Source organism: Diceros bicornis, chromosome 37, assembly GCF_020826845.1.
Source record: "Diceros bicornis minor isolate mBicDic1 chromosome 37, mDicBic1.mat.cur, whole genome shotgun sequence".
Taxonomy (NCBI): domain Eukaryota; kingdom Metazoa; phylum Chordata; class Mammalia; order Perissodactyla; family Rhinocerotidae; genus Diceros; species Diceros bicornis.
In genome coordinates, this window is record NC_080776.1 from 8,661,858 (window position 1) to 9,224,848 (window position 562,991).

At 47.3% G+C, this 562,991-nt stretch overlaps 22 protein-coding genes, 1 long non-coding RNA gene and 2 pseudogenes across 54 annotated transcripts in view; 17 read left to right on the plus strand and 8 right to left on the minus strand.

Moving 5' to 3' along the window:
* Nucleotides 1–13,656: 13,656 nt before the first annotated feature.
* LOC131399298 (ATP synthase membrane subunit K, mitochondrial-like) lies at nucleotides 13,657–13,971 on the minus strand (annotated as a pseudogene).
* Nucleotides 13,972–15,082: 1,111 nt separating this feature from the next.
* ARPC2 (actin related protein 2/3 complex subunit 2) lies at nucleotides 15,083–44,480 on the plus strand. Its single transcript, XM_058532980.1, has 11 exons — nucleotides 15,083–15,177; nucleotides 15,390–15,471; nucleotides 22,936–22,970; nucleotides 24,490–24,602; nucleotides 28,682–28,727; nucleotides 32,838–33,024; nucleotides 33,678–33,771; nucleotides 39,114–39,240; nucleotides 40,846–40,946; nucleotides 41,290–41,390; nucleotides 44,020–44,480. Exons 2-11 carry the CDS (start codon nucleotides 15,398–15,400, stop codon nucleotides 44,042–44,044), a joined length of 903 nt encoding a protein of 300 aa, XP_058388963.1. The 5' UTR covers nucleotides 15,083–15,177; nucleotides 15,390–15,397; the 3' UTR covers nucleotides 44,045–44,480.
* Nucleotides 44,481–49,722: 5,242 nt separating this feature from the next.
* Nucleotides 49,723–53,224, plus strand: GPBAR1 (G protein-coupled bile acid receptor 1). The gene has a single exon (XM_058532975.1). It carries the CDS (start codon nucleotides 51,749–51,751, stop codon nucleotides 52,832–52,834), a length of 1,086 nt encoding a protein of 361 aa, XP_058388958.1. The 5' UTR covers nucleotides 49,723–51,748; the 3' UTR covers nucleotides 52,835–53,224.
* Nucleotides 53,222–58,110, minus strand: AAMP (angio associated migratory cell protein). Of its 2 annotated transcripts, none has more exons than XM_058532971.1 (11): nucleotides 57,935–58,110; nucleotides 57,318–57,476; nucleotides 56,483–56,602; nucleotides 55,847–55,986; nucleotides 55,449–55,593; nucleotides 55,144–55,227; nucleotides 54,915–55,030; nucleotides 54,669–54,772; nucleotides 54,427–54,517; nucleotides 54,093–54,247; nucleotides 53,222–53,678 (listed from the first exon to the last, which is right to left on the minus strand). In XM_058532971.1, the coding sequence occupies exons 1-11, from the start codon at nucleotides 58,053–58,055 to the stop codon at nucleotides 53,603–53,605; spliced, it is 1,311 nt and encodes a 436-aa protein (XP_058388954.1). In that variant the 5' UTR covers nucleotides 58,056–58,110; the 3' UTR covers nucleotides 53,222–53,602. The 2 variants fall into 2 exon arrangements, with proteins under 2 accessions (XP_058388954.1, XP_058388955.1); XM_058532972.1 differs by having other exon boundaries at nucleotides 57,318–57,473; nucleotides 57,935–58,109.
* Nucleotides 58,111–58,456: 346 nt separating this feature from the next.
* On the plus strand, nucleotides 58,457–60,939 carry PNKD (PNKD metallo-beta-lactamase domain containing). The gene is made up of 3 exons (XM_058532983.1): nucleotides 58,457–58,558; nucleotides 59,317–59,485; nucleotides 60,554–60,939. Exons 1-3 carry the CDS (start codon nucleotides 58,492–58,494, stop codon nucleotides 60,744–60,746), a joined length of 429 nt encoding a protein of 142 aa, XP_058388966.1. The 5' UTR covers nucleotides 58,457–58,491; the 3' UTR covers nucleotides 60,747–60,939.
* Nucleotides 60,940–61,638: 699 nt separating this feature from the next.
* TMBIM1 (transmembrane BAX inhibitor motif containing 1) lies at nucleotides 61,639–83,423 on the minus strand. 2 transcript variants are annotated; one of them, XM_058532978.1, is made up of 12 exons: nucleotides 83,264–83,423; nucleotides 69,191–69,443; nucleotides 67,835–67,929; nucleotides 67,049–67,113; nucleotides 66,780–66,833; nucleotides 66,313–66,363; nucleotides 65,530–65,569; nucleotides 65,237–65,274; nucleotides 64,972–65,059; nucleotides 64,576–64,671; nucleotides 63,503–63,556; nucleotides 61,639–63,089 (listed from the first exon to the last, which is right to left on the minus strand). In XM_058532978.1, exons 2-12 carry the CDS (start codon nucleotides 69,402–69,404, stop codon nucleotides 62,943–62,945), a joined length of 942 nt encoding a protein of 313 aa, XP_058388961.1. In that variant the 5' UTR covers nucleotides 69,405–69,443; nucleotides 83,264–83,423; the 3' UTR covers nucleotides 61,639–62,942. The 2 variants fall into 2 exon arrangements, with proteins under 2 accessions (XP_058388961.1, XP_058388962.1); XM_058532979.1 differs by lacking the exon at nucleotides 83,264–83,423 and adding an exon at nucleotides 78,047–78,099.
* Nucleotides 83,424–99,547: 16,124 nt separating this feature from the next.
* On the plus strand, nucleotides 99,548–119,433 carry LOC131399019 (probable hydrolase PNKD). Its single transcript, XM_058532977.1, has 9 exons — nucleotides 99,548–99,708; nucleotides 113,149–113,264; nucleotides 113,399–113,511; nucleotides 114,103–114,161; nucleotides 114,896–114,988; nucleotides 115,325–115,488; nucleotides 116,417–116,503; nucleotides 118,260–118,375; nucleotides 118,556–119,433. Exons 1-9 carry the CDS (start codon nucleotides 99,548–99,550, stop codon nucleotides 118,727–118,729), a joined length of 1,083 nt encoding a protein of 360 aa, XP_058388960.1. The 3' UTR covers nucleotides 118,730–119,433.
* A 7,008-nt stretch (nucleotides 119,434–126,441) lies between these two features.
* Nucleotides 126,442–131,786, plus strand: CATIP (ciliogenesis associated TTC17 interacting protein). The gene is given in 11 exon segments (XM_058533419.1): nucleotides 126,442–126,471; nucleotides 126,473–126,506; nucleotides 126,662–126,754; nucleotides 127,102–127,293; nucleotides 127,860–127,915; nucleotides 128,412–128,498; nucleotides 128,685–128,852; nucleotides 129,932–130,056; nucleotides 130,886–130,962; nucleotides 131,252–131,340; nucleotides 131,550–131,786. Coding segments are annotated over 11 exon segments (1,188 nt in total).
* A 9,356-nt stretch (nucleotides 131,787–141,142) lies between these two features.
* SLC11A1 (solute carrier family 11 member 1) lies at nucleotides 141,143–151,086 on the plus strand. 2 transcript variants are annotated; one of them, XM_058532973.1, is made up of 15 exons: nucleotides 141,143–141,430; nucleotides 141,990–142,123; nucleotides 142,961–143,083; nucleotides 143,367–143,486; nucleotides 145,030–145,136; nucleotides 145,532–145,602; nucleotides 145,918–145,985; nucleotides 146,152–146,307; nucleotides 147,093–147,251; nucleotides 148,575–148,664; nucleotides 148,790–148,909; nucleotides 149,338–149,487; nucleotides 149,928–150,001; nucleotides 150,376–150,529; nucleotides 150,654–151,086. In XM_058532973.1, exons 1-15 carry the CDS (start codon nucleotides 141,424–141,426, stop codon nucleotides 150,756–150,758), a joined length of 1,638 nt encoding a protein of 545 aa, XP_058388956.1. In that variant the 5' UTR covers nucleotides 141,143–141,423; the 3' UTR covers nucleotides 150,759–151,086. The 2 variants fall into 2 exon arrangements, with proteins under 2 accessions (XP_058388956.1, XP_058388957.1); XM_058532974.1 differs by lacking the exon at nucleotides 141,990–142,123.
* LOC131399246 (uncharacterized) lies at nucleotides 150,789–155,130 on the plus strand. The gene is made up of 3 exons (XM_058533420.1): nucleotides 150,789–150,809; nucleotides 151,640–151,819; nucleotides 154,588–155,130. Exons 1-3 carry the CDS (start codon nucleotides 150,789–150,791, stop codon nucleotides 155,128–155,130), a joined length of 744 nt encoding a protein of 247 aa, XP_058389403.1.
* Nucleotides 155,084–160,452, plus strand: CTDSP1 (CTD small phosphatase 1). Of its 2 annotated transcripts, none has more exons than XM_058532981.1 (7): nucleotides 155,084–155,449; nucleotides 156,812–156,960; nucleotides 157,412–157,516; nucleotides 157,630–157,686; nucleotides 158,294–158,386; nucleotides 158,511–158,696; nucleotides 158,797–160,452. In XM_058532981.1, the coding sequence occupies exons 1-7, from the start codon at nucleotides 155,383–155,385 to the stop codon at nucleotides 158,923–158,925; spliced, it is 786 nt and encodes a 261-aa protein (XP_058388964.1). In that variant the 5' UTR covers nucleotides 155,084–155,382; the 3' UTR covers nucleotides 158,926–160,452. The 2 variants fall into 2 exon arrangements, with proteins under 2 accessions (XP_058388964.1, XP_058388965.1); XM_058532982.1 differs by having other exon boundaries at nucleotides 157,415–157,516.
* Nucleotides 160,453–167,283: 6,831 nt separating this feature from the next.
* Nucleotides 167,284–191,469, plus strand: VIL1 (villin 1). Its single transcript, XM_058532993.1, has 20 exons — nucleotides 167,284–167,339; nucleotides 171,920–172,005; nucleotides 172,336–172,410; nucleotides 173,516–173,712; nucleotides 174,995–175,103; nucleotides 175,270–175,380; nucleotides 176,930–177,132; nucleotides 177,223–177,301; nucleotides 177,457–177,555; nucleotides 178,239–178,392; nucleotides 179,069–179,169; nucleotides 179,258–179,395; nucleotides 180,001–180,159; nucleotides 181,412–181,591; nucleotides 182,149–182,294; nucleotides 183,015–183,159; nucleotides 183,633–183,821; nucleotides 185,291–185,359; nucleotides 186,460–186,600; nucleotides 191,236–191,469. Exons 2-20 carry the CDS (start codon nucleotides 171,931–171,933, stop codon nucleotides 191,347–191,349), a joined length of 2,484 nt encoding a protein of 827 aa, XP_058388976.1. The 5' UTR covers nucleotides 167,284–167,339; nucleotides 171,920–171,930; the 3' UTR covers nucleotides 191,350–191,469.
* Nucleotides 190,078–279,847, minus strand: USP37 (ubiquitin specific peptidase 37). 9 transcript variants are annotated; one of them, XM_058532985.1, is made up of 25 exons: nucleotides 279,677–279,847; nucleotides 275,315–275,410; nucleotides 270,859–271,082; nucleotides 266,968–267,139; nucleotides 263,274–263,374; nucleotides 260,314–260,492; nucleotides 259,884–259,961; nucleotides 253,246–253,343; nucleotides 252,167–252,251; nucleotides 247,330–247,491; nucleotides 234,103–234,234; nucleotides 233,812–233,935; nucleotides 233,114–233,304; nucleotides 227,325–227,442; nucleotides 225,948–226,027; nucleotides 223,128–223,292; nucleotides 220,915–220,980; nucleotides 218,056–218,197; nucleotides 215,546–215,801; nucleotides 206,939–207,105; nucleotides 204,505–204,565; nucleotides 200,673–200,788; nucleotides 198,108–198,177; nucleotides 197,550–197,688; nucleotides 190,078–190,753 (listed from the first exon to the last, which is right to left on the minus strand). In XM_058532985.1, exons 3-25 carry the CDS (start codon nucleotides 271,012–271,014, stop codon nucleotides 190,657–190,659), a joined length of 2,955 nt encoding a protein of 984 aa, XP_058388968.1. In that variant the 5' UTR covers nucleotides 271,015–271,082; nucleotides 275,315–275,410; nucleotides 279,677–279,847; the 3' UTR covers nucleotides 190,078–190,656. The 9 variants fall into 9 exon arrangements, with proteins under 9 accessions (XP_058388968.1, XP_058388967.1, XP_058388969.1 ...); XM_058532984.1 differs by having other exon boundaries at nucleotides 275,270–275,410; XM_058532987.1 differs by lacking the exon at nucleotides 190,078–190,753 and adding an exon at nucleotides 192,309–197,020 and having other exon boundaries at nucleotides 275,270–275,410; nucleotides 279,677–279,846.
* Nucleotides 279,848–280,119: 272 nt separating this feature from the next.
* CNOT9 (CCR4-NOT transcription complex subunit 9) lies at nucleotides 280,120–307,091 on the plus strand. Its single transcript, XM_058532995.1, has 8 exons — nucleotides 280,120–280,485; nucleotides 290,272–290,451; nucleotides 291,955–292,070; nucleotides 293,999–294,108; nucleotides 298,479–298,588; nucleotides 302,949–303,047; nucleotides 303,262–303,353; nucleotides 304,773–307,091. The coding sequence occupies exons 1-8, from the start codon at nucleotides 280,462–280,464 to the stop codon at nucleotides 304,939–304,941; spliced, it is 900 nt and encodes a 299-aa protein (XP_058388978.1). The 5' UTR covers nucleotides 280,120–280,461; the 3' UTR covers nucleotides 304,942–307,091.
* A 7,872-nt stretch (nucleotides 307,092–314,963) lies between these two features.
* On the plus strand, nucleotides 314,964–331,486 carry PLCD4 (phospholipase C delta 4). The gene is made up of 16 exons (XM_058533421.1): nucleotides 314,964–315,098; nucleotides 317,060–317,339; nucleotides 318,530–318,758; nucleotides 319,872–320,007; nucleotides 320,581–320,812; nucleotides 323,488–323,689; nucleotides 324,660–324,804; nucleotides 325,440–325,592; nucleotides 326,983–327,174; nucleotides 328,206–328,301; nucleotides 328,451–328,607; nucleotides 328,960–329,076; nucleotides 329,308–329,480; nucleotides 330,054–330,186; nucleotides 330,560–330,709; nucleotides 330,788–331,486. The coding sequence occupies exons 1-16, from the start codon at nucleotides 314,964–314,966 to the stop codon at nucleotides 330,892–330,894; spliced, it is 2,637 nt and encodes an 878-aa protein (XP_058389404.1). The 3' UTR covers nucleotides 330,895–331,486.
* A 703-nt stretch (nucleotides 331,487–332,189) lies between these two features.
* ZNF142 (zinc finger protein 142) lies at nucleotides 332,190–350,424 on the minus strand. 5 transcript variants are annotated; one of them, XM_058532997.1, is made up of 11 exons: nucleotides 350,312–350,424; nucleotides 349,899–350,050; nucleotides 349,659–349,753; nucleotides 348,116–348,429; nucleotides 344,925–345,524; nucleotides 343,691–343,858; nucleotides 341,187–342,011; nucleotides 338,905–339,082; nucleotides 334,968–337,899; nucleotides 334,017–334,122; nucleotides 332,190–333,074 (listed from the first exon to the last, which is right to left on the minus strand). In XM_058532997.1, the coding sequence occupies exons 4-11, from the start codon at nucleotides 348,393–348,395 to the stop codon at nucleotides 332,605–332,607; spliced, it is 5,559 nt and encodes a 1,852-aa protein (XP_058388980.1). In that variant the 5' UTR covers nucleotides 348,396–348,429; nucleotides 349,659–349,753; nucleotides 349,899–350,050; nucleotides 350,312–350,424; the 3' UTR covers nucleotides 332,190–332,604. The 5 variants fall into 5 exon arrangements, 4 of the variants coding, with proteins under 4 accessions (XP_058388980.1, XP_058388979.1, XP_058388981.1 ...); XM_058532996.1 differs by lacking the exon at nucleotides 350,312–350,424 and having other exon boundaries at nucleotides 349,899–350,251; XM_058532998.1 differs by lacking the exons at nucleotides 344,925–345,524; nucleotides 350,312–350,424 and having other exon boundaries at nucleotides 349,899–350,250.
* Nucleotides 350,425–350,649: 225 nt separating this feature from the next.
* Nucleotides 350,650–355,026, plus strand: LOC131399030 (mitochondrial chaperone BCS1). 4 transcript variants are annotated; one of them, XM_058533005.1, is made up of 8 exons: nucleotides 350,650–350,667; nucleotides 351,922–352,290; nucleotides 352,392–352,531; nucleotides 352,728–352,922; nucleotides 353,197–353,260; nucleotides 353,494–353,663; nucleotides 353,891–354,008; nucleotides 354,162–355,026. In XM_058533005.1, the coding sequence occupies exons 2-8, from the start codon at nucleotides 351,971–351,973 to the stop codon at nucleotides 354,412–354,414; spliced, it is 1,260 nt and encodes a 419-aa protein (XP_058388988.1). In that variant the 5' UTR covers nucleotides 350,650–350,667; nucleotides 351,922–351,970; the 3' UTR covers nucleotides 354,415–355,026. The 4 variants fall into 4 exon arrangements, with proteins under 4 accessions (XP_058388988.1, XP_058388986.1, XP_058388987.1 ...); XM_058533003.1 differs by lacking the exon at nucleotides 350,650–350,667 and adding an exon at nucleotides 350,683–351,686; XM_058533004.1 differs by lacking the exon at nucleotides 350,650–350,667 and adding an exon at nucleotides 350,683–350,811.
* RNF25 (ring finger protein 25) lies at nucleotides 353,499–361,538 on the minus strand. Of its 2 annotated transcripts, none has more exons than XM_058533001.1 (10): nucleotides 361,472–361,538; nucleotides 359,033–359,107; nucleotides 358,684–358,786; nucleotides 358,527–358,594; nucleotides 358,360–358,429; nucleotides 357,132–357,203; nucleotides 356,895–357,032; nucleotides 356,450–356,539; nucleotides 355,783–355,917; nucleotides 353,499–355,581 (listed from the first exon to the last, which is right to left on the minus strand). In XM_058533001.1, the coding sequence occupies exons 1-10, from the start codon at nucleotides 361,510–361,512 to the stop codon at nucleotides 355,003–355,005; spliced, it is 1,371 nt and encodes a 456-aa protein (XP_058388984.1). In that variant the 5' UTR covers nucleotides 361,513–361,538; the 3' UTR covers nucleotides 353,499–355,002. The 2 variants fall into 2 exon arrangements, with proteins under 2 accessions (XP_058388984.1, XP_058388983.1); XM_058533000.1 differs by having other exon boundaries at nucleotides 356,450–356,542.
* A 321-nt stretch (nucleotides 361,539–361,859) lies between these two features.
* Nucleotides 361,860–385,612, plus strand: STK36 (serine/threonine kinase 36). Of its 5 annotated transcripts, none has more exons than XM_058533008.1 (27): nucleotides 361,860–361,908; nucleotides 362,318–362,492; nucleotides 363,395–363,535; nucleotides 363,649–363,726; nucleotides 365,445–365,575; nucleotides 366,045–366,294; nucleotides 367,742–367,835; nucleotides 368,121–368,290; nucleotides 368,451–368,638; nucleotides 369,148–369,247; nucleotides 370,897–371,040; nucleotides 374,600–374,779; nucleotides 375,748–375,845; nucleotides 376,257–376,362; nucleotides 377,604–377,754; nucleotides 377,957–378,084; nucleotides 378,626–378,730; nucleotides 379,076–379,174; nucleotides 379,258–379,346; nucleotides 379,625–379,688; nucleotides 379,880–379,990; nucleotides 381,003–381,077; nucleotides 381,515–381,689; nucleotides 381,954–382,101; nucleotides 382,330–382,477; nucleotides 383,037–383,783; nucleotides 384,873–385,612. In XM_058533008.1, exons 2-27 carry the CDS (start codon nucleotides 362,409–362,411, stop codon nucleotides 385,014–385,016), a joined length of 3,948 nt encoding a protein of 1,315 aa, XP_058388991.1. In that variant the 5' UTR covers nucleotides 361,860–361,908; nucleotides 362,318–362,408; the 3' UTR covers nucleotides 385,017–385,612. The 5 variants fall into 5 exon arrangements, with proteins under 5 accessions (XP_058388991.1, XP_058388992.1, XP_058388989.1 ...); XM_058533009.1 differs by lacking the exon at nucleotides 361,860–361,908 and adding an exon at nucleotides 361,975–362,013; XM_058533006.1 differs by lacking the exon at nucleotides 361,860–361,908 and having other exon boundaries at nucleotides 362,160–362,492.
* A 2,856-nt stretch (nucleotides 385,613–388,468) lies between these two features.
* LOC131399248 (large ribosomal subunit protein eL37-like) lies at nucleotides 388,469–393,517 on the minus strand (annotated as a pseudogene).
* On the plus strand, nucleotides 393,384–431,293 carry TTLL4 (tubulin tyrosine ligase like 4). 3 transcript variants are annotated; one of them, XM_058533012.1, is made up of 20 exons: nucleotides 393,385–393,578; nucleotides 412,155–412,327; nucleotides 413,503–415,099; nucleotides 415,940–416,049; nucleotides 416,381–416,444; nucleotides 421,870–421,991; nucleotides 422,426–422,536; nucleotides 422,867–422,943; nucleotides 423,672–423,863; nucleotides 423,964–424,046; nucleotides 424,248–424,376; nucleotides 425,527–425,649; nucleotides 425,956–426,054; nucleotides 426,369–426,503; nucleotides 426,968–427,105; nucleotides 428,665–428,767; nucleotides 429,399–429,609; nucleotides 429,744–429,814; nucleotides 430,215–430,300; nucleotides 430,763–431,293. In XM_058533012.1, exons 3-20 carry the CDS (start codon nucleotides 413,601–413,603, stop codon nucleotides 431,019–431,021), a joined length of 3,612 nt encoding a protein of 1,203 aa, XP_058388995.1. In that variant the 5' UTR covers nucleotides 393,385–393,578; nucleotides 412,155–412,327; nucleotides 413,503–413,600; the 3' UTR covers nucleotides 431,022–431,293. The 3 variants fall into 3 exon arrangements, with proteins under 3 accessions (XP_058388997.1, XP_058388995.1, XP_058388996.1); XM_058533014.1 differs by lacking the exon at nucleotides 430,215–430,300 and having other exon boundaries at nucleotides 393,384–393,578; nucleotides 430,763–430,881; XM_058533013.1 differs by lacking the exon at nucleotides 412,155–412,327.
* An 8,257-nt stretch (nucleotides 431,294–439,550) lies between these two features.
* LOC131399044 (uncharacterized) lies at nucleotides 439,551–468,720 on the plus strand. Its single transcript, XR_009217056.1, has 3 exons — nucleotides 439,551–440,790; nucleotides 452,889–452,952; nucleotides 467,720–468,720. It is a non-coding gene; the product is annotated as an uncharacterized LOC131399044 (long non-coding RNA).
* A 1,355-nt stretch (nucleotides 468,721–470,075) lies between these two features.
* Nucleotides 470,076–511,760, plus strand: LOC131399036 (sterol 26-hydroxylase, mitochondrial). The gene is made up of 9 exons (XM_058533019.1): nucleotides 470,076–470,890; nucleotides 505,662–505,852; nucleotides 509,155–509,354; nucleotides 509,487–509,684; nucleotides 509,828–510,000; nucleotides 510,474–510,640; nucleotides 510,847–510,928; nucleotides 511,009–511,221; nucleotides 511,372–511,760. The coding sequence occupies exons 1-9, from the start codon at nucleotides 470,630–470,632 to the stop codon at nucleotides 511,489–511,491; spliced, it is 1,605 nt and encodes a 534-aa protein (XP_058389002.1). The 5' UTR covers nucleotides 470,076–470,629; the 3' UTR covers nucleotides 511,492–511,760.
* A 2,951-nt stretch (nucleotides 511,761–514,711) lies between these two features.
* Nucleotides 514,712–526,542, minus strand: PRKAG3 (protein kinase AMP-activated non-catalytic subunit gamma 3). Of its 6 annotated transcripts, none has more exons than XR_009217054.1 (13): nucleotides 526,462–526,542; nucleotides 525,915–525,954; nucleotides 525,278–525,433; nucleotides 524,527–524,930; nucleotides 523,073–523,154; nucleotides 522,536–522,594; nucleotides 522,371–522,416; nucleotides 522,153–522,207; nucleotides 521,834–521,960; nucleotides 521,536–521,704; nucleotides 519,945–519,982; nucleotides 519,031–519,743; nucleotides 514,712–518,064 (listed from the first exon to the last, which is right to left on the minus strand). XR_009217054.1 is itself a non-coding variant. In XM_058533018.1 (13 exons), the coding sequence occupies exons 1-13, from the start codon at nucleotides 526,492–526,494 to the stop codon at nucleotides 519,148–519,150; spliced, it is 1,470 nt and encodes a 489-aa protein (XP_058389001.1). In that variant the 5' UTR covers nucleotides 526,495–526,541; the 3' UTR covers nucleotides 514,713–519,147. The 6 variants fall into 6 exon arrangements, 4 of the variants coding, with proteins under 4 accessions (XP_058388998.1, XP_058389001.1, XP_058389000.1 ...); XR_009217053.1 differs by having other exon boundaries at nucleotides 514,712–518,456; XM_058533018.1 differs by having other exon boundaries at nucleotides 514,713–519,264; nucleotides 519,597–519,743; nucleotides 521,536–521,701; nucleotides 526,462–526,541.
* A 23,708-nt stretch (nucleotides 526,543–550,250) lies between these two features.
* WNT6 (Wnt family member 6) overlaps nucleotides 550,251–562,991 on the plus strand; it is a 15,193-nt gene continuing 2,452 nt past the window's right edge. The window contains exons 1-4 of the mRNA XM_058533023.1: nucleotides 550,251–550,385; nucleotides 560,606–560,826; nucleotides 561,026–561,360; nucleotides 562,981–562,991. The exon at nucleotides 562,981–562,991 is cut by the window's right edge and continues 2,452 nt beyond it. Coding sequence (XP_058389006.1) covers nucleotides 550,306–550,385; nucleotides 560,606–560,826; nucleotides 561,026–561,360; nucleotides 562,981–562,991 — 647 coding nt within the window. The 5' untranslated portion in view covers nucleotides 550,251–550,305. The remainder of the gene's footprint in view (nucleotides 550,386–560,605; nucleotides 560,827–561,025; nucleotides 561,361–562,980) is intronic.

The following is a 562,991-nucleotide window of genomic DNA, read 5'->3' on the forward strand; positions in this document are numbered from 1 at the left end:
GGTGGCCCAGGCTCATGGGTTCGGATCCCAGGTGCGGACACACACCACTCGTCAGCCATGCTGTGGCGGCGACGCACATACAAAATAGAGGCATATTGGCACAGATGTTAATTCAGGGCTAATCTTCCTCAGCAAAAAAAAAGAAAAAGCAGAAAAGGATACAATTTTAATGAAAAAAAGTTAAACTACAAAGTAATAGAGAAAACTGAAGAATTTTTTTAGAATTTTAATGTGACAATCAGCTTTCATAGTACTACGCCAACAACAAAACCATAAAGGAAAAGATTGAGAAATTTGACATAAAAATGTAAAATCTCTATATGGCAAACCAACAGCACAGCTAAAAGCCAAAGAACAAAATGGAAAAAAGGTTTGCAACATGATGGAGGAAGAACAATATTATTAAACTATGGATTATTTAGAAACAAATAATATCATTACAAGCTGAATAGAAAATGAGTCAAAGGAATGAAGAAACACTCCATAAAAGAAGACATGCAAATAGCCAAAATGCATGTTCAAATGTTCGACCTCACTAATAATTACAGATAAGCAAATTAAAATGAGATATCGTTTTTCACTCAGATTGACAGGATTAGAAAGATTTATAGTAGCCAGCTGTTGGCAAGGATGTGGGAAAACAGGCACCCTTACACTCTGTTGATGGAAGCCCAAACTGGCACAGCCTTCTGGAAGGTAATTCAGAGATGGCTATCAAAAGGTACAATGTGCATCCATGTTGCCCTCCTCTAAATTTAAGAAAATAATGCTGCAGTTGTGCAAAGTTGTGTGAACAAGAATGGTCATTGCATTGAAAAAATTACAAACAACCTAAATCATCAAAGGGTTTTTGTTAAATAAATGTGTGCGACTCAGAGGTGTTATGGATACCAGGCAGGTGTTAAGAAAGATAAGGGTGACCTTTACATATTGACACAAGGGATATAATGTTAAAGCGAGAAAAACAGCTCACACAATCCATGCATAAGGTGATCCTCTTTAGTTAAATATGTAACCCACTGGCAAGGTAGACACCATTAACAGTTGTTATCTCTGTGGGGTAGGATTTCAAGGGAAATTTTCCATATTATTTATTTATTTATTTATTTATTTTTGAGAGAAAGATCAGCCCTGAGCTAACATCCATGCTAATCCTCCTCTTTTTGCTGAGGAAGACCGGCTCTGAGCTAACATCCACTGCCAATCCTCCTCTTTTTTTTTTCCCCAAAGCCCCAGTAGATAGTTGTATGTCATCGCTGCACATCCTTCTAGTTGCTGTATGTGGGATGCGGCCTCAGCATGGCTGGAGAAGCGGTGCGTCGGTGCGCGCCCGGGATCCGAACCCGGGCCACCCGTAGCGGAGCCCGCGCACTTAACAGCTAAGCCACAGGGCCGGCCCTCCATATTATTTAAACTTTTTACAAGGAGCCTGTGTTAAGTGTATGAGAACTCAAGTCAACAAGGATTTCATTTTGGAAAATTAGGGAAGAAATATGCTATTTCTGCTGTCCTCTAAAGGACTTCTTCACGAACTCTTTGCTTCAACAAATATCAACAGCTTGTTATGTAGAAGATGGTGTCTCGGGGATTGGCTTGGACACAAAAGACCATGGGACCCGAGCTCTGGGAAGCTCCCTCTACGTCCTGACACCAAACCAGCAACATCGCTGGGAACACCCCACACCTTCCTCCTTTACTTCCACTGTCCCTTGGCCCACCCAAAGCCAAACTTGTGCCATAGAGTCCATCTCCCCGCCATGTCCTCAGAAGCCTCACACTATTAATTATCATCTTTGCTTTCTTTATCTTCAACTTCTTTCTTGCAGCCTATTTGTCGGTAATGAAAACTGCTCAGGTCTCTTCCATACTAATGGAAGGAAGAAAGGAAGTGAGGGAGGGAGGAAATAAGTTCTGGACAGAATTATTTGGGAGGAGGGAGAAGGAAGGGGACAGAAGGAGAGAAGAGGGGAGGAAAGAGGCCTCTTGACCATATTCTGCATTCTTAACATTCTTCAAGAAATCTGTCAGCCTGACCATAATAAAAACGTGATAGAGAACGCAGCGTAAAAGCAAGACGGTGAGATAGGCAGAGAAGGTGCTCTCTCTCCCTCTGACTAAGAGGGCCAACCCAGTCCTGCATGCCCAGCACCTGCCTTGGGCTGCCCGCTCCTGATGTTAGAACCTGGATGATCTCAGTGGTGGATGACTCATCTCCCTCTAGTTATTACTCAGTCCCTCCTCCCCTCCAGCCAGACGTCTAGAAAGAATTGTCTGCTTGCCCTCCCTTTCCTCACCTCCTGTCTACTCCTCAGCACACTGAGTTGGCCGCTGAGCCCTGCCACTCCACCAAAACCAGTTCTCCCATGGACAGCTCTTAGTTCTGTCTCAACTTCTCAGCAACGTTCGGCACCACACTCTTGCGTCTATGCTTTTGGTATCCTTTGCCAGTGTTTCCTCTGCAGCCCAACCTCTCGGTGTTGGGGCTCCCAATACTCAGTCCTGAGATCCTTGCTCTCCCGCCATCCCCACCTTCTTCCCTAGGCAGTCTCATCCAAGGCAGTGTGTTAATCACCGGACAAACACCAATGACTTCTGAAAACGTATGTTCAGTCAAGACCTCGCTTTTGACCTCCAGGAGATATTGAACTCATCACTAGCTCCACCTGGATGTCTCAGCTCTCATTCATTCATCCATTCATTCTATTGAGCACCCATAATGTGCCAGGAACTACACTAGGTACTGGATAAAGAGTGAGGAACAGAATAGGCATGGTTCATGCCCTTGAGCAGTTTAACTTGACATGTCAGCAACTGAGCTCAAGATCTTCCCTCAAACAACATGCTCCCCCAACCAACATGGCACAACTTCTACCCACCTGCTAAAGCCAGAAATCTGAACGTTATAGCTGGCACTTCACTTTCCCTTATCCCACCTGTGGGGGACACACTCTAAGTGATTCTCTCCCTCCAATGAGTCATAATCTCATTGGAGTTTCTAATCCCCTCTCCTTGAGGCAGAACCTGCGACTTACTTCTCTTCAGTAGAATATGGCCATGGTGATGGCTGTCAGCCCCTTGTTTAGGTTGTATTATATTGCAAGGGTGACAAGATGTCAATCCTATGATTACATTATGTTATATGAGTCTATCCTGCAGGCTGAAGTGAGAGAGACTCTCTTCCTGGCTTTGAAGAAGTAAACTGTCATATTTGTCAAGAAACTAGTTGAGGGGGCTCTGACAGCCAGAAAGAAGACGGGGATCTCAGTGCTACCATTGCAAGGAGACGAATTCTGCCAACAACCTGAGGCAGCGTGGAAGTGGATCTTTCTCCGGTTGAGCCTCTGATGAAACCACAGCCCTGGTTGGCACCTGGACTGAAGTCTGGTGAGACCCTGAGCAAAGGACCCAGTCAAGCTGTGCCTGGTCTCCTGACCCACAGAAATGGTGAGATAATAAATGGGTGTTATTTTAGGCCACTAAGTTTGTGGTAATTTGTTCCTCAGCATAGAAAACTCATATAGCACCTATCCAGTCCATCACCAGAACTTTTTGATTCCCTCACCAAAATAATTTTTTTTTTTTTGATGAGGAAGATCAGCCCTGGGCTAACATCTGCCAATCCTCCTCTTTTTTCGTGGAGGAAGATTGGCCCGGGCTAACATCCGTGCCCATCTTCCTCTACTTTATATGGGACGCCGCCACAGCATGGCTTGCCAAGGTGTGCGTCAGTGCGCGCCTGGGATCCGAATCGGCGAACCCCGGGCCACCACAGCAGAGCGTGTGCACCTAACTGCTTGCGTCACCAGACTGGCCCCCGAAATAATTTTTGAAAACATCCAATTCTCTCCATCTCCACTACTCCACCCAGACAAGTAGAATAGCCCCTGCTCTCCCCTGTCACAGACATGAGACATGAGGCATGCCAAGGCATGCCAAGACATGAGAGCATCCTCGGCAAGCAAATAATTTGGCATGCCTTCAACTCAACATTTATTCAGCAGAGATGAGGAGAAATTGTCTATCAATAGAAGTAGTGTGCCTCTCTTTTTGTGCCACAATAAGAGGTTCAATACATATGATCTTCCAAAGCAGATAATTTTTGGGGAGGCACATTAAACCACATAAAATTCAAATAGCAAAATAAATCATCAATTTCCTATAAAATAGCACAACAAAACCCATTATTCATATTCAGACTTTCCGCTGACTGTACTTAATGACAGTTCTTAGCTGACTCATCTCAGGTTTGGAGGTACAGCTTGTATGTGTCTATCACCAATTTTTAATTTTGATGAAGAACAGTTTATCTATTTTTCCTTTTGTTGCTTGTGCTTTTAGTGTCAAGTCTAAGAACCCATTGCCAAATCCGAGGTCATGAAGATTTTACCCCCATGTTTTCTTCTAATAGTTTTATAGTTTGGGCACTTACGTTAGGTTGTGGAGCCAGTTGGAATTAATTTTTGTATCTGGAATGAGGTAAGGATACAACTTCATTCTTTTGCACGTGGTTATCCAATCATCCCAGCACAATTTGTTAATGAGAGCCTCCTCTTTCTCCCATGGAATGGTCTTGGTACCCTTGTCAAAAGTAATTGGCCATAGATATTGGGTTTATTGCTGGACTCTCAATTCTATTCCATGGGTCTGTACTTGTCTGTCTTTATGCCAGTACCACACTTGTTTTGACTGCCGTAGCTTTGTAGTAAGTTTTGAAACCAGGAAGTGTGAGTCCTCCAATTTTGTTTTACTTTTTAAATATCATTTTGACTATTTGGGGCCCCTGCAGTTCCCTATAAACTTGAGGATTGGCTTTTCTATTTCTGCAAAAAAAGCTACTGGAATTTTGATAGGGATTGAATTGAATCCGTAGATTGCTTTGTGGAATATTGCCATCTTAACAATATTAGGTCTTCCAATTCAGGAACATGGACTGTCTTTCCATTGATTTAGGTCTTCTTTAATTTCTTTGAGCAGTATTTTCTAGTTTTTAGTGTACAAATCTTTCACCTCCTTGGTTATATTTATTCCTAGGTAATTTATTTTTTTAGATGCTGTCGTAAGTGGAACTGTTTTCTTGATTTCCTTGTCAGATCGTTCATTGCTGGTGTAGAGAAACACAACTGATTTTTGTGTATTAATCTTGCACCTTAAAGCTTTGCTGAATTCATTTATCAGCTCTAGCAGTTTTTTTATGGATTCTATGGGATTTTCTTTACATAGAATCATGTCATCTGCAAATAGAGATAGTTTAATTCTTGTTTTCCAATTTGGATGCATTTTGTATATTTGTATTGCCTAATTGCTCTGGCTAGGACTTCCAGTACAATGCCGAATAGCAGTGGTGAAAGCAGACATCTTTGTCTTGTTCCTGATCTGAGGGGGAAAGCTTTCGGTCTTTCACCACTGAGTATGATATTAGTTGTGGGTTTTTCATAAATGTCCATTATCATGTGAAGGAAGTTCCCTTTTATTCCTAGTTTTCAGAGTGTTTTTATCATGAAGGAGTGCTGAATTTTGTCAAATGCCCTTTCTGCTTCTACTGAGACCTTCTTTTTTCTTTTCCTTCATTCTGTTAATGTGATGTGTTACATTGATTGATTTTCTTATGTTAAACCACTCTGCATTCCTGGGATAAATCCCACTTGGTTGTGGTATATAATCCATTTAATGTGCTGTCGGGTTTGGTTTGCTAGTATTTTGTTGAGGATTTTTCTACGTATATTCAGGAAAGACATTGGTCTATGGTTTGCTTTTCTTGTGTTATCTCTGTCTGGCTTTGGTATCAGGGTAATGCTGGCTTTATAGAATGTGTTAGGAAGTTTTCCTTCCTCTTTTGTTTCTTGGAAGAGTTTGAGTAGATTGGTATCAATTCTTCTTTAAATGTTTGGCAGAATTCACTAGTGCAGCCATCTGGACTTTTCTTTCTTGGAAGGTTTTTGATTACTGATTCAATATCTTTACTTGTTATAGGTCTGTTGATATTTTCCATTTCTTCTTGAGTTTTGGTAATTTGTCGGTTTCAAAGAATTTGTTCATTTCATCTACGTTATCTAATTTGTTGGCATACAATTGTTGATAGTATTCTCTTATAATCCTTTTAATTTCTGTAAGGTCCCCCATTTTCATTTCTGATTTTAGTTATTTGTATCTTCTCTCTTTCTTTTCTTAGTCAGTCAAGCTAAAAGGTGTCAATTTTGTCGATCTTTTCAAAGAAAAGAACTTTTCTTTTGGTTTTGTTGGTTCTCTCCATTGTTTTTCTGTTCTCTAATTTGTCTGTGCACTAAACTTCATCATTTCCTCCCTTTTGTCAGCTTTGGGTTTAGTTTTCTCTCTTTTTTCTAGCTCCTTAAGATGTAAAGTTAGGGTGTTGATTTGAGATCTTTCTTCTTTTTTAATGTAGGCATTTGCAACTATAAATTTCACCCCATGTGCTGCTTTCACCACATCCTGTAAGTTTTGGTATATTGTGTTTCCATTTTTATTCATCTCAAAGTATTTTCTAATTTTCCTAGTGATTTCTTCTTTGATGTATTCATTGTTAAAGAGTGCGTTTCCATGCATTTGTGAATTTTCCAGTTTTCCTTCTATTACTGATTTCTAGCTTCATTCTCTAGTGGCTGGAGAAAACATTTTGTATGAGATCAATATTTTTAAATTTATTGAGATTTTTTTTTATGGCCTAACATATGCTTTATCCTGGAGAATATTCCACCTACACTTGAGAAGAACGTATATTCTGCTGTTGTCGGGTGGGGCGTTCTATATATGTATCTTAGGTTTAGTTGGTTTAGTGTTCTCCAAGTCCTCTATTTTCTTATTGATCTTCTGTCGAGATGTCAATTCATTATTGAAAGTGGGATATGGAAGTCCAGCTCCAACTATTATTGTAGAACTATTTCTCCCTTCAATTCTGTCAGTATTTGCCTCAGATGTTTTTGGGGTCTGTTGTTTGGTGTGTATATGCTTATAATTATTATATCTTCTTGATGAATTGACCCTTTTATAAGTAAACATGTCCTTCTTTGCCTCTTATAACAACTTTTAGCTAAAATCTATTTTTTTCTGATACTAGTATAGCCACCCCAACTCTCTTTTCGTTGCTATTTGCACAGAAGTCTTTCAACTTATCTGTGTCTTTGGATCTAAAGTGAGTCCCTTGTAAGCAGCACACAGCTGGATCATGTTTTTTTATTCATTCTGCCAATCACTGTCTTTTAATGTAGTGCATTTAATCCATTTACATTTAAAATGATTACTAATAATGAAAGACTTACTTCTACCATTGTGCTATTTGTTTTCTGTATATCTTAAATCTTGTTTGTTCTTTATTTCCTTGAATACTGCCTACTTTTGTGTTTGATTGATTTTGCTAGTGTACAATTTGATCCCTTCTTCATTTCCTTTTCTATACATTTTTTAGTTATTAAATTAGTGGTTACCCTGGGGATCACAATTGACATCCTAAATTTATGAAAATCTAGCTTGAATTGATTCCAACTTACTTCAACAGCCTACATCAACTCTGCTTCTACATCACCACCCCCTTTACCTTGTTATTGTCACAAATCACGTCTTTATACACTGTGTGCCTGTTAACATAGATTTATAATTATCATTCTATGCATTTAGCTTTTAAATCATATAGGAAATAAAAAGAGGAGTTACATTCAAAAAATACAATAATACTAGCTTTTATGCTTATCTATGTAGTTACTTTCACGAGCTATCTTTATTTCTTCCTAATACTTCAAGTTGCTATCTGTGTCCTTTCATTTCAGCCTGAAGGACTCTTGTTAGCATTTCTTGTAGGGCAGGTCTACTAGCAATGAACTCCGATAGTTCTTGTTTATCTGGGAATGTCTTAATTTCTCCTCCACTTTGGAAGGATAGCTTTGCTGGATGTGGAATTCTTGGTTAATAGTTTTTTCTTTCAGCCCTTTAAAGATATCAGCCCACTGCCTTCTGGTCTCTGTGGTTTCTGATGAGAAATCAGCTGTTAATCTTATTGAGGATCCCTTGTAAATGACAAGCCATTTCTTTCTTTGTCTTTAGCTTTCAACAGTTTGATTACAATGTATTTCACGGTGGATCTCTGAGTTTATCTTGCTTTGAGTTCTTTGAGTTCACTGGATGTGTATATTCATGTCTTTCATCAAATTTGGGAAGTTTGTGGCCATTGTTTCTTCAAGTATTTTTTTCTGCTCCTTTCTATCTTTTCCTTCTGGAATTCCCATAATGTGTATGTTGATATATTTGATGGTGTCCCACATGTCCCCTAGGTTCTGCTCATTTTTCTTCATTATTTTTTCTTTCTACTCCTTAAACTAGCTAACTTTAACTTGCCCTATCTTCAAGTTCACTGACTATTTCTTCCACTCACTCAAACCTGCTGATGGACCTCTCTTGTACTTTCTAGGTCTGGAAGTTCTATTTAGTTCCTATTTATAATTTTTATCTCTTTATTGATATTCTATACTTGTTAATATATCATTCTCCTGATTTCCTTTAGTTATTTGTCCATGGTTTCCTTCAGCTCTTTGTGTATATTTATGATGGTTTATTTAAGTATTTTTCTAGTAAATCCAATGCCTGGGTTTCCTCAGGGATGGTTTCTATCAATTTCTCCTCCTCCTCCTCCTCTTCCTTCTTCTTCTCCATCTTCTCTTTCTTTACTATGAGCCATACTTTCCTGTTTCTTTGTATAGCTCATAATTTTTTATGAGAATCAGGCATTTTGAATGTTGAAGTGGTAACTCTGGAATTCAGGTCCTCACACACAGAGATTGTTGTTATTACTTGAAGAGTGCAGTCACCTGTTTATTTAGTGTCTTTTCCAAACTATTTTGGGAAAGACTATATTCTTTCTTGTGTGCAGTCACTGGACTCTCATTTGGTTATCTTTGTGGTGAGCCACAGTGACCTGACAGAGAGTTCCCTAAATGCCTGGATCCAACAGGAAACAAAAGAATGAAAAGGAAAGGAAAAGAAAAAAAGAAAAGGGGTGTTCTGTCTCTTTAAATCTCCTCAACTGACACCACTGGGGAAGCCACTTCAGATCAGCCTATGGGGGATGAAACAGTGGCCAGCCTCTGTGCCCACCCATTAGCAAACTTCCAAGCAGATCCAAACACACTACCTTAATTTTTGGATGACGAGGTCCCTATTGCTCACCCTTGCATCAGCAAGCCACACCAGGGATGTGGACCACCATCCACATGACGGCCTGCTGCAGAGATGGGGATGGTAGCTGCTACATGAAACACCAGCATCTTTCTTCCTCAAGCACTCCGCTGGATGCTGCAAGTGTTCAAGTACACTCCAGAGTTCCAAATAGTTGATTCTGACAGTTCTCGCCAGCTCAACAGTTGTTTCAGTGAAGGGACCACTTCCCAGAGCTTCCCACTTCACCATCTTTCGTGACATCACTCCCCATCCCCCACATTAGTCTTGATCCCACAGGAAGAAGATGGAACACTCAAGACAGGATAATTCAAAGAGAGTGTATTTACAAAAGTGTGGATGTAGGGGAACCATAAGAGAGAGTGCAGTAACCCAGGACTAACAGCCACCAAGCTGATACCACCCGTAGACCCTAAGGGTTGAGGAGATGGGGTGGTTAGCAGGACCTGGAAGGAAAGAAAGAGTTGTGCTGAGGTGGCCACCTTAAGAGGAGCGGTGACATCTGGTTGAGGGACAGTCAGCCCAAGGCAACCTCACAAGGAGGAGGAAGCAGGGGATTAAATACCCTGATATTAGCATCTCTCTCTCTCTCCCTCCCTCCCTCCTCCTGCTGGGGCTCCCTATTGGCCAACTAAAAGCCCACATGCAAGGGTGCCCAGTGGATATGGTGGTGGAGAACCGTGAAGAGTGAATCCAGAGGGTTAAACGGAGGATAGCCAGACAGCCCTCTAACCCCAAGATGACCTCCAGCCCCTATCTTTAAGACTGAAAGCAGCAAATTTCTAGCTGTTGTAGAACAGTCACTTTCCCTACTTTGGCCATCAGGGTTCCGCAGGATGAAGGCTCAATAAGACGCTGTTGTCATATCTTTTTTAAAGGAGTGTCAGGTCCAGTTTTTTATACTTTGATTTTATCACACTTGAAATAGAAACTAAAATACAGAACTATCCAGTTCAGTACTGGATACCAGTATTGCATAGCAGTCAAGAGCATGACATCTGGAGACTAAATCCCAGCTCAGTAATCAGCCACCTATATGACTTTGGCTACATTCTTCAGCCTCTCAGCATCTCAGTTTCATCACCTACAAAATGAGCTAATGGTAGTAGCTACTTCTTAGAGCTGTCACAGGGATTCAATGAGATTATCCATGAAAGCTCTTAAAACATCACCTAGCACAGACTAAATCCTCAACCTCAATAAATGTTAGCTATTACTATGTCTCCAGCTGTCCATCTCTTGGCACTTCCCCCCTCCACCTTGACCCCACAAGTTACTGGTCTGCTTTCACTTTCTGCAAGATGTCGTGTTCTCTTGCTTCTACGCCTTCATACATGCCTCTGTATCTACCTGGCTAATTCTTATTTTAAAAACAATCAGATTTTTTTTGTGTGTGAGGAAGATTAGCCCCAAGCTAACATTTGTTGCCAATCCTTTTCTTTTTGCTGAGGAAGATTGGTTGGCCCTGGGCTAACATCCGTGCCCATCTTCCTCTACTTTATGTGGGACGCCCGCCACAGCATGCCTTGACAAGCGGTGTGTAGGTCCGAGCCCGGGATCCAAACCTGTGAACTCCAGGCCACCAAAGCAGAGCGCATGAACTTAACCACTCTGCCACCAAGCCAGCCCCTCAGATATTTTTTCATATCCATCCATTTCAAAGTCTGACAATGCCAAGTGCTAGCAAGGACAGGGAACAATGAGAACACTTATACATTGCTAGTGGAAGTATAAATTGGTACAACTACTTTGGAGAGCAATTTTGCAACGTCTAGCAAATTTGAAAGTGTCTATAGCCCACATCTCAGCAGTTACATTCTTAGGAACATACCCTAAAAAAACCTTCACACCTGTACACAGGAAACTCCTAGGAACATACCCTAAAAAAACCTTCACACCTGTACATTTTGCTATTACAAAGTTTTGCTTGTAATGGCAAAAACATGGGAAAAGAACTTTAGTGTCCTTCAACAGGAGAATGGATAAATATATTAATAATCATAATGTATAATCATATATTGGAATGCTACATCACAGTTAAAATAGCTACATGTAACAACATGGGTAAATCTCAAAAACATATTGTTGATTAAAAGAAACAAGTTTCAAAAGGAGATAATAGAGTATGATACTATTAACAAAAAGCTTAAAATCATACAAAATATGCTATACATTGTTTATGGGTACATGCATATGTAGCAAAAGTGTAAAAACATGCGTGGGAAGGATAAACACCAAATGCAGGGTGATGGTTGCCTTTGCTGAGGAGGGGAAGGAAGGAGAGAAAGAATGGAATTGGGTGAGGTTCACAGGAAGTTTCAACTGCGTTTCTTTTTCAAAAAGCTCTGAAGAAAGTTTAATTATAAAATGTTAAGATTCAAGAAAGCTGGGTGGTGGGTACAAAGATCGTTGTTCTGTTAGTCATGAGTTTAAATAAACCAAAAGCAAGATGAAGAAAATGGGAAGATTGGGTAAAAATCTGCATAAAAAGCCTTTGGTGTTCTAGGTCCCCAAGCAGTCGAGTGATTATCCTCTTTCTCACCAGACCCATCCCGTTTCTACCCCTTCCTCCATCTCCACCACGGGAGAGTCATTTTCTATAGACTCCAGCCAGTGGAAGGCAGTGGGGAGGCAGAGGGCTGATAACGGGATTCAGTAGAAGTCAGCAGGCACTCAAAGCATTCTTGCCCGCCCCCACACACTCTGGGAACACTCACAGCCAAGCTTACAAGCTGCAAACACAACCAGAGGGTTTGTCCCTGGAGAAAAGACCTCCGAATATTGACATCTGTGGGCCCCCAATGAAGTCTGGCACATCATTGGTGCCTGTTATAGTGCAGCCCACTAATCCAGCCCTTCTCCGAACATAACGTGCATTTGAATCACCTGGTAAGCTTGTTGAACTGCAGGTTCTAAATCTGTGGTTTATAGTGGGGCCTGAGATTCTGCATTTCCAAAAAGCTCCCAAATGAAGCCAGTGCTGCTGGTCCCTTTCGAGTAGCAAGACGCTAGTCAACTCATCTCGCCCACACTCAGCCTCCACTCAGCTTGTTACAGTCTCATCTTTAAATACGAGCAGACTGCTAAAGTAGCCAGACGTTTAAGGATGGCCATTAACATAAAAGAGAGAGACCAAAACAAATTAGTATAAAAAAGGACTCAAAGAAACAGATCAAAGCAGAGAGCAGAAGAAAAACTAAAAACAAACACACTATACCATCCTCAGAGAGAAGATATATAAAACAAGGATAGAATAATATGGGGAGGATTCAGCTGGGGAGAAAAAGGTCTTCAAGAAACTGAAACTTCAAATGGTTGAAGATTGGTTGCACAACAGCATGAATATACTTGATGCTACTGAATTGTACACTACAAAATGGTTAAGATGACCGATTCTATGTTATGTATATTTTACCACAATTAAAAATAAAATAACCAAAAACCCCAAAGAAACAGAAAGTAGAAGGGAAAATTAAAGGATCGATCTAGAAATCTAACTTTTAAAGAATAGGCATTCCAGAAAGAGAAGAAAGAAAATGGAGAAGTTATCAAAAAAAAATCAAAGAAAATTTTCCACAAAACTGAAGTACATGAGTTTCCACTTTGAACGAGTGCTCAGTACAAAAAAGTTGAGTCACAGCAAAGCACATCATTATAAAATTTCCAACAAACAATCTAAAGAGAAAATAAAGAGAAAATCCTAACACTTCCAGAGATGGAGATGATGTAACATACAAAGGATCAGGAATATGAATAAGAGTTAGACTTTTTAAACAGCAACCCTGAAAGGTAGAAGAAAATGGAATAATATCTTCAAAATTATGAGGCAAAATTATTTTCAAACTTGAATTCAATAACCAGCCCAACTACAAATCAAGTGTTAGAATAGAATTCAGATATTTTAAAATATATAAAGCTTTCAACAACATATCTTCTATCTCCCTTCTTAGGAAGTTACTAGAGGAGGTGCTTTAGCAAAACAAGGAAGAAAATCAAGAAAGAGGAAGACATGGGATCCAGGAAATGGGCAAAAACAGCCTAGAACAGCAACAAAGGAAAATCCCAGAATGACAACCATACAGTAAGTCTAGAGCACAGTCAATCCAGATTGAAACAAGAGGAAGGAAGGCTCTGGAACAAAGACTCTAGAGAAAAAGTGGAACTTGTGTATTTGGGTATATGGAAAATATTGCTAGAGTCTTGGACAGTCTTAGAGCACCTGTGGGGTAGGAGGCAGCCAACTGTAGGAAAATATAGAAAATTGACAAGTGAGAGAAAAAAGGCAATAATTAACTCTAAGAAAAATGAACAGCTGTATAAGCTAGAAGGCATGGTTGTGGTGCACTTCTTGGCTCACTGGTAAACAATACTTGCATACATAATAATTTAAACGCTGATTATTGGTTTAACCAAAAACTGTTACATAACTATGTGGAGGCAAGAAACAGAAGGGATAGTCATGTTCTCTTTTTTTTTTTTTTCCTAGGTTCATAATTTATTGTATAAATGGAGTATCACATGATGAGTTGACATTAGCTTCTCAGGCATGGAAACTTAACAGACAAGGTACAGTTTAGAATCCATTTATGTCGCTTTCACAGCTGAAGATTTTTTAGACCTTAACCTGAAGTATAAGACCCTGAAAGCAATGCTTCCCTATGTGGCCAGTACACAATTCATTCTACCTGTGAGAGTATAAGAGTTGAAATATTTTTTGATACCAGTGAAATGGAATTGGGCATCAGTTTCTGGACCTGCCATGATTTCAACCTTGTAAAATGCACCAATTCCACAGCTGATAGAGTCATGTTCTTATCTATTACAGCAGGAAGTCAACAGATAATCCTTAAAATTAACAAATCAAGAATTAGTAGTATAAGCATTTATTTAGATATATGGATCTAATCCGGATGAATACGTAAAAGAGTTGAGGACATTGCCTCTAAGGCCAGGGACCTGCTTTTTTCACTACAAGCCTTTTAGTACATGTATTTTTAAACTACGTATCCGCGTTACTTTAGTTCAGTAAACAATAATGTTAAAATGTTAGCGTATAATTTCGGGGGATCTGCAATGTCTTGAAGCTTATCCATGGCCAGTATCACAAGACACACAGGCAGAAGGTGCGAATGTAGCACAAAAACGAGTTCAGATTCTGCACGCAGTTGAGGAAGAAGGTACGTCTCTGGCAGAGGTCCTGGAAGGGTTTCAAAAGCAGAGACATCACGTTCGGGGCATCTAGAGGCAGCTCCCCAGGCTCAGAAATGGAGGCACGACAGGAACCCCGCAGGCCCCTTCACCTAGGTGACTTCTCGCTCCTTCCCGTCACTGCCCTTTTAACAATTTGTAGTTACTACTTGCGAGTTTGTGGTCAGTTTCCTTTACCAGACTATAAGCTCCACGAGGGCAGGGCCTCGTCTATTTCATGCACCACTGTATCCTCAGCACAGAGCAGGAGCCCACTACATATTTTTTGGAGAAATGAGGGCGTGACGGTGCCGCCGGACAGCCACTAGTGTGGCAAGAGGCACGGGCACACCCACAACCAACAAGCTGAGAGCAAAGAAGCCGGCTGGGCGATGACAAGAGCGGGGGTCTCTGAAATGGCAAGGCCGGAAGGGTGAAGCTGGACCTCTGGGACGAGCGGGAGGGAGGCGCTGGACAGTGAGGCAGGCCCTGGGGAAGGACGCTCGCCGGACAGGCACACTTGCAAGCGCAGGACGTCAGGGGGTCTGTGGGAAAGTGGAGGCGAGGTGGCGGCACCGCGCATGCGCAAGCGCAGCCTCCGTGCCCCCTTGGCGCGCCTGCGTGCGCGTGCACGAGGGGTCGGAGCGGAAATGGCGCCGCGGGGCCGCGCGTCCGGGCGGCGAGCGGAAGTGGGTGTGAGAGCGGAAGTGGCCGGCTGGAGCCGGGGGCTGGGCGGGGACCGGGCTTGTCGGTGAGGCGGCAGCGGCGGCGGCGGCGGCTCGGCAGGCGGGTTCAGGCTTCGGGGGCCAGGTCGGTCGGGTGGGTGGGTGTCTCCACAGTCAGGGCGTGCGCGGGCCAGCGCGCGCGTCCTCCCCTTCCTCCCACCCCGGTCCCTGTCCCCTTCTCCCCTAACCTCTCACCCCACCCAGCCCCTCCTCAGGGGCCAGCGGGGCGCTCCCTCCGTCCTTCCCCCCTTCCCCACCCTCACCTGCCCTTGTTTCTCCTTCCCCTGCCCGGGGCAGCCGCCGCCATGATCCTGCTGGAGGTGAACAACCGCATCATCGAGGAGACGCTCGCGCTCAAGTTCGAGAACGCGGCCGCCGGGTGAGCGCGCGCCCGGGGCGGTGGGTGGCGGAGGAGGTAGAGCTGACCCCCGCTGCTGCCGCCCAGTGTCGTGCCGCCCCCACACTTGGCGGAGAGGGACAGGGGGCCCGGCCGCGTGCGGGCACTGCCCCGGCGGAGTAGACGTGGGAGGCGATGGGGCGCGGTGGGGTGAGGGGCAGAGATGCACGGGGCGAGGCTCGGAGCGGGGATGCGGAAGCGGGGAGTGGACAGGAGTGCGCGTGCTGAAGGAGGGCCGGAGACCTGTGGGACGCGAGGGCATCTGGGGCCGGCACCCTCGCTGGAGGAGCCCGCTGTCCTCTCTGTTCCCCGGCATTGTTCTGATCCCGAAGGGAGCCCGTTTGGGATTGGGGTGGAAGGAGTTTTCAGGAATGCCCAGGCCTGGAGGAGGGCGGAAGATGCAGGCCCAGGTCACCACCGGCCTCCTTGCTCCCCACCCCCACCTCCTCGTCTCCAGGAGCGGGAGGGAAGACTGAAAGCAGACCCGGTCTTGCAGCGAGAAAGACGCGATCTCTCCCCTTTCCCTTCCCTGAGCCCTCCCGTGAGAGGCACACTAGCCATTTTGTTACATATTTCTCACGCAGAGCTAGTGGTCTCCCCATCCACACCCCTTCCTTATCTCTGTTCTGAGGTTCTAATTCTCCTCTCCCCACCCATTGGCCTTTATCTGGTTATCTTTTAAATTCTTATACTGGACCCCTGCTCTGTGATTTCTTCCGTGGTAGTCCGGGCCCAGGTATACACTTAAAAACCTGCAAAGTCTATAAAGTTCTTAGATAACCATTTTTTACTGTTGGCCTAAGACATATTTCCAAGGCAGCCTTCTCTGTCAAACACAAGAATGAATAAAAGCCAACCTCCTCCTCTAGAGCTGCTTTGCGTTTCTAATATAATATTTAAAACGTGAGCCGAGGAATTGGTTTTAGCTTCTGATTTTTGGTGGCCTGCAGCCGGTTCCTTTGCCTCATTTCCCCCTCTGTGAGGATGGGGCTTCACATCTTGGTTGCACAGTTGGGGAAATAAGTGTGAACTGTTTCTGGTGAGCTGGAAACTAAGAACAGGAAAGGAAGTGCTTGGAGATCCACCAATGGGAGAGGATCGGTGGAGGGGAAATTCTAAGTGGTCATAATGAACTTGTGGCTTGGAGGCATTTAAAAAAAAAATACTTCTAACCCACTGCTTGAATTGAGCATATTGTATCTCCTGTCTCTTTTATGAGGCCACAGATTGTATCTAAAACAAAGCAGGACTTTCCTTGAAGCATTGCATGCAGTGAGCAGTAGCTACTGTTTCCTGCCAGGGGCTGCACTCGCTTATATTTTAGGCTAACTTGCTTCTCGTCCGTCTTCAGCCTCGCTTCCCAGTTCCTTTACATTTTAAATGTTCGAGCGAATCAGCTCAGAGTCTTATTTTGGGTGATTGCCGTGTACTTTTTTGAGCAGTGTAGCACACAGGAGGAAGTTAAATTAACTTCTGCATTTTCACAGCTGATGTTAAGTGCATTCTCAAGTCCAGACTAGCAAAGAATGAGACCCGAGTGGTTATAAGCTGATCTACGAGATAAATGCCTGTGCGTTTTCAAGGAGAAGCATGCCTGGTTTGAGGAGTATGTTCACATCTGTGTATTAATAACTTGTGATTCCAAAGTGTCGCCCCTTATTTAGAACTTCAGCTCTTTTCCTTTTAGAAGATTACTCTTAAAAAGAGCAACTAACCATTTCAGAGGAATTAAAGTAGGCACTCAAGTCTGGAAGGCATACATTAGAACTTCTAGGACATTTCTTACAAGCTCTGTGTTACAGCAATGTTGGCTGTGGGGGCAGGGCAGCAAGCTTTGGCTTTTATTCTGGCCCATCTTCCCTTTGAGATGTGACTTTAAATAAGTGGGCTCAGAACATATTCTGCTGAAAAGCACTTTGAAAATCTTTGAAAAGAGACCATGATAGCCAGCCTAGGAGGTAGGGCTTTCTTGGGATTGCAAATATAACACCCGCAGAAGCCTTCTTCCAAGCCCAGTGTGACTTTCCAGGCATCCATTAAGTAAGGTGAGGCAGCAGTGAAGTAGTTAAGTATTTATCAAGGCACATACCTACGCCAGAACTTCCAGCAAAGGATAACTAGTATGATAATCATCAACATTTATGGGATTCTGCCAGTGCTCAGCACCAGGCAGGAACAGAAAAAGAGGGGCTTCCTGAGCGAGCCTATTGGCAAAGTTAGAGGGGAGATAAGGGATGAGATGTGTTGGGGTAGAGATCAGAAAAAGACATTCAAGTAAGAGTAGCTTGGAGGAGAAACCCTGGAGATCTGAAAGGCTCTGCCTGTGTGGGGACCTGCTGGGAGGAGTCAGCTCCACCCAGCCCTACATTTCTCAGAGCAAAGCAATTGGGGAAGTTATGGATCCGAGCAGCCTTTTGCAGAGTGAGTCTTCCAACTCTGCAAAGTCCAGTATGATAGCCAGTGGCTACATGTGGCTAGTTAAGTTGAAATAAGAATTAATTAAAGTGAAGTAAAATTAGGTTCCTCAGTCACACTAGCCACAGTTCTAGTGCCCAGTTGCCACATGTGCTAGTAGCTGCCGTATTTGGAGAGTGCCGATGTAGAACAAAGTTCTACTGGACAGTGCTGTTCCAGCTCCTGAAAATGTGAGCATGAGATAGTCTTAAAAATAGTTCTGTGGTATACACTTCAGAATGTAGTTACAGTAATTTTCCTTTTGAGGTTGATCCTTTTTTTAAGTGATGCCTCTCAGATCATCCTGCTGGATCTTCTTGCCTGTGACATCCTACTAAAAGTCTCCACTTCCTTTGGGTAGAGCAGTTCCGTCATCTAAACTGTTTAAGAATATATTTGGTCATGATAACCTTTTAATTTGGAGGCAGTTCCGATGAAGCCAAAGATTCATTCCAAACAAATTGCTTTTTTATTTTTTCCTACCACACTCCTGGGAAAGTGGCTTATTGGAACGACTCATATATCCTCACGAAATGATAATTATTGGCAAATTGTCTTCCCAACAGCCTACAAACTAAGACAATGTGACTGATTGAAAAGTTGTATTCACCGCTGCAGATAACCTTACGTGGAGGTCTCGTCAGCAGCGTTGCCTTTTCCTTTAGGAGTTCTTACCCAGACCTTCAATTAAAACAGAAGTAACCTGGCAAACTAATTTAATTCTTTTGTTACTATATACACACCAAGAACCTTTTCAGCCTCAGAAGCTAGGCCTGTCGGCTTCGCTAGAGTCTCGAGTCCAGAATTGAGGAAATGCTGTCGGGTGCGAATGGCTGTTGATTTTAAGTGCATGCTGGCTCCTGGCCACAGCTGTGCGTACTGTGGGGGATCTGTGGCTCTGAGGGGGAGTGACGCTCAGTAAGCAGGCAGTGCCAGTTGGGGTGGGCGAGGGCCGTGGGAGGAGAAATTTCAGAAGGGAATAAATTAAATCTTGCTGATACCTTATTCCCAAATATGCTGCATATGTCCTCAGAGAGACAGACTGGTCGGAAGTGATTTGGAATTAGGACATCGTTGAAGCATTTAGGAGAAATGGAATGTAGTGGCTGACGCGTGAAGATGATCTGGTTGGTCTTTTTACAGGTCATTGTAGTTACTGCTGCCTGTCCTCTGGCCTCCTTGGGACCACTTTGGGCCTGAAGCCCCAGAGCCACACTCCACCAAGCTAAAGGCTCCTTGGGGACAGGGTCCATCATTTTAGTCATCTTTGTTTCCCAGCATCCTCACTGTGTATGGAGTCAGCTCAGGAAATGTTTCCTTGAAGGAATGGGTAAAGCCAGATAGAATGGCTTAGTTTCTTTGGGAGTTGATCACTTTTCTGACATTGTGTGAATCAGCTTTTACATCCTTTTTGTTCTCCATATTTTGAGATATAGCTTAGCAGAAAGTAGGACCACCTCTTATCTAATATGGTCTGTTTTTGTACGCTTTGCTCAAAGATGATGATGGGAGCCCTGTAGAGGACTTCAAGGAGAGTGGTCAAAAACGTTTATGGTGAGATAGTGAGCAGAATTCAGTAATACCTCTGATTCAGCTCATGGAAGCAACAACTGGAAGAGGGACGTAAATGCCCGGATAGAATTGGATGCACTCGGGAGTAAAAACTCCGGAATCCTTAATGAGAGAAGAATATTGGATAAGACGTTGCCAGGAGTTCTTTACTGACTGACATTCTAGAAGCTTCCTTAGAAAAAGGATAGAAGAAAATTTTTTCTAAAGGATTTTAAGCATAGCTCTTGAAACCCATCTGAATGAATTGAATATGTTTTAATGTCTTGTGCTGTGTAGTCAGTAACCCTGAGGACCTATCCAGCTGGCTTGTTCTAGGATTCCAGACATTACAACAGTCTGACACTAATAGGGTTCTGTTTCTCCTTGTCATGCTGACCAGTTCCTGATTCTGGGAGTTACCACAATCCCAAAACCTCCCAACCACAGCTTCAAAGTCTGGTCTCCTGTGACTCCACCTAGATGAAAAACTAACTCATTGATCACCTTACCTTCTATGAACCAGGCACTTGGCTGTAAGCTTTAACATGGTTTCATTCAATTTGAGAATGTGCCTGTGGGACAGAGAGCAGTTCCCAGTCACAGTGGAGAAGGAGGGCTCTTGGGAGTTGCAGAGGGTGTAGACGTGTGTTAAGCCTTGTGCAGGCACCCTGCACTGCTGACTCCTGACCTTGCTTGTGCAGTGTCACACACAGAAAGTCGTCATATTTGCGTGGCGCATGCAGGTAAATGGTCTAGCCTAGAGATCCTGCCGCTGGGCTGCCCTAGGGCTGTGGGGATCATTATCCCAGCATATCTGTGACTTAGTCACAAGACACTGGTTGGGAAACTTTGCCATGCACGTATTTCAATTAGTCCTCACAACAGCCTTGTGAGGTGGGTGTTTTTAATGTCCATTTTCTAGAAAAGGAACCTGAGGCTCAGCATCATTTGAGTAGCATTGCTGTGGTTACATAGCCAGTAAGTGACAGAACTTGAGTTGGACAGTCATCTCCGAAGGACTTGCTTTTTCTGTGATCAAACTCACCCCCAGCACCTGAAACTTTAGCAGATGGTAGAATAGAGAATAACTTAACCATTGATCTTGTTGGCCTGTTAAGTGGAACACTGTCCCCCAGACCAGTCTTATTCCCCTCCAGCTCCATGATTTTAAACCACAAAAGTAAATAACAAACACCTGGTCTTGAAATTGAGCCAGGATCCTCTTGGTATATTTCAAGTGGTATATTTCCCACTAGATTCAGTCTCCTCCTTGGACCTCTAACTCCTAAATGACTTCCGGAAGACTCCTTTGGCCTAATGCTTTCTTCAGCAGCCCATCTCTCTCCTCTGCAACCTTTTATGCAGCCATAAATAGTAAAGTAAAATATTAATGGCAGTGATTTTACGAATATTCCCAAGTCAGGCAGCAAACCACTTAGTATAGATCTTAGCAACTTCTCCCAGTGGGGGTCTGTGCTCAGGGAACTTTACAGCCTAGAGAAATTCAAGTTTTCAGAGTCAGAATGTTTACAGCTTGGACCCTTAAGGTTATTTATTTATAGTTGATTTTTCTCAGTCTGTGGATGAAGTGGGAGAGTGGGGAACTCAGTCCTTTGTTGGCTGAGTTAAAGCCTAAAAGTTAAAACAAAACCAGCCACCTAGCTAAGTGAGGCAATGTGGGCTTTTAGAAGGCTCCGCCCTGCCTCTTTGGCGCAGCCAACCTCCCCAAGAAAAAATGCTTCACAGCTTCCTCGTGTTATGCAGCCTCTTACCGTTTCATTCAAATGTGCCGTAAATGGATGTACTTCTTCCTTTGCTCTAGTTTTCTAGAGGTGAGGAATGGGAGTTGGCCATTTATTGCTTCTGTCTCCTGGCTGCAGTTTCAAATGAAAAATCAGAAGTAGTTTACATTTTCATCTAGTTCTTGTCATTGTATTCTGAACTCACCATTTCTCCATAAACCCACTTGATATTTTCTTTCTTGGAGACCCCCAGAGTGCTTTGGTAAGTGACATATAGATGGCTTTGAGCAAGCAGGGTGGATCTTTGTATGTAATTTATATAGTTTGATTTCTCAGCCGGGCTGACATATGCTTAATAGAAGCCAGTTCCCTTGAAAGGTCCTGTTTAGCCTCTGCAGTAGCTTTCTGACAGTCGTAAACTGCGGTATATATTCTGTTTTCCCAGCAACCCTGGAGGGCAGCTCAGTCTTGGTTCCTTTTATAGGTGATGGAGCAGAGATAGTATAAAAGATATGTGCGTGATTGTGAGGTCTTGAGCAAGTTAGACGAGAATAAATGGGAAATGCGTATGTCTTGTCTGCTGGCCCGTAAAACACAGTGGGATCATTTGAGTTATAGGTAGCGAGCTGATAAAGCAGTGGAGTCTTCGTTTGTTTCCTACCATTGGGCTTTGAGGAAAAGTAGGGAAGGCATGTAAAGTAGCTCTTCACTGGGGGTTAATTGACCATTATTGCTTATAGCGAGGATGTGTCGTGCTTTCGGGGTGATAACTCAGCAGCATTTATCAGACAGAAGTCCATGTACCAGGCTAAGCCGGGACTCACACAGAAAGTATCGGGCTGTCGTTGCCTTCCAGGATAAGTTCTTTCGTGTCTGCTCTCGTGTTTTCTCTTTAGCAGTTCTACAGGGTAGGTAGGATTGCTTGTGGTCTCCCATTTTTTAGATGAGTAGGTGAGAAAATAAAGGCATGCAGGTGTTAACTTGTCTGCAAACATGGTGCTGATGAAAGAGCTAAAGTTGGAAGATAGGTGTCGTGACTGTTCTCAGTGATTTCGCAGTGTTATTTTGTGCTACACTCTCTGGAAGTACAGTACTGGGATTTAAAAACAACAAAAACTAGGGTAGAACCAGTCAAAGAGGGCGTCATGAAGGATAGTGATGAGTACTTTGGTGATGTAAAGGGCGAGGGAAGATGTGTAGGGAGACTTACAGATTGTCTTTGAAATGGGGTAGAGCTTTCTGTTTTGTTTTATGGCATGAAATCATCCTTTTGCTTTAAGTAAATTACAACCATTCTGCGTGCTGTTCAGCAGTTTTCCTGCTGACCGTTCTTCCTCCATCACTCTTGTCCTCAAGGGGAGGCGTTGACCAAAAGATGGCATTTTGTGGTTCACAAATACAAACGTGTATATCCTGGTCTTAAGGAATTCAGAATTGAAGGTGAGCACCCACCACAGCAGAGGTCCGAGCTAGAAAACAAAAGCTATATGTGCCCTGCTTCCTTTTTTATCCTCTCCCTTAGGTAAGTCCAAAGATTCAGATGCATGAGAAGATGAATGTGTACTCAGATCGGCAGTAACCATAAGATTTATACGGAATGGTCTGATCTGAAATAAAGCTTAGGAGCCTTAGTAAGTCCCCTGGAAGGCAGGTAGCAGGACAGGTATCTTAACTAAGGGACTTTTGTTTTGTTTTACAGAAACAAACCAGAAGCAGTAGAAGTAACATTTGCAGGTAAGTATCTTTATCTCACCCATGTTAAGAGAAGGCACAGTATAAAACATAGAAAACAAAATGATTCCAAAAATAAGCTTTGACCTTTAGGATACTACCCCTTGATTGTCAGGTCTCTTTGAGGTCTTTATTTTAGATGATGAGTCCATGGATTTAGTGAACTATGTAAAGTTATCTGCTGGTATCTTAGAAGTTTGGGTTTCGTTTTGCAGTACAAACTAAGGGTTTTTTAATTTGGAAATATTATGTTACTGTCTTTAGCCATCATCTTAGTTTGCCTAGCACTAGAGTAGTGGGGAAACACGAAAATGCTAGAGACTTGTTCAACAAGTCAGAGATGTTACTGCTTTCTTTTCCCTATAAAGAATTAGGTGTTGGGCCGGCCCCGTGGCTTAGCAGTTAAGTGCATGCGCTCCGATGCTGGCAGCCCGGGTTCGGATCCCGGGCTCGCACCGACACACCGCTTCTCCGGCCATGCTGAGGCCACGTCCCACCTACAGCAACTAGAAGGATGTGCAACTATGACATACAACTATCTACTGGAGCTTTGGGGGAAAAATAAATAAATAAAAATTAAAAAAAAAAAATTAGAAAAAAAAAGAATTAGGTGTTGATACCACTCACTTGCTGTGTGAACTTTGAGGAGTTGTCCAGTCACCTTCTGTAAAGAGAGGGTGCCTGACTAGATCATCTTGGAAGACTTTTTGCAGCTCTAAAGGCCGGCCCCATCCCCTCCTAACTAGCAATGCCAGATCTCCCTAAAGTGATGGCTCTCAGCACCTAGTTTCAGGAGCTACACAGGGTGAGTCCTCTGTGTGCTGCAGGAAGGTGGAAGCCAAAGAGAGGGGAGGCCTGTAGACTAGAATAAACAAGAGAGAACCAAATGCAGTGTGGGCCTTGTTTGGATCTTAATTCAAATAAGACAACAGTATTAAAAAAAATTTTTTTTTGAGACAGAGAATATTTGAACACTTGACTGGATATTTGATATTAAGAAATTGTTTTTAAAAATTTTAGGCATGACAGTGGTTGTGGTTAGGTTTTTTTAAAAACAGTCTCTATCTTCTAGAGATACATTCTGAAATATTTATGGATGAAGTGATATGATGTCTGGGATTCGTTTCAGAATAAATCATTGAGGGGGGTGTGTCTGAACGAAACAGGTTTGGCCACGTGTTGATAATTGTTGAGGCCACATCGTGGGAATAGGGCTTTGTTAGACATTATATTTTATACATGTTTAACATACATCACAATAAATTTTTTTAAAAAATTCTTTCAGCTCCAAGCAGTGATTAAGGTAAGAATTCTAATTTTAGAAAAGAACAAAGAGACAAGGACTCAGCAGTTCTATCCCAGTGTTCCTGCCGACTTTGCACATGGATTTAAACTAATGCCATCTTACTTACTTGCCTACTTGTAAGTGGGACTTCCTTGTGGCCTTCACTGAGGCCAGCAGGCACTTTGAGGTGTTATTCCCCATTCCCAAGTTAAGCAGTCTCACTTGCTTTCCTCACAGATTTCGATGGCGTCCTCTATCATATTTCAAATCCTAACGGAGACAAAACAAAAGTGATGGTCAGTATTTCTTTGAAATTCTACAAGGAACTGCAGGCACATGGTGCTGATGAGGTAAGTTCCACATCATTTTCCTTAGGACTCTTGTTTCCTCTTCACCTTTTATTGGGAGCTTGCCACTCATAGAAGATCCATGGCACTAGGTCGCCCCTGTTGGCCCCGGGCCGCTCAGGACAGCTTGCTCGCTAGCCAGGGACTCTTGCCTCCATTTCCCATAATGATGTAAAGAAGTGTGCTTTCCGGGTGTTTTGGCTCTTTGCTTTTTACTCTAGAGAAATAAAGATCTTCCCTAACTAGTGAAAGAGAAACAGCTTTAGTTCTCAAAAACCGCAGCAAGGAATACTTTTCCTTGACTGATACAGATACAGCTATGGCAAGACTGAGACAGGTTCTGTTCTATCTTTGTAACGTTTTGAGGCAGGTATATAACTTCTGGCCTATTTAAAGTTTATAATCTTCATTTCTCATTCTGGAAATTAAGGCACAAATCTGCCCTTTGAATTTTTTAGTTTAGTGTTCTTTAGAGCTGGCCTCTTGAAGTGTCTCTTCTTCCTTATGACTACCTTAGGGGAAATAAGAAAGGATGCCCATGCATTATGAAACTTGATGGCCGTGCCTTATTCGCTGGCTTCTTTCGATAGCTAAAGTAGCAGGTTTGGTTCCTGTTGAACTGTGTTTGCTCTGGGGAGAGCCATTTATGGAAGAAAGAAAATGCTGTTACACCAGTGTGTGCACGTTGTGGTTGGGTCTCAAAGCAGGAAGTATGAGTCAGTTCCTGAATCAGTTTTCAAATATCTTTTAGTTTTAACAAACTAGGTTCTGCTTAATCTGGTGAATGAAGATATAGCCATTTCTGTTGTCTTTTGATTAAGACTAGTAACTTTTGAATTATTTAAAATTTATGGAATGGAAAGGCTTTCTGCAAAAGAGTATGATCCAAATCTCAATAACTTTTTGGTGTAAAAACTAGAATTGACATTAACCAAACAATACCAAGAGCCATAGGCAGTCACTTCCCTTAGTTATTCATATGCAGTTGATCTGCCCCATAAGTTCAAGGGGACAGCCAAAACATCTTCTGATTTGCCTCGTAAGTTCAAGGGAAAAAGAAATGTTAAGAGAATTTGTATTCAGGGTTATTTTACCTGAAAAAGAAAAGCTTTAGGAGGAAGATCTAGTCATATAAAGCATGTGAAGGATTATTATATAAAAGATAGTGGCCTCACTCTTCTCTTTACCAGATAAAGAGCAAAAGGAAACAAGTAACTATTAAGGTGGCCCAGCTTTAGATTAACTCTAAGATAACTACCTGAGAAGAACTGTTAAACATTTGAACAGATAGCTAAAAAATTGTGTGACCATTCTCCCTAGACATTCCTCTCTCTGTAAAGACCTACGTGCCGTAATAACAATAGTCCTTGGAAGGGAAAGAAAGTGTTAAGCTAGATTTCTTAAATCTCCTCTCCAGTCTGTGCTTTCCTTACAGTGGCACTCCAGAACACGTTGCTATTCTGGTAGCTACCACAAGGGTCAAAGAACCAACCCCGCCCACTCGAGTGGGTGGAGTAAGTACCATTCACGGTTCTGGAGCAGAGTGCACGGTAATGGCTCCCTGGGTTGGTTAAACAGTAACCAGCCTGTGATAACCACAGGAAGCTTGTTACCTCGTCACAGGCCCCTTTCAAGGCAGAAAGGCTCTGCTGCTCGGGCGGAAAGGTCTGATGGTAATGAGTGACAGGTTGCCTCCCCCCATCTCCTGGTGTTACGTTGGGAGAGGAGGCGCAGACTGACAAATGAATCATGATTATGAGTGCAAGTGAAGCAAACAGGGAAGCGTTGGCTGGTTTTGCCAACGGGAGGGAGCAGAGGAGTTGAACATGGTATAAATTTGGCTCTAGAACCTCTTAGATCTCAGAATATTAATTTAGTAAGCTTGGGGGGCTGTGGTTTCTCCCACATCTGACTTCCCTTCTTCCAGGTACCAACAGCGCACATAGTACAGAATTAGAGCTCAGAGGTAGCATGCTAGTTAAAATTCTAATGGGATGCACATGTTACTTTTTTTCCCCCAAACTCTTTAGGAGAACTGGTATATGGGACATCTGAGGTCAAATCTCTCTGCCACCAACAAACTCTCTGACCTTGAACATCTCCCTTGAGGTCCTCTTCTGTAAAAGATACCCCACAGTAGCTATATGGTCACCAAATAGGAACTACACGTGGCGTTACTTGTCTGTCTTTGCCTTTATATAAGCAAGTGTGATCACTGATTCATGCTTTTTTTGTGTGTGTGTGTGTGTGAAGATCAGCCCTGAGCTAACATCCATGCCAATCCTCCTCTTTTTGCTGAGGAAGACTGGCCCTGAGCTTACATCCGTGCTGATCTTCCTCTACTTTATGTGAGACACCGCCACAACATGGCCTGACAAGCGGTGCATCGGTGCGTGCCCGGGATCCAAACCCGGGCCGCCAGCAGCGGAGTGCATGCGCTTAACCACTGTGCCACGGGTCCGGCCCCCTGATTCATGCTTTGAGGTCCCCTCTATTATCCACATTTGATAGATTAAGAATTTCTTCCAGCTCTAGGAAAATGGTTAAATAAGTATGTAGAATATTAAATAATATTTAAGAATGAGGAGAGAGGCTTGCCATGTGACAGTTTTTTCAAATGGGACATAAAATATATGGTTGGCTTCTGATTTTTTTTTAATACCTAAAGAGTACACTGAAAATAAGATGAGAAGAAAAACATCAGTAGTCACTCAGATCTGTTTACTGCTTGTACCCGTCTGCGGGTGTGTGGCCCTGAGACCGCAGCAGTGCACACCACAGAGCCTGCTCGCATGGAGCCCCGCTCCGGTGCTGCCTGCATTCCAGTGGTTGTCTCTGCCTAATGGAATTCTTTAGAACATGCATGTCTCACTCTTAGGATTAAAACAGAAGTTTGTGCTTTTGTTCACTTGTAATTTGGTAACTTGTCGTGGATTAAGTACTCTTTTTTTTTTACTATCCCGCAAAATACAAAGAGGATCATTAGTGTGTTTGTGATGAGATAGTGTTAGAAATCGACGGGATATCTAGAGATAAAACCCTGCAGCCTGTTACGCTACTGAGGTTGAGTGTATTGGCCTCCGTTTTGCCCTCTTCTGGAATAGCGATGACGCCTTTCCTCCCCAAGTATAAGTTTTTAGTGGGGGTTAGTAATAAGCCATGTCTGCGTTTTACTTCTTAAACGGATAAAGACTACTAAATACTGAAAAGATTATTAAATTCTAGTGGCTTTAATATTTACTTTTTTCTGTCTCCAAATAGCTGCCTTTCTACTTCTCAGTGTGTCCCATTTAACATTCAAGTCAGAACTGTTTCTTCCAAAATAAAAAGATTTCTTAAAGCATGCCAGTCTAGGAGCAGTCTCCAGCAGGTGAAGCAGTCGCACTGGCAGAGAAGAAGTAGGAAGGTGTAAAAAAAGGCTCTTGTTTAATGATTTACTCCAGAACGCTGGGAAGTAGCCAGCAGTACGTACTGGTTTTGGGAAAAAGACGTTTAGAGAGTTCAGTCTTGTGTGAACCCATCGGTATAAATAACTGGCTAAGATTCAGTTATCCGTTGTCTTTTGCCTTAAAATAGCTGGTGATGAGCTAAATAATTTGAAAACATACGAGACAAGCAGGCTCACTGGAATCAGTTCCCAGGTCTCTTTCTCTCTCCGGTCACTTGGGTTAGTGGTTTGGCCTGTACTTGGTTGGTAACTAACAATCTGGTCTCACTTGAGTTTGGCACTCTTCTGCTCTCCTGAAAACAAAGACAGTTATGTGCAGTGTATGATGTGGAGGAGAACAGAGAACAGATAAAGAGTGTGACCGAAGACGAGGAGAGTACTCCTAGAAGAGTACGTGCTGAGCCTCGACTGAAAAACAGATCCTGTATACTAACCTGTTGGATTTAATTTCTGTTCTGTGAGTGACTTGCTTGTAACTCAGTTAAATCTGCTTCCCCCTACATCCAGTTTGCCATCAACCAAGTGAAAGTTAGGAAAACTACTGGCTTAAGAGAAGCTTGACAAGTACAGTGCTTGGAAAATAATGAAATTATCCTGGCCTTTGAATTAACATATTTGTTTTTGTGTTTTCTAGTTATTAAAGAGGGTGTACGGGAGTTACTTGGTAAATCCAGAATCAGGTATGTGGTAATGTGAGCGACTGTGGAATGACCTAGAAAGAGATCTCTCCTGTTTATACTGTGTTCTTTTTAGCCAAAGGATTTCATTTAAATATTATTCATTTTACAAATATTTCTGCATGATCTCAGTTCCCGCTTCAACTCTCTCCATAAAAATACCTTTTAAGGGAGCTTTGCATTGTCCAATAATGGTACACAGTGTGGTGTGCAGAATTGATGTATATCATTTTTAGCATTTACTTGATGGGGCCAAGTGATTCTTCCTTAATCTTTCAGCCAGAGTGCCACTTTTGTTTGCTCATGGTGATTAAAATGCCTTTTGAGAAGCCTAAGCAAATATTGATTCCCACCCCCAGCCCCTAGTAACACCTTTTTCTGTGCACTGCACATTTGGAGAAGGAAAAGGAATATTCACAACTATTCTCACATGTTCAAGTAACAAAAATTTCAGCCTCTTCTTTTTTTTTTTTTTTTTTTTTTTTTTTTGTGAGGAAGACCAGCCGTGAGCTAACATCCATGCTAATCCTCCTCTTTTTCCTGAGGGAGACCCGCTCTGAGCTAACATCCACTGCCAATCCTCCTCCTTTTTTTTTCCCCAAAGCCCCAGTAGATAGTTGTATGTCATAGTTGCACATCCTTCTAGTTGCTGTATGTGGGACACAGCCTCAGCATGGCCAGAGAAGCGGTGCGTCGGTGCGCGCCCGGGATCCAAACCCGGGCCGCCAGCAGCGGAGCGTGTGCACTTAACCACTAAGCCACGGGGCCGGCCCTCAGCCTCTTCTTTAATCCGTTTTTCTAATAAGTGGTCTCTGCATCCTTCATGGCCAGAGAAATTGAAAAGCGCCATGGCCATCCTTGATGAGAACAGCTGTGTTATACTTCCTTAAATAAAGAAGTTTAAAGTGGGAAAACCCGAACGGTATTTTCATCCCCGTGGTTAAGTGTTAGTCTCAAATTCTGAGGCATTTAGCTGGCCCCATAGTGAGAACCAAGTAGTAAGACCATTGGAACATATTTGTTACTCAAATATGGTTACTGTGGTACCTTGATTAGCAAATTGTTCTAAGGAGGAAGGTGTGTCTGTCTGTCTCTTTCTTTAAATGGCAGCTATTTTTTGCTAGCTTGTTTCCTCCCCCATCCTTATTTTTTTTTTTTTTTTTTTTTTTTACATTTTTACAACATGACACCACCTCACCACACCTATTAGAACTCCTTCCCATACGTTCTATATGCTGCTCCAAAAACAAAATATCAAAGAAAGATCCCTTTGGAATGTAACTTTTTACTAAAAGTATTTGTGGATGGGATCTTTGAGTGCAGTCCATAAAGATGATTAAAATGAGTTAATCCCCAAATTAATGGTACAAATGTATTGGAGAAGTAAAAACCAAAAGATAATACGGTAGGCTTTAAGAGGAATGAAAGAATTTCAGAAAGAAAGAAAACAGAACTAGAACAGAAAAATCGGGTAGAAACTCTTGAGCGCACTCGTCACACACAGCTTGAATCCTAACATCAGAACGGCGGAGTGTAGCACAGAGAACGGACGTTTCTGTTCCTGGGCCTTCTCTTCCACTGCCTGCTGAAGCACAGACAGTGCCCGATTGCAGACCTGTGTTCACACAAGTCAAAGTATGAAAACATGTGAAAATAGCATCTCCTCCTCTTTTTCTTTGGGTTTGTCTTGGCAAGTTTGGAAACTTCGCAGGCCACGCTAGATGTTTTTTCTTTCTTTTTTTTTTTTTTTGAGGAAGATTGGCCCTGAGCTAACATCTGTTGCCAGTCTTCCTCCTTTTTTCCTTTCTTTTTTTCCCCAAAGCCCCAGTAGATAGTTGTATGTCATAGTTGTACATCCTTTTTAGTTCTTCTGTGGGGGGCGCCGCCTCAGCATGGCTTGATGAGCAGTGCGTAGGTCCACCCCCAGAATCCGAACCAAGTAACCCCGGACCGCCATAATGGAAGGCGCGAACTTACCCGCTGCGCCACCGGGCCGGCCCCCATCCTAGATTTTGACTTTTCTTCATCCTCAGTATGTTCTCTTCATCATATCAGAAGCCTTACTTAAAGTCTCACTTTAGCTGTAGTTTTATTTAGTTTGTTTTATTTGGCATCTTAAAACTAGCAAACCTCGGGCCGGCCCCGTGGCTTAGCGGTTAAGTGCGCGCGCTCCGCTGCTGGCGGCCCGGGTTCGGATTCCGGGCGAGCACCGACGCACCGCTTCTCCGGCCATGCTGAGGCCACGTCCCACATACAGCAACTAGAATGGATGTGCAACTACGACATACAACTATCTACCGGGGCTTTGGGGGAAAAATAAATAAAATAAAATCTTTAAAAAAAAAAAAAAAAAACTAGCAAACCTCAACTTTAAATATTTTCTTTTTTTAATATAATCTTCTTGTAGTCTATTTGCTTATCTGGTTTTCAGGTACCCAAAATGGAATGATAATTGATATTATTTAATATGGGATTCCCAAAAATGTGCTAAGCACTATGTAGAACAGAGATTTAGGTAGGCTATGCTCAGTGAGGGTAGATCAACAAAAAACACAGACCTCAGGAATGCTCTTGGGAAAAAAATTAAATAGTAACAAAGCATAAAGATACAAGATATTCGGAAATGTGAAATCCATACACTTCTGATAAAATTATTCCCATGAGTTGCCTAGAATATGAAATGATCCTCAGTAATGTACAGATATTCTTGGAAAATCATCTATAGGCTTTTGGACACGTATTAATCGTTTGATTATATAATCCAGCGTCCCAGCCTTGTTTGCTGGAATTTGTAGTCGGTGCTATAGAGAGGCCGAATAGTGTAGTGGTCAGCAGACTTGGCTTTCAGTCCCTCTTCTGCCCCAGTTATTGACGACCCGCTCTGTTCCAGGCACTTCAAATACTGTACATTCTTTTAATTCTCCCTATAGTCTCCCTCCATCTCCCCACCCATTTTTTTTTTTTTTTTTTACAAGTTGCAGGAGTTGTAGAGGTTAGGCCATTTGTCCAGGTTCACAAAGTGGCAAGGCCAGGAGTTGGACCCTGTTCTGTTCAACTCTCGATAGTTGCCTGCACCTCTGTGTCGTGCTGCACTGGCCTGGCGCCTTTGCTGCTCTGAGCCTCTTTTCACCTCTGAAGTGAAAATAGCCTTACCTGGCCTGGCTACTTCAAAGAGTTCTTATGGAGAGCAAATGAAATAAAATATTTTAAAACACTTTGAAAATTTTACATTGTATACAAATAAAAGCTACTGGGGAGAGAGAGAGAGATGTAATTTATACATATAATTTATGTATATATCATGTAACATATATATTACCTAAATTTGTATATATATATAAATAAAATATATTTTTTCTTAGATTTTTTTTCCATACCCTGGCTTCTTCCACAAAGGGTTTGCAATGGAGTATAAGAGGGGTATATTTTATTATCAAAAAGCTGTCCAGCTGGGGCTGGCCCGGTGCCATAGCAGTTAAATGCGTGCGCTCTGCTTCAGCGGCCCGGGGTTCGCCGGTTCGGATCCCGGGCTCACACCAGCGCACCACTTGTCAAGCCATGCTGTGGCGGCGTCCCATATAAAGTAGGAGAAGATGGGCACGGGTGTTAGCCCAGGGCCAGTCTTCCTCAGCAAAAAGAGGAGGATTGGCATGGATGTTAACTCAGGACTGGTCTTCCTCACCAAAAAAAAAAAGCCATCCAGCTGCTGACCACGTTGGCACTTGGTGCGTTAAACCATCAGAGAAAAATACGTAACTCGTATTATAGCTTGATGGCGTATGTAACCCCGCTTCACAGCTGTGTCTGGAACACTAAATTTCTAATCACAGTTCCCGGATCATATATGACTTCCTCCCATTCCTTATTTGTAATCAATCATCTTTGATATTTGATTCAAATTTTTGCATAGCATTTGTTCATTAGCTATATATATTTTTCAGTGATTTTGCAAGAGTTAAGACTTTATTTCACCTCATTTGTACTGTAAGGTAGATGAGAATGGATAGCATTCTACCTGGGTTAAAAACACAGACCCTGAGACAAAATAAAATGTCATTGGGACCTGAAAAGTTGTTTTTAATATAACTGCTGGGTGGTTTTTTTCCCCACCAGGATACAATGTCTCTTTGCTATACGACCTTGAAAATCTGCCTGCATCCAAGGATTCCATTGTGCATCAGGCTGGCATGTTGAAACGGAACTGTTTTGCCTCTGTCTTCGAGAAGTACTTCCAGTTCCAAGAAGAGGGCAAGGAAGGAGAGAACAGGGCAGTTATCCATTATAGGGATGATGAGACCATGTGAGTATAGAGCGTGGTCCTGAAGCCCGGGCGCGGCTGTCTCAAACTTGCTAAAAGATGGACAGCTGAGTCGGTCCTTAAACCCTATTGTGTGAATCCCCCTCAGGTGTGTCTCTCATAACAGTCTTGAAGCCAGGAGGTAGATGATAGAGGGGAAAAAGAAAAGGTCACTTCTCCTGGCCTCCAGATATTGCAAGTTGGCAAAAGATGAAAAGAGAATCCAGTGCTTTCCTTTAAGGCATCGCTATTCTGCTTCCCCTTCAGTAATAGAGCCTGGATAATGAGGAGGCAGAAGGTGAGCATAGGTTCTGTGTTATCACAACTCTTAGATCATTGACATACTATGAATCTCATATAAAGAAATAAATTTTTAAAAGTGGAGTTCTGAGAATCACTGGCTTTAGAGTCCATGTCATACCATGGAGACAAGCTCAGAACATCTGCTGTGGGTGATCGTCATCTCCTGCCTCTCTTCGGGCGTGCATGTATTGTACTGACTTTGTTGGCCATGAATACTTAGTCTCACTGGATGCGCCTTGTGTTATGAATTAAGAGATTTATGACTTCACCCTCCTACTTCACTTGTAGACCGAGTTCTTAACAGAACCCCGTTCTGATTCTGCACTTACTCTCATGGGTTTCGTTCCCCTCAGGTATGTTGAGTCTAAAAAGGACAGGGTCACAGTAGTCTTCAGCACGGTGTTTAAGGATGACGACGACGTGGTCATTGGAAAGGTATTCATGCAGGTACGGAGTGGACATCTTGGGGGGAAACCATGGCATGATGATGTAGACCCTGGCACCAAAACACGCCATAAGCATAGAAGAGAGAACTGGCAGCTCTGTTGTTGCTGGAACTTGTTGAAGATAATTTAACAGCCTTCCCAAACTCACTGAATATTTTTTCTGGTCTTAGTGGTTTTAGCCTTTTGCAGGACTGGACTAGAGGGTGAACTGAGTATTAAACACACTAACAATATAACTGAATATTAAGCATCCTGCCTGCCACGGGGTCTTGATGTAAAGCTTGGTCACATTTCCTACCTTGTGTTTTCTCAGGTTTCTAGCAAGGTCTGTTCTTGGCTTGGTTTAGTCCTAAAGTCTTTTCAGAATGGAGTCTATAGAAGATTCTTAAGTAGTAGAGAATGCATTCATGGAGTAGAGTTGCTGAACTGACGGTGAAGAGAATCAGCCTGAGTGTGACTGAGGTCACCGTGGTGTGCCTCCCTCAGCAGCAGCTCCTCTACTAAGAAGAGTAATGGGGTGTAGCAGGACATTCTGTAGTTGGAATTCTGGGGCAGTTGGACTCAGGTCTGTTACAATACACCCATTGTGGCTTTGTCCTGCTCTCTACTAACCAGTTGCTGGCTCTAGGGCATGAGGGCTCGCTGATGAAGTGGTATCCAGGCTGGTTTCTTCTGAGATGGCTCAGCATTTGAAATCTAGTACAGTGGTTAAATTTTCAAAAAAATTTTGTACATTCATTCTGTTCTTTGGCAGGGTGATGAGATTTAAGAATTCTGGGACAGAATCTTTTTTGCCAAGTAGAGTTGAAAGATAGTTGTGCTTAATATAGTGAGGATACTTCATGTGTGTGAAGTACTTTCCAAGTGGCTAGGGAAATCTTCAGAAGTGAGATCCTCAATTCATTCCATCTCTAGTGGCTTTTTGTGTTTAGGCTAATTAATCAGAAACTCTTAATTTTAGAGTCCCCTATGCATAAAAATTCGAATATTAACACTTCAGCATTTGAGAGTGCTAACCTTTATGAAAGTGTGTGTGTGAATACATAGGTATATATAGATATGTGTATCTTGGGTCCTAAATGAAAGCCTCTAGACAGGCATTTCATGTGTTTTTATAGAGAGAATTGACAGGGGAATTAAATGCAGTAGCTCAGAATTGGGCTAAATCCAGACTGACGAACTAATTTTAAGAGCTATGAAGTATATATTTAGATTTGGCTGGTTTTTTACCAGTCTTGTTCCATTTTATTCTAAGTGACATCTTAACTTATTTTTATACTTGAAACAGATCTTATCTTGGAGAATTTACTGGAGGTTTGTTCCTTAGGAGAATTTTGTGTACTCTTTTTTTGCCTGTGAATTGAAACTCCTCCCTCAAAGTACATGTGGTATGGCGCTTGTCTAAAAGGGTAGACGAAGTCTCTGCGTTTCTGCACTGACAGCATCTCCAGTGGGTGACTGGCCTGGCACCATGCAGGCCCATCTGGTGTCTAGGAATGTGAAAAGGCTGTGCTCAGGAAGCCATCTGCCCTGCCTCCCTCTCCAAATTCCAAGGCCGTGGTAATTTATTTGAAATGACCATAGAAACCTGGACTTATTTTGCTGGGTTTTCTCCCCAAAATAAATCATCTGGGCATTTTCCTGGGCCTGGTTGCATTTCTGGGAGAAAGGAGAGCAGTGGAGGCCTAGCACAGAACGTCGTGACCCGGGGACCCTGTCTGAAGTTCATCATGGCCACTAGTCTGCTTGCTGGGGGCCTTTGTGGGTTTTCCTGTGCCAGCGTGCACCCCAGCCTGGTCAGAACACGATGCCTGCTCTTGGCTTTTGGCAGGCAGACGCTGAGGGCTGCCTCCCGCCTCCATCCCCCATGCACGTGGAGGGCCTGGTGCTCGGCTCTGGTGCATTGTCTTTGTGGGCATACGAGCTGAGCGCTAGAGAAGTCTGGTAGGCGCTATCGCTTCAACGCTTATTCTGTGAAAGGCGGTAGGAGCGACACTTACACTTCTGGAGACTAGAGTATGGTGAGCTAGAATTCTTTTCATATTATAAGATTTCAAGTTAGCCCAGGACCTAAGAAAAGTTAAGTGGAAACCACTGGTTTCTGTATGTTCAGGGACAAGACACAAGCAATCTGCCTCTTAGGCAATTGTGAAGATGTTATTTTGAGGACCCTTTCTACCTGTATACATATGTGGTTGTATCTGTAGGATATTAATTTTTTACTATGTTAATTATTTTTCTGCCAAACATTAGAAGCTAATGGGAACACTGAGTCAGAGTCAGTAATTTTGATGGATATGCCAAACTCTCCTCCACAAAGGGTGTACCATTTGTCCCTCCCACCTGTGATGCATGAGAGTGTCCATTTCCCCAGAATGCGCTGTCTCACTTTTGCATCTCTGCCAATCTGAGAGGTTAAAAATGGTCTTTGCATTTTCTTAGGAGCAACGTCAGAACATTTTTCTTGTGTTGAAGGCTATTTGTTTCTCTTTTCCTGTGGGATGTCTCTTTATGTCCTTTACCCATTTTTCTATTGGGTTATCGATCTTCTCAATTTCTTTATATACTGGGGAGATTAGCCCTTTGTCTGTTAAAAGAGTTGCAAGTGTTGTTTCTAGTTTGTCATTAGACTTTGTGGATTTGGGTTTTTTCCCATGCTGAAGTTTATTTTCCCATAGTCAGTCTTCTCTTTTGTGGCTTGTAGGTTTTAAATCATAGTTTAAAACTTCTTCCCTACTCCAATGTTATGAAGAAATTTTTTTTTTTTTCACTAAATAGCTACCCATTTGTCCCAGTAGGAATTATTTAAAAATCCAAGTTTATACCACTGATTTAAGGTGTTACCTTTATCATACACTAAGTGTCTGTATATATTTGGATTTATTTTAAACTTCCTGTGATATATTGTGCTTTGATGGAAGAGAGAAATAGTGTTGTGGTGCTCAAAAGCCATCTTAGCCAGGGGCAGAAAAAAGAGGCAGTATTGTTGACACATATGTAACAGAGAGACTGATGAAAACAGAACACTGTTTGGGTTGCTTGGTTGGTTTTGAGTGTTATTTAAGAGAGAGAACCAAAGAGAAACAAAGACATGAGATTGGCTAAAGGCTAGTCCCAAACCAGAAGTATATTGTCGATCAAGTCTTAAATTTGTTCTTCTTCATGTGCAGAACTGATGAAATTCTCTTAAGTCATCGCAGGTTTACAAATACCCCATCTGGTTGTGAACACCACATGTACCAGTGAACTGGAGCCTTCGAGACGCTTACTAAACATGAAAATGCCGGCAGACAGTTATTAGCTGTTCTGTTTTCTCCCTTGGGGCTAGAGTTAAAACCCATAGAAGTTAGAAAACTCTCCGGCCCCTTTGCAGAATGAACAGTGTTTTCTGGAGAAGGGCAGTCTCAGAAACTTTGCTTTAGGAATTTCCATTTTGAATGATCTTGAGTCTTTCCCTGCCTCTGCAAATAGTTTTCCTTTGTGGAATAAAATGTATTCAAAAGGGCACTAACCTAACCCAGCTATGTTGTGTGTGTGTGTGTGTGTGTGTGTGTGTGTGTGTGGCCCTGGGCTAACATCCGTGCCCATCTTCTACTTTATATGGGACACCGCCACAGCATGGCTTGACAGGCGGTGCGTCAGTGCGCGCCTGGGATCGAACCCTGGGCCGCAGCAGCGGAGCATGCGCACTTAAGCACTACGCCACCGGGCCTGCCCGACTATGTTCATTTTTTTCCCACCAACCATTAGAAGCCAAGCAGTGCTGGCCCGGGAGGCAGGGTGGGGAGATGGGACAATCCCGGACTGGCCAGTAAAACTCCCCAGATGTTATCGTTCCTTTGCTGCTCATTTGCTGGGGGCTGCTGATTGGTGCGTATTCTTCCTACTGAAAATGGAAACGTAGTCCTGCTCCTTCCTTCCCGGTGAGATGGCACTACGTCAGCTCGGGGAGAAGTGCTTTCTTTCATTCCGCAAGCCCTGTGCTGGACACCTCTTTGAAGGACAGAGGAATAGACACAGAGATGGATAAAGCAGGATCCCGGGCTTGAGGAACTCACAGCCTGGTAGGGAAGCCAGATGCCTTCATGACTAGGAAAGCGTCACAGTAGAGTTTTGTAGAAAAGACACGGGAGCTCCAGCTGCCCTGGGCCGTGGAGATGGTGTTACAGGAGAGATCGTATTTGAGCAGCAGCAGCAGCAGCAGTGCTTGGCAGACCAAATGGGTCTGTACATGTGTTTCAGGCCTCATAAAACTCAGAGGCTTTGGGAAGCCCTTGGTTCCTTCAGCCATCACGCAGTGAATTTGGGTCATCTGGTTTTCCTGGCCTTGCTTGAAAATCTCGTTCTGTGTTTGCAGACCTGGGTTGAGATGGGGATGCCTTGTGTCGCTTGTCTGTTTACACAGGAATGTGTGGATTAGAAAAGTTTGAGGTTTAGAGATTAGAACATAGAAGGAATGGTCTGGTTGTAGCATCCTTCGTCATTTTTCTGTGGTTTGGTGAGGGTGGATATGCTTTGTTAAAGGTGATGAGTTCTTACGCAGAGTGGTGGTGTTTAGTTGAGAGCCGTTCAAGAGCCAGAACTAAAAACTAGACTGTCAGTTCTCATGTCACCTGGTCTCCTTTCCTTAATGAACCCTAAGACAGCTCAGCTTCTTTAGCTCCGTTGTCTTCTGCTGCCAAGAAAGGCTTAAATTTGGTCTAAAGTTCTGAGTGATGAATTCTAAGCAGCAACAGGATCACCGCAGTGAAACAAGACTTGTGCAAAGGCCCAGAGCCCAGTGAAAGCATGGTATTCATGAAAGTGGAAGAAGTGGAGATGGGGGTGAGGGGAGTGATCAAAAATTGATCAGCTCGTAAGGGGCTTTACATGCAGAGACAGAAGAAGTTAAGACTTCATCTGGAAAAGATGAAATTTTAACAATTTCCTGAAAAATATAACTTCTTTTCACGTTAAATCAAAAGGAAGTAATAAGCAATAGTCTGTATCCTAAATGTAATCTAGTTCTACCAGTGCTTTGCAATTTGTGGTGTGTTTGGTCTCGGGTGTAGTTTTGTCACCTCTGTTCCGAAACAAGAGAAAGGGAAGGGGGCCGACAGTGCTTGTCATTGCATTTGGAAGCTCACGCTTATCAAGTGCGTGGTGATCTCTCCTTCTTGAATCTGCAGTGCATCGATGGCAGCCAGCACTCGTAATGTTTCCTGTTAGGGGTGGTTTATTTTTAGCCACCTGCTGGTCCCTCGGCCACAAAGGCCGCACGCCATGGGGCAAACCCCGCAGCAGAAGTCACCATTCATCTTACACCAGATTCTCTTCTGGTTGCTTCTTGCTTCATCCTGGCAGGAGTTCAAAGAAGGACGCAGAGCCAGCCACACAGCCCCACAGGTCCTCTTTAGCCACAGGGAACCTCCTCTAGAGCTGAAAGACACCGACGCTGCCGTGGGCGACAACATTGGCTACATTACCTTCGGTAAGCAGCGGGGAGTCGCCACATTCGTGCATTCATACTGCAGAATGCCCAAATCTGGACGGACCTTTATTAATATGTTAAGGGGGGCAAGAGCAGGCATACCAAGTTGTTCCTACTGCCGTTGCCACGACTGTGGGAGGGGTGTCATGGGACACTAATTATGGGTCATGTGCTGTTTTTGTACAGTAATCATTTCCCTTTTTCCCTGTTTTTCTTAAACCCAAAGAAGAAAGGGTAGCCTCGGGTGTCAAGTGTTAAGGGTTAGGACCACATAAGCATTGCTCAGCAGCTGGGTGGGGATTCTCTGTCATTTGGCATTTCTTGGTTTTTTTGCTTATTAAGCCCAGGCTCTGGCCGTGATTCACTTATTCCACTTTTCCACTGAAGAAATTCAAGTCTTCCCGTCTTACAGTTGCTTCAGCCAGCGAAGCGGCTCACTGTTATAGCTGGCGGTGGAATGACAGCTGCTTCGCAGAGCGCACCTGATTTCACTAAAATGTCTCCTTTTGTGAAGTTCTGTGTCATTCACCTCAGTGCTGAGATGTGCCTGTTATATTGGTGATGAGCAACTTGATTTATCATACTTTGTTAAGTCTGAGCGACACATTTTTTTCACGTTATTATCTTTATGTTGGGGTGCAGCTTACAATCCATTGCGTGTCATGGTTTAATTGGCAGCATTTCTCTCTTGATGGTGCGTAAACTGGTGGTAAATTTACAGTCATTAGCATCTTAGATTCTGTGCAGTGTAGTTGTCTCCTATCCTGGTGTTCGTTTCTTTCCGGGGCGAGTTGACACAGGGCTCCCATCCTTTCTTAGGAGGCATTGCTTTTGATTTCAGCAGAACCTCGTACTCGGAGAGTTTTGCTGGTGGTGAGACCACTGAGTAGAGTAGGTGCAGAAGGTAGGGTTCCAAGAGGCCAGAGGGAGAGGGGGTGCAGGTCTGCCCACGTGCGGAGGGCTGAGTGATGGCACAGGTCTTCAGGGGCCGCGGGAGGGGCTTTCCTCAGCCCCCAGCCAAGCAGCTCCTCCTGCCTGTCCTGTCAGGAAGGTGCAGGGCTATACAGCTTAGTGTTTGGTCTTCACCACAAGACCAGGACGCTCTCTGGAACCTGGTTTCTGCGGAGGCTTACTCTGCCTCAGCACGGAGGACCTCGGGCAGACAGGCTTTGTCTCCTAATCTCAATTTCTTGAGGTAAAGTGTTTCTCCAAAGTCCCCAGACAGCCAGAGTATCTCCCTCCAGAGGGGCTGCTGAGCCGCAGAGGCAGGAGCTAGTCGGCACGTGGCTAACAGGGAGCAGATTTCAGAACACACGGCGTCAGAATCCAGACCTGGAATGGGTGCCCTGGACCAGGCTCTTGCCCTGGGAGCCCTGGTTTTCCACCATGCTCTCCTCCATTTTCCTCGAAGTCCCCTGCTTGCTCTCACTGGCGCCTGCGTGGTTATGGTGTTTGTCGCTTCCTCCTCTTGAGGAGAAAACCCTGACAGAGCCTGGGTGTACTGAAACAAGTGGATTGTAGTTAAGCAGGGAGAGATCGAGTTGACTTCCCGCCCCCTGGCATTGGTGTTACTCCCTGACGCCTTGTTTGTGCCCCCACCCGCAGTGCTGTTCCCTCGCCACACCAACGCCAGCGCTCGAGACAACACCATCAACCTGATCCACACGTTCCGGGACTACCTGCACTACCACATCAAGTGCTCTAAGGTGAGGGGAGCCGCCAGTTCCCTGGCTCCTGTGCTCCGGTCATTCTCCAGAGCTGATCACACAGAGTCATTCCTGTAGTCCAGGCTGGTGCCGTGAACTCTAAGTAGATGGTTCTAGAGGCTTCAAGAAACCATGGCCTTCCTTCGTCTCTCCCCACTCTCCCCACCCCTCCCCTCAGCAGAGAGGTGAGTGTCTCCAGAAGGGCTTGTCCTCCTGCTTCCCTGCACCGCCCCAGTCAGCCCCAGGGTGCGTGTTCCCATACCGTCCTGATAACTTCTGATGAAAGCAGAGCTGGCTTTCTAGATCGTGACTCTGCTTCAGTACCCCTTGTGTTTGCCCCCAGGCCTATATTCACACACGTATGCGGGCAAAAACATCTGACTTCCTCAAGGTGCTGAACCGTGCACGCCCAGATGCCGAAAAGAAAGAAATGAAAACAATCACGTGAGTAGGGCAGGCCCACCCCCTCCCCTGAGCTCAGCAAGGAGAGCAGGAGCGTGGGTGGAGCCACGTGGGAGGCGGCAGAGTTGGGCCTACAGCTACCCAGCAATAAAGATGGGTGACCAGCTCTCACTACTGAGGGGGCTGGGCGGGGTTCCCTCCCTCCTACACCTTTGTGAGCTCAGAGAATGGCAGCCAGGAGAGGGGACCTTTTTACTAAGAGAGGCTGTGGTCTCTTTGGGCCTGAGTTGGGAGGTCAGTCTTGTCCTCCTCAGGATCTCCCTGGAGAAGTGGAGGCATTTGCTGAAGGCCGTGCAGCTGCGTCCACGGGCCTGGAACCTCCCCCAGCGTTCTTTGTCCTGGCCTGCCTGGCAGCAGGAGTTGTGCGCGGAGAGGAAGTGGTCTTGATGAGGGATGGAAATTCTTGATGAGGGATGGAAATGAGGAGCAGAGCTCGAGGCGGTGGGAGGCTCCGCATGCAGGAGGAGCCCGCCTGGTCTGCGGCCCCGGGATTTAGGTCTTTGTGCCAGGCGCCAGATCTGGGTTCCCCTTCCGGTGAAGTTGAGGCGGGCCTGTCCTCAGGACGAGGGAATCATGTTTACCTGCTGTCTCTTATGCCCGTTGCGTTGAGGTCTCCCTGCTGCCCCCACAGCCTGTGTATTTGCCGACACCCAGTACTGTTGGGGGTGACCGTTGGGAGGTGTGGTGTGCACAGGGCTTCAGGCTCCCTCCCTCGGCGTAGGCAGCCTCTTCCGCCAAGCGAGCTTCTGCTGCCGTTAGGATGAGAGTGGTGTCTGACTCTTCGCGCCTGAGCAGAGGGTTTTCAGTCTCAGAAACGTCGGGCGTTTATACAGAGCAGTTGAAGTCACCCTCACTTTTTTAGCAAAGGCTTCGGAAACTGCCCGTCTCATTAGGAAATGGTACCAAAGGCCTTCCTCTGGAGGAGCTCTGTGCCTGCTGCCCACAGCCTCAGGGATGGTGTTCTGCCTGCACCTGGGTCCTCTGCTTAGAGAGAGGTGTCCAGATGCCATGGCAGCGTCATTCATTCCACTCTGCATCTTCATGGCATAGCCTAAAACGGGCAAAACTACCGAGGAGGAGAGGCAGGGGAGGGTATGCGCCCTTGCTGCCCCTCCAGAACCTCGCGTCTGCCTGGAGTTTACCAGCTCCCCCTGCCCCGCTTGCTTTCCACACGAGTGCTTTCTCACTGGGCACCACTTTGGTGACCTTGAGGGTGAGGTAGCCAATTTTGTGCCACTTTCAGGGTCCAGTGGAGAGACAGGTGGTTCGGGAGAGCCAGGGGGTGAGCCAGCAGCTAGGTACAGCAGAAGGAAGCCTGACCTGGCTGGCCTATCACGCCGGACAGAAAGGCTGGGCATCCTAAGTTGTCAGGGGGCTGCCTGCGTCCCCTCAGCCCCTAAGTGCCTGTGCATTCAGGAGAAGAGCCCACCAGGCCACCACTGCCCAGCGTCTCCCCACAGGGCTTCACCCCCGCCCCACTACACAGCCAGCAGGTGGTCTTGGGGGTCACTGCACAGTGCATACGGTTGTCTGCGGAGCAGGGACCACTCCCTGTCGTGATGGGGGAGCTGGGAAAGGATGAGGCCTTGGAAAGAAGAGCATTACCTTTTTCTGTCCTGCGACCTCTCTTTGGTAGAGGTGGGCCTCAGAAAGGGGGCGAGGGAGGCAAACAGCTGCACCCCCCTGAAAACCAGAGCATGGTACTGAGGGTGGGAGGAGTTAACCAGCTCAGCTGGGCAGGAGAAGCCAGACCCCTCCCCCCACAACAGAGAGTGAAATAGGGCCTGCTGTGAGAAATGGCCGTGGGTCAGAAGCCAGCCGTCATAGGGCTGACTCCCCACAGAGCTCTGCCAGAATTAAATGCTCATGAGCTTCTTGAGAGGAAGGGAAATAAAATACAGTTTCATTTGGGGGGAAGTGAGACATTGGGGGGGGAATTTAGCCCTCATATTTTTGCCCCGATTTCCCGTGGTCCTCAGTCCTGGCGTCCAGGCTGCTGTGACACACGGCCTCTGTCTCTGGGAACCCGCCTGTTCCCAAAGCGGGCCCTTCTGGGGAGACACTGGGCGGAACAGGACACCACGCCTCAGGGCCTGAAGTCAGGCGGGAGGTCCATAACCCAGGGCGTAGGCACCACAGGACAGCGTGAGATGCCTCTGACCCTGGAAGTTTGACAGGAGGCTTCTTTGAACATCCTGCCCCGGGGTCAGAGTTAAGGAACTGCTCCCTGCCAGCCCGGAAAGATATAAGCTGTGTTGGAGGAGCCTGAACTCTCTCCTAGGAAGAGGGTCGAGCCCAGTCTGGAATGCAGCGAGGTCTGGGCCGCCCAGAGACTGTGGGCACGTGATTCTCAGGCCTGACTGGGTGCGTTTAATGTGCTCGTGGGCTTAGCGCAGGTGTTACCTGGGATTCAATAGGAAGAACGAGCTGATGACACCTTTCTCTGAGAGCCGGGTCTTAGCCCGTGCCTCACTTTCCACGTCCCTCTGCCCCTGGAGCCTCCCCACCTCGTGTCTCCTGGCTCCTTGGAGCCCTCCCCAGTGCAGGAGTGTGGGGTGGAAGGCAGGGTGAACCGGGAACTCGCCTTCACACTTATTCTCTGCTTTTGAAGGGGGAAGACATTTTCATCCCGCTAACTCTTGGGAACAGGAAGAGGAGGCTTCGGCTGGCAGCTGAAGGCCGGACACTTGCTACTGGATAATCGGAGCTTTTAACGTGGCACCTCTTCAGGTTCTTAAGGGATACTCCGTTTGGGTTCCATTTTGTACACGTTTGGAAAATAATCTGCAGAAACGAGCTGTGCTTGCAAGGACTTCATAGTTCCCAAGAATTAAAAAAAGAAAAAAGAGAATTCCACTTGATCAACTTACTTCCTTTTCTTTATCTTCCCTCCCTCACCACCCTTCCCTTCCACCCCCTTTTCCAAGCTGTTTCGCTTTGCAATATGTTACTGGGAATGAGTTGCAGGATAATGCAATCTTAACTTGTTTTTTCCTAAGTATTTGAGTTCAGAACTCCTGTATCTAAAGAAATACGGTTGGGGTCATTAATAAAGAAAATCTTTCTATCTTAACATAAGAATTTGCTGAGTTTCTGGACTGTGAGTCCAAAAGAGAGAGGAGGAGGGAAGAAGCAGACCTGCCCTGCCCGTGAACCTGCAGAGCGGTGCTGGAAACCCTTAGGTTCAGGAGCCGCTCGGCCTCCCTTTAGAGGAGAGAAGGGCTGGCTGGAGAGCTCTGGGTTGGCGTTTCTGGGTGAACTTGAATGTGCTCACCGTGAAGCTCAGTTATGAGGTCTCTCTGGCTGTGGCCGAGAAGCTCCCAGAACGGTGACAGGCACATGGAAGTGTTTTCTGGCTTGTTCTTTTATCGTGAATAATGTATGGTATTGCCCCAAATGTGTGCCGTGGTGTGTGTAGGTCTCCAGGACATTGATGAGTATTAGGTGTGGACCTGATACAAAGTCACTCTTTCTCACACAACAGCCCAAAAGACTGTCCTTCCACAAAACTTATTTTGGGAGATTCTCGCCCAACAAAGAGTACAGAGCCTAGCAAAGCATGCTGATCCCTAACGGGAAAATAAAATTGGTCCAGAAAGTTTGCTTAGTCAAGAATTATCAGGAGAATTGTAGGGGCACCTGGAGTGGTCTGAGGACCACCCTAATGGTGTCTACCTTCTTCCCCTATTAATTTGTGTCCATCTAGTGCAGCGTGCTGCACACTGGTTTGAGACCCATTAGTGAACTGTGAAATCTCCTGACTGCATCACAAACAGCATTTTTATTTCCTAAGCTATTTTGAGATGATTGTAGATTCACATACAGTTGTGAGAAATAGTACAGATCCTGTATACCCTTCACCCAGTTTCCCCTGGGGGTGGCATCTGGCATAACTGTAGTACAGTGTCACTGCCAGCAAAGTGACGTCCACACAATCTCGGCCTTACTCAGATGTCACCAGTTTTACGTGCACTTACTTGTGTGTGTGTGTGTTGTGTATTTCTATGCATCTTTATCACATGTAGCTTCATCACCAGCATTTTTAAAAAACAGTAGACTAGATCAGTCAGAGTGGATCACACCTAGTCAGGGTGAGTATTGATTCTGAATTGTGTTTTGGTTATATACAGGCATCTCGACTGGATTGTAAGAATGTCTTTTCACTGGGTCACAGTCAAGAAGTTTGAGAGCCACCGGTTGTTTAGTCATCCAGACTTCATTTTACTTCCCTTGAACGGGCTCTCAGCTCAGGGTGCAGTTATGGGCCATCTCCTCAAGAAACGTGTTGTGGAGACTGCTGGCCCCTGGTGGGGCTGACCAGTGGCCTCCAGTGGAAAGAGGTCACCGAGCTGAGTCTGCCCAGTGTTCCTGGGACATGGCCACTTGTCACCTCCTTCTAGTGGGTGGAAAACCTGGGTAAATTAGATATATCAAGAGGCGGTGATATGTATATTCTGTACCCCGGGAGCTGTTTAAGGGGTTTTCAAGGGTAATTTTGATAAGAAGCACTTTTTGCTTTCTTGCTGACTGTAGAACTTAACTCCTTAGTAAGCTAGAATTCACTGCACTCTTGCCGCTAGTGGGGATCGGATTTCCGAAAAGTGTTACAGGTGGCAAAACCAAGGTTGCTTAGAAAATATGGAGTTAGGAGAAAAGGGGGCATTAAATATTTTTTACAGCAGTAAATCCTAAGGAAGTATCTTAATTCCAAGACTATTTGTCGGCATAAGAAATCCATGCTGGTGGAAACCCCTCTCCAGACTCGCTCCTTGGTCTTCACCTGTTTCCAGGACACACTTGGTGTTGGAGTGGCTCTGTCTCCAAGACCTCCCCTCCCCCTTGTGTGCAAAGGCCCGCAGGATTGTGGAAGGAGGGAGGTCGGGATGAGGGTGGAGCCCTCGGGATGTGGGCTTGGAAGAAAGTGTGATCTGGTCTCAGTGACTGCTCACTGGCTCACCTGCCCGAGGGTCCACACCTGGGAGGCCACTGGATCTGAGCTGTATTGGTGAAAAGCAATGTTTTGAAGACAGACCTGGGTTTGAATCCAGGTTCCACCACTTAATAGCTGTGTGATAGCACATTTCTTAATGTGAGCCTTGATAGCCTCATCTTCAGTTGAACACACCACCACCTATCTCACAGGGCTTTTAAAAGGGAACGAGAACAGATAAGTGTCTGTCCCATCATAGGCATTTATAGTGCCTGCAATTATAGTTGATGATGCCATCTAATAAACCTTAGTTCTGTTCCTACACTCAAGAGGATCGAGTGGCAGGGCTACTGAGGAGGAGAAGTCCAGTGTAAGCCAAGGCCATTCTGTGCTGGGGTTCTCCAGGTCCTCCCCGAGACAGTTGGTATTTTCCCTGCGTAGGTGGCTCTTAAACTGCAGAGGGGTGAGGAAGGCGTTGGGAGTCCTGCGTCTGGATAAAGTGGGACTTGGGCAAGCTAAGAACTAGGAGTTTGGCAGAAAAGGAAATCGACTCTAACAAGGAGTAGGAGGGTGGGATCAGAGCAGGAAGTGGAAACCAGGAGGAGGAAGCAGCGCTGGCCGCTGCCTCAGCCCTCGTGGGGAGCTGGCACTTGGCAGTTGCTGCTCAGCTCCCTTCCATCTCATTCAAGTAGGCCTGATGGGCCCTCATCCCAGCAGCCACAGAGGCCTGAGACCCAACCCTGCATCTACTCCAGGGGCTATTTTGGGGGCTATTTTGAGTTCAAGCGTGCTGCCCCCTTCTGGGATTGCTAAGAACACTGCAATTTCGGTGGCTCCTTCTAGAGAAACTTGGAGGATCTGGTGGCTTAGCCCTACCAGGAAGGACTAAGGCTTCTGCTCACATAGCTGACGTAGGGCTGCTGAAGCCAGGATCCCGGCCAGTCACGGTCACAGGACTGTGCCCAGAGCCCTCCAAAGGCTGCCAAGGGCTCGTCTGCTCTTGGCTACGAGGAGAGAAGAGTGTTGAACAGCGGCTCAAGGAGGCCAACCAGGGCCCAGGAAGCCCCAGTGCCCCGCTGCCTCCGCTCATCCAGTTAGTACCCCCGGCCCCCGCGTCAGACCCTGAGGGTCAGCAGAGAGAAAGTCAACCATCCAAGACAACGGTGTGGACGAGGGAGGCCCAGGAGGCGTCCCTGCCGGAGTGTGGGTTGAGCACCGTGATGCCGGCTCTACCTGAGGAAAGGAGAATGGACAGGGTGGGGGCTCCAGGGCTGGTAGAATGTGCTGGATGCAGCATCTAAAAAGTGCCCCAGAGCCCTCCTGTGGGCGAAGGGGAGAAGGCCGTGAGTGAGCCAGTCCCAGGGAGCGAGGGAGAGCGGAGAGGAACTGGATGCTCCAGTGAGGGAGAAGTGGCTGAGCGCGCACGGAACCCGCTTCGGGCTCCCGCCGCCTAAGTTGTCCCACTTCATACATCACCCCACACGCAGTGTTTAGATAGAGCCAGAAGAAGAAACGCAGACATCCTGATCCCGCAGGGAGGAGGCCAGGGCTGGGAACAGAAGGAGGCCTGTTTATTGCTGCAGTCCAATAGCCAAGGGGCCCCCACCCACTTCTGTCCAGACGCCGGGCTGAACTCTCCCAGAGCCTCTGACTCCTGCCCAACCAGACAGCGTGGGGCTGAGGGCCGGCCGTCTGCTGGAGCCCAGCATCCTCCCGCCCACCAGCTCCCTGGAGGATGGGTTTGAGGCAGGTTGCTTTCCTCTTCCCACTTTTTGTCCCGACAGAAGTCCCGCCTCTTGAGAAATCCTGACTGCTGTGCGGGTTGGACAGAGCTAGACCTCTCAGGCCTCCAGCCCTTCAAGCCCAGGTCGCCCCTAGAGAGCGCAGAAGTCCCCTTGCTCCGTCTGTGCTCTTGACTGAGGAAGGTCTTCCTAATGTCTCACCTCCAACTTTCCTCCTGTAGTCTTTAGCCTGTTCCCTCCCGTTTCGGGCCTCAAAGGAGTGCAACTGGCTTCTTTCCCTCACCGCAAAGCCACACTTGATACAAGGTGAAAATTGGGGCACCCCACCTCTTGGCTTTCCCGCCTTGGACTTGCCCTTCCTCTCACTATACCGAGTGCTTATGTGCCAAGCGCTGATCTAAGTCCTTTTTTTTTTTTTGTGAGGAACATCAGCCCTGAGCTAACATCTGCCAATCCTCCTCTTTTTTGGCTGAGGAAGACTGGCCCTGGGCTAACATCCGTGCCTCATCTTCCTCCACTTTATATGGGACGCCACCACAGCGTGGCTTGCCAAGCGGTGCATCGGTGCGCGCCCGGGATCCGAACCGGCGAACCCCGGCCGCCACAGCAGAGCGCGCGCACTTAACCGCTTCCACCACCAGGCCGGCCCCCTGATCTAAGTCTTTATCAGCCATTATCTCATTTCGTCTCACAACAGGTGAGCACCATATGAGCCCCATCTTACAGGTGAGGGAACTAAGGCAAGAGAACTTCAGTAATTTGCCCAAGTTCACACCGCTAAAAAAAAATAGGATCCCAGGCAGGATTCTGAGATTCAAACCCAGGCTTTCCAATTCCAACCCTGGCTGGTGCCTCTTAGACATCACAGAGGAGGGGGGAGAGGAGCTGTTTGTTGCGACCCCTCCCCCCATTGGCTATCAGGCCCTGGGATGTACGCAGGAACATGTTATCCCGTGATATTCCCCGAAACAACCCTGAGAGGTGGTTTTCCGTGTTCCCATTTTACAGGTGGGAAAATTGGGGCCCAGAAGTAGCTTGCCCAACGTCATACCCCCAGGGCCATTTGTACCACGTTGCCCAGAACTTGACTCACAAAGTAGTTGAGAAAAGTGTAGAATGACCCCAGATTCTGGAAGGCAAGGCTGGCTTCATAAGCTGAAAGGCCCACCAGGTGATGGGATAAGGAGCAGTGAAGATCCCCCCACCACTACCACCATCGCACACTCTTCTGCAGACGTCAGGATTATGGAGCGGGCTGTGCAGTCAGCTGGCTGGCCACTCCAGAGGTTTAAGGCTCATAAAATGTAAATGTGTAAGTGTGGTGGGAAGTGGGGAGGAGTAGACTGAATCATTATTATTCATTAACTGGAATGCATTTCGCAGAATAGCTGGGCAGGAGCAGGCCAGTGGGCGCCAGCTGGGTGAGCTGAGGTCGGGGATCCAACACCTAGGTGGCAGGATGTGGCGGCTGGCTGGAGAGGGGGACACTGTAGAGTAGGATGGGGGGCACTGGAGGAAGAGAGGAAGGCCTCCCAGTTACCACAGTTCAGGCTGTGCCAGGTCCCACCCCCAGAGGCGGGGCCAGGGCAAAGCCCCGCCAGCCTCAGCTCCATCCCTCCGGGAACCCAGGCGCGGCAGAGCCTGGGCAGCCAGGAGCCCCAGGCTCTGCTGTCTCCACAGAGTGGAGGCACCATGCTCTCACCGGCCCGGACACCAGACGTCTCCAGAAGCCCTGCGGGGCTGGCTGCGGCAACCCCCTGAAACTCGGAGGAAGAGCCCAGGCTGGGCAGCAACACCTGTCTCAACAGCCATGTGAGTGTCTACTCCCCTTCCACCTCCCCCCACCCAGCCCCCAGCAACACCTGGGGACCAAGGCTCCAGGTCCTGAAGCCGCCACTGCACCCAGCCCAGGCCACCAGAGCCTCCAGGGTGTGCCTGTGCGGTCACACAGCCAGCGCGGCCCTAGGAGATCGCCCCTGGGGGCTGCCCCCGCCTCTCTTGCTGCTGTGGTGGAGGTAGGGTGGGGGCTCACTCCAGGAGGGCCGGGAGCTCCAGCAGGAACCAGAGGCCGGGTTTGAAGTAACGGACCCCGAGGTCTCATGGGGTTTAATCAAGTTGACGGTGCAGGGACGACGGGGAACAGAAACTGGAAGGCTGCTGCAGGGGGAGAGATGTCCTGAGTGGAGGACCCTGGGGGAGACTGAGGAAGAGGAAACAGGGGCTGAGGGGAGGGGAAAGGGGTGCAGCGGTGGGGCCTGGCTTGGGGGCCTGGGGGGAACGGAATAGAAGGGGCAGCACCTCCTGAGCTCAGGGCGGCCGCGGGGCCCTGGTCCTCTGATGGGGGGAGGAGGCAGGCGGGAATCCTTTCCTTATTGACTTTAATCCTAGCAACCGCAGCTGCTCCCCTGTTGACAGAAGCAGTTCCCACTGGGCCCAGGACCCCTCCCTTGTCCCCATGATGTGGCCGTGGGTCCAGAGTGCTGGAGGACTGAGAACGTGGAGCCCAGGGAAGGGAAGGACAGGGACTGATCAAAGCCACAGACAGACCAGACCCTGCCCAGCGGCTCCTCTTCCCTCTCCTCTGGGCTCAGCCTCAGCCCCTGGGGTGTGCGGGTGGGGGGTCCTGCTTGCCGCTGGCATCTCCACATTCACTGCCCGCCCTCCCCCTTCCCCCCCAACTCCTCTCCCTCCTCGGGTTCCCAGGAAGGGCCTGTTGCTAGTGTGGTGCGGATGAGTCAAGTTTATGGGCTGGAAGTCCTACCTGGAGGCTGCTCACTGAGCTGTAACCAGCTACCAGGGTGGATAGGGGGAGGGGGTGCAAGAGACAGGGTGCCCCACTTGCTGCCATCCATCACCCTGGCCTCATCACTGACGCCAGTGCTCAGCGAGCCCTGCCCCCGCCTCACTCCTGCCCCCACCCCCCAATCTTTACCAACCCACCATCTCTCAATGCTCTGGTGCCAACCAGGTTGTGAGCATCTGAAGACAGGGTCCCCTCTCCTTGGTCTTAGCACCCACTCCGAGCACCCGGCCCCACCCCGGCCTGAAGGAGGCTCTCCACCGTTGGCTGGCCAGAAGACCACTGCACACCGGCCAGACCCTATCCTCCTCCCTTTTGGCTAATTTAGAGGCCTCGCCAGGTGGAGGCAGGGATGGAGAAAATGCTTTGGGGCTGGGCGAGTCCACCTTTTAGTGTAAACGGAGGCATGAACACAGCTGCCCAGAGAGGGCCTGGCAGATAACAGAAATGGGCCAGGTGGGGACTGTGGGGACCTGTCTGAAGGCAGCCACTGCTCAGCCCCAGCTGGTTGCTACTATACAGGACATGTATTGCCAGACCTGATTTTATTTTATTTTTGCTTTCTGCTGAGGAAGAGTCGCCCTGAGCTAACATCTGTTGCCAATCTTCCTCTTTTCACATGCGAGCCACAGCATGGCCACTGACAGACAAGTGGTGTAGGTCCACGCCAGGGAACCGAACCCCGGCTGCCAAAGTGGAGCACACCAAACTTAACCACTAGGCCACCAGGGTGGGCCCCAGACCTAGCTTTTTGAGAAGCCAAAAATATGAATTAATATGTAAATTTTAATTGGCAATTAATTGAAAAAAATGTGTATCAGCAAACAGGCTACGGCCCACAGTCCACAGGTCTGCAACCTCTGGACTAATGTGCAGCCCCGTCCTGACTCTGGCCGTCCTGCCCTGCCTCCAGGCATCCCGGCTGCTGCTGCTGCGGGCCTCGCTTGCCCCCTGGCCCGAGATGACACCCAACAGCACCACGGAGGCGCTGAGCTCCATTCCCGTGACGGCCCTGGGGTTCTTGCTGGCCCTGGCAAGTCTCATCGTTGCTGCCAACCTGCTCCTGGCCCTGGGCATCGCCACGGACCGCCGCCTGCGCAGCCCGCCCGCCGGCTGCTTCTTCTTGAGCCTGCTGCTGGCCGGGCTGCTCACAGGGCTGGCGCTGCCCATGCTGCCAGGCCTGTGGAGCCAGAGCCGCCGGGGCTACTGGTCCTGCCTCTTCCTCTTCCTGGCTCCCAACTTCTCCTTCCTCTCCCTGCTGGCCAACCTCCTGCTGGTGCACGGGGAGCGCTACATGGCTGTGCTGCGGCCTCTCCGGCCCCGCGGGAGCACGCGGCTGGCCCTGCTCCTCACCTGGGCTGGCCCTCTGCTCTTTGCCAGCCTGCCCGCTCTGGGGTGGAACCACTGGGCCCCCGGGGCTAACTGCAGCTCCCAGGCTGTCTTCTCAGCCCCCTACCTCTACCTTGAAGTCTACGGGCTCCTGCTGCCTGCCGTGGGGGCCACTGCCCTTCTCTCGGCCCGCGTGCTGGTCACTGCCCACCACCAGCTGCGGGACATCCGCCGGCTGGAGCGGGCGGTGTGCCGCGGCGCACCCTCGGCCCTGGCGCGCGCCCTTACCTGGAGGCAGGCCAGGGCACAGGCCGGGGCCACGCTGCTCTTCGGGCTGTGCTGGGGCCCCTACGTGGCCACCCAGCTCCTCTCGGTCCTGGCCTTTGAGCAACGCCCACTGCTGGGTCCTGGAACCCTGCTGTCCCTCATCTCGCTGGGCAGCGCCAGCGCGGCGGCCGTTCCGGTGGCCATGGGGCTGGGTGATCGGCGCTACACAGCCCCCTGGAGGGCGGCTGCCCGGAGGTGGCTACGGGCCCTGCAGGGAAGAGCCTCTCAGGACAGCGCTGGCCCCGGCACCGCCTACCACACCAGCAGCCAAAGCAGCGTGGACCCCGACCTGAACTAGCGGACGGGCCTCTGCTCACTCCTTCTAGAAGCCTCCATCCGTCTCGGCCACCAAGCCCGGCTCCACTGGTCCCCAGCCCCCTACCCCTACTTTACCCCACCCTGACCAAATAAAGCGCCTCCGGCCCAGAGGAATGGGCATCTCGCTCCGTATCTCACCAAGGGAGAGGCAGTGGAAGAGCTTTGCAAAGAACCTAAAACAGACCTGCACCAGGGAGACGCCAGCTCCAGATCAGCGGGCGATCGCAGGCGGGACCACCCTCGGCCCGAGAGAGGATGAGCTGAGCTAGCTCAAAATCCAGCAGATTGGGGGGCGGGGGCCACCCTGCCAGGCCCCTCACTGCTTCCTCCCCTGTCCCAGCGCCACAAACTCCACACACACACTGTCTCTGGGAAGTATATTTTATTTACATTTTTAAAATCTGTAACTAGTATCTCTTCCTCCTTTCCACCCCCCAGAGACTTGGGGAGGGAAAGAACGGGAACCTCAAAGACGCACCCCCATGGCTCACACCAGCAAATGAAAGGGAAAGAGAGGAGGGCTGAACCTCCCTCTGAAGGGTCCGTCAGGTCTGGGGAGGGGAGCGGGGAGGGGCCCAAGGGGGGGCTCTTAAGAGAAGCAAGGGACAGAGAGGGGGGCAAGTCAGTTTGCAGGGGTTGGAAAGTAGTCCAAGGCCCCTCCCCTCCTCTTCCCTGGTACCCTACTGCCTCTGCTGGGGGGGCTCCCTTCACCCCCTCAACACCAGACACAAAGCAGAGGCCGCAGCCACTAGCGGTCAGGTCTCTGCACACAAAATACTTTTGCTTTGTGGTCTCCTGACGTGGTCACCACCAGGGAGGCGTCTCTGTGGACAGAAAGCACAGAGGTTGGAGGGACTGGGGGACCTGGGGCCCTCTGGTGGCCTCCTCCAGCACCTCCTCAATTCTAGATCCCTAAGTGCCTGGCGCTGGCTGACACGCCCACATCAGGTGAACACACTTGCAGCCAGCAACCAGCAAGGGGATCAGAGAAGGAGAGCCATCATATGGGGGAGGCCCCTCAGCCCCGGGACTGAGATGTCGGACCCCAAGTTGGCCACTGTCAACCAGAAGCAACAACTCCCTCAGGCGTCCTGGCATCCCTGCCTCACAGGCCCCAACCAGGCAGTCCCAGCCTCCCTTAGGAATCCCCTCCCACACACCAGGGATCCTGCGGCCCCCACGTGCTACTGCCACCTTAGAGATACACACAGAGACCCCAGCCCTGCCCAACCACTTACTTGCTGAGGGCGAAGTCCAGGATCTCGGCCATGTGGCCCCGATAGTCAGTAAGCAGGCGACCGGTCCGAGCGTCCCAGAGGCGTACGATACCGTCCAGGCTGCAGGTGTACACCACGGCCGTGCCCGCCTCCCACAGCAGCTGCACAATGCCCGACTGCTCGGGGATGACAAGGCCGGCGGGGGTCAGGGGGCGAAGCTGAGAGGCCTCTGTTCCCAACTCTCATGGAGGGAGGGAGCATGGGCCATAGGGAAGACCAAGCAGGAGCCAGGTCTGGGGCAGATGCTCCCAGAGGCCTGGGCTTCCCCATGGCCACAGCTCCAGGCTGCCTGTACCTGATGCTGACACTGGTGCCTGAGGGTCTGCGTAGACAGGTCATAGATGGCCAGGGTCCCATCCAGGTAGCCAACAGCTGCCAGAGGCATCCTGGGCAGAGGAGAGCATCAGAAGGCTCACGGAGGGACCTGGACTCACGTGCCCTTCACTCCATCCTGGTCCCCCGGCCCAGGCCCCATCCCCCAGATCCCCTTCTCGCCCAGTCCCTCTGGCTCCAGGCCGAACGCTGGCTCACACTCACACACTGCAGAAGCCCAGGGACTCCACTGAGTTGGACTCACTCTCCTCCCCTTCTCCCAGGTTGGGCTGGGAGGCCACAGTCTCGGGTCTGAAAACGCCCACCACCTACGAGCCAGGGGAGAGAATCAGAGAAGGGCTGGGAAGCAGTCCTCTAACAGAGAAGAGAGGCGGCGGGGCGAGGAGGGTGAGTGGAGCACAGGAGAAGGCGCAGAGAGCGGAGGGCTTCACGGGCTGCAGTCCTGCTCACCTTGCCAGTGGTGGTACTGACCAGCTTAGCCTGGCAGTCCACAGAGCCAGTGAGGGCCAGACTGCCATCCTGGTTGCTGGCGACACAGGTCAGAGGGCCCTGGTGACCCTCAGTCCCTAGGATGGACAGGGGAGAAGTTAGACTTCATCCTGTCCCCTCCAAGTCCTGCCCCAGCTCTCAGCCCCTTCCCCACGGAGGCCCAGATCAACATTTCCTCCACCTCCGATACCTTTTAGTACGTGGATAGGGCTTCCCTGCTTCAGGTCCCAAATCCTGATGGTGCCATCCTCATAGCCGACCACAGCCCTCTTCCCTAAAGGGCCAGAGGCACAGATGAAGAGAGAAGGACAGACAGCACACTTGGACACCCAGCAAAGGAACAGGGGGGAAGGGGTGCAGAGACAAGAAAACAAGGGAAGACACGCTGCCCCAGGGAACAGCAGAGAAGACCCAGTGCAGCGTGGGAAAGGGGAGCTGCCTGCTCTGGGGCCTAGGAGGCCAGTGCTCCTGAGGGCAGGAGGGAGCGGCTCTCACCATCAGGGAGGACTCGGCCACAGGTGGCTGGGCAGTTGGGACCCTGGAAGGTCTTGCAGTCACCATTCGGGACCTTCCACATCCAGGTGTTGCCGTCAGCTGTGCCCGCCAGTAGGACAGGTGCCCGAGGGTGCCACTCCATCCACTGGGCAGAGAGGAAGGGTCAGCAGGGAGGCCCGTCACCCCACCCCACCTAGGAGCCTGCCCCATGAGCCCCACCAGGCTCTCCCTGCCTCTGAGTCAGCGGGGACATTCCAGGTAACAGAGACATTCCTGCTCCACCTTGCAAGTGCGCCGGCGCAGAGCGGGCTTGGTCTGGTACAGGTGGCACTGGACCCGCAAGCTCACATCCCCTACCCAGGGACCCACAGAGCTGAATCCCCCTCTGATGATCTCACCTCCAGATCGCCTGCTTCAAAGGACCAGACCTCCTCCTTGGTGTCCACCTGCCACACTTTCAAGAGGCCACTCATGTCCCCTGTGGCCACTAGGGTAGAGTCGTGGCTGAAACCAGCACAAGTCACAGAGTCTTTATGGCCTGCAAGGAACAGTGGGCAGAAAGAGAAGAGAACATCAGGGGACCTCGTGCTGGGGGCACATGACCAGGTCTCTGGCCCCAGAAAGGACCAGCTGGGAAAAAAAGAAGGGCGGGTACCAGCAGAACAGATGACCAAACTCACTGCCACTCCAGGAACCAACACCCCAGCTCTCTCCAGGGGAGGCAATGCTGGCCTCCCATCAACCATGCATAGCCTAGCCTGATGGCTTAGCCCTGCTGTCCACTCCGCACCCCTGCTTGAAACACCCACAGTCTCCTCTCTGTCCAAATACTCCTTCGCCAGTGTCGCCTCCTCTCAGGCCTTTTCCAGACTCCCCTGTGCCCACGACAGACTACGATATTCTTCTTTGGGGCAAATGGGCCCAGAAGAGGGCTGGCAAAACGGGGGTCAATAAATGGCTGCTGGGTGTACCACCACTGCAGGCCAGCCCCCTAAGACCTCCCACGGGACACGACCTCACCTGGGGCCCCTCACCTGCACACTCAAAGAGCAGCTCCCCATCGCTGAGCCTCCACACGAAGGCTTTGTCATCTTCACCCCCTGTCACTGCCAAGGTGTTGGTCTTGGGGTCCAGGCTCACACAAAACACAGATGCTGTCCCAAGAGACATTCCATGAGTAAGGGTACAGGGCTCCCACCTAGGATCTCTCCTTCGGGACCTTCAGGAAACCCACCCCCTTCCACCCAAAGCAACATGTCTTTCCTCCTGGAAAAGAAGGGTGCATCTAAGTTCTTCTAAGTTTCAAGCATCATGTTGTTGGAGAAATCCCTCCCCAAGCTTGCCCAGCTCCAATCCTTCTCCAGGCAGGTCACCCTATGGTGCTGCTCCCGTCAGCCCCCACACTGATGCTGTGGTCAAGAGAATACATGGGCAGGGCTTACAGTTCTCAGCATGAGATGCCACCAGCTGGGTACCAACTGAGTGAGGAGAGCATCACGCTACTGGTTCCTTATTAAGAGCTAATATGTGAGAAGGTTATATACAATATGCTCAAAAAGGTACGAGCACATCCAATTTACACAAAGTAACTTTTGCCAAAGGTAACTTTTAAAAAGAAAACTAAGACCCAGAGAGATTAATAAAGATCATAAATGGGTAAGAAGCAAGGTAGGATTTGAAGCCAGGTGTCTCAACCGGCTCCAGGGGCCAAGCTCTCCCCCTTGCATCATACTGCCCCTACCTGTAGCTCCCCCAGGGCCAGGCCGGCATTTCCCACCTCCACGCCCCTCAGTATGCTCTGCACACAGCAGAAGTCTGCTGCTCAGATGCCCGCCGGGACTGAGTGTGTGACAGGTCTCAGAGCCCTACCTGAGTGCAATGCAAAGGTGACCTCACTATCGTCGGGGCCCTCCATGCTGCCGACCACCCCTTCCTGGGGTTCCAGAACCCAGCCCTCCTCGTTGCCCTCTTCCTCTTCTTCCTCTTCCTCAAAGTCTACATCTTCCATCTCCTGGGCCAAATCATCTGCTTTGGGGAGAGGATGAAAAGATGGGGCTGGCGGGTAAGTAAGAGGGGTGGGGAGAAGTGCGGGGAGGCCGGAGGCTGGGGTGGGTCATGTGGCGAGAGTAAGGTGGGTCAGACCGATGGCGTGAAGGGGGGCGAGAGGCGGCAGAGACGAAGGGGGCTGTGGGGCAGAGGACAGGAGAGGTCTGAGCACCTGGGGTTGGCCAGAGACCGTGTGAGAAGAGAGGACCGAGGGGATGACGGGAAGGGGGTGTGTGAGGGGAAGGGCCAGAGGAGGCGTCGGGGGAACCCCCACCCCGGCCAGGCCCGAGAACTGAGTATGGAGGTGGGGGGAGAGGAGAAGGGCGAAGGAGGTCGGTAGGAATGACCGGTGAGTGTGGGGGGGGCGGGGGGAGGAGCAGGGGTCAGAGGCCAGGGGTGAGCGCCTCCTGTCCCGTGGCCTGATGAGCGGCAGTTCTCACCCGGGTCCGGTGGACCAGGATCCAGTTCCACCACCTCGATAATCTCTTCATCACCATGGAAGCTTAGGGTCTCCAGTGGGGGGGTGTCCGCGGCGGCCCCGCTTTCCGATTCGGACTCCATGCGGCGCAAGCGGCAGATCCACTTCTCTGGGCCCAAACGCCTCCCAAAGTCAGCTCTGCGCGACGACGCGGAACTCGAGCCCCTCCTCCCGAGAGGAAGTGGGCGTAGGCAGGAAGAGTGACGGCCGCTCGGCCAATAGAAAAGGGGGTTGACTGGCTGACTAACCAATCGCAGGGAAGAGTTGGGAGAAGGGGGCGGGGCGTGGCGGGAGAACCTAAACTCCGCCTGGCCTGACTCCGCCTCCAACAGGAGGGAAACAAGAGAGCGTGCGCGCCTCCGGGGTCTCCTGGGAAGAGTAGTTCTCCCGGGTCTGCTCCGCGGGCTTCTGGGAGTTGTAGTTTCTAGTCTGTAGGCAGGACGGAAGGAGCAGGGCAGGCCCCTTACGCAAACTACAATTCCCGGCGGGGAGCGCGGTGAAGGGGGGTGGGACCTGAACATGGCGGCGGTGGTAGCTGCTACGGCGCTGAAGGGCCGGGGGGCGAGAAATGCCCGCGTCCTCCAGGGTAAGGAAAGGGACCCCGGGGAGGGCAGGACTGCAGAGGATCCCCTTTTTTTCACATCCCGCCCGGCGATAGCAGGAGGTCAGGGCTGTCGATTCCTGCCCGCCCCCCCTGCAGGATCGTAAAGAGTCTGGGGCTAAAAGATGCTCTCTAGAGGTCACCCAGTCCATCCCCCTGCCTTCGGGTTACACGACGCCTTTGGGGTCTTGCTGCGAGAGGGAGCCCCAAGGAAGCCTTTTAGACTCCCGCGCTCCAGGTGTTTCACACTCACCGCAGTGCAGAGGAAAGAGCCCGGGGCTTCTGGAGGCTTGGGTTCTAGCCCCAGATAATTGGCAGTTTGACCTTGGGCGAAGCATTCGTCTCTCGGGGCTTCAGTTTCCTCTTCTATAAAATGAAGGGATGGAGTAGACTATCTTTAAGCGCCCTTCCAGTGCTAACATTCTGCAGTTTGAAAACCTTTTCTCGGATTTCCTTCCAACGGCTCATGTGAGCCTCACTGCGGTCCTTCACATCCTGTCGTCTGAGGAGATGAAGAACAGCGAAGCTCGCTCTCCTGACACCGGGTGATGAGCCCGCAGTGACGTGGAAGTGGCTTCCAGAGGTGCCACCTCGATGGCGATTTTCCCACTTCCCTTTGGCTTCTCTGTGGCGCTTGTTACTCCGAATTGCAGTCACTCCCCTTCCTCAGATCGCAACCACTCTTCCCCGGGCTTTCATCTCATCCTCTCTTACTGACCTTCCTTCCCTCCATCCATCCACAGGGATTCTCTCAGGAGCCACAGCGAACAAGGCTTCGCAGAACAGGCCCCGGGCGCTGCAAAGCCACAGCTCCCCGGAGTGCAAGGAGGAGCCGGAGCCCCTGTCCCCGGAGCTGGAATACATTCCCAGAAAAAGGGGCAAGAACCCCATGAAAGCTGTGGGACTAGCCTGGTGAGTTTTAACTAAACCTTTGCCCACCGATGGGGAGTGGCACCAGGGGAGGGCGGGACCCAGAAACTTCTCCAAGTTTCAGGTGGTGAGCTGAATCCAAGGTTGTCGGGACAGAATTGTTGGGTGGGCGGACTGAAATCGCAGAGGAATGGGACAGGGGAGGGGGGAGAGTATGTGGAATTGGAGCGAGTGCGTTTTCTGTGGAGGAAACTGAGTTAATCTGATTCCGATCCCTGGCTTCATCCTCTCTTTTGGGAGCTTGGGGTGAGACCCAATTGAGATCTTTAATTGAGATAATTAATTGAGGTCATGCGAGATTATATTAGTTGTGTAGTAGCACCTAGAAGATGTTCAGTACATCGTTATTTGGATCTGACTCCGACCTTAATACATATTATTGATCAATATTCAAGGGAAAGGAGGTGGAAATTAACATTTTTTACCAGCACCTGAGGTGTGCCAGTACTTGACGGTGTAATGTTTTAGTCTCTCTGGGATAAATGTTACATCCCCCTTTCACAGAGGAGGGAACTGAGGCTCAGAGCTGGGATTCTCACCAGGTCTTGTGACTCCATGCCCTTTCCCCCACACCACAGTGCCTCCCAAGTCGTGGTTACTGAGATTAAGAAGAGGAGTCTGGGAGGGGGTGTGGGCAGGTTAGACAGAAGGAAACTTCGCCAAGACTTGGAGATGGGAAAAGGGTGGGCTGGCTGGAGAATCATGCTCAGTCGGTGTGGCAGGATTGCAGGGCTCACGTTGAGGAGCGGCAGACTATGGGGGAAAGGAATGAAGAGGTGGGCAGAGACCCAACCACACTGGGCCTCTTGGGCTGTGCCTAGGAGTTTGGACTCGGCCAGGAAGTGATGAAGAGCTGTTACAGGGTTTTGAGCAGGGCAGCAGCAGGATCTGATTTGCGTGGGGCCCTCCAGCAAGCCAGGGTGGAGGCTGAATAGACACAAGAGGTATTGCAGTGTTGATGCGATTGGTGAAGGTAGAATGAGATTCCCCTAGCTCCTCTGGCTCAGGCTTGGCCCCTCCCCAAACCCCATGCACATCTCCCACCCCTAGGGCCATCGGCTTCCCCTGTGGTATCCTCCTCTTCATCCTCACCAAGCGGGAAGTGGACAAGGACCGTTTGAAGCAGATGAAGGCTCGGCAGAACATGCGGGCATCCAACACGGGCGAGTATGAGAGCCAGAGGTTCAGGGCCTCCTCCCAGCCCGCCCCATCTCCTGAAGCTGGGTCCGGGCTGCAGGCCTGAGGAACGCTGCAGCCCTCTCCTAGACTGTCTTGACTGTGGCTTCCGGACTGTGGAGTCCTTTGGGTTTGGCCATGATTCTGGTCCTTGCCTCTGCAGTCCACCAGAGGGCGCGTGAAGCCCAGGCTGCTGCCAGTGCCTGCCCCTCCCCTCCAGAGAAGCCAGCCAAAGGCAAATAAAGTTGAGTGTGTGAGTGGCAAGGAACCAGGACTGGGTTTGTGAATCCCTTGGGATGGGAGGGGCAGAGGGTGGGGTTGGTTACTCATGTGTGCTCCCTCTCACAGAAGCCCTCAGTGTTCTTAGCTGGGTGGCTGGGGAAACCACTGAGACTTAAGCACAAGCCTAGGCTCGTGCCCTGGGGACCAAGCCCTCAGAGGTGCTGGCCAGGAGTGTGGGGTCCCGCTCAGCCTTGAACAAATAATAAAGAGAATCAGTGAGGGTTTGGAGGGAAAAAAGCACTACTCCTGTTGGCTGAAGCCAAATGATTCATCCTCTCTGGGCCTCAGTTTCCTTGTTTGTAAGACGGATTGGACTAGTGATTTCTAAGGCAGGGGTTCTAAACCAGAACCTGTGGTCCATCTCTACCCCCCTATATGCAAAATTGTGTGTACATATACAACTTGGAGGGGAAGAGAGTTCACAGTGCTCATGTGCTTTTGTAAAAGGTCCATGATGCAGAGGTCACGTGCTGCTGCTCTGAGCGGATCCTTAAGCAATACTGCAGGGTTGAGCCTTCACCAGCCTGTTGCATCCACCACCAGCAAGTGCTGGGGCAGTGTGTTTGGTTACCTTAGAAAGTATGGAAGAACACGAAGGTAGGAAGTGGATGCTTTGGACAGAGCCAGACCAGTACCCCCAGAGCTGACACCTTCAAGTGAAGAAAACCGAGCCAAACAGGGTTTTAACTTCTAAACATAAAACTTTATTACATTTCTAGTTATGTCCTTTGTGTGATATATTTAGGACCAAGTCCTTACTAGAGAAGTCCTAATTATACCCGTGGGCTGATCTGGTTTCCACCCCCACCCGACAGAGTGACCCTCGCCCCACTCCCCATTCCAGCGTCAGGCACTTGGTGTCACAAAGAAAGCAGTAGCTGGCTGGAGAGAGAGGGCTACCATCCCCCAGCGCGCGTTAAGAACAGACTGAGAGGGGAGGTGTCCTTCCTCTCAGGGCCCTCCCCGGGTTAGCAGAAGGAAAGAACACGAAAGTTTCTATGGCCGCCACAGTAGGCTTCCATATCCCTCAGACTGGGTGGGGGACCCCAAGGCATTTTCTCTGCCCCCACCCCAGTCTCTCCTCACCCTGGTTACTTCCTGGCCACACTTAGGATCCTACAGACCACCCCATCTCCTAACCTGTGCCCCTCACTTTCTGCTCTGAGTAGCCTGAGCCCAGGAAGCAAGAAGCCCCTCAAGCAGAGACCTCAGAAGCACCAGGGAGGCCCCAGGCAGCTCTGAAGAATGGGGCCCCGGGGCTGCAAACGGCCTGCTCTCTCCATCATCCCCACGAGCCATGAGGAAGCCCAGGGTAGATGCCGCTCTGTATTGGCCCCCATGCTTGACTCTGCTCGCTCTCCTCTTCCTCCCCCGCCCCTAACCCAGATAAACAGTATATACATGCAGTCGAAAGAGGGGTTGAAGCAGGGGACCCCTGGGCACAGATCTCTTCTACCTTCCTGAGCTGGAAGGTGCCAAGGCTTGCCAAAGCAGTGCAGGATAATGGCCTATGAGTCCAGGAGGCTGGGGACAAAGCACTCTGGCTTTGTTGGGAGGAAACAGCTCCAGCTGCAAAGCCCAGAGCCTGGGGCAGAGGTGGGAGAGGCCACCTCATCATCTTGATGTCACTTCTACCTCTCACATTCCCTGTTAGCTACAGAACAGGCTCTTTTTTATCCCTCCCCTTCCAACCCCAGCTGCTAAGAAGAATTTGGTGCCACATAGTGGGTGGAGGGAGGAGGCACATCTTCAGCCTAGTCCCTGCTGAGTCCACCGAGGGCAAAACTTAGCCCCCAGTTCCTCCAGCCCCAGCAGGTATCTACACATCCACAGCCAGAGAGGCCACCCACCCCAGGACAGAAAGGAAACTGGGCGTATGACTTGAGGGGAAGGAAGGGGGTCTGAGGCCCACACCCCGGGCACAGGGCCCAGCCCTCTAGGGAAGGGAAAGCCCAAGGTGGGGTGGAACAGGGGGTCCTCCTTAATTGCGATCCCCCACCAGCTGCAGCACAAAGGTGAAGATGTAGACGATGTCCGTGTAGATCTGCAGGGCGCCGGTGATGTAGTCCTCCGGGCTGATGGTGTGGCGCCGGTTCCCCAGGACCAGCTGCGTGTCGTAAGCCAGGAACTGCAGGGAGAGGGACGCCACGAGTGAGGGCCCAGGGGCTCAGCGGCCAGAGCTCACTTCTGGTCAGCAGCTCTGTCCTGGGAGCCTCCGTGCCATGCAGTGTGCTCAGCGGCCACGTTAGTGAACAGCACAGAACACGGTCTCCACCCTCCAGCAGGTCCCAGTTAGGGAGACAGCCGCACCGGCTCTGTGACATGGCCTGCTGAGCGTTCTGTAGCAGGAGGTGTGAACGAGACGGTGGGAACGCCCAGGAAATCAGTGCTGCAACCTCTCGACAGTGGGAGAGGGAAGGGCAGCTGTGGCCCCACTTCCTGACCCCAAAGCAGCCTAAATTCATGCTCCATCCACCCGGTGCCTCCCCTCCAGCCCGTCAGTGCCCCTTCCCCTTCCTAGAGGGGGCGAGCCTTACTCACCAAGGTGAAGCAAATGGCCCCCAGAGCAGCATAGACCATGTGGAGCCAGTAAATCTGGGGAGAGGGACAGAGATGGCATTAGAAGTCTTAGCAAAGCATAGACCAAGGCAGGCCCTCAGGACCAGCTTTCCCCGGGATTCCGGCATCCGAGTTGGGAGAGCATGACGCTAGCTACCTGAGAGGGCTACTCTGCCTTCCAGATCCTGGAAGAAATTAAGAATGGTAACATACTTGGCAGAGAAAACAAAGGCCATCCTCTAATGGCCATGTAAAGCAAATCTCCAAAGTTAGTTAAGGTACAGAAGTGTCCACTATACTTCTGGGAAAAAGAAGGGGGTGGAGTTATAGCTCTGGGAGGGGCAGACAAAGGCATGCACTGGTAGAAGAGCCCCATCCCTGTTCCCCCAGCATGGTCCGCATTCAACAGAGTGGTTCCCGCAGCCCAGCCTGGGAGGGACTGACTAAAGAAGAGGGCTGGGAGGGAAGCCTCCAACCGCCCTGATGAATATCAGCATCAGGGAGCACCCCCAGGGCGGCCCTGCTCAGCAGCCCTCCAGGTGCCCGGCGACAGAAGGGTAAGGCCAGCCAAGGTCAAGTGGGCAGGCGGCCCCCTGTTCATACACTTCCCCTTCCAGCCTGTGCTCCCGTCCCCGCCAGGAGGCTCCCTCAGCCTAGGGGCCTCACGCTCTCCCCCTGGAAATCGAAGAGGAGTCGGATACAGTGATCCCTAAGTCCCTTCCCTCCAAGCCATCTTCTTGCACCTTCTCGGTCCTCTGCATTCCTCTCCCAGTCAGCCTCCTGGTCTCAGCTGTCAGACAGAGCTCACCCACTCCTCCCCACAGGAATTCCATGATGCTGTCCAGGGCCTCAGGTGCAATGGCTCCCAGGGCCTCTGTCTCCAAAGAAAGACTATACCCAAAGGACGGCGCTTTAGCATTGGTGCCTTTGCTAGCTAGTCGAGAGGTTCTGGAAGCAGAGCCTGCCCGGAGACCTGTGGGGCCTGCTACACCTCGCTACACAGAAAGTCTTCTGAGCGCTGGGTTCGCTGACCCCAGCCCTCCCAGGATACTCACATATTTGAAGGACAGCACGATGGCAGTGACAATCCCAGTCACCATGAGCACAATCCCCAGGACACAGAAGAGGCCTGTGCACGAAGTGAAGTCCACCTGCCCGGAAGGGAGGAGGAGGCGCCTGTCAGACAAGCGCCACGCCTAACAGCCCAGCCAGACGGGCCCTGCCTCCCCCCGCCAGAGGGTCCCAGTGCTGCCTCCTGGGGGGCAGGCGAGTGACCGTGACATTCCAAGCACAGACACAGGAAGCAGTTTGTAGGTGTAGATATGAAGGGAAGGGGATTAGGGTCTCTCAGGGAAGTCACCCGGGTAGGGGTCTGGGCCCTCCCAGGCCTGCTCAAGGGCCAGGTCTGTACAAGAAGGGGGTGGCGCCAGGAAGGCCCTCCGTGCCCTCACCTTGGTCTGAAAGCAGAAGATGGTGACTGAAATGGACACCACGGCAGTGATGATCATGGCGATGATGACAGCTTTGGTTTCATACACACTGCAGGGAAGGAGTTAGGAGAGGCCAGAGGCATAAGCCACTCATGACTGACTTCAAAACCCCGCTTCCAGAAGGACCCTGCCCAGAATCCACCCCTGCAGATGACTCCCGCCCAGGGACGCCCCACACCCCATAACACACACTTCCCAAGAGCACGCTGGTTGTCCCTGAATGTACCTGGAGATGGTGCCTGTCATGAAGCCCAAGGCCAAAGTCTGAGGGAAGGACAGAGACAAGAGGGAGACACTTAAGCAGAAGGCGGGGCTGGGCAGGCGTGGTCACAGTGGCTCGCCAGAGCTGGGGGAAATGTGACAGTGGGCAAGAGGCAGCCACCCAGGAGACCAAGGGCAGGGATCAGATCAAGTGGGAGAAAGCCAGGGCCGTCTTCCACAGTGGGGTCCCCATCCGTCCCTGGGACCAGCCCTCCCTCACACCATCTCCACTCCCTCCCTCGACCCTTCTGGACTTACAAAGATGGTCAACAGGATAAGGTTCCATGGGAAACGGCGTCTGAAGGGAAAGAAACCATGATTAAGTGACTTGGGGCCAGCCAGGCATCCGAGGCTCCTTTAGAAGGAGGTTCTTGGGGCTGGCCCCATGGCTTAGCGGTTAAGTGTGCATGCTCTGCTACTGGCGGCCCAGGTTCGGATCCCGGGTGCGCACCGATGCACCGCTTGTCAGGCCATGCGGAGGCCACGTCCCACATACAGCAACTAGAAGGATGTGCAACTATGACATACAACTATCTACTGGGGCTTTGGGGGAAAAAAAAAGGAGGATTGGCAATAGATGTTAGCTCAGAGCCGGTCTTCCTCAGCAAAAAGAGGAGGATTAGCATGGATGTTAGCTCAGGGCTGATCTTCCTCAAAAAAAAAAAAAGGAGGTTCTTGATTCATGTGCCTAGAGAATTAGGCCTTGACTTGGAGGGAGGCTGGCACGGCCTTTGATACCTGCTTAGGTGTTCTACGCAGGGACAACAGGGGGCAATGGGACAGACCTGGGCTGTGGAGCCACAAAGACCTGGATTCGTTTGCAGCTCTTACACTGAATACCTGTGTGACTGTGAGAAAGTTACTCAGCCTCTCTGAGCCTTGGGTTCTTCCTACTGGCTAATGGTTAAAATGCTACATATCTTGCAGGGCCACTGTAATAATGCTACACAGGTAATAGATCTCACACACGCATGCTACATTATACACACCTGAAGTAGCTGCCTGCCACCCCTTCTCATTGTCTACATCCCTGGGACTCACCTGGGTCCCTGGCAGCAGGCAAGGGTCAGGTAGGTGACCAAAAAGACAGCACTGGGGAGAAAGAGATGAGGAAGTCATCTCCAGGCCCAGCCTGGCAGCACCCACGGGCTGGCAGGTTGGAGTCCCAGAGCTATGTGGAAGTCTGAGGGGAAGCGACCCAGTAGGACAGGACTCCCCCAGCCTGGGGCGTGACGACCTCTGTAACAGGGGGTTGGCCAGAACAGACAGGCTCCCGGAACACGGGGGCCAATCTGCGTAGGCATGTTGCCACCAGCTCCGCACCGCCTGCTCCCAGGGGCTCTGTGATGGGGCACTCCTCACTCAGTCACACACACCCACAGGTCCCTGCACAGCTGGCAACGTGGAAGGCCCGTCACAAATAGTATTTTGACCCCTGCCCTGAGCAGAGCTGGTCAGTTGTCGCCCCTCCTCTCCATGCCCCCGAGCAGAGAGGAGCCCAGACTCACTAGGATATGTAGTAGACAAACAGGTTTCTCCTCACGAACTCGCTGACCGGACTCCTGTGGAGCAGGGGAAGACAAGAGAGGTGTCACACCATGGCTGGTCTGCCTCCCTGCCAGGTCCCGCTGGGCAGCCTGCTGCTCCATCGTCTCTAATCGCCCCGCATCCAGACACCTCTTCCAGTCCCCAACCCACACTCCCAGTCCCTAACCCAGAGCCCTGGGCCAGGACCCCAGCGCTGGCAGCAGTGGGGCGGAGAGGCCTAGGGACTCACACAAAGGTGAAGACAGCAATGATGGCCACCGTGATGAGCAGCTGGATGGAGATGATGGTGTAAACCTAGAACACAGACGGCCGGGGCAGCACGGGTCACATCCCACACCCCTGCCTCTCCCCAGACCAAGGAGCCCAAAAGACCCTACCACCAACCCCTCCCCATCTCCGTCTTTCAGAGGTGGGGAGGGGGCTCCTTCTTAATGTTGAAGGACCTACTCTTTGTTCCCACTCGAGAGCCCCCCTAGCTGCAGCCAGGCCGAGAGGGCCCCCCCCCAGTGAGGAGTCTGGCTCAGACACTACACACCCTCAGAGCCGCCCCCACCTCCAGCTGCTCCTTGCCCTCCTCCCTCCCTGTCCAACACCAGCCTCACTGCACTGCAGGTGTGGCCCCGCCTCTACAGCACTTCATTCTGACAGCTACCGGGGATCTGTCTACTCTGAGCAGGGCCTGTGCAGACCTGAGACGGGGAGGGGTGGGCTACGAACGAGTGTGGTCATTCCTGGCTGCAAGTTGCTTACAGTCTAACAGGAGAAAGAAGTTTGCAGAGGGCAGAACCCTGGCAGAGCCCGCCCAGATTTTCCCAGATTGAATCTGTCCCCCCAGAACGAGGTCAAGGAAGAGGAGCAGAAGGCGGGCAAGCACGGGTTAGAGGAGCTGGGGCCCCGTGAGGGAAGGGCGGAGCTGGGGGAGCCTGGGAGGCAGCAGCGCGTCTGCATGGGAATGAGTGCCCCCCTTCGCACAGCCCAAGGGGCCCAGGTACCTGCCTCCCCGCCCACGTCTCACCTTTCGGATGAAGGCGTGTCGGACTTTCCTGTCATCCCACTCTCCGGCCCCAAAGCTGTCACTCACTGCTCTCTCCTCCCTGTCGTAGCCCCCACCTGGGGACAGATCACATATGACCAACTGAGGACCTGGGGCATGTGGCCTCAACCCTAAAGCCCCTGTGACATTGTCTCAAACAAAGTCTCAGGTCTTTCCAGCCAAAAGACAAGTGATACAGCTCAGGAACTCCTTGCCCAAGCCGGGTCCCCTACAATGTCCTCAGAGTGACCCAGAGCTGGCCTGGGCACCACCTGGAGCGTAGGCCCGTCACGAGGGGGCTTAGGCATGAGCCGTTCCATCAGCATGCATTTATCAAGGGCTCCTGGGTGCTCAGGTATGAACACACATGGTCGTGCCCTCAGGGGGCTGCAATCTGGTGAGGAAGCCAGGCAGGCACAGGGCTTGGAGCATCGGCCAGAGGAGCTGGCGGGGTCAGAGGAGGGGCTCAGGGATGGAAGGCCGGGAAAAGGAGGGTGGAAACACAGCACATGCGTGTGGAGGGTGAGAACAGAGTGTGAAGACTGATCTATATCAGGCCTTGCAGGGCCGGGCTCAGGGCAGACAGCTGTGTCAGGGGTACACATGCTCAGGAAGGGGCCTGGCTGTACACGTGACTCATTCACTGGTCTTCACACCAGAACGTGTACTGCCAGATGAGAGCTGGCCGAGGTCCAGGATTCCAGAGAGGCTGCAGGGGCTCAGAACATTCCTTGAATGCCTCCTTGGGAACTGCTTTCAAAATCCACATGTGAGCCACTCAGGAAAAATCTCACTGCGTTCTAATCTCATCTCATCTCTGACCAAACAGACCGTTAACCTGCCACGATGTTTATCAAACATCCAGATGACTGCTGGATAGTTACAAAAATCAGATATTACCGTAAAGGATGAGGATCTGTCAGCACTGAGAATATTTAAGACAAAAAAAAATGTGCTTCAGGATCCAAAGGCAGTTCCTAAGAAAGAAATGAGTCTGGATGAGGTGGCAACTGCCAAGTTCAGAAATGGAAATGGCCTCCTAAGGTCACCGCTCTGAAGTAATTAATTACTTTACCCAGCCACTTTCTCAGTGGGTAGGGAAGTTCCAGTGTGTGGCTTATGGACTCGATCTTCTTGGTGAATAAAGGGGCTAGCAGGTGGTTCGGTGCTCAGGGAGAGAGTAGGGAAGTAACAAAGATGGGCAAATGGAAGGAGAAATCTAAAGAGAAGATGAAGAAAGGGATTAACGGTAAGTCAGAAAGGAAGGAAAGGATGTGGCCTCGTGCTTGCTCCACATGCTGCCCCGCCCCCGCCCCCAGCTACCCTTCAGGGACTCACCGTAGTTCATGGCCGTCGGGTGGACGGGGGGCACGGGCTGTGGGTAGCCAGCAGGGTGACCGTAGCCAGGCTGAGGGTAGGAAGGGTAGCCAGGCTGAGGGTAGGGAGGGTAGGGGGGGTACCCGCCGGGCTGCCCGTAGCCCCCCGGGGGCGGGGGGCCAGGGTACAGGGGGTTGCGATCCTCATACGGAGGTGGGGCACTAGGGGTGGACATGGCCGCTCACGGGCTGAGGGGGACCCCCGCTGCTGGGACCTGAAATGAGACACAAGAAAAGCAGTCGTGAGTGCCCAGGCCCAGCTCACTCAGCCCAGTGCAGGCTGCCTCCGTGGAGAGGAGACCCTCGTATTTTCTCTCTCCATCACGGCGTGTCATTCTCGGCCCGCAGGCCATCCTCCCACCCCCATGGCCCCCAGCTCAGCCCCTGCCCCCTGCCTTCACGCCACCCTCCTGTGCACGGCCCTCTGCACTTTGGAGAGCAGGAGCCCAGAGCACTCACTGGGCAGCAGTGGGGTGACAGAGAGGAGTGGAGGCCTTGGGGACGCCCCTGTGCTCATTTAAGAAGGCCTTCTGGTGACCAGGGGAGAAGCTTGAAGGCCCCAGCAAAGCCTCTCAGTGAGTCACAGGGCCAGCTGAGAGCCATGGAAGGGGTCTGCCCAGCCCCCAGGGCAGCTGGCAGGAGCACCAGGCCTGGAAGGCAGAGCTGGGGAGGAGCCCAGGCCCAAAGTGGAGGGAGGAGGAGGCAGAGGGCAAGGAGCCGGCCCCAGGGCTAGAGCTGCCAGGCCAGGAGAGGCGGGCCCGAGGACAGTGGCAGGCTGAGTCAGGGGACGCCGAGAGGCCTGGGCAAGTGGTTGCGTGGGGCTGGCCGCTGGGGGCTGGGAGGCTGCACAAAAGGGCAGGCCTGAGACAGGACTTTCTGGTTCCTTCCAATAACAGCTGAGGTGTGGCCGATAGGCGTGTGGCAGCCTGTGGCTGCCACCACTCTCTTCATGGCCTTGCCAGGGAGCAGACAGTGCGAGCAGGACCCCAAAGCCCCGGGAGAGGGAGACACGCAATGTGAACCCCAGGGTCCCTGTGATTCCTGCCTGTGCCCCCAGGGCCGTGGCTAGTAGGGAGCAGGAGCCCTGAGGAATCGTGCCCCCAGATTCAGTCAGTACCTTCTCTGCGGCAGGAGCCCACAGCGGGGGGGAGGGGACCCCAGAAACAGAGCTCAAAGGGAGCCCCACGGGTACAGCCCACATGCTCAGTTCAGATGAGGAACCAAGGCCCGGAACCGTGAAGGGACTCCCCAGGACCCCAGAACTAGCAGGTTAATGGCACAACCAGAATCGAGGCCTCCAGGTCCTGGGTATGTGCCCTCTATATTATGCTGTGTTCTTTATGCCTCTTCTGCCAAATAAATTTCTTCCAGGCCTGCTGTTCCCCTCTGAGGTGGCAGGGATGGGGCTTAGGAAGGGCTAAGGAGGCGGTCCCTGGAAGGCCCCTATGTCCCTGGTAGGCACAAGCCTTGACAGAGTCTGGGCCCCCCGCGAGCACCTCCCAAGGGCCAGACCTTTAGGACCCCACAGGGAGGAAACACCCCCAGACCCAGGTCAGCGGACAGCCTCAGAGCCTCTGCTGGAAGGAAGAGAGAACCGGCTTCTCTTTTTAGGCCACCCTGCACACTTCAGAGATCAGATAAAGGACCGTCCCAGCTCTTTTGCGACAACTGGGATGATTCAGAGGGGAAGGTGGCAGCGAGGGGCCAGGAGGAAGGATCAAATACCAGGCCAGGTCTCTAAATGGGTTATTTTGAGGTAAGTTTTCTCCATCTTCCCAGAGTAAATGGACCAGACAGCAAGAAGGTGTCAGGTCAAAAATGAGACACCTTCCTGACAGTGAGGGTGTAACAGCCAACCAGGGCGACACGAGCGGGTCGTGGGGAAGGTCCAGCACAGCAGGACAGAGCACCCTGAGGAATTAGGAAGCGAAACCAAAAACTCGGCGTTGTGAGTTTAAAAACAGAGATATTAACTGTTTTTGAAAATGTTTTGGGCTTATGTAAGGGTAAATAAGTAGTTATAATACGCGAATCTCCTTGGTAGGCTTTTAAAACAGGAAGGAAGAGAAACTGAGCTCTCCTCCCTTGAGGCCAGAGGCCCCTTCTCCCTACAGGCTCTACCAGCCCCTCCAGAAACCCCCTGTCAACTCCACCAACAGAATGGAGTCCTGTTTGCAGGAGGAGGCAGAGGCAGGTCACGTTTGGAGGAGAGTTATCTGTCATTGTTCCCGTCACCTCAGCACCCCAGGCAGGTCTGACATCCACCATCGGGTGGCATACAGAGGTGAACAGGCTGAACACCGCCCCAGGGACACTGGCGGGAAAAGCCCCTGTGGTCAGAAGCCCCAGCTGGGCCAGCAAACAGTGATGTCGCCATGGCCTGGTCCTGTGGCCTCCTCAGGTGCCCCTCTGTGAAATGAGTGGGCCAGGTGAGCTCTGAGCTCATTTCCAGCTCTAACAGACTGCGATCCTGGGACTTATCTGAGGAAGCCGGCTGGCTACTCAAGGCCTGCCCTTTGCCCGGACAGCCGGCTGCCCCTCCCTCCTTCCTCTAAGCCGAGCCGGACAAACAGGTCCCTCCCCAGACCCCAGGGGCCGTGGCCACAGGGTCCAGGGTGAATCAGGGAGAGGAGGTCAGCCTTGGATGGGCCACCAGGACTCCAGGCTTCCACTCCAGCTCAGCGGCCGCTGATTCACAGACTCCTTCTGCACTCCCTGGCCCCTCCCTCTCACTCTCTGGCCTCAGAGGAATTCTCCAGTCGACCTGCCTGCTGGGAACACAGCAGGTCACAGTCCAGTTCTCTGGGGGCTCAGCCACCAACCCGTGCTCACCAGACACCAGCACTGACCACTTCACCTCACTAGGCCTCAGCTTCTCCACCTGGAAAATGGGTTTAACACTGTAATAGTACCCTCCACAGAGTGGCTGTAAAAATTAAATGAGAAAATACACAGAGAGCCTAGAACAGTGCCTGACCCCTGATAGATAGTAAATGTTGGCTATTTTTAGTTATTATTTCATTAAACCCTTACAGTAGCCCAACAGTGTGGAGAATGTCATTATCCCCATTTACAGATGAAGAAATAGACGCTTAGAAGAATTCAGTCACTTGCCCAAGGTTGGTTGGCTGGGGTGTGATGAAGACTTGAGCTGGCCCCACTACAGAGCCCATGCTCTTAAACGCCCTACTCTGCTCCCTCATGGACACCCCGTCTGTCCAGACCGCTCATCACTTCTCATGGCTTCCCGTCCAAGACCCCCTAATGACAACAGACGGCTTACACAGCAAGCACACGCCGAACCATTCACCCCTCCATAATGCCCCTGCTTCCCAAAACCCGGGCAACAGCCAGGAGGGGAAGAGAGCGGTCAGAGCTAGAGGTTCTCAACTGTCAGAGCTGAAAGGAGACTCGCTCATCCGAGGCAAGCCAGCCCCCTTGCTCTACCAGCCAGACAGCCACGTGCAGGGAGGCAGACTGACCCATCCTTGGTCACAAAGCTGGGCCTGGGCCAGGACTACATCCCAGCTCTCTGGTACAGAGACCTGGGCGCAGGAGAGGGAGAGAGCGTCCGGGCCAGTCAGCCACACTCACCTCTGAGCAATGCCAGCCAGCCAGGAGCCTCACGCCCAGGGCTGCCAGCGCTGGCAGCTGCTGAGCCTGTTCCCTGGCTACTGCCCGACCTACATGAGGCCCCTGGCCACTCTCATGTCATCAAGGATGACTTTTAGGGCTGGCATGTGCCTGGGGAGTGGGGAACAGAGGAAGTGGGCAGTGTTGACTTTCCTAGCTATGACTAAAGGTGGGAGCTGGAGAATGTAGAGTCAAAAGGGGAGGAGGAGAGAGAGGAGGAGGTGATCCAGAGACTGAGGATGACTGATGCCCAAAGAGTAGAAACCAGGAATCAGGCTGTCTGGGCTCCGCTGGTAGCTGGTGGACGGGCTTGCAGTCTCCAGGGGCTAAAAGGACCTTTAAGGTTCCCCACTGGAAGCCTGAATTGTCCTAAAACACAGTAGGCATTCAGCTTCTACTGAACACAACCAGCAGCAGGGAGCAGCCTGAATCATTAGAACATTCTTCCTCACAATGCCTGTTACCAAGACATTCAGACTCTGCCCCCTCCTTGCCACATTACAGATCTAAGCTTGCTCCCCATTCGCACGGCCCCACCCCCCCATCAGGAAGGAGCCAGAACCTCTCCTTTCTCCTGCAGGATGCCCAGACCCAGCCATCACAGCAGCCCAGCGAGTGGGCTCAAACGCAGGACTTGTTGGCTGTCGAGGTTTCCTGATGCAGCCGTGGGGAAACATCTTAGTGTGGCCACCATGCTCGCAGCCAGCTGAGGCCCAGGCTCAGGCTCCCCTGGGGGCATGTGACGGGTTAAGGCTCTGAGCTACTGGGGTTACAGCAAGAGGGTGTGTGTGTTGGAGGGAGGGGCGGAAGGGAGCAGCTGACTGGGCCAGGCAGCCTGCCTGCCTCCCTGCCAGGAACGGATGCCCGGATGCCAGAATGGAAAGAATAGCTCAGAGTGCGCATCTCAGGCAACCCCACCCAGCAGGCGCAGCACAGCCCTGGCCACGGGGACCAGGTCCCTCCGACAGTCTCCTTACCACCCTTTTCCTTCACCTCCCCAACTCCCCCAGCACTCTCCTCCACACCCCAAGAAAACACTTCACCTCCTTCCCCAGCACACAGCCACCAGGGCAGAGGAGTAAAAAGACACACCCAGGAGTGTCCGAGCAAGTCACCAGGCCTGACACACACCCACCAAGGGGCCCAGAATCAACTTATCTTTCTGTCTGCCTGGCCTCTGGGATTAACAGGATGATGACGCTGAGGATCTAGAAACTGAAACGTCAGAGCTGGAATGGACTTTAGAAATCATCTGGTCACCTGACCGACAAGGAAACTCCTGAGCCAAGAAAGTTCCTGCCCCAGCCCACGACAGGCCCTCCTGGTCATGGGTTTGGCACTTCCATTCCCAGCCCTGCCCACTGTCTGAGAGCTCAGAGTAACAGACGCAAGCACACACACTGAGGCAGAGCCAGGGCAGGCCGCCCGTTCCCCCAGTTCCCTGGGCCTCCTGCTCAGAAACAGATAAGGCTGCCAACCCGTGACTCCATTCCAGCCTCCCAGTCTCCAGCCAGGGCCTGCCTCTCTCCAATCAGACTGAGAGGGGCGACTCCAGTCTCTGAGGAAGGGAAGCCCCCCTGGAGAGCCTGGGAGGACCCAGGCCCCCCAACTCCCCATCGCCCTTCTCTGAGGGTTAGAACTGCGTCATCAGTACAGGTAATCTCGGAGACTCCAGCCAAGTTGGTGGTCAGAAGGCCTGGGAGTGCAGATAAGGGAAGAGGAAGCCATTAACTGAGGCTGGATATGCTTCAGAAACACAGGCCCTATCCACCGCCTTCTTTGTGTCCATCTCCCCTGCCTTTTCGTCAGACTTCAAGGTTAGGACGGGGGAGAGGCAGACAGATAATTAACAACCCACAATGGAGCAGGGAGACAAACCCTTCCCTGCGGTGGGCAGGGAAGGAAGAGAACAACTTAGGATAGTAAGTACCATGTACTTACCACTGGGTACTACAGCACATCTGAAGTACTGTGTACTCACTACTGGTATTAAGGCCCCATCTGAGCCTCACAATGGCCCTGTGAGGTGCATATTCTTATCCCCACTCTACAGATGAGAAAACTGAAATTCACAGAAAACCAGGTCTAAGGTCCCACAGCAGGTGAACAGCAGAGATGGGTTTGCACTCAGATCTGACGTCTGATCTTAACGTTCATGCCCTCTGCTTTTACACCTGCCCGGAGCAGAAGCCCCCAGGCACCTCATGAGTCAGCTGTGTGAACAGGCCAGCCCCTGGGGCGGGCGAGGTAGTAACAACCTTTGTTGTAGATACCAATCCCTTGTCCCTTGCAGCAAGTCCATCCATGCCGGAGCCCTGGGCTAGGAGGCAGGGGCTGAGTTCTTGTCCTGGCTCTGGTCCTGACTCCACCGTGTGAGTCAGGGTAGGCCCCTTCACGTCTCTGGACTCAATTTTCTCATCCATAAAACAAGTATCCTGAACCAAAGATCAAAGCCCACTCCACCCCAAACAGTCCCTGGTTCTGAATGAACAGCCTAGCAGACCAGAACAGAAGGCCTCAGGGCAGAACAATGGGCTTCCTAAACAATCCACGCTGGGGTCACGACCGGTGTGAAACTGGTCTGGAGGACTCTGCAGAGGCAGAGGCACATGGCATGGGTGTGTTCTGGGCATGGGAGTGGCCATAACCCCCTTTCCCCACACACTGCCGCCATATTGCCCTCTGGACCCCACAGCCAGCATCTCCTGGGGCTCACGTAGCCAGAGTCTGCTGAGACACAGCGTAACTCCGTAGAAAAGACAGAGTACGAGGCAGGAAGTCAAGATTCCCAGGTTCAAGTTCTAACTCTGCCACTAACTAGTTGTGGAATCCAGGCAAATGACCTCCGTTGGCCTCCCTTCCCCCGAATTCAGCCCACGTGGGGGAGAGGAGGAGGGACTAGTTACCAGGAACCAGAGAGCGGAGAGCTAGCCAGGCATTTCCCAGACTGCTCGAAGAACACTGCCCCAGGAGATGTTAAGGAGGAGCTCTGGAAAACAACCCACAGCCCCTTTTGGAAATTTACAAGGCACCATGGCCTATGAAGCCTCTAAGAGGTCCTGCAGGGAGCACACCTGCTCCGTGCTCCTTCAGACTTCCTTCAGCCTGAAACATTATCAGGGCACACCTAATTAAAATCCTGTGGGATGCTGACCAGGCCACATCTCTTTTACAGATAGACCCAACCCTGAGAATGATTCACATCCTAACTCCTCATATCTCAAAACCCCTGTCCTTACACCTAGTGCCTCAGAGCAGTCACATTAAGCACCAGGCATACACCTCACTCTCAGAGTCAGCTCAATGCCAGGATCCTCCAGGACGGTCCTTCCTCTCCTCTTCCCCCCACGCCCGGCACAGACAGCTGCTATTATCATCTCCACATGGGACTGACTGCCAAGGGCTGGGGGACATCTCCAACTAGCATAGAACCAGGAGGCTGGCATCCCCTAACATCACCTTTATGTAATGGGAAAAAAATGCAAATCATTATCTACCGGAATAAGGACTCATTCTTATCTTCCTCCCTGACCAGTGCACTGAGTGTCCTCTAGGTGCTTGGCACTGTGCCCTGTGGACTTCTGGATATCCTTTTTACTTCCAAACAAGACTCAAGTTTTGGCCTAGAATCCCAGAATCTTAAGAGTTGGAAGATTCCATCAAGACCATCCCCTCCAGGGTGTTCCCAACAGAATCCTCCAGAAAGCCCACATCAGGTTAACCATATTGTTAGCAGAGGCCTTCCCAGAGAGCTGTAGGAGCTTCCACCCTCTGGACCTCCCAGTGTGTCCCTTCTCTGGGGCTTCTGCTCTCTCTGAAGGGCCCAGGGTGAGAAGTTTTGGGGATGGAAGTGCTCTGAGGTGGATGGCTTCCAGCTGAGGCCCCGTACCCATGGGAGGAGGCTGAGCTGAGGCGGCTATTACCTCAGCTCATGACATGAGCTTCTCCCCATACTTAACATGTAACCCGTCATTACTGCTCTGACTTGCTCATTTTTACAAGTGAGGCCCTGAGGTCATGCCACAAGAAGTCAGGGCCTTTGACACTGTGTGGTCCCACCATTTCCAAGCTACAAACTGGGTCTCTGCCTGGATCCTCATGACTGGAGAGACAGAGAGAGCAGGCAGGTGAGGAGGAAGTATGGCTGCCCTTTGCCCCAGACCAAGCAACCCCAAAGAAGCAGCTGGCTCCCCTGCCACCACTGGCCAGGCCAAAGGCGCCAGCTTTGAAACCAAAGCTCACCAGTGAGATGAATATTTCAGAGCCCAGAGAACTGGACACCTGAGGGACCTTCCATGACAGCCGGCTCGGACCCTGGCTCCCAGGGCTACCCCCACCTATCCCACATCCAGGTTCCTCAGGTAGAACCCCAGCCCCTGGGTACCACACACAGTGGGTGAGAGGGCTTGGAGACCCCCAGAGGACAAGAGCTGATGCAGAACCCACAGAGCAGGGCAGGCCTCCCAGCAGCCTCCCTTTCCCCGCCCTCCCATGTCCCCTGGCTCCTTCCCAGTCTCCACTGGTTTGCTTTCCCCTTTCCCATTTGCAGGCTCGGTTTTCACTCTGACCCAAAGAGGCCAGAAGGAGGATGGTACTTTCGTGTAGCTTTCTGAACCCAGCCTGGGGACAGTGGCTAGAAGTAGGCATGCTGAGGCAAAGTCATGGTGACAGCGGTGGCCACTTCCCCACGCCAAGGACGTGGGCTGCTCACTGCTTCTAGAGTCTATGAGCTAGGATCCCCTTTCCCCACTCACTCAAATACTCATTCACCCGTCTACACCAAGGCTGGCACCATGGCGTGCAGGGACAACTTGGGGCCAGGGCCGGGCCCTGGGCCGCCTCCCCTCCCCCCACCAGCTGAGAGCCCTGACAGCCCTCATCACACGCACAGCTGGCCACTCTGGGGCTGGCCCTGGGGACACGCCCTGCGACAGTCGTGCCAGAAAGAGGGGGACCTGACACCCTCAGATCCCGGCCCCCTCGCCGGTGCCCACAACCCGCTGCTCGGCTCCCAAGCTAAACAGGAGCCCCTCGCCCGCCGCGGGCGCCCGGGAAAAGGTCAACTCCAGCGGCGACGGCGACAGATCCCCGCGCGGGCCGGCCCGCCGCGCACTCCCGGAAAGTTTGGGGCCCCGGCCCAGCGCCGCCCCAGCCCCGGTCCAGTCCCCGCCGGCCCCGGGCTTGCCTGGCGCTCCCGACGGCGCGATCCGGCCTCCTGGCGGGCGAGTCCGCGCCGCCTGGGCTGGGCTGGGCTGGGCTGGGGCTCCGCGCCCCGCCCCGTCGCTGCCCCGTGGGGCGGGGCCTCGGGGCGCCGCCAGGGGGCGCCGGGGGCCTCCCGGTCCCGCCCGCCTCCGCCGCTTCCCGCGCCTCCCAAGGCCCCGACGACTTGCTAGTATTCTCAGGTTTAAAAGGAATACGTGCTCATTGATGGAAACTTACAAAACCCCAAAGTACAGGATGAAAGCACTTCTCCCCACCCCCTCCCGCCTCCCAGCGGGAAGCGCTTACTTTTGGTATTTCTTTGCCTTTTTATCTGTGCATTTTACTTGTTTTCCTAGAGGGGGGTCATATGGCATCATGTTTTGTTTATGGCTTTTCTTTTACTTAACATTTATCATGAACGTTTTCCTTGTCACTCAATATTCTTCAAAAGCACGATTTTAATGCCGCGAAGTGTACTATCACACAGCTCTGCTGATTTATAAAGTCAATTTCCTACTGGAGGACATTTAAATTGTTTCCCATTTTTTCACTATTAGACATAAATCCGTGAGGAACATCCGTGACAATTCCATGCTTTTAAGCCAAACGTACTTTTCAAGTTTAAAACTTCGAACGTTCAAACGTAGAGATGGAACTTAGAATCTCTGTCCCTGGGAACTTGAAGTTACTTCCAGGAAAGCACGTGTTTTCGAGTCAGAAGCCCCGAATTGGGATGTAGATTACCAGTGCACAATACTGGGTGGGGGCTTTGCACCTGTCATCTCAACCCTCACAGCCGCTAATGGAAGAATGTGCTAATAGTTTCATTTACAGTTGAGGAAATGGTTCTGGGAAGTTTTGAAACACTGCCCATTTCGTACATCCAAAGTCCATGTTTTTTCCATTACGTCAAGGCTGCCGGGAGCCGAATGCTTTATGTAAGGTGCTTATCTCATGCTGATAGCCACAGATCAGCCTGCCCACTGAGCGTCTTTCACAGCCTGTTGACACTTTTCCTTTTTGATTGGCCAGGGGTTAACACAGCTACAAATGAATGCAGCTAGACAACCAAGGCAACCTGTGCACCTCCTGTCTCCAGACCCTTCACTAAGCACCTTTCTGTGTGTAATTATCTCTGGTGGCCAGTCCGCTCTTTCATAGAACAAGACTTAGGAAGGAGGGGCCCATGGACTTCTCTGGAAGCTCATTGGCATACTAAGCAGGAGCGAAAGCATTGTGCTTCCTAGTAAGCATAGTAAACAAAGTTACCACTTAGATTGTGTATTTCAGACCAATTAAAATAGAAATGTTTTTAAAATTGCCTCCCCCACCGCCCCACACACCCCACACACAGACACACTGTGTATGTTTATTTGTATAGATAGATATAATTTAAGGAGGAGTTACGTAGGGGGGCTGTTAGACATTATGGCGGGCTAGCTCCCCAGCCACCCCAACCCTGCAATGTAAGTTCAGTTCCTAGGGGACCGCAGACCCCATTATAGGAAGTCCCCTCTCAAACCTGAGCTGACCAGCAAGAGCCCACAGGAGCGAGTACAGCTCGGCTCCATTTCAGCCTCCCCCTTGATCACAGAATAGAGCCTAGAGGAACTGCAAGGCCCTGCAGAATCCAGCCGGATCTCCACACTCGGGCCCCTTCTCCAGGAAGCACCCTCCACTTTCTAGAACTGCCAGAATGGTCTCCAAGGAGATTCATTTTCCAGCCAGCAAGCACATCCGCCGCGTGGGAAAGTGGAATGTGGGGACACACACAGCCACACACAAGCCTTGCTGTGCGCTCTTTCTCCTGAGCCCATGTTGTGACCATGGAATCAAGATTGTACTTTTTTTTTTAATATTTTTATTTTTATTTATTTATTTTTTCCCCCAAAGCCCCAGGAGATAGTTGTATGTCATAGGTGCACATCCTTCTAGTTGCTGTATGTGGGACGCGGCCTCAGCATGGCCGGAGAAGTGGTGCTTCGGTGTGCGCCCGGATCGAACCCGGGCCGCCAGCAGCGGAGCGCACGCACTTAACCGCTAAGCCACCGGGCCGGCCCAAGATTGTAATTTTAAAAGAACATCTGAAGCACCTGGCCCGTGGCAACAGTTCACAGTAGGCGTTCAATAAACGATATCTCCTTCTCTTGACCCCTTATCCCTGGATAAAAGGGATAAGGGTCTTATCTGTAAAACCCTTAGCAGATTATTAATTAAGCCCCACTGTCTGCCAAGCAGACAGGAATTTCTGGTTCTGGAGATGAGAAGCTGAAGGACACAGCCCCTGTCCTAAGAAACTCACAGTCTAAGGGAGATGGTAAAAGACCAATCACAATTTTGTCAGTTGACAAGTGCTGCGATAAAGAAGTGTTCACGGGGCCGGCCCCGCGGCTTAGCGGTTAAGTGCGCGCGCTCCGCTACTGGCGGCCCGGGTTCGGATCCTGGGCGGGCACAGACGCACCCCTTGTCCAGCCATGCTGAGGCGGTGTCCCACATACAGCAACTAGAAGGATGTGCAACTGTGACATACTTCTATCTGCTGGGGCTTTGGGGGAAAAAAGGAGTTAGCTCAGAGCCAGTCTTCCTCAGCAAAAAGAGGAGGATTGGCTTGGATGTTAGCTCAGGGCTGATCTTCCTCACACACACACACAAAAAGTGTTCACATGGTTCTGTAGGACCCCAGAGAAAGGGACTCCTAACCCAGCTTGAGGTGGGGGCAAGGGGTGTTTCTGGAAAGGATCTTCAGAGGCCTGATTCCAGGGTTAGTGGGTGTTCAGGAATCAGGCTAGCCGGGGAGGGGCAGGTGGGGTTAGGGTTAGCAAGGGTTAGGGCCCCTGGCTCAGCAATCTAGGATTGGGCGGGGTGGGGTGGGAGTGGTAAGAAATCGGGCTGGGCAAGGAAACGGGGCCAGGAATGGAGATTTTACCCCGAGGGCAATGGGGAGCCATGAAACTGTCAACAGCCATCTAGAGGGAGGTTGGGAGGGTCGGGAGAGGCTTGGTGGTGCCCGTGGGGAAGGGCTGCCAGCTTCAGCACAACTTTTTGCATAAGTATGTCCCATTGTCCCATACAATACTGGGGAATGCTTATACTAAAAAACGTATTTGTTGCTTATCTGAAGTTCACATTTAACTGGGGGTCTTGTATTTTTCTGTCAACCCTGCCCTTAAGGAGGGCAAGTTAAGTCAAGTCAGAGGCAGCAGGAGGGGGGTCGGGAGGGATGAAAGGGCCCAGGCTGTAGTTTATATTAGGGGTGGGTAACCAAAGCTTAGTGACGGATGAGGTGGAGGGCGACTGGAAGGGTGGGCCCCCGGAGTGGCTCCCCTGGGGCCCAGGTGGCACCAGACGGGAGTGGATTGGGAAAGCTTAACTGGAGGGGTGGATCCAGAGACCTTTCTCCGCTGCTGGGCCCCCCAGCCCGGCCCCAAGGCTCCCCTAATCGGTCCTACAAATTCCTCCTGCAGTGTGCCTGATTACTTAATCTATTTATACATTACTCCACCCAAGAGATGTCTTTTCATTTATCACTAACTTGCTCAAAAAAGTTGCCTTTTTTCAGAGGACTTGGTATGTACTGAATGGAGGCCTTTAACCCAGCCTGGGGTAAATATGCCTCTTTCTCCCACTGGAGGGCGAGGACAAAGTCTCATTCATCCCTAGACCTCGGCACGGCCCTGCCCCATCATCTGCTGAATCCAACGAACTCTAATGCTCAAAACTGGGGTCAGAGCGAGGCTCTCGGGCCCAAATGACAAATATGCTAGGGTCGGGGGGAGGACATTAGAGCTCCTTCCCCTAAAAATTAGCCTTATTTTCCATACACGTTAGTTAGCACTTGCATCAAGAAGTAGGGGGTGGGAAGAATGATGGATCTGGGCGTCCCAGGAGGGAGGGTTTGTCCCAGCTTTGCCACTGACTGGCCATGAGGCCTGGGGCCCATCTCTTTATCTGGAAATGAGTCTAATCATACTGCCCTTCCCTACCTCCTACGATGTGAAGCCTCAGATGAAATCATCTGTGTGAAAGGCACTGAAAATGGCACGTGGTGATGTTAGCAACTCTACCAGCCTAGCTAGAACAGGAAGCAGGTTAGGTAAGAGTTCCTCCATCCCACAGAACCAGCCTGACATCCGCTGTGCTGTGTCCACACAGGGCGCTGCTTTCCCACCTGCCCTGATTGTCAGAATCACCCGAGGGGCTGGTGAAAACACGTCAATTCCCTTGGGGATACCTCTTTCTAGCCCTCTGAGTCGATTCCCTTGGGGACACCTCTTTCTAGCCCTCTGAGTCAGAATCTTCAGGGAAGGCAGCAACAAATGTCCCCGGGTGAACGCAATTATCAGCCAGCTTCGGTGCTAGACAGACCTGGGTTCTGTTCAAATCACTTTAGTGGCTATTTGACAGTGGGCATATTAACTTCTCTGAGCCTTGCTATCCTTATCCGTAAAAAGGGAGGTACTAAGATAGGGTAGTAAAGATTAAAAATAACAATTTTCAAGTGCTTGGGACATAGCAAAAACTGTCAGTTGTTGTTGGTGAGATAAAAGCCCAGAGATTCAGTAATTAGCATAACCTCTGTTTGGCCAGCAGTAGGATTTCATTTGGAAGATTAGACGGGACCCGGGTGGATGAATTTGCTGTAGCTCAGGAGGCCCAGGTTCCAGCCCTGTGCCCTCACGCCCCGCCCCCTGCCGCCGTGGACCTTGGCCTCTCAGTCATCTTGACCTGTTGGGGGATTCCGAGCTTTTGTAACCCACTCCTGGTCAGGGAGCCCTTCCTCATATTTCACTTGTATTTATCTAAACAACTCCACTCTCCAAAAAAGCCAACAGCCATTTCCTCTTCTCTTATTCCCACCCCGAGATAATAGCTGCCTGAGAACCTCTCGTTACCAATAACTGCGCCCCTCCATAATCTCAATTTCGAGCGCCCCAGGCTCTGACCACCATCTATCTCTGCGGCTCACGGACCCTCGACTCCAACAGCCCCGTGACCATATCAGGAAGGACAGTCTATGCAGGGTACCTCCTCTTCCCTATCCCTCCCAGCCCCGCTTCCCTCCTTAACCAGCGTAGATCCACCGTTAGAATCACTCCTCCCCTGGTTGCCGCTCTCCGCCTTGTGGCACCCAACAGGCAAACCCACAGCTCTGCACCCACACAGCTGAAGAGAGAGAGCAACAGGCAAGGGGCTGACCCACCTCACTTGGAGTTCACGAAGACTGAGGCTTTTCTCATCCGTTCATATTAACATCCGCATCCTGGTCATTCCTCCACACTTGCTCCAATCTCCCTCTCCGCAGCCTCCCTCTCAGCCTCGACCTTGCTTCCTGTGTCACTGAACAAAAAAAAGCAAGCAGAGAACTGCCCCCTGTATCTCCACTTGGCTGCCTAATAGGCGTCTGCTTCTCCAACTTTAATGTGCAAACAGATCACGTGGGGATCTTGTTAAAATGCAGATCCTGCTTCCGTAGGTTAGAGTGGGGCCTGGGAGTGCGTTTCTAACGAGCTACAGGTGATGCTCCTGCTGCTGTGTGGACCACACCTGAGTGGGGAGGTCGTAGGCATCTCAACCCTAATGTGTGCAACACTTAACTCCTAATCCCCACCCCTGTCTGAATAAGGATTCTAGCAGCTGCCTCCATCTCCATCAAGGATGCAAGATGCTCTGGAGGGGCTGGAAGGAGGGACATCAGAGGGAACTCCAGGGCTGCCCAGGTGGTGCAAGTGGTTAAGTGCACGACCTCTGCTGCGGGGGTCCGGGGTTCGTCGGTTTGCATCCCGGGCACGCACCGACGCACGGCTTGGCAGGCCATGCTGTGGTGGCGTCCCATATGAAGTGGAGGAAGATGGGCACGGATGTTAGCCCAGGGCCAGTCTTCCTCAGCAGAAAAAAAAAGAGGAGGATTGGCAGATGTTAGCACAGGGCTGACCTTCCTCACAAAATAAATTAAAAAAAAAAAAAAAAAGAATGAACTCCAGCCGTCTGAGTGCTGTCCAGTGGAAATATGATGTGAGCCACATAAGTAATTTTAAATTTTCCAGTAGCCACATTTAAAAAGTAAAAAGAAACAGTAAAATTAATTTTAATGATATATTTATTTAACCCAACATATCTAAAAATATTATTTCAACATTTAATCAGTATAAAAAATTATTTTAATGGGTTTTTTTTCATGCTAGGTCTTTGACATCTGGTATGTAATTTACACTTACAGCACATCTCAATTTGAATGTTAAGTTTTCATCAGAAATGTTGAATCTTTATTTAGATTTCATAAATGTACAGTTGAAAAAGTAGATTCACATACCTAGCTTGTTCCAAACATATTTGAGTGTCTTCCAGTAACTGAAACAAGTGTCGATTTTTATATTTATTTATTTATTTTGTGAGGAAGATCGGCCCTGAGCTAACATCCATGCCAATCCTCCTCTTTTTCCTGAGGAAGAGTGGCCCTGGGCTAACATCCATGCCCATCTTCCTCCACTTTATATGGGACGCCACTACAGCATGGCTTGACAAGCGGTGTGTGGGTGTGCGCCCAGGTTCCGAACCGTTGAACCCCGGGCCACCACAGCGGAGCGCATACGCTTAACCGCTTGCGCCACCAGGCAGGCCTCTCGATTTTTATATTTAAATGAATTAAAATTAAATAAAATTAACATTCAATTTCGCAGTAGCACTAGCCATATTTCAAGTATTCAGTAGCCCCATGTGGCTAGTGGCTACCTAATTGGACAGACAGCACAGATCTATAGCAATTGTGCTATGGTTATTAATTGGGAGAAGAATCTAGGGGTCAGTGTCTCTGCCGTAATTCATCTCGGCCCCCACCTCTCAGATGCATGGCTTAGGGCCTGCACTGAATACTTTTTACTGAAATAAATTTATTCCCAGGTCAAAAATTGACCTCTAGGAAGACACGGTCTAGTTCCCAAACATGACCACTAGGGGGCAGGATCTGGCTGTCATCGCTTGGCAAGAAAAGGGGGAACTCAACAATTTTCTAGATAGGTGGAAGATGATTGAGTGCAGCGTTCTGCATACTGCTGGTCACGACCCATTAGCAAAATCAATTCAGTGGGTCATGGCAACATTTAGAGAAACAGACTAGAAAAAATCAGAATACAAGCACAATTATTGTTTTGTGTAACTTTTTTAGTTTTATTTATATATGTCTTGTGCATGGGTCTCGGTGTAAAATGTCTTTCTTGCTGTAAGTCGTACTCAAAAAAGTTTGAAAATCACTCTAATCTCCCTTACCTTCAGATGAAGAAACAAAACCCATAAGTTGACCAACGTTGAAGCTAGGAAATCGGCACAGGAGAGCTCCTAGGTGTCCTGTTTTCTCCTCTACTGAGCTCAGAGCAGTGCAAGGGCACACTCACAGCAGGAGCGGCAGACCCAGGATGCAAACCCAATCCTTTCATATTGACTCGCAAGTGTTTCTGAGGGGCCAGCTACGTGCTGGGCGCCGTGCTGGGCAGAGGGAGACAGGAGTGACTAACATGAGTCAAGCCCTTGCCCTCTTGGGGTTTGCAGCCCAGTGGGGAGGACAGACATTAGCAACTAACCTCACACGTAGATACGTCGTCACAAATGGTAATGCCCACACTGAAGGAAAATGGACTCAGGCCCTAAGAGAGCAGCACACGGGGACCTCCTTTAGATTGGAGAGGCCAAGGCAGCTGCTCTGAGAGGGTGGCATCGAAGAATAGCCTGACTCAGACAGGGAGTGTGTGTGTAGTGTGTGCGTGTGTGTGTGTGCGCGTGTGGTCTGTGTGTACCGTGTGTGTGTATGGTATGTATGATGTGGGTGTGGGTGTGTAGTATGTGTGTATGTACGTGCACGTGTATGGGTTGCGTGGTCTGTGTGTGTATATGGTGTGTGTGCATGTGTGTGTGTATATGGTGTGTGTGTGTATGTGTGTATATGGTGTGTGTGTGCACGCGCGTGTGGTCTGTGTGTGTGTGTACGGTGTGTGTGTATGGTATGTATGGTGTGGGTGTGTAGTATGTGTGTATGTACGTGCACGTGTATGGGTTGCGTGGTCTGTGTGTGTATGTGTGTATATGGGGTGTGTGTGTGTGTGCGCGCGCGCGCGCGTGCACGCACGCGCACAGTGGCAGGCATGCTGTGACCATTCTCTGCTGAAGGAACAAGCTGTGTGAAGGGGATGGAGGCTACCCAGAAGCTGAAAGAGCTTGAGGTGTTCTGGAAACTTCGAGGAGACCAGTGTGGCTGGAAAGCAGGGAGCGCTGGGGCACGGCCTAAGAGGAGACTGGGGAGACGGGCAGGGCCAGACCCGCAGGAGCTCTTGGGCCTCATTGAAGATTTCGGACTTTATCCTATAGGGAAGTCACTGAATGGTTTGGAGCAGGAGAGGGACATGATTTGGGCCATATTTTAGGAGAATCCCCTGGCTCTGAGGGGAGAATGGGTTGGGGAGGCGGAGCCCGACAGCAGGGAGGCCAGTGAGGAGCTGTCTCAGCCGTCAGATGAAAGGTGGTCGCTAGCCTCCGCCTCTGAAGAGTCAATACGTGCCCCGCCGTGGCCACCCCAAACCCACGTCTCTTCTTGGGCCTCGCTTGGCTGGCTGTCTTCCGCGGCCCCCGGGTCCCTCTCCGCCCGTCTCCGCCGTGCTCTCAGCTGGCCCGTGTGGACGTGTCAGCGTGCTCTTTGTCGTCCAGCTGCAGTTGGGTTTGGCCGAGGGAGAGCTCCACAGGAGACAGGAGGCAAGGAGCCAGCAGGTCGGAGTCCTCGTTCCTCTCCCTCCCTCAAGGGTGACCAGGGACTGGCTCATCCCTCAACCAAAGGTCACAGCTCCAATCAGGTGGCCCCGTCCACACAGCTCTGTCCCTCCAAGTTCCATAACTGCTCCCTCCCCTCACCTGTTAGGCCTAGAGGGGGTGACAGAGCCCCTGTCACTAGCCCTGGGGAGCTCCGCTATCCCTTGTGTTACCTATACCTGCCTGCAGCCTTGTAGAACAGTCCTTTTCTAAAGCTCTCCCCAGTTACCAGTTTGAGCTGTCTGTTTCCTGGCAGACTCTGAGCTGCTCTCTACCCCAGCTGGCAACACAGGGTCAGTGGAAAGAGCGTAGACTTTGGAGTCAGATAAAACCAGGATTGAGCTCTGGATCTGTCACTTACTAGCTCTGTGATGGGGTATGTCATTTAGCCTTTCTGAGCCTCAGTCTGTTCATCTCTTACATGGGAACACTATTACCTTCCTTGTAGAGTTGTTAGGACGATGAAATACACACAGGGGCTCGTGCAAGCCTAGCGCATAGCAGATAATCACACAGGCTTGTTCTGTTCTTCCCTCCCCTTCGACTGGACAAACACTTATCACCGTGCCTGGGTCAAGCATGGCACTAGGCGCTGGGGTGAGGGGGAGAGCAGGAAGCCCAGGGCACCGTGTCTGCCTGCAGGGAGGCCGTGGTCTGTACAGGAGGTGCAGTGGCTCCCCCACTGGACGCTCCCATAGCAAAGTGGGGAGTGGTGAGGGTTATCTTTCAAACTATTCATTTTTTTAAAATTATTTTATTGAGGTCATAATGGTTTATAACAGTGTGTAATTTCAGGTGTACCTTATTATTTACTAGTTTCTGTATAGACTGCATCGTGCTCCCCAATAGTCTAATTTTTATCCATCACCATATATATGTGTTCCTTTACCCCTTTTGCCCACCCCCCCACTTCCTCCTGGTAACCACTAATCTGTTCTCTTTATCCATGTGTTTATCTTCCACATGTGAGTGAAATCATGTGGTGTTTGTCTTTCTCTGTCTGGCTTATTTCACTTAACATACCCTCAAGGTCCATCCACGTTGTTGCAAATGGGACGGTTTTGTATTTTTTTATGGCTGGTAGTATTCCATTGTATATATACATCACATCTTCTTTATCCATTTATCAGTGGATGGGCTCTTGAGTTGCTTCCATGTCTTGGCTATTTTGAATAATGCTGCAATGAACAGAGGGGTGCATAAGTCTCTTTGAATTGTTGATTTCAAGTTCTTTGGATAAATCCCCAGTAGTGGGATAGCTGGATCGTATGGTATTTCTATTTTTAATTTTTTGTGTGTGTGTGAAGCAGATTAGCCTTGAGCTATCATCTGTTGCCAATCCTCCTCTTTTTGCTGAGGAAGATTAGCCCTGAGCTAACATCTGTGCCCATCTTCCTCTCTTTTATGTGGGACACCTGCCATAGCATGGCTTGATGATTGGTGCATAGGTCTGTGCCCAGGATCCGAACCTGCAAACCCCGGGCCGCTGAAGTGGAGTGCACGAACTTAACCACTACACCACCAGGCCGGCCCCTGTTTTGAATTTTTTGAGGAATCTCCATACTGTTTTCCGTAGTGGCTGCACCAGTTTGCATTCCCACTAGCAGTGTATGAGAGTTCCCTTTTCTCCACATCCTCTCCAACACTTGTTATTTCTTGTCTTGGTAATTATAGCCATTCTGACAGGTGTGAGGTGATAGCTCATCGTAGTTTTGATTTGCATTTCCCTAATAATTAGTGATGTTGAATGTCTTTTCATGTGCCTGTTGGCCGTCTGTATATCTTCTTTGGAAAAATGTCTGTTCATATCCTCTACCCATTTTTTGATTGGGTTACTTGTTTTTTTGTTGTTGAGTTGTATGAGTTCTTTATATATTTTGGAAATTAACCCCTCATCGGATATATGATTTGCAAATATTTTCTCCCAGGTGGTGGGTAGTCTTTTCATTTTCTTCGTGTTAAACCATTCATTTCTTTTTGAGTACTGTGTGGCAGGCATTTTTCCACGGTCTGGAGATGGAGTAGTGACCTGGCACTGCAAAGAGTTGTGATCAGAAAGGGCTTCAAAGAGGAGGATGAATTTATTTCTAGCTTTAAAGGAGCTGTACTCAAAGGTAGGGCATGTTGGTCTCCCTGGGGACTAAACTCACGCTCCTCCGTTCCTCCCCCTGGGGAGGCCTGCAAAACTCCCCAGACAGAGAACCCGGGCCTTAATTAGGTACAGTTACTCCTGGGAGTCTATCAGATCACCTCAGGTGGGCTGGGGCAGGAGGTATCTTGAGAACTGTGGCTTAAAGGATTTCTCCAGGTGTGGGGGGGCAGGTGGGGGGAGGCAAAAATCCCTGGACAGTGACTAGTGCCGGCCAATTGAAACGGGGTAGGGCACAGGCATGGAGGGCAGTGGGAGCATAAAACACTAGAAAACTGGGTTGAGACCATATTGCCAAATCAAGCACCGTGAATTTAATTGTGTAGACACTGGCTCTGAGCAGGACGCTGACTCATTTCGGAGCTGGGCTTCCAAAAGCTTTGTGTGATAAGCATGTAAGGTGGACAGGGGCTGGAGGTGCCTGCAATGGACCAGGTGTTAGGACTCAGGGCCCAAATTTGGGTGATGGCAGTGGCAAACGAAGGGGAAGGATCCCAGTCATTCATTCATTTGGCATTCATTCATAAAATGTTTATCTGAGCGCCCACAAGGACCAGACGTTGACGTTGCAAGAATAACACAAGATACGATAACATCAACGAACATTTAATGAGTACCCGCCGTGAACCGGGCACTGTGTCCTTTGCTCGGGTAATTATAGTTAATCCTCAAAATAGCCCCGTGTGGATTATCAGTCCCTTTCGCAAGGAAAGAGACTGAGGCCCCCCATACCTGCCCCACCACACCTGGAGATGACCAGAAAGAGCATGGGCATTTAGATTTGGACTCCGGAGGGAAACCAGGTGGACATTTCTCTCTGGGGAAGCAGTGACTGTAGCGTGGGAAGAGAAAGGGCCAAGTAATGAACTCTGGGGAACCGGACACGTGAGCAATGGCAGCAGAAGGGAAAGCTTGTGAGGGACGGGAGAGGAGAACCAGAAGAGACTGTGACAGGGAAGGCAAAGAAAAAAGAAGGCTCTGCCCAGAGGTTAAGTGAAAAGGACCCAACAGTGACAAATGGATTTGACATTCAAATTCGAGCCAAATTAGGCTAGAATGATGGGGGCAGAAGCTCAGTTGAGTGGCCTGAGAATGGGTGGGACGCGAAAGTGGAGGCAGCAAGGAGGACCTCTTCCTTTGTTTTAATGAAATAATAAGGTTTTTGATTAAAAGAGTAATACGTGGGGCCAGCCCAGTGGCTTAGTGGTTAAGTTCACATGCTCTGCTTTGGCGGCCCAGGGTTCATGGATTTGGATCCCGGGCACAGACCTACACGTCACTAGTTAAGCCATGCTGTGGCGGCGTCCCACATACAAAATAGAGGAAGATGAGCACAGATGTTAGCTCAGGGCTAATCTTCCTCAGCAAAAAGGCGAAGATTAGCAATAGATGTTAGCTCAGGGCCGATCTACCTCACAAAAAAAAAAAAGAAGAAGAAGACATTAAAACAGTAAGACATTCTCATTATAGAAGGTCAGAAAATCTTTTAAAAGTATAAAAAAGAGAAGAAGTGACACCCCTTTGTCCCTGCCAAATAGGGGTCCTCTACTTGCCACAAAGATAAGCCAACAGTCCAGAGGCAAGGTGGTAGGAAAGAAGGGGTCTTTTTATTACAGCTTGCTAGCAAGAGGGAAGATGGCAGACTAGTGTCCTTAAAGAACCTTCTTAAAACTACAAAATCTTGAAGCAGTTATACAGAGCAAATGGGCTGAAAAGAAGGGGGTTTTGGAACGTGATCGTCTGGTGGTGCAGTCCTTGAGGTGCCAGATCATCCCTTTCTCTTGTCACCAGGGATGGATACCAGCACAGGGCTCCTTTCTGAAGGTCGCTACATTCCTGGGGAAACTTAAAGAACAATGTCACTGTCTTATCGCAGTAGGGAGGTCTAAGTATAAGCTAAGGCTGAGAAAGCAGCAGAGCATGCGTATTGCTCACAAGCAGGTGTGGACTTATCCAGGCTACGTGCAAACTAAAGCATTGCTGACTCAGCAAAGCGGGTGTCTTGTGGATCAGGTTTATTTATAGTTCCAATACGGTTCCTTTCTACAAGACAGTGTCCCTTATGCTAACTTATGCTAACCCTTGGCTATATCTATCATAGCTATTTAGGCAGTGCTAACACCTTGAGCCTATCAATCAGACATCACCACTGGGAGCATTTTAGATTTTTTTCTATGCATTTTTGTTTACAGCAAACATATTAACTATACCAAATTTATACAGTTTCGTATCCTGTTTTCCCCTCTACTTTATATTAAATTCTAAAATTTGCCCACAGTACTAGTTTGGGTGCTTTTGGCTGCAAGTATCAAAATACTCAACTAAAAGTGGCGTAAACAAAAATGACAATTTTTATCTCACATAACAAGTCCAGGGACAGGGTAATCCAGACTGGTTAATTCGGGGGCTCGGTTATGTCTTCAAGGACACTGGCTCCATCCTCAGCATGTTGGAATGTCCTCTTAGGCTGCTCCCTCATAGTCCTAAAATGGCTGCCACAGTTCCAGGTATCACAGGCAGTTGACAGCATCCTGGAGCAAGAAAAAAGCACAGCCCTGTTATATCCCTTTTTGACAACTAGGAAAACCTTCCTAGAAGGCCTCCAGCTTATTTCCCTCCTCATCTCACAGCTGTGCAACTTGAGTGATTGACTTGATCTCTCAGCCTCAATGTTCTTATCTGTGCAATGGGAATTATAACCATATTTGATTCATAGGGTTGTTGTGAGAGCTGACAGTTAATCTGTATAAAGCACTTAGAGCCGTGCCTGGCACATGATTTGTGCTATATAAATATTGCTATGATTATCTGATGGCAAGAATTCCATCATATTCCTGTGTCTAACCAATCCCTTGGCCGGGCAATGAGCACCGGTCGGCTTGGACCCACCAAGATCCACCCACCAGTGCTGGGGAAGGACTCACTTGGAAGCTATGGCTGTTCATAGGAGAGCTGGCAAAATAGGAGTTACCAAGGAAAAAAGGAGGCGTGGAGAATGGCTATCAATCAACCAACGGGATCTGCCCACCTGTATTGCTTTTAAAAAACCTTTATCAACATGTGAACACAATTCTATTCGCGTGTATTCTGGGGTTTTTTTTAACTTTTTATTTTGAAGTTATTTCAGACTTATGAAATTTTTGCAAAAAAGTACAAGGAGGTCGCATACACCTGCCACCTAGTTTCCCCAAATGTTCACATCTTACTTAACTACAGTATTAGTATCAAAACCAGGAAATTGACATTGATGCAGTTCTAATAACCTCTCTATGGTCTTTATTCAAATTTTGCTGGCTGTCCCCCTAGTGTCCTTCTTCTGGTCCAGGATCCAACAAATGATCACGCATCACCTTGGGTCCCAAATATAAACACCATTTAAAAGCCGCACAGAGGTTCACAGAACCTAACTCTTCCCATATCGCCGGACCTGTCGGCTATTTACAGAGTCTCACTATTGTGTACAGTTCAAATATCTTTCAGGGCAGATCTCTAGAACAGAATTATTGAGTCAAAGAAAATGAACATTTTAGAAGCCTTGATGCATATTGGGAATTGCTTTCTAGAAAATTGTACCAATTGATACCCCCACAAGCAATGTATGATACTCATCTTCCCATATTCTTAGAAACCTTCAGAATTTTATTAGTTTTTAATCTTTGCTATTTTAATAGATGAAAATCATATCTCATTGCTTAGCTTGCATTTTCTTGATTTAAAATTTTTAACATTTTTTTCATATATATTAGCCATTTATCCCTTTATTAATTGGGTGTTTTGTGTTTTCTCATTTAAGGGCTTTATAGATTAAGTAGATCCACTCTTTGACAAATTTGAGGCAAATATTTTCCACAATTTTCGGGGGCTTTTTCTTTTGTTTGCATTGTTTTTTTTTTAACATATAGAAGGTTTAAAATTTTTTAAGTAGCCAAAAGAGTAATTCTTTCCCTTAAGTCTTTGGTGGCTTTTTGTCTGAGTTCAAGAGTAGTATATGTCTATTAAAGAAAATTAGGAACACACTTGTATTGCTTTTAGCCTTCAAAAGTCTTCCACTGTCAGAGATCGGACATGTATTTAATTTTCATCCAATATTGTATGGTTTAATTTTATCTCCGTAACACTTGAATTCACCTGGAATTTATTTTGGTGTACTCTGCAAGGCACAGGTCTGAATTGCTCTTTTCCAAATGGCTAATCAGTTATCTAAGCACCATGTTTAATCTTTCTGTTTCCCACTGTCTCTGTCAGCTGTTGTTGAAATAATGCTGCATAACAAGCAAATCCAAAACCAAGAGGCACACAACAAGAAGCATGTATTTCTCGCTCGTGCGTCTGTGGACAGGCTGAGTTTCAGCTGACCCAGGCTGGGCTCTGCTGGGCTGGGCTGGGCTGGCTTCCAAGCTGTGGGTGGGGTCAGGTCAGCTCCCTGTGTCTTTCATCCTCCTTAGACCAGCAACTACCTGGGGGATGTTCTTATGGTGAAAGGCACGAATTCAGAAACCAAGTCCAACCAAGATAGCACATTTAAGACCTCTGCTTGTATCGTGTCTGCTAACGTTCCATTGGCCACAGCAAGTCACAAGACCAGGCCCATCATCAATAGCTTGTGGGAGTATATTTCACCTCTATCGAAATGGCGCATAGTCGAATGGTGAAGGGTGTGTTTACAGAGAGAGATGAAGAATTGAGAACCAAAATGCAATCTACCACACCCACGGAGACAGCCTTTCAGGAAACAAGGTTGTGTCGAGATAAAGGCAGAACAGAATCTATAAAGGGATCCAAGGTCAAAGGAAGTTTTTAAAGCAGGGAGATCCTTGAGTTTGCTCACAGGGTGAGAAAAAGTGGTGGGCAGGAGAAACACCACTTGAGGATATGAGCAAGAGAGGCTAAGCACTTCCTCTAAAAATTCGTATGTAAGTAGCAAATTTTGTAGAGGGGTGGGTGGGCCCAGAAATTATTTCTTCTAAGAAAGATATTGGCTGAAAGCAAAGGAATTGGAGGTGGGTAACAACCCCTTGCGGGTCCCAGGAAGGCCTGAATGGTAGAGGCCCTGATTCACACGTGATGGCCATTTTCTCCAGCCCCGTCCATGAGGTTGGAGCAGAAAAGGCGGACTGTCAGGTTGGTACAAGCAGGTCTGGAGGTTGGTAGGCGAAGGTTGGAGGGACAAAGGTGAGGAAGCTGACGGCTGGTGAGCGGTTCAAGGGGCTGGACCCAAGTTCTCACTAGGAAGCAAGAAATGTGGGCAGTAGGGGCTGAAGGCCCAGAAGCAAACAACTCGTTTGAGGGACTGGAGATGGGGGTGAGGGGGTCTGAGAGAAGGACACTGGAGTTTAGGTTTTCAGAGGTAGAGAAGTCCCAGGGGAATCCAGGGTGTGACCCTGTGAGTAGGCTGTTGAATTGCATTGAAGGCCTTGGGATTGAGGTCAGGAGCTGAGGCCAAGGCAGAGTTCAGAGTCACCTATGCAAATGCAGACGCCTGGACCCCAGCCAGACCTACTGACTCTGAATCTCTCAGGGAGGGACCCAGGAGCCTGTATTTTTATTATTATTTTTTTTTTTTGGTGAGGAAGATTAGCCCTGAGCTAACATCTGTTGCCAATCCTTCTCTTTTTGCTGAGGAAGATTGGCCCTGGGCTAACATCCGTGCCCGTCTTCCTCTACTTTGTATGGGACGCCACCACAGCATGGCTTGATAAGTGGTGCGTAGGTCCACATCCAGGATCCGAACCTTCGAACCCCGGGCCACGGAAGCGGAGCGCACATACTTAACCACTACACCACCGGGCTGGCCCCCCTGGATCCTGTATTTTAACAAACTTCCTGAGTGGTTCCTAGGCTCCCTAAAGTTTGAGAACTGCTGAGCTAAAATGTTGAATGAGCCATGCTTGTTGGAGTTACCTGATAGCAGGAATCAGGCAGGAAGACTAAAATCAGGTGTCTAACTCCTCAGAGTCTGGGCTGGGTCAGTGGCTGGACTGATGGGGAGTGGAGGGAAGTTTTTAAATGAGGCAGGAGGGGGGCCGGCCCAGTGGCGCAAGCGGTAAACTGCGCGTGCTCCGCTGCAGCGGCCCAGGGTTCGCAGGTTCGGATCCCGGGTGCGCACTGACGCACCGCTTGGCAAGCCATGCTGTGGCGGCGTCCCATGTAAAGTGGAGGAAGATGGGCATGGATGTTAGCCCAGGGCCAGTCTTCCTCAGCAAAAAAAGAGAAGGATTGGCAGATGTTAGCATAGGGCTGATCTTCCTCACACACACACAAAAACACAAAAAGATGAGGCAGGAGGAGCCATGATCTTGACCTGAAATGGCATGTGATGAAGGTAGGAGGCTGTAGCTTTCCCCTGCAGAAGGTGGGAGAGCAGGAGGGAGGAAGGAGATGGAGAGAAGGGTCATATTCAGTCAGGACAGGCAGGGTGTGAGGAGGCGAAGGATGTCGGGGGATTTGTTTCCAGCCACACCAGGGTTCCAGCGAGTACAGGACAGCAGCTTGGAGGGAGTCACAATAGGATGGTGGCTCAGGGTGGGGGCAGCAGATATGGGGATGGACTGATGTGAATGGGGCTGAGTGGGGGCCAGATTATTCTAGGCACCACTTCCGCATTGGGCTAACTTTTCTATGCTGTACTAACTTCTCCACGCTGGTCCAACAAGATGTCTCTTCTCTCTAACATTCAAACAGCTCCAACCATCTCAGCTCCTTCATGATTGTGTCATTGTCATCGTCGTCATCATCACCAATACTATGATTTCCTGCATGCCAGCCAAGCAACGGGCATCAGGCTTGAGCTATGATGCAAAGACGAAGGCAGGCTCTCGATCCTAAGGGAAGCTCCCAGGCCAGTTGCAAAGGCAGGATTCAGACACCAGGGACAGACAGACAGAGATGGCAAGCAGATAAGGGGCAGACTCCAGAAGCCCCACCCCCACCCGGGAACCTGGAAAGAGGCCTGCTCTTAGTGAGTTCAGCTTTAAAACCACCACATCACAGGCCGGAACTGCATGACTGCCAGTCCCCTGACCCAGGTTATTAATGGGTCCCTCCTGGGAGAGTCGCAGGGGTAAACCTTAGCCTGGGCAGCGTCCCGCAAGCTGCTCGGGGGAGGAGGTCATGGGCAAAGACCTGGAGCGTGTGACCTGCTGAGACTTGGCTCTCCTGCAGCCTTTCCTGATGTTGTGAAGCACGGGCAGCTGCCAGGCTGGTTCTGGCCTCCATGTTCACTTCCCGCCCTCCTGAGTGGGCGTGGCTTCTGCCCAGCTGTCCTGCAGGGACGAGCCCACTGGTGAGAACAAGAGGGCTCCGGTCTTCTGACAGTCCCAGTGCTCAGCGGCCATAGTCAATTGTCATTCATTCGCTCTTTGTTTCCATCATTCACTCATCCATTCGACAAACACTTACTGGACGCCTGCTCTGAGCCAGGCATTGTGCACACTGCCGGGAATACAGTGGTGCAAAGACAGACAGGTCCCGCCCTGACTCCATGGGGTTACATTCCAGTAGGGTGCAGGCAAGAATCACGAAATAACAGCATATTGTGAAACGTGCTTTGAAGGAAGATAAGAAGAACAATATAATACAGTGATGGGTGCTCAGCGGAGGCCTCTCAGAGGGGGTCACATTTTTTCCTTAATTTGTTATGTAACTTACATATGGTGAAGTGCACACATTTTTAGTGTACAATCTGGTGAGTTTTCACATTTGCGTATGCCAGGGATTCTCAACATCTGTACTACTGACATTTGGGGCTGGATAACTCTTTGTTGTGGGCTGTCCTGTGCGTTGTAGGATGTTTAGCAGCATCCCTGGCCTCTGCCTACTAGATGCCAGTAGCACCCCTCCCCTCAAATGTGACAGTCAAAAATGTCTCCAGGGCCCAGCCTGGTGGCGTAGCGGTTAAGTTCGCGCACTCCGCTTCAGCAGCCCAAGGCAGAATGGCATGAGGAGGTTGAAGAGATAGGCTTGGCCCCATCAAGCAGGAGCCTTGGAGTTGGACATTTCAAAGAACACTTGGGAGTATTTAATTTGTTTCTGGCACCACACCTGACACTGGATATTTGAAGGTGAATAAATTAAATCATAGTCCTTACTCTTAAGGAAGACAGTAAAGACTTCAAGACTCTAGACTCTGAAATAGACCTGTAAACAAAAAAATAGAGCATGAGGTATCACATTGAATGATAGAAGTATGTAGAAGGCCTAGAGTTGGCACAAAGCAGAACATGCTTAAGCCCATGCTGGGGTGGGAGAGCTCGAGAAAAGCTTCCATGAAGAGAGCACACCTGATCTGAGTCTTTGGGGAACAGAGGATGAATGGCACTCCAGGCAGAAGGCACAGCATGTGCAAAGGCACGGGGGTGTGAAACAATAGGATGGGCTCAGGGAAATACAAGTAGTTAGACCCCAACATAATAGGGTCTTAAGTGCTGGAAGGGGTGAATAATGAGGCGTCAGTCTGGCTGGGACAGAAGATTCTCACGGGAGAGGAGGTGGAACTAAAGCAGATTTGGAGCAGATGTTGGAAGTCTTCCAGAACAGTCCAGGGGAGGGGAGAATGGCTTCCTGAGCCTATATGAGTCCCAAAACACCCACCCTCACTCCTTACCCCCAGCCCTGTCCCGGCTCCATGTAGTTCATAAGCTGCATCTTGGATTATTATCTATAATCCTGTTCATGTGTATGTGGCTTGGGTTTTAATATTCGGTCATCTCTGTATTCTCTGCAGGCTCATGCCAGAGCCTGCCTTTCCTGTTTCAGATTCTAATTTCTCATTATAATGCCTGGCATGGCCTTACCTGCAGAAAGATGCGTTCACAATGGCTTTTGATGAGGCTCCATAATTCTTCACTTTACATGTACAGACACAGACTTAGAGACATACAAAATCCCTCGTCCCAGAAGGGCTTCTACAGAGTAGCTTGTCAGTGTTCTCCGCCTTCCCCTCCTCAGCAGCACACACAGGAGGGAAGAATGGCAGGGGTTTAATTCAATTCTGTCTGATACTTGTTTGTTGAGAGCCCTTTCTGTGCCAGGCACCGACAGGAAGCTGAATCGTGGGCAAGGAGAGAGGGAGGGAGCCCGCTATAGGCTCCGGCCCTCAAGATGTATCCACATAAGAGAAACTCCGTGTCTGGGGTTTCTGAATGAAACCCAGGATTGGGTGTCGGGATTGCAATTCAGTTTGAGGGTAACTGAAGGCATCTCTTGGCTTTTGGTGAGAGAGGAGTGGAGGATGAGGCCTCCAATTCATTGTACATAATGATCCTATACTTCATATACTCTCCACACTGGGGACTGAGCCTTAGAGCCAAAGATCTAATCGGAGTACATCAGAGGGAGAGAAAATGTGTGCCTCGGGGTCGGGTTATCTAGCCTCTCTCAGGCCAGAGCACGGGGTGCAGGGACGACAAAGAGAACACTGCCTCACCTGCTCCCCTCCCCACCATCTCCAGCCAGCCTGACCGTTTGCAGCATTTCCTCCCCTTCCTGTGCAGGGCCAGCCCCAGCTCTGGTGCCCAACTTTGTAGATGTCACCACGTCTGCCCTTACAGCTCCTTCCATCCCACCAACCTTAACAACTTCTGGAACCCAGTGGGAAGGCAGCAGTGGCGGTATGGGGGGTAGTGAGTGGAAATCCCACTGCGCTTGGGAGTCCGGATACCTTGGTCCCAGTCTCGTCTCTGCCACGAATTGCTGCATAGCCTCGCTCCAGTCCCGGACTCTGAGCCTCTGTGGCCTCACCCTTCAAGGTCTGGCTTTCATGTCACCTGCTCAAGGAGGCCCTCCCCAATAAGTTGGTCCTCTGGCCTTCATAGTATTGCCCCCTCTTTTCACTTCCTTTATAGCACCACAATTTGTAATCACACACACGTATATATATATATATATATTTACATAAACATATATGTGTGTATAAATCTAAATAAATGTATATTATATAATTATGTTTGCTTGCTCTTGTGGTTGCTTCACTGCTAGTTTCTAGATTGTAGGCTCCAGGAACGCAGAGACTGGCTGTGTGTCCGTGACTCTTGCGTCCTCAGAGCTCAGCACGGTGCCTGGCACCTAGGAGGACATAGAAAATTTAGTGAATGAATCAGCAAGTGAATGGCAGCTGACCCATATGCTCTGTCAAGTTCCTTCTAGCTGAGAAAGTGGATGAGTCTAAGGTTTCCCGCCAAGAGGACCATTCCAGGGCCTCTCCCCGACTCCCCAGGAGGGGGAAGGTGGGGGGCGGCCTGCGAGCCTTGGGCCCCTCCCAAGACTCAGGCGGTGTGCACCTGGATCAGCGCAGGTCCGAGGCCCGCTGGGGCCCCGCCTCCTGCCCGGTGGCACTCAGGGCGTGCGCTGCGCCCAGGGTGGCGAGGGGGCGGGTCCGAAGGCGAGCCCATGGCGGGGCGGGGCCAGAACGCCCCCACGCCCCCCAGCCCGCCGGAGCAGGGGGCGGGGCTCCCGCCCGGCAGGTTCCCCGCGTGGGGGCCCGGGCCGACCCGTCGCCTAGCAACGCCCCGCCCCGCCCCGGGGCCGCCGCGGGTGCCTGCCCCCAGCATGGCCTGGCAAGGCTGGCCTGCGCAGTGGCTGTGGGTCGCCGGCTGCGGGCTGCTGCTCCTCGGTCTCGTCCTGCTGCTCGGCCCCCGCGGCTGCCGAGCGCGGCGGACCCTCCGTGGCCTGCTCATGGCGCGCAGCAAGCGGCTGCTCTTCCGAATCGGGTTAGTGCCGAGCTCCGGCGGGATGCGGGGCTCGGGAAGGCGAGCGCGCTGGGAAAGGGGGCTGAGAGGCGGAGGCCCGGGACGCTTGGGGGTTCGGACGGGGCTAGGGCTAGGGGATCCAGGGCCAGAGAAGAGCGATCAGGGAGGCAGGCTGGAGACCAGTGATTTGGGGGGACTAAAGGGAGGAGGCTTGGAGGGGCAGGCCAGGGTAGCCAGGGAAAGGGGACGGGAGAGGACATCTGGAGAAAAGCGCCACATGAGGGGCTGGAGACCAGGGAGCTGGAAAAGGAGGGTGGGTGCGGAACCCCGGGCCGGAGGCCCCCGTTTGACAGGTGCAGGAGAGAAGGAATGCCTCGGGCATCTAAGCGTCACTTGAAACCGCCAGCTCCTTCCTGCGTCCCTGCCCCTCTCCCCATCACCCAGCTCCCCACCACACCATGTGAGCGCTTCTGTCCCAAGCCAGAGTCCCGACTCTGCAGGTCAGTCTGGCCCTTTCTTTCTATTCCCACACACTGGCCCGTGTCCAAAGCCCCAGGCTGCTCCCTCAGCCTGACCTGGCAATGTTCACTGACCCTCTCCAAGACTTTCCCTCTGGACCCCCCTGCCTCCCAGTCCTCACTCACCCCTTCCCCCTACTTCTGTCCCTTCCTGGGCCGGGCAAGCCTGGTAACCAATTCTGATCTGCCATGAGACACTAAGAGGCAGGGAAGGAGCCCCAAGAAAGTCTCCTAGGGCCCCTATCCCCTGTCCACTACCAGCAAGGCCAGGGGGCAAGACCTCAACCCCCAGAGGAAGGAGAGTGATGTTGGGGACACGAACTGTGGGAGCCCTGGCCACAGGCCAGCTTCGGGGGAGGGCCTAAGCCTGGGAATTTCCTGAGCTTCAGAGAAGGCATTGTACAATCCACCCCTCTTCCCCAGGCCACCCAAGATATCCCAGAAGCTTCAGCCCTAGGATTCTGCTCACACTCCGTCTAAGAAATAGAGCTATAAGGGGCTAGTGGAGGAAAAACTGGAAAATCATGGCGGGGGAGGGAGAGTCTTGTGTGTGTGCCTTTTGGGGCATTCACATCTCTTATTGCCCAAACAGTGGTCACATTCTCAATTATGCTCCAAGTCACCATTGCCCTGCAAATAGCATTAAAATAATGAGATTTACAAATATGTAAATATCTTCATATTTGGGATTTAAAAACATCTCTCCCCACCAAATTTCTAGGAATTTTACAGCTCTATTTGGGGAAGGATTTTTAAATCTACTTCTGGCTTTCAAGATTGGTAACATTGCAGTCATACAAACGGCCTGAGGAAGTGGAAAATAGATGTTTGCACGAGGAACTGAAATCAGAAGTCCTGAGATCAGAATTCCCAAGATTGCCGTCTCAGAATTCTGAGAGTTTGGGTGTTCCTAGAACCTGGGATCTGGGAGTTTCCAGATCCTCAAACTTGGAATTCCCAGAGAGCTTCTTTAGAATTCTCAGAGAGCTTCTTTGGGATTCAGAATTCCTACGGGCTTTCCTGTGTCTGGATTTCAAGGTTGGCTTGGAATCAGCTCCCCAAATTTGCAGAGCAGAAGGGCGTGCCTGGAATCAGAATTCCAGATCCTGCCCCTCTATAGTCTGGGAAACAATCAGTCTAGTCCCCTGGGGGAGAGGCCGCTGGCTGCTGGGAGGGACCGGGGTGTTAGCAGGAAATGGTCTGGGGGAAATGGGCAGGTGTGGATGCTGTGGGGGTGCCTCCAGGAAGGATGGAGAGGAAGGGGGATGGGATGGGCAGGACATGATGGGGAGGGGCAGCGTGCATGGGCACATTCCATCCTAAACATGTGGCTGAGATGACCACAAATAGAGGATTCCAGGGCAGGCTAGAAAGCAGGTGGTGGAAACACTAAGCGGCAGCTGGGAGAGAAGGGGTTGTTGTCGTTAATGACAATAATCACTGGTGTTTTGACAATCTGTAAAGGGCTTTCCTCAAACATAACCACAGTTGTCTTGAGATGGGGATAAGTGGCCACAGCGGAGGGTGGATCCGGGCTGACCGCAGGGAGGCACACGCATCGGGGACTCTGTGGGGCCTGGGAGACGGTGTGTTAGAGTTAAGCACATAGCATGTGGGTCTGACAGATCTGCTTTTGAATCCTAGCTTTGTTGCTTAGTAGCCATATGACCTGGGACAGATAACTCAGCCTCTCTGTGCCTCAGTTGTTTGCGTCTGTGAAATGGGCATGGTAATGGTACCTACCTCCTAGGGCTCCTGTGAGGGTCAGATGAAATCGTGCAGTAAGTGCACAGGGCCTGGCTCAGGAAATGTTAGCAACTGCTTGTTCTGTAGCATGGGGCATGGGTGGGAGGGAGGGCCGTTGGCAATGGCCAGACTCCTTCTGGAGATTCCTTACATACTTCTGCTCCTGGCTTCCAAGCCTGTCCTGCCCACCCATCCGTCAGGAAATCCCACATCCCTTCATTCATGCAGTGACCCCCTAACTGCCCTGGGTCGGGATCGTGGGATCACAGATACAAGCAGAGACTGGTCGCTGTTGTCAAGGAGTCAGGGAAAGGAACGTGTGAACAGGGACTCAGACGGTGGCAGGAGGCAGGGCGTGACAAGTTCCCTGGGAGTGACAGTGTATGCTTGAGGAGGCTGGGATCAGGAGTGTGTGCCCCTGATTCGTGCCTCTGTTTCCCTCTGCCCCTTTGCCTTCTCCTGGTAGTTGAAGGGGGTTTGCAGAATGGCCCTGAGCAGAGCCTCTGTCTGCAGGGCCGTGGGGTGAATGGGGAACAAGGCTGGGCTTGTGCAGGGCTGGGAATGTCTTGCAGAGCTAAGGAGGTGGATGGCGGCCAGCCTTTGGGGATGGACGGTCCTGGCTGACAAAGCCCTCCCTTCCTCCCTCCCTGAGCAAGCCCCCTCTTCATTCGTAGGCATGGAGGATCTTTCTTGACCCTCCTGACCCAAGGAAAACCAACTGTCCCCGGGACTAGCCTTGCTTGCTCCACTTCCACAAGAGGAAATGCCTTCTCTGGGGCCAGTGAGACCCACTGGCTTGATTTCCAGGGGTGGCAGGAGTCCTGAGCCCTTGAGTGCGTGATCCAGCTGCCTGTGGCCTGAAGGCCGGGTAGAGGCGGTGGTCTGGGCCATCCACAACACAGCCTGCGGGCCTTGGGGACCTTGGGGAGCTGCAGCCCCTCGGCCTCTCTGCTTTCCCCTGACCCAGCTTCCCCTCTGCTGTATGCCCCCTTCCCCAAGCCGCAGGAATGGAGTCCCCACCCCTCACCTGGGTCTTTGGAGCCCTCCCACACCCCTCCAGACCTGTCCAATTCCATCTTTCCCAGGCCCTGAGCTCTTTCTGTACTTCTCTCTGGGGCGTCTCAGACCTTCTTTCCTCCCTGCGTCTCTACTTGTCAAATCCTCAAAGCTCGCCTTCAAAGTAGACCTAAGATCTGAACACTATCCCCACCCCCACTGCTGCCGCCCTGGGCCGAGCCACCGTCATCTCTCAGCTGCCCTCCCAAAGTGACTGCTTCCTTCAGCCTTTGTACCCTTAAAACATTCTCAACACAGCAGCCAGAATGACACTGTGAAGATTTAAGTCAGAAACACATCACTTCTCTGCTCAGATCGCTCAGAATGGCTTAGAGGCACTGTGTGACCTGCCCATCCCCCACCACAGCTTTTCTGCTCTTCTCTTTGCTCGGCCGCCCAGGCCACTTTGCTGTCCCTCAGACACTCCAGGACAGTCTCACCTCTGAGCCCTTTTGCTGCTGTTCTCTCTCACTAGAACCTTCTTCCCCTAGATAGCCTCATGGCTTGTGCCTCACTTCCTTCAGATCTCTGCTCAAATTTCGCCTTGTTAAAGAGGCCTGCCCTGACCACCCCATATAAAAATAGCAACGCCCTCACACCGGTGCTTTCTAGGGCCTCTACCCTGCTTTGTTATTCTCCATAGTACATATCACCATATGACACACTTGACTTAGTGACTTGTCTATTTGTTTATTGGGTTTTTCCTCCAACTAGAATATGAGCCACATGAGGGAAGAAACTTCATTCTTGTATTTCAGCGTCTAGAATAGTACCTGGCACAGAGTTGGCCCTCATTAATGTTTTTTGAATGAATGAATGAAAAGCTTGGCCCAGGGCCGTCCCCTCCACGAAGCCCGCCCAGCCTCCCCAGTCAGAATTCATCTCTGCCTCCAGTGTGGCCCTGGCACTGGCTTCCCTCTTAGAGCGCTCATTGCATATTCTTGCTTGTTCTTGTGATAGGGATTCACAGGTCTGATTCCCCCACTGGACCCCACAGGCCTGGCCCAGGGAGCAGGAGTGAATCAAGAGGGCCTGGGATCGGGGGGAGGGAGAGTGTGGGAAAGCCAAAAGAAACAGACCAAATCCCAAACCAAACAAGACCCAGGGGCCTTGGCTGGGCAGGTGGCCCAGAATCACGGGCAAGGAGACAACTAGTCCAGGCCTCCCGGCCAGGAACGAGACACGGGAAGAGGCCGCCAGCAGCCGCTGCCCCCGATCCTCCCCACGAGCCCTCAGCAGCAGCTCCTCCTCCCTCGGGGAAAGATGGCGAAGTCTCGAGAGGGCTGAGAAGGCTGTAGAAGAGCATTCCCGGGGTGGGCACGGAGACAGTGGATGCAGGCCCGCCATCTCCCGGCCAGGCCTGGGTGTGACCGCATGCAGACACTGCCGCTCTCCTGGGCATGGGGAAGTGCCCTCCCCCAGGCCTGCTGGCAGCCTCAGGAAGCTCACCCTCTAGGGCCTTTCTAGCTGTCTCATTATCTTCTTCAGTTTCCTCAGTTTTGAGAAAGCACAAAACATTGAGCGGCTCTCTTTGTTCCCGAGGGAGCGGCCCGCACTCCAGAACTCTGTGTCCTGGGGGCCCTCCAGGTCCCTCTGCCCTCAGACAGGCATTTCCAGCTTTGGTTCATAAAGAATGCCCTGTCGCTGGTCAGATACAAAGCCTCGCAAGCTGGTCCTGGGGACATGAGCCAGAAGCACCCCCTGACCAGAGGCCTCGCCAGCCAGGGCTTGCCTGTTGGGTCCGGGTGGAGTCTGGGGCCTCACCGGCATCAGGGGTCATTTAGGGGGTACCAGAGGGAGGGGGAGGGGTCGAGGTAGGTGACCCTTGCAGCAGCGGCCTTCCAGGTCATTCTGTTGGATGCAGAGCCCCCCTTTACACTGCTCCCCTCCAGCCCCAGGCTGCCCTGAGGCTGGTGCCCAGGGCCTAGCTGGGACAGACACTTGAAAGCCCTCAGGTCTCTCTGGAGGCCGCCCAGCGTGGTGAGACTGGCCGAGGGAGGAGGGGAAGAAGAAGAGGTTCATTGTGTGTCCTGTACTGTGGGCCACAGGGCCGGGGTGTGGGGGAGGGGCCGTGTCTCACTGTCCCCAGCAGTCCCACAGCCTCCCATGGGGCTGGAGGTCCGGACTCAGATACCAGAGAAGTCACGCTCCGGTTCAGTGAGCTGAGGAGCGAAGAGTGTGCCATGACCCCTCCCAGGGGTGGCTGGTGCTGTGTCCGCAGCCCTAACCCCAGGGGAGGGCCCCTCAGGACAGCTGTGGGGCTCACCCCAGGCCGGCTGCCCCCACCCTCTGCCCCACCCTGCAGAGTGGTTTTTCTGTCTCCCACCTGGGTCCCAGAGGACCAATTAGGGAACTTTCTTTTCTTTTGAGGTGACAGTGGGTAGTTCTGGGCCCCAGAACTGCTGAATCAGAATCCAGCAAGGGGGGGCCAAAGAAGAAAAGGTCAGAATCTTCCTATCTAAGTAGCACCCCTGGATCATTCTGATGCCGGTAGCCCACGGCCTGCATCCCAATTTCCTGACCATGCCTGGGAACCCACGACAGAGGGTTTGGATCCCACGGCTGGCCCCAGGGTGCCATTGTCATCTTGTAAGTCACGGGAACTTTCTGGGTTCAGCTGCTCTTGCAGAGAGGAGGAGCGCTCAGTGTTTCAGTGAAACTGAAGCTTGAGGAGTGAGTTCCTGCTTCTTGGCTCCACAACAGAAGAAAGGAGGCTATGTGTCCGGTAATGGCTCAAGAAACCAAGGACCCATTACATGGGGCAGGGACATCCCAGCTGGTGGGGGCCTAGGAGATAGAAGGACAGCTTCTTCCCACTGACTCCTGCACCTCCACGTTTTCCTGTTTAGGGTCTGTTCTTTTTTCCTAAGTTCTCTTCTCCATCTGGCTTGCGACACCGCCCATGGTACCATAAACCCAGTCATAAGTGTAGGATTCGGAATCACAGAGCCGTGATTTGAAAAGGGTCTTCGGAATTCTCCAGTTCAGGGCGTCTTATCCTGAGATGCATGGGGGTCGCTGACCCTCTGCAGTCGCGGCAAAATGCTGCGTATGTAACGAGCTGCTCTGGGGAGAGAATTCACAGCGTTCACCAGATTCTCAAAGGGGTCTGTGTCTCAGAGGCTCAAACCAGGGCTCCAGGAGGTCCCGGAGGGCACATCCTGGGCTGCGTGGCCGGGTCACTGTGATCACCCTGACATATCATTTTTCTCAGCAAAGGCCCTCAAAGGAGTGGGTCTACCCCAAAATAGTTCAGGCCCACTCATCTCATCCTCTCCCCTCATTTGGGATTTGGGGAGGATTTTAGCGGTTGAGAGAGTGGACTCCAGGGTGAGGGTGCGGGGTGAATCGGGCCCACGCCTCACTGCTCTATGATCCTGAGGAAATACCTTTGCTCTTCTGGGCCTTGATGCCCTCCTCTGTAAAATGCGGGAAACAGAGTACCGGCCTCGGGGAGGTTTGTTGGATGACGGGAGACACTTAGCCCAGGGCTGCCCACAGGCCGGGTCCAGGAAAGCTGTGGAAAAGGTCATTGTTACTAAAAGATGAGGCCGGTGAGCCCCAGAGAGACACTTCAACCTGTGTAGGCAGAGCCAGCACCGTGGACCGCTCTGCAGACCCCCGTCCAGTGCTCCCTCCGTCTCCTCCGCTTCAGGGGCCCTGGGTCCAGACCCCAGGGCAGGGGAAGTTGGGATTTTGTGCTCTAGTGACACAACCGCTGAGCAGAGCACCCTGCTTGGCCAGGTGGGTAAGGGGGGGAGGGAGAGCAGGGGCAGAGGGGGCTGTAACTTGGGCCCCGGATGCCCCCACTGGGCCTCACAGGATCCCCCAGCCTGGCATGGGGCCGCAGAGTTGACGTCCACTTGCTGTGCTCAGTCCCTTTAACCCTTGCCTTCCCGGCCCTCCCCAGCCTTCCTGGTCTCTAAGCCAGCGTTTCGTGAGTGCCACTTCTGTGCTGTGCTAGTGCTGGGGCTCCAGGGCTGCAGAGGAGCCACGAGGTGCGGGCTGGGTTGCCCCCTGCGCGGCGCTGAGTAGGGCACCAGGTAGAAGTCAAGAAGGCCTGCCTCTGAGGGGCTCAGCTCCTGGGGGCGGGGGCGGGGGCGGGGGCGGGGCGGGGGGTCTGAGTGCTCCAGACGGAGAGGGGAAGGAGGCGTCTGCTCTGGGGTTCTAGGGAGCCGGCTTTGAGCTCAGCCCTGAAGGAAGCTTAGGATTCTGGTAGGGAGGGAAGGCCTGGAGGGTATTCCAGGCTGAGAGGCCTGCGGAAGCTGAGGCAGGACTGTAGTTCTGAAATTTTAATGAGTTATTTCAGGCGTTCAAAAGAAGATGGACAATATAACAGTCCCCCCCCCGCCCCCAGCTTAAGAGAGAAAAAATTACAGAGAAACTGTGAAGCCCCTGTGCCCACCTCCCCAGCCTGCCTCCTCCCTGCCCCTGAGGAAACCCTGCTGTTGACCATTCCCTCGGCTGCCTTCATTCTTTTACTACTTATGTCTGTATCCCTCGACAACATAGAAGATGGTTTTGCATGCTTTGGCATTTTTAATAAATATCATCAGACTGGCTCTTTTCTCTGCAGTATGTCTGTTAGCTCAACATTATGTGTTTGAGCTGTGTGCATGCTGAGACCTGGTGCTCTAGACCATTCCTTTTCCTGGCTGTGTAATTTTCCATGGTGTGAATATGTCATGGCTTATTTGTGCAGCGTGCTGTTGATGGACACTCAGGGTTTCTGCTAGTTCACTCTTGGGAGCACAGGGTTTTTCACTGGGCTGTACAGAGCGGAGAGGCAGAGACTTGCTTTGGTCCAGTTCACAGAGGCCTGGCTGGGAGTAGGACCCTCTCCCGTGGCAGTGGGCAGCCACTGAAGGTTTTTGAGCAGGAGCGGGACTCAGTCAAAGGCGGTGCTTTAGGAACTTATATTTTTGCCAGTGGTTTGCAGTTTGGTTCAGAGCAGAGAGCTGGGTAAAGGAGGCTTTCGTAAGGGCCCAGGTAAGAGCTTCCAGGGCCTGTTCCCAGTGGGTGAGCCCACGTGGTGGGGGTGGAAGGCGAAATCGAGAGGGACTCTGTTTTGGTTGCATAAGCCAAGGAGAGGGTTAAATGGGCACCCAAGCTATGCAACCGGGAGGATGACGGGGCCTTTCCCGGAAAGAGAGAGAAGGGAGAGAAACTGACAGCCGTGGTTTTGGAACCTTTGATTGCGACATGGCCCACCGCAGGCAGACGAAGGAGGAGCCGGTGCTTAGGGACTTGAGGGAGTCATGTGGAAGTCATTGTCAGGGAAAGACCCGGCCTGGAAGAGAGCCCAGCTCGGTCAGGTCCTCACGCCCCTCCCCCCTCCCTCCCTGCCTCGGCCCTGCCTCCCCCCCACCCTGCCCCCGCACAGGGATCCAGACTTGAGGCCCACAAGGGCCACCCCGTTCCTCCCGCCACGCGTAGGGGGGTACGTACCCCTCTTTCTCCATCTCCAACAACCCCTCGAGTCCAGGCCCTTGTCATCTCCACCCCCAGTGACTCAGTTCCCCCTGCCACCTTCCACTCTGCTCCTTTCCACTATGCCCTCCACACAGCAGCTGAACAAGCTCTTAAAAAGGGAAGTCAGAACATGTGCTTTCCCGCTTTAAAATCCCCCAGCAGTTTTCCGCCCCCTCTCCGTAGCCTGGCCCCTGCCCATCTCGCTGACCGCTTCTCTGGCACTGTCCACCCCTCTGGCCCAGCCTAGGGACTCCGCGGCCTCCTGGCAACCCCTAGAACGTGGCCGCCACTCCTGCCTGCCCTGGGGCGTTGTGCTGCACCACCCAGACAGTTGCACTGCTAGCTCGCTCATCTTTCCGTTCCCAGCTTGACTGTTGCCCTCAGAGGAGGGGCCTTCCCCGACCACCCTGTCTACAGTAAGACGTCTCCCTCCCCACGACTCTCTTCCATCCCAGCTGTGAGTAACTGCTTGCTCCTTGATTGATGGTTTTCCCATTTGGTGTCTGTGGGCTGCTCCTCTCCCTACATTAGCGGAGACCAGTCGCCCTTGCTCTCTGCTGTCTGCGCCCTGTCCAGCATGTGCAGTAAATATTCGCTGAGTAAAGCAAGTGAAAGAGAAAGCCCTTGTTTACTGCGGCTTCTCAGCGCACAGTCCCTGCCCTCGTGGATCTTGACCTTTGTTGGGGGAAGAAACACACATAACAGGCATCCAGTAAGAGAAGACAGAACATTTATCAGTCCCTGCCAGATGTGGACAGCCATCTTCTGGCAGCTGTGAGGGGTGCCCGGCTGAATTTGGGAAGAAACGACAGTTACTAAACACCTTCCACCCACCAGGCCCCCGAGAGTCTTAACGCTTATTATCTTGTTTCTTTTTTGTGTGTGTGTGTGAGGAAGATCAGCCCTGAACTAACATCCTCAGCTATCTTCCTCTTTTTGCTGAGGAAGATTGGCCCTGGGCTAACATCCATGCCCATCTTCCTCTACTTTATATGGGAAGCTGCCACAGCATGGCTTGACAAGCGGTGTGTGTTTGTACGCGCCCGGGATCCAAACCTGTGAACCCCGGGCCACCAAGGCGGAGCGCGCGCACTTAACCGCTATGCCAGTGGGTCGGCCCCCTTGTTATCTTGTTTTATGTCACTTAGTCTCACACAGTCCTGCAGGCGTAAGTCCTGTAGGCATAAGTCCTGTTACCACCATTTTCTAGATGAGTGTCTGGCCGCACACCCAGTGTGCAAGCAGTGCAGGATATGTAGTGGAGCGACCAAGGAAAAGACCCGGAGACAGCATACAAGACGTAAGGGTTTACTGGGATTTACTTACGGGGAGTGTCTAGGGGTGCCGGCTAGACGGAGCTGCTCACCACTACCGCGGGCAGGGAGGGGGCTGCTTATATAGGCAGGGGCCACAGAGGCTATGTGCTTGCCAAGAGGGGCTGTCCCTGGCACGACAGGGTTTCCGGGAACAGTACCTTACGCGGAGGGGCTCTGTGTTCCTTTAAGACATGATGTTCTTTGAGTGAGATAAGGTAAGATCTGGGCTGGCCAGGCCCCGGATTGTTACAAATCCCAGCAGCTGGGCGTCCTGCCCAGACGGTTGGCGTCCTGCCCAGAAGGGGGCCAGAAGGAGACATGGCTGTTAAAGGGCATGCAGGCTAGTGCCCCTATAATGAGGAACCCGATCTTGCCCACGGTCTCAGAGCTGGGATGGGCCACGCCGTGACTGGAACCCAGAGCTTTCTCTTGCCTGAGCCCCTGCACTCATAAGCCTAATAGGAAGAAATGAAGTCAGAACAGGACTCTGAGCACGGATGCGAGGTGGTGTCGGGCACAGGGAAAGGGTGATTTATTTATTGCTTTTTAACTTTGCATTTTGAAATAATTTCAGACTTGCAAAAATAGTACACAGAATTCCCATATACCCCCACGCAGCTCCCCCAAATGTTAGCATCTTTTGTGACCATAGTGCAATTCTCAAAACCAAGAAATTAACCTCATTACAAACTATTAACCACTCTCCAGACCTGATTGAGATTTCGCCACTTGTCCCACTAATGATCTTTTTCTGGTCTCGAATCCAATCCAGGATATTTCCGTCGTCGCCCCCCCCCATCCGCCTGGCACCTCTGCAGGGCCAGCTCTTTGTTATGACAACAGCACAGCAGAGGCAGTCGGCAGCTCCCTCCAGCTCGCTCCTTCCCTGCGGGATTTTGCGCTTCTTGATTGCCTATTCTTGGCCAGCCTTCCCCAGATTCTCACACTCCGTTCCCTGACTTCTTGGAAATGTCACTTCCTCACAGAGGCCTTCCCTGACTCCCATATCTAAAATAGTAGCTCCTGTCACTTAAGAATATAAGTCGCCAGAGGGCGGCGCCTGTGTTAATAGCCAGGCCTCATGAAATGTTGTTGAATGACTTAAAGTAGGAAGTGGCTTGAAACTGACTTAAAAATAAAACAAAAAGAGGGCCTATGAAAAATGGACGTGAAGACACATAAAGGATGCAGAAACGCCCATAGTGTGTCCAAATTCCCAATGGATACAAGTGCGTGGGCACACACACAACAGGGATTGTAATGATTAAACTGTAGCTAAATCATTCCACCAAATTGTCATGGAAACCTGCTTGGTTTTGATTGACTGTTTACAGTCAAATCAACCAGCTCTTCCCAAAGGGGCTTGAAGAGCAGCCGCCCTGCCCTCCCCCCGCTCCCCAACATACAGTAAATCCCAGCAAAGGTTTAGGGTCCCTCATGTACCCTCTAGCCTCGACTTTTCTGTCTCCAATTTGATCAGCCAGAATCCGCCCCCTTTGCTGACTGACTGCTGTATAACTCGAAGCATTGACACCCTCTAGCCCCACCCTAGCCTCAGTCTCTGAGAGGCCGGGGCCTGAGACAGCTCCTTCCGGTGCTGGCAGGGCTGGCTACATACTTTGTAGGGCCCAATGTAAAAAGAAATTTGGAGCCTCTTGTTCAAAAAGCAGGAAAAAAGGGCCATTAAAGTTACTAAAATATAAAGTTTTTCCTTTCTTCTACAATCTCTCTTTTGATTTTTCATGATGTTTTTCATTTGCTACTTAATGTCGTTCTAAGAAAAATTTAAAATCTAAATTATTAGCATGAATTTTGCCATTCATTTTTATGCTGTGCGATGCAAGTTTTAAATGCAAATGTAAGAACATTTAAGTCATATGTGGAATCACTAAAACTCCGTAACTCCCATTTCTTAGCTTGCACGTGGATATGTGTTTTGTTCTTACCAGAACGGTGGAAATGCCACACAAAACCAACTCAGCTGTTTTCATTCCACTTCTTAACACGCGCGCATCCTACCAGCTGTCTCTCCCTTCTGTGTACTGATGAGCGAGGAGGGACTGAGGAAAGGACGGGTCGGTCACCCTCGTTCTCTTTCCTTCTGTAGCATCGTGTGCAGCAAGGATGATTGGACCACACAGGGAAGTAACAGTAAGAAGGGAGGTGGTGGGTCCTTGGTCATGTGTGTTTCTCAGAACATTGCTGCCTTCTTTATGCCTTTGAAGCAAATTCTGGATTGAACCAAAAGCATGGCCTCTCAGGCTAGTCAGTGCCCTCCTCACTCAGTTGTACACGTCCACTCACCTTGTACTCACTTTGAGCCTTGACTTCCCACGTGTAGTGGGTCCGCCAGAATTCTGTGCTTGTGGGCCATTGCAAATGTGATATGTATATGGGGCAGCAAGGAACGGAGCATCCACATACCGTGTGTCTCCCTCTGCTTGGGAGCCTGTCCCGTTGTCTCATCAGACTTCACTTACAAAACACAGGTTCAAAGGTGAAGTCATTAAGAATTTCAAGATGGCGACAGCAGAGCATTAAACCAAGTGTGGGGCCCTGTGTGACCGCACAGGTCGCCCGCCTGTGCAGCTGGCCCTGTGTGCTGGCATCCTGTATTTGGAGGACTCTGTCACTCGCAAGTCCCCTCTGTTTCTTGTGCCACCTTTTCGGTGTGTAGCCTGGGATGGCCTGGAATGGTGGCCGGAGGAGGGACCGATGTGGGCAGCCCATCCAGCCTCACCTCTCCCTGCTCCCTCTACCAAACAGCCAAACAGAACTTTCCACACTTTCCTCAAACAAGCCCTGCTGTCTGCTGCCTCTGGGCCTTGGCCTACTGTTTCCTCTGTCCCAGTGGTTCTCAGATTGGGGTCTCTGGGCCAGCAGCGTCGCCATCACCTGGAGCTTGTTGGAAATGCAGATTCCCAGGCCTCACCCAGACCTGCTGAATCGCAGACGTGGGGATGAGGACGCTGGGGATGGGGCCAGGATCTGGTTCAGCAAGTCTCCGCCATGACTGTGATGCCCCACTGCTCTTCCTGAAATGTTTTTCCCACCTCATGTCAGCTTCCTAACTTCTACACCCCTTTTACCCAATAAACCCCTCACCCTCTGAGCCTCTTCTGTGAATTCCTCAGTTCACATCTCTGATGGGCGGTGAGCTGGGGGTGTGTATCGTCTCCATCCCGTCCTGAGTACCTGTCTTGAGTACTGACCGGGGCAGACGGTAGGCACACGATAAGTGGCGGTGGAGTTGCATTGACTCGTCACGGCCGCGGGAGTGGGGACGTGCGGCCTGGGCCTCACGGAGGGGCGAGGGCGGGGGGCGGGGCTGAGCACACACATCCCGCCCGCAGGTACAGCCTGTACACCCGCACCTGGCTCGGGTACCTCTTCTACCGCCAGCAGCTGCGCAGGGCTCGGAATCGCTACCCCAAGGGCCACTCCAGAACCCAGCCCCGCCTCTTCAACGGTGAGCCCTGGCTGCCCCTGGCCAGCATGGCCCCAGGCTGTGCCCACCCCACCTCCCTGCCTACCCCCCGTCACATACCCCGACTCCTGGGCTCCCTGCCTGGCACCCGCCCAGAGCCCCTCTTTGTCCCCCAGGAGTGAAGGTGCTTCCCATCCCCGTCCTCTCGGACAACTACAGCTACCTCATCATCGACATCCAGGCCCGGCTGGCTGTGGCTGTGGACCCTTCAGACCCTCAGGCTGTGCAGGTGAGGGAGGATGGGGGCAGGGGTAGCTGGGCTCACCTTGGGGACTGGCAGCTTCTCCTCGCTAGAGCGGGGCTGACCCTGCTCCCTCTGCCAGTGGGATGTGCGCCCTCCACGTACATTCACACACCAACCCGAGACGCACATGCACACAGAGACCCCCACAACCACAGCATGGGGGAGGGGTCAGTGTCCAGGGCAGGGCTGGAGGCCAGCGGGGGGAGGTGGTGGGCAGCCATGGGAGAACCTTGCAGAGGGAGAGGAGTGCTGCCCCAGGACCGTGGGTCTAGTGAGTCCTCTGTCTCACTCTGTGGCCCCCTTTCTGACCCTCTTTTCCTCACCTCTGTCTGTCAGCATCCAGGTCTCTCCATCTTTCCCTCCCATTTCTTATTTTCTCTGTGTGTGCGTGTGTCTGTCCCCTCACAAGTCTCCTCCCCTCCCATGTGCCCATGCAGGGTCTCAGCTGCCCCCCCTTTCCCCACCCTCCACTCCCCACCCTCTAGCTGCATCCCCTCCCTCTCCCTCGCCTCACCCATGCCCCCCCATCTCCCTCTGCATCCTGCTCCTCAGTCTCAGCGCCTCCTCTCCCCGCAGGCTTCCATTGAAAAGGAAGGCGTTACCTTGGTGGCCATTCTCTGCACCCACAAGCACTGGTAAGGGGCTGGGGTGGGGGGTCTGGGTGCAGACGATCTTCCCTGGCTGACCCTTGCCCAGCTGGGCTTGCCAGTCCTGGGCCCCCCGAGGACAGGTGGGGTGGAGGGCCAGGAAGTCAGAATAGGTGGGCACTCATCTTCCTCATGAGGTCCCTGGGACACCAGCAGAGAGGGCAGGTCTCCCACCACTCTGCTTATCAGGCTCCTGAAGCCCGGGAGGAGGGCAGGGCAGGCATTTATCTTTCATTCCAAGGGCATGTATTAGATGCCTGCTGTGTACCAGGCACGGACAGACCCTGTGAGCTCTTCCCTCAGGAGATTATAGTGCAGTAGGGGAGACAGCCCTGCGTGCAAGTGTACGCCAGTGACAGACATTTAGGTGGCAATTGGCATGAGGTACGGGGGGTGGGGGGGCGCCGGGTGGGGTGTGATCAGATCCACTTGGAGGAATTAGAGGCCGATGACCCTGGAGCTGAGAGTCTGGAAAGATCAGTTGGCATTGGCCAGGGGATGGAGGGGGCGGGGGGGGGGCAAGTTGTGGGCATGACATTCTGGGCAAGGGAACAGGCTGAACGAGGCCTGGAGGTGTGGGCAGCTTGGCTGAGTCCAGAAGCCAGGGGCCCCAGGGCTCTAAGGCCTGGAGATGCTGTGGGAAGGGGGAGGGGAGCAGGCGCAGTCCAGTAGCCCTTCAAAGCCCCCACCCCCCAGCCCACTCCCGTCTCTGCATCCTACAGGGACCACAGTGGAGGGAACCGTGACCTCAGCCGGCGGCACCAGGACTGTCGGGTGTACGGGAGCCCTCAGGACAGCATCCCCTACCTCACCCAGTAAGGCCCTGACCGGGGGTGGGGTGGCCCTTCCATGGGCCCTGTCCCTCACCCCCGCCCTTCAGGCGAGTGTTTCCCGGGAATCAGCGGATGGATTTTTGCTGATGCCCTTCCTGGCCCTTAGAGAGCAGGTCCCAGGCCGTCTGAAGAATGGCACTGCCCAACCCAAAGAAGAGGGAGGGTTTGGGCCTGGAGCCCTAGGCGCTGGTGGCGCCTTCTCCCTGGTGTGGAAGCCCCCACTCCTGCGCATCACCCAGCCCTCGGGCCGAGGGTGGGGCAAGGGTCAGTGTGGCACAAGCTCTAGTACCTTCTGTCCCCTGTTGCCTCGCTCCTCAGTCCCCTGTGTCATCAAGATGTGGTCAGCGTGGGACGGCTTCAGATCCAGGCTCTGGCCACCCCCGGCCACACGCAAGGCCACCTGGTCTACCTGCTGGACGGGGAGCCCTACAAGGGTCCCTCCTGCCTCTTCTCAGGGGACCTGCTCTTCCTCTCTGGCTGTGGTGAGTTCCGCCGAGAGGGAAGAGGGAGGAGCGGGGCCGGGAGGGAGGGAGAGAGGCCAGGACAGGGGCCCAAGGACAGCCACAGCCCCGTGCAGTGCATTGAAGCATCAGTTTCAGCACAGACGTGACCTCGGTCTGTTACTCCCACCAGTGTCACCCCGATTTGTTTATATCCTCGCAACTTCCCACGGGGTGGACAGGATGTGAGGAGGCCTGTAACTGAGCACGGAGCTCGCAGGGCATTGGTTTCCACTGGGTGGGGCCTGGTTCTCTGATACAGGGACTGGCAGGACTAGGTTACAAGTGGAGGACCCCCGAGCAAGAGGGGATCCCGTGGGTGGGGAGGAGCGTGAGTCCCGGGCCGCATGGAGTCCCCAAGGGCAGCACAGGCAAAGGAGGAAGGGCTCCATGGAAAAGAGCGACCCACGTGGACCGTGCTTGGTCCTGAAGGTTCAGCACCCCCTCCATCCACAGGTCAATATTGCAGTGGAGGCCTTCAAACGGGCTTGGTTAAGTGCACGCACTCAGCTGCGGCGGCCTGGGGTTCGCAGGTTCAGGTCCCCGGCACGCACCAGTGCACAGCTTGTCAAGCCATGCGTCCCATATGAAGTAGAGGAAGATGGGCACGGATGTTAGCCCAGGGCCAGTCTTCCTCAGCAAAAAGAGGAGGATTGGCATCGGATGTTAGCTCAGGGCTGCTCTTCCTCACAAAAAAACACTTGGGCTTGGGTGGGCAGGTGAATAATTGGGCCCAGCTGCCAGTGGGAAGGAGGGAGGAGAAGCCGGGAGGTGGGCATGCCAGGCGTGTGGCTGAGGGCGGGCGGCCAGCCGCAGCTGTACAAGCTGGTCCCGACCCCCTCCGTGTATCTGGTAACGTACTGTGCTGTGTTACCTTATACCTCATAACATCCCCCCGTGCCCTCACCAGGACGGACCTTTGAGGGCACCGCAGAGACCATGCTGAGCTCGCTGGACACTGTGCTGGGGCTCGGGGACGACACTCTGCTGTGGCCTGGTGAGGGGCCCCTCCCACGTCTCCTCCCAGCCCTTCACTCCCCTGGAGTCCCTGCCGACCCAGCTCCTGGCCCAAAGGCGACCCAGCTCCACCTCTGATGACTCCTGGGAGCCAACTCAAGCAGTGCGGGCAAACTCCCTTTGTTTTGGGGTGCTGGCTCTGTAACACCTCTGCTGCTCACACCAGCTGCCCCTGCCAGCCAGCCCTCAGCCTCTTGGGAGCCTGCAGGCCCCGGAGCATCCCAAAGAGATGGCGGATTTTTCATAACCAGACCCTAGAACAGAAAGTAGCCTTCACTTATTGGGGGGACATCAGTAATCCACTCTGCAGGTATCCACTGCATGCATCCATATCTACACACCGCACGTCCCTCTATCCATACATATGTACATTGAATACCCATCCATCCATCCGTACGCACGTGCATTGAATACCCATCCATCCACCTGTACATACATACATATTGAATACCCATCCATCCATCCGTATGTACGTACATTGAATACTCATCCATCCATCAGTACGTACTTACATTGAATACCCATCCATCCATCTGTACGTACGTGTGTTGAATACCCATCCATCCATCCATATGTATGTGCATTGAATACCCATCCATCCATCCGTACATATGTACGTTGAATACCCATCCATCCATCCATATGTATGTATATTGAATACGCATCCATCCATCCATCCGTATGTATGTTGAATACCCATCCATCCATCCATATGTACGTGCATTGAATACCCATCCATCCATCCATACATATGTACATTGAATACCCATCTATCCATCCATATGTATGTATATTGAATACCCATCCATCCATCCGTACATATGTACATTGAATACCCATCCATCCATCCATATGTATGTATGTATATTGAATACCCATCCATCCATCCATACGTATGTATGTTGAATACCCATCCATCCATCCATATGTACGTGCATTGAATACCCATCCATCCATACATACATATGTACATTGAATACGCATCCATCCATCCATATGTATGTATATTGAATACCCATCCATCCATCCGTACATATGTACATTGAATACCCATCCATCCATCCATATGTATGTACATTGAATACCCATCCATCCATCCGTATATATGTACATTGAATACCCATCCATCCATCTGTACAAATGTACATTGAATACCCCTCCATTCTTCTGTATGTATGTACATTGAACACCCATCCATCCATACATACATACGTACGTGGCATGTCCCTACATCCATACGTACATTGTATATCCATAGTTTCTAGAACACATCCATTAGTATCTCAGTTCATCCTCAGACATATACTCACCCATTCATTCATTCGACAGATACTTTATTGAGCACCTAACATGTACCAGACTCTGTTCTAGGCACTGGGGACACATCTGTGTTCTAGTGGTATTATTGTTTTTTCCACTTGCCAAGTGAGAAAACCGAGGCTCAGCGAGGTGCCATGACTTGCCTGAGGTGGCACAGCTGGGCAGAGAGAGAGTCGGGGCTAGAATGCAGGCCTCCTGGCTCCAGGTCTGGTGTTTTCTCCCTGAACTGCTTCTTTCTCGTCACTCCTGGCTGACTGGTGCCCGCAGGTAGAGAAGCAGCTCCGTGGGGTGGGGTGGGAAGCGCCACCCGCCTCCCTGGTCATCGGCACCCATAGGCCTGGGGTAGGGAGGACTTTTTCTGACCACCCCACCAATCTCTCTCTGCCCTGCGCCTCCGCGCCCGTGGCGGTCCCCAGGTCACGAGTACGCGGAGGAGAACCTGGGCTTCGCAGGCGTGGTGGAACCCGAGAACCTGGCCCGGGAGAAGAAGCTGCAGTGGGTCCAGAGGCAGCGGATGGAGCGCAAGAGCACGGTGCGGGGCTGGGCTCCAGGAGGGCCCCTCCCCACCACTCTGACGTGCTTGGTACAGGGGCCTTCGAGTGAGCTCCTGGACGCTGGGATGGGTCGGGATGGGGCTGGGCTGGGAGGGGTCCCTTGTTGAGTCTGTTTTCCAGACTCTTTCCACCAAACGCAGGTGCCTCTCCTCCCACAGTGCCCGTCCACCCTGGGAGAGGAGCGCTCCTACAACCCGTTCCTGAGGACCCACTGCCGGGTGCTGCGGGAGGCTCTGGGGCCAGGCCCGGACCCCACCGGGGACGACGGCTGCTCCCGGGCCCAGCTCCTGGAGAAGCTCCGCCAGCTGAAGGACGTGCACAAGAGCAAGTGACCCCCCAGCACACCCCCATGGTGGGGAGGCCACCCGTCGTCCACCCCACCCACCCCCTCACTGTTACCACACCACCTCCATCGGCGCCCGCAGGGGCATCACTCCCCGCCTGCGGTGGGGGGAGAGGAGGGCAAGGCCGTGAGACCACGAGACCCGGAGGAGGGGGGCTGGCGAAGGCTCGAAGACTCTGTAGGGTGAGGCTGAGTTACCCAGGGTGAGAGGGAAGGAGGGGCCTTGGGACATCTCCAGACCCGACCAGGAGTGTCCCCTCCTCCCTTCCCCTGTTCCTGCGATGGCAGTGAGGACACGAGGCTGCCCTCAGCCCCTCCCTCAGGAAGCCTCACTCTGTAGCCCCTGACCCCAGGGCAGCAGGAGCCGTGAACTGGTTGAGTCCATCTTCCCCCTTCTCCCCTCCAGGGCTGGGAAACTACTCCCCCAAAGTGGCCTGAGGTGTGGAGCCTTGGCAAGTGGCCACTCAGAGGGGCCTCGGGGCTCTGGTGTACTGAGACACTGCCCCTCCTCCCCACTCCGCCCCCACAAAGGCGTTTCTCAAACAGAGCCGTTTCTGAGAAAGAGGAAAGGGCTGGAAGGCTGGCTGTCTGGACAGGCTCTGCCTCGGTGACTCCCCTGCAGCCTGGAAGAGGGAGAGTCCTGGTTGCCAAGGAAACCTTGACCTCAGGCTGAGGAGACACAGAGGCTGGGAGGCCGGGTCACACGCGCTCCCTGCACAGCTGGCCTGCTCCTGCCCCTGGTCTCTGCCCCTGCCCAGGGCCAAAAGGGCCCCTCCTTCGCAGGGGAGAGAGCCATCGTCCGCCACGGCTTTTCTCACGCTGGCCCTTATTCTTAGGAACATCTGCCTTTCTCTAACTTCTGCTTTATCCTCAACTCTTTTCCTCTTTTAGTTAAAGAGTCATTCATCTGGCCCTTTGCAGTGTGCCAAGAACATTCCCGTGTCGTTTCTCATTTGGTCCTTGGCCCCATCCTGGCTGGGGGAAGGGGTCCACACAGCAGATGCAAAAATCAGAGGTCCGGGAGCCGAGAGCCCTCACGTGGGTGGCAGCTTCCAGGACCCCAGGCCTGGGCCCTTCCCCTCACTCAGCCCTCCCTCAGCTCAGCCTCTCCTCTGGTCTCGGGTCCAGGTCCCTTTGGAGCCACAGTGAGGACCCCTGTGCTCCGCAAGCAGGCATACCTTGGGTCAGCCAGGAGCCTTCTCTTCCTGTATTGAAGCCTTCCCTCAGGCTCTGCTCACCTCTGGTGAGCCTCTGAGATGTCCCCTGCCCTCAGTTTCTCCTCATCATCCGGCCTCTGCCTCCCTCTCCAGCCACAGCCTCTGGAACCAACTCTAGCAATACCGCCAGAATAGCGTCCCTGCCCCCATGACACGCAGTTCCATGCCTCTGTGCCTTCGCTCATGCTGTCTCTTCCGCCTGGAATGCCTTTCCCCTGCTCCTCCTGCCTCGTCTGACTGGCAAACACCCATTCATCTCTCACAATCCCTCTCAAAGGCCCCCTCCTCCAGGAAGACCACCCTCCTGCCCCTCCCCTCCAGGCTACCTCTGCTCTTTGTAAATGCTTCTCCTGTGGCACTTCTCACACTGTATTTTACTTGTTTACATGTTCGTCTCCCCTTCTAGACTGTGAACCCTTCAGGGCATGGACTGTATCTTATGCATCTCTATTTTTGCGTCTAGCACGGTGCCTGGCACACAGTAGGCGCTCAATAAATGTTGAATGAATGAATGATTTAACCAAGGCTTGATCTACACTCAGTGGACTTGTCTTCACTGCTGGTCCTAATTTCCTGTCTGGGTCACAGGTCTGCTGACTTGGAATTACTACCCTTCAAGAGCTTTGGCCAAAATAACGCTATAAATACATCCTTCTGTGGCTCGTGTGCAGGGCTGCACAGGGTTTGTGCAGGGTTTCCAATTTGCTACCTCAGTGTTTTCCAGAGCTTGAGATGCACAGGTGTACGATTGGCCCCAGGGGAGACAGTGCTACGTGGTCACAGACAGCAGTGAATAGCTCTTGAAGGGTGAGGCCTTGGCTCTAGGCTCTTGAACTAAGAAGGAGCCAGACTCCACTATCTTGAGATAAACTTTAACAACATCATTTTGTTTCCATTGTATTTATCTTTTGGGGTCAATAATTATTTTTGACATGTGACACCAGCTTTCAGTTCATGAAGGTGATTAAAGATGTTTATTGAAATAGGAAAATACGAAGTGAAGGTGACACTTGGCCGTGGCAGAACTCTTGAAGGTGACCCTGGTATGGCTGAAAACTGGGAAGCACTGGCTTAGCTCCACATTTCCTCTGAGCCAGCCAGAAGGCCCCCCCTTTCCCACCTCAGCCACAGCTCAGTCTCCCCGCTTAGGTGCCCCTCACGACGAGCCAGGGACCTTGGCACTGGCTCTGGCTCTCCTGGGGGTGGGGGTGGGGGTGGGAGGGATGTGGTCCTTGCGTTCCCAAAGAAGGGCAGCTGTCTGTGCTCTGTGATGGTCTCTGGGTCACTGTTGAATGGGCATGCCCCAGGGCCTCACTCACTAAGGAACTTCAACCAAAGGGAAAATGTATCAGCTCATGGAATTGAGAAGTGTGGGATTGTGTCATGGTGACTTCAGGCACGGCTGGATCCAGGGAGTCAAAGAGCATCGTCATCATTCAGCTCTGCTTTCTTCTCCATTTATTTTTTTTTATTTTTATTTTTTTGTGAGGAAGATCAGCCCTGAGCTAACATCCATGCTAATCCTTCTCTTTTTACTGAGGAAGACTGGCCCTGGGCTAACATCCGTGCTAATCCTCCTGTTTTTTTTGCTGAGGAAGACCAGCTCTGAGCTAACATCTATTGCCAATCCTCCTCCTTTATTTTCCCCAAAGCCCCAGTAGATAGTTGTATGTCATAGTTGCACATCTTTCTAGTTGCTGTATGTGGGACGCGGCCTCAGCATGGCCGGAGAAGCGGTGCATCGGCGCGTGCCCGGGATCCGAACCCGGGCCGCCAGTAGCGAAGCTCACGCACTTAACTGCTAAGCCATGGGGCTGGCCCTCTTCTCCATTTATATCATTCTCCGTCAGGCTTTCTCCCTGCAGTGGAAAGATCATCTCTAGAAGTTCCAGGCTTAGAGCCTACTGGTTCACCAAACCTATCAGAACCTCCACTAATCCCAAAGATTGAGTTTCAGTGGTCCAGCTTGGGTCATGTGCCCAGCCCTGAACCAATCATAGGAGTTAGGGGAATGGACCTCTCTGATTGGCCAGGTTAGGTCACATGACCACACCTGGACACAACTGAAACAGGTACACTGAGCTTGGGAAGGGGGTTCCCCAAAAGAACAGGGGATCTGATGCCAGAAATGATGCCAGGCCGCAAAATCATAAACCTTCACCAACAATTCCACTTACTGGAGGCTGTCAGGAGAGTCTGATGAGGAAGGGCATATGAAGTCACTTTGGGAAATGCTACGTCAGACTCCTGGCGCTATAATTAGTTACAGAGAAGAAAGGGAGGGAGACATATGGCCTCAAACGTGTTTGAATGACACGTAGTTCTAAAAATAACCAGCAGGCAGTTCATTTTTTCCATTGTTTTCCTGAATCACAGGCTGTCTCTTTACGGGAGACAGTAGTAGAAAAGGAGAAAGAGAGTGGGGCTAAGTGGGCAGCCTTAGGCGTCCCAGAGAAGGACAGAGAACAGGGGATGCGGCAGACGTGAATGTGAAGAGCACGTGTGTTTATGTGTGTGTAGGGGCAGTCTTGGTCCTCCAAGGCCCTGGCCACACGTAGAGCCTGTAAAAGCCTGGGGCACCCAACCCTGATGGTCAGGAACCCCAGGCTCGTGAAAGGTGGGACAGGGTGGGGCAGAGAGGACTCGGGGTTGGACTGGTCTGGAGATGAACATAGGTCCTGCCTCTGATTGGGCGTGGTAACACGGGACAGGTGACTTATCACCGAGCCTCATCCCGAAGAGGCTGGGGACCTGGATGAGGGCACAACGGTTCCGTGAACAGCAGCCTCTCTCTCTTCTCACTGTGATTAATACACTCAGGGCTAGTCTGTCAAGGACAGTAGGACAAAGTGGTTAAGACCATGGACTCTGGATCCAGCCAATCTGGGTGGGAGTCCACACTTTCCGTTTATTAACTGGTGACCCTGTGCAAGCTACTTAACTTCCCCGTGCCTCTGTTTCTCATCTGCCCAATGGCGATGATGCCGTCACTGCCTTAGAAGCTGATTGTGAGGATTCAGCGAGCTAATACCTGCAGAGCTCCGCACATAGTGAGCCTTCTCTACCTGGTGGTCGTTCAGTAGATGCCAACCCCAGTGGCTGGGAGGGCACAGGCTGTCCTTGTCACGGGCTCAGAGAGACCAACCTGCCCAAAACAGTCACCCAGCTAGTACGTCAACCCGCTCCAGAGCATCCCTCCACTGGCCTATCATGCCTTAAGGGGGAACAGTAACAAGAGTCCTTGGGGCCGGCCTGGTGGCGCAAGCGGTTAAGTGCGCGCGCTCCGCTGCGGCGGCCCGGGGTTCGCTGGTTCGGATCCCGGGCGCGCACCGACGCACTGCTTGGCAAGCCATGCTGCGGCGGCGTCCCATATAAAATGGAGGAAGATGGGCACAGATGTTAGCCCGGGGCTGTCTTCCTCAGTAAAAAAAGAGGAGGATTGGCGGATGTTAGCACAGGGCTGATCTCCTCACAAAAAAAAAACAAAACAACAACAACAAGAGTCCTTAACAGATCTTGTCATCTTGTCCAGAAGTTTAAAAAAATAGACAGTGGACTGGATGTTGATCCTCTGTGAGCCACCTTGTCAAACTGCTTTGTCCCCTAGCAGCCGGCAGGAAACAGCCAGCGCCAAGGGGGAGGGGATGGGGGTGGTGAGAGGAGAACCTGGGCTCCATCCTATGCAGCTAGAGGGGCCTGACCAAGGAGAGGACGGGGGAGGGGGAGAACTCCAAAGGGTAGAGCGCTGGGGAGCAAATCTTCCCCTGGGCCTGGAGTCCAGGACAGCAGGGGGTGGCCATAGGGAGAGGAACTACGTGGGCACCCCTTAAAAAGCATCTAGACCACAATCTGCTTTTTTTTTTTTTAAACACTGTCTTACTAATCAAAAAGATTTTTGTCAAACTTTATGTAATTTACATATGAAAGCAATACGGTTTGCTTTTTAAATTATATTTAAATCCTCTATTTTTTTATTAACTTTATTGAGATATAATTTACATAACACCAAATTCACCCTTTCTAAGTGTACAATTCAGTGGTTTTTACTATATGCAGTTTTTTAACCATCACCACAATCCAATTTTAGAACACTTTCATCATCCCCAAAAGAAACCTGAGCGCATCTAATGTCAGTCCCCGCCTCCACGCCCCCATCCTGCCCCACACTAGGCAAAGGCTGATCCACTTTTCTGTCTCTACAGATTTGCCCGTTCTGGACATTTCATATAATGGAATCATACAATATGTGGTCTCTCATGACTGGCTTCTTTCACTCAGCATAATGTTTTCAAGGTTCATCCACGCTGTAGCATGTCTCAGTACTTTATTACTTTTATGGCTGAATAATACTCCTTGTGTCTATATACTGTATACCACATTTTGTTTATCCATTCATCAGTTGATGGACAGCTGGGTTGTTTCCACTTTTTGGTTATTATGAAGAATGGTGCTATGAACATCTGCGTGCAAGCTTGTGTGTGGACAGATGTTTTCAGTTCTCTTGGGTATACACCTGGGAGTAGAATTGCTAAGTCATCTGGTAACTCCACATTTAACTTTTTGAGGAACTAACAAACTACTTCCCAAAGCAGTTGCTAATTTTCTTAATGCCACTGATGGTGGCTCACATGTAGAGAAGCCTTATTCAGAATTCACTTTGGCTTTTAAAAATTAATATTCAACTTCTTGGGGCTGGCCCAGTGGCATAGTGGTTAAGTTAGCGTGCTCTGCTTAGGCAGCTGGGGGTTCTCAGATTTGAATCCCGGGCGTGGACTTACGCACCGTTCATCAAGCTATGCTGTGGCGACATCCCATATACAAAAATGGAGGAAGATGGGCTCAGATGTTAGCTCAGGACCAATCTTCCTCAGCAAAAAGAGGAGGATTGGCAACAGAGGTTAGCTCAGGGCCAGTCTTCCTCCCACATACATAAAAAAAATTAATATTCAATTTCTTAAAAAACAAATTTTAAAACATAAGCATTTGTAAAATATTTAAGTTTGACTTATTAGTCATATCATCCTAATCATAAATCTAGCAAATGTAATAACTTTTAAGGGGGCTTTGGTTAGTAATTGGTCCTCTATTCAAAATTAAAACTGCTTTAGGCAGTTTATACTGTATTTATTCATTCCATCTATTCTATTTATTTTTAAAAGCAATTGATTATGTGTCAGTTATATCTCAATAAAGCTGGAAAAAATTAAGTAAAATAAAAAGAAGTCAATTCTCTAAAAAAATTTTTTAATAAAGCAATTGATTGATAAACCAGCCTCCGAAGTACTTTTATTGCAATCTAATAAACGTAAACATATAAATATGGTAAATTTTAAGGTTTTTAAAAAATTTTTTGGTCTACTTACAATTCCAGTAAGAACTTAAGTTCTCTGCACTCTCTGCTGCGGCAGCCCTGGTTCGGTTCCCAGGCGTGGAACCACACCACTGGTCTGTCACTTGCCATGCTGTGGCAGCGGCTCACACAGAAGAACCAGATCTTACAACTAGAGTATACAACTAGGCACTGGGGCTTTGGAGACGGGGGCGCGCAGGGAAGAGGAAGATTGGCAACAGATGTTAGCTCAGGGCAAAAAAAAAAAAAAAGTCTGCTATAATCATTATTTTAAAATAAAAAAATTAAAAGAACTTAACTTCAAAATAGAGTCTAAATCAACTATTCAACTGCCCAATTTAAACTGGACTCTCAAAGCTTATCTTTTAAGTACCTCATTGGGCCAAATTATTTTAAACGTTTCAAGAACTTCAAATACCAAAAATACACAATGTGACACAAAAAAATATTAATACTGTTAGTTGGATCATCTGAAGCAGTTCTACACATAATTCTAAATCTTCCCAAAGTTGATCAATAATTATGCAATAAGAAGACATTTAAAGATGATCTTCCCAAGGGATATGGCGCAGTTGGGGGGACACGTCCTTAGGTGACTGAGGTCTCACGTCAAGATTCTTCTTTTTTTGTGACCCTATCAAGCTGAGCCCCTTTTTATAGCCACCATGACGCGGTCTCCAACACTTACAAGGTGGGCATCAGAGAGCCCACAGCCTGGGGTTTGAGTCACAGCATAACTCAATTTTCAAGATTAAATGAGATAATATACATGAAGCCCTCTAGAACAGTGCCTGGCCTAGGGTCAGCATGGTTTAAGGTTTGCTGTGATTGTCATTGTTGTCACCATCACTGTTACATGTTAGGACCACAACGTGTAGCTATTCGCGTGACATCTGCTTGGCTGCTATGCATGTGAGGCCATGTCTGACGCAGCGCCGAAACTTCTAAGGTCATTCTAATGGCCCATGTTATCCGCCTGCCTCAAGAATGTCAAATGCTCCCTCTGCTAGACAATACCCGAGGCTTAGGGCTGAGCCCCAAAACCCACAGTTCCTTACAGTTTCCTCCAAGGTCTGTCTGGCTGGTTAGTGGGTTGATGGCCCTTTAAGAGGCGGTAGCTAGCTCCCAGTTGCCATGGAGACAGCTGGATACAGACCGGGTAGCGGCGGGCAGCATGTCCTCTAAAGTTCAATCCACAGGTGGGAAGAGGGCTGCAGGGGCTGGAAAGGGGAGGGGCGTCTTCTCCCCCACCATCCACCATGGGGTGGCCTTGGAGGAGTCTGCTCTTGGGACCCCTGCCCCACCCCGTCCTTCTCCCCAGGGTCTGCCATCTCAGCCTCTCCTCCCTCCATAGGCCCCAGAGCCCAGGAGCACCAGCCTTCAGCCCAGGAGAGTCTGCCACCCCCGGAGGCCAATGCCGACGCCATCCACTTCCTCAGCTCCCTGCGTGAGCCCGGACAGTGCGGGTGGAGGGGGTGGGCACCCGTGCGGAGAGGAGGGAAGAGAGAAGGCCCGGACCCGGCTCTGTCTCTCTCAGCCTTGAGTCTCCTGGGACTCAGAAAGGGCACAGGGCCGATTTGTTGATATTCTTCAAGCGAAGACTCCAGGGGCATGGGCGGCGGGGTCTTCACCTGCTGGCTGTTGTAGAGGCCCATGGAGGGGAGACAGGGGCTGCCTGGGAGATGGGGGCTGAGGAGGGGGTGGGTGGAGACCGTGGGGACACTGGTGGCCAGGGGTGAGAGAGTCAAGGCCTCGGACCTAGGGCTTGATCTGTCCCCCGGACCCTCACCCCAGGGCCGGACGAGCTGCAGATGCTGTTCTTCTCCGAGACTCTGGTCATGGTCTCGGACACAGGGGAGCCTCAGGGAGAGCTGACCACTGAGGTGCAGAGAGGGAAATACAGAGGCGTCGCGGCGCACTGCCTCCTCGTGCACGCCTTCAGCCGCGGCTTCATGGACAAGATGCTCTGCGGAAACTCCCTGCTGGGTAGAGTTCCCGCTGCCTGAGGCCCCCCACCCCCCACCCTCCCTCCGCACCCCCACCCTCCCTCCACCCCCCATCCTCTCCCCATCTCCCCACCCTCCCTCCACCCCTCATCCTCCCTCCACCCCCCCACCCTCCCACCACCCCTCATCCTCCCTCCACCCCTCATCCTCTCCCCATCTCCCCACCCTCCCACCACCCCTCATCCTCCCTCCACCCCCCCACCCTCCCACCACCCCCCACCCTCCCTCCACCCCCCACCCTCTCTTCGTCTCCCCACCCTCCCTCTGCTCCCCCACCCTCCCTCCACCCCTCATCCTCCATTACCAGGACCTTTACTCAGGACCAACCCTCCGACTTCACCTTGGGACCAGAATGAGGCAAAGAGTGTGTGGGGGAGGGGAGGAGGGGAGGTTAACCACAGCCACAGACTCAAGACAGGAGCACCGGGTAGTTTTCTCCTGCGGCCGCACTCCACCTGAGTCCTCCAGCCTGGGCCACCAGCCGCCCTTCCTGCCTTCTCCAACCCCGTCTCCTGGGACAGCAGTGTTCACCTCCCTCCACCCCAGGCTATCTCTCGTGGAAACTGGAGATCCTGGAACAACATAGTCAGGAGTTCATCAAGGTACCTTCTGGGGCCCTCAGCCTTGACCCCAATCCAGGGTGAGAGAATAGAAACCCCAGGACGAAAGGGGGGCTCAGTGGAATGTCTCCCCAGTTACCGTGCAGTCCCCAGCACATACGACTTGGAAACCAGTTCAGCCAGGGCACTGGCGGTCAGCGGCAGGTTGCTTCTGAAGACCTTCTGATGACACAAACTGGGGCCCAGCCCACCCTGGTCCTCCGCCAGCCTGAGAGCCCAGCATCTCCTGGGGCCATTCTAAGACCCTTCCCACGACACCATTCCCATCTTTTAAAACCCGCATTCTGAAGTGCATTTGCTCCTTAACTTTATATTGCACCATGATATGACTTTTATTCTTGAGCTTTACGACCTACGGAAGGTTTTCTGTGCACATCTCCCCACCTGATGAAGGAGAATGGACAGGGTGACCGCTGGGGGTCCCGTTCCTGTGGGATCCGGTGAGTCCCTCCTCTCCCCTCCACGCTCTGGCCCTTAGTTCCCCGTCCTCCCCATGGAACGGAAGATGACTTTGCTGAAGCAGGATGACCAGCTGGCCATGACCAGAAGCGTCAAGGAGGGCACGGTAAGGATGAGAGCCAGGGGGAGACGTCCTCCACATCCTCCCTGAACCCGTGAGCAGAGCCACAGTGTGTCAGGCCGGGAGCCTGCAGCGGGGACTCTGGAGGGACACGACGCCCCACACCCGGCTTGCCCGCCCTCCCCACCCCTTTGAAGTTCGATGTTCCTGACTCAGATGCGTCCTGAACAGGAAGTGAAGACAGAAGTGGCTTCTTTCCCCTGGCACTCAGTTGCAGGCTTCATCTCCGAGGCTGCCAACCTGGTGTTGCTGAGGGTCATGGCCTGGCGGCGGATGGTGCCCAGCAACGCCCGCTTCCTGGCCTTGGACACGGAGGGCAAACTCTGCCATTCCACCTACGTGAGGGTCGCCCGGGCAGGGGACTTGGCCTGGGTGCAAACTAGAAGGGGCTTGGAGGACGCTGAGGCGGGAGAGAGGACAGCTGTGGATGGAAGAGGGAGTAGGGGGATAAATCAGGGCGTGGGGGTGAGACTTCCAAGGGCAGGGGAAAGCAAGAGCACATTTGTGACGGAGATCAGGTGTGGGGCAGGTGGAGGGAGGGAGGGGGACCAAAGGTGTGAGCAGCTGAGGGAAGCAACGCTCTTTGCACAAAAGTCAGTCCGGGGAAAATTAACATAGTGGACAGCTGCTTTTAAAGACATATTTTTTAACATCAGGAAACACGACATCTCCAACTGCACTTAAACGTTCTTTTATTATGTCTCAACGCGGAAAGGTGTTCCTTATTTTCTTTTACTTTGGCTAAAATTTCATAATCAACATACCTAGGATTTCCCGCAATATGTGCTTTTAAAGCCGCGCCTCTCAACGCACAGTTTGGGGGCTGACAAACTTTGTAAATGACATTCTAGTGTTTTCTCAGAAGTATGACATGACAAACAGCAATGTGTTTGACAGAAAGAGGCACGTGCCACTTACCCCATTTTCTCTGAAACACGTGTTTTATGTAACCATAACAGGGGTTTAAGCTTTAATTAAAACAGGGCAGCCTGCCTGCGGCTGCCTAGGCCTGCGGCGGCCACAATCTCAGTCTAATCCTACTCCTCAGAGCCTCATGCCCCGCCCCCAAATAGCCCAGCCCCCCCCCCCACACACACACACACGCACACCTAATTGGTTGATCCTCAACCCTGTAACAGAATCCGCCAACTAGAAGCATCTGGTCATCGAGATGGCGTGCAGAGGTGTTTGGGCAGGAGCTGGGTGGAGCTGGCTCTCTATGAGGGGACCCTCAACTTAACTTGGGGGGTGCAACTCAAATCTTGTGGCGCCTGAGGGTCTGGAAAGCCAAGTGTTGCTTATCACTGGTGAACAAATAACGAAGCTGCAAGATGGAGAAAAGGGCCAGGGTGAGATTTGGGGGGAGCCCCTGGTGGGCACCCACCTCACCTCGCTCCCTCTATTTTGGCTGCCGCCAGCAAGCCCTGGGCTCCCAGACGATCCAGCTGGGCCGCCAGCAGGTGGAAGTGTTCACCGTGGAGCAGACTGTACACTCGGAGGAGGGCATTCCCATGTCCTGCCAGTTCTACCTGCTCTCGGATGGGTGAGCTCCCGACAGTGGGGCCAGGGGGCAGTGTGGAGCCAAGCCTGGGTGCTCAATGAAGGAGGAGGGTGGCGCAAAGGGAGATTCTGTTTCTGGGGACACCAGGGAGAGTAGCTGTTGAGACCTGAGTGCCCCTCACTTTATCCACATCACTCACCCCTTCTTCATTCATTCGTGCATTCTCCTGACGCTTACAGCGCCTCCACACCTCCCCAAAGAGCCCTGAATGGCTGAGGATGTCCGACTCCACAGGGCCTACAGCACAGATAACACGGCTGCCACAGGTGTTTGGTATAATATTGAAAAACACGAAGATTTGAACAACCTGACGCTCGATAAAATCAATGCGCTGGGAGAAGCATCCTGGCACACTGTCAAGCTGTCACCAGCAAAGTGTAGGCACCAAATCATGAGAAAATTCGAGAGAGGGAGAAGAATTTGTTTTTTTGACATTTTCCAAAGCGGTACTGACATCATCATAACACTGGAAAAAAAAAGTAATGGGAACATTGTTGGCTTTCCGTATGTCATAACTTAGCGTGTTGATTCTATTTCGAGTGTCACATAGCAGGAGGCCCATGGTTTTTTAGGGCTTACAGTTCTAAAGCCCACAGTGCAGCACACCAGCACACATCTCCAGGGGTACAAACAGTGCCCAGTTGGAAAAGCAGGGGCCATTATCTGGGGATCTAGAAATGAACAGGGCCCTGGAACGCAAAGATAAGTGGGGAGTGGGCAGCAGGAAAGGGAGGCCCCGGTGGTCTCTCAGGGGAGTGGGCTGGTCTGGGCAGACTCCTCCTCTCACACCTTCTTCTGTGTGGCTCTCTAGGCACCTAGCCAAGAGAGTCCAGGTGGGCTCCCCAGGGTGCTGCATGATCACCAAGATGCCCATCCTGAGGGAGGAGGGTGAGTGAAGGGGAGGTGGGGAAACCTAGGGCCTTCCGCGGTGCAGAGGCTGGATTAAGCGTGGGATCCGAGCCTGAAGTCAGATGGAGAAGCTTTGCCCCCCAGCCCCTGACTCCAGGGCAATTAGGAGAGGATCACTGTTCCTGGAACCCCTTCCAGCAACTCTGCCCGCGTGGGCAGAACCCTGGGGCTTTACCTGAGCCTGCAATGTGGCTGTTCTTGGGCATCCCTCTGTATCCGAAGAAGGTTCCGGGGCCGGGGTACGCAGCATTCCTCCCTCCCCACCCAGATGAGATTGAGCCTCGCCCAGTATTCGAGAAGAAGCCCCTGGTGTGGGAGGAGGACATGGAGCTCTACTCCAGGTTCACGGACCGGAAGGTGAGGAGAGACTGCAGCCAGCCCGGGGTCCTCCCCCTACCCTCCCTCGTTCCCCTCTGGGCATGAATTCCACCTTTACTGGTCTCTCTCTGTGCCTGGTTGAAATGCACGCCCCTGGGGGCTGGGAGCCTAAGCCCTCCTTGGAGAGAAGCAGGGGGCCCTCCTGGGGCGCGGGGGTCCCGGGTCGGCTCAGGCTGGGTCCCCGCCAGGAGGAGCTCCGCGCCAGCCACAGCAGCTATCTGCGGCAGCACCCGGAGGCCCACGCGCTCATCTCCGACTTCCTGCTGTTCCTGCTGCTGCGCCAGCCCGCCGACGTGGTCACCTTCGCGGCCGAGTTCTTCGGCCCCTTCGACGTGCGCCGCCCGCCGACCCCCGCCCTGCGCTCCTCCAACCGGCCCAGCCCCTTCCGATCGCTGGACCCGGAGCGCAGCCCGAGCGAGCACTAGGGGGGCGCACGACCCGCCGGGGCCGGCGGGCGGGGACGGGGCAGGAAGCGGGGCCTCGGGGCCGGGAGGGCGGGGGCGCGGGCGGGACGCCCCCGGGAGGCGCGCTTTCCGGGCTGCGGTTTGGATGGGAATAAACGGGGCCCTCCCGGGGCTCTGCTGTGCGAGCCGGAGCCTTCCCGGGCCAGAGTCTTGCGTCTTGCACTAAAAATAGGAACCGTTAACAGTGTTTATCGAGCTAATTTCAGCCTTTCCTCCTAGATGCTATTATTATCAATATTCCTATTTTACAGAAAAGAGAGTAGAGGCACAGAAAGGTTAAGTAACTCTTACGAGTTAGCACGTGGGAATCAGGATTGAAACCTGGACGTTGGATTCCAGAACCCACACTCTTAGGCACTAGGTTAGCGGGGATGGAGGGGCGGGGCTTCTTGGCGCTCAGATTCATCCTGGACACCTCTAAGCGTAATTGCCCTCTCCCCGCTCCCCACAAAAAAGCGCAGACGACGGTGGGGGGGTGGGGAGGGATCTGGATCCCCACTGGCCTTGCTCATCACTCCGAAGCCTCCCCAAACACCAGCGCCCAGCTCTCACACTCCACCTCCTTCCTCCCGGTTCCCGCTGACACGCAGGAACCCCCAAACTGCGTGCGGGGTCCCCAGTTACCGGCTCCCGGAGAAAAGAGGGTGGGCATCAGCTCCTCTAGGCTCCTTGCTTAACATCTGTCTGGCCAGTGGCTTGTCTCTGCCCAGTGCTGGCCACAGCTCAGTAGCGAACATTAGGCAGGCTCCCCTGAGGCAGCTGGTAATGCGGGGCAGGCCCCATCCCTCCATCTGTTCATTCATCGGACCTGCTGTTGGAGATGAGGGACCCGGAGAAGCTTTGCACTCTAGCGGACAGTATGAGCCGATATCTACAAGGCTGGGGGATGGGGGGAAGGGGGGTGGTCCATGACCCAGGAGTCAGGGAAGGAAGGCTTCATGGAGAAGTGTCACTTGAGTTAAGCCTTAAAGAATTTTTAATAATATCTTTCATTGTCCTCTTCCCTTATTTCAAAAGAAAACCTATTCATTAGAGAAAAGTTAGGGCGATAAAAAGAAGAGAAATCACCTTAATCCCTTGACCTAGAGGCAGCCACTCCCAACATTTCAGCAAATAACCTTTCCACGCTTTTTTCTATGCATAAAAGTGGCTGGTGTTTGGTGAGCATTTACTCTGTCAAGCACTTTCATATAGCATGTTTGATCTGGTCTTTACAACTCCAAGGGACTTTAATTTTTTTTTTAACAAAAATGAAATCATACAGTAGTAGTACATGCTCATTAACTGGTCATTGCAGACTTAATTACATTCTTGAAAAGTTTCAGACATTAAAGAAGAAGCTGGAATCTTCCTAGATTACCACCCCCATCTCCTTGTGTTTTGTAACGTTTTTCATATGTTGTAATTGAATTTGTTTCATCTAACAATATAGTTTGAAAATGTTTCCATGTCATTACACAGTCTTCTATTTTTGATGGCTCTACCATAATTTAACCAATTTCCCACACAGGCAGCTTTTTATTTATTTATTTTTGCTATTATCAACAATGCTTCATTAAACATCCTTGTAGCTCAGTCTTTGCATATATCAACAATTATTTCCTTAAGGAAACATTCTGAGAAGTGTAATTGTTGAATTGATCTTAAGCTTTTGTTTGTTTTAATATATTGCCGGATTCTACATCTGTAGGATTTTTATTGAGTCAGATAAAGCATTCCAGGCAGAGAAAATGTCACGAGCAACAAATTAAAGAAAGAAAGTGAAAGGGATGTTCATGGGGAAGCGCCACCAACAAAAGTTCCAGCAATGATGGAAATGGTCTATACCTACAATGTCCAGTATGGTAGCCACAAGCCATATGTGGCCACTGAGCACTAGAAATGTGGTTAAAGTGACTGAGGAACTGGAGTTTTGCTTTAATTTAATTTTAGTTAATTTAAATTTAAATAGCCACACGTGGCTAGTGGCTACCATATTGGACAGCAACAGCTCCAGAGGGAAAAGTCTTTTCACTCAATCAGGCAATCGGCTCAGCAAATATTAGGCCCCTTCCGTGTGCCGGGATTATTCTGGGCACTGGGAGATCAGCAAGGACCAGACAAAGTCCTTGTCTTCATGGTGCTTACAGGTAGCGTGGGGAGATGGACAAGAAACACAAAAGATAATTTCATATGTGAAATTCCAGACATTTACAAAAACAAAGCCAAGTCATGGGTGGAAAGTGACTCAGGTTGAGGGTGGAGACTTCAGGGACGACCTCTCTGGGGTCTCAGAGTTGGGACTTGAATGACAAGGAGTCAGATCTGCGAAGAGCTGCGGGAAAAGCATTCTAGGCAGAGGGAACAGCAAGCACAAAGGCTCTGAGCATGGCAGGGAGACAGAAGGCCAGCAAGGCTGGAGATCAATAAAGTGAGAGAGGCTGGCGATGAGAGTGCTCAGTCATTGCGAGGTAGGCAGGGCCGGGTCACGGAGGGCCTCCTAGGCCCTGGCAACTTCTCTTCAGCTGTGGAGAACTGAAACCGAGGCTGACCCAGCCCAGTGCACCCAGAACATTCCCGAAGAGATCTTGAGAGCCCCGCCCAGTGCCTGATCCTCTGCAGCAGTGGGGCAGAGGGGAGGGCGGTAACATTCGCCCCATGGAGATTCTTCCTCTATTGAGCTGAGGACTTCGGAAGGAGTCCGCCACTTCCCCGTCTGCTCTGTGACATCCATTTCAAAACTGGTTTGTTTTTAGACCATATCGCTTGCCAGTCAAAACTTCTATGCGTCCTTCCTCTTGCTCCATATACTAAGAGATAATATATATTTCTCTCAATAAAGGATAAACAATGTTGAGTCCTTCTGAAGGACCAGGCACTGGGCTAGGATCTGGGGGCGCTATGGGGGCATCAGGGCCAGGCCCTGCCCAGCTGGCACACAGTCAGCCTGGAAGGGAAGAGACATCCGTCAATGATCCTGTGGATGAGGGTGTAAGTGTAGACCGCGGAAAGGGCTAAGAAGGAAACGTACACACACAGTATTAGAGTGTCTAAGGCAGACTTGACCTAGTCTGGTGGCCCAGGGAGGCAGACGGAAATGAACAGTAATAATAACAAGAGCAAGCCCTACACAGCACTTACTCTTCTAATCCCTCTGCACGTGGTAATTCATGTGATTCTCACAACACCCCTAGCAGGAGGGTTCTCTTATTATACCCATTTTACAGATGAGGGAAAGGTTAATGTCAAGGCCACCCAGAGGTTAGTGGCAGAGCCAGGATTTGGACCCAGGGAGTCTGGGTCGAATCCATGCGTGAATCCACTCTGTTGTGGCTCTCTAGAGAGAGATCCCAGAACAGAGAAGAGGCACCCTCCTGCTTTAGATACGTCCAGAGTAGGCTTGACTGTCCGCTGTCTTTCCCCTTCCCAGACACCCAGGAACTGCCCCATTCCTACTGCATTGTCACTGACAACAGCCTTGCTGCTGTGAGTTGCCTGGGTAGACAGGGAGGGCATCGCGCTGAGGGAACACACAGCCTGGCCCTGGGGAGATCAAGGAAGGCTTCCTGGAAGAGATCACAGCAGAGCTGAGTCATGAAGGACAAGAGGCCCTTTCACCGGGCAAAGGGTGTGGAGGATGTTTGAGGAGGAAGCAGCATATGCAAAGGCCTGGAGGGAGCACTGAATGTCTGAGCTACTGCAGGACGAGAGGGTGAAGGGTCTGGGAGCCAACCAAAGCATAGCCCACCATCCGGGAGACTGAGACCCTGGAAGTGTGTTAGACAAATGCCCGAATGCCCACCTGTTTCTCCCACGAGAGGCCATAATGAGAGCAGATAAACAAACAGCAATGCTACAGACAGACGGAGCTCTACAAGAAGACTCTTACATTTTGACATTCAATGACAAAATAAAAAACCAGGGCTGGTAATGCCCTTGGAAGTGCAGATATGGCCTTCTGGATTTCTATCATGCTCCTCCCTACAATAATCCTTTGGTTCAATCTGCTGTTCCCCCAACACCAGCATTCATGATAAAACCCGTTCTTGCTTAGTTTGATGGTTTCCCGTTTTGTGTTATGATCCACCGCATCAGAGTTGTCCTCTGCAATTTAATCTTCACAAATGTCCCATGTTTGAGCTACACAGCCTCCAAAGGCTTTGGTGGGTAGCCTGAGAATTACACCACCACGAGCATCCACATTTGTAACAGAAAATGCATTTGGGGTTCTGAAGAACTGACAGCGACCAACGACATTTTGGAACCCAATTTACAAAAGCATCTACTGCACAGTGCTAGGTACATATCTTGGGCCAAATAGAAACTCTTTGGGATAACTACTTTTATCACTCTCACTTTACAGGTGAGGAAACTGAGGGCCTAAGAAACTTGCCTAAGTCATAGAGCTGGTAAGTAAGATTCGAACCCAGGCCATTTGATTCCAGAGTCTCTGGTGGGTTTTTTTTTTTTTTTTTTTTGGTGAGGAAGATGGGCCCTGAGCTAATATCTGTTGCCAATCTGCCTCTTTTCGCTGAGGAGGATTGGCTCTGAACTAACATCTGTGCCCATCTTCCTCTATTTTGTATATGGGACGCTGCCACAGCATGGCTTGATGAGCGGTGTGTCGGTCTGTGCCCGGGATCCGAACCTGCGAACCCCGAGCCGCTGAAGCAGAGCGTGTGAACTTAACCAGTATGCCACCAGGCCAGCCCCTGGGGCTTTTTTTTAATCAATTTTATTGAGGTATAATATTCATTCAAAAAGATGCATCTTTTTCCTCTATTTTTAAAATTGAGGTCATTCCAGATTCCCACGTAGTTGTAAGAAATAATTCAGAGAGATCTTGCGTACCTATTGCTTACTTTCCTCCAGTGGTAACATCTTGCAAAACTGTAATACAATATTACAACTAGGATTTTTTTCCACTTTTTTTGGTGGTAAAATATACATAAAATTTACTCCTTTAACTATTTTTAGGCGTACAGTGGCATTATGTACATTCACACTGTTGTGCAACAATCGCCACTGTCCACTTCCAGAACATTTTTATCATCCCAGACGAAAACTCTGTACCCATTACACGCTAACTTCCCTTTCCCCACTTCCCCCAGCCCCTGCGAGGTCTCATTCTGCTTCCTGTCGCTATAAATTTGCCTGTTGTAGGTACTTCATATCAGTGGAATTGCACAATATTTGTCCTTTTGTGTCTGGCTTATTTCACTTAGTATAATGTTTTCCAGGCTCATCCATATTATAGCATGTACCAGAATTCCATTCTTTTTTAAGGAAACAGTATTTCATTTAATATTGTTTAAGGAAACAATATTCCATTGTCTGGATATACCACATTTTGTTTATTCATCTGTTGATGGACATTTGGGTTGTTTCCACATTTGGGCTGTTGTGAAAAATGTTCCTGTGAACACAGGTGTACAAGTATCACTTTGAATCCCTGCTTTCAATACTCCCAGGCTATTGACATTGGCACAATCCACTGATCTTCAGACTTCTCCAGTGTTACTCGGCTTCATTTGTGTGTGTGTGTGTGTGTGTGTGTGAAGGTCTGTGCAGTGTTATCATATGTGTAGGTGTACGTATCTACCACCAAGGTCAACCTACTGAACAGCCCCGACACAAGTGGCTCCTTCATAATCACGGCCACCTCCCTCCCCACCCCCGCCTCACCCCCCTCTGCCTAGTGGCAACCACTAATCTGACCTTCATTTCCAAAATTTTGTCATTGCAAAAATGTTATATAAACGGAACCATCCAGTACGTAATCTTTTGAGATTGACTTTTTTCACTCAGCATGATTTCCTGGAGATTTGTCCATGTTATGCTGAGCATCAGTGGTCTGTTCCTTTTATGGCTGGGTAGTAATCCGTGGTTTGTACCACAGTTAATTTAACCACTTTCCTGTCGAAGGACATCTGGGCTAATTCTAGTTTTTTTCTATTCCAAATAAAGCTGCAATAAACATTCACACACAGGTGTTTGTGTGAACATAAGTTTTCATTTCTCTGGGATAAATGCCCAGGAGTGTATTCTGTAGTTGAATATCCCATAGTTTGGTTAACCATTCACCTGTTGAAGGACAAAACGGATTGTTTCCTGTTTGAGCTGTTGTGAATAAAGCTGCTATAAAAATTCGTGTATGGATTTTTGCATAAACATAAATCATCATTTCTCTGGGAAACATGCCCAGGAAGGCAGTTGCTGGATCATATGGCAGGTGCATCTTTAGTTTTTCAAGAAATTCCCAAACTGTTTCCAGAGAGGCTGTACCATTTTACATCCCCACCAGCAACGTACGCATGATCTCATTTCTCCACATCCTCAACAACATTTGGTGTTGTAACTATTTTTTATTTTAGCCATTCTGATAGGGGTGTGGTGGTACCTCATCATGATTCTAATTTGCATTTCCCTGATGGCTAAGGATGCTGAACATCTTTTCATGTGTTTGCCATCCGTACACCCTGTTTGGTGAAACGTCTGGTCATGATTTTTGCCCATTTCTAGTTGGATTGTTTGGTTTTTTACTGTTGAGTTTTAAGAGATTTTCCTATTTCTAGATACTGGTCCTTTGTCAGATATGTGGTTTGCAAATATTTTTCTCTGAGTCTTTAGTTTGTCTTTTCATCCTCAACAGGGTCCTTCGCAGAGCAAAATTTTTAATTTTGATAAGGTCCAATTTATCAGTTTTTCCCTTTATGGATCATGCTTGCAGTGTCAAGTCTAACAAATCTTTGTCTAGTCCTAGATCCTGAAGATTTTCTCCTACTTTTTTTCTAAAAGTTTTATATTTACGGTTAAGTCTGTGATCCATTTTGAGAAAGTTGGGCTTCATGAAATTTCACCCCATGCACGCAGGGTTCAGTGGTCAGCGATAGCTCCAGGTCCGCAGGGCCTGCTCTGCAGACTTCTGGACTTCTAGCTCCCGTAGCTTCCTGCTCTCTGAGACTCTGCCCAGAACCTCTGCTCTTTTTGTTTTTTTCTAATTTTATTGAGGTCACATTGGTTTATAACGTCATATATATTTCAGATGTACATCATTGTGTTTCGACTTATGTATAGACTACATCGTGTTCATCACCAAAAGTCTGGTTTCTATCCATCACCATAGATTTGTGCCCTTTGACCTCTTTCGCCCTCCCCCACCCCTTTCCCTTCTGGTAACCACCAATCTGTTCTCCTTATCTATGTGTTTTAGAACTTCGGCTCTTTTTTTTTTTTTTTTTATGGTGAGGAAGCCTGTCCCGGAGCTAGCATCTGTGCCCATCTTCCTCTATTTTGCACGTGGGATGCCACCACAGCACGGCTTGATGAGTGGTGTGTAAGTCCACACCGGGATCCGAGCTTGCGAACTCCAGGCCGCCAAAGCGGAGCGCACTCACTTAACCACTGTGCCACCGGGCCGGCCCCACGAACCTCTGCTCTTAGCCATTAAACATACTGCCTCTTCTGCAAGTGAGAAGGTATGTGGGGTATTGATCGGTCATTAATCATTTACCCTTACTGAGTTCCTAACTATAGGTAAGCCCCCACAAAAGATGCAGAGGAAGACATGTGTCTTAGCCAGGGTTCTCCAGAGAAACAGAACCAACAGAAAATACATGGACAGATGGATAGATAATAAGGAATTTGCTCACGCGAGTGTGGAGGTTGAGAAGTCCCAAGATCTGCAGGCTGGAGACCCAGGAGCCCATGGTGTGCATGGTTCCAGGGCGAGCCTGAAGGCCTGAGAACAGGAGAGCCGATGGCGGAAGCTCCAGTCCAAGCCAAGTCTGAAGGCAGAAGGCCAATTCCCCGGTTCAAAGACAGGCGGGCGGAGAGAATCCCTTACTCGGTGTTTGCTCTGGTCAGGTCTTCAGTGGGTTGGATGAGGCCCACTCACGTTGGGGAGGGCAATCTGCTTGACTCAGTCTACCGATTCAGACGTTAATCTCCTCCAGAAAGACCCTCACAGATACACCCAGAGTGTTTGACCAAATACCCGTGGCCCAGTCAAGCTGACACGTAAAATGAACCATCACAACCTCCTACCCCGACCCCAAACCCAGCCGTTGCCACACGAGCCCACGGTGATGATTGGGAAATGTGTGCAAACCCCCGAGGTCACGGATGGCGACGGCACCTTGAGCAATAGGATTGCAGTGACAAACCGTGATGCTGCTCTAGACCGTCGTTCACCCCTCCTCCCGCACCCCACCCTCCAGTCCCTCCAGCCTCAACGAGGAGCCAGGAAACCGCCTGCCCCCCCACTCTGGTCCCAAGCTTTGGCTCAAGTTGTTGACTCAAGACGGGGATACATCAGATCCTGGATAAGGCCTGGGATCTGCCCCATTTCCCCTGGGTCCTGAGATCTCGGACTTTAGATTTGGAAACCCCATGACAAGTCAGATTTTGCATCTTCTCGGGAGTTTTCTCCCGAGGCTACGAGATAGAGGGGCCCGAGTGGACATGGGACGGAGAAGACCCTGAGGGAGGGAAGTGGAGGAGAACAGGAGCTGGCAAGGAGAAACTGGGAGCTGGACTAGGCTTGTCCATCATTTATCCAGTGGTTACAGACTGATAACCCTCTGGTGGAATCCAGACCATAGCAATGTTTTGTTTAGATTACACAGTATTTTCAATTTTTTTTGAGCCTAGTATTCAAAAAGCATATGTTGTATAAAATTCTAAATTTTCCAGCATCCTTGATGAATAAGAAGATATGGTGACAGTGGGCCCACATTCCCACATGACAATTGGCTGGAACTCTGTAGTCACTGCCCTCTTATGCATAGGTAGAGTAAATGACCTCTGTTTTGCCACAGTCTCCACTACTCCCTATTATCCCCCGACACTGAGGCTCAGCATCATTTGTCATATAACACTGAGCTGGCACTGTTTTTCTTGCTCCCAACCTGTCTCATAGTTTATCTTACCTGCCTGGCCTCCTTGGGCACCTCAATTTTTGACCTCTTAGCTAGTCTGAGCCCTTCATTTAACAGAAGAAACACGCTCGGAGAGAGGACATGATCTGGGGACAATCTCAAGAGAATCAGTGGCAGAATCAGGACCAGGATTCCAGGGCCCCTTTCTTCTGAGGATCTCCTTGGCCTGAATCTTCAATTCAAGCCCAGATGGTCTTTTCCTCTGAGGCGTTCAAGGGGAAACTGAGGCCTGGGTAGCCTCCGATTAGACCAACCAGTGGCCATGGGACTCCAGATTGAAAAGGAGAAGAGTCTGACTGTTTGTGTAGCTGGGGAGGGCAGTCATGTGACCTGGACATGCATGCCCAAGCGGCAGGAAGAGTCTCGAAATCAGAGCTAACTTAGGAGGCACAGAATGTGGGCCCTTGGAAGAGAGCCAGAGATATTATAGTGTTCAGGCCAGGGGGAGAATGAAAGTCTCCACTGTGGCCAACCAGCCACTTCCGCCGGAGCCGGCCACTTCTGCCTTTGGAAAGTGTTTCACAATGCCCACGTTTGCGAGGACAGCGAGCTCAGCTGAGGATGGGTAAGAGGGTGTGGGCTCGCACACTCATAGGCATCAGCCCCAGACAGGGAGCATGGGCTGAGGAACTGCCCAGCACGCCGGTCACACGCAGAGAGTGCCAGAGCCCGCCGTCCCCATGACAGGTGAGTAGCCCCCTCCAGGGACAGAGCCTGGATGCGGGGTGGGGTGACAGAGAGTCAGGGAGGCCAAGGAAGCCCCTGGTCCCCCATGGGAGTCCTGGACCTGACCCAATTCTGGACACCAGCCTGAGGTTGAGCTCTTTGCATCCGTAAGGGCACAGCATCTCCTCCGTCCAATCTCGGTGCATTTGGAGCCCCTGAGCTTCCTTGGCTGCTGGAGGAGGCAAGGGTGAGGCCAAGGGCACACGCATGGGCGTCAGCTTGCCCTCCTCAGAGCCCAGTGTCCCTCTCTGCACCCTTTGTGCAGAGAGATCTGGATTTGGGAAGGAGAGTTTCCTTCTGAAGGAAAATTTTGAAGGCTCCACTTCCCATACACCTTCTGGAACGTTTGGTAGAGGGATGGAGCTGATGGACCCAAGATGGGAGTCAAGGGGCCCTGTTCAGTTGGGCCTTGATTTCTCCACTTCACCAGGAGGCGGTAGGGGAGGAGGACAGATGGCTTTAGCCCTGGGCCGCCAGAGAGAAGCAGGTCACTCACCACGCCTCATGGGGCCCTTTGCAGGTGACAGCGGACCCCAAAGGCTAAGCAGGCCCAGCTATGGCTCCATCTCCACCCCACCCAGCCCAGAGCAACAGCAAGCGCCTCCCGGGGGGACCTACCTGAGTGAGAAGATCCCCATCCCGGACACAGAGCCGGTGGGAATGCTGGAAACATCCTGGGGTCTCTCAGGGTTGACAGGATCGTGTGGGATCTCACAGGCTGAGGGAGGGAGGTCTCCTGAAGACCATGGCAAGTCCCTTCCAGCTCTGAGCAGTGGTGATGGACAGTAGCAACTGCCCCCTTCCTTCTTCTGTCCCCAATGCTTAGCTGGGGTGCTCATTATTTGTCTGAAAATTATCAAGTGGCTTTCTGAATGAATCTTAGCTTTCCTGTGAAGGGAAAAAGGGGCGTGGGGTAAATTAGGGTGGAGCCTCGAGGCTCTGTTGTAGCATTAAAGGAAAGGACCAGACGAGGGCATTGGGAGAAGTGACGGGGGCTGCAGGCTGGCTTTTCGGACGCTGTCACCCTGCATTTCCAGAATCTTTAGCAGATGTCCAGGCTGCCACCCAAGCCCTGGATTGGGAGTGGGGAGACTCTAGGCTAAGTGGACTCGAGAGAGAGGAGAGCCTGATGGTCTGAGAAGGGGCTGGAGAGGGAGAAGCCAAACCAGGAGTCTTGACCCCAGGAAAGCCCCTCTTCGGGCTCTGAGGATCTGCTGAGTCAGAGCTTGCACAAGGCAGGCCCGTCAGGTGCAGGCAGGCTGCCAATCAGGACAGAAAGAGGACCCACTGTGACTCAGCAAATTCTGCTAGTTCCTCCCATCCTGCACCCTCCACTAACCCCCCAGGGGTAGCAGCTCCAAGAATGGGGAATGGAGGGCACGGCTGGCCAGCCTGGGGTGATGAGCTCATTGGGGCGCACCTGGGAGCCGGCCATGGCCAGCTGCTACCTCCCCTATCCTCAGGACCCCCTCACTCCGCTCCCACCTGCAGGGCACATTCAGCCTGCGGAAGCTGTGGGCCTTCACCGGGCCTGGCTTCCTCATGAGCATCGCTTTCCTGGACCCAGGAAACATCGAGTCGGATCTTCAGGCTGGCGCTGTGGCTGGATTCAAAGTGATTGACGCAGGGCATCGTGGGGAGCGGGGCGACCAGACTAAATGGGTGGAGACCCCCAGCTCGCCACATTTCCCCAGAGTGGCCTGCATGGCTGGTGTTCCTGGGAGCAAGTGTTAAGTTCAAATGGGAAAGAAAAGTGTGGGGGGTATGGGGGGTGGTCTTCTCGCTCCATCTCCCCCACTGTCTCCCTAAAGAGTGTCCTTGGTTAGAGGTACCACCAGCCCAGGGGTTATCAGAGACTGGCCCCTCTGGCTGAAGGCCGCTCCCTGCCTTCCCACAGCTGCTCTGGGTGCTGCTGTGGGCCACGGTGTTGGGTTTGCTCTGCCAGCGACTTGCTGCCCGGCTGGGAGTGGTGACTGGCAAGGACTTGGGCGAGGTCTGCCATCTCTACTACCCTAAGGTGAGCTTGGTGGGCCGGGACAGGAAGCACCCACAGGCCCCAAACCCCAAACAGCCATTTACAGCTTCCGTGGTTGAACAAATACGTCATCTCAAGTGGGGCACCACAAGCCCATTTGATAGATGAGAAGAACTGGCACCAAACGAAAGTGGGTTCGCTTCTTGGTGAGTTGAAATCAGAGCCTTCACCAGAAGTAGTTGTCACACAAAGTACAATTTATTTGCAGCAAATAAGAGACCACGGGGAATTATTTCCAAAGCCATGGCTCCCCGAGTATGGGAGAGCAGGGGCCTTTTCTTTCAGATGGGGAATGAATATTCAAAAGGGAGAGGAGGGTATTGGCTTTGCAGGCGCAGTTTGGAAACATGCTTCCACATACATAGCATGTTATGGTAATAAGGCCTAGGCTCCTCCTGGGGCGGCGATCTTAACATTAAAATGAAGCAAAGGTAACTCTTGGGCACTTCTCGGCCCATCTGCACAGGCGTCTTCTTGCGGTGAGGTTTGGACCAGTTCAGGGCGGTTGGTGATTGCATCTCTTAACGTAACCAAAAAAACAATTTGGAGAAACAGTTAAGTACTTCAGAAACCTCCTTTGAGTTACTCGAGGCAGTTCGCCAGTGACAGAATGAGGCTCAGACCAATAGCACACAGACTGGGTGCCCCGCTTATTTACAGGAGGGAAAATTGACACCTGGGGAAGTGACTTACCCAAGACAAAAAATCAGCTGGGGTGAACACTGGGGACAATGGCTGTTGTCAGCGTCCAGGCAGGAAAACAGAAATTACACCACTAGCTATTTCTAAGGTATTTAAAATGCAGGGATGTAGTCGCAAAGGTGTTGGAAGGGCCGGAGGAGCAAGGGAAGGAGGTGTTACCCAGAGATCAGACAGCTGCTGGGCAGGAGGCCGAGGGCCACCATTTGCTGCCGAGCTTCTGGAAGCATTGCTGCCACTGCCGAAGTGGCCACCAGTGCTGCTGGAGCCCAGGTTGCCTGGTGCCACTGCCAGAAACACCACCAGAAGCGGGGGAAAAATGATTTTCCCTGCCTTTCAACCTCCCGCAAGTGTTCCCTACGAAAGCTAACTGAAAGCCCGCTGGCAAGCCGTCTGTCAAACACAGCTTGCAGGCTCCCAGCCCAGCAGTGTAGGGCCAGGTATGGAAAGGTGAGTGTAGGGCTGAGACCACAGACAGACAACTGACCCAGCCTTTTTTGTGTGTGTGTGAGGAAGATCAGCCCTGAGCTAACATCCATGCTAATCCTCCTCTTGTTGCTGAGGAAGACCGGCTCTGAGCTAACATCAATTGCCAATCCTCCTCCTTTTTTTCCCCAAAGCCCCAGTAGATAGTTGTGTGTCATAGCTGCACATCCTTCTAGTCGCTGTATGTGGGACGCGGCCTCAGCATGGCCGGAGAAGCGGTGCGTCGGCGCGCGCCCAGGGTTCCCAACCCGGGCCACCAGTAGTGGAGCGCGCACACTTAACCGCTAAGCCACGGGCCGGCCCTGACCCAGCCTTGATGAAGGATTACCTCCTCTGCTAGCTGCCCCGCACCCTTCTCTGGCTGACCATCGAGCTGGCCATCGTGGGCTCGGACATGCAGGAGGTCATCGGCACAGCGATTGCATTCAGCCTGCTCTCAGCTGGACGGTACTGCCCCGAGGGGCCCCTGCTCTGCGGTGCAGGGCTGGGAACAGCTGTTACCTCTTCCCGGGGCCTGGTACTTGCCTGTGTCCATTTCATCCTGCAGTCCCCTCTGACTCAGAGCGGTTGCCCAATTTACCAGATGGGGGAACAGGGACCCACAGAGATCAGTCACCATGCAGGCTTCAGGACCGCAGCCCAAGCTCCCTGCCGTGCGGGTCCCACACTCAGCTCCGCCCTTCCCCTCCGGTTCTGTGCCATTTTCCCGCCTCCAGCACACTCCCACTCCCCTCCCCCATAGCTGGCTGGGGCCACTCGGGTCCCCCACAGTCTCCAGCCCTGAGTGTGGGTGATCTGGACCCCGGACCAGGCCGGACTGACCCAGGCCACTCTGGTTTCAGAATCCCGCTCTGGGGTGGCGTGCTCATCACCATCGTGGACACTTTCTTCTTCCTCTTCCTCGACAACTACGGTGGGTGTGCCCCTCGTCGCAGGGACACGGAGATGCTCTGCTGTGCTGGCACGGGCTCTCAGCTCCCTCCCTCTGGCCCGTGGCCTTGCGCAAGTTACTCAGACTTGTTTCAAGTTACTCAGACTTGTTTCTTCATCCGTAATGCGGGGAAATAATAGCACAGACGACATCGGGCTGCGGTGAGGATTCACCGAGGTATTATGTTAAGCAATTGGCACGGGGCCTGGAACAAAGCGCTCAAGACACTCGCCATTAGCAATTGCCTCTGTTACAATTCTGGGGTTTTTTTGTGCTGCCCCTTTGCTCTCCCCCCAGGATTGAGGAAGCTGGAAGCCTTTTTCGGATGCCTTATTACCATTATGGCCTTGACCTTCGGCTACGAGGTGCGAAGCCAGACCCAACACCCCCCGCCCCTCCCCCGGGGCCCCCTGCAGAGCCCGATGGGCGGGGCCACAGCCTTTAGCCACGCCCCGGCCGCCGGCGTCCGGGCGGAGGGTGAGAGCGGCGGCGCAGGGGCGGGGCTCGGCCTGACCAGGCTCCTCCCCACAGTACGTGGTGGCACGTCCCGCTCAGGGGGCGCTTCTCCAGGGCCTGTTCCTGCCCTCGTGCCCCGGCTGCGGCCAGCCTGAGCTGCTGCAGGCCGTGGGCATCGTCGGCGCCATCATCATGCCTCACAACATCTACCTGCACTCGGCCCTGGTCAAGGTGAGCAGAGGGCGGGAAAGGGAGGCACGCCCACTCCCTTAGAGCCCCGCCCCCAAGCCTGGAGCCCCGCCCCTGTGGCTCCTGCCTCCGTGATTTTAGGCGGGAAGTGAAATCATTCTCTGTGTATTCAATATATAACAATAGAGCGTCTACTGCGTGCTAGGAGCTGGGAGTCAGTGATGAAAAGACGGGCAATCCTCTCCCTTCCTCCAGCTCGCATTCTAGTGGGGGAGACAGACCACGAGCAAATACACAAATAAAGGAAAGAATTATGCATTGTGAAAGATGCTCTGAAGAAAACAAATCAGAGAAGTATGATATGATAGAGAATGACTGAGTTAGGAGCTACTTTCGAAAAGGTAATCAGGAAAGGCCTTTCTAAGGAGGTGATCTCTGGGACATGAAGGATGTGAAGGAAGATGGGGGAGAAGATATTCTAAACAGAGGGAGCAGCAAATGCAAAGGCCCTGAGGCAGAAATAAACTGGGCATGTTTGAGGATGGAGCCTGGTGAATGAAGGGGAGCAGGTGAGGGGCTGAGGTAGAGAGGGGCAGGGTCCAGGTCACAAGGGGCCTCAAAGGCCCATCTTCCTTCATTCACACAGTTGGTCACTGTGGAGCAGGCCTCTGGGCAGAGGTGTATGAAGGGCCTGTCCTAGACTGCCATGTCAGGGGCTTTAGAAGGAACTGGGGCTTGGGGGTGACCCCAGGTAGAGGTGTGAGGGTGGAGGATGTTGGAGTGGCCCTGAGGGACTTTGGCTCTTTCCTCCCCTTTGACCTCCATAGTCTCGAGAGATAGACCGGGCCCGCCGGGCGGACATCCGAGAAGCCAACATGTACTTCCTGATCGAGGCCACCATCGCGCTGTCCGTCTCCTTTTTAATCAACCTCTTTGTCGTGGCTGTCTTTGGGCAGGCCTTCTACCAGCAAACCAACCAGGCCGCGGTGAGGCACGCTCCCCACACGCCCACGGCCTGCCCCCCACACACGGCCCGCAGGCTGTGCTGGGGACCCCAGGCCATGCAGCCAAGCCCTTTGAGGCTCTGCCCTGCGCTCCAGGCACCGTAGGGGAGGCAGTCTGTGACCCTGGCCTCTGGCTGGGAGCCCCTTCCCACCCCACTGGGGAGACACAGCCCCTCCCAGGCGGGCTCTTAGAGGGTCAGATCCTCATCAGGGTGACTGGGAGGGAGGAGCAGAGTCTTGGAGGACCCAGCTCTCCAGCTGAACCTCGAGGGATGAGCCGGACTTGCCCGGCAAACTGCAGATGGGGCGTTCTGGGAGGAGGTCCGGCCTGAGCGTGAGCCTGGAGGTGGGAATGTGCGGGGTGGTCATTCTCTTTCCTGGGCCCCCTCTCCTGATAATCTTCATAGTTAGCAGATAAACCATCATTCATCCAGCAAATATGTCCTGCATTTGTTATATATCAGGCAAGTCCTAGACCCTGGGGATATAGCAGTGACACAAAGACCCTGCCCTCCTGCAGCTTCAATTTGGAGGGTGGTGAGCAGACGGGAAACAAATCAACAAAGCAGTACAAAGGGGAAGAGTGTGAACAAGGCAATAAGAGGGGTGATGGAACATAATTGGGGGTGTGGTGAGGGAGGGTTTGAGCAGGGGACATCTGAGCTGACTCGCAGAGAGAAGGAGCGGCCAGCTTCTGCCTGGCTCTCTGGGATTTGGGACCTGTGCCTGTCTCCCTTTCTGAGTGGGTCTCTGTCCCGAAGCTCTAACAACCGTTAGCCAGTGTTGGGCGCTTACAGAATGCTGGGCACTGTGTGGGGGAGGGCTGGCCAGGCCTCCAGGGACCGGGGCACTGCCACTGCCTTGCTATGTGTGACCTTGGGAAGTCACACCCCTCCCTGGGTCTCACTCTGCTCCTTGGCACAAGGAGAAAGGTCTAAATAAGGATGGCCGATCCTTGTCTTCAAGACCAGGCGGGTCGCAGAGCTGTGGGAAGTGGGTCGGGTGTAAGGGGAGGGGACTGTGGGACAGCCTGTGTCACTGCCAGCCAATCCTCTGTCTGTGGTAATGCCAGCTCTTACAAATCCAAGAGAAGCAGGAAACCTGGTGCTCATGTGAATTCTTCTCCATCTTAAACGTTAGCAACAAATTCACATTAAAGAAAAAAAATTTGTTAGCCAAAGTGCGTCTGGCAGGATTCGGCCCGCGGGCCACCAGTTTTCCATCCCTGGTCAAGGCCTGGTGGTCTGATTTTCCGAGACTGAGTGTGCGCTTCACATCTCCCTCCTCCTGCCCCGGTGCCCGCAGTTCAACGTCTGTGACAACAGCAGTCTCCACGACTACGCCAAGATCTTCCCCAGGAACAACCTGACAGTGACCGTGGACATTTACCAAGGAGTAAGCGCGCGGCACGAGGGGGCGGGGAAGGGCGTGCTCCCCCCGGCTCGGCGCCACGCCCGCCTGGGGCGGAGCCTCCGCGGGGAGGGGCGGGGCCACGGGCCTGACCACAGCCCCCCCTCCAGGGCGTGATCCTGGGCTGCCTCTTCGGCCCCGCCGCCCTCTACATCTGGGCGGTGGGTCTCCTGGCGGCCGGGCAAAGCTCCACCATGACCGGCACCTACGCGGGACAGTTTGTGATGGAGGTGGGGCCTGGGGCGGGCCGGGGAGGCCCAGGGGTCCGAAGTCAACAAGCGCACTACTGGGGGCTCGGACAGGGCCTCGCTGATCCTTAAAGCAGCCCAGAGGGTGCCCTTATAAGCCCCCCTTTACAGATGAGAAAACCGAGATTCAGAGAGGTGACGCAGCTGGCCTGAGGTGCAGACCCAGGACTAATAGGAGCATTTTCCCCAAAACTGTTTAGTCCTCACAATCAGCTGTGGGAGGGGACCCCCCCCCATTTCTCCCCATGCATCCCCTCTCCGCCACCTACGGACAGAGCTGCCCTCATTTCAGAGATGGAAAAGCAGAGGGTTCCCCGAGGCGTGAGATGGGCTGAGGGACGACAGAGGGTCCCGCTCTGGAATCCCCAGTCCTGACCCCGCCACCAAGGTGCCCCCCCGCCCCACCCCAGGGCTTCCTGAAGCTGCGGTGGTCGCGCTTCGCCCGCGTCGTCCTCACTCGCTCCTGCGCCATCCTGCCCACCGTGCTCGTGGCCGTTTTCAGGGACGTGAGAGACCTGTCAGGCCTCAACGACCTGCTCAACGTGCTGCAGAGCCTGCTGGTGAGCCGGTCCCTATCACCTGCCCCCTGCGGAGCTGAACAGGAACCACAACAATGCCCCATACAGAGCATCCTCCTTCCCTCCCGGGCACTATTCTAAACTCACCTGCCTGCAAGGCTCGCATAATCCCCACAGCCACCCCAGGGGGCGGGAACCATCATTACCCCCATTTTCCAGATTGGAAAACTGATGCACACAGTTAAGTGCCCAGTGGCAGAGCTGGATTCAAACTCAGGCACCCTGGGATCACAGCCCCAAACACTTGCTCCTGCTTTGGAGCCCCCCGCAATCTTGGAAGGCAGAGAGGTGGAGAAACTGAGGCTCAGAGTGGTCAGGAGACTTGCCCAAGGGCACACAGCCAGGCAGAGGATGACTGGAGCCCCGGCCTCGCTGTTTTCCGAGGGCAGGGTCCCTCAGTCCATCCTCCCGCTTCTCCCCAGCTTCCCTTCGCTGTGCTGCCCATCCTGACGTTCACCAGCATGCCGGCCATCATGCAAGAGTTTGCCAATGGCCTGTGAGTACTCCCCGTCCCAAGCACTGGTACGGCATTTGAATTATGGCATTTGATCCTCACAGCCCCCCAGAGGTAGGAATTACCATTATCCCTGAGATAAGCTCAGAGAGGTTAAGGAACTTGAACAGGGTCACACAGCTAGCAAGTCGGGGAGCCAGGACTGGAATCCGGGGGTGGGCGCTGTTTCTGGAGCCTGAAAACCCTCATCTCAGACCCTGCTCTTGCCAAATCCTGCCAGTGTGCAGCCTGGAGGGCCTGGGAGGCAGAAGTGGGTAAAGGGTCGCTCCCCGCCCCAGCTCTGGGCTGGCTGTGGGCACTGGAAAGGAGGAGAAGCAGGAGATGCAGCCCGTTCTGAGCCTCCCTCCTGTCCCCAGGCTGAGCAAGATCATCACTTCCTCCATCATGGCGCTGGTCTGTGCCATCAATCTCTACTTCGTGGTCAGCTACCTGCCCAGCCTCCCCCACCCCGCCTACTTCGGCCTTGTAGCCCTGCTGGCCGCAGTCTACCTGGGCCTCACCGCCTACCTGGTACTGTAGGGGCCGCGGGTGCCGCGAGGACAGGCGGCAGCGGACGGAGGGCGTGGGAGGGGATGCGCTGGGGCTTCCCCGGAGATCTTGTCCTCTCCGCCACTCACTGTCGCCCCTCCCCCAGGTCTGGACCTGTCTCATCGCCCACGGAGCCACCCTTCTGGCCCACAGCTCCCACCGACAATTCTCATACGGGCTTCCCGAGGAGAAGCCGGAGCCCTCTGGATGAACGACCCCCCGGGCCCGGCTGCGGGGCGGAATGAGTGGGGCGGACTGGCCTGCTGGTTGTGGGGGTGGGGCGGGGTGAAGGCAGCAAGACGGAGTGGGCCAACCTGGGTTCCATAGGGACCTACTGTTTTCTGTCTTGGATGAGTGATTAACCTCCAGGTTTCCGTATCTCCATCTGTAAAATGGGGACAACGCCAACCCTGCGGTGGACGTACAGCACTTTAACACAGTACCTGGCACTTGAGACTTAAAAAAAAAATCATTCCAAAAGTATTTATTGAGCACCTATAGGAGGGACCTGACAGACTGCCCCGGGGAGGGGGAAGGGACACAGGCTCTAAACTGGCACTGTCTGACGAATGCTACATAAATTCTGGTTCACGTCTTGTCCAGAAGAGCAGGGAAATGTCTGATTTGCTCTTACTCTCGCTGGAGTGGCCTCAGCCATTCTGTTCCACCCGCAACCCATTTTCCAGGCAGTAAAATCGAGGCGCGGTTCTCCCTCCTTCAGGCGCCGGGTCATAAGGAACCCAAGAGTCCGTGCCTCCGAGGCCCAATTCATTTGTCATCTCCCCAGGGGACCGGCGGCCGGGACTCCCACGCGCGCAGTTAGCGCTCCCTGGGCGCTGACTCCCAGCTCCCCCTAGGGGCAGGGACGGCCCCGAGCGCCGGCACTCCCCGCCTCGGCCTCACCCCTCCCGGCCAAAGAGGAGGAGGCGGGCGCTCCGGCCTCGCGCCCTGAGGCCTCGGAATCCGCCCAGGCCGGGGGCGGGGGGGGGTGCTGTGTGGGCGGGGAACCCCCTCGACCGCTGGGAGCCGCCCGGCACCCCTTCGCCCGGTGCAGGGGCTGTACTTTACAGACGCTCCCTGGGCTGTTTCTAGGCTCCCCCAAGTCCCTCCTCCAGCCTCTTCCCGTCCCTCGGACCCCAGCCCCGGAGCTGCGGAGAGCGGCAGCGGGTAGGGGCCGCCGAGCCTTTCCCCCGGGTTGAGCCTGGAGCGGGCGCTGTGCCTGGAAGCACCCCCGATTTGCCAGGGCTCCGGCGGGGCGAGCTCCGCGCTCAGGTTGGGGCGCTTGTTTATGAGAAGAATTTCCTCTCTCTTAAAAGGGCAACGTTGCAAGTGGGGCCCTCAAGGAGGGACGGGATGGACAGGTCTGGGTCCACCAGAGCAACGGCGGGAGAGGGTACCTGGGCGAGATGGCCGCCCAGTCCCCTTCTCCAGGCTGGCCCTGGAGAAGATAGGGCCCACACGAGATAAAGGAAGGGATAGATGGGGGCTGGGTAGTGGAGAAAGGCATGTCCCAGATCCTTCTGCTTCCTGCAGGTGCCCCCAGCTGTACCCCCTGCACATCCCTGTGGGTGGGCACCAGCCTTGTGCTAGACGTGGGGGAGAGAGGCAAAGTCCCGAATTAAAGATGTCAGCTCTCAAGGAGCTCACACTCCAGTGGGGGAAGACAGCTATGTAAACGACACAACAAATCACTATATGGTGTGCTAGGGGGACAACCCACGTGCGTGTCGGGGACACCTGGAAAGAGTGAGGCGGAAGCCAGAGAAGCTAACTCCTGGACAGGATTTCAAAAGCAGAATAGGAAGGGGGCATGCCAGGGGGGAGGAGCATGGCAGGGGTGGAGGGGGAGCTGTCTGTGCAAACGTGTAGAGACATGCCACCTTGTGGGGCATTCTTAGATCTTGTGGAGCAGGATGGGGGACCCCAGAAGAAGGGTAGGCTGGTCATATGAACAGTTAAGCCTGGAACTTAGAACTTGAGGACAAGGAAGGCAGGGAGGTGAGGGGACCAGGGCCAGCTAAGGGGCTCTCCTGGGCCTGGGCGAGGGGTGAGCGATGAGGTCAGGCCAAGGTCAGTCCTTTCCCAGCAGGGAGACCCCCCACAAGGGTCTGTCCCCCACCCCCATAGTAGCTCTGGTTCTCCCAGCCCCCCCCAGCTCAGATCTAACTTGAGGGGGGAGGGGATGCTCCATCAACCTCTCAGGCTGGGCGTGGCCTGGCACCTTGACTGCCCAGGACCTGCCAAGGGCGCCCTGCCTTTCCGCACTGGGTGAGGTTTTTTACCAGCCCCATTTGGCGGACGGGGAAGCTGAGGTCCTGGCTGGAGAAGACACTTATCCACAGTTGGCAGACAGAAGCCGGCTGAATCCTGGTGTTTCTCACAGCCCCCAGGACTGTTCCTCCTGGGGTGCAAACCCATGAAACAGATAAAAATAAACTGTGAGTGGGGCGACCCCAGGTAGAGACAGATAGCAGCTGGGGGTGAACAGCCCCCAACCCTACAGACCACTTCCACCAGCTCCTCTGTCCCCACAGACCCCCAGACCCTGCCCTGCAGGGGGCCACCTGACTCACGCTAACCACCCCGCCCTGCCAGAATGGGCACCTTGGGGTGCCTCGCAGCCTGGGAGGGGGGAAGGTCTCCCCGGGGAAGAGGCCCGCGCCAGCAAAGGCTTGCAGGGGGCGATGGGCGTGTGTGTCGGGGGTGGGAGGGGAGGGGAGGGGGAGGGTGCTGCTGCCCTGCCCAGTGCCCTATCCCCGCCCCAGCTCCTCTGACCCTCAAGGGGACAGCCGGCCAGCTTCCAGCCTTCCCAGAGAGAGAAACGGAGGGGGAGGAAGACCAACCGCCCTGCTCGGATCAGGGGCTCACTCAGTCCCACGCCACACATTTCCTTTTGGGGTCAGCGCGGGCCGGGCATCCGGAGATAAAGCTGAGGCCCCGCCCCCCGGGGCCGGACCGGAGGGGAGGGGGCTCCGCTGGGTGGCCGGGAGCCCGCCTCTGCCCTCGCTGGAGAGCTGGGTCCAGTCGTTTCACCTCTGGGAGCTCAGTTTTCTTATCTGTAAAATGGGATAAGAAGGGGGTCTCTCTGAGGGGTAAAGGGAATGAAGGGGCGCAGCCAGAGCGTGACCCAGACTCAGCGCTCGCTACAGGCAGGCGATTAGAGGATGAAATGCGATGATGGCGGCCGTGCGGGCGCCCTAAGAGCCGGCGGGGGGCCTGGGGTGTAGCCTGGGGGGGCGATCACAGCCCCCGGCCGCCTCCTCGCGGCCCCCATCGCAGGGCACGAAGCTGGCGCGCCCCCCGCGCCCCCCTCCGCCGGCCCCGAGGACGTGCGCAGCGCTCGCACCCGCCAGCGGACGGGACAGGACGCGCCCGCCCCGCCCCGGCGCGCGGCCCGGGGGGAAGGAAGTGCTGAGGTGTTTGTCAAGGCCTGGCGTTATTCTTATTTTTTAAATTGTGAACACAAAACAGTAACGACGAATGGAAGGAACTGTATAAACGGGGGAAAAAAGAAACCCACCCGCAGACTCCGGGCGCATAACGCACGAGTTTCCCTCGGGAAGAACCGGCGTGGAAGCGCGGACCGCGCGCTGGCCCGGGGCGTTTGCACAGACCCGGGTGGAGCGGGGGTTTAAAACGCTCCACACGGTTGATGCCTGTGGTCCCCACGGTCGGGCATTGGGCCCGCAGGAATTACGCACCCACTGTGTGCGGGCCCCGCCAGACCCCCTCCCCCTTAATCACAGAGCGGGGGGCCGTGCGCAGTAGAGAAGGGGGTCTGGGAAGGTGTTTTGGAGGCAGTGGCATTTTATGAGGTCGGTGGGACTTGGCTCCGTGAAGGGGGAGGAAGCGTGTTCCAGACAGAGGGAACAGCGCTTACGAAGGCCCTAAGGCGTCGAGGCGCTTGGCTCCCCCGGGCAGGAACGCCAGGTGGCTGGCGTGGCTCAGGGGACGGACGCGCAGGGCGCCAGGTGGGGCTGTTGGGAGAGGTCGGCAGGGGGCACCCCGGGGCAGCGAGTTGGAATTTTCACGCCCTACAGATCACAGTCATCGGGCCCCGAGACCGCGGTGGGTGGCGACGGTCACAGTCCGGTGCAGAGCATAATAGTGTGGATCTGCACAGCGGTTTGGAAGTCGCAAAGAGCCTTCGCTTGCTCACGACTTCCCCGCGAGGTGGCCCCTGCGACATCGGAGAGAGGACCCATCTTACAGACCACAGAGCGTTATCTCCGTTTCCCAAAGAGGAACCCGAGAGGAGGCCGGTCCCCGACCCTCGGAATGCGCAGAGGCGGAGCCCGCGGCCTCGGGCACTCCCCGGCGTGGGCGCTCGGGGCGGGCGGGCCGGGCCCTGGCCCTCGGCGCTCCGGATCGGTGGGCAGGGTGCTGGTCCTGCCACGCAGCCGCAGAGGCTCGGCCCCGCGGGCGGGCGGCAGGAAGGGAGGCGACGCCCCCTGGAGCGCGGCAGGAACCCGGCCGGGCCCGCCTGCCCCGCCCGCCGAGTCGCGCGGGCCCCAGAAGTGATGAAAGCCGCGGCCGAGTCCGGGTCACGCCGAAGCCGTTGCCCTTTTAAGGGGGAGCCTTGAAACGGCGCCCGGGTTCCATGTTTGCATCCGCCTCGCGGGGAGGAAACTCCATGTTGTAACAAAGTTTCCTCCGCACCCCCTCCCTCCCCCTCCCTCTCCCCCTAAGAACCTGGCTCCCCTCCCCTCTGAAGCTCGCGGGGATCCCTCCCTCCCACCCCTCCCCTCCCCCCCGCGCCCCGATTCCGGCCCGAGCCGGGGGGGAGGCCGGGCGCCCGGGCAGGAGTCCGGCCGGAGCGGAGCGCGCCCGGCCCCATGGACAGCTCGGCAGTCATTACTCAGATCAGCAAGGAGGAGGCGCGGAGCCCGCTACGGGGCAAAGGTACGGGGGCCGCGCGGAAGGGGCCGCAGCCCGGGCGCCGCGGGAGGGCGAGGAGGGGGCCGGGACCCTCCCCGGGGCAGCCGCCGCTGCAGCTCCGCGCGCCCCCTCGGCGGGGCCCGAAGCTCCAGCCAGAGCGCGAGCGGGGTGCGAATTTGAACTCGGCGAGGCTCCGAGACGCGGGGCGGGGCCTGGCGCCTCTTGGGCGCTCGGGTCTGCTCGAGGTGGGGAAACTGAGGCAGGGTGGCGAACGGACTCCTTCCGGGTCTCCGGGACTGGCGGTGCGCGGTGCCCGAGAGTCGCCCCCTCCCCCCCCATTGGCGCCAGTGGGGCTGGGAGGGGGGGTCGGAGAGGGCGCCTTCAGGCCACCCGCTGAGACTCCGCCCCTTCTGGGCCACGGGCTGGTCGGGTCGCGGGAGGGGGCGCCGAGGTGACAGCGGGCCGGGGAGGGTGGGAAGCATCTCCCGCCAACACAGCCACGTTCCTTACAAACTTCCGCGTCACGCGTTGGAGGCGCCGGGCCCCTCAGAGGCACCGCGAGGCGCAGCCACTTCTAAGGGTCGCCAGCGCCCCCGCGGGGAGACCCGTGCGTCGGGCTGGGACGTGTGCGCACACGCGCCGACGCGGGAAGCCCCCGGCCCGCCCGGCCGGGCGCCCCGGGGCTGGGTGGCTGGGCTGGGGGTAGACCCCTCCCTGTCCCGGTATTGATTTCTGAGGCTAGAAAGTCACTCCTGCTCTGCCCACCTCTGGCCTGGGCCTCGCTCCGCCCGGGGGCAGGGGGCCGGGTGGAGGGGCGACCGGAGGGTGGGCCCGTCAATCAGTCGGCGGAGGCCCGGCTCTAGGTTGGAGGTCTGGGCGGGGCGGGGGCGGAGGAGGCGGGGCCAGCAGATGGCCGCCCGACACTGGCCCCGGGTCCCCACCGTCTGCCTCTGCGCCCAGCCTCAGGGAGGACTTTGGACCCACGGGGGCGGAGAGGATGGAAAGAAGGCGGGAGTGGGCCCCAGGGCCCCAAGCCCCGGGCCTCCTTGGCAGGGGCCCGATTGAGCAGGGGCCGCCCAGGTAAGGTGGGGGGGCAGGAGGCGCCGCCAGGGGGCTGATCCGTGAGCAGCTATGGAGGCTGTGAGGAAAAGAGAAAGCACCGTCGGGACCCCCCTTCCAGCCAGGCCACCCCCTAACGTGGGTGCCTTTGTGGCCACAGTAGAACGACTTGTGCGGAGCAGAGGGGTGGCCTGGAGCCAAGACGCTCAGGAGGGCCTGGAGCCCCCGTATGTGTCCCCCTCGAGGAGGAGGCATGGGCAGACGCTCCTAGCAGGGGTTCGCAGGGGGCACGTGTGCACACCCCTACTTTGGCTCTCTCTGCTTCAGGTGACCAGAAGTCAGCGACTTCTCACAAGCCCCGGAGCCGGGGCATCTTCCACTCGCTTTTCTGCTGCGTCTGCCGGGATGATGGGGAGGCCCTGCCCGCCCACGGCGGGGCGCCCCTGCTCGTGGAGGAGAACGGAGCCGTCCCCAAGGTGCGTGGTGGCCAGGTGGGGCTGCGGGGACTCTGGGCTCAGCCCGGAGGGCGCATAGGGGCTTATCATGACCTGCCTGCCAGCCCTGGAAGGTATGGAGGAGGGGGAACCCCCCTACCAGGCTCTCCACCCTCCCTCCCAGATCCTCCTTACCTGGTCCTCAACGCCCCAAGACTGCTGAGGGCCCCCCAGCCCAGGGAAGTTTGAATTTCCCCTTCCTCGGTGGGAGCTTTTCTCTGCTTTGGTTTCCCTGATGGGGAAGTGAGGCCCAGAGAACCAGACAGCCCGTCCCAGGCTCCAGAGTTGGCAAGGGGCAGAGATGGGAAGATGGGGGTCTGTCCTCACCGCCCCTGTGGCCCTCCAGGTAGAGGGTTGGGGAGGGCAGACCTGCATAGGACAAAAGCCTGGGGGGTGAGAGAGGCGCCCCAGCCAGCCCTGCCCATCCCCACAGCAGACCCCAGTACAGTACCTGCTCCCCGAGGCCAAGGCCCAGGACTCGGACAAGATCTGCGTGGTCATCGACCTAGACGAGACCCTGGTGCACAGCTCCTTCAAGGTGGGCCTTGCCCAGCAGCCCCCAGCCCCGGGTCTCCGAGGGGGCCTGCCCCCACCTGGGAGGGCGGGCTCTGCAGGCCTCGCTCCACCTCCAGCTGCCCTCTCCCCCCACAGCCCGTGAACAATGCCGACTTCATCATCCCTGTGGAGATTGATGGGGTGGTCCACCAGGTGAGGGGCCAGGGATGGGGGGGTGGGGGGGGCTTGGCATTAGCCTTCCAGACCCCAGGCTCCTCCCATCCATCCTGAGAGCCCCAGCTGGGACTTTAGATGTGGAATGTCAGAGACCCAGAGGGTGTGGGATTTGCCCAAGGTCACACAGATCCTCAGGGACTTGGCCCCACTCCAAGGCCTGCAGGAAGTGGGGTTCCTCCTTGGCGCCCCCTTGCCCCACCCTGCCCGGGACCCAGTTCAAGTAATTCAGGATAGGTTGTGTGCTGTCCAGCCTGTTCTCCATTACTTGGCTCGGGGGCCGGTGCCCTGCAGCCTTGGGGTGAGGGGGCTGCCCCCAGGCCCCTACATGTGGCTGGGAATTGATTCCCCTTGAGGTAGGGCCGGAAGCCAGGAGTCAGAGGTTCATTTTGATCTCCTTCTGGAGGGTGGGTGGCTTCCCCGGCAGCAGTCGGGGTGGCTGGCCAAGTGGATCCCGCAGGCCCTGGGACCAGCCTGCCTCCTGTGTTTCTCTGCCTCCTCCACCCGCTCCCTCCCAGCCCTCAGCCACCCCACCCCAGCCCACCCAGCCTGTGGCCAGCAGCCCCCTCACTGGCCTGCCCCCCAGGTCTACGTGCTGAAGCGGCCCCACGTCGATGAGTTCCTGCAGCGGATGGGCGAGCTCTTCGAGTGCGTTCTGTTTACCGCCAGCCTAGCCAAGGTGAGCCCCCCGACCCCCAGGGGCTCCCGGGGCAGCCCTGCTTCGAACACACAGCTGGAGGGACCTCTGGACAATGACTCCTGGGTCACCCTCGGCCCTGGCTGACCCACCTCCCACCCCCCAGTACGCAGACCCCGTAGCTGACCTGCTGGACAAGTGGGGGGCCTTCCGGGCGCGGCTGTTTCGAGAGTCGTGCGTCTTCCACCGGGGGAACTACGTGAAGGATCTGAGCCGGCTGGGCCGCGACCTTCGGCGTGTGCTCATCCTGGACAACTCACCCGCCTCGTACGTCTTCCATCCAGACAACGCCGTGAGTGCCCCACAGACCGGGATGGGGCCTGAGACCCAAGAAGGGGGGCAGTCCGTTCGGGTCACCTGCTCCCCTCACCGCCCTCTACCCATCTGCCCAGGTACCAGTGGCCTCGTGGTTTGACAACATGAGTGACACAGAGCTCCATGATCTTCTGCCCTTCTTCGAGCAGCTCAGCCGCGTGGACGACGTGTACTCAGTGCTCAGGCAGCCACGGCCTGGCAGCTAGTGAGGCGCTCTGGGGCCAGGACCTGCCCCTGACCCGCGCCCACACCCCTCACACGAGGACTCTGCCTTAAGAAAACCCAGTGGCCATGCCACCACCTCAGCGCCATGGGAAGTGGGCGTCTCCCCCACCAGCCTGGGCAGGCCTCAACGGGGGCAGCAGGCTGCACCGAGGGCCATGAGCCCCTGGGTCCCTGTGTCAGTGCCTTAGAACCTCCATCCTCTCAGGGGACCCCTGGGGCCCCGCGTGCCGCTCCCCCTTTCTCGCTCGCTCTCTCTGTGCTGCCATGTTCTCTGCTGCCAAATTGGGCCCTCGGCCCCTTCTGATTCTGTTTGGGGGCGGGGCAGGGTTCCTGCTGCCCCATGCCTTCAGCCCCCAGCCTGGGAACAGTGGATACCAAGTGCCTTGCGTAGAGCCCTCTTTCCTGCCGGGTTTTCCCCGGCCTGGACCACCATCTGGTCAGCTCTGGAACGGTCTGCACGTTGCTGCAGTCTAGGCTGCTGGGGAAGGAACCAGTCTCCCCACCTCCTTTTTTGGGACTGACATGTCCGCCACCAGTCTGCCTAGGAGGGGAGAAGACCCTTACCATTTGGGAGGGAGCAGGGCTCTGCCCTCCAGGGCCCCGGGTTCCAGCTTCTCTGGGCTCAGTAGCAGCTGAGGGCTGCTCCCCACGTCACCCCAGCCCTGACCCCTCACGTCTGCCTTGACGCCCCCAGTACCAAGTGTGGGGCCTTGGCAGGACTTCTGTGGTGCCATATAAATATGTATATGTGTATATAGATTTTTAGAGGAAGGGGAGAGGGTAGGGTCGGGATAGACACCCCTCCCTCGCCGCTTTCCTGGGCCCATAAACGGGGGAGGGAGGGAAAGGATTTTTACATTTTTTAAACTGCTATTTTCTGATGAAACAAGCTGGGCCAAGGGGCCCCAGGCCCTGTCCCCTGTCCCTCACACACTCTTTGCTCTGTTCATTCGGAACACGTCATTGAGCACCTTGTCTGTGCCCAGCACTGTGGTAGGCCCACCAGCTGAGTGTGTGTGGGGATCTCTACATCACCTGATCATGCCTCGCCCACCCACCCCATACTTCACCGGTGCCTTTAGGGGATCTGCAAGGGGTGGGACCCTTTTGTGGGGTTTGGGGGGTCTCCAGGAGGCCTAGCCAAGCTGTCCCCTCCCCTGTGCCAACCCACCCCCTGCAGCCCTCTGCCCCGCCCCCTGCTGGCTGGGGGCAGCTCCCAGGACGTTCTGCCTGTCAGCTCTGACTCCTTTATCTGGAACCCCTCCCCCAAGTGCTGAGTCTGCAGGTCAAGGCCTTGGGTCTCTCCCCAGGGCCTAACGGTTAAGGGGACCCACGAAGTCCAAGGGGGATGTCAAGGAGAGAGATCATTGCCCCTCCCCCCCAGAGAGCTGGGGGTGGGGGGAGGACAAGATTGGCCTGAAGCGGGTGGCCTTCCCATTTAAGTGCCTTCTCTGTGACTGAGAGCCCCACAGTGTGATGAGAACTAAAGAGAAAGCCAGACGCCCCTATCCTGCGTCTGTGGTTATTGGGGGGACGCTGAAGTGGAGGGTGCAATTGTGTGTCCCACGAAGCCACACCGCCTTTCGACAAACCCTGTGGAGGGAGGGGCGGCCCTAAGTGCAACTGTGCGAGGTTAACCACAGCTTCGAAGGACTCGGAGTGTATCGGGCTGTACTATTTAATTATTCCACTTCTTAGCCTCAGTTATCTGATCTGCAAAATGGAGCTACGCTCTGTTTGCAGAATTGACTGCATGCCGCACACGGAGGACTCAGTAATGTTAGCGCTAAAGCAGAGCTGCGAGGCGTCCCTAGGGGAGGCCCCTGGGAGGTATTTGGAGACGGAGGGGTGTGGTCTCCGCCCTGGAGTGGAGGGGGAGGGGTGGTGGGGCCCCAGAGAGGGAGGTGGGGAGCGGGCCCAGTTATGGGGAGGCCAAGTTCAGCTCCAAACCGAGCAGCTGGAAACGAGGCCGACGCGGGCCACCGAGGAGCCGCGGGAAGGGCTGGGGGCTGGGGCTCAGGGTCCCTGGGGAGACTGGGTGGGGCCGGGCGCCGGGCCTCGTTCACCGCCACCACCCGCCCCCTGACCGCGGCCTCTCGGTACCTACTGGCCGCGCCCTTGCACGAGCCTCCGGCCCACTTCCTGCCCCCGCCCGTCCGGCCCTGGCAGCACTTCCTTTGCAAAACTGGGCAGCCCCAGGCCGGGGCAGGAAGTGACCTCCCGCCCCTCCCCCGCCCGCCCTCTCCTGCTTCCCACGGTGGCCGCTAGAGGCCTCTCTGTCCTCGCGGACGCCCGTGCTCACCCCGCTCGCCCCTCGGGCGCACACCCTCTGCCCCCTCCCCCACCCCGGGGCTGGAAGGACGAGGGCCAGCATCATTCACCCCTCTTCCGGGGCTGGGCAGCCTTGCTCTCCCCGCCACACACCTACACTGGGGAGAAGGGAGATCTGCCCCTCCAAAGGTTGGTCCCTGTCCCCCCAGCTTTCCCCTGTCCCTCCCACCCCCTCATCCCCGTACCTTGTGAATCCAGCCTCAAGCCTGCCTCCTGGTGCCCCAGATGCTGAGCTGCCCCCCAAGTCTCTGAGGGGGCTCTGCAGTGTGTGATACTGCCCCCTCTCCACCCTGCCCCCTACTTTTCCCTGGTAGCGGAGCGCCGGGGAAGCCCCGCTCTGGGAAGAGAAGCCCGGGGTACCCCCGCTCAGCTCCATCAGCCCCAGTCTGAGCAGAGCCCGGGAGCCTTCGGCACGGTAGACTCCCAGCCCTCCTCGCCTCCGTCCTCGTCCTCCTCGGGGTCCTGCTGGATTTCCTGCTCTCCATGCAAACACTGGTCCCCCCAGATTTGCATCCCAGAGGCCCAGACACGCCAGGGAGTTACCAGAGCTCCCGACTTTGAATGAAACCACAGTCAGCCTTTCCCCACCACCGCTACCCACACACCCTTCACCCACAGAGTTCAACTCAACCACATGTATGGGCGCTAACTGTGTGCCAGGCACCGTGCCAGGACCCGGGGACACGCCATGACTAGGCCGTGCCTCTGCTCTCAAGGAACTCACACCCGAGTGTGGAGAAAGACACCAGACAGACTGTCTAAAACCTGGGAGATTATGTGGAAGGCGGGGAGCACAGGGGGACACCTGACCCCTCAGGGGTGACCATGGGGGATTGGGAAATGCTTCCTGCGGGAGCGAGGCTCAGAGGAGTTTGGGAAGGAGGAGTGATTCAGGTGCAGGTGGTCTGAGCTACGAGGTTCAGCAGGAAAGGAAGCCAGAGCTCCAGGGGCCGGCCACGGGCGGGAGTGTGGGAATGACAACAGTTTTGGAATTGCACACAAGGGGAAATGATGCTGCAGAAAGCTGGAGGAGCTGGATAACGCAGCTCTAGAGCCAACCAAGGGAGGGGCCTTTTTCTTGAATGCAGTGGGTGCCATTGAGGAACACTGGGGGCAACAAACAGGAGAGGGACATGCTCGAACCTGGCAGCTGCACATTGGAAACTAAATCAGGGCGGTGGGGACGTGAAACCCTATGGGGAGACCACAGCCGTGGACTCGGAGATGGAGGATGAAGACCTGGAGTGGGGCAGAGGCAGAGAGAAGAGAGAAGGAAGCAGGCATGGCTGTGAGATAGGAGATAAACTCTGCAGGAAGCTGTGGCTGGCTGGCTCTGGGGCTGGAGTGGAGGGGAGGGAGGAAGGCAACCTGGCTTCTGGCTTTGTGAAAACATCTCTCATCGAGGCTGGTATGGGGCAGCTGTTCACTGTTTACTTGCTACACACACACACACACACACACACACACACACACAGCAGAAGGAGTGTTTCAGAAGCACCTGATACAACACTCCTGGCAGGAGTGTAAACTGATGCAACATCTTTGGAGAGTGACTTGACAGTATCTATCAAAAAAATATATATTTTTTGTGTGTGTGAGGAAAATTGGCTCTGAGCTAACATCTGCCAATCCTCTCTTTTTGCTGAGGAAGACCGGCCCTGGACTAACATCCATGCCCATCTTCCTCTACTTTATATGGGACGCCGCCACAGCATGGCTTGACAAGTGGTGCGTCGGTGCGTGCCCGGGATCCGAACTGGCGAACCCCGGGCTGCCGAAGCAGAGCACACGCACTTAACTGCTTGCGCCACCGGGCCGGCCCCCAAAAATATTTTTAAAATGCAGACACCGTTGATCTAGCAATTCCACTGATAGGAATTTACACGGTAGATAAAATATATAGACATATAACCTTGTATGTATATGGGTATTAACTGCATCCTTGTTTGTAATACCAAAACACTTGAAATAACCTAAGTGTCCACCAAGAAAGGACTGGTTAAATAGATGTTGCTATGTCTATACCAGAGAATACCATGCCGTCATGAAAAGCAATGAGGTGGAAGATAGACCGGTAAATGAAACAAAGCAAGATTCATAACAATGGTGATGGTGTATTACCACTAGGGGGAACTATCAAATAGACACATATATACTTTTGTATACTCCAGTAGGGTACACAAGAAACGGGACTCATGGCTAATCATGGAGAGCAGGGCTGGGGGATTGGGTGGGAGTCATCTAAGATGGGAGGGACACATTTTATTATACATCTGTTTGTATTTTGAGTTATTTTCCCAAGTACATTTATTAATTTTTTAAAGTAAAAATCAGTTTAAAATTAACAACACACAGGGCCGGCCTGGTGGCTTAGCAGTTAAGTGTGCGCGCTCCGCTACTGGCGGCCCTGGTTCAGATCCCGGGCGCACACCGACGCACCGCTTCTCCGGCCATGCTGAGGCCGCGTCCCACATATAGCAACTAGAAGGATATGCAACTACGACATACAACTATCTACTGGGGCTTTGGGGAAGGAAAAAAAAAGGAGGAGGATTGGCAATAGATGTTAGCTCAGAGCCGGTCTTCCTCAGCAAAAAGAGGAGAATTAGCACGGATGTTAGCTCAGGGCTGACCTCCCTCACAAAAAAAAAAAAAAAAAAAAATTAACAACACACAGCCAGCTTTCAATATCAAAGAGAGAAATCACAAATTCCACGTCTTTCCTTCAAACGGTCGTGGCGTGCCTGCTCTGTTCCAGGTGCGAGGGTCCAGCAGTGAGCAAAACAGACATCATGGGGAAAACAGAGGTTACAAAGGAGTTACAGGCCCGGCCCCGTGGCTTAGCCTCCTTTTTTTTCCCCAAAGCCCCAGTAGATAGTTGTATGTCACAGTTGCACATCCTTCTAGTTGCTGTATGTGGGATGCGGAAGCCAGAGAAGCGGTGCGTCGGTGCGCGCCCGGGATCCGAACCTGGGCCGCCAATAGCGGAGTGCGCGCACTTAACCGCTAAGCCGCGGGCGGTCCCCAAGATGACTTCTAATTGCGAAAGGGGAGATGTGCCTTTATGGTGGGGATATCTGGCAGTCACTACAGTCACCAAGGGATCAAACTTCGCATCACTCATGCTGGGACAACTTGACATTATATACCTCCCTATGCCGTGCAGTCAAGTACGCAGAAACACTTCTGACCATGCTACTCAAGGTGTGCTCCGAGGACGGCACATCGGCACCACCTGGGAGCTTGTTAGTAATACAAAGTCTCAGGCCCCAGCCCAGACCTATTGAATTAGAATCTGCATTTTAAATAGAGCCTCAAGTCATTCTTAACAATATTGCAGTTTCAGAAACCCTGGCCTTTTTCGAGTATTCTTGAAAAAATTGTTTAATCAGAATCTAATAAAGCCTTTAGAGGCACGTTCAGTTTGTGGGCAATATAGGAGGAAGAGGAACAAATTAAATAATACACAAAGAAAGACTCAGACGAAGCCCAATGTGAACATTCGACAAAACAACTATTCTTGACTCAGGTAAGTCAACATGGTAGAAAGAAATTCAGGGGACTGTTCTGGATTTAAAAAATACTGAGGAGATGTAACAGTCAAAGGAAATGCATGATCTTGATTTGACCAAGAATCAATAAAACCAGCTGTTAAAGTCCTCCTGGGGACAGTTGGAGAAATTTGGACTGAATAGATGATATTAGAAATAATTGTTAATATTCTCAGGTGTGAAAATCATATTACAGTGATGAAGGAGAATGTCCTCATTCTTAGAAGATGTGTGATAAGTTAAATATTTTGGGCTGAAGTATCATGACATCTGCAACTTACTTCCAAATATAGATAGACAGACAGACATGGCAAATGTTAATTCTTGAGTCCATAGGTGTTTATTATTATACTATTGTACCATTATTTATACTTTTCTATATGTTTGACATTTATCATAATAAAGAAATTGGAAATAATTTTTAAAAACATATGTTCTCCCACAAAATCCCAAGGCTATATTAAAGAACAAGTAACAAACTGGAGAAAAGTACACCGTAAATGACAGGCAGCTTACCAATCGTAATACTTGAAATATATAAACTCCAACAAATTAATTAAAAATTCACAAAAGAAGACATAACCAATAGGTATATTTTTAAATGGTCTCTCTCACTGGTAATCAAAGAAATACAAGGGCTGGCCCCGTGGTGTAGTGGTTAGGTTTGCGCGCTCCACTTCAGCGGCCCAGGGTTCGAGGGTTGGGATCCCGGGTGTGGACCTACACACTGCTCATCAAGCCATGCTGTGGCGGCATCACTCATACAGAATAGAAGAAGATGGGCACAGATGTCAGCTCAGGGACAATCTTCTTCAAGCGAAAGGAGGAGGATTGGCAATGGATCTTAGCGCAGGGCCAATCTTCCTTACCAAAAAAAAAAAAAAAAACAAATCAACACGATAATGATTTTCTTTTTGACATTCAAAGTGACAGAGATTTTCTTAAAATCTGGAGCCCAGCGCCGGGGAGAGTGTGGAGAAACGGCAGTCTCTTCTTGTACTGCAGGAGGGATTATAAATTAATATGAGTTTTCAAGAAGGCAATTCACCTATTTACATCTTTGACCCAGCAATCTCACTTTTAGGAGTTATCCTAAAGAAATAAAAATGGATGTAATCTAATGGCAAAGATTTAGCAATAAGAGTACTTACCACAGTATTCTCTGTAGTATCAAATAATTGGATATAATTTGGAAGTCCCATAATGAGCTATTAGTTACATAAACTATGCTATCGAATGGATTGCCTTGAGACAATTAAAATGAAGTTGCAAAATAACATATAAAAGTAAAAAGTATATATATGTAGATAGAGAAAGAGAGAGAGATGTTATATATATATAGTACACACACACAGCATATGTACTGGACAATGATTTGGAAGAAATACTCCAAAATAAATTATCTGCAGATTATCTCTGTAGTGGAATTACAGATGAGTGCTTTCTTTTCTTTCTGCCTGTCTGTATAGTTGAGTGAATATATACTTCTTTTTATTCACAAAAAAGGGTGTTATTTTTAAACACAAAATAGCACCTTCGGTGTGTTTACTTGCCCTCGCAGACTGTGCGTGAGCACGCTGACACGTACACACAAGCACACAAATGCACGTGTGCACACTCATATGCATTTGGTCTCTAGAACTCTTGGGAAGGTGTGGTCGGGAGGAGGGGCTGCCCTCGCCCCGCCCACTTTGTCTCACCCTCCAGAGGACCAGGGTTCAGAGGTGACAGGCGAGCAAGTGTGGAGGTCAGGGGGCAGCTGCCCAAGGTGCTGAGTTTGCTGGAAAGCCGACTTCTGGGCAAGAGCCACATGGGAGAGGGCCTCACTCCTTCCCCATCCTGAGATGGGCCTTCTGGGGTCAGGGGTCAGACGTGGAAGCCTTGGCTTCTGGGAGAGAGCAGCAGAGCAGAGTCCAAAGGCACTGGCTTATGGCAGTTCATAAAAACTCCAGGTGGAGCCAGTGCCCCCTGAAGGGGAACACGAAGCACACTTACACCAGCTCTGAGTGAGCGTCATGCCAAGTAGGAGAGACCTGAGGGGTGCCAGGGTCCCCTCTGTCCTGGAGGGCCCCAAGTGTGAACTCCCAACCCTGCATCCCCGGGTCCGGGCCTCCCCTGGCCCATGAGCCATTCCCCAGGGGAAGGAGGGTGGACGCCAGAGCCTCCTCCTCCAGGCTGGTGGGAGGAAAGTTCCAGGCATCCCCACCTTCCCTGGCAGGTGTTGTCCGCCTGCGGCCAGGGCACCCCATCCCCGGGAGCTCACTCGGGAGCCAAGGGTGGGGCCCCTCGGTTCTGGCTGTCAGGGTGTTGCTGGGCTCCGGGCTCCCAGGGACCTGGCGGGCACCTGCCTCCCCACCCCCTCACCCTTCTCTGTCTCTGGGGCCCTATCTTCCCTTATATGGTGAAGGCAGTTCCTAGAGGAGGGGGGGTGGGGACAAAGGTCGCTCTCTTGAGCAGCCAGCTCGCCACAACTCCCTGAGCTCTCCCAGGTGGCAGCCGCCTCCCCCGGACAGGTAAGGCAACTGTGCGGGGACACGCGGGGACCACAGGTGGTGGGAGAGGACCGGACAGGGTCCTTGCTTCCCGCTGGCGGCCTGGGGCCTCCTGCAGCCCCTTGGAGCGGGTGTGAGGGAAATACCTGGCACTCTGGAGTCTGGAGGGCAAGGAGCCCAGCGTGGCTTCCTGGGCCTCCAAGGAGAGAATCGTGCGGGCTCCACCCCAGACAACTGGTCTTTCAGACCCCCACCTGCCGCTGGCCCCCACCCCACTTTGGGTGTCAACCATCCCGGATTGCCCTGGACTGAGGAGAAGCTGGAAACGTGGGACTTCTAGACTTATAACCTGACAGTCCTGGGCAAACCGGGACTAGTTGGTCATCCTGACCTTACTCTCCCCATCCCCCCGCCCCATCTCTTTGTGCATTTCGTCTTTATCTGAAATGGTTTCTTTCTTTGTGTTGCCATTTCCCTGACACTCCTGGGACCTCGGGCTCTCGTCTCCTGGATCCTAGGGTGCGAGTAACAGCCATCAGGGATTGAATGGGCAGAGGTGGGGGGTGGGGGCTGCTGGTGATGGTGGCAGGGCAGTTTGGCCCTGGTCCACGCCAGGCTACCCTAGCATGCGCCTCTGCTCATCTCCCCTCCACCAGGACCATCCCCTCGGCCTCACCAGCCACGGTGGCTCCATTCAGCTGAAATGGGGGCGTGGGGGAGGTGGGAGCCAAGTCCAGACCAGGATCTGACTGCCCCCTTCCCAGGAAGCCTGCTCGGGCATTCTCTGGCCAGTGAGGGGCAGAGTCTGCAGGCTGGGGGCTGAGGCGTGTCCACTCTCTCTGCTCTCATGGCCTGGGGGAGCAGGAGGGTGTCCTTTGTCTCGGGGACTGCCACATCCCTGTCCAGCTCGGAACTGCATGACTGGGGACTAAGAGCAGTGACAGTGACAGTGACCCCAGGGCTCTCTGGAGCCCGAAACCCAAGGACCACAGGGCAGCAGTTAAGAAAAGAAAGATGAGGACTGGGGGGAGCAGGAGCCCTAACTCCCTCCAGGGCCCCAAGAAGGTCCATCCCTTTCATTCCACTGGTCAGTCCTCCAGCTTGGTGAATATGTATCGAACTCGTACTATGCGCTGGCAGTTGGGGCCACGCAGACGGCCGTGGTCAGGTGCTTGACCCCAGGGGACCTCAGACCTTCATCACCACGTGGTCAGGGGGCCAAGGGAGGCATTGGTCCAGGACGTCTTGGGGCCCCCGAGGAGATGCTCCCAGTCTAGTCTGAGGATTCTGGGAAGATCTCCTGGAAGAAATGAGACCTAAACTGAGTCTGGAAGAGCAGGTGTCAGCCAGGTGAAGAGAGGTGGGGAGGGCCTTGGGTAAAGGGAACAGCAGAAGCAAGGACTCGGACGGGGAGGGGGGAAGCAGCGTGCGGGCGGCGCCAGGGTGCGCGTTCGCATTACTAAAAGGCAGCGTGCGAGCGGAGAGGGGTAGGGGTGTGTGTAGGGGGCAGACTGGAGAGATGCTCCATTGGACAGAAGGGCCGGAGAGGGAGGGGTCCAGGGTGTTGCACGGATGGCTGACTTTGGGTTCCCGGGCTGATGATGCCCTTCCTTGAGTTGGGGACAGAGAAGAGAGGGGACCAGGAGTGAGAGGGGAGCCAGTGAATTCAAGTTGAGGGAGAAGACAATGCAGATCCAAACCCAGCGCCATGCTGTCGGCGGTGGGGTGAGTGAGGGGCCCATTTTCCTGCCAGCAGTTCAGGAGAGAGAGGAGAGCTGGCGAGGTCCCACCGGTAGTTGGGGAGCAGAGGCATCTGCTCTGACCAACATGGATAGGGGCAGGAGCCGTTGACGGGTGTCCGTGGCTCTCAGAGCCACCCTCCCCAGAATCCTCTTGCCCACACTTGGCCCCGAAAAGGCTCCCCTTTCCCTGTTCAGGCTGCTGGAGGTCCCCAGTCCCATTTCTCTCTAGGGCATAGAGCACCGGCTCTTTCAAGTCTCTGCTCCCCTGAATGTCCACTCTGATGGGCAAGAGGCACCCCCTCCTGTCTCCCCTCTATTCCTCTTGCTGTTCGCTCCTAGCATCAGAGGATGTCCCTGGTGGGACTTTAGAGATCATCTAGTCGACCCCCTCACCTCAGAGATGAAGAAACGGGGTCCATGTTCATACAGCTTGTGGGTGTCCAAGAGTCTTGGAGAAAGGGGGCTATAGACAGAGGTAGCGATTGAAATAAAACAGAAAACATTCTCCTCGTTTGTACACAAATTGGTTCTACTGAACCAGGAGCCCTGGGAACCCTGGGGTCTCTCTGGGTTGAGAAATACCTCATGGAGGAGGCCATGGCTGACAGGGGCATCCAACAGGACCAGGCACAAGGGGCTCCTACAAGCACAGAGCTGGGGATGGGCAGGTGACCCTGATCAGCTGGAGGGAGCGCTAATCAGACGCCGGGCAGGGTGACTTTGCCCCCAAACTTCAGAATGCCCAGGACAGCAGTCACCCCTCAGGACTCAGAAGAGGGAGTTTTCCGAGCAGTAAAAGGCCAGGTCATTGTTCCAAGAGGTGACAGAGTCAAGGTGCAAGGAGAGATTAGATAGAGAGATTCCAGGCTGTCAGTGCTCAGAGGCGTGACTGGCGGGGCCACATAACCTTTCATTCATTATTCATCAGTTCAAGGAGCATTCGTGGAGGGCAATTCCATGCCAGGCTGGGTGGTAGGCTCAGTGAGGAATGGGGTGACCTCCAGCCTAGTAGGAGGGGCAGGAGACCAGGGAGGAGAATAATTGGGACAAGTGGTTCTCTGCCCTGGCTCATATCAGAACCATCAGGGAGTTTTAAAAGCACCCACACCCTGCCTCCCAAAAAGCAAAAATAAAGTACCTATGCCCAGGCCCCACCCTGGCCTAATTAAATCAGTATTCCTGGGGATGTGGCCTGTGAGGCACCAGTATTGTTTAAACGTTCCCTAGGTGATTCTGATGAGCTCCTGGAGTGGAGAACACAGCTACAGGTCAAAAGAGTAAGAGCCATAAAAGATACTATAAGAGAAGCTTGAGGACGGAAGGTTTCTTCCAGTTCAGTGGGTGGAGGGTGGTTCACAGTGGGAAGGTTCACTCTGTCATTTATTCATTCATCCATCCATCCACTGACTCACTGCCTCATTCACTCACTCACTCACTCACTCACTCACTCACCCACCCATCCATCCACCCATCCATCCACCCATCCATCCACCCATCCATCCACCCATCCATCCACTCACCCATCCACCCACCCACCCATTTATCCATCCACCCATCCCTCCATCCATCCATCCACCCACCCACTCATCCATCCCTCATCCATCCATCCATCCAGCCATCCAGCCATCCAGCCATCCATCCATCCACTCACCCATCCACCCACCCACCCATTTATCCATCCACCCATCCCTCCATCCATCCATCCACCCACCCACTCATCCATCCATGCATCATCCGTCCACCCACCCACCCACTCAGCGAGGTGCCAGCACAGTGCTACATGCTGAGGATTCAGTACTGAACGAACACAGCCTCTACCCTAGTGGGGTCTACATCTTGTGGGCCACCCCGAAAAGTGATTGAGGGGTGTTTGGGGGTAGCTAGGAAGAAAAAGGAAGCTGCTGCATACACTTTTTTTTAATGTGATAAAATACATGTAAGAGTTACCATTTTAACCACTTTAAAGCACACAATTCAGCAGCACTCAGTACATCCACAATGTTGTGCAACCATCACCACTATCTAGTTCCAGAATTTTTTCATCATCCCAAAGGGAAACTCCGTACCCACTGGCAGTCACTCCCCATTTCCCCCTCCTCCCAGGCCCTGACAACCACTAATCTGCTTGCTATCTCTATGGATTTGCCTGTTCTGGATATTTCATATAAATGGAGTCATACAATACGTCGCCTTTTGTACCTGGCTTCTTTCACTGAGCACAATGTACTCGGGGTTCATCCACGTTGTAGCGTGTATCAGCACTTCATTCTTTTTTTATGGCTGAATAATATTCCATTGTGGGGATATGCCGCCTTTTGTTTACCATTCATCTGTTGAGGGACATTTAGGTTGTTTCCACCTTTTGGCTATTGTGAATAGAGCTGCTATGAACTTCGTGTACAAGTTTTTGTTTGAACACCTGTTTTTTCAATTCTTTTGGGTGCATACACTTTTCAGCCCTTATTTGTTCTTCGCTTCTCTGGTTTTTTTAAAACTCTGTGTGATTTTTTTTTTCTAACCAAGCATGGCTTTGATAAAAAATTTTCAGAAAGAAAAATTGTTTGGGGCTAGAGAAGGAAGGGCCTTGAAGGCCAGGCTAAGGAGTGGGGGCTTATTCAGTTGGCAATAGGGAGTCAGGGTGGGTGTTTGAGCAAGAGAGTGACAAGATCAGAGCTGGGTGGGAAGGCTGAAGGCTGGGCCCTCAGCCAGTTAGGGCCCAGGATGGGGAGCCAAACCCCTCTCCTCCCCCAGCCCTGGCCTCCTGTTGGGAGCGCCGTAGGGCTGGGCTGGAAGCGCTGCACCTGAAACCCAGGGCTCTCCCAGCTCGTCAGGCCTTGCTCCCACACTCGTCTCCTCCAGGTTCATCCGCCATGACCAATCTGAGCAGCCAGGTCAAAGACTCCCTCAACATCACCACCCCCGGGGTGCAGATATGGAGGATCGAGGTGAGGCCCTGCCTGTGTAGGGGGGTGGGCTCTGCAGGCCTGGGGTGGATGGAAGGAAGGAAGGGGCCTGGGATGACTCTTGCTATCTTCCAATCCTGCCCTGCTGGCGTGCAAGCGCCTGGTACCTGTCCCTAAGCGCCACCTTCCCCTATCCTCAGGCATTGTCCCCATCTCCCTGCTCCTTTTCTCCCTCCCCTCCTCACGCCATTCTCCTTGTCAGCTTCCTCATGCACTCCTCCTCCCGGGTTCTCTGCTCTCCCAACTCTCTGGTTAAACAGCGGGGCCCTAGAGGGTCCAAGGCAGCCCCTCTGACCACCCTTCTCGCCTTAGGCCATGCAGATGGTGCCTGTTCCTCCCAATACCTATGGCAACTTCTTTGATGGTGACTGCTACGTTGTCCTGGCTGTGAGTGCGGGGAGGGCAGTGGGGAAGTGGGGTGGCTGAGCAGAGAGCAAAGCCCACTGCTGTGTCAGGGAAGAAACATGAGGCTGGGGCGGGGTGGGGACTGCTGGCCTGGCTTCACGCCAAGATGGCATTGACTGGGTGTGCCCGGGTGCCCTGCCTAGAGGCGGCTCTGTAGGGTCAGTGATGTAAGAGGTTCTCCCTGCCCTTGGGCCTCTGAGCTCCCAGCTGAGGTGACCTTCTGTGGATCTACAGTCTCGGGGGACCTTCTGAGCTGGTGGAATGTCACCCTACCTTGAGTCCATGTTTTCAAAATCCATAGTCATCTTCATGTCACTTTCTTGATTTTTGTCCCATCCTGTAGTAGTAATGCATTTGTATTTTTCCTTATATTGACTCACTTTTAAAATTTAAATCCAGGGCCAGCCCGGTGGCATAGTGGTTAAGTTCACGCACTCCGCTTCGGGGGCCTGGGGTTTGCAGGTTCGGATCCCGGGTGTGGACATACTCACTGCTCATCAAGCCATGCTGTGGCCGCGTCCCACATACAAAATAGAGGAAGATGGGCACGGATGTTAGCTCAGGGCCAGTCTTCCTCACCAAAAGAGGAGGATTGGCAACAGATGTTAGCTCAGGGCTAATCTTCCTCACAAAATAAAATAAAATAAAATAAAATAAAATAAAATAAAATAAAATAAATAAAATTTAAATCCATTTATTTAAAAACATAACTCTACGTCATTACCATAAATGGAAAGCAGGGTCCCGTGTCACACACAGAAAGTGGCTGTAAAATATTTACATAATCATTTTGTATATACATTTGTTTGTAGCCCACCTAATCACCCCTGACCTCTGAAGGTCCGTGCACACCTCTTGGGGAAACACTGCTATGGTCCAGCCAAGTTATTTCCAAGATGAGATGAGGAAGACTCAGGGGCAGCCCCTTGCCCCATGTCTCAGAGTCTGTGGCAGAGCTGGGGCCATGACTCAGGGCTCACCTGTGGCCCAGGCCCCACATGCATGGGAGACCATGCAAAGCAGGGAGGCGGGGAGAGGGCTGCGGGATCCCAGGGCCTCGTAGACACTGGACACGCCCTCTCCCTAGATCCACAAGACGGGCAACCACCTCTCCTATGACATCCACTACTGGATCGGCCAAGCCTCATCCCAGGACGAGCAAGGGGCGGCTGCCATCTACACCACGCAGATGGACGACTTCCTGCAGGGCCGGGCCGTCCAGCACCGCGAGGTCCAGGGCAACGAGAGCGAGACCTTCCGCGGCTACTTCAAGCAGGGCCTTGTGTACGGAGGGGCGCGCTGCAGGCTGGGGAGTGGGGCCAGGGCAGGGGAGGGTCACCTGAGGCTGGGGGCAGACCTGGGGCTGGGAAGGGAGCCTCAGGCTGTGGGGGACGCCCATCAGGGGCACCCACAATGGGCTTTTGGTGACTTTTCTTCACTTTTCCACTCCCCAACCCCCATTTCTGCTGCTGCTCTGTCCTTGGTCTTCATGCCTCTGAGACTGTCTTTGGTTGAAATTCTGTAACTCATGAATCTCTGTAAATCAACCCCTATTTGAATGTCCTGGAGAGCTTAGTGGCCAAGGAAGCCCTCCAGGGCATCACATTAAGTCTCCTCTCTGACAAATGACTGCCCCTTTGTTCCCTAAAGCAGGCCTTTCACACTAAAAGCCCTGATTTCCAGCTTTTCTTGAAAAGTCTGAAGTTGCTACTGACCTGTAGGATGGGCCAGGAGCTCTCCAGTTAGCCACAGTCCCCACCCCTCCCTTTTGTATTCCCACACTTACTTCCCACCCAGCAGTCCGCTGCTTTGGGCATTTGAGCTGGCACCTCTCTTGCCTTGGTCTGCTTGGGCTGCCCTAACAAAATACCACAGACTGAGTGACTTAAACAACAGAAATTAATTTTCTCTGTTCTGGAGGTTGGGAAGTCCAAGATGAAGGTGCCCGCTGATTCGGTTGCTGGTGAGGGCTCTCCTCCTGGCTTGTGGATGGCCACCTTCTCACTGTGTCCTCATGTGGTGGAGAGAGTGAGCAAGCTCTCTGGCGTCTCTTCTTATAAGGGCACTAATCCCATCATGAGGGCCCTACCCTCATGACCTCATCTAAATCTCATCTAAATCTCATCTAAATCTATTACCTCCCAAAGGCCCCATCTCCAAATACCACCCCATGGGGGGTTAGGGCTTCAACACATGAGTTTGGGAGGGGACTCAATTCAGCCCATAGCGTCTCCCCTCTGTTCCTTCCCTTCAGTCCCTGCCCTCAGAGTCCTGTCCTGTCCTCCTTCATTACCACGTGAGCAGGCACCTGTCTTTGCAGGCCTCTCAGTGGGGCAGGGACGAGGGTGAGGTGAGTGAGGCGTCTAGGGTGCAGACCCTAAGGAGACACTCACTGCCAAGGAAGGTCATGCAAATGGGCAACAGACTGCCCTTGTATTTGCATGACTCCGAGAGAGTGCCTCATACACCTCACCCTGGGCCCAGCCAGGTACCCAAGATCTGGGAGGGCAGGGGCCTGTCACCCCTGCCAGCCCACTCCCTTGGGTCAGTTCACCTCTCTTCTCAGGATCCAGAAGGGGGGTGTGGCTTCTGGCATGAAGCAAGTGGAGACCAACTCCTACGAGATCCAGCGGCTGCTACACGTCAAGGGCAAGAGGAACGTGGTGGCTGGAGAGGTGGGCCTCGCCCAGGGCCCTGGGGCATGGCCTCCCCTGTGCCCCTCCCAGCCTGGATGGAGGGCAGAGGCCCAGGAGGGGTGAGGGGCAGGGAAGGGGTGGGGAAGAGATGGTGGATGACCGATGGGGTCTGAGGGGGGTCTGCGCCTCCCCCATGGCTCTCCAGGTGGAGGTGTCCTGGAAGAGTTTCAACCGTGGGGATGTTTTCCTCCTGGACCTTGGGAAGCTTATCATCCAGTGGAATGGGCCAGAGAGTAACCGCCTGGAGAGACTCAGGGTAAGCCCTGCCCGTGCACCACCCTTCCCAAGTCCCACCCAGCCCCCACCTGCCCCTGCACGCCCAGCACCTGGCCTCCCCCACCAGTCAAACTTGCCAGATTTCTGCCACGCCGCCCCCACCCCCTCCGACCCTCACTTCCCCAGGCCTCTCTCCACCAACTGCTGGGGAGGGTGTGTCTGAAGGTGGCTCTGAGTCTGTGTATGGAGAGAGGTATGCATGTGGGAGCTCGCGTGTGTACTTGTGGCTAATCCACTGAGATTTAATGAGTCCTTGCTGTGTCGTAGATGCTGGGGATCCAGTGGTGAATGACACGGGCAGAGCTCTGCCCTGGCTCTGGCCTCCAGCCGGCTGTCCAGTGGGGAGACAGACGTGACGAGAATAATCGAGCAGTGGGGGCGGGGGGGGGGAGTGCAGCCCTGCGGGTGCTGGGAAGGCTTCTGGAAGGAGGTGGGGGTGGGGAGGCAGGAGAGAAGGGGCCCGTTGGGGGCTTGCCAGCTCGGCCAGAGCACAAGATGGGGATTTCGGGAAGCTTGGAGAGGAGACCAGGCATGTGTATCCTAGGGGCACGTTATGTCACCAGAAGGCTGTGTAAGAGGGTTGAGATTTGTTCTCAGTGCCCGGGGGGCCGCTGAAGGTCACAATGACTTCTGAGCAGAGAAAGGGGGTGGAGGGGCTAAGGGGCGCAGGGAGCCCCAGGGGGGCCAGGCAGGTGAGGAGTTGGGGAGGGGCCCAGCTCCTTGGACTAGGAAGGTGGAATCCGCTGGACCTGTGTGCTGGATGGGGGTGAAGTGAGGCAGAATGCAGGGTGTCATGCTTGAGCCACCCTGGGGATGGACCGAGTCCCACCTCCCGAGATGAGAATGATGAGGAAGCCACAGATTTGGGGAGAAAATCAGGAGTTCAGCTTTGGGCATCTTAAAAGGGGGTTATCATGGAAGTTGGATAAATAAGATGAGGGCAGAGAGCTGGGATGGAGGCAGACATATGCGCCTGAGCAGCCTACAGAATCCCCGGGACAGGGTGAGACCACCCAGGAGGGAGGGGAAAGAGAAGAGGGCCTGGGGCTAAAATGTCAGTAACCAGAAGAGCCACCGATGGCCTGAGGAGGGTGAGCCAGGTGTGTATCTGTGTGTGTGTGTGTGTGTGTGAGCACATGAGGGAGCATGCTGCACATGTGTGTGTCTATATGTGTGTGAGCACACATGGGGGTGTGTGTGTGCATAAGGACGCTTTGGGGCAGAGACTGAGCACTGTGATCTGCAGGGCTCAGCCCCTGTCCAAAAGTGTGAAGTAAAATCATAAATTCCAAACAACGTCAAAACTGAAAGCCCAAGAGGTCCCCCTCAACCACCTCCCTACTTTTCCAGTGGGTTCACCTGATTCCCTTACCCGCACACTAACAGCCTGGTCCGCTCAAGGGGAAAAGCAGGGAGGTGCCTCACCCCATGGGGCTGCTGCGGGCGGGCGGGGCTCTGCCGGCACGCTTTGTGGCGATGGACGCTGCCCTGTCCCCCGCCCTCGTGGCTCACCCGGGGCCTCCCTGCAGGGCATGACCCTGGCCAAGGAGATCCGGGACCAGGAGCGGGGCGGGCGCACCTACGTGGGCGTGGTGGACGGCGAGGACGAGAAGGCGTCCCCGAAGCTGATGGAGATCATGAACCACGTGCTGGGCCCGCGGAGGGAGCTGAAGGCGGCCGTGCCCGACACGGTGGTGGAGCCAGCACTCAAGGCCGCCCTCAAGTTGTACCAGTGAGTGCCCGGCCGGGCTCCCCCTGCGGGCGGGGGGCTTCCTGGGGGGCGGGGGACCCCTCCTCTGTATGCCGTGCCTTTGTCCTGCAGCGTGTCGGACTCAGAGGGAAAGCTGGTGGTTAGAGAAGTCGCCACGCGGCCGCTCACACAAGACCTGCTCAGTCACGAGGTGAGGGTCTGGAGCCCCCTGCCCCCTGCCCCCTCTCCCCTAAAGCCGGAACAGTGCCAGGGGTCGGGGCGGGGGGAGGGAAGGAGATTTTGTGCCTGCAGCCCCCACGCCCAGCGCCACTAGGCTGTCACCTGGGGTCTGTCTCCTGCCTCCAGGACTGCTACATCCTGGACCAGGGAGGCCTGAAGATCTTCGTGTGGAAAGGCAAGAATGCCAATGCCCAGGAGAAGAAGGAGGCCATGAACCAGGCACTGGTGGGCATGGGGCCAGGGAGGTGGAGAAGGGGAGAGGGGCGGGAGACAGACTGAGCAGGGAGAGGAAGCGGGCTCAGACCCGGGTGGTGCGCCAGGCAGAGGGAAGGCTCTGGGCCCACCTACCTGGGGCTCTGAGGGTCTGGTCTGTCGCCATCTTGGGGGTTCTCTACATGATGGGAGCCAACCACCAGTCAGCCCTGGGGCCTCCTCAGGATGCGGGCAGCCACCTCCCTGCACTGGAGCCTGGTTCAGAGACGGGAGGGAGAAATGGATGCTGGCCTTCCTGCAAGAGGGGACTGGGTCAGCTTGGGGCCAGGGCCAGGTCAGAGTTTGGGGTCAATGTTGAGACTGGAGTCAGTAACCCTAACTGGCTTGGAGTCAGTGTTGGATTGGGGGTTGAGTTCAAGGTTGGAGATGGGGGCTGGGGGTCAGGGTCAGAAATGAGATGGTATCAAGTTTGTGGTCTGGTTGGCCTTGGAGTTGGGCCAGAGCAGGGTTAGGTGTGGCGTCAGCGTTGGGACTGGGGTTGGGTGCAAGTTTCGGGTTGGGTGCAAATTTGGGCTTGGGCCCAGGGGTAGGTTTGTGGGTGGGTCTGGTTGGGGGTAGAGCCAGGCTTTGGCTTGCACTGGGGGGTGGGAGCTAGGGGAGGGCCCCAGTCCCAGCCACCCCCTTTCTCTTCCCAGAACTTTATCAAAGCGAAGCAGTACCCACAGAGCACGCAGGTGGAGGTGCTCAACGACGGGGCCGAGTCAGCCGTCTTTCAGCAGCTCTTCCAGAAGTGGACAGTGCCCAACCGGACCTCAGGCCTGGGCAGAACCCACTCCTTGGGCTCCGTGGGTGAGGGCCGGCCCGGGACAGGGCGGGGCAGGGCAGGAGCCGGGAGCGGGGCCAGGAGAGTGGGGCCAGGGACCCAGACCTGCCTCCCGCCCTCCTTCCCGGACACATCTCTTCCATGCGCACTTTTACCCTGGCTCTGGGCTCCCCAGATGGGGTGGGGACACGAGGGGACAGGGAGAAACTCAAGAGTTGTCACAAAAAGGGAGCTGAGGGGCTGTCACAGTGGCCCAGTGGTTCAAGTTCAGGCACTCCGCTTCAGTGGCCCGGGGTTCACAGGTTCGAATTCTGGGCACGGACCTATGCACTGCTCATCAAGCCACTCTGTGGCAGGCGTCCCATATATAAAGTAGAGGGAGTTGGGTCTCCCTGGAAACCAGCTTTGGTCTCTCACCGGACAATCTCAAGTTCAGTGCCAGGCACCCAGAGAGGACAAGAGGGTTGTCCCTCTCCTGGCTCCTCTGGGAGGCCCTGGGGAAGTGTGAGTCTTAGGCGCAGGGAGATACGGTCTGCCTCTCTCCAGCTGTGTGACCTTGGGTAACCTACTGAATCTCTCTAGCCTCAGTTTCCTCATCTGTAAAATGGATCTAAGAATGGTAGGTACCACTCAGGGCTGTCGTGAGGACCTAGGGGACCTCAGCTGGTGACAGTTGGTGTCATGATTCCCCCCCCACTCCAGCCAAGGTGGAGAAGGTGAAGTTTGACGCCACGTCCATGCATGTCCAGCCCCAGGTGGCTGCCCAGCAGAAGATGGTGGACGACGGGAGTGGGGAGGTGCAGGTATGGTTATGGGAGGGAGGCCCCTGCTGGGGGGGAGGGGTTGGCAGAGCCCGTCCTGGACCTCACACTAGCCTGCTCCCGGCCCCAGATGTGGCGCATTGAGAACCTAGACCTGGTGCCTGTGGACTCCAAGTGGGTAGGCCACTTCTACGGAGGTGACTGCTACCTGCTGCTCTACACCTACCTCATCGGCGAGAAGAAGCACTACCTGCTCTACATCTGGCAGGTCAGACATCGTCCCACCCTGTCTAGAGCACAGCCAGCTCAGCTCCACTATACCCCTGCCAAGTGGCCATCACCCTTGAGTTGAATATCTCTGGTGATGGGGCGCTCACCCCTGTTCCATCTTGGGACTGCTTTGGCTGTGAGATTCCACTGACACTGAGTACCCCCATTCACAACCCTTTGCCCTTTTGGTTCTCCGAGTTTCCATTCCAATTCCCACGGCCTCCTGCATGTTCCCTTCACATTCTGGTTTCTGTGTCCAGATGTGAGGGAGCAGGGAGACGCTTGGGTGCTGGGGGTGAGTGGTGTGGTAGAAATGGTGTTCCCCAAGGATGGTGCAGTAAGGAGGAGAGGAGGTCTAGGGTCAAGGCTGGGGTTCCAGGTGGGTCAGGGTTGGGGGCTGGGAAGGGTTAGGTGTGGGGCTGGGAAGAACTGAGGTCTGGGTCAGGTGGGGTTTTTGACTGTGTCCAGGGTGGAGTTTGGCGGGCAAGACATTTGGGTTCAGGGCCAGGTCAGAATTGGGGATGGAGTTGTTGCTGAGGCTGGGGATGGGGTCAGAATCCGGGGCTGATCCCATCCCACCCCATCCGTCCCACTCATCCCCAGGGCAGCCAGGCCAGCCCGGATGAAATCACAGCCTCGGCCTATCAAGCCGTCATCTTGGACCGGAAGTATAATGATGAACCGGTTCAGATCCGGGTCACAATGGGCAAGGAGCCACCTCACCTCATGTCCATCTTCAAGGGACGCATGGTGGTCTACCAGGTATGGCTGCTGGACCGTGCGCCTGTCAGTAACCACAACTGAGGCTGGGTGGGCGTCCTGGAGATGGGGAAGGGGATGTGGGCTTGGGGTGGGGCTGGAGGTGAAGCCCACTCTTCGCAGGAGAGGACTGTTTGAGGCTCCATCATGTATGTGGAACTGGAAATAGAAACAACCATTTGGTACTTTAAAAAATACACATAATGGGGGGGCCAGCCTGGTGGTGTAGTGGTTAAGTTCACAGGCTCCGCCTTGGTGGCCCAGAGTTTGCTGGTTCGGATCCTGGGCACAGACCTACGCACTGCTTATCAAGCCATGCTGCAGCGGCGTCCCACATACAAAATAGAGGAAGATTGGCACAGATGTCAGCTCAGGGCCAATCTTCCTCACCAAAAAAAACCAAACAAACAAACACGTAGTGAGTACTTAGCATGTGCAAGTCCCATTTCTCTCTACACCCCAACTCCTTGGATCCTCTACACGAAAAAAGAATTTATTTTGGCTAGATTTGCGTAAACAATGGACCTGTCCAGACTGCACTGACGCCTTCACACACAATGAAATAGACGCCTCCTGCATTCATTTAAGCAACAATCTGCTTGTCGAGCACCTGCTAAGTCCAGAGCCAGCCCTCTGCAAGGCGCCAAGCGGGGCAAGAATCCTGTTTACCGCCTTGTGGAGAGAGCAGGGACGCAGAGCCCAGGGCACCATGCGGTCAAAGGCTGGAAGGTCAAGCTGAGTTCAGAGATGAGCGTGACCACAGTAACCTGGGAACAGGCATAGGGTTCGTGGTGGAAAGCGGGTCTGGAGGAGGTCTGACCTTGGGGTCGGAGTCGAAGATCTCAGTGGAGGTGAAATGAGGGCATGGCGTGCAGGGGGCATAGCAAGGACAAAGGGCCGGAGGAAGGGATCCGTGGGGAGCAGGGAGGAGCCTGACTGGAGAGTTTGGTGAGAGCAGAGAGTGTGTCTGGAAGGGCTGTTTGCACCTTCATCATGTGGGGCCCTCAAAGGCCCGGGTTCTAGTCTGTAAGCAGTGGGTAGCCATTGAAGGTTTTTGAGCAGGGGAGTGCCAAGACCAAAGCAACGTTTTGGAAAGACTAGTCTGGTGATGGTGGATCAGAGGACCTGAGGGGGCAGGCAGACCCCCCCCCCAATCTCTCTTCCTCTCTATGTCCCACTAATCCCCCATCGTCTTTACTAACTTTACTAAGTTACTCCCACCTCTCTCTCTCTGCCTTCTCCCCACACCCTGCAGGGAGGCACCTCCCGGGCTAACAACTCCGAGCCTGTGCCCGCCACACGGCTGTTCCAGGTCCGGGGAACCAGCGCCAACAACACCAAGGCCTTTGAGGTTGCACCCCGGGCCACCTCCCTCAACTCCAATGACGTCTTCATCCTCAAGACCCAGTCCTGCTGCTACCTGTGGTATGGGAAGGTGTGTGCAGGGCCTGGCAGCCTCCCCCTCCCCAAGTGCGTCTTGGGGGTCCCCCAGCCTCGAGCGGACCTGGGTCAGGGCGGGAGCCTCTGGCTGAATAGGTCCTGCTGGCTCATTGCCCAGCTCCCTCCCCTGCAGCCCTGGGTCTGGCTGTCCTCAGATTCTCTGCCTCTGTGTCTCAGTCAGTCGCTCTCATTCTGTTTGTTCTGGCCACCCCTGTCCGCCCCAGTGTTTATGTCCTGGGTCATCTCTCACTGTACCTGTGCCTGTCACTGCCTCTCCATTCATCTCTGTGACGAGGACCCTCAGCCTCTTGGAGTCCTTCTCCTGCCCTGTCAGGAGAGTGCAGACCCTCTTGTCTCCTCTGCCATTCTCGGGAGTGTCAAGGACAGAGGAGAAGATGACAGAACTCTCCCTGCATGGGCTGTGTCGTGGGGTCCTGATCCAGGAGAGCCCTCCCAGACCCGAGAGCTCTGGGCCAGTGAATGTGGCGGGACGGTGGGGTAGGTGGGTACTAGAATGGTCTTCCCCAGCGCAGCCGACCCCCCTTTTCCCAGGGCTGTAGCGGGGACGAGCGGGAGATGGCCAAGACAGTGGCTGACGTCATCTCCCGGACGGAGAAGCAAGTGGTGGTGGAAGGGCAGGAGCCAGCCGGCTTCTGGATGGCCCTGGGCGGGAAGGCCCCCTATGCCAACACCAAGAGGTAACTATCGGGCCCCTCTGCCTCCAGCTCACCTTCAAGGCTGGAGAGCCTCCCAGCTCCTCCACCTCCATGGCCCAGAGCCTGCAGCAGGCGTGGGTTGAGGCCTCTGGGTGCCAGGCCCCCAGGGCTACAGGATGAATAAGGGGCAGCGCATGCCCTCGGAGCCTCTCGGGCTTCCCCGCATGGTATGCCTGGGGCCTGCTGGGGGTGTTTCCCTGGCAAAGGGTGTTCACAGCCATAGGAGGAGCTCAGAGAGAGGCAGGGCTATAGGTTTGCCCTTTGGGAAGAAGATGCCAGAGCCCACCCAGCCCCTGCCCTTCGGTGCTGACACAGGACCCGGATGCTGAGGAGCACCAGCTGTCAACCGTCTTTCAAATGTTTTTCTAAAGAAGATCCATGAGCCACTATTTCCCAGTTCAAAAGCAAAAGGGCATGTACTGCAGTAGCAGCAGGAGGGATAGAGGGAAGATATCAGAAAGAACTTCCTAAGAGGACTATAGAAGAGCCACGGGAATGCATGTCCTGGAGAAGCAGTGGGAATTTCACCCTTGGAGCACTCTTGGACTCTTGGGAGGAGGGGGGATCTTTCATGCGATCAGAAGAAAGAGTATTTTCCCGGGAGATGGGCTTTCCATATCGGAGTCCCTCAGAGTTCCGTGTCCTTGGTTCTCCTTTCCCCACACCTTCTCCTGCCAACACAGTCTCCTCTCCATCCTGCAGACTCCAGGAGGAAACCCTGGCCATCTCTCCCCGGCTCTTCGAATGTTCCAACAAGACCGGGCGCTTCCTGGCCACAGAAATCCCTGACTTCAATCAGGATGACCTGGAAGAGGATGATGTGTTCCTGCTGGATGTCTGGGACCAGGTAGGACCGAGGCCTGGGGACCTCCCTTCCCACCACCCCAATCCCCAGGGCCAAGAAATAGGGGGCTTTAGAGATAGGGAAGGTCTGACGTTTTCTTGACTCCCATGTACGTTCTCCCTGGGAGTGGTATTATGAACAACAGGAGCCTAAGAAAGAAGAAAGGAGGTAGAGAGGACTGTGCCGGAGGGGCTGCTGGGTGGGATGTGTTCTTCTTCCCAAGTCCAGTTTATTCCACGTGGCAGAGGCGTGTTTTTGAGGGTCTTCGGCTCTGGAGAGGCTGGGATTAACACATCTGCAGAATATCCAAGTAGAGGGCATCTGTCCGGCCTGCTCATTTCTAAGATGCAAAGTCAAGGCCAGATGGGGCCTGCCCAAGGTCAGGCTCCCCTGATGGACGTCTGAGCCTGGGTGAACCGAGCCCTGAGGGCCAGGGAGGACAGGAAGGACTGGCCGGGCTCTGGGCTTCTCCACAGGTCTTCTTCTGGATTGGGAAGCACGCCAATGAGGAGGAGAAGAAAGCCGCGGCCACCACGGCGCAGGAATACCTCAAGACCCACCCCGGCGGCCGTGACCTCGAGACCCCCATCATCGTGGTGAAGCAGGGACACGAGCCCCCCACCTTCACGGGCTGGTTCCTGGCCTGGGATCCCTTCAAGTGGAGTGTGAGTGGCCCCAGCCCACTCTGGTCCTGCACATCCTTCTCCAGATGGCTGCTTCATGGCACGCCCCCAGGGCAGGGCGGGCTCCCAGGCTTCTCTGCCCATCGTGATGGATGACCTGTGATATACTTCTACCGGGGTTCCAGGGGGGTTAGAATAAAAAGGCTGCAGTGAGGCCGTTAAGCCCCCTAGTGAGGGAGAGGGAGGGAAGTCTAACAAAAACCCAGGCTAATTACAGCGTCTTGCTTGTGCACTAGATTTAGCTCACAGCTGTGGGACATTATTGGTAAGAGCCATCCTGAATATTTAAATTTAAATTCATTAAAATTAAAATTAAAGATTCAGTTGCTCACTAGCCACAATTTACGTGCGCAATAGCCACATGTGGCTAGTGGCTACCATATGGGACAGCACAGAAAGAAAACCATTTCCATCATCCCAGAAACTTCTATGGGAAAGCGTTGGGGGATCCTCATGCCGGATGAGAGAAAACATGTCAGTTCTATAGGACAGACAAATGTCCTCATGGCACTAAGTTCTAAGCAAAATGGTCATCCATGTGGTCTTACCTGCAGGACGGTGAATCAGACTCCTATAGGATCCTTCCAAAACTGGCCCCAGACAGAAGCAGAGGGCAAGTCCTCAAAATGGAACCCAGCAAAGGGTTCTGCAGGGAGGAGGAAGGCTGAGGGAGAATGGGTGCTGGCCTGGTGGCTTTGTGTGCGCTAAGCTGGCACAACAGATGAGTTCAGGGAAACAGCTTAGATTAATTTCTTCAAATACATATTTTAAAAAAATTCAGTGATTGATGGACTAAGTTTAGTCTTGAAGATGGATTCAAACAAATCTCCAGGCTGCGAATCTAGATGCCAGAACTTCTTAAATTCACATCAGTGTCCCAAGTCACCAACTCTGGAAGCCCTTCCCTCACCTTAAGTCTGAGCCAGCTTCTCTCTTAGACTCACTCACTCATTCATTCAGCCTAACTGGGGCTCACGATGTGCCATGCTTAGTGTCAGGCCCTGGGGATACGGAGATGGGGCTCCTCATGGAGCCAACGTCCCTTCTACTCCCTTCACTCCTCTGCAGCAGGGTTCCTTCCAGGCTCTGAGGGGAGCTCCCCAGTTCTCCAGGACCCCTGAAGCCCCCAGAGCCTACACAGTGTAAGCAGGGTTCCCAAGGCTGCGTGTAGCTGTTTGCACTGGCCTGAGGGTGGGAAAAGACCATACTCCTCTCCAACCCCACGTTGGGCTGAGTGGGGGCAAATAACCTCCTGCCTGGGCCCCTTCGGGGCCCATCCTCACCACGCAGCCTCCTTTTCCAGGGACCCTCCTCCAGCCTCTGCATGAGCTCCCCATTCCCCTTGTCACTGCCAGGCCCCGGCTCAGCCTTCTTTCACCTCCTGAAGGAAAATGGTGTTTCGTTTCCTCTGCTGAGACCCAGGCCTAATTTATTACTTACTTTATTTGCAGAACGCCAAATCCTATGAGGACCTGAAGGCGGAGCTTACGAACTCGGGGGACTGGAGCCAGATCAGTGCTGTGAGTCCTGGCAGGTGGCTGGGCCCTGCGGCAGCACGCTGATGCCAGCCAGGCCTGGGGGAGCCCAGAAAGCTCAGAGAGGATGCCAGTGTTCTGTGCCTTCCTCTCCACCATTTCCTCCCACTTCTCATGGAAGTTCTTCTTGCTGTTTAACTTCAGTGCCTCTAGGTGTTTTGTTTCCTCCATTCTCTAGTGAAATGGTTCCCAAATTTTATCATGCATGCGAGTCTGGGTGATGGGGAGCTGGGGGTGGTGGTGGGGAAGCTCATTAAAATGCAGATTCCAAGGTCCCACTGCCAGAGATTCTGGTTTGTAGAATTGGGTTGAGACTCAGGAATGTGCGTGTTTTTAACCGAGGGCCCAGGTAATTTGACAGTCAGTCTGTGGACCCCACTTTGAAGAATAATGATTTCTCTACTGCTGTCACCCTGGGGATGCCTTCCCCAGGTAGAAACACTGCATCTCCTTCAGTCTTTCAGTGAGTTAACAGAAAGGCCTGGGATATGGAAATATGAAAGCAAAACTTTGCCTTCAAGAAGTTCACAGGGTTACAGGGGAAATGAAACAAGCCCAAGCAGACTCTGCAATGTGTCAGAACACGAGAGCAATTTCACAAGCCCTCCGGGGTAATCAGCAGATAACACATGGCTCCTTGGCCCCACCCGCGGGCGGAGAGCCCCATGGCACTCAATAAACCCTTCTTGGTGGACTGATGGTGCAGGCGGGAAAGCATAGAGAGGTCAAGGCTAAGTGAATTTACGGATGACAGTTTCACAACAGGAAAGAGAAAGAGGGTCGTAAATGTGCCAGGTAGACTGCGAACACCTGGGGGAAGCCATGGAGAAGTTCATAAGTCATAGCACAAACTAGTCATCTGGCCCCAGCGGGCTTTGGTTGGATACAGACCTCCAAGCTTTAGCTTGTGGGTCGAGTCCAATGTGTTGAGTTCTCGTGAAGAGTGTGTGGGCAGGTGGGGCATGGGGGTCTTGGAAGGCTTCTTGAAGGAGGTGCTCTAGGATCACTGTTGGCTTCAGAGACAGGCAGCCTGGGAGGTAGCCACAGACCAGCTGAAGGAACAGTGGTTTCCTTTTCTTCCCCAGGAGATCACAAGGCCTAAAACGGACGTGTTCACAGCTACCAGCAACCTCAGTTCTGGGCCTCTACCCATCTTTCCCCTGGAGCAGCTGATGAACAAGACTGCGGAGGAGCTGCCCGCGGGTGTGGACCCCAGCAGGAAGGAGGTGGGTCAGACTCGAGGAGGAGGACGACCCTGGTTTAGTCAGAGCTCTCCTTCTGAAAGGTGAATAGGAATTATTCAGGTAGAGAGGGTTATGGCTGGAGAGGGGAACAGCATACATGGAGCCCAGAGGCAGGGAGTAAGTACAGCGTGGAGCGAACCGGCAAGGCGGCCAGCGGGGTGGTGGTGTGTGGAGCTGGGGAGGGGCAGCTGGCCAGGGGGGGCTGCGGCCGAACTGAGAAATGCCCTCATGCCATGTTAGGGATGGTGTTGCCTATCCTAAGAGTAGAAGAGAGCCATCGTGGTGGAAACAGGGGAATGGCGGTCAGGTTTACGCTGTTAAAAGATCACTATAGGTGCTCAGTGAAGAATGGACTAGAAGGTGGCAAAAGCAGCAGTCATGTCAGGCTGAGAGGGAGAAGGGAGCCTAGGTAGGTGGTGGGAGGGGAGGTGGAGGGAAGAAGATGGTTTAGGGAAACATTTAGGAGGTAAAATCAATGACACTTGAAAAAAAAGTCTGGATACTGGATAAAGGGTATGAGAGAGAGGGGAAAATTGTGTCATTCTCCGAGAGTAAAAACCCTGGGTCAGATTGAGTTTAGAGGGGTATGATTGTGAGTTTAGTGGCGGCCATGTGGTTCCGGGCACCTGGGAGACATCCAGGTTGAAATGCCTGCATGGATCATGTGCGGGGAGAGAGTGTGGCAAGAAAAGCTTGTTAAAAACACATTTCTGGGGCCGGCCCGGTGGCGCAAGCGGTTAAATGCACGCGCTCCGCTGTGGCAGCCCGGGGTTTGCCGGTTCGGATCCCGGGTGTGCACCGACGCACAGCTTGGCAAGCCATGCTGTGGCAGCGTCCCATGTAAAGTGGAGGAAGATGGGCATGGATGTTAGCCCAGGGCCGGTCTTCCTCGGCAAAAAGTGGAGGATTGGCAGATGTTAGCTCAGGGCCAATCTTCCTCACACACACACAAAAAAACCCACACATTTCTAATATTCATTCCTACTTCATGAAGATCTAAAATAGACTGCAATCTAGATTGATGGGGTATTGAGAGGAGAGAAAATTTACTCTGTGTGTAAGAAACCATAAAGAAGTTTTACAGGGGCCGATCCAGTGGTGTAGTGGTTAAGTTCGTGTGCTCCACTTTGGCAGCCTGGGTTGGAGGGTTCGGATCCTGGGCATGGACCTATGCACCACTCATCAAGCCATGCTGTGGTGGGGTCCCACATATAAAACAGAGGAAGATGGGCACAGATGTTAGCTCAGGGCCAGTCTTCCTCAGCAAAAAGAGGAGGATTGGCAATGGATGTTAGCTCAGGGCTAATCTTCCTTACGAGAAAAAAAAAAAAAAAAGAAGGTTGGCAACAGATCTTAGCTCAGGGCCAATCTTCCTCACAAAAACATAAAAAAAAAATTAAAAAAACCAAAAGAAATCTTACAAATTAAGGAATCTACAGAAAAGAGATGCCTGATTTCTCCAAGAACATCTAAGTCTGTCAGGGGTTTGGGCCCCATGTATATCCAAGTGTGTTGTTCCCAGAGCACGTGCATCCTGCCCTTCACCTTGGAGACCACTTGCATGCTCTCCCAGATCCACCTGTCTGTGTCCTCACTGTAATACTGGGATGATCCCAATATATTATTTGTCCTCATAATATTGTGGATATTATTATTTGCTCAGCCCCTGGCACAGAGAAAGTGCTCTCTAAATGTAAGCTGTTATTATCATTGCCTGTTCTACTGCTGAGAAAACTCAGGTCCAGAGAGGGGAAGTGACTTGCCTAATGGGACATAACTAGTTAGTAGCAAAGTCAGAGCAAGAACCAGGTCTTCTGAGTCCCACTGTTACCATCGTATCATGTGGCCTAAAGAAAGTACTTCTAAAGGGAAAGGCAGCCAATGTTATTGAACCAGATGATTGACAGGAGGCTAAGTGGATTGCTAATTTTGAATGGAACAAACAGAATCAAGAAAACCCCACCACGGTAGAAGCAGTCTAAGAAGTCTTAGATCTTTTTTTTTGAAGTCAGTTGTCTGTTGCTGATTTTTTATCATGGGAGTAGTGTACATTCTTGTGGGAGAGCTGTAGGTTTGATGCCAAGTGGGGAGGATGGGAGAGGTCTCCAGACTTCTCTGTCTGCTCCAAATTTGGAAGGGGAACCAGTGACAGAGAACAGTGGGGTGGTGGGTCTGGCTGCAGGCAATAGGAAGAGGGTAATCTAAGTGAGCACCAAGGAGTAAACCACAGAGAGGCAGATGTGGGCATGGGTGAGGCCGGTAATCAGCTGGCAGGACCGCAGGGTTCAAGTACAGGAACAGTGGAAAGATACAAGTCCACTGGGATGGGCAGTCCCTGCTACCTAGCCCAGGGGTCAGAGTCCAGAAGTCTTGACCAAGCTGCAGAGCCAGGCTGGCTGGGCCTGGGAGGACACCTGAAGCCACCTGCAGGCCGAGGACACTACAGCCACAGCTGTGAGGGAGCTGGTGGGAGATGGGGATGCTAGAACCAGACTTGGGGCAGGCAGCTTGTCCCCATCCACTGATACCCAAAACACTCATATTTACTCTCTTCTTCCAAAACAAGGCACTCTACTGCCCTGCCTGGGGGGATGGGGAGGGCTCCCAGGAGCCTTGTGAGAGAATGCCCAGGGGCAGGAGGCACAGCTAATGACAGGTTAGAGAACTAGAGCCTCAGACCCACCTGAGCTTGAAATCCACCTACAGGTGTTTACCAAGGAGCTGTTCAGTTCAGGGCTCTCTGCGGGAGTCAGTAAAATGTTCTCCAGGGCACCTCCAAGTTGCAGAGCATTCTAAGATGGAAAAGAGACCCACTGCTCTCACCCCACTCCCCTGGCCACTCCTGGTGCCTGGGGGAGCAGAGACGAAGGCTGGGAGACGCTGTTTTATAGCAACTTTAGTTTGGGGGTTCCTACTTGAGTGTGCCTTGAGGGCATTTAGATTGACTTAAATAGTGTCACTATCATATCATGTTAGCTGGGACCAAAGGTCATTTCAGGCAATTCTCTCATCTTATGGCTGAAGATACCCAAGGCCTAGAAGGATTTCCAAGCCAAGAGTAAAATGGTAGAATTGTGCTATCTAATCTTCTAGATCGTTCACAGGACGAGAGAAGCCGGTACAAGTCATTTATCCAAATATTTCGTTTTCCACTCAAAATAGCTAGGCAAAAATTTGACTCTGAATTTGTTCTTTGGCTGTCCTAGCTTCTCCTCTTAGAATCTTTCCCCTCCCCTCAGCTGCTTGTACCTCTGCTGCCACCTGCCACCATCTCTAAGCAAAACCTGATCCTACAAAATAATCCAGGTGATACATTCACAGTGGACTCTAAAAGACTTTAACAGATTGCCTTTTAACCAAAAACAAACCTATAAGCCAAGAGGGATGAAGATATCTGTAATGGTAACATTCAGTCATCTGTAAGCACAGTAATATACTTTATTTATTTTAAAGATTTTATTTATTTATTTTCCCCCCCAAAGCCCCAGTAGATAGTTGTATGGCATAGCTGCACATCCTTCTAGTTGCTGCACGTGGGACGCGGCCTCAGCATGGCCGGAGAAGCAGTGCGTCGGTGCGCGCCCGCGATCCGAACCCGGGCCACCAGCAGCGGAGCGCGCGCACCTAACCGCCAAGCCATGGGGCCGGCCCAACACAGTAGTATACTTTACAGGTCTGAGAGGGAAAGACAAGAGGCCGTTAGTGGATCCCTGAAATCACTCAAGGAAGAGGGTCAGTGTGGTGCAGTGGAGCATGAAATGGAATCAGATGACCTGAACTTTCTTGACCTTTAGCGTCATCTTGTGAAAATGGGAGTACTCAAATCCGCCTCAGTGTCTTTGTACGCGCTGCAGCAGCACTCGTAAGGTAGACCGCTGCTTGCTCCGTGCATTAGGGCTGGGGCGGGCCCTACTTCCCTTGCAGCCAGCCTGCTAACTTGATCCAAAGCAAGGCAGTCCCCAGGAGAGGGAGCCCCTCCCGAGAATGATGGGCTCTTGCTAGAAGAGCTGTGTCTTCTATGATGACAGCAGCTTAGTCTTACACATTCAGAACTGGACAGACTGCCTTCTGCGACTCATCTGCTTCCTCTCTGGGCCAGGCTGATAGAAAGAAGGATCCTCTAGCTGGAGGTTCACTGTTCAATAAGTAAAGAAAGATGAACAAGATACTTTGTTTCCAATGCCCTTTCACATGCAATATTATTTTCATCCCCATAAAAGCATTACGAAGATGCAAAAATTGGCCTTTAAGAAATTTCCCCCGTTTTATAGAGAGCAGAACTAAGACCTGGCAAGAGAAGCACCTCCTTAACCCAGCTAAGTCAAATGTCCTAATTCTTATTCCAGGGCTAGGGTGAACTTGACCCTGGTCAAAAGAAAAGGAGCTCAATGTACCTCGTGTTGTTACTATCCTCTTCATTACCTTCCAAATTCTGGGATCAAATCTCTTGAGCCTCCAGCACCTCCCCCGCCACCACCTGCCATCGCTTTCCTGGCTCTCCCAATATTGCCTGCTTTTGCTCTTCATTTGCTTTCTATACCACACCTCCATGACTCTCATCAGAGCAAACCGTAGGGAAGAATGTGACCTTCGCCCTCTGTCCCTCTCCTCTTTTAGGAGCACCTGTCCGTGGAGGATTTCACCAACACCTTGGGGATGACTCCAGCTGCCTTCTCTTCCCTGCCTCGATGGAAGCAACAAAGCCTGAAGAAAGCAAAGGGACTATTTTGAGAAGCACGAGTAGCTGTGACTCTAACACAGTACCCTCCCCTGCTTGCCGTTTCCTTTTGTTTTTATTACTGGTATTAATCTTCCACTAATTGAAGTGAAGTTTTACAGCTGTACCTGTGAGCTGCAGTCTATGGCATGCCACTTTTGTTTAGTAACCTATCTATTCCTCCAGAGACGACACCTCCTAAGGAGCCAGTGGTCCCAATTTCAGCTCTCGTGAAGGTGGCCGCATTGTTTCTATCCTGGGCTGTTGCATCATTTTTAACCATTCTGTTCTAGAGCTTTTCCTCCTTAGAAGAGCACCCAAACATTCCATGGAACATGAGTTCTGACGAATGTTCCTTAGGCCTTTCTCTATCATGAGTCATTTTCGTCTGTGGCAGGTGGGCTGAAGCATTTTGCAGTTTTATGTCTTTCCCAGACATAAACTTTCCCAGAGTAATGGCTTTTCCTTTCCACATACTTTCCTCACTGCCTCCTCAGGTGGTCAGTTAAAGGGGACCACTTCTTGGAAAGGGAGTTGAATGGCCTAGGAGATCGCCCTAGTAGGAGGTTTCACAATACTCACTAACCAGTAGCTAGTGAGAGCAGCATATCATATCCACTGGGTCTAGGCTTGAGGCCTACAGGCAAGTATGAAATGCAAATGGTATTTCATCCCCTCTCTGGTGCTCTTAATAATAAGGCAAAGGAAGAGCACAGTTAAGGCCAATGCTGGGTTTACAAACTGTTATCCAGAACGTCTGCAAAGCTTCACAGGCTCCTTGGCTGAAAGCAACGGGCACCCGGTGCTGCCTACGGCCCTACGTTGCTTTGCCATCCATCTCCTTTAAGATGTCAGGGTGCTGCATGGAAGCCCAAGTCAGAAGGCCAACAGAAGGTGATTTCCACAGCTTCGACAACTGGTTAAGTGTCTGCAAGAATATGTGTCCTTTTCAGAAATAACAGTCGAACCAAAGCAAGGTTAATAAAGGCTTTAATTTCACACACAAAAAAACTCTATGCATAATTTAAAAAGGAAACAAAAACAAGGAAAAACCGTCAGAGATACAGAGGAACAGTTCTGCTAAAACACAGATAAAGTGCCGCTCCATACAAAACGACGCAAAGAATCAGAATCAAAAGTCACTCTGAACACAAAGAAAGAAAATCACCTCACAAATAACGTGGCCAAAGCTGCCAGTAACCCTGGTAGTGGCTCAATCAGGCAAAGTGTAGGAAGCTTATTTCTGTTTCCCTCTCTGGAGCATAAATAAACAACATGGACAATGGGCCAGAGAAGTCGGGGAGGGAAGGAAAAGCTCAGGGGAGGGAACCCTGGGGCTGCGAGAGGCGTCTGCCACCACTCACAGTCTCACCCTTCACACTCCCTCTGCTCTGAAATAGACCAGTTCAGCCGACTGCTCCAAGTTCTCTGTTTTGGCATTTGACCTAACAAACTTGGGTCCTCATCCAGACCCTCATCCCTTCTATTCTTAAGCCAGTGGACATGCCTATGCTTCAAACCTCTGTACTTTAAGAAAAGTCCAATGTTACTGAAATCAACTGCTTATATCCATACTGGCACACTTTTTATTAAAAACTTCAAAACCTCAGACACATAGCACACATGAAAAGGAAAATTTACTAGTAGTGTGTAAATAGGAGACAACAAAAGAGACTGCCTGAAGTCTAGTGCTCAAAGCATGCAGTAAAGGAGTCCATGACTGTGGTGAGACACAGCAGAATAATTCTGGCACAAAACTCTCAGGCCTAACAAACTATAGTTTTCCAATAAAAAAAAAATATTTTCAGATGTTAATAAGACATATCAATAGAAACAAAATTAGAATTTTGAAGTAATGCATTAGACGTGAGAGGGCAGAAATCTGTTTAGTTTTTGTCAGACTTAAAAAGAGCATTACTCAGTGTAAAGCAAGATGAGGAGGAGGAAAAGGACATATCTGTTTTTGGGGGACATTTTAATGTGACTTGCATCTGGTACTGGGTTATTGGTGATTTTCCTAAAAATCTCCATATATATACAAGATCCATGCGTCCTTGGAGATCTAGCTCTGTTTCCCTGATTTAAAACAAAAGACCACCTAAGGGGGTCGATTAAATCAAACAGGGCAAAACAAAGGCTGGATGACTAGAGCATCACTGTGGTCATCTCAGAGGACAGAGAAGAAAGAGGGAGAAAGGTAATATTTTTGTCTTCATATAATCTCTTTTCAGTGGATCACAGATGAGTTTAAAAACTACCTTTTTTCTGTATGTTTCCACTCCCCCATGCTTTCTTTATACTCATAAAACTTAACTATATATGAGACACTGCCAACAATCTCTTTAATTTAGGTGTTTCCAAATACTTTTCATTATAGAAATCTATCTGTAGCTGTCTACGTGTACAGCGATGTTTATCTAGTTACACGACGGTAACTGCAGTGTGGAAGAATAAGTAAATTCATCAATTCACTTACTGAGGTTTTAATTCTTAAAGCTTCTCTTTTTGAAGAATTTTTCACTTGACAAGAAGGGAAATAAGGAAATGTGTACTCTAATATTTGTCTCCCAGAGTTAATTAACTGATCTTGAAGTATCATTGTATACTTCTTAAAATGTAAACACTTGTACATTTGTTACATTTGTTATTGAGCCATTAAGTTAGGCCTGAAATTAACAGACCACAGCAAGTAAACAAATAGCTTTTGGAATCAAAATACAAACAGAACAATTCATAGATTTGCTTCTTATTCTATCCTGCTGAGACAAAACTTATGAGTGTGCGCACACACATGAATATATTCCCTATGAACAGAATCTCTCTCCTCGTAGGCCTAAATTATAGTCATGGCTACTAAAGTGATAACAGCATCCAGCCATATGCAACTTTCCAATTCTTCATAATAGTATTAGGTGATAAGAATCAACAAGTTTGAATTTTAGTTTAGTCTTCCCTTCCAAAAAATTCCAATTAAGATCAGTTGTGCGCAGAACTAAGTGCTGTCAAGTTCCAATTCCACGTCATTTAAAGTAATATAACCACATTTGGTATTCGCAATTGGAAGTTTAGTTATTGTGCAGGCTACTTGGGACTGAAGCTTTCTGTCCCTATCTAACTTGTCCCTTCCTGGCCCCAACATGCCAAATGCCCCATCCCCTGATTCTCAGCAAACTGATCATATGCGCAAAAAATAATATATTACCTACTTATAATTTTCAAATATATACAGTCAGCTCAAAAAAACAACAAACCCCATCAACATCGTCCAGCTGAAATCTCCATCTGTAGTCATTAACCCTTCACTGAACCAAAATGAGAAAGTAACTTTGTAGTGAAAGGGGTAAATAGTGAAAGCAGGTAAGGAGAGAGGAAGGCTGACCAGGCCACAACAGTGGACAGATATCCAGGAAAAGTTCAAGTCCCAAACTTGAAAGTATATGAGCAGTGAGATAACTCACCTGCCCCAGTAACCTATTTTCATCTAACAAGTCCTGCTCAACACGTGAAGATCAAATCAAACTAGGTTTCTGAAGCTAGTGTACTTCTGAGCCATACACACACACAAGCTACAAAAAGCAAACCAAATGAGGGTACTTCATGAGCAATCTAGGCTTCCGGCATTATTTCTGTTCTTTTAATGCCCTAATGCACCCCTCACTTAAAATCATTCTCAATCATTTTTACCAGTGCCTCTCAAAGCTCTCAAATACAGACACAGGGAAGAGAATAAATAGCTAAAGAATTTTGATCACTTCACTCATTTATGAGAAAACCAGTTATTTTCAAGCAAAAAAAAAAAAAAAGGCTAGTTTTTAAAACAAATATTTTCCTCTGCTCTACACTACTCCTTCATATCCTACTACTGTGCAGTGTGGAACGTTCGCTATAGTAATATGCAGGTAAACAGAAGGAGGCAAAGCTTTTATCAGTAGTTAAGCAAAAGTGCTCAGGCCATTTAGGATTCAAAGATTCAAAATTTTAGAATAGGTTACTATGTCAGAACACATCCAAGTTCCAAGAGTGGGGCCTGAGTTCTCTTAAGGCAACCTTCCAGAAAAGATGTTGCATCTTTTGTGACGATGGACTTGAAAACGTTTTCTCCCCTTGAAAACCTCATGTGGTTTTGCCCCCAGCCCAGAACTAAAGAGTAATCTCCTTGTGTATAATAAAAGCAAGACAAAAAAATGAAAGAAAATGTTGAAGGTTTCATTTTGCTATAATTAATTAACTCCGTGTGATCCTAATGATTCCTGGGCTCACAAAATTATTTTGTGGACTGACTTCTACTCTCAAACTCATTCTTTACATGGTTTCACAAGCTGGTTATGTCAGCTCAGTGACTAACGTAGCACCCCCATTTAGCCTCAACTCAAAGCACCTAAAAAGGAATATAGATATATGATGCACCTTTGTTATTTGTTAGTTCTTGAGATTACCTAAACCAATCACACTTTAATTCCCACCCTGTTTTAAGGGCAAAGCCAGACAGCAAATGGTTAAATGTTCAAGCTTTATCCTATAGCTCATGTACTTAATTTCACACGCAGTAGGGCTTTTAGCGTTAGTGGTCCAGGGTTTTCCACAAGAATACTCCTCTTGACCTCTCTGTGTGTGAGAGACAGAGGTGCTAGCCTTCTTCCTCATCCCTAAGTATCCTTGCTGGGGAGTCCCAACTGGGACAATATTATTCTCCTACGTCTTGAGTTTTGGCTGTAATCTGTTAGATTTATGCTTGCTCCATGGAAGAATGATAGAGAAGAAAAATAAAAGATTCTATCTTCACCTCCAAAATAATATAGATGATATACAATGAACATATTGTAGAAAGGAATCTCTTTAAAGAAAGTACAAAGTATACAGTGACTACCAAATGTGGGACCATAACACATTCCAAAGCACCAACAATCCATTTCCTGGGACTGCATGTAAACAGCAAAAGCATTACAAATTCATGAAATAATTTTTTTTAAAAAAAGCTCCTCAAGTCAGGTGGCAGAAATGCCCCGCCTCTGCAGGGAGGACAAACTGTCATAGTGTAACATGGAGAGCTCGCCTTCCAGTGACCTTTACTAATAAGACACACATATGAAGATTACAGACTGGAGTGCAACTACTCAAGGAACATAAAAGCTAAATGCCAACTGATATGTACATCTTCACGCATTTCTCAGGTGAACAGACTCTGACAACTTCATTTCTTCTCCAAACTGCTGTGCTATAAATTTTGAGCAGGCATACTCTGGCGGCTCATCCTAACTCTTTAAGGCTCCATTCATTCCACATATGTGTGTGTGTGTGTGTGTGTGTGTATGTACATATATATATATTTACAACATGTATTCCTAAGACAAAAAGAAGTGCCACTCTTGTAGGAGAAAAAGAGGATAACCAGCTACAGATGTGAGACCAAAGCTTCCATAGAACAATTAGCATGGAGCATTCTGCATAATTGCAATTTTCGTCTTTTGGTTTGGCCCTGAGCTGTTTGTTGCTCCCGCATCAAGTAGAGTTCCAAACTCTCCTCAGGCAGAGGAAAGGTGAGGTGGGCGGCAGTAAGAGAATACGCAGTGCACACTGCCAACCCAGGAGTTTGTTCCTCATGAAGCCTGACGAGTGGTCTTCCCCACTTCCATGCTAAGTGCCTGAGAGTTCTTTTCTGTTTCTAGCAGCTCATCAAAGATCTCCCTTAAAATAAAACAAACAAAAAATAAAACAGGAAATTCAGTGAGCAAAGACAAAGGATAGACAGAAAATAGATACTGTAAAGCCTGCATAATCCCATTTGGTGCCTAAATTTTATTAAACAAGCAGCTCATTCATTTGATCACCATCTTAACCCCAGGTGCTGATTTTTGAGAATGGTAGGGGTGGAATGGTAATACCTAGCTTTGATAAAAATGCTATTTAGTTCCCATCCATATAACTCAGATCTTCTAGATGATACAACTGGAAGACCAAAAAGGTTTATGATAGGATAGCTTCTATCATAACATAGTCTTAAGATCCATACCTAGATGCTACAGTGATGAGTAACCAATGTTAAGAGAGAAAATATTCTGGACTTATAAGAAAATATCAAGACATGAGCCCTAAGCAAAGATAACAAAACCCAAAAATTGTCAACCAATTAAGTGATGGGAACATTTTATCCTTAAAGGAAAAAGAGTTTGGGTGATTTCTGGCCCAGAGCTTCTGATCTGACAAAGTTTCTTACTTGTGCATATAAAAGAAGATATAACCACTCCGATCTCGATCACTCTGCACAGAAGCCTCTTGGATTTTAGATACTTCGAGGTCATTATAAGTAAACCACGCCTGCTTCTTGATGTCATACACATCACTAATGTAATGACCTGAAATAAATAAAATCTTAAAATTGAGTTTTTTAAAAAACATTATTGAATTTTTCTCAGATACAGGAAGTTTCAGAAAGAGAGAGAAACTGCCACCTCACCCACCTTACCCCCAACAATGTTTCTAAAAGCCATTCAAAATACATGTACAAAAATTTAAGGGAGGAATATACTACATAGGCACAACCTTTTTGATAAATATATTTTGTTTAGGGGAATTTGGGTCATTTATGAACAGAAAAATCACAACAGCTGCACCTATTAACACAATTCACATTTAGTGTGATCAAAGAAAAGATTTCAAAGTTTTTCTTGATGCATTCAACTTCCACCTCACAAGCTAGGCACAGAGCAACCTAATGAGGAGCAGATGCTGGCTACTTCATTTACAAAATGCTGAAACCATGATGTCCATTTACCTGAAGAAGAAGTGCTACCAATGTGACTGACAACACTGATGAGCCGATAGGAGTGAGGAAGATTTCCTGTCTGGAAAACAGAAGCAGGCAAGACTTTTAACTCTTCATTTGAATAAAAGCAGAATACTAAATTTAAATTTATTATCAAACCTGACATGGCTAAGTTTCAGAATATGTATAGTCAGATTCCATAAAAAATCCAGTGGTTGGTATTGTCCGTTGACCCAAGAATTCTACTCCCAACTAAGAATTTATAAGAAAATAATTCAAAAAAAGAAAAGAGTATATGTATAAAATTACTCACTGTAGCATTACCTATAATAATGAAAAGTTGGAACTAACAATAAGCCCAATAATAGTTAAATGGTTAGTGGTACATCAACTCAATACAGTATTATTCATTTATTTAAAAAAAATTAAGTCGGCCAGCAACATGTTAACTTGTTTTTCAAACCCACATGAATGCATATAATAACCAGAGCTCTATAAAAATGGGTATTGTGAGGGGCCGGCCCTGTGGCATAGGAGCTAAGTGTGCGCGCTCCGCTGCTGGCGGCCCGGGTTTGGATCCCGGGCGCGCGCCGTCTCACTGCTTGTCAGGCCATGCTCTGGCGGCTTCCCATATAAAGTGGAGGAAGATGGGCATGGATGTTACCCCAGGACCAGTCTTCCTCAGCAAAAAGATGAGGATAGGCATGGATGTTAGCCCAGGGCTGATCTTCCTCACACAAAAAAATAAATAAATAAAAATAGGTATTGTGAAAATTAATAAAGGGAAATCTTATTTAAAATGGAATCAGGAGGCCAGAAGGAAGGGCTCCCATGAAGTACCACTCAAGGTCAATTACAGGAAAGAGAGTCAATTACAGACCCCAACAGAAAATCCTCAACAGGAGAGAATGAATTACAGGAAGAAATGTGCATTGCATCCCAAGCAGAATCACTACCCCAGCAACTCATCGAATAAAAAACCATCACCATCCTGAACTCTTTTTTTTTTTTTTTTGAGGAAGATCAGCCCTGAGCTAACATCCATGCTAATCCTCCTCATTTTGTGAGGAAGACTGGCTCTGAGCTAACATCTATTGCCAACCTTCCTCCTTCCCCGCCCCCCCCAAAAGCCCCAGTTGATAGCTGTATGTCACAGTTGCACAGCCTTCTAGTTGCTGTATGTGGGATGCGACCTCAGCATGGCCGGAGAAGCGGTGCGTCGGTGCGTGCCCGGGATCCAAACCCGGGCCGCCAGTAGCAGAGTGCGCACACTTAACCACTAAGCCACGGGGCCGGCCCACCATCCTGAACTCTTACTTTTCGCCAACGGACCTTTGTTCAAAACCCCTCCCAAGTTCTTCCTTTTTCTCTATAAAATAATGTACCTCTCCCTTGATGGTTGGATTTGCCCATAGTCTGCCATAGCATGCACACCCCAAATTGCAATTCTTTTTTTTTTTTTTTTTGCTGAGGAAGATTGGCCCTGAGCTAACATCTGTTGCCAATCTTCCTCTATTTTATATGTGAGCCACCATCACAGCATGGCCATTGATAAATGAGTGGTGTAGGTCCACGCCTGGGAAACTGAACCTGGGCTACCGAAGTGGAGCACACCAAACTTAACCACTAAGCCACCAGGGCTGGCCCCATGAATTGCAATTCTTTAGCTATTCCCGAATAAAGTCGTTTTGCTGGTAAGATAACTAGCTGTTTTATTTTTAAGGTTGACAGTATGTTAACGGGTAAGTACTAGAAAACAGAATGAAAAAGAATGATAAGAGTTGCTGTGTTGCCTAAGGGATTATGGGTGAACTTTTACATTTTGAATATTAAAAAAAAATGCTTAAAATATTGTTAGTAGAAAAATAAAACAACTGAAAAGTGATATTCATGCACTGCAGGCAGCACTATAAGGTACAATTTTGGGAAGGAATATACTATATTAAACAAGATACCATTAAAATGCTCATAAACTTTGATGCAGTAATTTATCTCTGGGGATTTATTTAAAGAAGAAAATCATAAATATAGAAAACATTACAATCATACACAGTTCCTCAATGTATTATTTATTACAGTGAAAAAACAAACAATTTAAATGTTCAACATTAAAAATTAAATAAAATAGTGTGTTCATTTGAGGGACTATGGTATAGCCCTCAAATTTTATTAAAAATAAAATGCTTACAAATAATTAGTCTTCTACAAGCAGGATAAAAACTGTACTTATGATTTTTTAAAAGTATACTTGAGGGTAGGAATGACCAAAGAATATGTCAAAATGCTAACAGTAGTTGTGTTAGGATATTGGGATCCTGGGTAATTAAAATTACAAAAATTTTGGAAAATGGGGAAAAAGCAATTATTTAAGGGAAAAGAAGGTTAAAGAAGAAAGATTCCCATGTGCTCTAGTTAATGTCATGAATTCAATCATTTTTACTGAGTAACAACCAACTAGTTTTGGTATTGAACTTTATGACAGTATGGTTTTCACAGGAGTACAGGTGACTTAAAGAGCAGGAAGAGTGATACTGACAGTGACCAGTTCCCCTCAGGGAATAAAACGCCACCCACCTCAGCATTTCTCTTCAGTTCCTCGGCTTCGGCTTCCGTGTACTCCATATCTAAAACATCCTCATTTCCGGAGTCCTCATCAGAACCCAACGAATCCAGAAAAGAGTTGTTAAACTCTGAAGAACACAAAGACAAAGTCTTGTAAAAGTTCTTGGAACAGATATAAAGAGATACAATTAGGAAGATAAAAGACAGCTTGAGGTACATATTTTATCATCCTAAGAAAACATAAAACATATTACTAGGGTTCCAATTCACCCAGCCCACTCTGGGGAATAACAATTCAGATACCAGGTATCTATAAAAGAAATGTTCCTTTTTCTTTTAAATATACTTATATGAAATGGAATATAATAACTCTCATAAGAAAGGAATAAAACTGAAAGAATATAATTTTATAGAGAATCCAATTTCACTAAATTCAATATTATGTAAACTATATGTTAGATTCGAAATACTTGGTGCGTATTGTAGATGCCACCAGCAAATACAAATTAGCTCTCAGAAACGAGATCATAAAAACATCAAAATCTTTTCATTTTATTCAATATTAAATCATTTTTTTGAAATTTAACAAAAATAATGGAAATTCAATCTTTAACTCTTAAGTTTCACCTAAAATACATTAAACAAACAAATCCCAGATCCGTTTTTTTCATTTAATAATGTGCTTCCACTGGAAGGATCCATCTTTACAAATGGCTTTAAAGAATCCCAGAAGCATTTGTACATAAATGGCTCTTTGCTTCCAAATATAATTAATTCCACTAGAACCACAGCACAGAGTTGTTTAAAAGACATGAAGCCTGAGAATGGGAAAAACAAGACAAGAGGCCACAGCATCGAAGTTTCAGAAGTTGGAAAGTAGATGGGTGACTGACTTAGCCGACCTAAGAAAGCCAAAGCCAAATCCTAAGGCAGGAAGGAGAAAGCTGAGAATCAATCCAGATTACATCACAGACCCCTCAAAAGACATACAACTTGGAAGTACCAGGTACCTCTGAAACTGGAGGCTAAGGAGGGGGATACAAATAAGGATTAGGTGAAAGCTGTTTGAGAAACAGACTGCTAGATCCACTTCCCCCACTTCATGCTGCTGGGCAACAAGAGAAGTGTGGAGCTGTATTCTCTGGAGAGGGTAAAACAGTCTCCAGATGAGGGGATGCCAGGCACAGGGAGGCCATGAATACCACGCTAAAAATGGGGGCAGGCGACAGTCTGCATATTGAAGGATGAGTATAACCACCCCACACCCCCTGCTCTATGCCTATACTTGGGTCCAGAACTTTGGCAGCCACATCTTTTACACCTTTAGGTAAAGGCAAGAGATTAGAAAACTCTTCTTTAGGAATCTGACCAGCCCAGGAGAAAGGCCTAAAATATTAACATCATCCCCCAAACAGTCCCACTCTGTAAAACTCAAAGTTGATAAGCCCTAGCTATTCATGTGCTCAGAAATTCCAATCATCTTGTTAGTTCTCTACTCTTAATCACGAGCTGACAGCCAAGGACTACTAGATATCTGAGGAAAGCCTCTAACATGGAACATAGAGACCATAATAAACACACAAGATTGAGCAATCGGAAGGAAACAGAATCTATTCAGGGAGCAGAAAACTTCAAATAAACAAACAAACGAACTATATTTAATATCCTCGAGAGAGTTGATATGGTATTGCTTCCATGAACAAAGAAAAAAAAAGATCTTACAAAAAAGGAACATTTGCAAAACAAATCAGTTCCTGAAAATTAGAAATATGATATAAATAAAACACTCAAAAGAAGGCTTAGAATTAGGGATAAGGTTGGAGAAACTTCCCAGAGGGTAGAGCAAAATGACAAAAAGATGGAAAACTGGAGAGAAGAGATGGGAAAATTAAGAGGACCAGACCAGAGGGTCTAGATTATAGGAGTTTCAAAAAGAGAAAAGAGAGTAAGTGGAACGGAGGAAATCAGTGAAAATTTCTTAGAACTGAAGGACACAAGTTTCTAGATTAAAATGATTCACAGTACCCAGGAAAATGGATGAAACAGACCCACAACAAGGCACTTCAACACTGTGAAACTTCATCACAATACAAACAAAGAGAAGATCCCACCACCTTTCAGAGAAAAAAGAGGTCACATCAGGATAAAGAACGGCTTTAGACTTTTCATACAGCAACCTTGTAAACAAGACTTCTGTCACTGCCCAGCAGCATGAAACTGGGGGAAAACAGTGCTCTCACAACGACTGCAAACCCAGAATTCTATATTCAGCCAAACTATCAATCAAATACCAGAGTAGAATGAAACTTACAAGGCCTCCAAAAAATCTAAGTCACATCTCCTCTTTTTCAAGAAAACTAGTGGGGATGTTCTCCATGCAACCACAAGTAGATCAAGAATGAGGACGTGAGATACAGGAAATGGGAGATTCAAACAAGGAGAGAATCAGAGGGAACCTCCAGCAGAATGGCTCGGGAGATCTCAGGATATCCGTGCATGGTGTAGAGGGCAACCAGTCTGGACTGGAGCAACATGACTTGAGACAGCCATCATCGCCACCACTGCACCATCTTTTTAATCTGAGGACAGAACGCCTGGGTGAGCCTAGCTTGAATTCTTATTTTTAAGTGTTCTGACCATGTGCCAGTGAAATTGTTGCTCCTCTCTCCACACCCTCATGTCTAGATAAGCCTAGAACACTCATTTTGTACCACCAAAGTGTTCTGCTTTGATCTGTTTCTGAGAGCTGGAGAAAGACCACAGTCATCTCAGAAACAGAAAATATAGAGTTAGCCCACTTTCCTGACTATATGTCCCTGTGGACTTCCAGCACCTGGTCTATATTTGTTCTGCCAAGTGCCATGCCTACTGGGAACTTTATGCTTCTGCATATTCACTCATGACTGCCCACTGACTTCCCCAGAGTGAGCTCTTGTAAATTCACAGGGAAACTGAAGCCACATTGTCTTCTCCTAGGAGTCTTAACAGTGGCAGTACTGCTCTTTCATTACAGACACACTGTCCCTCCTATTTAATTCTTAAAAATTAAAAAAATGTTTAGGGATATGGATATAGATGGTAAAATTATTTTTTTAAAAAGCAAGCTAATGATGAATACAAACGTTAGAATAGTGGTGTCCCAGGCCAGCCCGGCGGCGTAGCAGTTAAGTGCGCGTGCTCCGCTGCGGCGGCCTGGGGGTTCAGATGCCAGGCGCGCACCAACGCACCACTTGTCAAGCCATGCTGTGGTGGTGCCCCATATAAAGCGGAGGAAGAAGGGCATGCATGTTAGCCCAGGGCCAGTCTTCCTCGGCAAAAAGAGGAAGATTGGCAATGGATATTAGCTCAGGGCTAATCTTCCCCACGCACACAGACAAAAATAAATAATAATAATAATAATAGTGGTTTTCTCTGGGAAGGAGGGGAAAAGGAGGGATATACAGGTAACTTCTAAGGTTCTACTTCCTTACTTGGGAGGTGTTCAAATTTGTTATTGTTATTAAAAACAACAAACACATTTTATATGCTCTTCTGTGTGTCACACATTACACCATTAAAAAAAATGTAGGGCCAGCCCAGTGGTGTAGTGGTTAAGTTTGCGTGCCCTACTTCAGTGGCCCAGGGTTCACGGGTTCAGATCCTGGGCACGGACCTACACACTGGTGGCTCATCAAGCAATGCTCTGGCGGCATCCCATGTACAAAAAATAGAGGAAGATTGGCACAGATGTTAGCTCAGGGCCAATTTTCCTCAAGCAAAAAGAGGAAGATGGGCAATAGACGTTAGCTCAGGGCCAATCTTCCTCACCAAAAAAAAAAAAAAGTAATTAAAATAATCTACACACCTTGAAGACTTAACTCTGTAGCTCTTTTGAGGTCATCATCTTCTTTTTGTTCCCAAGCCTCCTAAAGGGACAAGAACAAAACTAAGGTATTTAAAGAGGTATTGATCAAATTTATTTAATGAGAATAAAATCAGCTGCTCTGGAAGTATTTGCAAATAATGTGTTCCATAATCTTATGGATGTTTGGAATATGACCTCTTGAGGGATGTGGGGAAGTTCTTTATTTTTTTCAAAACTGTCCTCCTAAAACACAACCTTGGGGATTAAAAAGGCTTAAATGCTCTCTCCTCTAGTCAGTGGCATTTGGCTTGCCAAGGAAAACCATTCGATGTGACATTATGATGCAATTCCCTGTCTTATGTTGATGAAATACCTGGCATACAGGCGATACTTAGCTGACTGTTCCTTTCTTTTCCTTGATTTACAGCACGTCACAATTTCCATGGTATAAATACTATCCCCATGGCCAAGTGTGAGTTCCACTACGAAGCTGAACGCAGAGTTGGGAAGAGGTGTGCACAGTTGGCTCTCCTAAGCTGACAGTGAGCTGGCTCTAGCACACCACTGACCCTAAGTCTATGACAGCAAGATAAACAATATTTCCACAGGACATTATTCACAGATATCTATTTTTATTCTTGCTAAAGAAACCAAGACACATAACAGAAGCTTGGTAAATACTAAATGAATGCTGTTGACTGTTATTCTAATATATCTCAGGTTCTCTTAGAAAAAATAATACCTCTGAAAATGTCTCAACTAGATGACTAATTAAAAAAAAGAATAGGAAAATGCTGATTATAAAAAATTTCCCCTCTCATCTTCACAGAAAAGATAATTTATAATGATGTATGAATAAGGAAAAAATATAATTTAAGCATAATTATTTTATACTTTTCTCAATTCTAGACTTTTTTTTTAAAGTTACTAAAGTACATAAGCAGCTCAGAATGAACTATTCTGCATTATAGTCCCGGGAGCAATAATACTGTGTTCAAGAAAGCAACAGAGATATTCCCTAAGAGGAAATATGATTACTTAAACTTATCCAAGTATATAAAGTCTATGCTGAAACCAGAAGGTAAAAGACTCTCTTTAATTATTAATAGAATGATGTAGGTATACCAAACTAAAGAAACTTCATCTTATAATCCTATCCTCATATTTGAGAAAAATAAGATAGTTTTAACTGGGTCGGCTGACAAGAAATAGGATATATGTCTTTCAACAATGAAAAAGAAGTGTGCTGAATTTCTTCTTTTTCTGCACCATTGTTAAGAAATCAGACCTTGGTCTTTCACATTAAAAGTAAGTTTTCTAAGACAAATGATTACTATATACTGTTTGTAAAATAATTTGACATATACACATCTTGACGACAAGGCAGCTAGGGATACGCTTCTTATAAATAAAAGGACAAGGAACAGCTGGTTCTGAAGTGGTTAAAGTAGCAGTGCTCAACCTTGGCTGCACGTTAGAATCACCGAGGGAAGTTTTAAAAAATCCTTATTGAAAAAAAAAGAAATCTAGATGCCCAGACCACACCCAGATCAATTACATCAGAATTTCTGAGGGACAGAACAACCCAGGCATCAGGATTTCTTAAAACTCCCCAGATAATATTAATGTGCAGTTAAAGATTGAGACCCACTGTTCTAGAGAGATTAGATTTCTCAATCTGACTATTTGCAAACACTAAAACTATGCATTCATTCTAGGGAGTCTTGCTAAATTTTTATTACTAACATAACTTGGATTGCATAGGATTAGGCAACCATGAAAATATCACCTTTTAGTCAGATACGTCAGGTAACTGTAACACTGCAACTCAACCAGCTTTGGCATACAATATAAGCATAAAAAATTAAAAGCGGAGAATAGATTACTACATAAAGAAAAGAGCAGATACATCTTAGTCTATGAATAAAATCTGAAACTTCAGATCATATTCCGGAGAATTTTATGCTCAAATAGTTCACAGGAAAGGATTCACATTGTGAGAAAATGATCAAAACAAATACACCGTCTTCAAATATTAATAATAAATTCATGGTGATATGCTGGCTGTTTCTACTATATGCAAAATAAAGTTGGACTGAGGATGATCTCTAATAACCCATCTTGCTTTAGCATGCAATAACTTACAGTAATGGGAGGAGACAGGAATACATTTTGTTGCATTTGGATTTTAAAAAAACAAAACACAACTATCAATGTTTCTGTTTCAAACTCAAGGCAAAGCCCCAAAAAAGTTTTTTTGTTTCTTTTGGTGGATCAATGACTTACTGTACGTAAATCACCTGGAACAATGCCTGACACATTAGAAAGTGTTCATTATTATAAGTGTTCATTACACATATTAATTATTATTATTATTATTCTATCTCTTGGGAAAGACAAGCATGGAGAAGGCAGCAATATAAACATCTCTTACTTGCTCCTGAAGGCTCTGAGCCAAGGCCTGCTGAAGCTCTTGCTCTTCCCTTTCACGCTCCATGTCATACTGCTGGAGCCAATCCACCTCCCCTTGAGATCCTTCTGGAGTTTTGTTTTCTTTATTCTCATCACAGTCTTTAGTGATCTCAGTAAAACTGGCAGGATCTGAGGAAGCAGAACATAACGTAACTGGGAAATCCTCTCTAATAAACTGAAATCTCTGGACTAGAGTGACATCTACTGCTCAGAGAGTAATTTATCCTAACTTCATACATAACTTGCTTGGGACATACAATTTCACCTTACTGTAACTAGATCAGGGTTTCTCAATCTCAGCACTATCGAAATTCTGGGTGGGACAATTTTTTGTTGGGGGTGGGGCCTGTCCCATGCACTGTAGCATGTTTAGCAACATCCCTGGCCTCTACCTACTAGATGCCAGTAGCACTCCCCTCCCCAGTTGTGACAACCAAAAATGACATTGTCAAATGTCCCCTGGGGGACAAAACTGCCCTTAGGTGAGAACCACTGATCTACAGCAATTGTTTTGAAACTTAACCAATCATCAGAAGCACTATGGTTAAGGATGGAGAAGAATAAATAGCCACATCATAGGTCATAATGTCATATGACCAAGTACTAGGAATAAAGTATTGTTTAGAGTAAATGAAGTAAGAATTAGACTAGAAGGATTAATATTGAGATTTTCCCATTTATTACACTGTATGTCAAATGAGTGTGTTTTCACATTAATGATCAAATAAGCTTTGTACATATTCTGTATCAAAAGAGCTATATAAAATATGTAACAAACATCTCATGTTTAACACAAGTATATGACAACATATATGTTTAAAACACTCATCCAGGGAGATAAGAAAAAAATTATATTTCATTTCTTTTTGTTCTTTCTCAATCTCTAGACTATGACTAGCTGGAATAACCAGTGTGGTCATGATTTTGTTCTGCTTATTTGAATTTCATTATAATTTTTTTTTTTTTTTTGGTGAGGAATATCAGCCCTGTGCTAACACCTGCCAATCTTCCTCTTTTTTTGCTGAGGAAGACTGGCCCTGGGCTAACATCCGTGCCCATCTTCCTCCACTTTATATGGGACGCTGCCACAGCATGGCTTGCCAAGCAGTACGTCAGTGCGCGCCCGGGATCCGAACCGCGAACCCTGGGCCACCACAGCAGAGCGCGCGCACTCAACCGCTTGCGCCACCGGGCCGGCCCCCTCATTATAATTTTTAATACACGTAAGAGTGGGGAGAAGATGGTCCTCCCTCCCTTCCTTCCATCTCAAACTCTTTACCAAAGCAAAAATTCTCAACAAGTTAAGGAAATTCTCATAAAAAGAATTTAACTGGCCAAAAGGAATTACCTTTACAGATTAATTTTATATGGATTGTTTTAAAATTAGTATATGCTCTTTAACTGCCCTTATACTGCATTTTAACCATTTAAATGATAAGATACTTTTCCACAGCACAACTCTGAAGCTTACAGCATCTTGGTTTTAGACTGAATCAGCAACTAGTCATCATTTTTTTTTTTTTTTTTGGTGACGAAGATCAGCCCTGAGCTAACATCCATGCCAATCCTCCTCTTTTTGCTGAGGAAGACTGGCCCTGGGCTAACATCCATGCCCATCTTTCTCTACTCGATATGGGACGCCGCCACAGCATGGCCTGACAAGCAGTACATCAGTGCGCGCCCAGGATCCGAACCCCAGTCGCCAGCAGCAGAGCACGCGCACTTAATTGCTATGCCACAGGGCTGGCCCCAGTCATCATTTTTTAATTGAACTGAATTACTGACTGAATATTTACCATTAAAACTAACTCTGAATATTCACTAAAAGAGGAAAAGAACCATGGGATACAGTAAGTGCAAAAAGCAGTATGATCCCAATTTAAAAAAATTATACTAGAGATGTCAATAATTTCTTCTTTTCCTCCGTTCTTAGAGAAAAAGTCATTTCCATAGCCTGGAAGGGGCAGCTCTGAAGCCTATATGACCTTGCCTGTCTCTTTGGCCTTAGCTTACTGGACCAAGAATGGATATTTGAGTCAACCAATCAGATTACTTCTTTAGGAAATTTGGAACTAAGACATTCCAAGTTGGCTGATGCTGAGCATTTCAAGTGGAAGAAAGATTTGGGAGTTGAGGCTGCTATGTTAGGACATACGATGAGTATCATTACTTTTATTATCAAAACATACTCATAAAAAAAGGTGACAGGTACAAGTTTTTTTTTTTTCCTGAGGAAGATTTGCCCTGAGCTAACATCTGTTGCCAACCTTCCTCTTTTTGCTTGAGGAAGACTGTTGCTGAGTTAACATCTGAGCCCATCTTCCTTTATTTTGTATGTGGGATGCCGCCACAGTATGGCTTGATGAGCAGCGTGTAGGTCCACACCCAGGATCCGAACCTGTGAACCCCAGACCACTGAAGTGGAGCATGCGAACTCAACCACTATGCCGTGGGGCCAGCCCCGGTACAATTTTTCTTAACTTTTTCAGCACTCAATGTACCTATATACCTCACACAACCCTGGAATTACACTAGTAATTAATCCATGTGATAGAAAACAGATCAAGAAAGTTGACTTCGAGATGCTAAAATCAATATACATTTGTCTTCAGGACAAGATTATCAGATGGATATAAAAACAACTTAAGATTTATGGGAACAAATATGACCACACAGTCATAATACACTTTTAAGGAATTTGCACCATGGATCAAAGGGGAACCATGTGTTAAAACTCAACACTCTTATACTAAATATATCATCTACTTCTTCCCCCAACTCCAACTGAAACCTGCTCCTTTCCTACATTCTATATTTCAGTGAATGGGATCACTACATGGCAGGCACTGCCGTAGAAGCTGGGGATACAGTCATAATTAAGACAAGATGGCCCTTGCCCTCAAGGAGCTTAAATGCAAAGGCTCTGAGATGATAATGAGCTTAGCATATCTGAGGAACAGCGAGAGAGAATGCCAGTATGGCTAAAATAGTAAAGTGAAAGAGGGGGAGTGGAGACAGGCCATGGTAAGAAGCTTGGATTGAGCGTAATGTGGAGTCACAACAAGTTTGAAACACAAGAGTGACAATGTCATTTACGCTTCAGGAAGATTACTTGAGCTTCTTTGTTCATGAAAGAAGGTGTGGAGAGGGCAAGAGTGGAGGAAGAGACATTAGGACTCAGCTGTAGTGGCCCAAGTGAGAGATGGAAGACTAGAGTTGTAGTATGAAAATGCTGATAAATGGTTGGATTCAGGACATATTTTGGAGGTATAGCTGACTAGACTCACTGATGGACTGAATGTGAGGTATGAAACACAACAAAAAATCAAGGGAGATGTTTTTTGGCCTGAACAACTGGATTTATATGAGGAAGGCATATGGGCAGGGGGGAAAGGGGAATAAAAATTAGTCAAACGGACATTTCAAGTAGGCATTTCAATATACAAGTTTAAAGATAGGGACGAGATCCAGGCTAGAGATATGAATTTGATATTTCATCAGTATATGAGGCTGTGGTACTATATGAGATCACTTAGGAAGAGAGCTTACGTAGGAAAGAAGAGAGCTAAGGACAGCATCCTGGGAATACTCCAACAATTAGAGTTCTGAGGAGGGAAGCAAAAAAAAAAAAAAATAAACCTGAAATAACTAGTTGGTTTAATAGGAACAAAAAACCCAACCAGTGTGCTGTCAGGGAAGCTCATAGAAAAAAGTTTATAAGGTTTCAAATGTTAAGGAGGGAGTGGTGGATTGTGTGAAATACTGTTCATGTAAACTTGATAAACACCCTTTCAGTGGCATGGTGAGGAGGAAAGCCCACCTGGAGAGGGCTGACAAGAGAATGGGAGGTGGTAAGAAAGCAGAGAGAAGGAATAAAACAATTCTTCCAGAGAATTTTGCTATGAGGGGAGCAAAGAAATGGGGCAGTAGCTGGAGGGGCACGTAAGGTCCTAAGAGGGTTTTCAAAGATGGGTAATATGAAGCTACAAGGGGAATAATTTAGAAGAGAGGGAAGACTTGATGCAGAAGAGAAAGAGTACAACTTCAACAGAGAAGGTCTTTGGAAGGCACAGTGGCTGACATTTTAGAAATGAACGGAGGGACTGGCCTTAAATAAGAACAGGGATATTTCCTCCATAACAAAAGTGAAGGCAGAGTTTTCATCTGATTGCATCTATTTTCTTTGAAAAGTATACAGCTAAGTTATGAACTCAGAGTATGTGTGGAAGGAGAACGGCAGATCTGAGGAAGAGATCACAGAAACCCAGAAAAGAAATTTACTAAGCAAGTATAACAAATGACTAGTAGCACTTGGGGCCCGTTTAAGAGTGTAGTCATGAATTTAAGGAAAGTCTAGTCTGCAGTTTTGTGATTTTTCTCCAGCAATCTTCAGCTGCTTGGGTATAGGCATGGAATAAGAAGCTAGTTCAGTTGGGGTTTTGTCAGGCTACTGTGACAGACGAAAAGAGAGGAAGGAGATAAAAGAGTACTAAAATATGGAACATAGGCTGGGGAAGGAAATGATAACAAGAGGGAGGTGATGAATAGCAAAAAAGTAGAAGTCAAAGGATTGGAAGTCTTAATGATAATGAGATCAAGTAATTGTTGAAATAAGAATATAACACTAGGTGAGCTGGAAGGAGAGACAGGTCACAGAGATATTTAAAATCAAGATTTCATGAGTGGTACAGTTACTGATGACAACAAAGTCTAGGGAAGTGGTTCTCAAATTTTAGCATGCATCAGAATCACTTGGAATCAATACCCAGAATGCTGAGCCCCACATCCAGAGTTTCTCATTCAGTAGGTCTGGGGTGGGGCCAAGAATGGCATTTCTAGCAAGTTCCCACATGATTCTGATGGTCTGGGGACACACATTGAGAAGCACTGGTCTAGGGTATGACTTCTGTCAGTGATAAGATGGGGTAGAAGAAAAGATCTTTTGAATTAAGCTCAGGAACTGAGAAACTAGGCTGTTGTTGGATCATTTATGAGGATGGTGAAGTCCCTAAGAATGTTGATGGGAGTGACTGGAAGGTAAAAGACAGCTATAGAAAAAGATAATAGGTGGCAGTCTGACGTCATGTACTTCAAAAAGAGCTGGGATTTTTGTAGGATGAAAGGAGTCAAGCACTTGGAAATGGCAGTGGGTAACAAGGAGAAAAGCTATCCCATCTCCAGGCTCTGAAGTTTTAGGGTATGGGGGAAAAACAGCTTACACTTAAAGAACAGTAGCACAATCCATACTGGGAGCCTTTCAAAGAAAAACTGGCCTTGACTAGAGACTAAAGAGACCTAACTACCAAATGCAGTGGGTAAACACTGGGTTCTGGGTTAAAAAAACAGAAAGTATAAAAAAATATTTTTGAGACAATTGGGGAAATGTGTATGTGGGCTCTAAATTGGAATTATATATGGAATTACTGTTAATATTCTTAAGTGTGGTAATTGTTATGTAGGAAAATTTCCATATACTTAGGAGATTCTGAAGCGTTTTAGAATGTGTCATGAGGGCTGGCCCCGTGGCTTAGCGGTTAGGTGTGTGCGCTCCGCTGCTGGCGGCCCGGGTTCGGATCCCAGGCGCGCACCGACGCACCGCCTCTCCGGCCATGCTGAGGCCGCGTCCCACATACAGCAACTAGAAGGATGTGAAACTATGATGTACAGCTATCTACTGGGGCTTTGGGGGAAAATAAATAAATAAATAAATAAAATTATAAAAAAAAAAAAAAAAAGAATGTGTCATGATACCTGCAATTTCAAATGGTTCCATTCAAAAAGAAAAGTGTGTGCGTGTAGTCTCCAAAGATGGTCTCCAATGAACCATGCCTACTGGTATTCTTACTCTTGTGTAGTCTCCCTCACAGGGAATCTGGGCAGATCCTGTGAGTGCTTTAACCAAGAAAATGTGGTAGAATCGATTTTGTGCTAACCTTGTGCCTAAACGTTAAGGAGGCCCGGCAGCTCCCCCTTTTGCGCTTTTGGGAACCCTGAGCTATTATGTAAGAAGGTTGGCTACGCTGCTGGAGAGACCACACAGAGGGGGAGACTACAGGAAGACTTGAAAAGAGGAAGAGAAGAGGGGGAGGGAGACAGGAGTGAGGGGAAGGGAGTAACGGAGAGGATATCTAGCCACCCCAGCTGACCCTTCTAACCAACACAACCAAGGTGCCAAGGTGGGCCATCTTGGATGTTGCAGCCTCGTCAAACCCCAGCCAACATCACATGGAGGAGAAGAACTACCAGCCAACACCAGTCAATCCACAGAATTATGAGAGATATTAAAATTATTGTTGTTTTACGGCACTAATTTTGGGGTAACTGCTGCACAACTACACGCACATACACTGGGGGCCGGGGAGAGAGAAAGTAAACATGATAAAATGTTAATTCATGAATCTAGGTGAAGGGTATTCAAGAGTTCATTGTTTTATTCTTCAACTTCTCTCTGGATTTGAAAACTTTCAAAATAAAAACCTTATGGAGAATTTGATCATATCTAATCATTCCTTAGAATTACTGTTAATATTTAAAGTATGATAATGGGATTGAGGACATGTTTTTTAAAAAAAAGAGTTCTTATCTTTTAGAGATACTGAAATCCTTACTGATGAAATGATCTAGTATCTGGGATTCACTTCTAAATAATCCAGGGGATGGGGTGGAGAAGGAAACTGGGATATAGATGAAACAAGACTGGCTTTTTATTAATATTATCATTGACACTGGGGGGAAGGTTCATTATACTCATCTCTCTACTTTTGTTTTGGCTCAATATTCTCTATAAGTTTAAAAAAAAAAGAATTGCAGGACAAGCAATGTCTTTAGGTTTCAGTTACAGTAAGAAGGCAAATGAAATGGTGAGGTTAAAACAGCAGAAAACACAACAATGGCCTGCAACCAACTGGGGAAGATGGTAGCTAAAGAATAGAGGATCTTATATAAGGATATAAAGTACTTATGAACAAGCTTGCTCTTCCCAAAGCTACTACAGTTATAAACCACCTGTGATTATTAAGGATTTTGATAACCTCAGTGTTCTCCTCCATGGGCACAGATAATCCAGAACTAATAGTACATAAGAATAACTTCCTTTGTTAATTTTAGGGAGACACAGGACTGAGCAAAGAATTGAAAGGAAGAGCTGAAAGCAGGAAATAAACTGGCAAGGGACAAAAGCACTAATATTAACCAACAATATCTAAGGGCAGTGATTATAAGTTTAATAAGAGAAGGGGATTTCATAAGGATACCTGCATCGAGAGGGAAAAAAAAAAAGGAATGCCTACATACAAAAATCATCAGCTTTTTGTTTCCAGTTAAATTGAGGATATACTAATTTTTACTTCACTTGCATATAAAATAATTCAAAATTGAAGAGGCCTTAACCCCAAGAATATAGCAAATAATTTTGTGATATACTACTATTCTCTTCATCTCCAAAATCCTAGGCTTCATGCACTGAAACACAGTAGCTACAGAGATAGACAGATAGATAGATATAGGTATTAGGGATATCAGAAGAAAAAATCAGAGTTGGTCATAGGAAGAGGTAGGAAAAATTTTCTACCTAAAAATCTTAAAATACTCATAGTGCAAGGCAAGGAAGCTCAGCTCTGTTGTTCCCACCAATAACCTGAGAAATAACAAAATATGAAGAATTACTACCACAAAAATAATTTTTTATCTGTATAGTAGTTTATATTATATGTATATACTATCTAATACTCTACTCACAACCTTCTGAAGTATGTCTGGTAGAGCCCCATACAGAGTTAAGAAAATTGAGTTTCAAAGAGGTTCAATTACCTATTTAGAAATTCATAGCTAGTAGATGGTATAGCCAAGACTAGAGGCCCAAGACCTGATCTCTTGGTTCAGTGGTCTTTCTACCATTATGAAGGGAAGAACCCAAAGGAGAATGGAAAAATTGAATTATTTATACACTAAAACTTGGTATAAGTTCAGATATAGAAAAATGAAGAAAGAACTATACAAATTCTGAGACAGCAGTGATGAGAGAAAAGTGACCAAAAACTAACACAAACATTTATTAAACACGTGTAAGAATACTAACTTTTCTTTTGATGCACACCTAAAGGGATATGGCATACTTTACCACCAGTCTTTGGGTACTACTCACAATATTTACTTCTCATTTTTCAAATTGTTAAAAAAAAAAGCATGGGCTGCCTGGTGGCGTAGTGGTTAAGTGCACGCGCTCCGTTGTGGCGGTCTGGGGTTCGCAGGTTCGGATCCCGGGTGCACACCGACGCACTGCTTGTCTAAGCCTTGCTGTGGCGTAGTCCCATACAAAGTAGAGGAATATGCGCACGGATGTTAGCCCAGGGCCAGTCTTCCTCAGCAAAAAAGAGGAGGATTGGCAGCAGACATGAGCTCAGGGCTAATCTTCCTCACCAAAAAAAAAAAAAAAAAAAGCATGAAAATATTATTAGCTCTGTTCTACAGGGCCATCTCACCTCCAATTATTTAGAAGCCATTTGTCACTACGAGGCTTTGGAACACAGTTGTGCCTTGTTTAACAGATGTTTGTCTTCATTAAACCTACCTGGCTCTGTGACTATTTTGGGCTTCTCAGTTTCCATAGGGTCTGGATTTTCAGGCATTTCTTGAATATCATCTTCTGCAAATCCAGTATCTGGGCTGCTGGTTGGTTTATCATCATCTTCATGACTCAGAGACGGTGAAGCTTCTCTCTTACTTATCTCTAAAACAGCTGCCAGAAGCTCTTCTTCGCTCATTCCGTCAAATCCTGAGTTTTCCAATTCGGATTTATCAGGCTCTATTTTGCACGATTTTGAATCCTGAAGAAGAGAGTTACTTTTAGGGGAAACCAGGATGCCTACAAATATAGCAATCTTAGAGTTTAAAGGGAGAAGTTTATTTTATTTCCAAAAAGTTTCCTTTCTTTGATGCTTTGCTTATTTAACAATCAATAACCAATATATAAACTTACTGGCAAGCCTAATTTTCTATTAATAATAACTATATAAGGATACATGTTTATTTTCTTGATCATAATAAGTGTTAAGTATGCTCCTTCTAGAAATTTGGATACATAAAAATAATAAAATTCACTCAAAATCCTTCACTCAGAGATAATTACTACAAGTATTTTTGGTGTATTTTCTTCCAGATAAGTTGGATCATACTGTAAATATTCTGTCACTACACCTAATATTCCTTTTTAAATGTTGGCAGGTCTTGTTCATTTTTTTAATAAATGAGAAAAATAAAAACTACATCAAGATTATATAAATATTCAGAAGTTATATTCTGAATAACTTTCTCTCATTTCTGGGAGAATTTCTGACTTTGTCATTTCTCAAACAAGGTGAGCAACCACAGACTACCTCTAGCTTTAAAGTAAGATGGGAAACGAGTCAGATTAAAAAAAAAACCTACTAAAATAATTACGTTATCTTACCAAACGGGAGGTTTAAAATCAGTCACATGAGATGACGCAAACTCCCAGAAAAGCTTATATCTTCCAAGTATTAACTATCATTATACGTCAAGATAGAATGATGTAGCTATGCCTTCACACGCATTATTTAAACCTTTAGATTACCTGGACAGCCTGTTGACGTAAAATCTTTATTACGGTTCCCCCATATTAACAGTTAGTACCAAAATAAAGCAAGTAATTATTTGAGGACCAATGTGCAAAAGTAGCTCTGAAGGCTAACAGGAGAAAGCAATTTATGTAAAATTTTCACTTCTTAAAAGTCTCCCAGTGGTATACTGGTTAGGTTCACGTGCTCCGCTTTGGCGGCCCAGGGTTCTCAGGTTCGGATCCCAGGCGCGGACCTGTGCACCACTCATCAGGCCATGCTGTGGCAGCATCCCACATATAAAAAAATAGAGGAAGATGGGCATAGATGTTAGCTCAGGGCCAATCTTCCTCAGCAAAAAGAGGAAGATTGGCAACAGATGTGAGCTTAGGGCCAATCTTTCTTACCAAAAAAAAAAAAAAAAAAAGTCTCAATCCTGGGGGGCCGGCCCAGTGGTGTAGTGGTTAAGTTTGCGTACTCTGCTTTGGTGGCCTGGGGTTTGCAGGTTCAGATCCCGGGCGCGGACCTAAGCACTGCTTGTCAAGCCATGCTTGGCAGGCATCCCACAAATAAAGTAGAGGAAGATGGGCACAGATGTCAGCTCAGGGCCAATCTTCCTCAGCAAAAAGAGGAGGATTGGCAATGGATGTTAGCCAATGGCTAATCTTCCTCACAAAAAAAAAAAAAGAAAGAAAGAAAAGTCTCAATCTGGAAACAACCTAAGTGTCCATCAATGGATGAATGGATAAGGAAGATGTGGTATGTGTCTATGCGTATATACTGGAATACTATTCAGCCATAAAAAAGAATGAAATCTTGCCACTTACAACAGCATGGATGGACCCTGAGGGCATTATGCTAAGTAAAATAAGTTAGGCAGAGAAAGACAAACACCATATGATCTCACTTTTATGTAGAATCTAAAAAACAAACAAACCAAAAAAACCAAGCTCACAGATACAGATTGGCAGAGGCAGGCAGGGGAGGTGGGTGAAATGAGTGAAGGGGGTCAAAAGGCACAAACTTCCAGTTACAAAATAAATAATTCATGGGGATATAATGTATAGCATGGTGACTATAGTTAATAATGTTGTATTATACATTTGAAAGTTACTAAGAGTGTAAATCTTAAAAGTCCTCCTCATAAGAAAAAAAATTTTTTTGTAACTACGCATGGTGACAGATGTTTACTAGACTTACTGTGATCACTTCACAATATATACAAATATCGAATGTACACCTGAAACTAATACAACATCATATGTCAATTTATACCTCAAAAAAAAAAAGTCTCAATCCATCTTTAAACAGACTGGTTTTGTGGCTACAGAAAGCACACTCTTTAAAACTAGTATTTGAACATACCCATTCAGTTTATGATCTATCTTGTATATTTACTAAGTTTGCTGATGCTGGTTATGAAAGGCATTTGTTTGAACAGCAAGGTATTTCATATCTTTGCTATACAAATCTTCGTCAGATATTTTGATGAGATATTGCTTACTTTTTCCAGGTCTTCCTGCTGCTGTTCACTGCCTGGTATTTCACAAAGTCTCTGGTTAAGGGCCACAGAGCGTTTTAGCTCATCCTCACTGTCTGAATCAAGGCATAAAGCAACGGAGCTCTTGGATTTGAGGGTGAAATTCCTGTAATTTAAGGAAAAAAATCCTATGTAAGTCTGATAAATAAACATTTGTCCTAGTTATTCTTTTGATGTATAAATACCAAAATAAAACAAAAAGCTTTTCCATTATGGAAAACGATTTAAAAGAGAAAAAACAATGTATCAAAAGAGGTATATTTAAGCATTACCTTTGCCCCACTCCAAAAGAGCCATGCTTTGAAAATTAGACAACTTGTGTGCTATTATACATCAGTAAACCCATCACTTTGTGCCTTTTTTCTTTTAATGATCAACCCCAAGAAGTCTGTTACTGTCTTTATAAAGCAAGTGCATGCAGACATAGCAATGAAGAAATGCTGACAACAGAGTGCACAAGGAATAATTTTTGATCTTTCGAATTATGATCTGTGTACTTTAAAATTAACAGTAACATTCCACTTATCCAGTTATATGTAGGTCAGACTTCTGGCAACTTCTACCTTCCAGGACACAGAAATTCAAAAGTAAGAAAAAAGGCTTCTGAGGAAGGCAGGAGTTTCAAAGCCCATGCACTTTACTCTTTAGACAGGGACCCTTCTTTCCCAGGAAATGGTGTATAAAATAACGTAGTTAAGGTCGTCAAGAAATGAGAGCTAAGAAATGAGAGAGAATAACCACAAAAAGGGCAATAAAGAACTACAAAGTCATTTAACATAAAGGGAAACTGTCTTGTAAGAATTAAGAGCCTCTGAGGGCATTATCATATTAGAACACAGTGCAATAACTAATACTCATAATGCTGATTTTAAGTCAATACAATAGACTTAAATTACCTTCAGTATATTTTATTTAAGAAAATGAGGAATTCTGTAAGGTTACAGAGAATATAGCCATCTAAAATGGTTAAACATTTTTAAAGATTAATGCTTAAAAAGGCAAGCTTCAGTTATATAAAAATTCATTTATATGGAATGTCAAATATTCTTCAATGATACCAGATAAGTAAGGTGTTACTGTGTTGTCTTCTCAGTGAGCTGGAAATAAACTAAAGGAAAAAGTGGTAAAGGTCAAAGAGCATGAACTTTCTTCAATGGAGGTTAACATAAATTCATATGCTATACTAAAAAAAAATGTAAAATGGAAATTAGAAAATGCAACTAATCTAAATGTGAAAACTGTAAATAAACATATAGAATGATGGCACCAAGAAGTAAGAGGCCACAATGGAAATCAGGAGGGTTGCGTAGCAATGTAGATCAAAGAAAAGAGGCACGTGGTCAGTGATAAGCCCAACATGGTCTGCGGCTGAGAGCAGCCAGGATATCACTGCACTCCAGCCGGAACACCTGAAGAGCCTCCCATGATGTGTTCGAAAGGGTTTTTAGTATAACTCAGAAAGCCAATCAGCCACCTTAATTCCTCATTTCTGATTTCATGCTCACCAAGCAAAACTGAACATATTAATTTGTTTATTCACGTAAATATTTTGCTGAAGGAGGGTGACACCTGGCTACTAATGTACCAGGGTCAAATGTGACAAAGGACACTGTAGAAGAAACAGTGGTATTCTGGTTCATGACTCAGCCTCTTTTAAGTTTGATCGGCATGACAGGTCTTCTAGGGCCTAATCATCCTTTATTGACCAACTCTCAAACTCTCATACCAGTAGACCCTGGAGAACAGATGACCATGCCAAGTATAATGATGCCCAATGAAACCATCTCTTTCTAGAAACTATAGTGATTTGGTACATAAAGAGTGCATTCCATTAATAGTTACTATATTCACAGAAGGCAGCTTGCCTGTAGTAATGAAAAATATTCATCTTGTAAATGCATCACTTGCTCACTTTCTAAGCAGCCAAGTGGTATTGCTCATTTGTATCTTGAGAACGGGCAAGAGTATTCATATCGGTACCATTTCAGATTTCTAGTCATGTTAGTCATCTGGTTTTAATTGCACTGAAAAATAATTAACAGGAGGAAAAGAAAATAGCAGTTCCCAAATGTCATTTTATGGTTATATAAGCCCCCCAAAAGCCCTTAAACAACAAAAGCGTCTCCCTGTAAAAGTACTCTGGGACGGCAAATTTTTAGAAAAACTAATTTTAATAAGACAAATGACAACGAAGTCATTTAGAATTGTCTAATCAGGAACTGTGGTTCTAGTTAAATCATGGAGGAGGTATACTAAAAAAAAGATATTTGCTTCACTTCTTGGACATACTTTTGGTCTTAAGCAAAAAACATAAAACATTTGTAGAATAGCTACATCCCAGTGTGTTTTCCTGTCCCCTTTCAAAATAGCTCCAGTTCAGTGTCTAAGACAAGAAGCCTCAGACTGGCTAGCAACAGGTGAAAAGATATTTTGGGATCTCCATGCATATCTTTGAGGAACCCCTTTATACCAACAGGGTTATTTTATCCCTTCAATCCTTAAAATCCATTGTCATCAGTCAATTTCTAGAGTTGTGGGATGAAAACATTACATATTAACAGATGATTTAAAAAGTTTTAAAACAAAATTTTGAGAGGATCATCTGAATTTGTTTCACTGTTAAAAACTTGTTATACCCTTGATTATAAGCAGATTCAGGAAAATTTCAAAGCAGATTCAGGAAAATTTCAAAGTATAGTAATACAGAGCAGTTACCATGCAAAAAGAGAGACAATAAAGAAAAAGGGAGGGGATAATTGTGGAAATTAGGTAAGCCAAATCCTTAAAAATACAAATTTTGGGTACACAAGAAATATAACTCACTTTGAAGGTGTAGAAGTGCTGGTGATGCAGGAATTCACCATTTGAGAGGCTTTCAATGGTCTAGAACTATCGAAAATTAGAAAATATATAATGTATACAATTACGTTATTAAAAATATATATTTAACTTATAAAATGAATTATTCTGTACTATAGTCCCTTATATATCCTCTTGAAAAGTAAATAATCATACTACTTTTACTAGCAATAGAAGCCAAAAAAGAAAACAAAATACCATCTCTAGGCTTTCTCTCATCTAATGATCTAAATAAACAGCACTGGAAATGAAGTCAAATGTAATACATATGAAATGAACAACTTGGGCAAAATTATCTTGTCTCAGTTCTTTACTTTTAAGCAATAAAATAATAATAGCTCTCATTTATTGAGGACTTAATAGATGTCAGGCACTGTAGTAAGAACTTATATGTTATTACCTCATTTAAGGTTCACAAACACCCTATTCTTTTCCCTACAGACAAGTCAAAGATTTGTCCAAAGTCTTTAGGCTTAATTGCAGACTCTGGCAGCCTGGTTTCAGGCCTGTGATCATGAAGAGCCTACGCTGACGGTACTACTGAGTGCCAGGGAGAGCAACAGCTCTACCAGCCGACAGCAGTTTGCGTCAAGCAAAAACATCTACTCCAAACAAAGGCCATAAGAGAAAACCTAGAAACACTAAGACTCTCTGGGAACATGTCTGTCTTTATTAGAAGACCCACTGAGGCCATTAGTGTAAACTTGTATGATGTAGTATATATTTCAATTATGTTTTTTTTGTTTTTTTTTAATTTTTATTTATTTATTTTTCCCCCAAAGCCCCAGTAGATAGTTGTATGTCATAGCTGCACATCCTTCTAGTTGCTGTATGTGGGACGCGGCCTCAGCATGGCCGCAGAAGCAGTGCGTCGGTGCACGCCCGGGATCCGAACCCGGGCCGCCGGCAGCGGAGCACGCGCACTTAACCACTAAGCCACGGGGCCGGCCCTATATTTCAATTATTAATCCAAGGTGACATACATTTTACAAAACTGATTATGTTAGCAAATATTCATTCACTTTCTGAAATGTCTTTTATTCCACTTTAGCCAAGAGACCTGGCTCTTCCAGCTACTAACTGTATGGCCTTAAGAAAGTCACCCAGGGGCCGGCCCAGTGGCGCAAGCGGTTAAGTGCGCGCACTCTGCTGCGGGGGCATGGGGTTTGCCGGTTTGGATCCCGGGCGCGCACCGACACACTGCTTGGCAAGCCATGCTGTGGTGGCGTCCCACATAAAGTGGAGGAAGATGGGCACGGATGTTAGCCCAGGGCCAGTCTTCCTCAGCAAAAAAAGAGGAGGATTGGCAGATGTTAGCACAGGGCTGATCTCCTCACAAAAAAAAAAAAAAAAAAGAAAATCACCTAATCTCCTTGGATCTCTTCTGTAAAATTAAGAATTCAGACAATATCTCTAAAATCCCTTTCACCTCTAAAGTCCCAGAACCTCAAGATTCTACCAAACTAGTGTTCAAGTATAAAAACGAACTGCAATTTATGGCTCCAAAGTAATGCAAGTATGCAGAAGAAAGAGCAACACTCAGAGAAGTCCTACAGTTTCCCCAAGATACATGATGAGCAAAATCAAAGATAAAGGTTATTTCTGTTCTCATGAAAAAACTTCTAAGAGTCACTGAAGTTCTTCACTTACATTGGTGATAACACATTTATGAAGACACAATCTATTTGTATAACACGTAGTATAGTGTTTCTCAAATTTGCATATCCCAAAGAGTCAGCAAAGGCATTTGTTAAAAATATCGATCCCCAATCCTTATCTCAGATCTACTGAAATAGAACTTCTAGGGAAAGAACACAGGAATTGGTATTTTTAGTGTTCAGGTGACTTTTATGATCATGCAAATTTGGTTTATACTTCCAAAATATATCAAACTGCCTTCTAGTGATCTAAAAGAGTAAGAGCACTCCCTAATAAGGTAACTTATTATGAAAGGCAATTAATGTACTTGGAAGAATTTTGTTTAAGCATTTAATTCAATTACTTCAATCAGGCAGTAATTTAACACAAAATCGCAAAATAAAGCAAAATTAAAATCTCCTTCTTGGTCTGATTTTACCTGGGAGTCATGTTATTCAGTTCACTCATTCTTTTGATGAGATACTAAAGCCTTTCTACTTCAAAAAGGAAGGTAAAGAAACTCTCTCTCAAGGACTTACATTGCCATATGTGCACTCCAACCAAGGGTGAAGGGTGGTTTTGTATTTTCAGTGCAATGAGATGACAGGGTCAGGTATCTTGGAATGATGACTTGCTGCCCAATCTTGTTGTTCAGCGATAGAGCGACATTGAAGCTATACCGTTTCAAATGAAGAATGAGGATCCTGCAAAACAGGAGGTGGGTGATGACATTACTAGTTCATACACCGTAGAGGTAGCTCTCTTAGAGGTGAAAAGAGATCACTGTAACTAACCAGGTTAGACAGCTTTTGATATAAAGAACACATTTGGCCAAACTAAAGATCCTTCGAAGAACATTTACTGAATACCTGCCATGTGCTAGGCACTGTGCTAGATACTAAGAATACAAATAAAACACGGGCATTGGCTGGATTAGTGAGGTTTGGGTAAAATACTTATAATATTCCTAGGAAAAAACCCCACCAAATAAAACACATCATACAAGAGCACTAAATTTTTAAATCCTGATATTGATACTGGGTTAAATCCTTAAATTATTTACTTCCATGTCACATAGTTTACAAAAAAAATAGGTGTTATATAAGCACTAGCAATAATTTAATTAAAGTGTTAAACAGGCATTATGTTTGATGGTGAACATTAATTTTTTCAAGATGATTTTCAGGCCTGCCCCATGGCTTAGTGGTTAAGTGTGCGCGCTCCGCTACTGGTGGCCCAGGTTCAGATCCCGGGTGCGCACCAACACACTGCTTGTCCGGCCACGCTGAAGCCGTGTCCCACATACAGCAACTAGAAGGATGTGCAACTATGACATACAACTACCTACTGGGGCTTTGGGGAGAAAAAGGGTAAAAAAGGAGGACTGGCAATAGATGTTAGCTCAGGGCTGGTCTTCCTCAGCAAAAAGAGGAGGATTGGCATGGATGTTAGCCCAGGGCTGATCTTCCTCACAAAAAAAAAAAAAAAAAGATGATTTTCGACAAGAACTATTTTTATTTCAGTAGAACTTGCTCTGGAGAAAGCTAAGAGAGAAACAGAAAAATTTCTCCGCTTAGAAAAAAGTTCTACAAAATTTACATGCCAAATCTGGTTTGTGGGTCCGAAAAGGCTTTTAGCTCTATAAAAACCTTCTTTTTAGTTACTACTGTGGCAATCTTTTCACCTTCGATACAGAACATAATCTCTGCCAGAGGGACTAAATATATTTATTCCACAGCCCACAAGACCACTTTCAGAGATGGGAATAAACCTCAATTCTAGGCAAAAATAATGTCTAATTTATGGAAAACTGTTTCCTTTCTTACCGTGTATACCTTTATCACAGAAGTCACAAACTCAAAAATTTGTAAACTGAAGTTATCAATTCTATTTCTCTTTAAAAAGTATGCTAGAATCCATAACCTTCAAATTCATAACAACTTGAGAGAACACAAGGATCCAGTTGATGTGAAAAAACTAAAACTAATGTCAAATATTTTGACTAAATTTTCAAATAATCCTACCAAAATAAAAGGTACCCTCAAACAGACAGATGATAGTCAAAATCACCAATCTATAAAGATGAAGTGGACTAAAAATGAACAGATCTGATAAAGATACCAGGTCCTTCAAGAATAAAAGTAGAATGGCTTTAATATGGAAATGAACAAAAACAGAGCAAGTCTAAAAATTACGATTTATGATACGAAGGCTTCTATTTCACGTAAATTTTGAATAAATTAACCTTTAACACAAGTGACCTACCAGAAAAAAAAAAAAAAGAAAACCAAGGAGAAAAATTTCTCTATTTTTTTTTTCCCACTTGAAAGACCAAATAGCTAGACAACGGGAAGGGGAACAGACATCAGCTTGCCAGGTCAAACATGTATTTTCAGTTGTACACTGGTCTCCTCAGTTAATGACAGCTGGTAACAATCAAGCCTTGGCCTTCAGATTTGTTCCCACCACCCTCCTGCTTCAAAACAATTAGGAAAGAACAAGTCTCTTAAGCAAAAACACAGGCCACGATCAACATAATATGGCTATGATTTAGAAAGTCATTTCTTTAAAAGAAATTCATTTTCTAGAAAGGTGTAGTTAATGGAATGTAAAAGAATTAGTCTCTAAGGGCAAGATTCCAGAAACTCTGCAATTACTCATAGAAAATGGAAGCTAATAAAAAAAAGTAAAGCACTCTGCAGGCAAAGTGCCGCATAAATACTTAATGTTAATAATAACCTTGCTTGTGGTTGAGATCTATTCTTGGAAAGAACTAAAAGCTGCCCTATAATGACATCATAATTTTTCTAACTAGTTTGGTTTTACATTTGTTTATACAGAGCTAATACAATATAAGTTAATTTCATTCCTAATTCAGAATTCTTATGATTATAGGACACTCACCAACTTATAAGATCCTCTGAGTAAAGGAATGCACAAATTGCAGAAAATTACTCTTCCTATTTTATTTTCAGGCACACCTGTGTACGTGTGTGTAGCAGATTTTTACTGGGATGAGAGAGGGAGACTACAGCACAATACAGGACAACAAATTATAACTGAATGTTACACATCACTGAATTAAAAATCTACTAGCCAAGTCCCTATCATTATTCCAAAGTCTCCCCAGCCACATCCTCTTGTTGCCATCTTCTTGGGACTCTCAAGTTCCTTCTCCTCTTCAGCATTCCAAATCCTTTTCCTTTCTTACGCAAGAGCGTTCTAGCTTTCCACCCTCTACCCTCTTCATATCCCAGCTTTGCTGACCTTCTTTATCAACCCATTTTGGTAAGCCTCACTTACTCAGTAATATTTGTAAGTACTTTAAAGAAGAAAAATTGAAGAGCAATTAATTTTACCTGGGTAGCCTGTTGAACTTGTGCCTGACAAGAGCACACTTCCCACCACACTTCTCACAGGAATACTCAAGTTCTTCTGCCTGTAAAAAGACAAGAGGGAAAAATAAAGAAGGATGAAGCTGAACAAGCATTACCCCATTAAATGCTAATAATCTTCCCTAGTCATACTAGTTCAGTGGAATGACAACTCCGACCAGTTTAAATTCTGTATCTAGAGTCATAAGCCTTACTAAATTAGACCTAATCCTCAAATATAGTTATTTTATAATATCATGCCCTATTTCAGAATTCCTAATTTCCTTTTTTACCAAGGAAATATCTCAATTTATGATAGTAACTAGACTTTATAGTAGCAGATTCTCAACCTTTTCCCCATGGATACACAAGAACCACTGCCAAAAGTATATCCAGATTTTAACATTTGGCCATAGCAGAGATAAGATCACCTTTAGGTTAGGCGGAGTTCCTGGTCTGTTAGGTGTAACTCTACCCCTTTCTTATAATGGAACTCAATCTTCTGGTGACAGCCCACTAAGAACAACTGCTCTAAAAGGACCAAAGTTTGGGGTGGATATCATTACCTAGAGAAAACTGAAACAAGAAATCCTTAAAAAATGAGAGTAAAGATACATAGGAAAAGCTTCAAATTCTACAATAACAGGAATAGTACGGAATGATTAAAACAAAAAGAAAAGCAGAGTATTTAACTTTGGGTGGAGCTGAACATTCATCATTTAAAGAATAGAACTTATTTTTAAGCCTTGGGAAGACAACCCTGCCCATTTGCTACAACAAAGCAAGAACCACTATTATAGAGACAAAGGGTGACCCTGACAAATTTCCATCAGCTATAAGGGCTGCTACGCAGCAAATCCAATTATGCCCCAGAAACTTTCTATCTATAACAGTATATCACAGACACAAATGTTTATCTACAGCTTTGGCTAAACATGACTCTTCCATTTTGTTTCTAACAGGGTACATACAACCTAAGGAAAAACAGAGTATTTTTTTTATTCCTCAGATTTTAGTATATCAACTTATATAGTGTCTCCAATTTTAATTCACATTACCAAATTGTAGCGTATCTCACATCATACTCTTCAAATTAATATTTGTTTACAAGTAACTGCTTCTAAGGTTGTCTATAACACTTGCTATTGAGTTAAATGCATAATCTACTTAAGCAATCAATTTTCTTCTTCAATGAGTTAACTAGATTTATCAACCTTTTAAAAATAAATATTATTTATAAATATTTCTCACTTTTTTCCCCGGCAAGTAATTTTATTGAACTTTACCTTAAAGAAATCAACTTCAAATTATCTATGATATATAAAATTTAGTTATGTGAAAATACCAAAAGATATTACTTACCCTAAAGAAAAGATCAAGGGAATCTTGAATTGAACGAGGAGGGAGTGGCTTTTTCCTTCGAGGAAGGTCGATGGAGAGGTCATTAAACTGTTCTCTTTTGGGAATAATCTCTCCACATCTGTATAAAAGAAGACAAATGGAAGCATTTAGAAGCCTAACTGTGCAATACAAAATAAATACAAATATACTTCAGAAACACTGTTCCCCCAGAGAACTTATCAGGTACTGACAGACTATGACTAGGCATGATAAATATACAATATTGGAGACTTTTCTTCGGGCCGGCCCCGTGGCTTAGCGGTTGAGTGCGCGCACTCCGCTGCTGGCGCCCCGGGTTTGGATCCCGGGTGTGCACCGATGCAGCGCTTCTCCGGCCATGCTGAGGCCGCGTCCCACATACAGCAACTAGAAGGATGTGCAGCTATGACATACAACTATCTACTGGGGCTTTGGGGGGAAAATAAATAAACAAATAAATAAAAATAAAAAAAACTAGCTGCTTCTGCTGTTGTTAAAAAAAAAAAAGACTCTTCTCATGCTTACTTTAACTCTTTTTAAATCATTACAGGTAAAACCTCAATTGCAAGTGTTTAAGTACTTTCTTAAAATGCTAAATTTTAAGGTTTTATATTTTCAAAAAAAAAAAAACTCCGAAACTTAAAAAAACTAAAGTATAACATACACATAGAAAAGTGAACTAGTCCAAGTTAGACAGCTTGATGAACTGTCTCACTCAAATCAAGAAACACAACACCACGAACTCCCTGGAAGCCTCCCCACGTGCTTCTTCCCAATCACTATCCCTTTCTTTCTCCCAAAAGGTAGCTATTATCCTGACTTCCAACACAATAGTTGAGTTTTGCCTGTTTTTGAACCTTATATAAATGGAACCACACGGTATGTTTTCTTTTAACTAGTCTCTTCTATTCAACATGATTGTAAGATTCACCCATGCTTGCTGCACATGGATTTTCCATATGCATATGACCATTTTCATTGTCGTCTAGTATTGATCTGTTTGAGCACGCCACAATTTTTCTATATTACTATTGATGGACATTTGGACTGTTTCTAGTTTTTAATATATGAACAACGCTGCTTTGAAAATTGTTTATGTGTTCTTGGTGAACATATGTAGGCACTTTTGTGAGGTAGCAGAATTGTTTGGTCACTGAATATATTTTTATAGAATTTTAAAAAATGGGCACAGAGATCAAAACACCACATTCAATTTACCTGGAAGCAAACTGATTTCTTTTAAATAGTTTTAGTTGACTATTTTTCACTTTGCTTGCATATCAGCATTTTTAGTAATAGTCAATATCCTGTTCCAGTTATCTACTGCCATAAGTTGAAGACTGGGGACCATAAGAATATATCTGTGATTCATTCAGCAAATATTTATTGAGTGCCTCTCTAATAGGCAGAATTCTAAGATGACCTGTGCCCTTTGATAATTCCACCCACTTGAAGCATGGGAGAACTTGTTACTGTGATGAGCTATCACGCCCACGATGATGTTACTTTACATGGCAAAAGGGATTTTGCAGATATAATTAATGTAACTAATCTTAACATTGAGTTAATCAAAAAGGATTAGTGATTAGTCAGGCCTAATCACAGGAACTCCTTAAATCTGGGTCTGGAGGTCTCAAACAGAGGAAGTCTGGGATTAGAAGTCAGAAAGATGTACTGCTGGCCTGGAGAGAGCAAACACCACAGCTGTGAACTGCCCCTGGAGACTACAGGGCAAGAAACTACAGGCAGCCATCAGGAAACGAGCGGTCCCACCCACCAGCCAGCAAGAAAATGGGGACGCACCTCAGTACTACAATGGTAAGGAACTAAATTCTGCCAACAAACTTAACGAGCTTAGAAGGGGATCCTAGACTCCAGGTGAGAACATAGCCAGACAACACCTTGATGACAGCCTTTTGATACCCTGAGCAGAGAACTCAGCCACACTTTGCCTAGACTTCTGATCTACAGAAGTCTGAGTTATTAAGTGGATGTTGTTTTAAGCTATTAAATTTGGGGCAATTTGTTATGCATCACTGAATATGCCTCCTATATGCCAGAACTGTTCTAGGTACTGGGGGTGTAGCAGTGAACAAACCAAGACAAAAATACCTCCCTTCGTGAAGCTTTCATTATACTGGAGGAGAGAAACAATAAAAAATATATATGTAAAATACATAGGGCCAGTCCCAATGGCCTAGTGGTTAAGTTCGGTACAGTCTGCTTCGGTGGACTGGGTTCGGTTCCTGAGCTCAGACCTATACCACTCATCAGTGGCCATGCTGGCAGCGGCTCACATAAAAAAAAAAAAAGAGGAAGATTGGCAACAGATGTTAGCTCAGGGCGAATCTTCCTCAGCAAAAAAATAAACAAAAACAAATAAATATATAAATATATATATATAGTATGTTAGATAGTGGTAAATGCTAAGGAAGAAAAACAAAGTAGAGAAGAGGGAAGTGAAAGATCAGGGTAGGTTAGAAGTTTAGACAGGGTAGCAAGAAAATGCCTCACTGAACAAGTGGATTTATGTAAAGAGGAGTGAGGGCACTAGTTATGTGAAGGTATGGGGAAAGAGAATTTGAGAATGAGGAAACAGTAAGTGAAAAGACCCTGAGGTACCAGAATGCTGGTATTTTTGAGAAAAAGCAAGGAAGCTAGTTTGTATGCAACAGAGTTAATTAGGGGAAAGGGGTTACTGAAAGGCAGATGAGACAGGATTTGGTACATCAGAGTGAGGATTTCAGCTTTTACTTTAAAATAAAACCCTTAAGGTTATGAGCAGAGGGCTGACATGAACTAACTTCCTTTTTATTTATTTATTTATTTTTGTGAGGAAGATCAGCCCTGAGCTAACATCTGCCAATCCTCCTCTTTTTGCTGAGGAAGACTGGCCCTGGGCTAACATCCACGCCCATCTTCCTCCACTTTATATGGGACGCCACCACAGCATGGCTTGCCAAGCAGTGCGTCAGCACGCACCTGGGATCCGAACCAGCTAACCCTGGGCTGTTTCAGCGGAGCGCGCACACTTAACCGTTTGCGCCACCAGGCCTGGCCCCCTAACTTCCTTTTTAAATGGACCACTTTGGCTAATGTGTTTAAAACAGACTACAGAGAGACAAGGGCAGAAACACAGAGACCAGTTTAGAATCCAGGCAAGAGATGAGAGTGGCTTGGACCCAAGTGGTGACAGTGGAGGTGGTAAAGAGGTCAGATTCTGGATGTATTCTTTTTTTTTTTTTTATAATTTTATTTATTTATTTTTCACCCCAAAGCCCCAGTAGATAGTTGTATGTCATAGCTGCACATCCTTCTAGTTGCTGTATGTGGGACGCGGCCTCAGCATGGCCGGAGAAGCAGTGCATCGGTGCGCACCCGGGATAGATTCTGGATGTATTCTGAAGAGGAGCTGAAAGGATCTGCTGACATATGAGATGCAGGGTTGTAAGAGAAAGAGGAAAGTTAAGAAATACACATTTTGGACTGATAAACTCTAAGTGTGGAACGGTCATTACTCAGGGAAGACTGCAGAAGGAGGTTTTATGGGGAATATTAAGTACGTAGTTATAGATAGTTTATGTTCTTTGGAGAATTCATAAGAATTCTTCATATTTGAGAATTTATTATTAATATATTGAAATACCTTGTAATAACTGAAAACCAGTCAATTTAAACTATAACTTGTAAAAAATAAGTACATGTGGCAAACTAGCCAAATCTACAGCCAGATGGGACAGAGGCTAAACGTGGAAAATTACAAACTGAAGGGTAAGGTGTATGGAATCTTCCTTCAGCCAGAAATTATTTCATGTTTAAAGAACTGTCTTAAAGAAAATTACTAATAAAGCAACTAAGGCAAGACCTTCAAGGAGGTAGTTACTGCTGCCCCACAGAACCTTGTTGCCTCCGCACTTAGGCCACTGTTTAGCCTGGCCGCCTGGTGCCCTACATCCTGTGAGCCACGTGACTTCATGCACTGGTGCGCACACCTCAACTGCACACCCAACATCTGGGTGCTGCACAGCTGGAGTGTCTGATGGTGCTGTTGGCACAGTGCGGCAGGCAGCCACTGCTTTGAAGCGGCCTTCTTTCTTCCTGTGCTGCCTGTGGCCATTTCTATCAGTGGCAGCTGAAATTTTCCTATCAAAAGAAATTTGGGGGCCGGCCCCGTGGCTTAGTGGTTAAGTGCGCATGCTCTGCTGCTGGCGGCCCGGGTTCGGATCCCGGGCGTGCACTGACGCACTGCTTCTCCGGCCATGCTGAGGCCGCGTCCCACATACAGCAACTAGAAGGATGTGCAACTATGACATACAGCTATCTACTGGGGCTTTAGCTCAGAGCCGGTCTTCCTCAGCAAAAAGAGGAGGATTAGCATGGATGTTAGCTCAGGGCTGATCTTCCTCACAAGATAGATAAATAAATAAATAAATAAAAATATAAAAAAAAAAAAAAACAAGAAAGAAATTTGGTTGGCACCCTCACAATTAAATGAAACACTAACAATGAAAAACTTTACTTCTCGGGGCTTGCCCAGTGGCGCAAGTGGTTAAGTGCAGCGCTCTGCTTCGGCGGCCCAGGGTTCGCAGGTTCCGATCCTGGGCGCACACCGAGGCACTGCTTGTCGAGCCATGCTGTGGTGGCGTCCCATATAAAGTAGAGGAAGATGGGCACGGATGTTAGCTCAGGGCCAATCTTCCTCAGCAAAAAAGAGGAGGATTCGCATTGGATGTTAGCTCAGGGCTGATCTTCCTCACAACAACAACAACAACAACAAAACACTTTCTCTTTCTGACTTAAATTTTGTTTGGAAAGTGCATTAATTAGAAGAAAGGGAAAGATGACTGTCTATCATATTATTAACTGTTGATGGGCTCTCTAGCTTTTATAAGGAGATGAACTGTATTTGTAAGACTGACTTTTTCTTTAAAAATTATGTATCCACTGAGGTGAAAAAAAGACTGAAGAAATCATGAAGGTAAGAAACATCACAGACGAACGATACAAAACTACCATCTTTACAGTGTCCACATGAATGTTCAAAATTCTAGTCAAAAATACTAGAATGTTATAGCTGGAAGAGACCTCAGTAAACACTATCATTTTGAGCAGCTTAAGAAAAACAGATATATGGAAGACAGAATGGAGAGCCAATATATGGGTGTTGAGTATTTCTAAAGAAAATTCCAGGGCCGACCCTGTGGCTTAGCAGTTAAGTGCACGCGCTCTGCTACTGGCGCCCCGGGTTCGGATCCCGGGCGTGCACCGACGCACCGCTTCTCCGGCCATGCTGAGGCCACGTCCCACATACAGCAATTAGAAGGATGTGCAACTATGACATACAACTATCTACTGGGGCTTTGGGGGAAAAGAAAAAAAGGAGGAGGATTGGCAATAGATGTTAGCTCAGAGCCGGTCTTCCTCAGCAAAAAGAGGAGGATTGGCATGGATGTTAGCTCAGGGCTGATCTTCCTCAGTAAATAAATAAACAAATAAATAAATATTCCACACAATGATTACACACACACACAAAGTAGAACAAAATTAACTGTTTAGTCAGCACTAAAGCATATGACAAAATATTTAAGTTCTCCTTAGTTCTCACCCCACCAAGCATTTTTATAGACGATCAAGACACTGAAAAAAGATGTTTATATTTATGTTTCTCACTGACATAAAGGAAAATGAGATAATAATTAAAACCTTCTAGAACAGTTTTAATCACTTGCCAAAAAGATTTACAAAGGAAAAGTTTCTTAGAGACTACTTACGCTTTACAGATGATGGAATGCTGAACCTCAAACTCCAAATTAGTAATAACAGGGCAAGTGTATACTCTAGTGGCTGAAATATCTGGTGAACTTTCTTCTCCAGGAACAGGTTCAGTCTTCCAAGTTTTATTTAATTTTTCCATATCCTCTTTCAGCTGGTCTAAGCACTGACTTAAAAATTCATGAGCATCCTAAGAAGGCAAAATATCCTTAATCAGATCAAAACAAACACTTCTTGTCCCAGTAATAGCTTATTAACACTGATTTATACAACTAAAGCACTTGGAAGTCAATAACATACGTGAAAAGGATCAGATTTACTCTAACAAGTTTGGGGTACATACTTTGCGAATAAGAACAAGTGACGGATTTTATATTCTTAACTATTAGTTGGATTAGCATAAACAAATAAATGAATCACTGCTTGCTTTGTTTTTAAAAAAAGGTTAATTTTTCTAAAATACCTTTTATAGCTAAACTAGTCCAAGTTCCTACACTGGCAAACCACATCTGCATTATTAAAATATGATAAAATACACAGAAGCATCATACTGAACCTCACCAGAAGTGCTCAGGTTTTTCAACCTGTGATGAACACACATACACAAATCTCATTTTAAAATAAAAATCAGTTTAACATGCTAAAATCATTTCAATTTCCCCTATCTCTAAAGTGTTTAAAAGCAATCAGTACTCACATTCTGCATATAACCAGAGAATCGTTCTGCTGTAGCTGAAATGGCATTTTTAACCTTCTTGAGTAAATCTTTTTTCGTCTCTGAATTACAGATATCTTTTTTAACAAGCAAGTGTGCAAAGCGTCTGGTAAAACAAAAGGGACAAGTTTAGCACGTTTTAGAAAACACTTGGATGGCATGATATTTTAAAGACTGTTAACAGCGGCACAAAATTTTAAGTGTCTAAAAGTCCATTATTCTATAATCAATAAGGTGAAATTGTTACTTACTCAATAAGTACATAACAATTACCTGATAAGTGCATTGAGTGGAATTTTCTTCCATGGGATACCTTGCTTAAGTAAGTCATTTGCAAATGACTGGAGTGAAAATAGAGACTGTAAAATAGCATTCATATAGCAGGTATTTCCCAAATTGGAGAAGCTGTAAATGAAAGAAATAGTACTTTTGAAGACAACAGTAGTTCCTGCAGTACGTTCACTAGAACAGGGGTTCTCCACTATTGCATGCATGAGAATCACCTGGAGGGCTTGTTAAAATACATATTGCTGGGCCCCAACTCCAGAGTTTCTGATTCAGTGGTCCAGACAGAGAAGCTAAAAATACATGCATTTCTAACAGGATCCCAGTTGACACTGATGCTGCTGGACTGGGGACCACACTTTGAGAACCAGCGCATTACAACATTCTAACAACTTAGTTTCATCTCAAGGAAAGTTACACATTTCAAATGAATGCTTAAAAGGACTGGGTACTTATCCAAAGAGCTATTTGTTCTTATATAATTTTAATTTCTTTATTGAGCTATAACTTACTCATTTCTCTTAAGAATATGCCCAGAAGTAGAAACGCTGGGTCATAGAATATATGTATGTTTAACTTTAATGGGTACTGTCAAACATTTTTTCCAAAGCACATATTTTTTTTAAAATTTTTATTTGAAAATATTCTCAAACTTTCAGAAAAGTTGCACAATAATAATATTCTTTACCCAGATTCACCAACTGTTAACCTTTTGTACTATGTGCTTTATCATTTAATACCCCTCTCTCTCCATATACATATATTTTTCTGAACCATCTGAGAGTAAGTTGCATAGATCCCTTTAGCTCTAAATACTTCAGGGTGTATTTCATAAGAAGAACATTCTCTTATAAGCAGAGTACAGTTACCAGCAGTATAAAATTTAATGCTAATATACTATTATCTAATATACTTTCTTTAATCCAATTTTGTTAATTTACCCAATAATGTTCTTTATAGCATTTTTTTCTCCCTAAACACAAGATTCAGTCCAGGATACATAATCCATTTAGTTTTCATGTGTCTTTAGTTTTCTTTAATCTGGAATAATTATTCAGCTTTCTCTTTCTCGACACTGACATTTGTGAAGAATACAGTCCCCTCCATCCCTGGTTTGTAATGGAAAGTTCCTCATATTGGGTTTGCTATTTCCTCATGATGAGATTCAGCGCAGGCTGGAAGAGCACATAGTGATCCTGTGTCCTTTCAAGGCCATCCAGAGGCACATGATATCCTGGGCTGCTCATTTATGATGTCAATTTTGAACACCCCTCAGAACTTCCATTTCAGACGATAATAAAGTATCAGGGTCTGGAATTACCCTACCGCCATAAACAATGAAAAAAACTGGACAAAAGATTGGACAACAGGCAGCACAGGACTGCGATCCTTAAGGGAAACAAACAGTGTGAGTACCACCATCGTGCAAGGTTTCAGCCTGGAGGCAATTTGTGAACTGCAGCCCAGGAAGCGGTACCCCAACAGAGCCCAGAAATCTTGCTACGTTGAGTTGAAAGAAACTAGAGTTTGAGAGGCTGAGGTTGCTAAGATTTCTAGGACAGAGTACGCAAAAGAAGGGAGTGGTGCAAAGGAAGGGCTCCAGAAGCTGCACGGGAGTCTGCTTGAGTATTCGGCTGAATACCAACCTGCACATGCTTAAGGTGAAACCCCTGACTCCAGGCATGAAGAACTTCAGGAAAAGAATGATCACTGGGGAGTTTTCATTAGCCGAACAATCCCCAGAGCTCATGGAGGACCTAAAATTGTTTGAGTTCCCACCAATCAGAGTGCAGAAACCTAGATGAATTCATGGGGCGTTAGTGGAGACCCCAGACGGGCCATGTCTTAGGAAAGGAACTAAATTATCCTTAGAATAAAAGCTACTCTAAATCTGACCCCAAAGAGCTTAAACACAGGTCTCAAAACAATCAAACTCAACTGCAGACAAGGATATTAAAAGTTATTATAGGGCCGGCCCGGTGGCTTAGTGGTTAAGTGCGCGCGCTCTGCCGCTGGCGGCCCGGGTTCGGATCCCGGGCGCGCACCGCTTCTCCAGCCATGCTGAGGCCGCGTCCCACGTACAGCAACTAGAAGGATGTGCAGCTATATGACGTACAACTATCTACTGTGGCTTTGGGGGAAAAAATAAATTAATTAATTAAAAAAAAAAAGTTATTATAAATATCCTTCATATAATCATGGATGTGAAGGAAAACATAAATATAATGAAGAAAGAAACGGAAGATATTAAAAAGTCTCAAATTAAACTTCCAGATATGAAAAACATAATATTTGAAAGTTTTATTTAATGTGATTAACAGCAGATTAAACACCGAAGAAATATCAGTGAACTCGAAGACACAGCAACATAAAATGTCAAAAATGAAGTATCTATATATTTTATATAAATTTTATTATATACATTATAATTTAAAATAAAATATATTTATATACTTCATAAAATATAAGTTATATTTTATATAATATTTAAAATATTTTATATATATACGAAAAAGCAAATATATGTATGTTTTCTTATTTCTCCTCTTTCCTACGCAAAAGGCAGTATACTAAACATACTCTTTAGCAATTTGGTTTTTTCACTTACCAACATATCCTTTGTTATTTTCAGGTTTGATTTGTTTTAAATTATAGCTATACTAGCGGGTGTAAAGTGGCATCTCACTTTGGTTTTGATTTCATATAACTTCTCTATACTTTTTTACATTTTCTTTTTCACAGCTGCACAATTCTCCATTGTTTCTAGGAATTTTTCCACTTCATCTAGTCATCTAATTAGTTGGTGTACCACTAACCATAGTATTCTCTTATAATCTTTTTTATTTTGGTAAGGTTGGTAGTAATGTATTCACTTTTGTTTCTGATTTTAGTTATTTGAGTCGTCTTTTTTTGAACAGTTTAGCTAAAGGTTTGTCAATTTTGTTGATCTTTTCAAAGAATCAACTTTTGGTGTTGTTTATTTTCTCTATTATTTTTCTATTCTCTATTTTTTTTCTTTAACTCTGCTCTCATTTTTATTATTTTCTTCCTCTCCTAACTTTGGGTTTAGTTTGCTCTTCTTTTCTAGTTCTTTAAGGTGTAAAGTTAGGTTATTAATTTGAGGTCATTTTTTTAATCACGGTAAAATACACGTAACACAAAATTTACCAAATAACCATTTTTTAAGTGTACAGCTAAAAGGCATTAAGTACATTCACACTGTTGTGCAACTATCACCACTATCCATCTTCAGAATTCTTCCATCTGCCCAAACAGAAACTCTGTACCCCTTAAACAGTATTTCCCCATCCCTCTCTCCCTGGCAACCACCATTCTGACTCTGACTTTGACTACTCTAGGTAACTCATATAAGTGGAATCATACAGTATTTGTCCTTTGGTGACTGGTTTATTTCACTTAGCATAATGTCTTCAAGATTCATCCATGTTGTAGTATGAGTCAAAATTTCCTTCCCATTTAAGGCTGAATAGTATTCTATTGTACGTATATATAACACATTTTGTTTATCCACTCATCCATTGATGGACACTTGGGCTGCTTCCACCTTTTGACTATTGTGAATAATGCTCCTATAAACACGGGTGTACAAATATCTGGTCAAGTCACTGCCCTCAGTTGTTTTGGATATATACCCAGAAGCAGACTTGCTGGATTATATGGTAATTCTACTCTTAATTCTTTGAGGAACTGCCATACTGCTTTTCCATAGCAGCTTTCTACGTGCCCACCAGCAATGTACAAGGGTTCTAATTTCTCCATATCCTCATCAAGGCTTCTTTTTTCATGTAGGCATTTTACTGCTATAAATTTCCCTCTGAATACTGTTTTTGCTTCATCCTATTAGTTTTGGTGTGCTGCTTGAGCCTTCCTTTGTCTCTAAGTATTTTTTAATTTCCCTTGTGATTCCTTCTTTGACTCGTTGGTTGTTTAATTTCCACATATTTCCAGTTTTCCATCTGTTACTGATTTCTAGCTTCAGTCTATTGTGGCTGCAGAAGATACTTTATATGATTCCAATCTCTTAAAATTTATCAAGATTTATTTGTGGCTTAACATATGGTCTCTACTGGAGAATGTTTCATGTGCATTTGAGAAGAATGTGTATTCTGTTTTTTTTGAGTGGAGCGCTCTATATATGTCTGATGGGTCTAGGTAGTTTCTAGTGTTGGTCAAGTCCTGTATTTCCTTTTTGATTTTTCTGTCCATATATTCTATCCATTATTGAAAGTGGAGTACTGATGTCTCCAACTATTATTTTACAACTGTATTTCTCCCTCCAGTTGATGTAAAAATTTTGTCTATGAAGTCCAATGTCTACGTTTCCTCAGGAACAGTTTCTGTTAATTTCTTCTACCAATGGGCTATACTTTCTTGTTTCTTTGCATGTTAAGTTTCATGTTGAAAGCTGGACAGTTTTAATATTATAACATGGTAACTATGAAATCAGACTCTTCTCCCTCCTCAGGATTTGTTTTTGTTGCTTGCTGTAGCTGTTTGTTTAGTCTGTTTTCTAAACTCTTTTTGTCAAGTCTTTATTCTTCATCATGTGTGGTCTCTGAAGTCTCTGTTCTTTCTGTTCTTGTTTAGCTAATGTTTTGAGAGATTTCCTAGAATACCAGGAGGAGAGAGAGAAAGGAGAGGAGGAAGAAGAAAGAGGAAGAAAGCAGTAGCAGTACAACAAGAAAAAAACTTTCCCCAGTCTTTATAGATTGGCTTTGTGCTGGGATACTGCTTGAGTGCCTATCTGGGCCATTTATAACTCTGCCTTAGCCTTCACTTCCTGCTTGCACTGAGCCTACAGATCAGCCAGAAGTGAAAGCTGGAGGTCTTAGGTCTTTTCTGAGCATGAGCCCTGGGCATGCACGTTTTTCAAAATTCCCTAGTATACACAGGAGTTTTTCAATGTCCTAATTTCCTATCATTTTTAAATTGTTTTTTTCTTGATTCAGTGTTTGCTTGATTGCTGTAAACCTTTGTTTTCCAGAGTTTCTGACAAAGTTGATTCTGATAGTTTTGCTTGATTTGGCAACATTTCTATGAAGGGATGGGCCCTTGGAGCTCCGCCATTTACTCATGTCTTCTTCCCCCTTTGCTTTTTAAAGTTTTTTGTATATTAGAGATATTAGCACTTTATTTATGATATATATTGCAAATATTTGCTCCCAATTTACCTTTATGTTTCTGGCCATGAAAAATCTAATTTTTATGTAGGCAAACTGATCATTCCAAACTTTTATTGAACTCTGAGTTTGAGTCATAGTTACAGAGCCTTTCCCCACATGAAGGTTATAGAGAAATTCACTCCCAATTTCTTCTGGTATTCGAAGAGTTTCATTTTTTACAGTTAAGACTCTAATGGATTAATTTGGAATTTATTCTTGTGTACAGTTGAGCGATGAATCTAATTATATCTTTTTCAAAATGGCTATACAGTTATCCCAACTCTATTTATTAAAAAAATCCTTCTTTGTCCCTGTAATCTGGACTTTTATTCTATTCCACTGATCTGTCTCTTCATGCATCAGTACAAGTTAGTTTAATTACACTGACTTTATAACATTTTTAAGTACTGAGAGAGCTATTCTCTCCTCCTAGCTATCTTTCCAGTATTTTTCCAGCTATTCTTCTAGGTATATTTTTCCACAGGAATATATCAATTAGACTACCTTCATAAAAAAGCTTATTGGTATTTTTATTGGGATCACCTTAAACTTACAAATTATTTTAGGAAGAACTTACAAATTATTTTAGGAAGAACTAGCTCTTGACCATCCTAAGATGTCTTAACCAAGAACAATGGATGTTTTCCATGTAGTTAAGTTTACTTTGTATCTTTCTGGAGGAGTTTTCTTCATTTGGTTTTAAATAAATCTTCTTAAGTTTATTCCTCTGTGTTTTATCTTTTTTGTTGCTACTGTAAAAGGGTTTTTTTCATTGTATCTTCCAACTGGTTATTTGTATTAACACACAAGTTGTTTCATATGTTAATTTCAATCCTGCTGTCTGGCTAAATACTTTTAATTGTTTGAGTTAGTTTCATCATTGATTCACTAGGGTGTCCACGTCCTTTGTTTCCAATTCTTATGCCTCTACTTTCTTTCTCTTGTCTAACTGCATTGATTAATACCTCCAATACAAGGTTAAATAGAAGTAAAGATAGCAGGCCTCCTTGACTTTTTCATGACCTTAAGTAACATGCTGGTTTTAGGACTCAGGTATATACTTAATCAAGTTAAAGAAGTATCCACTGATTCCTATGTTCTCAAGCATTTTTTTCAGAAATGGGCATTGAATTTTGTCAAATGGTTTTTTTCATTATCAATGAAGAAAATCATCTTATTTTCTCCTTAGACCTATTAATACAATGAATTGTATTAACAGATTTCCCAATACTGAACTATCCTTGCAATCCTGGTATACACCCATTTGGCCATAGTATATCATTTTCTTAATGTGGTACTGAAGTGTTTTCACTAATATTTGACTTAGGATTTCTTGCATCAATGTTCATAACTGATACTGGTTTGTAACTTTTTTTTTTTTTTTGCTACTTGAACAGTTTTACACTTATTTCATTAAAATTAAGTATTGGAGGGGCCGGCCTGGGTTTGGATCCCGGGCACACACTGATGCACTGCTTGTCAGGCCATGCTGTGGCAGCGTCCCATATAAAAAAGTGGAGGAAGATGGGCACAGATGTTAGCCCAGGGCCAGTCCTCCTCAGCCAAAAGAGGAGGATTGGCATGGATGTTAGCTCAGGGCTGATCTTTCTCACAAAAAAAAAAAAAAAAAAAAATTAAGTACTGGAAAGCAAAAACAAACAAGCGGGACTACACCAAATCAAAGAGCCTCTCTGCACAGCAAAGGGAAACATCCAAATGAAAAGACAACCTACTGAATGGGAAAAGAAATTTGCAATAAAACATTTAACAAAGGGTTAATATTCAAAATACATAACTCATACAATTCAATAGCAAAAAAACCCAAACAATTGGATTGAAAAATGGGCAGAGGATCTGAATAGACATTTTCCCAAAAAAGACATACAGATGGCCAACAGGTACATGAAAAAATCAATCATCAAATCAAAACCACAATGAGGTATCACCTCACACCTCTTAGAATGGCTATTATCAAAAAGACAAGAAATAACAAGTGTTGGCAAGGATATGAAAAAAAGGGAACCCTTGTGCATTGTTGGTGAGACTACAAATTGGTGCAGCCACTACGGAAAACAAAAATAAACTAGGTTCCTCAAAAAATTAAAAACAGAACTACCATATGATCCAGCAATTCCACTTCTCAGTATTTAGCTAAAGAAAATGAAAACGCTAAACTTGAAAAGAGATATGCCCCCATGTTCACTGTAGCATGATTTATAACAGCCAAGATATGGAAACAACCTGAGCGTCCATCAATGGATGAATGGATAAAGAAAATGTGATATATGTATACAGACACAAAGACAGAGACACATACACACACACACTGGAATATTATTCAGCCATAAAGAACAAGGAAATCTTGCCATTTATAACAACAAGGATGGACCTTGAGAGCATTAAGCTAAGTGAAATAAGTTAGACAGAGAAAGACAAATACCATATGATCTCATTTATATGTAGAATCTAAAAAAGAACCCAGAAAAAACAAAGCAAAACAACCCACAAAAAACCACAGACTCATAGATACAGAGAACAAATTGGTGATTGCCAGAGGCAGGGTGTTGGGGATGAGCAAAATGGGTGAAGGCAGTCAAAAGGTACAAACTTCCAGTTATAAGATAAATAAGTCATAGGGATGTAACTTACAGCATGGTGACTATAGTTAATAATATTGCACTGCATATTTGAAAGTCGTTAAGAGAGTAAATCTTAAAAGTTCTCATCATAAGAAAAAAAAAAAAACTTTGTACCTATGCATGGTGATAGATGTTAAGTAGACTTATTGTGGTGATCATTTTGCAATATATACAAATATTGAATCATTATGCTGTATACCTGAAACTAATATACTGTGATGTGTCAATCCTACCTCATTAAAAAAAGTTTTTTTTTAATTAAAAAGTAAGTATTAGAAGTTTTCCATCATTTTCTATGCTCTAAAACAATTTGCATGGCATTGGGATTTTCTGGTCTCTGAAGATTTAATAGAATTCTCCCGTGAAATCACTTGGGCCCAGTGCATTTTTTGTGTGGGAGCTCCTTGACAGACTTCTTTTTTCTTCTACAGAAACTGGTCTAAATCTTTTTTTTTTTAAACCTCTACTGGGATCAATTTCAGTGAAGTACATTTTCCAAAATAATTATGTCCATTTCATCTAAGTTCTCTAATTCTTTTTGATTAGAGAAGTACAAAATATTCTCAAATGATTTCAGAAATTTCCTCTATACTAATAATTATTTCTCCCTGGTCATCTTATTCTGTATATTTGTGTTCCTTTTCCTTTTTATCTTGATTAAAAGGTAGTGATTTATCTATCTTAACTTTTTCAAATATCCATACTTTGATTTGTTAATATGATCTGTTTTTCAGTTCTCTATTTCATGCAATTCTAACTTTTATCATTATTTTCTTGCTTTTGCTTTTTTTTGGTTTACTTTGTTCTATTTTTGTTTTTTTTTTAGTTTTTAGTTTGCAATTCATTTATTTTCATTTCTACTGATTTAGGTGGTCAGGACTATGAATTTTCCTCTGATCACTGCTTTAAATGTATCCCATACATACTGACATACAGTGTTTTCATTATCATTCATCTTCAGAACATCTGTAATTTGTGTTTGACTCAAGGGATCGTTAATATGGTTTTTAGAATTTCTAGTTAGAAGGTACCTTTGTGATAGTTTTATGTTTGATTTCTAGTTTTATCTCAGTGTGATCAAAAGATGCTGACTGTACTATTTGTTCTTTATAGGGCCTACTAATTTTTCCTTTGTGCCCTAATACATGATTAATTTTTGTGAATATTCCATATGTACTTGAAAAGTAGGCATATCCTCTATTATCAGAGTATAGCATTTAATATATATCTGTAGATCTACCTGATTATGTTGTTTAGATCTTTATGTCCTTACATATTCTACTTTATTGGGTGTGAGGACTGCAATCCCTGCTTTCTTATTGTTTCCATTAGACTGCTAAACTTCTCTTCCTTCCTTATTTTAAAACTTAAATCACTGTTCCAGGTGTATTTTTAGTATGTATCAGAGCTGGGTTTCACTTTTTGAGCCAATTTGAAAATATTCTTTTATTAAATGTATTAGCCCATTCACATTTCTTAGTGTGACTGATATATTTGGACCCAACTCTGTCATGTTATACTATAATTTTACTTATCTATCCGTGTGTTTTAGAAATATTTCTTTTGGTTTTAAGAAGGCTTGTATTTTTGTTTTGGTGGTTATATCTGTATTTAACTTTTTTACAGTACCCTTAACCCTTGATTCCTAAGCTTTTTTTATTATCTAGGCTGTCCATTTTAAATGGCATCCTTTGACTCACACCTATCGTTTATGACACAATTATCTTATTCTACTTTCCTCTTTCCATTTTCTTTTAGTTGCAATCATACTCCTTTGTCACAAGACAAAATGTTTATATATCATCCTTCTACATGTGTTCCCTCCATTGTTTTAGTCTTAGCTCCACGACTGAATATATGAAATGTTCACCCTCTATCTTTTGTCAATGTCTCCCTCCTTACCTCTTGGTTGGATGAAGCTCGTACTCTTGGAGTCCTCAGGAAGAGCACATGTGTATAGTATTCTGAGTTCTTCCACTTCAGAACTTATTGTGAAGTTCTGCATACTTGACAGCTTGGATTGGCATAAAATCGTTGTTCACTTTTCCTTCATCGAGTTTCTTGAATATAATGTTCTTTTGTTGTCTTGCTTTGAGTGGTGACTTTGAGATGTCTGGTGTTAGTCTACTTCTCTTACCCTTGTAAATTATTTCATCTTTTTGACTCAAGGCACTGAAGACTTTTCCTTATTTTTAAAGTCTGATAGTTGTACTAAGATATGCCTTGATTATTTAATTTTCCATGTACCTGGGAGAGCTCTTTCAATGTACAGATTCAATAATTTTATTTCTGAAAAGTTTTCTTAGGTTACAGTTTTAAATACTACTTCTGTTACACTGTTTTGATTTTTTTCTTCAGGGACTCTAATTATACGCAATATGAGAACTTACTTCCCAGTTTTCCAGTTCAATCACATTCTCTTTGACCATTTATATTTTTATCTCTTTTTTTCTCCCTTTGGCTGTTTTCTGTTGTCCTTCAAAGCTCCTTATTAAATTTTCATTTGAATTTACTTGGATACCTTTAATTTACACTTAACTTTTGACATGGTGTTATCTTTCTCCTTCTCTATCTTTTCTGAGTTCAAGTAACTGTCATTTCTCCCTGCTTGTCCATTTTGAGTCTTAGTTTGAATTCCTGATTCATGGTGCTTTTCTCCTATCTTCAAATGCTTGTTTGAGAATATTTAATTCAGAATTCAGTGCTATGTAACAGTTTTCTTACAGTTCATGGTTTCAATGGCAGAATTTTTAGTAGCTTAAATATTTTGATTCATGTTTTCTGGTTTTTTCTTATAGTTTTGTATAGAAGCCTGCTTTTCTAGATTTCATTTTGTGGATAGGGTTCCTAATTTAAGCACATCCTCTTCTGTTAGTTTACTAAAGTGCAGTTTTTTTAAAGGGATGTGGTAGTGGTGGTGGCAGAGAAGGAGAGATTGGCATGTCTTGTTTACCTTTTATTTCAGCACAAGCTTTAACTGTCCTCTCATTTTTTTCTTTTGTTTCTAACCAAGTCTCCAGATTTGGCTGACTCTTCCCCTACAAGTAATGCTTCTTTGAGACTGTTAACTTCTGATACCACTTAGTTTCAAGCCCCTTCCCTGTAACCAATGCTGCAAACTACCAAGATCCAGACCTATATTCAGTATTTTGGTACTTAGTATTTGAATTTCGCTGTCTGAGAGTGATTTTTTTTCTGTGTTTCATCTAAGTGTCTTCTACTCCTATATATTCTTTTTCATGGACTCTCTTACGCAGCACCCACAGGCGTAAAGTGGTGGGAAACATGAACACTGCTGGAATTTGGTTTGCTTCTCCTTTTAGAAGCTAGTTTAAAGGTGATGGTATTGTCTCCTAGTAATGCTAAAGGTTATTTTTGCTTTTCTTTGTACTCCTCATTCATTATATGATTTTTGGAGGATTTCTGAGGAATACTGAAATTAGGTAGGCTCCATTATCCTCTACATCTGGCAGTTTTCTACAGTTTTTGTTTTGTTTTGTTTTAACAAGTCCTTAATCCTGAAAACTTAGCCTACTTGAAATACTACACTCTAATTCCTGGAAGAAGTCTGAAAAAAGGAAAGTTGTTATTTCTAGAGATGGGTACAGGTACTATACAGAAATTAAAGAAACACTGGAGGTAGACAGGGAGCCTGGAGCACCAAGGGTGAGTAACTTACGAAGATGTCAAAGGACTCTGAAGGAGGTGATGACAGAGAGCACAAGTAGACTATAAAATACACAAGAGAAGGCAACAAGAAAATGAGACAAATAAGGTCAAGGCAGATAGAGATGAGATCTGGATGAAAAATGATCACAAAATGGGATAGATAAGACTAATATAAGAATGCTGTCCAGTAAGGGGAGAGCAAGATGATAATTTTGGCAGACCAATCAGAATGAAGAACAAAGGAAATTAAGAATTAAACTGGAAGGTAAACATTTCACACGACAGAACAGAAGAGGCTCAGAGAAAAGAATAGGTAAGCAGAGAAGCAAGTGAAATGTTTTCAATGCAAATTTTATGTTGTTTTCTGCTAAGATATGAAGTATATAAACTCCTTTGGATAAATCAAATTGGCAGACACCACTCATTCAAGTAAAAAGATAATCTTAAAACTAGTAGAAAAGCAGTAATTTGAGTGAGATTAAAAACAAGCTGGTAGGTTTTGAAAGAGCAATGTGGCAAGAGTAATCAAAATTTCAAAGTGCCTTCCTTAGTCTTAACAATTTCACTGCCAAGAATTTATCCTACAGAAAAGTTCCAACAAATACTAAAAACATATAGGAATGTTCATTCTAGCCTGGACTGTAATTGGAAAAGAGGGAAATCTAAATGCACACTAACATGGTTGAAGGTTATGTGTTAATATACGAGGATGCCCACAATTAATCTAGAGTGTAAAACATCAGGGAACAGAGAAGTAATATAGCACAGTGGTTACGAATGCAAGTAGATTGTAAGATAACTAATGATTTTTAAAAAGCATAAAATGAAAAGTTTTTGAAATTTGCCTGAAAGGAATAAAAATCCATATATATTTTCTTATGGACATTATTTTAGAAGGCATCAGGCTTCTATCCTAGTGTTATTTACTTAATATTAAACAATTGTTTCAAGTGTTTGATGTTTAAAGGAAGCCAAACACAATATTTAAAGGGAGAAAATGAACTTGCGAAAGCTTCAAAATGTTTGGTGGATGTTTTCCCTTTATGTTGTACCTACTTATGTCAAACAATGTCACTGGACTGAATAAAACTCCAATGTAAAACTGGAGGAAAAAAAAAGAATGCAAATAGACTCCAACTGCCTAGATTTTACTACTTCTACACTATTAACTGTGTCACCTTGAGCAAGTTAATTAACTTCTCTAAGCCTTAGTTACTTCATCCACAAAAGCAGATTTTTAATACATCTAGCTCACAGAGCTGCTGTGAGGATTTAAAGAAAAAAATCCATTTAAACACGGAGCACAAAGTGTCTGGCACATAAACACTTTAGGTAAGACTGCTACTATTATTACTACAGTTATTATACTATAATCTCATTTTTGTGTGTTTAACAAAAATATAACCATGAAGGAGATGGGGAGGATATAAATAAAACTTAATGGTGAAGTATCTCAGGAGTAGGATGAAGTGTATGGGATTGAAGAATACACATTTTCTGCTTTATGATGAATATTTTTTATACAGATATATTTTCAAGTTCAAAAACTGAAGACCAGATAATGGACTTAACATTTTTATAGATGTGATAAATCTTTAATAAGTGAGCAAGTATTTTAGAACTATAATTAATATGACTCCTTTCATCATTTTTTCACACCAAGCAAAACATACTTCAGTTGAACCACTTTATAAAAAGAAAGCAAAACAAAAGAATTTACCTACCCCTGCAGCTGCTGCTGTTGGTGAGAGGAAAGGGGTACTCTTGGTTTGTTCCAGCCAGTGTAATCCTGGTTATACCTCAGTTTTTTAACAGAAAGAGGAGCTGGTTGAGGAAGAAATCCCAAACTTCTTTTGGCAGAGGGGGTTTGACTTGAAAGATTAGTCCTGTAAAAAAAAAAAAACAGATAAGAAGCAAAACAACTTTGAACGCTACTATTTTCTCCTAGTAGATTCAGTGACGTCAACATCTAGGAAACAAAATCCTAAATTTGGGGAAATATCACTAATGATGATCACTTGGGAAAAAATTCCACAAATGTAAATTAGCAAGTCTGTTGACAGAGAGCTGAAAAGACATATAATACTGTACTTACTTAACCTACAATCAGAGTAATCCAAGTTAATGGCTGGAGAAAAACTATAAATGTAGTTTTACTTTTTTATTCACCTTTATCCATTTAATGGATATGATACATTAGTTTACCTAGTCTTGAAAACATTTAGGCGGTTAACTATTTCCACTATTACAAATACATATAAATGACACAACAAATATTCTTACCCAATCTTGAGAACTTCCTCTAGTTTATATGCTTAGAAGTGAAAATACTTTCAATTTTAATTTTTAATTTTCCTAGATAATGTGATTGTTTTCCAAAAAGACTGCACCAATTTATATTTCCACTAATAATGAATTTCCATTTCTTCACATGGTCTCCATTACATTATTATCAATCTAATGATTGAAACATGATCTCATTGTTATTTTATTTTGCATTTTCCTGATTAATACCGAAGTTGAACACATTTTTTAACTGTTTACTCTTCTCTGAATTGCTTTTGTGTACCTTTAGTTTTATAGTGAGTTTTTAATGATTTGTACCTTTTTATATAGTCTATATTCTAATCCTTTATCTATTATATGTATTCTAAGTTTTAAGTTTTTACATAGTCAAATTTATCAATCTTTTATGATTTTAATTTTTGTGTCTTGTTTAAGAAACATTCTGTAATGTAAGGTCACAAAAATGTTTTCCTATATTTTCTCTTAAAAGTTTTAAATCTGTTTTCCCTCCTATTGGATGTTTATTTTTTTTGTATGTTGTGAAGTAGGAATATGATTTACATTTTTTTTTCTTTTCTTTCTTTTTTTTTTTTTGCTGAGGAAGATTCGCCCTGAGCTAACATCTGTGCCAATCTTCCTCTATTTTGTATGTGGGTCACCATCACAACATGGCCACTGATGAGTTGTGTAGGTCCATGCCCAGGAACCAAACCTGGGCCGCCAAAGCAGAGTGCACTGAACTTAACCACTAGGCCATGAGGGCGGCCCCTGATTTAATTTTTTATAAGGAAAAACCAATCATCCCCAAATGACTTACTGCCTGGCTAGGCCATCTGTTAGCCACTGTTCAGTTTTCTACTCAAAAAAAGAATTGTGAAATAAATACTTAAACAGAAAAGTATATAAAAATCAAATGTATACCACTGTGGTGTGTGATGTTGATAGTGAAGAAAGTTGTGCACGGGGCAGTGCAGGGGGACAGGGGCCATATAGGAGCTTTCTGCTCAATTTTGCTGTGAACCTAAAACTGCTCTAAAAAAGTTTATTAATTGAAAAACAAAATCAAGTGTGGAGCTTAACAAATTTTTATAAGGAAAACACCTAGGTAACAACTATTAAGGTCAGAAACCCCCAAGTGCCCCTTCCCAATCACAACCCTGTTCCTCTACCCTAAAAGTTATCATTAGCTTTCTATCAGTTTTATCCCTTACTATATACTCCTAAATATTGTAGTTTGGACAATGCAAGGTTTATTTGTTTCTATCCTCTTGCTCTCAACCTTTCTGCTATCTGTATATTGTAGTTGTTTCTCTTTTAAATAGGATGTAGATTATTATTCTTCCTTTAAAATCCAGTCTATCTTTCTCTTTAACTGGAACACTTAGTATATATTTAAATTTAATGTCATCACTGATCTGGGTTCATAACTCTTGATATCCTTGTCTACTAATTCTATCATCTGTGTCATTTCTGAATCAATATTTATTGATTAGCCAGCCCTGGTGGTCTAGTGGTTAAGATTCAGTGCTCTCACCAGGGTGGCCTGGGTTTGTTTCTCCAGTCAGGGAACCACACCACCTGCTTGTCGGTTGTCTTACTGTGGTAGCTGCATGTTGCTGTGATACTGAGAGCTACGCCACTGGTATTCCAAATATCAGCAGGGTTACCCATGGTGGACAGGTTTCAGTAGAGCTTCCAGACTAAGACAGACTAGGAACAAGGACCTGGCCACCCACTTCAGGAAAAACTGGCCATGAAAACCCTAGGAATAGCAGTGGAACATTGTCTGCTGTAGCGCTGGAAGGTGACAAGATGGCGCAAAGAGACCCAGCAGGGTTTCTTCCCATCTGCTGTACACAGGGTCGCCAGGAGTCAGAATCGACAGCACTAACAAATTTATAAATTTTTCTCCTCCTTATGAGTTCTATTTTCCTGCTTGTTTGTATGCCTAGTAATGTTTTCTTGGATGCCAGATGTGAATTTTATCTTGTCAGGTACTGGATATTTTTGATTTCTATAAACATTCTTGAATTTTTGTTCTGGAATGTGGTTAGGTTACCTGGAAAGTCTGATCTTTTTGGGTCTTGCTTTTAAGGTTTGTTATGTGGGACCAGAGCAGCAATTAGTCTAGGGATAGTTCTTCCTCACTAATGAGGCAAGACCTTTCTTAGCATTCAAACTGCTGCTATTAGGAACAGAAACTATGCTTGGCTTTATGTTAACTCCAGGTATAATTCCCTTAGATCCTTCTGGGTGGTTCTTTCCCTGGCCTTGGCTAGTTTCCTCATCTGTATAAGCTGATCAGCACTCAACCAAATACTCAAGGGGAACCCTCTGCTGATCTCTGCAATTCTCTCTCTATGCAGCTTTCCCCTCTGGTACTCTGCTCTGTGAATTTCTAGCCACGTTGGCCTCCCTGGACTCCAAGCTCCATTTTCTCAACTCAGCAAGAGCACAGGGTTCTGCCAGGTTTCCCCTCCTTGTGTGGGAGCCTGAAATTTTCTCTAGGAAGCAAGCTGGGGCAGTCATGAGGCTAATTTCATTTGTTTCCCATCTCTCAGCGATCACTGTCCTTCACTGCCTCATGTCCAATGTCTTAAGATCCACTGTTTCATAAATTTTGTCCAGGTTCTTAGCTGTTTCATGAAGGAGGGTAATCTGGTCCCTGCCACTCCATCTTGGCCAGAAGTAGAAGTCATCTTTAAGTTTTTGTCTAACTTAACTGTGGCCTCCTCTCAAACAAGAAAAGGAACTTAAAATGTTTTAATTTCCCTGTACTCTTCCCCACTCCTATATTGCTTCCTCTTGTCTAATATTTATTAATTTTTTGCTTTTAATCCTACCATATCTTCATTTTATAAAAACTATCAAAATGTATTTAGACACAGAACAACCCTGGAAGGATATCAGCAACAGTACTGATGAACTACTCTGGAATGAACTACTAGGACTTAGCAAAGAAAGGGAGATTTACTTTTCACTGTATGCATCCTCTAACTTTTGAAGTTTCTACCATACCCACCTAATAGTTATAAAAAAGAATAAACTTTAAAAGTATTTAGATTTTAAATACCCTTTAAAAATTTTTTTGTTCACTCATATTTCTTACTTCTACTCCTTCCTTTGCTCAGTTTTCTTCTTGCTGAATAAATTCTGTCTTTGTATATCTAAAAAGAGCTTTATTTGACTGCATTCTGGAATTATAATTTACCTAAGTATAGAATTCTTTGACGCTACTCCAGGGTCGTCTGTTCCTGTTGTTACTAATGTCAGTTTGTTTTGCTTTGATAGATGATATATTTTCTTTCTGGTAGCTTTTAAAATTTCTTTACCCACCATCTTCTACAATGTGGATTTTTCTTTAATATTTGCTGTTTGGCATTTGCTGAGGCTTTTCAATGTGTGGACTTGCACTATTTTCATCTATTATTTCTTTGACAAATTCCTTGCCTTTATTCTCCTTGGTCTTTTTTTCCAAAATGCTATTAAGACAGATACTACCTAAGGCTGAATATACCTAAATACACAAATCAAATTCTTTATTTCACCTTAATCATTTTATACAAATAATCAAGATGTTTTTACCACTTTGAATTAAATTCTAGTAAAAACAAAATATGACTTGGTCATCAGACAGCATATCTATTATACACCACCACTACCCTCACTTTTTACATTTACCATTGCCCCTCTGTGCTGCATTCTGTGATCATGCCTTCTTGAAAAGTGCTTAGTAGTTGTCATATATTTATATCCAATAAATCTAAAAATAATTTAATCTATCTATAGAATCAACAGTTAGTTTCTGACTAGCCTTTTCCAGTAAAAGATATTCACAAATGTGAAACTTCTGTTTTTTAAAGAAAATGCCGTAACTTTTGGTAGGTAGTTTAACAAATACACAGGCAACAAAGGCAATTTAAACATGCCTCAGAGAAGAGATCTTAATATGTTCATCACTTCGTATGGTGGAAAATACACTGGTCTAGAAGCTACCTGATCACATTGCCAGTCACAACCTATGGCCTTAGTACAGATCCTCCTAGACCTCAGTTTACTCATTTGTCAAAAAACATAAAAAAGAACAGCTTGAACTAAAACATTTCTGGAGTACCTTCTAACTAGTCTCATGTCATGAGTCTATGATTCTCATCAATTTTGTTATTTTAAATTAGGCTATTCCCTTGGAGCATAATGCACAGCCTATTCTATCATTCAATATTCTAAAAAAGAGAGATCTTCAAGTACTTCACAAGGCACGTAACCAATGCATACCTGTCTAGATTAGTGCTGCCAGAAGAGTAGTCCTTAGATCCAGCTCTGCCGCCATAAAAGGATGATGACTGCAAAGGTAAAAGTCCTAAAACAACAACAAACCAACCAATTAGCTGTGCTACTTTAGTTCTACTGATTAACTCTGTAACTTTAACACACTTAAAACTTCTACATTTTCTTCCACGAACCTCTTATCACTTGACCATTTACTTCCTTCTCTCTCATCCTCTTCCACATCAACTTTTGTAAGATGTACCTTAACTTCAACATTGTTAACGCCTATTACATCTTTAAGTATTCTGTTTTCTAACTATAGATTGATTACAAAAGCTAAAAATGAGTAAGTGGAGTTACATAAGGTATTATTATTTCAGAGGTAAGAATTATATTAGAAATACTTCTTTCTGTAGGTGTCAAATGTTAGGCCACTGAACCATTAAAAGGAGACTGTTCCTATAGTCCCGATCAAATGAATTCTCTTAAACTCTCAATTTATCAAAATCATACTATATTTTAGCTTGTTTCAATTTAATTTCAAGTTGACATAATATTCAAATCAATACCAGATATCTGAGTCTCTAAGGAGTTCACAGAATGACAGAGATATGTTAAGTATAGGAAACACTGACAAAAATTCATGGATGGTATAACTTTTAGTTTTTGTAAAAATAAGGTGCAAAGTGAGCTTAAACAACTACTTTACACAATAATTTCAAGATCTTCTGGAACTTCAAATAAGTAGCAATACTGATGAACTTTAATTTCAACCACTTTAACTCTTTGGATTTATTCTATGGTCCAGGTACTTTGACAATGAAAGAGCTTAATTATAGGCAGTCAAACAGGGAAGAAGGTCAAGTCTAGATTCTTTGTAAACAGAATAAAAGTTCCCTTATATTTCTAATACTTTAACAATATTTTAGCCAAGTACTGGATACAAATTGGTACCCAATAACTAGTACTGAATTATGTCGTATTTCTGAATAATGTAGAGAGGTATATCCCAGTTTAGGTTTTTATTTCTAGTCTAATACATCATATAATAAATGAGTATCTTATATAAAAGACCAAATACTTACCTGATGTCCTATTTTCTTCTGACTGTTTCAAACTCAGCTGCTTCTCTCTACTGCTGGTTAAATATTTTCTTGACGGATCTGTCATAGCCTTGTTGTTCCTACAGTTAATAATTTAATTCAATATATAGAGGTTTATAAAGATACAGTTCTTAATTTTAAATAGCTGTCATTAAAAAAATTTACATATTGAGTGCCAAGTTCACAGATTTGCTTCAAGTTAGGCTACAAGGCGTTAAATCCTTAAGGGGTCAGCAACTTAAGCAAATGAGAGTCATGAAAATAAGCTTTAATTACCAAATCAAAAGCCAATTCAATCCATAACCCTGGTAATTAAGCAAAAATGAACGAGCATTTCTTTATAAAAAAGTCAAATCAGAGACAGCAAGGTTATATAGATTTCCTTAGCCAAAAGCAAGACCAGATGAAATGATTCAGCTACTAAAACCAAAAGAATCAATTAAGAAGTAAACTATTCAAGCTTTATACCAAATAGGTTTTAAAAAAGTAAAACAAAACCCAAAAACCAAAATGTTTTATAGTCTATATGATTTGAAATACGATGTACTGAATGTCAAAATCATTTCAATTCATAGTGATGAAACTATTTTAAGTTCATGAACACAAAGTTAAGGCAAAATTTCTTAAGCCCCATTTTCTCCCTCTATTATTCCCAAATAGCTGAACCTATATGAGTAGAGTGGGTCCATTCAGATAAATGTTAATGCTTTGATTAAAAGCACTAATTTTAGGAGAACCATCACGAATAAAGCCCGCAGCAGACAATGTAGATGCTCCACCCAGATTCCCTCTGACCCTATTTTTGTGTTCGTTCTTCCACACCAATTTAAGCATGTTTTCGATAACCAGTACCCAGGGTTCTTCTTCACAGGACTGTCCTCAAGATACTAGAAATACTCTGCCTGCTCCTCAGAGAGTCACAAGCCAGGTCAGGTGCTAGAGCATGAGTATAGAAGCCCAGCTCCTTCCCCTTGAATTAGAACACCTTTAAGGTGAAATTTACATAAAAGATGATCTCTCTAGGGGCCAGCCCTGTGGCATAGTGGTTAAGTGCGCGTGCTCCACTGCTGGCAGCCCGGGTTCAGATCCCAGGTGCGCACCTACGCACAGCTTGTTAGGCCATGCTGTGGCGGCGTCCCACATAAAGTGGAGGAATATGGGCACGGATGTTAGCTCAGGGCCAGTCTTCTCCAGCAAAAAAAAAGAGGAGGATTGGCATGGATGTTAGCTCAGCGCTGATCTTTCTCACACACACACACACACAAAAAAGATGATCTCTCTGGGATTAGGATGAAGCCTAACCTCTGTGTGATTTTTATCTGAGATCATACTCAAGCTTCATTTCCTGTACTTCATTGTCTTGCTTTCCCTGCTCACTTCCTGGTATCTCCTGGAAGTACTTCCTTAAAAGTCACTTGCACACTAATCTCCATTTCAACGTCTGCTTCTGGGGAACTTGATCTACAATAGTTGGTACTAGAAGTGGGCCTAGGAAGCACACTCTAAGGATAGGATTCTGGAAGTGGGTCACTTTTTTGGCAATGGCAACAGAAATCCCAATCCTGGTGATAATACCTCCTACAGTGTTAAAATTACTAAGATTTTTCATCTGTAGTGAATTGGGATGAGATAAAGTAGAAGAGGACACGGCTCATGCAATATCTCTAGCATTTGAGAAATGTGGTAGATTGCAAGATGGATCTTGCTGGGGTTACAGAAATGTTCTAAACTGGATTATTGTGATGGTTGTACAACTCAATAAATTTACTAAAAATTATTGAACTGGACATTTGAACAGGTGAATTTTATGGTACATAAACTGTACTTCAAAAAAGTTGTTTTAAAAATATCCCAAATTATTCCCTTCCTTGTACCCAAGCCCCTCAGCAAGAATCGCAGTCTATTTCCCCATCCCTTAATGGGGATGGCCTTATGATTTCCTTTTCCCAAAAGAATATGACAGAAATAACATAGCGTAAGTCCTGATCCCAAGACTAAAGACACGTTGCAAATTTCTACCTACTCTCTTGGAACCCTGTCACTGCTATATGAATAATTCCTGGCTAACCTGCCAGATGGCGGAAGACACATGGCCAATTACTCTCATCACCCTAACCACTAGCCAGCCAATGGCCAGCCATACAAGTAAGGCCATCCTGGACCAGCCAACCTCTAGCCAACATACCAATTGACCAGAGATGCATGAGAAAATGAGAGAATCCAGCCACAACTGGCCAAGCCTGGTTCAGATAAGGAGAACCACTCAAGTGACCATTGACTCATAAGCAATAATAGTTACTATTTTAAGCCACTAAGTTTCAGAATGGTTTCTTATACAGCAATAGATAACTGATACACGTGATATGGGGTAAATAATAATCATAAAGTCTATAGAATTCGTTGGTTGTTGCTATGAGTACTGATCCACTCAAGAGAGAAAACGAGGGCCGGCCCCGTGGCTTAGCGGTTAAGTGCGTGCGCTCCGCTGCTGGCGGCCTGGGCTCGGATCCCGGACGAGCACCGACGCACCGCTTGTCCGGCCACGCTGAGGCCGCGTCCCACATACAGCAACTAGAAGGATGGGCAGCTGTGACGTACAACTATCTACTGGGGCTTTGGGGGAAAAAAAATGAATAAATAAAATTAAAAAAAAGAGAGAGAGAGAAAACGACAGGCTCAGTTGAGCCAATTACCAACTTAAGAACAAAGACACCATATGAATCGCTCACCCAAGGACAGTTGCAGCACAGATCCTTAGGATTCAAGAGCAACACCATGCTGTCTACAGCAGAAAATTATACATCATTTATAAAGTACAGCACGCTACTTCTGGCATAGTACTAGGCCCTGGAAGAGACCGAGCATCTGACTATGGGTCCTAAAGGGACTATGCAACCAGAGCTGGCCAGCATGAGCTGGGTGCTATCATACTCATGAAGTCGTAAGATCAGGAATTTACAGGAGTAATCCATCATAAAATGGAAGTGGTATATCTGGGATTAGTTTCAAGTAAGCTGGAAAAGATAAAAGAATAGACCTTATGAGCATTCCCTATGACCAGCCGAAAGAGGAGGAAAAAACTTGGGCCCGATTCGTGCATGGATCATCTCAGTACATTGGTACAAGCTGAAAATGAACTGCTGCTGCATTATAGCTCCATTAAGGGACTGCCCTGAAAAGACAGTGGTGACAGGAAATCCTCCACTGTGCAGAGTTTGAGAGGTACACCTCACTATCCACGTTGTGTGAAGAAAAAAGTAGATCAGTGGACTCCCGGATGGTGGCAAACCATCTGGATGGATGGTTAGGGGCCTGGAAGGAGCAAGCCTGGAAGACCAGGGAGAAATGATTTATGCAAGCGGTATACGTACAGCCATTTACCAAAAGGGTAAAGATCTGTTTTGCATGTTCGTGCTCACCAGAGAACTCCACTGAAGAGACAATGAACAATCAGGCAGGATAACTTGTCCAGATGCCAGTCAATCTCTACACTGAGCCACCCCAATACTTCCACACAGGGCCCAGAAATAGCAGCCACGGTGGCAGAGATAAAAGCCATGCATGCAGCCTACACTAGAGGCTCCCTTTCACCAAGGCTGGTTTAGCAATCGCTGCTGCTGAACGTCCAACTGGTCAGCAGCAGAGACTGATGCTCAGCCCCTGATCGAGTACTGTCCCTTAAAGGAAACCAACCAGTCATTTGGTGACAAGTTACTACATCAGATTCCTTCTATCCTTCAAAGGGTAGCAATTAATCCTGACTCGGATTGGCACATATTTTAGGTTAGCTTTTGCCTTCCCTGCCCACAGCACCCTGGCCACATCACTATCTGAGGACTCATAACTTTTAAAGTCTGGGAGGCAGACCTCATACTCACTGAACCTATAGCACTAAAGGAAGAGAACAAGACAATTAAGAACACTGGTCTGGGGCCGGCCCCGTGGCTTAGCGGTTAAGTGCGCGCGCTCCGCTGCTGGCAGCCCGGGTTCAGATCCCAGGCGCGCGCCGACGCACCGCTTCTCCGGCCATGCTGGGGTTGTGTTCCACATGCAGCAACTGGAAGGATGTGCAGCTATGACATACAACTATCTACTGGGGCTTTGGGGAGAAAATAAATAAATATATAAAATCTTTAAAAAAAAAAAAAAAAAGAACAACACAGGTCTGTGTTAGTGCTTCTTAATGCTTTCAGAAAGATCCTACTCAAGACAGATAAATTTGGGCAAGAACTAGCCAGCTTGCAATCAAAGAGGAAAAGAAATACATCTCTGTGCCAATGGCCTAGTATTGAAATTGTCTAGTAATTTGAGACCACACGAGACCAAAAAAATTCAATTGCTTCTGATACACAAAATGAGGTAATGGTAAGAGGTAACTAGAGAAGTAGTTCTGTGAAAAAACTCTGATGTTAGTATTAGGGGAAACTGCATAAGGGGTATACAGGAACATTCTATATTATCTTTGCAATTTTTCTGTAAATCTAAAATTACTCCAAAATTAAAAGGTTCATTAAAACAAAAAACCAAAACAACTGGGGCTGGCCCCATGGCTTAGCGGTTAAGTGCGTGCGCTCCGCTACTGGCGGCCCGGGTTCAGATCCCGGGCACGCACTGACGCACCGCTTGTCCGGCCATGCTGAGGCCACGTCCCACATACAGCAACTAGAAGGATGTGCAGCTATGACATACAACTATCTCCTGGGGCTTTGGGGAGAAAAAGGGGAAAGAGAAAAAAAAAAGGAGGAGGATTGGCAATAGATGTTAGCTCAGGGCCGGTCTTCCTCAGCAAAAAGAGGAGGATTGGCATGGATGCTAGCTTAGGGCTGATCTTCCTCACAAAAAAAAAAAAAAAAAAAAACCAAAACAACAAAAATATTGACTTCCAATTCTTTCTCAAGCCTATAAAAGTATGCTTGTTCAACCTTTAAAGAAACTTCTAGATTTCTAGACACTTCTAAATTTCCAGAACTGCACCAGTATGAAGCAGGCTACAAAAGCTGCATAGCACCAAAGAAGAACATAGTCTTCAAAACTCACTTCAGCTATGCCCTTGAAAGATAACAGACAAAGGAAGCCTACCAGAGGGCAAAGCCAGGAGTCACACAGAATACAATGAGCAAGGGTTTCTCCCAGAGGATAAAACAGAGACTGCTACATGGGCTAATCAAGAACTTAACTCCACAGCCTTCACAATTTCTGCCTAGCAAGATTTTATCGCTGGTATAGACCTGTGACTTCTCCAGTTTCCTATTCTTGTCTTTTCTAAACGAAATTTTTATCACAGTTATCTTGTGCCAACTCCAATGACATGTGTATGGAGATGCGAGTGGGTTGCTTTTTAGTTTTTAGGTACCAGACCATGAGGTGCATGGTCTAAGGCATACCTGGACCTTATGGAGAGGACTGCACATCACCCAGAGATCCTGGACTCTGAGCTGCATACAATGACTAAATGAGACTTGGAGGTTGTCTCCATTAGGATGAGGGTAAGAGTGTTCTATGCGTGAGGAGAAAGATGAACAGGGCTATTTCTGTGGCTAGAGGGGTAAACTACAGCGGACTGTTAGTTGTCCCCAAATAACCACTATACCCTTCTGCCATAACAGTAGAATTTGGGCTAGGCTTATTTCCCAGACTTTCTCATAACTTGATATAACCATATGACTAAGTTCTGGTCAACGTGATATGTACAAAAGTAGTGTGTACAATTTCCAGCCTAAGGAGAGTCATATGTCCTCCCTTCGCTCTTTTCCTCCTTCCTACCTTCCCACCAACAGGAATGCAGACATGAGAACAGAGGCTGAAGTAGCTATCTTGGGTCACAAAATGGAAGCTACTTATTAAGGATGGCAGATCAACAAGACAGAAGTAATCTGAGTTCATGGTAATTGTGGTTTCAGGTACCACACCAGTCCTATCACCTACCTAGATTTTTCATACCTGTTACAACAAGAGAACCAGGATCCCAAGTAATATATGAAGTTGCTTTAGCTTTTTCCAACTCCTTTCTGGGGACGCCTTGACCTTGAATACTAATTGAGGTATTAACTGATAACTGTGTAATAAGTTTTCTCCCCCAAAAGACAAACAAAAACCTCTCTCATGATGAGGAAGAGGATTGTAAGCTGGTGATTGTCTTGTTGCAATCTATCCTCTTTTGTTAAACCCAGAAAATAGCCCTAAAAGACTGATGCTCCTTGTCTAGAATCTATGTAGGATTCACCCCCTTCTACCCCTAAGCTAAGTTTTCACATGAATAAGGTAAAAAAAAAAAAAAATGTACAGGTAGAAGGAAGAGGGAAGGAAGGGGTTCACACTAAAAGAGCAACTAGTAAGAAACAGCTGTTTAGAGTTCTTCAGCTCTATTCTTCCTCTAAGTATTACAAATAAAAAACGCGAGCGTGGGAGAAGTGCAATGAAATGACCACAGCAATAGCAATGGCCAAATCCTCTCTCTACTGAGCCTACAATCTACTGTCACCAAATTACTTGAAACTCTGCTCTTCTATCTTTGGAACTCCCATAAATTGAACATCATCCCCCCAATCTTCTCTCATGGTTGTAATTACCAACGTAAGAAACACTGATCTGGTGCCATAAAGGTTCTTAAAGTAACTTACGATGATGAATCATTTTCCTTAGGGTAATCTTCATTCAACTCCGAGCCAGATGATAGCATTCTTTTCCTCTTTTCAGTCCTACAGAGAATAGAGAAAAAAAATTATTTAAAAAAGTCATAACTCATACCATTAAAAAGTATAAACCAACATACTCAAGGACAGGAACTGTGACTACTGCTACCTAATTCTCCCCACATTTAAATTAACATACTGTACACCTGCATGTTCAATATGTGTCACCGACATAAACCACATAAGACAAACACTCATTATCTACCAAAAATGTACTCTATACTTTCTTCTTCTAAAACACTTTGCTCACTGTACAATCTCCTTCTTTCTCTCAAATTAATGATCTTTCTAAAAGGCTTAGAAGACATTTATAAACAGGCACAGCTAATGACTAAGAAAGAAAAAAAGTGTGTCATACCTATTTTCTAATAACCCTGATCTAAGAGGTGTTGACGTAGGTGTCAAAGAGGGAATCGTCCGGGTGACAGTTACTCCACCTCCTGCTGCAGTCTTAATTGATCCTCTACCTGGATTACCAAGAACTTTTCGAAATGGAATATCATCTTTAGTTTCCAAACTTCCTCTTTTTGAAGAGGCCTGTAAGAATAAAGTTTAATATAGCTAAATCTTCAAATTAATTAGTATACTTTTAGACCAGTGATTCTCATGTGGAGAACTTTTAAAAATTACTCATAACTGGAGACCTGTCTCCAGAGAGTCTAGCCTAACTGGTCTGGGGTGAAGCCCATTCATCAGTATTTTTTTTTAAAGCACCCTAGGTGAGTCTAATGTACCATCAGTGTCAGAAATTGAGCTTCATACTTTTCTTCCTGTAGTACTCTTGTAAACTTAAAAATTCCACAGCATATCTGAAGGCAGAAGAGAATTTGCTTTGAATTACTGATTAAAAAAAAACAAAACAAAACACCACTCATATATATACAAGACATGGTTCTAGTGACTAGCATGAAAATAGATCTTTAGAGGAAGAAAAATCCAATTATGGTTATGATAAATTAAAGTGACAGATGTGAGAAAAAGGAACAACAATGACATTTGGTTGTCACAACTTAAATGCCAAGTCACATGTACCTAGTTTGAAGGAATGAAACAAATATACACAATGAGGGGGAAAATAAGAGTGAGAGAGAGTCCACCAGCAGAAGATGAATCAAAGAGTCTACCCTAACCACACAGCAAGAACATTCAGAGAGAACGCAGCAATTTAAACATATTAGTTGGGAAACAGTGCTTTCTACCAGCATTCTGCCACATAAGTTGTATAACTCTACATTAAGTAGCTCTACATGTGATTTCTCTATGCAAGATATTTCCAACTACTTTCTTTCTACAGAATTACAATCTTAGGATAGGAAAGAAAAAAATCTGAGGTCATCTGGATGAATGGTTTGAAAAGTTAAATTTATTTTCAAATGGGTGATACATTCTCAATATTCAAAAATCAACAACTATTATAAAAGCCATATACTGAGAAGTGTCATGACCACCCTAATGCCACCCACCCAGTTCTTCCACTTTCTGTTCTCCTACCCCTTGTAAGTACCCTTCTACTGTTTCTTTATGCAATACAAATCAATATTTCATTTTTTGTTATACAAATGGTAGCATACCATATGTATACTAGTTGCATATTTTTCAACCTTGTTTGACCATGACCACATAGTAAGAAATATTTTACATCACAACCTATTATACATATATATAAACAAAGGTGAAACAAAAGTTTCAGACACCGAGACTCATCCTTACTATGTACAATACCTTCTCTATTATTTTCTATTCTATTCCTTTTTTAATACTAGTCACAATCCACAAAATTGATTTTATAATTCCACTAATGGGAATTATTATTTGCCAAAGTATAAATATTTGCTTTTGCTATGCATGTTAACACTTACAGTTAAATATTCCAAAAGTTTAAATTTCTACATATAAATGGATGAGTCTCAAAGTAATTAAGCTGAATGAAAAAGCCAGACCAAAAAAATCACAGACTGATTCCATTTATATAAAACTCTAGAAAATGCAAAGTAATCTAAAGTGACAGAAAGCAAACCCCTTAGGGATAGGGGCCAGAGAGGGAGCGGGACAGAAGGATTACAAAGGGAGATGAGGAAACTTTTAAGAGTTATGGCTGGGCCGGCCCGTGGCGTAGCGGTTAAGTGTGTGCGCTCTGCTACTGGCGGCCCGGGGTTCGGATCCCGGGTGCTCACTGACGCACCGCTTCTCCGGCCACGCTGAGGCCGCGTCCCACATACAGCAACTAGAAAGATGTGCAGCTATGACATACAACTATCTACTGGGGCTTTGGGGGGAAAAATAAAAAAAAAAAAAAAACAAAGAGTTATGACTATGTTCATTAGGTTGATTATGATCATGATTTTATGAGGATGTACGTAAGTCAAAACATATCAAATTGTACACTTGAAATACATGCGATTTACTAGATGTCAATTATTCCTCAATTAAAACGCAAAAAAATCCAACCTATAAAAAGAAACTAACAAAAATGAAACCTTATTCATTGCTTAGTCCAGTAAATAGCCTAAGTAATCACCTCACTGCACAGCTAAACAGAACTCATCAGCTTGCTTACAGGACACTTCAAAGTTTGTCTTTAAGCCTGGTTTCCCTTTGTAAAAGAAATTAAGAGACATATGACTGCTAAGGTGCAATAGTGCACAGCAAGTCTCATGGCTGACTGAATAATATTTATGAAAGAAAAACTATTTAAAAAGCAAACAGAAGACCTCAAGAAAACCCTGTAGTATCATATAGTATAGGAGGCAAAGTTCATAATGTGGAACAGACCCAAAGGGCATCACAGAAATAATAGCAGCCAACATTTATAGGGTTGTTAGTACATAGTATCACGGGCTAAGCACTTTTACATGCATTATCTCACAGTAAACCTTAAAATGTTATTGCTGTCTCAATTTTACAGATGGGTACTAAGGCTCAGGATACTTAAAGAACTTCTCCAATGACCCAGAGATAGTTAAGTGGCAGCACCATATCTCAAACCAACATCTAACTCCAAAGCTACGCTTTTTAAAAACTACACTCTACTGTGGTTCATAATGATGTCCATGAGGCATCGAGTAAAGGTTAAATTATGTTCCATAAAAGTATATGTAAGAAGGGAAGAATGTGATAAATTTTAGAAACATTTTCATAAAAATAGTTGAAGAGACTGATATAGCTAAAATGGTAAATTTCAGGTATGTGGAAAATACCCTTATAACAGTGCCAGAATTATTAGGCATTACAGTCTAAATTCCACTTCCTGCAACTACCTTATACAATGTCTACAATTATCATTTTTTTAAAAAGCTAAAAAGATTCAAATAAACATACCTGATTGTCTGAGTAAGAAAGCTGCCTGTTGGTTTCCTTCTGTGAGGTCCTGCTGCCCAGAATAGCTCCAAAACTACCAGACCCCTGAGAAGGTTTCATGGCTGGTGACCAAAAAGAAATTCCCAAATCACTTACTTTAATAAAGAAATTTTTTCATTATTATTATTATATAATATTGAAGAAAGAGAAGCAGGAACAAGATAAAACAAATGAAAGTGCTTATCAACCAATTCTTTCTGATAGAAAGTATATCTGATATACACAGTAATTAAAATTTAGAGCTTGAGTCTCAAGCAAAAAGTCAAATAACATGCAAAAATCTGGGAACATGTAACAGATAAAATTTTAAATGCAAAAATAAAATGGTAGACATTCTCCTATATAAATATTTGGTAATTAACAATACAGAAAAGTTAGTCACTGCGTATCTATGGCACGAACACTGACACTGGACGCCAAGGAAACATGTCAGAACCAGTGAGAGATACACTTCCAATAATGAATACTCCAAAACATTCTCTATAAGTTCAGCAAGTGGAATAAATGGCTTCTATTCCAAAGAAATCAATGCTAGTTTAAAGAACATGTAAGGTAGTGTATAAACATGAATCTGTATATATTTTAAAAAGTATTTTATACTTTAATTTAATCAATTTCCCACTGATGATCACTTGGAATGTTTAAATTTTTTTTTTTTTTTTTTTGGCGAGGAAGATTAGCCCTGAGCTAACATCTGTTGCCAATCCTCCTCTTTTTGCTGAGGAAGATTGGCCCTGGGCTAACATCCATGCCCATCTTCCTCTCCTTTATAGGTGGGACACCTGCCACAGCATGGCTTGATAAGCAGTGCGTAGGTCTGCGCCCGGGATGCGTCTGAACCCACGAACCAGAGGCTGCCAAAACGGAGTGTGCGAACTTAACCACTACGCCACTGGGGCAGCCCCTGGAATGTTTTCATTTTTAAAAACTGCAAACAACGTTGAACATCCTTTCACATATCCTTTTACACTAATGGAATGATTTTTGTAGGATAATCTTCTTAGAATAAGAACTGCTGGGGTAAAGAACGTATAATTTTAAACTAAATTGATATTACCAGTTATTCCTCCAAAAAATATCTCTAAGTTCCTACCAAGTATATGAGAGTATCCTGCTTCCCCTCGCACTACTGCCAATATGATAGCAAGAATTTGTTTCACTGGTGAAGTTGAGAATTTTTTCCTGTTTAAGGGCCATCTGTTTTTGTTCCTGAATTTCCTATATGCAGTTTTTAATCCATTTCTCTATTAGGTTGTCTTTTTCTTACTGATTTGGAAAATAGGTCTTAATATATTAGCAATATTAACTCTGTCACTGTGGCTAGTATCTTCTTCGTCTCTTTTTCTCTCCTTGCCACAAAGATCATTTAAATTTTTTACACAGTCCAAGTTATCAATCTCTTATTGATTCTGGTTTTTATGTCATACTCAGAAAGGTCTTTTCCATCCAGATATTATGTTAAAATCCACTCTCCTCTTCTAATAATACTTTTATCCTTCTATTTTTTTACATCCAAATCTTTGATCAATGTAAAATCTATTTAGATGAAAGGAGTGAGATAAGGATCCAGCTTTACCGTCTTCTTAAACCGTTAGCTAGTTGTCCTATTTACAGATAACACTGTTTATCAAATATTGGTCTTTTTTTCCACTGATTTGAAATGCCACACATTATATATTAAATGCTTTATACTTTTCAAAGCATTTTTATATTCATTATCTTACCCTAGTCTCTGCAAAGTATATATGATCACTTTTGGGCAGCTAAGGCAACCAAACCTAAAACATTAAAATAACCTGCCCCAGAACAAAGAACGAGGTAAGTCCACAGCTAGCTACTCTAATAACAGCAATGACTTAGTGAGTGCCTATCGTGCAAGTCAGGTTTTACATTAATGAGCTCTAATTCTCTAATAAGCCCTGAAATCAAGGTGATATAACTTTCATTTTAGCGATGAGGAAACTGAAACTCAGACTCATTAAATGACTTGCCCAAAGCCACACAGGAAATAACAAGCAGAGCTAGGATTCAAACCCAAATCTATCTAGGTCCACAGCTCATGTTTTTCCATTATACCAGGTTGTTCAGGTTCAAACCTGGGTCCCTAGTCTACTGTGCTTTCCACTACAATGCATTTAGAGACAGGCTTTTCTTATATCATTTTCTTATATTATTATTCTTAAAATAATGGTTCAATTAATATAATGGGTATGATGGAAGAAAACAAAAACAGAAACACAGACATAGTCTCTGACATATTTTAAAAATTTTAAACAGTATTCAATTCCTCAATTTAAAATTCAATAGTTATTTAGTAAACTGACATAGCTCAGACTTGGTAACATGAACACATAATGGAAAACCATAAACTTTTTTTTTTTTATAAGGAATATAGTGTGTCAAATAGAGATATCAGTTAAATACAAGCAAGGTAGCACTGCTACGTCTTCATTTTCTAATGCTTTTAATGTGTTATATTTAAGTTAAAAAAACTCAAAAAGTTTGTCAACTATAAAATATTAGTAATAACAAAGTATTGATGATGACAGAGCTGGAGACTAACAATAATAGTGGAAAACTCATTTTAAACAACAGATTATTCCTAAAAACATGCCTGTAAATACATTAAAAAAAAAAAAACTCATAACATTTTAAATGAAAGGGGTTGGAGGGGGCAGGGGAATCTGATCATACTGTGTGATTTTCTCTAGTACTTGCTGTTTTCACAGCAAGAATAAAACCTCGGAATAAGTTTCATATAAAAAGGCAAGTATCTAAGATTTAGGTAACAAGGTAACTTTCCCCAATTATAATTTAAATCCTCCTTCTTTTCTAGCTATACTCTTTTGTGGAATTTTTAGGGTTTTCTACATATGATATCATGTCATCTGAGAACAGAGATAACTTCACTTCTTACTTTCCAATTTGGATGCCTTTTATTTCTTTTTCTTGCCTAAGTGCTCTGGCTAGGACTTTCAGTACTACGTTGAATAGTAGTGACAGAGGGCATCCTGCCTTGTTCCTTACAGGAAAATCTTTGTTTTTCATCATTGAGTATGATGTTACGGCTGTGGGCTTTTCATATATGGCCCTTATTACATTGAAGCAGTTTCCTTCTATTCCTAGTTTGTTGAGTGTCTTTATCATGAAAGTCTACTAAATTTTATCAAATGCTTTTGCTACATCAAGATGATCATTGGCTTTTGTTCTTTTTTCTTTTTTTTCCCCCAAAGCCCCAGTAGATAGTTGTACGTCATAGTTGCACATCCTTCCAGTTGCTTTACGTGGGACGCGGCCTCAGCATGGCCGGAGAAGCGGTGCGTCGGTGCGCACCTGGGATCCGAACCCGGGCCGCCAGTAGCAGAGCGCGTGCACTTAACCGCTAAGCCACAGGGCCAGCCCTGCTTTTGTTCTTTATTCAGCTAATTTGGTGTATTACACTGATTGATTTTTTCATATCTTGAATCATCCTTGCATTCCAGAAATAAATCCCACTTGGTCATGGTGTATAATCCTTTCAATGTGCTGCTGAATTTGGTCTGCTAGTATTTTGTTGAGGATTTCTGCATCAATATTCACCAGAGATGCTGGTCTATAGTCTAGCAATATTCTTTTATAACTGCTAATGTCAGACCCTGGGACAATTAGTGCTCACCTGCATTAAGTCTGTTTTGATGGACTGCATCTAAAAACAATCTCATTTCCTCTGCATCCTTACTTGGTACTTTGTCAATAGACAAGAAGCTGTTATCTTGTAGAGTTAACATTAGGCGGCTTTGTTTTGCTCCACTGGGTCGAAGCACCACATTTTTAATGTTATGACTTAGCTGATCAACACAAAAGGAAAATTATCTTATCATTAAAAACGTAAGATAACAGAGTATAATAAGTTGTATAGTGAATACTAAACTTTATACTTTTTAAGTTACAATCCTTACTCTTCCCCATATTAATTTTTTTTTCCCCCAACCAAAAAGAGTTCCCACTTCTTGATACATTTAAATCAAAAGTTTCACTTTTAGGAGAGGTAACACATACCATTAAAATTTATTTTACAGAGTAATCCTAGTACTCTTGATTTTATGGTAGGGAATTGCATATTTTCAGGTACTGTTATAAAGTCATAAAAACTATTGAGTTAATTTTCAGAGCCTAGATGGTTATACCATCACCAGTTTAGAAAGCCATATTGGAATAGAGGATTTCTTTTTCTTTCTTTTTTTGCTTTAAACAAAAGCTTGTAAGATATCTGGCAAATGGTTTAAGTAGTTGCAATATATAAGGATATATTAATCCAAACTATAATCCTCAAAAGAATTCCACTTCTCAGAAACACATCAACATAAACCTTTACCAATGTAAGAACATCTTTTCTCTTTTTTAACTAAGTAGGCTCATTTAACTTTCATTCAATCACAAAAATCACGAGCACCTATCTTAGCTTACTTCTCCCACTTCCCAGAACTGGTTCCATAACTTGTCTTATATTCTTCCAGACTCTGGTTATGTGCTATGAAGTGACAGCTTTTATATTCTCTTGGCTGAAATTTTTCCAAGACTAAGTTAGTTTCTTAGTCTCTTCTTGCAGTTTCTTTTTTTTTTTTTTTTGAGGAAGATCAGCCCTGAGCTAACATCCATGCCAATCCTCCTCTTCTTCCTGAGGAAGACTGGCCCTGAGCTAACAACCGTGCCGATCTTCCTCTACTTTATGTGGGACGCCGCCACAGCATGGCCTGACAAGCGGCGCGCACCCGGGGTTCCGAACCTGGGCCGCCAGCAGCGGAGCGGGGGCACTTAACCGCTACGCCACGGGGCCAGCCCCTTGCAGTTTCTTTATTATCTAAATAATTCCTGCCAAGCAGGCATTCTTATTCTCTAATGTTCTCCTTCAGTGGGCATATATAAAGGTTTATAAAGCTGCCTTCTGCTGAAGACATACTCTCTGCCCTCTGAACAGCATAAAGAAAGAAGTAACAGCATTTCAAAATTTTTTTTAAATTAGGGAGAATTGACTTTTGTCAATTTTTAGATAAGAATGAAAAAACAATTTTACCAATCAGACTTAATTTACATTCAAATTTTAAACGATGTATATATTTTTTAGCTTCAAAGTAGGTCTTAAATTCATGTCTTTAAGTGGAAATTCTATCACAAAACACAATAACTAGTTTCAGATGCTTTAACTCCAAAAATTTAAATGAGTACTTTAGCATTCCAAAGGAAAACAGATCACATAAAATCACTTCAGTCAATAAACCACTTTTTAAAAATGAAAGTTGAAAAGTCTGTTCATTAACAAACAAGATGAGAATAATCTTGAACCTGATCACTTCAACAACTGAAAATCCTATCTAGCCCCACAATTTTAGTAACTACCCATATGGCGAGGGCTCTCAACTTTTTTTGTGTGTGTGAGGAAGATCAGCCCTGAGCTAACCTCCGATGCCAGTCCTCCTCTTTCTGCTGAGGAAGACTGGCCCTGGGCTAACATCCATGACCATCTTCCTCTACTTTATATGGGATGCCGCCACAGCATGGCTTGACAAGCGATATGCGTTGGTGCATGCCCAGGATCCGAACCTGTGAACCCCAAGCCACCGAAGCAGAGCACGTGCACTTAACCGCTGCACCACAGGGCCGGCCCCCCAACTCTTCCTCTAAGTCCAGACCTCTCCGCTGGAGCTCCAGTCCTGACTACTCAATGCCTACTAGATACCAACACCTGACACCTCAGACAACTCATCTCTCCAATCCTCACTCCAATTCTTCCCCTCTGCTCTCTATCCCAGAGGACATGAGAGGGACTGGCAACCACTCAGAAACTTGGGACTCTCCCCAGACTCTTTCCTCTCACCCCCCAAATCTAATGAGTTGTCTTCTTGAAATCTCTTCATATCTAACCTTTCTTCCTCTAGCTTCTCCCACTGCCTCTTCCTTTGTTCAGGACTTTCATTCCTCGTCTAAACTCCCACAATAACCTCCTACATGTCCTTATTCTCCCACTATCTCCTGAAATAAAGTCATCTGCCTAGTCCCCAAATGAATTTGAACTTAAGATTCTTAGTTCCTTAGAATCGAAGCTCCCCTTAGTATGACAAATAAGATACTTCAAGATCTGGTTCCTATCTAGCTCTTCAGCCTCTACTTCTGCCACTCACTCCCTACTGTCCATTCACTATAAAATAATTTTCTGCTTTGCTGAGTGTTGATTCACACTTGCACGTGTTTGTCCATGTATAGAAATCACCTCTGCCTTACCTCCACTGCGTTTGGCGAATTCCTATTTATCCTCTAACTCCTCAGAGCACAAACCACTCCCTTCTTTGTGTCACCTCAGTATCTCTGATATATTTCTACAACTCGGAACGCATTTGGTTACCCTTAAGTTTGAAAGGAAAGGTGTCTCATTCAGCTCTGTATTCTTAGCCCTTAGCACAGTACCCACCCTAGTAATCTGTAGGTGGTCAACAGATGAATGCTGAATGCAAACTGGTCTAGAAATGAGATGAGGCTGGAATCGTAGGTAGAATCATCATGCTCCTAGAGACCTGTGTTTGCTTAAATGGTTAAATATTTATTCAGTGCTAATTTGGGCTTAGGACTGAAAAACTGAATCTCTATTTGAAAAAAAACGTTTCCTCAATGAGATGGGGAATTAGTAGATATACGTACGCGGCAGAAACTACTATTGTTTCTACTACCCATGTTACCACCTCCAATCTATTTGTGTATCTTTGATACACAAAATCATAAGCAACTTATTTTCATAGTTCAAAAGCAAAGACAAATGGAAATTTTACCTCAGCTCAGGTTCTCAAGCATAAAGTTTTATAAATTGTTCTTCAATAGAGCACTTCAGTTTAGTACTTTTGTATACTTTTGTATAATCTAATTCACAAACATAGAATTTTAAAGTGCAGAAAAATGTTAAGTAAGACATTATGTTCTTAAATTCAACTCATATCAAGATGAGTAGTTCCTGGCTGCACAAGATAAACAGTACAGAAGTGAAAACAAAATTAACTATTTTTTGCAGTGATAAAATAACGAGATTCTTCCAAAGTTTACAGTTAGAAGAAAACAGCTTTAAGGATGACCTTGAATAATCATCCTTGAATGGTCCATACCACAACCTCTAGCAGGATTATTTAGGAAGTAGACATTAAGCAGATACTAATAAGTCCTGTTCAAAGCTAACACTAAATACTGATGAAACTATCATATATGTTAAGAAAAAAAAGGAATAAAGTTATCCTAATGTGGTTTTTAAAATAATTAAATAGCTAGTATCCAAACTCAGTTGTTCTCAACTTCCTCCCACCAGTTTTCAATAACGGTGACTACTTCCTGCACTTTATTATACACCGCCAACATTGCTGCTGAATAATTTATAAAATATGTACATAACAGTATTAGTGTCCTGGAAATAAGAAGGAAGAAATATTAATCTAACAGGAGGGCTACTGTGATACTTAGTACGGCACAGAACAGCTATTCACTAAAGGATATGATTGAAGATCTATTCCAAATCAAAATTTGGTAATACCTGAAATATCCTTGGAATTCCTCCAGTATTGTAGTGAACTACTAGGCTGACTTTATTCTCTTTTTCCACAATTTCAAAGGATCCTTCTTTCCATTTTGTAATCCCAGTCTGCATACTTCGAATTCTGATAGGACCATGTATCTTCAGAGGAGACATACTTTCTTTAAAAATAAATTGCTTCTAGCCAAATTAAAAAGCAAAAATACACCTTCACCTTACAGATTCTAAGGAAGAAAAATAAAATAAAATAATAAGTTACAATTTACTTGTGATTAAAATAAGAGTTTGAAAGAGAACATTTATGAACCATCTTATGTTCTTTTCTGTTCTTTTCTCCATTTCAATGAACCACCTTTTATTAAGCATCCTCAAAGGCCTTGATTAGCTGAATGGCACAGGTAAGAAAGACAACTACAGCAGTCACTGATGTTCAGTGACCGAATCTAACCACCTTTTATTTCTTCTGTACATGTTCCTTTCTTTGCCATTTGTCCAGTATCTGTGTCTATTAGTGCCTAAATTTTGCATTTTGCACTATTAACAACCATATTGCTGCCACTGGCTTCCTGAAAGGCATGCCAATCAGGAATACTAAGGATTCCATTCTCAATGTGATGGCCCAACTTTTACCTTTCTTCATGAATGCTAAAGGGTCTTGAATTTCAAATATAAGTAAAAAAATACTTTGTTAGCTGACTCCATTTCTTAGAATAGAGCTCCTCTCAAAATATCAAATCATATCACCAAACAATTCCTTCTACCAGTCGGTAGTCTAAGCATATCCACACGTGTAGAAGACATTAAATGAACAAAAAGTCGTAAGAATAATGAAATTAGTTTAAACTCCAGAATTATATTATTTGAGAAAACAATTTATTCCCTAGGGAAAACAAACACAACAAAAAAACCCTCTCGTCCTAAGAACTGCCTACCATTTATGTTTAATATTACCATTTCTATAAGAATCTTTATCAATTTTATCTTTGACAAATTTCCCAAATGAACTTCTAATACTTAAACATGACCTACAGCAACGATAGAATGTTTGAGACTCTTCAAACTACCTTATCCAATGTCAGAAAGTAAATACAATTAGAGTAATAGCAGAAAATGTTATCAATAGTGTGTGTATGTTATACATAAACACATATATATGCAATATCTAGAATTGTTAAAACAAATTTTATTTATACTCTTTTCAAATCTCTAAAAACACTGCGTCTAATACAGATTCTTGCTTATAATAAATTAAAACTCATTAAACTTTGCCTCTGCCTAAACAGCTCAACTAAAAAAGCTAAAAAAAGTAGTATACAAAGGAAAAACACACTAGGTCTAGATATCAGCAGTTAGCTCTGTCACTTACTAATTTGTAACTTACCTTTTCTAACTGTTAGTTTTCTCAACTGTAAAATATGAATAGCAAATGCGACAGTGTTGCAGAATTAAATGAAAACAGCATACTTTAGGCCCTCAACAGACAGCAGCTTTAATATGAACAGAATTAGTGTCCACTTTCTGAATTTATTACTTGTCCGCAACACCTCTTTCTCCAAAAACCCCAGATAAACACGTTGTTAACAGGGGTCACCAACTCAATTGCCTGTAGAGGCCAGGTACATGACACAAATGACTTAGGCAGGTAAAATATGAAAACTGCTACTCAAATCTAGCCAATTTTACCATGTAGAGATAGTGAACCCAGCACTGCCAGATCATCTTATTTTCCAAGAAAATGACATCCAAATTTTTACGTAAAACTTCCCATTTTCAACTGTGGGCAATGAATTCAAAGTTATTTTTCAAAGCTACAAACCAAACAAAACCCACCTGAAGTTGGATACAACCTCGGGAACCCTAGTTCAAGGTTCTAGGTACTGTACATCAAATAACTGGGAATAAAATTTAAAAAGAAGTGTGAAAACACTTCGAATAGTTAAAAGGTGTTATGTATTGTAAGTCCTCTATTATTATTCACTTATCTCATCAAATTTTTTGAGTGCCTAATGTGGTCAGATTTAGACAGTATAATTTGCTGGGTTTATGACTCTATCAAAGTAATAGAGTCCACACTGTTTATAGATCTGTCTGTAAACATGACATTTTGCTCAAACTAGTAACTACAGAATTTTGGGCCAGCAATGTGTGTTTGTAATACTTCTTTTGCAATTAATAATTTGGTGCTTCATTGTTTGGATATGTCAAGATTTTTTTCCACTCTGTCTCTCAGCACTGCCAAGAATACATGGCCACTGTCCTACTCCAATCGTCCATGCCAGAAACATGAGTTATCTTTGATTTTTCTCTTGATGATTATTGGTACTGGATTGGAAACGGAAGGTCAGAGTAGAGTCCTGTCAATTCTACCTTCCAGACATCTTTACAATGAATTGCAGATCAAATCACATCATTCTCCTCCTTAATATCATTTCTCAGCTCCCCACTGCCCTCACAATAAAATCTAGACTCATTTACATGACATAAATGCCCTTCATGATCCAGGTACTGCTCGCCTCTCTATCCCCCAAGCCCACCAAACCCAGCCATTTGAACTACTTATAATTTCCCTAAAAAAGCCGTATGTTCTCATGCCACTATACCTTTGCACACACTGCGCTTTATGTCTGGAGGAGTTTTACGTACTCTCTCCAGCCCCCAGAACCCCCCTTAATCTCTTCTCCTAGCTATAAAATCAATGCTTAACTTAGATGTTATCTTCTTTAAGAAGCCTTTCCTAGCTACCTTTCCCTTTTTCTCTCACCCCATATCCACACTGAAACTGTTTAATGCTTCTCCATTCTCCTGTTGTACCCTGTGCTTATTTCTAGTAGGGCATTTATCACAATGTATTATAAACTGTCTGTTTACCTCTTTGTCTCTCTCTATCTAGACTTTGCTATTTGAAGACAGGGAATATGTTCTTTAATCTTCACATCCCCACTAGCACAGTGTCTGACACACAAGAAACAAACTCTTTATTCAAAAGTAATGAACAAATCAGCACTATCAATTTTATTCAATTTACTGTTAAAATATACAACAGCAGATACTGGAACCATAAATCCCTTTTATATGGTCAATATAGGGTTATATTTACTAAGCTCTTTACAAGAGTATCACAATGCAATGTATTACAAATAACTCATCTTTGAACACTACATCTAAGCTTCTTCTATGTGCATCTGAACTTCTCCACTAAATGCAAAGCTGTCCTCATATCTTAACATTCAATGAGAGAAAAATCATTTATGAAGAACAAGAATATGCAGTTATAGAATGTATTATGAAAACAAAAACATTAGTAAACTTGCCTAAAATGGGATTCATACTATTCGCTGCTCAAAGAAGCAAGTCCATTTTAAATGAGTTTTGCCAAATGACTTCATCTTTCCTTATATGTCATTATGGGTCAGTGTGCCAAATTAAAAGGGAATGATACAAAACCGCATTATCTAAGTGCTTCCCTTATAGACCAAAAGTAAGTAAAGGTCATTAACCTTGAATTCCTCCAATAAAAACATACTTTTTAAAATCAGATTATTTAACAAAATTTGGAAGTGACTATTTCAAAGTTCACTAAAGTATATGAGAAAAAATTTTATTGGTTACTTCTGTTTCTCTCTATATAATTCTCTCTATATATAATACATAACTTCTCTCTATATAATTCTCAAACATTTTGATGCACGGTTTTGGTGAAATGTATAAAACTTTACTTTAGATATTAAACATTTTCTTAACCATTTCTACTAGCAACCTCTCTTTCTTCTAAAAAGAAAAACCTAAAAGGTACAAGACATAAAGTTGGCAGAAGCAATAAAATAAAAATTGTCTTAAAGCCTCAATTTAGTCCACTACCCACTCTTGCACTACATGAATTAACTATCTCTACTTTTGTACATTCATATTATCAAAGTTTGCTCTACTTGGTTAAGAGAAAAAAAACTCCAAGTTTCTTTTTCAGTATGTAGCATGATCCACTAACAGTTAAACTTTCTATAAATCTAGGATGACACCGAGGTTTCTTTGAACTGTGTAATGCTAATTTGCTATCAAAGCAACATTAGAAAAAAAAGTATAATAAAAAAGACTTATTCCTTAAGTACCTCCAAAGAGATTCCCCTTTCCCTAAATCTCTTCACAATTATTAAAATTACTGTTCAACTTTGAGCATTCTATGAAAGTTCCATCATTAACAGTGGCAAAAAATGTTTCTATACCCTCTACAGTTACATAAATGCTCATATTTTAGGTACTGCTTTGAAAACATCCTTATCCAGAGGGCATTCTGTGGTAAAGCAAGCATGCTAAAGCATAAAACTGTTACTACAAAATAAGAGAAAGAAAACTGTCAATTCTTGCCAATTTGCATAGTCTTGGACACATAACCCGCAATAAAAACATTACTTACTTTTCAGTGACTTTTACTGAAAAACCCTATGTAATAACAATTCACCTTTATTCTGATCCTTGTGCCAAAGGCAATGCACTCTTCTTGGGGAACTACTCATATTCTGCAGCTATGCCAGTTCTCCGGAAGCCATCAACTCAGCTAAAGAAAATATAAGTGTGCCTTTTTAAAAGAATCCAATTTACAAAATTGAAATTAAAAAAAAAGAAAGTGATCATTTATACAACCAAGATTAACCCTTTGATTATTTAAAAACCACAAACTACCTTACTGAAAACATTTAAAAAATAATGCTCAAGATACACACACACACAAGATCAACAGAACCTTAAGGATATATCTGCTGTGCAAAATGAGGGACTCCAGGAGGAGCCTGCACCTTGATCAATTTGTGTCTTGGTTTATTTATCCCTGCTACATTTTGAAACTAAGAAGGCAGTGAAAAAGAGTATATCCTTTGTTGACTTTATAAACATTGTTATATAATGATGTCTCAAATCTTAAAATACCACTACTATGATGTGCTGGTACAAATTTCAAAAGGTGGGTAAACTTCATTTTTACTTTTCTTTTAAAACTAATTTTATGGGTTTGTTTCTCAAATTTAGGCCTCTCTAAGCCTCAACTTTCCCTGAAGTTTGACCCAAACATCTCTCACTGCCTTCTTCAATGCTATAACATCAACTTTACATTTATTTGTTCACTCAGTAAAAAATCATTTACTGAGCTACTCCAATTTGATGGCACTGTGATAGGGACAAATGCAAAGATGATACAGTCCATGCCCTCATTAAGAGACTCCCCAGACTTCCTTGGATTTGTCGTTCCACAGTCATTCAGGCAAAAATCTTAGCATCAGCTTTAATTTCATTCTCATTTATCTAAAACCCAATCTTTTCATGGCTACTACCCTAATTCAGAAACTCTTCACTTTGTCATCACTCCCATCTAATATTTATTACACAACATTTACTAAGCACAGTACTAAGGGCCATACATGCATTATCTCATTTAATTTTCAAAATAATCCTAAAGGACAGGATAATAGGATAATCCATTTTACAGACGAAGAAACTGAGGCTTATAGAGATTAAGTAATTTACCCATGGTTACAGAGTCAGTAAGAGACAAAATTAAGTCTAACACTAGAGCCCATGTTTTTAAACACTACCATATTGCATCCTCATCAATGATTTGCAGTAATCACTTTCCAGTCTCCATTCTCTCAGGATTTTTCCATCCAATGAATCCTTTGCCCTACAATATCCTTTCTAAAGAACTTTATCTCTTACTAACTAAAGTATGCACTACTTGTCTCCTTAGCTTTCTCCCTAGAGTGGAAGGGTGGGGGGGCTGTCTTATCTTCTTTTGTACTCCAACAAAATAACAGGCACTTAGTAAGTGCTAAATATTTGCCAATGATGCTAACTCTCTCCCAAACATTTTTAAGATTTTTAATTTATTGTGGTAAGAATACTTAACATGAGATCCACTCTCTTAACAAACTTTTAAGTGTACAATACAGTACTGTTAACTATAGGTACAATGTTACACAGCTTATCTCTAGAACTTATTCATCTTGCTTAACAGAAACTTTCTCCCAAACATTTTTAACAGCTCATTGCTACCTATAAAATAAATCCAAACAACTATGTTTGGCATTCATACACCTATTTTTTATTTTCTATTTCTCAACACAAATCCTGTTCTACACACAAATTATTAAATTTTAACATTTTCTTCCACATCCACCACCAACAACTTACTTAAATATGGAATTTTTCTTTATTTTTGGAAATCTTATCCTGACTGGTCTCACAGTTTAACCTGTTGTTAAAATATATAAACCACTGCTCTGATTCCTAAGGGCTTTCTTTCCTAACAAGATCCATAAAACAAGTGCGCAAAGAGATTAAATTAGTGTTGTGGCTGAGAGTAAAGAAGAAGTTGACCTAGATAAAGTTTATCTCCAATTCAAAGAGTCTAAAATATGAATGATTTTATGATATAAGAATGGGTAAAATCATCCAGAGCTGGAAAACTGTTTTTTTTCTTTTGCATCCTTGAATTTGTCTGCAGGGTGAAAAGGTGTGTGTCATGGGATGACAAGATTATCAGTAAGCTGGTGCTTCCAAAAGACATGATGGTTCTCACAGCAAGTGCCAGTTTACTTATTCATTTGACAAATTCTTGAGAAATAGAAATGAAATAGTTACATATTATATATTGGAGAAAGACTTTAAATAATCACACAAGTAAATATATAATTACAAGTTCTGAAAAATGACATAAAGTTCAGGGCATGATGAAAGATTATAACAGGGTAGAGGGGGTAGAGGTTAGAGAGCATCAAGAGAAGGCTTCTCTGAGGAAGTATCACTTAAGCTGAAAATTAAAGAATGAGTTAATTGGGGGATGGCTGTGCTGGAACAATCTAGGCAAACAGAACAGCATGTGCAAAGGCCCTGTGATGGAAAATAACTCGGTGTGACAAAGGAAACTAAAAGCAGTGAGGCTGGAGTTTAGTGAGGAAGAGGAGGATGGTGCAAGATGAAGCTAGTGAAGCAGGAAAGAATCAAGTTACACAGAATCTTCTAGACCATAGTAAGGATTCTGAATTTTACCCTAGATGTAATAAATACCTAGTGATAGGAAATCCAATGAAAGGTTTTAAGCAGAGAAATGACATGTTACTGCTGAATGGAGAAGTGATGTGGTTTGTTTGGGTTTGGGGAAGAGAGTGAAAAGAGTAAGAATGGAAGAAAACAGGGCAACCAGAGAGGAGAGTATTGACCTGACTCAGCCTATAACAACAATTACAATTACAATTACTGCTTACTGGCTATTTACTGTGTGCCATGTGCTTACCATGGCTATCTCATTTAATCCTCATAACAATGCAATAAGGTGATTATTATTCCCATTTTACAGATGAGAATACAGGGAACCAGTGACATCAAGTCCAGGTAAAACAGGATTGTGGCTTGAACTAGAAAGGTAATACTGAAGATGCACAGAAATAGATCCAAGACATATATCGGAAATAGAATAAACAGAACTTGAAGAAGGTATGGATACATGGGATGAGGGAGAAGTCACGAATGGTTTCCAAGTTTCTAGCCTATGTAAGTGGATAAATGGACAAACTGGGATACTGGAGGAGAAAGAATTTGGGTATGGAAAGATTAAGACTTTGGTTTTACACTTGTTATATTTGAAATTCCTAAGAAAAAATCAAGTTGAGATGTCAAGCAGACAGGTGGGTATTTTGATCTTGAGCTGAAAACAAAAGGAACAAGCTGGAAATAAAAATTCTTAAGTCATCAATATACAGATGGAATTTAAAGCTTAGGGTGGAAGGGAAGAGTAAAAGGAGAACAGGGCCTCGGACAGAAGCTAGATAGTCCTTTTTTCCCCATCAAACGTCTCTTGCTATGGTCATCGGTTACTTGGATGTCATCGGGCTTTTCAGTCCCCTTCAACTTTACCTTTCAGCAGAATTCAACACTATTGATGACTTCTTTTGTCTCTTTCACCCCTCTACCCAGTTATTAACTGCCAAGAATCCCTCAGTGCTCCATCCATCCTAGGTCCCCTTCTTTTTTAGAACTATACTCTTTTTAGGCAATTTCATCCACATCCACAGCTTCAACTACTATCAACACAGCGATAAGATGTATACATTTATCTATCTATCCAACCCAGAACTCTGCTGAGCTCAGACCCAGTACATCCAACCGCCTACTTGACATCGTCTTAGATATCTCTTCCAGTTAGAGACCTGTCAGATACTGCCACCCCAAAAAAGGCGTTTACACAAAGCCCAAATTTTGAAAGGATGACCACAAAACCACTACAGGCCAACTTTCCAGAACAGGATTTTGTCATCAGTTATCGTTTCCTTTCGTGGACCGTGACCTAAAATAGGTAAACCTGACAACCTGATGGCTAGAGATGGGGAGCAACCAAAGGCAGGACAAAAAACACCCTTCGTGCCTTTTAGCGAGAGATGGTTAGGTGAGGAAAGAAGGGAAAGAACGGTCAAGAGAGTGAAAGAGTATCACGTCCAAGGCCTGATGGACGTGCGGCAACGGAAGTCACCTGAAGACACAGCAGGCCTCGCTAAGGGGCGAGTGGCGGACGACGACAGCCCCCCGCGAGCAGGCGCCGGGTTCGGTTTGCGGAGGGAGCGAGGGACAGCAGAGACCAGGTCCAAGGAGAGAGAAATCCCGGGGGAAGACCCAAGCGGAGTACCTGTGAGGCCAGGGGAGCGTCGAGGGGCTGGGGGCGGGCTGAGCGGCACCGGGCGAACTCTGGAGGAGTGAACGCCGAGTGGGCGGACCGCACGGGGCGGGGGGGGTCTTGGGGAAAACGGCTCAGTTGAGAAGCTCGCCGGGCCCGCCTTACCTGTGCCTGCGAGTCCGGAGCCCCGGACAGGCCCGCCGGAAGCACGGAGTCCGCGCGGAGGGGGAGGAGCCCGGGGTAACGAAGGAATGGACACCGGGCACCAAGGAGTGGGGCCGCTCGCTCCCTCCCAGTCAGGGAGAGCGGCTGATGGCGGGAACTGTGACCACACGCAAACACGCACGCACGCACGCACGCACACTCGACGCGACCACACGGGGCGCGTGCGCGCAAGCCTGCAAACTCCGCCCCTCCCACGCCCTCGCCCCGCCCCAGCACCTAGCGTAGTCTCGCCGAGGCAGCCCCGCCCCTGCCCTGATGTAGTACGCATGCGCACTTTCCACTTCGCTGCCTTGGGGCCTCCCACCGTTTCCCTCATGCTCAGCCCAGTCGGGCATGCGCACTACTTGCCCTCCTGGGACTGCCTGGCTTTTCCCGCCCTTCACTGGCCTCCGGAGGAGGGTCAGAGTTCACGTCCCTCTCTTGGGATACCAGCTCGAAGCTGGGGGATGCGAGGACTAGTGGGTGGCGGACGTCCTTCCGGTCCTGAATCTTAAGGGGCAAAGGACACACGCTGGGACTATTAACTCAGCCGAGAGCTAGGAGGCGGGAAGAGGTTGTGTGGGCGGGGTCAAGGGTGAAAGGTCAGAGGGCTGCGAAGGGGGCGGAGCGAGCCGGAGGCGGATGGCGGCTGCGGCGGCTCATCGTCTTTGGCGGCAGAGGCGCTGAAGCGGGGACGCGGGTCGGGCGCGTCCGGCAGTGGGAGGAGAGCGGCGGCCGCTCCCAACATGCACAGCCTGGCGACGGCTGCGGTGAGTGGCCGGGCCGCCCGGCCTCGGCCCAGAACCCCTCCTCGGCCCTGCTTTCCGGCCTTCTCTCCTCGCTCCCTGCGTCGGGCTCGGAGTCGGGCTCCTCCTGCCCTCCTTGCGCGAGGCCCCGGCCCCTCGTTGCCGCGCTGGGCTGCGTGGGACCCGGCCCCCACGTTCCTCACCGGCCGGCGCTCGCGGCCTCTGGCGCCGCGTATCGCCTTCTCTCCCGGCCCGGGGCCTGGTCCGGCGCCCGGAGCGCCTTTTCGCGGCCCGGACAGGCCATTCATTGATTCACTACGCTGACCGACAGTTTCGGCCTGCCGGTTTCGTGCTGGGCGTGGGCAGGGATGAGGGGAATGCCGTGGTCCCTCTGCCACGGCCGCGCTCGGGACGCACTGCCTAGGCGCATCGCAGCGGGAAAGAAATGGCTACTAGCTCAGACCGCTTGCGTTATAGATGGAAAAGCTGAGACCCGGAGAAGTGAATAATTATTACGTCTGACTTATGGTTCTACTGCGCTTACAACCTTTTTTCACACGTCTCATTTTACCAGCGCGATCTTTTATCAAGAAAAACGGATCGTGTAACTCACCTGTTTAAAGTCATCTTATGGCTTCTCTTTGCATGTAGATAAAATCCAGACTCCTTGCCATGGCCTACAAGGCGCTGCTTGTAGGATGTGGTCCTTACCCATGTTTAGTCTCATGTCATTTGCTCCGTAGGCTCTGGCTACAGGGACCGCCGTGCCATCCCTTCTGCCTGCACTTTTGCATTCCAGGGTGCACTTTCTGATCTCTATTTCTGGAATGCTCTTCTTACTCTCCCCGCCCCCCCCTTACTTACTTACACACAGACACACACAGCATGTGGATGTAACTGGCTCCTCTTCCCTCAAGTCTCAGCCTAAAAATCTCCCTAGAGTGGCCTTCCTCGACCACCCTATTTAAAGTAGTTTTGTAACCCCCAGCTTTTCTCTGTTAGAGTACTGTTTACAGCATTGATCCCAGTTTGTAATTTTTGTATTCTTTTATCTGTCTGTTGTCTGTCTCCCTCTTGATCCACGGGGATCATGTGGGTCCTGTTTATATGGTTACCCCAGTGCCAGGACAGTTCCTGGCACAAAGGAGGGGCTCAAATACTTTGCTGAATGAAGGGGTATAGATGAGGGAGGTCACTCCTGAGAGCACATAGCTGTAATGGGAAAACACGATCATATGATTTGAGGATACTCTTCTGAATGCTCATCCTAATTTTTCTGTTTTACTAAGGTGATGTGACTTAAGGAGAGAGTAGTATACTGAAATTGCATTACCAGGGAAAAGGACATACTAAATAGAAGACCAAAAAATTGCCTTAACTTTAAATATATAAAGTGAAAAAGAGAGCTGAGCATGACTAGGTTATAGAAAGCATTGTCATTTCCCAGGCCTGTGGCATCTCTGTGTCCTATCACCATGTTTCTAAGTGTTTGTAACTCTTCAAAGTGGAGAGGTACTTTTTATATCTCTCAATTAGGTAATTGCAATTTCCCCAGCTTTTTTATTTCTTCTAAGTAATACATGTAATTTGAGAAGAAGCAAGTCAGAAGATATGGTTGCTGCTCCTAGGGGAGTGGCAGGTTAAACAAAGGATTCTTCTAAGGTTGGCTTGTCCATCTTTCAAAATCTGATTGTCTTCTCCAGACTTTGATATCAAGCTGCTCCTTTCCCTCTGCCTCCGCAATCTCTCTACCTAGTCAATTCCCTTTATTTTCAATTGCTCCCTAATGCATCTTTGGAACAGCCGTTAAAGCTGTGGTTCATTACTTATAAGAAGTACTGGATACATGTTTTCTTCAATTAAATTTACAATGCTTTACATTTATTTAAAGTTTGAGCTTTTAGATATGCTGTTTGGACCACACAGAAACTCTGACAAGTTGCTTTGCACCACTTATTTACTAGAATATCTGGTTAGTGAGGAGACTGAAGCATAGAGAAGTTGAGCGACCTCTTTCCCAATCCTTCACGCCTTCCATTAGACGAAACTGTCTGTGTTATTCTGATCTGGGTAAAGGAACTGTAATGGTGTATATCACTCACAAGAAATTGAGAAGAGTTAATAATACATGCAGCAGTGCCTGCAATAATCTAAGCCACTTGAGAAAATGCTCACTTTCTGCCTAATGATGAAAATTTTTGTTTGTGTATACCTTTATCTCTTTTTAAGAATAACATCACTTCAGCTAGGGAGATAGTCTATCAAAGGACAACGTGATCACATGTGAATGCAGGATGTATTCACTAGAGGGAGGAAGTTTCTTAAATTTTGACTCCTGAGTAGTAGTTTATTACGCTAGAAATGTATAATATAGTAGACTCTTGTCATTCTTTACAGAATACATCCTAACATCATCATTGTTGCCACCATAGAATATAATTTCGTTCTCACATCTATTAAATAGGGACAGAGACACCACACAGGATTATTCTAAAAATTAAATAAGAATAACAAAGTGCTCAGTGGTTGGCTAGGTTCACTCATTGGTTAAATGACTTGCTCCCAGACTTCAGCCGTGGGATGCTAACTCCTGCCTCAGCAAAATAACAAATCACTTTGTTGTGGACCTTGGAGGTTGCTTCAGATTAACAGAGCTGCAAATCTTCACGTACCGTGGGTCTTCTGTAATGAATGTTATGCTGGTGATCTAAAAGAGCCAAAGGTAAACCTTTAGGAGATGCATGGGGTATGCGTTTTCTCTTTAATTTCCCCACTAACTTCCACTGGCAATTCTAACATCCTTAAACCCTTGTCTTTCCCTCTTTTTGCTTGAGGAAGATTGTTGCTAGCATCTGTGCCAGTCTTTCCGCCTAATGAGCAGCATCATTAGTCATTTTATATCTTTTTGTTGAAGCTGTACAAGACTCCCAGATGCCCTCCTCTTTGGCAAGTAAGAAGAATGTTGGGCACCCTGAAGGATCTGATTCAAACACTGGCTCATCCCATGTCTCCTGTTGAAGCTTTAAGCAAATTGCCTAAGTTCTCTTTGCTTGTTCACTTCCACGTTTAAAAAGTTATTTTGTTTTCTTTTGTTTTTTTAAATTTTATTTATTTATTTATTTTTCCCCCCAAAGCCCCAGTACATAGTTGTATGTCATAGTTGCACATCCTTCTAGTTGCTGTATGTGGGACGCGGCCTCAGCACGGCCGCAGAAGCGGTGCGTCGGTGCGCGCCTGGGATCCGAACCCAGGCCGCCAGCATTGGAGCGCGCGCACTTAACCGCTAAGCCGCGGGGCCGGCCCTAAAAAGTTATTTTGAAGAACATTCTGGCCCTTATTTTATAAAGATATAAAGATAATTAAGCTAATTTAATATTTCACTTTGGCACTACTTAGAAAATGTGTTTTCTTGGAATGTTATCATTATGTAGACACCCAAAGCCATATGTTGAGTCATCTCCAGACTTGGGAAAATAATCTCTATTTCAACCTAATTCCGTTCTTTCTTTATTGACTATCACGTATTCCTTGTTAGGAAAACCAACAGCTATTTTGGCCCTTGTAATATAAAATTGTATTGATAGATTTGACTCTTCTGTTTAAGAAAGCCATCAACATCAATTTTATAATTTACTCAAAGGGGAATAAATCATATTTCTTTCCCATTTATGGATAAATGTAGGTCTTTTTTATTTAACTTCTAAATTTCTTTCTCCTTTTCGCATTAATTGTTCAGATCTTTCAGAGATAGATGACCAACTAGCAGTACCCTGTGTTTGTGACACTTGGAGTTAACCATTGGTGACTCACTTTGGTAAATGTCTTGCCTGTGTTAAGCTTTGTTGAAAGAAAAAAGTTACTTGAAATACATTTTCCATATACAAACCATTAAGCAGAACAGAGGAGAGCAATTCCCTCCTAAATTTTGATAATACAACCGTTTTTTTAACACATCTGTTAAAAGAACCACTGACTTGAAGCAGGATATAACTAAAAATATACAGTTATGTACAATAGAGTTCATTTCTAATCTTGGAAGTAAGTGTTGAGGATGATAGCAAATAGTCCAAATCAGACTTCTCATAAATGACTTTATGTTTCTGGGTATGTAATTGAACCCACAGTTTATCCAACTGTTAATGAGCTATATTATAATAGAATATTAAACTTAAAGTTTTGTATTGGGTTCTTAAGAAATAATTTCTTCAACTTGGAGGGATATTTGTGATTTCAATCCTGTAGACCAGGTGGGGCTCACTGATTCTAGAGAGAGGTAGGCTAGAGTTTAAATCTCATTCCACCATACACTTGCTGTGTGAACTTGAGAATGTTAAACCTCCCCGAACCTGTTTCTTCTTAGAATTTTGAGAATAAAGGGAAGTAATCCACAGTGACTGTCACAGAGTATGTTCAATAAATATTATTTCCTATAAGTAGTTTCTAGAAAAGGCAAACCTAATCTGTAGTGGCAGAAAGCATATCCATGTTTGCCTAGGGCTGGGTGTGGGGTTTACTAAAAGGAGTACTAGAGACCTTGAGGGGGTAATGGAAATGGTCTATATCTTGATTCTGGTGGTAGTGTATAGATTTCTCAAAATTCATTGAAATGTACACTTAAAATGGGTGCACTTAAGAGTGTTATTGTCTGCAACTTACACCTCAATAAAATTGATTATTTTTAAAGAGCCACTTAGATTAGTCTCTCACTTAAAACTAAATAAAGTGATTTCCAAGATTTTAGAGTGAACTGAGACTTTGGTAATTATTTAATATAGTTCCCTCATTTTACCAGTGATAAAATTGAGGTTTGGAAAAGTAAATGACTTATCCTAGGTCACACGTTTCTAGAAATGGCCACTTCTGACTCCCAATCCCTTGTGCATTACACTTATGTACTTGTGTAATTACTCGCAAACTGAGGTCTCTCCTATTGTTTAACTTGATAAACAGATTTTTTCTTTCTTTTTTTTTTTTTGTGAGGAAGATCAGCCCTGAGCTAACATCCATGCTCATCCTCCTTTTTGCTGAGGAAGACCAGCTCTGGGCTAACATCTACTACCAATCCTCCTCCTTTTGTTTTTTTCACCCCAAAGCCCCAGTAGATAGTTGCACGCCATAGCTGCACATCCTTCTAGTTGCTGTATGTGGGACGCGGCCTCAGCATGGCCGGAGAAGTGGTGCCTCAGTGCGCGCCTGGGATCCGAACCCGGGTCGCCAGTAGCGGAGCGCACACACTTAACCAGTAAGCCACGGGGCTGGCCGGATAAACAGATTCTTAATCCTGGGTCCATGGATGGGTTACAGGGGGTCTATGAATTCCCTGAAATTATGTGTAAATTTTGTTACACATAAGTTATGTGCAAAACAATGTGCAATTGTATATTTTTCTGAGGAACAGATGGTGGATTTCATTTGACTCAAGCACTGTTAACCTCTGCTCTTGTGGTAGGATCCTGCTGTTATTGCTAGTGTGTTTAAGTTAGGTAGTCTCCAGTAGGGAAGTCATCGATGAATTTGTTCATCTGCCACTGGACAGTGTGTGCTGCTGGGTTGAGTTCCTTATCAGCCACAGCCTCAGAAATGTGTTAGTAAATTATAAATTAAAAGAATTGTAGCTGTTGAACTGGGAATCTTTGGAAGTGATCTTTAGAGAATGGGAGGAGGAGGAAATCTGCCCACCGTCGTTTACTCATAGTTTCATCAGTTGTAGAATAAGGATAATAACCACATTGTTGTGATCAGCAAATGAAACCATATTAAAAAAAAGAAGTACAATACAGTTCCCACTCTTCCCTCATCCACCCCACCCGCTCCTTCACTTCCCACTCCCTTTTAGGAAGACATCAATTTTCAGATTCTAATATTTTTGTGGAAGGTGTGCCTAAATGATCTTTGGGACTTGGAAGGAGAGTAAGATACGTTTTGAATTGTTATTACCATCAAGATGTAGTGAGATGCTAGAGTTGTGCTTTGGAGTTTTATTCAGGGAGATGTCCAAAGTATTTTATCAATCGTCTGGTAATATAAATTAATATATTAATCAATACATAACTCAAAATGTAAAAATATTTTTCCTTTTATTCTCCAAAATAATTAAACTGCCATGTGTGTTATAAAATTACTTGTTGATATATGTGGGGAGGGGTGTGCGTATGCGTGTGTGTGTTGGTGGCTATCACTAGCTAAATTAAGGCCATCTGAGCCATGATTTGACATAGGGAACTAAACTATTTCACTGACTTTCCCATTAAAATGATGGTTATTAAGTGCCTTATAATCTCAGTAAGTAGAGAATTTCTCTTAACATCAATGATATTGTTTGTTCATGGTGCTGATTGTTTTTCAGAATAACTTTTGAATTTTTGTCTGAGATTTTTATATATTCGCTCTCTCTATTGTGTAGGTCACAGGAAATAGTTTTTTAGAAAGTCATCTTTAGATCAGACCTAATCTTTCAGGCAGGTGAGAAGCAGCACTAGCAAAGCAGTTAAGAGTATGGACTCTGGGCCGGCCCCGTGGCTTAGTGGTTAAGTGCGCGTGCTCTGCTGCTGGCAGCCCGGGTTCTGATCCCGGGCGCGCACTGACCCACCACCTCTCTGGCCATGCTGAGGCTGAGTCCCACATACAGCAACTAGAAGGATGTGCAACTATGACATACAACTATCTACTGGGGCTTTGGGGGAAAAAAATAAATAAATAAAATTATTTAAAAAAAAAAAAAGAGTATGGACTCTGTTGCCAGACCGCCTGGGTTCAAATCCTGGCTTTGCTACTTAAGTTTTAAATAACTTCTCTGTTCCTCAGTTTCCTCGTCTATAAAATGAGGGTGGTATGGGGCCGGCCCGGTGGCTTAGCGGTTGGGTGCGCGCGCTCCGCTACTGGCGGCCCGGGTTCAGATCCCGGGCGTGCACCAGCGCGCTGCTTCTCCGGCCATGCTGAGGCCGCGTCCCACATACAGCAACTAGAAGGATGTGCAGCTATGACATACAGCTGTCTACTGGGGCTTTGGGGAAGAAAAAAAAAAAGGAGGAGGATTGGCAATGGATGTTGGCTCAGAGCCAGTCTTCCTCAGCAAAAAGAGGAGGATTAGCACGGATGTTAGCTCAGGGCTGATCCTCCTCACAAAAAAAAGAAAAAAAAAAAATGAGGGTGGTGTGATAAGTATTTATTTAGGACAATGCCTGACAGAGTAGCATTATATATGTTAGCTTCCTCCCGTTTTTACTTTGAGAAATAACTATTCATCCCATAACAAATAGGTATTCAGTGAGTTTAAACTAACTTTTGCTGCTAAATTGGGGGCAAAATTCAACAGGGATGATGAAAAGGAGGTCCCTACTCCAGATGTTTTCTGATACCAAGCTGCCCTCACTGCCTTCCCTTTGGTAGAATGGCTACAGAACCCATAGCTCCAAACTAATGTCTGAGAGGGCCACATTACCACCCACCTGACATCCTGAGCTCTCTTAGAACCAAAGTCCCATGGAGGCTGCAGCTCCCACAAGTAGCCTCAAAAGTTGGAGTATTGCTGGCAGTAGGTGGCCATGGCCTTAGGGACCCAAGTAGGCACCAGGCATTGGCCCTCCAGAGTGCCAGCACCACTCCAGGGGCACCACGTCCTGGCTGGAGTCGAGCCAGCTCTGAAAACGGCATATGTGGATAGGGCCTGATGTTTGGCAGCCATGGTATGCTGACTTGTGGCTACTGGTGCAGCCTGGTGGTGTTTACATAGGGCTCCCCAGAGCAGAATGGGATACAGGGATGCCGGACACAAGTCACAGACTGGCTCTAGTGGGGGTGAGGGAGTTTATTGATGGTGGTGTCTGGGTGACAGGACTTTGAGGAGAGTTGACCGGAATGAGTAATGACTAATCAGGATAGATAGTATATTGCTGGAGCAGTGTCTATGAGGCCCCCTTTAGTTACTGGATTGTAGGTCATCCAAGAGACTGTGGGCAGGAAACCCACAGCTAAAATTTTAGCCCTTGTTTCCACTGAGCTTTTAAGGTGATGTAATACTCTAAATAAACATACCCTATCTTCTGGTGGGAGTTACGTTTCCAAAAATAATTTTTAAGTTGAGGGCCTATCTGTAGCAGCATAGAAAGGGCAAGTGCTTGGACAAGACTGCTTTTGCTGTTGGGAGGGGGGGGAAAAACTACTCGATTCCTTCTACATCATATGGTTGCTTTAAGATCCTGTGTTTCCTTGGGGAGCATGACTGGTGGCAGTTACAAAACAGCTTTTAACAGATTACTCAAAGGCACTTAAAGAAGACTTAAGCTGCATGGTATTTCAGTCCATTTAGCAGAACACCCTGTGGTTCATTCTGTCAAGCAAGTGAAATGATAAACATTAAGCTAAAAGCTTCCATTTATAGAAAGCTGTTGTTTGGCTTGGGTAGAGTAAATGTGAGTGCACCTCAAATCCATCTTAGACTTCATTCTGTTCTTCAACAAAGACAGTTGTCCTTTTTGTTCCCTATCTTTCCACCTGTGCAGTGGGTAGGTCATCATTGTATCACACTAAGGAGTAGTGGGAACATGTAAATAACTGAGAAGCTGTGTAATACAGTTCAAGAAAGCGTTGGAATATGCAACTTCATATTTGGGTGAATTGTGTGAGTTAATTCCTCTGAGCGTGAGTAATCTCCTCTGCAAGTGTAGATCCCTCTTTTCTGTCTACCCACCCTTTTATTCCTCATGGTGTGGTGGGAATTAAGTGAGAAAATGTTGGGCATAGGCATAGAAATTATGAATTTGTTAGGACTTGAGAGCTAGAAATAGCAATGGTAATCATTTTTCTAGTCTACCATCTTATTTTCCAGATAAGAATAATTAAGGGACTTAACCAACGTCACAAGGCCATTTGACAAGTGTGAAGAATTATAGAATAATAGAATTCTATAATAGAATTATCGAATAATAGAATTCTATGTAATAGAATTATAGAAATCCTCAATTTTTTTTAGAATATTGTGATTCTTTAGCACAATAGTGAAAGCATATTCTACGAGTCTGTTTATATGGTCCCTCCATGAGTAAGTAATGAATGATTCTCAAAGGGGTGGAGGTAGAGTATGTGTAAGAATCATTAGAAGGGGAGATTTTTCCAGGTTACATAGGTTTTCTGCTCCATGGAGGGGGATGCCGGAATTACTGGGGAAGGACCAGCAATGGGTGGGGAGGGTGTAACCTTATTCCTTTCAAAAACCATTACAGGCACATGGTAAAAAAAAAAAAATGTTTAAACTGTACAGAAGATTTTATTGTGTACGATGAAAAGTAAGTCTCCCATATAGGTTCCAACCTTAGAAGTAACTACTGTTAACAATTTCTTATGTCTTTCTAGAAATGTTGTATGTAAATATATAAGAAGATATATGTGTTTATTAATGAAAGCATATCATGTATGCTGTTCTGCACTCCTTTGTTTTTTATCTAGTATCAGCCCATATAGAGCTATCTCTTTTAAAGGGCTACGTAGTATTCCGTATAAAGACGTACCCGTACGTATTTAACCAGTTCCTTATAGATAGATATTTGTTATTTCAGGTGTTCTGCTTTTAAAACAGTACAATAGTAAACATCCAAGTATACCTATAGGGTAAATTCCTAAAGGTGGAATTACTATTAAATGTGTGCATTTTAGATTTTGATAGGTTGAATTAGTTTACATCAAGTGTATGTATTTAGAAAAGCTCCCCTGGTATTTATGAAAAATATATTCCCTCCAAAGCACTACTGCAGAGTAAGACTTGGGTTGACTCTAATGAAATTCACCTGTTTACTTTCTTGTTTTCACTTGAAGCCTGTGCCTACTGCACTGGCTCAGGTGGATAGAGAAAAGATCTACCAGTGGATTAACGAGCTGTCCAGTCCCGAGACCAGAGAAAATGCTTTGCTGGAGCTGAGTAAGAAGCGGGAATCTGTTCCTGACCTTGCCCCCATGCTGTGGCATTCATTTGGTACTATTGCAGCACTTTTACAGGTGGGTATCTAGCCGCGAGTTGCAGTTCAGTCCTGTTCATCACACTTGTCTCTCTCTGCCTTTGTCCAAATGATTTTGAAGACTTTATAGTAGGATGAGTCTTTAAATGTTAGCATTTGTAAGAATCTGTTTTAGAAAAGTCCGAGGTGCTCTTTAAAACGCAAATTCTTGGATTTTACCCAAGAGATTTGATTTATTTAGTCTGAGGTTAAAAATCTGTGTTTCTAGGGGCTGGCGCCATGGCATAGCGGTTAAGTGCATGCACTCCGCTGCTGGCGGCCCAGGTTCGGATCCCGGGTGCGCACCGACGCACTGCTCGTCAGGCCACGCTGTGGCGGCGTCCCATATAAAATGGAGGAAGATGGGCACGGATGTTAGCCCAGGGCCAGTCTTCCTCAGCAAAAAGAGGAGGATTGGCATGGATGTTAGCTCAGGGCTGATCTTGCTCAAAAAAAAAAAAAAAAAATCTGTGCTTCTAACAAGCACCTCCCCTGCTCCCAGGTGATTCTGGTGCAAGTGGTCCAAAAACTACACTTTGAGAAACATAGCTTTAGGAGTACTACAAGACAGTTCTACATGACAGGGGGGAGAAGGTGGAAAGTAAGGTGTAAGGACTGCGAGGTATATTCTGGGGAAAGAAAATGTTCAGGTAACGATATAACAGCTGTAGGATTAAAGGTAGGTACACTTGTACATTAAAGAATAAATAACTGAAGTTTGGTTCTGACCAGAATGGTCATTGGTGGGGAATAAATTGATATGGTATAGTCCTAAGATACTAAGCAAATAGAATGATCATCCTTTCAAGTATTGTCCAGAATTCCTAATAATTAGATTAATTTTTCACATCTGTTAAGTAAATTCACGTTCTATCCCTACTTCATGTAGCCAAGAACCTGATCTTTCTTAAAGGAACATTTTCTATGTCAACTTTTACAATTAAAATAAATGGGATTGTGTTCAGCAAACCATCACCTTTTGACAGAGAGTACATATATTCACTGCTGTTTGTACATATCCTACGTGTAGACTCATGTTCTTATCTTGCCCTTTATGCAGTTGCTACCTGACAAACTCGAATTTCGTTATGAATCATTATTGTTGATTTACAGACACTTTCTGACCATCACTGTCCAATCACTATAACTAAAGGCAATGTGTGACAAATGGGAGGGATTATAATGTCAGAGTCCCTCGAGTGAAAGCCTCAACAGATGCAGGATATAAGAGGAAGTGTAGGTGACCACAGTTGCCTCCATAGAAATCTTCCTAGAGACACGTGTAGAAATGCCTCAGCTAGTCTCCGTCAAGTACATTTGTGATGAAAGGATAGGAGCATTGTTTGTTTATTTCTGCTCCCTCTCTGATGGTTCAGTTCTTATAGGGTATGTGGAATTAAGAGTTTTTTGTTTTTTTTTTTTAAGTTTTTTGCCTTGATACCATGAGAATTAATTTGATAATAAGTTATTCCTTGTTCATCTGGTGCTGGTTTCTGTTTTTTAGGAAATTGTAAATATTTATCCATCTATCAACCCACCCACCTTGACGGCACACCAGTCTAACAGAGTTTGCAATGCTCTGGCATTACTGCAGTGTGTGGCATCACACCCAGAAACCAGGTAAATGGTTTGGATGAGTCTGTTGGGGAGGTTTATTTTGAATATGGTCTTAAACTTTTTCTGAATGATGAGAGGAGGAGCATGCAGTAGGGCACATGTGTATAGATGTGGGTCCTCAGGATTCTCATTTACTTTTTTTTTTTTTCCCTGAAGAATTTCTGGTCTCTAATTCACCAAATTTTAGTATAGTAACAGTATAGTATTGTTTAACATGTTCTTTTATAATTACTTTTTTTTCCCTTTTTTTGTTGTGGTAAAATATGCATAACATAAAATTTACCATTTTTAAGCATACAGTTGAGTAGTATTAAATACATTTATAATGTGCAACCATCACCACCATCCATCTCCATAACCCTTTTCGTCTTATAAAACTGAAACTCTATACCCATTAAACAACTCCCCATTCCCCCAGCCATTGGCCACCACCGTTCTACTTTTTGTCTCTGTGAATTTGACAACTCTGAGTACTTCGTGTAAGTGGAAACATACAGTATTTGTCTTTTTGTGATTGGCTTCTTTCACTTAGCATAATATCCTTAAGATTTATCCATACTGTAGCATAATTCAGAATTTCCTTCCTTTTTAAGGCTGAATAGTATTCCATTGTCTCATTTACTTTTTACCCACTCATAGCAATGAACTTTAAAGGAGTGTTGTTCACATCTCAGGAAAGGTCAGAAATACAGCCACTTCTCCCTCCTGAATCCATGGTAGGCATCACTATGCCGTATATGAGGCACAGTGCATGGCATTTAGTAGGAGATCAGTAAATATTTGAACCCAGCACCTTTCCCCACTGAACCCAGATTTGGCTTCAGAATCTTTCTTAACACAGGATTCGACTAGGCAACCTCTGTAATAGATGAGATTTGGCATGCAAGTTGAGACGTTTTTGCCTGCTATATCTGACAAACTAAGAAAAGGGAAATCCTGTTCAGGAATCTGCTTTGTGACTTTTCTGGCCCTAAGGCACTTAATAGTTGTTTTATTAAAGCCTGTCCTCTCTTTGTCAAGTTTCCTTATAAAATCTGAGTGCTAGGTTGTCACTGACCTTTCAGAGCTTTAGAAAAGTTACCCAGAAAATTATTTTTAAACACTTAGGAAAAATGCAAGAGTACTATGAGTGTTAAAAATTTGGGGTGTTGGTTCTCCTACAAGGGTGTAACTTATTTATAAATAATATAAAGTAATAGGCTGATTCCATATTAGTTGCCTGATATATTAGCTGTAGATGTTTTTAGAATGCTTAGTGTATCTGAAATGCTCTAACAAAAAAAAAGCATGTGCATTTAAGCATAGCAGATAAACCTGCAGATAAAGCTGATAATGGCTGTATTGTTTTGTTGTCTTGATTTATAAGGTTTTGTCTGACTGTACCTGTGAATATTATTATTCAGTCGTAAATTAGGTGAGGGACGGCATCTAGGAGAATCTCTTGTACACTTAATTGCATTTTATGACCTATTATTTACAATCTGCAGTTGGATATTTTATCAGTTTTTAAGGTACTTGGTGCTGATTATAGGGAAAATCATGTATTCTCTTAACCATTGGCCTAGACTAGGATTTTTTAACCTTGACCTCCAATGACATTTTGAGCTGGATAAGTCTTTGTAGTGCGAGGGGGCTGTCCTGTGCATTATAGGATGTTTAGCAGCATCCCTGGCCTCTGTGCACTGGATGCCAATACATGCCCTCAATTGTAACAACCAAAAATATCTCCAGACATTGCCACATGTCCCCTAGGGGGCAGAATCACCCCAATTGAGAACCACTGGTCTAGACTAACGACCAGTAACAGTCTTTCCTAAAGATTCCTTGGTAAGGCAGCGTTAGAGGCCTTACAGAATTAACCTGGACGTTTGAATGTTCAGAATCCTTAGAAAATAACTCTGGGCTCTGAATGTGATTATTTTTTTTTCCAGGTCAGCATTTCTTGCAGCACACATCCCACTTTTTTTGTACCCCTTTTTGCACACTGTCAGCAAAACGCGCCCCTTTGAATATCTTCGGCTAACCAGTCTTGGAGTTATTGGTAAGTTATTAGGGTTGTTTTGCAAGCCTGAAATCCTCATTCATAATAGTGGTCTTAACTTAGGTGTTTTGTCTTGCCTTTTATGGCTTTGATTCACCAATTGTTCATTTTTGTCTTTGAGGTTGAGTCTATTTTCACTAATAATGAGTGTCAGGAGCATGATATCTCTGACCAAGTACCATTCTGAGTGTTGTTAATAAGGCTGTGAGGCCCAGTGTTTGGGGTTAAATTCAGCGTATATGTAGAAATGTGTACTGGAATTGTAGGGAGAGTCAAGAACAAGGACTTCAGTTAACAAGTAAAGAGTATTATTACAGGAAGAAGAATTTGAGTTTGTTGTTTTGTTTGTTTTTCTCACTTCTAAGCTGTTCTCCCGTAACTCCAGGGGTTTACCTTCAATTTCACCGAGTTAGATTTTTGCATGCACAAGGTAGTGTTTCCATATATATTTACTATGAGAGATGTGTCTAAAGTACTCCTTACTTAAGAGAACAATATATCAGCTATTTCGAATCTCAGACTCCCGGGTAGTAAAGAACTATCTTTGGATTTGTGAAATGTAAATACATTCAAGAACATTTCTTTCCCAAATCACCCTTCCTTTTTCCAATGTCTTTTTCTCATAGTTTCTGCTTATGTGGTGAACAAACAATAAGAACATTGATAATACAAACTTTGTTTTGTTGTTATTGTTTTTATGTTCAACCTATGTTCACATCCTTAATGATTATAAACCATAAATCAGGAAGTATAATTTAAAAGTTTGGTATTTCTAAGACATATTTCTCAAAGACATTTTATTTCTACTTTTAAGGAGTAACTGTTATATACTCCTCCCAAATGGTACTCTAATTAGAAACTTTTTTTCCAACATATTCTTTTCTGCTTTTAAGCTATAAAAATTTCTCATGTAGGATTTAAAACATCAACATGATTCCAGCCAAAAGAAAATATTTATATCCTTAATTCTGATTCAAATCATCCTACTTCTGTTGGTTTTTTGACTACTGTGGTTGGATGATGCATTTGTGAGATGTTAGGATAAAGTTAACAGTGGGGGGATGAAAAAAATGCTTGGACGGTATTAAGCCAAATGTCCACTCTTGTATATATTTTCTGAAACTCAATTTCTGCAAGTCAGTTGAGAGAACAAGCAGAAGAATCTTTGGGCCTAAACTTTTTGCTTACAATTCAAGGATTATCAGACAAGTTTGAATATAAGTGAAATGATACAGAAGATAAATTAGAAAATATGAAACTGAATAAAAATAAAAACACAACATATCAAAATTTGTAGGATGCAGCTAAAGCAGGGCTTTGAGGGAAATTTGTAGCATTAAATGCTTATACTAGAAAGGGAGAGAAGTCTTCAATCAATGATCTAAGCTTTCACTTTAAGAAACTAGACAAAGGAGTAAATTAAGCCAAAGCAAGTGGAAGGAAATAATGAAGAATAGAGATCAATAAAAATGAGAACAGAAAAACAATAGATAAAATCAATGAGGGGCCAGCCCGGTGGTGCAAGTGGTTAAGTGTGCACGCCGCTGCGGCGGCCCGGGGTTCACCGGTTTGGATCCCGGGCGTGCACCAACACACCACTTGTTAAGCCGTGCTGTGGCGGCGTCCCATATAAAGTAGAGGAAGATGGGCACAGATGTTAGCCCAGGGCCAGTCTTCCTCAGCAAAAAAGAGGAGGATTGGCATTGGATGTTAGCTCCAGGCTGGTCCTCCTCACACGCACAAAAAAAATAGATAAAATTAATGAAACCAAAAGCTGATTTTTTTTTGAGATATAATTGACATATAACATTGTATTAGTTTTACATGTACAATGTAGTGATTTGATATATGTATATATTGCAAGATGATTACCATAGTAAGTTTAGTTAACATGTATCACCACACATAGTTACAAAATTTTCTTTCCTGTGAAGACAGTTTTTAAGATCTACTCTCTTAACAACTTTTAAATATACAATACAATATTGTTAATATAGTCACCAGGTTGTACATTACATCCCCAGGATTTATTTATCTTATAACTTGAAGTTTATACCTTTTGACCTACCCATTTCACCCACCTCCAATTTTTTATTGAAAAAATTCAATAAAGTTAAGACACCTCTAACCAGACAGACTGAGAAAAAAAAGAGAAGACACAAATTACAAATATCAGGAATAAAAGGAGATATGTTATAACAGACTGTACAGACATTGAAAGGATAATAAGGGAATACTGCTAATAACTAGGCCTGTAAATTTGACAACTTAGATAAAATGGACAAATTCCTTGAAAGATACAGTCTGCCAAAGCACACTAAAGAAAAAATAGATAAGCTAAATATCTATTTTTTATAGATAAGATAGATATATAGGTAATATATTTAGATAAGCTAAATATCTAAGCTAAATAGTCTTACATCTAAATAAATAGTTTTTGTAGTTAAAAATCTTCTAACATAGAAAACTCCAGGCCCAGAGGGTTTCACTGACGAATTCTACCCAAAATTTGAAGAAGAAATATTAGCAATTTTCTAAAACTTTTCCAAAACATAGATAGGAGGTTTCTTAACTGTTGGTGAGGCCAGCATTACTCTGATAATAAAAGCAGAAAAAGAAATTATGAGAAAAGAAAACTATAGGCCAGTATCCCTCATGAACATAACATGTAGAAATTCTCAACAAAATGCTAACAAATCAAATCCAACAATATATAAAAAGGATCATCATGACCAAGTGGGGTTTATCCTGGGAATTCATGCTGGTTCAGCTTTCAAAAATCAGTCAATATGATTGACCATATCAACAGACCAAAGAAGAAAAATCATATGATTATTTCTGTAGTTCAAAAAAAGCCTTTCACAGAATTCAGCATCCATTCCTAAGAAGAACTCCAGCAAAGTAGAAATAGAGGGGCCTTTCTCAACCTGATATAGTACAAAAAACAAAAACAGAAAACCATGGTTAAGATCATAGTTAATGTGAAAAACTGAATGTTGTCCCCGTAAGAATGAGAACAAGGCAAGGATGTTCATTCTCACCACTCCTGTTCAATCCTGGATATCCTAGCCAGTGCAATAAAGCAAGAGAAAAAATAAAGGGCATACAAATTAGACAGGAAAAAATAAGACTGTCTGTTCAGACAACATGATTAACTACATAGAAAAATCTTGAAGAATCTACCCCAAAAAAGCTGCTAGAACTAATGAGTTTAGCAAGGTTGCAGGATATAAGGTTAGTATGCAAAAATCAATCCTATTTTTATGTGCTAGCAATAAACACTTAGAAACTGAAATTTTAAAAACCTACCATGTATAATATCACCAAAAGATGTGAAAACCTTGAGTGTAAATCTTAGAAAATAGGTACAAGATCTGTAGCTAAAAACGACAGAACCATGATGGAAGAAATCAAAGAAGACCTAAATGAATGCAGAGAGATACCATATTCATTAATTGGTATATCAGTGACTTATTATAGTTGAGATGTCAGTTCTCTCTGACTGATCTATAGATTTAGAGCAATTCCAACAAAATCTCAGCAGGATTTTTTTTTAAGAAATCTACAAGCTGATCCTAAAATTTATCTGGAAAGGCAAGTGAACTAGAATATCCAGACATTTTTTAAAAGAAGGAAGGACAAAGTTGGAAGACATACACTACTTGATTTTCAGACCTACTAGAAAACTACAGTAGTTAAGACAGTGTAGTATTGGAGAAAAGGCAGACTTGTAGATCAGTGGAGCAGAATGGAGAGTCCAGAAATAGACCCACACAAATATGGTCAATTGATTTTTAACAAAGGTGCAAAGACAATTTAGTGGAGAAAGGATAGTCTTTTCAATAAATCGTGCTAGAGCAATTAGATCTCCATATGTAAAATAATGAACCACAATCCATACTTTGTACTCTATAAAAAAATTAGCTCAAAGTGGATTTTAGACCTACATGTAAAATCTAAATGAAATAGTAATTTGACAACTGCTGTAGGGCATGTTAGTAAATTATGGTATGTGCTGTCTGCTGTGGGGTTTAGAGGTATAGCATTTGTAGATTGCCAATTCTGGTTAAACCAAATGATGTTCCTTACTCTCTCCTAAAGTCTACCAGGAATGATAGAAAAATGATTTAGAAGGCTAAACTGCTGCTGACTATATGATGGGCTTGGTACCTGATCTTTTAGTGTTGACTGGTAATAGTCAGCCTGTGCGTTTCTTCCTCTTTTTTTTTACATGAGTTTGTATCTGATTCTCTGACATAGAAACCACAGTTTGTGTTATATGTTATTTAAATTCCACAACTAGCTGGATGAACAATTTTAATTGGAAACCCTGACTCTGAAATAATTTTGTTTGTCCATATTTTCTTTAGGGGCCCTGGTGAAAACAGATGAGCAGGAAGTAATCAACTTTTTATTGACAACAGAAATTATCCCTCTGTGTTTGCGCATTATGGAATCTGGAAGTGAACTTTCTAAAACGGTATGTGCTTTTAACTTAATTAGAGTCTACATTTTGTGTTGACCCTTAGGCTACTTCTTTATGGTCCTGGGATCATTTTCTCCTTCCCTTCAAGATTTCTGAAACTTTTATTGATATTTTTTTCTCTTTTGAATAAAAATGGTTATAAATTGATCGTTAAAAAACCCAGACCCCTTAGAAGCATATCAAGTTAAACACTAAATTTTTCTGTGTTTTCTCTGAACCCACCTCTCACTCCACATATGTATTATTCCAGACATTTTTTCTGCATAATCAAGTGTATGTATATTTGAGCTTCTGCCTACCTTGCACTTTAACCATGAATGACAACATGACTAGGTATAAAATTCTTATCTCATTTTTCCATCTCAGAATTCTGTTGCCAGAGCCCTGTTGTCTTCTGGTATTGAATGTTATAGTGAAATCTTGGGCCAGCCTAGTTTTTCTTTTTGTTGGTGACCTTGCCTTTACTGTGTGGGTATCTATGAGTTCCTTTTATTATTTTTAAGTTCATTTGATAATCTTATATGGGATCTTTTTCTGGAAGAACATACTCCTTGTGTCTATTTTTTGTTAATTTTCATAGTTTTCAATTTGTCCTGGCCTCTTGCTTCAGCAACATCAGTTGTGCTGTATTGTATCTCTTTTTTTCCCCTCTCTAATCACTTTTTATTTTTTTATTTCATGTGTGATTTTTCTCAAGGCTATATTTTTCCATGTTGCTGACTATTTTTAGCAACATCCAACCTCTGCTTTTAAAGTATGCTTAGTCAGGGCCGGCCCCGTGGCTTAGAGGTTAAGTGCTCACGCTCCACTGCTGGCGGCCCGGGTTTGGATCCCGGGTGCGCACCGACACGCTGCTTCTACGGCCATGCTGAGGCCGCACCCCACGTACAGCGACTGGAAGGATGTGCAGCTGTGGCATACAACTATCTACTGGGGCTTTGGGGGAAAAAATAAATAAATAAAATTATAAAAATAAATAAATAAAAATAAAAAAGTATGCTTAGTCACACTGAATAATTTTTAATTCAATGAATTATTACTGAGTTGGATATAAACAGGTGTCATGATTTAAAAATTTTTTATTTTGAATATGCAATACATAAAGTAAAAAATTCAAATAGTATAAATAAGTATACAAATAAAAGTAAATCTACCTCAGTCTCTCAGTTCTCCCTAGTGGTAACCAGTGTTACCACTTTCTTGTATCCTTCCAGAAATATTCCATATATATATGTACCAGTTTAATTTTATATCTGTTTTTTCCCCTAGTCTCTGCCCTCTCACTTCTCCTGTCTTTTCAGCTCTGCTTTGAATTTTTCTTTTTTTTTTTTTTTACAGTCCATGTTCTCTTCAATTTGTTTGAAAATGTAAATAATTATTACTTGTTACCTCTTCTTGGGGATGTCTCTGCAAAAGTTTCCATGTGGGAGCAGTTCTATCCAAGACTGCTGTTTGTTTAAAAATAATGATGGAAAGAGGTGGTATGAGCTGATGCCGGCAGCTTTTAAGTCAAGTGTTTTACCTCTGATTACCTCTGAATGGGTCCACCCATCTAGGGTATGTGTGTTGGGAGGTATTTATGCCTCTGTCTTCAGTTTTTGCTTCAACATACAAAGGATAAGTGACATGTGATCTATGTTTATGCTTTTCTTCTCTTTTCTTCCCTAATTTTAGTTCTTTTTATTAATTTCAGTGGATTTCTGGGACAGGATTGGAATGGGTACAACTGTACTCTGTCATCTTTTATTAGTAGTTGCCTATGAATAGATTTCTCAAGTTGGCTTCTTATGGCTAGGGCAGAAAAAGACCCATTTCTTCTTTTGTGACATCTCTTCCTCTTCCAGGGCCCCCCCCCCCCCATCTAATGATCCCTCCCCTATTTACATTCCTTGCCCATTACTAGTATTAATCCATCCTTAATTTGTATAGGTTCCCATTGGCCTTTATGCTTCAGCTGGAATACTTCTCATATCCTGCCTTTTATGGTTAGTAGTCAGTTCCTGGCTCGTCTTTCTTCCTTTGCTGCATGCAAACAGGGACCTTTTCGTGTTCACTTTTTATGTACAATACATAGCCTAACACCTTGCCATAGTAGGCACCCAGTAAAGCAGAGGTTCTCAATCAGGGCTGTGTGACATGATCACCTGTGAAATGTTTTAGTAATATAGATGTCCAGGTTCCATCTCTGACCTACTGAATCATTCTTCAGGGTGGTACAATCTGGACATTTGTGTTTGTTAAAAAATCCCCCTTGGTGATTGTATAACTTATTTTGGAAAGCTGTCTGGCAGTACTCAGTATAAACATAAGCCTCCAGCAGTCTCACTCCTAGGTATATACCCAGGAAAAAGGAGCTCTCATGTACATCAAAACATATACAAGAATGTTTATAGCATTTTTATTCATAAAGGATAAGTAAATTATAGTAAAGTCACAAAATAAACAGTAAGTAAGAAAAATGAACTGCTGATATATACAACATGCAACAGACGTTATGTTGAGTCAAGAAGCCAGGCACATGTGAGTTCATACTGGATGATTCCATTTACGTGAAATTCAAGCACAGGCGAAACCAATCAATGGGGATAACTCAGAATAGTGGTTACCTGTCAGAAAGGATATTGACTGGGAAAAGACACAAGGGAATCTTCTGGGGTGCTGGAAATATCTGGTTGTGCTTCACAAATGTGTACATAGGTAAAAATTCATCAAGATGCACTTAAGATTAGTGCACTTTGTGCACTTTACACATTTTACTGTGTATGTGTTTGTGTTAGTTTCCTGTTGCTGCTGTAACGGATGGCCACAAGCTTGGTGGCGTAAAACACCACAAATTTCTTCTCTTCCGGTTCTAGAAGCCAGAAACTAAATAAATTTCACCAAGCTAAAGCCAGGGCGCCAGCAGGGTGAGCTTCCCTCTGGAGGCCTGTTTTCCTTGCCTTTTCTAGCTCCTGGAATTGCATTCTTTGGCTCATGCCCCACCTCCTCTCTCTTCAAAGCCAGCAGTGTAGCATGTTCAGATCTCTCTCTGTTTCTGTCACAGTGCCTCCTCAATGGTCAAATCTCCCTCCACTTCCCTCTTATGACGACACTTTCAAGTACATTTAGGGCTCACTTGGATGATCCAGCGTAATTAATCTCCCCCAAGATCCTTAGCTTATACTGCAAAGTCCCTTTTGGCATATAAGGTAGCATTCACAGAGTTTGGTGATTAGGACCTGGATATCTGGGTGCCATTATTTAGCCAACCACAATGTTATACCATAGTAAAACAAAATAAATAATTGCCGTGGTTGGTTCCAACGAGCAGCCAAGGAAGAGATTGTTATAATAATTGTTTGACATAAATTAAACTGATATTTTTTTCTGAGGTCACATTGGTTTATTACATTATATAAATTTCAGGTGTACATCATATTTCGGCTTCTGTATAGACTACATCGTGTTCACCACCAAAAGTCTAGTTGCCATCCGTCACCATACCCATGTGCCTCTTTACCCTTTTCACCCTCCCTGTGGATATTGTTTATTACTGTTGGGACAGTTTTCGAAGGGAGGCTTAAAAATTTTATTTCTTAAAGATCATTTAAGAATAGGAAAAGCTAGGGCTGGCCCCGTGGCCTAATGGTTAAATCCAGTGTGCTCCGCTTTGGCGGCCTAGGTTTGGTTCCTGGGTGCAGACCGACACCACTCGTCGGCGGCCATGCCGTGGCGGTGACCCACATACAAAACAGGAAGATTGGCACAGATGTTAGCTCAGGGCGATTCTTCCTCACCAAAAAAAAAAGATGTTAAAAAAAAAAAAGAATAGGAAAAGCCTTACTTACTGCATTTGGAAGAGATAAAGCATAGCTGAATCTCTGAAATCATCTTGGCCTATGGAAAGGAGAAGATACACTATATTCAAACTAGGTTTGGATCTCAACTCTGTGACTTCGTATCTTTGTCACTTAGGTCCTTAACCTGGCAAGTAAGTTATTGATTAGCAGTTAAAACTGACACATAGTAGGTTTTCAATAACTGAGAAATTCTCTCCATTTTTGAGAATCTGATAATTACCATAACCTACCCTTTTATGTAAATTGAAAATAACAATGATACCTACCTCCTGGGTTTATTGTGAAAATAAGGCATGTTATGCCTTTAGGAAAAATTCTGGCACATAGTAAGTGTTCAATATGGTAATATTTGATATTAATTTTTTTGTACTATGCATATCTCGTTGACTAAGTTGTATACAATGCAAGGGTCTCTGCTTAATTTTCTGACTCATGGTTATTCCTGAGAGATGAATGGACAGTTGGAAAACAAGTCTGAGCAACATTTTGGACTCCTTAATTTTGTTTTACTCCAGGTTGCCACATTCATCCTCCAGAAGATCCTCTTAGATGACACTGGTTTGGCTTACATCTGTCAGACATATGAGCGGTTCTCCCATGTGGCCATGATCTTGGTAAGTTTTTTCATCTACCCCCTTTGCAACTGCTTCTGATCACATAGCTTAGTCCCTTTGTAGTTGACACTGAGAAGCTTCAGTCTTCCAGCTAGAAATAACTACCCTGGGACTTTGTAGAATGATTCTTGCAATATCTGATCTTTGCTGTTAACTAGGATTATTTTGTCTTTTGTGTGCTTTTTCCTACCCCACCCCATTTTGGGGGAAACAGGGTAAGATGGTCCTGCAGCTATCCAAAGAGCCTTCCGCCCGTCTGCTGAAGCATGTAGTGAGATGTTACCTTAGACTCTCAGATAATCCCAGGTAAACATTTACAGGATTTATAAGACTTTAGAGAAATACTCTGCTGATTGGTTGCCCCATCTCGTGGCATAGCTCCTATGTCTTTAGGACAGGGAAGAGATATAACTATATTTAGTTTGTCTGAGACAGAACTTGATTTATTCCTTTTGAAATCAGAAGTACTGAATTAAAAAATCCGTCAGAGTTGTATCTCCCCATTGTAACTCTGTTCCCTACTCTAAAATTCCAGAGAGTCCAGACAGTTCCAAGGGAACTTTATGATACATTACTCCTGTGGTTTGAGCTTTTTATTGCTACTCCAGGCGGTCAGAAAGAGAAGTATATTTTCAAAGATCTCTAAGAAAAGAACAGATCCCACAGGGCTCTTGAATTATATTTCCAATTCTCTCTTTGATTCCTGTAAAGTCCTTGAGCTAATTACTTTATCTTCCTGTGTTCGTAATCTTTCTGCCAGAAATCATACACTGTAGATATAATGCATTTTAGAAATGTTTGACCTTTTGCATTGTAAATCCATAATTCATACTAAAAGCCACTTGCTCAGATTCTGCTAAACCACATAATGGGGTGATTTCTGTGTTCCTAGGAATGGGGGTAACATGATTTAATGTGAACTCAGCCTCCTGCCACTGAGGTTATTCAAGCCCTAGCTATTTCTTCGACCATTTTGTCCTGTTCTTCAGTGGTTCCTGTTTTCACTAAGTTTGAGAATATGTTTGTTTAAAATTATATTTGTACAGAGAAACTTGTCTGAGTACAAAAGCCACAGGTTTGTTTAAAACAGTCTTATAAATAGTTAACATTTACTTTTTTGAGGTTTTCAGATTTGACTTTCTAATGGTCATCTTTTGAAGAAAATGAAACATTTAAAAGTTTTCTTGATAATGTTGCTACCATAGTTTTGTTTTTACTGCTTATCTCTTATTAGGGATTTTAACTATAAAACTGAAGCAGTTTTTAAGAAAGATAATTTATATTAGTTTAGAATTAAAGTTCTTTAATTTATCATATTTTGAAGCAGGTCATATCCCTGTTAATGTACTGATTTAGGAAATGTTTCATTTACTATAATCCATATATTTCTAACATGAGTATATTGACTATATTTACCGTAATAAGTCAGAAAGCAATTTGAATTGAAGTAAACTATTGCACCGTTTTATTCCATTTTGTTTTGTCATGAAATTCTACATTGGGGCCTTGTTCTGAAAATGTTTGCAGACTACAGATCCTGGTGATCTCTGAGCCTATGCCTAATATAAGCTTTAAGGAATTTTAATGGCTTCTTAAAGTAACTTGACAGAGCTGTAGATTCCCAGGATTCTGTATATTTATGTCTAAGAAAGGGGCTCTTCCCTGTCCCCCAAATGTGAGTTTCTTTGTTGGTCTCCCTGGTTGGTTGGTTTGTTTCTGATGTAGGGCACGTGAAGCGCTCAGGCAGTGCCTCCCTGACCAGCTGAAGGACACGACTTTCGCCCAGGTGCTAAAAGATGACACCACCACGAAACGCTGGCTTGCACAACTGGTGAAGAACCTGCAAGAGGGCCAGGTCACCGATCCCCGGGGTATCCCCCTGCCCCCTCAGTGATCCTCCCCTGTCCCCTCCCACTACTCCCCCAAGTTGGGGAAGGGAGCGGGAACCTACGAGGAAAACAGCTCAGGTTTTATCGCCGACCGGGAATAGACAACCTCATTGCTGAACTGCACTGGAGAAAAGGGGCCAGGGACCCCCGCTGAGGTGTATGAGCTCCATCTCGGGCTGCCTTGAAGACCTGGGCTTCCTCTGCTACTCCCAGGAAATGGGCTCCTGACAGCAGTCCGCCACCACAGCCCCAGGAGGGTGTCAACACCAGCAAATGCTGTATTTGCAGCATGCCAAGATGACCCTTCTCCCCGCCCTCTACTTAGCTGCTGGCAGGGAGGGGAGACAGTGGTGACAGCAGCAGCACTCTAGGCATGGTGAACGCCTGGGACCAAGCCATGTGGCGTTTTTTATTTTGCCTTCCTAGAAGACTCAAGATGTGTCTCTTCATTCTCTCTCTCAGTATTTGTTTACTTTGGTTTTTTGTTTTTAATCTCAGAGAGAGGTGTGTTTAGTGGACACAAGCTGTAATATTCAGCAAAACTTTGTCAATTGGCACTGTTTACAAGTCTGTTAGCTGCATAAGCTCAATAAAAAGTTGGTCTGGGCATTACATCCCCTCCAGCAGGCCAATAGCTGCATGAGCTTTGGGAGGAATGGGAGGCAGGGGAAAGATATAAAGCCAGAGGACAGCAGGAAGCCACCACCTGTTTCCTTTCCCTCCCCTTCTGCCCCCAGGTCTAGATGCCACAGGACCTTAACCTCGTTTCTGGCTGTAGCTGCTAGCTTTTCCAAATCTCATGCTGCTCTCATTTTCACTTCCCTCCTGTTAAACTTAAAACAGACGTCTTAATTCATCAGGCTGTCCTGGAAGGGTGTTGTGTTGGGGGAGGAGAGGCGCTGGTGAACCTCACCTTCAATTCAAATCCTTGAAGATATTTCCTGGATGACTTTTTAAAGGGAGGTGCATGGGATTAAGACGATAGGCTACTTGATCCCGTTCTTTGCTTTAGTGTGAATTTCTGCAGCTCCATCTGTCTTCATGATTGTACTTGAAGCAGTATTAGCTGAATGAGTTAATTTTATTCCCATTTAAGATGGAGGGCTGGACTCTGCTTGCTCACTAGTCTTTTTTCCCCCCCTTTTTTGACATATTTCCTTTTGGTCTATGGGAATTACAGGGTTGCCACTAAAATATTTTCCGCTTGTTCATATTGTGTCAGAGAATCCCCCTTCCTTCTCTGGAGCTTTAGATGACTCTATTCACAATCCAGAGGCTTGAATCTGTAACCCAGTGTAAACTGCCTTGCTTTCCCCCAGTCCTTCCTCCTGCCGACACCTGTTCGCTCTCTCGTCCCCATCTCCAGTGAAAGATGGGACTGTTAATCCAACTCTAGAGAGAGACCAAGTATTTTCTGTCCATATCTCGCACAATGGAAGGCGTCTCTGAACAAGTTTGAGGAAGGCCTGTAAGGGGCGGGCTCGGAGAAACCTTTGCAGAGGCGGTTTTGCCAACACAAGGGCTCTTTCAAGCCGACTTTCACAAAGGGAGCCGGCCTTGTTAGTTGGCTTCTGTCTCTTTAGAGCTAAGAGAGTAGTAATTAAGTAGCCTAGATGTAGGAAGGGTAGAATAAGCACTTATTCCCCTGCCTTCCAAAATGAAGAGGAGAACCAGGCCAGCTCTCAATGTTCTCAAGCCTGAAGAGAAGAGGTTTTGGAGAAAGCAGAGAACAGCATGGACTGGACAGACGTCTTGACTCCCTTCAGCCCATAGTTTGTGATCTGCAGAGTCCAGCTCGGGTAAACCTGATTTTTGCCAACCGCCTTCCTGCTGAGCCAAAGTTTTCTCATCGCCCCTCCACTGGGGAAGCAGCTGAGGCCCAGGGCCTTGCTCCCTGGGAAATTCTCTCTCCATCTTTCGGTGCACTGGCCATGTTACTGTGCCAATAGTGTCTTAATTCTTGTTCCATCTGTTCTCAGCTGGCCTTGGACCCCACATAGGAGTCAGGGGGAGGGGTGGAAATGGGTATTATTCCTTGTAGTTGATCCTGATGTGTGTGTGTATAAAGAGACCCCTCCCCTTGTTTTGTGTTTTCATCCCTCTCACTCCCTCAACAGGATTCAAATAAAACATGCTTCTGTTTTTATAAAAATGATTTTTCCTTTAAATTGGAGAGTTTATTTTGTCAGTGTGGAGATATCTAGGCACTGTGGTCAGGTGATCCTTGTCATCCCTGCCTCTACCCTGTGTCCACCTGCACAAACACATTGCCCTGCCAAGAGGGCAATGAGGGTTCCTTTGTGGATAGGTCTTCTGGGACAGTCCTGCTGATGTATAAAAGCTGTTTGGGAGGCTCAGATGGTGCCCTTTATCTGACAGAGCATCTCTTGCTGGGACAGAATCTCACTCCTGGCTGTAGTGGCCAGAACTTAGTACTGGTGTGGGAGAGACTTCTATAAGTGAAGAGGCAACGCTTGGAACATTTTATCACAGACTTTAATATTCATTTCCTTCTGTGGTTCAAGACTTAGAGCACATCTCCAGAGTTGTTTCCAGGGCTATTCTGGGCTCTCAGTGGGACAGAACCAACTCTGCTTTCAGCTTCTTTTTTCTAAGGCTTTAGAGTGCCTGGGACTGTTTCAGTGGTGGAGCAGGGCAAGGAGAGGCACTGGTAGCCTTCAGAGCATGCCTTCCTTACTGTCTATATATGTGATTCCCTTGTTCACTATCCCTGCTGCTCAGAAGCTGGGAAAGGCAGGGATATATACAAAGCTATTACTATCAAAAAGCCTAAGGAAAACATTTGGATTAGGAAACCATAGAATGAAATGAGATTTCTTTTCTGAATGTTGGGGAAATTAATATTTTTAAAATGTTCTAATACATTTATTCCAAAAGCTGATATAACATAAGTTGAACAAGACAATTAACAAACCTAGCTTAATTGACATATAGAACACTCTGCTCTAAACCAACAGTATACATATTCTTTTTAATTACACTGGAAGCGTTTAGCAAAATTGATCACAGCTGGACCATCAAGCAAGCCTCAAAAAATTAGAATAGAATGTTCTCTGAACACAGTGGGATTAAGCTGGGAAAAAGAAAACTGGAAAGTTCTAAACTGTTTCAGACACAGGCAGTACAATTCTAAATAACCCATGAGTCACAGAAGAAATCACAAAGGAAATGAGAAAGAAATTTTAATTGAATGATAATGCAGATATGCCATATCAAAACCTGTGGTATACAGGTAAAGCAGTACTTAGAAACATACATTACCTTAAATTCACACATTACAAAAGAAGGGCTGAAGTCAGTAATCTAAATTTTCCTGTCAAGAAACTGGGAAAGAAGTGCAAGTTCAAAAAATGGAAGAATACAGGGCCGGCCCGTGGCTTAGTGGTTAAGTGCGCGCGCTCCGCTGCTGGCGGCCTGGGTTCGGATCCCCGGCGCGCACTGACGCGCTGCTTCTCTGGCCATGCTGAGGCCGTGTCCCACATACAGCAACTAGAAGGATGTGCAGCTATGACATACAACTATCTACTGGGGCTTTGGGGGGAAAAAATAAATAAATAAAATAAAAAAAAAAAAGGAAGAATACAAAAAAAAAGGCAAGCAAAAGTCAGTGAAATAGAAAACAAATGTACAATAAAATCAATGAAGCCAAAAGTCATTCCCTTGAAAACCTCAAAAATATTGATAAACCTTAGTAGACTAATCAGAAAAAAAAGAACATATATCAACAACGTTAGGAATAGAAAAAGGGACATCGCTCATATTTTGTGTCAATCTTTCATAAACTTCCAGAGTCTATAGAAAAAGGGAACATATCCCAATTTGCTTTTGAAGCGGTATAACCCTGACACCAAAACCTTTCAAGGATATTACAAGAAAGAAAAAACAGGGGTCGAACTCCTGTGAATGTACATGTAAAATTCCCAGACAAAATGAGCAAATCTAGCAATATATAAAACTGATCATGCATCACATCTGATTTGGGTTTACTGCAAAAATACAAGATTGATTCAGTACTTGAATACTAATCAATGCAATTCACCACAATCAACATAGAAGGAGGAAAATCACACAATCATCCAGATAGATGCAGGAGAGACCGCTACAAAATTCAATACCTGTTCATGATTTAAAAAAAAAAACTTTGGGGCCAGCCCTGTTGCCTAGTGGTTAAGTTTGGTGTGCTCCTCTTCAGTGGCCCAGGTTTGGTTCCCGGGCATGTTATCTACATCACTCATTGGCAGCGACCCACATATAAAATAGAGGACGATTCTCACAGATGTTAGCTCAGGGTGAATCTTCCTCAGTGGCGGGGGGCTGGGGGGGCACTGAAAACCAAGAATAGAAGGGTACATCTTTAATAAAAAGCCAAGAAAATAAAAGACAGGATTATAAAGAAAAAAAATGCTGACAACACAATTCTGTACAGAGAATTAAGTGAATTTAGCAAGGCCACGGAATACAGTCAATGTGAAAAAAAAGTCAACTACATGTTTCTGAATACAACAAAAAATTTTTTCAAAAATATATCATTTAGGGGCCGGCCTGGTTGCATAGTGGTTAAGGTCGGGCACTCCGCTTTGGCAGCCCAGGGTTTGCAGGTTTGGATCCTGGGCGCAGACTTACATACTGCTCATCAAGTCATGCTGTGGTGGCGTCCCATGTAGAAAATAGAGGAGGATGGGCACAGATGTTAGCTCAGGGATAATCTTCCTCAGCAAAAAGAGGAAGACTGGCAACAGATGTAACCCAGGGCCCATCTTCCTCACCAAAAAAAAAAAAAATATATATATATATATGTCATTTATAATAGCATAAGAAATCAAATAGCTTGAAATAGATATATTGAAAGATATGCAGAAGCTTTACATTGAAAACAATAAAACATTCTTGAAAGAAATTAAACACCTATGTAAATGGAGAGAGAGATCATGTCCATGGATTGGAAAACAATTTTGTAAGGATACCAATTCTCTCAAATTGATCTGCCGGTTAAACTCAGTTCTAAGGAAAATCCCAGCAGGTTTATTTTCGTGAAAATTGCCAAGCTGATTCTGAAGTTTGTATGGAAATGCAAAGTGCCAAAACAGCCAAGGCCATCTTGAATAAGAATAAAATTGGAGTCTTCCACTCTCAGATCGCCTCCTTAACTTTCAAACTTTTAGTAACACCTTTTTGCAGACATGACTGATAAATAGCACGTACTTGCATTTTGTTTTAGGACCGTTTCTGAAAGTTTTGTCTCTTACTATGGAATATTACACCGTTAGTGTTTTTTTATCTTAACTTTTATCCTTGCGTTCTCTGGTTTATTTTATACCTCGTCCTTCTCCCTCCCCTTGGTTTTTTGTTAGTTTTTTAAATTTCCTGGAATGGTGGAGTGGCTATATTTTCTCTGGTCTTTTGAAGTTATATATCCTGGCTTTTAATTCTACAGATGGTCTCATATGAATTATTTTTTAGATGGAATTTAATATTTTGAGTTGCCTTTTTGTCCACCAAGAAGATGGGCTTTATTTCAGTTTGAGTAGTTTGGTTGGATGGGCTAGGGAACAGGTCTCTGAATCCCCAGCCTGAGAAGCAGAGACGTTTAGAACACCTCCGCTGGGTGTCAGGAGGAGGGTCTAGGCTGGCCTGTGTGGCAGCATGAGAGTACAGTGTTTAGGTCTGCCTCTTTGCCAGCTGCCCCTTCATTTCAATTTAGGGCTTCTAGGCCTTTTCTGGGCATGGTTCCCAGAAAGTCCCTCTGCTGCTGCCGCTGCCCCGATCAGGTTTCTGGATCTGTTAATAATAGACAACAGTGGGGGAAGGGCTAGGATCATTATGGAAATAGGAACAACTAAACCAGATGGACAGTTCCTGTGCCCAGGGCCTGTGTGTCTGCTCCCTTCCTGGATGTAAACAGCATCCTTCAGCGGGCGTGTCTTCTAAGCCACACTTTGGAGCCACTCTAACCTTTCGAAAGTCTCCAATGGCCTGTCCCAAAATCAGAACACAAGATCTGGGGAGAACTAGTGTGCTTATGAGAATACTGAAACAGAATACTTGAGATCTGGGCTCGCAGAAAATCCAGGATGAGAGAGAATACCTCTCACAGAACACCCAGAAGGGAAGGAGGTTGGGCAGCAATTAGGGGAGCAAATGGTGACTCAGAAAGAGGCAAACTGTGTGTAGTCCTGGAGTGTAGAAGAGGAGTGAGGAATGAGAAGGGGAAGCATGGAAAAATAAGGACGTGAGGTGTTGGGGAAGTAGAAATGGGAGAGCAAGATGAGCGTGTGAAACAGAGCCTCCATTAAGTAAATCTGAAATCCACACAGTTTAAATCTTGGTGCCCCCTAATCTTTCTGTTCCCCAGGAAGGGCCTCTCTTTTCTGCCTCCACTCCCCGCATACTCCTCTTCCTTTATCAAAACCTGCTCTCAGGGGCCGGCCCCATGGTGTAGCAGTTAAGTGTGTGCGCTCCACTGCTGGCTACCCGGGTTCGGATCCCAGGTGCGCACCGACACACCGCTTGTCAGACCATGCTGTGGCGGTGTCCTATATAAAGTGGAGGAACATGGGCATGGATGTTAGCCCACAACCACTCTTCCTCAGCAAAAAGAGGAGGATTGGCGTGGATGTTAGCTCAGGGCTGATCTTCCTCAAAAAAAAAAAAAAAAAAACCTGCTCCCAGTAGAGTATGGTAAACTCAACCTAGGAATAAATTATGAAAGACCAATAAGGCTTCAGAAATTACCAGTTACAAAAACTTGAAACCCTTTTCTTGTAAAATATAACAGATATAGAAAACTACATAAAGAAAATGTATAGTTTAATAAGTTATTATAAAGGGAAGACCCTTGTTAGCGCCCAGGACCAGAAACAGAACTGGCCAGCTATTCCAGAAGCCAGCCTTGTGCCCCATCCCATCACAACCCCTCCCTCCTCCCCAAACTAACCACTATCCTGACATTTATGGTAATCACTTAGGAGGATTTTATTTTAATGGGACTAAAGGTTTAGCTATAAATAATCACTAATGGCAGAATCTTAGGCAGTTGAGGGGTGTTGTGGGGGGGCCACGGCAAAACCACGTCCTTTCATACAGTTACTTCCCTCTGTGCCTGTGATTCAGATACACCTCACTAGAAAGGATCCCACAGAGGTCCAAGTACAGGGCTGTGCCCTATGCCCTCACTTACCGTCACCCTCTGGTCCAGAAAGAGCCATACCCTGCAGTCTTCCCCCAGGTAGAGCAAAAGCAGGTCCCAGCTCACAGTGCTTAGGGGAGTACAAGGGACTGGTTGTCCCTGCTGCTGACACAGGCATCCAGGACATTGCCCTGGGCCTCAGTTTCTCACTGTGAAGCAAGGGGCCAAAATAAAGCCCTTTACAATCTCCTATTCCTCTCCCAACTTGGTCCTCTTTCCTCAGTCTAGGTTTGTTTCATCTGCCCATTTATTCACCCTGTAAGAAGCTCCTGACGTTCCCTTCCCCAGTTGGGTGTCTTTCCAGTCTTGTGCTCCTCTTCTGCCCTCGATTCTTACATATTATGAGTCTGTTCATCTCTACACACTCCTTTACGAACACGCAGATATGTCCTTGCATATTGAGGGGCTGAACAAATGCTCGTAGAACCAATGAATGTAAAGGAAGGATAAGTATATTGTTTCATACATTCACGTATGCCTTCCTTCAATATTTAGCGAGTGCTAAATCTAGCGAGTGCATAGATACTAACCTGTCCCTCTACACTCCAAGATCATTCCTCTCCACGCTTTCTTCTCATCTGCCTCCGTTCCCATCCTATTTCTGTTTTCCTTTCCCTGTGCCACAGAACTAGACTGAGTGCCCTGCAAGGCAGGATGCGGAGACACAGAAGCAGGCTGATGGAAACAGACACCCTGGAAAGGAGCCAGATGAAATAAGGGCAAAGACAGCCAAATAACATGCAGAGAGAAACGGACCAGAATGAAAAGCAGTGATTCATGGAACACTGCAACTCAGACACTCCTTGAGTTTCATTTTGAGAGCTGCTGTGGGATTGGGGTCAGTGAGGGCTGGCATCCAGGTGAAGGGCAGCCAGGCTCCTCCTCCCTGGAGACGTGGTGCCCATCAATCCCTCCCCTTAATCCTTTTCTCTCCACCCCACTGACCAGTGTCCTGGGCCTTTAAGAGCTCACACCTCTCCCCACCCTACTCGTTCCCTCTGGCTGTAACTGCTAGTGACAGCAGCAAGCTGCAGTAGAAGAGGGAAGGAAGCAAAGGAGTACGAGAGGAGCAAAAGAGAAAAGGAGCCTGGCTGGGTTTCCTCGTCCCACAGTGGAGAGCATCGCGGAGCTCACAGACGCAGGACTGCTACCCTGCCCACGGTAAGGGCCTGGAGGCTCTGACCAGCCTCTGCTCCAAGCTCTGCCCTCCACATGCTATCTACTCTGCTTAAATTGTACCCTGGACTCCTTTGCCTGAACAGGTCTAAAAGGCTCCACCTTCCTGGTTCTCTCTAGGTTATCCTCTTTGACTTACGGTTTTCCCCTTGCTGTGTCAGTCACCTCTGTATATGGGGACCTCTTAGCTACCCCACCCTAGTAAGGGAAGAGAGAGAATAGGAGTAGCCATGCTCTAGCTAGTTGGACCACAACTTCCAGATCTGTAACAGGAGGGAGTTCAGGGTTTCCCAGACTTGCCTGTGTGTCGGGGGTGCTTGTGAAAGATAAATATTCCTGCGCCCCATCCTTGGAAATGCTGATCTGGTCGATTATGAGTGGGGCTAAGGAATCTCTATTTTAAGATACTCTCCAGGGAATATTGATATAGCCAGGAACCTCCGGATTAGATATGTTATAAAAGAGTCTTCAAGCTCTAACGTTCTGAGGGCTATGACCTATGACATATGACCAGAGCCATTCTGTCCTCCTTATGTGAAGTAGGTCAGGAACAATCCTGCTCAGAAGCAAGAGAGCAGACAAAATGATTTTCTTCCTTCCTGCCCCTCAGAGAGGCCTGAGACACCCTGAATTCCCCTGTAATGCCACTGGCACCACTGGCAACTCTGCTGAAGTCCATCTCTAGGTGACATAAGCCACCTGGAAGTTGAGGAACAAATCTTGCTCCGCAGCCCTGGCCACTTGCCACCTTACTTGTGTCTCTGTTTTCTTATCTGTATTATAGAGGTAGTTTTCCGTATCCTCAGGGATCTCCACATACGTGTCTGGGAGTGGACAGTTAAGACCCAATCTTTCTTACTCCCAGTCTTCGTCCTCTGCTCTTTGCCCCTTGCTCTTGCTCCCACTCCCAAATCCTTTGTCCCTCCTCTCCTAACTTCACTTGCATCAGCTGTGACCATCCTTCCCATCCTACCTTCAGACACCAGAGGAAACACCAAGACCTAGAACACCTAGGTTCTAAGTGCCATTCTCTGGGCAGTTTGTTTGGTCAGTCTCCTAGGATACAGAGGAAAGTGAGGCTGAGCAGAGGAATGTGCTACTGAGTGTCTGAGCCCAAGTGTCCTCCTTCCTGGACCACAGTCTCAAATCCTCACAGAGGACGAGAACCAGAGCTATTGGGAACTGGAGGAGAAATGAGAGGAAGAGGTGATGGGGAGAAGGGATGAGAAGAAGGATGAGAAGAGGAGAGCAAAGAGAGGCTGACTTAAGTGAGCAAATAGGGAGGCAGTGAGAGGAATCAAGAGAGAGAAGAGTGAGCTGGGGAGAAAGGAAAAGGGAGGGTCAGGCAGAGGATGGGGAAAGGAAAGAAAATAGGAAGAAAGAAAGGAAAGGCTATTGAGTGGGATTTGGTGGGAACAGAAATGATGGAGGAGAGAGGACCAAACATCCATGTCCCTTGCTGATTCTTAGCTCTGCTTGAACCTGCTTCCTAGAGAAAGCCCTTTCTAAGGGCAGAGTCTTGGTGAGATCTCCAAGCTGGTCATATAGAGACCTTGGTTCTAGTCTCAGTTCTGCCACTTAATTCATTAGGTGACTCCGGCAGTTCAGCTAATCTTTCTACTCCTCTGTCCCCTTCTCTATAACATGAAGGCCAGCTGTGACTTTCTGTGGCTCCCTGAGTTGAAATTGGCCCTCTTATGGCCACACATCCCTGGATACAGGTTTAAGATCGTGCTTCAGGAACGGAAGCAGGACTGGAAGAACACGCCAAGCCCTGGGGTTGGAAGAGTTTGACAAAAGAGGATAAAATAATTTTCTAAGGCTGGTTTGAGAGGAGGTAGGCTCCAAAATAGGGGTGTCCTGGCACTTGGGCTCTGTTCTCAGGCTTCCCAGGTTTCAGGACATCATTGTGAGGCTCCTGGACACAGGCATGAGAGAAGGTAATTCTGTCTTCTCCCAGGACCAAGGCCCATCCCATCCCAGAGTCCCTGTGCCCCAGACTGGGGAGCTGAAGTTCAGAGAGAAGACAAGGCAGGATGTTGGCAAGGGGATTGGACTTCATTCCCACACTGACCCCACCCCCACCCAGAGCCTGAGGACCTGAGGCATTTAAGAGGGACCTGTTACTTTCTACTTCCGTCTTCATAGCTTTTGCAAGCTTCAGATTCCAAACTGTGCATCTCCACCCAGAAAGGCAGAAATGCTGTTCTGTCTCCCAGGAAGCACTCTGGGTCCCTTCTTCCATCCAGAGGCTTCTTCTGGTCTCACCCAGGCTCACATATTCAGCCTCAGCCAGCAAAACCTTTTCTTCTTGGAATTGTTCAGGATTCTGTCTCTCCTGAGAGCTGCCTTGAGTTATCTTTCCCACTTAGGTACAGGCTGATTCCCAACCTTCCCCTGTCCCTCTGTGCACCTGCGCATTGCTACTCCTTTAGAAAGTCTTGGGCTCTAGGTCCTGCAGTCAGGGAAGCCGCATTCTCAGTGACTTCCACATTCTTCCTAAAGACTTAGTCACCCCTGGGTGGCTTTATAGGCTCTTCCCACTAGAGAGAGACAGGGCAGTAATACGCTGTGTGACCCCAGATAAGTCAGATCACATTTCTGACTTCTGCTTTTTCACTTGTAAACTATAGGGAGTTAAACTGCATGATGTTTTCATGGAGCGCTAACTGAATGATTGCTTTAGACATTCTTTTGGTGTTTTAGATGTTCACCATTGTCAAAATTTTAAACTTGTCAATTAAAAAACACAACATTGCAATTCAAGTCTAGACCCTTTGCTTATACAAAAGCCTAGAGTTTTCTGTTTCATAAGCTTTGCCAGTTTCAGAAGGATTTGGTCAAGAGTTGAGTATTTCTTATAGGGGCAGAGCTAGAATCAAAGTGGCCACGTATCACACCTTCTAGTTCTTTTCAAGGCAAGTTTGTTGTTATCTACTAGGACAACTTAACCAGGTCCTAAATTAGCATATATCTTGAAGGAGGAACGCTTTTTAATAGGTAGAGAAAAAACTTGAAAATGCAGTTCTGAAACTATGTAATTTATCTGGTCCATTAAAATTGTGAGAATAACTGTTATGAAAAAGAGTATAAAATATGCTTTACCATGTGAGGGTAGAAGAAGATGGCTTATTTGTTATAGAAGAGACAAAAGAAACGCTCTGCCCTAGCCCTTCAGGAGCCCTAGCATGGAGAGGGCTCCCAGAATAGGGAAGGGATGATTCCACCTGGAGAAGAGAAGGCTAGATGTAGAGAGATTCCAGGTTCTGAAAGGGGGCAGCCAGCAAGATGGTGGTTCCTAATAACGGGAGCTGAGAAGTGTGGCACGGGGTTACCTAAGGGATTTGGGGGTATTGGGAAGGAGGGAGTATTTGGCAGAAAACCCTGCTTTAGCCCTCTCTGGAGATGGCTGTGGGAAACAGCAAATGCTCTGGAATCAGACATACTTGGCTGTAAATTCTGAATCCCTATGTGACTTGAGGCAGATTTCTTAGCCTCTCTAAGCCTCAGAGCCACCAAACTCAGAAGTACAAAGAGCTACAGACTCTGTAGGTGAAGGGCTGACACATTGCGAGCAGTCAGGAAACACTGGTTTCCTTCTCTTCCTCCCTTGATCTGTGATTCTAAGACCGGTGAGATGAGCCTTTTGCTCCTCCTTGCTCCTTTAGGTGACTCTAGCACCAGCTGGTGGAGCAGTGGGTGATGGCGTCCCTGCTGCAAGGCCGTGAGTACCCCTGCAGGAGAAGAGGGCTTGGGGAGACAGCCCAGGGACAGGGAGGAGGCTGGACCCCTGTTCCCGAGCTCCTCCTGGGCCCTCCACCCTCCCCACCAGCTATCCAGCCCCCGCTTCTCCTGGCCCAGGGCTGCCCATCAATCAAGACCTGCTGCTGATGCAGAAAGGCACACCAATGCGCAAGGTGCGGTCCAAAAGCTGGAAGAAACTGAGATACTTCAGACTTCAGGATGACGGCATGACAGTCTGGCATTCCCGACAGGCCGGAGGCAGTGCCAAGCCGAGCTGTGAGTGATGTGCATAGCTATGGGTGGGCACGTGGGTGCATAGGACCCTGAGGAGCCCCACAGCCTGAGAGCAGGGGGGGGTCCTACAGTGTGCCCTTGTGCTGTCCCACTTGTGTCTATGTCTGAGCCTGTACAGTGGAAATTATAATGGAACTTGCCTCTAAAGGCCGTTATGACGATTAAATTAGTTATTGCACGTAAAGGGCTTAGAAGAGTCCTGGCATATAATAAGGCCCAGTAACTCATAGGTTGTGTCTTGTTATTCTTATTCTAACAAGAGCATGATCTCAGGCATCAGACTGCCTGGATGAAAGCCCTGGCTTGCCACTTTCTAGCTGAGTGGCTTTGGACAAGATACTTAAACTAAGCTTCAGTCTCCTCATCTGTAAAATGGGGATTCAACAGTACCTGCCTAGTAGGTTACAGAAACTCAATAAGTTCATGTATAAAGCATCTAGCCTGGGACCTGAAACCAGGATGCGTTTAATAAATGTGAGCCATAATGAGGAATATTTTAAAATATCATACTTGCATCATAACGCTGTGCTTCCTATTGGCCAAACACTTTATGGTCCCTCTAAACATATGATCATGGGACACATCTAAGAGAGTCTACTTTAGAGACATAATCGAAGCTCACGATCCATACCACCCCCGGCCAAGGAAAGGGGATGGACGAATTCCTCTGGCTCCCTCCTAGACCTCTGGAAAGAGGACGCCCTCAAACCTGGAATGGGAGAATTGAACTTGGGCGTATCGTGCTTTGGAGTAACTGCTTCAGCCCTGCAAGTGTGTTTCCATTTGTCAGCCCTGCCACTCCTCCTGTGATCACCATGGGGACTGGCCTTGGAAGGGACCATCCTTTATTTAAGATGAGGACACCGAGGGGTTAAGTCATTTTGGTCGGTGTCACACTGCCAGCCAGTGCCTGGAAGTCAGGTCTTGCCACTCCCAGCACAGGCCGCTTGCCATGCTGCCTATGAAAACAGCAGTGACTCCTGTGGAATCCTGAATCCCAGGCGTCTGCCTCTCTGTACTAAGGCTTCTGGGGTTTCAGCCTGTGGAAGGAGGAGGAGGGATTCCTCCTTGCTATGGCTTCTCAGAGAAGGGAGTGCTGGCCCTTGAACCTTAGCCCCTGCAGTCTGGCAGTCTCTCTTCCTCAGCGCCCCCACTCGCTTCTTCTCTGGCAGTCTCAATCTCTGACGTGGAGACGGTGCGTGAGGGCCGTGAGTCTGAGTTGCTGCGCAGCCTGGCAGAGGAGTTCCCCCTGGAGCAAGGCTTCACTGTCATCTTCCACGGCCGCCGCTCCAACCTGGACCTGGTGGCCAACAGTGTCGAGGAGGCCCAGATCTGGATGCAGGGGCTCCAGCTGTTGGTAGACTTCGTCACCAGCATGGACCAACAGGAGCGGCTGGACCAGTATCAGCAGGATAGAGTCAGAGTAGGGGCTGAGGGGTCACTGAAGAAGCCAGATGCTGCAGGGCTAGGGACAGGTGGGAGGCGGTGCAGGGCTAGGGAGGCCCAAGAGTCCAGATGGGGTGGGCAGGGGCAGCTCAGGCCAGTGGGAGGCTGAGGATACTGAGAGAGGAATGGAGGCTTGGGATGGCAAAGACATAGCCAGGCAGAGTTTGAGCATGAGTCAGGATTGGGGGAAGGGACAGTGTGAGGCAAAGGATCAAACAAGGAGCTGATCCTGAGGGCTGGACAGAAGATCTCAGTGACATTAACTACATAGGAGTGGGAAGCAAGCCCTTAGGGGGCTTAGTGGTGTCAACTCACTTCGAGTTACCTAGATCGTATTCACCTTCTAGACCAGTTCATTCATTCATTCATTCATTCATTCATCATCTATTGAGCAGAGTGTATCAGGCACTCTGCCAGGCTTTAAGGGTACAAAGATTAATGAGACTCAGATATTGTTTTAGTCAGTGGAGAGGATGGAATTGTGTAAATAATCTAAGTACCATGGATTTATAACCAGATGTTATGGTACTTAGATTATTTGTGCGTGTTCAAAGGAAGGAGAAATATTTAATTCTAGCTGAGACAGTTCTGAGAAATCTTCAAGGAGGAAGTAGGATTTGAGCTAAGCCTTGAAAATGAGTAGAATTTGAAGATGAAGAGAGGAGGAGGGAAAGGCACCTGAGGGAACAGCATGAGTGAAGGCCCAGAGATAGGAAATTGAAGGGCAGAGAGCAGGGGGTGATGAGTCCAGCTAAAGTACAGGGAGGACCGAGACGTGCTGAGAAGGCTGGGTTGGGGCCAGATCATGGGGGCAAAGGAGATCTTAACTTCTATGTTAAGGAGTTTGGGCTTCTTTCTTCAGGCAACAGGGAGGTCTCTGCAGGCACCTGAGCCATGCAGGAACAAGATAGATTGGTGCTCTGGGGAGATTCTTCTGGAAGCTTACATGGAAAATGAATTGGCATGGGAGAGAGACTGGTGGCAAAAGTAGGGGAGAGATGTCAGTGGACAAACGTGCACACACATCTGCACACACAACACACCCACAGTGCTTTTGCCTTGACTCAGACCTGGATGGCTGAGTGACTGGTTCCAGCGTGGAGACAAAAACCAGGATGGTCGAATGAGCTTCCGAGAAGTCCAGCGATTACTGCACCTGATGAATGTGGAAATGGACCAAGAATATGCCCTCCAGCTTTTCCAGGTGAGTCTTCTGGGGAAGGATTTGCAGAAGCCAGCCAAAGCCACAGTCTCACTTGGACAGAATTACTCTGACCCCACCCAGCAACACTCACTTGTGGAACCTCTCTTGTGTGCCTTAGCATGATGCCAAGCTCAATGGAAAGTGTAGAGCGTGGTTCTTACCCTTCAGTGTTGCGGGAAAGGTGATTCATAATCTTATGAAAGGTAAATAATATGTTATTACGTCAGACCTCAAGGACCTCTCTGTCCATGGCCAGAATTTCACAGGTGCCTGGTACAATGGAAAACTCCAGCTGGAATGTGGGTAAATAGGAGGAGGGATCTTCCCAAATGGACCTTTGGGGGCATTTAATTCTTTCTAGATGAAATTTTTCTCTAGTAGCAAATGGTATGGCTGAAATGTTGCTTTTTACTTACTGAAGTGGCTTCTTCTATGAATACTAAATGTTAGGAGTTCTGTGGGAGTTTTCTGGAAACATGTTTGGATCCATCTGTCAGTATGATTGGGCAAGTCAAAGCCATAAAGTTTGCTGTTAAACGGTTCGTCTTCTCTCCCCTACATCGTCTCTTGCAGGCAGCAGACACGTCCCAGTCTGGGACTCTGGAGGGAGAAGAATTTGTAGAGTTCTATAAGGCATTGACTAAGCGTACTGAGGTGCAGGAACTGTTTGAAAACTTTTCGGCTGATGGGCAGAAGCTGACCCTGCTGGAATTTGTGGATTTCCTCCGAGAGGAGCAGAAAGAAGGAGACCGTGCTTCTGACCTTGCTCTGGAACTTATCGACCGCTATGAGCCTTCAGAGAGCGGTAAGAGAACCAGGGTGGAGAGTCCCCAGACATAGGGGTAGGGAGGGGGACCATGATTAGAAGGGCCCAGAGACAAGCAGCCTTCTGCCTAACTCAGGGAAGGCTGAGTCCACCCCCACCCCAGCTCCCTGGCCAATCGTCCTCATCTCATTCAACCACTCCTCTGGAAGGAGAGCCGCCATTTCCTGCCCACATAAGATAAGAGTCTTTTCTGTAATGCTAGATCTCTCAGGAGGAAGAACATTCCATAAGTCCCCTTTCCTCTACCATGCTCATGTTTTACATCCTTCACCTCCAGGAAGTTCCTCCTGATATCAACCACTGTCCTCGGTGAAAATGGAAAATCCTTGGTCTCTTGCTTTGGCCTCTTCTCCTCCAGTGCATATGATTCATTTTCCTCTAGTTCCCTCCATGGTTCCTGTTTGCTGTCTCTTTCAGTGCTGGCTCTCTGCCCTTTCCTGGGCTTTCTCCAAATTCTCCAAGTGGTTCTTGAGTCTTTAAGCGCCTGAGCCAGGAAGCTAGTTAGCCTCTGGCTGAGGGGGGTGAGAAGGAGGCCAATCATTCAGCTTTTAAGAAGCACAGCTACAAAACGCCCTCTCTGCTCTCAAACCTTTCTCCTTGCCCCTTCAGCGGACACCTTCCTGCTCTCCATTCCCTTCAGAAATTTATTAATAATAAATGGTTTACAAGGTACTTTCATATCCCTTACTTCATTTAGTCTGCACTACAACCTTGTAACTCAAAAGCAATAATCTTTATTGGGCCTTTGCTAAGTATCCCATAATGTACTAATATCGCTACATGTCTTTTCTCTTCTAATCCTTCCAAAGGCCCATTAACGTGGGTTCTCTTATTAAGTCAGTTGTGCAAAAGAGGAAAACTGAGGTTTAGAAAGATTAAATGACTTCCTCAAAGCCGACAGCTAATGAGAGGAGGAATTGAGATTCAAACCCGGGTCTTCTGACTCTTACCTGATGCCTCTCTTGAGAATGAGGATTAGAGATGACATGAGATGAGAGCTGGACAAGTGACCCAGGTTGCCTAGGTCTCAACTCCCACTCCCTTTCATTCACTCGTTCACTCACGACTTCAGTTAATGCTTATTGAGTACCTGTAGTGTACCAGTACCTATGCTAGGCACCAGAGATACGGTAGTAGGTCAGACAAGGACACTGCCCTCATGGAACTTAGAGTCAGACAGACAGTTGGAATGGCTGATTCCAGATTCATATGGGTGCTCAGAGAAGAAAGGAGGCTGTAAAGCACTCATTTCAAAAAACTAAATAGAAGAGGAATGTCAGAGGGTTAAGAAATAAGACCTTCCATTCCCAGTGCAGGATCCAGGATACATCAGTTACATTTATTCTAGCTCTCACTCCTCTTGGTGCCCCCTCTTCCTGCACTCGACAATCAGATACTGTACTCTGGCTGCAGAGTGTGGTATCTAGTCAGGAGACCTGGGCTCAAGTCCCCACTCTGCTTCTTACTGAGTAACTTTGGGCAAGTCGCTTAACCTATCTCACACTCAATTTTCTCATTTGTAAAATAATTTGTGGCCAAATGAAATAATGCACATGAATAGTATCTGGCAACTGTGGACTTACCCTAGAGATTTGAGTTATTATTGTCAAGAATGAGACTTCCTGCCATTCTCCACCACCTCCAGGTCTTGCCAAACCTGGAGGAAGGAAGTTGGGCATGAGAATCAAGTTGTTCCGCCTCCCAAGGGAACCCCACTGCAGCAATATTACCCTCAGTGAGATTGCGCAGCCCGGTGGTGTAGGATGTGGCTCTGACACCTGGCTGGCTGGGGTCAAATCCCAGCTCTTTCACTTACTAGTTGTGTGACCTGGCATGAGTTACCTAACCTCTCAGGGCAGATTATATTACATTATCTCATGGTGTTGGTGAGAACATTAAGAGAGATGCTACAATGTCCTTGGCATAGAGCAAGTGCTCCATAACTGTGAGTCACTGTTGTTATTATACGAAGCCCGTGCTGAGATGGGTGAGGGCTGTGGAAGGAGTGATAGGGCCCTGCCCTCAAAGAGAGTGTAGTTCAAGGGCGTGTTGGACAAAGACTCCTCAAAACACCATATGGGAATCGACGATAGGAAGAAACCCTCAGCTCATAGTCGGCAGCAGCTACATAGCCCAGGGAATAACACACAGGTACCTTGGTTGTGTCACTAACAAGCCTTTGATTCTCTCTGGGCCTATATAGTTTTCCCATCTATAAACTTAGCCCCTTGGACTGAATACTGTGCTGTCCATTATGGTAACCATGAGCTCTATGCGACTATTTAAATTTAAATTAACTAAAATCAAAATTTAAACTTCAGTTCCTCAGTCACACAGCCACATTCCAAGGCTCAGTAGCCGTATGTGTCTAGAGGCTACCATGTTGGACAGCGCAGAATAGAACATTTCCTTCACTGTAGCAAGTTCTGTTGGACAGCACTGGACTAGAATGATCCCAATGATTGCCCTTGTAGCTTTAACATTCTCTGAGGGTGGGGATGATTGAGGATGGGGCCAGTTTGGGATCTGGAGGCTGGGAGTGGGCACCTGAAAGGCAGGACGTTGGAGAGGGGTGGGAAGAACAGGCTGTAGGTGTGCTGGAGTGCTCCCACTCAGAGCTTCTCACTCTGGGGTTCCCCTACTCCACACCCTAGGCAAACTGCGGCACGTGCTGAGCATGGATGGTTTCCTCAGTTACCTCTGCTCGAAGGACGGAGACATCTTCAACCCGACCTGCCTCCCCATCTACCAGGATATGACTCAGCCCCTGAGCCATTACTACATCAACTCCTCTCACAACACCTACCTAGTGGGGGACCAGCTTTGTGGCCAGAGCAGCGTCGAGGGATACATACGGTGCAGTGTGGAGGAGGGGAGAAGGGGTCCTGCTCCTGAGAAGGGACCATCTGTGGGAAATTGAGGGGCGCTGTCAGTAAATAACAGGGATTGAAGAGATGTGGGGGCTTTGGAGCTGAGGATCCCTGGATACCTGAGAGCCTTGGAGGAGCTACTGAAGAGTGGCTGAGAGTGGTATTGAAACTCTCTGGGTAAATGGAGCTTCTCTCTTTCATAGGCTACAAAACTCTCTTGGAACTCAGAGGTCCTGACAGATTTATTTTGAACAAATAAATAAACCAAATATTAAATAGAAGGCAGTAGAGCATAGGAGTTAAAAACATAGATTCTGGAGTCAGACCATTTGAGGTCAAATCCTAGCACCCTCACTTGGCACTCTGGGGCTAAGTATTTAACCTCTCTATGCCTCAGTTTCCCCATCTGTGAAATAGGGATGATAATAGTGCCTATTCTCTCTGGGTTGTTGTGAGGATTAAATGAGATAATCCATATGTTAATAGCTAATAAATGGTACCTGCTTTTATTGTGATTAATCATGGATTAGATCGAATAGTCAAGATACCTTTGTAGGGCCAGCAACTGAACTAGGAGCTTCAAGGGATACAAAGATGAGTGGAACATAAAGTTTCTGCCCTAGGAAATCTAGGAGAGAAATAGTGTGAATTTCTCGAGAGTTTGAGTAATTCGTGTGTTGTCTAACAATATACAGCCAGACCACTAGAAACACCATGAGGCAGTATGTGATGGCTTGCTAAGGAGAGACTGTGACTTGGGGGGTTTTGGGGTGGAGCCCAGTGTGAGCTGCAGTGGTGTCCCAGTGAACAGAGAAGGGTCCATGGAGATGTGGCTTGCAGGGGTCTTGATGGGTAAGTGCCGGTGAACACTGTTCCCTCCAGAGTGGGGAGAGGGTCCCTAGGTGAAAGGTCAGACCTTGATCCCTCTTGTCCCTGCGGCGTTGGGGTTCTTGCAGGGCCCTGAAGCGGGGCTGCCGCTGCGTGGAGGTGGATATATGGGATGGACCTAGCGGGGAACCTATCGTTTACCACGGACACACCCTGACGTCCCGCATCCTGTTCAAAGATGTCGTGGCCACTGTAGCACAGTACGCCTTCCAGGTAGGAGCCCCAGGATGGGAATACTGGTGAGGCAAAAGGGAAGAGTGCTGACTCTGAGTCTGGGGAGAGTGGAGGATGCGGGGGAGGTTATGTCAAATGGCATATATGTAAAAGAGATTTTAACTGTGAAGCATCAGGCAAATATTAAGGGATTCTTGTGAAGAAGTGTTGGATGTGTTAAGAGTAATTGGTAGTCATAAAGGTAATTGCTAGAGATAGTGACTATTACTTCTAACAACTTCTGTCACCCATCTGGGAGAGGGTGGATAAGGAAACAGACAAAGTGGTGGCTAGGGCTGGGGGATAGTAGGAATCTGGAGAGGGAAGCCTGAGAGTATAACATGAACATATAACTGGAGGAGCGGCCTGGCCTTCCCACTCTGAGCCTAAGAACTCAAAGGTCCCAGAGGGACCTGGGTCAGACCTGGCACGAGACGGAGATTGGAGTCCCAAGAGTGACTTTGAGATACGGGGTGGGCCTCAGACCCAGCAAGCCCTCCTTGAGGCCTGGAATGGGGTCGGAGGAGTTTAGCAGTCAGGGTACTCAGTCGAGTGAGTAACAAGGGGGGCTGGAGAAGCAAGGAGGTTATAGGCTTTAGATCTCTGGCTCCAGCGCCCCCTCTCCTCCCCATCAGACATCAGACTATCCAGTCATCTTGTCCCTGGAGAACCACTGCAGCTGGGAGCAGCAGCAGGTCGTAGTGCACCACCTGACCGAGATCCTGGGGGAGCTGCTGCTGAGCACCACCTTGGATGGGCTGCTGCCCACTCAGCTGCCCTCGCCTGAGGTAGGGACCCTGCTTCCCAGCCCAGGCTCTACTGTGGCTTCTGTATCCCCCCACCTTGGCTCCTTCCTCCATGCCCCTCTCGTTTGCTTCTTCTCACCCTCAGAGGGACCATCTTGCTCTTTCATATCCTTGGAGACTTTAATTTAAAAAATATATAATGGAACACAAAATTCTATTTGTAGTTCTCTAAATTTTAAGTCAGTTATTTACTTTTATATTTCTTTTCCCAGTGGAAGTATCTGATTTTTTTTCCTGATAGCTCATAATTGTTGCAGAGTATACAAACAATATAGAGAAAGAGAAGTTCCCCCACCATAATCTCAACCTCTCCCATAACAGCTGTCAACAGATTTTTTAAATGCTTATGTAAATATATATGTATATATATATATTCATATTATCATCCTTTATATCTCACATATAATATATATCATGGATGGCTTTTCATGTATAATTTGTTTCCTTTTTAACAGCTCTGCGGTATTCCATTTTATGTTATAGACCATAATTTATTTAATCAGTAGATGGTAAACATAACCAGAAAATGGTAAACATTTAGGTTGTTTATAATGTTTCACTTGTACATACAGCTTTGCCCGTTCACTCTTTCTTCGAGATGGATTCCTAGAAGCAAAGTTGCTGGGTTGAAGAGTTAGCATGTTGACATTTTGGTTATTATTGCCAAGTTGCCCTCTGGAAAAAATACCCACTTGCATTCCAACCAACAATTTGAGTGACCACAAATAACTCCAATAGTGAGATGATTCATAGTGGCAAAAATGAAAAAAAAAAAAAAAAAAAGCCAAGTTTTTTAAAAAGGAAGGTCTATGTTTTCTTCTTTTGAATTGATATTATTATTTACCCACTTTTCTTAGGGTTTATAATTTTTATTCACATATAACAATTTTTTAAATGTTAAAGATATTAATGCTTTGAAAACTATTTTTTGCAGTCTATTTTTTCTTCTGTCTTTATAGCATCTTCTGCCTTAAAGAGGTTTTTAAGCTTTATGTAGTCAAATCTGCCAATCATTTTTGTCTTCCGAATTTTCAGTTTTCATTTCATGTTTCTAAAGGCTTTCCTACTTTCTCTATTTTGTTGGAACACTCTTATGTTCTTTATATTTGCATATAAATAAATCTTTAATCTGTGAGGAATCTTTACTGTCAAATGTGAGGTAGGGGTCCCCATTTTTTTCCATATGAATAGTTTGCTTAACAATAGGGAACCCCTACTGTATGCATCCAGCAGCCTTCCTGTGGGAACTTCTGAGCACTCACTCACTTCCCTCGTCTTTGAGGTGGCCCTGTGAGAGCGGTGGGACCTGCATGATCCCCAGGAGGGTCCCAGAGCAGACAGGTAGACAGGCTCCTTCATTTTTGTCCCCTAGGAGCTTCGGAGGAAGATCCTGGTGAAGGGGAAGAAGTTAAGGACACTTGAGGAGGATCTTGAGGAAGAGGACGAGGAGGAAGAGCTAGAGTCTGAACTGGAGGGGGAGCAGGAGGCTGAGCCGGAGCTTCAGGCCCAGTCTGAGTCTGAGCCCCAGGAGTTGAGCCCTTGCAGTAAAGACAAAAAGGAGAAGGTAGGCCAGGAGAGTGGCCTTTCTGCTCTGGCGTTTGGTCAGAATGTACCAGAAGTGGAGAGCTCACACGTGACGAGACTGGAGCCAGGCAGGGTGGAGGGCCAGGGAGCAAAATGCCTCAATGAAAGAGGCATAAGAATGCATACATGGCGTCACTGTGTATTGCCATATACAGATATATTGCAGTGGCTTTCCAACTTCTCTGGGCCATGAAATCTTACGTGGAAGGTCAGTATACAAAATAGATAAATGCAGAGCCATCCTACTTGAAGCACCCACTTGGCTCTCTCCTTGGTCCCTGGGGTGACTCCTGAGACATCTTTGTGCTACCTCTCAGTCGCCTTAAAGGCCAGTTTGAAAACCTCTGATGGGGTGTGTGGGTGCAGTATTATGGTATTAGGTAAGTAGAGCTTACTCGAGTGACTACTGTGACCTCAACTAAAGTGGGCTTAGTTAGAGAAAGCTTCTTGGAAAAGGTGAGTCTGAGGAGGGGCCAGAAATAGCCAAAGAGGAGCAGGAAGAGTTGGGGAAGAGGAAGGCTCTGAGAAGGCTGTGTCAAAGTGGTCCATCTCCCTGTGGGGAAGGGGTGCCATTGGTGGGACCACCAAGATCCTGGTTTGAAGTCTGTCTCTCTCTCTTGTGCACTTGCTTGGCTCAGCTGACTGACTTTTAGCTTATCCTGCTCTCTCTGGGGCTGTGGTGCCTAACCTGCTGCCATGTCTAGGGATGGAAATGGGAATTGAGGAGACAAATCTATAAAGATATTACTCTGGGACCCTCACATCCTTCCAGGTGTGACTTCCATGACCATTTGCATATCTGTCCGGGTTCATGCACATTTTGACCAAAAATTATTGTTAATTTGTTTTCAAAGACAAGAGGTAGGGAGGATGACACCTCTCTGTTTAAAAATAATAATAAATTAAAAACCTGTTACCTAGAAAGGAACATAGAGCAGACCCTTCAAGCCCAGAGGCTGAAACTGACCCCATCAATATACAGACTGCCTTTATTCCCGTTCCCACCCCCAGGTTGTGATGTGCCCGCTGTTTTGTCCACCTCCTTGTTGTCAGATTATGGTCCAGGCTCCTATTTCCAAGCCTGGGTTCCTTCTCTTTCCCAAGCAGGTGAGGCAGGATGGAGAGAGCAGCGGGGAGGCCGTGGGCAGAGGCTTATTAGGTTGGGTGGGGAAGTTCAGATCTTGGCCACTGGCTTCTTCACTCTCAGATCGCTGAGGGTTCAATTCCATCTTCCTCTCTACTTTCTCCTTTTCCAGAAATCCAAGCCCATCTTGTGTCCATCTCTCTCTGCCCTGGTTGTCTACTTGAAGTCTGTCTCATTCCACAGCTTCGCTCATTCGAGGGACAACTACCACTTCTATGAGATCTCGTCTTTCTCTGAAACCAAGGCCAAGAGCCTCATCAGAGAGGCTGGTCAGGACCAGAAGGGAGGGACAGGGGGGAACTGGGATGGGTAGGGCCAGTCTGAAGGGCAGGCAGATGAGTCCCGAGACAGAGGACAAGGGAGCTAAGGAGGGATGAGGGAGCTAAGAAACTCCTGAGCAGGCACATGGACGGGAGTTATGAATAATGGGCTCAAGACTCGAGGGAGCAGAGAGCTGGGGGAGGTAGTCTGGATGGAACGGAGTAGAGAGGCACAGTGAAGCTTTCTGGAGCCAGCCTCGGGAGATGCTGGGGAGAAGAGGGACGTGGCGGGGAGGGTCCTTGGGATCAGGGAAGTGGGAGGACGCACCACTTCATCTCCCTACCCACACCCTTTTCACAGGCAACGAGTTTGTGCAGCACAACACCTGGCAGTTAAGCCGTGTATATCCAAGTGGCCTGAGGACAGATTCGTCCAACTACAACCCCCAGGAACTCTGGAATGCAGGCTGCCAGATGGGTGAGGGGCAGGAGGGGCAGGGAAGAGGGGGAGGAAGAGCAATAGCCAGGACGTAAGTCCCCGGGTGGCAGTAGGGCCAGGGAATGCGCCAAGAAGAGTGCCAGGCCGAGAAAGATGCTCTCTGTGAAGTTCCCAGCAGGCCTTTTACCCCAATATGTCTTCTTCACTCCCTGGGAGGGGCTAGTGGGTCCCAAGGTGACTCCTTCCCCCCTTTTCTCCTGGGCCCCTCAGTGGCTATGAACGTGCAGACTGCGGGGCTTGAGATGGACATCTGTGATGGGCTCTTCCGCCAGAACGGTGGCTGTGGCTACGTGCTGAAGCCAGACTTCTTGCGTGATGCCCAGAGTTCCTTCGACCCTGAGAGGCCCGTCAGCCCTGTCACAGCCCAGACCCTCCTAATCCAGGTATAATGGAAAGAGAAACTGTTGGGAAGAAACTGCGATAGCTGGGGTAGAAGCAGGGGGAAGAGGTGGCTAGGCCTGACAGGAGTGTGATGGGTGGAAGGTTCCTAGTGAGAGGCAGGGCAGCCTGATGTTAACAGCATGGACTTCGGAGCCAGTTGCCTAGGTTCAAACCCATTTACTAGTTGTGTAATGCTGGCAAAATTCCTTAACGTGAGTTTCCTCACCTGCAACATGGTGGAATAATACTCCCTACCCCACAGAGTTGTGAGCAGTTAATATGAAGTGCTTACAACAATGCCTGGTGCATAGTAAGTGCTATAGAAGGGGCTGCTGTCATTAACGTACCTTCTCTCCAACCTCCTTAAATTTCTACTTGGGTACATTTTAGATTGTAGATAGATTACTAGAAGAAAACATATTACCCATGGAGGATTAGCTTTTGCAAACCCAAAAGATACAGCGCAAGGTCCTGTGTCTCCCCTTCCCCTCATCCTCCCCTGCTCCCCCGGGGTGACAGCTGGAGCGGGGCTGGGCTGAGCAGGAACTAGTGAGGTTCCAGAGCCCTGGTTGCAGGTAATCAGTGGTCAGCAACTCCCCAAAGTCAAGACCAAAGAGGGCTCCATTGTGGACCCACTGGTGAGAGTGGAGATCTTCGGCATCCGCCCAGACACAGCCCGCCAAGAGACCAGCTACGTGGAGAACAACGGTGAGACTGGGCAGTGCTGGGGGAGGGGGAGGAGCACCACTGTTTCCCTACCATCCTGCCCTGCCTCAAGTGCAGTCCATGCCACCCCTCCCTCTCCCCCCACCTCCATGGGAGGCAGTGTGGGACAGGACAAAGGATAAGGGCTTGGATGTCTTGGATCTGAATCCCGGCCCTCACTTACAAGCTCCAGTGACTGGGGCAAATTGCTCACCCGCTCTGAGCCTCAATTTCCTCACCTATAAAATGCTGATTGATTGCTATGAAAATTAAGTGAGAACACAGGGAAAACAACTTAGCATGGGCCTAGAGAAAAGTCAACACCGTCTGTTCCTCCATTCCCTCCCTCATTCACTCTCCCCTCCACCCCCCCCAGGTTTTAATCCATACTGGGGGCAGACACTCTGCTTCCGGGTCCTGGTGCCTGAACTGGCCCTGCTGCGTTTTGTGGTGAGGGATTATGACTGGAAATCCCGACACGACTTTATTGGTCAGTACACCCTGCCATGGACCTGCATGCAACAAGGTGAGCCAGTCCCTGGACCCCTGGCCAAGACCCCAGCCCTGGCTGCCTTCCTAATGCTGTCCTCCTGCCCCTTTCCAGGTTACCGCCACATACACCTGCTCTCCAAGGACGGCACCAGCCTCCAACCGGCTTCCATCTTCGTGCACATCTGCATTCGGGAAGGGCTGGAGGGGGATGAATCCTGAGGTGGGCACTTCATGGGAAGGGTGGGTGCACTGGCTTTAGATGGTAAGAAAAACCTGGAAGGATGCTCCAGAAAGCAAACAGAGATGGTGAAAACCAAGCTTTGGACTGTGCATTCCTCGGCACAAAATTATCTCCCCTTTCCTAACAAGCAAACCTAGGACCTGATTGTTCACCTTCTTTCTCTTCCCTTCCTTCATTTTCACCAGTCTTTGGTATTCTTCCTGCCCTTTTCCTTTGTGTACTCTATACTGGAGTTCCTTCAGTCCTCTTGCTTTAGGCTCAATCCCATACCCAGATTTAGGACTGATCTCTCCCATCAGCTCTGGCTCAAAGGCAGGCTGCAACTAGAAATCCAGAGGGGCTTAGGGCAGAGAAACCCACAGGGGAATTATCCCCTCCACCCCTCACTTCCTTCAAGTTCAGAGCCATGGAAGGATAGATCTAGCCTCGACTCCTCAGGCAAAGGCTGAAGACGACCTGACCCCAGGACTGTACTGACTCTCAAGAGAAGACCATATAGCCCCCAGATCCCCAAATGGACTGCTCCTCCCTAGCCTCCCAGTATAAACAGAGCTTCTCTACCCAACTTGGCTTGAGTATGGTCTGTCATTGTTGGGCAAGAAGGGGAGGTGTGAGGGCTGGGGGACATTTGGGTAGACAGGTGGGGTAGAAAAACAAGAGCTTTCCAGCTCCCCCTGACCGCGTGTGCTACAAGGGAAGGGTACAGAAGTGTGGCTTCTAAGGGGTGGGACAAAAGGAGTCAAAGGGTCATGCGGTCCTAGTCCTCCTCAAGAGTTTGCCTGGAACAGTCCTGGGTCATGTCTGCTGTCCCAGTATAATTCCTAATAGTACCCTCTTTAATTTTCCCAGTGTGTCCCAGTGTAGATGATTAATTACACTGTCATTGTGAGGCACTCATAGAATTCTGGCTTAGAGATTTACCTCCCCAGTCACCTGCCTTTCACACTGTTCTTGTGCTTTCACTCGAGTGCAGCTGCTGAGCCAGGCTGAGGACTGATGCTGAATTACAGCTGCTTCCAGGAGGATGCTTAGTGGGTGGCAATCCTCCCTCTATAGGCAGACAAAGGGGGCTCGGAAACAGGGAGCAGGCGAGGGCCAGGACAGGCTCAAGGCCAGAGAGAAGGCAGACCTGGGCCTGTTTCAGAATCAGTCACTTGGTGAAGGTGGAAGGAGACAAAAGAGAGGCAGAAGTCTGAGACGGGACGGGGCAGATTGAGATGACACCTGGGAATGTTAAGACAGGGGCTTGGAGGAGTCTATAAGCTAGTAATCATTCGTTTAACATGCTTTATAGAGCATTAGGCACAACAGCACATGCAGATAGATACAACCGTTTGGAGGATGCTGAAAGAAAACAGGACTGGACATAGTAAGAAGGAAAGAGAAGATGGAATGGGTAAAACTAAGACCTTATAGCCAGGGACTTTGGTGGAGTGATGGTGAAGAAATTAGGAACTCACAGGTTAAAACACAGTGTGCCTCAACAAGAAAACAATTTGTGGTCCATGTCTCTCTTTTTATGTAGCCGTCAACTTCGAAGTGCTATAGCCAGAGTCCCAAGAAGGTTCCAGCCCCTCGGACACCCCAGAGTCAGCCCTTCCGTAGGCCCTGAGCTCCTCAGGCTGGCTCTGGTTCCAGTGTGTACCTTGGACCACACCCTCTTCTCGTCTGGGAGGTGGGGTAGGCTCTCAGCCCTCAGGTCCAGTTGGGGGAGCAGCAGGAGCAGGAGGGCTGGGGTCCTCCAACTGCACGTCATGCAGGTGCACTGTGGGTGTGGTGGGGTCTTTGCCCACGCCTTGGTTTGGGTCAGCCTGGTCGGGGTGGTGCCTGCGCACATGCTTGACCACCTGGAATTTCTGCTTGGCCTTGTAGCTGCAGAGGCGGCAGAAGAAGGGGTGGCGGTCGGTGTGGGTGAGGGCGTGATGGCGCAGGCCGGCAGCCCAGCGGAAAGCACGGTGGCACACATTGCACACGTAAGGTTTGGCCTCGCTGTGCTTGCGGAGGTGGGTGCGTAGCAGGAAGCGCGTCTTGAAGGCCTTGCCGCACTGCTCACACATGAAGGCCCGTGCTTCCCGATGCCGTGTCTCCTGATGCACGCGCAGTGCGTCAGCTCGGTTGGTGCAGTACTCACACTCGGGACACTGGTATGGCTTCAGTCCTGGAGGACAGGGCAAGGACAGGGAACAAATCACCACTGAAGGGGGTGGAACAAGGTTCAGTGGACCATAAGAGTCACTGTGAGTCTGGGGCATAAAAAACACAAGCAGCAGGCTGACTAATGACCTTATCTTTGGAATGTTCCATTCCTGTCTGACACTTCTGTGCCCTTCTCCCAACACCACCCTTGTATACAGTGGGTGCTCAGTGGATGCTGCTAACTAACTGGACCCCTAAGTAGCCACCTGGTAGCAATGAATCCTCAAATATGACAGGATTTCCACATAGGGAATTCAAACCCCTGTTGGTCACGGGGTACTCGAAATTTGGGAATCCATTTAAATACAACTCCTTGTTCAACTCAAGAAGTAAAAGAAGATGCTTGAGGGAAGATGTAGAGGCAAAAGAAGCGGCATTCACAGATGCAGAAGGCCCTGAAATGCATCTGGTCAATCCTTTACTTGGGGGGACCAGAGGCGATAATCACAGGCACACGATCATCAACCCTTTTCTGAGAACCCATAGGTCGTGGACCCCACGCCCAAGAGAAGAAAAGGACAAGTTAAAACAGGTGAACCCTCCACTTTCTCCTCCTTACTCCTGATAGTTCCATCATGTCTGTGTAGGAACCAGACAGACCTGCTAGTCACTCACGTTTGAGTTGGGGGGTTCTCAATGGGAGATGGGTGACTTTGTGCCACAATTGCCCAGGAAGTTTTTGCAATGAACACGTGGCCAGACCCTCAGGTTCACCTCTCTTCTGATTCTGATAGGTCTTCAGTGGGGTGGGAAGCTATTCTGGCCAGTCAGCCCACCCACTGCCTTCAGTGTGAAAACTGAGGTGCACCCTGAATCTGAGTCAGCACCGACAGCACCTCAGAGAGACTGGGTGTGCCAGGGAACAGGGGGACCCCTTGGGCCTGTCAGAACCACGCAGACTCACCTGTGTGCTTGGTCATGTGGTACTTGAGCTGGTTGACCCACTTGCACTTGTAGCCACAGTCGGGACACAGATACTTCCGTTCCTCCTTGTGGATCCGCATGTGGTACTGCAGGAGGGAATAGCAAAGAGTATCCCCAGAAAACAGGCACCCCTTGCTACTCACTGGATGTGGAAATAGGGCAAGTAGGCAGAGAAACATTGGCAGATAATCCCATTCACTGCTCCGATCCTATCCATACTCCTGTTACCAGGCAGGTCCCCCAGTCTGATCACTTTGACACAAACCTAACCCATTTGGCCTACCCCTATGTTTGCCCTGACTATCTCAGCTCTGCTACATATTAGCTGTGTCTATGGATGACTTCTCAGTTTATTAATCCGTAAAATGGGAAGTAGTAAAAGTAACTATATCTCATATTTTTGAAAAGATTAAAATTACAGTGCCCAGCATACAGTAAGTGCTCAATAAATGTTAGCTGTTTTTTTTTTTTTTTTATTATTTCTTTTTTCCCCCGAAGCAGATAGTTGTAGGTCATAGCTACACATCCTTCTAGCTGCTGTATGTGGGACACGGACTCAACATGGCCCGAGAAGCGGCGTGTCGGTGCTCGCCCGGGATCCGAACCCAGGCCGCCAGCAGCGGAACGCGCGCACTTAACCACTAAGCCACAGGGCCGGCCCGTTAGCTGTTGTTATCATCCAGATTATATCCCAAACATATTACATGCTTTATCACATGCCAAGCATATATTATGGAATTTTATCTTCGCAACAACCCTGTGAAGTATTATCCTTTTTTTACAGATGAGGAATCTGAGGCTTGGAGAAGTTAAGGAACTTGACTAAGGTCACAGAGCTAATCTTTGGAAGAGTCAGGATTAGAGAGCTGGGGCAGTCTAACTCCACAGCCTGCACTCCTTCCATCCCCGGCCCCCACAGCCCTGACCTCACCTTGAGGCGAGAGGGGTCAGCACAGGCGTAGGGACAGAGGTGACAGCGGTAGGGCTTCTCCCCGGTGTGGATGCGGCTGTGCCAGGTGATCTTCTGCCGGTTCTTGGTGCTGTAAGCACAGTCGGTGCACTTGTAGAGCCGGGTGCCCCCGTGCCCTTTCACATGGTGATCTAGCACCAGCTGATGGCGGCATGCAAATTCACAAAAGGGGCAGCGCAGAGGCGGCTGGCCAGCATCGCCATCCCCGTCTGAGGCTGCTGCCGCCGCTGAGGTCTCCTCGTGCTGCTCCAAGTAGTGCTTCACCAGGCCCACCCGCTCCCGGGCAGCAAAGTCACAGAGCTGGCAGCGGTGGCTGAAATGCTGCTGCCTCCGGTGCTCATCCAGCGCTGGCCGGCTGGGGAAGGCCTCCTGGCAGGCCCCACACTCGAGCCGTGGGTGCTGTTTACGGGTGTGTCCCCGCAGGCTGGCAGGGCTGGGGCACAGCAGCCCACAACGGGAGCAGTGCAGGGGGCCCTCAGTGGCCTCTGCGGGAGAGCCCGGGATCGGGGGTGTCGGCTCAGGATGCCGGCGCAGAGCATGCTGCTTGAGTGCTGTCTCCGAGCTGAACTGGGCCTCACACTGGGGGCAGGCAAAGGCTGGGGTGCCCTGGTGGCAGCTGTTGACATGGCGAGTGATGTCGTGGCGAAGGTAGCCGCTGTAGTCACAGAGTGGACAGAAGTGGGTGGGTGTCTTGTCGTGTACCCTCAGCCGGTGCAAGCGCAGTTTTGAGTTGGTACCAAATGTCTGGGGACAGGAGCTGCAGGGGATGCGGCCGACACCTGTGTGTCGGGACTGGTGAGCCTCCAACCGGTACCGTCTGGTGGTGGAAAAGTCACAGAAAGGGCACTGATGCGGCTTCACGCCCTCGTGCTTGAGCCGCCGGTGCTGCTGTAGGCACCGGCTCTGTTTGCAGGTGAAGCCACAGTCCGCACACTGAAGAGGGGGCCGGGGGCCACGGGCTGGGGCTATGGTGGGGTGCCTCCGCTTCTGGTGCAGCCTCAAGGCAGCAGCAGCAGGAGCGGTGAATGGGCAGAGGCCACAGTGCAGCTCTCCAGGCTGCTCAAGGGGGCATCCCCGGGTCTGGTGAGTCCTCAGAGCCCGCTCCTGCTGGCAGCTAAAAGGACATGTGGGGCAGGAGAAGCGAGCACTCTTCTGCTTTGGAACCAGAGCTGTGTCCCCATCACCAGGGCTGCACGCTATACTCCCATTGCTTAGGGGAGCAGAGTCCCCATTGCTCAGCGGGGACACAACAGGCTGGGTCCGGCAGGCCCCTCGCTTTCCTCCCCCACCACGTCCCCCGCGGCAGCCTTCCGCCACATGAGAGGTAATGGAGGACAGCCGAGAACAGAGGAACGGGCATGAGTTGCAGTGAAACTTGCCCTGCTCAAAGTGGAACTTCTCAGGGGTCTCTGTGGATGAGCAGTTTCCTGCAGGAGGGACGGCCGAGCCAGAGAGTGTGGCCAGGGGCTCCTCTATTTCTTCTGGCTCCCTAGGAAGCTCAGAAGAAGCATCTTTGGGGAGCGCCAGCTCTACTTCTAATGGTGCAGGTAGGAGCTTCCCACCTTCTGCATCCTCTGAGGCCTGGGTGACTGGGGGCAGAGGATGCAGAGGGATGGGTGAATCTGGTCTGGGCAAACCCTTGTTCTTTCTGAGCAGAACAGGGCACTTCTTCAGCAGGTGGGTGCTGAGGCCACGCTGTTGCTTGAAGCTAGCCCCACACTCAGGGCACAGCAGGGGCTCCCGGCGGCCCTGGCACCCAGTCCTGGAGTGCAGACTCAGGGCCTTCTCCCGGCGGGTGATGAAAGGGCAGTGTGGGCAGCGGAAAGCCCGCCCCTCGCCCTGTATCACTACCATCTGAACCCGCCCCTCCAGCACCAGCGCCTCTGCCTGCTCTTTGTCCCGCCTCCTTAGGGCCTTGAGTAATGACTCCGACTCAGGGAACTGGGGCAGGGGTGCTGTCTCAGTAGGTGGAGTTGCCTTGAAGGTTCCCACCCAGCTGTTAGGGGGCTCCTCTGAGGAATGAGGATTTCTGGGGGTCTCAGGGCCTGGCTTTTCCAGAACGGGCTCCTCTTCAGCACCCAAAGCAGAAGTCCCAGCACCTTCAAAGGTAGACAGCTCTGTCAAAGTTCCACCTGGCACTTCCAGTCTCAGGGGCCCTGAGGGATCCAGAGGCCTGAACTCCACAGGGGCTGTTTCGGTGATCTCCTCAAGCGGTGGCTCTGCCACAGGCTCCAGCTCTACCCCCAGGGCCTCCAGGTGCAGTGTGCAGCCGCCCTCATCTACCTCTGCTGGACTGGGGCTGCCAACCAGGTCATCCCCCTGGGGAACCTCACTGCCATCCTGTCTCCTGGCACTGTCCTCCTCACTGGTCTCCTGCAGGGCCTGGTCCAAGCTGGGGTCCACCACAGTCCCGGGGTCATGGTCTGGCTCCTCAGGCTGGGCAGACAGTTGGCTTGAGGGCTCTGAGTCTCCTGGGGGTGTCGTGCACTGCCTGGCCCCCTCGGGGTCCTGGCTGGCATAGCGGAGCTGCCAGACCTGGTCCCCAGGCACATAGCCATGGGCCTTGCGCTTGTGGAAGAAGAGGGTGGTGTTGCTGAAGGTGCAGTAGTCGCAGAGGGCGCAGCGGAACTCACGGAGGCGAGTGTGCTTGCAGTTCTCGTGGCTCAGCAGGGCCTGCTTGTGGCGGCTCTGGTAGCTGCAGTAGCGGCAGGGGTAGAGGGGGGCTGGCGTGCCGGGGTGGTGTTGGGAGGCCATGTGCTTCTGCAGCTCGTACTTGCGCTTGCAAACGAAGGCACACACCTCACACATCAGGGACTTGCCCTGGTGCCGCAGCTTGTGACTGCTCAGCTGATCAGCCCGGTGGCAGCGGTAGGAGCACTGGTTGCACTGGTATCTGTGAGAAGGAGAGGCCACAATTATAACTGAATCATAACAACTAACAGTCATTAAAGAAACACGATGGGCCAGGCTGTACCCTCAGCATTATACGTGCATGATCTGATTTAGTCTTCTTTGCCACTACAATATGAAATAGGTATCCATTTTACAAGTGAGGAGAGGGCCGGGCCGGGTGGCGTAGTTGTTAAGTTCGCGCGCTCCACTTTGGCAGCCCAAGGGGTTTGCAGGTTCGGATCCCGGGGGCTGACCTACGCACCACTTATTAAACCATGCTGTGGCAGGAGTCCCACATATAAAGTAGAGGAAGATGGGCATGGATGTTAGCCCAGGGCCAATCTTCCTCAGCAAAAAGAGAAGGATCGGCAACAGATGTTAGCTCAGGGCTAATCTTCCTCACAAAAAAAAAAAAAAGTGAGGCGACTAAGGCATAGAAGTTAATAACTTGCCTAAGATTACAAAGCAAGTGAAGGGCAGAGAGTCTAGCTTCAGCTTGTGTTCTAATCCCTGCTCTATATTGCTTCCAAAAGGGAAGATATCATGAATCAGCATCCCCTGTGGGCTTCTAAGGCAGGTTTTTGTGCCTAATACCCATTCTCCCAGGGAGGCACGAAAACTAATGGGAAACCTCCTAGCCAGCTGTGCCAACAGATCAGAGGGGAACTTGCCTAGATCTGGAAGTGGCCAGGACTGGGGCCACCAATATAGTCCATCTAGTTTCCCAGGACTGGACTCTGAGAACTCAAGTGACATGTTAGTCTCTAAGCCCATACACTGGGTCTGTCCTCTCTTCCCTGAGCCAGAGAGCCCTCACCACGCAGAGTGGGCTACAGGCCCAGAGGCCAGCTCCAGGCAATGGAGCTGAGATGACAGGAGCAGAGAGGGGCGTTAGGAAGAGTCTCTCAGGAGCCAGAACAACAGGGCCAGAAGTTGAATTCAAGAAGACGCTCTAGCTCAGCATCAAGGTCTTGGGATGGGGACGGCGGCATGCGGGCGCTCATACCTGAGGTCCCCCGCGTGTTTCCGCATGTGCACACTGAGGTAGTGCTTCCACTTGGTGACGTAGCCACACTCGGTGCACATGTAATCCTTGGCGTTGGAGTGGGTCAGCATGTGCTTGGACAGGTAGCTCACGTCTCGGCATGTGAAGTCACACAGCTCACACTTGTGAGGTTTCTCGCCTTATGTGGGGATGGGGTGGGGTGGGGATGAGAGGGGAGAGAACAAAGGTCAGACACAGATCGAGTGAGCAGACCATTCTCCCCAGCACACTTGCTCTGAGGCCGAGGAGCAAAAGCTTTGTGTGCTACCTGACGTGCTCATCACAGCAATGCTGCTTCACAGCCCTCTCAGACAGCTACCCCCGTGCTCCCCTGCTCCGATGTCAGTGAGGATGGGAGGAAAGGGAAGACTCAGCTTTTCAAAAGTAGCTTTCAAGTCCACTCTCGATTTGTTATACAACTTGTTGGCCCTAATGGCCAACTGCTCCACTTAGCCCAATTCCTTCCAGTTTTGTGGAAGAAAAGGAGAAAAATAATAGGCAATACAACATAGTGGTTAAGAACTCTGACCCTGGAGTCCAACACAGTGATAAAGGTTAATAGCCAGCACTTATGTAGTGCTCACCACATGTCAGGCACCTTTCCGAGCACTTGAGAAACGCCTCCTCTTACCGAATCCTCACAACAGCCCCATGAGGCAGGTATTACGTTACCTCATTCTACAGAGGAATAGGCAGAGGCACAGACATCACAGAGCAATAGCTAATGGTGGCTGAAATCCCAGCCTACTACTATGTGGCCTTGGGCAGGTCATTTAACCCTCTAAGTCTCAGTTTCCCCGTCTCCAAAAAGGGGGCAACAAAAATACCGGCCTCCCATGGTCGATATGAAGATTAAATGAGATGTCCACAAGTCCTCAGGGTGCCCAGCGAGAACTCAAGGACAAGCTGTCTGTGTAGTTGGTCAAGACTGGGCACTAAGAGGCTGAGGGCCCCAGTCCTTCAGGACCCTCCCCTGTCATCCCTGCCCACCCACTCAGCCCCTTTCCTTACAGTGAAAGGAAGCAACATGGCGTCTGGCTCTGGTTCTGATACTAGCTGTGTGGTCCTGAAACATACCATTCAACTTTTCAGAGTTTCTCATCTTTACCTGCCTTCCTTACAAGATTGTTATTATGGATTAGATGAGATAATATTTATGAAAGAACTCTGTTAACTATAAAGCACTATACAGATGTTAAGGTTTTGGGAAAGGCCTCAGAAAAATGAGATCTTGTGGCTAAAGCATGTATAGAAATGAACTGTTCAATGGGAACAACAGCTTTGCCCTAAGCTGCCTAAAAACGGTCCTCCCAAACTGGAGTCTTTGATGAGACTTTTTTTTTTAATTATACATTTTATTTATTTTTTTTGTGAGGAAGATCAGCCCTGAGCTAACATCCGATGCCAATCTTCCTCTTTTTGCTGAGGAAGATTGGCCCTGGGCTAACATCTGTGCCCATCTTCCTCTACTTTATATGGGACGCTGCCACAGCATGGCTTGACAAGTGGTGCGTCGGTGCACACCCGGGATCCGAACCTGTGAACCCCGGGCCACTGAAGCGGAGCGTGTGAACTTAACTGCTGTGCCACCGGGCCGGCCCCTGATGAGACTTTTTAATGTCTTGTCAATCTACTGATGCTTTCACAGAGATCAAATGGGATGCTGTTGGAAGCATCAGGAGGCCTGATTTGGTTGTCACTCAAAGCGTCCGTAATGCTGGTAACCAATTAAGAGTCTGAGTTAAAACACTGCAATTTCCAGGCTGCTAGACGTGATTTGTGTTTCAGCGTCGCGGCTGCCAAGGCTATAACGTGTATGGATGGCTCAGTCTCCTGGCCCCCTGTCTCTCACAGCACATCCCAAAACTTGAAGTGCAAAAGAAGGTATCTGTCCTGGTCTGGGTTTCTTTGCTTTAACAGGCTGGGTGTTGACCTGCCCAAGCCTGCCTAGGCATGGACAGAACTGGAAGGGCCTTAAGGGTGAGGCACAATGCATAGTGGTTAGAGCATGGGCTCTGAATCCAACTGCCTGGATTCAAATCCCAGGTGACCACTTTAGTAGCGAGTGACACTCAATTTAAGGCTCATTTGTAAACTACAAATACTAGGTTTATCTCAAGGAATACTAGATTGAATGAGACAATGTGCGCGAAGCGCTCCATGTGTCTGGCACACGGTGAAAGCTCCCGTCTGCCATCCTCCTCCTCACTGTTCCGTCACTGTAGGGATGGAAGCCATCTCACCGGTATGCAGCAGCATGTGGCGGATGAGCACCCTCTTGTGGGCAGTGGCAAAGCTGCACTCAGGGCACTGGTGGATCTTCTCATGAGCGTGCATCTTGCCCACGTGGTCCTGGTAGGCCACCGGGTTAAAGGTGGCAAAGGGGCAGAAGGTGCAGCGCAGCTCTTCACTGCCAGGGTGGCCCTGCTTCTTGTGTTTGCGGAACAGGTGCTTGTTGGAGCAGGCGAAGTCACAGTGGGGGCAGTGGAAGGCATAGTGGCTCTTGTGGTGGGCCTCCATGGCTTCGGCTGTGGCAAAGAGCATGGGGCACGAGTGATGGCGGCACTCCACAGCCCGCACCCCGTGCATCTCCTTCAGGTGCTTCACAAAGGCCTTGCGGTCGGGCGCTGCATAGCTGCAGCCCTCCTGGAAGCAGCGAAGGGGCAACGGCTCTGCCGCAGCCGCTGCTGTGTGGCTCTTGAGGTGCTCCTTCAGGGCCTGGCTGAGGCGGAATTCCTCGCGGCAGACGGGACAGGCATAGGTGTCTGAGTAGAAGTTGGAGATGTCCTCGTGCATGCTGGCCATGTGGCGGTTAAGCGCGTTCCTCTCCACCGCACTGTAGTGGCACAGGGGGCAGCGGTGGGCCTTCTGGCCCAGCTCCCGCAGCAGGTGGGTCTTGAGCTTGCTCTTACTGGTGAAGAACTTCTGGCAGTTGGGGCACTGGAGGCTGGGGTCTGGGAAGTGGAGATGTAGGTGCTCCACCAGATGGGTCCGCTTCTTAAAGCAGCGCTTACATTCTGGACACATGTGGGTCTTGAAGAGGGACTCGGTGCCAGAAGCCACATCCCCTGGGAGAGGGAAAGGCAGAAAGGGTTGAGAGCGAGATTCTTTGACAGGTCAAGATCTGGCCAGATAATGGGAGAACCACAATTTGCCCAGACACGAACATCCTGTGGCCTTTTCCCTTTCTCTCCAGGAAACCAAACAATAGCATCTCAAACACTGTAGTCTCAAAGAAGAGATGAGAAATTCAAGTATTTAGAGAAACCAAATCATAAGGACATCTCAGATCTTTCTGTGGCCTGTCTTAAGTGCTTCACCCAGCCACTCACTATTCCTGAGCCTTTGTCTAGAGTTGCTTGAAAGAACAATCCGGATGGAACATTCCTTTTTTTTTTTTTTTGTGAGGAAGATTGGCCCTGAGCTAACATCTGTCAATCCTCCTCTTTTTGCTGAGGAAGACTGGCCGTGGGCTAACATCCATGCCCATCTTCCTCCACTTTATATGGGACGCCACCACAGTATGGCCTGCCAAGCGGTGCGTCAGTGCGCGCCCAGGATCTGAACTGGCAAACTCCGGGCCGCCACAGCGGAGCGCGCTCACTTAACCGCTTGCGCCACTGGGCCAGCCCCTGCATGGAACATTCTTTTTATTTTTTTTTGTGAGGAAGATTAGATCTGAAATAACATCTGATGCCAATTCTCCTCTTTTTTGCTGAAGAAGGTCGGCCCTGAGCTAACATCCGTACCTATCTTCCTCTACTTTATATGGGATGCCACCACAGCATGGCTTGACAAGCAGTGCATTGGTCCGTGTCCAGGCTCTGAAGCTGCGAACCCCAGGCCGCTGAAGCAGAGCACACGAACTTAACCGCTATGCCACTGGATCGGCCCCTGGATGGAACATTCTTATGCTTCCTGTCCTTATTCATGGGGGTAGGCAGGAGCAGCAGCAGGGTTGGTTGGAAGGGAAAGAACCCCACAGGGAGTGAGCAGAAGGGAAGAGAAGAAGGTAAAGTGCTCCCACTTCCAAACACTGGCTCACTGCATTCTAGATCACAGAGAGCCGGTAATACATACAATCAGATCTTTCCTACTCCCCTGACAGTAAATCTGCTCCCTGTGGGATGCGTTTCAAATGTTATTCTATTGAGTTTGGAAACTGGGAAGCAAGGATTCAGAAAAAAATCTTTGGGGGCTCAATGCCAGACAAGACGGGCTGCAGAGCATCAATAACCTCTGGCCTCTTTCTACTATATCACCCTCTCCTTCCCTGCAAAAGAGCTTTCTGCCTGAGGAAAACCAGCCCAGGAAAGCAAACTCCATTACCTCTCCTCTGTGTTACTAAAGTCTTTACTCATGTATTGTTGTCCCACTAGACATATCAAAGTGGAATGTTAAGAACCAAAGGATCTGGGGCCGGCCCCGTGGCTTAGCAGTTAAGTGTGCGCGCTCCACTGCTGGTGGCCCGGGTTTGGGTCCCGGGCACGCACCGACGCACCGCTTCTCCGGCCATGCTGAGGCCGCGTCCCACATACAGCAACTAGAAGGATGTGCAGCAATGACATACACCTATCTACTGGGGCTTTGGGGGGAATAAATAAATAAATAAAATCTTAAAAAAAAAAAAAAAGAACCAAAGGATCGGAACCAAAGCTCAGAAAAACCAAACTCTAGAGCCTCAATGCCAGGCTCTCCACCACCCATTCCTCCCCACTGAGAGGTTCAAGCCTAATCATGTCATTACCTTCCAACTGCTGAGCCCCCTGGCCTTTCTCCAGGGCTTTCTGGGAGTCCTTCAGGGTGCCACTCTCCTCTTCTTCCTCTATGTCCTCCTCTTCAGCTGACTCCTGCCCGGGCAAGGGCATACCTGCTTCCTCCAAAGGCTCTCCCCCTCCCGGGGGCAGTTTGGGAGCTGGAGACACAGAAAACTTGATGAAGTCTACAGCAGCCAGTGACAGCACTGAATGCTTGACTCTTCCTCTTCCTGGCTGGCAGAATCACTCCCTTCCCATTTAGCATAAGGGAATCTGGGTTCTAAGTATATAAATTTATTCCCACTCAAGACAGGGATAGGAAGACCAGCTAGGAAGATCAGTGATGCTCCAGCACAAAGTAAATCAAACCTCAGATAACACCATGCCCAGACCCCTTGAAGGTAAGAGCTACGAGGTCACTGTAGTGGGGGTCGGAGGCTGAGAGGTGGAGAACGGGTAGACTGCACTTCCCTGGCTCAGGTCTCCAGGTCTAATGGCTGGTGTCTCAGTGCAGGTGAACATACCCTGACCTCTAAACTGTGCTACTGAGAAATCCAACTCAGCAATTCAGGGTCACACCCTATCCCCTTCTATGTGTCTAACGAGTTGCCTCGGTAAGGCAAAGACATATGACTATTTCCCAGGAGAGAGGGGTCTTCTCTCTGGCAACAGAGCACAGATGAGTCTGAGCAAGCCAAATTCTCATCACAATCCTGGCCTCTCCTGGCCTGGTTTCTCTGCTTCCTCCTGCTCCTCTACTTACCACATGCCCTTTTTTTCAGACCAAGAGGAGTAAGAATCAGTGAAGCACCAACCCCCTTGAAGGTTTCTTTTTAAAATAACTCCAGCTTCTCCTGCCCAATCTCACTTGCTCTAAAAGGGAGTCTATAGGTATTCTACCAGTGGCTACAGCCACTGATAGGCATTTTAGCTTTTGCCCTCAGAAAGTTCTGAAATGGATCAGAAGAGAATACTGGTTAAGTAACTTTAAGGCCGCAGGGCAGCCAAAGTCAAATTTCACTCATTGTCATAGACAAAGACATCCTCTTTGTCCCATATATTCTGACTTGTCCGAGGTTTCTAGGTACCTTCCCATGTCAGCCAGTAATTCTGTCCTCCTAAGCCACTATTCTGGATTCTCTTGTATAGAAACAACTGCCTCTCCTATAAAACCGACTGTGGTGGCATTGCAGGCAGGGTACTGCGGGGCACTTGGCCTCATACCTGGCAGCAGCCCTTGGGACGGAAGACTCTGAATGGCAGACAGTTCGCCCTGTGTCCTGGCCCCATGGCTCCGCTGATGCTGCCGGAAAAGTTTGACGTTGGAGCCCGTGAAGCTGCAACGGCTGCAGTGGAAAGGGTAATGGGCCTGCCGGTGCAGCTCCATGCCCTGCTGGCTCCCGAAGAGCAGGGGGCAGCCCCGGAAGGAACAGGGCACAGGAACCACTCCGTGGGTCTGCCTCAGGTGCTGCTGCAGGCCCTTGCGATCTTCAGCAGAGAACACACAGCCAGACTCGGGGCAGGAGAAAGTGTCAGGAGTGCCCCGGTGAATCTTGAAGTGGCTCTTCAGGGCCTGGGGTTGGGCAAACTCCTCTCTACACACAGGGCATGGCAGGGGGCTATCTGGTGGGCTCTGGCCCTGCAGAGGGGCAGGGAGAGCGAGGTTGCTAGGGGGCAGCTCTACAGAGCACAGGGGGCTAGAGAGGCCCTGCACAGGCTGTATAAGGGTCTCAGTGCACTGGTGCAGGGCGAGCAGAGTGGGCTCTGCGAAGCTCTGCTCACAGCGCTCACAGAAGTACACCTCCACCACCTTTACCAGGACACCTGCAGGCAGAGGACCGACAGAGAGAGGCACAGAATCAGATGGAATGAGACTCACAGGAGTTAGTTACTAGTAGAAAATGGGGGTGAATCTTTTCATATTAGGGGAGTGAAGATGGACTTTAAGTCTGGTTCTACGCCTGGACCGTAAGCCCCATCAGGTGAGGGACAGTCTAGCGTGCACATGTGCTTAGATTCCCAGTATCTAGCACAATATGGGCACAAGGTAGGTACTAAATAAATATTTGTTAAATGAAGCATAACCAAACCCAGAAAGCATTAAGAAAAGGCAATATATTTTGCCCAAATAAAAAATAAGAAACTTCCAAAAGAAGAAAATGACAGTCTGGGGATAATATCTGCAATATAAATGACAAAGTGTTACTTTCATATTCTGTAAAGAGATTTTCAAAGGCACAATAATTCATAAAATGGAGAAATCCCGTTCATAATAATCACTGCCATTTCTTAAGTAATGGGCAGGACCCTCATAAAGAAAGACTTAGGAGACACTCTCCTGGTCCTCCAACTGCCCTCTGAGAAGAGGGACCTGGGATCCTATGAGGTTAGGGCCAGTAGGCTTGTCAATGGTGGAGCCATGACTCAAGCCCAGGTTTGTCCTGTTTGTATATTTTGGTCCAGTTCATGGTATTTCAGAGCATGGATAAATCAGAATGAAATTTTGCCCTCACTGATGGACATTTGGGTTGTTTCTAACCATTACAAATAACATCCTCCATTATATCCTCATTCCTGTATCCTTGTGCACGTGTGTGAATCTTTCTACAGGATAGATCCCTAGAAGTGGAATTACTGGGTAAGAGTATGCATATTTTAAAATCTGTTATATAGAGAAATTGACTTTTAAAAGATTATGCTAGGGTCGGCCCTGTGACTTAGCGGTTAAGTGCGTGCGCTCCGCTACTGGCAGCCCGGGTTCGGACCCTGGGCGCGCACCGACGCACTGCTTCTCCAGCCATGCTGAGGCCGTGTCCCACATGCAGCAACTAGAAGGATGTGCAGCTATGACATACAACTATCTACTGGGGCTTTGGGGGAAAAAAATAAAAATAAAATTAACAAAATAAAGATTATGCTAATTCATACTCTCCATAAGCTATAAGATAGTGTCTATTTCCCCACGGCCTCACCAACACTAGGTACTATAAAAAACGTTTAATTTTTGCCAAAGTTGAGAAACAAAAATGGCATCTCATAGTTATTTTTTTTTTTTTTATAATTTTATTTATTTATTTATTTTCCCCCAAAACCCCAGTAGATAGCTGTATGTCATAGCTGCACATCCTTCTAGTTGCTGCATGTGGGACGCGGCCTCAGCATGGCCGGAGAAGCGGTGCGTCGGTGCGCGCCCGGGATCCGAACCCAGGCCGCCAGCAGCAGAGCGCACGCACTTAACTGCTAAGCCACGGGGCCGGCCCATCTCATAGTTATTTTTTTTTTAATAATTTTTATTTATTTAATTTTTTCCCCCAAAGCCCCCGTAGATAGTTGCATGTCACAGCTGCACATCCTTCTAGTTGCTGTATGTGGGACACGGCCTCAGCATGGCCAGAGAAGCGGTGCGTCGGTGCACGGCCGGGATCCGAACCCGGGCCGCCAGCAGCAGAGCGCGCGCACTTAACCGCCAAGCCACGGGGCCAGCCCATCATAGTTATTTTTAACTGGAATTTGTGTGTTAGTGAGATTAAGAATCCTTATGGTTATTGACTATTTTTATTTTTTCTTTAGTGAACTGCATGTACATTTCTTTTTCCCTTTTTTCAAAAAATACTGTTTCTTTTTCTTATGGTGGAGCTCTTTGAATTTTAAGGATATTAACTCTTTCTTATATATTGCAAATATTTTTCCCAGGTTCTCTTTTCCTTTCTTTATTATTTCTTTCATCACATATAAGTTTAGAAATATTATATGATCGAATTAACAAATCTTTTCCAGTATTCTTTGTACACTGCCAAGGGAAGTTGTGACAACCGTGGGTGAAGGATGGCAGTTAAAAAACAGGGAAGTCACCTAAAAATAAGAAGTTGTAGCTATGACAAGAATAAAGGGGAGAATCTTTCTTCTAGCATAAATACAAATGCTCAACTCCCACTCTTAAAGTATGCCTTGGATGAGTTAAGTATGTTATACACAAGAAACTAGGGCAGGGAAATACCAGATTGCTTCTGGGAAGCCCTGCCAAGCCCAGGGGAGCGGAGAGAGGCTGGGCCTTTTGCCTAATTCCTGGCTGCAGTTCCTGGGTGGGAAGGTCAATATGGAAGAAAGAGTCTCTGAGGACTATAGGAGTAAGGAGTGGGCAGAGGTGGCAGAAAGGTCTTCCCTTCTGGATTACCGCCTAGCAGATGTGAAGCCCTCGCAGGGACAGGCTGCCAAGAGCTTGGTACAAGATTGTGCACCACCTCGCCAACGTTCAGTCAACATTCACCAACTGCAAATCAAATTACACATCTCTAAGGATAAAAATAGGATGCTATCTTGTGTTCTCATCATATTTATATAGAAGGAGAAAAAATAGCACAGACAAAACCTCAGGGCTGCTTGTCCCACTGGCCTGCTAGCATCTGTGTTTGTACCTGGGGTCTCTCCAGGAGCACCTGGGGACAGGTTTCCAGCTACTGCTTCTACAATGATCTCCATGTTCCCCGTGTCCTCTTCAGTTGCTGTGGCTTCTACCAGCAGGCAGCCTGGGTCAGCAGGCAAAGCTCTGGGGTTCCCAGAAGGACAGGGGCTCTGGACAGACTCCAGAAGTCCACGGCTTGAGAGAGGTGGGGGGATCAGCAACAGCTCAGAGCACAGTCCATCCATCTCCCCAGTGCTGTTGGCTGGCTGTGAGTCCAACACGGGGTCTGTCATCACCACCACCTTGTGTGCTGTGGCCTCTTACGTGCTGATAAACCAACCAGAAGAGAAACCAAACAAAACAGAGTTAGACCTGTCACTTTCTTCCCAGTTGGTGCAGATGCACAGCCCAGTGCCTGCCCACTTGGGCATTTCCCTGCATGGCAGCATGCCACACCTAGTTAACCTAGAAGTTTTCTTTTTATAACAATGTTTACAACAAAAAGTATAAAAATGATAACAGGGGTCAACATTAGAAGAGAGCTAAAACAAGTTTCGGCCAATATATTAATGACTGCAGGTTATGTTTCTTAGGGCTAAGTAACCTTGGTCAAATCATTAAGCAATCTGGGTCTCAGTTTTCTTATCTGCAACAAAACTGGGATCTCAGAGGTCCCTTTGCCTCTTAACGTTTTATGATTTTACTATTCCTTAGCATGGATATAAGGCCCTTCCTCTATGATCCGGCCCCTGCTGACCTCTCCAGACTCATCTTCCACTTCTCCCCTCAACAATCTCTGAACCAGTCATACCAATGATTTGCCGTTCTCCAGACTTATTACATTCTCTTTTGCTTCCATCCTCTTTCTGTCTCTCTTCTCATCTGCTTAACCAACTCCTAACTATCCTTTAAGAATCTGCACAAATGTCACTTCCACTATGGAGGCTTCCCGATGCCGTTCACCTAAGTTACTCTCTCTCTCTCTCTGGGGCCGAACCTCGTACATAGCTCTACTGGAAACTGCGTCCCACTGCACTCTTGTTTACCTATCAGTCCCTCTCCTGAGACCTGGAGCTTTCTGAGTGGAGTTTACTGACGTTATTCCTTCCCTGAACACAAACCACCAACAATCTATGCAATCAGACAAATGAGATTCCAGCTAAGAACTGTAGACACGGAGATAGATCAGAGTAAAGCTAGGTTTCTACCAAGATACCAAACCAGTGGTTCCTTCCACATACAGTAACACACGTGCAGAAATCTGAAACTCATTGACTATGGCCTCATACTGAACACTGGAACACACTTGAGAAATGAATGCTAACTAGATTGCATGTCCTGTCATATATGGCTAAAATTAGTTTAAGCTGAATAATTAGTAATGAATAAGAATGACAGTAACTAGTTCATGAAATTGACTCATGGAGGTCAAGTTAGGGCCTGGGGCTAGGAAATCAGGTTGCAGGCGAGAATCCTGCAACTTAAAATCTCGGATCATGGGGATTCAGAAGGTGGCGGGGTCAAAGGATTATCTGGAAACCGCAGCCTCCACTTACCGAGTATTATCGCTGCTCTGGAAAATCGGCCATATGTGGCCTCAGGGGGCAGCCAAGGAGGACGCGGTGAGGTCTCGATTAAGAACCTTCAGCCGCTGGAAAGAGAAGAAATGAGTTTATCTTTGGGGCAGGAACATTGAGGAAGAGAAAGGGCAAATTAAGTCAGAGAGAAGGCCTGGGGAAAGAATGAGACCCGGCCTGGGGACCAAGACACTCGGGTCTCCATCCTTTCGGACTCACCGCGTGGCCTCCGGCAGATGCAGTCACCTCGCTTCTCTGGGCCTCAGTTTCCCTATCTGTAAAGTGGAGGCGATGACAGCGTCCAGATCGTTGGGCGGGAGCGGGAATCACAAGATCCGGCAAATGGGAAAGGTGTTTTGTAACCTGCAAGGCTTGGGACGGAGCATCGTCATGATTACGGTCCTGAGGAGAGGCAGCGGGTAACCGGGCGGGGTCCAGACCCCTGGCGCGGCCGAGGCACCGGGCGGCTGAGGCGAAGTGCCGGGCCCGGCTCGGCAGCGTGCTCCCTTCAGCACCTCCTCCCGAGGGTTCCGCCGCCCAGGTCCACCCTCACCTGGGGCTCGAGAAACTTTGCCCCCGGCCCGCTCCGCCCGCACTCCCTGCTAGTTCCCGCCCCGCAGCGGCTCACTCACCTCCCGGCCCAGGGCCAGCAGGAGCCGCATCTCTATGGTCGCCCAGCAGCTGGAGCGGCCTCCCGGGACGCCTTTGTGCGACCGCCTCCGGCCCAGCCGCCTCTAGGGCGCCGGGCGCATGGAGGCCGCTCTCTCTTCCTCTTGGAGGCTGGCGGAGTACTCTATGGTTGCCTCTGTCGTTTTTCACCCGCGAAGCCCAGGGTGTACCATAGAGAGTTATGGAGCAGAGTGGCACGGCCCCCCTTGGTGGGTGTGGCGGGAAGTAGATGAAAGAACTCGGGGGCGGGGCCGAGCGGCGCTTTCCTCAAGTGCTGAGGGGTGAAATCATAGAGAGGGAGGGCCAGAGAGTCATGGCGGTAAGGGGGTGGAGTGACGGGTTCTTCCAAACCACGTTGCTGGAGGCGCGAGCTGGGCTGCGGAGGGTGTTCAGGAGGGGGCTCCCGGGCGTCAGACAAGGACCGGGAGCGGGAAGGGCTTTGTATGTGGCCTTCCATGCATAGGTATTTTGGAATTCTGGATCCTGTTCTGAGTTGAGCCTCAGCCGAGGTCACTGCTGTCAGTTCACCGTCTTGCTTGCCCGGCGCAGGGCACAGTGGCAGGGCGCGGGGGAGTATGGTAGAAACGATTTGGCCTCCTGCCCCTCCGGATCTTACAGCCTAGAGTTAGACCAGGTCACGTTTTATTGGAGGGAATTCGGGAAAATCTCCATGGAGGAAGTAGCGGGTGGGAAGGACGTGAGTTGGAGAGAATGGAGAGCATGACGTAGAATGGGCATTCCGAGTCAAGAGAACTTGGGCAAGCTGGAGGGAGGGAGGTTGCATATTTTTTCAACAGGGAGTATTAGGAGCTAAGCCATGAAAAGCAGCTGGGCACCGTGTTGCGGAGGGTTTTGAGTACCGGACAGGAGTTTTTATCTAATTCAGGGGTCTCTTGAGAGCAGCCATTGGAGGTGTTGGAGTAGGGAGAGTAATACGATTGAAGCAGATGCTTGTGAAGAAAGATCTGGACCCCTGCGTAGCAGTTTGGTGAAGCAGAAGGTGGAGACCCATTAAGATGCCATTTCAAGAACTAAAATTAATTTTAAAGATTAAGACAGTTTAGCTGGGAGGTAATAAAGGGATAAGCGTTAGGAATTGAGCATGTAAAGGAGAGGATATTTGAAGGACATTACTCGTGGTAACAAGGCATGGGGTTACTGACAGGTCAATAGAAGAAAATAGCCTCTTCATCCCCTGCTAACTCTGGCCAGTGGGCCCTTTCTATCTCAGCTGATCCCAGGGACTACAAAAATTCTATCCATCCATCCTGATGTGAAGCCGGTCACATTGTTTTCTCGGGTTTAGGGAAATCTCCAGGCATAGTCCTCTGGACTGAGGTATGAACAGTATAATGAAGGGCAAAATGGGAGGAGGGGCTTGGAGTCTTATTCCTTGCATTTCAGCCCCACCCCCACCTGCAAAGGGAGGATATTGAAGCACACAGTAGCGCTGACCTGTCCTTCCTGCTCCCGGCTTCTGCAGGAGGGAAGGGATAGGGGTGAGGAGGGATTGTGGAGGCGTTTCTAAACTAATTTTGTGCTTTGTCCTATCTCCACTGCTCCCCATCCCCAGGTTTTGAAAATGCCTCAGGGCCTGTAAAGTTCGGCATTTCCCTTTCAAGATGCCCGTCTCAGACTTTGTTCTGGCCCTGAAGGACAATCCTTACTTTGGGGCTGGATTTGGGCTGGTGGGTGTGGGCACAGCCCTGGCCCTGGCCCGGAAGGGCGTCCAGTTGGGCCTGGTGGCATTCCGGCGCCATTACATGATCACACTAGAGGTCCCTGCTCGAGACAGGAGCTATGGCTGGTTGCTTAGCTGGCTCACCCGCCACAGTACCCGGACTCAGCACCTCAGTGTCGAGACTTCATACCTTCAGCATGAGAGTGGCCGCATCTCCACTAAGTTTGAATTTGTCCCCAGCCCTGGAAACCACTTTATCTGGTAAGGTTGGGAGCCAGGGAGGGCTCTGAGAGTAGAAAAGGAGAATGAGGGGAGCTGGGTTTGACCTGTTCATGCACCCCGTCTTGACCATTCTTATTCAGGTATCAAGGGAAGTGGATCCGAGTGGAACGAAGCCGACAGATGCAGATGATAGACCTGCAGACGGGGACGCCTTGGGAATCCGTCACCTTCACGGCTCTGGGCACTGACCGCAAAGTTTTCTTCAACATACTGGAGGAAGGTGTGGGATGGCACAGGCAGGCTTTATAGGGGGTTGCAGGGATGGGGGCATTTGACCTCAGAGGAAGAGAAGCTTGGAGTGGAGGATCTGAGCCCATGGGAACAAGGGACCAGGGGGAAGCTGTTTTGGCACAGCTCTGCCTGGTTGCATGGCAAAGAGAGGAATTATTGGCTTTGTCTCATCTCCCCCCTCCCAGCTCGAGAGCTAGCCTTGCAGCAGGAGGAAGGGAAGACAGTGATGTACACAGCCGTCGGCTCTGAATGGCGCCCCTTTGGCTATCCACGCCGCCGCCGGCCACTGAGTTCTGTGGTTCTAGAACAGGGTCTGGCTGACCGAATTGTCAGAGACATCCGGGAATTCATCGATAACCCCAAGTGGTACACTGATAGAGGTGAGAACCACCTGGGGTCTTGGCCGGGCTGTTTTTGATGTGGTGTTAGAGCAGGAGGGAACAGGCTGGTCTCTGTGGCCAGATGGGGCAAATATAAAGCTCCAGCCCAACTCCCAGAGATGAAGGGGAAAGACAAGTTGCCTACGGGGATGATTTCTTCCAATAGCAAGGTCATCAGGCCTCCAGGCAGCAGGGTTGGGATTGAATGTGGATATCTGGGGCGGAGAACATGATTCATTTCAGGTCTTGATGATCATCCTGGCTGTATTCCTAGGCATTCCCTACAGACGTGGCTATCTGCTTTATGGGCCCCCTGGTTGCGGAAAGAGCAGTTTTATGTGAGTAGAGTCACAATTTTTCTTAACCCTCAAACTGGAGAAAAACTGGGCTGATAAGTTTGGAAAAGAAAATGTGGGCAACAGGGACTTGGATAAACATGAGACCGTGGAACATTAGGGTGGGGTGGTGGGAGGGTTAGGCCTCTGACACACACCTAGTACAGTGAGGAACCAGCAGCTGGGCCCAAGGACAAATTCCCAGGCTTCTGACCACCTGTCCCCATCCTCCATAGCACAGCCCTGGCTGGGGAACTGGAGCACAGCATCTGTCTGCTGAGTCTCACAGACTCCAGCCTCTCCGATGACCGGCTCAACCACCTGCTGAGCGTGGCCCCGCAGCAGAGCCTGGTGCTCCTGGAGGATGTGGATGCTGCCTTTCTCAGTCGAGACCTGGCTGCGGAGAGTAAGTGAGGGGAGGTGAGGGAAGGGGGAGTGTTTCTAAGTGTGGGTAAATGAGGTATAGGAGTAAATGAAGACCAATGGAAGAAAGTGGAAAGCCAGAGGGCTGATGGAGGACGCCGGGGTCAGCAACAAGAGGCACTGAGGGAAACGTGGTGGGGAATGGGAGGGGCTGCTCATTTTACATAGGGCTCTGACCACCAGCGCTTCTTGATCTCTGCCTTCCTCTAGACCCAGTCAAGTACCAAGGTCTAGGTCGTCTCACCTTCAGTGGACTGCTCAATGCCTTGGACGGTGTGGCTTCCACCGAGGCACGCATTGTGTTCATGACCACTAACCATGTTGACAGGTAAGGAGGGAGGGAGGTGCTCTGAGACGGTGAGGCAAGACCCCACCCCCTCAGTGCTTTGGGAGGATCAGGAGGTTCAGAAGGGACCATCATTTCTTGGGTGCTGTTGGTACTGTTGCTCGTGACTCTGCTTTTGCTGCCTTCTCCTCTTAGGCTGGACCCTGCGCTCATACGCCCTGGGCGGGTAGACCTGAAGGAGTATGTGGGCTACTGCTCACACTGGCAGCTGACCCAGATGTTCCAGAGGTTCTATCCAGGGCAAGCACCTTCCTTGGCTGAGGCCTTTGCAGAACGTGTCCTTCAAGCTACAACTCAGATCAGTCCTGCCCACGTGCAGGGCTACTTCATGCTGTATAAAAATGATGCTGCAGGGGCAGTTCACAATGCTGAGTCCCTGAGGAGCTGACAACTGGACTGTGCTCGGCTCTCCTCCTCTAGGAGGTCAATAAACACCTGCCACATTACTCTGGGCTCTGCCTGCCTGTATTGGTACTTGACTAAACAGCAGGGGCTATAATTGCAGATGCCTACAGGGGCCATCAGGCATCCACATATACAAGAGCTGGGGGCACAGCCTGAGACAAAGTGGGAAGAAGAGAGACTCCAACAGGAAAGCACAGTCGTCCACCTAGAGGCATTAACATTTAAAAAACAATCCATCCATAAATAAACAAATGTTGGGATATACACAGTGGGTTACGTGGCAGGATGGTTCCTGCATATTCTACTTAAATGATGGCATCCACAGTTCTCCCTGAAACCCACTACACTAGCTGAGATGTCAGACCCATCTTTACCCAGACCCCAATTTCTTGGGAGAACAGACTTCAGAGCCAAGTTGGGACTACCCTGCCACACTCCAGTCTTGTTAGGAATTTAGAAAGAGAGCCATACTTCATAGGCTGGGCACTACTGAGCAAAGAAAGCTGAACAAGGCCAAATCTCTTTATTGTCCTCCTCCCACCCCAAATCCTCAAGTGCCCCCACGGTACTGCTAGGAACCGTCCTCAGATTCCAGGCTCAGGGGTTCCCTTCGAGTACCAGGCCCGTAGGCTCCCCGACCCCGAGGCAGGCGGGGGTAGGAAGAACCTGGCGTCCGACCCTTGGAGCGCTCCCAGCGAGCACAGTCCCGAGTCCTGCGGGGTGGGGGACCCTGCCAGTTGCCAGGCCCCTTCTCTTGGGGAGGACCTTCAACCCCTTGGTTATGGGGTTCTGGCTTTAGGTCCATGGGCTCCTTGAGGGGCCTCTCAGGAGATGGCAGTTCCGGGGTGTCACTGGTACCTTTGGGGGCATTGTACCCCCCTCCCTTTAAGTGCCTCCGTTCGGGTTGTCTCCAGGGGCCTCGACTGGCCCGGGGCGGATCTAGCATAGCTTTCTGGGTCTCGCCCAACCTCTGCTGATTTGGCCGAGCCCCTGGAATCTTCTCGCACATGTACTGGGAGGCCACAGGCAGAGGAGCTGACAGGGTGGGCTGGGCAGTTGATGAGGTGGACAGTTCTGTGGCGAGGGCACCGGGTGGATGGGATCCTCCAGAGGCATCTGCAGCTGACTCGGGTTCCAAAGGGGCAGGAGGCTGGAAAGCAGAGCAGATGCAGCGAGGGAGATGCGGTTCCTCCAAGGAGGGAACCGCAGGCCCCTCGCCCCCTATCTGAGCCAACCACCATCAGCCCACAACCTCCCTGGGTAGAACAAAGCTCACCCTAGGACCACGGCAGAGGGGTGCTGGTAGGAAAATTGGTGGCATTGGGGGAGGAGCGGGAAACCCTTCCCTCACCTGCTGCAGGCTGATGAAGTACCGGTTACGCTCAGCCTCAAGATCAATGATCCCCCCTCTCTCCTGCTGCCTCTGGTAGAGCCGCTTGCGCTCTTCTTGCTGGCGCAAGCTCTCTGCGTTGGGCTGGTACAGCTCCTGGGGGGGAGGGAGCAGAATGGCAGGGGGGGAAGAATAAACAGGAGGCGGCAGCAGACTTGGACCCCTCAGGAGATCTGCACAAGGTTCTTGGTTTTATCCTTTAGATTTGGACTCCCAAATGAAGCCTTGGGCTCCCAGTGGGGGCTGTGGCTTTGCAGAGAGGTCTCAGGCAGCTCAAGCCCAACTCCAGAGATCCCGTTTGTTTTTTTTTGGGGAAGATTAGCCGTGAGCTAACACCTGTTGCCAATCCTCCACTTTTTGCTGAGGAAGACTGGCCCTGACCTAACATCCATGCCCATCTTCCTCTACTTTATATGGGACGCCACCACAGCATGGCTTGACAAGCGGTGCATCAGTGCGCGCCCGGGATCCAAGCCTGCGAACCCTGGGCCACTGAAGCAGAGCGCTGCTCTTAACTGCTGCGCCACCGGGCCAGCCCCGGATCCCATTTGAGGCAGACAAGATGCCGCTCCTCTCTCCTTGGAGAATGCCATTATTCCTGGCTCAGATTAGAAGGGAGGTCCCTTACCACGGGCTGTTGGGGTTCAGGGGCAGCTTTCAGTGAGGCAAGATCGTACACGAGGGGCTCTCTGCATACTGGACACTGCACACCCACTGCCTTCTAAAAAGAGAGGAGAAATCACACCCCTGCTTCACGGCCCAGGATGCTCGCCAGCTGCCCAATCCAGCCAGCCAGCCTAAGCTGCAGAGGGCTGGGACGGAAGGGCACGGACATACGGGTTCAGCAGCGAGGTGGGACAGAGCAGGGGCTGCTCAGCTAGAGGTCTGGGAACCCCCTGAAACTGCCCGCAATACCGTTACATGTATATAAGGATGCCCTTTTTTCTCGACAGAGGTGAGCTGTAATCTCAAAGGTATCTGTGACCCAAAGAAGCTAAGAGTCACTGGAGTGGAGGGACAGAAAAAGTTGTGAGAGTTGGTAGTGTCAAGGGAGCAAGGGCCAGCGGGTCGACCTGCTTGGTGGCGGCACGCTGCCATTGCTGCTCCTGTTCTTGAGCCTGCAGCTCGTGCTCCATGTGCTGGATGTACCGCGCGAGGCAGTGGCAGTGGAAGTAGTGGTAACAGGGTGTTTTGGTAAAGGCCTCCTTCTCCTGCAGGGGGGACAGATGTAGGGCATTGCGTCAGAGCTCTCTCACGAGCCCTCCACTGCCCGTCCCAAGCAGATCCCAGGTCCCAAGAGAGAAACCCACCTGGAAACCATAGAGGCAGATGACGCACTGGCCATGGGGGATGTTGTTATCCGTGAGAATTTCCTTCCCTTTCTGAGAGGAGAGAAGACACTGTTCAAAGAGGGAGGCTGTAGCAAGCACTCTGAGCAAAGCCTGTCTACTCATCCCAGGAGTGACTGGTGGGACTGCCTCCCACCCAGCCTGCGTGTCCCCTCGTGTTCATGCATTTCTTTCTTGGTGATGCTCCCTCTGCTGGGAATCAATCCTCCTCCACATCCCTGCCTCTCCCCCCAAATCTGCTGGGCTTCAAAATCCAATTTAATTGCTTTTCCACTCCTTTAGTCACTTCTAATATATCTTGGGAATGAAAAAAATATACCTTAGAGAGAAAAAAATGTTCAATTAAAACACATCTTCTGGGAGGCCTTTCTTGGTTAACCCCCTTTGAGTATCACTCCCCCAATGAGTTTGTTCTGGAGTCGGCTTTCAGAAACAAAGTCAAGGCACAGACAACCCAAATAGAGAATTCAAAAGGCACTGAGTTGAGCTATGAAATATGCATTTGCACTGTTGTTTGACGAGCTGACATTCTGGAATTCCAAGCTGCATTGTGGAGGCCTAACTCAGGAGTGCTACAGTGGTCTATGCCCACTCTCTCTGACTCTAGGCCACCCACTTTCATTGTTTTCTGAACATTTTTCTTAAAAACTCAAAGTAGAGGAAAACAAGACTGTACTTGTGTGTTTTCAGTGTCAAATAACAAAAGTTATCTGTGTATATTCACTGATAGCTCTAAGCGTTGCTTCATGTGCATTGTCTCCTTCGCTAGGATAGAAACTCGGAGTAAAAGAATCAGGACTTTTTCTAGTCAGCTCCAATGGCGGACTAGCCTTCAGATGTTCATTTATGGGGATGACACTCCAGGCAAGATCCAGGTCTCTTGCCACGTTCAGTTGCCAGTGCCAAGAGAACAAGAAATGCACTGGAACTGAAGCAAGGAAAACGCGAGTTAAAGCAGAACAGTAATTTTCCGTCAAAACGCTGGAATAGGCAACTTGTGGAAACTATAGAACTGTCTTTTGGGGAGTTTTCTGAAACAGAAGAGAGTCTCAGCTTTTTGGATTAATTTCGGCCTTACCTAAACAAGGACTAAACAAATGACTCCAGATATATTCAAGGTTCTAGGCCCAGGGCTTCCCTTGCGAGAAACTGCTCTAGCTTGAAAGGAAGGAAGGCTAGGACACCTTACCTCAATGAGTTCATAGAGCATGGCAGTACCCAGCCCAGCCTTGGCCACGTGGCTCAGCGCCTGTGAGATCCTGGAAGAAGAGGGCAAAGCAAACATTAGGCCGGCCCCCTTCCCTCACCAGACCAAGCTGTATCCCGAGCTTTCCCTGCTCTGACCAGCCCACTTACTTGTGGATTTGTTCATCTGAGAGTCCTCGGGGGTTACGGATAGAGATCTGTGGCACCTCGTGGGGGTACTAGTGGGAGAAGATAAGTTACTGCTAAAGCACTCCAACCCCGGGCCTTTCGCCTTCCTCTCTTTGCCATCACGATGTAGGGGCCTCACCTGTGCTGGGACCTGAAGCACCAGAGTGAAGCAGACATACTGTGAGTCCTGGTCTTCTGCAGTGGCAGGGTGCAGAGTGATGTAGATCTCCCATGATGAAGATCTGCAGATGGATGAAGTGGAGACCTGGGATGTGACTGGGGCGGGGCTCGAGGGCTGGGGAGGACGGGGTTGAGACAGTAAAGTGGGCAGGGGAAGTGAGCATTGGGCTTTCTTTTGGGGGTGGGGGTTAAAGGAATAGTCTTTGTCTACACGAGAGAACATTCTCTGTGAATCAAGACTCACAAATTCTACACTGAATTCTCTCACTACTAAGGGGACTTCTGCCCACCTCCAGTTGAATACGTACCTGCCATTTCCTTTAACCACCTGTAGTTCATCCAGGTAGATAGACTCTAATACCTCGACTTCAGAGGGAAGGACCCTAGAGAGACAGGGGGAGATCAACTCACCATTACAGCTCTCCCCGCTAAAGCCTGTTAAGGTCAATGATGGCTGGCTTTGTAGAAAAATGGCAATCTGCCTGAGCACATTCTCTTGCTAGCCACCATAAAAATGGGAGAAATATATTTCCTCAAGTTGCCACGTGGCCAGGTAGGAAGCCTGGGAATCAGAGTTTTAGAGATCATTTCTGCCAACAGATGAGGAAACGGATTCCCAAGAAGGTGAAATGACTAGCCCAAATGTCAAGGCTTAACCGAGGCAGAACTGGGACCAGAGCCAGGTTTCCTGACTCCTGTTTGTTTCATTGCACTGTTGGTTGTTCCTTAGTGGCCATTTCTCTGAATCAGAAATATGACATCCACTGATTAGCAACAAGGTTACCAATACCACTCCTGGCTTTCCCTACACCACTGTCCATGCGGATTCCAGTGTCTACACACACTGCCAATACCAGTCATGCTAAGCTTCTCAAAGGACATACCAACCTGAACAGGACAACAGATCTAGGTGGTATAAAGGCTGTGTTGTAGAGGGAGAGCCAGCAGCCTTGGAGTCAGTAATAGGTACCTATCACTTACCAGCTATGTGATCTGAATAGTTACTTTTCTCTGTAAGCCTGAGTTACCTGTCTACCATATATAGACACTACTACCTACTCTCTAGGATATTGTAAGGATGAAAGATGATTTGTTTATATAAAGTACCTAATAGTATCTTGGCCATAGTAGCTAATCTATGTCCTCTTTTTTCCTATTTGCATATAACCTTATCTCTTGAAAGGCAAAAGGGAAGGGTATAGTTAGTATTCGATGTATTTATGAGCTGTGCTGTCCGGTTCATCTAGATAAACCTGTCTAGGTCAGGATCTAGTGGTCCTAATGTAAATTAGAGGACACACATGTTTAATCACAGAAACAGCAGTCGTAATGATGTTGAAGATGAGTGAGTGGCTTGAGTCCACAGCTCTACCCAAATAATACACGGAAATATGCATGCTTGCTTTCTTATAGTTATATTGTACCCTCTTCACCAAGAGCAGGGCTGCCCTAGCGTGATCTACATATTAGTGGCTCTTGAAACTTCTCTTTTTTTTAAGTCTTAGGCAGACACCTCAAAATATTAAATAGATAATAGTGGAGTAGTTCTGGTTGACATGAGCACGGGAGTCTCAGAGCACCATAGGCTAGCTGTGCAATCAATGCTGCCCTCTCCGTGGCTCCAAGTGTCCCTGCGGAATCTTAAAGTTCCCCTGAACGGGTTGAAAACCACAAGTCTACGCGGTCTCAATAAAGGCCAGCACTAGCTGGGCTCCCGGAACCAATGAAACCCTGAAGTGTAGCCTCCATCAACAGGCCCTTCAATACTTCACCCCCCCCTAGCTGTGACCTGGGCCCCGGATGTGAGGGATGGGATGGGATGATGGGAAGGTGATGACAAAAAAAAAAAAAGGGGGGGGGGATGAATTGGAGAATGTGCTAGTACTAAGAACATAAGATTTGGAGTTGATAACTGGATTCCTAGTCATAACTATGTCCCTTTTGGAAAATCATTTTACCTCTTCAGACCTCATCCAGTCTTCTCAGCTGCCTACACCTCAGAGTTATTAATGAAAAGGAAGCTTATGTACGTTCCAAATCCTTCCTGATCCTCTCAACTATTCTACGAGGTGGATGCCACACCCACTTTTTTGCAGCTGAGGACACTGACTCACAGAAGCTAGGTGGCTTGGTCAGCATCACCAGCTAATAAAACGTGCAGTGAACCCACATTTATCCCATTATCCAGAGTCCTTCCAGGTTCTGGTCTCTTGTCAAGAATGCTAGAGAGAAGGACCAGAAGAGCTTTTCGTGAGGTGGAAAGCTTTATTCAGACAATAGTCCTTTTCAGTGCTGTCGGGGAGGGGGAAGGTTAAGGAAAGCCTCGGCGGAAACAGGCTGATCCAAGGGGAAAGGGGCACGGGAGCTGGAGGACATCGGTTGCGGGAGGTAAAAGAGAGGTGGGGAGATCTGATAAGCAGGCATCCATCCCCCGGGACCTTGCACAAACCCACTTCAGGAGGAGAGAATGGGACGGGGTGAGGCTGGAGGAGAGGGGATCGAACCAGATAAGGCGCGGCCGGAACTGCCCTGGCCGGCGCCGATCCGGCCTCCTCTCCATCAGATCAGCGCCCCTCCACCCACCCGCTCCCCAGTCCAGAAGCTCCGTTAGGGAGAGATGTCAGCGTCTCCGCCATCCCTCATCCCTCGCTCCGCCCCACACGCTCGCCGTACAGACCGTCCGCGGCCGCCGCTAGTCCCCGGACCGGATCCAGGCGGTCAGCCAAAGCCCGTGCCCCAAAAGTTACCAGTCCTCCTCCCCTGCAGCAGCCGACGCAGACGCCGCCATGTCTTCTGCGGCCCACAGCCGGAACCGGAAGTGCTCTCGGAGAAGTCGGGGCCGGAAAGTTCAGGGGGGAGGGAGGGCGACTAGCGGCCGTTTCTAGGCAACCGCAGACTCTGGGTCCTTAGCGGGTCTTGAAGGCCAAGAGATGGTTCGGAAGTGCCCTAGGAAGTGCCTGTGGGCGGTCCACCGTCTCTCCCTCAGCTCTGAACGCCTTTGTCCTCAGAACCTCTGGCCAGTTTTAGCGAGTAAAATTGGTGAGAATGGGAGTCTACAGAGCCCGGCAGCGGGGGTGGGGAGGAATTATAAGTCAGGCAATGTAAGCGGGCAGCCAGAAGGGGCGGGGCTGACGGCCGGGGCCGGCGTCCCTCGCCTGAGGAGCTGGAAGCTCCTGGGCTAGGGGTGAGAGCGGGGCTTCGGTCTGCGAAGCGCTGGGGCAGGGCTCTGGGCGGGGGTGCTGAGGAGGTTGGCAGTGGCAGGAACTTGTAGGCGGCTGGAAGGAGCGGGGTCCGTGGGCGAGGCTGAGTGGAGGGGGCGGGGGCGAGGGGCGAGGCTGGGTGGAAAGGGGAGCGGTCGGGGGAGCGAGGCTCAAGAGGAGGGGGAAGCCGGACGCCGGGTCGGGTGGGCGCGGGTTTGGGTCGGGGGACGGCAGGAGCTGAAAAGGAGAGAGAACTACCAGAGGCGCTCCGTTTGCTCCAGGATTTCATCTTTCCATTCTCTCCACCCTACATTGTTTTTGAGGCTTGGATTATCATGAAAAAGAGGAAAGGCAAGGCGGCTAACAATAACCCTTCTCCCATGCCCGAGCCAGGCCTCCCAGATGTGTGGAACTGTCCCTGGAGCTGTAGCCCTTCACCACCATCTCTACCTTCTTCCTTCTGAGGGATCCTGAGACCTCTGTCATGGAAAAGTACCACGTGTTGGAGATGATTGGAGAAGGCTCTTTTGGGAGGGTGTACAAGGGTCGAAGAAAATACAGTGCGCAGGTGGTGAACAAAGAGGGGTATCTCTTGGGTGGGATTCCCCACCAACTCCAGCGGAAAATGGGGCCAGAAGGGAAGCGTTCATACCCACCTGTGTTCCTAAGACACTGATTCTCTGAACTTGGATTTCTTGGCATCAGACCCTAGCTCCACCACTTTCTAGCCTTAGAACTATGGACAAGTTCCTTAATCTCTCTGTGTCTCAAGTTGCCTCATCTATAGAATAAGGATAAGAACAGTATCTGATTGATGTGGTTGGAAGATTAAATGTGATGTCACACCGAATCACTTAGTGCAGTGCCTGGCACCTAGTAAACAACAAATATTGTTAATCTCTATCATACCGTGCAGGAAGAGATAAACCACCTGAACTCTTTCTTCCTTCTTCATTTTTCCTTCCTCCACTTTCCCCTAAAACCCTTAAGTCTTGAGTTCTTTTTTTTTTTTTATAATTTTATTTATTTATTTTTTCCCCCAAAGCCCCAGTAGATAGTTGTATGTCATAGCTGCACATCCTTCTAGTTGCTGTATGTGGGATGCGGCCTCAGCATGGCCGGAGAAGTGGTGCGTCGGTGTGCGCCTGGGATCGAACCCGGGCTGCCAGCAGCGGAGTGCGCGCACTTAACCGCTAAGCCACGGGGCCTGCCCAAGTCTTGAGTTCTTTATCCAGATCAGAACACATGTCCCAGAATCCACCAAAGGGATCTGTGGCAGAGGCTGTTTCCTCCTAGGGCGAGGGATAGGGGAAGCCTGGGTAAAGCCAGGGTACCACGGGGAAAGTAGAGTGGGAGCCTAGCAGGTATAATGAGAATTGTTCGAACAATCTAAAGTCTAAATTCTGGAGCCTTAAGGCTAATGTTTCAATAGTGTGGTTAGACCTTGACTCTTTACCTTGCCACTGATAGGTGGTGGCCCTGAAGTTCATTCCAAAGTTGGGACGCTCAGAGAAGGAGCTGAGGAATCTGCAACGAGAGATTGAAATCATGCGGGGTCTGCGGCACCCCAACATTGTGCATATGCTCGACAGCTTTGAGACTGACAAAGAGGTGCACTTTGATGGTTTCGGGTTACCTCCTCCCAAGCACAAGGGTCCCAGGAATTTTCCAACCTCAGAATACATAAATCCAGAGCTGTTGGTGCCATTGCTGTCTCCCTACAGGTGGTGGTGGTGACAGACTATGCTGAGGGAGAGCTCTTTCAGATCCTAGAAGATGATGGAAAACTTCCTGAAGAGCAGGTATGCTTTCTGGCTCAAACTTCTCCCCGCCCCTGACTTCTCTCCAGATTAAGGACTGGTAGGGAAAGCTGATAGCACTGAGAGTCTTCATTTTGAAGACTCCTGAGAAAAATATGAGATTCTAGTTCTATATAGAGGCAGTGTGGTGTGACAGTAGAATATGTGAACACTGGAGCCAAAATATCTGAGTACAGAGCTTGGCTCTGCCACTTACTTGCTGGATGCTCTTAGGCAAGTTACTTGAACCTCTTTGTGCTTCAGTTTCCTCATTTTTTTTTTATTAATTAATTAATTTATTTATTTTTGTGAGAAAGATCAGCCCTGAGTCAACATCTTTGCCAATCCTCCTCCCCTTGCCGAGGAAGCCAACATCCACCGCCAATCCTCCTCCCTTTTTTCCCCTTTTCTCCCCAAAGCCCTAATAGATAGTTGTACGTCATAGTTGCACATCCTTCCAGTTGCTGTATGTGGGACGCCGCCTCAGCATGGCCAGACAAGCGGTGCGTCGGTGCGCGCCTGGGATCCAAACCCAGGCCGCCAGCAGTGGAGTGCGCACACCCAACTGCCGAGCCACGGGGCCGGCCCCCATCAGTTTCCTTATTTTAAAATGGAAATAATAATAATGTCTACCTCATAAGGCTATCGTGAAGATTCATGAGTTAATTAGTGTGAAGTGTTTAAAAGAGTGCCTGACACACAGTGTTCAACATAGTTAGCAATTATTAATGTTGTTGTTGTTATTGGGTACCCTTAGGGAAGAAGGGCCAGAGGTGGTACTAGAGAGGGCAGGGAGGGATAAGGGTTGTGGTTAGGGCAGGATTTGCCACCAAGACATAGTGATTAGCAGTGGGATTTGGTTGAACATATTATTATTGTTTTTGTGTGTGTGTGTGAGGAAGATCAGCCCTGAGCTAACATCCATGCCAATCCTCCTCTTTTTGCTGAGGAAGACGGGCCCTGGGCTAACATCTGTGCCCATTTTCCTCCACTTTTTATATGGAACGCCACCACAGCATGGCCTGACAAGCGGTGCATCAGTGCACGCCCAGGATCCGAACCCGGGCCGCCATCAGCGGAGTGCACGCATTTAACTGCTACGCCACGGGGCCGGCCCCAGGTTGAACATATTCTTTGGCCACGCTCATTCTAGGGATCTCTCTGTACCCTAGCAAGTAGGCCCCCCTCAGGACATCCTATCGCAGCATTCCGTTTCCTTCTGAGCACTCATCATTATTTGCAAGTCATCATCTTATTTGTTTTGTCTGACTACTTCTCTTGAGAAAAGGGACTTTATCTTATTTAATAAATAATCAATTTATATAGCAAATGTATGTTGAATGTGTACTGAGTGCCAGGCACCATTCCGAGCATTGTCTTAACTTTTATGCTGTAACTCATTTAATCCTCAATAATCCTATGAGATAGATGGTATCGTTACCTCATATATAGTATAGATGATGAGTCTGAGAGGCACAAGGTAATTTGCCCATGGTCAGGCAGCTAGTAAGTGAGACTCAGTAAATTTTCTTTGAATGAACAAATGAAAGAATGAATGAATAGAGGAGGAAGAACTAAGGAAGACATCCTGTGCAGCTCTAGAAGGGGAAGGAAGAGATGATTGCATCAGCAGTAGTATTAGGGAGGAGTCTTTGGGCTTGACAGCAGCCTCCTTCTCTGACCTCTCCTTCCTTCCTCCCACCTGACTGTTTGACCCCTAGGTCCAGGCCATTGCTGCCCAATTGGTGTCGGCGCTGTACTATCTGCATTCCCACCGCATCCTCCACCGAGACATGAAGCCTCAGAACATCCTCCTTGCCAAGGGTGGCGGCATCAAGCTCTGTGACTTTGGGTGAGGAGCCTGACCTTCCATCTGTACTTCCACTTCTGCAGGGAGTCTTAGACTGTACGCTTGACCTACTTGGGCCTCAATTTAGAGCCTGAGCTGGAGACTAGGGTTCCTGCTGGGTCTTTTGGAAGGTGCTCTCTCTGTTCAGGTTTGGGATATCTCACACAATGATAGGTGGTAGGGATCAGATTTAGTTTTTTTTTTTTTATAATTTTATTTATTTATTTATTTATCCCCCAAAGCCCCAGTAGATAGTTGTATGTCACAGCTGCACATCCCTCTAGTTGCTGCATGTGGGACGCGGCCTCAGCATGGCTGGAGAAGCGGTGCATCAGTGCGCGCCCGGGGTCCGAACCCGGGCCGCGGCGGTGGAGCGCGCGCACTTAACCGCTAAGCCACGGGACCGGCCCCCAGATTTAGTTTTTATTGCACATCTTCTCTCTTTCCATTTCCATCCCATCATCTCCCGCAGATTTGCCCGGGCTATGAGCACCAACACGATGGTGCTGACCTCCATCAAAGGCACGCCACTCTATATGTCTCCAGAGCTGGTGGAAGAGCGACCGTACGACCACACCGCGGACCTCTGGTCTGTGGGCTGCATACTGTATGAGCTGGCTGTCGGCACCCCGCCCTTCTATACCACCAGCATCTTTCAGCTGGTCAGCCTCATCCTCAAGGACCCTGTGCGCTGGCCCCCCACCATTAGTCCTTGCTTCAAGGTGATGAATATAGAAAGAGAGATTAGTTTTGCATCAGAAACCTGTCTCCCTCTGCCCCTGTTCCCTTTTCCAAAATCCTTTTCCAGAGCTGGGGCAGGACTTTGCGGGTACTGAATTAATGCAGGAGCTGTGCCAAACTGCCTTGCTTTTGTACTGCAGGGGCTTATTCGGGGGGCAGGTTCTAAGGTCTGCCAGACTTGGAAATAGCAGCCCCTCCTTGGGCCAGGCTATCCTGTATCACAATGGAAAGGTAATTTCAAGACACCGGAGACAGATACTGGGCCTTTTACATACCCTGTATTCCACTTATTTGCTATCGGATGCAATGTCCAGACGATATCTAGGTTTGCCGAGACAGCTCTCAGTCCTCTTTCTGAAAGGAGGAATCTTCGCATATCCAAATGGCCAGGGCTGGTGGGGCTTGCTCCGTGATTCGGGATTTGGGGCAGATGATAGAGATGCTGCTTGCTCATTGTAGCTAAGTCCCAGCAGACTGGAAGAGGGAGCGAGGGAGGGAGGAAAAAGAGTTGACCCTTTTTATTTCTTATCTAGGGCAAGATTTGGGCTTTCAGTGGAATTTAAATGTAACCTTCTCCCAGAGTGAAATCTCATTATAGCTTTCCTTTGCTTTATCTAAGGTGAAAAGGGACGTTTCTGCCCAACCTATTTAGTTGGGGAGGTCCAAGTAATTATCAAAAAGAATCTAAACAAAGGAAACTTAAGTGGGTGGTATACATAGGCTATTCATTCTCCCTTAGGGCAGATATGCAGGTATCTCCGCAGGAGCCGCGGAGTACTAATCACCTTGTTTAGAACAGTGGTCATAATCTACTGGCACCTTCTATTTCCTGTTTCAGGCCCAACTGAGGATTTCCCCAAGGATACCTCATAACAGATGTACCCTTTTCATAGACAGTCTCCCTACCCTTCTATCATCTGCACACTTGCGAAAGATTTCTGTTTTTGAGTGCTCCCAAACACATCTTTACACAGTGTCTTGTGCGTGTGAGTGTGCTTTTAACTGTAATGCGTCAGTTCCTACCCACCTGCAGACAAACGGCAGTCAAAGGGAGGGCGAGGTGAGCGGTTTGGGACTCTGAATGTTTGCTTTCTGAAGGTGATTGTGAAGGTGCCATCCCTCTCTTTTCTCCTAGTTTTTTTCTCACTTCTTCACAAAGCTGGTCTCACTGAGATTGCTGTTTTTCCTTCTGGGGTTCCCAAATGTCCATGGACAGGAATTGGGGCTCCCCAGGAGGTGAGGCAGTGAGGTCTGTCCATGATTCCAGCCAGGGAAGTGAGGCCTAAGGATAGGGTTAGAGAGGGTGTGATCAAGACCAGCTAGTCTGCTCTAAGAATGGACTCCGGAGTCTTGGTTTGCCGGTTCTGCTGAGTTAGAGAGAGCCCACAGAGAAGTGCAGGCTGATGGGGTATTTTTTTCTCTCCACAGAACTTCCTGCAGGGACTGCTCACCAAAGACCCCCGGCAGCGTCTATCCTGGCCAGACCTCTTACATCACCCCTTTATTGCTGGTCATGTCACCAGTGAGTCATTAGTGTTCTCAGGGCTTCCCTGGTACTCTCTCCAATCGCCCCACCTTCCCTCAGTATCTGGATCCAACATATCTTCTTTACCCCACCAGCTTGAACTTTCTTCCTAGTCCTTTGCCTAAACTTTGCCACTTCCATTGTAACCCCCTCCCTGTTTGTCACTTTGTCAACATGGTGTCCTTCCACAGAAGCCTGGAGACACTGAAGTGGTCTCTGGCCAAGTGGACACGGCAGCACAGCTCCAGTATGATCATGTCTTCCCCTCTTCTTTCTCTGCAGTAATAACCGAACCAGCAGGCTCTGATTTGGGTACCCCATTCACCAGTCGCCTACCCCCAGAACTTCAGGTCCTAAAGGACCAGCAGGCACAGCAGCTGGCCCCCAAGGGCAGTCGATCTCGCATCTTGCGTCAAGCCTGTAAGCGCATGGCTGAGGAGGCCAAGCAGAAGGTGTGTGGGGCAGAGGGGAACATGTGACATAACCAGGCTAGTGACTGGGGGAGTTGGAGGAGTGACTCTTTAGAGTCAGGAAAGGGCCACGAATAGGAGTCATACTGCCGTATGGTAACCAAATAGTTCTGATTCAGTGTCTCCCGCCCACTTCCCACAGAAACACCAGAGCACAGGACCTGCCCTTGAACAGGAAGACAGGCCCAGCAAGGTGGCTTCTGGCACAGCCCCGCCACCCAGACTAAAGGGCACTCCTCAGGAATCAGGCCTTTTGGCTGGGATCTTGGCCTCAGAAATGAAGAGCAGCTGGGCTGAGTGGGGGGCTGGAGAGGCCCCCCCTGCACCTCGGTGAGGAGGGTAGAGCCAGGGATTTATAGGGGGAGGTATCTTGCAGATTTTGGCTCTAGCCAAAGCAAATATAACGTGGTCCCTGTCACAAGCCACTGCCTATATATGCCTGGGAGTCTAAGTCCTGGGTTTCTGACTTCTAATTTGAGATACTTTCCTGACTTATCAGGAAACGTGGGAACTTTCCTTTCTCTGTGCCTCAGTTGTACCTTAACCAAAAGGGAGAGAATCATCTCTGTGCAAAAGGGAAGATTATTTGAGTTAAGAGCCAGAGGTGAAATCTGCCAGTGTAGACTTGAGAATAAGATCCAAAATGGGAGGGCTGTCAAGGATATATTTGTAGTGGTCAACGTATCCTGTCCTGGCCATATCCTAGAAGGAAGTCTTCTCTATCCAATCCTATATGGCTTGTTCTTCCTTCCTATCCTGGGCCTAGAGGGAGGAACAACTTAATGAACTCTAAGCCTGACAAGTCTGGAACTCGTCTTACTCCCCGCTTCCTCTGGCAGGGACAGCCGGACCACTGAAGATTGTGAACGAACACTCCCAGAGCTGAGGCCGGAGGTGGTGGGGCAGCAGGGCATCGAGGCAGTGGACTTAGAAAATGAGGTGAGGGGCAGCCCGGTGTTGTATCAGTTAAGTTTGCGCACTCGCTTCCATGGCCTGAGGTTCACAGGTTGGATCCTGGGCATGGAACTACACACTGCTCCTGAAGCCATGCTGTGGTGGTGTCCCATATACAAAATAGAGGAAGATGGGTACAGATGTTAGCTCAGGGCCAATCTTCCTCACCAAAAAAAAAAAAAAAGCAAGAAAGAAAATGAGGTGAGCCCTAGGGCCTCCTCTTGGCCTTGTCCCTGCCATGGGATGTTGGGTCTGGGTAGATGTTTTTCTAGAGCAGTGGTTCCCAACCATCCAAGTATGAGCTCCCCTTGTGTTAAAAATTGCTTTCTTAGTGTTAATTTATAGATTTTGATTGCACAGTATCTGAACATGTAATTATCAAAAAATGGGACACATAGGTAAAAATGAAAGTCCCTTTGGAGCCTTACCTCAGTCCCAGAGGTGTCTTCTGTTATTTAGTCTGTCTCCTTCCAAGCCTTCTGTACTTTTACATATCTGCATGTGCACTCATAGAAATGTGTGGTTTGGCTGTTTTTACATTACTGAGTTCACAGCGTATGTATTGTTTTACATCATGCCTCTCCTACCATAGGACCTGTTTTAGAAATCTTTTTACATCTGAACATACAGTTCTACCTTAATCTTTTGTGTTTTTTTAGGGTTTTAACTTTTTATTTTGAAATAATTTCAACTTAAAGCATAATTGTGAGAATACCACAAAGGATTCCTGTATATGCCTTCACCCAGATTCACTAATTATTAAAATTCTGCCACATTGACTTTATGATTCTTTCTCTCCATATATACATGTGGACATATCATCTCTCTGAGTCTTTTAGGGTAAGTTGCAGACATGCCTCTTTACCCCCAGATACTTCAGTGCGTATTTCCTAGGAACAAGGTCATTCACTTGCACTGCCACAGCATAACTGTAGAAGTCAGAGACTTAACATTGATATCATTCTGTTGCTTAATCTACAATCCATATTCTGATTTTGCCAGTTGTTCCAGTAATGTTCCTTACAGGAAAAAAAAAAAAAAAAAAAACATCTTTTCTCCTGGTCCACGATCCAACCCAGTGTTACTCGTTGCATTTAGTTATTATGCCTCATTAGTCTCCTTTAATCTGGAGCAGTTCCTAGTCTGTCTTTGTCTGTCATGACTCACAGTTTTAAGGTACACAGGCCAGTTATTTTGTAGAATATTCCTCAAATTGATATTTCCCTATGGTCAGATTCAGGTTATGCATTTTTGGTAGGAATACTACGTAAGTGATCAGTACCACAGTCTTTTTAATGACTTCATAGTATTTCCTGATATGGATGTGCCATGATTTATTATTCCCTTACTGATTGGCCTTATGACATTTCTAGTTTTTTTTTATTATAAACCACGCTGCGGTGGACATCTTTCTAGGTATCTCTGTATGCACACGTGCCAGTGTTCTCCAAGAGCCTTTTCAAGGCTCCTCACATATTGCCAGCTCTACCTTTTTAAACTGGTGGCTGAAAAAAATACATCCGTGCCCAAGGGTCCCTGGCTTCTTGCAGTTACTCCTGATTCCCCAGGTTGGGAGCCACTACCCTTGAACCTTCCGCACTCCTCCTGACCTCTTTCACTCCCCTCTGCCTCAGGAGCCTGACAGTGACGGCGAGTGGCGACACCTGCTGGAGACCGCCGAGCCCGTGCCCGTCCAGCTGAAGGCCCCTCTCACCCTGCTCTGCAACCCCGACTTCTGCCAGCGCATCCAGGCTCAGCTGCATGAGGCTGGAGGGCAGGTAACGGGCAGAAGGATACTGTGGAGGGGACTGGAGACTATTTTCGCAGATGAGGCATTAAAAAACGTTGATTGACATAAGGAGAAAGAGAACGTTAGTCCCTTTCTAGTTCTCTTTCAATCCATCTGCTTAATTCAAGGAGACTTGCTAACCTCCTTTAGTAACACAGAAAGAGCAGGCCTCGGGTTTCTCTTTCTGAAGGGAAAAGTATCCATCTGGAACAGGGGTCAGCAGACTTTTTCTGATGGTAAATATTTGAGGCATTGAGGGCCAAGAGGGGAAAAATGGAGGATATTATGCAAGTACTTGTATAATGATAGAAAACACATTTCCACAAATTTTTACTGATGTAATTAAAAATATAGATGTAACAAGTACTCAGTATTCTCTAATACAGGTATACTAATGAGAAGAATGAGATTCTTTTTCAGGGGATAACATTTTGCTTAATTGCTGTTCATAGTCAGTGTTCCCTCCTACAAAGCCTTTCTTTGCTTCTCTGAAACACAGTGATCTTCCTTCCTGGAAACTTACCGAAATATGTTGCCTGCATCTCTTTCCCTCTCTTTTCTTTAAAGTTTGTTTGTTTTGTGAGGAAGATTAGCCCTGAGCTAACATCTGTGCCCATCTTGCTCTATTTTCCATATGCGATGCTGCCACGGCATGGCTTGACGAGCAATAAGTAGGTCTGCGCCTGGGATCCGAACCCATGAACCCCGGGCTGCTGAAGCAGAGCACATAAACCTAACCACTACACCACCGGCCCAGCTACTCTTTAAAGTTTTTAAAAATGATTTTTCGTAAATTTACCAAGTTGTGAAACAATCACCATAATCCTGTTTTAGGACGTTTTCATCATCCCAGTAAGATCCCTCATACCCATTTACAGTTAATCATCAATGCCAGCCCCAGTCAACCACTAATCTATTTTCTGTCTCATAGAGTTGCCTTTTCTGGACATTTCATGTCAATGGAATCATACAGAATACAGTTTTTATGTCTGGCTCCTTTCACTTAACATAATGTTTTTGAGGTTCATTCATGTTGTAGCATGTATCAATACTTCACTCCTTTTTATTGGTAATGACTCTTCCATTGTATGGATATATCACATTTTGTTTATCCGTTCACCAGTTGATGGACATTTGGGTTGTTTCCGCTTTTGGCTTTTATGAACAATGCTGCTCTGAACATTCACGTGGAAGTCTTTGTGTGGACACATGTTTTCGTTTCTCTTGGATGGATGCCTAGGAGTGGAAATTGCTGGGTCATGTGGTAAATTTATGTTTAAGAAGCTGCTGAACTCTTTTCTGAAGTGGCTGCACCATTTTACATTCCCACCAGCAATGTAAGAGGGTCCCCATTTCTCCACATCCTTGCCAATGTGTATTATTGCTTGTCTTTTTGATTATAGCCATTCTAGTGAGTATAAAATAGTATCTCATTGTCATTTTAATTTGCATTTTGCTAATGACTAATGTTGAGCATCTTTTCATGTGCTTGTTAGCCATTTATATATCTTCTTAGGTGAAATATCTATTCAGTTCTTTTGCTCATTTTTAAATTGAGTTGTCTTCTTATTGAATTGTAAGAGTTTTTTGTATGTTCTGGATACAAGACTTTTATCAGATATGTGATTTGCAAATCTTTTCTCCCAGGCTATGATTTGTCTTTTTATTCTCATAAGAGTGTCTTTTTTTTTTTTTGGTGAGGAGATCAGCCCTGTGCTAACATCTGCCAATCTCCTTTTTTTTTTTTTTTTTTTTTGCTGAGGAAGACTGGCCCTGGGCTAACATCCGTGCCCATCTTCCTCCACTTTATACGGGACGCCGCCACAGCATGGCTTGCCAAGCAGTGCATTGGTGCGTGCCCGGGATCCAAACCGGCGAACCCCGGACTACCGCAGCAGAGCGCACGCACTTAACCGCTTGCGCCACCGGGCCGGCCCCAAGAGTGTCTTTTGAAGCACAAACGTTTTGAATTTTGATGAAGTCCAGTTACTGTTTTTTCCCATTGTGGATTATGCTTTTGGTGTTGTATCTAAGAAATCGTTTCCAAACCCAAAGTCTTAAAGATTTTCTCCTATGTTTTTTCTAAAAGTTTTCTAGTTTAGCTCTGACATTTAGGTCTCTGACCCATTTTGAGTTAATTTTTGTGTATAATGTGAGGTAGGGATCTAAGTTCATCTCCTTGGATGTGGGTATACAATCGTCCCAGCACCATTTGTTGAAAAGACTCTCCTTTCCCCGTTGAATTGCCTTGGCGCCTTGCACCTCTCTTTTGGCCCTTACACGTTGTCATCCTAGTGTTGGATAACTTTTCAGCAGGGAAGCAGGTTAAAAGTTCTGCCTCAATGATAAGACGTCCTGAGTTAGAATTCCAGCTGAACTACTCTTTAGCTCTATGATTATTGACTACGTACTTCCCCTATCTAGAAACTTCAGTCTCATCTATAAAATGGGTAATTGTATTTACTTCACAGGGTTATTGTAAAGATTAAGTGAGCAAATAAGTGAAAAGATTTAGAACAGTGAGTGGCATATTGTAAAGCGCTTGATGTAAATGTTATTCTTCTTTTGAAGAATAACCTATTAAAGAATAACTATTTAAAAATATGATACGGGCCGGCCCCGTGGCTTAGCAGTTAAGTGCGCGCGTGCCACTGCTTGCGGCCCGGGTTTAGAACCCCGGGCGCGCGCCAACGCACTGCTTCTCCGGCCATGCTGAGGCTGCGTCCCACATACAGCAACTATAAGGATGTGCAGCTATGACATACAACTATCTACTGGGGCTTTGGGGGAAAAATAAATAAATAAATAAAATTATAAAAATTAAAAAAAAAAATATGATACTCTCCTTAGCTTGCAGGCTGTATAAAAATAAGTGGTAGGCTGGATTTGGCTTGTGGGTCATAGTGTGTCAACCCCTGATCTAGAGTTGAATAATATTGTTTTGTGTCCATTGTTTTTAATTTTCAGAAGTGTATGTGTGTGTTTTGTTTTGTTTCTAAGGTGAAGGGCTGGAAAAGGGAGGGAGCAGATGGAAATGGCACGGGGTCTGACAGAGAGATCCTGAGGGGAGGTCCCCTCCTCCTTGGTCACTCCTTTTTTTTTTATGAGGAAGATCAGCCCTGAGCTAACATCTGCCAGTCCTTCTCTTTTTGCTGAGAAAGACTGGCCCTGGGCTAACATCCGTGACCATATTCCTCCACTTTATATGGGATGCCGTCACAGCATGGCCTGATAAGCGGTGCGTCGGTGCGCGCCCAGGATCCGAACCTGGGCCGCCAGCAGCGGAGCGCGCGCACTTAACCGCTACGCCACAGGCTGGCCCCGGTCACTACTTTTATAAGTCAGGTGACCTGACCATCTATATTCCTCTTACCTGGTACACTTTCCCTGTTTCTCTGTTCTCCTTCTCTGGGTTTTAGCCTCCCAAAGAAAGGAATGAGAACATTTTCTCCGCTTTGCCAACTCCTTAGGGACACTTGGTGTCTGTGACTCTTTTTCTTTTACCTCTGATACTATGGATTACTATCTCTTTCCCTTGTGTCACCCAGATCCTGAAAGGCACGCTGGAGGGTGCTTCCCATATCCTTCCTGCGCTCCGGCTCCTGAGCAGTCTTCTGTCCAGCTGCAGTGACTCGGTCCCCTTGTATTCCTTCTGCCGTGAGGCAGGGCTCCCTGGGCTGCTGCTCAGCCTGCTCAGACACAGCCAGGAGAGCAACGGCATCCAGCAGGTAAGCACGAGGCCAGGAGCTCTAGAGACTTAGAGGAGTTTCTTCTCCTTGGATTTCTCTTCTCCCAGTTGCCATCTCTATAGGGCCCAACTGCCTTTTGTTTTCTTTCCTCCTCTTTCTAGTTAGTAGACGCGGAATTGCGAACTCCAGTCCCTTCTGAGGCCAGGCAGATAATGTCAGTCGTGATGTAGAGTATGTGTGACTGTACGAGTAGAGGCGAGCGTGATAACCTGGAGATCTCATGGCCAGTCTAAGTGGGACATCCTCTGCTCAGCTCCAGCCCACTGTTGCTGTGTGGGAATGCCGGGTGCCCAGTGTCACCAGATCTTCCAGTTTTCCAAGAGAAGCTAGAAATCCAGATTTTTATGTGCAATTTCCCAATATTTAGAGCACCGTGTTTTGAAATGTTAACTCCTAGGCGCTACTGACCCGATTTTATAGAGCAGGGTACTGAAATTCAGAGATTAACCAGCTTATACACGGGCACTGACTTGTAAACAGTCCCGGAGAAGGCAAGTGGGAGAGCCAGGTTTGAGACTCAGTGTGTCAGCGGCCAAACCTCTACTTCCCCATGCTGGGTCCTGCCACAGCTGAACTGAGAGGACAGAAGAAAGAAAGTTTAAGGGGGCCTGGGCTCAGGCAGCTAGAAAGCTGCACTCGGCTGATGGGGATTAATCTTGAGTGTTTTTAAGGAATTTAGAAAAGAATTTGAGCTATTTTGAAAAACAGAACCTCCTAAACTCCAAAATACTGTTCAGGCCAAATAAGACATATTTTCAGGCTGTTCACAGCTCATTGGCTGCTACTTTGTTACCTCTGGATCTCCTCTCTCTGTCCAAACGCTCTCCTCCCCCTGCGCCTTTCTGTTTCGTCAATCTGACTAGATACTGACGCATTTTTTACTGCTGTTTCTATTATTTGTCTCCGTCCCCTATGTTGCCCTTACTCTCAGTCCTCTCTCCTGGCAGCAATGCTGGTATGGGACCTTCTTACGGGACCTGATGGCTGTGATCCAGGCCTACTTTGCCTGCACCTTCAATCTGGAGAGGAGCCAGACGGGTGACAGGTGGGATGAGAGGCAGTGGTGCTCTGTTGGCTGGTTTGGCTTCAATTTCTACTCCCATCTCCTCCTCTTGTGACATGATTTGTCACAAGTTTAGGGATCAGCTGAGTGACCCCTCAGAGTCCACCCTGAGACCCTCCAAGTTTGCCCCAAGGTTCTAAGGGTTAGCCATAGTTTAGTCACCATACACTAAGTGGAAGGGTCAAGATGTGAATAACCTAGAGAAAATGGCAGAGAGGAGGCTTGGAGGGCGTGTATGTGAGACTGTGAGTGTGTTGAGCGGGCGAGAAGGGATGGAGCATTCTGATGTGTTCCTTTGCAGAGATTCTCCTACCTTCCTGGAACTGACCCATCCACCACATCTGGGCTTTTAGTAGAGAAATGAGAAGAAACCATGGGCTCATTTTTTCCCAGCCTACAGGTATTTCAGGAGGCCGCCAACCACTTTCTGGACCTGTTGGGGAAGCTGCTGGCCCAACCAGATGTCTCTGAGCAGACTTTGCAGAGGGACAGCCTTATGGTAGTCTGCTCCTACTTCCAGACTTCTGTCTCTCCTATCTTTCCCAGTGTTTCTCCAATTGCATTTCTTATGATTATATAGAGTTAGATCAAGGTAATACCATAAAAATTTGTTGAATGCCAACTATGTGCCATATGCCATTTGAGTAAGAGAAAGTTCCCATCTTCAAGGGACCAGGGATAGTCCAGTAGGGGAGAGGTACAGTGATCAAGGACAACAGTGTGAAAAGTACATTAGAACTTTGTATAAAATACAGAAGCACCACTGAAGAAGATTAACACTACTTAGAAGAAATCTTGAAGAAGGAAATCATCTCGTCTAGGATTTGAAGAATGCCACAGAAGTTTGCCAAGTGGATGAGGCAGGAAAGTAGAGAGGACATTCCGGACAGAAAGAGCAACATATATACAGGCCCAGAGGCATTGAGCAGTGTGGCCTATTTCAGGGAACCAGAAATAGAAGTATTTCTTCTTGAAGAGACTTAAAGATCAGCTAATATTTCCCAAGTTTGTTTGTCCTATGGACTAGTAAACTATGTGGGTTCTTTTCTCTGGACTCTGGAGGGTGAGGGACTGGGGAATGGGGGATTAAATGAGAAAATAGCTGAGTTCTGACTGATCTCAGAGGAGACAGTTAGAGAGGAACATGAGCAGGGAAGTAAACAATTGCGTGGTCATTGTTCAAACTGGCAATTGGGAACACAGATCTGGGCTACATTCCTGCCTCTAGCTAGCAGTCCATTCAATCTCTTCTAGTCCAAGAGCCTATTTTAACATCCCTCACCCTTTCAGGTCAGGAAGCTTTTAATGTCTGACCTAAATTTTGGCCAGCAGTGACTGACATTATTGGCCAGCACTTGTCATCTGTCATTGTGCAGTGAGTGGCATGGGGAGTTTGGAATACCCCACCACTGGAAATTCTGAATCCGTAGAACTGGGTTGGCGGGGACCCAGGAATCCACCAGAATTCTTATACTCATGGTCCACAGGTAACCCTTTGAGAAACATTATCTAGGGAGCAGCTGATCAGAGAATAGAAGGATTGACACCTAAAATTCCTGTCCTTGAAACGTGAAGGCAGTTGTCATGCATTTTCTGTGCGAGGAATACTTAGAATTGGATAGCTGGTCCGCCTGGGTTTTTCTCCTCTTTTCTCAGGTTCTCTGGGGATTCTTGCTCCTTACCGTAAACCCAGTCAGTTTTCTGATGCCCTAATGTTCACCCTGCCCTTGTCTCCCTCAGTGCTTTACTGTTCTGTGTGAAGCCATGGATGGGAACAGCTGGACCATCACCAAAGCCTTTTACTCCAGCCTGCTGACTACGCAGCGGGCTGTGTTGGACGGGCTCCTTCCTGGCTTGACAGTTCCCCAGCTCCCTTTCCACACCCCGCCAGGTAACCCTTTCCCTCCCCCAGGAGGGAGGTTCTCTTGACTGATTTGTTGAGTAGGTCTGGCCCTGCTCTTTCTACTGCCATCACCTAGACTACTGCCTGGTATTTAGTGAGTGCTCAATAAATAACTATGAACCGGAGGAACGAATGGAGATCTGAGAGAAACAACCAGCCCCCACCCTGCATCCTTTGCCTTTCTCCACAGGAGCCCCCCAAGTGAGCCAGCCACTGCGAGACCAGAGTGAGGATCTGCCTGGAGCCATTTCCAGTGCACTGGCAGCCATATGCACTACTCCTGTGGGGCTGCCTGGCTGCTGGGAAGCCAAGGAGCAGGTCTGAGCTGCAGTTTCTTGCTCCTCTCATCACTGTTCTCAGAGTTGGGGAGGCTGGCTCCAGCTTCTCAGAAAGTCAGCCAAACAAGCTTTTGTGCCTCCCCTTACTCAGTACTTCCAGAAACAGATGCTTCCACTCTGGGTCTGGGCCATTTGTAGAACATGATGTAGCCAAAATCCCAGAGCTCTTGGCAAGCTGGTAAAAGAGAGCTCAGTGATAAAGTGCCCATGTGGTAGGGAGGCTGATCTGAAGCTGCCAATGATGCTTCTTCAAGGGCTCAGGATCCAGAGTCCCTGCCACACTTTCCTCTGTGCCTGTCCACACGGGGGCTAGACTAGACCATGACTTTTGGGTCTCCCTTGGCCGTGAAGACTGGGAATGGAATGGGTCTGAATGGAATCACCATTCAGGAATGAGGTTCCTGGTGATCCTGAGGAAGAGTGGCTAGCAAGGGATTGAGAGTCCTGATTAGTCGGAGATATGAGACGAATAGGATTGGAATAATGAGAATGGGATTGAGTCTTGAGGTATGTCCCTATAGGTCTCTCGGCATTTAGCAAATCAACTCATTGAAGACAGCAGCCAACTGAGGCCATCCATCATCTCTGGCCTGCAACATCCTGTCCTGTGTCTACACCTCCTCAAGGTACTGTCTGCCCATAACTCTTGGCACTTGGGATTTCTTTTTAACCCCCAGGACTGAGAGAGAGAAGGAAACAGAGAGAGATGAGAGACCACCCTGGAGGACCCCTTTCTGCTTTTAATTCTGTTCAACTGAGATGGCCCCACTGTTAGCCAGTCCTCCACAGAACTGAGAAGTGTCCCCATCTCACTGTCTTATAGCCAGAGGCACAAGTGGCTTGAACTCCTCTACCCCCCCAAGTGTGGCTACCAGATCTGTTGAGAGGCTAGCCTGCTTTCAGCTGAGCCTTCCTAACTAGGAGCCCGGGGCTGCCCTACTTCAGTGACAGACTCCTTCCCACTCCCTTAGGTTCTCTACTCCTGCTGCCACGTCAGTGAGCGCCTGTGCCATCTTCTAGCGCAGGAGCCCCTGGCCTTGGAGTCACTATTGATGTTGGTCCAGGGCAAGGTAGGCCAGCAACACAGGCGGGCATCTCATGGTGGCCCCACCATCTCAATTTGAGGTTGCTCTATCTTAAATTTCCTTTGTAGGTAAAGGTAGTGGATTGGGAAGAGGCTACTGAAGTGACGCTCTATCTTCTCTCCCTTCTTGTCCTTCGGCTCCAAGATCTGCCTTCTGGGTGAGTCATACAGTAGGGTCTCTCCACGGACATCTTCCACCCACATAGCTCACTCTGACATAGACTATGGGGAGTGGCACCCTGCAGCCTATCCTTAGGAGGGATTGGGATAGAAAGAGTGAGGTTTCTCTACAAAGAACACACCTAGATTCCTACCAACTTTGTGCCTTGGAGCGGACATGCGGCCTAGGTGCAGAGTGCCATCGAAGGGAGAGAGAAGGCCGCTCAGCAGCCTCCTCTCAGACTGCTGCATCCCTTGATGTGTCTCCTTGTTCCAGAATGGAGAAGCTAGGCGGTGAGATTGCTGCCGTCTTTACCCATTCACATGTCGTCTCTCTTGTGGTGAGTTTTCAACCTTCCTCTTCCTCCCGTTTCACCCTATCATCCTGCCCTTCTGGGAGCAGCGGAGTCGTTACCCCATTTGCAGCTGTTTAAGAGGCATTCTTCTGGACTAGGACAGAGACGTTAAATCCTCTCTGCCTGTCCTCAGTACCATTCAGATTCGGACGTCCTTCTCCTCTAACTCTCCACAGAGTGCAGCAGCCTGTCTGCTGGGACAGCTTGGTCAGCAGGGGGTGGCCTTAGACCTCCAGCCTGTGGAGTGGATCGCTGCAGCCACACATGCCCTGTCTGCCCCTGCCGAGGTGAGGTCCAGCAGGGAATGCATAGATGTGTTGTCCCTGAGTCAAATAAAGACTGCGTTCAGGGAGAAAAGACAAAAATGCCAGCAAGCCTCGAGTAGACTCAGGAGTGGTAAAGGAATCAAGGAGGCTTTCCTTTCCTTCTTTTTGCCCCTAGGCGGTAGACCCCTCTGAGCCCAGACTGCCTAGGGCTTCTGATTTGTTGTTAACATTCAGGACTTCTAAAGAGGAGAGAGGCATTGTCTCTCTCTTTGGCACTTGCCTACTAAAGGGTCTCTTTTCTAGGCTCTCTCCTCTCCAGTCCATCTTCTTCACTGCCACCAGAGCGAGCTTTCTTAAAGGAAAATCTGGCCACTTGTGCAACCAGTCGTTACTTAACACATAAATATGTATTGAGTACCAGGCACTACTTTAGGCTCTGAGGATACAGCAGTGAATAAAGAGACAAAAAATCTTGTCCACGTGGAGCTGTGTCCTCAGTGGCTTCCCACTGTTTCTGGGATGAAGTCCAAATTCTTTAGTGGGCTACTCAAAGCTCATCTGTTATATCCGGGCTCTATAATCCCGCTATACCAAAGTTCTCATTTCCAGAATTCACTGTGCTCTTTCATGACCTGCGTTTATGTATGCTATGATTTCTCCTTGGAGTGTTCTGCCTGCCTTCCTCCTTCTCTTGTCTGCCTTTTAAACTTTTAATTCCATCAGTTTCCCACCTCCATGAGGCAGTTAGGCACTCTCAACTGTGTCCCCTGCCCCCCAGCCTCTTGTTTAGACGTATCTTCCTAAATATAATTGTTTCTGTGTCTGCTTATCCTACCAGACTGTGTGTCTTTAGGACAGAGTTAGTTGGTCATTGACCGAATGGGCAGGAACCAAGACTCCTAAATCCAGAATAACTATCCCCACTGCACCAGGCCAAGGAACAGCTCTCTCTGACGAGGAGTTGGGCGCACAGGCCCGTGAGGCCCCCTCATCCCTCTCAGAGATCTGCATTCTTTCTCCGTCTCCCTGACAGGTCCGGCTGACTCCGCCAGATGGCTGTGGATTCTATGATGGCCTCCTCATCCTTCTGCTGCAGCTCCTCAGCCAGGTACAGCTGCATCCTAGGACGGATGGGAATTAAGGAGAGAGAAACTGGGCATTTTGGGGAGCCACTGGACAACAGGAATGAAGAAGCAACCCCTACTTGCCTTGCCTCTCAAACAACTCTGCCTGTGATGGCCTGAGAATGGGCCCATCTGCCCTGTGTGGATCCTTTAAAGGGAACCATTCAGCCGCATCCCTTGGGATTCAGTGGGAGAAAAGCTGTAATTTCCTGGTTTCCAGCAGACATACATATGGATTAAGAGATTGAGGGGTTAAGATGTGATAAGACAGAGAATTAAGACAACAGAAATCCTAGGTGGGAAAACAGAAGGAATTATTTCTGGGACTCTCTTTCCTTATAGGTCAGGGACAGGAGTAAAAAAAGACATTTTGACTCCTAACTCGATCTCCGCATCCACCTTGTTTCAATTTTGTCTCCAGCAGGAGAAGGGTAGCCTGATAAGGGACGTGGCTAGCTCAGAAATGTGGACTGTACTGTGGCACCGCTTCTCCATGGCTCTGAGGCTCCCTGAGGAGAGATCAGCACAGGAAGAGGAGCTGTCACTGTCCAGTCCACAAAGCCCAGGGCCGGACTGGACACTGATCTCACCCCAAGGTATCTTTCCATCAGCATGGCCTCCTTTGTGGGGCCAGTGTGTTGATCCCTCTTCAAGAGGAGGCAGCCTAGAACTGGGTTAGTTAGCCCACGGAGACTTCTGCTGCTGCTGCTGCCACCTGGGGGAAGGATGGCAGAGTCTACACTGGAGCTGCTCAGGATGGGGAAGGGACTGAATAGGTGGTAGCCCTGGGAGCCGTGGGGAAGCAGGGACCTCTGGGCCTCTTGCCTGCTCCACTGGGTCTCCATTCTCGACGTTTCCAGGCATGGCAGCCCTGCTGAGCCTGGCTGTGGCCACCTTCACCCAGGAGCCGCAGTTATGCCTGAGCCACCTGTCTCAGCGTGGAAGCATCCTCATGTCCACCCTGAAGCATCTGCTTTCCCCCAGCTTCCTGCATCAGCTGGTTCAGGCGTGAGTTTGAGCTAGAGGAGGGAGACCAGAAGATCTGGAGAGTCTGCAGTGGGGGGCAAGGAGGGGGAGGTGGGAAAGAAAGAGCTGACAGCTTGAACTCTGGGGCAAGAAATGGGATTGCTGAGATTGGAGAAGGGGAGCTGGACTAGGGAATTTGAGAAAGGGGGAAAGAATGATAAAGGGCGGGCGAGCAAGACCGAGTATATCCTTGCACACTCCCCTCCTTAGGCCTCACGGGTCTGAGTTTCTCCCTGGCGCGGTGCTCTCTGTCTGCCAGCTCCTCTGCTTCCCCTTCGCCATGGACGTGGATGCTGACCTCCTTGTAGGTGTCTTGGCTGACCTCACGGACTCAGAAGTCGCAGCCCACCTGCTGCAGGTACTTGGGAAGCTACCCAGGCATGAAGGTGGGAGAGGAAGATGGCTGACCATGTGTACTCTGATTCGCCTCCGCACAGCTCCAGGGCTCTCCTAGGCCCCTGTAAGGTGGAGCAGCTGGCTTAATCTAAGAGTTGGGGGGAGAAAGCACTCAGGCCTGAACAGAGACACATGGTTGGAACTGGGGCTGGTGCCTCCTCCTCTGCATCAGTCCCTTATCTGGATTCCATTGGAGCTCACTGGGGAGAACATCCTAGTCTAGGCGCTGGAGACTCAGCTCCTCAGCCAGGAATCACTTCCCTGTCGATTCTTGGCATTAAGCTGTGGGTCTTTGACAAGCCGAGCAGGGAGTGAACTTGGAAAGAACCTGTTCTCTTGGGCTCCACATTGTGTCTCATATGGAGAGCTGTGGGTCAGCCATTCCAGGTCTCTGTGGTTTTTCTCACCAGAGCTTGGCTTTTCTCTCTCCCAGATTTTGGGCTGCTTCTGGTTACCTAGGGGCAGTGTATTCTCCCTCTCGCTGAACTACTCTTGCCTGCTCCCCTCCCCCCATCTCCCAGGTCTGCTGCCACCATCTTCCGTTGCCACAAGTCGAGCTGCCCATCAGTCTCCTCACACACCTGGCCCTCACGGATTCCACCTTTCTCAGCCAGTTTGTGAACACAGTGGCTGCCTCCCCTAGAAGCACCATCTCATTCCTCTCAGTTGCCCTCCTTGGTGACCAGCCACTGCTGACCTCTGACCTTCTCTCCCTGCTGGCCCACACAGCCCGGGTACTGTCTCCCAGCCACTTGTCCTTTATCCAGGAACTCCTGGCTGGCTCTGATGAATCCTATCGGCCCCTGCGCAGCCTCCTGGGCCACCCAGAGAATTCTGTGCGGGCCCGCACTTACGGGCTTCTGGGACACTTGCTCCAACACAGCATGGCCCTGCGTGGGGCACTGCAGAGCCAGAGTGGACTGCTCAACCTTCTGCTGCTGGGGCTTGGAGACAAAGACCCTGCTGTGCGGCGCAGTGCCAGCTTTGCTGTGGGCAATGCAGCCTACCAAGCTGGTCCCCTGGGGCCTGCACTGGCAGCCGCGGTACCTGGTGTGACGCAGCTGCTTGGAGATCCTCAGGCTGGTATCCGGCGCAATGCCGCGTCAGCCCTCGGCAACTTAGGGCCTGAGGGGTTGGGGGAGGAGCTGTTACAGTGCCAAGTACCCCAGCGGCTCCTGGAGATGGCGTGTGGAGACCCCCAGCCAATTGTGAAGGAGGCCGCCCTCATTGCCCTCCGGAGCCTCCGGCAGGAGCCCTGCATCCATGAGGTACGCTCCGGGGGACTTGTGAACCATGATGATGGGGTTGTATTTCACAGCATTTGTCTGAGATGGTCTTTAAGGAATTGGGACATCCAGAAACCCAAGCCGTGTCCCTCTCTCGAGCAGGAATCCCAGGGGCAGTGTCTTGGGGATGAGTTTTCCCTCTACCATCTCCCACCCTGGAGAAGGGAAGGGACCTGGAAAAGGGCCCCATTGGGCTGGGAAGTACCTGAGATCTCAAGGACCACTGTTTCTCTCTTCTAGAGGCTGTGCGGGAGGGAGGTGAGGGAAGACTGAGAGATGTTGAGTATAGAGGGGTTTCATTCTGGGGGCCATGAAGGGGCTAATCTTTTTTAGCACTTACTGTGTGAAAAGCGCCCTGCTAATTAAGCATTTTACCTTTGTTATCAGGTGTAAGCTATTATGTTCCTTATTTTGCAGGTGAGGAAGCTGAGGCACAAAGAACTTAATAACTTGTCCAAGTTACAAAGCTAATGTTTAGGATTGGACACTTGAACTCAAGAGTCGGAGACCAGAGCCCATACTCTAACCACTGCTTTATTCTGCTTTTTCTGCTCAATTTTCAGTATATAAACAGCCTGATGGAAATCACACATCTACTATGATAAGGCTCTACCTCCAAATTATAATAGCTCAGTGTGGTAGCATGGGCTGGTTCATGCAGATCAGAAATTTTGACAGGATAGTGATGATAAATATTAGAGGATTTTCTGGCAACCCATGTGGGGAAATAATGAAAGGGACTCTTGGTTGGTAACGAGGCTGTGACCCACTGGTCTGAATCCCTGGCTGGGAATCACACCTTTTGGCTTACTATCACTGCTGCATTCATTACGCCTTCCTGGGGACAAGGGCATGGGTTCCTTGGTGCCTTGGTTTCATGGTCTGTAACCAAAGAGAATGGAAGAGCTTGGGCCTGATGATTCCTGTCTCCAAGGTTTCTGTTTTCCCACACAGTCTATTTTGAGTCCCAAGAACCCACGTTCTTTTTCTTCCTTGTCTGGAGTGGGACTTGCTGGGCCAAATGGGAGTCCTCTGCATGTCGTGTTCTGTCATCTGCTCTCTATCCCACAGGTGCTGGTGTCCCTGGGTGCCAGTGAGAAATTAGCCTTGCTCTCTCTGGGGAATCAGTTACTGCCGCACAGCAGTCCCAGGCCCGCCTCTGCCAAACACTGCAGGAAGCTCATTCACCTCCTGAGGCCAGCCCACAGCACATGAGCCCAGATTCCTGAGGTCCAGCCTCCAGCCCTCATTGATCTACTATTGCCAACTCTTCCTTTTTCTACTATACAAGCCACCCACTCAACCGAGAGCTAAAGAGACTAAAAAAGAGAGAGAAACTGCCAAATCAACTGATTTGAAACGAGAAACTAGAAGAGATTTATGTATAAAGCTCCTTCCTTCCCCCAAATTCAGATGATTTCAAACAGTAAACTTCATTGTTGTTGGTGCCAGAGAAGATCCCTTCCTTGTCTACATCTAGGAGTCTTTCTCCAATAATGTGCCTTTAACCCCAGGAACATGCCCCCCGGTCCTTAGGGAGACACCTTCAACCTGAGAGATCTCTTTCTGGAGCTCCTATAACCCTCCCAGCAGGTTCTTGCTTTAGGTGCACTGGCCCCAGGACAGTGTGAAGACAGAGCGTGTCTCAGCTCTAGGCTGTGGGGGTGAATGCCTTCAGTCCCTGTTGTGGAGGGTCCCCAGACCATAACCCACATTCCTATCCATGCGTAGGGGGAAGGAGTGTAGATTTTCTTTTGTTCTGTTTTTGTACATCTGTTTGTAAACTCTTGCAATAAAAGGTGTGTCTCACCCTTCTTGGAGCTGCCAGGGTGAGGGGTTGGGAGGCTCAGCCCCTCTTGTAGCTGTTGTGTGGTGCAGAAAGCACTGGTATCCTGTTCACACAAGATCCTAGTTTTGGGAGCTTATTTATATCTTTTCCTACCCTGTAGCTTCCTCCATCCCAGATGAACTACATGTGGTCTTCTACTTCCAAGCCCAGGCCAGTGGAGCTGAAATAGGGTAGGATAGGACTAAACAGGTAAATTGGATTGCTTTGAGATCTCAGGCTTAGTGACTAGTTTTAATATTTGGTTTCAATGTATAGGGAAGCCCAGCTGCTTTAGAAGGGCAGCTGTTTATGGAGATTCTGCAGTTTCCCAGAAAGGGGTGTTTGGCAGACCCATTAGTTAGAATTGTAATCCAGCTGGAAACATACTGGAAAGCTTAAACCTTGACTCATTGGATGGCTTGTGACAAGCTTCCTAGGGCCCTGATTTCTCCATCCATAAAATGGGGAGACTAATTTTTGTCTTCCTCAAATTCCAATTGTTTTGGAAATGAAAGATGAGTAAAGGGCCGGCCCCATGGCTTGGCGGTTGAGTGCGCGCGCTCCGCTGCTGGCGGCCCGGGTTCGGATCCCGGGCGCGCACCGATGCACTGCTTCTCCGGCCGTGCTGGGGCCGCGTCCCACATGCAGCAACTGGAAGGATGTGCAGCTGTGACATACAACTATCTACTGGGGCTTTGGGGGAAAAATAAATAAAATTATAAAAAAACAAAAAAAGATGAGTAAGGTGCCCTTATCTCTATAAGGAATTTTATTTAGTCTTCATTGCCCACTGTCTGTGTTTATATTTTAGTAAAATTAACATTTTTTAGAGACCCCCATAATCTCCTCCCATCCAGATTATTTCAGCTCAATGCAACATATATTTATGGAGTCCTTGCTATGTGCCAGATACTGTTCTAGGCACTGGAGATAAAGCAGTGCTGTCTGGCATAGAGTTTCCATTCTGGTCAGGGAAACAGTGAACTTATTAAAATGCGTGAAGTATATATAGAATATAGGAAGGTGATAAAAGCTGTGGAGAAAAATAAAGAGAAAGGGGGATGAGGTTGCTGAGTTGGATGGTCGGGGTAGGCCTCACTGAGAAGGTGGCATTTGAGCAAAGGCTTGAAGGAGACGAGGGAATGAGCAGTGCAGCTATCTGAGCAAAAGCCTACGCAGAGAGATGATCACTTCAAAGGCCCTGAGATGGAAGCGTGCCTGGCATCCTTGAGGAGCCGTGAGGAGGCCAGTGTGGATGGAGGGAGTGAAGAAGGGGGAGAAGAGTAGGAAATGAGGACAGGAAGGTAATGGGGACCAGATGTTGTAGGCCTGCCAGGCCTTGTACTCTGAATAAAGTAGGGATGTACTGGAGAGTTTTGAATAGTGAATGATGTGATCTACTTTATGTTCTAAAAAATTACTCTTCCTTCTGGTGGTGTGAATGGACCATGAGGAGTGGAGGAGGATGGGAGGCAGGGTGAGCGGTTAGGAGGCTATTGTAATAATCCAGGTGAGAGAGAATGGTATCCTGGACTGGGGTGGTACCAGTGGAGTGGTGAAAAGTAGTCCGATTTTGAATATATTTTGAACATGGAGCGAATAATATTTCTTGAGTGATTGGATGTGGGGGTGTGAACAAAAGAAGGCAGACAGGGATGACTCCAAGGTTTTTGGCCTGAGCAATTGGAAGGATGGAATTGCCATTAACAGAAATGGGGAAGGCTAATAGTGGAGAGGTAGTGCGTGGGAAAATTCGAGTTCAGTTTAAAAATTTTTTTTTTAATTTATTTTTTTTCCCCCAAAGGCCCAGTAGATAGTTGTATGTCACTGCTACACATCCTTCTAGTTGCTGTATGTGGGACGCGGCCTCAGCATGGCCGGAGAAGCGGTGCGTCGGTGCGCGCCTGGGATCTGAACCCCAGGCCGCCAGCAGCGGAGCGTGTGCACCTAACCGCTAAGCCACGGGGCCGGCCCATCGAGTTCAGTTTTAAACATGTTAAGTCTATTAGTTGGAAATTTTCAAACATACACGAAAGTAGAGAGCTTAGTTCAGTGAGGCCCATCACAGCTTCATCAGCTACCATATCCTTTTTTCACTCAGGTATTTTAAAACAAATCCTGGGCAACACAGAATGTTACCCAGAAGTACCCACATATATCTCTAACAGATCAGAACTTCTGTTTTTGTTTTTAACAAAACCACAGTACTTCACTAAGACTTGTCTGAATTTAGGGAAATACAGTATTGTATTTTAAAATAGGGATGTTTTTCTAAAATATGAACTAGGGAGAATTACCTTATGAAAGAATTATTTTTTTAAAACAATTGGTTAAATAATAGCTTGAAATACCATGCTTATCTGGGACATAAACAGTTTGATGCAGAGAAATGAAATATACATCCAAACTTCTAGGCTATTGCATAAAACCTAAAATGAATCATTTTATGAGGAAGCATAATAAGAAAACGTGTTCCTATCCTTGGGAGCATACAATCTAAATGATTAGAAATATGTAAGAAATTTTACATCTAGCACATTGTACAAAGTGCTGAGAGGATTTGAAGTGAACGGTCTGAGTAGTGTCTGGAATTCAGAGAATGTCTGGAAAGTTGGAGGATTTGTGCCTGTGTTTGGTTTTGCATGTGTATGAGCATATATGTATACTTTTTGGGGGGAGAGGGAGCTTAAAATGTTCAAACATATAAAAGTAGAGAGAATGGCATAATAAACCCCCATACCCTGAGACCATGGACTTAGCTGTTATCAACATTTTGCCACACTGGTTCTACCTATTCTTTTTTTTTTTTTTTTTAAACCAGAGCATTTATTGTGTGGCTAAGCATTGAAATCCTTAAGATGAACTGGATGCTGCAACAGCTGCCCCCTTGGGTTTAGGTGTTCCTTCACGGAATCCATGTCTGAATCTGGTATACATTCGACCGGAACTGATGGTATGCCGTCCTTGAGCCTTGACACTCCAGTTACACTTTCTCTTCCTCTTGGCAGGGTAGCCACATTTGTCACAGGTTGACTTCTGAAGGTGGCAGGTCTTAGGGCCACAGTGGTGGCACAATGTGTGCATCTTAGACGCTTTCCAAATGACAAGGTTCCCTTTGCATCTCACTTCTGCAGCCGAGGCCAAAGAGACGGGAAGTGCTACCTATTCGTTTTTAAATTTTGTCATTGCTATAGTTTAACAAAGCATTCTATTTTGAAATAATTTAAAATTTAAAGAAAAGTTGTAAGAAGAATAGTACAAAGAACTCCCATATACTCCTCACCCAGATTCAGTAATTGTTAACATTTTGCCACAATTAGTTTTACCATATTTTTCTGAACCATTTGAGAGTAAGTTGTAAATATCATGCCCTTTTACCTTTAAATACTTAAGTGGGAATTTCTTAAGATCAAGGATATTGACTTATATAACCACAGTATAATTAACAAAATCAGGAAATTTAACATGGATATAATACTATTAACTAATCTACAGCCCATATTCCAATATTGCCAATTGTTCCAATAATGTTTTTATATCAATTTTTTTTTCTGGTCCAGGATCCAACCCAAAATCATGCTTTGTGTTTGGTTGTGATGTCTCTTTAGCCTCTAATCTAGAATCATTCCTCATCCTTTCTTTGTCTTGTATGACACTGATTGACATTTTGAAGAGTACAGGCCAATTTGAGTATATCTGATGTTTCTTTGTGATTTGATTCAGGTTATACATCTTTAGCAGAAATAGTATATAAGTGATGATATGTCTTGTTAGTACATCATCTCTGGAGGCTGATGATGGTGCTTTTTCCCATTATTGGTGAAGTTACCTCTGATCACTTGGTTAAGGTGGGCTGGGAAGATCTCTGTTGCTGTAGGTTTTGTTGTATTTTTTTTTAAATAGACTATATATTTTAGAACAGTTTTAGATTTACAGAAAAATTGAGCAGATAGCACAGAGAGTTCATATATTATACCCCACGCCTACACAGTTTCCCTGTCATTAACATCTTACATTATTATGATACATTTGTTACACTTAATGAACCAATATGGATAATATTATTAAACTAAAGCCTGTATTTTATTCAGATTGCCTTAGTTTTTACCTGATGTCCTTTTTCTGTTCTAAGATCTCATTACACATTACATTTAGTTGTCTCCTTACACTCCTCTGGCTGTAACAGTTTCTCAGAAGTTTCTTGTTTTCGACGCCCTTCACAATTTTGAGAAGTACTGGCCAGGTATTTTGTAGGATGCCCTTCTGTTGGAATTTGTCTGATGTTTCTCATGATTAGACTGGACTTATGGGTTTCGGGGAGGAAGATCACAAAAGTAAAGGGCCATTTTCATCACATATCAAGGGTACATTACTATCTACATGACTCATGACTGTTGATGTTGACCTTGATCACCAAGATGAAGTAGTGTTTGCCAGGTTTTTCTTCTGTTACTCCTTTTGCCTTATCCCACCCCCCTTTCCATACTGTGCTCTTGGGAAAGAAGTCACTCTGCACAGCCCACACTTAAGGAATTGGGGGTTATGCTCCCCTCCTTTAGGGCAGAGTATCTACATAATTTATTTGGAATTCTTCTGCACAGGAGAGTTGTCTCTACCACATTTATGAACACATTCAACCATTTATTTATACCAGGGACCCGTGGATATTTGTTTTATACTTTGGGTTATAAACCACTACTACTTTATTTAATTTTGTTGTTCAGATTGTTCCAGCTTTGTTCACTGGGAGTTCTTTCGGTTAGCTCCTGTGACATACTCTCACCAATATGGGTTATGTTTTGTTTAGTTTTTTTTTTAGAACACTTGCTTTATTTCTGGTACTGCAAGATACTTTGGCTCATCTTGTATACTTCCTGTCCTAGTCCTAGAATCAGCCATTTCTCCAAGGAGCCCTGGTTCCTTTTAATGGAGAATGGTATTAGAAACTAAGCCCTGGGTGCTAGGTGTGCTCATTGCTACTGGGGTGTTTGCTGTAGTATTTTAAAGCAAAACTAAATCCCTGGCATCATGTCATTTAATTCCAAAAAACATCTGTATGTGTGTAAAAAATGAGGGTACTTTCTTAAATAACTAAAATGTCAAAATAGCCTGTGGCTGCCCCAACAAATTACCATAAACTTAGTGGCTTAAAACAACAGAAGTTTATTCTCTCACAGTTCTGGAGGCCAGAAGTCTGAAATCAGGCTGTCTGAAGGACCCCATTCCCTCAGAAGGCTGTAGAGGAGAATCATTCCTTGCTTCTTCCACCTTCTGGAAGGAACATCCCAGGCATTCCTTGGCTGGGATCCATATCACTCCAATCTCTGCCTTCTATTTTTTTTTTTTTTTTTGTGAGGAAGATCAGCCCTGAGCTATGTCAGGGGAAGAGGGAGAATCTCCCTCTGCCCTTTCCCTTAAGGTTCTTCTGGCTGGCCAAATAATCAACAAGACAGGTTAGCAGGAGAAAATAATACCAAGTTTAATAACATGTATACATGGGAGAAAGCAGGGACACTGCGTTTCTCAACACAATAGCAGAAATTCTCGTCTTAAATATCATTTTCAGCCAATGACAAAGGAGGATTTTGGGGGTGGGGGAGTCAGTTACAGGAGATTACCACTAAAGCACAGTAAACAAGAGTAAGGTTTATTATACAGCCCCAAGGCCTCATCTTCCACATTGATAAGTTACTAGAAATGAGCTCACCCCTCCTTTTTCTCAATACAGAGAGGGAGATACTTTTACAAATGGAGACTTCCCTTGTAAATGATTGTCTGACAACTCCTCCCAGGGCCGTCCAAAGAATGTGGCCAGAGAGACAGGACTCCCGATAAGATGGGCTTGTTAGTGCCTTTTCTATTGTAACCTCTATCCTAAATTATCTTTTATAGCAGTCATGATAATAACCCCTTCCTAAAACAGATTTTTTGGTTTTAAATTCTTTAGGCAGTTTGGGAGGGGAAACTCAAATATTTTTCCTGAGCTCTCTGAGTCCTTATTGTCTTCAGCTCGAAATAATCCGCATACCAGAGTGGTGCTTCCTGGGGCAGCTTGCCCTGAGCACCATCAGCTAACATCCAATGCCAATCTTCCTCTTTTTTTTTTGCTGAGGAATATTGGCCCTGGGCTAACATCCGTGCCCATCTTCCTCTACTTTATGTGGGACGCCACCACAGCATGGCTTGACAAGCGGTGCGTCAGTGCGCACCCCGGATCCGAACCTGCGAACCCCGGGCTGCCGAAGCGGAGTGCGTGCGCACTTAACCGCTGCGTCACCAGGCTGGCCCCTAATCTCTGCCTTCTTGATCACACTGCCTCCTCTTTGCTGAGTCTTCTGTGCCTGTCACGTCTCCCTCTGCCTCCCTGAGGACACTTGTCATTGGATTCATGGCCCACCCAAATAATCCAGGAAAATTCCTAATCCTCTCAAAATCTTTAATCACATCGTTTGCCATATAAAGTAATATTTGCAGGTTCCTGGAGTTAGGATGTGGATATGTTTTTTTTTTTGGTGGGGGGCCCCATTCAGTCTACTACAATAATTAACAAAATTAATAATGGTTTCTTAACATTGTCTATGTTCTTAATGTCCCAGCCTGTATTCAGATTTCTCCATTGTCTCAAAAATATCTTTTTACAGTTGGTTGGTTTGAATCAGGATCCAAACAAGGTCCACTCATTACATTTGATTTGGTCTCTTAAGTCTCTTATAATCTAGAACACTTCACTCTTTTTTTATCCTCTAAAATTGTTAAAGAAAGAGGTCATTCATCTGCAAATTGGCCCACATTTGGTTTGTCTGATTGCTTTCTGGTGGTATTATTTAATTGTTTCCCTCTATTTCCTATAGACTGGAAGTTGGAGCCAAAAGCTTGATTAGATTCAGAGTAAACCTTTTATTTTTTGACATAAATACACTTCTAAATATTACTGTGCAGTTCAAATAGCATCCTAACGGGAGACATAATTTATAGCTGTCGCACGTTTCATGATCTAAGATTGATTAAAATATCCAGGTGATGGCAGACATCCTTCCAGTGCAGAATTCCCCCGTCAATCCTCTAATGGTTTTAACATCCATCAACGACTTGCCTAAAACATTTATTTAGCATCCCTACTTTGGCCCAGATTATTTTCATTAGGTTAGTTTCATCTTTTCTTGTCCCCTTTATTTCTGTAGCCGGCTGTTTAGAAAACATCTTTTCACCCTCCAGCTCTCTTTAGATCTCCATTAGGTCTAGGGACGTCTGACACTGAGGGGACACGATCTGTCTTGCCTGGGGAGATGATGAATTGGGTCAATGTTTCCCAAAGGTCACACGTGAAGCCCATAAAGCAGGTGGTTGTAGTTGTACCCTGTTGGGAGGGTGGGGGTTAGAGGAAGGTGGGTGGGAGGGAAGCACTGCGCACCTGGCGATCTCCTCTTTCCTGAGGTCAAACTCAAAGGCTTTTACTGGAAAGAATTAGTAAGAAAACTCTTGAACAAAGGCTGAGCTCTTTGATTTCAGAGGAGCGAATTAAGGCACGGCCAAAGAAAGAGTTCATCGGTGTTAGGTGGAATCAGAGTAGAAAAAGTCCTGGAGTCCCTGAACAGAGCCTGTCAGGGATTTAACCTTGGGACTACATCTCCCAGAATTCCGCTCTCCGAGTCCCACCCACCCTTAAGCGACTGCGCGTGCGCGAGGCGGCTGACGGCCTGCCCTCCCAGGCCCCACAACCCTCGAGATTGCGCGCGCCTGCCTCCCTCCCGCCCCTTCCAGGCCCTCGGTCCGTCCGCTGGGGGCGCGCGCAGTGCGTGGCAGGCGACAGCGGCGCCGGCGGCTGGGAGCGCGGGTCGCGTGGTGGTGCGTGGTTGCTAGGGGCGCTTGAGGCCGCCCGCTCGCCCATTAGGCCAAGGGAGGAAGCAGCGCGGAGCCGGCGCCGAGCCGGGCGAAGCTGGGTCTGTTAGGTGAGTGTGGCCGCGGAGCTGGAGGAACGACCCTCCGCCGGCCCGACTGTCCCGCCCCTCCCTCCGCCCGGGTCCTTTCGCGCGTGTCCCCAGCCTCCCGGGCGCTCCCGCCGCAGCCCCGCTTCCTGCCCGCCAACACGCTGTCCCCTGGGGGCCAGGGGGCCGCGGCCTTCTACCTGGCCAGGACTTGGCGCCTCCTCGGCTCCTTCTCCTCCTCGGCCACGCCCCGTGAATTTAGCCGGCCCGCCCCTGGTGCCCGGACCCTGCAGCATCCCCGCGCCCTGGGCCTCCGTGCCTCCTCTTTCCCGCCGCGCTGCGCTTTAAACTCGCCTCGCTTGGGTGTGAGCCCAAGCTTGAGGCTTCATGGCTGAATTTAACATGGATATCTACTTTTTTACTTCCCCATCACAGTATCTATAAACACTTTCCTAAACTATAGAGATTCAAACAAGATCTGAGATCCTGTGGAATTTAACTCTTCATTTACTCATCCATCCATTCCTTCATTTAATCATTCAATAATTTTTAATCAACATCGATAAATGGTTAACGAGCGAGGGCACTGGAAGGCGCTGGAGGGATACAGTGGTGAACAAGATAGGCGTGTTCTCTGGAGCTTGTATCTAGGGGAGGTTTTAATCAAGTAAACAAGCATTTGTCATACTGTGTGGTGTGTGCTCTGATAGAAGATTAGAAAGATATTTAAGCCCGATTTACTTGGAAAACTATTATCCTCATTCCCTGGTCTTCAAATTCCCATTCTGGATCTGGAAAATTTTTAATCCTTTATGGAGTCATCTCTGCTCTCCCAGATGCTGCAGATCACATCTTCCTTAGCTTCAGCATCTGTTGGTGTAGCCAATCAACGAGTAGCTGGGGGACCCTTTGGGACAGTGTTTCATCCCATCCTTCATTTCTTGCAATAAATACTGAGACAATGTTTGCATAAAAACCATCCTCTTGTTGCCTAGAAAGTTACTGGCTGCTTATTGATTGGACGGAATGGAACCTTGAAAAATTATCAAGTGTTTTCTGGGAATAAAGAGGTGAGAGGACGCTCCAGGTAACAAAGCAGCTCTAGAAAAGATACAGCAAGGCCCGAAAAGAGAACAGTTTGACAGACCTGAGCTGGGTTTGGAGGGAGCCATCCAGTGACAAATAGGAAGAGGGGAATGAATAGGGGTTAGATCACAAAGGGCTTTGGATGCTTTGCTAAAGAGTTAGAACTATATCCTCCAGAAGAGGGTTTTCAAGCGGGGTGACCTGGGACCAAGACCTGCACATGTACCTTTAGAAGAATCAGTTTCTAGATCCTCAGCTTACAAATGAACTCTTCTAAAACTGACCTGACAAAAAACGCTTCCCAAATTTTACTGTAAGTGTTTTATCCTGAGTGTAAAAACCTCAGGTTGCCAAATGGAATATTTTGGAAATAGTGATTTCAGGGAGGCCTCGTTTGGTGATTGTTACCTCTAAAACCCAGAAGGCTTCCTGTCTTCCCCTGTCTAATACACATTGCTGTTAGGGTGAAGCTTGTTCCTTGTTAGAATATTCTGAATTCAGAAGAGCACAACAGTTAAATGAGACTGGAATGTTTTTTGGGACCATGGGTTTTTTAAGCTATGTTGGCTAAAACTTGCACAAAAACTTTTAGAAGAGATTTCCTTTGGGTGTGTGTTATTCAGTAAGATAGTTAAGACTTATTTTATCAGATCAAATCATGAAATGTTTATTCCAATTGCAGTTAGTCCTTAACTTCATTTTATAAAATATTTAATATTTTCTCCCTCCTCTTAACAAAAAAATAAACTTGCTTAAACTTGGGATGAAAATTTTAGAATTCAGCTTTAAGATGCCCAAGGAATACATGATTTAAAAAATTTCTTTGAGGATGCAGTAAAACCATTTGAAGAGTATATTGCAGGAAAACCATGGAAAGATAATTAGCAGGAAAATAACATCAGGTTTCTGTCTGAGATGACTGTAGTGTTGGGATGTGGGTTGAATAGAAAGGGTTTCAGGCTGGAGGCAGGGGAACCAGTGAGAAAACTAGAGACCACGCTAGAGCTGATGATTGCTTTATGGTGGTTGCAGTGGGAATGGAGAGGGTTTAGAGAGATGTTAAAGATGGTAGACTGGACAAAACCTGGTGGCAAAGTAGATGCAGGGTAAGAGGGACAAGGGGCAGTCTGGAATAATCCTCGGTTTCTGACTTTAGTCCCAGGTGTGTGGTGATGAGAAGGAGCTATTAGGAGGAGGGGCAGCTTTGAGGAGAAAGATGAAGGAGTTACACTTGGGACATGCTGACTTGAAGTCCCTGCAGCGCATCCAGGTAGAAGGGCCCAGAAGGTCGTTTTGTAGGCCTGGAGCTCATGGCAGAGGTCTGGGTGATGATAGAAAGTTGAGAAGGTAGGAGGTGGCGGAGGTCATGGGGTGGAAGCGGCTGCTCTGGGAGAGTTTGTGGTGAGAATTTTAGCTGCCATTTATTGAGTGCGTACTGTGTGCCAGGCAAAGTGAGAAGGCCGAGCTCAGAGGATTACCAGTGCTGAAAGAGTGGGGAGAGGAGAAGGGGTGGAACGAGGCGGGCAGAGGATTTATAACCATATACAAAAATGAATCTGTAAATGAAGAGTTATCATTTGCTGAAAAACTACGTAGATGAAGCTTTAAATTCAGGGTCTGATCTTAGCATAAAGGGTTCAGTTCAGCTTCCCCGCTAGATTTCTTCTATGACCTTGGAATTGTCTGATCGTAGGCTCCTTGGTTTTTAGCATGGGATCAGGTGCTGTGGTCTATCAGTGAAATGCAGAGAAAAATTTTCTTTAATGCTCCAAACTTCTCACCCTCTCTTCTGGCAGAACTGGAAAGCCAGAGCTGGCATTTTGGAACAAATACTAATTTGTGAGAGTGCTGATTTCTCTTAGGCCCTGAAATACAAAGGACCTTTTCCTTAGGAACCTTGTGGATATCCTGGACAGGCAGTGCTGTTCTAGACCAGAGGTTCTTAGACATTTTGGTCGTAGGACTCCTTTATGCCCTTCAAAAGCTCTTTGGGGTCTTCAATATATATATGTATATTTTTGATGAGGAAGATTGGCCCTAAGCTAACATCTCTGCCAGTCTTCCTCTGTTTTGTATGTGGAACACCGCCACAGCATGGTTTCGTGAGCAGTGTGTAGGTTTGCACCTGGGATCCGAACCCACAAACCCCAGGCCACGGAAGTGGAGCGGGCGAACTTAACCACTATGCCACTGGGCCAGCCACTTCAATATATTTTTTCATTTGGGATGTCTGTCTATCTGTCTTGATATTTACCATATTAGTAATGGAAATATTTATTAATTCATTTTTTTTTAAGAGTGTTTATTTATTTATTTTTTCCCCCAAAGCCCCAGTAGATAGTTATATGTCACAGCTGCACATCCTTCCAGTTGCTGTATGTGGGACGCGGCCTCAGCATGGCCGGACCAGCGGTACGTTGGTGCGCACCCGGGATCTGAACCCGGGCCACCAGCAGCGGAGCGCGCGCACTCAACCGCCAAGCCACGGGGCCGGCCCTATTAATTCATTTAGAAATAATGATAAACCCATTACAAGTTAACATAAGTAGCTTTTTTTTTTTTTGAGGAAGATTGGCCCTGAGCTAACATCTGTGCCAGTCTTCCTCTCTTTTGTATATGGGATGCTGCCACAGCGTGGCATGGCAAGTGGTGTGTATGTCTGCGGCCGAGATCCGAACCCGCGAACCCTGGGCTGCCAAAGCCAAGTGCGCAAACTTAACCGCTACGCCACCGGACTGGCCCATAAGTAGCATTTGTTAAATGAAAAATGCTGTTGTTTCAAAAAGACCAATGAGAAGAGTGACCTTGTTTTTGCAAATCTCTTTAACGTCTGGCTTAATAGAAGACAGCTGGCTTTTCTTATCTACTACATTCGACTGATTGTGATGTGTTGTTTTGGTTGAATTATGAAGAAAATCCAGCCTCACACAGATATTTGGTTGGAAAAGGGAGGAGTATTTTTTTGTGTGTGTGAGGAAGATCAGCCCTGCCAGTCCTCTTTTTGCTCAGGAAGACTGGCCCTGGGCTAACATCCGTGCAGATCTTCCTCCACTTTACATGGGACACCGCCACAGCATGGCCTGACAAGCTGTGCGTCGGTGTGCGCCCGGGATCCGAACCCAGGCCGCCAGCAGCAGAACGCGCGCACTTAACTGCTATGCCACGGGGCCGGCCCCAAGGGAGGACTATTTTATTGCCTTTTCAGATAATTGTGGCTATTCTTCTTTGGTACTACGCAAACTTATCAAGGGGTGGTTTTGTGAAGGTTAGTAGCAATGTGGATCTGAAATATCAGTGAACTTTTCATAGTTTGTTACATTAAGAGCCGTTGGCCTATCTCATACCTTGAACCAGGTCTTTTTACCCGTGGGTGATTCCGTAACATTGTGTGATAGGTGTTTGGAAAACATTGGTTCACTGAGTTATGCAGATCTTCCAAATGTTGCTACATTTTATTATACAGTATCCAAAAAATCTTATCCACATTATCCCCAGACTCGCAAAACGGTTAGGCATTGGGAAGTGTAAGTATGGTCAAGCCATGGTGGCAGATACAGTTTTGTCAAAATTCTTATTTTCTCTTGGAAGCTCCAATTTTATCGTGGGCAACAAAGACTGTCAAGTTGTTTTCCTTGAAGTGACAGGTGTACTTTGTTTCATTTTCTAGAAAATGTCTGCCAGATACCAAAGTCTGAATGACCATCGCTTGTGTTTTCCTTCATTCTTTCAAGTACGCATGGTGTTCCACAGAAAAGTCTTGCAATTCAAACAATCACACAAGTGCTGTACTTAGAGACAACCCCCATCTTCTCTACGCCACATAAATGTTTTATATGTACTTATCATTTTGTCACATAGAATATTAAACAGGTGTACTCAAGGATTGAGATTTAATGCAATTTTTACTGCGTCATCAAGGACATCCTTAAGTCAGGCTGGCATCTGTTCTTTCACTGTGCGGTGAAGAACTGTGTGGCGGCGAAGGATCTGTCTTAGTGCCAGTGTCTCCATTCCTGCTCAGGCACCAGCAGTGGGACCTACAATTGCTTTTGCACCATCAGTGGAAAGATCAGCACAATAAAAAAGGCAAATCACGTCTTAGTTTTGTTATGAAGATAGTTTCACCCAGCAGAACCCCTGGAAGGCTCTCAGGGTTCCTTCAGGGCCTGTGGACCATTGTTTGAGGGTCACTGCTCCAGAGCTTAGCTGAGGAGGAGGAAGAAAGATGTTCCTTTCTGAAGCTGATAAAGGTCAAGGCTTTAGGAGAGCTAGTCACTTAGTTATGTTAAACCTTCAGCGGTTTTCACTTTTCCGGAATTTGTGGATTTGCCTCCCTCAGCTCTAGCCACTGTAAGCTGTATTTCCCCGCAGGTTAGCCAACTCCTTTTGCATTATGGAACTGTGTTCTAGAACAGCTGCCTATTGTAACTGTGCTGCTGCCCCTCCCTCCTCTCTAGGGCTGGGGCATTGACCTTCCTTTCTCAGTAGGGCTCAAGTTCATTGCTCCTCCAACTTTCTTTAGGGAGATGTAGCTTGAGATTGATCTCATAAGAGAAAATGGGCCTGATTCCTACATTCCTCCCCATTCTATTTGGTTCCAGGTAACTCAGTTCTATCTTCTAACATAACAATTGAGCAATTAAAATAATCTCATCAGAGACCTTGTGAATTGTAGACTCGAACCATTTCTGACGTGCTGAGTTCCCCTGGTGACCAAGGGAACACTTAGAGGAGGAAGAGGAAACGGCAGATCCCGATAGTCACACACTGTAATATAGGACAGTGATTTAATCAGCGGGTAATGAAGAGTTGCTTTCTGTGGAAAGAGATACCTTGTAAAAAGTTGGTCTGGGCCTGGCCCCTGGAGACTTGATGGTGTGAGACATCAGCTATAGATTTTCTAGAATAGGCTGCTTATCGTTCACTCTCGCTTAAGGAGGAAACTGGAGGCAAAATTACCCCCACGAAAAGTGGAAGGTGAAACGAGATAGGCAGTTTGTGGACACTGTGTGAAGATGACAAAGCAGGCTGTTGAGATTCCCGAGGCTGGATACTTTAGAAGGGGAGAGGCCGGAGCCAGGGACATCAGTCAGGATGCTGTTGCAACAGTCCTGTACTTGTTGAGAGGGTAGAGGATTAGGGAGTGGGTGAGCCAGCCGTGCAAGAAGGAAGGGATGTTTCAGGCCGTTTAGTTTCTCTTTAGAATGCTCTGCAGTTCTTACCCTTCCTTTCTTATCCCTTTAGTCAGTTTTTTTTGGGGTTTCATTTTTAATGGCTTTATGGAGCTGTAACTGACATTGAACTTATTCATCAATTGTTTTTTAAACTTTGTTCCAGGAAGGCTTAGTGCCCCTGAAGTTGTTGGAGGAGGAGACTTGGGCAGTATTGCTTAGGAGGAGGCCAAACAGGGCAGTGATCTTCCCCCTTCTACCAGAATAGCTCTGTTACCACACCAGGTCCGTTTTTGCCCGCCGCCCAGAAAGCCAATCACCAGGACAACGAGATTGCAGGGAGAGAGGGTTTAATCACAAGGCAGCCAAGTGAGGAAAACGGGAGAACAAGTCTCAAATCCGCCTCCCCGAAAATAGGGACTCAGGGCTATTTATGGGGAAGGGGGCAAGGTGGTCTGAAATGATTGGAGGTGAGGAGAGATGAGGGAATTGATGATCTGCGCAAGCATAGTCAGACTTCATGCCTCTTCGAAGGACACGTCTTCACAGAGTGGTGGTATTAGCATGCCCTGAGGGTGGAGTTCCAACCTCTTGCTGTCAAAAGGGCCCAGTTGATGGGTTGGTGGTCTCAATGCGGCCCAAAGTGGACAAGGGGTTCAGGTCCTGAAAAAAATAGCTCAAACACCCATTACCATGGTGACACAGGCTCCAGGGAGATGTCATCTATAGGAACCTAGTGGCAGTCAGGTAGCATATTGCCCAAACAGCACAGTTAACAATGGGTAAGTTTATCAAGCAGATTTAAGTCCTCGCCTTCCATTCTGATAAGTTTCTAGGTAAGGCCACCCCCCCCCCCCCTTCCTGGTACAGGGAAGAAAATGCCTTTACAAATGGAGATGTCTTTACATCTTTCTTTACAAATGTAAATGTCTCTCATAAAGGGTAACTAGAACTAAGAATGGGCTTAGCACGACCCACCCAGGTACCCGGAGATGTCTATGGTAATGGCCTTTTCTAGGGGCAGGCCTCCCATTCCAAACTCCTTTGGTCAGTTAGTAGGGGTGGGGGTCAAAATGTCATTCAGGCAGAGACATATTTTGAGTTGGCAAATTCCGGTCCCCCATAGTTACTAGCTGCTGAATCATCAATGGCTGTTTGCTGGTTTCAGCTCTGCATTTGTCTGTTAGAGATAACACAGGGATCCCCTATAGAAACCATCATGGAGCTTGTGAGGCATATCCGTGTGAAAAGAGCACAGTGGTAAATGATAGGCTTTGCAAAGTATCAAATTAGAGGAATAAATACCCAGCAGATATTCATGGGTAGGGCTGGACTTGAGCAGGCCTGGAAAAGGTAGATAAAATATGAAAGAATTCAGAAGGAAGAGGCTTAGTGGAGTAAAGGCCTGCAGTCAGGTTTGAAAGGTTTACTCCAGTTTAGTGTAAGACAGCACAGTTCGTGTAGCAGTGTTCAAGGTGGAAGGAAATGGAAATAAGCCGTAGAAAAAGACTGAAGCCAGACTATGAGGTCTTTCAACCTGTCAGGGAAGAGGGAGAATCCTCCTCCGCCCTTTCCCTCAAGGTTCTTATGGCTGGCCAAATAATTAAAAAGACAGGTTAGCAGGAGAAAATAACACCAAGTTTAATAACGTGTATACATGGGAGAAACCAGGGAAACTGAGTTTCTTAACACAATGGCAGAGATTCTCATCTTAAATACTATCTTCAGCTAAAGACAAAGGAGGATGTTGGGGGTGGGTGGTGTTTTGGGGTTTCAGAGGAGAAGAAGACAATTTACATGAAGAAGGAAATGTAAACGGTTGTCAGACAATGCTTTGCAGGGCCACCTATAGAGAATGTGGCCGGAGAGTCAGGAATTATAGTAATCAAGAGTATGTAGGGGGCCGGCCCCGTGGCTTAGCAGTTAAGTGCGCGTGCTCCGCTACTGGTGGCCCGGGTTCGGATCCCAGGCGTGCACTGATGCACCGCTTGTCCGGCCACGCTGAGGCCGCGTCCCACATACAGCAACTAGAAGGATGTGCAACTATGACATACAGCTATCTACTGGGGCTTTGGGGGGAAAAAAAAAAAGTAGGAGGATTGACAATAGATGTTAGCTCAGAGCCGGTCTTCCTCAGCAAAAAGAGGAGGATTGGCATGGATGTTAGCTCAGAGCTGATCTTCCTCACAAAAAAAAAAAAAAAAGTATGTAGGGCTGGACCCGTGGCTTAGTGATTAAGTGCGCGCGCTCCGCTGCTGGCGACCCGGGTTTGGATCCCGGGCGTGCACCGGCGCAGTGCTTCTCCGGCCATGCTGAGGCTGTGTCCCACATACAGCAACTAGAAGGATGTGCAACTATGACATACAACTATGTACTGGGGCTTTGGGGAAAACAAAAAAGGAGGAGGATTGACAATAGATGTTAGCTCAGAGCCGGTCTTCCTCAGCAAAAAAAAGAGGAGGATTAGCATGGATGTTAGCTTAGGGCTGATCTCCCTTACAAAAAAAAAAAGAAAAGAGAGTATGTAGATTTAAGTCTTCTTCCGTCCTGATAAGAGTTTTCACAGATAAAGTCATCTCCCCCTCTTCCCACTGCACAGAGGGAGATACCTTTACAAATATAAATATTTGGTAAACAGAACTTTGTTAAGAATGGGCTTAACGAGGACCCTGCCAGTCTGTCTACACCCAGAGTTAAATTCCTTTAGGCAGTTTGGGGGAGGTCAAATGTCCCTCAGAGAAAATAATCAAGGTAAAGAGATATATTTCAGGGTGGCCAATTTTGATGTCCCACAAATTCAAGCTAAGACATCTGGATTTTGTTTATTCACATGAGAAGCATCTGGAATGCTTGTTGAAAATGCAGATTCTTGGGGCTGGCCCGGTGGCGTAGTGGTTAAGTTCGTGTGTTCCACTTCGGCGGCCCGGAGTTTGCAGGTTCGGATCCTGGGCGCGGACCTACGCACCGCTTATCAAGCCATGCTGTGACAGGAGTCCCACATATAAAGTAGAGGAAGATGGGCACGGATGTTAGCCCAGGGCCAGTCTTCCTCAGCAAAAAGAGGAGGATTGGCAACAGAGGTTAGCTCAGGGCTAATCTTCCTCACAAGAAAAAAGCAGATTCCTGGCCCTACCCTAGACCCACTGAATCCTCTCTGAAGGTGGGGCTGGAGAATCTGCACCCCAGGTTATTCTGATGCAGGTGGTTGGTGGGCTGCTGTGATATTTAGTGGGGACTTGGAAAATTTTTGAAAAGGGAGTAACCTCATCAAGTAATATTTGAGCAGAGTTAATCTAGAGGTTGCCTGCAGGATGGAATTAGGAAGGGCAGACCCCGGAGACACAAACTTCCGTCCAGATGCTGTTGCAGTAGTCCAGATCTGGGGTGGTGGTGGGAATAGGAGGAGGAAGTATGCTGTGGAGAAAGAATCTCTTAAGTGTTGTGACGGGTTTGGCTTTGGAGAATAAGGGAAAGGAAGAAGTCAGAAGTGACTTAAGTTTCCCTCTTTGGTGACTGAGAGAAAGAAGGTTCCACTGAAAGAAATTGGAAGGTCAAGAGTGCAGAGCTAGTTTGACAAGCTAGGTTGAAGTCATTGGAGAAGCCTCTGGAAAAGATGGAGCAGACAGTTGGTGATGCGGACATGAAGCTTGAGCGAGGTCAGGTCTGAAAAGTCACTGTTCTCCTGCAGATAATAGTTGAGAGCAGATTGGTTTGATATGGGAGAGAGGACAAGAGAGGAGCCGTGGAAGATTTTAGCAGGGGCCTCAGGAGGAGGAAAAGGCACTACAGTATTGAAGGAGTTGGGTGTGGCTGTGGCAGAGTTTCTGCGCTGAGTGAAGAAGCACCAACAAGGCAATGGGGCAGGAGAGGAGCGCCTGTTTAATCTGAAGAGGTCCAACTCGTGGCTTTGCTGGTGTGGGGATCAGAATTGGCCACCCAAAATGTGTCTCTTTGGCATGGGGAATATTTTGGGTTGGTTACTTTTAAAAACTGCAGACCTGGGAGCAGCTCTGAAAAGTAGAAGTTACCCTTTGTAAGAGATATTTACATTTGTAAGGGACATCTCCATCTGTAAAGGCATCTCCCTCTCTGTACCAGGAAGAAGGAAGCAAGGACTTAAATCTGCATAATAACCTTATTCTTGTTTACTGTGCTTTTCTGGTAATCTCCCATAGCTGACACCCCCTACCCACAACATCCTCCTTTGTCTTTACCTGAAGATGCTGTTTAAGATGAAAACCTCCGCCATTTTCGCGAGTTACCCAGTTTTTCCTGGGTCTCTCCCGTGTATACATGTTATAAAGCTTTGTTTGATTTTCTCTTGTTATTCTGTCTCATGTCGGTTTAATTCATACTCCAGCCAGAAGGACCCAGAATGGGTGGAGGATAGTCTTCCTCCCCTACACTGGTCATACCTGTTGTAGGTACGTTTGTTTCTTCAGCAAATATTTAATGAGCCCTGATTACGTTTCCAGAGCTGGGCATACACTGTGTGAACAGAGTCCCAGTTCTCAAAGAGCTTTCATTCTGAACAAGAAGATAGACAAATAGCAAAGGAATGCATAAATGATTGAAGTTTTCATTTTAAACTGTAATTAATATGATTTTTGACTGGGTGATTTATATGTATAGCTCAGAAATTAAAATGGTAGTAAAAGGTATACACAGATAAGTCTCACACCCCATTGGTAACCTTTTTTAAAAAAATCAGTTCTTGCTTATCCTTTCATTGTTTCTTTAGGCATTTATAAGGGAATATTAATGTATAATAATTTTAGATAATGGAGGAGTGAAACAGAGACTAAAACAAGATAACGTGATGGGGAATGACTAGGAGTGGGGCACTATTAATGTAGACAGGGTAGGCTTCTTTGAGGTGGTGATATTAGCTGAAAACCGAGTGAGGGAACTGAGCTGGCCCTTCAGAGATGTGAGTATTTCAGAGGGCACAACAGAGACCCTGGGAACACAGGTGGGAACATGCCTGGTGAGGGGGCAGAATGGCTTTGGATAAGGTCAGAGACATAGGAGTTGGATCATGTAGGCCTTGGAGCCATCAGATGGCTTTTAGCTACATTTTATTTATTTATTTTTTTTGTGAGGAGACCAGCCCTGAGCTAACATCTGCCAATCCTCCTCTTTTTCTGCTGAGGAAGACGGGCCCTGGGCTAACATCCGTGCCCATCTTCCTCCACTTTATATGGGACGCTGCCACAGCATGGCTTGCCAAGCGGTGTGTCGGTGTGAGCCCAAGATCCGAACCGGCGAACCCCGGGCCGCCGCAGCGGAGCGCACGCACTTAACCGCTTGCGCCACCGGGCTGGCCCCTAGCTACATTTTAAAAAGAGCACCATGGCTGCTGTCTGGAGACCAGATTATAAGAAGGGGTAAGAGAAGAAGCAGGGAACCCAGCAGATGAGAGACGATGGTAGCTTGGACTAAGGTAATAACGGTGGAAATGGAGAAGAGTGGATTCAAGGACATATATTTGAAGCTGCAAAGACTTGTTGATGGAGTGAGTGAGCAGAAATGAAGATCTGCTGAGGTCAGGGTGAAATTAATACCACAGGGCATATTGGGATTTCTGTGTTGCATGAACACCCTCCTAGGAACTTAGCCCCTTCTTCCTGGATATTTTTATATTGAAGTCGTCTTTGTGCAATTGGGGACAGCTTATTTCCTGCCCCTGACTCTATGAGATTAATTGACTCTAAAAGGTTAATTAAGTAAGGAATGTGATTGATCCATTCTTGTCTCATTAGTCTTCTTCCCACTTCTCCTAGCATGACTTTACTAAAATCGGACATTCCCATCTAATTTCAAGGAGATTAAAAGATAACATGTTCCCTCCTTGAATAACAGTCATCGTAGAAAACTTTGAGCTTCCCACATTGTCCCCTTGTCCCCTTGACTCTAGCCCTAATGTCCTTCCTCAGCCTCTAGGTTTCTTTAGGTCCCTGTTTCTCAGCTTGCTGCTGACGGCAACTGCAAAACAAGGATCTGTGTTTTGTTGGGCAGTGAGGTTTTCACGTGGAATCAGGTTTAAACAGCATTTCCCTGATAAAAATTGGAGACCCTGCCCCACATTGTGTGTTGATGGCCCCAGAGGAGGTGCTTCTGTTAAGCTTCATCTGCCAGTCTCCGGGGTTTGCCTTCTTCCTTGAACTCCTCTTCAGCCAGAGTTTCCAAGTTCACTGGCAGGTTAGAGCGAGTGTGCTCGGCGGCTAGTTCATATTAAGGTGGCCACCAGTGGCTACGTTGAGAAGACTAGTGTTCAGGTGGGGCCCTTCATACGGCATGTGACCTCAGTTCTTGCACCGAGGGATGACACGTGGGTCCCTCAGGCAAGCCTGCTTCAGGTAGTGGAGCAGGAGTGGGTCTGATTTCAGTGGCTTGAATCACTCCCTGTAGCATCCGTTCCCGCCAGTCTAATTTCTAAGAAAAGTTGATGTTGAGTATTTGCTGCCTGCCTCCTGATCAGAGGAAAACCAAGCTTCCCTTTAAGTCGTGATGACTTTTTTAAAAAAACTTTTTTATTTTGAAATGATTTCAGACTTGCAAAAAAATTGCAAAAATAGCACAAAGAATTCCTCTTGACTCTTTACCCAGATTTATCAAATGTTAATATTTTACCACACTTGCTTTATTATTCATTCATCTGTGAGCTGTGAACTGTTTTTTGAAATGTTTGAGAGTAAGTTGCAGACATGATGCCCTTTTACATCCAAATGTCTCCTAAAACCTTCCTAAGTGTTTCCTAAAACAAGGGTATTCTCTTACATTGCCAAGCATAATGATCAGAATGAAGACATTAACATCGATATAATACCATGTCCTATAATGCTGTCAGCTGACCTACGTTGTTCAGGTGTTGTTAGTTGTCCCGTCCTGTCCTCGATCTGTTTCGGGATCACAGGTTGCATCAGTCGTCATGTCTCTAGTCTCCTTTAGTCTGACTAGTCCCTCAGCCTTTGTCTTGAATGAGCTGGACGCATTTGCGGAGCGCAGAACAATTATTCTGTCGAGTGGCTTTCAGTTTGGCTTTGGCTGATACTTCCTCATGCACTCAGGTGATGTGTTTTTGGCAGGAAATCACAGAAGTGAGACCATGCCCTTCAGTGCATTGTATCATGAGGCACCAGATGTCAACTCGTGCTGTTACTGGTGATGGTAACTTGGGTCACTTGATTAAGGGGGTGGCTACTGGGTTTCTCCACTGTAAAGTGATGGTTTTTCCCTTTGTAATTAATGAATATCTTGTGGAGAGAGATTTTGAGACAATGTAGTTATCTATTTCCCAATAATCTTTCACCCACCAATTTTAGGATCCACTGCTCAGTTTTGCGTGAATCACTTATTACCTTGCTGGTTGCCATTGGTGATTTTCTCTTCTTATTAGTATTAATTCTTAATTGGAATTCTGCCATAGGAAAGAATTGTTCCTCCTCCCCCATTTGTTCGTTCTTTCTTTTATTTATTTATATCATTATGGGTTCGTGGATTCTTGTTTCATTTGATCTGGTAACTCCTTTATTTTGCTGCTCCAACTGTCCTGGATTTGGTCAGAGGGAGCCCCTGCAGCTGGCTCCTCTGTCTTTTTTGTCCCCTCCACTTTTAACAGCTTTATTGAGGTATAATTTACATACTATACAATTGCTTCATCCAGTTTGATGGCTTTTAGTAAATTTGTACAACCCTCATCACAGTCTGGTTTTAGGACACGTTCGTCACCCCAGAAAGTTCCCTCATCCCGTCTGCAGTCTTTCCTTGTTCCTACCCTAGGTCCCAGGCAACCACTAGTCTACGTTCTATCTAGAAATTTTATAAAAATGGAATTATGCAATATATAGTCTTTTGTGTCTGGCTTTTCCTAGCATAATATTTTTGAGGTTAATCTAGGGTTGTTACGTGTATCATATTTCACTGCTTTTTATTGCTCGGTAGCATTCCATTATGTGGGTATATCATATTTTGTTTATTCCTTTACCAGTTGATAGACAATTGGGTTGTTTTTAGTTTTTGCTTATTATGAAAAATGCTGCTGTGAACATTTGTGTCTAAGTCTTTGTGTGGACATATGCTTTTATTTCTCTTGAGTAGATACTTAGGAGTGGAATTGCTGCGTCATTATATATTAAACTTTAAGACACTGCCAAACTGTTTTTCAAAGTGGCAGTACCATTTTACATTCCCACCAGCAATGTATAAAAGTTCCAATTGCTCCAAATATTTTTGTGTGTGTGTGTGAGGAAGATTGGCCCTGAGCTAACATCTGTTGCCAATCCTTCTCTTTTTGCTGAGGAAGACTGGCGCTGGGTTAACATCTGTGCTCATCTTCCTCTATATGGGACGCCACCACAGCATGGCTGGACAAGTGGTATGTCGGTGCACACCCAGCTTCTGAACCCTGGACTGCTGCAGCAGAGCACGCGCACTTAACCGCTACGGGGGGCCGGCCCTCCAATTTCTCCATATTTTGGCCAACACTTAGTATTATCAATCTGTTTGATTATAGCCATTCTAGTGGGTATGTAGTAATATCTCATTGTGGTTTTAATTTTCATTTCCCTAATGGCTAATGATATTGATCATCTTTTCATGTGTTTATTAGTCATGTGTATATCTTCTTTAGTGAAATATTTATTCAGATATGTACAGGATCATGTCTCCTTCAAATAAATATAGTTTTATTTCTTCCTTTGCAGTCTATGCCTTTAATTTCTTTTTCTTACCTTATTGCGCTGGTTAGAATTTCCAGTATAGTGTTAAATAGAAACGGGGAGAGTAGACATCCTTCCCTGTTCCCAATCTTAGAGGGAGAGCATCTAGTGTTTCACTGTTAAGTGTGATGTTAGCTGTTCTTGTGATATTATGACATGCCCCTATCAAATTTTGAACGTTTCCCTACTTTTTGGCAGCAGGAGATATTTCAGGCTCATCTGATGCTTCCCCTGCCCCAGCTGTTTTTCAAGGAGCTCTGGTTCCTTGGTTCCTTTTGTTGACAAATGGTATTTAGAAACCAGGGTCTGGGCACGGGGTGAGTAACAATCACTTTTTAACTCTCTTCATCCAATGTTTTCAGAAATCCAAACCGTCTAGTTGTAAAAGCAATAAGACCCAGAAGCAAGGATCTTCTGCTGTGTCTCAATCACTTTTCAGATGCTTTTTAGTGCCAAATCACACCTGCAGCTGAAGAATCTTGTTACTGGTAAATATAATAAATTTCACAAAAGTCCTCAAATGACAAGACAATTATGTCTTTTTATAAAAGAGCATAACTTGTGCTAGCTGAATAACTGTTGCTTGCTCCCTGCGTTTTCCCCCCCATTGCAGCTTGAGAACAAGGCTGAGGGGAGAAGCTTGGATCGTTTGGTGCCAGTAATAATGTCGTGATAATTGCCATCCCTTGAATGCTAGTGTGGGTCACGAACTGTGCTTTATGTGAATATTCTGATTGGATCTCCCCACCGCCCAGTGAGGGTTATGCTACTTCCTCTCTCATCTTTTCCCAAACATTCCAACTGTGTGGTTTCAGCATTCAGTGTGATTCACTGTTCATCAGAGCTTTGCTTGGCCTGAGTCAGCACGGGGTGGTAGCTGCTGGCGCAGCATGGCTGTGAGGAGCAGTAGTGCCTTGGAGACTCGGGAAACTTCGCACGAGTAATATGTGGTCGTTTGCTCTTGAAAGATCAAAAAAATCTTGATCTAAATACAGATGCCCATGAAGTAAACCGGAAAAGTGTCCCCCTCCCCTCCCTGCCCAATCCTTCATCCCACCCCTCTCCCCAAGATAACCACCATAGTAGTTTAGTGTATATTCTTCCAGACCTTTGTTTTTAGGTAAACGTATTCCAACATCCTGAGAGCTGTTTCAGAGGGACTTTTCTTTCCCAGCACTCTCTCCTCGGCTGCTTTGCCCTCAGTTAACCTTTCTCTTCAGCTGGGCATTTTCCTGTTTGGACCTTGATTGAGGAACTTAGCCAGAAAGAGACTTGTTTGCTTCTAAACTTGAACTCTGCAGGCTATATCTTAGTGTTTGTGCCCCCTCTTGGCCCCTTAAGCCCTCCTATTGTCCAGGGTTAATGTGTAGGAGCAAGAAAGGTATAAGATTTGTAGCTCTGTAAAACATGTTAGATTATTCAAAATATTATTGAATTTTTGTTTATTGGCTCCTAAAATTCCTCGCAAGCTATTGATTGGAGGATCGACTGATGGTGGATCCTTTGGACTTAGAGAGAGTAAGTATGAATGCCTTTGCTTACCTTTAAGGAGTGGATATACGTGGCTAAAAAATGTATATAAATTGAATGAAAATAACGGAACTTGTGAATCATTTTAATTTACATTATCACCGTTACTGTAAGTTTAGATTTGCTTAAGTTGAGTGTTTTTGAAACAAAGCTTCCATTAGTGGCCTGTGCAAGGCCTTCTATATTGATTAATACCTTTTCTACTTGTTCTTTTTCCTTTGATGTCTCATCCTAAAATATTTCCCGGGAGATGGGCAGCCTGTCTCTTGGATTCTAAAGGCACACACAGACACACCAAGTGTGTATCATCACAGTGCACTTAGAAATTTGAGGGAGGCTGGGAGAAGGGTCTCCCAGCATAGCATCAGGACCCCAGAGTACCCTGCAGGGGACAGGTTTGATGACATCACAGAAAAGTTGCCTTTAGAGTGTATGCTGTCTGTGGGATCTGGGTGCCAGACGTTATTTGCCCATCTAGACTTTGACTTTATGGCAGAAACCACTGTGTTCAGTGTGTTAGATTTTGAAACTATTTTCTCACTTCCTCTGCTTCTTATATTTTGGAACTTCTAAAGCTTTTTAAAGTTTGTCACTCCTCATTCATACAGGGCAATGGGGTCATTCCCTGGCACTTGAGTGGCACTGCTATTGAGGGCAGCATACAGGAAAAGGTGACCTGTGGCAGCTGTCGGGGGCTAGAATCCAGGCTGCCTGAATGTTCTTGCTAGGTCTCTGCTTCCCCATCCGTGGAGGTTTGATTTCATCAGGAATCTCTGTCAGGAGAAAGAAGAGAGTTGCCTTAGCAACTATCATTTCCTTTTCTAAACCAGACACTACTCTGAACCAGAAACAATGAGAGCAGGCTTGAGCGTCTGTATGTGATGCTGTTCTGAGTGATACTGTTGACTTCATGTTCTTGGAGCTACTCTCTCTAGAGTACCTGACGTGACAGCCTTGTCTTTGCTTGGCACTTCCTGACACAACCATGGTAGCCAACCCTGGATGTCTCTTACTAGCTGTGGAGCTATTTCCCAGAAAGAGAGTTACAGAAACGTCTTTCCACCTGCTTGGCCCCTCCAGATACGCTTCTCTAGGAGGACAGGTGGCCCTTTTCCAGACTTCCTTCCTACACATCCTGGAGACCATGGAAGAAAACAAGAAGTAGGAAATGGCCATTGCAGAGATGTATCCTGTTAGTCAGAGAGAAGAGAATCCACTCTCCTCTGGTGCTTGCCCGGTTGGCCCGCTTCACAGTCTGCATGGGACCAGGCCACCCACAGCTTCTGAAGAGGGCGGGAGCGTATCTTTTACCTCCCTCTTCCTCATTTGGATTAGAAGTCAAGCCAGCTAGATGCCAGGCCACTGGCATTCCGTGTTCCTGGCACTGAGGGTTCGTATGGTGCTAAGGAGAGAGCAGACATTGAACAATGTGTGCAGAAGGAAGGGTTCTCTTCACCAGCCTTGAGGTGGTGTGCAGTGGGCACCCATGGCCACGAGGGAAAGTGGGCTTGGCCACAGTGCTGATGAGAAGGCAGTGGCATGCTCTTGGACGCTTCACCCATGAAGGGCTCAGCATCAACAGTGGAAGAGTGTTTCCACCTGGCTTTTGTCTTGTACCTGAAGCTTAGGGATAATCGAGGGCACACGTGTATGTGGTCTCGTAAAGTCATGGGCAGGATTTAACTCTTCCCTTGTGTATGCCTCTCTGCCATAAGTGCACAGAGTATTATTGTCCCCTGCACAGAATTTCCGTCGTTTGGACTCAGTGGAGGTTCATTTTCTGTCACCTTAGTTTGAGGTTACTGGCATCAAAACCTTTTGAATATTGGCAGCGATGAGTTGTGGTCTTTTGTATTCTCTTTGAGGAAGAATCCACGTAGGTCAGCCTTTGCAGGAAAAGATGGTGATGTCATGCAGCTCCTGCAGGCTTTTTGTTGGTAGATGACACCAGCAGTTCCTGTAGCTGTAGACAGGACTCATGGATCTTCGTCGGCCATTATTCTCTTACCAAATACAAGGTCCTCTCCCCATTGAAGTTTGTGTTTTAAGTATAACTTGAGCAAAAAAATTCTCTGCTACTTCCTTCCTTCTAGCTACTCTGAAAACAGTTGATGAGGATGCCCGGATTCCATTCAGAATTATCCCAGATGAATACTTCTTCTAGAAGGGTCTTGTTTTTTCCCCCCTGGATGCTGTCATGAACACAGACACACCTTTCCCTGCAGTTGTGAAAACTGGAGAACATTTTGTGAATTTGATTTAGAAAGTAAGTGACTGTGCTGAATAGACTGTTGGGGACCCAGACCCAGGCTGGCTTGGAGGTCTTGCATTAGAGGAAGCATTGAATGAGGAGACGCGAGACAGGCTCTCCCTCTCTGTGATCAGCCCACTGAAGCCTGGGATTTGGAGTAAAGAAAGCTTCTCTGCTCTTCCCTTTCTTGCCTCTATGTTCTGCTCGCTGAACTCATCTGTCCCACTGTGGCTCCTGGAAATAAAGTCACTTTAAAAATAATGTTGGTGTCTGGTTCCATTTTGTTTCTTCTTTTTCCCACCAACACGTGGGGTGGAATTTGTGTATAGTTGGCAAGACTCTTGAAAAGATGAAATTACTGTCCCAGCTCCAGAATGAACTCCAGAGGCCAGCAGGGGAATTCTCTGTTCGTATCTGAACTTGTCACACTTACCCGTGGAAAGCAGACCCACACCAGGGGCAGATGAGATTTGGTAAGGGAGCAGTAGCTGTAAAATACGTTTCTCAAATGCTCTTTGACCTTTCAGAATTGGTTGATGAGAAGGAAGATATTGACTGCTTTCTCTGCCACCCCTAGACTTGCTTTATTCCTTGCCACACAGGTGTTAGGTGAGGGAAGGAAGCCCCTCATGTAAAGTCGTGGATGGTGAAACAGAAAGATGTATTTTTCTTTGGAGAGAGAGGAAAGAACTTTCTGAATAAGAGAGTGGCAACACGTGAGCAGACTCATAGTGGTGAAGCCTTAAAGTCTCAGTCCTTGATGAAGCCAGCTTTGATCCCATGAGGGCAGCTGAAAGACCACTGAAAACACCCTAGGAATTTTAATTTTATTTATTTATTTTTTTTCCCCCAAAGTCCCAGTAGATAGTTGTATGTCATAGCATGTCATAGCTGCACATCCTTCTAGTTGCTGTATGTGGGACGCGGCCTCAGCATGGCTGGAGAAGCGGTGCATCGGTGCGCGCCCGGGATCTGAACCCCGGCCGCCAGCAGCGGAGTGCGTGCACTTAACCGCTAAGCCACGGGGCCGGCCCTACCCTTGGAATTGAGTACTGGGCCCCAAATGATAACCCAGACTGGTGGCCCAACAAATACCAAAGTGGGACTCTATTGCTTACCTGAGGACCACTGTACTGTTGTATCTGTCCTCCTGGGCCTGTAACGTTCCCACCTGTTTCTCTCTCCTTCAGGCTGACGGTCTTCAAGGATGCAGCTGCTGCTACTGGAGGTGCGTAGCACCTTACCTGAGCTGGGCCATGAGGCCGTGTGGCTGTGATGTGGGCCCCTCATGGCCTCAGCAGGAACAGAGCACTACAGTATTGGCCTCCGCCAGGGAAACAACTTCAAGCAGAGTGGGCCCTCAGGCCCAGTGCCTGCCCCGCCACCTGAGAAACCCTCTGAGGGCAAAGTCTGGGCTCAGGCCCATCAGCAGGTGAAGCCAATCTGGAAGCTGGAGAAGAAGCACGTGGGTACGCTCTCAGCAGGGTTGGGCCCAGGCCTCTTGGGTGTCCCACCTCAGCCGGCATCTTTCTTTTGCCCCAGCACTTTATGTAGCTCTGGGACCACGGCTGTCCTTGCAGGCCAGAGCAGCCCCTGTTACCTGCACTCTCTCCCGGACTTGTTCAGCAGTACCCTGCTGTACCGCCGCTCCAACTATAGGCACAAACCGTACCAGCAGCTGGAGTCTTTCTGCGTGCGTTCAAGCACGTCAGAAAAAAGACCTTTTTCTCTCCCTCAAAAGAGCCTCCCTGTCAGCGTCACTGCCAGTAAGGCCACTTCTTCCACAGTCTCCCCCATGGCCCAGCCCATGGCCTCCTCATCCACAGATCCGTACCTCTCACTGGGAGCAGCTGGGGAAAACCCTTCAAGGAAGAGCCTGGCCTCTGCCATCTCAGGGAAGATCCCATCTCCACTCCCCTCCTCTTCCTCCTCCTACAAGCCCATGCTAAATAACAACTCCTTCATGCGGCCAAATAGCACTAAAGTGCCTTTATTGCAGGCCACAGAGGGCCTGAGGACAGTATCCTCACCCAAGATCCACCTGGTATCCTGGCATCATTCAGGGGGCACTGGAGACTGCGCACCCCAGCCTATTGGACACAAGATACCCAAGAGGAATGGCACTGTCCTAGATGATGCCCCTGCCCGTAGCACCCTGTCTACCCCTAGCTCCTTAGACACTTCCACCACCAGTGTTGCCTCTCCCCAGCACAACCAGAGTGACTTAGCCATGAGGGCAGAGCCGCATCCCTGTGGGCTGGATGGCGACTCTGTTTCCCAGGCTCTGACTAAGGAGGTTCGGTTCACTGAGGCCGTGAGGAAGTTGACTGAAAGAGGCTTTGAGAAGAAGCCGAGGCAAGGCTACCAGTTTGAACAGTCTTGTTGCATGAACCCCAGCTTGCAATGGGATCTCCTTAATAGGAACAGGCAGTGGAAACCTCCTGTGGCAGGCCAGCAGTTCCCACAGGAGGATGTTGGAGCAGACAGTAGGATCCTCCCTGGAGCCTCGGACACCTTGGAGTTGGACAGTACAGTCTTCTGTACCAAACGCATCAGCATTCACCTCCTTGCCTCACATGCCAATGGGCTCAGCCACAGCCCTGCCTGTGGATCTGCGATCAACTCCCCACCACGTGGAGAAGACAAAACTCCAGTTTTGCCTTCTCCCCCTCAGCCCCTCGGCGTAGCTGATGTGGCCACCCACCTCTCTTCCCTCCATCTGGGCCAGCTTGGGAAGGAGGGGCCTAAAGAAGCCAGGGAGCTGGACTCACGTGCTAGGGATGTTGGGTAAGTTGGAAAACGTTTTGGGTTCATTTAGAGCAGTAGAATGTATACACTATAGTTTGGTAACACTGATCCTATGTTTCTGAAGGTTGGTTTTAATTTTTAGCTGCGCTAAAATTTTGGTTTTACTTTAGGGCAGAGGTCGGCAAATCCTGCCTGCTGCCTGCTATTGTAAATAAAATTTTATTGAAACGCAGCCTTGCCCATTCATTTACTACTGTCTGTGGCTGCTTGCTTGTTGTAATGGTAGAGTTGAGTCTTTGCAACAGACTAAATGGCCCACAAAACTGAAAATATTTATTATCTGGTCTTTTAGATGAAAAGTTTGCCTACCCCTGCTTTAGCTTGCAACAAGAATTCCAAACACCACTTCTTGGAACCTGTGACTTTTCTACTTAATTCCAAACCAAATCAGGTTCTCAGTAATTCCTGGTATGACGGCCATTTCAGAGTTAGGCTCCTTCTCTTGTGTCTTGTTACTTCGCGAGAACCTTGGTCCACCAAGGCCTTGTTCTGAGTTCCCAGAGAGAGGTCTAGGGACCTTCATAGTCATTTACCAGACATTCACTTATAGTGTTTTGTCTGCAGAATTTTGTACTTATATGCTATGAGGGACTTCGAAGAAGGTGGAAGACATAGTCCTCTCTGCAGAATAGGGGATGTAGGATTGAGGAACTATGGCTAGACCTAAGCTCTGAGGGCAAGAGAAATGAAGTTGTGAGATCCAGATGAGAGACAGCAGACTGGTGACTGGGGAAGAGGCGAACACTGGAGATGATGGGGTGAGAATGTGTGACTTCTCTCATGGAGTTGGCTGGGCTGGGGCATGATTCTTTCTTGTAGTTCAGCTACTGACGTCCAGCTAGACCAGGTTGAGGCTGAAGATCTAGAAGAAGAGCTAGTGGATGGTTTGGAAGACTGCTGCAGCCATGATGAGGATGAAGAGGAGGAAGGTGAGTAGGGGACCCTCTCACCTCCAGCAGGGAATTGGTCCCCACCTGCTATGGAAGGGGGCTAAGGTCCTTGACTCAATTTATCACCTACATTAATCATTCGCCTTGGAGGGTGTAAGGGCAGGAGTGGTTTTTGGGGGACTTTGTTCTCTAGTCCTCCTGTCCCATCAGTCTTGTCTTCTCCCTTCTGCTCTCGAGCTCAAGGAAGGCAGTGCAAGGCAGCAGGGTGGTGCTCGTGGCTCTGCAAGAAGGCTGAGCCAAGATGTCCAAGGAATTGCTGCCGAGGCTTGGTGAGTTTCCCAGTCGGAACTTCTCTGCTCTTCCTCCGCAGGAGACTCAGAGTGCTCTTCACTCAGTGCTGTCTCCCCCAGCGAGTCGGTGGCAGTGATCTCGCGGTGAGTGTTGGCTATGTAGACTGTTGGTAGATGCTCATGTTCTCTCTCCTTATGATGATTAAGAGCTTAATCACCTAAGTCATTAATGACCCTGTTAATCCTAACTCATTTTTACCAAATTTTTAGATTTGGGACTTCGGTTTTCAAGCAGGGAGCAATGGAAGGGAGCTGAAGCATATTTCATCAGTTGGGCTTAAAAACAGTACCATGTTTCTTAGGCTGCAGTTTGGTCTCTAGGCTCCAAAGAAATTGTTCAAGTAAAAAGCAAATAATTTCAAGAAATGTTTAGAAAATTACTATCCAATTAATGAAGAAACACGATTGAGATAAATTCTTAGGCTACCCACATGAGGGTAATTGCCATCTTGCATTATAAATATGTCCCACTGTCCGAAACATTTCTGAGATAGATATACCACTAAGTGGGGCTTTTTGTTTCATTTCCCGCCCCTCTCCCAAAGCCCCAGTAGATAGTTGTATGTCATAGCTGCGCATCCTTCTAGTTGCTGTATGTGGGATGCGGCCTCAGCATGGCCAGAGAAATGGTGCGTCGGTGCGCACCCGGGATCCAAACCCGGGCCTCCAGCAGCAGAGCGCGTGCACTTTGGGCCGGCCCTAATTGGGGCTTTTTGAAATGCTCTTTCTTCTGAGGCTAGTTTTATATTGGAAAATAAGACTGACATTAACCTTAGTAACAAGAAATTGAATTAAAAGTTCTCTAGCTTTATGGGGCTGGCCCAATGGCACAGTGGTTAAGTTCGCACACTCAGCTTTGGCAGCCCGGGGTTCGCAGGTTCGGATCCCGGGCGTGGACCTACACACCACTCATCAAACTATGCTGTGGCGGCATCCCACATACAAAAAATAGAAGAAGATTGGCACAGATGTTAGCTCATGGCCAATCTTCCTCAAGCAAAAAGAGGAAGATTGGCAACAGATGTTAGCTCAGGGCAAATCTGTTTCACAAAAAAAAAAAAAAATTCTCTACCTTTAATCTAGATTATTTTATGGATTGCCCTTAGTGGAGTCTGAGTGATATCCGTCTCTAACTAGGGGACCAAAAGTCAGTCTCTCAATGTAGGCCCTTCTTCTGTGAAACAGGGAGTTGTGGGATGCTGCATAAATGAGATGGCAGTCGGGGGAGGGGTGGGGATGCAGGAGTCTGAGAAAGTTACTCATACGAGGACATTACTGTAAATGAGGACATGTTATTGTGCTCAAGGTTTTTAGAACTTGCTAAAGGATCATATACACCACCTTTCTGGGTAGACAGTGTTCTTCAACATAATCTTTCTTGTTCCCCTCCCACTTCCCACCTTGCCCGATATGAGGCTCTCATCATTAATTACATTGTTTTATTAAATATTAAAAAGAACCCCTCCGAAGTACTAAACATTAAAGTTTTTTTTTTTTTAATAATTTCTGCTGAAAATGTAAAAGAAACAAAATACGAGTATAGAAAATTGGTGAGTTTTGTTTTGTTTTTAGTGCAAAATTTCTAACCTAATTTTAATTAAAATCTGGCTGTATGTGTCAAGGCTTGCCTAACGTATGGAGCACCCAGACTCAGGTTGCTTTTCTTTGTGTCAGCTGTGCCTTAAACGAAGCTAAGAGGAAGAGGAGCTTTCCATGCCTTGGTTAGTATGGACAAGGCAAGCTGCATCTCTGTGAATATGACGTGGCAGTGGCTGTATCAGTTTTAGAGTTCCAAACCAACAAGGTGGAGAGAGCTGTTGGAAAGTGGAGAGACAGAATTGGGGTTTTCTGTGAAGGTGGATAGAAATCCTGTCATAGGTACCCTGAGTCTGGTGCATAAATTCTGTTACTTTAAGCCTAACCTATCCTCCTTTCAGAAAAGCAAAGCTCCTTCTGGTTGTTTATGTTGGATGTTGACTAACGGATGAGACCTCCACTCTCCGTAAGAGAAAGATATTTAACATGTAATTGACTTGGAGTCCCACCTTTTCCACACTTAAGGGTCATCTGGGTTTGTCTTCAGGCCTGCTTCAGGACAGCTGCACAGTCTGTTATTTAACCTTTCTGATTTATAAGAGAAGATTCACAAAATGTTATAATTTGCTCATTAGTTAATTTAACTCCTATAAAATGTACAGTCTTTCTTATCTATATGAAGCTTAAAACATGGCTTTTCAAGCAAATGAAGATTGGTGAATTGTAAACGACCTTGCATTTTAAGGATGACTAAAATCAGAAATACTTTTGGGTTGCTAAAGTCTTGTCTTTTCTCAGTTATGAAAGCTTTATATATTTATTAAAGAGAATTTGGCAATTACAGAAAGGTTTGTTTCTCTACCCAGCAATAATTTATTGCATTTCTTGTTTCACAATCTATTTCTAAGAATCATGTAATTTTTTTTTTTAATTTTATTTATTTTTTCCCCCAAAGCCCCAGCAGATAGTTGTATGTCACAGTTGCACATCCTTCTAGTTGCTGTATGTGGGACGCCGCCTCAGCATGGCCAGAGAAGCGGTGCGTCGGTGTGCGCCTGGGACCCGAACCCGGGCCGCCAGCAGCGGAGCACGTGCACTTAACCCCTAAGCGGACGGGGCCAGCGCAGAATCATGTAATTTTAGGGGCCAGCCCTGTGGCTTAGCGGTGAAGTGCGTGTGCTCTGCTACGGGCGGTCCGCGTTCGGGTCCCAGGCGCACACCGATGCACCGCTTCTCTGGCCATGCTGAGGCGGCGTCCCACATACAGCAACTAGAAGGATATGCAACTGTGACATACAACTATCTGCTGGGGCTTTGGGGAGAAAAAGGAGGAGAAGTGGCAATAGATGTTAGCCCAGGGCTGGTCTTCCTCAGCAAAAAGAGGAGGATTGGCATGGATGTTAGCTCAGGGCTGATCTTCCTCAGCAAAAAGAGGAGGATTGGCATGGATGTTAGCTCAGGGCTGATCTTCCTCACACACACACAAAAATAAATAAAATAAAATAAAATAAATAAAAATAAAAAAATTAAAAAAAAAAAAGAATCATGTAATTTTAGAGATGGAGGTCATCAAGTCCAGCCTCTTTTTTCAGATGTGAAAATTGAGGACCAGAGAAGTTAAGTAACTATTTCAAGGCCATAGTTTCTAGCACTGCTAGACCAGAAGCCAGGCCTCTTGAGGATAAGTCTAGTACTCTTGAGAGGCAGCTAACAAAGAGTTTTGTTTTTTTTTAATTAAACTTTTGATTTTGAGACAATTGTAGATTTACATGTAGTTTTAAGAAATAATACAGAGAGATCCCCTGAACTCTTTACTTAGTTTCCCCCAATGGTAACATCTTGCAAAACTATAATGCAGTATGGTACAACCAAGATATTAATGTTAGTGAAGATACAAACATTTCCATCACTGCAAGAATCCTTCCTGTTGCCCTGATAGCCATACCTACTTCCTTCCTATTCCCATCCCCTTCTTCACCCCTGGCAACCACTGATTTGTTCTATAATGTTGTCATTTCAAGAACGTTATACAAATGGAGTGATAGCCATATGTAACCTTCTGGGATTGACTTTTTGTACTCAGCATATTCTCTGCAGATTCATCCAGCTTGTTGCAGGTGTCGATAGTTCGTTCCTTTTTATTGCTGAGTAGTATTCCATGGTACGGATATACCACCATTTGTTTAACCATTCATCTGTTGAAGGACATTTGGGTTGTTTCCAGTTTTGGGCTATTACAAATGAAGCTGCTAGAAACGATCATGTACAGATTTTTGTGTGAACGTAAGTCTTCATCTTTCTGAGATAAATGCCCAGTAGTGCAATTGCTGGGTCCTATGGTAATCGCATGTTTAGTTTTTTAGAAACTGCCAACACTGTGTTCCAGAGTGGCTGTACAGTTTTACATTCCTGTCTTGTCTTTGTTTTTAAATCTTAACTCATTCTCCTTGATTTCCAACAATCTCAAATTCTGATATTCAGTAAATTAAAAGCCTCTGAAATAAAGTATTTTGGAAATGAGGAATAGAGTTGAATTAATTGGAATTATTTAATTGGGAATTAGTATTTAACTTGACCCAGTAAAGTTCATTAAAAATCTCTAAGGTTTAAAACACTGAAGTATTTTACATACAGTGCCTATTTCTATTGTGCTGCAAAATAACAGGTAGAGTGGCTCTTTATAAGCTAAAAATTATCTTATAATTTTATTTATTTATTTTTTCCCTCAAAGCCCCAGTAGATAGTTGTATGTCATAGCTGCACATCCTTCTAGTTGCTGTACGTGGGATGTGGCCTCAGCATGGCCGGAGAAGAGGTGCGTCGGTGCGCGCCTGGGATCCAAACCCGGGCCGCCACCAACAGAGCACACGCACTTAACCGCTAAGCCACGGGGCCGGGCTTAAAAATTAACCTTAAATAGTAGTATTTGTAATCATATCAGCTCAGTATAGACAGTCATAACTGTTCTCTCCATTTTCAGTGCTATTTAAAGAAATGGTCTGGGTCTGTCAGCTTGTACCTGATAGATAGTGAAAGTATTCGCTATTTTGAGACCCTTCAGATAGCCTTGGCCGAGCCACTGTGGGAACAATAGTAGGGACCCCATGGCCCGCTGCTCCAGATCCCCAGACCTGCTTTACCACACTGTTACATAAAAATCTGGTGTCACAAATCATTTCCAAAATGGAGAAGAGCATTAATCATCCACATATCTCCAGATAAAGCTAAATATCAAATGAGTTAGAAGTATCACTATTTTCTTTTTTTTTTTTTTTGGTGAGGAAGATCAGCCCTGAGCTAACATCCGTGCTAATCCTCCTCTTTTTGGTGAATAAGACCAGCTCTGAGCTAACATCTATTGCCAATCCTCCTCTTTCTTTTTTTTTTTTTTTTGCCCCCCAAAGCCGCAGTAGATAGTTGTATGTCATAGCTGCACATCCTTCTAGTTGCTGTATGTGGGATGCGGCCCCAGCATGGCCGGAGAAGTGGTGTGTCGGTGCGCGCCCGGAATCTGAACCCGGGCCGCCAGTAGCAGTGCACGTGCACTTAACCGCTAAGCCACGGGGCTGGCCCCCACACTATTTTCTTTCTGTTGCTTTTTTCCCTTTTTCTTTTTAAAAATCTCTATACCTCTTCTTAGGTCTTTTCTGCTCTTCCTCTTTTTTAATTATCCATATCATTTTTTTTCTCTCCTCATTTATTTCTCTTTGTCTTGGTGTAACATATTCTTCTACTAGTATCCACCCAAATGCGTTACGTGCTCTCAGAACCACTGTTTTCAGGGACTTCCCCAGCCTGTGGCTAGTCACAGGAGATCTTGGAGCTGTGTCACAGAATGAAGTGTTGGAAAACTTGTCTTTGTAGAATCACAATTTGAAAGATAGCATCCTGAAAGAAATGATATGTAATAGTAACAGCGCTTCAGCACGTACGGTTTTCCTTTTCCCTACCACATGTGTGTTTTTTATCTTAGGGACTGCATGGAGATTCTGACCAAACCCTTCTCCAATGAGAAAGTTGTCCGACCAGCCCTCATCTACAGTCTCTTTCCCAATGTGCCTCCTACCATCTATTTTGGTACTCGGGATGAGAGAGGTAAACCTGGCCAAGTGTCTAAGCCCAGAAGAGCCCCCAGAAGAAGGATGCTGGCGAAGCTGGGAGGAGGTGGCAGTGGGAGGAAGGGACTTTCTGGAATGACTGTTAGGATGCTCGGTTCCCCACCTGGTTCACCGGTCCGGTATGGGGGCCTTCTTCTTGTCCATCCTTTAGCTGACCCTTCTCAGCATCATAATCTCATGCTTGGTTCTTGCCCTCTAACCTTGTCTCTCTCCCCTTTCAACCTCCCCTGCTCTCTGTTCCCCATTCCTGTGCAGCCCCTTTCTTCCCCAAAGTGTGCTCCTTCGACACTCTGATCTGCAGTGATGCGTAGTGACTTGCCTCCCCAGGGAAGGTTGAGCAGCAGTGCTGTCCTTTTCCTCTTCTCACCATGACTCTGCTCTTCTCCACCCTCCCCACACCCCTTTCCCTAGTGGAGAAACTTCCCTGGGAGCAGAGGAAGCTGCTGCGGTGGAAGATGAGCACAGTGACCCCCAACATTGTCAAGCAGACCATTGGACGGTCCCACTTCAAAATCAGCAAGAGTGAGTACTTGCCGTACTGCAAGCCGGTCCTCTGCCCCCTAGATGCCTCCTGCTGTGAGGGGACCCCGTCCTGACGTTTTCAACCTCATAGGAGGACACTGTTCTGAAATCCCTCTGGACTGGAGCCAGTTCCTCAAAACTGGAGGACAGAGGGCCATTGTTCTATCCTTGACCCCAGGGCCCCGTGTAGGACAGCTCCATGGCAACTCTTAGAAAACTGGGTCTGGGAGCTGTGTCCAGGACCTGTGGTATTTCTGGGGCCTCTGGGCCAATCTCTGTCCCAGGGACAGAGCTGCTAGCAGGACTGACTCCCTCACGTGCCTTCTATAGGAAACGATGACTGGCTGGGCTGCTGGGGTCACCACATGAAGTCTCCCAGTTTCCGCTCCATTCGGGAGCATCAGAAGGTAGGGACCCTTTCTGAGGAGCTCTTCCTCTGGGCCCTGGACTAGGCAGGTGGAAGTTGGTACTGGGAGTCGGGGGAGAGGAGGGTGACCACAGAGAAGTCAGAAGGGTTTATAGAAGAGTGAGAAGGTACAGGAGGAGGCAGCAATGTGAGACCTGAGCAGCTCACGCACATCTAGCAGCTCAGCTGCAGTGTCTTGGGCAGTAGCAGCCTCTCAAGGACACTTGTTCCTCGAATGTGTCTTGAGATGCAGCGTCTCTTTTCAGTTTCTTGTTTCCCCTATAACCACTGCACATTGCCGCCATTCCTCAAGCTGAATAAGTGTAAAGAGGACTCTCGTCTCATGTTGGAACCAATGAGTCCCTTGCCCCCGACTTCCCGACAGCCAGGTGCTTTCCTTTCTTTGTGCTATAGGCTGTCATGGAAAAAGACTTAAAAGCTTTTTCTTTGCACTTAAGGTGAATATCCTGTCTGCCTTGATCACTGTTATGTATCATGAACTATCAACTCCTAGAGGCACTGAATTTTGTTGTGTTTTGTTTGTGTTTTAATCATCTTTGGTGAGTTCTCGGCAGCTGAATACTTAAGGACTGTTAGACAGTGATGATAAGAGGGAACAGGAGCTTAGAATGTTGCTAAGGAAGTTGGAATGGGATAGCGAGTCTTGCCATCTTCCTCGTGATCTCACCTGGGCTCTTTCCCTGCTCTCACCCTTTGTCCCTTCTGTAGCTAAACCATTTCCCAGGTTCATTCCAGATTGGGCGGAAGGACCGACTGTGGCGGAACCTGTCCCGCATGCAGAGCCGCTTCGGCAAGAAGGAGTTCAGTTTCTTCCCCCAGTCCTTCATCCTGCCCCAGGATGCCAAGCTCCTGCGCAAAGCCTGGGAGAGCAGCAGCCGCCAGAAGTGGATTGTTAAGCCAGTGAGTGGGTCACAGTGGGTAGTAGGCCATGGTCTGAGAATGGCAACAACGGAGTATTGGGCCAGGAGCAAATCGCATCTCCTTTCCTCTTGACTTCTAGCCAGCATCAGCTCGAGGCATTGGCATCCAGGTCATTCACAAGTGGAGTCAGCTCCCCAAGCGAAGGCCTCTTTTGGTGCAGAGGTGAGCCTGTCTCCAGCTGAGATCCCGCTCCACATTTTCCCCTCTCCTCAGCCTGGAGGTTCTCTTTTTACGATGTTCTGCCCTTTGTCCTCGCAGCCAAAGACTTTCCTCAGCCAACTATTTTGAGGTCTTTATCTCAAGGACTGTTAGCTGGCTCTATCTCATCTGTCATGTCCTTGAAGCTGGCCTCTTCCTATGTAGGTATCTACACAAACCCTACCTCATCAGCGGCAGCAAGTTTGATCTGCGAATCTATGTTTACGTCACCTCCTACGATCCCTTACGGATTTACCTCTTTTCGGATGGGCTTGTCCGCTTTGCGAGTTGCAAGTATGTGGTGGTGGTGAGGCCTCCCCCTGACAGCTTTGGGGATTTGTTTTTCTGAGAGGGAGGGAAACTGGAGGACACCAAACAGAAAAATAACATAACATTTTGGTAGATTTTGTTAGCAAAGGAGAACGTGGGGTATGTTGGGGAAAACCTAGTCTTCCTTTCCTTTTACATAGAACACTTCACTTCTGACACTTCTGGTCACCAGGTGTGTGGGGTTTTCTCCCACACGAAGCAATTTTCCACAACACCAGCTGGATGTCCTACAGTTTAACTCAATTCTGACGCTATCTACCCGAAGATAGCATCAGATTGCACAGGTTAAGGGTCCAGTGTCGCAAGGCTGCCCCTCCCCCCACCACTTCAGATGCCAGTCACAAGTCCAGGTTGCCACATGTGCTTCTGACCGAATGGCTATAAATCAAAGGTTCTGTGACCCCTCCTCAGGTTCAGTTAATTTGCTAGAGTAGCTCACAGAATTCAGGAAAACAGTTTACTTAAGTTTACTAGTTTGTTATAAAAGGATATGGTAAAGGATACAGACGAACAGTCAGGTGGAAGAGATGTATAGGGCAAAGTATGTGGGAAGGGGCGTGGAGCTTCCGTGCCCTCTCTAGGCTCGCCACTCTCCCAGCACCTCCGCGTGTTCACCCACCTGGAATAGCTCTCCAAAACCCGTACTTTGGGGATTTTTGTGGAGGCTTCATCACGTAGGCATGATTGAGCACTTTCATTCCTTCTCCTTTCTTAAGAGAGTGGGGAACAGGGCTAAAAATTCCAAGCTTCGGTGCTCTTAACACTTAGGAAATTCCAAGGGTTTGAGGAGCTCTGTGTCAGGAACTGGGGCAGAGGTCAATATATGTATTTGTTCTTATAAATCACAATATCACATGGGGAATGGGAAATAAGGAAGTTCTCTACTTCACTGAATCTGGAGAGGGTCTTCCTGCAGGACTGAGGTGGGATAAAGGAGGTGAGTTTAGCTGTGGTATTCTAGAAACCTTACAAACAGACTTACTTCTCTGGCCCTTGTGTATCGGAAAAGATGTGTCCACTTTTTCTTTACCTCCTCGGGATTGGCGAAAATGTTTGGACCATTGTCCACTTGCAGTCCTAACCGTCTTAGCTCTGCCTTTCTCCTCACTTCCAGGTATTCCCCATCCATGAAGAGCCTTGGCAACAAATTCATGCACCTGACCAACTACAGTGTCAATAAAAAGAATGCTGAGTACCAGGCCAATGCAGATGAAACGGCCTGCCAGGGCCACAAATGGTATCAGGCAATGTCCCTGTCAGACTCCTCTAGGCCTGGAGGAGCACAGGGTGCTAGGGTTTTGGGAGGTTCAGAGGGCTGGTGAGTCAAGGATTAATAGAAGACCCAAAGACTATGTAAACACTTGACAATTCAAAATTGGTCTGTCTGCATCCAAGCTCATCTCTTTCTTAATTTAAAACATCAAAAGAAGAGATGAAGAAAATAACATTTGGGCCTCTTACTCTCTTTTCTTTTTCTTTTCTTCATCACTCATTCATAGAATATAACCCCAAATACTCCCTCCTCCCGCCCCCCGCCTCGCAGGGCACTGAAGGCTTTATGGAACTACCTGAGCCAGAAGGGAGTCAACAGTGATGCCATCTGGGAGAAGATAAAGGATGTCGTTGTCAAAACTATCATCTCGTGAGTCATACTGCCACCCTGGGTTTGGGGCCTGCCACCGAATCCCCTCTTTTCTCATGGGCCCCCACACTGCAGTGTTCCAGGCTTAGACCATGCTATGTTTCAGTTTCTCTGAGGACAGGGACTAGGAAGGAGGGGATCGAGTTAAATTCTGCTCTTCTACTAAACTTCATCCCCAGAAGCTGGCCCCCAATCAGAGGCCTCTCCTGAGAGCTGCTTTTCCTGGGTTGCTTCTGCTCTCCCATATCTGGACCACTCCATGGCAGGGCCCTCTGGGAGGAGCTGGGCTGAATACCTCCACCTCCCGTGACCAGGTCAGAACCCTATGTGACCAGCCTGCTGAAGATGTATGTGCGGCGGCCCTACAGCTGCCATGAGCTCTTTGGTTTCGACATCATGCTGGATGAGAACCTCAAGCCCTGGGTCCTGGAAGTCAACATTTCTCCGAGGTGGGTGGTATTCTCAGGGCACTCACAGTAGAGCCCTTCCTGGATCCTCATGAGCCCATTTCCGCACTAGTCTTGTGCATTTTGAGAAGACTTTTCCTCCACTAGGGAAAAGTGTGTTTTCTCTTCATGGTCTGTCTGTCTGCTCATTCAGTCATTCTTTGCCATTATCTCAAGGTTCTTTGAGGATGGAAAGAGATTGTTAAAAGTTATTCTTTTAAACTTGATCCCTACTGCATGCTTTTTCCCCTAGCCACCCAAGGTCATGGGCAGGAAGCACGCTGAGTGAAGTTATTCACTATCTGTGGGGCAAGAAGATCCCCATGATGGTGCTCATGAGTTTGGATGTTTGAGCCCTTTCATCCTAGGGAAGCCAGGGAGTAAATGGGGCTAGCACTGACTTGGACGTATAACTGGAAACAGTTTTGGAGTCTGCTTTTACCACTCTTTGCATCCTTTCCCCGAAGCCTCCACTCCAACTCTCCACTGGACATCAGCATCAAAGGCCAGATGATCCGTGACCTTCTGAACTTGGCAGGCTTTGTTCTGCCCAACGCAGAGGATGTCATTTCCAGCTCCAACAGCTCCAGCAGCTCCACCACCAGGTCAGCCTCCTTGCTTGTCTGTGGCTCGGCTGGCAGCATGGACAGCCCCATCATGACTCTGGGAAGGAATGGTGTCTGGGTGCTCCCCCCTGCTTGTTCTCCCTTGCTGCTCGCTCTGCCCCTACAGTTTACCCATGCACCACTGCCACATCAGTGCCCCTAAAAGCATGTTTGGTCATATTGCTCCCCTGCTCAGGAATCCCCACAGGGCCTGGGGAATCAGCTTTAAATTCCTCCTGGGGACATTCGAGGCCCCAGCCTCCTTTTCCCAGGCACACCCCCTGACTTCTCTTTGTGGCTCCTGTGCTCTGACAAACCGGATCACTCACAGAACCTCCAGGATGGAAGGATCCTTATGGCTCAATTAGTCCAGCCTCCTCTCTGAAACATTCGTTGCTCCTCACTGTTCCCCCATAGTGTCCCCTCCTCTGCTCATGGGGTCTCTTCCTCCTGAGTGCCTTTCAGCCAGACCTCCCTGTTGTGACCTCTGTCATCCATCAAGGCAACTAAAGCCTTGCTGGAGGCGATGTCTTCATGAAGCCAGCTCAGTGTGGGCTCTCTTTCCTCCATACCTCCAAACCATTCGGAACTGCCTTTGAGGGAAGGGAGCTGATATTTAGTTGGTACCTGCTATGTGTAAGGAGAAACCTCTAACTTTGGGCCGGCCCCGTGGCTTAGCGGTTAAGTGCACGTGCTCCGCTACTGGCGGCCCCGGTTCGGATCCCGGGGCGCACCGACGCACTGCTTCTCCGGCCATGCTGAGGCCACGTCCCACATACAGCAACTAGAAGGATGTGCAACTGTGACATACAACTATCTACTGGGGCTTTGGGGGAAAAAAATAATTAATTTAAAAAAATTAAAAAAAAAAAAAGAAACCTCTAACTTATCCCCACAGCAGCTCCCTGAGGTTGGTGTTAGTATCCTCAGTTTACAGATGAGGAAAGTGAAAATCATTGGGATTAAGTAACCCATCCAAGGTCATTTCAGCTACAAAGAGCTGGAATTCAGATCCTGATTTTCTGGTCACAAACTTACTTTCTCCACCATACCTTGTGAACTCCTGTTTGGCTCTGTGCTCTGGTTGTCGTTTGACACCCGCCAACCGTGAGCTCCTTGGAGGCCATCTTTGTGTCTCTCAGTAGTAACCATAGTAATGAGGATGATGAAACTGAGGTGCAGGAAGGTCAAGTAGTTTGCCCAGGATCACACAGCCAGTAATGCTGAGCTGGGTATTTAGTAAGTGTTCACTAGATTAAACTAAACTGAGGTATACAGCGATTATTCCAGGGTCCTCATTTTTATCATTCAAATGCAACCTAAAGAGGGTACTTTGTACTCGTTTCGTTCTTCCATGGTACTTGATCTTTGACTCCCAGACAGGCTACTTGAGTGGAGTGCATTCCAGTCTGATCTGGTCACATAACGATCATCTATCCGGAGGTCTTTGTCTTCTCTTGAGGAGGGTGTCTTCTTTGCTTGGTCTCTCTCTGCGTGTCCTCAGGATGTGAGGTTGCTGACCTTCGCCTTCGCTGCTTTTCCTCCCTCTTCTTCCTTAGCCTGCCGAGCTCCCCCAGGGACAAATCTCAAATGGCCCCGGAATACTTCACTGCACAGAAGATGAAGAAAGACTATTACTTGACCCAGAAAATTCCTGATCAGGTAGGAAATTGCCTTCTCCCCAGTGCCAGAAGAAAGCTTTCCTGACCAAACATCTGGTCCCCTGAGGCAACCAGTTTTTCTTCTCTCTAGGGCAGGGTTTCCTAACCCAGGCCCATGAGCCCCTTGGTGTGCAGAGACTTGTTGACATGTATGGGAGACAGTTGATGGCCTTCATCGCGTGTTCAAGAACCACTGCTCTTAGCAAAATGCTGTACTAACCCACTCTTGTTGTCAGAGCTGTAGACCCTTTGGGTTTCTTTCCCTGAGGTGCAGTGACCCCTGGAAGGCTTGACTTTCTCGGAGCAGATGAGGGAGCCAAATGGAAGAGTGGCAGACACAAGGCTGTTGCCATATTTGAGTTGCTGGATTCTGATCTTGACTCCATCCAACAAACCACTTAACCTCTGTGCCCTGGTGGCTCACTCACCCTGAGCAAGAGTGTCTTCATCCCCCAGCTAAGCTCAGTAGACTTGGGAACAGACAAGGTCCAGAGCCGGCCCCCCAGGCTGCCTTGGTGGTCCTGGAGCCCTAGGACCCCAGAGCTGTGCTCCCTGTCCCCCAGCTTCTTGCTTGTCTGCCTCTGGCTTACACTCCCCATCACACCCTCTTCCCTCTGTTCCTTGGGCCACAGGACTTCTATGCATCTGTGCTGGATGTCCTGATGCCAGATGACGTTCAGGTTCTGGTCGAGATGGAGGATGAGTTTTCTCGCCGTGGTCAATTTGAACGAATTTTTCCTTCTCGAATCTCCTCTCGCTATCTCCGATTTTTTGAGCAGCCACGATATTTCAACATTCTCACCACCCAGTGGGAACAGAAGTACCATGCCAACAAGCTCAAAGGTGATGTGTCCCCACTGCCCACAGGAGGCCATGTTAGGTTAAATCCCAGTGCATCAAGAAGTGGGCCTCTGGCAAGAACAGTTGGCCAGTTGATTTCACCCTCTTAAGTCCCATCCCTGTTGATCTTGTCCTAGGAGTCGATCTGCTTCGGAGTTGGTGCTACAAAGGGTTCCACACAGGAGCCATCTCTGATTCCGCTCCAATGGTGAGTGATGCCACTGGTGGGGAGAGGGGCAGCTCCATCTCAGGCCCCTCCCTCCTCCGTCTTAAGAGTGCAGCATGGGTTGGGTGTAGGTCCAGACCCTCTCACTTTTTCCTGAGGTCCTGCCTCTGTGTTTCATGACCCTTCCCTTTCAAGGGAATGATTGCCTCCAGGATTCCCTGGGTGTCTTTCTTTCAAGGATCAAAAAGTGTTTTGTAGCCTCAACTTGTTGTCTGAATTGAGAGAGACCCAAGACTTTTTCCCATGTGAGCCCATGCCTGCAGGGTAGGGAAGGGGAGAGCTCCGTGGTCACTCAGGTAGATCAGGGAGAATCTCAAGGCCCCGACACTCCCGCCTGACCTCTGCCCAGCCCTTTTGGCCTCATTGCTTCCTTTGTTTTTAGTGGTCTCTCCCAACGACTCTTCTGACTGTCCCCAAGGGTGACGTGACGCTCAGTGCTTTCTCCAAATTGGAGAGTGGCAAGCCGGGGTGAGTGCTGCCTGGGCAAGGGAAGGATGGTGGGTGTGAGTTCAGGGAGTTTTCTTCCTTTCTCTTTGTGGATTATGACGAGATCAGCAGCTGTCTCCAGCCAGGGTTTGGTGGGAAGAATATGCAGCCACAGTCCTCTTCCTGGTGGCTTTTGGTATGCCCAGTGAAGGCGAGCTGCAGTGCAGAATCATTTGCAGAAGCAGCCACTTTTAGCTGTACCCACCAGCTGTGGGAAATCTTTAGCCCTCCTACTCTCACACACCTTCACACTTGCACTGAAGCTCTAGAGCCTTCAGATAAATAAAATGTATTTTATGGTCATTTGTATCTCCATATAGTTATGGTCTGTAGCCCCATAATGTCGTGAATGCCTGGTTCAGACTCTGAAGGCAGATTGCATGCAGGTTAAGGTCTTAGCTACACAGTGTCTCAGCCATTTCTTTCCCCACCTGTTCCCTTCAGAAAACACAGCTCCTCCGAGGGAAGCGTACCACTCTCTGAAGACAAGACCACACCCAAGCCCAAGAAGACCCAAGCTGGCCTTGTGCTTTTCCCCAGGAAACCCAGTTCCTTGAAGGAGAGTGAGGACACGCGCAGAGAGCCCAGCCTCTCCACCCAGACGTTGCCTGTGATCAAGTACTCGGGGGGGACTCCGAGACTCTCCACTTGCTCCTCCTCCCAGTCCCCTGGGGACTGCCTCCCGGCTGCTGTGAGCCCGTGACTGGCCCCCTCACTAGCCCCTGCCCAGGAGCACCAGCCTTAGCTACCTCATGGGACCCGGCTGGCTGGCCAGCCTGAGCCCCCGCCCCCTCCACCTTGCCCCTCCTCAGAGTATTTTTTGAAGTAGTTGAATTGCAAAGATGGGTATCTGGAGGGCTGGAAGGGTGGTGGGGACGGGGAGAAGGTGAGGAAGGTTCACTGGCTGGCCCCTCATATCCGAGCAGAGAAGCCAGTGATGGCCACTCAGCCTTATAAAGCAGGGTTTGGTTTCTACCTTCAGAGAGCCATGTGTGGTTTGTTTTAGGCCTTGGTGCCGTGACTGAATTCTAGCTCAAGAGGAGAAAACATTCTGAACGTATTTGGGCCTGAAATCCACTGCAATTGAGGAGGTTCCTCTGAAGGTCCTCGTTTGCTTAGGTCTCACCCTCCTACCACCTGTCTTGAGGAGCTACTTTCAGAAACTTCCTCAGTGGACAGCAGGGAGAGGCCCTGCCATGGTGAACCCATTTCCTATCATCCTAGTCTTGGGAGCTTCACCACCTCCAAACCGTTTCTCCTTTCATATACCCACCCAGCCGGTAGCCCCAGGGCTTGCTGTTCTGGCTTCACATTGCTGCTTGCTCAGCCTTCTAGACTTCTCTCTCGTGGATGTTACCTCTTAGCGCTCTGACTGAGAGGTTCTGTGAACGTTGTGCATTTCCCATGGCCCCAGGGAAGGAGCCCCGGTAATCTCAGTTGCTGTTGTCTGTGTCCGTTCATCAAAGGACACAATCCAGGGGGAGGGTGGGAGGAGCTGAGATTTCCCCACAGCGCAGAGGATGTCTCATGTTCCGCTTATTCCCTTCACTGTGTAGGTCGCTAGGGCAGGCAGAGCGGTGACGTGGCGGGTGGGTTTCAGGAGCAGTCACCATCGTAGGATGGGCTTCCAGTCAGGCTGCCGACTAAACTCTTGTACTCTTAACCGAATCTACCTCCCTCTCTAAAACTCAGTAAACAGTGAGTGCTCAATAAATGTTGACTGAGTGAACTGTACATACGAAGATCTCAAAGGACACGAGCCCCTAAACCAGAGGGTGTACTTTCCTTCCTGGGGCAAAGTGGAGCCTGGAGGAAGCACAAGGTGGGAGGGTTGGGTCTGAAAGGCTGTTTTCACTTGAGCTATGCTCCTCCCTAACCCAGCACTTCCCGGTTGTTGCTCGCCCCCTCCTCAACTCTGTAGTTCCTTTAGTTCGTTTTTCTAGAAGTGGGGCCATGCAAGAAGCCAACTGGCCCCTGGCTCTGATACCCAGGTTTCCCCCTTTGCATATCAGGCAGGAATCTCTGCTCACAGTCTCACTCTGGGCTCTCTCTGCTTTCATTCTCTCTGAGCTTTGGAAAAATGTAGACTGCGTGACTTCTGGGGTTCTGTGGCAAGTTGGCCTGGGGCCATGGAACAATCTCTGAGAGACCTGCTGGGGTTCAAGGCCACGCTGTAGATGGCTGTGCCGGCCAGTCCAAAGGCCGTGTTGACAGTTGTGAGGAAAGCTTGGTGGCAAAGTCCTGGGGCAGCGCCTACTGCGCAATAGTAAGGACTTCAAAGTCGGGCCTAGCAAGAGAGGTCCTTGACAGGCCTGATCAATCTCTTGGGATAGAACTGAAGCAAACTCCCTCTTCTCCTACCTGGATGCAGTGTTCTAACGCAGACGTCGCAACGAACCTTGTGACAGGGCAGTAAGCAGCCTTCCTAAGAAAACCAGCCACCTGCTGAAGCACTTTTGTTGTGGCTGGTCCTCTGTGCAAGGGCTTCGTGTGGAGGCCTGGCTGAGCTGGTTTACTCCTTGGAAACCAGCTTCAGTTCTTCGACCTGCCTCCTGAGAATCCCCACACAGCACAACCAGTCCATTTCCATCCCCGTAACTGGAAAGGGGACTAGCATTGCAGCATGGTGGGAATGGAGTGGGCAGGAGGCAGGGAAGGACTTAAGAAATTAAAGGAGTGATGAAAATAGAGCGTTCTTAGAGGTTTAAAACATGCTTATACATATATTTAATTTTCATCAGATTTGAGTATCTGAGAGGCATGGGTGTTTGGCTGGGTGGGAGAAAGGAATGAGGCTTAGGTATCATATTTCCTTTTCACCCTTGAGAGAAAATTAAATCTTGCTCATTAAGCATTCAGCATACATACTTAGGAATGAATGCCCACAGTATAAGGTATTCCGCTAAATAAGGAACTTGGGGGAAGTAATGACATTTTTTTGAAAGTTTAAATTTGGGGGTACAATAAAGTAAATGTTTGTCAGATGTGTCAGTTTTCCTAAGTTGACAACCCACTGAGTCCCTGGAGAAAGGGGAGTGAGTGCTCCTGAGTCAGGGCTGAAGTACAGAGCGTCTCTGGAGCAGTGGGGTAAGGATTTGGGGTGGGGGCCAGGAGGGTGGTTGCCAGTCTTGTTTACTTCAGATCCATTCAGGATTGATCAGAAACTAAGCAACTTAGAAGCAATACTAATGAAGAGGGAGCACTGTGGTAGGAAACGAGCATGGGCCTCAGGCTGACGTTGGGTTCAGATTTCAGTTCTGCTCTGTCTCCTTGGGCATGTCGTCTAACTTTTTAAAGTCTGTGTTTTCATAATATGAGTATAATACCTACAGCGCAGGGTTGTGAAAATTAAGCAAAACACAGTAAAAGCACTTGGGACCAGAGGGACTTCATGCACAGTTCCTGCTTTCCCCGTTTGCTCTGCAAGCCCTGTTGCTCGGGTGGGGAAAGGCAGCTCAGAAATGTACCACCCTTTCCACAGGGGGGTGAAGCAGCTGTAGAGACATTTTAGAGGGGAAGGCGGCTGGGGCAGGGTTAGATACCTCATCACTCCCACCCGCATCCCGGTGCACACAGAAACACTAGCATCATTCATTCTGCTGTTTCACTCTCTTTTTTTTTTGTTTTTTGTTTTGTGAGGAAGACCAGCCCTGAGCTAACATCCAATGCCAATCCTCTTTTTTGCTGAGGAAGACTGCCCCTGGGCTAACATCCATGCCCATCCTCCTCTACTTTTTATATGGGACACTGACATAGCATGGCTTGACAAGCGGTGCGTTTGGTGCACGCCTGGGATCGGAACCGGTGAACCCCGGGCTGCCACAGCGGAGCTCGCGCACTTAACTGCTTGCGCCACCGGTCTGGCCCCATGCTATTTTACTCTTCATTGGGGATTTATTTCTTTGGTTAAATATTTCACAGTCAAAATGCAGATTCCCTGGGCCAGGAAGCACATGAAGCATTAGAAGTATGTGAATGGAGTCCTATCCCAAGAGAAGCTTTGATAAGACAGGGAGAGCAAGGGAGCAATGGGTGCTTGGTGCTGGAAAGGAGAAGAGCAGGGTGCAGAAGATACAGACCTTGAACTGGAGCTGGAGCCAAGGAACAGATGCACCGACCCAACAGCTGTGCTGGGGGACAGTGTCCTTACAGGTACATGTTTATGGTTAAGACTGATTGTCCCTCCCTGTCACCCTCACCAAAGGACACACCTAATTACTCTCGGACCCTCCAACACTGGGCCAGTGAAGGAGACCGGTAATCCAGGCGCACAGTCCCTTCCGCTTCCCTCGTCAGGTGAATTAGTTACCCAACAAGGTGATCACCAAAGGCAGCCGGGAGGCCTCCCCTCCTGGCTTCCTCCAGATTTGTCTTGTAAGACTGAGGCTCAGCTCTGTCCACTGTTCACATTCCCCCGCTGCTTTGAGACTTAGAAATACTGACAGTTTTCAGAGATGTGTGGCTGAGGGGGCTCCATTTCATGCCACTGCGACTCTGATCCAGCCTCTCAACCCTTCTTGGCCTTTTAGAGCCCCGGTGTAGCAGAGTTCACGCCCTCGTTAATGTCCACGGGTCTGTGCAGGCTCATTTGACTTCCCCTTTGATCAGCTTTGGAGCAGTGAAGACTGGAAGCAGCCTTGTGTTGCTGTTGGCAGATTTCTCATAGGTAAAAGAATACAGGAAGGATCAGTAGCCGGGTAGTTGTTTTCTAGAACCCATTGTGCCTTAATTATAGTGGACTGAGACGTGTGGAATGCTACAGACTGTCACAGGAAAAGCTAACACCACTTTGAAAAGATATTTAACTTTCAGTCAGTAAAGTGAGGAGACCAAAGCCTATTTCACAGGGTAGTTCTGAGGGTTAAATGGGGGGAAAGAGGTATGTAAAGCGCCTAGCAAAGTGCCTGATACATATATAGCGCAGATTTGAAGTAGATTCTAAAACAGACAAAATAAAAAACAGTAACCCCACCAAAAATGTTTCTTCCGTAAATAGTAACATGCTATGTTGCTATTACAAGAGTACTACAATACTATTACAATAGCATGCTGCTTAGTTTTCTAAGGTAAAATATACTTTGATTCTATCCATGAGATATCAGACCTGAGGATTTAATCAAGATAATTAGCTTAGAAAGATTGGAGCCCTTAACGTTAGTTGTCAGAGAAGTGAAATTAAAACTATAATGATGCACATTGAGACATTCGGTGTATATGTTTGAGGAGCCAATGGGGTGAAGCTACCATCTGTGGCGTTATGACTGAACTTCCAAGTCAGAGTCCTGCCAAGGCTCAACAAGAGGGCAGCGGGGCTGAGCCCCCGTTTCCCAGTCCCCCCCAGCCCCTCTGTCCCTGCTGGCAGGTAGCCAAGCACTCCCCATGTGGCACAGGGGCATGCTGGTCTGGGTCCTGAGCAGAGAGCCTCTTCAGAGAAACGCCGCAGGGCCGCCCCTCGCGTCATGCAGTACTCTCATGCAGCGCTGGTTCCTAGCGAACTGGTGCTAAACCATTCCTAGAAGACCTGCTTCTGGGTCCAGATTGCTATGTAGCAGAGCAGCTCCCTCCCTTCACTCTTGAAAGTCAGCCTTCCATACAAGGATTTGAAAAGAAAAAGACTAAAAAACGAAAAAAAAAGAAAAATGATGAGACACCACTTACACAGTAGAATGGCTCAGATGAAAAAGGCTGGAAATACCAAGTGTCTGAGAATGTGGAGCAGCTGGAACATACATTGCTGATGGGAATGCAAAATGGTACATTGGAAAACAGCTCCGTAGTTTCTTATAAAGTGAAACATAGTGTAAACATTTGACCCAGCAATTCACTCCTGCGTGCAGATGTTTGCAGCACATTTATTCATAATACCAAAAACTTGGAAATGACCCAAATATCCAACAACTGGTACATGAATAAACAAATTGTGATATATCTGTTCAATACTACTTAGGTATAAAAAAGCAAGAAACTGATACGTGCAACAACATGGATGAATCGTGAATCTCAAGAGCGTTATGCTAAGTGAAAGAAGCCAGAAACAAGACTACATACTTTATGATTCCATTTATATAACATTTAGAAAAGGCAAACTGTAGTGGCAGACAGCATATCAGTGGTGGCCCAGGACCAGATGTGGGAGGGGATGAGCTGTTCAGAGGCGGGGTGGGAACATTCTGTATCTTGATTGTGGTGCTGGTTACATGACTGGACATTTGTTGAAACTCATTGAATTATACACTTAAGACGGGTGAGATTTACTGTAAGTAAGTAAATAAAGCTGACTTTTAAAAAAGACAAGGAGGGATCATTTCATGACGCATATGCAAATTAAAACCACAATGAGATAACACTAGAATAGTTATTTATTGTTTTGTGAGGAAGATCAGCCCTGAGCTAACATCCATGCTAATCCTCCTCTTTTTGCTGAGGAAGACCAGCTCTGAGCTAACATCTATTGCCAATCCTCCTTTTTTTCACCAAAGCCCCAGTAGATAGTTATATGTCATAGTTGCACCTCCTTCTAGTTGCTGTATGTGGGACACGGCCTCAGCATGGCCTGAGAAGCAGTGTGTTGGTGCGCGCCCGGAATCCGAACCGGGCCGCTAGTAGCGGAGCGCGCTCACTTAACCACTAAGCCACGGGCCGGCCCTAGAATAGTTAAAATTTAGAAGGCGGCCAAGACCAAGTGTTGGAGAGCATGCACCACAATTGGGGCTTTCACGGACGACTGGTGTGAGTGTGATAAAGGTGCAACCACCATGGAACACTAGCAGTTTCCATAAGTTAACATATATCTACCTATAACTCAGCAATTCCACTCCTAGATATTCTCCTCCTCCTTCCACATGAAGTCATATGCTCACCAAAAATGTTTATTGTAGCTTTATTCATAATAAAAAATTGAAAACAACCCAAATGCCTCTCAACAGGAGATCAGATAAACCATGGTTTAGAATACTACTCAGCAATAAAAAGAAACAAACTACCGATTTACATAACAACATGGATGAATCTCAAAAAGAGTATGTTAAGTGAAAGAAGCCAGACACAAAAAAGCACACACCGTATACTAACGTGAAGTTCAAGAACAAAGGAAACTACGGGGCCGGCCGGTGGCTTAGTGGTTAAGTGCTCGAGCTCCGCTACTGGCGGCCGGGGATCGGATCCCAGGCGCGCACCCATGCTCCGCATGTCGGGCCATGCTGAGGCGGCATCCCACATACAGCAACTAGAAGGATGTGCAACTATGACATAACAACTATCTGCTGGGGTTTTGGGGGAAAAAAAAGGGAAAAAAAGGAGGAGGATTGGCAATAGATGTTAGCTCAGGGCTGGTCTTCCTCAGCAAAAAGAGGAGAATTGGCATGGATGTTAGCTCAGGGCTGATCTTCCTCACCAAAAAAAAACAACAAAGGAAACTAACATCTGGGCATTCAAATCAGAACAATGGTTCCCTTTGGAAGTTAATAGTATAGTAAGAAAAGGACACAAGGAAACTTTCTGGAGTGACGGCAACTGTCTACTCTTTTTTTAAAAATTATTTTATTGAGTTCATATTGGCTTACAACATTGTGTAAATTTCAGGTGTACATTATTGTATATCAGTTTCTGTATCGATTGCATCATGTTCACCAATAGTCTAGTTTATATCCATCACCCTACATGTGTGCCCCTTGACACCTTTCGCTCTCTACCCTACCCCCCTTCCCCTCTGGTAACCACTAATGTGTTCTCCTTACCCATGTGCTTATTTTCTGCATATGAGTGAAATCTTACAGTGTTTGTTTTTGTCTGGTTTATTTTGCTTAACATAAACCTTCAAGCGTCCATCCATGTTGTCACAAATGGCACGATTTTGTCATGTTTTATGGCTGAGTAGTATTCCGTTGTATATATACACCATATCTTCTTTATCCATTCATCTGTTGATGGGCACTTGGGTTGCTTCCATGTCTTGGCTGTTGTGAATAATGCTGCAGTGAACGTAATCACATAAATCTCTTTGAATTGTTGATTTCATGTTCTTTGGATAAATACCCAGTAGTGGGATAGCTGGATCATACAGTATTTCTATTTTTAAGTTTTTGAGAAATTTCCGTACTGTTTTCCACAGTGGCTGCAACCAGTTTGCATTCCCACCCAATGCTCTACTCTTTGGAGCTGTACTGATTGGAGTGTTGTTTGCATAGGTAATACACTAGTTGAAACTCATCAAATTGTATACTTGAGACCTGTGCATTTTATTTTATTTATTTATTTATTTCTGTGAGGAGGATCAGCCTTGAGCTAACATCCATGCCAATCCTCTTTTTGCTGAGGAATACCGGCTCTGAGCTAACATCTATTGCCAGTCCTCCTCCTTTTTTTCCCCAAAGCCCCAGTAGATAGGTGTATGTCATAGTTGCACATCCTTCTAGTTGCTGTACGTGGGATGCGGCCTCAGCATGGCCGGAGAAGCAGTGCATCGGTGCGCGCCCGGGATCTGAACCGGGGCCGCCAGTAGCGGAGTGCGCGCACTTAACCGCTAAGCCACGGGGCCGGCCCGAGACCTGTGCATTTTAAAGATAGCATTTGTTTGAAGAAATTGAGGTGAAATTGACATAACATAAAATTGACCATTGTAAAGTGAACAATTGAGTATTTAGGCATTTAGTACATTCACAGTGTTGCGCAACCACTACTCTTTATCTAGTTCCAAAACATTTTCATTAACCTAAAAGGAAACCCCAGCCCTCTACCTCCAGCCCCGGCTTTCTGTTTTCTGTTTCTATGGATTTACCAACTCTGGATATTTCATATAAATGGAATCATACAATGTGATCTTTGTGTCTGGCTTCTTTCATTTAGCACGTTTTCAAGGTTCGTCCACTTTGTAGCATGTATCAGTACTTCATTCCTTTTTATGGCTGAATAATATTCCATTGTATGGAATACAATATGAATAATATGGCTGAGTAATGCATTGTAGGTATATACCATATTTGTTTATCCATTCATCCATTGATAGGCATTTGGGCGGGTTCTACTTTTTGGCTATTGTGAATAGCGCTATTGTGAACATGTGTGTACATGTATTTGTTTGAGTAGCTGTTTTCAATTCTTTTGGATATTGTATTAGTTTGCTAGGGCTGCAGTAAAAAAGTATCACAAATTAGGAGGCTTAGAAAAGTAGAAATATATTGTCGCACAGTTCTGGAGGTTAGAAGCCTGAGATCAAGGTGTCGGCAGAGTCGGCAGAGTCCTTCTGAGGACTGTGAGGGAGCTTCTGTTCTGTGCCTCTCTCCTAGCTTCTGGTGGTTTGTCGGCAATCTTTGGCATTCCTTGGGTTGTAGACAGATCACCCCAATCTCTGCCCTCATGTTCAAATGGCATTCTCCCTGTGTGCATATCTATGTCCAAATTTCCCCTTTTCATAAGGACACTAGTCATACTGGTATAGGGGCCCACCCTATTTCGGTATGAGCTCATATTAACTAATTACATCTGCGGTGACCCTATTCCCGAATAAGGTCACAGTATAAGGTACTGAGGGTCAGGACTTCAACATATGAATTTGATGGGCACACAATTCAACCCATCACAGGTATATACCTAAGAGTGGAGTTTCCAGGTCAGATCAACTACTGATAATGCTGTGACAGTGACATTATCAGTCTTGGTATGCAGCTCTCTGGAATAATCATGATAGCCATTGGAGTGCATGGCATATTTAGAATTTGAAAGACTGTTCGATTGAAACCAGAAATCTCAAATCTGAATGCTCTTTGGCAGAGGAATATAGATTTTAAGACACAGCTCTCTTGTTGGGAAACTGACTCAAAATCAGGATTCATGTGCTTGGTTAAGTGACAGGTATCTCAGCAATCATACCTGAGACGACAGGTGAGATAAATATCACTGATTCCTCTTACCCATGTCTTCCCTCTGTGGCCTCTACTGCATGGGAAAAGGCTCAAATCCCTGGTGATAAAAGACTTTTTTTCTGTAATCCATTTCTATCCTAAACAAATGACCTTTCTTGTGGGCTGTGATATTAACAGATGAGGTCTTTGACATTGAGAATCTCATCATAATCTATTTCAGAGGAGAAATCATAGTCACTGGAAGAAGTATTATAATAGACATTTTATTAATATAAATGTAATTTTCTCCCTGCAGTGGATACTCAAGCAAAAAAAATAGTAGCTATCATTTATGGAGTTTCTATTATGATTCAGGCATTGTTCTCGGTGCCAACACGTGCACATGCTCACACACTTATTCTTACAAAAAATTCCTTTGATATTGGCATTATCTCTATTTTTCAGATTAGAAAAAAGAGGTTCAAAGAGGTTAGATGACTTGTCCAAGATTATTGTATGAATTAATGAATGCATGTACCACCTTTATTCCTAGTACTCTAACAGTTGCTGATTTCAGAAATCAGTGGGAAGACCTAGGCTGAAGGAAGGATGGAATATGAAGCCAAAAAAGAGGTAAGAGTACTAAGAGATTGACAGATGTGACAGTGAATTAATCATGTGATCAAGGGCACCCTAACAGTTCATAAAATAATAATTAAATAATTTATAAATGATTTTTAGTGTTTTTTTTCCATATAACATGTTTCTTATACATTTTCCCTCTCTGAGAATGATGAAATAGTACATGAGCAAATAAGAACCTCTGCCAGTTGCCAAATGGGATTTCCAACACCGTTATTGAAGTATTTATGGCACACCCCCAAATTGTGGGTTTGGAAATGGAGGTGGGTCCTTTGGTTTTATTCTTAACCTCTCATTTGCTCTAGTGAGTACACTTCATCATGGGTCCAGCCAACACTCTAGGATACAACAAACTTCTAGAGTGAGGAATCTTGGGGGTACAAATTTTGTGCACAGGTAGGAACATGGACACAGAATCCAGCTTTACTCAGTGGAATGCAATGTCTAATTTCCCACCTAACTCCCACCTACTTCAGACCTGGGCTGGTCTCGGTATCTTTCTCTCCCTCTTTCTTTCTTTTCTTTAATTTTTTATATATAAAAAATATATGATAAATATATTTATAAATATCATATCATATATAAATATATATGATAAAATATATATAACATAAAATTTCCCATTTTAACCATTTTAAATGTATAATTCAGTGGCATTAGTTATATTTACAATGTTACACAACCATTATCACTACCTACATCCAAATATTTCATCACCCCAAACAGAAACTCTGTAACCACGAAGCAATAACTCCCCGTTCACCACCTTCCGGCCCCTAGTAATCTCTAATCTTTCTCTATGAATTTACCTAGTCCAGATATTTCCTATAAGTGGAATCATACAATATTTGTCCTTTTATGCCTGGGTTATTTCACTTAGCATAACGTTTTCAATGTTCGTGTTGTAGCACATGTTAGAACTTCATTTCTTTTCGTGGCTGAATAATATTCCATTGTGTGGATATACGACCTCTTGTTTATCCCTTCTTCTGTTGCCAGACTCTTGGGTAGTTTCTACCTTTTGGCTATTGTGAATAATACTGCTATGTATTTTGAATTCTTTTGGATATATACTTAGGAGTGGAGTTCCTGGGTCACGTGGTAATTCTATGTTTAACTTTTTGAGGCACTGCCAAACTGTTTTCTGCAGTAGCTGCACCATTTTGCACTACCACCAGCAATGTACGAGGGTTGTAATTGCTTCACATCCTCGCTAATGCTTGTTATTTTGTTTCGTTTGTTTGTTTTTAAAGTAAAGCCATCCTGGTGGGTGTGAAGTGGTATCTCATTGTGGTTTTGAAAGCATTTCTTTAATGACTGATGATCTTGAATATTTTTTCATGTGCTTATTGGCCATTCGTATATCTTCTTGGGAGAAATGTCTTCAAGTTCTTTGCCTATTTTTTATTTTTTAATTTTTTATTTTTTGTGAGGAAGATCAGCCCTGAGCTAACATCTGATGTCAATCCTCCTCTTTTTTTTTTTTTTTGCTGAGGAAGACTGGCCCTGGGCTAACATCTGTGCCCATCTTCCTCTACTTTATATGGGACACTGCCACAGCATGGCCTGACAAGCGGTGTGTCAGTGCGTGCCTGGGATCTGAACCTGGGAACCCCTGGCCGCCGAAGCGGGGCGCATGCACTTAACCGCTTGCGCCACTGGGTGGCCCCTGCCTATTTTTTTTTTTTTTTTTTTTAACTAAAGTCCATGCTTTATTCATATTTCCTTAGTTTTTACCTAACGTCCTTTTTCTGTGCCAGGATCCCATCCAGGGTACCACATTACATTTAGTCATCATGTCTCCTTACCTGCCTATTTTTAAATTTGGTTGTTTGTCTTTTTGTTGTTGAGTTGTAATATTTCTTTATATATTCTGGATATTAAGCACTCATCAAATGTATGATTTGCAAACATTTTCTCCAATTCTGTAGATTGTCTTTTCATTTTCTTGATTGTGCCCTTTTGTTAACAAGCAAGGGCTCTCTTTCCCTCATGCACATGGAAGCCAATACTGTGTACATTGGTCTTTGAGGGAAAAAACAGTTTATTATTATACAATTGATTGGTAAGGAGACAGGAGAAGGCCTCTCATATCTGTCTTCCTGATCCAGGGTATAGGGTAAGGTTTAAGAGATCAGGGAGGGCCAGGCTGGTAGGCGGAAGTGCTGGCAGGATGAGTTTCGATTGGCTCTCTCTTCTGTGCATACTCCTGGCTGGCTCGATGCCCCGGAAAAACAGCCTTAACATTCTATTCTTAAGATGAGGTCAGCACAGTAAACAAGGGTGAAGTTGTTATGTAGATTTGTCATTCCCTTGTCTACTGATAAGAGTTTCTGATAAGAGATTTAGTTGTCCTCTCCTTCCTAGCTCAGAGAGGAGGGCAACCTTACAAATGGAGATTTCCCTTATAAATGTAATTTCCTTTACAAATGGGTAACTTCTACTTGGTTTCTAGAGCTTTCCTTCTGTCTACTATTTCTTAAAAATAATCGGCCTAAAATAATTCTTATGCCAAAGGGGCATATTTTGGGGTGACAAATTCTGTTCCTGGTCCTGTGGTTATACTTTCATAAACAAAGTTTTTTTTGCTGTTGTTGTTTTTTGCTTAGGAAGATTAGCCCTGAGCTAACATCTGTGCCCATCTTCCTCTATTTTGTATATGGGATTCCACCACAGCATGGCTTGATGAGTGGTGGGTAGGTCCGAGCCTGGGATCTGGGATCCGAACCTGTGAACCCCAGGCCGCCAAAGCGGAGCACGTGAATTTAACCACTACTGCTGGCCCCCAAGTTTTTAATTTTTATGAAGTCCAATTTATTTTTTCTTTTGTTGCCTATGCTTTTGGTGTCCTATTTAAGAAATCATTATCAAATCCAAAGTCACATGCATTTTCCCATTTTCTTCTAAGAGTTTTATAATTTTAGCTCTTAAATTTAAATCTTTGATCCATTTTGAGTTAATTTTTGTTTATGGTGTAAGGTAGGGTCCAACTTCGTTCTTTTGCATGTGGATATCCAGTTTTCCCAGCTTAATTGGTTGAAGAGATCATTCTTTCCCCATTCAGTGGTTTTGGCACTCTTGTGGAAAATTAATTGACCATAGATGTGAGGGTTTATTTCTGGGCTCTCAATTCTATTCTATTGGCCTATATGTCTATCTTTATGGCGGTACCACACTGTTTTGATTACTGTAGCTTTGTAGTAAGTTTTGAAATCAGGAAGTGTGAGTCTCTGACTTTATTCTTCTTTTTCAATATTGTTTTGGCTATTCTGGGTCCCTTGAAATTCCATATGAATTTTAGGATAGGTTTTTCTATTTCTTTGAAAAATACCATTGGAATTTTGATAGAGATTGCACTAAATTGAAATACAGCTTTGGGTATTATTTTCATCTTAAAATAATATTATCTTCCAATCCATGAATAAGGCATGTGAAGGGGAGGAAGACTGTCCTCTACCCCGTCTGGGTCCTTTCTGGCTGGGCTTCAAATTAAATTGACATGAGACCGAATAGCAGGAGAAAATCAAACAAAGCTTTATAACATGTATACATGGGAGAGACCCACTGGGTAACTTGACAAGATGGTGGAGGTTCTCATCTTAAATACTATCCTCAGCTAAAGACAAAGGAGGATGTTGGGGGTGGGAGGAGTCAGCTATGGGAGATTACAGAGAAGTACAATAAACAAGTGTAAGGTTATTATGCAGATTTGTGGCCTCGCCTTCCACCTTGACAAGTTTCTAGAGATGAGGTCATCCTGCCTTCTTCCTGGTACAGAGAGGGAGATGCCTTTACAAATAGAGATTTCCCTTATAAATGTAACTGTGTTTTACAAGGGATAACTTCTACATTTACTTGGAATGGGCTTAGCAAGGACCCTCCCAGTCTATCCATCCCCAGAGTTAAATTCTTTTAGGCAGTTAGTGGTGGGGGGTGGGTGGAGGTCAAAGTTTCTTTCAGAGAAAGTAATCAAGGTACAGAGATATATTTTTAGGTGGCCAATTCTGATCTCCCCCACTCCCACCTTTGAAACTAAGAAGTTTCACAGTCCTTTTGAAACTTAAAGAGGTTTTACAGTCCAGAAGCTGAGTTGGTAGATTGTTCCATCTCCTTGAACACATTGCTTAGTCCTGATAATAGATCAGTCCAGGTAAGTTCATTTTAGAAGGCGGTGATGCAGGTGGGCTCCCAAAGTTAGGCCTATATTGTGGAAGCAAGCAATCAAGTATTTAATAACAAGCATTTTTATGGAAACAGAAGAAAAACAAGGTTAATGGTTGGAGCAAATTATAAACCAGTTTCTGAGCTCAGAGGACAGCCAGTTAAGAAGATTTCTAGATGTCAGTGTTGAAGCATCTTTTGCAGCTTAAAATGTCTCTGATTATGTCATCAGGTATTCAGGTACCTTTCTGAGTGGCTTACATAGCAACAGACATGAATCTCTCTTAAGTTTATATCAAGTCCTCCAGCTTCAGTTTGCAAGGCTTCAGGAAAAAGGGCAGGTTCCGTTCTCAGTGATTCCAAAGGAAAATGACAGAAAAGGTGCTGGCCCCGTGGCTTAGCGGTTAAGTGCATGCGCTCCGCTACTGGTGGCCCAGGTTCGGATCCCGGGCGTGCACCAATGCACGGCTTCTCTGGCCATGCTGAGGCCGCGTCCCACATACAGCAACTAGAAGGATGTGCAACTATGACATACAGCTATCTACTGGGGCTTTGGGGAAAAAAAAAAAAGGAAGAGAATTGGCAATAAATGTTAGCTCAGAGCCGGTCTTCCTCAGCAAAAAGAGGAGGATTGGCATGGATGTTAGCTCAGGGCTGATCTTCCTCACAAAAAAAAAAAAAAAAGGAAAAAGAAAATGACAGGAAAAAAAATAAAAAATGTTAGTTTGGAGCTTTGTAGCCAGATATTTGAGGAGACTGGAAGAATTCAGGATCCAGTCCAGTTTATAGGTAGAAAACAAAAAACCTGAAAGACAATTAACAGAACTAGGATCTAATCTCCACAAATGTGTACTGTAGTTTCCACTGAAATAATTTTTCTCTCTAAAATCACCCTCCTTTTTACCAAAGATGGCTAAATTAAGACTAACTAGCTTGTAAAATAAGTCTAGTTTCAATAAATTTGGCCCAATTATTTACATAAGTACAGCAAGAATAGCAATTGATCATATAGGCTCTTTTAAATCTGCTTTGCTGGAACTTTTTTTTTTTTAATGCTTTTTTATTTATTTTTTTTTTGTGAGGAAGATCAGCCCTGAGCTAACATCCATGCCAATCCTCCTCTTTTTTTGCTGAGGAAGACTGGCCCTGGGCTAACATCCGCACCCATCTTCCTCCACTTTATATGGGACACCACCACAGCATGGCCGGACAAGTGGTGCATCAGTGCACCCCCGGGATCTGAACCTGGGCTGCCAGCAGTGGAGCGCCCGCACTTAACTGCCACGCCATGGGGCCGGCCCCAGCTGGAACTTTTTATAAGGAACCTCAGATAGAACTTCAAAGGCCTCTCAAGGCCAGGAAAGCCAAGCCAAGGATTTTGTCATCAGACTTTGCCTGCAATACCTACAGATTTGGGTGAATTCCTCTCTTCTTGAGGTTCCCCCAAAATATTGCAAGATTCTTTGCACATGCCAGATAAGTGATATTCTCTACTTAGCCAGTAAGTGTTGCTTGGAACACTGTACATAAAGTACCAGGCCAATATTTCCACGTGGCTTTATTCCATGAAGTCCAATCTTTCTCTCTCAAAAACTGTCTTGTCATATCGGAATCTATTTGTTTTTCTCAAATATAATATTCCAGTCAAAGCTTTGGTAATATAACCAATGTTTCCAATTGTGTCCTGTTATAAGGAGAACAGATTCTTATTGAACTTATGCAAGTAACTATATTCACCATATAGTGACATAAGAATATTCACTTACTAAGAGTTTCCAAATTCTGGAGGGTTCATGTAGAGAGAAAAAGATAAATGTTTCAATTTTGTTTACAAAAGTATAATTTACCAAATTGCTGTAAGTCGTAGTTAGCTTAAGAGAAAAAGTTTTCCTTAAATCTGAAAAAAACAAAACATTTAAAAAATCGGCAATATTTCAAACCAAAGTCATAAAAATTATAATCATCCTTATCAGTTCATTCAGTCCTGTGTAATCGATTCTTGATCATAATCTTCTGTTAGCAGTTTTATGGGGCCATTAGTTTCTCCGTTAGAGTTTTGCAATTTCTTGCGCAGCTCAGTTTTATAATCTGAAAGTTTGTCAGAAACCTGTATTCTAGAGTAAGTGCCAGAGTCCTTTCCATGAATTTCTCTGAAGATGAAATGTATTTTGCAAAAGCATCAGAGTAAAACAATAATTGTCTGTAAACAACAAAAGACTTAAAAATGACAATTGACAAAGAAACTTGGTTATTTTTGTGACATACAACACTTTAAGATAATAACTAGAATTATGACTGATAACCAGGACAGATCAGAATTCTAGGAATGTTATATAATTTTTAGAACACTTAGATCAATAACATTTACCCACACAATATCATAGGCCCTATGAAACAATGCTTAGTCATCCATTTAACCAAGGAGACAGTTAAAGATTTTTAGGCAAATGCAGAAAATTAAATAGCTGTACAAAAAACCTTAGCACCTATGATTAAAGACCTGATAAAAACAATATAGGAGGGGCTGGCCCAGTGGCACAAGTGGTTAAGAGCGCACGCTCCACTGTGGCAGCCTGGGGTTCACAGGTTCGGATCCTGGGCATGCACCAACACACTGCTTGTCAAGCCATACTGTGGCGGCATCCCATATAAAGTAGAGGAAGATGGGCATGGATGTTAGCTCAGGGCCAGTCTTGCTCAGGAAAAAAAAAAAAAGAGGAGGCTTGGCATCGATGTTAGCTCAGGGCTGATCTTCCTCACAAAAACAAACAAACAAAAAAAAACAATATAGGAAATTTATTTTGATAAAACACACATTCTCTACCCTTCTGGTAAACTACTCAAAGAAAAGACCTTTTATAATCTCGTTACCAAGAGCAGACTAAAAGTTCAAGAAAATTATCCTTTTAAGAGAGAGAAAAAAACAAATTTTAATTTTGTACCAACTTACTATTGATATTAAAACTTATTTACTTAATTGGATTTAGTTTAATCCCAGCCAACTTGACCAAGCATAAAACTGCTCAGGGTTTTACTTTTACAAATTTTCTGTCACTTACTTTTTTCATTCAGAATTTGTCCCATGCCTTTCTTTTTTTTTCCTCCTAGTCCTTTGGAACAAATTTATCTTTCTTAACAAGACAAGCAAAAATATTTCCATTTTTCATGCCTTCTTTACTGAAAACATAGCTTATTTTCCTTGAATAGAGTTTATGTTGATTCTGTATGTTCTGACAAACAAACATATTTTCCTTATTAATTTTTAGTGGCTTTAATTACATATATTAATTTGAATTTTTAACCCTTACAGACCTTAGTAAAACTAAAAAGTAAACAATTATGAACTGTCTTTTATATCAGCATTTTAAACACTTTTCATAATTTCTAGAAACATGCTACTTCATAGTATAATTTTTTAATAAAACATAAGACATGTTTACTAATAGATCCAAACACTTTTTAGTTTCTCTGTAATAAGAAGCCAAAAGTAGATAAACTTAGATATATTTAGCAATAACATTTCAGTATTTTATCTTATTTGAAAATGACCCAGAGACTCAACAAATTTTTATCATTTAGCTTAATTTAGCAAAACTCTCAAGTTTTAGGTTACCAAATGTCAATGCAAAATAACAATAACCATTCTATAGATAAGAGAAATTAAGTGAGTTTACTTGAGCCAGAGTGAGGATTATAACCCAGGAAGACCTTAGAAAGCGTTCTGGAGAAGCAGGGTGTTCAGTAAAGTCTTATATCTTTTTAGAACAAAGAACATACATTAAACACACCCAGGATACATTTTCATCAAAGTTTCAAAAGATACTCAGTTGCAAATTAGCATGGGCCGGCCCCATGGCTTAGTGGTTAAGTGAGCGCGCTCCACTGCTGGCGGGCCGGGTTCGGATCCCGGGCGTGCATTGACACACTGCTTCTCCGGCCATGCTGAGGCCGCGTCCCACGTACAGCGACTAGAAGGATGTGCAACTGTGACGTACAGCTATCTACTGGGGCTTTGGGGGAAAAATAAATAAATAAATAAAATTGAAAAAAAACCCAGATATTCAGTTGTAAATTAACAGGTCAAAACGTGACCCTGATGTCAGGAAGGGGACTAATCTGGGCGTTACCAATAGGGTGTAGGAGGAGAAGTATGCATTCTTATCTGAAGAGAGTGTGTTCTCTACTCTAATGGTTAAGCAGAGGTACAGTCTATGTTTGATAGGCCATAAGTCAGGCTTTTTAGTTCAAGCTGAATCAGTTTTGAACCCAAATAGTTACCCCATATACCTCAATATGTGAGAATCTCTTGTCACAAAAATTTGGAAGCTGTTCTTTCAAGTGTACAGGTCATAAAACATAATCATTGTACCCAAAAACTCATTTTCACCTGACTAAATCATTTGTTCCCAACAATTATGTTTCGATTATCCACGAAAACGTCACGAGACGTCAGACAAAGTTGGCTGTCATTTACAGCTCTTATTTTGCTGATGAATTTGTAACAAGGGTAGCGTGGGCTTGTGTGACCAGTGAACCCAGGCTGCTTGTTGGTGTCATATCCAAAGACTGGCAACTCTGAAGACGTGCCTATTTCAATCAATCAAACCAACAAACTTAAACCAGCTTTCATTTACCAAGATTATTTCCTATCACATTAACTTGAAAGACATAGAAGTGCTTACTTTAAGCCAATTAAACAGAGCTCTTAATTTTGGCTGTACCATCCAGAGGTAAAATATCACACACGTGACATACATAGAGACACATAAGCAACAGACAGATGGGACACGGATTTTATAGCCTCCGTTAAAAATTTTAGCGGTTTGTATCTGCAAAAGCTTCCTTTCCCATTTGTTTTTCTTTTCTTTCAGTCTCAGGAATCTGGGATGGGCTAGATATTCCTTTTGTTAAGCACTTGGGCAAGCCTCTGGAGTTCGGAGGGGAGGCTTTGGGCTTGGCAAATGAACTTTGAATTGCTTTCTAGAGCCATACCTGAGGCCTTCCAGAGATTTGCAAGACAAAGACAGTTGCTTCCAGGTCCCCAAAGAACTGGATTACAGTTTGAATGACAAAGAATTTGACCTACCCTCCCAGCTGCATTTTTTTTCAATTACCTTTTTTTATATCAGGGAAAATTTTAACTTGAGGTGAATCAAAAGATTTGTATATTTGAAAACTTTCAGGACAATGTATCACACCTTTAAATGTCTGCACCTTTCTAAGTGTACAATTCAACCCTAGACCAATTTACCTTGGGCTTGGGGGGGCTTTTATTATCCTGATATTAGCCTCTACTTTTTATCTCATACAGTGTGGGCTCAGGCAACCCTATTGACTCCCCCTTTTGTAAGTTTAATTACCACTGTCTGAAGGGCAGATTTGTATGCTGTTTTACAATCAGGAGGGGGAAACATTCCCCAGTGGGTCACAACGTTTATCCCACAATACAATTTATAATACAATCAGGCAAAAAAAAAAGATACAATCACTTCACATAAACCCTGTAAATATATCAGTTTTTCTACAAAATTTCATCTGAATTCCATCAACTCTTATACCTCTAATCAAGTTTTCATTAGGACTTTATCAATAGGTCTTGGTCTTATAATTTTGGACAGGGGAAGCATTCCCAGTCACACATTTTAAAACCTACTCAGGCAAAGTTGACATAACCTCTTTATATAAAATTAGCTCAAACATTCTAACTTTTATAATCTTATCAACACTTAACACTTTTACACTTTTTTTAATTTAATTGTAACCTGAGTCAGGGTCTTAAGGCTAGTGGAAATTTTTTTTTTCTTTTTTTTAATCTGGCTTTTTCATTAAGTACCAATAAAACAATTATGATGAGAGGTCTTACAAAAGTTTTTCTTCCCCCAGTTTAGAAGTTTTCTCAATTTAAATGATCCATTGTCTGGCCACACTGATGAGTAGGATTTTAATCTTAACAGTGACTCATACCAAAACTTAACCATGGACGCAAGAGATGTGCCTAAAAGAGATCCAGAGACTTCACTCCCAAAAATAAGAAAGCACAACAAGCGATGAAGGTTGAGATGACAAAGGCCCCTTATGAAAGCAAATGGGACCCCTTATGACAAACCCCTGAGAGCAGAGGCAGTCAGACAAAGAGTGTGTCTCAGAACCCCAGTCTACTTGACTGGCTGCCAAGATGTGTGCCGGTACATAGATCCTCTGGATGGTAGAGACCAGAAAGGTCACAAAGCCAAGCTCTCAAGACATAGAACAAGACAAAAGAAAAAACCTCATCTGATATGCACATTAACAGCTTTAGCTAAGCCTTGGATCTCTCGGAGCCAGAATAATACCTGGGGGGGAGGTGCTGTGGGGTTGGGGATTGTGTGTGCTTTACAGAGTACCTCGTCATTGCAGAGACATTTTCTTGAAGTTGCCAGGGGACTTGTGTCGTCTACCCCGTTCTGTGACCAACTTTTCCTTTCATGGGAGACTTCGTGAGTTGGCGAGCGCCTTAGTGGCTCTTAACTACTCGACCCACGCCCACCAAATTTGCGGCCTTTTTGGCTTCCAGGATGCCCTTAGCTTTTCACTTCATGCGCATATTCCAAGACAACAACTTATAGAGATGCCTGTGCTTATGACAAATGACAAAAAAAGACAGAGACAAGGAGCAATAGTGCCTATTTCTGGGAGGAAAAGGATCAATTACCAATGAGTACTCAACCAGATGCTAAAGTCACTGAGTCCAAGAAGCTAGCTTCACCAATATTTTCTCCTGCCAATGTAAATTCAGAAAAAAAAGACCCTCACTGCTCTAGTTTCCACTGGACGCTGCAGGCAGAGATCTGGGAGACTGACACGGTAAAAACTCTTTACCTCCTGCCCACTCCTGTCAGGGGTCCAGGAACTCTCAGCTGCAGTAGTCCAGGAGTGAAGAGCATCCAGCCAGTGAAATTTTTATCCCATCCTCACCACAAAACTGAAGGGGAGGAAGACTATCCTCTACCCCATCTGGGTCCTTTCTGGCTGGGCTACAAATTAAATTGACATGAGACCGAATAGCAGGAGAAAATCAAACAAAGCTTTATAATATGTATACGTGGGAGAGACCCACTGGGTAACTTGACAAGAAGGCGGAGGTTTCATCTTAAATACTATCCTCAGCTAAAGACAAAGGAGGATGTTGGGGATGGGAGGAGTCAGCTATGGGAGATTACCAGAGAAGCACAATAAACAAGGGTAAGGTTATTATGCAGATTTATGGCTTCACCTTCCACTTTGACAAGTTTCTAGAGATGAGGTCATCCTGCCTTCTTCCTGCTATAGAGAGGGAGATACCTTTACAAATGGAGATTTCCCTTAAAAATGTGAATGTGTCTTACAAAGGATAACTTCTACATTTACTTGGAGTGGGCTTAGCAAGGACCCTCCCAGTCTATCCATACCCAGAGTTAAAATCTTTTAGGCGGTTAGTGGTGGGCGGGGTGGAGGTCAAAGTTTCTTTCAGAGAAAATAATCAAGGTAAAGAGACATTTTTAGGTGGCCAATTCTTATCTCCCACACATGTCTTTCCGTTTATTTAGGTCTTCTTTAATTTCATTCAGCCATGTGTTATAGTTTTCAGTGTACAAGTCTTGCACCGCCTTGATTTAATTTATTCCTAAGTATTTTGTTCATTTTGATGCTATCGTAAATGGAATTGTTTTCTTTGTGGATTGTTCATTGCTATGAACAGAAATAAAACTAATTTTTGCGTGTTGATTTTGTATCCTGCGACTCTGCCTTGCAATGGTTTCAAACAATGCCTGCCATGTTCCCACCCTGACCTGGTTCTGAGAAGGCAAAACAGAGACAAGCACCTTGCAGCCGTCCTTCAGGCTGCCCCAGACGGGTTAGAACAGACAAATACAGTAATTTGTGAATAAAATCTACTCTGTTCCCTCCAGAACCAGCTACCAGGGTCCCACACTGACTGCTGTCTTCAAAACTGCCACTCAGCTGGGAAGGGAGGTAAGGACAAGGGCAAGTAAAAATGCCACAAAGCTTTCCTACCACTTTTAAGTTGCTTTTTCTTGATTCAACATTCACTCAGTTGCTGCAAACTTTTGACTGTTTTCCAGAGTTCTGACAATTTCTGTTTTTTTGATGTTTGGAGGGATGGGCATTTGGAGTTGTCTGCGCCACCGTTTTACTGACATCCTCTTTATTTTTTTTAATGTAAACTTTTTTTTTTAATAATTTTATTTATTTATTTTTTTCCCCCTAAGCCCCAGTAGATAGTTGTATGTCACTGCTGCACATCCTTCTAGTTGCTGTATGTGGGACTCGGCCTCAGCATGGCCGGAGAAGCAGTGCGTCAGTGCGCGCCCAGGATCCGAACCCGGGCCGCCAGCAGCGGAGCGCGCGCACTTAACCGCTAAGCTACGGGGCCGGCCCAATGTAAACTTTTAATTGAAATACAGCATGTATAAAGGTGTACAAATCAGAAGTGTACAGTTTGATGAATTTTTATGAAGTGTACAAAGCCATGAAACCAGCACTCAGAACAATAACCAGGTATTATCAGAGACCTGGAAGTCCGTGGTGCTCCCTCCAATTGCTGACCGCTACCTTCTCACTCTCTTAATTTCTAGTGCCACGTGTTACTTTTATCTGTTTTTAAACTTTATGTAAATGTGATACTCAGCAATAGGCTCACTCTGCTCACTGAGATCTGAGCCAATTAATCACAATGAGTTAGAGATCGAGAAACGGAGTTTAATTAGATTAGCAGGCAAATTGGAAGACAGGTGACTAACATCTCAGAAACCCATCTTCAAAGATTACAGAATCTTGAGGCAGTTATATAGGGAAAATGGGCAGTAAGGAGGGCTCCAGGGATGTTGGTTTCCAGGCATGACAGGCTCCAGGCATCACATTGTTCCATTCTTCTGTCAGCTGTGATGGATACCTTGTAGGCATGTTTCCCGCCTGTGGTTAGCCTGTTTCTAAAGAGAAACTCATAGAACAGAGTTTTAATTATCAAGATATTGGGGAGTACATACGTAAGGAGAGGGCATAAATCAGGAGAGCATGTGAATTTTTTTGGAGTACGTGCAGAGCAGCAAGTGGCCACACAGAGGAGGGTCTGGGGCCATTTACTGTAACAAGATGGCCTCAATCACGCTCACTTACAAATGGAATCATGCAGTATAGAGTCTCTTCTGTCTGCTCTCTTTTGGTCAACATATGCTAATGAGATTCACTCATGTCATGTGTAGTTGCAATTCATTCTCATTGCTGTATATAATTCCATTGTATGAGTACAATACAATTTACTTATTTATTCTACTGTCATTGTCACTGCACAAAATTGCGGTTCTCTTGCCCAATGTGCATTAAAAAAGCCAATTAATTACAGCATCAGCTTTTGGGAAAAGAAATCAGCTTTATTCTGTGAGATAGATCTGCAGGGAGACAGGGGGCATGTGCCCTTAGATCTGTCTCCCCAGTTCAGGGTTTGGGGAAAAATTAAGAGGTTAGGGAGAATAGGAAGGCACGTGGAAATGCTAGTGGGACGGGTTTTGATTGGTGAGCTTCAAGCATTTATGGTAAGGTTCTAAACATTTATGGTAAGGTGGGGAAGGAATTTTAATGCCGAATCTTCCTGAATGACGGACCCCTTGCTTCTGACAAAGTCTGACTTTTAAGTTCTGGTAATGTCCTGGTCCTTTGGTTCCATGGGGAGGAGAATCTTTGGTTCCAAGCTCATTTCAGGTCAAGATTTCTTCTTCTGCACATGCTCTGACTACGAGACTTTGCAAATCTTCTGAAAGACAATTTCTTGTTTTTGAGGAAGATTGGCCCTGAGCTAACATCTGTTGCCAATCTTCCTTTTTTTTCTTTTTTCTCCCCAAAGCCCCAGTACATAGCTGTATATCGTAGTTGTAGGTCCTTCTATGTGGGACGCCGCCTCTGCGTGGCTTGATGAGCAGTGAGTAGGTCCACGCCCAGGATCCTGAACCTGCAAACCCTGGGCCACCGAAGTGGAACGTGCAAACTTAACTGCTACACCACCGGGCGGGCCCCTGAAAGACAATTTCTTAACTACTCTGTTGATAAGATAGAGTCAGCTGAACTGGTCCTGGAGGGCCCAAGGTTACATCATGAGTATCTGAGTGCTTCTTAGTTAAGGACTGTTACAAATAGTACTGCTAAGAACATTCTCATACACATCTTTTGGTAAGCACATCTAGACATTTCTGTTGGATTTATATCTAGTAGTGGAATTGCAGTATCACAGGGTAGGCGCAGTCCAGCTCTCGTAAATATGGCTAGATTTCTGCAGTACTTGTAGCAGCTGACACTTTCACCAGCAGTGTATGAAGGTTCCATTTGAAGTGGAGCAACACTTGGGTATTTGTATTTGTTTCTAGTTTTACTCCTTTGTCTTTGTAATTTCATTCATTCTAGTGGAAGCATAAGATTATCTTGTTGTGGTTTTACATTACATTTCCCTGACGGCTAATGGGGGACATTGTTTTTTCCAAAGGTGGCTGCTACAATTTCTTTCAACACACATGCAATTCCACAACTGACCTTGCCACTCTTCCATTAAGAAGTGGGGTCTAGGGGCTGGCCTGGTTGCACAGCGGTTAAGTGAGCATGCTCTGCTTCCGAGGCCCGAGGGTTCGCAGGCGCGCACCGAGGCACCGCTTGTCAAGCCATGCTGTGGGGGCATCCTGTATAAAGTAGAGGAAGATGGGCACGGATGTTAGCCCAGGGCCAATCTTTCTCGGCAAAAAGAGGAGGATTGGCATTGGATGTTAGCTCAGGGCTGATCTTCCTCACACACACAAAAAAAGAAGTGGGGTCTAATTTCCCTCTCCTTGAATCTGGGGGAGCACATGACTGCTCTGTTACTGGCACGTTGGGTTCTTCTTGTCCCCCAGGAAGGAAATCAAGAGAGACAAGAAGCGGGAGTAGAAAAGTAAAAGTTAAGGCACAAGGGAGCCGGTGCAGCAAGGAAAGGGGCAGTTGACCAGCTTGTTAGGGAGCAGGATTGTGGGGCTTTTATTAGGCAAAGGCTGGGGAGGAGCCTTGTCATGGCATGTAGAGGTGGGGTTTTTCTTGCGCTTGTGCTGTTCGACATGCCACCACATGTGGCACATGTATCATTAGCATGCCAGCTCTCCAACCCTGGCTGTGATTTTTGCTAAGCTAATGGGGCTAGGGTCACCTTCAGTGGACTCCTCGGTGTTGGGCGCATGTGTAAACCAGGAAAGTCCAGAAGCCAAGGAATGTGGTTCTTTGTGGTCTCTGTCTGATTCTCCTAGCTTGCCGATTGGTTAGGGGCCTTATCTTGTTAGGCCAGGGGCCTTGCAGAGGGCCCCGTCTTGTTAGGCTGGTTCCTGTCTCAGCTCCAACTAACGAGTATAGCAGAAAGTGATGCTGCCTCTCTTTTGAAGCTGGGTCATGAAAGATCATGCAGCTTCTGCCTTATTCTTTGCAACATTCATGCTTGGAGCCCTGAGCTGCCATGTAGTAAGTCCTACTACTCTGGGGCTGCCATGCTATGAGAAAGCCAAGCCACGTGGAGAGGCCACGTGAGGACACTCTGGACAACAATGAGTGTCTCTGAGTCATCAAGTGCTTCCAGATTTTTCCAGCCCTCAGCCCTTGAGTCTTCCAAGCTGAGGTCTCAGACGTCATAGAACAGAAACAAGTCATCCCCACTCTGCCCACTCCAAGTTCCTGAGCCACAGAATCTGTACACATAGAAAACGATTGTTGTTTTCAGTTGCTAGATATTTGGGCAGTTTGTTAGGCAGCAATAGCAAAAGTCTCATACAAATGATTGGTTTTACTGCATAATGCTAGAATGTCAGAACACTGTAGCTCCATTTACCGCTTCCTGCCTTTTGCACTATTATTGTGATATTGTGATTCATGAGAAAAACATATTTGGTCGTTCAGATGACCAAACCATACTTCTCCTATATATTTGGCCTTTGTCCATGATTTCTGGCTCACAGCTCCCAAAACCCCTGGGATTTCCCGAGGGCTAAGAGCAGTGGGAGCATCTTTTGTTACAACGTTTGCCGTCTTGTCCTCTGTTCCTGAAAACCTCTCACAGCCATAAAGGTAGAATGGGTGTCTTATATTCATAACAAGGCCCCTTCCGCCACAGTGGGGTTTATGTTAATGAGATGACTATGAGAAAGCATCTAAGGATGGGGGCTGGTTGCCAGGGGAACCAACGATGAATAGAGGGTTGGAAATTTCAGTCCCACCCCCTGATTTCCAGGGAGAGGAGAAGGGCAGGAGGTTGAATCGGTCACCAACAGCCAATGATTTAATCAACCATGCCTAGGTAATGAAGCCTCCACTAAAACCCAAAAGGAGGGAGTTCAGAGAGCTTCCAGGTTGGGTAGACAGAACGCTTCCACATGCCACTGTGCCAGACCCAAACTCCATGGGGACAGAAGCTCCTTTGTTCGGAACCTCACCCTATGTATCTCTTCATCAGGCTGTTGATCCTACCCTTTAATATCCTTTGTAATAAACCAGTAATCTAATGAGTAAATGGGTTTCTTGAGTTCTGTGAGCCACTCTAGCAAATTAATCAAACCCAAAGAAGGTTTCATGGGAACCTCCAATCTGTAGCCTGTCAGTCAGAAGCACGAGTAACAACCTGGGCTTGCGATTGGCATCCGAAATGGGGGGCCGTCTTGTGGGACTGAACCCCTAACCTGTGGAATCTGATGCTGTCTGTGGAGAAATAGGGTGAGAATTGAGTTGAATTGCAGGATACCCAGCTGGTGTCAGAGCATTACTTGGTGGTATGGAAACCAGCCCCCCACCCCTACCGCCCAACACACATTGGAATTGGGTGAGCAGAACCTTTTAGTTATTGACATACATTTTAATTCTACATATATTGCAAGACTGCTGAAAACAACACTCTGCTTTTGGGAGCCTATTCTCCTTAGAGAACCTATGGGAACCTATGTCTATATGACTGTGTGTCCATGCAGCCTGTGTTCTTTACTGTGGTGAACATTTTTTTCCTATTATAAAGAAATTCATGAGCCAGCCCTGATGGCTTAGTGGTGAAAGCTTGGTGTGCTCCGCTTTGGCAGCCTGGGTTCGGTTCTCAAGCATGGAACCACGCCACTCATCTGTCAGTAGCCATGCTGCGGCAGCAGCTCACATAGAAGAACTAGAAGGACTTACAACTAAAATATACAATTATGTACTGGGGCTTTGGGGGGAAGAAAAGACAAAAAAGAGAGAGGAAGATTGTCAACAGATGTTAGCTCAGAGCAAATCTTTCCCAGCAAAAAAAGAAAAAAAAAAGAAATTCATTAAAAAAAATTGGCAACGTACAAAAAAGTATAAAGACTGAAAGTCATATATAATTTACCACCGTTATTAATTTTAGTGTGTCTTTCCAGTTGTGTGTGTGTGTGAGTGCGTGATGTGTGTGTGTGAGAGAGAGAGAGCATGAGATCAATGGTTGAAATGGTTTTGTAACTTGTTTTTGTTTCTTCTTAATGAAACATTGTGAGCATTTTTAATAAAACCCTTGTTCTTTTCACTCTACGTGCTGCTTCTTGTTTCAATAAATTCTTTGTTTCAGGATAGGGAGCCCCATTCACATGTCAGTGCATAGCAACATTCCCCAGGTGCTCCCTTCTCATCAAGTGGCCCTCCCCCATTAAGGAAGCAGTGGTTGGAATGTTTCATCTCATTCCCTTTTGGGGAAGAATAATACAGCAAAAAACAAAATAGTCAATTATTTGCTTTGTAAAAGTTGAAGTTCAGACATATGATGAAACATTTAGAAAAAATACTTGATTACTGAGAGCCAGAATTTCCTGCTTTGAAGAGTTACCTTAGGTGGTAGGAGGGAAAGCAACGGTGCTGAGGTGTATGGAAAGGAAGTTAGAGCATTCATAAGCACTGCACTCCCAGTTTCTGAATTCTGGCTCTGACTTTACTAGCTGCATGACTTGGGCAAATTATTTTTATTAATCTCTGCTCCTCTGTTTTCTAAAATATTAGGATAATAATACTATTAACTCAGAGTTGATGTAGGAATCAAATGCATTAATATTAGGAAAGTGTTCAGAACAATGCCTGGCACATAGTAAGCCCTCAAATGTTAATTACCCTCCTCCACCCTTCCTCTTCTTCTTCTTTTCCTCCTCCTCCTTCCAGGCTGATGTGTGTCCTTGAGGTGGGGGCCTGTGTCCAGCACTTCTCCTCTGCCAATGCCTTTGAGAATCTGAGAACAGAAAAGACCTGCATCTACTTCCTGGAAGGGAAGTCCCAGAGGTTCCCTCATGCCCAGTCTGAGGACATCTGAAATATGTCGGTAGACAGGCCTGAGATGACCTCAAAGTTCTCCTTGCCGTGAGTTTGGGAAGAGCCAGATGCTCCCAGGAACCCAGGAAGGATGTGGAAGTTAGGAGAGAGAGACAGAGACAGAGAAACGAGCAAGTGAGTGCTGAACCTGAGAGCTTTTGGTCAGAAATAGGATTAGAGGGTAAAGCAATGCAGAAATGAAGATGTTTCAGTTAATAGCAGCACCAGCCAATAGCAGCTGTGGACCAGGTTGGACCCTGCACATGTGTTGGGCACAAGGTAATCCCTCAAAATTAGACCCAAGCACAAGGAAAGGGAAGAGCAAGTGCAGTACTGCAATTCTGACAGTTCTACCTGGAGTTACTGCAGACTCCATAGGCTGAGGGCACAGTCCCCAACAAGACTGCCGTCACTTCAGATGCCAGCTGCAAGTTTGGGGGTCCCTAGGCCACTTGCACTTTTGACCCACTGGCTGCAAATTCAAGGGTTCCCACAACCCGCTCAGGTTTGATAATTCACTAGAATGACTCACAGAACTCAGGAAAGCTTTATACAATTCCAGTTTTATTATAAAGCATATGAATCAGGACCAGCCAAAAGAAGAGACCTATAGGATGAGGTCTAAGAGAGTCTTGAACGTGGAGCTTCCGTGTCCTTTCTGCATGGAATCAGGATGTGCCATCCCCCCCAGCACATTGATATGTTCACCAACGAGGAAGCTCAATTGACTTTTGGTGACCAGAATTTTCCTTGGGGATTCATTACATAGGTAGGATTGATAGAATCATGGGCCATGTGATTGAACTCAATCTCCAGTCTCACTCCCCTTCCCAGAGGTTGGCCTGGTGTCACCCGGCTCGAAGCTCCAACCCTCTAATCACATGACCAGTCTTTCCTGCATGACCAGCCTCCATCCTGAAACTACCTAGGGATCCACCATGAATAACAAAGACACTCCTAACACTCATGAAATTCCAACAGTTAGAAGCTCCATCTCAGGAACCTGGGACAAAGACCAGACAAATTCCTTGTTATACAGCTGCAGGTATCCCTAAATTTACTGAGGATAAGTTTCTTTTTTTTTTTTTTTTAATAATTTATTTATTTATTTTTCCCCTCAAAGCCTCAGTAGATAGTTGTATGTCATAGCTGCACATCCTTCTAGTTGCTGTATGTGGGACGCTGCCTCAGCATGGCCGGAGAAGTGGTGCGTCGGTGCGCGCCCGGGATCCGAACCCCGGGCCGCCAGCAGCGGAGCACGCGCACTCAACCGCTAAGCCACGGGGCCGGCCCTGAGCATAAGTTTCTGACATAAAATGGAAGCCCAAATGAGTCTGCTAGACCCAGAAGGCCAGCCCATACTCTTGAGATTGTTTCTAGAGACCTCAGTGTGGCAGTCCTGGTTGGGATAACAGTGAGCTACCACCCCCAGAGATGCTCAAGTCACTGGAGCTGGAGAACGCTGTCTTGCTGCAGGCAGATATCATTATACAAGACCAGGCAGGGGATTCTGCCTTCTTAGGGGCCACCACCCAACCTCTGGTTATCAGGGTAATGGTGGGCTCCTCTTGACTTCCCATTTCCTGGTAGAAATGTTTGTACTGCCTAGTCCTTCGCTTCTCCCTGTTGGCGCCACTCAAGTAAGCAGAACAAGTTCAACAATAATCTTTATGTTACACATAGACATTAAGCTTTGTTCTTATTATCTTTAAGCTAAATCAGGGTGTAGGGCCTTGACTTGGTCTCTGACGCATATGTGGTTTCTGGGAAAGCAGAAACATCAGTCACGAGGGAGGAAAAACGGGAGATTATTGGGAAGTGAGGCCAGACCTTGAGGCCTACCCAGAGGCCAGATGTCTGAAGAAACCACATTCCAAAAATAGTTACACGCATGCCTGCACATGCTCCCCGCTACATAACTGGCCTGTAGTCTTTGTTCTGGGAAGATGGGCTTTGAGGATGCTAGTCTGCCATCTTCCCTCTTCACTTGCAAAAACGCATAAACCCTTTCTATTCCACTGACTTGCCTCTGGACTTATGGGCTGGCCTCACAGCAAGCAGAACGAGCCCATTGCTCGGTAACATCACCTCAAATCCAGTGGAAAGAGCGTTCAACTCAGTACCTGAAGCCGTGGGTTCAAAGTCTGGCTCTGCCACTCACTGTTCTTTACTTCTCTGAACTTCATTTTTCTTATCTGGAGGAGAAGAAGAATGACCTCTAACAATTCAGGGAGGCTGTGGTATGCAAATAAATTGCTGTGAGTATGAAGTCTTTTTATTTTATTTTATTTTTATTTATTTATATTTTTGTGAGGAGATTAGCCCTGTGCTAACATCTGCCAATCCTCCTCTTTTTTTTTGCTGAGGAAGACTGGCCCTGGGCTAACATCCATGCCCATCTTCCTCCACTTTATATGGGATGCTGCCACAGCATGGCTTGCCAAGCAGTGTGTCGGTGCGCGCCCGGGATCTGAACAGGCGAACCCCGGGCCACCGCAGCGGAGTGCGCACTTAACTGCTTGCGCCACCAGGCTGGCCCCAGGAAGTCTTTTTATAAGGAGGTGGTATGTTAGTATTCTAGGGCTGCCCTAACAAAGTACCACAGGCTGGGTGGCCTAAACAATAGAAACTTATTTTCTCACAGTTCTGGAGGCTGGAAGTCCAAGAGCAAGGTGTTGGCAGGGTTGGTTTTTTGTAAGATCTCTCTCCTTGGCTTGGAGACGTCCTCCTCCAGTGTCTTCACTTGGTCTTCTCTGTGTCCAAATCTCCTCTTCTTATAAGGACACCAGTCATATTGCTTTAGGGCCCACTCAACCTCATTTTACCTTTATTGCCTCTTTAAAGGCCTCGTCTCCAAATATAGCCACATTCTGACGTACTGGGGGTTAGGACTTCAACATAGGAATTTTAGGGTTATGTAATTCATCCCACAAAAAGCAGTATTTCAAGCAGGATTGCACTGGCAGAGAGAAAAGTGGAACATGATACAGCAGAGGGTGAAACCTGGCGTCCACAGATTCTGTTTGGGCTGATTAATTTGTTTTTTAAGATTGTCAGCTGTTATCTCATGAAAATTCTGATTTTTGGCTTCTCTTCCAAAATCCAAAGCTCTAGCCACACCAGGCCTGCAGTCCCACATGGCCACAATTGGCTGGAGCTGGGTGGTAGCTACCCGGGGGCTATATCCTTCAGTTTGCCCCAATTCCCACTTCTCCCCTATTCTGGTCTCTAGCCTGGTTTGCTTCATTTAAAGCTATTGGGGGGCCGCTCCCGTGGCTTAGCGGTTAAGTGCACGTGCTCGGCTACTGGTGGCCCGGGTTCAGATCCCAGGCGCGTACCGACACACCGCTTCTCCGGCCATGCTGAGGCTGCGTCCCACATACAGCAACTAGAAGGATGGGCAACTATGACATACAACTATCTACTGGGGCTTTGGGGGAAAAAAAAAAGGAGGAGGATTGGCAATAGATGTTAGCTCAGAGCCGGTCTTCCCCCAGCAAAAAGAGGAGGATTAGCATGGATGTTAGCTCAGGGCTGATGTTCCTCACAAAAAAAAATAAATAAAACTATTGGGTTTTTGACCTCTGGGATGGAGGGTACAGAAATAGATCAAAAGACACATTAGAATTGAAAATAAATGAATGTGGCATTTCAAACCTATGGGGGAGCATTGTGTGGAAGAATTGGCCATGCCATCCCATCCCCAATCAGAGGACAATTGTTGACTTGAAAGGGTTTAACTAAGGCAGGTGCCTTATGCCCGGGTATCAGAGTGTGCAGCCATTAGGAGTTAAGTGTCGACTTTCTACGATGCCAGCAGGTCTCCCATACCCGCAAGAAAAGCAGGAGAGAAACCAACTGCTTGGTTTGTTCTTCAGCAAAATAATTGCTACTCACTGACTCTGTTAATTTTGAGAGGAAATATTCTTGCTTCACTATGGGTTTAGACTGCACAGTCTTTAAGGGGAAGAAAAGCAATTTGTCTAGGGTGAGATGCTTTCTTTTGCAGGTCAACCAGTAGAAGAACCATGCCAGCAGCCCTGCCGCCACACTCACGGGTGCGAATATTGTAAATAAAACAGGAACTAGAGGTGCTGGTTTCACCATCTCCCGGGAGCTGGGTGTCCACCCCTCTGTGCCTGGGAGGCCATTGGCTGAAACTCAGGGTCAGATGAAATTACCAAATTGAGACTCAGAACCTTATTTGAAGAAAATAATACAGCTGCTGGGGGGAAGAAGTGGAGTTTTCCTGAGGAAGGGAAGGTCAAGTTTCTCTACTTCAAGACCTGAAAAAAAGGATGCAGGAGGCTAGAGAACAAACCAAATCAAACCACAGTCCTGGAGAGGCCAGTTGTAAAGCTGCTGCAGGAGCGTCTGAAGTACAGGGTCGTGGCAAGTTAGGCCATCAGCTGCCTCCCCTTGGAGACTTGAGGAAGAAGTGAGATTTAACATGTTTGATTCTCAAAGAATTCTCCTACGTAGTGATTCCCCTCTGGAAATGTCCTAACCTTTTGCTAAAAGAACATGTAGCTGCCTGGTGTGCTGGTCTTGTGAACACTAGAGAGGCAGAGTATCACAGGGTGGAAGGGGCTGTTCTTCCCATCTCCTCCTGGCCTCCAGTGAGGATGGAGGGTCACCCCTGGGTGGGCTGTGACTCTGAGCTCCAGGGCTCATTGCAGCATCAGAAGATGACCCAGAGCAAGCGCCTGAAAGCTACACGGCACCAAAGGAATGTTCTGGAGTGAAGTGGAAGATCAAATCTTCTGTTAAGTCCTGTAATTTAAAGAATGCTGCTCCTGGGGCTGGCCCGGTGGCGCAAGCGGTCAAGTGCGCGAGCTCCGCTGCGGCGGCCCGGGGTTCGCCGGTTCGGATCCCGGGCACGCAATTCGGATCCCAGGCGCACACCGATGTACCACTTGTCAGGCCATGCTGTGGCGGCGTCCCATATAAAGTGGAGGAAGATGGGCATGGATGTTAGCCCGGGGCCAGCCTTCCTCAGCAAAAAAAGAGGAGGATTGGCAGATGTTAGCTCAGGGCTGATCGTCCTCACAAAAATAAAAATTAAAAAAAAAAAAAAAGAATGCTGCTCCCAGATAGGGGATGGGGGCACTCAGCAAACTCCTGAGCTATTATTTAGTAAATGATATTGGAATATCTAGATATTATTTAATTAAATGATGTTGGAGTAATTAGATAATAACTTAAGACCCTAGGTCACACCAAAAATAAAAATTATTCCCAGATGGATGGAATTGCTAACTGTGAAAGAAATATAGCATGTAAAAAATGAAACTATCAAATATAAGGTAAAATATAAGAGGGTTTTTCTTCCCTAATAATCTTGGGGTCGTCCCAGGCAAGATATGAAACCTAGAAGTAATAAAAGGAAAAAATGCCGGATTGGACCACATAGAAACTCACAAAAGATGCCCTAAAAACAGTACAGATGTAGAGAACACACCCCAGGAGAAAATACGTGTAATATAGTTATGTGTCAGACAAAGGTTAATCTCCCTAAATGGAGGAAGAACACCGACAAAACAATAAGAAAAGACAGTCCAGGGCCGGCCCTGTGGCTTAGGGGTTAAGTGCGTGCGCTCCGTTGCTGGTGGCCCGGGTTCGGGTCTCGGGCGTGCACCGGCGCACCGCTTCTCCGGCCATGCTGAGGCCGTGTCCCACATACAGCAACTAGAAGGATGTGCAGCTATGACATACAACTGTCTACTGGGGCTTTGGGGGAAAAAAATAAATTAAAAAAATTATAAAAAAAAAGAAAAGACAATCCAGTAGAAAAAAGCTCAAAGGATATGACTAAGGACTTCATAGAAGAAAGAGAAATGGTTAAAAAGCATATTAAAAAAACAACAACAACAACCCTGAGCCTTTATAATATTTAAAGAAATTCACATTGAAGTATCAACATGATTTATTCACCTACAGGTGAAAAAAGGATTATGAAAATATAGAACAAAGTCTGGAAAAATGTGCACTAAGCTATGGACAGTGCTTCATTTTGAGGGAATATAATTGGGGAAGCAGAGCAGGGGTCTTTCATTTTGTTATTTTGTATAAATTTTTCAAGTGATGGGATTATGGGTGATTTTTACTTTGGGGATGTTTTGCTGTATAATTTAATTCCTTTGAAAGCAATGCAGTACTTTCAGGTGGTTTGGAAAGTTTTTGTCACGATAATGTATGACAAACAAAAGAAAGAATCAGACCAGTTTTTACCTACTCTCACATCTCAAACCAATTTTTACGCACACTATTTGTCCTTGTACTTAATTCATGGGTGTCTTCAATTATACATTTTCCTCAACATACTTCTTTCTAGATATCTGCCCCCACAAAAAAAAAATAGAAAAGAAATAAGAAAAGAAAGAAAAAATAAGGTGCCATATATATGTAAGAATTTAATTATTTTAATATATTTATGGTTTCACTAAAATTCTTGGCTCTGGTAAGGACCCAAGTGACCAAGTTACTAGACAGCCAGACATCACTTTGGAAAAGAAATTTTCAGAAAAGTCAAAAGAAAATGTCCTTGCTATATGACTTTTGAATAAACCATTTGAAAAGACTAGATATTACATGTAAGTATTACATAATTCAGAGTCCAAAAGGGTGTGCTATGAAATTGTATCCCTGCCACCTTTGTCCCTGAGACAGATACTATCAAGTTTCTTGTATATCCTTCCAGAGATATTCTGTGCATGTGCAAACACTGGAATAATTATATGGCAGCCTACCATGACACTGTTCTGTACCTTGTTTTTTTTTTTTAATTGATGTTTTAATAGTTTATAACATTGTGAAATTTTGGGTTGTAGATTTTTGTTTGTCCATCACCATACATATGTCTCCTTTCATCCCTTTTGCCCACCCCCTACCCCCATTGCCCCTGGTAACCACAATACAGTTTTCTCTGTCCATGTGTTGGTTTATATTCCACATATGAGTGAGATCATATAGTGTTTGTCTTTCTCTTTCTGGCTTATTTCACTTAACATAATACCCTCCAGGCCCATCCATGTTGTTGCTAATGGGACGATTTTGTCTTTTTTTATGGCTGAGTAGTATTCCATTATATATATATTACATCTTCTTGATCCAATCATCAGTCGAGGGACGCTTAGGTTGCATCCACTTCTTGGCTATAGTGAATAATGCTGCAATGAACATAGGAGTTCATAAGCCTCTTTGGATTGTTGATTTCAGGTTCGTTGGATAGATTCTCAGTGGTGGGATAGCTGGATCATAGGGTATTTCTATTTTTAATTCTTTGAGGAATCTCCATACTGTTTTCCATGGAGGCTGCACCAGTTTGCGTTCCCACCAGCTGTGTATGAGGGTTCCTGTTTCTCCACATCCTCTCCAACATTTGTTGTTTTTTGTCTTGGTGATTATAGCCATTCTAACGGGTGTGAGGTGATATCTTAGCGTTGTTTTGATTTGCATTTCCCTGATGATTAGTGATGTTGAACATCTTTTCATGTGCCTATTGGCCATCTGTATATCTTCTTTGGAGAAGTGTCTGTTTATTTCCTCTGCCCATTTTTTGATCAGGTTGTTAGTTTTTTGTTGTTGAGATGCATGAGTTCTTTATATATTTTGGAGATTAAGCCCTTATCAGATGTATGGTTTGCAAATATCTTCTCCCAATTGTTAGGTTGTCTTTTTGTTTTGTTGATGGTTTCCTTTGCTGTGCAGAAGCTTTTTAGTTTGATGTAGTCCTATTTGTTTATTTTTTCTATTGTTTCTCTTGCCCAGTCAGACATGGTGCTTGAAAATATGTTGCTAAGACCGATGTCGAAGAGCGTACTGCCTGTGTTTTCTTCTAGAAGTTTCATAGTTTCAGGTCTTACATTCTTTAATCCATTTTGAGTTTTGTGTATGGTGTAAGGTAATGGTCTACTTTCGTTTTTTTGCATGTGGCTGTCCAGTTTTCCCAGCACCATTTGTTGAAGAGACTTTCTTTTCTCCATTGTATGTTCTTGGCTCCTTTGTTGAAGATTAGCTGTCCATAGATGTGTGGGTTAATAACATTTTAAATTAATAACAAAAGTATAGTCCTTTTCAAAATAAAAAACAAAACTCCAACTATTTACAAGTAAATAAAAACATCTTTCTGTATGATTTTTAGATTAAAAAGGAAATCAAAATGGAAATTACAAACTATTGGGAAATAAATGATGATGAGAGAAATTGTGTATTGAACCTTGTTGGAAATAGTAGCATGTGAAAATATATAGCATTAAATGCATTTCTTAGGAAATAAGACATTTTCATTAAGCAATCAATTTTTAATAAGGGTAAAAAATATAAAATATCAAGAAAATGAAGCCAGAGGGGGAAGAAGAATTAATAACGATAAAGGCATAAATTGAATTTCCACTTCTGTTAATACTGGACTCAATTCTTTTTCTAGGGATAACCTGAAAAGCTGAATACAATATGACAAGCATTTACTTGAAGGCATTGGCATCAGAAAACAAACAAGGTAATAAAGAATTACCAGACAAGAACCAAGAGAAAACAGGAATCCAGAGGTAAGTTAGGCATTTGGCACCATTTTCCTGTTAGTGGTATTTCTCATTTTCAGAGGAAGCTGAGAAGCTGGGTGGTTTAGCCTCACCAGGTTGGGTGAAGAAAAGCTGGAGTCCATGATCTTATACCCAGACTTAAGGTTGGGACCCAAAAGGATTAAGGACTGGAAATAGACTAGCTTTCTAAAGGACTGCAGCTCAGCCTCAAAGCATCTCACTCCCCAAATTGAATTAAGGTGACCCTGGATTGCTAGTGCTTCAGACAAAGGTAAATCTTCATTGAGGAAAATGAAATTATCCTAAACCTCAAATTAGTTCCACCAGAAACTTAAAGAATACATTATCCGGCACACAATCAAAAGTAACTAAACCGGGGCCAGCCCGTGGCTTAGTGGTTGAGTGAGTGCGCTCCGCTGCTGGTGGCCTGGGTTCGGATCCTGGGCGCGCACTGACGCACCGCTTGTCCAGCCATGCTGATGCGGCGTCCCACATACAGCAACTAGAAGGATGTGCAACTATGACCTACAACTATCTACTGGGACTTTGGGGAGAAAAAGGAAAAAAAAAAAATGGAGGAGGATTGGCAATAGATGTTAGCCTAGGGCTGGTCTTCCTCAGCAAAAAGAGGAGGATTGATGTGGATGTTAGCTCAGGGCTGATCTTCCTGACACACACACAAAAAAAACAAAAGTAACTAAACCCAGGAAGAAATACGGCAACATGAACAAAACCCACCAGAAACAATGGACAATAGAGATTGTTGCACATAGGTTCCAGATATTTGAATTATTGGTCATAATACTTAAAACAACTATGCTTACAAAATTAAAGGGGATAATAAAAGATAAAATTAAGAATTTTGGTATAAAACTAGAAATATGAAAATGACAGATTTGAAAAAACTAATCAAAATTGAAAACTGAAAAATACAATAATAAAAATTAAGAATTCAATGGATATATTTAACAGCAGACTACACACACCTGAATAGAGAATTAATGAGCTAGAAGAGACAAAAATGTAGAAAAATACAGAAGAGAGAGTAAAAGACAGGAAAGATACAGTCAGAAGGTCTAACGTGTATAATTTGAAGTCCTAGAAGGAGAGTAGAAAAAGAATGGAACAGAAGCCATGTTTGAAGAGAGAATGTCTGAAAAGCCCCCCAAACTGATGAAAGATATTCAGTCACAGATTCAAGAAATTCTGTGATCCCCCTACTGGGATCAACAAAAAGAAAACCACACCTAGCCACATCAGCTGTCAGTCTAATTGCCTCTTTGAACTAAATATGCCCTTTTCCCCTCTGGCTGCCAGTAAATAACCCATTCTTCCAATGCTCTTAGCTTTATCATCCTGTGTTCCCTCAATAATGAGTTGCATAATCTTTGACCTTGCAGTTTATTCTATATTTGTATGAGTCATGTTTTTTTTTTTAATTTTATTTATTTATTTTTCCCCCAAAGCCCCAGTAGATAGTTGTATGTCATAGCTGCACATCCTTCTAGTTGCTGTACGTTGGTCTCAGCCTCAGCATGGCCGGAGAAGCGGTGCCTACGTGGCACGCCCGGGGTCCCAACCCCAGGCGGCCGGTAGCGGAGCGTGCACTCTTAACCACTAAGCCACTGGGCTGGCCCCTGAGTCATGTTTTTGACTTTTTGAAAATTATGCTTTGAAACAAAGGGTTATATGAAACAAAGCATTCATGAAATGATACTTTTTCTTCTTGCAATATTATCTGTACTATTTTGTTCTTTTCCATCTTATTAAAAAATAATTCTGGTCACACTCACTAAATCTGGTCTCAACCTGCAGTTTGAAAACCCTGCTTTAGCAGACTTGGGAGTGTGTGTGAGGTGGGGAGGGAGGAGGGGTAGGACTGAATTTAAAAACCCTAATATTTAGGGGCTGCCCAGTGGTGTAGTGGTTAAATTCTGCACAGCCCCGCTTCCGTGGCTTGGATTTGCAGCTTCGATGCCAGGCTCAGACCTACACCACTCGTCAGCCATAGAAAATAGAGGAAGATTGGCACAGATGTTAGCTCAGGGCAAATCTTCCTCAACAACAACAAAAAAGAGAGAATTAAAAATAAAAAAGCCCTAATATTTAAATTTCTTTGCCTTTTTGTTTGTCTCCCCCGCTCCAGGAATCAGATGACTTTGGAACCTGGGCCATGTTTTTGTTTTGCTCTCTCCTCGCTCAGCGCGCAGACTCCGGGATCAATCCCCGGGGCCATTAGGCTGAGCCAGCGGCCGCTTTAATTTCTGCAGCCGCGTCCGTCCCCGCGGAAGGCGAGGACCACTGGGCTATGGCGCTCTGGGGCGGCGAGCCGGCAGGTCGGGGGAGGGCCGGCCTCTCTGGGCGGGGCCTCTGGACCTTGGCAGCCTCCCAGGCTGGCGAGAACTTTGCGGCCCTCCTGCTCCGAGTTCAGACCAAGCGGACTTCGGGTTCTGCTTGGGAGCTCGCGGCAGTGTGAGGTGGGGAGCCGCGGCCGAGGCGCCATCGTCCGAGCTCCGTGGGGCTCCCTAAGTGTCCCTGTGCATCTTCTGCCTTTGCGTTGGCCGGATCCTTCCTGCACCGGGAGGCGGACAGTTGGAGAAGGCGGCTTCTGTGTGTTCGTCAGGTCCTGTGTGGAGGGACTGAGACCGAGAGGAAAAGTGAGCAGTAAGGGGACTGGCCGGCTTCGCCCGCCCCACCCCGGGCTACCGGTGCCTTGGAGCCCGCCCCTCCTGATCTGTCTCCGGCGGGATCCAGGCGCTCTGCGCTCGCGACCCAAAGGCGCGGCGGTGCGAGCCATGGCTGCGCTGGGCTGCGCGAGGATGCGGTGGGCGCTGCTGGGGACGCGGGTAGTCCGCTCTGGCCTCGGCCCACCAGGAGCCAGAGCCAAGGCCACGATCCCCGGCGCCCTCCCGGCGACCGATTCTTCCGAGGCTCCCGGAACCGGGCCTGGCGATCGGAGGCTGCGGAGCCTGGAGGAGCTTAAAGGGCCAGGGCAGCTGCGCGTCTTATTCCAGATGTTAGGGCAAGGCTACATTCTGCGCTTGCACCAGCTCCAGGTAACCCAGCGGCGCCTCGCGACCGGAGGGCGGGAGTGCGCACCGGGACGGAGAAGCTGGGGATGGGGAGACGTTGGGCAAAAAGTGAAGGACACGGGAAGTTAGCTCGGGACCGACTGGGACTGTGGTCATGAACTGGAGTTCTGTAGTGGTTATGTGCAGAGGGTAGACGGAGCCCTTTGAACTGAAATGAACAGGTCGAGGAGTGATATGAACCAGGAAGGCACGAGGAAGGAGGTGACTGGGGAGCTAAGTTTAAAGTGGACAAAGGTTGAGAAAGGAGAGAACTGGATTGGTACTAGAATGGCAGATGCAAGTGTAGAAGCTGCTAGATGTTAGAGAACCACTGTCTAATTCTGTGGTGATACCGGCAACCACAGACTTCTTCCAAAGGAAATGGCCTCGGGGAGGATGACAGAGGTTTAGCAGTTTGGAAGCTAAACTCCCCTTAGGGGAAAAAAGATGTCACTTCTCAGGGAGTGAAAGCAAAATCATAGACATTAAGGAAAAGGTGCATTTTTGTTATTAAGAAATCAAAATTTGGTGATTAAGAGTTTATCTAGTGGAACACTGAGAGGAGGCAGGGATGAAGGGATAGTGCACTGTCAACAGACGGAGACTGGAAAGCCCAGTGCTGGTTTAGTTGGTGAAGTTTTAGGAAGTGAGCCAAAGAGATTCTGGTGGGATCTGTCTTCCTAATGACTATTAACAAATAACTCACCCAACTCTACCCCAGGCATTTTTCCAAGTGCTGAGATTCTCTGTGATGAGACCAGTGCCCTCATGGGGTTGTAAGCTCCTTTGGGGAAGAGGGAGGACAAGAGAGTAAACAAATCAATAAAGAGCTATTTTATTGCCCTGGGAGGAGCAGCTGGTCCAGGGTTGGGGCAGGGGGAGGTCCCTTGATTCGCATATGCTCTCCAGGCACTTGTGTGGTTGTCAGTGATTGACAGGAGGAGTAGGCAGGCCTTAGGCTGGGCTGGTGAACAGACTGGTTACTATGTGCATGTACTGGGCAGCAGTCAAAAATGAGGAGCTGTGGGGACTGGGGATCAGACAGGTCTTTGAAGAGGACCTTGAAGGTCAGACTAAGGGCCCTGGTTCCTCCGAGGGGCCATGGTGGGCTCTCGAGCAGGCATGGGGTGAAGGTGGCCTCCAAGGGACAATGTTCAGGTTATGCTGTGTGTGCAGGAGGATGGATTGGACAGGAGAGGTGGAGAGAGCCTCAGGTGACAAAGGGTCGGGTGTGGCAGTGTCTGAGCCGTCCTCCAGAGAAAGCTGGACTGGGAGTTGAGGATGAGGGAGAAAATGACTCTGAGGGTTTGAAGGTCCAAGCTGAGCACAGTTTCTGTGCACCTGTATCCTCTGCGTTTGTCGGAGTTCCTGCTGCCTCCCCTGGGGCCTTCCCTGTTGTGCTCGTGTTTCCCAGACTTGGTGGGCAGGTCACAAGGCACTCGGAGATGCTTAAAAAGATCGTTCCATGTGGGCTCAGCTCCAAGAAACCAAGTAAGCCAAGAAACCAGAACTCTGTAAACTTCCCTTGCTTGGTTTAACCTCTAGAAATGTGAGAGAACCAGTGAATGCCCCAAAGGTGAGGACTAAGAATTTCTCATTGTTTCTCAGGGGCAGTTTCCTGGGAGGTTTTACTTGGGATTATCTCTAGCGCATTAACTACCCAAGAAATTCTAGATCGCCCTAGGAGGTGGAGGAGGAAGCAGGAGAAAGCCAGGAATCTGTGGCCTTTGAAAGGAGAGGCCAGGGCTAGGATTTAGGGGACCCCCTGGCTCCAGCCCTTCATTCCCAGCTATCTAGAGTCACAGGGACCTGGGCTGTCCCATGGGAAATATATTAGCCCTTCCCACTACGTGTGCGTTAATCAAGAGGTATGAGTTACTAAAGAGCGGAGAGCTGCATATCTATAAAATCCAGGTACCCCTATTGAGAAAGATGCGTTTCAGTGACCCACTTTGTATCAGTTCATATTCGTTTGGTTGCCACTCACACTGGCTTAAACTATAAAGTAGCTTTATTGGTTTGTATAATTGAAAAGTCTAATAGTTGGGTGCTCTTCAGGTATGGTTTGCTCTAGGGACTCATGAGATCATCAAAGCTACAGTTTTGTTTGTCTGTGGTTCTCTTGGCTCTGCTGTCTTGCAGAGGTTAGGTGACTGGCATGGGTTAATTGCCCATCCCTGAACCCATCATAGTGGCCATAGGCACACACTGATTAGCTTAGACCTCTGCACGCTCACCTCTAAAGCTGGGGTCGGGTCCCTTCCACCTAAACCAGGTGGCTACCACACAGAGGAAGGAGTGGAATTGATATAAGAGCAGCTGACCATAATGTCCCCTGCGTTGAGGGGGGTTTTGACACCCTCCGTTGTCAAAAACTGCGTATCACACATAAAAAATAATAAAATCGGCTTAGGGAAGCATTGTAGGATTTAAGGGGATGGAGTGGGAATTGGGACATGTGAAAATCAGGCTGGTTCACAAATGCCACTTCCTTTCTCTTTCTTAACTAAAATAATGTCGAGTGCCAGAAAAATGAAATGTGAACATATGTCAAATTTGTATGTAAATTTATATTAAATTGATATCTTTCACAAATGTCGACCTTGAGAATGAGATCAGCTATCTATTCTGTAGCTGTTATTGTGGATTCCCTGGGTTAGTGACCCTTCTTGTGCCCCCTAATGCCCCCTACACATATTCGTCATTTCATGTATCATGTTTTTTTGTTTTAAAGTTACAATTTTTTGTGTGTGTGGTGAGAACTTTTAAAATCTACTTGCTTAGCAACTTTCAAATATATAATACAGTATTATTATTATTTTTTTTTTTTGTGAGGAAGATCGGCACTGAGCTAACATCTGCCAATTCTCCTCCTTTTTTGCTGAGGAAGACTGGCCCTGGGCTAACATCCATGCCCATCTTCCTCCACTTTATATGGGACACCGCCACAGCATGGCTTGACAAGAGGTGCGTCGGTGTATGCCGGGGATCCCAACCGGCGAACCCCGGGCCACCACAGCGGAGCGCACGCACTTAACCGCTTGCGCCACCGGGCCGGCCCCGATACAGTATTATTAATTATAGTCATTATGCTGTACATGACATCCCCAGGACTTATTAACTGGAAGTTTGTACTTTTTTACCACCTTCACCCATTTTGCCCACCCTCCACCTCCCACCTCTGGCAACCACCAATCTGTTCTCTGTATCTATGAGTTTGGTATTGTTTTTAGATTCCACATATAAATGAGATCATTCGGTATTTGTCTTTCTGTGTCTGACTTTTGCCACTTAGCATAATGCCCTCAAGGTCCACCCGTGTTGTTGTAAATGGCAAGATTTCCTTCTTTTTTATGGCTAATATTCCTTTGTATATACACCACATTTTCTTTATCCATTCATCCATCGATGGACACTTAGGTTGCTTCCATATCTTGGCTATTGTAAAGAATGCTGCAATGAACATGGGGGTGCATATATCTTTTCAAGTTAGTGTTTTCATTTTCTTTGGATAAATACCCAGAAGTAGTATTGGTACTACTACCATATGGTAGTTCTATTTTTAATTTTTGAGGAACCCCCATACTGTTTTCCATAGTGACTGCACTAATTTATAGTCCCACCTACAGTGCGCAAGAGTTCCCTTTTCTCCACATCCTCGCCAACACCTGTTATTTCTTGTCTTTTTGATGACAGCCATTCTAACAGGTGTGAAGTGATAGCTCGTTGTGAGTTTGATTTGCATTCCCCTGATGGTTAGTGATGTTGAGCACCTTTTCATGTACCTGTTGGCCATCTGTGTGTCTTCTTTGGAAAAATGTTTATTCAGATCCTCTGCCCATTTTTCAATCTCATTGCTTGTTTTTTTTGCTGTTGAGTTGTATGTGTTCTTTATGTATTTTGGATATTAACCCTTATCAGATATATGATTTGCAAATATTTTCTCCCATTCAGTAGGTTGCCTTTCATTTTGTGATGACTTCCTTTGCTGTGCAGAAGCTTTTTAGTTTGATGTAGTCCCACTTGTTTATATTTGCTTTTGTTGCCTATGCTTTTGATATCAAATCCAAAAAATCATTGCCAAGATTGATGTCAAGGAGCTTACCTCGTATTCTTTCTTCTAGGAGTTTTATGTTTCAGGACTTATGTTCAAATCTTTAATCCATTTTGAATTAATTTTTGTATATGGTGTAAAATAGTGGTCCAGTTTCATTCCTTTGCATGTGGCTGTCCAGTTTTCCCAACACTATTTATTGAAAAGATTGTCCTTTCCCCATTGTGTGTTTTTGGTTCCTTTGTCATAAATTAATTGACCATAAATGAGTGGGTTTATTTCTGGGCTGTCTATTCTGTTCCATTGATCTATATGTCTGTTTTTATGCCAATACCATACCGTTTTGATTACTAGCTTCGTAGTATAGTTTGAAATCAGGAAGCATGTCAGCTCCAGCTTTGTTCTTTCTCAAGATTGCTGAGGTCTTTTGGCTGTTTGAGGTCTTTTGTAATTCCATACAAATTTTAGGATTGTTTGTTCTATTTCTGTGAAAAATGCTATTGGAATTTTAATAGGGGTTGTGTTGAATCTGTAGATTGCTTTGGGTAGTATGGACATTTTAGCAACATTAATTCTTCCAATCCATGAGTATGGAATATGTTTCCATTTATTTATGTCATCTTCAATTTCTTTCTTTCTTTCTTTTTTTTTTTTGGTGAGGAAGGTCAGCCCTGAGCTAACATCTGAAGCCAATCCTCCTCTTTTTTGCTGAGGAAGACTGGCCCTGGGCTAACATCCGTGTCCATCTTCCTCTACTTTACATGGGATGTGGCCACAGCATGGCTTGACAAGCCGTGCATTGATGTGCGCCCGGGATCCAAACCAGCGAACTCCGGGCTGCCGAAGCAGAGTGCATGCACTTAACCAAGCGCTGCGCCACTTGGCCAGCCCCCAGTTTCCTTCTTTAATGTCATAGTGTTCAGTGTACAGGTCTTTCATCTCTTTGGTTAAATTTATTTCCAGGTATTTTATTCTTTTATGCAATTATAAATGGGATTGTTTTCTTAATTTCTCTTTGTGATGGTTCATTATTAGTGTATAGAAATGCAACTGATATTTGTATATTGATTTTGTATCCTGCAAGTTTACTGAATTCTTTTATTAGTTCTAACAGTTTTTTAGTGGCGTCTTTAGGGTTTTCTATATATAATAACATGTCATTTGCAAATAGTGACAGTTTTACTTCTTCCTTTCTGATTTGGATGCTGTTTATTTCTTTTTTCTTTCCTAATTGGTCTGGCTTGGATTTCCAATACTATGTTGAATAAAAGTGGTGAGAGTGGGCGTCCTTGTCTTGTTCTTGATCTTAGAGGAAAAGCCTTCGGCTTTTCACCATTGATTATGTTAGCTGTAGGCTTGTCATATATGGCCTTTATTATGTTGAGGTATGTTCCCGCTATACCCACTTTTATGATAGTTTTTATCATAAATGAATGTTGAATTTTGTCAAATCCTTTTTCTGCATCTATTGAGATGAGCATGTGATTTTTTTTTTTTTGTGTGAGGAAGTTTAGCCCTGAGCTAACATCCATTGCCAATCCTCCTCTTTTTGCTGGAGAAGATGGGCCCTGGGCTAACATCCATGCCCATCTTCCTCTATTTTATATGTGGGATGCCTGCCACAGCATGGCTTGACAAGTGGTGCAAAGGTCCATGCTGGGGATCCAAACCTGTGATCCCTGGGCCACCAAAGCAGAGCACGTGAACTTAACCACTACACCATGGGGCCAGCGATCATGTGATTTTTATACTTCCTTTTGTTAATGTGGTGTATCACATTGATTGATTTGTTGATGTTGAACCATCCTTGCATCCCTGGAATAAATCCGACTTCTTCACGCCATATGATCCTTTTAATGTATTGTTGAATTCGGTTTGCTAATAATTTGCTGAGGATTTTTGCATCTATATTCATCAGGGATATTGGCCTATGATTTTCTTTTCTTGTAGTGTCCTTGTCTGGTTTTAGCATAAGGAAAATGCTGGCTCTATAAAATGAGCTTGGAAGTATTCCCTCTTCTTCTGTTTTTTTGGTAGAGTTTGAGAGGGATTGGTATTAATTCTTCTTTAAGTGTTTAGTAGAATTCACCAATGAAGCCATCTGGTCCTCAACTTTTGTTTGTTGGTAGGTTTTTTATTACTGATTCAATCTCCTTACCAGCAATTGGTCTGTTCAGATTTTCTATTTCTTCATGATTCAGTCTTGGTAGGTTGTACCCTTTTAGGAATTTATCCATTTCTTCTAGGTTGTCCCATTTGTTGGCGTGTAATTTTTCATAGTAGTCTCTTATGATTTTTTGTATTTCTGTGGTATCAGTTGTAACGTCTCCTCTTTCATTTCTGATGTTATTTATCTGAGTCCTCTTCTCTTTTTTTCTTGGTGAGTCTAGCTAAAGGTTTGTCTATTTTGTTTATTTTTTTTAAAAATCCAGCTGTTGGTTTCATTGATCTTTTCTGTTGTCTTTTTAGTCTCTATTGTACTTATTTCCACTGTGATCATTGTGATTTCCTTCCTTCTGTTAACTGTGGGGCTAGTTTTTTCTTCTTTTTCTAGTTCCTTGAGGTGTAAAGCTAGGTTGTTTATTTGAGATCTTTCTTGTTTTTTTTTTTTTTTTTTTTTTTTTTTGTGAGGAAGAACAGCCCTGAGCTAACATCCAATGCCAATCCTCCTCTTTTTGCTGAGGAAGATTGGCCCTGGGCTAACATCTGTGCCCATCTTCCTGCACTTTATATGAGATGCCACCACAGGATGGCTTGACAAGTGGTGCATCAGTGCGCACCCGGGATCCGAACCTGCGAATCTGGGCTGCTGAAGTGGAGCACATGCTGTGCCACTGGGCTGGCCCCCTTTCTTATTTCTTAATGTAGGCCTTTATTGCTGTGAGCTTCCCCCTTAGAACTGCTTTTGCTGCATCCCATAAGTTTTGGCTTTTACCACTCTTTGCATCCTTTCCCTGAAGCCTCCACTCCAACTCTCCACCTGGACATCAGCATCAAAGGCCAGATGATCCATGACCTTCTGAACCTGGCAGGCTTTGTTCTGCCCAACGCAGAGGATGTCATTTCCAGCTCCAACAGCTCCAGCAGATCCACCACCAGGTCAGCCTCCTTGCTTGTCTGTGGCTCGGCTGGCAGCATGGACAGCCCCATCGTGACTCTGGGAAGGAATGGTGCCTGGGTGCTCCCCCCTGCTTGTTCTCCCTTGCTACTCGCTCTGCCCTTACAGTCTACCCATGCACCACTGCCACATCAGTGCCCCCAAAAGCATGTTTGGTCATATTGCTCCCCTGCTCAGGAATCCCCAGAGGGCCTGGAGAATCAGCTTTAAACTCCTCCTGGGGACATTTGAAGCCCCAGCCTCCTTTTCCCAGGCACCCCTCCCTTTAAGTTTTGGTATGTTGTATTTCCATTTTCATTTGTCTTTAGGTATTTTTTTATTTCTCTTTTGATTTCTTCTTAGACCCAGTGGTTGTTCTCTAGCATGATGTTTAATCTCCACATCTTCGTGAATTTTCCATTTTTCTTCTTATAATTGATTTCTAGTTTCATACCATTGTGGTGAGAAAAGATGCTTGATATGATTTCAGTTTTCTTAAGTTTATTAAGACTTGTTTTCTGGCCTAACATGATTTATCCTGGAGAATATTGCATGTGTGCTTGAGAAGAATGTGTATTCTGTTGCTTTTGGATGGAATGTTCTATATAGATATAACTGTTAAGTCTGTCTGGTCTAATGTATCTTTTAAGGCTAGTGTTTCCTTATTGATTTTCTGTCTGGATGATCTACCCATTGATGAAGTGGGGTATTAAAGTCCCCTACTATTATTGTATTGCTGTCTATTTCTGTCTTTAGGTCTGTTAATATTTGCTTTATATATTTAGGTGCACATGTTTCTTATCATCGCCTGTTTGTATGGCTTAGAGACTGGGTTGTGAAGCTCTGAGGGCTGGGCGTATGTCTTTCCCACCTCTGTGCCCCCCAGCACCAGGCATAGTCCTGGGCACAGGGGAGATTCTCTGTACTGTTTGATAAATGAATAAATTTCATGTACCAGCCGAAGGGCTGTGAGTGGTACGGAGCAGTGGCTACATCTGGTGGTAAACTTCTTTGTGAGAATCTTCTCAGCTCCCTGACCTGTCTTGTTTGACCTAAAATAGAGTGAAGACACAGTGAGGGAGGTGAGCAGATTGATTAAGCCTGGCCCTTCAGGTCTCAGCTTTTCAGGTTCAGAAACTCAATTTTGTCAGCACATTCAGCATGGGTAGACTATGGGGACTGACCCACATTGGTCAAACCCAGAGAAACAAATTGTGGACTGGAGTGCCCACATGTTTATTTACTGAGGAAGTTAGTCCTCCTGGAGATCACACTACTCCATCACATAGAAACTCCCTATTCTAGTTATCTATTGCGGCATAACAAAGTATCTCAAGACATAGTGGCTTTAAACAACATTTTGTTATACTCATGATTTTATGGGTCAGGAATTTGGGCAGTGCACACCAGAAATGGCTTATCTCTGCTTCACAGTGGGTTGGGGCTGCAGTTTGAATGGCTGAAGATGGCTGGGATGGCTCGAGTGCGGCCATGTGTCTGGGCCTCAGGTCTGGCTCTTGGCTGGCTTCCTCAGTTTTTCTCCATGTCACGTCTGCTGGGGCTGGAATTTCCAAGATGGCTTCTTCAGTTGCATGCTTGGTGCCTGGACTGGTTTGGCCAGAACAGCTGAGTCTCTGTCTGTCTCCATGTAGTTAGCTTGGGCTTCCTCACAGCATGGTGGTCAGACTTCTTACAGGGTGCTGGCTCCCCTAGAGTGAATGTCCCAGGAGACAGAAAGTAGAAGTTGCCAGTTTCTTTAGGCCTGGGCCTGGAAACTGGCACAGCATCATTTCCACTGTTTTCTACCCATCAGAGCAGTTATGAGCCCACCCAGATTCTAGGAGAGATGTAGACCTCACCTCTTAATGGGAGGGATGTCAAAGAATCCGTGTCCGTCTTTAATCTGCCACATCCTTTTCCTAGGACCCAGGTACCCAGGGAGAGAGAAAGTAGTAACTATATTAGTGGACTGCTTGTTGTGTAGGGACCCCAGAACTAAAGGAGTAGAACTGTATGGAAGGGAATTTCATCTCGGCCTTGGAGAAACCTGGTTGAATGTGCTTCTCTGGTGTCTGTCCATTAGATTAATTATCTCTCGAGAGATGTAAATGCTGCCAAACTCTTGCTATTTGGCTCGCTCTTCTGGATTTTCTAATGGCCACTCCCATTCTGTTAGCACATTCTTTCTTCACTTTGGCTAATACCATTGATTAGATGGATTTTCTTCCCCTAGTACTCGTGTTGCTATTAAGCCTTCCAAAGATTATCCTCCAGTTACCTTGACTTGACTTGAGTATTTTTTGATCTCATCTGGCAGATAGTTACAGGTTGCCCTTAAGGCTATGGCAGAATTGGGTGTACTGCCTTTAAGCCTCAGGGATGGAAAATTTGAAACTAGGTATTAGGTCAAAAATGTGAATCGTACCAACCAAGCAAGCACTGCCAGAATTTTTATCTTACAAATAAAATTCTGTGGTCAAAGAGATATTCTAGAATATTCAAGATAGCAATATTTCTTTTTGGGAAAGATTAAAATGACTTACATGTCCCAGTAGGAGACTAATTAAATAAATTATAGTACATTCTATATGATGGAATTTTATTTTATTTTATTTATTTATTTATTTATTTTTCCCCCAAAGCCCCAGTAGATAGTTGTATGTCATAGCTGCACATTCTTCTAGTTGCTGTATGTGGGACGCGGCCCCAGCATGGCTGGAGAAGCGGTGCGTCGGTGTGCGCCCGGGATCCAAACCCGAGCCACCAGCAGCAGAGCACATGCACTTAACCACTAAGCCACGGGGGCGGCCCTGATGGAATTTTATGCAACCATTAAAAAGAACAAGGGCAGGGCCGGCCCCGTGGCTTAGCGTTAAGTGCGTGCGCTCTGCTGCTGGCGGCCCGGGTTCGGATCCTGGGCGCGCACCGACGCACTGCTCCTCCGGCCATGCTGAGGCCGCGTCCCACATACAGCAGCTAGAAGGATGTGCAGCTATGACATACAACTATCTACTGCGGCTTTGGGGGGAAAATAAATAAATAAATAAAGTCTTTAAAAAAATAAAATAAAATAAAGAACAGAGGCAGATCTATGTGTCTTAATATGAATTGCTTGCTAAAAGACAGGAAGAAAGTAAGGTGCAAAACTATATAATATGCCATCATTTGTGGATAAGGAATGAGTGTGAGGTACATATGCATATATATGTTTGTATGGGAATAAAATATCTCTGGGAGGACACAGAAGAAACTGGTAATGATAGTTGCCTCTAGGGGCGACTATGGGTCTAGGGGTCTTGGAGTCTGGAGGTGAGAGTTGGGAAGAAGACTTGTTTTTTTATTGTGATAACACTGGTTTATAACATTATATAAATTTCAGGTGTACATCATTTTACTTCTATTTCTGCATAGATTACATCATGTTCACTACCCAAAGACTAATTACAGTCCATCACCACACACATGTGCCTAATCATCCCTTTTGCCCTTGGAAGACTTACTTTTTATTGCAGGACTGCTATGGACTTCCACCAGAGTTTCCTCTGGCTTCACCCTGCCTGGGCATGGTTCACCATCTTTCGGGTCTTTTTGTACCCTTTTGCGCTGTTAACAGTGTGCATTTATGTATTACTTTTTATGATTTTAAAAAACAACAGCGAGAGAATTGAGAGCAGGAAATAAAGGGATGGCTGACCAAGTGCTTCCTGGTCCAGCATAATATCTTGAGGTCTTCTGATTGCCCTTCGTCTTGTGCCCCTGTTGGGCTCTGGATCCTCACTTTTGATGTCCGCCTCTGCGTCTACATCCTCTTTTCAGTTCTGCTGATCATCCACTCCTTATTCTTGGAATACGCTCATTGTTCCACTCCAGCCCAGCTTGGCTTGTAGGCAGAGGTGTGCTCAGCATACTGAAGTTTGCCTCTGGGTGTGGGGGGTGTGGATGAGGGGTGGGCAGTGCTTTTGTTTTCCTGATGGCCTCTCTGAGGGCATCCTAGGCCATGCCTTTTCTTGGATCACTCTTAGCTCTTCCTCCACCCATAGCGCATTGTTTCTCTGAGTGCAAAATCCGAGGGAGATTCTACTGTCCAGCTGTCTGCTGCATATCTTTGTAACTTATGATGGTTCTACCTTCTTGCATAAAAACTGACATTTTTATGACTATTGAAGTAATGGCTGCACACATGCGCAAAAATGTTTTTTTTTGCAGCTTTGTTTGTAAAATAAAAAATTCAGAAACATGTTAAACGCCCGTCAACAGGATAAATAAATCATGATGTATTCATACAGTGGAATACTATACAACAGTCATAATGAATGCACAAGCTTTTTATGTATCAATATAAAACTCAAAAGCCAACCCTGGTGGTCAGGGGTTAAGATTCAGCGCTCTCACCACCATGGCCCGGGTCGTTTCTGGTCAGGGAACCATGCCATCCGTCTGTCGGTTGTCATACTGTGGTGGCTGTGTGTTGCTGTGATGCTGAGAGCTATGCCACCACTTTTTCAAGTACCACCAGGGTCACTCATGGTGGACAGGTTTCAGCAGAGCTTCCAGACTAGACAGAGTAGGAAGAAGGACCTGGCCACACACTTCTGAAAAAATTGGCTGTGAAAACCCTATGAATAGAGTGGAGCATCATCTGATATAGTGCAGGAAGGTGAGAGGATGGTGCAAAAAAGACCGGGCAGGGTTCCACTCTGCTGAACACAGGGTCGCTAGGAGTCGAAATTCACTTGGCAGCACTAACAACAAAATAAAACTCAAAACCAAAGTGGAGTATAGAATGATATATACAGTAGAATACTATGTCTATAAATTAAAAACCACACAAACATACTATAAGCTATCATTGGATACATTATAAACATGTACATAAAGGATACACTTCAAATTGAGGATAGTAGTTGCTCTGGGGAGGGAGGGTAACGGAAAGGGTAAGAAGGGGACTTCGTATCTAAAATGTTTTCATTTTAGAAAAAGATTTGAAGCAACTATGACAAATACTAACAGTTCTTAATTCTAGTGGGTGTTTATAATGTTATTTTCTTTACTTATCCACATTAAAATATTCTTAATGAAACATACAAGTAATCCTGCTCATCATGAGTCCAAACGGTGCTCTTGGCTTGGTCTGGTCTTGGAGGAGATCACTCAAGGCAAGGTTTGGAGCAAGGAGAACCTGAGAATGCTGTTAATTATTTAGCACCTTCTGCCACTGGGAAATGTGAATTCCACTTGTATGAGGGGGTTGGGGCTGAACTCCTCATGACACTTTGACAGCACTGAGACATGGCTATCCCAGCTGGATATCTCTTCACCTTTGACCCCTAATGGGTCTTCTTTGTGGCCTCTGTCAGTGTGGGCAAGAGAGTGGCCTGTGCCTGGAGTTACAGCTCTACTTCTGTTTATCCACCTGACGGCTGCCAGCTTTTAGGGGCAGGTTTGTTGACACCATGAACAGTGCTCGGTGTTTGAGAGGTCACTTTTGTCCTCAGGGCTGTTTACTTGCTGTTTAATGTTGTATTGCTGTGCTGAGAGCCTCCCTAAGGAGCCCGCTTATCAGTAAACTAAACAGGCTGCTGAGTGGGAGGATGGAACATCGCAACACAATATCAAATTTTTTTTTTTGTGGTGGGGGGAATTTTAGGTGGTTTTAATGTTCTTTTTTTTCCCATGTAACAGCTTTATTAAGATATAACCACATACGCATAATTCACCCATTGAACAATTAAATGGTTTTTAGTATATTCACAGAGTTGTGCAACCATCACCACATCAATTTTATAATATTTTCATCACCCCAGAAAGAAACCTTGTACTCTTCAGCAGTCACCCCGCCATTCCTGCATCAGCCCCTGGCAACCACTCATCTACCTTCTGTTTCTATGGATTTGCCTATGGACATTTTATATAAATGGACTCATTCAATCTGTGATCTGTTGTGAAAGGCTGCTTTCACTTAGCATGATATTTTCAAGATTCATCCATGGCATAGCATGTATCAGTATTTTGTTCTTTTTAATGGCTGAATACTATTCCATTGTAGGGATATACCACAATTTTGTTCATCCATTCCTCTGTTGATGGCTGTTTCGGTTGTTTCCACTTTTTGGCTCAGTATTACTTTTTCAGTTTTCAAGGTACACACAGCTGTCAGAGATAAGCACAGCTGGACATTAGTTAAAGTGGTGAAAGTAGATTTTATTCAGTAACTGCTGACAGTAAAGAGACGAACTCCACTCTCATTTGTGCAGAGCTGACTGGGCGTTTTAAAGGGAGAATGGGGAAGTGGGTTAAGGGCATGGTGGGGGCTTGAGCAGGGTCAGGGAAGTGAAAAATTAGGAAAAGCAGGAAGCAGGGGTTAGTCCATGTGAAACCCATGTGGGTTACCTTATTGACGTTAGGCTCCTACCCACCCCCAGAGACTGAGAGACAGGGGCCCTATCTTCAGATGTTGGCTGGAACAAACAGGAAATTCTTCTGGCAGTCACTTTAAGAGGGGCTTCATCCTAGGAATGATGGCCATCCTAGGGATGCTACCATGAGCTGTTAGAAGCTCTGTTCGTGTGTTCAAATCTTTGTAGGCCAAGGTTGAGGTCTAGTCGAGAAAAGACCTGAGAAGAGAAGAGCCTGACTAGAATTTGGCTAAGGAGAGAATCTATCATACCCAAAGCTGAGTTTCCTAAATTCGTTTAGGTTCCCAACTTTTTAAAAATCGGAAAGCTATGGCACTTGTCTATAGCAAAAAATGAGTTTGTGCACAACATGTTGCATAGGATTTCAGTTCTCCATCCCCTCCACCCCCTAGCCTGTCTGCACACCCAAGTTACCACCTCTTCCCTTCTCATCACGTCAGAATGCAGGAGGTGATGAGAGACTGTCATGACAGCCTCCCGGGTGAGATAGGGTGGTAAGTGAGAGGTGGCCTCGTAGCAGCTCCTGACAGGCCTCCCCATTCTTTCATGTTCCAGTATGATCACAAAGTGTTGTGCCAAAACTCATAAGTTTTGAGCTCTTGAGCTGTGGCTCAAGTCTTTGCATGCATGGATATGTGCAAGGTTGCCCTATTACTCCACCCTGACCTTTCACATATCCAACCAAAAATTCTCAGGGCGTAGATCACCCTATCAGATAGATATTCTAATTTACTAATGGGAGCTTGTACCAAACCTGTTTTGTTTGTCTTAGATAACATTGGATGAGAGTCACCACAACCATGATTCTCTGTACGTAGATTAGGCCTATTTGGAGTATAGACTGCAGCCAGTCTCCCCATCTGGAGGGCAACTAGAGGTATCAGCAACCATGTATACCCTGCCTCAGCCGGGCCGTGGAAGTCCTAGGCAGTGCCATCATCTGTTACCACCCATGCTAAAGAGTTCAGAACAGCCTGTGACAAATGAACAAAAGAGGCCAGCAGTAACAGGATGAACCTAAAGAGACCAAATCAGTGTCCAGAAAGTTAATCTTGTCCTGTCATCTTTAGTGGAGGCTGATCCTTTCTGAAGTCAACAGCTCTTGGGGAGTTTCTAAGAGTTTTTAGATTCAGATTCTCTTTGGCCAGTGGTCAAGTTTAGAGTGGTGGCGGCAGTTTGGGTTAAATAGGCCAGGTGAGCTGGAGACAAGAGCTGAGAGAGAGGGATTAATAGTCTCGCCCTCCGCCCCCAGCTTCCAGGGGTTGACCCGAGTCTCACAAGCCAGAGGTGTTCCTCTCCTTCCACAGCCGTGTGACCAGTGTGACCAGTCCCTCCAGCAGTCACTTCACTCTTTGTCCCAATCCTACCTTTTTTTTTTTATTTTTGTAAGATCAGCCCTGAGCTAACATCCATGCCAATCCTCCTCTTTTTGCTGAGGAAGACTGGCCCTGGGCTAACATCCGTGCCCATCTTCCCCCACTTTATGTGGGATGCCGCCACAGCATGGCCTGACAAGTGGTGCGTCGGTGCGCACCCGGGATCGGAACCCTGGGCCGCCAGCAGCGGAGCACACTCACTTAGCCGCTACACCACGGGGCTGGCCCTGCCCCAGTCCTCCTGTGTCTTATCTTCACGTGAGCCCTGCTTTCTCCTGAAGTGTCTCAATTGTTTCTTCCTTGTATATCTCTTACCATCCTAGAATATCTTCCATCCCTGACATGTGGGCCACATCAGGACCATCTTAGGAGTTGTTACCTCACATTCATGATCATTATCATCGACAGCCACGATTGCCCAAGAATCGCCAGCATAGCCAGTGGCAATAGAAGCTCCACATTTGAGTGGTTCTCTTCCTGACTCTTCTTGCTACTGCAAATTCCAGTAGCCTGATTTCCCAAGGGGTAGGTGTAGGAAAAAAAATGGTAGTTAATTATGTGGTTTGGGTCTCTTACAGCCTATCTGGCCCTCTTTCCACCTTCCCAATATCATAATTAAAAATTCTGTTTAAATGGGATGTACCCTTCTGATGAATTGCCACATTTATAGTCCAGACTGACTTTCTTCAGTGTGTGATCCACTGGGAGCTGAACCTTGGTTGTCCAGTTATCTTTTTCAGTTTCTTCTTTAAGAGTCCATTCCGTCTTTCAATGGTACCTGCTGCCTGGAGATGATACAGGGCATGGAAGGTCCAGCAAATGTCCCAAGTAGCTGTCCATTGCTGGGAACTTTTTACTACAAAGGTGACACCGTTGTCTGATTGAATACTCTTGGGAATCCAAATATATAGCACAGTTCATCTAAGGGTCCTTGAATAGTGTGCCCCCTATCTGCTGTGGGGATGGAGATGGCCGTGCCATACCTTGAAAAGGTGTCTACTGCAGTCAATGCCCAGTGGTCCCCTTGAGGCGATGGTAGGGGACCTGTACAGTCTATTTGTTAGGACAGGTCAGCTCCAGTACCCCTTGCTGTGTGCCCAAAAGTTTCCTTTATCACTGGACTGGGTAGCTGGCAGTCTGGGCATATTTGCAAGGCTTCCTTGGCTTGCAAGACTTCCTTGGAGTCACTGGGCCTTGTTTTGGGGCCCATCTTGAATTGTAGATGGATTACCATGCCCTATGCAATGGTGTATCCAGATGGCTATGGTCCTTAAATGGGCACCACAGTTCTCATCAACTTGTTGATGCCATTGATGTTCATACAAGGAGACCTTTTCCGTGGGCATCCACCTGGGTCACAAGCAGGGGGTGTGGGTCTTGTGTGATCTGCTGCTATAATGTTCATCGCCAAAGAGGCTGAGACTTGATCATCCAGACATTCCACTGCCAGGCACCAGCCCACATGGTCACGAATCAGTGAAAATGTAACCAGGTGCATTTGGGGAGGTCTTTTCCAGGGCAAGTACCACAACTCACAATTCTGCCTATGGAACAGAGTTCTCTTTTCCATGCATAGTTTTAAACAGTTTTCTTTGGGGCTGCACAGTAGCAGCAGCCCAGTACCTCTTATGGCCTTCAACTTAGCCGATCCATCCATGAACCAGGCCCAGGCATTGTCAAGAACCTCAATGTACCGAAGCCCCCAAGAACCCTGAGGTGTTAGCATAAACCCTGCATCTGAATCAGCACATCTGGAGGGCAACTAACCACTCAAGGTTTTGCTTACTTCTTTCTTGGACATACCACTTCCACGTAATAAGGGATGCTTGGAGGCAATACCCACCTTGTTGATGTTCTGATTCCTGACCCACCTCATGATAGGGACGTCAGAGTATAGCAACACTTTGCTTTGTCAGTCTCCCAGTGTCCACCAGTGCCCAATAGTAAGCCAGTAATTGTCTGTCAATGGGGCACTCTGGGTGGTGATGTCAGGCAAGCGCCATGTCCAAAACCCTAGTGAACCATTGCCTAGTGGCCACATAATTTTGCCACAGGCTCCAGTCTGCATGGTTGTTAGTCACTGACACATGTAGCTCAAAAGGCTCATGTGGGCTGACTGGCGGGAAGGGCAGTCTGTACAGTCTGTTGGATAGTTTTCTTAAGCACATTTGTCTGTACTCGTTCTTTGATCAAGACCTGTCTTCCCTTCCACCCCTTCCTTTTCCCCGGAATCCTACACTACTTTATTGATACCACGTGACTGAGCTGAGAGAACTAGGTAGACTCCTGGTTGTCCACTCAACCCATTACCACTGTGTTAATCGTGGCATTTCCCCATTGGGAACATCCCTTATAATCTGGAGAAGTATTACACGTACTTAACACATCCATTCCCAAAATACATTCAGCAGTATCTATTACAACCACTTGAGTGTGTATTGGCTCAAAAAGGCTCACCCACTGTGATCATTAATTTTGTACGTCAGCTTAGCTAGGCTATGGCGTTTGGTCAAACACCAGTCTAGATATTGCTGTGAAGGTATTTTTTGAATATGATCAACATTTAAATCATTAGATTTTGAGAAAAGCAGTTTACCCTCCATAATGTGAGTGGGCCTCATCCAATCAGTTGAAAGTCTTAAGTGAAAAGACTTAAAGTCCCCAGAAGAGGAAAGAATTCTGCCTCCAGACTGCCTTCAGACTCAAGACTGCAACGTCGGCTCCTGCTGGAATTTAAAGACTTTTGGTTCGCCCTGCCAGTTTCAGACTTGCCAGCCCCAGCAACTGCATGAGCCAATTGCTTAAAATAAATCTCTCTCTATATACATACATCCCATTGGTTCTGTTTCTCTGAAGAGGCCTGACTAGTACATCCGCAAAATTACATCAGTCCATTGTCCAATTTGAGAGTGACTTCCAAATCCAGTTAAAGTAATTTTTCAACCATACTCATGAGTATTTCTTGGCACCATAATGACTTGTGCCCCAGTGTCCAAAAGGCTGAAAAGGTGCGACAACCTTGGTTGTCATCAAGTCCCCAACACACCTTGACCAGTGTTTAAGAACCCTGGTCCTCTTTAGGGAAGGAAGGACTTGGGTCTCTGCCCTAGTCCTGTTCGTTCTCGGGTCTCGATCCTCTTGGCCTTCATCCTGTTTGTCCATGACCAATGCCAAAGCTGACAGGGGATTCTCCCCTGTTACAACCTGGATCTTTCAATTTTGTGGCCCTCTCACAGCTTGACGGTGAGAGAGAGTTTCCATGGGCAAACCATCAGTCTCCAATTTGGAGACCCCCTGGTGTAATAGCCAGGTCCATGTGGTCCTACATTCTGGACCCCTTCGTCATGCATTCTCCCTCTGTATTAGTTTGCTAGGGCTGCCATAGCAAAGTACTACAAACTGAACGGCTTAAACAACAGAAATTTATTGTGTCACAGTCTGGAGGCCAGAAACCCAAAATTACAATGTTGGCAGAATTGGTTCCTTCTGAGAGCTGTGAGGGGAGGGTCTGTTCCAGGCCTCTTTTCTTGCCTTGTAGACGACTGTCTTCATGTTCACACGGCATTCTCCCTGTGTGCATGTGCATCTATGTCCAAATTTCCTCTTTTTATGAGGACACCAGTCATATTGGATTTGGGCCCATCCTAATGACCTCATTTTAACTGGATTACTTCTGTAGAGACTTTGTCTCAAAATAAGGTCACATTCTGAGATACTGAAGGTTAGGACTTCAACATATGAATTTGGTGGGGACACAAGTCACCCCATGACACCCCCCTCCCTTAGCCTGAAGGGCATTTATCTTGGTCTGTGTCCAGGCTTCCATTCCGAGAAGTTTGTTGCCCAGAGCTAAATAATTTTCCAGAGTCTGTCTCTGGAGTGCAAGAGAAGGTTTAACTGTCCCCAAAAGCCTGATGGTGCCCATTGAACCAACTGCTCAATCCAACCCTGAGTGACTGTCTCATCATCTGGGCACTCATGTTTTCCACTATAAACCCAGGCTGGGGTTACAGTGGCCCTAAGGGAAGTTATAGTTCCCCCCTTGTCATCCATGGGTGCAGGGGACCCTTGTCCCCTTGCCACTAAACACATCAGCAACCTGGTCTGCTACTGCCTGCCAGGATCCTATTTTATCCCTTGCTAGTCAGCCTGTGGGGTCTCACTGTCTTTTGTCCTAAAGGATGCTGTGACCTTATCAGTTTTAGGGAGGAGAGGAGGGGGTTAAAACCCCAGGTAGTCAGACTGTCAGGAGCAGGGAGGCAAACCCTGGTAGGGTGGTCCCTTTTGCAGGTGCAACTTTTTAGTCAGGAACATCCTACTTTTTATTTGGCAAAAGACAGCCGTTTTTCTTTGACAGCCAGTGGAATTCACCAACATTGTTTCCAGAAACCACTTAACAAGGCAACTCTGAGCCTTGTTGGAGCTTACCAGTCACTCCTGCTGAAACCTTCAACTCGCTCATCAATAAGACATCATTATACAACAAAAACTTGGGACATCAGAGGAATTTTCCTAACACTTTAGGAACACTCACAGTTAGATGTTTCAATCCTGGTTACACCTTTGGGCAACAGTCTGTAGGAGGAATCTGCTCCCAGGCCTCTCGCAGAATCACTTTCCCTCTGGTGCTTTCTTCGCTGCAGTTCTTGCCCCAAACTATCAGTGTCTTTTTACAGAAACACGGATCAAAGGGTTTTAACAGGCACTTCAGGAGTTCGGCAGTGGGTGAAGTTCAGGGAATCCAGAGGTGGGGAAGGAGGGGCAGCGCAGGGATGGGGGGGGCAACTCCACCAGAAAGCACAGTTTTGCACTTATTTTCAGTTTTCAGTAGCCATTTATTGACAGAATAGATAGGACTGTGGGAGGGCACTGACTCCTCTGCATTACCAGCCTTGTCTCTCCTAACCTTCCCTGCACAATCCGCTGGTGGGAGGACGTTCCTTCCTCGACCCCGCCTTAGGGCAGAGCATGTGCTGCATCATAGGAATCTATTTAATGCCCCAGGTCTCTAAAGGGCAGTGTAATTTACCAGCCCCACGTTGGGCACCAAAGGTGTCCAGTTCACACATTACACAAGGCAACGCCAAGGCCAAATGAATTCTTCCAGTAGAGATAAAACGGGCCACGCTTGGATTTAGACAATTTATTACTTACATAGAGAGTGAAAAGAAGAATAAGCCAAAGGTGCCAGCTCCTGAAGATCCTTGTCCCACAATCACACAAGGACAAGCCTACTGTGGAAATTAATAAAAGAAAACTTAACTAAATTGGAAGTTTAGGGGAAGGCTTGTAGGGGGAGCTCTCACGCCTCATCATATATCATCAATTACCCTAAATAGGAAGAGAGGAGGCTTGCATCTTGGACACCAAGTAAACCTACTTTACTACTAAAGGAAGATTTCTCTCCCCACTTGGCAACAACCCAGCCAATGAGAAATGCCACAGCTCAGCCAATGAGAAGCCGTTGCTGCCTTGCACTGTTATTTTCCCCCAGTGGACTTTCATTTAGAACAGCCCCTCCCTACCCCCCCTTCTCTATAAAAGGAGCTCCCCTCCGTTCTTTTCTGGAGTTGCCTGTGGTTTGCCATAGCATGCACATCTGAAATTGCAATTCTTTTGGCTCTTCTGGAATAAACTCATTTTGAGATAAAATAACAGGCAAATTTACTTTTTAAGTTGACATATTTGGTGTCAGAAGTGGGATCCAAAGGAGGCGACCCCTGAGGGATGGCAACCCCCAGAATCGAGGGAGGTACCCGCCCCGAGCCCTTGTACTCATTATTTCTGTGAGCTGCTGCCTGCTTTCAGTTTGGTGAGTCTCCTCCTGGATTTCAAGCTGCACTTCCTTGGTGTTTTGAGCTTTCAGACTTTATTTGGGATCTGGAGAGGCTTGTCCTCTTGGGGGAGGGATTTTGTCATCCTGCTTCAAGGCACTGTCCTTCGTTACAAGGCATAATCCTTGGTGAATACTTAGTTATTTTTTCAAGGTAGCACAGTTCGTTTTGGGGCTCAGGCTTGCTGAAAATCCAGTTTTTCTTTGGTTTTCAGATTCCTTTTGGAATCAGAGCTGGGAATCCAGCAACTTTTGTTGTTAGATTCCTTGGGGGATCAGGGCTAGGACTCTAGCAACTTTCTTGGGTTTTCAGAGGAAATTTCAGAAGTGGGATCCCAGTCATCTAAATGTTCTAAGGGAAATATTAGGGACCTTCAGGGACCCTGGCTGGTTTATGTTTAAGAACTTTGGGCCCCCTACATGCACATTTTTAACCAAGTGGACCAAACAGGCCAAAAGCAGTCTGACATTGCAATGACCATTATGGGAAACTTTTGATCTCCCCAAACTAGCTTTTCTTTCTTTCTTTTTTTTTTTTTTGGTGAGGAAGATCAGCCCTGAACTAACATCCATGCTAATCCTCCTTATTTTGCTGAGGAAGACCGGCTCTGAGCTAACATCTATTGCCACTCCTCCTCCATTTTTTTCCCCCAAAGCCCCAGTAGATAGTTGTATGTCATAGTTGCACATCCTTCTAGTTGCTGTATGTGGGACGCGGCCTCAGCATGGCCGTAGAAGCGGTGTGTCGCTGCGCACCTGGGATCCGAACCCCGGCCGCCAGTAGCAGAGCACGCGCACTTAACCGCTAAGCCACGGGGCCGGCCTGTAAACTAGCTTTTCTTAAAACCAAATTAGAAGACTGCAGCTCTAAAATTAAGCAAAACAAATGGTATGTCAATTTTCATTGGTACCTGGAGGCTTCTGGATACACACAAAGCTCTAAAATTGCCTCACTGCAAGACACCTTGTATAAATGAACCAAAACAACTACTAAAAAACAGAGAGAGAACAAAATGGCTTCTGAAGCCTCATGTTCCCCTCCCCCTTCTTCTTTGTCTCAGGCACCATCTTGTTTGTCTTCCCAGACTCCTTTATCTCAGACCCCACCCCTGCAGCCATCTTGTGCCCAGGCTCTGCCCCCAACACCATCTTCCTCCTCCCCTCTACAAAAACCGGCCGTTTTAAAATCAGACTCTCTGAGGATTCAAAGGCTAAACCCCTAATTACTATTTGTAAGTAAACGGGAGCAAATAAACCACTAGAAGGAAAATTTAAATAACAGTTACCCTAGGGGCCAGCCCGGTGGCGTCGTGGTTAAGTTCCTGTGCTCCACTTTGGTGGGCCCAGAGTTTACAGGTTTGGATCCTGGGCACAGACCTACACACTGGTGGCTCATCAAGCCATGCTGTGGCGGTGTCCCGTATACAAAATAGAGGAAGATGGGCACAGATGTTAGCTCAGGGATAATCTTCCTCAAGCAAAAAGAGGAAGATTGGCAACAGATGTTAGCTCAGGGACAATCTTCCTCAACAACAAAATAAATAAATAAGTAAATAAAACTGTTTAAAAACAAAACAATTACCCTAGACTTTTGGTAATAGACAAAAATGACTCCAAAAACAGCTCTAAAAAGATCCTTACAGCATGCAAATAAAAATCTGTAGTGAAAGACTTTGGCCACCTGAGCAATAGCTTTACCTTAGTCCATCTGTCAGAAATACAATTTGGATCCCACTATTCTTTTGAGTTTTGTACCTGAGCATGGCTAAATGTTTTAAAATAAAAGCCATGAGATCTCTGTTTATGGCTAAATGTTTTAAAATAAAAGCCATGAGATCTCTGTTTATGGCTATGTGTCTATGTATGTATGTTATAGAGATATTTTTCTACCTCTGGATGGTATTGCTAGAATTGATTTGTAAAAAGCTCTATTTAATTGGCTTGAAATTAAGTGCCTATAAATTAAGTGTTCCTAAATCTCAGAAATATAATAGAAACTAACTTAAAGGCTTTTTAGGTTCACATGATCTAGGATTAATCTTTAATAAATAAAAGCTATCTTAGGGTCGTTGATGTAAATAAAAATAGACATGTCTTCAGAGTTGTTAGTATTGGGTGTAATGCAAATGTACAACTTTTTCTCAGCCTAGGTTTACTAGTCAAGTGGGCTCATACTGTCTCTGTTAAAATAAGTGTAAATAAGATCAAAGTTTATACCAAGTTAAGCTAAATAATGAATAGCCATTGAATACCTAAATCATTTTCCAAACAAGATAAAATACTAATTGCTGATAATAAATTAATTACTGAACACAGGTTTATTTACTTTTGGTTTCCTATTGCAGAGAAACTAAAGATAAGGTTGGGTCTGTTGGTAACCATGTCTTGTACCACATTGAAATACTGAGCTATTCAGAGGGCAGATACTCCTAGAAATTACGAAATGTATTTATACATCTGCCAATTCATGATTGCTTCCTTCTTAGTTTTTACCAGGAATTGGGGATTCTCAGGGTTAAGAATTCTGATATAAGTAACTAAAGCTACTAGAAATAAAAGGAAAACATCTCTGTATGCAAGGAAAGTAGGATGTGTGTTTCGGTAAAAGAAGGTTTATGGAAAGGATCTTGGGAAAAGAATTTTATGATTGATCAGGACTGGCTAAGATTGAAATGAATAAATTTTAATATCAAAATAAGCTGATGCAAAATGAAAATTTGTCTTTCTTTTCTGTTAAGAGGCGAAGGTTTTCTTGGCTATTGGTCTGCTGGTGAAACGGATTATGAAAGCTTCTTTGCTGTTAAGCAATATGCCTGAAAACAAAAAAACAGAGATTTTGTGTTTTATCAAAATAATTTCCTGTGTTGTTTCTGTCAAGTCTTTAATTACTTAAGAAAACTGAGTCTTGGTATTGAAGGAGTTACGTTTTGCTTACAACTGTATAACCTTTTGTATTTGCCTTTGAAAGCATCTTTGTAACTTTGGTCAAATAGACACAAGTATTATTTCATAATGATTTGTGATCCTGTTTAGTCAAGAGTCCAAACTTTTTGATATTTTTGACAAGCTTCCCAAAATATTCAAATTCTACATGACGTTTTTTTTGACCAGGGTGTAACTTTGGGATTTTCCAGGGAGCACCTGGGAAATCACGAAAGATTTATTCCCTCTCCTTATAAAAAGAGAGATGTTATACTAATTAGGCTTATTTGGTATGTCAAATTAATGAGAAGCATGGTTGAAAAAGCAATAATAAACCTTTTAAGGTTATATTGTATTGGTATATGTTACTAAAAAGTAGTCTAAAAGTTGTATAAAATTCCTAAACATCTGATATGTCTTAAAATAATGTCATTACCTGTAATCCTAGTTACTATCTAAAATGTATGTCACAAAAATACCAAAATTTCTTTGTCAATTGCATTTACCCATTGCCTTTTTTTTTTTTTTTAGATCTTTTGTCAGTTACAGACAGTTGTTGTTTTACTCTGATGCTTTTACAAATATGTTTCATTTTCAAATAGATTCATGAAAAAGACTTGGACAAGTACTCTGGAATACAAGTTTTGATAACTTTAAGATCATAACAGTGAACTGGGTAGAAGTTTCTGGAACTCAAGTGAAAGACTGATTGCTTTAATGTTTTGTTTTTCAGATGTAAAGGACTCCTTTTTTTCCTCTCTTTTAAGCTATCTATAACTTACAGCAATTTGGTAAAGTGTATCTTTGCAACGAGGTTGAGACATTTGTCTGTTTCTCTCTACTTGTTCCCTTAAGTATTCTTTTCATGACAGTATATGTATTTGCATGTGTTCAGTGAAGGTCTGTTCTCCTTGTAACAAGACACATTTGGAAATATTGGCTACATTACCAAGGATTTGACTAGAATGTTATATTTTAAAAAGATGTACATAGATTCAGATACAGACAGCTTTAAGGAACTGTTTGAAACATTGGCCTAGTAACTTGCTTACAAGGTTTCAGCAGAGCAATCTTAAAAAAGAGCTTATATGGTCAATAACTATTCTTGCTGCATTTATATAAATAAACAGGCCAAGTTTAATACAAAAAAATTAGTTTTACTATGATTATCTTTAATAAAAATGGGGGTTATTATGGAGAGAGAAATTATGCTTGTACCTTTGTAGATATTAAATTCTAGTCCTATTAATTGTCTCTAAGGTTTTGTTATATACCTGTAAGCCGGGCTGGATCCTAAATTCTTCTAGTTTCCTTAAATGTCTGGCTACCGTACTCCAAATGATGTTTCCAATTTTACTGCTCTTGAAATCTTCTTTGAAGGGACTATAATAGGCCCTCCTCATGACCTAGATGGCAGTCAAACTTCAAGAACTCAAACCTTGGGTACATATCTCACAGCTAAAGAAGGTTCTGCCTGATATCTGGTCCTGAACAAACACTGGAGACCTCCAAATCAAATTGACCAGGAAGAGAAGCAGCTGATATCTGAGGCAGACAGCTTCCCCATGATGACCGGACCAGGCCTGTATACCCTCTTCCCACTGTTGTTCCTTACTTTATTTTCTCCCTCTCTTTCTTGGAAGGACAAATGTGCCCTTGTCCACATTTCCAAATCCCTTGCAAAAGGGGGAACCTCTCTGATTGCTGGATTTGCCATCAGAAACCTCAGTCTGTCTAAGACAGTAATGAGCCCTTAGTTCACCCTGTAAGTAATTTCACTGGGATTCCAGATACTGTTGTTTGTCTAAATTGCTCTGCTGGCCCGTTTTACCGAGTCAGAGTGCTAAGCCTGCCTAAACTCATTCCTTGCTTTAATTTCAGTCAGCCTTAGGAGGTGAAAACAAGATCTTTTGAATATTTGCATGAAAAATTCTGTGGGGCTGCCGATGTAACCCAGGCCATCTGTAAATTTCTTGATACACCCGTATATTTACGCAACCTCTCGATATGTAACAACATAGTATCTGAACCTTGGTCATATAAGGCTAACACCTCTATGCTGATGAACGAGTCTATGGATGATATCACTTATGCAGGGGCCTTATGTATACCCCCTGGTTACCTCTTCATCTGTGGGGGTTTCAGTAGTGGCCTTTATGCTTGGGTAACTCATTGCCTTGACAGCTGGAGAATAGAAGGACAGTGTGCCCTTGCTGTATTCACTGTCCTATTCTCTCTACATAACCAAACAGAGGCCTCTCACTGGTCTCTCCCATTGAATCTCCATAGTCGCTCTAAATGAGAACTTCCAGGAGACCTAGGCAACTCTGGGTTTGCCCCCATAGGGAGCGCTTTCTTCCCGTAGATTGGAGTGAGTGCCAACAAACATATGATCAGGGATCTCTCCCTGACTCTAGAAGAGTTGGCTGACTCCACAGCCAAAACAATTTCAGCTCAGCAACAGTTGCTTAACTCATTGGCCAGGGTAGTTTTGGATAATCATATAGCCCTTGATTATCTGCTTGCTGAGCGAGGAGGTGTCTTTGCAGTGGCAAACACCTCCTGTTGCATGTGGATAAATGCCTCTGAGGAAGTAGAAACCCAATTACATAAGATTAGAGGGCAAGCACAGTGGTTACAACAAATTTCACCCAACAATCCACTGCCTTTTGATTTTTTCAGCTGGTTACCTTCAGGTCTGGGCTCCTGGTTTAGAACCATCCTACAAACTGGGCTTATAGTATTGCTCTTAATCTTACACTGTATACTCGCTGTGAAGTTCTGTACCTATTGCCTGTTGAACCTCTGAAAAATGACGTACCTACTCAGGTGATGTTAGTTCAATAATTTGAAATGAGTTTTGATGCTTACAACCTCAGACAACTATAGAAGTGCCTGAGAGTTCTCCCTCCTAACTTTCCTTGTTGCTCAAATGTGGCCTCAATGGTTTCCAACCACTATGCACTTTCCCTCTGATGTGGGAAACGACATCCAGGAAAGGTTCTTCCTGGCACTGAGGGACAAAACCAGTACATCCGAGAACCTGACTGTTGATCAGTGATGCTTTTGGAGAAAGATCTTGATCAAAAGAGGAAAATGTGGAAATTAATAAAAGAAATCTTATTTAAATTGGGGTCGGGAAGCCCTGTAGGGGAAGCTCTCATGCACTATCACACATTGTCAATTATACCAAACAAGAAGAGAGGGATGCCCGCATCTTGGACAAGAAGTAAAACTGCTTTACTACTGAAGGAAGATTTCTCTCCCCACCCGGCAACAGCCCAGACAATGAGAAATGCCGCAGCTCAGCCAATGAGAAGCCGTTGCTGCCCTGAACTGTTACTTTCCCCCAAAGGACTTTCATTTTGAACAGCCTCTCCTTACTCCCCGTTTTTCTCTAGAAAGGTATTTCCCCTCCTTTGTTTGCCAGATTTGCCACAGCATGCACATCCCAAATTGCAATTCTTTTGGCTGTTCCCGAATAAACTCATTTTGAGCTAAAATAACAGGCAAATTTGCTTTTCAAGTTGACAGAACAAAAGGGGCCAGATGACTGCACAGTGAAGTTGTGGGGTACCCTGTTGTTGAGGACCCCCTCTAGACTGCAGTGAAGCAGTTTTATATTCTGCAGCTCTTTTCTAAGGGGGGCACAGAAAGCCCCCACCTCATCAGAACCCAGAGGTGATGGGAAACTGTCTCATGACAGCCTCCCAGGGGCATAGGGAGGCGAGTGCGAGGTGGCCTTATGGCAGTTCCTTGCAGGCCTCCAGTCCTCGGTGTTCTGGGAGGATCAGAAGGCTTTCAGCCTCGAAGACTCAGGAAGGCTGGGTTCAAGCCCTTGTGTATTTGGATGCACGCAAGGTCGGGAGGGTGCCGTGGCAGAGCTGTTACCCAGTGAAGTGACAGTGCCCATTAGTGTTGGAGCTGGAAGAGAACAAAACCTCCTGCCAAGCAGTCCCTGACCCCTCAACTGATGTCCCCAGCTGTGGTGACTGAGCTGAGATAAAAACACAGGACAATGAGACAGGCACTTTTTTTCCTATAAAAATTACCCTTTTTTTTTTTTCATGAGGAAGATTTTCACTGAGCTAACATCTGTGCCAGTCTTCCTCTGTTTTGTATGTGGGTCGCTGCCACAGCATGGCTGCCGCCGAGTGGTGTAGGTCCATGCCCTGGGAACCGAACCTGGGCCGCTGAATTGGAGCGCACCGAACTTCACCACCAGGCCACGGGGCCGGCCTCAAAATTGACCTTGTTTTTTAAAAAAATCACATAAATATGAGCTACGTGCTAATTATTTGTGATTACATACTACATTGAAGAGAAAATGTCATTTTGACTTAGTTGAAATAATTTGCAGAAGTGTAATATATGTTTATTGTAGAGACATCCAAAAATGTAAAGACATAAAAAGAAGAAAACGCAAATCTTCCATAATCCCAACATCCCGCACGTGTCACCTTGTACACATAGGTGCTTAATAAGCATTTATGAAATTAATACGTAAATTCACACATGATCTTGGAGGTAAGTAAGCATTATCTCTGCTTGCTTGTGCTTGGTGAGTAGGCTTCCGCTTTCCCCCGTGTGTCATCTACATATATATTTTTTAAAAAATGAAAGGTATACATATATATGTATAGAATATTACATATATATGAAATATATATTACATGCTACAACATGTATCATACTTCATTCCTTTTTATGGCTGAATAATATTCCGTTGTATGTATATACCACCATTTGCTTATTCATTCATCAGTTGATGACGTTTGGGTTGCTTCCACTTTTGACTATTGTGAGTCAGGCTGCTGTAAACATTCATGTGCAAGTCTCTGTGTGGCGTATGCTTTCATTTCTCTTGGATATATACTTACAAGTAGAATTGCTAGATCATATGGTAATTCTATGTTTAACTTTTTGAGGACCTGCCTAATGATTTTCCACAGCACCTGCACCATTTTTTATATTCCCATCAGCAACGCACAAGGGTTCTAATTCCTCCAATTTTAGTTCTTACATTTAGGTCATCTATCCATTTTGAGTTAATTTTTGTGTGGAGTGAGGTAGGGCTCCAACTTAATTCTTTTGCGCTTGGTTATCCAGCTGCCCCAGCATCATTTGTTGATGAGACTGTTCTCTCCCCATTGAATGGTCTTGGCACTTTTGTCTAACATCAATTGACCGTAGATGTTTGGGTTTATTTCGGGACTCTCAGTTCTAGTCCATTGGTCTTTCTAAGGATGTACATGTATCCTTAGCTACTGCTATGCTGTTTTGATTACTGTATCTTTGTAGTAAGTTTTAAAATCAGGAAGTGTGAATCTTGCAACTTTGTTTCTCTTTTTCAATATTGTTTTGGCCCTTTAGGGCCTCTTGCAGTTCCGTATGAATTTAAGGATTAATTTTTCCATTTCTTCAGAAAAGGCCGTTGGAATTTTGATGGAAATTGCGTCAAATTTTTAGGTCGCTTTGGGGAGTACTGCCATCTTAATATTAAATCTCCCAGTCTATGAACATGGGATATCTTTCCATTTATTTGGTTCTTTAATTTCTTTTAGCAAGTTTTGTAGTTTTTAGTGTACAAGTGTTTTACCTCCATAGTTAAATTTATTCCTAAATATTTTATTCTTTTTTTTTTTTTTTTTTGCTGAGGGAGAGTCACCCTGAGCTAACATCTGTGCCAGTCTTCTTCTATTTTGTATGTGGGTCGCCACCACAGTGTGGCTGCTGATGAGTGGTGTAGGTCTGTGCCTGGAAACCAAACCTGGGCCGCTGAAGCAGAGTGCACTGAACTTAACCACTAGGCTGCTGGGGCTGGCCCCTAAGTGTTATATTCTTTTGGATGCTATGTATTAGTCTGTTGTAGCTGCCATAACAAAATACCACAGACTGGGTGCCTTAAACAATCGAAATTTATTTTCTCACAATTCTGGAGGCTGGAAGTCTGAGATCAGGGTGCCAGTGTGTTGAGTTTCTGGTGAGAGCTCTCTTCCTGGCTTGTAGACAGCTGCCTTTTCCCTGTGATCTCACATGGCCTTTCCTTGGCATGTATGTGGGGGGGGGAGGGGAGAGAGAGAGAGAGCACACTCTCTGATATCTCTTCTTATGAGGGCACTAATCCTATTGGATCAGGGCCTCACTCTTATTTAATCTTAATCATTCATTTAATCTTAATTACTTCCTTAGAGGCCCCATCTCTAAATACAGCCATGATACCGGCTCAAGACAAGGTTGACATGAGGGAAGCCATATTGTAGAAAAAAAAAACTCGATTGTAACTTTGAATGACCTCTGACAAACTAACCCACCTGGATATGCACCCTCCTGGAGATCTAACTGCTCTGTAGATTTTACGACCCCTGCTTGTGCATGTACCTCCCAGCTGTGATAAGATGATAACTTCGTTTTTTTGAGTTCCTTAGGAATGTGATGACCCCCGAACAGAGAATCTATGCTGATAGCCATCATCAGTGAAAACTGAAAGATCTGGTGTGGCACTCTCAGTCTATAACACCAGAAGGTCAACATTCCTAACCCCCTCCCCAATAACCCAATGGCCTCTATAACTGCTGTAAGATTTTGTGCCCCCTTAAGATGGTTCTTTTGGACATGAGTTGGCCATCTTCCCTCTTGCTAGCAAGCTGTAATAAAAAAGTCCTTTTTCTCCTACCACCTTGCCTCTTGACTATTGGTATGTCTTGCGGCAAGCAGAAGGCCCCACGTTGGGCAGTAACAGCCATATTGGGGGTTAAGGCCTCAACATATGAATTTTGGGGAGACACAAACATTCGGTCCATAACAGATGCTGTTGTAAATGGAATTATTTTCTTAATTTCCTTTTCACATTATACTTCCAGGCTTTTGAAACTAATGCCCACTCCAGTGGAGCCACTGTTACCAGTTTCTTGTGTATCTTCTTCCCTACTTCCTTTCTGTCTCTGTCTCTGTTTCTCTCCCATATATTCTCTGCAACTGTTTTTCCCACTTGATTCATCAACAACTGCCAAATATTTATTAAGTCTCTATAATGTGCCTGGCAATGTGTCACACAATATGAGAGGTAATAAAGAAGTATGACCTGGTTCCTGCCCTCAAAGATTTTCAATCTAGCTGAAGAGACAAAACATCTGTAAAATAATTGCAGAACAATTTATGAGCACATGTAATCAAATTCTCCACTGTGTGGCTCATGCACTAGGATGCAAACTCTCTAAGGGAAGGTCTTTTCTGCTGTGCTTGCAGCTGTATCCCAGGCCCTAGATCAGTAGAGGAGGAATAGGATCTGAGCTCAATAAATGAATGTGAATGAATTCAACACTCTCCATCTTTGGAGTCTCACCTGGTAGAAGCTACCCCTCCCATTCATCCTGGAAGACTATCCCTGGGGGACTCCGTTCTGCAAAGTGGTACTCAGACAGGACCTTATGTGACAACCCTGGGGCTCTCTAACTGGCTCAGGTTACAGCCTAACAGTAGGCTTGCAGACACATCACACATCTCTCAGCAAGTATTCTGGTGTCTTTCTAAAATAAGTTCTCATATAAATAGATCCTTGCTAAGTTTCACCAGGTAGACTGACTGAGAAGAGGAATATGGAGGAAGAGGCAAGAAAGCCTGGCCTAGGCAAACAGGGAAATGTCACAGAACCCTCCAAACTGAGCCAGGAAGTGGTGCCAGAGGCTTTGGATGCCGGAGAAGAAGCTGGTGCCCGGCTGAATAAATGGTTATTGATCTGGTCTTTTAAAGCATGAAGTTTTTTTTTTCTGATTACAAGATCATGATAGAAAATTTGGAAAACAAATCACAGAATAAAGAAGAAGATAAACTGTGAGCTGTGACCCAGAGATAACCAGTGTTTCCCTTTTTATAAAAACGTTACATGCAATTTTACTTGAACTTAGCAGAAGAAAAAGAAACCAAACTTCAGGTGAACATTTCTTCGAAATGAGATACCATTTCTTCAACAGAGGGTCCTCTAAAGTTAAAGAATTAAGAGACATGTTAAGGGGTTGGGGTTATTGCAGAGGTCCGCAACCTGGGGTCATTTTGCCCCCCGGGAACATTTTCGCAATGTTTGGAGATGGTTTTCTGGTTGTCACAACTTGGGGTGGGGGGCAATGCTAGAGGGTAAAGGCCAGGGAGGCTGCTAAATATCCTACAGTGCACGGGACAGTCCACCACAACAGAGAATTACCCAGCCCCAATAACCCTGGGTCATCGCATAGTTGTGGTGGTTTAAATAGCACATATTTTTAAAGGGCTTAATTTTGTTTCCAGTTAGTAAGACATAGTCAGTTTTCTCAAGAACCAGCGGAGTGAGTGGTTGAGAGCGTGGCCTCCAACCAGGTGGTCTGACTTTGAACCCTGACCCTGCCACTTACCAGTAAAGTGACCTTGGGCAACCTCTTTGGGGCTCAGTTTCCTCATCTGCAAAATTGTGGTAACTTGACATCTACCTCGTACAGCTGTAGTGAGTACTGAATGAGCTCATATAAGCAAAGTGCTTGGAACAGCATCTGGTGTATGCTAAGCTCCATGGAAATATTTGCTATTATTATTATTAATATTATGTTATTAATATCTTAAACCAAACTGGAAACACAAATTAAGCTTACTTTTAGGATAATTCTTTTTTTGTGTGTCTGTGTGAGGAAGATCAGCCCTGAGCTAATCTGCCAGTCCTCCTCTTTTTTTTTTGCTGAGGAAGACTGGCCCTGAGCTAACATCCGTGCCCATCTTCCTCCGCTTTATATGGGACGCTGCCACAGCATGGCTTGATAAACGGTGCGTCAGTGCGCGCCCGGGATCCGAACCGGCAAACCCCGGGCTGCCGCAGCGGAGTGCACGCACTTAACAGCTTGCGCCACCGGGCTGGCCCCAGGATAATTCTTTTAGTAGATTAAAATAGTTGTATAAGTAAAGTATTTTTTTAAATGGAGCCTTTAAGAAAAATAAACAAAATGAATATGGCTAGGGCCCACTTCTAAATCTAAGGAGTATATACATGAATCCAGAGGTTCAGCTAGGCTTTCCTGCTTTCTGGAATTACCTGATGAATGGCAGATGATTTATTGTTTCAGAAAACACTTTCTTTCTTTTTCCCTTTAGATTTAAAAAATTTGAATACATTCTCATAGTTCAAAACTCAAAACAATATCACAAAGTATACATTGCACAGTCCTTACTCCCACCACTCTCCCCTCCGCCTTCCCATAGGGAATTGCTTTAATTAGTTTCTGATGTATCAATCCAGTGTTTCTCTATAAAAGCAGATGCAAATGCTGTATATTCTTATTTAGCCCCCCTTTCTTAGACAACAGATACCATACTGTTTCATTTAACAACCTACCTTGGCTATCTGTCTATCTTTCTGTATTAGTACACAAGGGGCTGCTTCATCTTCTTTTTCAAGGTTATATAGTATTCCATTATGTAGGTGTCCATACTTTATTTATAATGTGTTTGTAATTTTTATAAATATTAACAAATTGTCCTCCATGTAGGGTTGTGTCGTTTTAGACTCCCCCAGCAGTGTGTGAATATGTCTCTTTCTCTCCAGGAATCAGTGTAGTTTATAGACAATCAGCTGTTCAAAATCATACCAAACTGACAGGCATTACCGAGAGGTGAAAGTGGGAAACGAGCCTAAATGGATGTTGGGGGTTTGTCAAGGCTGTCTTCCATTGGCGGAATCAGCCGTTAACTCAGGGTGGATTCTGGGCAATTGGGTAATATATTGCGGGCAATCATGTTGCATTGATCCTAGGAGAATCTAGTTTTTAATGCCAATAGTAAGACTGGCACTTTTTTGGACTATGAGTTGGATGAAGTTTCCTCCTGTGATTTGAATGATAGATCTCTTCTCCATAATTTTAATGTCTCTTTTACAGATGCTCTTTGGCCTAATTTCTATTCTAGAGAAGATTCTGATCCTCTTAAAATCTCTTCAGTAACAGATTATGAAAGATGAAGTCCCTGGGAAACCACTATGTTTCATTTTCTTTCAGTTTGTAGGTATAACTTAGCCAGTAAATTTAGTCTCAGTATTTGTGGGTTCTTTTAAGTTTTACCCACCCAAAACCAAAATATATTTATTTTCTCCCTCATTTTCAGCAACTATAAAAACATCGTAGCCATATCAATTTCATAGATGCCATGCGTATCAATTGTCAAGTGCTTTAGAAATTCTAAGATAAAATATTTGAGAATTACATAACACAGCAAATAATTTTATACATTTATTTATTTTTAAATTTATACCACATAGTTTTCTTCGTATTTGGATCCTGACTTTCTCATTCAGCTTCTTGTTTTTCCTGGTGTTTCTTTTTTCTTGTTGACTACATGAGGTGTTTATCTTTATCTCATTGACACCGAGCTACAGTAGATGTAAATGCTTCTATGAAGGAGCCACAGGCATTCTACTATACTGCACTAAAAGGCTCAGTTTCCCTAAAACCCTGGACCCCAAATATCTACACCTCAGCATACCCCAGTTTGTCACTTATCCCACTTTTCCAAAATCTCATTCCTCCAAGGACCTCAATTACCCCGGGTCCACCAGATACTCATTGCTCTCAGTATTCTAACTCCTGGGCGCACATGTTTTTTTTTTTTTTTTTTTTGTGAGGAGATCAGCCCTGAGCTAACATCCGCCAATCCTCCTCTTTTTTTTTTTTTTTTGCTGAGGAAGACGGCCCTGGGCTAACATCGGTGCCCATCTTCCTCCACTTTATATGGGACGCCGCCACAGCATGGCTTGACAAGCAGTGCGTCGGTGCGCGCCCGGGATCCGAACCAGCGAACCCCGGGCCGCCGCAGCGGAGCGCGCGCACTTAACCGCTTGCGCCACCGGGCCGGCCCCCGCACATGTTTTTCAGTGTTCTCCTTTTGGAACTACAGGCCATCCCAGTGCCTACCTCCTACACAATGTGCTTTTGCCCAGCCCGTTTGCTCTGGTGTGGCCATCGGACACTCCGCCATGCTGTCTCCTCTCCCAGAAGTGCCTGCCCGGCTGAGCCACAGTTATTCAGCTTTGGTTGAACTCCACAGGTGCGGTACAAGGCCAAGTATGGTCCAATATGGATAACCCGCCGAGGGCCTCGACTCTATGTGAACCTGGCCAGTGCCCCACTCCTGGAGGAAGTGATGCGGCAAGAGGGCAAATACCCAGTACGAGACTACATGGATTTATGGAAGGAGCACCGGGACCTGCATGGCCTGGCCTATGGGCCCCTCACCACGTGAGCTGGGGCCTGAAGAGACTGGAATAGGGCCTCTGAGGGCCAAGCCCAAGCACAGTGGCCCTGGGTAGCCAGTGGATAATGGGTAGAGTAGGCTCTCCCTGCATCCTCCAAGCCTGATACTCAGTCCAGACAGGTTGTGATGGGCTGAAGCCCAGGGACCGTTCGTTGGCTTTTCCACGAATACATTGGATGACTTTGGAAAAATGAATGATTTCTCCCTCCTTGGCCTTATGTTTCTCATATGTAAAATGGGAATTTTGGACTGGAGTGCCTCTGTGGTATCTCTAGGACCTTCCCAGCTCCATTATTCTACAGTATGGTTGAAAGTATACCGACTCAAATCATCATGGGTCATATCTGTTTATAGTTGAAAAAACATCATCACCATATTAGTTGGGAGGGCTCAATTTAAAACATGGATGTCAAGCAACTAGAGAAAATAAATAGCTATTCGTTGTTTTGGGAGCTCTGTTAACATACTATAGCAAAAAGAAGTCTGTAATATATCCACTTACAAACTGTGGCATTAGCAATGGTTTATGGCCAATGATTCCCAATTATTCACCTCAGTTGGCACTGCCAAAATAATCTTAACTTTTCTATGTATAAACACAAGGCTGAAACCTACATCTATCTCTGTGTGTGGCGGGCATCCATGGAAGTTATATCCAACAAGGATACAATACATAATTTGGGAACTATTTTTAAAAATTAGTTACTTCTTAAGGGATTAAAGTTGATTCTCGTGGTGGTAACAATGGTAATAACTAACCATGTGTTTGTGACGTGGCAGACAATAGTCTAGTTCCTTTACTTGTATTATTTCATTGTATCCTTACAGTAAGCCCAGGAAGTAGAGAGTATTATTGTCCCCATTTTATAGGTAAAGAAACTGAGGCCTGGGGAGGTTTTGCATCACCAGAGGTGACACAACTAGCAAATGGTGGTATAGATCTCTCTGATTCTGGAATTCAAGAATTTACTGCCTTGACACTTTTGGAAAGGAAACACTTTTCCGGAAGGTTCATCCCCTCTGTCTTTGATCCCTATACATTCATTCTCCCATCTCATGTTTTTCTTTCTTTTTCCTGGTTCCTTCAGAACTTAAACAACAATTCCTGGGCCCTTTATTCAAAGTTCTGGGGCGAGAATAGAGAATGTCTGTTTTCAAGAGCTCTTTAACTTGATGTCTGACCCTGAGGGCAAGATTTGGATCTCAGGTTTCATCAGGTCAGCCAACGTCTGGCCTTGATGGCTCAGATTCAAGATTGAAGCTGAACATGATGTACATCCTTGGTGATCCATTTATACTCTTTTACTCTAAAGTCAGTTTCCTAAATATACTGTAGCATATATAATACTATACATATATTTAAAAACTATTTTGCTAATCTATGTGGGTTTTTTTGTTTTAACATTAGATCTCATTATATAAAACATATTTCCCCAAGAAATATTTTAACAACCATGGAAATGCTCTCATTTCAGTTCTGCAAATCTGATTTCTGCTGTTGGGAGGGTTTTACTCTTGGAGAAGCACCTACAACCTGAAGTTCCAATAAATGGGTCTATTCTGGTTTTCTTTTCTTTTTCAGCAGCACTTTTAGTTTATCTTTTGCAGGTTTTCCCCAACGTATTAAAGAAAACTTTTGGGGTTTGAGGTTTATTTAAATAAATAATTTTTTTTTCTTTTTTTTTTTTTGTGAGGAAGATCAGCCCTGAGCTAACATCCATACCAATCCTCCTCTTTTTGCTGAGGAAGACTGGCCCTGAGCTAACATCCTTTCCCATCTTCCTCCACTTTATGTGGGATGCCGCCACAGTGTGGCCTGACAAGCGGTGCGTCGGTGCGTGCCCGGGATCTGAACCTGAGCCGCCAGCAGCCGAGCGCCAGCACTTAACCGCTACGCCACAGGGCCGGTGCCCTAAATAAATAATTTTTAAAAATAAAAAATCTGATCCTTGACTTAAGACTTTTTAATGTTTTTTCTTTTTAAAATACCTTGTTGTTTTTTTTTTCCTTTGTGAGGAAAAGTAGCCCCGAGCTAACATCTGTTGCCAATCCTCCTCTTTTTGCTGAGGAAGATTGGCCCTGGGCTAACATCTGTGCCCATCTTCCTCTCCTTTATATGTGGGAGGCCTGCTACAGCATGGCCTGATAAGCGGTGCATAGGTCTGTGCCCAGGATCTGAACCTGGGAACCCCGGGCTGCTGAAGCAGAGCACGCAAACTTAACCACTGCACCACTGGGCTGGCCTCACCTTATTGGTTTTTAAAAATCAAAAGTCATACTTAGTGAAAAATACCAATAATAAAATATTGTCTCCCCACCCCCCCACTCCCATCCCATCCATCTAAGTAGTCCTGACAGTTTGGTGTGTGTTCTTCCCTACTTGATGTAGAAACATGCAGATATACATATGGATATGTAGGGTTTCCTCTCTTCCTCTTAAAATTGGACCAAATTGTACTTATTACTCTGCAACTAGCTTTTCAAAAATTGACCTGTACCCAGCTTGCTTAGGAAAGGTGACAGGTTTGGGGGACAGCTGAGGGTGGGGACAGCCCCTGAACATTAAGCCTCCCTATGGGAAGCATGTTCTCATCCACATGAGCATCCCTGCCTAACCGGGTGGGGTACCCAACTACCTACTGAATGGCTGTGGCAAGAGGGCTGGGGCATCAGCCTGGTGGGTCTCCCTGTCCCCTTGGCCCACTGAGCCAAGTAGAGCATGAAGGTCCAGAGTCTGAGCACCCCAGGAACCCTAATTTGCTCTTCCTTTATCCCTCATCCTCCATGCAAAGGGACTGGAACCACTGTAGCTCTTCCTCATTTCACATACAGAAGATTCTGGAGTTGTATCGTCCTGAGATAATCATAGTCAACATTCATTAAGCATTTACCATGTGCCAGGCTACTGATCTAAGCATTTTAATTATCTGAACAACTCTACTAAGATAGGCACTCTTATTATTCCCATTTTACAGAAGGGGAAACTGAGGCACGGAGGAGTTAAGTCACCTGCCTAAGGTCATTCAGCCAGTAATCATCAGACCTGTCATTTGACCCTAGGCAGTCTGGTTCTACTTTAACCCACTTTAACCACTTCCACTCTAGTGAGATTCTGAAGTTTTGTGACTCGAAGATTCTGTCCTTTGAAAGTTTAGTGATTCTATAATTCTAAATAGAGTAGTCTGAGATCTTCCTAGACTCCAGAGGGGTCTCAGGGTGGGAAGATACCATCTAATCTGCCCCCCATCAGATACTTACATTTGTGTTGCTCCTCCATTCTCCACAGGGAAGGAGAGGCCTGGTACCGGCTGCGCCAGGCTCTGAACCAGCGGCTGCTGAAGCCAGCTGAAGCTGCGCTCTACACGGATGCTCTGAATGAGGTGATTGACGACCTCATGGCTCGACTCAGCCAGCTGCGGGTGGAGAGTGCCTCGGGGGACCAGGTGCCCGACATTGCTCACCTTTTCTACCACTTTGCCTTGGAAGGTACCCTTGTTGGGAGAGGGGCTGGAGTGGGTGGACATGGGTCAGGGGTAGGTTGTGCTCCTCCTCCTCAAAGCCCCCTGGATTCCGTGTGCCATGGCGCTGCCTCTTGTGACGGCTTCTGTGCACTGCCAGCTATATCCTACATCCTGTTTGAGAAACGTATTGGCTGCCTGGAGCGTTCCATCCCGCAGGACACCATGGCCTTCATCAGATCTGTTGATCTCATGTTCCGGAACTCAGTCTATAGCATCTTCCTCCCCCAGTGGACTCGCTCCCTGCTGCCCTTCTGGAAGTGGTACCTGGATGGCTGGAACAACATCTTCTCTTTTGGTGAGAAGTCCAGGGAAGGAAGTTGGGGGGTGGGTCCCAGGGTCTGTGCACGAACAGCCTCTCCCAAGACCAAGTCCTTCCTCATGCTACCAGCTGTTGGAGTAGCTCTTGGTTCTTGGACTTGTTCTCCATTGTCCCTGTAGGGAAGAAGATGGTTGATCAGAAACTCAAGGAAATAGAGGCCCAGCTGCAGACAGGGGGTCCAGAGGGGGTCCGGATATCTGGCTACCTGCACTTCCTGCTGACCGGCGGACAGCTCAGTCTTCATGAGGCCATGGGCAGCCTGCCTGAGCTGCTCTTGGCTGGAGTAGACACGGTGCGTGAGAGGGGCCGGTGAAGAGACCAGGGGCTCCCAGCTCCCATCCTGAACCAATTCCCCATTACCCCCCACCTGAGCCTGATCTTTGTCCCTCCAGGTACCTGCTTCTCTTTCTGTGACATGGATGTAGAGCTAGAAGGAAAAGGGGGGGTCATTCACTCCAGCGGAGGCAGGCAGGGAATGGTCCTTTTGTAAGGGGGGGTTCCATCACGTCCTGGAGCCCTTCGGACATCTGGGAAGTTTCATCTCATCTAATTGGGTTTCTCTCTCTATTCAGTCTCCTCTGTGTTAGAGTGTGATTCTCCATCACGTTGGTCCTCGTCCCGCTGTGGAGTCACATTCAGCATGGAGGGCCCCATTAATTAATTTTTCTCCCACATTTTGCACACACTCACTCGCCCACCCTCCCGCTACCAAGCTGAGCTCTTTCCTAGGAATCCCTCCTCACTTCCTCTCCCTCTACCTCCCAGACATCTAACACGCTGACGTGGGCCCTGTACCACCTTTCGAAGAGCCCGGAGACCCAGGCGGCCTTGCACAAGGAAGTGGTGGGTGTGGTGCCAGCAGGGCAGGTGCCCCAGTACAAGGACTTTGCTCACATGCCCTTGCTCAGAGCTGTGCTTAAGGAGACCCTGCGGTAGGCTACTGTTCCTGGGAGCACAGGGTCTGTGTGTGGGGGAGGACTCAGACACAGGAGTAGGAAGTGGGTGCTGGTTAACTGGGGCTAGGGCCAGGGGGAGATCGGAAGAGGGGCCTTGGGGACCAGAGAGGTGAGGTTGAAGGGGTGGGCCCTTTGCCCCTTCTTGGATCCAGGGGCAGACCTGCACCTTCTTTTCCCTGCAGTCTCTACCCTGTGGTCCCCACGAACTCCCGGATCATCACGGAAAAGGAAGTTGAAGTTGGTGGCTTCCTCTTCCCCAAGAACGTGAGTAGGGCTAGAAAGCCAGGGTTCCCAGGGATGCCCCACAGCCCTAAGCTCATGTGCAGCCCATTCTTCCTCTGCAGACCCAGTTTGTGTTGTGCCACTATGTGGTGTCCCGGGACCCGAGCATCTTCCCTGAGCCTGAGAGCTTCCGGCCCCAACGCTGGCTGAGGAACTGCCAGTCTGAAACTTTTGGGGTCCAACACCCGTTTGGCTCTGTGCCCTTTGGCTATGGGATCCGGGGTTGCTTGGGCCGCAGGATTGCAGAGCTGGAGATGCAGCTGCTGCTGACAAGGGTGAGTGGGGAGAGGAGCGTGTGGACCAGGGAGGGCTGAAGGAGGCTGTGGGGAGGAGAGGAGGGAGGCACAGGGTGGGAATGTGCAGAGGAGGGCAGTGGATGGAGATCACAGACTCTAACCGCCCCATGTGTGCATTTTACCTCCCAGCTGCTCCAGCAGTACGAGGTGGTCCTGTCTCCTGAGACAGGGGAGGTGAAGAGTATAGCCCGCGTCGTCCTGGTTCCCCATAAGAAGGTGGGCGTGCGTTTCCTGCAGAGACAGTGCTGAGCTGGGCCTTTGCCTTCCTGGGGCAGCCCCCTTTCCTCCCTCCCTGGCATGGTAATTCCTGGCCACTGCTGTGTCTTGGATGAGGAGAGAGAGAAAGGGGCTGCCAGATGCCAGAGGTTGGAGAAACTCAGTGCACTTCCTACAGAACCCTGAACTTTTGTGACTTTTATCATGTTGAGCATCTCCCTCTTGGAGGAAAGGCCATCCCTTTCTCACATTGCTATGCTTGGGGGAAATATAGAATAAAGGGACTTTTATTGATAACTGGAGGCCTTTGTCATTCTTCTTGATGACCCAGCATCTGAAGCCCTCTCTGTATTTGGGGAACACCCTCTACCCACTCAGGAATCTTGGTGGGAAGCAGAGCTGCCTCCCTCTGTGGAAACTGAGAATACCATATGCCTTCCCAGACCTCACAGAGAAGACTTAGCTTCACTTGGCATTAGCTGAGGCCCTGTCTGAGCCAGAGTTGCAAAGCGATTCCCTGGGCACTGAGAGTGGCACCCTCTTTTGAACAGAAAGTGCTTAGATATAGGCAGTAAAGTGCTACAAAAATTGTTGGAAGAGCTCCAGGCTAGGCCTATGGGAATGACTCTCAGCACACCCCAGGGTGCTGACAAGCCTGGGAATAGCATGTTGGCCAAGAGGATGAGAGTTAGGAAGCTATTGCTACAACTATTGGCCTTACTCCTCTTCCTTGTCACCCAGGTCTGTGGTGGCAAAAAACAAACAAACAAAAAGATAGCCTCCCACTCCCTTGACTGCCCCTGACAGCAGAAAGAGCCGGAACAGCAGAAGTGTGGCACCTGCCTCATGATCACCTTCCAAATCTCTCTCACGTACAACTGAGAAGGGGAACATAAGTCCTGCCTGGAACTCTAGCTGCAAGAGAGTCCGGGGATTGTAGTTTTTAGCTTTCCAGCCTCTTCAGTACAGGAAGCCAACTAGAAGGAAAGTGGGTTGGCATTGATGTCTGGTGTACCATCCCACAAACTTGCAAAGTCAGTGAGTCCCAGAGCATCATAGAGTCCCAGCCCCAGTTATAAATTTCTGCTGAGTCATAGAAAACTGAAGTCGAATTTCTAATGTCTCTGGGGATTTGATTTTGAGCCCATTAAAAAAATCATCTCATTGCCCTGATTAAAATCCTTCAGTACTCCCCTCAGCCCTGAGGCACAGCACAAAGTCCTTTCTGTGGCTCAGGAGACTCCTTGTGGGAGCTTCCGGGTGGGTGAACACGTGGAGGTGCTGGGAGTGTGGAGCGCCTGGAGAGGGCACGGGAGCTCCACGCCCTTTCCCCATGCCTTGCCCTACGCATCTCTTCCATCTGGCTGTTCCTGAGTTGGGATCTCAGAGCTATTTGGCAATCAGAGTCTACATATTTGAGCCCTCTCCAAGGGGCTGAATGTGTTAAAAACAAACCAAAACAAACTAAAAACCCCCAAACAAAACAACAACAAAAGACTCTGTGTTCTGGCACCCTACCCTCCACACCCGCCATCCTCCCACCCAGACACCCTTCCACAGCCGAGCCCAAATTCCTCGTATTTCCCGGAACACATTGTGCTCTTTCCGGCCTCAATACTTTGTACTTAATGTCCTCTCTCCTTGGAACACCCTCTTCACCAACTGTTATGTCATCCCAGAGAACTTGCTCCTCCTCAGGACTCAGCTCAAATGTCACTGCCTCTGCAAAGCCTTCCCTGACCTCTCTGGGTGAGTGTGAGCACTTCCTCTTGTGCTTTCCCCCATTCCCTCTTATAGAACTGAGGACTCAGCCTGTTCACCCTGTTGTAGACCCGACTGTCTCCCCAACCGGCTATGAGACCCCTGGAGGTCACAAATCAAGTTCTTTTCAGTGTGGATCCCAGTGTCTAACTCTGTGTCAGCACCTAGGAGGAGATTAATAAATGTTTGTTGAATGAGAAGAGACTGGAATTGGAGGAAGGGAAGGAGAGGGGAGGATATGGAGCTTTCCTTATTGAGAAGAGGAACCTGGAGAGAATTGGGAGGAATTCCTGATTATAAGGGGCTTGGCGCTTGACTCCACCTGTGAAAGGGTTCACCTGTGAGAGCTTATTATAAAAGCAGATGATGGGGGCTGGGCTTGGAGGATGCTAGGATCTCTGTCACGGAGTCAACCAGAGGGGACTTCTGCTTTTCTTAGTGTGCTGCTCCTTCAGATCACTGGCAATGAGCTGCCTAAGCCATGCAAACTGAACCCCTCAGTGCTGGCTCTTAGGTGGGAGAAGTCTGTGTGATGTGCCTCAGGATTGGGGTTTTGTAGCAGCTGTCCAAGAGTGTCAGCATTCATGTCTGCAGCTCAGTTTTAACGAATTTATAGGCTAATCTCACATCAAAATCTATGAAGATCTTGTATAGCCACAGGATAGAATATTATTCATCCATGAAAAAGGAATAAAGTACTGATTCATGCTACATCATGGATGAACCTTGAAAACATTATGCTAATAAAGGAAACCAGATACAAAAGGCCACCTCTTGTGTGATTTCATTGACCTGAAATGTCCAGAATAGGCAAATCCATAGACAGAAAGTAGATTAGTGGTTGCTGGGAGCTGGGGGGAAGGGAGAATGGGGAGTGATTGTTCATGGATCTGGAGTTTCTTTTGGGTGATGAATATGTTCTGGAATTATATAGTGGTGATGGTTGCGCAGCTTTGTGAATATACAAAGTACCACTGAATTGTACACTTAGAAAGAGTGAATTTAATGGTACGTGAATTATATCTCAATTGAAAAAAAATATGAAGAACAGTTAGGTAAGATGATTGTAGAAACAGCTGCCAATGTAAGCAATACCTCCAGAGGCACCACAGGAAATTCCAAGGTAGCACTGCCCTGCTGTACATTTGGAGGATCTAAAATCCAACCTCCAATCAGAAATCGAAAACGCAGAGCCGAAACAAGAGCTGAGCAGATTGGTGAAGCAATGATGTCCTTGTGAGGATTAATTCAAGAGCAGGCTGTATGCCCTCACATTTGGATGAGGTGTAGGCACAGCTTCAGGCTCCCCCCAAAAAGTTTTTCCCCATCAGTGACAAGATATAAGAGCCAAAGAGCTATTAACACCACTAGGAAACCTTGCCCACTGAGGCTGCTACTGGAAAGCCCACAGACACCGCTCACGGAAGAAGAGAATCAAAGACTCCTACCCCCAACAGAGAAAAACAAAATACAGCACGGCCAAAGAGATTTCTCTTTATACTCAAGGTTCTTTTTTTTTTTAATTTTTAAAAGATTTTTATTGAAATATAATAAACTTGCAGCAAAATGCATATACGGTAAGTATACATGAAGTTCTTCTGCTTATCTTGGGAGTTGAAATTGACCTCTGTCAGTTTTTATTGCATCACAATGCCTGGACGAGACTTATTTAACGTAAATCAAAAAATTACTTTCTTTGACAGTGATTCATTCAGACATGTGTAATAGCTACAGGCTGGCTGTGACGGAACAGCGTGGGCTCTTTCCCTTGCAACTTTCTCTCTGGAGGGTGGAAGGCAGCAGCCCTGGTTTGAAGGTTGGCACAGAGCCCATCAGTGGCCAATGATGGGGCATACTTCCAGGGTCTGGGGTCTCAGGGACTCTGGGCTGCCTCCACAAGTCACAGTGAAGCAAGATGTCTCAGTGAGGCTTCCTGATAACGCACCCTGACCTGACTCTGTAAGGAACGAACAGTAGGATCTGGAGTAATCGCAGAGGAGTAGCCATTAACTGAGCACAGCACATACACTTTTGACTGAAAAGAGAGGCGTAGCTCATTACTCCTATTCCAGCTACTTTGAATTTGTTGGCCAAATTAGGATCCATATTTTTGGGTAAGACTTTAAGAAAACAGCTTGTCTTCTTAAACAACAGTGCCGCACTCCTGGGACTAAAAATAGACAGAGTGTCCAATAGTTCCTGGCTGTCTACAGGCTCATGTTCTATAGAAGTTTTAGCTCTGAATGTATTTTGGCTTGGTAATATTAGTTTATTTCCAGGTCATCATTTATGATTCCAGTTTTAATATGCACATCCAATAGAAACTTTGACAATTGTCATCCTGGACATACATGACATTGTACTGAATTCTTCTGTATTTAAGGACGTTTCAGAGCAAAGTAGTAAGAATGCTAATGAATCGTATATCTCCTGCTTTGTGCCGTCCCTCTTAGCCAGTGCTTCTTGTAGATCTTAGTCATAATAAGTAATAGGTAATCCCAATAATGTGACAAATGATTTTACTAATTATGAGAAAGAGGCATCCTTATTTCTCAGCACGCTGTCATGCTCATCATGTGCTATTAATCGTAAGTCTAGTTTCTACAGAAAAAAATGCAGTTGCCCAGGTCCCACTCCCAAATCAGGAAATTAGTACCTCTAAGAATGGGGCCGTGGAATTTGCATTTTCTGAAGCTTCCTGGGTGATCCTGCTGCACATCCAGGGCTGAGAACTACTGAGATGGTTGTGAGGAGAGACAGGTTAAGCTAAGGAGTCTGTGGGAGTCCAGTCCCGAGACCACAGAACCTCAGACGGGCCTCAGAGGTTGGGGGAGGAGTTGGGGGCAGGGAGGCAATGGTGCCTGGAAGACATGGGCAGCCCCAGGTTCCTAGGTATGAGCAGAGGGGAGAGCAGGGAGGTTTCACACAAGGGTGCTCCTTTTATCCTAAGCTAGTTGCAGTCCCCATGACAACCCTTTGCCTCTCCTCTTGCAGCCGAGACAGCTGGAGGGCTGAGGGCTGCGGGCTGGCTGCGATCAGAGAAGGGGGTCTGAGGCGAGGGTGGGGGGGTGGGGGATGGTCGCACACAGAAGGGCACGAGAGGGGAACTGCTGGGTCCTCAGGATGGTGAGCCCCGGAGGGTAGAGACCTATCTGCTCTCAACGGGGGAAGAGTGCCTTCCTCAGGCTGCCCTCTCCTCCTCAAGCCTGTGCTCTGACCTCTGATGTTCTGCTCATGCAGAGCAACCTGGGGCACCGCCTCAAAAGACTGACCCTGCTACCCTTTCCCTAGAGCCAGCCGCAGCTGGAGGCAGCCTGCCCCCAGCTCCCCAAGGACACTGTCCCTTGGGAAAGGCCCAGAGAGCACCCCCTGCCATCCTCGCACTTGAGCCCAGACCCAGGACCTTCCCAGGTAGGGCCAGAGCACAGCCAGCACTGACCGGTGGGTTAGGGCAAAACCGGAAGCAGAAGCTGGGTGTCTACAAGAAAATGCCTTCATTTACTGCCTGACCCATCGAGTGCAAATGTCTCCCCTCTGTTGCTCTGTGAGGTAAATGGGGTGGGATCATATTTTAGAAATATTAATCTACCCTCTCCCCACTGGGCAGCTAGACCTGCAGTGTCCGTTGCCACCGGGGACAGGTGAGACAGCAGAAGCCCAGTCTTGGCTTTGGGATTTCAAAAGCCTGACCTCCAAGTGGGTGGCAAGAACTCAGGACACATACAGTGGATTTGGAAGATATGATGGGTTAGAGAAAAAGGCCCTCTCTTTCCCCACTGGGTAAAGATTCCATAGGCTGGTGGCAGTTGGGGGAGTGAAGATAGTGTAGACATTTCTGGGGTCCCTGAGGAGAGGGCTCTGAGAAGGGAGCTGTGTCTGAAGGCAGGGGGGAGTATGACAAATCCCCCAGATAGGTTTGGAGATGGTAAGGATAGAAGAGCCCTGGGCCCCATGTTTCCTGGGTACAGGCTGGGAAAATCCCAAGGTGCAGAGTAGGACAGGCTACTTGCTGTCCATCTCAGCAGACAGGACAGCCCCACAGAGCTTCCTGAGGCCCGGAGGGGTGCAGGCCAGGAGCTAGAATAACCTCATGCCTCCAGAGCAGGCAGGCCCAAGGAGGCTTCGTGGTAGGGAGTGAGGGAGCTCCTAGCAGAGGTCATGCCCACCGATGACCAACCAAGTGACAATTGGATGGGAGCGGGGGTGTTTTAGCAGGTGCTGGCAAGGATGGATGATGCTGACTGAGGAACAGTCTTATGCTACCTCAAGCTGCCCCCCTCCCCGAAACTTAACCCTAGGAAAAGGTGGGAGGGGACCTCAAATTGACTGAGATTAATTTCTACGACCTGGTGAAATGGGGTTCATAATAGAAATTATATTCAACGTTAGAAAACTAAAGTTACATTTCTTGCAGATTAGAGTTTGTGAACTGAGTGGTACCTACGATGAAACTAATTCACATTTTCTTTACAGTTTTGTTATAAATAAAAGATGAAAAAGAAATTTCGGTGGAATAACACTCTATGCGCAAATGAACTGCCCTTGTGGTGTTCATCAATGACAGATTGTCCTTCGTGTCTTTGAATTCAGCAAGCACAGGGATCTTGCCACAAGTTCAGGTCAAATGACTGTAGCGTTTTCTGAGTGGAACTTATAAAATCCAAGTTTGTGGGTCGTTCGTTTTGTTTTCTCGATCGTGCGTCCTCAGTGATCCAAATACAGGGCCATCCCTGGGGACTGAGAACGCTGTTTGCTGGTGAGAGCTGAGGACGAGAATGGAGGGGGACCCCACTCCAACAGGCAGCTCTACAGATAACTGCCGCTCCGTAGTGACCCCCAGCAGCCCTGAAATGACAATGCCGGGAGAGTAGCAGGGCAGTGGCAAAGTTGTGGGGGACCACTAAGGTGGTTCCCAGGGGGGAAGAACAGCTGGGACTCCCAGGAGCTGGGGGCATGACCGACAGGCAGTCCAGAAGCTGAGGAATCCAGATCCCCTGGCTAACCCACGGGCTGAAGGCTCATCGCCCCACTGGGCCTGGTCACAACCCAGGTGGGGGGAAAGCGATGTGGGTGGGCGTGGAGCAGTCGGCCCTGGGGTAATGCCAGTGCCTCTGGCTCAGGGATCTCCAGGCTGACTCAGCTGTTCTTAATTTCATCATCCCATGGTGCACTGGGCATTCCCAAGGGCTTCTGGGAGTATGGGCAGGGCAAGGGCAGTGAGGGAGGGCTGGAGAAGCCTGTGAGGAGGAGAGAAGGGAAGACGGTGACTCAGTGGAGAGTGGAGGTTGCGTTTCCAATAGGGGAACCTCAGTCTTGCCATCCACTGCCACATGGGTGGAATCTGTGTCCCCACCCTTCTGCAAACCTCTAGCAAATGTGCTACCAGGAAAGAGTCTGAGATCACGTCAAATTTACCAAAATGAGTACTTAGATAGAAATTTCCTCCTTTCAGCCATAGTTCTTACTGAGCATGGGAATTCCATTCAACAAAGGTTTATTAACTTACTTCCTTCCAGTGGAATTCCGAGCAGGCGAGAGGCAGGTCAGTCTCCCCAGAGCACTTAAGTCACATCACTGCCCTTCCCTTCACCCCAGCCCCTGTCCACCCCTCTTATGATGGCTTCCATGACTTCAGCTGAGAATGGGACAGAGCGGTGGCCCCACAGTGAATCCTGACACTTGTAGTTTTCACGGGACTGCTCAGCTGTGTGCTGGGCCCCTCTCATTCTCAGGGGGCCCCAACCCGAGATCTGGGAGCCCAGAAAGACTGAGGGGCTGGTGCTGAGGCCAATGGCCCAGGGCAGAGCCTACCTGAACCAGAGCCGAACCAGCAGATGGGGGTGGGGGAAGATGAAGGCCGAGTTCCCCGGCCCCCTCCATTGGCTTCCGGGTGTGGAAAGTGGGCTGGGAGTGAGGACTCAGATATTCTCAGGCACCGAGGGCATCGATGCCAGCAGGGCTGAGCACCAGTGCCTGAAGGATGTCGGAGAGGGACACCACACCCAGGAGGTGCTGGGTCTCGTCCACCAGCACCAGCCGGTGTACCTGTAGGTACACAGAGGGACAGTGAGGGCACGGCTATGGCAGCCAACGAGCCAAGAATCAGAGGCAACAATGTGACATAACCAGGGGAGCAAGAAAGTGTCTCCAAGAAACCAGCTGGGGTGGCTCTGACCACTCTGGGGCGATCTGCTGGCTGTGGCCCTCCGCACGAGGGCGCCATGGACAGGACCAGTTGCAGACCAGTGTGGACGCCAAGAGCTTGGCCATGAAATGGGAGGACAGGGCGGATGCCCGATGTACAGGGATAGCTGCAGTTGCTCGTGGGAAGGACTGGGCCATACGTGTTGGGAGCGTGCATGAAGGAGCGTGGGTACCTGCTCCCGGGCAATCCGGTCGATGACTTCCCCCAGGCTCTCGTGGGGCTGGCAGGAAAGGACTCCCTCCAGACACACTGTCCTCTGCCTCAGTGCCTCTCCCACACTCATGTCCAGGTGGTTGTAGGTTTGCTGGGCAGCCAGGTGCTGGGGCAGGGAGGGAAGTACCGCTCTTAGTCCTCACTGCCCCCCCACCCCTTACCCCCCGGCTCCAGCCCTGCAGATAACACCCCCTATACAGCTGTAAAGGCCCCCCTGGTCCACAGAAACACCCTCCCCCCATGGATCCTCACACTCGCAGCCTCCCTGCGGCACCCTCGCTCCCCTCCCTTCCCCACAGACACTTACAATCACATCGAAGCGGGAGTAGAGGCCCACGACCCGTCCTGCAGTGGTGGGGGTGGTAGTGAGAGAAAGATGGGGAAGAGGTTCAGATCAGAAGCAGGATGCTGTGCAAGGGCCGGGGGCAGGTTTTGGGATGAACTCCTTGACCTCCCCCACCCCTGCCCCAGGCTACTGGCTTTGTAATGAGGCATCAGGCTGAGGCCACCTGAACCCATGCATCAATCTTAGCATCACAGAGAGAGAGAGAGCCCGATATCACGCCTCCTGATGCCACACGAGGAGTACACACCATCATCTTGGAAATATGCTAGCCTCAAATGTATAGCCTGAATCCGATCAAGCCTTGAGGTCTAATATCTGGTTTCCGGGCAACAGGAAGAGAGGAACAAGGGAAAAGCCACTTGTGAAGCAAACAGACAAATCTGGAGGTGAGACAGTCCGTAGGACAGCTGACCCAGCTTCCATCTCATCCATGTCATGAAAGTTAAGCGGGAGGGTAATGTTTTAGATTAAAAGAGACATAAGGGACAAAAGAAGCACAGGCAAAATATGGACATTAGGGCCGGCCCCGTGGCGTAGCGGTTAAGTGCGCGCGCTCCGCTGCTGGTGGCCTGGGTTCGGATCCCGGGCGCGCACCGACGCACCGCTTGTCAGGCCATGCTGTGGCGGCGTCCCACATAAAGTGGAGGAAGATGGGCACGGATGTTAGCCCAGGGCCAGTCGTCCTCACCAAAAAGAGGAGGATTGGCATGGATGTTAGCTCAGGGCTGATCTTCCTCACAAAAAAAAAAAAAAGGGCCTTAATTGATCCTAGTTTGAACAAGTCAACTGTTAAAAATGATATTCTTGGGGAAAAGTGGGGAAATGAGAATAAAGATTGGCTATCAGGTAATACTAACAAATTATTTATATTTTGTTAGGTGGTATAGGAAATATACTTATTTTAAGAGATGCAGACCGGAGTGTTAAGGGGTGAAATGACATGATGTATATAATTTACTTTAAATTACTTCAGGAAAAAAAAAAAAAAAGAACTGGTTATGGCAAAATGTTAACAGTAGTTAATCCAGGCAATGGGTGTGTGGAGATCATTATAGAGTTTTTTCCTACCATTTTCATTCATGTGAAGTTTTTCATAATCAAAAATAGATTAAAACACTTCTTGATCTCTAGCTTCATGGTGGCGATTTTAACTTTGGAATGGTTTACAACCATGGTTCAACCAAAGAAATGATGTTGTAGTCCCTCCCACCCTGTTTCAGAGCAAGAAATTGAGGTCCAGCTGGGTGCCATGGCCCATTTTAGGATGAATTAAAATTAAAAACCTCATCTGCTGTTTCCTCTCGCCATGCTCATTTTATTGCACACAGCCCTGTTAAGCCATCCTGTGAAGTCAGAGGATGGGTGTTATTAAGATCCCCCATTTCACAAATAGGGAAACTGAGGCACAGAGAGGCTATGTTGCTGGCCCAAAGCTCCAGGCAGGCAGACACTTCTGGCCCTGACTCCCCCCTCGGCCCCAAGCTAATGCCACACAGACCCCGGCTCCCCACCACCCCACCCCAGCCAGAGCCCCCGTCCTGGGTGCAAGTACCAGCTTCATTGACCACAGGCAGCGCAGACACCCGCCGGTCCACAAAGATGTCCAGCGCGGTCAGGATGGGCGCCGTTTCCAGCACCACGGCCAAGTCTCGGAACGTGCCGATGCCCAAATCTTGGATGGTGCGGGAGAGGAAGGAGGGTGGGGGCAGCAGGGTGCCCTGCTGGGTTGGAGACAGGTGGCATCAGGGTGGAGCGGCCGCCAGAGGGCTCCCAGCTGCTCCCTCCCCCACCCCTAGGGCCGAAGACTTCTCAGCCCTCAGGCTGCCCTTGGAGGCTGCGCCCAGGCTCACAAAGATGTGCAGGAACTTGAGCAGCCGCTTGTGTGTGAGGATGTGGAGCACGGCCCCTGAGACGGGGTCCAGGACCGGCAGGCGGTGGATCCGGTTCTTGATGAGGGTGTAGACGGCGTCGAACAGGCTGTGAAGGTGGGAGCAGTGAGCCTGGGGCAGTCTGGGGAGAGACACCCCCCACCCCAGCACCCTAGAAAGGAGGACGGGGTGCCAAGGCTGCCTGGTCTCCAAGGATGAGCTGGTGAGCTCAGAACTGAAGGGCTGGTCAAGGGGACTGTGCAGGGCAAGGAGGCTCAGGTGACCTGCTGGGCGCGCTTACCTGTCGTTGGGAGAGATGGAGACCAGCGGCTTGAAGCAGCCTTGAAGGTAGATCTCTGCAGGAAAAGCCGGGTCAGTCCAAGGGAGCTGGCCGCCCCGCCTCACCTGGCAGCCCCCAGCCTGTGGGCTCCCTCTCACCCTTCCCCTGCTCCCTCCAGAAAACCCCCATGCTCACCCACACACCCTCAGCCCATTTCCAGGTCCCCTCTGCCCGCTCACCCCTCCAGGTCTCAATCTTATGTTCTTCAATCTCATAGATCTGGACCTAGAGACATCGACAGGACTCCAGAAATCAGACGTGAGCCCCTCGGGCACCAAGCTCCCCGAACTCCCCTCTGCCCCAGCGGAGATGGGTGCCCCCGGGACTCCCAGTCCAGTTCTCACCAGGGGGGACCTGTAATAGCGATGCAGCACCAGGATGAAGTCTGTGATGGTCAGCATCCCTGCGGGGTTGGGAGGGGAGGTACAGGGGGTCAGCCTGGGGTCCGTGGTGGGAGGCAGGTTGAGGAGTCAGACCCTGCAGTCCCAGTTCTGAGACAACGGTGGGAATGGTGGGAATTGTGGAAAGAGGAGAAGGGCTGCCCCTCCCACACTTGAGAAATGGGGTTCTCCCTTGTACACTTCCCATGTAACTCCTCTCCTTCTCCCCTTTCCCACTCTCCTAATTTCTTCCTCTCCCTTTCCTCTTTTCCTACCTAGCACCTATGACATGGGACCATGGGGTAGCAGAGCTGGAGGGGTCGGCTGGTCACAACTCTTCACAGATGGGGTCTCCCAGGTGGCCACCCCAAGACCAGGTTCAAACATTCCCCCACACTGGCCCCTGACTGGCTCAGCCAAGGGTCTGCTGAGCCTGTGGTGCATTCGAGCTCAGCCCCAGAACTGCCTCACAAGGTCCCTCCTTTCCTTTCCCCTCCTCACCCACAAAAGTCTGCTTCTTGCTGTCCCACAGAGGTGCTGCCCGGACGCCGTTGGCCACCAGCGCAAAGAAGGCCTTCTTGATCTGAGGGCCGGGGAGAACAGTCGAGGGTGAGTTTCTCACTGCGCTTCAGTGGTACCCTGTCCCACGTGCCTGCCTTTCTCACGTCATGGCACCCCCTAGACGTGATCCTTGTCACCCACATTTGCTACCCTGATGACTCCTCCAGCAGGCACACCAAGGTGTGGGAAACTAACTCAGTATTTCCACCCTGAAGTCATATGTGTGTGGACACACACAGAATAGTTTTTGCTAATCTAAGTACTAGAGGTATTTTTAACTACATTTTTGTTGTTGTTAGTGCCATAGAGTCCATTCCAACTCCTCGCGGCCCTGTGTCCAGCAGAGTGAACCCTGTCCAGTCTTTCTGCATCATCCTCTCACCTTCTGGCACTCTATCAGACAATGCTCCGCTGCTATTCACAGGGCTTTCATGGCCAATTTCTTTCGGAAGCGAGTGGCCAGGTCCTCCTTCCTACTCTGTCTAGTCTGGAAGCTCCGCTGAAACCTATCCACCATGAGTGACCCTGCTGGTATTTGAAATCCTGGTGGCATAGCTTTCAGCATCACAGCAACACGCAGCCACCACAGGACGACAACCAACAGACAGACGGGTGGTGTGGTTCCCTGACCAGAAATGAACTCGGGCCGCGGTGGGGAGAGCACCGAATCTTAACCACTAGACCACTGGGGCTGGTAATGATTTATGTAATATTTACAAAACGTTTTTCTCTAAATAAGTTTCACATTGACTCATTTTAGCTTCATCCTAAGCAATACTATCTATAGGTGCTGCTTGTATTTTTCTAATACATATTAAAATAAATACAAAGCTCCAAAAAGAAATATATCTGTTCATATACCACTACAATCAAATTGTGCCCCGTGGACGATACATACGCCATGCTTTGGGCAACACCGCTCTGATATACACGATGGTAAGAATGGAATCAGGCGTTTCGTAGCTCAGCCCAACGGAAGAGCAGGGACCAGAACGCATCCTGTTTTTCTGTTACCGGCAGTCCCCTGCTCCTTGTCCTAAGTCACCCTGCCAGATCTTCCACGTACTTCAGGACTTTGCAAAGTGCTCCCATTTATCCTGGGTTGTCCCAGGAGTCCTCTGAAACTTGTAGGGCAAGGTGGGCATTCCTATCCCCATATTAGAGATGAGAAAGGTAAAGTAACCAACTCAAGATCCTACAGAGATAAGTGGCAGAGCTGCCATGACAATTTTGGGGAGGAGAGAGTAGAAGCTCTCCCCGCACTGGTCTCCATGACTCTAAGAAGGAGTCCTGGAAGGGATCTTGCAGGGGGCCTGGCCTGGCAGGGTGTCCTTGAGGATGTGACACAGGCTGCAGTGCCATCAGGATGGAGGTGGGGCGAGTGGTGGCCTCACCTGCAGCATGGTGTCAAAGATGACCAGCTTGGAGCTGGTTGCCATGGCATCGTAGCAGGTGTGCTCCTGCATGAAGTGCATGTAGACCTGGGCCCCTGGCTTCCGCAGCTCATCGTCCCAGCCCAGCCTGGGTAACAGGTCCTTCGGGGATGGGCACCGGGCAGGCCTCTCTTCCACCAGGCCGAGCTCACACCCCCAGGCTGCTGTGGCTGAGAACTCTATGCCCAGATCCAGATCATCTGTGCTCGAGCCAACGGCTGAGGCTGCATAGTCAGGGGGAAGGATGTCCCTCTCTGTTGGTGGAGTGTCCACTCTGGCCAAGGGAGCAGCTTGGGCCAAGGGTGTGGCCTTGGGGAATGTGGCCTCCAGCCCGGTGGATTCAGCAGCTGGCTTGGATTGTGGACCTGTTTGGGGGAGAGGACAGTAACTCCATCTTCCAAAACACTCTCTCATCTACTGTCTCAGTTCATCCTCACAGTGGCCTTGGGTAACCTGGATGCTGGGGCCCCCATTTTGCAGGTGAGTCTCAGAGAGTCACACCAGATAGCGGCTCTGTCCCATCTTTCTGAGTTGGCTGTGTTGAGCCCCTGGCTCTACAAAGCAGTTGACCTCTCCCAGATGGGGAGACTGAGCCCAAACCCACAAGATGAGGGTTGGGTCCACCTCTGTGTATGGAGGGATCCCTGGCCCCAGGCTCCGGGACTTCCCACTGCCTCTGCTCCCATCTCCCCAGAACTGGTCTTGGTCTTACCTTCCCCCGGGCTTGGCAGCTCCCCCGCCTCCACAGCCTCTTGCTTTGTCCGTCTTGAGGCCTCAGTACCCTGTTTCCCAGGATTTCTTTCTGAGCTGGTGGTCATGGCTGGTGATGGCCATGAAATGCTGTCTTCTTGCTCTAGGAAGCTCATCTCTGGAAGGGGGAATGGGGCCCATTTGGTTAATAAGGAGTAACACAACAAAATCAATTAAAATGTTATTAATAATAATACTTAACATTTGCAAGCTTCCAAAGGTTCTTTTCTCCAATGCATTTCTCATTCAAACCTCATAGTGATCTTACAAGGAAGGCATTACTATTATCTCTAATTTATTAATGAGGGACCTGAGATCAGAGAGGTTAAGCAATTTGCCACAAATCACACAGCTAGTAAGTGATAAATTCAGGGCTGGGTCCAAGTCTTCAGACTCTAGATCCCCCCTCTCTTCTTCCGAGAGAGGAAGGAGGAGGTGAGGGAACGGAGGAAGAAGAAACAAAGAGGAACAAAGACGGAGAAGGAGAGGAAGACAAAAGGCTGGTTAGTGGAGTCGGGGAGGAAGGGGGCCCAGAGAGGTGGGGGACAAAGGAAGTGGGAGAAGAGCTGGGCCCATGAGGAGGGGGCAGCCCCACCTACCCTGATGCTCAGGTCCCCCAAGGCTGCTCCAGGATGGGGCCTGTAGGGAGAAGAATGTCTGAGGGAGTGGGGACAATGTCCTCTGTTCCCAAACCACAGGTCCTTCCTTTCCCACCACATGAACACACACACACACACAAACACACCCATACATGTATACACATACACCCCATAAACACACACACACCCATACACACACTCCACAAACACATACTCATACACACACCCCACAAACACACACACACCATAAACACACACACATGTAAACACCCCCCCCACAAACACACATAAACACACACATCCATACACAAACACTTATACACACTCAGAAACACACATATTCAACCCTTACCAGACACACACAGAACCGCATACACTCACTCACTTAAAGAATATACACACACGGACACCCACATGTTCATAAGCACAGAGAAAATCCAGACCAAACACACACACGCGCGCGCACACGCATGCATTCACACGGTGAGGGGTGCTCTCAGTCCTCTGGCCTCAGCCGCCCAGCTCCGGCCCCCTGGGACCCCTGTACCCCGCATAGTGCATGCTCCAGCTCTGGCTCCATGCAGCCAACAGGATCAACGGAGAGCAAGTGTGGGACACGGTGGCTGGGCAGCACTATTCTGGGCCCGGCCCCTGGCACTCTGCCCTCCCCAGATCGGTTTCGCTCTGATTGGGTGTCAGACGGCGGGAAGGAGGGTCCAGCCACTCAGCTGCTCCAGACCAGCAGCCTGGGGGCGGGGTGGGGTGGGAAGGGGCGCACCTGGCATCTCCATGCCCGGTCCTGGACTGCCTCCTGGGTCTCCCAGGACAAGCGAGAAGGCCTTTGCTGTGGGGGAGGCGGCTTGGAGCATGGCGAGGGCACTGGGGCGGGAGGAGGGGGCTCTCAGGGTCCTGAGTTCCCCCCCGAGGGCCTCTCATCTTTGTCAGGCGCCAGAGGGGGCAAAATGGAGGCAGACTGACCTCAACTTTCTTCCCTGTACAAACTTCAGTGGTGGGTGGTGCTGCAGTTAGAAAGGGCGAGTTGCAGCCAGCTAGGAGGGTGGGGATAAGGGGTTTGTGGGTGGTCCCGGGAGAGTGGCCAGTGTGTGTCCAGATGTCCCCATTTGAGTCCCAGGAGACCGTCCCTCTCTCTGCTGGAGGCGTTGGAGGGGGATGGTTTGGGCGGGTGGGGAGCTGCGAGGATCACCTTAGAGGTGTGCTCGAGGGCTTGGGGCCTGCGATTGTCCACGGGGGAGACACACCTGTTTCTACCTGTGGTTTGGAGGTTGGGCCAGGTGTGCAGGAGCCCCAGTTCCCCCATCCTGCACTCTGTGCTGTCCCTGTATCTCCTCGTGCCAACAGGATCCCTGCCCGGCTCTGGCGGCTGCTCCCGCCCCCCCTCCTTGGCATTCCTGGGGCCTGAGTCAATGTCCAAATCAGGAATGCTGCTGACCCAGCTGCTCCAGCTCCCTCTCTCTGCCCCTCCCGTCCTCCCCTCCTTCCAGCCTCTTCCATCCCAGGCTCTGGCCCTGGAGCAGCCACTCAGTAATGAATTACGGGATTTCTTGCTGAATTTATTGAACGTATTTCCCACCATTCCTCAAAGCCCTTGTCCTGCCTCTGGGGAGCGTGGAGGAGGACAGAGCAGGGAAGGGACTTAGCTTTTCCACGTGTGTCTTGGATAGCATGGGGGTGAATGCAGCCCTCCTTCCACAGCGTCCCTGTGGCCTGTTCCTGCCTGGTCCCGGATGATGGAACTTCTAAGGCACAGCTAATAGGACACCTCAAATGGTGGAAAGATCAAGTGGACCATGCCTGGAGATATGCGGTGCATCAGACCTGGAAAGTCCCCACCCCCTTATGTTCTGGGCCACCTTCACAGCCAAGCCAGACACAGAACAGGCTCAGCTCACACGACTGCCTTCTCCTGCGATACTCCACTCTCCCCTCCACCTCAGACATGCTCCATCTACAAGGACAGTAGCAGGGGCTCCTCTTCAACAGAGTCTTCCCTGGGGGCTGGCCCCGTGGTGTAGTGGTTAAGTTCGACTTGCTCTGCTTCGGCAGCGCAGGTTCGAGGGTTCAGATCCTACGCCACTCATCAGCCGTGCTGTGGTGGCGACCCACATACAAAATAGAGGAAGGTTGGCACAGATGTTAGCTCAGGGCAAATCTTCCTCAAGCAAAAAAAGAGGAAGATTGGCAACAGATGTTAGCTCAGGGCCACTCTTCCTCAGTAAAAAAAAAGAAAAAGTCTTCCCTGATCGTATCCCCCTCACTGCACCATTCTCCTTGTAGAGCATGTGCTGTGTGCATGTCTCAGTGTACGCTGGGCTGGCATTTACATAACAATTCACGTGTCAATATCTTTTGTCTCTAAGTAAAACAGCAGGCACCCTGATGACCAAAATATGTTGGCTGGATATGATGGACAGCCTGTTTTGGGGTCAGATGGACCTGATTAAATTCATGCTCTGTGGTTTGCTTGCCATATGACCTTGGAAAGCGTTGCTTGTTTTCTCTGAGCCTGTTTCCACGAACGTAAAATGAGGATAAAAACATTCTGCGCCAGAGACTGCCAGTTGCCTCCCGGTATCTATTTTTCTCTTCTTCCTTGAATCGCTTGGATTTTAGCTGGAATGGCTGCCTATAATAAAGACTTAGATTCCCAATCTTCCTTACAGCTAAATATGACCTTGTGACTAAATTTGGCCATTACAATGTTAGGGGAAGTGATGTGAACAACTTTCAGGTCAGACCTTAAAAGAAAGAGGCATGAGTTCCCCTCTTCCTTTTTCTTTTCTGCTGTCTGGAATGCTAATGTGATGGCAGGAGCTAGAGCAGCTATCTTTTTTTTTTTATATTTTTTTTGCTGAGGAAGATTCACCCTGAGCTAACATCTGTGCCAATCTTCCTTTATTTTGTATGTGGGTCGCCACCACAGCATGGCTGCTGACAAGTGGTGTAGGTCTGCGCCTGTGAACCGAACCCAGGCTGTCAAAGTGGAGCATGCTGAATTTAACTATGCCATGGGGCTGGCCCCTAGAGCAGCTACCTTGTACTCAAGATGAAAGATGCTTGTTGAGAGTTTTGGAGGCACCCTACCAGGTTTAGACTATCTACAGACTATTATATGAGAGAGAAATAAACTTTCTGGTTTAAGTCGTTCTTAAATTGGGTTTTTGTTACAGCAACCAAACACATATCCTAACTAATGCAGAATTTGGTATCGGGAAGTGGCACTTTTTTAAAAGCTTAAAACAAGTGGTATTGGTTCAGAGACGGAACAGCAGGTAGCAAAGAAAAATATTGCATGCAGGTAAGCTGGTGACTATTGCTTTGTTATAGCAAAACAAACGGCATGTCTGGCATCTATGATGCCTTGAGAGGTGATCATATGCTAACAGAGCCTGTAACTCACAGAAATTGAATGGAAACACTCAGACCATTGGTGCGTATTGCCTGCTGCTTACTGCTACTAGCAAAGTCCTACAAGCGAGATGCACGCAGGCTGGTTTTGAGAGGTGGTTTGGAAGACACAGCCGTAGCAAGGACTGTGCCTGTGGTCCCAAAACTTTCTCAAGCGCACCCTGTTTAGAGACAGTGGGAGCCGGCCCAGTGGGCAGAATAAGGGAGTTCCCTTCACAGCCAAGCATATTTTTTCAGATGGCCTCAAGACAGGCACAGAATTTGGAGAGAGACTAGAAAGTTCACCAAGTCCAGAGTATTCAAGCGTAAAAATTATGTCAAATGAGTCCATTGGCTGTGGTTACTCAAATATGGAACCAATTAGAAGCCTTCTAAGATTTCGAGGGTGTTGTGTTGGCAAAGAAACCATACACCTGGTCTGCACAGCCTGGCTTGAGCCCCCAGTTATCCCCAACACCCCAAATCTGCACTAGCAGGAAGAGGGCTGTGCAAGTCGTAAGGTCTGCAAGAAGAAGGGACATGGTCTCCAGTGCAGCCCCAGAGGATAATGGGTGAGGAATAACTTCCCAGGAGTCCACGCCAGAGGCCACATAGGAGAGCAGAAAGGGCAGATCCTCCCAGAGAGCAGAACCAGGGGCGGCCAGATGCGTTGCCCAAGAACTCACTCCACTTGGGGGGAAGCAGCTTTGCAATTTGCAAAACTGTTAAGATCCCGTGACCGCCGGGGGATTGCCGTGCTTTCCTGTTCCCAGTGGATGTTTTAATTGAGTTTATTCATCCTGTTCCTCCTCCACTGGTGTCTACGGGGAGTGGAAGGGCCCCATTTCCTGCCTTTCGGTTTATAGTCACTAGACCATGAGGACCCCCTCCATACCCAGTTCCACAGAGATCCTGGGCTCTGAGCTGTGCTGTGTCTGGATGGGACCCTGCCTTGCCTCCCTTCGAGGGATGCTGAATGTGTTCTTTGTGAGGGGTGGCCAGCCGGTGGGCTCTGGCAGAGCGGTGTCTATTCTCTCCTTCTTCTTCCTCTACTAGTAAATCCCCACAATTTTAGCTAAGTGTAAGATTATATTTCCCAGCTTCCTTTGCAGCTAGCACTGCCATGTGACTCAGCTTGGCCAATGGGATCTGAGCAGCAACATTATATGCAACCTTAAAGGAAGATTTTCCCCTTCTTACTGATTGGAATTATGATAAGATGGCAGGAGCTGGAGCAGCCATTGGAACCCAAGGGTGGGAGATGCAGGTTGAAAATGATAGAATCTTCCCCACTCCCATACTGGCCTGGCTACCTCTGGACTGTTATGTTATAAAGAGAAATAAACTTCTATCTTGTTTAAGCCGTTGACAAATCGACCCTCTGCTACAGCAGCCAAGCCTCTCTCTAACTAATGCATTTACATTGCAGGATGGGGGCAGGGTTAGAAATTACAAATGTATATAATGATGCAGTGCTTAATATCTACCAGACCCTGCGAAACACGGTGTGAGCAGTATGCCATGTAATCCCTCACAACTCTAGTGGTAAATACTGTTATTAGTATAATTTTACAGATGAGAAAAATCGAGGCACAGAGAGATTTAGTAACTTGAGGAAAATCTCAAAGCTGGTGTGATGGAGCCGAGGGTCTAATCCAGTGCTTACGGACTCCCACACCACACTCTTAACCACCCAGCTTAATGTAAGTAAGGCACAGGCCTGGCATGTGAAACATGCTCCGTAAGTGGTTACTATAATTGTTAGCTCGGCACCTGCTTCCAGGCCCCCTAGATCTCCAGCTACAAGGCTCTGAAAGCTCTGATTCCTCAGTAGCCATCTCAAGGCCACAACAAGGGTGGGATGGAGGAGGCTTCCAGCTGCGGGCAGACACCAGCGCTGCTCAACCCTAAGGTCTTTGTGATTTGGTGGTTGTAAAGCAGAAGCTCTCTGCGCTGCCCCTGCTCCTTGCCTCACAGAGCCCCACACCTGCTCTTGCGGCCAGCCCGGCCCTACTCATCCTCTTTGGCAGGACGAATCAGTGGAAAGTACTGGCTTTGGTTGGGAAATAGATACTCCTTGGGTGTTGGATTTTAGTCTCCGGTTATGGTGTCATATTTCTTGAAACCCTACTTCTTGGCTCACTCTCAAAACTGGGTGTAATAGGGACACTGCACCCTGACCCTAGGGTGAATTTGGCTGTTATCTCTGGATAGCTGATTTGTCTGGGACATGGGATCAGGATCCTGTTTAAGTGTTATTTTTATATCAGAGAAAGAAAAACAGCTTGAGGAAGCCAAGGGAGAAGACCCATTACTGACAAATCACAAATGGGGTCCCCTGGAGCAGAGTGGCTGTGAGGCTGTGAGAGCAGCCTTCACGTCAATCACCCAGACATCCAGCTCCCATCCTATCTGTGCGGCTGAGACCGAGCAGCATCTACGCCAGTGTCCCGAGGACCTGGACAGAACCAGCACCATGTTAATGCAATCTAGTCTGCCCCACAGGCCCCATTACCGAGCCTTTTTCTGGGAGCTGCTGGAGACTGAAGTGGCCAGATGGCGTTCTTGTGTACGCAGTATCCATTTTACCCCTCTTTTGGCAAACCCCTAAATTTTCCTTCAAGGAACCACAATTCCTCCAATCTCAGAGCATATGGTTTTCAGAGAGGCTTGACTGTGGGTTCCAGGAACTACACCTCCGAGTCAGACTTAGTCAATCAGAACATCAAATTCCCTTGGCCACAGAGAAGAGGGCATTAACCAGATTAGTCCAATGGCGTGAATCCTGGGATTTTTGCTGGGGCTCTTTCCCATTGAATTTGGAGCTGTGAGAATGCAAGTATGGAGTTTCCTCTACCATGCAGAGTGGAGCTAGCTGCCTGAGAATGAGAACAGAGGGCAAAAGAACTATAATATGATGAGAAAGACCAGATCCTCCTGACAATCACTGAGCCCCTGGATCAAACTCTACCTAAAGACCCACCACTGCATTTTTCAGTTACTTTAACCAACAGAATCTTTTTAAAAAAAATTATTTGATTGAGGTCATATTGGTTTGTAACATTATGTAATTTCAGGTGTACATTATTATATCAGTTTCTGTATAGACTGCATCATGCTCACCACCAATAGTCTAGTTTTTGTTCGTCACCATACGTATGTGCCCCTTTACCCCTTTTGCCCTCCCCTCTCACCCCCTTCCCCTTTGGTAACCACTGATCTGTTCTTTTACCCATGTTTGTTTATCTTCCACATATGACTGAAATCATACAGTATTTGTCTTTCTCTGTCTGGCTTATTTCACTTAACATAATACCCTCAAGGTCCATCCATGTTGTTGCAAATGGGATGATTTTGTTTTTTTTTTTTATGGCTGAGTAGTATTCCATTGTATATATACCACATCTTCTTTATCCATTCATCAGTTGATGGGCACTTGGGTTGCTTCCACCTCTTGGCTACAGTGAATAATGTTGCAATGAACATAGGGGTGCATAAGCATCTTTGGATTGTTGGTTTCAGGTTCTTTGGATAGATACCCACTGGTGGGATAGCTGGATCGTATGTATTTCTATTTTTAATTTTTTGAGAAATCTCCATACTGTTTTCATAGTGGTTGCACCAGTTTGCATTCCCACCAGCAGTGTACGAGGATTCCCTTTTCTCCACATCCTCTCCAACACTTGTTATTTTTTTGAACTGCATTAACTTTTTTTTTGAGGAAGAGTGGCCCTGAGCTAACATCTGTTGCCAATCTTCCTCCTTTTTTTCCCTTTTCTTTTTTCTCCTCAAATCCCCAGTAGATAGTTGTATGTCATAGTTGTTCGTCTAGTTGCTCTATGTGGGATGCTGCATCAGCATGGCTTGATGAGTGTGGCACGTAGGTCCACATCCAGGATCCGAAGCTGTGAACCCCAGCCTGCCAAAGCGGAGTGCACGAACTTAACTGCTACACCGCTGGGCCAGCCCCCAAACTTTGTTATTTTTTGTCTGTTAATTACAGCCATTCTGACAGGTGTGAGGTGATATCTCATTGTAGTTTTGATTTGCATTTGCCTAATAATTAGTGATGTTGAACACCTTTTCATGTGCCCATTGGCCATCTGTATATCTTCTTTGGAAAAATGTCTGTTCATATTCTCTGCCCATTTTTTGATCGGGTTGTTTGTCTTTTTGTCGTCGAGTTGTGTGAGTTCTTTATATATTTTGGAAATTAACCCATTGTGGGATATATGATTTGCAAATATTTTCTCCCAGTTTAACCAGAGAATCTTTTTGTTTAATGCAGTTCGAATTGAGTCTTCTGTTACCTGCAGCTGAAAGAGTTCTGACATCAGAGTTAACAAAGAAACAAGACCTAGACACCTTCAAAGGCTTCTGGGGTGAAATGCAGTCACTGCGCTTTCCCAAGAAAAAGTGCACTTTTGAAAAAGCAATTAGAGTAAATCAACAGGGTATAAAGGTACTTGGAGAAAATACAGTAAAAGAAGAATTGGAATGGGACAAAGTTAATGAAGGAAGGCTTCGTAGAGAAGGTGAGTTTGGATATACAAATAATAATCATGACAACAGCAACTAATTACTACTTACCCTATGTTCTGGGCATTGGGTTAGGCAGTTTCCATACATGGTGGGATAATACTTCGAAATAGTAACCAAGTTGAGGGGTACTTCCTTCTACCCTATAGCCGCTTTCTCACTCAAGCTTGGATTTTCCTTTTTACTGCCTCGGGCAAGAAACGAGACAGTGCAAAGAAGAGCATATTCTGGCTTTTGAGCTTCAAAAGGGAGGTCTTTTGGAAGGAAAGAGAATACCTTTGGCTTAAACAAAAGATTTGGGAGTTTTGACAGGCTAGGTCATTCAGAAAACATATTCCACTAAAAACCACTAAAAATGCTGCATAAAATATAAAGAGCATCTTCTTAAAAGCATTGAAAAGGCAAGATAGTAACGACTTACTAGGCCCAACTGAAAGGAAAATGGGCACACAGTGAAGTTAGTGAGTTGAAAGAAAGCAGCTTTGCTCTAGGGCATCTTCCAATTCTGGCAAGAGCCATGTGGGGTGATGGGGGCCCAGGACCCACACAAGGTTGGAGTCTGATAGGAGATCCCATCTATAGAAAGCTGGGATCTCACAGAACCGCACCCTCAGAGTAAGTGTAATCCAGAAGCAAGTTAGCTTTTACACAGATTTACAGTCAAGGTTTTCCTCATCTGCATGGTTCAGAGAGCGCCAACCCTGAACTTGGCTGAAGATGGTCCTAAATCAGTAATGACCCCAGATGTCTGGCAGAAGCAAACACAGATGTTCTCTGGAGAAAGTTACCTCTTTCAAAGCCATAAATTATCTCAACAATATCCAGCACATAGTTGAAAACAATTAGATATGCAAGGAAACTAGAAATTGTAAGAGTCAGCAGAAAAGACAGATAGCAGGAACAAACCCATAAAAACTTCAGAAACCGGAATGATCAGACACTTTACATATAACAAATGCTTATTATGCTCATGAAATATGAGACAAGTTTGAAAAAGCATGGAGAGCAAATAAAAAACCATAAAAAGCAGCATAACAGATTTTTTAAAAAAGCAAACAGAACTTCTAGAAATGCAAAATACATAAGTGAAAGTTAAAACTTAATAAACGAATTCAACAACAGATTAAACACAGCTGAAGAGAAAACCGAATGTTAGTTCAGAAGAAGTCGCCCAGAGTGTAACACAGAAAGTTAAAAAAACATGTAAAATACACATGAAAGAGTAAAAGACATAGAGGTTAGAGTGGAATCGTCTAAAACATATTTAAATAGAGTCTCAGGAGAGTAGAGACAGAATGGGGTAGAAGCACTATTTGAAGAGATCGTTGATATTTTCTGGAACGGATCAATAATAACAATCCCTAAATTCGAGAAACCTAAGAACCCCCAGGAGGATAAAAGAAAGAAACCCACACATAGAAACATCACGGTGAGAAGTGCAGAAAACCAAAGACAAAGTGAAAAAATTTGAAAGCAACTGGGAAAAAAAAGAGATTACTTTCAAAGAAATGACAGTCTAATAGCTGACTGGTCGATAGAAAATGGAAACCCAGAAGACAGTAGACTATCTTCAGTGTGCTGAAAAAAGTAGCTTCCAACTTATTAGGTTATACGAAGAGAAAATTTACAAAGAAGATAAAAATGTATTTTATGACAAACGAAAACAAAACATTCATCACCTTAGTAACAGAAATTTCTAGAGAATATGCTTCAGAAAGCAAGAAAGTGATCCTACATAGTGGATCTGAGATCTAAGAAGGTACAAACAGCAAGGAAAGTGGCAAAAATGTAGATAAATCTAAATGAATCATAACTGCAAAAAAACCTTCAAGAATTATAATGTCCTGTGGGGTTAGAATTAAAATACTGCCAACCATAACATACAAACCAGGGGTGGTGAAAAATGGAGAATTTAAAGTATTTGAAAACCCTTGTATTAGCTGGGAAGAGGAAAAGGTTTTGATTAACTTTAGATTTTGGCATGTTAATCGTGCATGCTGTAATATCTAGGAAAAGCACTAAAAGAACAGAAACAGAGCTAGTAATAAAAGAAAGACGAAATGAGAGAAAAAGAAACAACAGAACAGGTGGAGAAAATAGCACAAAAGATTTAGGAGAATAAATATGAATTAGAGTGAGACTTCCCCAGCCCCAAGAGGAGAGAAAACTCTCTTGGTTTGCCAGGAAGAGAAGAGCCAGTTGGGAAGCAAGAGTGAGCAGACGTGGGTCCTTGAGGAAGGAGAGCCCTGCCCCCTCCCGCTGACCGGTTCATGGGATCCGAGAGCAGAGGCAGTCTGTGCCTCACTCCCTGGATAGAACCCAGTGTAGAAAGGGTTACTTGGTGTATGTGCGGAGATAGACCCTTAGGTTACGTCAGAGTTCCCCCAGGCCCAGCAAGGTAAGGGAGAAGCAGAATGATCCTAGCACCCAAGAGCAATGCAGGAGGAAAATCATATGACGTTTCCTTTGACCTAGCATAGCACCCACGCTGCAAGAACGTTTATTGTGTGCCCAAGCGTGGGACAGATGTGGGGAGAGAGAGCTGATGGGAATGAGGAACAGCACAATGGCAACCTGTATGGTGCATCAACCAAGGACCAGATGGTTTGATGGATGCTTCCATGGATGCCAGTGTGGACAGATGATAACCGAGGACCAAATACCTACTCTCACGCCCCAAACTCAGCCTTACATAAGTACCGGGGAACTTAGACACAACCCCAGGAGAGTTGAGGAGCGCCTGAATCAACCAAGATTAAATTTTTCAGAGGGCAGGCTGTATAGTCAGGATGATTTCAGGCACGAGTAATAGAAATCAATTCAAACTGGTTTAAACAAGATGAAGAGTGATTGGTTCACTTACCAGGGCATCCAGGGGCAAGATGGGATTCCAGTTGATTGAATCCAGTGGCTCCGATATATTTTCCCTTGACTCTCTTAGCTGTGATCTCCTCAGGGGCCAGCTTCAAGCACTAAGGTGGCAGTAGTAGTCCTGGGCCCCTTATCGATGCCCAACAACATCCAGAAGAAAAGAGACCCATCTTTCCCTGTCCTTTCTTCTAAGAAAGAGAAACATCTTCCAAAAGCGTTGGGCAAATTTCTCCCTAACTGAGCCACGTGCCATTCCACAACCAATCCCCATCACTGGGAGAATACAGGCTTGACTTCGACTCCTCAGGGCTCATCTTTGACTGAGGGCAACTCTCCCAACTGCATGGCTACTGCAAAGTAAGGAGGAATGGGATGGACACTGTAGAACAACCACAACTACAGTCCACCCCTTTATTGCCCAATATTCACACACACCCTCTGTGCTATGTTACACACAATCTCAGAAATGCCTGTGCCATTTTATTAAAATGCACACACACCCTTCTAAAAAAGTACCACCCAAACTTCATCCAATCACGTATCCAGTGGCAAACCCAGGATCTCTGGGAGACTGGCAGGTCATCAAGTCAGTTACGGGCACCTGGGTTGAAAAGCAATCAGGTAGGGGAATGAGGTAGTTGTTTCTTGTTACTTGAGCTTGGAACACGCTGAGCCTCAGTGTCCTTATGTATTAAATGAGAATAATAATGTCTGCTCTGCAGGTTGTGATGCTGATTTAAAATAAAATGAATAATGACAAAAATAAACCAATATGAGCTGTGCGTATTCATACCTCACCTGCTGATCATAGCAAACGTGTTGCCTTTGCAGCTGATCTGCTGGAATCCTGGAGCTCAAAGTGACAGCCCTTTGATTAGCAAAAAGACCTGTTCTTTTCCCCTGGGACAACCCCCCCTCCTCCCAGTTCCTCCTCGGAGTTGGAGTATATTCCACACATAGTCCCACTGCAGTCCCACTGCCCTGCTGCCCTCCGCATCTGCTTCTTCAGATCTTCAGATCAGCTATTTCAGGAGGGGTGCCCCCGGTCGGGCTGCTGGCCCCTGCTAATACCCTTCATTCCCTTCTATCACAGCCTTCTCCTTCCCAGAGTCTCAGGGTGGGGAGTGGGGACTGGATTATGTGTGGTCCAGGGCAGCCTCACTTCCCACCTGGATTCACAGCATCCTCCAACATCCCAGCCCGGCTGCCCAGTCCAGTCTCCTCTACCAGATTTCTTTCACGCACAGTAACTTTGCTGCAGGGGACCATTAGCACCCCCCCCCTCTCTTTCTCTCCCTCCCTCTCCCAGTCTACCTTCTTCAGGAAATCCCAGTTCACCAGCTGCAGATGTTTAAATGCCAATAACAGGCCAAGTTCAAGTTTTCTCCTACGGAGCCCCTGGGTAGCATGCAAACTCGAGTGGACATCTGTCCTAAGAAGTCCTAGTTCCCCGAGAGGCCTCAGAGGACCTTTGAGAAGAGTCTGGGACACAACAGAGCTCTTGCTCTGCCCAGCCAGGAGAAGTTGCCACACTGGCTGTGTGACTTTCAGGGGATCACTTACTTTCCTTGAGCCTTGATTTCCACATCCCTAAAATAGCTAAAGCAGTGCTGAGGGGAAAATTTACAGCCTTAAATACTTATGTTAGGAAAGGGAGAAGGAGGAAGACGGGAAAGATATATTTTTTAGTGATATAGAAAGATAGCCAGGACACATTGTTAAATGGAAAAAGCAAGATGCTACCTTTTGTACAAGAGAGGAGGACTAGAATATTCATTTATATTTCTTGATTCTGCACAGAGAAACACCGGCAGGACACATGAAATGGTAAAAGTGGTTACCTGTAGGATTTCACAGAAGTGGGGCTGGGGGACGGAGAGATAAGAGAGTGGGTAGATGTGAACAAGATGGAAGTCAGATTTCATGCATATTTTGTTATATTGTCCTTATTTTTTGAACATTGTAATGTGCTACCCATTCAAAATAACAAAACATTTTTGTTTAAAAAAATGTAAAGCATGAAGACAAAAACAAGCAGAAATGGTCTGTAATCTTCCCACCAGATAATCCCTATCGATATTTAAAAAATAATAGTACACGCACATTGTTAGAAAATTCCAAAGCAGTATACAGACGTGTAAAATTGAAAAGTAAATCTCCCTTCTCATTATCCCAAGGTTAGCGGCTGTTAACAATTTCTTGTTTCCTTCCAGAAATTTACCCATCTATAGGATTTATTCTGGTGCACTGTTTTTGTTTCTTCATAAATAGTATGTCTTGACCCCCCCCCAGTATATGCAGAGAGCTTATATTTTATGGTAAGTATTCGCTATAATATAGGTAATTATTTCCCTATTGATGGACATTTAGGTTGTTTCTAGTATTTTTTTCTTTTACTCTCACCAGTCATGTGCTAATGAGCTGTTTGTTTAAACATCTTGAAATGACAAATTCATTTTGAACTTAGATGAGGTAAAAATAATGCATTTGAGTCTTCTGTATAACATGATAGTTTCTCGTGATGCTACATTTCTTTTCCCCAAATATTTAAAAATATTTTTGTAAAAGGAGAGAGAAGGACGGAGGGAAAAGGATGGGGGCGGTGGGGGTGGCGGGAGAGAATCTAATCTTCATCCGCCACCGACGGTGGAGCCTACAAGCGAAGGTGGTGCTGGAAAGGAAGGCTGCTTGTAAAGGCAGTGGGTCTGTAATTGCTATTAGCCCAGAAAGAGAAAGTGCCTTGCCCAGAGCCAGAGCTGGGCTGGGACACCGCTCGCCCGGTCCCTACAGGGAACTCTTTCTCCTGAGCAGCCCTGTCCCTCCAGTCAATCCCTTGGGTACTCCATCTCTGTTTGAGGCTGTCACTTATCCGGTCCCCCTGGGGCCCTTTCCTCCCTCTACTGGATGGTCTGAAGGTTGCCTCGAATCTGCTGCTTAGGGTCTGGCGCCCTCTGCTGGCTTTGAGGATTCATCACACTCGTTAAAGGACTTGGAGACCGGCCCTGAACTTAAGAGCTCATCCATTCCCATTCCCACTGTCATATAGGGAAACTGAGGCAGCAAATGGCGAAGTGATTTGCTCAAGGACACAAAGCAAATCAGCTCCTTGGACCAGAACTTAGGCCTCCTGACCCTTCTTCCACAACTGTTTCCAGCACACCATCGTTGGAAGGAATGACAAAGGCATAGGAGACGCCAGACTGGACTCCCAGGCTGGAGGAGTCCTCATTCACACACAACCCCAGGAGCTCTCCAGAACTCCCCGTCAGGCGGGGGACCCCTGGATCGGAAGGAGCGAATGCTCAGCTGGACTCATCCGCTGCTGTGCTCTGGGGCAGTGGGCCTACTGCCCTCTCTGGGACGCCTTGTTTCTCCCCGCAGAGCATGGATGGGTTTAATGATGCCCTAGGCATAGGCCATGCTTTCCCAAAAGCGATCATATGCAGGTCCCTTCACGGATTTTGCCATATCCACGTACAACCCAGACTACGATTTATTTAATACTTTTCTTTCAATTGTCTCATTTTAAACTTAAAGTTCCAAGGAAATGCACCCCCTTCCCTGGCTGATGATGCATAGATGCATTTGGTTCCCTAGGAATCGTCTTTGAGTCCTTGCTGTCTTCATTCAGGGCAAGAAGACTTGATCTTCACCCTAAATTCTTCACTAAACACCCATGACAGTACCAGGGAACGAGAACCAGCATCTTCACTATGTTATTTAATCCTCCTTACAGCTCTGCGGGGCAGGCATTCTTATCCTCATGGGAAATCGAGGCACAGATGGGCTAGTCACGTACCCAAGGTCCCACAGTGGGTAAATGGTTGAGCTGAATTTGCTCACACTCTATTTCCAAAGCCAACTAGTGTGATCTTGCCCGTCTTTTGAAATTAATGCAAATTAATGCAAATCTCTTTGCTGTAGCAAAGAGATAATGGCTGGGGCAGCATCTGTGCTATGGAGGGGCTGACTGTGCGAGGGGCGAGTGGGGAGGCAGACAGTGGACATGTGAGGACAGTGGGGCAGGCCGTGTTGGGATAGAGGCATGAGCAAGGTGTGATATGCCAGCATATAGGAATATAGGAGGATCAGAGACCCTGTGGGCCATAAGTCTTCTTCAGGGGCAGAGGGAGGGGATGAAGTGGGTAAGAAGGGGCATTCCGAGTCTTCTTTCTGATGCCCTGGGGAATGTCATTGACCCCGCTGGGTACCCTATGGCCCCTTCTGATCACTTACGGGCCATCTAGTAACATTTTCTCCGTGGGAGCCCTTCCCCATGGAGTGGCTCTGCCTGGGGCCTTCTCTTGGGGTAGCACTGGGCCACAGTGGGATGGGCAGAGGAAGATGGGAGTAAGGGTGCAGACAAAAGCACAGCTGGACTTCTAGCTCTACCACTCAATGACTGTGACTTTGGCCTCAGTTTCCTCATCTGCCAAACATCTCGCAGTAAACATGGAGATGCGCTGCCCAGGTTCCCCTTCATGGAAGGACTTGCTGCCCAGCTACAGGGAGTGGGGTCAGCAGATAGTCTCCAGCCGTCGGCGCCTTCAGGGTCAGCTGCGGAGAACACACTGTTTCCTTCTCAGGGCTGCCCGTATATCTGGTGACTGAGTGAGGTAGGGGGCAAAGATCTGGCCATTTTAACGCAGCAAGGGACACTCCAGTAGGCAAAACTCCCTCCAGAACTCAAGGCTGCAGTGTTGACGGCGGCTTTGTTCCACTTCTCTCGCTGCCCAATGCTGCTTTCGTCCCCTTCCTTTCACAGGTGTTGATCCAAATAAACCCCTCGCACCCCAAACTCCACCTCTGCCTCTGCTTCTGGAGAACCCCGTCTGCGACAGATCTGCTGTACGTGCCCAGGACAGAGGAGACACGCAGCCAGTTTTGATGACATGATGCGAGGTATGAATCCCAAATGTGAGGATTACCCGGCTCGTGGGGACCTACCTTCTGGCCAGTCCGAGATTCAGTTTTGGAGGAGGAACTGGAGGCAGTAGGAAGGTCGGGCTGTGGGGTTCAGTGACAGCCTCGCTGCGTGATCTGGCCCTCGTAGAACCAGGGCAAAAAATATGAAGACAGAAGTGCTGAGGGACAACTGAGGGAGGCTTCTTAGAGAAGAATAGTCCTGAGGAAGATGGCCAATATTCCAGGCACCACATCATTTTCATTTAGTGGTTCCACAGACACTGAGTGAACACACGTTATGTGCGAGACCTCGTGCCAGGAGGTGGGAAGTTTGGAGAAAAGCCTCAGGGAAGGTCGTTCCCCAAGGAACATTCTCCAGCCCCATGAGCCTTGGACATTTCTCTAATCAGTTCCCTCCTTATTTGATTTCTTTGCACTGAATAGCTGAAGCCTCTATAATAAAAACAAGCTTCAACCAAAGAGAAAATAAATAAGCAAAAAACTCAAAATACTCCTTCACCATTGAATAGCATCAAATCCTCCTCTGACCCTTATTTCTTTTTTTTCTTTTATAATTTATTTTTTATTTATTTTTTTTCCCCAAAGCCCCAATAGATAGTTGTATGTCATAGCTGCACATCCTTCTAGTTGCTGTATGTGGGACGCAGCCTCAGCATGGCCGGAGAAGCGGTGCGTCGGTGCGCGCCCGGGATCTGAACCCGGTCCACCAGCAGTGGAGCACGCGCACTTAACCGCCAAGCCACGGGCCGGCCCATGACCCTTATTTCTGCACGCAGTTTCTATTTCATCGTCTTTATTATGAAAATAACACGTTGAGTGATCTTTTTGTCACTTGGCATTATTTTATAGAGACTGTTCCTTGTTTCAATGAACATATTTGTCATTTTAATGCCTGCATAATATTCTATTGTGTGGTCAAATCATATTTGGTTTAACTAACTTACTGCCAGCTAGACATTGCATATGCTTCTAGCTCTTCATTAACATAGAAAATGTATTTATAATTATATTTGCATGCATAAAGTAAGTTCCTTTTTTTCTCTTAAATAACTTACCCTGTCTATCACTCCAGAAGTAAAAGGAAGCAAAGCGTATGATCAGTTTTGTTGGCATGCCCTCCAGAAAGCATGGTCAAATTTATAGTGCCGCCAAGGGTTTCTAGAACCTTATAGAAAAAAATGGTTCTCCACACCTTTGCCACTTTTGAGTTTTACACCTCCAAAAATTTTGTTGTTAGTTTAACAGGTTGGCGTACTTCCTGGTTCTAATTTTTAATTTGCATTTCTCTGGTATGGAGACAACTTTCCAGAAAGCATTTTCTCCTAAGGAACAGTGTCTCATCTTGCCAGGAGATGGTGCTGTGACTCTGTGCTTGGGCTCCCTGAGAAGGCGCCTTGCTGTTAGTGGTGGGCTGTGTGTATGCACCAGGAGAGGGGATGTTAAGAAATCTTCTGGTCTCCCCTGGAGCCCCACTTTCCCACCTGAGTTAAGAAGACCTGGTTTTGGTGAGGAGGTGACACACCCCTGCTGGGCTTGCTCTGCCCTGCAGCATATCTTTCGCTCTCTTGAAGTTCAACAGAACCCAAGTTTATGAAGTGTCCACTGCAGGCCAGACGTAGTTCACACCCTTCGAAAAACTCATAAGCGAATGGAGGAAAAATAAACAGACAAAATCAACTGTACATGCTGAGCTTCCGATAAAACAGGTTCAGAGTGCCATGAGTTATCGGGAACTGGGGAGACTGCCTCCAACAATAAGTATGTGGGATCCTGGGGGCTGAGCTGGGCCTGCTGGAGGCAGGTGAGCAGAGGGGAGGCAGTGGGGGCCAGGGTTTGGGGCCTGACCAAGAGCCACTGTGAGCCTGGAGCTCTGGTGAAGACAAAAGGAAGACGAAGCTGGGAAGACAGACAAAGAGACAAACTGTGGTGGGACCTGAACGCCAAGCTCAGAAGTATGGACTTGATGGCCATTGAAGTTTTACAGCAAGAAAACGGCAGGGTTGGATTTGTGCTTTGGTGAAACTAGCCCAAGGTTTGACTGATTCGGTGGTTTTTCTGGTGTGTTCTGTGGACACATTTTCCTCCTCATCTGACCGACTCTCAGAAGTGGTTGATATGGTTGCCCACTGCCTTCTTCTCAAAGTGCTCTCTTTCCTTGGCTTCTGTGAAACCACGGTGCTCTTTTCTCCCTCCTGCCTCTGCAGCTCCTCCTCAGTCTCCTTTGCCGCCTCTTCCCCTTCATCCAGCCATTAAACACTGTACTTCATCAAGGCTCCTCTTACTCTGCACTCTCCCCTGGGCGATCTCGGCCGCGCTCTGGGCTTAATTACACCCTGCACCAGGATGACTCAGCCCAGGCGCCCCCTCTGAGCTCCAGACCCATATATCCAACTGCCTGCTCGACAGCTCCTCGCTCCCAAACTGCACCCCCCCACCTCGCCCAATGCTGGTCCTCTTCTGGTGCTCCTCAGCTGAGTGGACACACCACCACTCATCCTGTTAGGCAAGTTACAAATCTCAGAGGCTTCCTCATCACCTCCCTCTTCCTCACCTCCAGCCTATCCCCAAGTCCACTTGACCCTTCTTCCTCAACGCCACTCAGAACTGTTTGCTTCCTTCCATCTCCTTTCTGCCATCCCCCGGGCTACTGCAGAGAGTCCTAACTGGTCTTCCTGCCTCCACTCTGGCTCTGCTCCAATCCCCTCTTCACACCGCAGCCAGAGCATCTTTTCAAAATGTAGAACTGACCGTGTCACTCACTGTCCCAGTGAACCTCCATGGTGGCTTCCCATTGCTTTTATTTTTTTAATGCTTTTATTAAGATAATATAGAAAAGAGCGTAGAACAAATGTATAATCGAACACTCTTGAAACCAACTGCCATGAAAGGAGACAGACTCTTGCAGCCACCCAACTCCATGTGCCCCTCAAAATAGAATTGTCCCCTTCCTCCCCCAGAGCAACTCTTATCCTAATTTCTCTGGTGAGCGTCTCCTTATTTTTCTTTGCCATCCAAGCACACACCCCTAAATACTGTCATTCACCTTTGTCTGTTTTGTTTTTTTTTTTTAAAGATTTTTATTTATTTATTTTTTTCCCCCAAAGCCCCAGTAGATAGTTGTATGTCATAGCTGCACATCCTTCTAGTTGCTGTATGTGGGACGCGGCCTCGGCATGGCCGGAGAAGCGGTGCATCGGTACACGCCCGGGATCCGAACCCAGGCCACCAGCAGCGGAGCACGCGCACTCAACCGCTAAGCCACGGGGCCGGCCCTGTTTTGTTTTATTATTTATATGTCTGTTCGTTCTCCTTTAATCTAGAGGTCCCCTTCCATCTCTGTTTCTTCCCTCTTGCAATGTATTTGTCTTGCAGAATCCCCACTGCTTTTAAAATAAGAAAAAACATTCCCTTCCACTCCTGCAAGGCTCTCCTTGGTCTTGCCCCCCCCCCCAATCCCTCCAGCCTCATCTCCCACCAGGCTGCTTTTTACTCTCTTTTCAACCGCATGCCAACCTTGGTTCGGTGCCCCTGTGCCTTCCCCATCTCCCTGCAAGACTTTTACAAAGACTGTTCCCTCTGCTTGAAATGCACCTCCCTCCCTTGTGTCTCCCAGTTAATCTCAACTTTTTGAATTTCAGTTGGAGCATTCTCTCCTCAGAAAAGCCTTCTCCACCTGCCGTGACTTGGTCAGTGCCCCTCCCCACCCCCAGAGCCTCACACAGCTGCCTCCCTCCTCCTCCACAGCACAGGTCAATGTTGTGCTTTTCCATTTGTTGGTGAGATGATGTGTTGGTGAGATGATGACCATCAGCTCCATGGAGGTGGGGCTTAGGTCTGCTTTTGCTCACCACTGTTCCTCCACTGTCTAGCTGGGTGCCTGGCACATAGTAGGTTTTCAATTAAAAATTTGCTGACTGCTGCCCAAGGAGAGGTAGCCAGCAGACACCAACACAACTAGGGGAGAGACTGGGTGTGGAGACGTGGACTGAGGTGCCCTGATTCCTCGGAGGTGAGAGCTGACACAGCAGGGATGCAGGGATCAGTGGTGTCTGGAGAAGAATGGAGCAGTGAGAAGAGGTCCTCCCCAGAACACACGAGGCCATGCCAGGGTCCTTCTGCCCACTCCACAGTCTATAACGCAGGAGCCAGGCCTGGACTGGGATGGCTGGAGAGGCTCCTGGGTCCAACCACTCCCACTCGGGGCCACTGGGGCTGAGCTAAGTGGAAACAAATGTTGGCTGGCTTTCCCCCAGCCCAGCCCCTCCCTCTCAGCCCCTGCTCACCCCTCCCCCTCTTTCGAGCTCCCTGGGTTCTTTCTCCCTTTGACTGATGGAGTGATTGGAAGGTTGGGGGCATGGATAGGGTTGAGAGATGTGGAAGATGGGAGGCAGGTGGGCTCTGTGGGGAACTGGGGCCTGGGGTGGGGGTTCCCTTGGACAAAAGCCCAGAGGGAGTCCTGGAGGAAACTTGGCCTGCAAGGCAGGGAGGGTTAAGGCTGGCTGAAGCTGGGAACCAGGCATTCGAGTTCCCACCCTGGGCTGGAAAGGCACGTTCTCCTGACTTCAGGTGGGCTGGAAAAAGCTGATGGAGAGCAATCGGGGATATAGGAGGGAGAGGAAAGTGTCTCTCTCTCTTTCTTTTTTCCTTCCTTCCATCTCTCTAGAGGGCTGGGCTTTCCTCTCTCTGTTCTCCTGGGACCCAGAGACCCAGGGCCCTTAGGAATTCTCAAGCCCTGTCACCACCCTAAAGGAATGAGAGTTAGGTCCCATTGCTGGAGAAGGAGGGAGGGAGGGAGGGCAGTGGGGAGGGAGGGAGAGAGGGAGGTTATGGAGAGGGGAAGGGTCACAGGCCCAAATTCCTGGGCTCCTGCAGCTTCAGTCTCTCTGAGAAACAAAGAAGCAGAGAAAGTGATTTAGAGACGACACAAGGAAAGACCGAATTATGGAAATGGGAGAGACGTGAAAAGACACGAGAAAGACAGCGAGAGAGAATCCGACAGAGACAGAGGAGCTTTCCCCTGCAGCGATTCTGATCTTATCTACCTCCAGCTGCCTCTCTCCCCCTCCACAGTCCCCACCTCTGCCCCTCCTTCCTCTCCAGCCCCACAACCAGACACCCATGTCTCTCCTTCCCTGTCTCTTTTGCGCCAAGGCCTAGAAGTGGAGTTAACAGGTTGTTAGGATTCAAGGCAGAGCAATGGGGGAAGAGGTGGAGGGGGCCCAGTGCTCAGAGGACAGTGACAGGAGGATCAGAGTGATAGAACTCCATTCATGCTGCCCATTTCTGGGCTGCAATGTTCCCATTCCAATCTCTTGTGAATGTTCCTCTATCTGTATCTCTCTGCAGAGGTGGTGTGTGTGTGTGTGTGTGCGTGCGCGCAAGCAAGTGATCTCCAGGGAGGCAGGCATGTGTCTCAACCTGAGCCAGCCCATCTGTGTGTCCATCCACACCTGTGGGTGAAAGTTACCCAGCACTGTTTAGGGGAGGTGAAGGTGTACTGTGGTTTCTGTGGGGTGATCTGGAAGCCTGTGCCCAGCTGTGGGTGTGTGTGAGTGTGCATGTGTGTGCACGCATCTTGATCTGTCTTTGTGTGCCTCTGTCTCAATGTCCTGGGCCCCAGCCCTGCTCCATGGAAAGTCTTCTAAGGTGATAGTGGTGAATTGAAGCCTCAGGAACATCTGGACCCATCTCTCTGAAGGTTTGGAGGGCATAAGGGCAGAAGTCATTGCTCTGCCTCTGCCCAGATGCCAGCCAACCCTAGATGGGAGAGGGGGCAGAGGCAAGGTTGCCCTTGGAACTGAGGACCTGGGAATTGGGGCTTCAGGAGGCCCACCCGTCACAGATCGCAGCCCACCTCTCCCTTGTCCCAGAGCTGCTGCAGGCTCTACTGGGTGGACTGATTCTGGAATGGGACTCTGGTGGGGGGAAAGGAGGAGGCCATGGGGAGTCCAGGGATGGCCAAATATTCTGCAAATCTGGCCAGAAGGAGTACTGCAGGAGGGGTGGGGCCATCTGTGTGTGTTTGTAGGAAAGGTGGGGGGTGGGGGCAGAAAGGCCGCCTGCGGGGGAGAAGGCTTCTTGGCAAACGCCCCAGTTTCCTGAGCTGATCCCTGCTCCCTGCCACTGCTCCCAATTCTGTTGTTTCAATAACATCATTTTTATCCACCCCACAGAGAGACTGTGTCTTAGGAGGGGGAGGTGAGGGGCAGGACAGGGACATGAGGGGGTAGTAAAGGAGAGAGACTGGGGTCTGGAGGCAGCAGGGACCAGATTTGGGGTGCTCTCTCCTCAGGCAGAGGCAGGGCGGTCCCAGAGCCCTGGTCCCCTGATGACAAAGACAAATACATTAAAATTCTTGCCTCGGAGAAGAATGCAGGATAGGGAGAGCATTTCATAATCTGCAATAACAGTAGCAGGGAGGGGGCAGGGGTGGGCAGGGGTTTGGAACCCAGGCTGTGCTTCCCAGGGGGCTGCTCGTGGGCCACCTGCAGCCTCCGGGGACCCCCAGAGCCCTCCAGCTGCCTGCTCGGCACCATCTGGCCTGAGTGTGTGCCCAATCTGGGTATGTCTTTGAGTGTGCAGTGTCCAGAGTTGGCATTGCCCTGCAGAAACAACAACTGTGTACAAAATTAATAGGTGCAGGGGCTGTGTGTGGCATCTAGATGCTATTAAAAACTAAAATGGGGGGGCATCACCTGGGCCATGACCCTCTCTCTATCTCCATCAGCCACTAGCCTTCCCCCCAAGGTCCCTTCTCCTTCTCTAGAGTGCCCTAGCTCCCCACCAGAACTCTCTGTACCCAGTACAAGGGATTAGCCTGACACAGCCTGGACACCAGCGCCCTGGGGTGGGGCTCCCAGCAAACCCCGGGGCTTCCCTAAGTGCCTAGGCCAACGTTTCTCCATCTCCTTTCTCTTCTCCACTTGCTCATCCTTCCTTTCTTGGATCTGCCTTCTCCCCTGGGGTAGGCATCTATGGTCTTCTGTCGCATCCCCTTGGTCCCCCAGCCTCATCTTGATCCACTTGTCTCCACTCCATGGGGACTCAGGATCTTGCCCTCTCTCTGCTCATCAGGGGTGTTCATCTCTCTTGGCAGTGGACTCCCTCCCCAAGTCCAGGTGCCCCGCCCCCAACTCCAGATGACCAGGAGCTTTCCTCCGGGAGCCTGGAGTTTCTGCCACACGGGCTTGTGGTCCTCAATCTGTCCTCTGCATCCCAGGACACCCTTAAAGGTTGATGGCCGCTTTAGATGGTGGTAGGGAGACTGGCCCTTGCTGTGGAATGTCCCACACCACCTGTCCCTCGACACCCCTGGGGCACGCGGGGCTGGAGGGGAGGAGCAGGGACGGCAGCGGCTGCCAGTCCTCTTGGTGTGATGAATGGAGCTGTCCCTCCTCCCCACGGGGCCTTTGATCTCCCCCCCCACCGTGGGGAGGGGGCCAGGGGCATCAAAGACATTTTTGTGGCATTAGAGAATCAGATAAAGGCCATCTCACCTGCAGCTGGCTCTCCCACCCCTTCTGGCCCGGCCAAGCTGGGGAAGAAGCAGGGACCCGCGACACGCGAGGCCCCGGCTGCGGGGAGTTCTGACCTCTCCATCTCTGGCAAGTCTGCAGCCTCAGCTCTATCGCTCGCTTACACGTGCGAGCGCTTGAGCGCAGGCCGTCAAGAGGTTCCTCTTGCTGTCTAATCTCTCCTCCGCACCCCCTCCCCCGAGCGTGGGCTTGAAGAGGCGGGGTGGCTGGGGGGCGAGAGTGGAGGCCTAGGGCTTCCTCCTTAACGCAAGGAAAGGCTGAGAAAGGGGCGTGAGGCGCGGAGGCGGGGCCCGGTAAGAGGTGACCCCTCCAGAGTCCGCCCGTCGGGCCGTCGACTTCGACACCCCACCCCGGAGCACCGTGACCCCCCCGGCCAACTTCCTCTCCTGGCCCCGGCTCCAGCATCTGCCTCCGCACCGCCCCCCCACCCACCCAAACTCCCTCATTCCTGGGAAGTTTTCTCTCTTTACAGTCAACAAACCTGTCAAACGTCTCCCTTCCAGCCCGTCCCCCATTCCTCAGCTCCTCTTCCTTCCCCCTCTTACCCTTCTCCACCCTACTTCCCCGCCCCTCCTTGCCCCCGACTCCGGGTGGCGGCGGGGGGCTCCCAGTCGGCGAGAGGCGAGGTGAGGGGGCGAGGCAGGCGGGTCCCGCAGCCGCGAGCGCGCTCGGGCCCCGCCCCGGGACCTCGCTCCCGCCCTCCGCTGAGCTCCGCGCCCGCCGCCCCGGGGCGCGCGGCTCCCTCCCGAGAGTCCCGCCGCCTGACTGTCGCAACTGCCACCCCCCGGCCCCCCTGCCCCCCGCCCCCGCTCCCTCCCACCCCCGCCCCCGGCTCTGGTTTCTTCTCCCGAGCGAGCTCGGCGGGAGACACAGGCGCTGGCTGCCCCGTCCGCTCTCCGCCTCCGCCGCGCCCTCCTCGCCCGGGATGGGCCCCCCCGCCGCCGCCGCCGCCGCCGGAGCCATCGCCTCCCGGCCGCCGCTGCCGTCGCCGCGCTCGCGCTGAAGCCCGGGCCCCCGCGCGCACCGGTTGGCCCCGCGGTCTCGCCCACTGCCCGCACCGGCCGGCCCCGCGGTCTCGCCCACTGCCCGCACCGGCCGGCCGTAGAGCGGGCACGATGCTGCCGCCCGCGCCCTCCCGCCTCGGGCTGCTGCTGCTGCTGCTCCTGTGTCCGGCGCACGTCGGCGGACTGTGGTGGTAAGTGCTGCACCGGGCTGTCCCTGCGCAGCTCCGGACGCTCGAGGGTGGGGACCTAGGGACCCATCGCGGGGCTCCGAACCGCGCTCCACTGCCTCTGCGCTCTACCTGCGCGCGGAGCCCAGCCTCAGGCAGCTGGAGAGCGCGGGGAGGTGCGTGCCACTCGCTCTCCTGCCGGCCTCGGCCAGGGACACTTCTGATCTGCCACTTAGACGTTCCTAGCCCCCCACCCCACTCCGCACATTCTATTGTATTCCCTCCTCCCGTGTCCCCCACCCCCACCCCACCTCCCCCAGGTCACCAAGGAATTGGCTGGTGGGTAGGAAACAGCTAGCGGGGAGACAGGAGGAAGATCTGTAGTCAGAGATCCCAAGAAAAGACTGTGTGAGGAGGGCTCAGGATTTAGGGGAGGAGGGCTGGATTTGGGGAAAAGAGAGGAACAAGGTGGGAAGCCACAGCCAAGGGAGAGTCAAACAGTGTCTCTTCGCCGCCCCACTTTGCCCATCAACCCACCAGCTTCTCTGGTCTTCTTCAGAGTGGGCAGTAGTGGCCAAGAAAGGGGGAAACTGAGTCAGGACCTTGGCTTTCTCTACTTCCTCCTTCCCGAGCAAAGAAGAGGAGGAAAGGCAGGAAAGGGACCGAGGCGCCTGGCCCTTCCAGATTTGGGGGTCATGGATGAAAAGATGTGCAGCTCAGGAGGTACTGGGAACCGAGGAGGGTCCTGATGGAAGGGAGGGAGGTCTGGCCCGCCAAGGAATGGGTTCGTCTTCCCAGTCCTGGCCTCCAGACCTGGCCCTAGCTAGAGCAGACACCTAGGCAGCGAAGGTTGCGGGAACTTTGAATCTTGGGAGTGGACAGGGGCTGAGAAGGCTGGGTGCCCGGCCGGCGCTCAGAGATCTGAATCCCGTAGCCTTTTTTTCCCTTCCAGTCTCCAGAGCAGCAAAGACCCGCCCGGAATAGCTCAGCGTTTAGAGAGGAGGGACTTGGACAACACCGCTGATGCACCAGCCAATCCCGAGAAGGCAGGGTCTTGTCTATTTGCATATCGCCCTGTCATTGGCTGGATCGCTCTCCCCTCCGCTCCTCCCACACCCCTGGATTTGGAAGGAGGTGTGGGGCAGGCAGATCCCTCTCTTCTAGGGGATCGAGAGCAGGATGCCCACACAGGGAGCTGCTGGCCGCGATCCCTCTTCCATGATGCGGGAGAGACGTCCCTCGGGAGTGTCAGTGAGGGGGCAAATTGAGGATGACCCAGGTCCCGGCTAGGGAACATGCATCCTTTGATCCTGACTTAGCATAACGCAGTAAGCAGCTTTGACATAGACAGACCTGAGATCTAATCTTGGCCATTTGTTAAATCTGTGACGTGGGCAAGTCACTTCTCCCTGCCCCCCGCAATGCCTCCACTATAAAATAGGGAAACAGTCTCCCTACCTGGCAGGCTTGATAGGAGAATTAGGTGGGATGAACTACAAAATGATCTGACATTGGGAGGTGCTCCATAAATGTAAGTCCCCTCCTCCACACCCCATGTTCTCCCAGCCAGAGTCCCCACGTGTGAAAAGGGGGATTAATTTAAATTTAAAATCCAGGGTCCCTGCTGGCCCGGTGGCGCAAGCGGTTAAGTGCACGCGCTCCGCTGCTGCAGCCCGGGGTTTGCCGGTTCGGATCCCAGGTGCGCACCCACGCACCGCTTGGCAAGCCATGCTGTGGCGGCCTCCCATATAAAGTGGAGGAAGATGGGCATGGATGTTAGCCCAGGGCCAGTCTTCCTCAGCAAAAAAGAGGAGGATTGGCATTGGATGTTACCTCAGGGCTGGTCTTCCTCACAAAAAAAAAAAAAAAAAAATCCAGGGTCCCAAGCAATTAAAGGGATCTCTCTTGTTCTCCAATCACACCTTTCCTAACTTTGCCCTTTCTTGAGTATGGGGACAGGGGGTCTTTCCCTGGTGGTGGTGGTGGTGGTGGTGGTGGTGGTGGTTGCCTTCCCTGCCTTCCCTCTCCATTTGTCTAAATTGTTCTCATCCTTCCAGTTAAAATATCACTTCCGCCATGAAGCTGTCCCTCTGTCTTCCTTCCCTTGCCTTCTCTGTGCTCCCACTGCAGCCCATGCATTGGCAACTATGCCAGTTACTACAATCTAGCGACAGCCATCTCCTCTTGGGTCTCTCTTCCCCGCTTCTGGAAGGCAGAGCCTTTGTATTTAGGGCCCTGGAGGCTAAAGATGCTGGGGACAGTTTTGTGGAGTGTTGCTGAATTGGTTGATTCAGCTTTCTGGGATTTGTATCTGTGGGGGTTCCTTTGTTCAGGAGGGGCTGCTGGGTGGGAGCCAAGCCAGAGGGAGAGAGACCTGGTCCCTTGGAGACTGACCCTGAAGCTGGGAAGCAGGGAGTGGGGGAGGAGGTGAGGAGGGCAGGTGTGGGAGAACACAGAGGCCTTCATGGCCACAGCTGCAGGGCGAGCCGGGTGAAGAGTGAGGGGCTGGGGTGATAAGGTGGACTGTGACTGCCTCACTCAGATGCTTCTCAGAGAGACCCTGCCTCTCCCCCTCTCCTACCTGCCTTGGCCCCCTCACTCTCCTCTGTCTGTTTCTGGCACTTCATTCCTCTGGTCTGAGCCCGGATTCCCTCTCTCAGGCTCTGTGACTCTGCTTGCTTACACTCCTGTCCCCACCCCACCCCACCAGTGCCCTCCAAGATCAGGTTTGGGCTGGTGGGCCAGACCCAGCATCCCAGGTGGCCTGAGGCTCCTGCCACTGCCCCCCACGTCCCTGCCCCAGCTTCCCTTCGGCTGGGAGCTTTTTCCAGCCAGGAGCCTCTAGGCTGTTCTCTGATGTCTAGGACCTGCTTGCTGGCCAGGACGGAGCTCCAGCGGTGGACAGGGAAGCAGCTGGACCCGCAGCAGCCCCCCGCAGGCCACTCTGACATTCTAGCGGCAGCCAGGCTGCGAGCAGAGAGCACCAGAGGAGCCCTGAGTGACTTGACAGTCCTGGTTAGGAAAGGAGGGTCCTGGAGGGGAGTTGCCCAGGCCCTGGAGTAGGCTCAGGGACCTGGCTCCAGGTTCCAGAGAAGTTTCCTTTCCACCTTCTCCCCCTTCCTCCTTCTTCCCGATGCAGTGCATGCCTTCTGAACTCTGCCTCCGGCCTCTCTGTCTGTCTCTCTCCTGTCTGTAACCATATCTTTGTGCATCGCAGAATCCCAGATTCCAGGACATTGGCCAGGCTCCCTTGAGGTCATGTTGTCCAGCCCACTGCCTCCAGGCCATCCAGTCTCTGCTCTGGCCCTGACAGATCCCGTCTTGAGAGTAAGGCAGAGAGGGAGAGGCTATGGCTTCCTGGTCACCAGCTCCCACCCCTCCCACCCTCCCCCAGAAAGTCCTTCTCAGTGTCTGACCCATCTTTATTTATGCCTTCAATCAGTGGATGTGGAAAATAGCCCACTCTCACAGAATAGCCAAATAAATCTCTTTTCTTCTCTCTTCCTCTTTTTTCTTGCTGTTTTATATTTTCTATGAACAAAACTAGCCCTCCCCTTGTTTCACAGGAAAACACCACCCAGTCTTACTCCCTTCCCCCACCTCATCTTGCAGACTCATCTCTGGCCCCACAGGGAGGCGGGGAAAGGACCCAGGCTTCTTCGTGATACCCAGGTTTTCCAGCTGCGCCCCCCACCCCAGGCTGGGCCTGGCCACCCTCTCCCATCCCGTCTTCATCTGAGGCCCCTGACTCTTCATGGGCAGTCCTGTTGCTGGCTCCCGCCAGGCTCAGGGTGGGGTGGGGAGGGGGGTGGGGTGGCCATCCAGTCCCCCCTCCAGGCCTCCTGCCTTGGCAGCTTCCCCTGGAGGGAGACAATGAGGCTGTGAGCAGAAAAGGGCAGGGGCAAAGGAGGCTGGCTCGATCTGGCCGGAGCATGCCCTAAGCCCACCAGTGTCCTGGCACGGTGACACTTCCTGGGGGGGCGGCCCCCTCCTGCCCCGTTCTCATCAGAAGCCAGGAGTTGGTGGGGGGAGGTCAGCGGGAGGTTTGATCACCAGGGCCCAGTGAGGGGGATTCCAGAATGTGTACTTTAACGGAGAAATGCAGCTGTGGAGTGGATGAGGCGAGGGCGGGTCAGGCAGGCCGCGGTCAGGCTGGCAGTAGGGCGCCCAGCCAGCCAGAGCAGACGGCGCTTGGGGAACACAGAAGCCTGTCCCTGGGGACCGGGGAGAGCGCCCTCTAGCCTGCCTCCTTCCTGCCTGGGACGGGGTGGGGCGAGACCTTGGGTGCTTCCCCTGGATTGCCTGAGGAGGAGCTGAGGGAGAGAAGGGTCTTCTCCCGTTTTCCACCTGGCCTCCTTGGCTGGTTCCTCCAGCTCTGAGCCCTCCGTTTAATCCAGAAATTAGATCTAGAGGGGACTTAGAGAGCATCTGGTCCAATCTTCTCACTTACGGTGAGAAGTCCAGCAAAGTCCAGGTACAGAGGGTGAAGTGAGAAGTCCAGCAAAGTCCAGGTACAGAGGGTGACTTGTCCAAGGCCACCCAGAAGGCAGGTAGCTGAGGGCTGGGGCTGGGAGTCTACCTCCTGCTGAGTCCCTCAGCCCTGTGTGTGGTGGGGGGTGGGGGTCAGGAAAGGGGTACAGGGCCTTCCACACGCCCCTTCTGCTCCCCCATCCCCACCCTCTCATGGGTGTCCCCCACCTCAGTATGGGAGAGCAGAAGGCAATGACAGATTCTCCCCAGGACATCCAGTGGATGGTCAATGTGTCCATTCCTTGGCTCCTACAGCCCTAACCAATAGGAAGCCCTCTTGTGTGGTGACACCCATCAGGGAAGGGAAATTCCTCACCTCTCCCAAGAGTGATGAGAAGGACAGAAGTGTAAGGAAGTGGGAAGGGCAGTGTCCAGGACCTGGCAGGGAAAACCAAACTGGGCCAGGGTGGGTGGGGGGGGTGTGGCAGTGGAATGGGGTGGCTGGTGGGCGGTGGGGAGGCAGGGGTTAATGGAGCCGGGCATCACTGGCTTTGATGTGGTGGTGGGGTGGGGGTAGGGCCTGGGGGAGGGGGAGCAGTAATTACCGAGTTAGACTGAGCAGGACAGGACAGGCGGCGGGCACAGGCCCGGGCCCAGCCGCCTCGGCAGCCGTCAGGCAACATTTTTCTGCCCCTTTTCCACCACCCACCTCCCCCACCCCCGTGCAGCCCCCACCCACAGCCCCAGGGCTCAGGGCTCCCTCTGCTAGCTCCTGGAAGGTGGGGGTCAGACTAAGGACCCGGGGATGAGTGTGGGGAAAGAGAGGGGGGCCGGCTATGAGACCCTTCAGAGGAGGCTGGGCATCCAGAGGGTCTATGATCTCCTGGGCCTCAGCAATCCACCCAGGAGTGCTTGCTGGGGAAGGAGAGGGTCCTGGAGGTGCTTCTGGTCCATGGCAGGGCTGATAGGGGAGGAGGAAACACAGGGATACAGCCTGAGAAGTGAGAGCAGAGAGTTGGAGAAAAGAATGCTCTCAGGAACCCACAGACACCACCTGTACTCTGACTGTTTGTCCTGCATTGTGCAGGCCCAGGAGACGGATGTGGGTCTGAAGGGGAAGACAAAATCACTTGTCAAGCCACTCTCTGGACAGGCCCTTTTCCTATGTAACCTGGGAAGTAGGCAGGTATTATTATTTATTTCCACTTTACAGTTGGGGAAACTGAGGCTCAGAAGGTTAAGTCTCATCATCCATTCCACAAATCCTAAGTGCCAGCCTCACATGCCGGGGACTCAGCATCTTAGAACAAGCAAATGGCAGAGCCCAGATCCAAACCCAACTCCGACGGGCTCCAAAGCCTGGAATGCGCTCTGCTAATGACAGTATGCTTCCTTGTGAGATCTTTGTCTTTAACGAGTTTTCTAATTGGAGAGATAAGACAAGAAAACATGACAAAATAATGACATGCCTGGCAGGAGAACACGTGCCCCCAAATGAGCGACACCTGGAGTGAGGCAGAGGCAGGACATCATCGAGGCTCTTAGGGCAAGTGGAATCTGAGGTGAGCTTGGAGAGACGCTGGGTGAGATTTTGATGACTTAGGGGTTGGGAGAGGATAGCTCTGAGCGCAGAAATTTGACAGCATAATCGGGGATGGATGCAGAGCTAGCCAACCCCGCTAGGAGGGAGGGCTGTGTGCAGGATGGTGCACGAGGCCGTCCTGAGGTCTTCCAATACCACATGTGGCCATATCCCTCCAGCCCTTTGGTTTTTAAAATAGTCACCTCACTTTCTTGCGATAAAGATCCCTCCACGGAGTCGCCAGGGTCATCACCTCCCTTCTCATATTGCTCGTCTGTATAATGGGGGTGAAGTGAGTGGAGTTGAACTAAATGATCACTGGCATTCTCCGTGATCCTCTGAATCCAGGGATGGAAAGCAGGTTAGGCCAGAACCTGGGGCCTCCAGGGCCTAGATCTACAGATATTGCCAGTAGGGGCTGGCTTGCCCCTCATGCCACCTCACTCCACCACTGCTTGTACCGACCAAGGTCCCTGGGAGGAAGGTCTTGGCACAGGCCAAGCCAGTTGGAATGGCCAACCCTAGGCTTGTCCCTTCTTGTCTGCTTACTGATTTCTTTTGGGGCCAGCCTCATTTTTTCTATGCCCAGAAACGGCTATTTGATTAGGATCTCCAATCCTACATATTATATATTATATATTTCCTACCTCCACTGTGTTCCAGCCCCCAAAACATGCGGATGCTCCCAAATGGGCACATCTTCTCTGGGCTGATCCCAGGCCAGTGCTGACTCAGGCCCCAAAAGCAGAGTTCATTCCCTAAGGAAGCAGACGGGAAGGAAGGAGGGTAAAGGAAGAGGGGAGATGGGGGAGTTATTTCTTGATGTGGAGTGAAGTGTTAAAGTTAGAGGGGATATATGAGCCTCCCAAGCTAACTCTTCATTTTTCTGAAGCCCAGAGAGGGAACTGACTTGCCCAGAGGGGCTCAGCTCACCCAGAGTTGACAGAGACCGAGGTTCAGAAGCGAGGCCTGGTGTTTTACCCAGTGCCTCCCTGCCACTCCCCTTCTTTCCTTTCCTGGGACTCGAGGATGGGAGCGAGGACAGGAGGGCAGGGAGCAAGCTGGTCTCTTGGGATTCTGGCTACAGTACTGCCCATCCCTTCTCCTGACCAGCTCGTAAACAAATCTAGTTCCCAGGCAGCCAGCCAGCTTAAGGAGCCAGACCCGGACCAGGACCTGGCTCTGGGGCAGCCCCTCAACCCTGAGAAGGGCTGGCCCTGCCCTTCCTGCTCCTCCTAATCCCTGCTCTGTCTCTAGCCCCTGGGAAGCAGACGAGGTTGAGGTTTTCGCCTTTTTCCCCTGCGTACCCCACCCCTCCTGCTTTGCTAGGACAGGAGGAGGGAGAGGAGAGGGATGGGGCAGAGTAACCTTGGGAAGATAAGGCCAGTCAACCTTGGGAAAGTAGGGAGTTAGCAGAGGGCAGAGTTGGGGAGGGGAGATTGGAGAATTTAGCAGCATAGCGAGGCTGGAAGAGATGAGTTTGCAGAGCCCTAGACTTCTAGGTGGAGTCCTGGACACGCAGGTGGCAGGAGAGGAGCTGAGCAGCTGTGGGGAGGACTGATTCCCTGCCTCTGAATCCAGTGGGGAGAAGAAAAGATTTGAGGAAGCTAATTAGGAGTCATGAAATCACCTGGAGACCTGGCCTGGGCTCAAGTGAGGACCGTCTCCTCAGATGACTCATTCATTCATTCATTCAAAAACATGTATTAAATGGTAGTCATGGGCCGGCCCGTGGCTTAGCGGTTAAGTGCGCGCGCTCCACTACTGGCGACCTGGGTTCAGGTCCCTGGCGTGCACCGAAGCACCGCTTCTCCGGCCATACTGAGGCCGCGTCCCACATACAGCAACTAGCAGGATGTGCAACTACGACATACAACTATCTACTGGGGCTTTGAGGGGGAAAAAAAGGAGGAGGATTGGCAATAGATGTTGGCTCAGAGCCAGTCTTCCTCAGCAAAAAGAGGAGGATTAGCACGGACGTTAGCTCAGGGCTGATCTTCCTCACAAAAAAATAAAAAAATAAATAAATGGTAGTCATTGTAGTATTATTGTTCATAATATACAAATTTTCATAACTGAGGGGAAATACAGATTAAGCATTTAAAAATCTGCCATGGGAGACAAAAGAAAACGGCAGTCCCAACTCTCAAGGGACTCACGGTCTTATCTACTGACCCTGCACAATCATGCAGGAAGCTGCCCCAAATCCTTTTTGTAATGGAGTGGGATAAGTGGAGGGAGGGAGGATAGAGAGAGAAAGAGAGATGGATCAACTTTTGAAGGTCACCGTGCCACTGGGAGCCAGCTTGGGCTGCCCTACCTTTGGCCCACTCCCCGCCCCTCCATGCGTCACATCTCCAGGGTTGGGAAGGGGTTAGGGCTGGACCCTCCTGGGCGACATTGAAATGTAGTGATTGGCAGGTCCTAAGCATGGAGGAAGGAAGGTCTGCACTATAAGTCTGTCCACTGAGAGTAGAACCTTGGTTCCTGGACTACTCGGGCAGGGATGATGACCAGGACCTGTGTGTGTGTGTGTGTGTGTGTGTGTGTGTACACGTTCATGTGTGTGTGGTAGAAGACCTTAAAGCACTGAGCTCACACATCTTCCCGCAAACACCTCTTGCAGCATCTCACTCCTCAGTGTTGAGAAGTTCTACCTTAAGACCTAAATTCCTCTTGCTGCTATTTAAGCCCATTACATCTCACTGTTGTGGGGCCAGAACACGCCTTGGCAGCCTGTACCTGTGGAACAAATGGGGACAGTGGGGCGGATGTGCACCAAAGCCAGACTGAAAAGTAGGCCACCTGGACCTTCAGCACATTACCTACCACCGTTTTATTTATTTATTTATTTTCCCCCCATAAGCCCCAGTAGATAGTTGTATGTCATAGCTGCCCATCCTTCTAGTTGCTGTATGTGGGACGCAGCCTCAGCATGGCCAGAGAAGCAGTGCGTCGGTGCGCACCCGGTGTCCGAACCCGGGCCGCCAGTAGCGGAGCACGCGCACTTAACCGCTAAGCCACAGGGCCGGCCCTAGCCACCACCCTTTTCTTCTACGTTTTCTATCTCCTGGTGCTACTTCTCCCTGCCTGGAGTCTTTTCCTGCCCTCTGCTGAAGGGTTTTTGAGTGGTCTCAAATTACCCTCAGATCCCACTCATTCCTACAAGATGGGGATCCCAGCTGAGTGTTCAAATAAGAGTGAGCTGAGTCAAGTGGTTCCACGCAGGTGTGAATACTAGCCCACTTAACCTGCAGGATTTGGTATTTGGAAACCAAATGGCAGCTCTCTCCTCAGGTGGAATGAAGGCCGGGCATGGAGGGACTTCTGAAAGTGTGTGGAACTTCCCATGAGGTCATCACCCACACCAATCAGCTGTGTCACCCCGGGGCACAGGGCTTGGCTTGCTGCCATCCTGCTCTGGAAAGGTCACAGACTCTGGAGCAGGAGAAGGGTCAGTGTCACCTACTTCACAACAGTGCTTCAGAGACTCAGTCCCCAGCTCCTTCCTCCTGCTCTCCAGTTCAGGGAAATAGAGGATATCAGGGTGGGAGGGCGCACCTTAGAGATCAAAGCCCAACCTTCCCATTTTACAGAAAGAGAAATGGGCTAGAGAGGGGGTGTGACTTTCCTCAGAGGCTCCATTCCCTAGCCATTCTAACATCCCGTGGCTATCTATCTCTCCGGGATTGCCCCTGCCTTTCCGGCATCAGAGCTGTTCAGCTGACACATATCCAGCTTGTGGTCCACTAAGACCAGATCCTTCTCTGATACTGCCTACTTTTCTTTGGTATCTCTTTATGACACATACTTTCTTTTCTTTGACAGCCTTCTTGATCTACCTTCTGTTATTTTCTTCCTTGTCTTCCTTTGGGCCAGGCCTGTTGAATTTTAACCTTGGCCTATCTAGTGCCAGCTGCCTTTGCTTTGAGTCAATTCCCATAAGAAATTATTAATGAAGGTAGGCACAGAGGGATAATACTGAATATTTGCTCTGTAGCAATTCAGTCTAGAATCTAGTTGAGAGGGGACACAGAGTAGTCAGAGAACCAGACACGACAATCTCAATTTGGGGGGGTCGGTAGGGGGGTATGTGCCAGCTTCTGGCTGTGGGCTGAACAGAGCTGGTCTCCCTCCCCCGACCCCAAGCCCTTTGGGTTACACCCTTGACCTGTCGCTCTCTGCTTCCCAGGGCCGTGGGCAGCCCCCTGGTCATGGACCCTACCAGCATCTGCAGGAAGGCCCGGCGGCTGGCAGGACGGCAGGCCGAGTTGTGCCAGGCTGAGCCGGAGGTGGTGGCTGAGCTGGCCCGGGGCGCCCGGCTGGGGGTGCGCGAGTGTCAGTTCCAGTTCCGGTTCCGCCGCTGGAACTGCTCCAGCCACAGCAAGGCCTTTGGGCGCATTCTGCAGCAGGGTCAGTGTGGTGCGGGGACCCGGGGGACTAGAGGAGAGGGTGGGGGTTGGGGAGGCTGCCTGAGCCCCACCTTGCCCACGGATCCCTGGGCATCCCGCCCTGCCCCTGTCTCCCAGCCCCAGGCCACGCTGCCTCGCCCACCGCAGTCCCCCAGGACCCAGCTTTGGTCCTGCCGGCTGACTGCCCGCCGCCCCCGCAGACATCCGGGAGACGGCCTTCGTGTTCGCCATAACGGCCGCGGGTGCCAGCCACGCGGTCACGCAGGCCTGCTCCATGGGCGAGCTGCTGCAGTGCGGCTGCCAGGCGCCCCGGGGGCGCGCCCCGCCCCGGCCCCCCGGCCTGCCAGGCACCCCGGGCCCCCCCGGCCTCGCGGGATCCCCGGATGGCAGCGCCGCCTGGGAGTGGGGAGGCTGCGGCGACGACGTGGACTTCGGGGACGAGAAGTCGAGGCTCTTTATGGACGCGCGGCACAAGCGGGGACGCGGAGACATTCGTGCGCTGGTGCAACTTCACAACAACGAGGCGGGCCGGCTGGTGGGTATGGGCAGGAATGTGTAAGAGTGTGTGTGAGTGTGGAAAGGTGTGGGTTGGTGTGAGTGGATGTGGGAGAGGGGTATGTGTGTAGGAGTGTGTTAGTGAAGCATGTGAGGAAGTGAGAGTGTGTGTGTGTAGGAGTATGTTGATGAGTGTGGGAACTGGCATGGCGGCAGAAGACCACATGGGAAGCTCTGGGGGTGGAAAGGCATGTGCGAGATGAGGTGGCCAGCCTAGAAGAGGGAGTCACTTGGGAGGTCTGGGAGGGCCTGAGGCTGGTGTTCCAGTGGGTAGGGTGGGGAAGAGACACCCAGGGAAGAGAACTCAGGGCCTTTAGGGACCCCAGATAGGGAGGGCATACCTCTGAGACAGGACAAGTGGGGCAAAGCTGGGGTGGGGGGAGATCTGGCTGCCAGGGGAGAGCAGAGCAGGGAGACCAAGGCTAGGGGTGAGAGAAAGGATAGAAGCTGGGGCAAAGGTTTGGGGTCTGGAGGTAGGGGAACTCGAGAAGTGAGGGAGGCCTGGGAAGGGTGTGAACAGGCCCAAGGGGCAAAGGGCTTGGAAGGGAGTGAATGACATGGAGTGGATCCTGGTGGAGGTAGGAGGGGGCCAGGCAGAGGTCAGGAGAGCCGTGACTGAACCTGGGCACTTGTCACCTTTCTGCCCAGCAACCCCAGACCAGGCCTTGCCCAGAACCCTGCAGCCTGCCCTTCCCTCTGCAATGAGGAGGGCCCAGGAGCTCCTGTTGAGGGACAAGAAGCTGTCTGGGTCAGATGTTTCCAGGAGGAGGGGAGGGGAAGGAGAGGGGTCTGGGAGGGGCAAGGGGCACACATGTTTGTAGATGAGGTTGGCCCCTGAACTCTGAGCTTTCAGAGATGATCTTCCCGGATCATCTGACCCCATAAATCTCTGGTGGGGTTGTGACTCTTAGACCCCAGCTTCAGACACAAATAGCAAACAAGGGGCAGGATTCCTGGGTTCTGTTTCTCAGAAGTGCATCCATAATGGGCCTCCTGCACCCTATGCCTCAGTTCTGGAGTGCTCTGGGGACACCCACACTTACATCCTGTGTCCTCTAGGGCTCGGGCCTGAGGCATCAGGCAGGGGGGTGCGAGGGGCCCAGAGAGGAATGTCCAGACAGGCCCGCATACCTGTCGGAGAGGATTGGGGAGGCGTGGCGGAGACAGACGCCCGCGCGGCCAGCGCTGCGTCTCTGCTCAGCCCTGCCTGGGGCTGTGAGGGGCAGGAAAGAGGGGGCCGGGTTGGCAAGAGGAATAGGGCGCCAAGGCTACCACCTCCCCTCCTCCTCCAGGGAGACTCTCACCCCTGCCTTCCATTCTCCTTTCTCCCCATTCCCTGGCTTTGGATCCTGGAATCTCTGCGCTGCAAACTGTCCCCCACTCCCCACTCCTCCCACTCCTGCATCCTTGTCGTTCTCTCTCCTCCTCTCGGGGCTGAGGCTGGCCTGGTTTACTCCTCCTCACCTTGCGCGCTCTTTTTTTTTCTCTGCTCTTTCCTCTCTTCCGTCCACCTCCCATCTTATTTTCCGTTGGTCCTCTGGGCGTTTCCGCGCCTCGCGCCCCCACCTGTCCCCATCCGCCGCTCCTCTGCTCCCCGCAGGCCGTGCGGAG

What these genes read in the sequence shown, in the direction of transcription:
- LOC131399036 (XM_058533019.1), top strand. Translation starts at nt 470,630, where the DNA reads ATGGCTGCGCTGGGCTGCGCGAGGATGCGGTGGGCGCTGCTGGGGACG. An exon ending in GAACAACATCTTCTCTTTTG is followed by an intron (nt 509,685 to 509,827) that starts GTGAGAAGTCCA and finishes TTGTCCCTGTAG; the next exon opens with GGAAGAAGATGGTTGATCAG. An exon ending in TCTTGGCTGGAGTAGACACG is followed by an intron (nt 510,001 to 510,473) that starts GTGCGTGAGAGG and finishes TCTACCTCCCAG; the next exon opens with ACATCTAACACGCTGACGTG.
- SLC11A1 (XM_058532973.1), top strand. An exon ending in GCCATCTCTACTACCCTAAG is followed by an intron (nt 143,487 to 145,029) that starts GTGAGCTTGGTG and finishes CTCCTCTGCTAG; the next exon opens with CTGCCCCGCACCCTTCTCTG. An exon ending in AGCAAACCAACCAGGCCGCG is followed by an intron (nt 147,252 to 148,574) that starts GTGAGGCACGCT and finishes CGGTGCCCGCAG; the next exon opens with TTCAACGTCTGTGACAACAG.
- USP37 (XM_058532986.1), bottom strand. Translation starts at nt 271,014, where the DNA reads ATGTCTCCTCTGAAGATACATGGTCCTATCAGAATTCGAAGTATGCAG. An exon ending in GGCAGCACTAATCTAGACAG is followed by an intron (nt 247,492 to 252,166) that starts GTATGCATTGGT and finishes TTTTTTTTACAG; the next exon opens with GACTAATCTTTCAAGTCAAA. An exon ending in AACTGAAGAGAAATGCTGAG is followed by an intron (nt 198,178 to 200,672) that starts GTGGGTGGCGTT and finishes TCTGTTTTCCAG; the next exon opens with ACAGGAAATCTTCCTCACTC.
- LOC131399030 (XM_058533005.1), top strand. Translation starts at nt 351,971, where the DNA reads ATGCCCGTCTCAGACTTTGTTCTGGCCCTGAAGGACAATCCTTACTTT. An exon ending in CTTCAACATACTGGAGGAAG is followed by an intron (nt 352,532 to 352,727) that starts GTGTGGGATGGC and finishes CCCCCCTCCCAG; the next exon opens with CTCGAGAGCTAGCCTTGCAG. An exon ending in TGCGGAAAGAGCAGTTTTAT is followed by an intron (nt 353,261 to 353,493) that starts GTGAGTAGAGTC and finishes CATCCTCCATAG; the next exon opens with CACAGCCCTGGCTGGGGAAC.
- ARPC2 (XM_058532980.1), top strand. Translation starts at nt 15,398, where the DNA reads ATGATCCTGCTGGAGGTGAACAACCGCATCATCGAGGAGACGCTCGCG. An exon ending in AGTAGAAGTAACATTTGCAG is followed by an intron (nt 22,971 to 24,489) that starts GTAAGTATCTTT and finishes CTTTCCTCACAG; the next exon opens with ATTTCGATGGCGTCCTCTAT. An exon ending in TATAGGGATGATGAGACCAT is followed by an intron (nt 33,025 to 33,677) that starts GTGAGTATAGAG and finishes CGTTCCCCTCAG; the next exon opens with GTATGTTGAGTCTAAAAAGG.
- ZNF142 (XM_058532997.1), bottom strand. Translation starts at nt 348,395, where the DNA reads ATGACAGACCCCGTGTTGGACTCACAGCCAGCCAACAGCACTGGGGAG. An exon ending in AAACACGCGGGGGACCTCAG is followed by an intron (nt 337,900 to 338,904) that starts GTATGAGCGCCC and finishes TCCTTCTCACAG; the next exon opens with ATACCAGTGCAACCAGTGCT. An exon ending in CCACATGACCAAGCACACAG is followed by an intron (nt 333,075 to 334,016) that starts GTGAGTCTGCGT and finishes CCTGTCCTCCAG; the next exon opens with GACTGAAGCCATACCAGTGT.
- VIL1 (XM_058532993.1), top strand. Translation starts at nt 171,931, where the DNA reads ATGACCAATCTGAGCAGCCAGGTCAAAGACTCCCTCAACATCACCACC. An exon ending in ACGGGAGTGGGGAGGTGCAG is followed by an intron (nt 179,170 to 179,257) that starts GTATGGTTATGG and finishes TCCCGGCCCCAG; the next exon opens with ATGTGGCGCATTGAGAACCT. An exon ending in ACCTGCTCTACATCTGGCAG is followed by an intron (nt 179,396 to 180,000) that starts GTCAGACATCGT and finishes ACTCATCCCCAG; the next exon opens with GGCAGCCAGGCCAGCCCGGA.
- STK36 (XM_058533008.1), top strand. Translation starts at nt 362,409, where the DNA reads ATGGAAAAGTACCACGTGTTGGAGATGATTGGAGAAGGCTCTTTTGGG. An exon ending in GAAAACTTCCTGAAGAGCAG is followed by an intron (nt 363,727 to 365,444) that starts GTATGCTTTCTG and finishes TTTGACCCCTAG; the next exon opens with GTCCAGGCCATTGCTGCCCA. An exon ending in CCCTGTCTGCCCCTGCCGAG is followed by an intron (nt 379,991 to 381,002) that starts GTGAGGTCCAGC and finishes TCTCCCTGACAG; the next exon opens with GTCCGGCTGACTCCGCCAGA.
- RNF25 (XM_058533000.1), bottom strand. Translation starts at nt 361,512, where the DNA reads ATGGCGGCGTCTGCGTCGGCTGCTGCAGGGGAGGAGGACTG. An exon ending in TGCTTCAGGTCCCAGCACAG is followed by an intron (nt 358,595 to 358,683) that starts GTGAGGCCCCTA and finishes TTCTCCCACTAG; the next exon opens with TACCCCCACGAGGTGCCACA. An exon ending in ACTTCATCAGCCTGCAGCAG is followed by an intron (nt 355,582 to 355,782) that starts GTGAGGGAAGGG and finishes TCTGCTTTCCAG; the next exon opens with CCTCCTGCCCCTTTGGAACC.
- AAMP (XM_058532971.1), bottom strand. Translation starts at nt 58,055, where the DNA reads ATGGAGTCCGAATCGGAAAGCGGGGCCGCCGCGGACACCCCCCCACTG. An exon ending in GCTGCTCTTTGAGTGTGCAG is followed by an intron (nt 55,987 to 56,482) that starts GTGAGGGGCCCC and finishes TGTTCCTTGCAG; the next exon opens with GCCATAAAGACTCTGTGACT. An exon ending in CCCTATCCACGTACTAAAAG is followed by an intron (nt 55,031 to 55,143) that starts GTATCGGAGGTG and finishes TGTCCATCCTAG; the next exon opens with GGACTGAGGGTCACCAGGGC.
- LOC131399246 (XM_058533420.1), top strand. Translation starts at nt 150,789, where the DNA reads ATGAGTGGGGCGGACTGGCCT. An exon ending in TGAGTGGGGCGGACTGGCCT is followed by an intron (nt 150,810 to 151,639) that starts GCTGGTTGTGGG and finishes GGCTGTTTCTAG; the next exon opens with GCTCCCCCAAGTCCCTCCTC. An exon ending in GGGGCGAGCTCCGCGCTCAG is followed by an intron (nt 151,820 to 154,587) that starts GTTGGGGCGCTT and finishes CACGCCCTACAG; the next exon opens with ATCACAGTCATCGGGCCCCG.
- CNOT9 (XM_058532995.1), top strand. Translation starts at nt 280,462, where the DNA reads ATGCACAGCCTGGCGACGGCTGCG. An exon ending in ACAGCCTGGCGACGGCTGCG is followed by an intron (nt 280,486 to 290,271) that starts GTGAGTGGCCGG and finishes TTTCACTTGAAG; the next exon opens with CCTGTGCCTACTGCACTGGC. An exon ending in GAAGTGAACTTTCTAAAACG is followed by an intron (nt 298,589 to 302,948) that starts GTATGTGCTTTT and finishes GTTTTACTCCAG; the next exon opens with GTTGCCACATTCATCCTCCA.
- PLCD4 (XM_058533421.1), top strand. Translation starts at nt 314,964, where the DNA reads ATGAAGGCCAGCTGTGACTTTCTGTGGCTCCCTGAGTTGAAATTGGCC. An exon ending in AGCGTCGAGGGATACATACG is followed by an intron (nt 323,690 to 324,659) that starts GTGCAGTGTGGA and finishes GGGTTCTTGCAG; the next exon opens with GGCCCTGAAGCGGGGCTGCC. An exon ending in CTCAGCTGCCCTCGCCTGAG is followed by an intron (nt 325,593 to 326,982) that starts GTAGGGACCCTG and finishes TTTGTCCCCTAG; the next exon opens with GAGCTTCGGAGGAAGATCCT.
- PNKD (XM_058532983.1), top strand. Translation starts at nt 58,492, where the DNA reads ATGGCGGCGGTGGTAGCTGCTACGGCGCTGAAGGGCCGGGGGGCGAGA. An exon ending in AAATGCCCGCGTCCTCCAGG is followed by an intron (nt 58,559 to 59,316) that starts GTAAGGAAAGGG and finishes ATCCATCCACAG; the next exon opens with GGATTCTCTCAGGAGCCACA. An exon ending in AAAGCTGTGGGACTAGCCTG is followed by an intron (nt 59,486 to 60,553) that starts GTGAGTTTTAAC and finishes TCCCACCCCTAG; the next exon opens with GGCCATCGGCTTCCCCTGTG.
- GPBAR1 (XM_058532975.1), top strand. Translation starts at nt 51,749, where the DNA reads ATGTGCAGCCCCGTCCTGACTCTGGCCGTCCTGCCCTGCCTCCAGGCA.
- TMBIM1 (XM_058532978.1), bottom strand. Translation starts at nt 69,404, where the DNA reads ATGTCCACCCCTAGTGCCCCACCTCCGTATGAGGATCGCAACCCCCTG. An exon ending in GACACGCCTTCATCCGAAAG is followed by an intron (nt 67,114 to 67,834) that starts GTGAGACGTGGG and finishes TCTGTGTTCTAG; the next exon opens with GTTTACACCATCATCTCCAT. An exon ending in ATTGCTGTCTTCACCTTTGT is followed by an intron (nt 66,834 to 67,048) that starts GTGAGTCCCTAG and finishes CCTGCTCCACAG; the next exon opens with GAGTCCGGTCAGCGAGTTCG.
- PRKAG3 (XM_058533015.1), bottom strand. Translation starts at nt 526,494, where the DNA reads ATGGAGCCAGAGCTGGAGCATGCACTATGCGGG. An exon ending in TGGAGCATGCACTATGCGGG is followed by an intron (nt 525,955 to 526,461) that starts GTACAGGGGTCC and finishes TTCTCCCTACAG; the next exon opens with GCCCCATCCTGGAGCAGCCT. An exon ending in TAAGATTGAGACCTGGAGGG is followed by an intron (nt 522,208 to 522,370) that starts GTGAGCGGGCAG and finishes CTTTTCCTGCAG; the next exon opens with AGATCTACCTTCAAGGCTGC.
- CTDSP1 (XM_058532981.1), top strand. Translation starts at nt 155,383, where the DNA reads ATGGACAGCTCGGCAGTCATTACTCAGATCAGCAAGGAGGAGGCGCGG. An exon ending in TGGTGCACAGCTCCTTCAAG is followed by an intron (nt 157,517 to 157,629) that starts GTGGGCCTTGCC and finishes CTCCCCCCACAG; the next exon opens with CCCGTGAACAATGCCGACTT. An exon ending in TTACCGCCAGCCTAGCCAAG is followed by an intron (nt 158,387 to 158,510) that starts GTGAGCCCCCCG and finishes CCCACCCCCCAG; the next exon opens with TACGCAGACCCCGTAGCTGA.
- LOC131399019 (XM_058532977.1), top strand. Translation starts at nt 99,548, where the DNA reads ATGGCCTGGCAAGGCTGGCCTGCGCAGTGGCTGTGGGTCGCCGGCTGC. An exon ending in CGGCTGCTCTTCCGAATCGG is followed by an intron (nt 99,709 to 113,148) that starts GTTAGTGCCGAG and finishes TCCCGCCCGCAG; the next exon opens with GTACAGCCTGTACACCCGCA. An exon ending in AGCATCCCCTACCTCACCCA is followed by an intron (nt 114,989 to 115,324) that starts GTAAGGCCCTGA and finishes CTCGCTCCTCAG; the next exon opens with TCCCCTGTGTCATCAAGATG.
- TTLL4 (XM_058533012.1), top strand. Translation starts at nt 413,601, where the DNA reads ATGGCCTCAGCAGGAACAGAGCACTACAGTATTGGCCTCCGCCAGGGA. An exon ending in GAAGTCAACATTTCTCCGAG is followed by an intron (nt 426,504 to 426,967) that starts GTGGGTGGTATT and finishes CTTTCCCCGAAG; the next exon opens with CCTCCACTCCAACTCTCCAC. An exon ending in CCATGCCAACAAGCTCAAAG is followed by an intron (nt 429,610 to 429,743) that starts GTGATGTGTCCC and finishes ATCTTGTCCTAG; the next exon opens with GAGTCGATCTGCTTCGGAGT.